The sequence below is a fragment of the Macaca mulatta genome, chromosome 20 (genome assembly GCF_049350105.2).
Source record: "Macaca mulatta isolate MMU2019108-1 chromosome 20, T2T-MMU8v2.0, whole genome shotgun sequence".
Lineage (NCBI taxonomy): Eukaryota > Metazoa > Chordata > Mammalia > Primates > Cercopithecidae > Macaca > Macaca mulatta.
In genome coordinates, this window is record NC_133425.1 from 5885020 (window position 1) to 6379478 (window position 494459).

At 51.8% G+C, this 494459-nt stretch overlaps 17 protein-coding genes and 11 long non-coding RNA genes across 170 annotated transcripts; 9 read left to right on the plus strand and 19 right to left on the minus strand.

Annotated features, from left to right (window-relative positions):
• Positions 1-1876: 1876 nt before the first annotated feature.
• MGRN1 (mahogunin ring finger 1) lies at positions 1877-67641 on the plus strand. Of its 19 annotated transcripts, none has more exons than XM_077985495.1 (19): positions 1877-2109; positions 22749-22867; positions 24668-24756; positions 25373-25519; positions 30640-30757; positions 39006-39072; positions 39397-39449; positions 42999-43046; positions 48232-48300; positions 50610-50769; positions 54120-54229; positions 56661-56726; positions 58165-58391; positions 59415-59538; positions 59818-59863; positions 60438-60527; positions 62802-62846; positions 65342-66492; positions 66642-67641. In XM_077985495.1, exons 1-17 carry the CDS (start codon positions 2022-2024, stop codon positions 62840-62842), a joined length of 1662 nt encoding a protein of 553 aa, XP_077841621.1. In that variant the 5' UTR covers positions 1877-2021; the 3' UTR covers positions 62843-62846; positions 65342-66492; positions 66642-67641. The 19 variants fall into 19 exon arrangements, with proteins under 19 accessions (XP_077841621.1, XP_014981029.1, XP_077841623.1 ...); XM_015125543.3 differs by having other exon boundaries at positions 65342-66475; XM_077985497.1 differs by having other exon boundaries at positions 39400-39449.
• On the minus strand, positions 1911-6458 carry LOC144337888 (uncharacterized). The gene is made up of 2 exons (XR_013411523.1): positions 6396-6458; positions 1911-4395 (listed from the first exon to the last, which is right to left on the minus strand). It is a non-coding gene; the product is annotated as an uncharacterized LOC144337888 (long non-coding RNA).
• Positions 13337-23821, minus strand: LOC144337883 (uncharacterized). The gene is made up of 3 exons (XR_013411518.1): positions 23442-23821; positions 19494-22444; positions 13337-13539 (listed from the first exon to the last, which is right to left on the minus strand). It is a non-coding gene; the product is annotated as an uncharacterized LOC144337883 (long non-coding RNA).
• On the minus strand, positions 58523-63709 carry LOC144337863 (uncharacterized). The gene is made up of 3 exons (XR_013411495.1): positions 61687-63709; positions 59743-60142; positions 58523-59161 (listed from the first exon to the last, which is right to left on the minus strand). It is a non-coding gene; the product is annotated as an uncharacterized LOC144337863 (long non-coding RNA).
• On the plus strand, positions 66920-72437 carry NUDT16L1 (nudix hydrolase 16 like 1). Of its 6 annotated transcripts, none has more exons than XM_001097827.5 (3): positions 66920-70535; positions 70622-70952; positions 71593-72437. In XM_001097827.5, exons 1-3 carry the CDS (start codon positions 70341-70343, stop codon positions 71685-71687), a joined length of 621 nt encoding a protein of 206 aa, XP_001097827.3. In that variant the 5' UTR covers positions 66920-70340; the 3' UTR covers positions 71688-72437. The 6 variants fall into 6 exon arrangements, with proteins under 6 accessions (XP_001097827.3, XP_014981038.1, XP_077841663.1 ...); XM_015125552.3 differs by having other exon boundaries at positions 70622-70882; XM_077985537.1 differs by having other exon boundaries at positions 70622-70882; positions 71713-72437.
• A 685-nt stretch (positions 72438-73122) lies between these two features.
• On the minus strand, positions 73123-112456 carry ANKS3 (ankyrin repeat and sterile alpha motif domain containing 3). Of its 32 annotated transcripts, XM_077985407.1 has the most exons (18): positions 111995-112325; positions 109308-109375; positions 107775-107946; positions 104453-104651; positions 104133-104254; positions 102535-102616; positions 90174-90309; positions 81400-81558; positions 78906-79046; positions 78234-78343; positions 77816-77980; positions 75619-75743; positions 75366-75507; positions 75014-75186; positions 74566-74651; positions 73949-74032; positions 73626-73713; positions 73123-73505 (listed from the first exon to the last, which is right to left on the minus strand). In XM_077985407.1, exons 3-17 carry the CDS (start codon positions 107942-107944, stop codon positions 73637-73639), a joined length of 1971 nt encoding a protein of 656 aa, XP_077841533.1. In that variant the 5' UTR covers positions 107945-107946; positions 109308-109375; positions 111995-112325; the 3' UTR covers positions 73123-73505; positions 73626-73636. The 32 variants fall into 32 exon arrangements, with proteins under 32 accessions (XP_077841533.1, XP_014981033.3, XP_028696511.2 ...); XM_015125547.3 differs by lacking the exon at positions 109308-109375 and having other exon boundaries at positions 112212-112456; XM_028840678.2 differs by lacking the exon at positions 109308-109375 and having other exon boundaries at positions 73626-73786; positions 112212-112456.
• On the plus strand, positions 105709-107206 carry LOC144337884 (uncharacterized). The gene is made up of 2 exons (XR_013411519.1): positions 105709-105902; positions 106041-107206. It is a non-coding gene; the product is annotated as an uncharacterized LOC144337884 (long non-coding RNA).
• On the plus strand, positions 112320-128645 carry DNAAF8 (dynein axonemal assembly factor 8). Of its 2 annotated transcripts, none has more exons than XM_015125551.3 (10): positions 112320-112744; positions 114852-115031; positions 116174-116362; positions 118512-119009; positions 121768-121885; positions 123877-124018; positions 125645-125782; positions 126199-126300; positions 126613-126904; positions 127989-128645. In XM_015125551.3, the coding sequence occupies exons 2-9, from the start codon at positions 114903-114905 to the stop codon at positions 126893-126895; spliced, it is 1599 nt and encodes a 532-aa protein (XP_014981037.1). In that variant the 5' UTR covers positions 112320-112744; positions 114852-114902; the 3' UTR covers positions 126896-126904; positions 127989-128645. The 2 variants fall into 2 exon arrangements, with proteins under 2 accessions (XP_014981037.1, XP_077841639.1); XM_077985513.1 differs by having other exon boundaries at positions 112323-112744; positions 116174-116320.
• Positions 112591-114000, minus strand: LOC144337875 (uncharacterized). Its single transcript, XR_013411508.1, has 3 exons — positions 113878-114000; positions 113001-113318; positions 112591-112769 (listed from the first exon to the last, which is right to left on the minus strand). It is a non-coding gene; the product is annotated as an uncharacterized LOC144337875 (long non-coding RNA).
• On the minus strand, positions 114457-118856 carry LOC144337862 (uncharacterized). Its single transcript, XR_013411494.1, has 3 exons — positions 118497-118856; positions 118294-118415; positions 114457-116322 (listed from the first exon to the last, which is right to left on the minus strand). It is a non-coding gene; the product is annotated as an uncharacterized LOC144337862 (long non-coding RNA).
• A 1107-nt stretch (positions 128646-129752) lies between the features above and the next one.
• ZNF500 (zinc finger protein 500) lies at positions 129753-142769 on the minus strand. Of its 10 annotated transcripts, none has more exons than XM_077985508.1 (7): positions 142622-142769; positions 141953-142045; positions 141157-141668; positions 138175-138358; positions 137875-137939; positions 135224-135320; positions 129753-131144 (listed from the first exon to the last, which is right to left on the minus strand). In XM_077985508.1, the coding sequence occupies exons 3-7, from the start codon at positions 141568-141570 to the stop codon at positions 130462-130464; spliced, it is 1443 nt and encodes a 480-aa protein (XP_077841634.1). In that variant the 5' UTR covers positions 141571-141668; positions 141953-142045; positions 142622-142769; the 3' UTR covers positions 129753-130461. The 10 variants fall into 10 exon arrangements, with proteins under 10 accessions (XP_077841634.1, XP_077841633.1, XP_077841638.1 ...); XM_077985507.1 differs by having other exon boundaries at positions 135224-135533; XM_077985512.1 differs by having other exon boundaries at positions 135224-135533; positions 141129-141668.
• Positions 142770-151904: 9135 nt separating this feature from the next.
• SEPTIN12 (septin 12) lies at positions 151905-173222 on the minus strand. 3 transcript variants are annotated; one of them, XM_028840627.2, is made up of 11 exons: positions 171929-173222; positions 168515-168653; positions 162301-162488; positions 161512-161637; positions 161318-161399; positions 158594-158731; positions 158313-158430; positions 158126-158221; positions 153682-153778; positions 152377-152428; positions 151905-152289 (listed from the first exon to the last, which is right to left on the minus strand). In XM_028840627.2, exons 3-11 carry the CDS (start codon positions 162464-162466, stop codon positions 152088-152090), a joined length of 1077 nt encoding a protein of 358 aa, XP_028696460.1. In that variant the 5' UTR covers positions 162467-162488; positions 168515-168653; positions 171929-173222; the 3' UTR covers positions 151905-152087. The 3 variants fall into 3 exon arrangements, with proteins under 3 accessions (XP_028696460.1, XP_002808333.2, XP_077841657.1); XM_002808287.4 differs by lacking the exons at positions 168515-168653; positions 171929-173222 and adding an exon at positions 163113-163179; XM_077985531.1 differs by lacking the exons at positions 158594-158731; positions 168515-168653; positions 171929-173222 and adding an exon at positions 163113-163178.
• On the minus strand, positions 164157-168020 carry LOC144337872 (uncharacterized). The gene is made up of 4 exons (XR_013411504.1): positions 167743-168020; positions 167297-167432; positions 165685-166608; positions 164157-164215 (listed from the first exon to the last, which is right to left on the minus strand). It is a non-coding gene; the product is annotated as an uncharacterized LOC144337872 (long non-coding RNA).
• Positions 171283-178113, plus strand: SMIM22 (small integral membrane protein 22). 7 transcript variants are annotated; one of them, XM_077985549.1, is made up of 4 exons: positions 171308-171442; positions 171714-171862; positions 171952-172046; positions 177968-178113. In XM_077985549.1, exons 2-4 carry the CDS (start codon positions 171739-171741, stop codon positions 177977-177979), a joined length of 231 nt encoding a protein of 76 aa, XP_077841675.1. In that variant the 5' UTR covers positions 171308-171442; positions 171714-171738; the 3' UTR covers positions 177980-178113. The 7 variants fall into 7 exon arrangements, with proteins under 7 accessions (XP_077841676.1, XP_077841675.1, XP_077841674.1 ...); XM_077985548.1 differs by having other exon boundaries at positions 171952-172061; positions 177968-178108; XM_015125557.3 differs by lacking the exon at positions 177968-178113 and adding an exon at positions 172203-172292 and having other exon boundaries at positions 171952-172061.
• ROGDI (rogdi atypical leucine zipper) lies at positions 172693-178435 on the minus strand. 4 transcript variants are annotated; one of them, XM_015125487.3, is made up of 11 exons: positions 178282-178388; positions 178137-178208; positions 177292-177374; positions 177055-177109; positions 176288-176368; positions 175480-175575; positions 174369-174467; positions 173869-173982; positions 173736-173785; positions 173512-173659; positions 172693-173222 (listed from the first exon to the last, which is right to left on the minus strand). In XM_015125487.3, the coding sequence occupies exons 1-11, from the start codon at positions 178324-178326 to the stop codon at positions 173181-173183; spliced, it is 885 nt and encodes a 294-aa protein (XP_014980973.1). In that variant the 5' UTR covers positions 178327-178388; the 3' UTR covers positions 172693-173180.
• A 526-nt stretch (positions 178436-178961) lies between these two features.
• On the minus strand, positions 178962-226647 carry GLYR1 (glyoxylate reductase 1 homolog). Of its 35 annotated transcripts, XR_013411481.1 has the most exons (18): positions 226587-226647; positions 225541-225577; positions 224449-224528; positions 222797-222996; positions 214026-214164; positions 213247-213489; positions 204482-204568; positions 203557-203613; positions 202188-202238; positions 202023-202096; positions 197188-197287; positions 191935-192045; positions 191155-191256; positions 189972-190134; positions 189508-189687; positions 189055-189179; positions 180272-181046; positions 178962-179903 (listed from the first exon to the last, which is right to left on the minus strand). XR_013411481.1 is itself a non-coding variant. In XM_077985457.1 (16 exons), the coding sequence occupies exons 1-16, from the start codon at positions 226622-226624 to the stop codon at positions 180972-180974; spliced, it is 1641 nt and encodes a 546-aa protein (XP_077841583.1). In that variant the 5' UTR covers positions 226625-226647; the 3' UTR covers positions 178962-180971. The 35 variants fall into 35 exon arrangements, 14 of the variants coding, with proteins under 14 accessions (XP_077841583.1, XP_077841582.1, XP_014981040.3 ...); XR_013411470.1 differs by lacking the exon at positions 222797-222996 and having other exon boundaries at positions 191935-192027; positions 226590-226647; XR_013411468.1 differs by lacking the exon at positions 222797-222996 and having other exon boundaries at positions 226590-226647.
• Positions 183624-188894, minus strand: LOC144337879 (uncharacterized). 2 transcript variants are annotated; one of them, XR_013411513.1, is made up of 4 exons: positions 188250-188624; positions 187597-187744; positions 186186-186684; positions 183626-183740 (listed from the first exon to the last, which is right to left on the minus strand). It is a non-coding gene; the product is annotated as an uncharacterized LOC144337879 (long non-coding RNA). The 2 variants fall into 2 exon arrangements; XR_013411514.1 differs by lacking the exon at positions 187597-187744 and having other exon boundaries at positions 183624-183740; positions 186186-186635; positions 188586-188894.
• Positions 193296-194042, minus strand: LOC144337864 (uncharacterized). Its single transcript, XR_013411496.1, has 2 exons — positions 193524-194042; positions 193296-193355 (listed from the first exon to the last, which is right to left on the minus strand). It is a non-coding gene; the product is annotated as an uncharacterized LOC144337864 (long non-coding RNA).
• On the plus strand, positions 225571-232405 carry LOC144337857 (uncharacterized). Of its 2 annotated transcripts, none has more exons than XM_077985532.1 (2): positions 225571-229109; positions 231939-232405. In XM_077985532.1, exon 1 carries the CDS (start codon positions 226191-226193, stop codon positions 227094-227096), a length of 906 nt encoding a protein of 301 aa, XP_077841658.1. In that variant the 5' UTR covers positions 225571-226190; the 3' UTR covers positions 227097-229109; positions 231939-232405. The 2 variants fall into 2 exon arrangements, with proteins under 2 accessions (XP_077841658.1, XP_077841659.1); XM_077985533.1 differs by lacking the exon at positions 231939-232405 and adding an exon at positions 230442-231833 and having other exon boundaries at positions 225571-228104.
• Positions 226853-263608, plus strand: UBN1 (ubinuclein 1). 7 transcript variants are annotated; one of them, XM_015125488.3, is made up of 18 exons: positions 226853-228030; positions 233366-233653; positions 238935-239021; positions 239515-239610; positions 239927-240061; positions 240767-240870; positions 241566-242004; positions 249758-249828; positions 251137-251266; positions 251441-251559; positions 251774-251902; positions 252085-252231; positions 253791-253841; positions 253939-253984; positions 255120-256337; positions 257751-257985; positions 258259-258348; positions 261332-263608. In XM_015125488.3, the coding sequence occupies exons 2-18, from the start codon at positions 233405-233407 to the stop codon at positions 261379-261381; spliced, it is 3396 nt and encodes a 1131-aa protein (XP_014980974.1). In that variant the 5' UTR covers positions 226853-228030; positions 233366-233404; the 3' UTR covers positions 261382-263608.
• Positions 263609-263759: 151 nt separating this feature from the next.
• On the minus strand, positions 263760-321733 carry PPL (periplakin). Its single transcript, XM_028840625.2, has 22 exons — positions 321288-321733; positions 293211-293310; positions 286333-286487; positions 284857-284977; positions 283097-283222; positions 282963-283004; positions 281363-281524; positions 281153-281260; positions 279822-279917; positions 277397-277519; positions 277065-277211; positions 276268-276419; positions 275374-275471; positions 275030-275187; positions 273504-273682; positions 273280-273418; positions 272207-272400; positions 271664-271814; positions 270473-270556; positions 269598-269714; positions 268661-268753; positions 263760-267583 (listed from the first exon to the last, which is right to left on the minus strand). The coding sequence occupies exons 1-22, from the start codon at positions 321347-321349 to the stop codon at positions 264920-264922; spliced, it is 5271 nt and encodes a 1756-aa protein (XP_028696458.2). The 5' UTR covers positions 321350-321733; the 3' UTR covers positions 263760-264919.
• Positions 321734-326798: 5065 nt separating this feature from the next.
• SEC14L5 (SEC14 like lipid binding 5) lies at positions 326799-408717 on the plus strand. 8 transcript variants are annotated; one of them, XR_013410913.1, is made up of 18 exons: positions 341961-342226; positions 342938-343045; positions 373270-373419; positions 373876-374007; positions 376513-376641; positions 377553-377745; positions 382211-382323; positions 382738-382927; positions 386239-386327; positions 386437-386507; positions 388900-389071; positions 391516-391650; positions 393221-393355; positions 394188-394415; positions 396865-397043; positions 400739-401976; positions 406916-407011; positions 407121-408717. XR_013410913.1 is itself a non-coding variant. In XM_077983894.1 (16 exons), the coding sequence occupies exons 2-16, from the start codon at positions 342983-342985 to the stop codon at positions 400848-400850; spliced, it is 2091 nt and encodes a 696-aa protein (XP_077840020.1). In that variant the 5' UTR covers positions 326799-326929; positions 342938-342982; the 3' UTR covers positions 400851-405034.
• LOC144337895 (uncharacterized) lies at positions 342938-346672 on the minus strand. Its single transcript, XR_013411533.1, has 3 exons — positions 345634-346672; positions 345250-345336; positions 342938-344634 (listed from the first exon to the last, which is right to left on the minus strand). It is a non-coding gene; the product is annotated as an uncharacterized LOC144337895 (long non-coding RNA).
• On the minus strand, positions 350973-355590 carry LOC144337896 (uncharacterized). The gene is made up of 2 exons (XR_013411535.1): positions 355463-355590; positions 350973-352728 (listed from the first exon to the last, which is right to left on the minus strand). It is a non-coding gene; the product is annotated as an uncharacterized LOC144337896 (long non-coding RNA).
• Positions 408718-410871: 2154 nt separating the features above from the next.
• On the minus strand, positions 410872-420214 carry NAGPA (N-acetylglucosamine-1-phosphodiester alpha-N-acetylglucosaminidase). The gene is made up of 10 exons (XM_001100122.5): positions 420106-420214; positions 419553-420008; positions 418030-418169; positions 416352-416460; positions 414873-415001; positions 413963-414168; positions 413829-413876; positions 413265-413366; positions 413121-413184; positions 410872-411679 (listed from the first exon to the last, which is right to left on the minus strand). Exons 1-10 carry the CDS (start codon positions 420189-420191, stop codon positions 411472-411474), a joined length of 1548 nt encoding a protein of 515 aa, XP_001100122.2. The 5' UTR covers positions 420192-420214; the 3' UTR covers positions 410872-411471.
• Positions 419323-470535, plus strand: ALG1 (ALG1 chitobiosyldiphosphodolichol beta-mannosyltransferase). 9 transcript variants are annotated; one of them, XM_077985555.1, is made up of 13 exons: positions 419323-419786; positions 457996-458073; positions 458198-458301; positions 460538-460686; positions 462254-462343; positions 462743-462853; positions 463579-463700; positions 463886-463924; positions 464575-464634; positions 466107-466217; positions 467747-467861; positions 468861-468936; positions 469897-470535. In XM_077985555.1, the coding sequence occupies exons 3-13, from the start codon at positions 458245-458247 to the stop codon at positions 470026-470028; spliced, it is 1062 nt and encodes a 353-aa protein (XP_077841681.1). In that variant the 5' UTR covers positions 419323-419786; positions 457996-458073; positions 458198-458244; the 3' UTR covers positions 470029-470535. The 9 variants fall into 9 exon arrangements, 6 of the variants coding, with proteins under 6 accessions (XP_077841681.1, XP_028696842.1, XP_014981050.1 ...); XR_013411530.1 differs by lacking the exon at positions 419323-419786 and adding an exon at positions 456877-457109 and having other exon boundaries at positions 467747-468629; XR_001441633.3 differs by lacking the exon at positions 419323-419786 and adding an exon at positions 456877-457109 and having other exon boundaries at positions 467747-467963.
• C20H16orf89 (chromosome 20 C16orf89 homolog) lies at positions 429715-452131 on the minus strand. 8 transcript variants are annotated; one of them, XR_013411531.1, is made up of 9 exons: positions 451913-452131; positions 447329-447478; positions 445052-445202; positions 443269-443386; positions 440862-440997; positions 440095-440199; positions 438075-438198; positions 432424-432510; positions 429715-430066 (listed from the first exon to the last, which is right to left on the minus strand). XR_013411531.1 is itself a non-coding variant. In XM_015125568.3 (8 exons), exons 1-8 carry the CDS (start codon positions 452118-452120, stop codon positions 429936-429938), a joined length of 1086 nt encoding a protein of 361 aa, XP_014981054.3. In that variant the 5' UTR covers positions 452121-452131; the 3' UTR covers positions 429715-429935. The 8 variants fall into 8 exon arrangements, 7 of the variants coding, with proteins under 7 accessions (XP_014981054.3, XP_077841685.1, XP_077841683.1 ...); XM_015125568.3 differs by lacking the exon at positions 438075-438198; XM_077985559.1 differs by lacking the exon at positions 438075-438198 and having other exon boundaries at positions 429715-430114; positions 432403-432510.
• On the minus strand, positions 470482-483926 carry EEF2KMT (eukaryotic elongation factor 2 lysine methyltransferase). Of its 4 annotated transcripts, XM_001100213.5 has the most exons (8): positions 483539-483926; positions 481347-481409; positions 478812-478892; positions 476763-476864; positions 475561-475694; positions 475213-475478; positions 474241-474390; positions 470482-470874 (listed from the first exon to the last, which is right to left on the minus strand). In XM_001100213.5, the coding sequence occupies exons 1-8, from the start codon at positions 483632-483634 to the stop codon at positions 470774-470776; spliced, it is 993 nt and encodes a 330-aa protein (XP_001100213.3). In that variant the 5' UTR covers positions 483635-483926; the 3' UTR covers positions 470482-470773.
• Between the last annotated feature and the right edge of the window lie 10533 nt (positions 483927-494459).

Consider the following 494459-nt stretch of genomic DNA (forward strand, 5'->3'; position numbering starts at 1 on the left):
TTTTTAGAGATAGGGTCTCACTCTGTCACCCAGGCTGGAGTGCAGTGGCATGATCGTGGCTCACTGCAGCCTCGACCTCCCAGGCTCAAACTATGCTCCTGCCTCCACCTCCAGAGTAGCTGTGACTACTGGGGCATGCCATCACATCTGGTTAATTTTTACATTTTTGGTAGAGACAGGGTCATGACATGTTGCCCAGTCTGTTCTGGATCTCCTGGGTGCAGGCTATCTGCCTGCCTCGGCCTCCCAAAGTGTTAGGATTGCAGGCGTGAGCCACTGCGCCTGGCCAACATCAAAGAATTCGATGAGAGAATATGCGCAGAGTCCTCAGCATGATGCCTGGCACATAATAAATGCTCAGTAAGTGTGGCCTTTGGTTGTGGGCCAGGGAGATTTTATCAGGCTCCTCCAAGACCTGGACCCACCTCATAATCACACAAGCCTCTTGGCTGCCATAGTCGTTTGGCTTCCCAAGTTCCCCTGACAAGAGGAAGGCTGAGGACAGGCGCAGTGGCTCACCTGTAATCCCAACACTTTGAGAAGCTAAGGCAGGTGGATCACTTGAGTTCAAGACCAGCCTGGCTAACATGGTGAAACCCCATCTCTACTAAAAATACAAAATTGGCTGGGTGTGATGGTGCATGCATGTAATCCCAGCTAGTGGGGAGGCTGAGGCACGAGAATCGCTTGAACACAGGAGGCAGAGGCTGTAATGAGCTGAGATAGTGCCACTTTTCTCTAGACTGCGCAACAGAATAAAAAAAAAAAAAAAAAAAGGAAGACTGGATCCTGGACTCTGGCCCCTGGAAGGGTATAAGAAGCATTTCCATGTGGACTGTGGTGAATTGACCATATGAGACTCAGTCTGCCCTGCCCTCCCTAGCTGCTTTCTTGGTACAACAGGCTTGACTTGGGAAATCACTCTTCTCAGAATCCCAGTTCCTCAACTAAGAAGTGGTAAAAAGCGATCTGTTTCCAGAGCTGTGTGTGAGTCAAAAGCCAAGGAACACCGTGCACACTGGGAGGTTTTCATTCTAACGCGATTCTTGCAATCTTGCCCCCAGCGCATTTCATGCGGCTCTCTCTCCTCTGTGCCTCAGTTTCCCTGTGTGTAAAGTGTGGGAGAGTCTACTGCCTACCGTGGAGACTGTAAAATTATGTCTTTAAACTAATTGTTCTGGACGTGGGGCCAAAGTGTTGCGATTACAGGTGAGCCACTGCACCTGGCCTCGGCCTTCCTCTTGTCAGGGGGCCGGAAGTTGCTTAACCCCCTGGATTCCAGTTTCCTCAGCTGTAAAACGGGCTGATGCCTATACAGCCCTCAGAACCACACCTGGCTCAGAAGTCCCCAAATGGTAGTCCTCAAATTTTGGCCAAGGCCAAAGCGGGTGCTTCACTTCTTCGGTGCACACCCTGCAGGTGGGCTCCGGGTGGCAGGTGCAGCTGCGCCCTCTGCCGGTCGGGGCGGGAGACAAACCCGGGGGAGTGGGGAGAACCACAGCGACTCAGGGAGCAATTTCAGAGGAGGCAAGTGGAAGGCGCTGGGGCCGCAGGGGAGTCTGTAAGCGAACAGATGATGAAATGACCAAAGAGTTAATATGTTAGTGCAGCTCTTGGAACGCAGAAGGAAGGACCATTTGCGGTGTGCTTGGTGGTTCCTTCCCTTTGATTTTAGGTCCATTTGGTTTGTCCCCGAGTGCTTGTCAACACGTCAGAGAGCCTGGGAACGGAGCATCCTGGGAAAGATAGTTTCCAGACGGGCTTCCCGCGCCGCTTCCCGGCGCCTTCGGGGCGAGAGGACTCCATTTCCCGACGTGCCCCGGGCCCGGGAGGCGGAGGGCCGCCGTGGCGTCGGGCCACGGGCCAAGCCGGGGGTGGGGGCTCGAGGCGCCTCCGCGGCCGTGGACTAGCGTCCGTGCGGCCTGGTCCGGGCCATGTCCGTGTGAGGACCCTGCAGCCGCCGCCGCCGCCGCCGCCGCTTCCGTTTCGGCCCTGGCCCCTGCCCGGCAGCGCCGCTCACCATGGGCTCCATTCTCAGCCGCCGCATCGCGGGGGTGGAGGACATCGACATCCAGGCGAACTCGGCCTATCGCTACCCTCCGAAGTCCGGTGAGCGCCCGGCCCCCGGCGCGTACGGCAAGGCGCGGGCTGGAACGCTGGCCCGGCGGGCGCGGGGGCGGGGACTGGGGGCAGGGCGCCCTGCTCCGCGCCCTCTGGGCCTCGTTCCTACCCGGAGCCTTTGCGCGGCCCCGCGGCCCCGACCCCTAGGCGTGTCTGGGGGCCCCGGAGGAACCTGCCCGAGCCGTACCCGGCGCTGCCACTGCCCGGCTTGGGTGACCTTGGGGCAGTCGCTTTGCCCCGGGCGCCTCAGCTCCGTCCTCGTAACACGGGGGAGTTCCTGGGGGAAAGCCTGAGGGCGGGGCGGGGTGCTGAGCGCGGGTCCCGGCGCATCTCTCCTGCCTAGAAAGCGCTCATTGTCATCAGATTGACCTCACCGCGGCGGCCGGCTTTCTCTTTCTTTGGTGGCTTGGTGTGAAGGCCAAGCCTGTGGTTGGGCACTTTCCCTCCCATCAAGACGGAGGCTCTTGGTGTGTGGGTTGGAGGAGTGGGGCTGGGCCCAAGGAGATGATTGTAATTGATCGGGAGGGGCTAGGGTCCTTGCTGACAGGACAGGAGAGTGATTGGAGAGGACCCACCGATACTCAGGTCTCTGTGTTATGGCTGAGGGACCAAAACCGTCAAGGAGGAAGTGGCTGCCAAGGACTCAGCTGGAACCAGTTGGGACCAGGACCAGGTGTGGGGCTCCCTGGGAGCTTGTTCCCGCTCTCTTCCTGCCTCTATTGATGAGCATGGGTTTACTGGGAGCATCTAGCTCCGATTCTCACCTTCCATCTCCTCGTGGGGTCATTTGTGGTGGAAAGGAGAGAAGGAAGAGGAGAGAGAACTTGGGCATCATTGGGACACCCAGATTGGGTCCTCAGATCCTGGCGTCTCATGTGATCTGATGTCTCAGTCTCCTGGGTGTCTCTGGACACCCACAGGCCAGATTTCTCTGAGTGTGGGCCAGGTCCACAAGTGGGGAGGACTGTTAGACATGCCAGGCCCTGCCTTGGACCACCTGGGGCCTGGGAACCTACATTTTCAACCCATTCCTCACGTGAGTTTGACGTCCACTCAGATTTGAAAAACTGCTCTGCCCAGGTTTTGTAAGGTGTGACTAGGTGAGGGCCTGGGGCCACCGCGATGAAGTGAGGGGAACCAGCACAGTTTGGGGGCACTCTGAAGGGGATGGACTCAGAGCTAGGCAGAACGCACTGTTGCCTGGCTGCTGGGGAGTACACACATGTTTCCCAGGCCTAGCAGCAGGGCAGCCTGGCCTTTGGGTGCTTCAGCCCTGGAGTTTCCGAGGGCTGATGGCCCCACATCAGATGGAGCAGTTTGCTGTTGTCCTCTTTCATCTCTGATGTTCTTCCAGCCTGTCTCTGGCTGAGTGAGCTTGGTCGAGGTTGCTTAACTCCCTGGATCCCAGTTTCCTCATCTGTAAAACGGGCTGATGCTTTTACAGGTCTCAGAACCACACTTGGCTCAGAAGTCCCCAAATGGTAGCTGCTACAATTGCTCATAAAGGAAGCTAAGTGACTGGCCAATGACCCTAATAGTAAACAGTGTCATGACACAGATATCAAAAAGTTGAGTGGCACTTCCTGTCACCTGGGACCTGAGCTCACTTGATGTCCCTTCACTTGGACTGGACAAAATAACATACATGGCATTTACAGCCCACTTCGGGATCCCACTGTGGCTGAAATGTCATTGCTAATCACTCATGGCCCTCCCTCCCCCTGAGCATCCATCACGGAACACCTGAGTCAGCCACTATTAATTGGTTGGCACTGGCACACAGGTGAAACCCAATAGCTGCCTGGGTCATGTTGCCAGTGCCAGCAGTGTTCTGGGCCCGTCCAGTCCACAGGTCCTCTCCAACTACGTTTTTCCCTTTCTCTTCTCCGTCCTTCCCTGGGACCTTGCAGATGCTTGTGCTTCTCTTTGTTCATCTCTTCCGGTCCTTGCCTTCGTGCCCCACTGGTTTCCTAGACTCCCCTCGTCTCCTCTCTCCATAAGGAGAACTCCGTAAGGTCATGGATGGGAGGCAGACCGGGCTTCAGCAGAATTTTGGTGTGTTTCCCCAAGGGCAGACTGGGGACGGTGGAGACGTTTGAGATGATTTCAGGGGTTGCCCCCATGGACCATTCGATCACCCCATGAGAAAGTTTTCTTTTCACATCTGTCAATTTTGTTGATTATGTCAAGGAAAAAGAGTCACTGGGTGGTAATATATGTGTTTTTAACACTTAACACTGTCCAGTTTTTTTTTTTTTTTGAGACGGAGTCTCGCTCTGTCGCCTAGCCCAGGCTGGAGTGCAGTGGCGCGATCTCGGCTCACTGCAAGCTCCGCCTCCCGGGTTCACGCCATTCTCCTGCCTCAGCCTCCCGAGTAGCTGGGACTACAGGCGCCCACAACCGCGCCCGGCTAATTTTTTGTATTTTTAGTAGAGACGGGGTTTCACCGTGGTCTCGATCTCCTGACCTTGTGATCCGCCCGCCTCGGCCTCCCAAAGTGCTGGGATTACAGGCATGAGCCACCGCGCCCGGCCCACTGTCCAGTTTTCTTAATGGAACTTTCAATATGTTCCGCAGCAGTGCTCAGCTTGAATTTAATATTTGCTTTGTTTTCACTGTATCTGTTTTACTCTTTCATAGCTTTATTGAGGCGTAGTTGATGTACCACACAACTCATCCATTGTAAACATGATTTGATGACTTTTAGTTAAATTATAGAATTGTGCAGTCATCTGGCTGGGCGCGGTGGCTCATGCCTGTAATCCCAACACTTTGGGAGGCCAAGGCAGGAGGATCACAAGGTCAGGAGATCGAGACCATCCTGGTTAACATGGTGAAACCCTGTCTCTACTAAAAATACAGAAAGTTAGCCGGGCATGATGGCATGCGCCTGTAGTCCCAGCTACTCGGGAGGCTGAGGCAGGACAAATTGCTTGAAGCTGGGAGGCAGAGGTTGCAGTGAGCCAAGATTGCTCCACTGCACTCCAGCCTGAGCAACAGAGTGAGACTCCGTCTCAAAAAAACAAACAAACAAAAGAATTGTGCAGTCATCACCACAGTTACAGACATTTTCCTTGTAAAAGTTTCCTTCCATCTGTTTGCAAAGTCCCTACCCCAACCCCCACCCTCAGCTCATCAGTGATCTGCTTTCTGTTTTCTTTGAGATGGAGTCTTGCTCTGTCATCCAGGATGGAATGCAATGGCATGATCTTGGCTCAGTGCAACCTCCGCCTCCTGGGTTCAAGTGATTCTCCTGTTTCAGCCTCCCGAGTAACTGGGATTACAGGTGCATGCCACCACACCTGGCTAATTTTTAAATTTTTAGTACAGATGGGGTTTTACCATATTGGCCAGTCTGGTCTCGAACTCCTGACCTCAGGTGATCTGCCTGCCTCAGCCTCCCAAAGTGCTGGGATTACAGGCGTGAGCCACCTTGCCCAGCCTTTTCTGTTTTTTTTGAGACAGAGTCTTGCTCTGTTGCCCTGGAGTTCTGTGGTGTGATCTCGGCTCACTACAACCTCTGCCTCCTGGTTTCAGGTGATTCTCCTGCCTCAGCCTCCCGAGTAGCTGGGATTACAGGCACTTGCCACTACACCAGGCTAATTTTTGTATTTTTAGTAGACACGGGGTTTCACCATGTTGGCAAGGATGGTCTTGAACTCCTGACCTCAGGTGATCCGCCCAGCTTGGCCTCCAAAGTCCTGGGATTACAGGGGTGAGCCACTGCGCCCGGCTTGCTTTCTGTTCGTATCTGTGTGTGTGTGTGAAAAGTGTCTATTTGAGTTTTTGTCCAATTTTTAAAAACTGGATTGTTTATCGTATGGAGTTGTGACAAAGAGTTCTTTATGTGTTCTGGATAAGATTCCTGTATCAGCCATGTGATTTGCAAATATATTCTCCCAGTCTGGCTTGTCTTTTAATTTTCTTAATGGTGTTTCTTTTGAAGAGCAAAAGTTTTGAATTTTGACAAAGTCTCATTTGTTGCTTTTTAAGTGGATACTGCTTTTGGAGTTATGTTTAAGAAATCTTGGGGCCATGCGCGGTGGCTCATGCCTATAATCCCAGCACTTTGGGAGGCCAAGGTGGGCGGATCACGAGGTGAAGAGATCGAGACCAGCCTGGCCAATAAGGTGAAACCTCATCTCTACTAAAAATACAAAAATTAGCTGGACGTGATGGCACATGTCTGTAATCCCAGCTACTCAGGAGGCTGAGGCAGGAGAATTGCTTGAACCTGGGAGGTGGAGTTGAGTTGCAGTGAGCCAAGATCGCACCACTACACTCCAGCCTGGGCAAACAGAGTGAGACACCATCTCAAAAAAAAAAAAAAAAAAAAGTCCGGGTGCAGTGGCTCACGCCTATAATCCTAGCACTTTGGGAGACTGAGGTGGGTGGATTGCCAGAGCTTAGGAGTTCGAGATCATCCTGGGCAACATGGTGAAACCCCGTTGCTCCTAAAGTACAAAAAATTAGTCAGGTGTGGCAGCATGTGCCTGTAGTCCCAGCTACTTGGGAGGCCGAGGCAGGAGAATCGCTGGAACCTGGGAGGCAGAGGTTGCAGTGAGCTGAGATTGCACCACTGCACTCCAGCCTGGGTGACAGAGTGAGACTCCATCTCAAAAAAAAAAAAAAAAAAAAAAGAAAAAAAATATTTGCCTGGGTCAAGGTCACAGAGGTTTTCTCCTATTTTTTTCTAGCATTTTGTTGTTGTTGTTGTTGTTGTTTTGAGACAGAGTCTCGCTGTGTCACGCAGGTTGGAGTGTAGTGGTGCGATCTCAGCTCACTGCAGCCTCTGCCCGAGTTCCAGCGATTCTTCTACCTCAGCCTCCTGAGTAGCTGGGATTACAGGTGTGAGCCACCATGCCCGGCTAATTTTTTGATTTTTTAGTAGAGACATGGTTTCACCATGTTGGCCAGGCTGGTCTCAAACTCCTGACCTCATGATCCACCCACCTCAGCCTCCCAAAGTGCTGGGATTACAGATGAGAGCCACTGCACCCGGCCCCAGCTAACTTTTGTATATAATATTTTTTTTTAGTAGAGATGGTTTCACCACGTTGGTCAGGCTGGTCTTGAATGCTTCTCTTTTTTTTTGAGACAGAATCTCGCTCTGTCCCCCAGGCTGGAGTGCAGTGGCGCGATCTTGGCTCACTGCAAGCTCTGCCTCCTGGGTTCACACCATTCTTCTGCCTCAAACTCCCGAGTAGCTGGGACTACAGGCGCCCGCCACCAAACCTGGCTAATTTTTTTTTGTATTTTTGGTAGAGACATGGTTTCACTGTGTTAGCCAGGATGGTCTCGATCTCCTGACCTCGTGATCTGCCCGCCTTGGCCTCCCTGGGCCCTGGTCTTGAACTCTTGACCTCAGGTGATCCACATGCCTCAGCCTCCGAAAGTGCTGGGATTACAGGCAGGAGCCACTCGGCCTGGCCGAGGCTACCATACATTTAGGAAACGTGCAGCTCATTAACATGCAGTTTGATAAATGATCACAAAGTGAACACGTTGAGAAAAATAGAGCAGTGCCAGCCCCCAGAGACCCCCTGCTGTCCCCTTCTGAGCAATCAGCCTCTCCCTTCTTCCCTGGGAACCACCCCCCCCCCCGACTTCCTCCCTGGGCGAGTTCTGCTTGGGTTTGAACTTGAAATCACTGGAAGGAGTCGCTCTTCTTGCTCCACCTCAGGATGAAGTGGGATACAATGGCCTGGCGGGGTCTGTGAGCTGTGAGTGATCTGGCGTCTGCCGTGGGACCCTCCAGCGTCCCGGTGCTGCCCGTGGACGGGCTCCGAGGGAGCTGGGGACATCATCGTGTCTGGCGGTGGTCAGCCCTTGAGTCTCATCTCTTTGGGTGCATTTTTATGCCCGGAGGTGGACTTGTGGGGACACTGGGGTGCATTCAGCCTTCGTAGATTTTAAACTTTTCTGAGTTAACGAATTTGCATTCCTGCAGGCAAGAACAAGGGTGTTGGTCGCTCTGCATTCATACTGGCACTAGGTAGGGTGAGGGGTGTGTGCTATTTAAAATTTTTTTTTCAGTTTCACCTTGGATTTCTTTGTACTTTTCCCTGAAGACCAGTGAGGTTGAGCGCCTTTCTGTATGAGAATTGGCCATCTGTTTCTCATCCTGCTGTTGACGTGCCTGGCGAAGCCTTCTACACATTAAAACAATTGAGTGGGCCAGGCTCAGTGGCTCACACCTGTAATTCCAGCACTTTGGGAGGCTGAGGCGGGCGGATCACTTAGAGACCAGCCCGGCCAACACGGTGAAACCCCGTCTCTACTGAAAATACAAACATTAGCTGGGTGTGGTGTTGGGCACGTGTAATCCTAGCTCCTGGGGTGGCTGAGACAGGAGAATCCCTTGAACCTGAGAGATGGAGGTTGCAGTGAGCCAAGATTGCGTCATTGCACTCCAGCCTGAGCGACAGAGGGAGACTCTGTCTCAAAAAATAAAAAATTTTAAAAATTGAGTTATCGTTTTTTCTTACTGGTTTATAGGAGCTCTTTCCTAAGTGCTTTTTATTATGGTTTTAATTCTTTGGAAATTGGCCGTCTCAGTGCCATTTATGGAAGCTAGCCTAGGCAAGAAATGGAGTGTATTGAAGGCTCCGAGGGAAGTCCCAGTAACCTCCGGGGAAACGGAGAAGTGGAAGCTGTGGGAACCCAGAGCCCCTGTTCGGCCCCGGCCTCAGCGCCATCCTGCTGTCCTGCAGAGCGACCCAGCTGCTCTGACCCTCGCCGCCCACCAGGCTGGTCAAGGGCCAAGTGCTGCCACCATCCCTCGTCCCGTTCCACAGCAGGGAGAATTTGGATGGCCCAGCGTCTCGGTGTCCACCTTAGGGCCAACCAGTCCTGTCTAGGGGGTGGGGGCCGCCCTGAGGGTGGTGGAGGCTGTTTCCAGAAAAGGGATGTGTTGGCTAGGGAGGACACACCCCCAACAAAAAGGGTGGCTACAGCTTGTGCCTCCTCGGTGCCCCAGCGTCTTTGCGTAGTCATAGTTGTTCTCAGCTTTGTGTTCTGCACTGGGAGCCGAGCCCTCACGTTTACCTATGGGAGGTCCGAAAGGGACACCTAGTCAGTGTGGTCACACCTGCCGGAGGCTCCTTTGTGTAAATTGACCTTTTTTAATCCTCAGGACGTCCTGAGTTTAGGGTGGCCCTCTCATCTCAAGTTTGCAGATAAAGAAATCAAGGTCAGGCGCGATGGCTCATGCCTGTAATCCCAGCACTTTGGGAGGCCGAGGCTGGTGGATCATGAGGTCAGGAGTTTGAGACCAGCCTGGCCAACATGGTAAAACCCTGGCTGTACTAAAAATACAGAAAATTGCTGGGTGTGGTGGTGGGTGCCTGTAATCACAGCTACTTGGAAGGCTGAGGCAGGAGAATCACTTGAACCTGGGAGGCAGATGTTGCAGTGAGCCGTGATCACTCCACTGCACTCCAGCCTGGGTGACAGAGTGAGACTCTATCTCAAAAAAAATAAATCAAGGAGACTCCATCTCAAAAAAAAAAATCAAGATCCCAGCCCGTGTTAACTTCCCCAGCTGGGGTGGGGGATTGGTAGTAGGCAGGGAAGCATGGGAGGCCCAGGGGATCAATATGCATGGGTGATACAGTGGGGTGTGACCCCCAGAGCACTCGAAGGCTGTGGGGCTGCCACCCCCTCTTGCCTCCCACCTGGTGGGGGCATCCTGGGACATGATCTTATGCAGGTCTGACCCACCTGGGGTTTATTGGCAATGCAGCAGCTGATTTTGTGAGACTGGTAACCAGGAACACCTGTCCTGTTAGAACGTGAGAACAATTTTCAGCAGGTGGGAGCAGTGAGCTGTTCGGGGCCCCTGCAGACACCTCGTTGCCTTCCCACTGCCCGTTCCTCGGGTGGGAACGATGGCTGAGGCAGCCCAGTGAAGTCCAACCCTGGTGTCCCGGGCCCCTGGGCCGCTGTGTTTCTTAGGAGGCAGGCATGCTGGGTGTCTTCATTCACGTCCTAGCTTACTTCGTATGACTGAGAATGCAGGCTCTGGAGTCGGCCCGGGGGTCCCAGTGAGGACATGTCTCACTGGTTGTGTGGCCTGAGCAGGTCACTTAGCCTCACTGGGCCTCAGTTTCCCTGTCAAACACCAGTAACAACAGCATCTGCTTTCATTCATTAGGTGAGTATTCATCCAGCTCTTACGGCATGGAGGGTGGAGGTCGCGAGGATGCGGGGTGGTGGACAGTTGTAGATGATGCCTGCTTTTGGGCAGGGGAGGACAGAGGGAACCAACGGGTACACGAGATAATGGGGCAGTGGTGACATTATGAGGAGAATGGTGGCAGGAGCATTGACCGCGAGCTGGCAGTTGGCCTGCAGGGTGGTCCAGGCTGGCCTCACCGCGGCTTCCCAAGGAGGGAATAGCCCAGGCAGGGAAAGTGGAATTGCTGGTCTGCAGAGCCGGGAGCTTGGCGTGGCCTTTAGGTCAGGGTGCGGCAATCTTCATTGGCTGTCATTGGGCTGGGGGCATCTGGAAGGTGAGGAGGAAGCCTGGGCTGCCTAGGGTGGAACAGGCAGGAGAGTTGTCTCCCAGGCCTCCTTAGGACTTGGGCATCTTGTCCCCAGATGCACAGCCTCTGCCCCCCTAGAACGGGGAGGACGAGGAACGTCTGCCTGTGGATCCACACGTGGTCCCCGTGTTGGGGGAGTTGAGGAAAGGCCTTTCTGCCAAGATCTGAGCCCAGCGTGTTTCTCTCAGGGGTCCCAGGGAGGCAAATGCTTTTCAAGGGTCCAGGCCAGGAACCTCTGACCCCGTGGGCCCTGAACTCTGGTCTGATAAACATGGGTCAGACTTCTCCCTGAAAACTGTGAGCGCTGAGTTCAGCCACAGGCAGGCGGGGCAGGTGCTTTCAGGCATAACAGCAAGGCTGCACTTCACTCATCCGCCCTCCACACTGCGGTTCCGGCCGTGGTTTGCTGCGGCTCGGGCGGTGGTTTGCTGCGGCTCGGGCGGTGGTTTGCTGCGGCTGCTCGGGCTGTGGTTTGCTGCGGCTCGGGCTGTGGTTTGCTGCGGCTCGGGCGGTGATTTGCTGCGGCTCCTCTGCTGAATCCGTTGAATCCGTCTGTGCTCTCAGATGGCCTGTGCTTCGCCTTTCACCCGCGTTCTTGAGAGGACTTGCCGCGTCCCGGGCCTCCCGCCCTTCCAAGGTTGGCTCGTGTCAGTGATTTGTAACGTTTCTGTTTTCCTCTCGCGGATGTCTGGTGGCGTTCATTGCACACTGTGTACCACCAGATATTGACAAGGTGCAAGAGACAAAAGGGGGCCCCAGAAGGCTTCCTGGCTGACTCTGTGGCCTGTATGGAAGGGACAGGGCTGTCCCCCTACCCCGGCCATCCCCGAGACAGCCTCTGACCTATGGCCTTGTGGTTTTGGTTTTTCTCAGCCGTAAAGGATGACAAACATACGTATTATCCTGCCTTGAGGCATGTGTGGAGGGGATCGAAGCTGTGCGGGAAACGCCTAGAGGCCTCCCAAGGAAGGGATTGTGCAGTTTTCATTTCTGTAGCTGTTCCCTCCCTGTCCAGGTCGCCTGGACACCTGCAAGCCACCCAGAGTCCGAATCCCTTGGGCAGGGAGACAGTGAACTGCTGGGTTCCAGTCCCCCTGGGGGTGACAGTAAACCAGGGGAGAAGGATGCCTTTGTTTTAGCCGTGTTTGAGGACTGCTCTGAGGCCCTGGGTCCTTGAGTGTGTTGGTTCCACGTAGCTGGGATTTCCAGGACAACCTTGGGACCCTGTGGCGTCTGTCGGGCCCTGTGAGCCCATGGGAGGATTTTCAGCCATTCTACTGGGGAAGCCCCTTGCGTGTGGCTTTTTGTGTGTGAACAGGGCCCATTGTCACTGGCGGTGACACCACTGACTCCTGTCCCCGTGTTCCCCCGGCTGCAGGAGGGGAGGTGCCCAGCACGGAGGCTGAGACACAAGTGGCCTCTGAAGTCGGGATGTGCGCCCCACCTCCACCGCTGATGAGCTTGGGGGCCTTTGCTGAGCTTCGTTTCCCGCATGGAAAGTGGGGGCTTTGTCTGCCCCTCTCTCCTTGCGGCCAGCAGGAAAGGGAGTGAAGGTGCTGACCTCAGCCAGTGTGGAGGGAGAGCCCGGTGGGTGCTGTCCCACCTGCGTTCTTTCACCTCCACAGCTGCCTTCCCACTTCTCACTCACAGTCTCCTTTTCTTTCTCCTCCACCCCCTCGGCAGCTCTGCCTGCTCCTCTTGGTCCTGAGCTTGTGCACAAATGTACACAGCACATGCATGCACACACCACGTGTACGCGGGTGCACCACTCTAACACTTCCCCAGGCCTGTCCCTTCTTCCTGCCCCGTCAGGGACCTAGAGTTTCCTTCCTGTGTTTGTTCTCCACGTGTGGATACCCATGTGTGAGCCACAGCATTCTTTTTCTTTCTTTCCTTTTTTTTTTTTCTTTGAGACAGAGTCACTCTGTTGCTTGGGCTGGAGTGCAGTGGCCCAATCATAGCTCACTGCGACCTCAAATTCCTGGGCTCACATGGTCCTCCTGCCTCAGCCTCTTGAGTGGCTGGAACTACAGGCACACACCACTGTGCCTGGCTACTTTTTTTTTTTTTTTTTTTGGAGACGGTTTTTTCCTCTTGTTGCCCCAGGCTGGAGTACAGTGGCACAATCTCAGCTCACCACAACCTCCACCTCCCAGGTTCAAGCGATTCCTCTCCCTCAGCCTGCCAAGTAGCTGGGATTACAAGCATGCGCCACCACGCCTGGCTAATTTTGTATTGTTATTAGAGACGGGGTTTCTCCATGTTGGTCAGGCTGGTCTCAAACTTCCAACCTCAGGTGATCCACCTGCCTCGGCCTCCCAAAGTGCTGGGATTACAGGTGTGAGCCATCACACCTGGCCGTTTTTTGTAGAGACGTGGGTCTTACCACGTCGCCCAGGCTGGTCTGGAACTCCTGGCTTCGAGCCATCTTGCCTGCCTTGGCCTCCCAAAGTGCTGGGATTATAGGCGTGAGCCGCCGCGGGCGGCCGGGATTCTCTGTGAGGTGTTTCCCGTTCTTCCCAGTTGGTCTCGTGTCCTGCGGGTGTGGGTTGTTGTCTGCCCCGTGTTGATCAGGTGGATCCTGCTTCTAACTGCTGGGGGGGTGGGTCCATCCTGTAACCCTGCACTGTCAAGCGTTTCCTTATCTGTGAGCATGTGACTGGGTTCCAATTTTTTTTTTTTTTTTTTTTTTAAAGACTGTCTTGCTCTGTCGCCCAGGCTGGAGTGCAGTGGCGCAATCTCAGCTCACTGCAACCTCTGCCTCCCGGGTTCAAGTGATTCTTCTGTCTCAGCCTCCTGAGTAGTGGGGATTACAGGCTTGAGCTGATTTTTGTATTTTTATTTATTTATTTATTTCTGAGACAGTTGTCTTCTGTCGCCGAGGCTGGAGTGCAGTGGTGTGATCTCTGCTCACCACAACCTTTGTCTCCTGAGTTCAAGCGATTCTCCTGCCTCAGCCTTCTGAGTAGTTGGGATTACAGGTGTGCACCAGCTAGTTTTTTTTTTTTTTTTTTTTTTTTGCATTTTTAGTAGAAATAGGGGTTTCACCTTGTTGCCAGACTGGTCTTAAACTCCTGACCTTGTGATCCACCCGCCCTGGCCTCCCAAAGTGTTAGGATTACAGGCGTGAGCCACCATGCCCGGCCCTAATTTTTGTATTTTTAGTAGAGACAGAGCTTTCCACGTTGGCTAGGCTGGTCGTGAACTCCTGACCTCTGACCTCAAGTGATTTGCGCGCCCTGGCCTCTCAAAGTGCTGGGATTACAGGTGTGAGTATTGCGCCTGGTGGATTCTAATTTTTAATGCTTGATTTTTTTTTGTTTTTTTTAAATATAGGGTCTGGCTCTGTTGCCTAGGCTGTAGTGCAGTGGCTTGATCAGGGTTCACTGAAGCCTTGATCTCCGAGGCTCAAGTGATCCTTCCTCCTCAGCCTTCCGAGTAGCTCGGACTGCAAATACGCATCACCATGCCAACTAATTTGTTTTGTTTTGTTTTGAGACAGAGTCCCACTCTGTCACCCAGGCTAGAGTGTAGTGGCACAATCTCGGCTCACTGCAGCCTCTGCCTCCCAAATTCCAGCGATTCTCGTGCCTCAGCCACCTAAGTAGCTGGGACTACAGGCGCACACCACCATGCCCGACTAATTTTTGTATTTTTAGTAGAGATGGGATTTCACCATGTTGGCCAGGCTGATCTTGAACTCCTGATCACAAGTGATCTGCCCGCCTTGGCATCCCAGAGTGCTGGGATTACAGGCATGAGCCACTGCACCTGGCCTAATTTTGTATTTTTGGTAGAGATGGGGTTTTACCATGTTGCCCAGGCTGGTCTCGAACCCCTGGGCTCAACTGAACCTCCCACCTTGGTCTCCCAAAGTGGTAGGATTATAGGCGTGAGCTCCTGTGCCCGGCCTTGCTTAATTTTTTTTTTTTTTTTTTTTTTTTTGAGACAGAGTCTCCCTCACTGCAACCTCCACTTCCCAGGTTCAAGCAATTCTGCCTCAGCCCCTCCCAAGTGCCTGGGACCACAGGTGCGTGCCATCATGCCTGGCTAATTTTTTGTATTTTTAGTAGAGACGGGTTTCACTGTGTTAGCCAAGATGGTCTCGATCTCCTGACCTTGTGATCCACCCGCCTCGGCCTACCAAAGTGCTGGGATTACAGGCGTGAGCCACTGTGCCCAGCCTGCTTGAATTTTTATTGCTTGAAAATCTTTTTTTTTTTTTTTTTTTTGAGATAGAGTCTCACTCTTTTGCGTAGGCTGGAGTGTAGTGGCATGATCTCGGCTCACTGCCAGCTCTGCCTCCCAGGTTCATGCCATTCTCATGCCTCAGCCTCCCGAGTAGCTGGGACTACAGGCACCTGCCACCATGCCCGGCTAATTTTTTGTATTTTTAGTAGAGACGGGGGTTTCACCGTGTTAGCCAGGATGGTCTCAATCTCCTGACCTGAAGTGATCCATCCGCCTCGGCCTCCCACAGTGCTGGGATTACAGGTGTGAGCCACCGCGCCTGGCAAAGATCTTGTATTGATAATATTGTGTGTCTGCAACCAAAATATGCACATCAATTGAAACTAGAATTTTGAAAAATTGTGGATCATCATAAGCTGTGAGGAATTTTTTATGGTTTGAATGGCCATTACTAATACCCAACTGATCAAACAAATATTACAGTTTTTATCAGTAACAAGTAGAAATACTAAAAAACATTGGAAACATGTTTCTTGAGTAGGTGGGTTCCTTTTTCTCTGATTAATTCATGCATTCACCGTTGGATATAAGCTATTGCTGAAATGATACAGATTTCAGCTTCAATTCTAGTTCTTTATTTGTTTTTTCTTTTTCTTTTTTTTGAGATGGAGTCTTGCTCTGTTGCCCAGGCTGGAGTGGAGTGAGGTGGTACAATCTCAGCTTGCTGCAACCTCCGCCTCCCAGGTTCAAGCAATTCTCCTGTCTCAGCCTCCTGAGTAGTTGGGATTAGAGGCATGTACCACCACTCCAAGCTTTTTTTTTTTTTTTTTTTTTTTTGTATTTTTAGTAGAGATGGGGCTTTACCATGTTGGCCAGGCTGGTCTAGAACTCTTGACCTCAAGTGGTCCACCCGCCTCAGCCTCCCAAAGTGCTGGGATTACAGGTGTGAGCCACCATGCTCAGACCCTCAATTCTAGTTCTTTCTTTCTTTTTTTTTTTTTTTTTGAGACAGAATCTTGCTCTGTTGCCAGGCTGGAATGCAGTGGTGTGATTTCGGCTCACTGCAACCTCTGCCTCCTGGGTTCAAGCGATTCCATTGCCTCAGCCTTCTGACTACAACATGCATCACCATGCCCGTCTAATTTTTTGTATTTTAGTAGAGACGGGGTTTCACCATGTTGGCCAGATGGTCTCGATCTCCTGACCTCGTGATCCACCCACCTTAACCTCCCAGAGTGCTGGGATTACAGGCTGAGCCACCGTGCCCGGCCTTTTTCTTTATCTTTTTTCTTTTTTTTTCCTTTTTGAGATGGAGCATCACTCTTGTTGCCCAAGCTGGAGTGCAATGGCGCAATCTCAGCTCACCGCAACATTTGCCTCCCAGGTTCAAGTGATCCTCCTGACTCAGCCTCCCAATTAGCTGGGATTACAGGCATACACCACCACGCCTGGGTAATTTTGTTTTTTTTTTGTTTTTTTTTTTTGTTGTTGTTTTTTTTTTTGAGACGGAGTCTCGCTCTGTCACCCAGGCTGGAGTGCAGTGGCCGGATCTCAGCTCACTGCAAGCTCCGCCTCCCGGGTTCACGCCATTCTCCTGCCTCAGCCTCCCGAGTAGCTGGGACTACAGGCGCCTGCCACCTCGCCTGGCTAAGTTTTTGTATTTTTAGTAGAGACGGGGTTTCACTGTGTTAGCCAGGATGGTCTCGATCTCCTGACCTCGTGATCCGCCCGTCTCGGCCTCCCAAAGTGCTGGGATTACAGGCTTGAGCCACCGTGCCCGGCCAGTTTTGTATTTTTAATAGAGATGGGATTTCTCCATGATGGTCAGGCTGGTCTCGAACTCCCGACCTCAGGTGATCCACCCACCTTGGCCTCCCAAAGTGCTTGGATTACAGGTGTGAGCCACCGCACCTGGGCTAGTTCTGTTTTTTAAGTTGAGAAACCTTGATAACATCAATTAGATAGGAATTAGCAAGATTTTTGTGTAACAATAGTGTCTAATTCCAAGTTGCTTGCCAAAAATTGACATAAAAAGCTAGTATAAAAAATTAATTATTCATCACCTCACAAGGGAAGTCCTTCTAGTTGCTAATAAGTTTTATTGAAGTGAAATTCACTTACCATCAGGGTCACGTTTTCAAAGTGTACAAGTCAGTGATTTTTGGTATATTCAGTCAAGCAACCATTACCTTGATCTCATTCTAGAACATGATTCCAGTTTTGTGATATTACAACTATTGCTTTAACAACACCCTTCTTCCTTGTCTCTGATCTTTTAAAAATAATTTTTCTTATTTTAGAAATGATACATGTTGGCCGGGCGCGGTGGCTCTCGCCTGTAATCCCAGCACTTTGGGAGGCCGAGGCGGGCGGATCACAAGGTCAGGAGATCGAGACCATCCTGGCTAACACTGTGAAACCCCGTCTCTACTAAAAATGCAAAAAATTAGCCGGGCGAGGCGGCGGGCGCCTGTAGTCCCAGCTACTCGGGAGGCTGAGGCAGGAGAATGGCGTGAACCCAGGAGGCGGAGCTTGCAGTGAGCCGAGATCGCGCCACTGCACTCCAGCCTGGGCGACTAAGCGAGACTCTGTCTCAAAAAAAAAAAAAAAAAAGAAATGATACATGTTAATTGTAGAAAACTTAATTTTATTTATTTATTTAATTTAATTTTATTTTTTTGAGATGGAGTCTCGCTCTGTCGCCCAGGCTGGAGTGCACTGGCGCGATCTTGGCTCACTGCAAGCTCCGCCTCCCGGGTTCACGCCATTCTCCCGCCTCAGCCTCCCGAGTAGCTGGGACTACAGGTGCCCGCCACCACGCCCGGCTAATTTTTTGTATTTTTAGTAGAGACGAGGTTTCACCGTGGTCTCGATCTCCTGACCTCTTGATCCGCCCTCCTCGGCTTCCCAAAGTGCTGGGATTACAGGCGTGAGCCACCACGCCCGGCCGAAAACTTAATTTTAAAAAGATAAAGGAGAAAATTAATAATTACTTATTACCTATGCAGGTGTTTGAGTTTGTAGCGTTTGTTTCTCTGAAGTTATTTATACATATATATGTGTGTGTGTGCATGTATATATATATAGAGAGAGAGAGAGAGTTGGTGGGGGGAGGGGAGAGACAGGGTCTTGCTTTGTTGCCCAGGCTGGAGTGCGGTGTGGTGTGATCATGGCTCACTGCAGCCCTGAACTCTTGGGCTCAAGCGATCTTCCTGTCTCAGTGAGTATCCTGAGTAGCTAGGACTACAGGCATGCGCCGCCATGCCCAGCTAATTTTTTTTTTTTTTTTGAGACGCAGTCTTGCTCTGTCACCCGGGCTGGAGTGCAGTGCCGCAATCTCGGCTCACTGCAAGCTTCGCCTCCTGGGTTCACGCCATTTTCCTGCCTCAGCCTCTGGAGTAGCTGGGACTACAGGCGCCCGCCGCCACGCCCGGCTAAGTTTTTTGTAGTTTTAGTAGAGACAGGGTTTCACCGTGTTAGCCACGATGGTCTCGATCTCTTGACCTCGTGATCCTCCCGCCTCAGCCTCCCAAAGTGCTGGGATTTCAGGTGTGAGCCACCACGCCCGGCCCCATGCCCAGCTAATTTTTAAGAATTTTTTGTAGAGACAGGGTCTCCGTATGTTGCCCAGGCTGGTCTTGACCTCCGGGGCTCAAGTGATCCTCCTGCCTTGATCTTCCAAAGCTCCCAGGCATGAACCACCGGCCCAGCTTAATTACTTTCTCTGAAGTTAATGAAGCTTAAATCTGTATACCGTCAGATCTTAGAGCCTCCCATCTAGAACACCAGGCTGAAAAGTGCTGTGGAGAAGAATAAGGCCGGAAAGGGGAGTGGGAAGGTTGGTCAGCAAGCGGGGGTATTGGGGGCTTGGCAAGTTGTAAAAGGGGTGTCAGAAGAGGCCTTGTGGAGAGGGCAGCTTGAGGTGGAGCCGGAGCTCCAGGGAAGAGCTGGATGAGCTGAGGACTCCAGGGCCCCGAGGTGTGAGTGGGCCGGGGCTGGCAGAATGGCCTTGTCTGAGGCCTCAGAGGCTGCAGGGAGACTGCGACCTGCCTCAATGTGGCTGGGACACCAGCAGGGTTTTGAGGGCAGTGGGTCCAGAAACAGACCTGGAGACCTAGGAGATGTGGGGAGACTGGCAAATGGGCACAGTCACAGGGCAGATGGTGCCAGAGGCTCTAACCAGGACTGTGACTGTAGAAATGAAGTCGAACTGGGAGCCAGGAGAAGAGAATGACAGTCACTGAGACCACATCTCAGAAAGATTCGACGTCTTTTTCTGGGTGACTCCTTAAGAATTTAGTGGCTTAGCACAGCGCTTACTACCTCACGGTGTGGGTCATGACTGGGAGTGGCTCAGCTGGGGGGCTCTGGCTCACCATCACTCATGAGTCCTCGCTCAGGCTGTGGCACGGTGGCTCACGCCTGTAAGCCCAGCCCTTTGGGAGGCCAAGGTGGGAGGATTGCTTGTGCCCAGAAGTTTGAGATTAGCCTAGGTAACGTAGTGAGACCCCGTGTCTACAAAAATAAACAGAAATGAGCCAGGCATTGTGCACACCATGGTCCCAGCTACTTGGGAGGCTGAGGCAGGAGGATTGTTTGAGCTCAGGAGGTCCAAGGCTGCGGTGATCGTGCCACTGCACTCCAACCTCGGTGACAGAGCAAGACCCTGTCTTAAAAAAAAAAAAAGCTGTGGGTGGGCTGTGGTCATCTGAGGGCTTGCCTGGTCACGGAGGGGCTGCTCCCTGGCTCACAGGCACGGCATGCTGGTGCTGGGTTTAGCAGGAGGCCTCGGGTCCTCCCCACGTGGACCTCTCCATGGGGCTGCTTGGGTGTCCTCACAGCACCGTGGCAGCTTGCCCCAGAGCCTTAGAAGCCATTTTCACGAGGTCTCACTGGTCACCTGGTCAGCCCTGTTCAGTGTGGGTGCAGTCTGCCCAGAGACATGTCAGCTGGGAGGTGAGATGCGTTGGGGGCCCTCGTGGAGGCTGGCCAGCTCGCTCGTCTTCTGCCTACAGAGAGGAAACTCAGAGGGCTTCTTGGACACAAAGTGGCTGTGCCTTGAGGGTGCCCTGGGAGGAGGCTGGAGCAGAAGGCTTCTGGACCAGGGACCTGTCTCCTGCCTGGGGTCATGGAGTTCCCAGTGCCTCAGCCTGGAAGGCCTCGCAGGGACAAGCCCACTCCTGAGTCTCCCTCCAGACCAAGGCTGCCTGGCCTTCTGGACCCCACCTTACTACGTCAGCCCTGGGGAGCTCCTGGAAGGGCGGGGACTGGTCACTGCTGAGGGTGCCGCCAGTGATGGGTCCTGGGCTGGTCAGCAGGGTCAGTGGGCTTCCCACACCCTCTTGCCATGCTGCTGTGGCCCTTGTCTGCCAGCGGCTGGTGCGGGGGGTTCCTGTGGTTTGCATGGCCATGTTGTGTATCTTGGAGGTCAGGCAGGTGGCTCCGGGCCGGGCCGCCCTCAGCCCTGCTCCGTGACTTGGGCTTGAGGTTGGGTGAGTTAAAGGCCAACCAAGCCTGAGGCCAGTGTCTGGAGACCACCAGGTCCTGAGGCACGGTGTGCCTTGTGGCCCCCAGACTCCCCAGAGGCCGTGTGGAAAATTCACCTTTAAAGACTTAGGGTATTAAGATGCAATGAAGCTTTCAATGTGGTGGGGCTACGTGCAGGGCCCAGGTAATTGGGGAAGGCATCCTGGGCTCACCTGTACTGCAGGTATTCTTTCTTTTGATTTAAAACCACCACATGGGCTTTGCTTCATCCCTCATCTGCTCTGCACCAATTTCCCTGGCAGCCTCGTGGGTGTGACCTTCCAGAACATTCTCAGTGTATTCACAATTTGTGCTGTGCACATCTCAGTGCGTGCAGTGACCCCTCAGAAAATGATCTTGCAATGTGTTAACTTGTTTTCTTTAACTTGCACATTTCTGTGACTCAATCCACGTCGGTGTGTCTAGATCAGCTTGGTTCCAGCAGCTGCGTGATGGTCCATAAAATCAGGCCGTTCCACTTGCTGAAGTAGTCGCCGCTTTATTCTTGTTTTCTGGTCGTCATCACCTCTCAGTGGTCCCTGTTCTGCATGGGGGGTTGGGTGGGTCTGTGGCTCCTGCCCACCGTTCCTGGCAGTCAGGAGCAGCTGTGCTGGGCACCTGGCTCTGGGCCACCTCCCTCGGGAGGAGCATCCTGGACTCATGGTTGGGGCCCAGGTACTCTTGCTGGCCGTGGCTGGGCTAACTGTAACTGGAGCCGTGGTTCTCAGGAAGGACACAGGCCATGCAGGGCCTGTAGGTCTCAGAATTCCCGTTGAGGGCCCCGGGAGGAGCCCACCTGGCCTCAGGTGGGAATTCTGAGAAGGAATAGGGATTCTGGGGCCCCCAGTGGGGATTCTGAGAATTCCCGGAAGTCCCTGCAACACGTGAGGTTGAGGACCATGTAGTCTGAGCATCCCTGAAATCTATAGGCCCCTGTGGTCACCTGGGCCCTCCTCTCAGGGACTGTGTGCCGGGAGAAACGGTGCTGAATCTGGGTGTGAGGTCAAGAATCCAGGGGAGAGGCCATACTCTCAGTGTTCCTCGGCAGGGCTCTGAGCGCAGGTCTCTGAGGCTGCCCAGCTGTTCATCCCCTCCTCGTAGGAGAAGCGCAGATCTCGTGCCTAAGTGTGCTAGGGTGCTGATGGGTGCCGCCTACAGGCCACTGCCCTCACGTGGGAGTCAGACTGAACGAACTAGTCCAGATCCACAGAGACTTCTAAACCGGGCTTGATGCTGACATGGAAAGTATGCAGGGCTCAGATTTGGGGGTGGGGTGACTTAGTCTGGGGTCAGGAAATGTGTAAGGATTTCTCGGGGTGGCTGTGACAAATGACCTCTAACCGTGGCTTAAGACGCAGAAATGTATTCTCTCACCGTCATGGAGGCACATGTCAGAAACTGAGGTGTCAGCAGACCCACGCCCCCTGAAGGCACTTGGGGAGGACTCTTCCTTACCTCTCCCCACTCCTGGGGCCCCAGGCACTCCTTGTCATCCCTGGGCTTGTGGCCGCATCACTGCAGTCTCTGCCTCTTTCTTCCCTTGGTCTTCCCTTCGTACGAGTCTGCGTCCAAACCTCCCTCTTCTTCCTTCTGTTAAGAACCAGTTACTGGATTTAGGCCCTTCAATCCAGTATGACCTCATCTTAACTTCATTACATCTGCAAAGACCCTAATTCCAAATAAGGTCACATGCACAAGTAGGGGGTGGATGTGGGGTAGGACCCGAACTTGTCTTCATCGGGAACACAGCTCAGGCCACCACAGAAAAAAGTGGTGTTGGAGCTGGGAGCTGGCTGACGGGCTGTGAACAGTGAGGAGCCATCCAGGGAAGGGTGTTGAGGCTGGCGGTGTGAGGAGGTCAGGAGGCCACCTTGGAAGGCCTGAGGCCAGGTTGCCGAGGCAGAAGGTGTGGGGGACGCGCGTTGGCCTGTCTGCACCAGCTCCCCTGAGGTGGAGCCTTTCTCAGGACTGGGCTTCTTGGCCATCAGATGTTCCCACCGGGCTGTGTTCAGCCTCAGAGTCTATAACTGTGTTTGCAGGCTGGGCACTGTGGCTCACACCTATAATCCCAGCAGTTTGGGAGGCTGAGGCAGGCGGATCACTTGAGGCCAGGTGTTGGAGACCATCCTGGCCATCATGGTGAAACCCCGTCTCTACTAAGAATACAAAAATTAGCCAGGCATGGTGGCACGTGCCTGTAATCCCAGCTACTCGGGAGGCTGAGGCAGAGAATCGCTTGAACCCAAGGAGTGGAGGTTGCAGTGAGCCAAGATTGCGCCATTGCACTCCAGCCTGGGTGACAGAGCGAGACTCCATCTCAGAAGCAAAAAACCAATCTATAATCGTGTTTCCTTTTTTAAACAGGAAACTACTTTGCTTCGCACTTTTTCATGGGAGGAGAGAAATTTGACACCCCCCACCCTGAAGGTTACCTCTTTGGAGAGAACATGGACCTGAATTTCCTGGGCAGCCGCCCAGTCCAGGTGGGTCTGGACAGGGCTCTCACTGGGCTGCGGGGGTGGGAGACCCCGTCCCCAGTGGTCTGCATCCCAGCCATGAGGGCAGACGGGCACCAAATCACCCCTAAACGGGGCAGAGCTCCTGACAGGGTTCCAGTTGAGCTTGGGTGTGGACACGTGCCCTGGAATGGGGTGTCCTGGTGCTGCCCCTTAGAGGCCAGATGGCCAGGGGCAGGTCACTGCGAAACAGAGCAGCCATACTGAACGGGTGCATCTGGGTTGCAACGGCTGCAGAACGTTGTAGATTTGATTCCAGCCTTCTTGGATGACTTTCTTTTATTTTTATTTATTTATTTTTTTTTGAGACGGAGTCTCGCTCTGTCACCCAGGCTGGAGTGCAGTGGCCGGATCTCAGCTCACTGCAAGCTCCGCCTCCCGGGTTCACGCCATTCTCCTGCCTCAGCCTCCCGAGTAGCTGGGACTACAGGCGCCGCCACCTCGCCCGGCTAAGTTTTTGTATTTTTTAGTAGAGACGGGGTTTCACTGTGTTAGCCAGGATGGTCTCGATCTCCTGACCTCGTGATCCGCCCGTCTCGGCCTCCCAAAGTGCTGGGATTACAGGCTTGAGCCACCGCGCCCAGCCGATGACTTTCTTTAAAAGGAAAAATAGTATTTATAGACCCCGGGCATTGTGGCTCATGCCTGTAATCCCAGCACTTGGGGAGGCTGAGGCGGGCAGATCACCTGAGGCCAGGAGTTTGAGGCGAGCCTGGTCAAAATGGTGAAATCCTGTCTCTACTTAAAAAAAAAAAAAAATTAGCCGGGTGTGGTGGTTTGTGCCTGTAATCCCAGCTACTCGGGAGGCTGAGGCAGAAGAATCACTTGAATCTGAGAGTTGGAGGTTTTAGTGAGCTGAGATTGCGCCGCTGCACTCCAGCGTGGGCAACAAAGGGAGGCTGTCTCAAAAAAAAAAAAAAACCAAATTGACTTTCCCTAGAACAGTGGGCAAGAGACATGGTCCAAAGGAGAGACCCAGACAGCTGGCTAATATCTTCCCTCATTGCCAGAGGAGGGTACATTCGAATACTGTCATAGTACGCGAGTACTGTGAGCTGTCCGTTTGTTCAGCACACGTTTGGCACCTGTTGTGTGCCTAGCACTCTTCCAGGGCCTAGGGTGAAGGCAGACCCCGCCTCTGCTACCTAGTGGGAGTATAGACAATTAACACAGGACAAATGGGTAGAAGAGAGAAAGGGCAGAAAGGGAGACGCCACTGGAGAGGCCGTGGCTGAACCAAGCCGTGATAGGTGGGAAGGAGGCCCCTCCAGGAGGAGCAGAAAGGCAGGGGGCCCTGGGAACAGAGGAGGAGGTGAGAGGGTGCAGGCCTTGGGGGACAGGAGGCCGGAGGAGCCAGTAAACGTTGGGGGATCTGGGGGCTCAGCCTGGGGCGGGGGTGCTCGTTGGAAGCTTTGAGGATGGAAAGGGTGGGGCCCAAGGAAGGGGCTGAGGTTGCTCCAGGCAGTGATGGATGTGGGAAGCCTGGGAGAGCAGGTTGGGGATGGGCGGCCCCAGCGTGCGGGAATCAGGCGTTGAGGCTGCCTGGCCGGATTTGCTCAGGGTGGTTTGGTCCTGGCTGTTGCATGTGCGGGCTGTGTGGCCTGCAGCTTCTACCTGTAAATGAGGACAGCCTACCCACGCAGCCTCTAACACGGGGACGAGAACCCAGGGATACTCACTGGGGCTGTGGCCGCTGCACCCTGGCCCGTTTTCTGTCCTTCGCCGCTCCTGAGGGAGTCACCTGCGGCCCTGTGGTTTTCCTCCTAGTTTCCCTACGTCACTCCTGCCCCTCACGAGCCCGTGAAGACGCTGCGGAGCCTGGTGAACATCCGCAAAGACTCCCTCCGGCTGGTGAGGTAACCTTCGCCCTGCCCCTGGGGACCCTGTGGCTCTGTGGGGCGCAGCCCGGGGCAGAGGTTCTGGCTTGCTTGAGGAAAAGGGCAGGTGGGAGGGGCCCCAGTTTCTGCACCCTGCCATGTGGAATCAGAGGCTGCCCTGGGCTGAGTGAGGGAAAGGGCATGTGGAAAGAGCCATTTAGCCAGGGCTTCTCAGCTGTGCCTCACAGGGACCCTGGGCAGTGTCTGGAGGCAGCCAGGTGGGGTGCCCTGGCATCTCAGGTGGGTGCCAGGGGTGCTGACTTCCCGCCATGCACGGGACGGCCCCCCACTGCCAGGAATGACCCAGCACCAGATTTCAGTAGGTTCAGAAACTGCCTAAACCAACTAGACTTGAGGCATCTGGGGCTGTCTCTGAACCAAAAGCATGTACCCCGTCTTCTGTGGGCAGGAAGAAGGAGAGGCAAGCCCTGGACCATTGGGCTTTCATGTCCAAATAGGAAACGGCCCCCATGTCTGCTGGAGAAGTGGGCTGTGTCCACAAAGCCGCCTTCACGGCCCTCAGCCTGGCAGGGCAGGAGGCAGCCTCCGCGGATGTGGCCTCTGATCCGCTGCCTCTCTCCACCGCCTGCGGTAGGTACAAAGACGACGCTGATAGCCCCACCGAGGACGGCGACAAGCCCCGGGTGCTTTACAGCCTGGAGTTCACTTTCGACGCTGATGCCCGTGTGGCCATCACCATCTACTGCCAGGCGTCGGAGGAGTTCCTGAACGGCAGGGCAGTGTGAGTCCCACATGCGGCTGGCAGCAGCTGGGCTGGGGGTCCCCGGACTCCTTGGGGAGGCTTCTCTCTGCCTTAGTAACCAGAGGGAGAAAACGAAACCCTGCTCTCTTACCATACTCCCAGGACTTTACCACAATGTGAGGGGCTTCTCCCACCCCAGGGACTCGCCTCTTCTCTGCGGGAGCCAGCTGGGGTCCTGTGACTCATTTCAGTTCCGATGCTGCCTGGAGTTTGTGCAGCACATGGAGGGCCCAGTCCCACAAGACTGCCCCATTTCAGATGCCAGTCATAAGCCCCCACTGCCACCTGAACTTCTCACCAACCAGCCGTAAATCATGCTCCCACAGCCCACTCCTCAGGCTTGGTCAGTTGCTGATGTGGCTCACAGAAGCCAGGGAAACACTTGGCTGATGTTTGTTGGTTGATTGTAAAGGATCCAGATGAAGAGGTTCACAGGGCGAGGTGTGGGGAAAGGGGTGGTGCGTGCCACCTTCGTATTCACCAACCCGGAAGCTTTCCCGAAAACTGCTTATTTCAGGGCCTTTTCTGGAGGCTTCATCACGTAGGCAGGATTGATGATTAACTCTGTCTTCAGCCGCTGTCCCCTCCCTGGAGGATGGGGCTTGGCTGAAATTCAGTTCCAGGTTTTTTTTTTTTTTTTTTTTTTGAGACAGAGCCTCGCTCTGTTGGTCAGGCTGCAGTGCAGTGGCGCGATCTCGGCTCACTGCAATCTCCGCCTCCCAGGTTTAAGCGATTCTCCTGCCTCAGCCTCCTGAGCAGCTGGGACTACAGGCATGCACCAGCACGCTTGGCTAATTTTTGTATTTTTAGTAGGGAATGAGGGGTTTGCCATGTTGGCCAGGATGGTCTCGATGTCTTGACCTCATGATCCCGTCCATCTCGGCCTCCCAAAGTGGTTTTGTTTGTTTTTGAGACGGAGTTTCACTCTTGTTGCCCAGGCTGGAGTGAAATGGCGCGATCTCGGCTCACTACAACCTCCGCCTCCCAGGTTCAAGTGCTTCTCCTGCCTCAGCCTCCCTAGTAGCTGGGTTTACAGGCGTGTGCCACCATGCCCTGCTAGTTTTGTATTTTTAGTAGAGACAGGGTTTCTCCATCGTGGCCAGGCTGGTCTCGAACTCCCGACCTTAGATGATCCACCTGCCTTGGCCTCCCAAAGTGCTGGGATTACAGCCGTGAGCCAGCAGCCCGGCCCGCCTGGCCCAGGTTTTTGTTTGTTTTTCCTCAGGAGCTCTTCGACGACATTTCCAAGATTCTAATCATGGCTTGGTCTTTCTGGCGGCCAACCCCATACAGGAGCCGAGAGTCACCTCACTGACACATAAGACGCTCCTGCCACCCAGGACATTCCGCGGGTTTGGAGTTCTGTGTCGGGAGCAAAGATCACGGACCAAATAATAGAAAAAACACGCTCGTAGCACGCCTGTCGCTCAGGAAATGACAAGGGTTTTAGAGGACTCCGTGTCAGGACCTGGGGCCGGGACCAAATATTTATTTTTTATTGTGTCACAATTACATATTTGCACTTTCAGAGGTTTTATTTGAAATAAGGGTCCTTCTGGCCCTGAAGGTTTGAAACGTGCGACTTCAGCAGGAGCTGGCAGGACCGCCTCCAGCCTACAAAGGCACATCTGCCCCAAGTGGCTTTAGGGACAGGCAGGAGTGTACCCCCCACCTTCCTGCATTGGAGCACAGTGCTCAGTGGTCAGCTTTGCATCTGCCGATAGGGTGTGGTTGAGAGCCTAGCCTTTGAATGCTGTCCCCACTGAGTGGCTTGGGGCACGTGACTGCTTGTGCTTCTGTGTCCTCAGCTGGAAATGCGGGTGGGTGGTGTGAGGAGGGGACCGTGTGTCCTGTGCACAGCCCCTCATGTGACAAGTGCTCCTGAAAGGAGCCTGAGTGCTCGAGCTGAGGGGCTGGTGGAAACGACTCGTGGGGCTTCTGAGGGAACCTGCCACGAGGTGAGGCCGCCCTTGGGCTCTGGCCCTGGGCTCCCCGGCAGCCAGGGTTCTTCCTGTGGACCAGCCCTTGGGGGAGGAACAGGTCCCTTTTTCTGGACTTTGTTCTTTGAGGCTCTACCTTGCCCTGGCACGTGATTTTATATATATATGTGTGTGTGTGTGTGTGTGTGTATATATATATATATATATATATATATTTTTTTTTTTTTTTAAGATGGAGTCTCACTTTGTCACCCAGGCTGGAGTGCAGTGGCGCGATCTCAACTCACTGCAACCTCTGCCTCCCGGGTTCACACCATTCTCCTGCCTCAGCCTTCCAAGTAGCTGGGACTACAGGCACCCACCACCACGCCCAGCTAATTTTTTGTATTTTTAGTCGAGACGGGGTTTCATCGTGTTAGCCAGGATGGTCTCGATCTCCTGACCCCATGATCCTCCCACCTTGGCCTCTCAAAGTGCTGGGATTACAGGCGTGAGCCACTGTGCCCGGCCCAGATCATATTTCTTTTTTTTTTTTTTTTTTTTTTTTTTTTTTGAGACGGAGTCTCGCTCTGTCGCCCAAGCTGGAGTGCAGTGGCCGGATCTCAGCTCACTGCAAGCTCCGCCTCCCAAGTTTACGCCATTCTCCTGCCTCAGCCTCCCGAGTAGCTGGGACTACAGGCGCCTACCACCTCGCCCGGCTAGTTTTTTGTATTTTTTTAGTAGAGACGGGGTTTCACCGTGTTAGCCAGGATGGTCTCCAGATCATATTTCTTTAATGACACCAGAAATGCATGCCTGTGTGCTATGACAGGCGTGGAATTATTGGGTATAGGAGCATTTGGAGTGACCAGGGCAGGCCCCTCTGTCCCTTTCTTGCATCCCACTGCTTGGGGTTGAGTGTTTGACACCCACGGGGCCTGGTACCCTCCTCAGGCCTGGCCAACGTGATGGAGGAGCTGGGCTTCTGGGGCCTGGTGCCCTCCTTGGGCCTGGCCAACATGGTGGAGGAGCTGGGTTCTGGGGAGATGTCCGGGGGCTGCCACAAAGGGGGTGTGCGCCGAGGTCACAGGCCAGTGTGAGTGAGTGGTCTGCCCCCTGCCCCCCAGCGCTCAGGGGTTGGGTAACCATCTCGGGTGCGCTTGAAGAGAGGGTCCCGCTGCCACCAGAAAGGCTAGAGAGAACAGAGAAATGCCCTGCCAAGCCTGGCTGGTGTCACCCTGTCCTAGACCCCCGGGGGCTAGTGACGAGAGAAGTGCCACAGTCCCCCTGTCTCAGGACCTGGCGCAAGGCCAGCTTCCCGTCCCAGCGGGGATCACAGAGAAAACAGTCCCCTCCTCTCAGGACCTGGTACGAGGCCTGATTCCCCTCCCAGCAGGGATCACAGAGCAGGAGCAGCTCCAGGACCTGGAGGCCGTGCCCAGGCACCCAGACCCCATCCAGCCTGCCAGTGCTCCATCCATTTGAGCTGCAGGGCAAGCCGCCCTCTCTGCCTCATGACAGGGAAACTGAGGCTCAGACAGAAGGGTGTGTGCAGGGCTCCACAGCTCACAGGAGAAAGCTGGGGTCCACCTGAGGGCGGTGTCTTTTTTTTTTTTTTTTTTTTTTTTTTTTGAGACGAAGTCTCATGCTGTTGCCCAGGCTGGAGTGCAGTGGCGCGATCTCGGCTCACTGCAAGCTCCGCCTCCCGGGTTCCCGCCATTCTCCTGCCTCAGCCTCCTGAGTAGCTGGGACTACAGGCGCCCGCCACCGCGCCCGGCTAATTTTTTGTATTTTTAGTAGAGACGGGGTTTCACTGTGGTCTCGATCTCCTGACCTTGTGATCCGCCCGCCTCGGCCTCCCAAAGTGCTGGGATTACAGGCTTGAGCCACCGCGCCCGGCCGAGGGCGGTGTCTTAACTGTGCGTTTTACTGAGGCTGAGCCTGGGCCTCCCCTGTAGTGCCGCCTCCCACACTGGGCTCTGGTGGCCAGGGCAGGCCTCTTCTGCCTTTGTGTGTACAGTGGTGGCCCTCCCACACCCTACCCCACCTCTGGGCTCAGTGTGCCTTTGTCCAGGAGAGCCAGCCCTGGCCACAGGCAAGCAGGGTGGTGTGGTGGAGGGAGGGGCTGTGGGGTGTGAATTGGGTTCCTGCATGGAGTTTTATCAGACATGAAACTGCTTGAGACACCTGTCTTAGGGATGCACTCGCGCCTGGCCTGTGGCGAAGACATGCGGAAAGGTGTTAAGAAGAGTGAGATATTGGTGACCATCTCAGGGGCCCTGACGGAATGATAAAACCACAGCGGGACCGGTGTGGTGGTTCACAGGACACAGCCCCAATGTGTGCGGACACATGAAAGAGCAGTGTTGACGCCTACCGCGTCTGAATGCTGAGGAAGAGAGACCCGCGGTGCACGTGGCCACCATTGTGCCTCGCTCCCCGGGAGTGATATATGGGTCTCTGCTGGGGCGGAGAACAGGCCGCTGGGAGCAGGTGTGAGGGTTGGGGAAGGAGCATTTTGCACTGTGTGTACTTAAGTACTGTGTTCATTCTAAAAGCAAGCACTCAAGCTGGGCGCAGTGATTCACGCCGGTAATCCCAGCACTTTGGGAGGCTGAGGCAGGTGGATCACTTGAGGTCAGGAGTTCGGACCAGCCTGGCCAACATGTCGAAACCCTGTCTGTACTAAAAATAAAAAATTAGCCTGGCCTGATGGTTCACACCTGTAATCCCAGCTACTCTGGAGGCTGAGGCAGGAGGAGCACTTGAACTCGGGGGGCAGAGGTTGCAGTGAGCTGAGATCATGCTGCTGCGCTCCAGTCTGGGCGACAGAGCAAGACTCTTATCTAAAAAAAAAAAAAAGTAAACCAGCTTAGCACCCCATCGAAAGGAAAAGCACAGCCACACTGGGCGATGTAGCAAAGGGATTGGGCAGGTGTGGGCTCTGGAAGAATCGTAGCCGGGCCTGACGTGGGCAGAGCTGCATGGTGAGCCGAGAGGCTGTGGAAGGCCCTGGAAGGTGAGGGCCACGTGGTCATGTAGGCAGTTTGCTGTCCCCCACAAGAGAGGGTCCCCAAAAGACAGATGTCTGCAGCCCTGCCAGCTTTCAGAGTGGGAGGGGCGGGCACGGAGGGCCCTCGCCCTGCTGCAGTCTCACTGCCTGCTCTCGGCTCCCTGCAGATACAGCCCCAAAAGCCCCTCACTACAGTCCGAGACCGTCCACTACAAGAGAGGGGTGAGCCAGCAGTTCTCCCTGCCCTCCTTCAAGATCGACTTCTTGGAATGGAAGGATGACGAGGTAATCCTGGCTGAGCTCCTTCTTGCCTTTTGCTCTTTCTCTCGAATTCTCTCCTCTTGGGGGTGGGGCCAGCGCAGTGAGACCTGTGTGTTTGGGTTCCTCCGGGCTTCATAAGGCCTGGGAACGGCTACCCCAGTCTATGTGCTCAGGCAGACGTGCGGATGGACTGGAGCAAGGCCTGGGCCACATGTTGGCGGAGCCAGGAGACCAGACGCCAACCAGGCAGCCACACGGAGGTTCAGACACTGGGATCTCGGGAGCTGTGAAGAATGGGGCCCCCTTTGCCGGCTGCAGCAGTGCAGGGTCTGTTCACACCAGGTGGTGGTGTTTTTTTTTTTTTTTTTTTTTTTTTTTGAGACGGAGTCTCGCTCTGTCATGGCCCAGGCTGGAGTGCAGTGGCCGGATCACAGCTCACTGCAAGCTCTGCCTCCCAGGTTCACGCCATTCTCCTGCCTCAGCCTCCCGAGTAGCTGGGACTACAGGCACCCACCACCTCGCCCGGCTAGTTTTATTTTTTTTTTAGTAGAGACAGGATTTCACCGTGTTAGCCAGGATGGTCTCGATCTCTTGACCTCGTGATCCGCCCGTCTCGGCCTCCGAAAGTGCTGGGATTACAGGCTTGAGCCACCACGCCCAGCCTGGTGGTGGTCTTACAAACTTTTTTTTTTTTTTTTTTTTGAGACGGAGTCTCGCTCTGTCACCCAGGCTGGAGTGCAGTGGCTGGATCTCAGCTCACTGCAAGCTCTGCATCCCGGGTTCACGCCATTCTCCTGCCTCAGCCTCTCGAGTAGCTGGGACTACAGGCGCCCACCACCTCGCCCGACTAATTTTTTGTATTTTCAGTAGAGACGGGATTTCACTGTGTTAGCCAGGATGGTCTTGATCTCCTGACCTCGTGATCCGCCCGTCTCGGCCTCCCAAAGTGCTGGGATTACAGGCTTGAGCCACCGCGCCCGGCCGAAACTTTTTAACCTTACTTTTGTTTAAAATCTTGATGCAGACGTCTCTTTTTTTTTTTTTTTTTTTTTTTTTGAGACGGAGTCTCACTATGTTGCCCAGGCTGGAGTGCAGTGGTGCGGTCTTGGCTCACTGCAACCTCTGCCTCCTGGGTTCAAGGGATTCTCCTGACTCAGGTTCCTGAGTAGCTGGGATTACAGGCACATGCCACCATGGCCAGCTGATTTTTTGTATTTTTAGTAGAGATGTGGTTTCACTGTGTTAGCTCAGATGGTCTTGATCTCCTGACCTCGTGATCCGCCTGCCTTGGCCTTCAAAGTGCTAGGATTACAGGCGTCAGCCACTGTGACCAGCCAAAGCTGCAGACTTCTTTTAACGAGGCCTTTTGTAGGTTGCGGCTTAAGTGGCTGCTTTGCTAGTTTTCCCTCCTAGGCCCCTCTCCAGCTTTCAGTCAAAGCTGTATCCTCCTTCCTTCTCCCTTTGCCTTGTTTTCCAGCGTCCATGTGGTCTGCAGCTTGCAAAGACCCTGGTCCAGGGGGTTCCTGTGTAACAGTACAGACCTCGTGTGGCCAGGCACGGTGGCTCACGCCTGTCATCCCAGCACTTTGGGAGGCTGAGGCAGGCGGATCACGAGGTCAGGAGATTGAGACCATCCTGGCTAACACAGTGAAATCCCGTCTCTACTGAAAATACAAAAAATTAGTCGGGCGAGGTGGTGGGTGCCTGTAGTCCCAGCTACTCGAGAGGCTGAGGCAGGAGAATGGCGTGAACCCGGGAGGCGGAGCTTGCAGCGAGCCGAGATCGAGCCAGTGCACTCCAGCCTGGGCGACAGAGCGAGACTCTGTCTCAAAAAAAAAACCAAAACAAAAACAAGAAACAGGACAGACCTTGTGGGTCCGAGGCCAGGCGGAGACATTGACCACATGCCCTCCCAGGAGGCCTGATGAGCTTACTTATGCTGGGGCCAGTCCTGTGGCTCCTCTCTTCCTGACCTGCAGCCGCTCTCTGTGAAAAGCCTCCTTGTCCTTGCATTAAAAATAAAACAAGCCAGCTGGGCGCGGTGGCTCAAGCCTGTAATCCCAGCACTTTGGGAGGCCGAGGCGGGTGGATCACGAGGTCAGGAGATCGAGACCATCCTGGCGAACACGGTGAAACCCCGTCTCTACTAAAAAATACAAAAAACTAGCCGGGCGAGGCGGCGGGCGCCTGTAGTCCCAGCTACTCGGGAGGCTGAGGCAGGAGAATGGCCCGAACCCGGGGGGCGGAGCTTGCAGTGAGCTGAGATCCGGCCACTGCACTCCAGCCCCGGTGACAGAGCCAGACTCCGTCTCAAAAAAAAATAAAAAAATAAAATAAAACAAGCCAGGTGTGGTGGCTTTTGCCTGTAGTTCCAGGACTTTGGGGGGCTGAAGTGGAAGGATCATTTAAGGTTGAGACCAGCCTGAGTAAAACCTTGTCTCTGTGAAAAATACAAAAATCAGCTTGGTGTGATGGTATTCACCTGTAGTCTCAGCTCCTGAGGAGGCTGAGGTGGGAAGATCGCTTGAACTTGGGAGATCGAGCTTGCAGTGAGCCATGATCATGCCACTGCACTTCAATCTGGGTGACAGAGCGAGACCCTGTCTCAAAAGTAAAAGCACCTGGGAGTGGGGGACCACCAGGTTGTCTAAGGAGGGGGGAATCGGCCCAGGCTGGAAACCGAACAGATGAAAACTCTCATGCTGAGGAGTAGTGGGATTGTCCCTTTGAATAGCCATTGTACTCCAGCCTGAGCAACATAGCGAGACTCCATTTCTTGGGAAGGTAAAAATAATAATAATAAAATAAAGGTAAAAGTAAAATAAATGTCTCCCCAGACTCCCTTGGGTGGGCGGAGTCTCTGTCCTCTCCCAGCATCACCGGTGTGGACCCTGCACGCAGCTCTCACGTGTGGCTGTGGGTGCTGTGTGGCGTGTGTGCTGAACTCTGGGGAGTGGGAGTTTGGGGGTGTCTCTGTTCCCTGTTTTTTCATGTTCCCTGGGGTCCCTCCCCCAGCCCCTCTGGGGAGCCCCAGTCTCCATGCCCTGTGAGCCATGGGTTTGCAGGTGAGGTGGGAGGGGGAGGGGAGGGGTCACTGTGGCCAGCTTCCTGAGGGTTCAGGGCCCAGAGAGGGTTGGAACCACGATGCCCCCAGTTGTCCTTACCTCTGTCCCGGACTTGGCACTGGACCCACCAGGGGCCCTTTGGTGAGGGTTTGCTGAGGAAGCTGAATGAGCGCCCGTGTGCTTGTAGCCCTGGCTTGTCCGTGGATGGCCATGCTGAGAGTCGGCGCACGTCAGGGACAGCTGCTGCTGTGCGGCCTTCGAGCTGCTATCTTTGTCAGGACTTTTGTGGATGGAAGTGACAGAAAAACTCTTGGGTTTGTTTAAGAAAAGAAAACTAGAGACTTACTGGTGTAGTTTCAGAGAAGACTAGGTGGCCTGAGGTTTCTTCCAGGGAATGTGTCATCAGGGCGGGGATCTCTGTGGCTTAGCCTCCCACCTCCCTCAGCTGGCCCTGTTCTCAGCGAGTGCCCTGCAGGCCAGCGCGTGGCCATCCGGCTGGGTCCAGAGGTGCTGGGAGGCCGTGCGCCTTCTCTTTGTGGCCCCACTTGGGGCGGGGGCCTCCCGTCCTGCAGCCAGGCCACAGAGACCTGGAGTAGGAGGGAGACGCTTTCCCAGAGAGAACCTGAGGGGCTCAGATGCTGGGCCAGACGTGGCTTAGCGTCGTTAAGAGCACAGCTGCAAGGACAGGCCACAGGGGTGCCCAGGGTGGCTGCACTGGCCTTGCCCAGGAGCAGAGAGGACATGTGTGGAGGGGCTGGGGGCCCACTTTGGTTCTGCTGCTTTCTCTCTCTAGAGCGTTAGGCCAGTTCTGCAGCTCTGTGAGCCTGGGTTTGCCCTTCTGCAGACTGGGGCTGGAAGCAGTTCCTCACAGGGTGGCCATGAGGGCTCTGTGATCAGCATGCAAAGGGCTTTACCCGGGGTGCCCACTGTAAACCCCAGTCTGCCAGCCGGCTAGTGGGAGAGAAGGCTACAGCTACCATCATGCACGCCTCCCCCAGACCATTGGTTTTTATTGCACACCAGTAAAGCACTGTCAGCACTGAGTTTCTGCAGTGTGATGAGAAAAAATCACAGCTCACTCAGGCTCCTCCGTCAGTGCTGAGGTGCTGGCTGCGCGGATGCATTCCAGGCCTGGGTGGAAGCGCGGGGTGGGCAGGGGCGTGGGGGTGGGTGCGCTCCACAAAGCTCTGCCTCCCCCGTCCAGCTCCATCACCTAAAGGAGCGGCTGCCGGTGCGTGAACTCCTCCTTTCTGGGCTTCATGACAGCCCTTGTGGCAGCAGCGTGGGAGCGTTGCTAGGCAACCCTGGGACGATGGCTCCTGTGCAGACTCAGCGGAGTGGGCAGGAAATAGGCTCACAAGGGGCCTACAGTCCCAGCATCAGCCCCTGACAGGCTCCCCACGCCAGGGAAGGGAGTGTCCCTCCCTCTGGCAAGCCCAGGTGTCTGTGGTATCCCTCGGTTGGCTGGGAGCTGGAGGCCTGGCTGGGTCCCGGTGGGTGTGAACATGTGCCCCACCTCCCTGCAGCCTCCCCCCGCCTTTTTGAGACAGGGGCTCACTCTGTCTCCCAGGCTGGAGTGCAGTGGCACAATCACAGCTCGCTGCAGCCTCGAACTCCTTGGTTAAGAGATCCTCTCACCTCAACTCAACTTTCCCAGTAGCTGGGATTACAGGTGCCACCACTGCTGGCTGTTTGTTTGTTTGTTTGTTTGGTAGAGACAGAGTTTGACTATGTTGCCTAGGCTGATCTCAAACTCCGGGGCTCCAGCAATCCTCTTACCTCGGTCTCCCAGAGTGTTGGGATTACAGGCCTGAGCCACCATGTCAGGCCCAACAGCCTGCAGCTTTCTGATGTGTGTGGACATTTGCACAAAGCTCTGGCCCAGGATTGGCCTCCTTGGCCACTTTTCGCACCCTTTTCTCCTTTTGCACCCTCCAGCCCCTCCCAGAGGAGACTGGGTCGGCTCCCGTTGCCTGGACACACGGACTTCTGGGTGCTGGTATTGACTGTGTGCTCTGCCAGCCACAGCACTTGGAGCCTTGCGTTAGGCGTGACTTCCGTTCCATTTTGCCAAATGGGGAAACTGAGGCTCGGGTGGGGGCCTGTTTGTAGTGAATGGGTAAGGAGCTAGACTCACCGCCAGCAGCCCTGACTCTGGCCCCGGGCCAGTGCCCTGCCGACTTCTGGCTTCACCCTTCCTCGCTAACAGAGACCACGGCACTTCTCAGCCTTCACAGCACAGCCCCCAGCGTCAGTGTCTCTGTCCACCTCTGTCCACATGTGCATTGGTATCCATACCACGGGACTTGTGGCTGGAGCCTGTGACCCTCCCTCGTGAGATGCAGGGCCTAGGCCCGTGTGGACTTGGTCTCCAGGCTTGTGGTTTGTTCAGCTGATGGCTGCCTGCCCAGGGCTTCTTGTATCGATGGGTTACATGTGCCATTCATTCTGATCGGAATGGAACTCTTAGCTCCAGATGGCAGGAAGCTGCGGTAGCTGTGTGCCAGGTGCCTGTGGGTATGGAGTCCCTGCTGGGTGGGGACATCCTTGGGAGCGCCTGGGTACTGCCAGCCTTTGCCTTGTGTCCATGTCCATGTAGCCTTCCTGGTTGGCAGTTGGGCACACTAATGTTTCTCCCCGTCCCCTTCTCCTGACTACTCTCTGTGGTCCGCGTAACTCTTCTCCTCGTCTTTATTTTTGGTAGGAAATTCACTGTGTTGACAAATCTTAGGAAGAAACATTTTTCTCTGTTCCTTAAATAATAGTAATATTTGGCCAGGGGCAGTGGCTCATGCCTGTAATCCCAGCATTTTGGGAGGCTGAGTCAGGCAGATCTCTTGCGGTCAGGAGTTTGAGACCAGCTTGGCCAACAGGGTGAAACCCTGTCTCTACAAAAAATATAAAAATTTAGCTGGGCATGGTGGCAGGCGTCTATAATCCCAGCTACTCGGGAGGCTGAGGCAGGAGAATTGCTTGAACCCAAGAGTTGGAGGTTGCAGTGAGCCAACATCCAGCAGCTGCACTCTAGCCTGGGTAACAGAGCAAGACTCTGTCTCAAAAAAAGAAAAAAAAACAAAACAAAACATGATAGTAATATTCACAACAGCCGTAGCAACCACCACAGGCAGTGTCTGTGCTGGGTCTGTTGAGAGGACTACATTTGTGCTTTATCCTTGAAACCCATGCGGTAGCACAGTAATGACCCCATTTTACAAGGAAGGAAGCTGAGGCTCAGGAGGACCTGAGATGAAAGCCACCGTGGGCCGCTGGGGTGGGGATGTGTGCCCCTGCCCTGCTTCTGCTGCCCACTTCACGGAGGGACAGTGGGAGAGGAGACATCCTGTGTGTCTGTTGGTTCTGAGCGTTGCCGTTTGGGGTGAGTGCTTGGCTGCGGGCTAAGGGTTCCCGTGTGCTGGGCCAGGAGTGTTCCCACCTGGACGTCTGTGGGGGTGGTTGCTGCAGACATGGAGGGGCTCGTCCCTTCCTCGTGGGTCTTGGTCACTGAGGCCTGTGGTCGGGCTCGGGAGGCAGGATGCTCTCCCCCGACCCAGCTGCCCTTGCCTGAACTGGGCCTGCCAGGCCCTTCCTTTTGATGTCTCATCAATTTTTTGTTTTTGTTTTTGAGGTGGAGTCTCACTCTGTCCCCCAGGCTGGAGTGCAATGGGGCGATCTCGGCTCACCACAACCTCTGCCTCCCGGGTTCAAGCGATTCTCCTGCCTCAGCCTCCCGAGTAGCTGGGATTACAGGCGTGCATCACCACGCCTGGCTAATTTTTGTATTTTTAGTAGAGATGGGGTTTCACCATATTGGCCAGGCTGGTCTCAAACCCCTGACCTGAGGTGATCCGCTGTCTGGGCTTCCCAAAGTGCTGTGATTACAGGCATGAGCCATGGCACCCGGCCTTGTTCTGTTTTGTTTTTTTTTTTTAAACACCTTTATTGTGTTATAATTACCATCTCCTGCAGTTCACTCGTGTTAAGCAAATGATTTGCTGGCTTTTAGAATGCTCACAGTGGCGCAGCCAGTATCCGTTCTTTCAGTAAATCTTTATTGAGAAATAAATGATTCTTTTTCCTCCCAGAATAAACAGGTGCATGTGTCCATTGCTGTTCTGTGCCAGACACCGAGGATGTCATGGTGACTGGAGAGACAGGGTCCCTGCCCTCCATGGAGGGAGTCAGGGAGCCCGATGGTGGCCAGTGGCTTTCCTGGTTACCAGGGTCTGAATGATAGAAGCCCAGGGGCCAAGTGCTTCCTGAGGCCCAGAGAAAGACTTGGCCTGCAGAGGGCAGGGCGAGACCCGCAGAGCAGTACCCGGGAGTAGGGCTCCAAGAGGATGGTACTGTGCTGGGCCGACTGCTGGGGCCCTGGGGGCTGTGGGGAAGAGGGTGGCCTTCAGCCTGTGCACGGCAGGGTTGGGATGAAAGCAGGAGGAAGCTTCTCCTTGGACTCAAGCCAGCCTCGTGGTCTCCCTCGCTTGCCTTTTGTGTTTTCTGGGGCCAAGGCAGGTGCCTTCAAAAGTCACAGGGAGTTGCCCAGTGACCAGCACTTCCCCTCCAAGGCACGCACCCAGGAGAACCGAAAACGCGGTTCAGGCAGACACTTGAGCAGCACTGCTCACCGTAGCCAGGACGCAGGCCCAGTCCGGTGTCCATCACGGAGGAATGCGTGCACAGCGTGTGGATGTCCACACAGTGCCTGTTATTTGGCCAGAAAAAGGAAAGCAGCACCGATGCGTGCTGCTCCGTGGGTGAACTTTGGAAACATACCTAGACAGAAGGTCACCTGTTGTGCAATTCCATGTAAATGACAGGTCCGAAAATGGCAAATCCCTTGAGACAGGAAGCACGTGGTGGCTTCTGAGGGCTGGGGGAGGGGACGGAGAGTGTATGGGTGCTGATGGCTATGCGTGGGGTTTCTGTTTGGGGTGATGAAAAGTTCTGGAAATGGATGGTGGCAGTTGCATGACATTTTAAATGTACTTAACGCTGTTGAAACGTGGTTAAAATGGCAGAGTTTATGTTTTATCTGTTTTAACACACACATTAAAAAGGTGCCAAGCCTGGCATCCACCTTTCCTGCTATCTCGAGGCATGTCCTCTGAGCTCTGCTGCTGCCTGCTTTCTCCAGCTCATCTGTTGACCGACTCCAGGCTTCCAGGCTTGGCTGTGTGGGTCCTGACCGTTCTTGCCAACTCTCTCCTCAGCTGAACTTTGACCTGGACCGAGGCGTGTTTCCAGTGGTCATCCAGGCTGTGGTAGACGAAGGAGATGGTGAGTGCATCCTCTTCCATCCTCCTGGGCGTGCAGGCCATGCAAGGAGGAAGCGCGTCCTGAGGGAGGAGTGCTTGCAGCAGTGATGAAGCAGGCCAGGCACAGGGCCTTGGGCTCGCCACAAGGCGGGGTGTGTGGGCAGCTTGGAGTCTGGGGCAGGTGAGGAAGTGGAAAGTGCAGGAGGGCGGGTCCCAGAACAGACTCTGGACTCTGGACTCTGCGCAGGCTGAGCCCTTGGTGCCGCAGGCCTGCCAGGCTCGGGGAGGTGAGATGCCTGGGTGGGGCAGGCCCAGATTCTTGACTGCTCTGCCCCTTTCTCCCTAGCAGTGGTGGAAGTGACCGGCCATGCCCACGTGCTCTTGGCCGCCTTTGAAAAGGTAAGTGCCATCTGGCCATCACCTTCCCGAGGACCTGGGAGCTGGGCAGGGGGTGGTCTTTTGAGATAAGGCTGAGCAGGGGTTGGGGCTTCGTGGGGTGGCTGAGTGTCAAGGGCCCGGGGCAGGTGGGGGTGTGCCTGTGGCTTCCTGCTTTCCAGAATTCTGGTCCCGAGGCTGAGCGCCGCTGTCAGGAGGCTTTGCATTTGCTTTTTTTTTTTTTTTTTTTTTTTCCTGAGACAGGGTCTCACTCTGTCACCCAGGCTGGAGTTCAATGACCTCGGCTTACTGCAACCTCTGCCTCCCCGGTTCAAGCAATGCGCCCACCTCAACCTCCCGAGTACCTGGGAGTACTATGTACCACCACGCCTGGCTAATTTTTGTGTGTTTAGTAGAAACAGGGTTTCACCATGTTGGCCAGATTGGTCTCCAACTCCTGACCTCAAGTGATCCACCTGCCATGGCCTCCCAAAGTGTTGGGATTACAGGCGTGAGCCACTGGGCCTGGCCTTTTTTTTTTTTTTTTTTGGAGACGGAGTCTCGCCGTGTCATCCAGGCTGGAGTGGTGCGGTGGTGCAATATGTGCTCACTGCAACCTCTGCTTCTCAGGTTCAAGCGATTCTCCTGCCTCAGCCTCTAAGTACCTGCGATTACAGGCCCATGCTACTATGCCTGGCTAATTTTTTTTTTTTTTTGAGACAGAGTCTCGCTCTGTTGCCCAGGCTGGAGTGCAGTGGCGCAACCTCGGCTCACTGCAACCTCTGCCTCCGGGGTTCACACCATTCTCCTGCCTCAGCCTCCCAAGCAGCTGGGACTACAGGCGCCCGCCACCACACCCAGCTAATTTTTTGTATTTTTAGTAGAGACAGGGTTTCATTGTGCTAACTGTGCTAGTCAGGATGGTCTTGATCTCCTGACCTCGTGATCCACCTGCCTCGGCCTCCCAAAGTGCTGGGATTACATACATGAGCCACTGCACCTGGCCACACCTGGCTAATTTTTGTATCTTTAGTAGAGACGGGGCTTTGCCATGTTGACCAGGCTGGTCTTGAACTCCTGACCTCAGGTCATCTGCCTGCCTCAGCTTCCTGAAGTGCTGGGATTACAGGTGTGAGCCACTGCGCCTGGCCTTTTTTAAATTTTATTTTATTTTTATTTTATTTTTTTTGAGATGACGGAGTTTCGCTCTTGTTACCCAGGCTTGGAGTGCAATGGCATGATCTCGGCTCACTGCAACCTCCACCTCTTGGTTCAAGAGATTCTCCTGCCTCAGCCTCACAAGTAGCTGAAATTACAGGTGTCCACCACCATGCCTGGCTAATTTTTTGTGTTTTTAGTAGAGATGGGGTTTCACCATGTTGACCAGGCCGTTCTCGAACTCCTGACCTCAGGTGATCCACCCACCTCGCCCCCCAACAGAGTGCTTGGATTATAGGCATGAGCCACCGCATCTGGCCATCTTTTTTTTAAACAGTTTCTCGCTCTGTTGCCTGGGCTGGAGGGCTGTGGTATGATCTCAGCTCACTGCAGCCTTGACCTCCTGAGCTTAAGAGATCGTGCCGCTTCAGCCTCCTGAGTCGTTGGGACTACAGGAGTACACCACCGTGTCTGGCTAATTTAAAAAAAAAATTGTTTTTATAGAGAGGAGGTCTTGCTGTGTTGCCCAGGCTGGTCTCAAACTCCTGGCCTCACGTGATCCTCCCACCTCGGCCTCCCAAAGTGCTGGAATTATAAGTGTGAGCCACCATACCTGGCCAAGACGCTTTTCAAAGGGTACTTGGAGTATGTCAAGGGAGAATGTTCTAGACTGAGGCCAGCCCTCTAGAATTCTGTGGAGCCTGCTGACACGGGCTGGGGCTCCCACAAGGTGGGCTCCCTGCGGTAGACTTACTTCACCCTGGGGTGTGCAGAGATCAGCAGTGTTGTTACCTCCTTGGGCTGTAGCCTTTTCCCACCAGGCTCAGTGTCCTTGGGTGTCACCTGGCACATGTCACAGAGCCCCAGTCCTGCTGCTCCTTCCCCCACCTGGGTGCCACATCCTGACCGTGCAGACTGGTCAGGCCCCACTCCTTGCAGGAGGCTTTTCCTGACACCACTCAGAACAAACATCTGTTGTCCCCGCTTGATGTTCACGAGGGCAGCCCTCTCCTCTTGGATGTCGTGGCATCCTCAGAGCTGAGTTTGACACCTGGCACAGAGCAGACACTCAGGGAACGCTGGCAGGATGGACGAGGGGCTGCTGCCCAGCTGGCATTGGTTTCTCCTGAGAACTTGGCGGAGGTGATGGGACGCATCCTTGTTTGTTAGTGCCTCGATGGCCCCCCCCAGTGTACACTGACGTTCATCAGCACCCTGCCATTGCAGGTCTGCGTGGCACCATCCTGCGGCCCCGGAGTCAGGAGGGGAAAAGGATCCCGTGAGACAAGGCCCAGCCTGCCTGCTTCGGGCTTCACGCTGCCTCTGGGTCCTGCCTAGCCCAGGCTCTCCACCCACCTCCAGCCCCATGTGTGGCCACAGCCCCTGAGAACTCTAAGTGCAGAGTCCAGCTCCTCCCTGTGATCTGGGTCTTTCTAGAGCACCCCAAGGTCGGGGGTTCTGTAAGCTGGGTAGAGGACCCTTGTCTGTGTGTCCTGTGACGAGGCTGGGTCTGTTCTCTCCTGAGTCCAGGACCACAGACTGTGGTGACGCAAGTGCCCCGGGCAGAGGGCAACCTTCTGCCTTTTTAGCACTGGGCTCCCCAGCTTCTCTCCCCAGCCCGGCCTTGTCAGAAGCCATGGTGACTGTTGACACATCTGCCCCCTCTGGCAGAGGCAGATGGGCCATATCTGGCAAACCGGTCCATTTTGTGCTTCGAGTACAGAACCCAGTGGGAAACTGCTTTATTTTTGGAGTCCAGCATTCTGGAAATTTCTGTCAGAACCCGCCAGCCTCACCGGAAAATTCTGAGTGCTGGTCATGGTTGACTGAGAAGGGATAGGGAGTGCTGTTGCGAGGTCGCCGTAATTAACCTTGTCAAACTGTGAGCGGTGGTGTGTTTCCCTGGATACCATCGGGCACGCTTGTTCTATTTCGTTCCCGCGTTTTTAGAGCTCTGCGGTTCCCTGCGTGTGCACCCCTGTGGGTGCTCCCGCTCTGTCTTTCTAACTCAGCCGGGCCCTGGGAGAGCAGGAACCTGTTTTGTTTGTCTTGATTTTCGTTGCCAGGCGCTGCTTCTCGGTGTGCAGGAGGCCCTTGTCCATCACCTTGGCTGACGGGCCTTCAGCTTGAGTGTGCTTGAGACCAACCGAGGAAAGTTGGGTTCTGTGGGTCGGCGCAGGGTCCCAGGGCTGTATGTTCAGGAGGCTTCAGATAGTTTCACAGCCAGGCCTGAGGACCGTGTTTTGAGAAATCTTGGCTCTTTAGTTTTCAGGTGGCCCCATCCTTTTTTTTTTTTTCTTTTTCCAGCTACGGGCATGGATTGGCTGGGGCAGGGTGGCCGACCCTGGAGGCCACACGGGGTGCTCAGAGGCGCCAGCTTGACCACCTTAACCTCTGTGTCTTTCTCCCCTGCAGCACATGGACGGCAGCTTCTCTGTGAAGCCTTTAAAGCAGAAGCAAATCGTAAGTCATCAGAGGAAATACAAACACACAATCCCATACATACTCATACATAGACACACACAATCCCATACATACTCATACATAGACACACACACACAATCCCGTACATACTCATACATAGGCACACACACACAATCCCATACATACTCATACATAGACACACACGAACACGCACATATACTCACATACTCATAGACACACACACACAATCCCATACATACTCACACATAGACACACACACACAATCCCATACATACTCATACATAGACACACACACACAATCCCATACATACTCATACATAGACACACACACACAATCCCATACATACTCATACATAGACACACACACAATCCCATACATACTCATACATAGACACACACACACAATCCCGTACATACTCATACATAGACACACACACACAATCCCGTACATACTCATACATAGACACACACACACAATCCCATACATACTCATACATAGACACACACGAACACACGCACATATACTCACATACTCATACATAGACACACACACACAATCCCATACATACTCACATAGACACACACACACAATCCCATACATACTCATACATAGACACACACACACAATCCCATACATACTCATACATAGACACACACACACAATCCCATACATACTCACACATAGACACACACACACAATCCCATACATACTCACACATAGACACACACACACAATCCCATACATACTCATACATAGACACACACGCACAATCCCATACATACTCATACATAGACACACACGCACAATCCCATACATACTCATACATAGACACACACGCACAATCCCATACATACTCATACATAGACACACACGAACACACGCACATATACTCACATACTCATACATAGACACACACACACAATCCCATACATACTCACACATAGACACACACACACAATCCCATACATACTCACACATAGACACACACGCACAATCCCATACATACTCATACATAGACACACACGCACAATCCCATACATACTCATACATAGACACACACGCACAATCCCATACATACTCATACATAGACACACACGCACAATCCCATACATACTCATACATAGACACACACGCACAATCCCATACATACTCATACATAGACACACACGCACAATCCCATACATACTCATACATAGACACACACGCACAATCCCATACATACTCATACATAGACACACACGCACAATCCCATACATACTCATACATAGACACACACGCACAATCCCATACATACTCATACATAGACACACACGCACAATCCCATACATACTCATACATAGACACACACGCACAATCCCATACATACTCATACATAGACACACACGCACAATCCCATACATACTCATACATAGACACACACGCACAATCCCATACATACTCATACATAGACACACACGCACAATCCCATACATACTCATACATAGACACACACGCACAATCCCATACATACTCATACATAGACACACACGAACACACGTACATATACTCACATACTCATACATAGGTACACGGACTCACAGACACGAACACACGCACATATACTCATACATAGACACACACGAACACATGCACATATACTCACATACTCATACATAGATACACGGACTCACAGACACACGAACACACGCACATATACTCAGACACACGGACTCACAGACACATGAACACACGCACATATACTCATACATAGACACACATATACATACACAATCACATACATACTCGTAGACACATATACCCATACATAGACACAGTCATACATAGACACACATACATAGACACACACGTACACACGCACATATATTCACGCACTCATAGACACACATACTCAGACACACATGTACACATGCACATATACTCAGACACATTTGTTTGCACACATATACATAGACACATGCACATACACTCACATGTAGACACATATACACACACATACATAGACACACATACACATACATTCACACTCATACTCGCACAGATACACACACACATACATACACTCACACTTACATATAATCACACACACATACTCATACACACAGTCACACACACGTACATAGACACACTCATACACTCAATCACGCACTCATACATAGACACACATGTACATATACACAGTCACATACTCATACATAGACACATACTCATACATATTCACACACATACATAGACATACACACACAAATACATAGACACATTCACTTCGCACACATACATAGGCACACACTGATACACATACACTCACGCACTCACATGCATACTCATACACATGCTCATACATAGGCACACATTCCCTCGCACACATATACACATACATACACACACATACACTCACGATCATTCGCACACATGTACATAGACACACAATCACAGACGTATACAAAGACACACATACACTCACATAGACACTCATACACACATATACAGACACCTACACACATACACTCACATAGACACTCATACACACATATACAGACACCTACACACATACACTCAGACACACACACACATACACACACAGACACATAAACACACACGTATAGACACACATACACTCACTCCTACTCACATATAGACACACACTCTTCAGTACTCTTCATGCACTGCTCTTCCTAGGCCACCCTTGCTGCCTTTGAAATAACTGTGCATGGCCGGGCGCGGTGGCTCAAGCCTGTAATCCCAGCACTTTGGGAGGCCGAGGCGGGCGGATCACAAGGTCAGGAGATCGAGACCACAGTGAAACCCCGTCTCTACTAAAAATACAAAAAATTAGCCGGGCGCGGTGGCGGGCACCTGTAGTCCTAGCTACTCAGGAGGCTGAGGCAGGAGAATGGCGTGAACCCAGGAGGCGGAGCTTGCAGTGAGCCGAGATCGCGCCACTGCACTCCAGCCTGGGCAACAGCGTGAGACTCCGTCTCAAAAAAAAAAAAAAAAAAAAAAAAAAAAACTGTGCAGGGGCTGGGCACAGTGACTAACGTCTGTAATCCCAGCACTTAGGGAGGCCGAGGTGGGCAGATCACTTGAGCCCAGGAGTTTGATACCAGCTTGGCCAACATGGTGAGACCCTGTCTCTACTAAAAATAAAATTAACCGGGTGTAGTAACACATCTCAGTAGTAACACATCTCAGTAGTACAATCTCAGTAGAGGTTGCAGTGAGCCGAGATCATACCACTGCACTCCAGCCTGGGTGACAGAGTAAGAGTCTGTCAAAAAAGAAAAAAGATAGCTGTGCAAGAGCCTGTTGACTTCCCTGTAGAGCTCTAAGCTGTGGGACATTGGGCCCCTGTCTTGGGTGAGCGTATGTGTATTGCATGCCCACCATGTGCAGGGACTCTTGCAGGCCCTGAGTTCTGTCCAGTTTGGGCCATGGTGTCTGGAATATAGTGTTGAGTAAATATTTGCCGAATGAATGGATGGATGGAAAAGGAAGGAAAGAGACCAGAAACAAAGTCTGCAGCTCCTTCTCTTCCTTACAAGGAAGTATTGGACAGAGACTTGGCTTGACTTCATCAATACTTGAAGGATAAAATAGCCTAGAATAAATGGAGCTGTAGAGTAGTCCATCTGTTCTCTGGGGTCAGTAATCCTGGGATGCTGTATTGGGAAGTGTTGTTCCTGGTGGCCTCACGTGTAGGCGCTGAGGATTTAGAGGATGGGGTTCCCTAAACAGCAGTGTTAGATCTTGCAATGAGATGTCCTAGGCTGTGCTTAGTAGTTACCCTGTGTGTACTGTTGGGGCACGTAAGACCTATTTCAAGCCACCACTTGGGCATGATTTTTGTCAGCTTTTTATTTTTTTTATATTTAATTTAATTTTAATTTTTATTTTATTTTATTGAGACAAGACAGAGTCTCGCTCTGTCGCCCAGGCTGGAATGCAGTGGTGTGATCTCAGCTCACTTCAATCTCTGCCTCCTAGGTTCAAATGATTCTCGTGCCTCAGCCTCCCAAGTAGCTGGGACTACAGGTGTGTGCCACCACACTCAGTTAATTTGTTTTGTCTTGTTCTTTATTTTTGAGATGGAGTCTCACTCTGTTGCCCAGGCTGGAGTGCAGTGGCATGATCCCAGTGTACTGCAACCTCCACCTGCTGGGTTCAAGCAATTCTTCTGCCTCAGCATCCCGAGTAGCTGGGACTATAGGCACACGCCACCATTCCAGGCTAATTTGTGTATTTTTTGTAGAGATGAGGTTTTGGCGTGTTGGCCAAGCTGGTCTTGAACTCCTGGCCTCAAGTGATCCACCAGCCTTGGCCTCCTAAAGTGCTGGGATTACAGGTGTGAGCCACCGTACCCGGCCATCTGTTGGCTTTTTGGATGATAGGTTGTCCAGGTGCGGTGGCTCATGCCTATGATCCCAGCACTATGGGAGGTGGAAGTGGGAGGATTGCTTGAGCCTGGGGATTTGAGACCAGCCTGGGCAATGTAGTGAGACCCTGTCTCTATTTAAAATGTAGATCACAAATAAACAAAAGAGAGGTGGAGCAAACTCTAGCAGGTCCAGGTCCCTGCAGGTGCCAGGGGACTAGGAGACCCTGGTGGTGGGCAGGGCCTCGTGTTGAGGGAGCTGGCCAGCAGGCCCTGGGCTCCCTGGAGTGGTGGTCCTGGCCCGTGGTTCGCGGGAAACCCATCAGCACAGACTGCTTTGCAATGTGGTCAGTATGAGGCTTTTGGGTTGCGAGTGGGCGGCAGGACAGAATCAGCTTGGAGACATTGCTTTGGTGTCTTTGAAACCAGAGAGGCTTTCGTGTCTTGTGGAAGGAGGGTCTGGAAAGCAGTGAGCACCTAGGCTGCTGTCTGGTGCCTTTAGGCGTCGGCTCCTGCTGTCCTTGTGAGGCTGGTGGCGGTGGAACTGAGTGGTGTTGGGGGTGGTGAGGCGGTGGTGGTTGGGCCTGTGGGTTGGCTCCAGGTCCCCAGTGGTGGGGAGAGCCACCAGCTCCAGCCCTGTTCCAGGTGCTGCTGGTTGGGTGGGGGCAGGCAGCAGGTTTTCCCTGCGCCTTTCCTGGCCCCCAGGGGTTGAGCTGGGCGGGCCCCTGGGACAGAGGCCTGGAACCTTGGAGGCAGGGCTAGGCCAGGTGGGTGTGGAGGAGCCCTTACATGGCGGTTGGCAAGGGCCCAGCGAGCCCCTCTCTGCTCTCCAGGTGGACCGGGTCAGCTACCTCCTGCAGGAGATCTATGGCATCGAGAACAAGAACAACCAGGAGACCAAGGTGTGTACCTGGGTGAGGTTTCCCTCGCCCACACTGGGAGCAGCCGGGGGACAGCAATGCTTGCCAGTTCCCTTCCAAGCCTTCCTCTGGAGTCCTAGACCACTAGACGCCATCATTTTTCCTTACTTTTTTTTTTTAAAGCTAACACTTTGTGGAACATTTTGTCCTTTCTCCAGCAAATTCACTGGCTTGTTAGGTAAATTGCCATCCAGGTTCCCCAAGGCAGCCCAGGAATGGGGCCAGTGTCTCACCCTCCAGGCTCAGCTGTGTGGCACCCTGCCGCCCGGCTCCCCGTAGACAGCGTGTCCCTGCAGCTCCTGGGATGCCCTTTCTAGATGTCCATAGAACCGGCCGTGGTGCCTGACAAATATGTCGTGGTGGACCGCAGCCAGGGAACGTAGCAGGGGATGAAATTAGTCTTTTTGTTTCTGTTTTTGTTTTTTGAGTCAGAGTCTCTATCTGCTGCCCATGCTGGAATGTAGCAGGGAGATCCCAGCTCATTATGGCCTCTGCCTCCCGGGTTCAAGCGATTCCCCTGCCTCAGCCTCCCGAGTCGAGTCGCTGGGACCACAGGTGTGGGCCACCTCACCCGGCTCATTTTTTTGTATTTTAGTAGAGACAGGGTTTCACCATGTTGGCCAGGATGGTCTCGATCTCCTGACCTTGTGATCCACCCTCCTTGGCCTCCCAAAGTGCTGGGATTACAGGTGTGAGCCACCGTGCCTGGCCTAATTTTTAATTTGTGTATTTTTAGTAGAGATGGGGTTTCACTATGTTGGCCAGGCTGGTCTTGAACTTCTGATCTCAAGTGATCTGCCTGCCTCAGCCTCCCAAAGCTCTGGGATCTCAGGCCTGAGCCACTGCACCTGGCCGATGAACTTTTTTAAAGGCTCACTGCCATGAGTGAAACTCCTGCCTCTTAACATCTCTTGGAAAGTCTCACAGGCCCGCTTCATTGTGGCATCTGGGCCCAGCAAACTGGAGCAGCTCCACGTGGCGGGAGCAGAGCGCCTGGCCGGGCCTCGCCTCAGCCGAGGGCAGTCAGTGCATTCATGTTTCACACAAGGGGCGGCCGACTTTGCGAAAAGGGCCAGAGAGGGAATGTTTTCAGCTGCGCGGGCATATGGTCTCTGTTGCATCGACTCCACACGGCCATTACAACAGGAGCAGCGGGGACAGTATGAAAATGAGTGGGTGTGGCAATGTTCCAATAAGATTTTATTTACAGAAGCAGGCCACAGGCCTAGTTTGTGGGTAACTGGTTTAGATTTTTGGCTTTCTCTTGGTCCAGTTGCTAATGTGGTTTCTGGTAGCTGCCATTAATGAAAATATTTCTTTTTTTTTTTTTTTTTTTGAGACGGAGTCTTGCTCTGTCCCCCAGGCTGGAGTGCAGTGGCCAGATCTTGGCTCACTGCAAGCTCCGCCTCCCGGGTTCCCGCCATTCTCCTGCCTCAGCCTCCCGAGTAGCTGGGACTACAGGCGCCCGCCACCTTGCCCGGCTAGTTTTTTTTTTGTATTTTTTAGTAGAGACGGGGTTTCACCGTGTTAGCCAGGATGGTCTCGATCTCCTGACCTCGTGATCCGCCCGTCTCGGCCTCCCAAAGTGCTGGCATTACAGGCTTTTGAGCCACCGCGTCCAGCCTAATGAAAATATTTCTAACATACTTTTTTTTTTTTTTTTTTTTTGAGGCGGAGTCTCACTCTGTCACCCAGGCTGGAGTGCAGTGGCACGATCTCAGCTCACTGCAAGCTCTGCCTTCTGGGTTCCCGCCATTCTCCTGCCTCAGTCTCCTGAGTAGCTGGGACCACAGGCGCCGCCACCACGCCCGGCTAGTTTTTTGTACTTTTAGTAGAGACGGGGTTTCACCATGGTCTCCATCTCCTGACGTTGTGATCCACCCGCCTTGGCCTCCCAAAGTGCTGGGATTACAGGCCTGAGCCACTGCGCCTGGCCCTAACTTGGTTTTTTTAAACCAAATGATACGGGTGCGCTGACTCTCAGGAAGATGTTTCTTAGGTGCATCTCTTCCACATTTTTTTTTTGGGTCTGAAGAGCAGGAAGAGACCATGTTCTCATGATTTGGGTGGGTGAGGGGCATAGACCCCGCCCCCCCGCCAGGTGCTGACTTTACACTGGATTTGAGCCTGGTGGTTCTGCTATGGGGCAACCTCCCCCCCACTCTGGACTTCTCTTTGTCATGACTGCCCCCGGGGCAGGGTGGAGTGGGGTGGGACAGCTGGGGACAGGAAGCAGGAGCCCTACTCTGGCCCTTGGGAGGCTGCTGACCCACAAGCCCTTGTCTCCGCAGCCCTCGGACGACGAGAACAGTGACAACAGCAATGAGTGTGTGGTGTGCCTGTCCGACCTACGGGACACGCTGATCCTGCCCTGCCGCCACCTGTGCCTCTGTACCTCCTGCGCTGACACGCTGCGCTACCAGGCCAACAACTGTCCCATCTGCCGGCTGCGTGAGTGCCCTGGCGGGCTGTTCTGTGGATGGTTCTGGAAGTTAGGGACTGGCCACACCACAGTAGTTGTGGCCTAGGGGGCCACAGGTCCCTTGTTGGCTAAGAAAGAAAAGAGTCGTCATTTATCCGGTCTGTGCTGAACTCGGGCGTGTTGGCTGTCAGAGTCAGTCACCATGAAAGCTGGCAGGGACGCTAGCACGGGGCATTCAGATCTTCACGTCTGCCTCCAGCCAGGCAAGGCTTGCAGAACAAAGGGCTACAGAGGCGCTCCAGGGCAGATGAACGAAAATTAATCAGTGAATGAAATCTTTATTCTTATTTTATTTTTATTAATTTTTGTTTGAGATAGTTTCATGCTGTCACCCAGGCTAGAGTTCAGTGGCGAGTTCTCGGCTCACTGTAACCTCTGCCTCCTGAGTTCAAGCAATTCTCCTGTCTCAGCCTCCCTAGTAGGTGGGATTGCAGGCACCCGCCCCGCCCCCCCGCCAGCTAATATTTTACTTTTAGTAGAGATGGGATTTTGCCATGTGGGCCAGGCTGGTCTTGAACTCCTGGCCTCAAGTAATCTGCCTGCCTCAGCCTCCAAAGTTCTGGGGTTACAGGCGTGAGCCCCAATGCCTGGCTTTTTTTTTTTTTTTTTTTTTTGAGATAGAGTCTCGCTCTGTCACCCAGGCTGGAGTGCAGTGGCACAATCTTGGCTCACTATAACCGCCACCTCCCGGGTTCAAGCAATTCTCCTGCCTCAGCCTCCTGAGTAGCTGGAATTACAGCTCTGCACCACCACGCCCAGCTAATTTTTGTATTTTTAGTAGAGATGGGGTTTCACCATGTTGGTCAGGCTGGTCTTGAACTCCTGACCTCGTGATCTGCCTGCCTTGGCCTCCCACAGTGCTGGGATTACAGGCAGAGCCACAGGTCCCGGCCTTGTTTCTAAATTTTTTTTTCTAGAGACAGGGTCTTGTTATGTCGCCCAGGCTGGTCTCAAACTCTAGGGCTTAAGTGGTCCTCCTGCCTCCTAAAGTGTTGGAATTATGGGCATGAGCTACCATGCCAAGCTCAGATCTTTATTTTAAAGGTAAAATAGAAAATATTTTGATAAATTTCTAGCATAAAGTTGGTTGCGGATCACACCTATAATCCCAGCACTTTGGGAGGCCTAGGCAGGAGGATTGCTTGAGCCCAAGAGTTCGAGACCAGCCTGGGCAACATGGTGAAACCACATCTCTACAGAAAGTTTAAAATTAGCCAGATGTGTTGGCTATAGTCCCAGTGACTTGGAAGGCTGAGGCAGGAGGATCAATTGAGCCTGGGAGGTTGAGGCTGCAGTGAGCTGTGATTGTGCCACCACTGCACCCCAGCCTGAGAGACAAGGGAAGACCCTGTTTCCAAAATATAAGTATAAATATATATATATATATATATATATATATTTATATAGTCTATTTATATATATATATATTTATATAGTCTATTTTTATATATATATAAATATATAAATATATATATATTTATAAATATATTTATATAAATAAATATGAGTATATATTTATTTATATATAAATATATATATATTTATATATATTTATATATATAGTGTATATATATATATATATATATATATATATATATATATATATAGTCTGAGGTGAAAACAGAAAGTATACTGGGTAGAAAATTGTCCAGTGAATTAAATTGCGTTTTCTAGAGCACTCCAGACATTTCCTCAGTGAAAAGCCGTTGCATAGGGCCCCGTTCTGAGTGTCTTCCAGTAGAGGGAACCTGAATGTTCTCAGGGTGAAAAAACCACCAGGTTAAAATGCGCATCCCGCTGGCAGGCCCTTGCCCTGGTTCCTGGGATCCCTGGCGTGGGTCCTGGCAGCTGGACCGGGGCGTGGGGGGGATTTGCCTACGCAGCTGCAGGACATGCGCACTTAGTAGACCAGCAGACCTCCGAGCCAGGCGTGGGGCTGTGCGAGGACGCTGTTCTGTGCAGTCAGGCCATGGGGTCACGAGAGGTGTCCAGATCCCAGGAGGAAGTGAGGAGGCTGCTGGGGCCTGGAGGGAGAGGCTGGCCGCCCAGCCTGTGGCAGATCCTGTAGCAGGGAGGGCTGGCCCAGGCCTCTGTGGTCTGTCAGCCTGTGCTGTCTGAAAGCCACAGAGTTGTGGGGGCGGGGACCAGGAAGTGGGGCCAGGGGTGGGCTGTCTGGGAAGGTTCTCTGTGCTTAGGAGGCAGGCATTGTTGAGGACTGAGCCTCAGGGATGCTGTGTGGCTGGAGATACAGCAGGGCAGCTTTCCAGGGAGGGTGCCCTGAGCCGAGTGCAACTCTGGAATCTTCAGGTGTGTGGGGTCTGTGGGTCGGGGCCGTCAGACTCGAGTTCAGAGCCCCCGTGTGGCTTTGAGCCTCAAGGAGGTGGCAGTAGAGGTGCCCCTCACAGGCGGCCGAGGACAGGGCCTGCTGTTCTCAGTAGAAATGAACACAGAGGCGGCCTGAGGTCCTGTCCCTGGGCTGACTGCAGATGCTCTCCCGTTTTGGTTTGCTGGAAGTGGCTAGTTTGGTTTGGTGGTTTGGTGATTCGGTTTCCTGGCCTGCATACATCACTAAAGGTGTCTCAGGAACATTCTGCAGCAGCCTGTGGGGCCCTTGTGTGAGCAGGACTGGCACTGTGGGATGACGGGGCATCCTAGGTCCTGGTTTATCTTCCCTGCTCCCAGTGGCTGCTGTGTGTGCTCCTCGGCTTCCCCAGTGTGATGTTCTTGCCTCAGTTTCCCCAGCGTGACTCCCCACCTCAGCTTCCTCAGCATGATGTCCTTGCCTTAGTTTCCCTAGCATGACATCTCCACCTTGGCTTCCCCAGTGTGATGTCCCCGCCTGCCATCCTGTCCAGCAGCCAAGAGCTCCTCTGGGCTCAGCCAGGACTGCTGATTTGCAGTCACATCCTGTCTCGAGTGCAGCCTGGAGCTTCAGGGGTGTGACGCCTTGGGGGTCTTGGCACCAGCCTCTTGGAAACACCCTCTGGAGCCCCGCCTTGGGCAGCACTGCGTGGCCTCGCCGTGTCTCCTGTCCGGGGCCATTTCATTAATACTGTGTTTGCGGAGATTCTGTCTCTCGTCTTTGGAGCCCCCCTCCCTGTACAGGCGAGCTTCTTTCTTTCTTCCCCCTTTTTTCTTGCCTATTAAACCGCCTTTTAAAACTGAAAAAAAAAGAAAAACTGTGTTTGTTCTGATGTGGAAGCGGGGTTGCCCTGGGACCCCTGTGGTGTGTGGGGGGTGTTGATCCCTGGGGCTTCGAGGGTCCCCTCGGGGCTGGGTGTGTCGCCCGGGCCTGATCCGAGCCCTCCTTCTGCCGCAGCTTTCCGGGCCCTCCTGCAGATCCGGGCGGTGCGGAAGAAGCCAGGAGCCCTGTCCCCCGTGTCCTTCAGCCCTGTCCTGGCCCAGAGCCTGGAGCACGATGAGCACTCTGTAAGTGCCGCCTCCTGCCTGCGGGATGGGCGGGCGCGAGAGGGGTGTGAGTGCCTGGGCCAGGCCCGAGGCCCAGACGGTCCAGCCGGCAGCCCCGTGTTCTCATCTGTCCAGTGAGCAGGCTTGGCCCCCATGGGTGACCATGAGGCATGAAGGGGGTGGCCAGGCTGGGCCCTGGGATGCCGCTGCTGGGAAGAGTGCTGCTGCCGTCAGTACCCAGAGCCTGCGACAGGGCTGAGCGCAGTCGAGGTCTCCAGGTGCTTTTTTTTTTTCTTTTTAAGGCAGGGTCTCGCTCTGTCACCGAGGCTGTTGTGCGCCCAAGGTGGTGCAATCTCAGCTCACTGCAGCCTCGACCTCCCAGCCTCAAGCGATTCTCCCACTTCAGCCTCCCAAGATGCTGTGGCCACAGGCGTGCACCACCATGCCCAGCTCATGTTTTGTATTTTTAGTAAGATGGGGTTTCCCCATGTTGCCCAGGCTGGTCTCAAACTCTTGGGCTCAAGTGCTGGTCCTGCTTCAGCCTCCCAAAGTGCTGGGATTATAGGCCTGAGCCACTGCCGCTAGCCCGTGGTTCTTAGTGAATGAGCCGTGCTCTTTCCCTCATGAGTTGCTGTGCAAGGGGCGCTGGTGACCCTCCTCCCACGCTCCAGGCCCTCTAGGCTCCCTCACCGGGGACCTTAAGGGCAGACCCTGCTTCAGCCACACAAGGAGGTGGAACCCTGGCTCTCTCCAAGGAGAGAGACAGAGACACGGAGAGAGATGCACAGAGAAACACAGGGACGGGGCGAGAGAGAGGTAGAGAGACACACGGAGAGACAGAGACAAATGTGGAGAGACACAGACAGGGCAAGAGAGATGTGGAGAGAGAAAGGGAGAGAGACAGATGTGGAGAGACACGGGGAGAGAGACGGAGAGATAGGAAGAGACAGATGTGGAGAGACGGGGAGAGAGATGGAGAGATAGGAAGAGACAGATGTGGAGAGACACGGGGAGAGACAGAGACGGGGATGGGTGGCAGGGGCTCTGGTGGGCGGGGAGCAGAATGGGGGAGTTGGACAGTGACTGGCTGGGCCTGGGTCTCAGGCCCACTGCTCCCCACTGGCACGTGCATTGTCAGATTGAGTCATTTTCTTGGCTCTTAGCTGCAGCTGTTTGGAGCCGTTGGTTCTTCCAGGCCTGCTGCCTCTCTAAACAGAAAAGAGGAGCAGAGCCCCGAGGACTGGCGTTCACAGACACCGCCTTTGCTCTTGAAGGCTCCTCGCAAGCTCCCTTGATCAGGGCCTTGACCTGGGCCCCGTGGGCCTCCCTGGCAGTAGGTGCAGTGTTTCTGAAATGGGACCAATTTCAAAAGTCTGGAATTTCCCTTAAAACCCAGAGTTTGGGATTGTCTTTTAAAATCTGACATGGTCTTGAAGCTAGAGGAGAAACATGGCTTGGGGGTCCCTGTCAACCCGGGTGCGCTAGGTCCCTGCCATTGTGGGGCTCCTGGGACTATGCCCTCCGCACTTGTGATGTTGACTTTGATTTGGAAACGCTGTGTGCGCTCAGGTTTTTGGTGGCGAGCGAAGCAGCCCCTGAGGGATTTGCCTCTGAGAGAGTTTCCTCTCTCAGGCAGGGAGAGATGTATGCTCAGGCATGGCTAGCTTTATTGTCACTTGTTTTTGCCCCGCCCCGTTTGTGTCCTGGTGGCTGAGGGCCCAGTAGGCCCCTCTATGTTTGTCCCTCTTAGGCTGAGCTGAGATTCCCCTACAGTGCAGGGCGGCCGGGGTCCGAGGTGTGACCAGGCAGCTCTGACCTTCAGCCACCCAGGGAGCCGTCCTCCCCTCTGCACGGAGTGAAAGCAAATGCTCCTCGTCACCTGCCAGGTTCCTGTCGGAGCCGATTCCACATAGTGCCAGAAACAGCCACCACGGGCGTTCTGTCCAGCGAGTCCCTAAAGATGATGGTGGGTGGGTGGGTCTGGGGCTGACTCTTCTCCCCAGTCCTCTTGAGGGGTTTGTCATTGTGATGAGTTAGCACCAGTGCCTGGGCACTGGCTGGGGGACTTTGACCGCAGTGGCTTCAGGATCCCTGCCCTGCACCCACCCCACATTAGGGAGCGTCCAGCTGCCCTCACGTCCACCTTGGCCCAATCTGCTGCCCAGGTGACCCAGACTGTGAGGGGCCAGGCACTGCGGGTGAGATTGGGTTCCACAGCCTCCCCACTCCAGCAGCACAGCTCCTGGGAGCTCCCTAGATGCACACGTGGCCCGCCCAAGGCCCGAGTCAGAACCCGCACTTAGGACGTTCCCAAGATTCACGTCCACTGGAAGCTTTTGAAGTTCTGGGCCGCGGTGTGGCGAAAGGACAGCCAGCCAGAGAGACCTGTCCAGCCCACTCCAGGGCCACGTGGGGGTGGTGGTTGTAAAACATTTGATTTTTATCTTGACAGTGTCCCTTTAAAAAATCAAAGCCGCACCCCGCCTCCCTGACCAGCAAGAAACCTAAAAGGGAAACAGTAAGTGTCTGGTCCTCCGGCTGCGTTTTTTTGCCCCGCCCTCATTTTTAAGTCCATGACAAGTAGGGGAGATGGTTTCCGCCCCAGGCTAGTGTCTGATTCGTGTAACCCATCCGCTCTGCTCTCCCGGTCACGGCCTCCCTGCTCAGGGAGTTTGTGGAACCAGAAAAGCCTCGGTCTGTGGGCGAAATGCCAGGCTCGCTGGCCCCGCCGCCCTCCCCTCAGCTTTGCCTCCGCCCCGCGTGGCCCCCGTGCCGTTTCCCTTTTTTTTCTTGCTGGCAGTGGAATGGACATTGCAGGCGGAACTAACGTCGCTGCTGCGTGTTGCAATCGCGCCCCACGCATGCTTCTCGGCCCCGCGTCCCACTCCTTCACCCTGCGGGTTCGAGCTCTTTGGGCTGAGGACTTTGGTTTTCTTGGGCTGTCCCTGTGCCCCAGGGAGCAGGCAGGGGGACCAGCACATGACTAGCTGGAGCCTCCGTGGCCCAGGCAGACCCAGCCGAAACCTTGCGGGCCTTGGTGTAGAGAGGTGGAGGCCTCTCCGGAACCACCCAGAGCGCATTTTCCTTTCTAGAGGGTGAGGGGCTTCTGTGTAGTTATTTATCTTTAACTTGGAGGCAGGTACGGGAGCAAATGTGGGGGACATAAAGGTCCAGAAAAGCATCCCAGGCTCAGGGCCTGGGCCATGCCCACTCCCCGATTTCTCCCCCAACTCCCCGTGGTCCCCAGGCACCCCCCCCATTTCACCTTCCCTTCCAGGAGCTCGGTCAGGCAGGCCCGGCTGTCCTGAAGGGAGCAGTGACTAGCGGTTTGCCCCTCAACCTGGTTTTGTGGGGACAGAGCAGGGGCCCCTGTAGTCTGACTTCCGTTCCCCAGAACCTGAGCATTTTCCTTCTTCCTCAGCCTTGTCGATTCTGCTCCCAATGAGGGGAGAACAGTGGCTCTTAGCCACGGCACCCATTAGAATTGCCTGGAGGAGGCCAGCCCCCAGAGGCCCGGGCGGGGCACAGCTCCCGACAGCTCAGCTTTCCCCGGTCCAGGACACCCCGACCGTGTCTCTCGCCTCTGGCATGGCTTTGCTCTGCCCCTGCTCCCAGCTCCTGTCTGTCACTAACCCTTCACTCTCCACCTGTGGCCAGGCGGGACTGAAAGCCAAGGAGGGGCTGGTTGAGGCCAGGGCTGGGGCGGCTCTTGGCAGATGCCCTCGTGCCCATCATCCCGGGCACCAGCATGGGCGTTTGGGCATCTGGCCCCGTGCTGGAGCTGATGGCTGAGGCAGGGAGTGTGTCAGTGCTGCCAGGGAGCTCTTGGCCACCCTCTGAGGATGGGGGAGTCTCAATCCCCCAAAGGACAGAGTGGACAGGAGGTCATCAGGAGGAGGGTCTGGGGAGCAGGTGGTCCCTGGGCATGAGCCCCCTCACGCACCCTGTCCCTACAGAGCTCTGACAGCGTCCCACCTGGCTACGAGCCCATCTCGCTGCTTGAGGCGCTCAACGGCCTCCGGGCTGTCTCCCCGGCCATCCCCTCGGCCCCTCTTTATGAAGAAATCACCTATTCAGGCATCTCGGACGGCCTGTCCCAAGCCAGCTGTCCGCTCGCCGCTATTGACCACATCCTGGACAGCAGCCGGCAGAAGGGCAGGCCGCAGAGCAAGGCCCCCGACAGGTGAGCGGCAGCCGGGCTGGGTGCATGGCGGGGGGTGGTGCCACGTGTGTGCAGCGGGCGTATTTGTGGTTTCAAATCACTTTATGATGTGTTCCTTGTGATCCCCCAGAAGGACTCAGAGACCCCACATCAGGTTAGACTCGTGGATAAAGTTTCTTACAGCAAAGAACGCAACAGATGAGGCAGGAAGGGCGTCCGGGCAGCCGGAGGCTTTGACCCCCCACCAGGGCTACACCGGCGTGCAGGCGCATACACACTGTCGAGCGGGAAACTGCAGGGGTCAGTGCTGTGTCTCTACTGAGGGGAGCCCCTTTGAGCCTCTGGGTTCCCAGACTTCACTGGGGGACTGGCCACATAGGCCCACTCTGCGGGTGACCAGCCAGGGCATCTGAAACTCGGGACCTGACAGTGACCCAGGCACATTCACTGCTCTTGCCGTTCGCCCGTGACAAGCCACGGGGCGTCGCTCTCCAGGCGATGATTGCATCATCCATCACTCATACGACAGACTTCCGAGGGCCCGGCTCCTGGGGTTGGCCACGGCTCATTTGTGGTTCCCCTGGAGCCTCGAGGTGTCTAGAGCGGCGGCTGCCAGGGGAACTCCGTGCCTTAGGCCTGTCGGTTCTCGTAGAAGAGTTTCAGGAAGGCGGGGTTCTGTAGGGCCGTCCTGGGCACCCTCCATGCCCACGAGGAGGCAGTGCCAAAGCTCAGAGGAAAGGGGGCCTCTGTCCCTGCTGCTTCTACCCGGGAACCACCAGCGGTTTCTCCTCCTTCAGAAAGAAAAGGAAACCCAGACCTGTGCCAGTGTGTGGGAGCCCTCTGTCAGGCGGGTCTGTGGGGGCCGCTGCTGCCTGTTGGCCGTTGGGGTTGGCCCCCGTGGCTGGTGATGCCCTTCTCCAGGCAGTGCCCTTGTGTGGGTTCTGGCAGGTGTGTGCAGGCCCCCAGGTGCCCTGCGTGGCTTTGGTAGGGTTAGCCTTCCTTGTTGCTGTCCTCTCACCCCTGCCCACCCTCCTCTGTCCCCAGCACCTTGCGGTCCCCGTCTTCCCCCATCCATGAAGAGGATGAGGAGAAGCTCTCCGAGGACGTGGACGCCCCTCCCCCACTGGGTGGTGCAGAGCTGGCCCTGCGGGAAAGCAGCTCCCCTGAGGTGAGGCCCCCCCAGGGAAGCTTTGTGTGCCCGCCCTGGCCAGCCCTCCTCCAGCTTCTGTCGCCAGAATCAGAGCCCATCCCACTGCCCGCCTGGGCACTCCCGCACTTCTAGGCCCTTGCTGAACTGCGTGGCTCCTTAGCCTCGGTCTGTGGATGCAGCAGCCCCGGTGGAGCGGCTCTGTGGGTCCCGGGAGGGCCATACCTGATGGCGGCTTGTCCTGGAGGGGTGGCCGAGGCTCTCTCTGAGCTCCAGGCCACTTTACGCTTTGTTTTCTAGAGTTTCATAACAGAAGAGGTTGATGAGTCGTCGTCACCAAAACAAGGTGAGCCCCTGCTTCCGTGGGTACAAACCGCATGCAGAGACCAGGCAGCCCTGGCTCACTGGGGTCTTAGGGCTCCAGGTGGCGTTGGGCCAGCACCTCTTCTGCCCCAGGAACCCTTGGCCAAGAGGCCTCTCTTGGCGGCACTGGGATCCCGGCTGGGAGGGACTGAACGGGTGACAGGGTCAGGCCGCGCTGTTCGCCCTGCAGGGCCGTCTGCCTGGGATGGGGAGCACCTGCCAGCGTTCAGTCCTTGTTTCGAAACATGAATGTGTGATGTTTCTATGATCAAAACAAAAAAGCCTCATGCTCTGAACATCCGGGACACAGTGTGAAAAAGGGGGAAAAAAAGCCCCGTGCGGGGGATGGGAAGGAGGGAAATAGACGAGAAACACCTGGCTTTGGGGTCCCTGGAGAGCAGGTGGGGTCACGGTGGAGTCCTGCTGGAGCCCAAGCCTGGGGCCCCCACAGTGGCTACAAAGCTCTTGGGTAAGACGGCCCTGAGCCTCCTGCCCGGAGGGACCTGCCGGGACCTGGCCCCTGCCGGCAGATCCCTGACCTCGCCCTCCACCTTCAGGGACCCGAGCGCCTTCCATTGAGAACGTCCTGCAGGACGGCAGCCCCGAGCACTGTGGCCGCGGCCCACCTGCTGACATCTACCTGCCAGGTAAAGGGACTGGGGTCTGGGGGTGAGGGGCTGGGTGCCTGTCTCAGTGTCCAGGGAGGGGGCCCTGCTCTGATGGTCGGTGCATAGCAGCAAGGGCTGGTCCATGGGAGCCCGGTTCTCTCCCTGGCTCTAAGCCATGCCCCTGCTATTGACCCTGAAGCAGGATGCGGGCCAGGGCCATGGCCGCAAGGCAGCCTCGTGCAGGGCCTGGCTCTTCCCTCCCCGGGGCCACCTTGGCCACAGGAGGCGAGAGAGGCTGCCTGTGAGGCTGGGGTCCTTTTCCCTCTGCCTCCTGCTCCCTGCCAGGAGGGCAGATCCAGCCCCTCTGGGATCACCACATCTTCCCCCACCCCTGGTCGTATCAGGCGTCCACAGGCCCCCTGCTGGGTGCCAGGTGAGCTCCTGGCAGTGCCTGAGAGCTGCAGACAGAGCAGGAGCAGGTGCCACATGCTGTGCTGGGTAGCGGGGGCCCTGGGCCACAGAGAGCAGGGGCAGTGTCTTCTGGGTCACCCTGCCCCAGGCCTGACATAGGCCACCTGATGCAGCAGCACATCCCAGGCCAGGGCACAGAGGACAGGCGGGGGCACCAGGCGCCAGCGGGGGGCAGCAAGACCGGGAGAAAGGGTTCCTCTTTTCACCTTGTCCAGAGGCTTGGGCCCAGGCCCGGTCAGCTAAGCACCTTCGTGCTCTGCTCTGCTAGGATAAGATCCTCAGTTTCGCATCCTAAGCTCCAAAGACCGGGAGGGAAGGGGGGGCTCTCAGACTTGTGTCTCAGCGCCTGCCGCGAAGCTGTCTGTGGCTCTGAAACTGGGATGAACAGCTACAGCGGTGCGTTCAGACATGACCCCAGAGCCACTGCGTAGGGGCAGGGCTCCTCCCTTGGGGCTGCCAGGCCTCCTCACCCCCTTCCTGGCCCCAGGGCCCACCATTGCTCAGTCCTCCTGAGTCACCCGGTGACCTGGGCCTGGCTTTGGGTGGCTGTGACGTGCGTTAGTTGGAAAGGGGCTCTTGTGTCTCTGGACTCTGGCTGAGCAGTGGCCTGTGCTCACGGGCTGGGAATGACAGGCTACAGGAGCAGGCACTGCCTCTGGTGCCCTGACGGCCACAGCAGCCTGCCCCCAACAACTCACAGCACAAGGCGTGTTTAGGACCAGGTTACCTTAAAGTGACACAGAATTCAAGTAAGGTCTTTCAAAGGACCTCAGATATTTCATTCTGATGAAAAACTTGGGGGGTGATCGGGGAGGGGCCAGGAGGACCTCAGCTTCTGGGAGCCACGAGCATGACATCTGATCCTGCAGGGTGGCCCCGTGGGGCAGCATCTCAGAAGCTGCGCCTCCCCTATGTGGCCAGGCCTGGGAAGGATCAGGACAGCCACTGCCGGCCCACACAGATGAGGCCAGGACTCCGAGTCTCATGCCCCACTCCCAGGGGAGGGTCTCCGGCCTTCTTCAGGTCCACAGACGGGGGCAGGCAGCAGTCATCTGTGGAGGTGGCAGAGGAGAGGCCGAGTCTACATCGGGGCAGCCTGAGGTGAACTCCTGGGCCCCGGGCCCCCTGTTGGAGTCGGCTGCTGCTGAATGCCAGCAGGTCAGCCTGACGGCCTCAGTTCTGAGCCACAGAGAGCGCATCTGCCTTTGGGGGCCATGTGGCGCCATCTCCATGGCTGTCAGCCTTGTCAGCACAGGTTTCTGTGTGTTTTTAAATCCATGTGGTGGCCCCTCTGTTCCAATGGCTTTTTCACTTGTCAGAGCCCTGGACTGTCTCCGTGTCTGTGTGTAAGGCATGATCACACACAGGAGCCTGTGGTTTCTCATAGGGGTGCAGCCGCTGCCTGGCGGGGTGGGCAGCATCAGTGAACCCTGGTGTCCCTGTAGATGGGAGGGCCCCTGAGATGGTGAACCCCGGGGCCCTGGTGTCTTGGAGTTTCCCTGGGCTCAGTCCTGTCCGGCCCCAGCCCCCCACCCAGGGCCTTCACTCCTGAAACCAGAGGTGGACTTCGCCCGCCAGGTCCTTCACGCGCCCTTCCGTAGGCTGCGGCGGTGGGAGCTGCAGGAGGGAGGGGCAGGGCCAGTGCGCTCCTCTGCATTCAATTCTGGCCGCGCTCTGCCTCCCAGCTGTGGTTCTCCTTCTGGGTTCTCTGTGGTTGCAGCAGAGCATTTGTTTCTACATGGCCTTGACCCCGTCCCCAAGCTGGTGCCCTTGCTGTGGCTGTGCCGGCTGCTGCGCGCTTGCTAACCGAGCTTCCGTCTGTCTCTCCTCCTCTCCGCGCAGCCCTGGGGCCCGACTCCTGCTCTGTTGGTATAGACGAGTAAGCCGGTACGTGACCTTCCAGACGCGCTTCGGGGGCTCTGACGCGCGTCCTTGGAGAGAGGAGCCTCCCCTGCTCTTTGGCGGGGTTCCTTCTGGTTTTCGGGTCTTCGTCCGCATCCGTCTTCCCAGGGGCCCTGGATTCCGAATCCAGAGCTCTCCAGTGGCTGCTGCACCTTTGCCCAAGAAAGTGGCCTCCTGGGGGGTCCCGACTTTTGGGGCCAGAGGGCTCTCCATCTGGACTAGGCGGCCAGTCAGGCTCTTCTTCCAGCCTTGAGGGGCTCTGGAACAGTCCCAGCCCAGGCAGGGAGACAGTCCCAGCCCAGGCGCGCCAGAGCCACTGTCCCCTGCAGGAGGCAGGAGCTTGAAGGATCAGGGCAGCACCGTGGAGGGAACCCCAGGGAGATTTGGGATGACGTGTCCCGAGGGGAGAGCCCCAGGCCTGGGTCTGGCCTTGTTCCCGGTGGTTCCACCATGAGTTCCCATCGGTCCTGCAGCAGATGCGTTAGGGCGCTCGGCAGGTCCTCTCCCGTGTTGTGGTCATGGCTTTAAGTAACAACTCATGGGGAAAAGAATGCGCCCCAGATTGGGAGAGCCCCTGTATCACCTGTTTCCAAGCTCAGTTCCCGTCTCTTGGAGGGAGTCTGTCCTTGAGGGGCCCTCTGGTGCCCAGGGCATAGTATCTTGTATCCTGTCCTGAGGGCGTCCGCTCACACAGCCACCTGCTCCCTCCTTCCCTTGTCAGCATGGCCTCCGTGGGCCTGGCGTCACCGTGGGCCTGGCAGAGAGTTCCTTGTGAGCTGCCTTTGTGCCATGAGCTGCCGACTCACTTGTCCCTCCCAGTACTGGAACCTTCTGGAACACCAGCACTTAGTGATAGAAGGCCCTGTGAGACTGGCACTCCCCTTTCCCACCCCAAGAGGCCCTCCCCATCCCGCACAAGAGGTGCCCTCTACCAGGGTGGCCAGGTGAATGTTTTACAGAAGGCCGCTCTGGCCAGGCAGTGGTTCACACCTGGAATTCCAGTACTTTGGGAGACCAAGGGGATAGATCACTTGAGCCCAGGAATTCAAGATCAGTGTGGGAAACAGACCCCCTCTCTATAAAAAATAAAAAATTGGCTTGGGCGTGGTAGCTTGTGCCTGTGGTCCCAGCTACTCTGGGGGCTGAGGTGGGAGGATCGCCTGAGCTGGGGAGGTCAAGGCCCACTCCAGCCTGAGACCTGTCTCAAGAAAAAAAACACACACACACCCATTCCAGCTTGAGACTATGTCTCAAAAAATACACACACACACACACACACACACGCGCGCGCGCGCACATGGGGGAGAGAGAGAAGGCAGCTCCAAGAGTGCTAGCAAAATGTAGGCGGATGGATTGGTGACCCTCTGCCTTCCCGAAGGGTCTTGGCACACATGCTGCGTGCAGCTCTGGTCTGCCGAGGCCCGTGCAGCCTGCTAGGAAGTGCCTGGCGGGGGGGGTCCAGGCTCTAAGAGGCCCTTTCCCCTTGGTGGACTTGAGTCAGAACTTTGCTTCTTTTGACTGCGCTCTGCATTCCCACGAACCTCTTTCTTCTTGAGCCCAGCGAGTCCCTCTGTTGACCCCTCTCCTGAGCCATCATACCCCTAGATTGAAACGACACTCAGCACCTTTCAGAGGGGCCCGGCCAGCGCGTCGGTGGAAGGTGCTATGCGAATGTTACGATTCAGGTCAAGCTTCCAGAGGCGGGAGTGCCGGTGTGTTCTAGAACAGGGCTCACAGCCTCGGAACCCTGGTCTCGTCGCAGTCCCCGAAAAAAATAGCCGCCCTTCACCTGAGAGTGGGGCCTGGGCCATGTCTACTGGGAGCCATGCGTCAGGGCTGGTGGCTGGGTATCGGGCAGCCCTGAGGCCATGCTGGCCCCGTCCCAGGCTCCGCACCAGCACTGTTGCCCAAGCCCCAGGGACGCCAGACCTATTCGGGGACAGCGCCTGGCAGTATCGTGTGCAGGCCAGTCTGGGTATTGGGGCTCTGTGGGAGGCTCCTCTCTCTGCCTTGCAGCAGCCACCTGGAGCCCACTGTGAGCACAGGCTGTTCTCATCCAGGGCTGCTCCCCACCCCTGCACCCTAGGCTGACTGAGTTCCACTAACCCAGCCAAAGGACCTTGGCAGGACAGCGGCTGTTACATCCCAGGAAACTAACCAGGGCAAGGGCAGGAGACCCAGAGGGCAGCAGCCACGGTGCTGTCGCATTCTGACACGGGGCTGCAGCTCTGCTGCTGGTGTCGGGGGAGGTGGGGTCGTCTGTCCTGAGAGGGACACAGCGTATTTGGCACAGCCGGAGAGTCCTCCGGCCCTTGGTGTGCTCTCATCTGAGTGAATCTGCTGTTCTGGCCACGGGCGGCGGGAGTGGGGGTGCCGGATGGCCCAGCCCCTTGGGGGGTCTCCAGATGGGTAGGAGCGGGTGGCGCGGGACCAAGCATCCGAGTGTGACCCTCCTCCCCTCCCTCTGCTCCCACCTGCAGGATGGCCCACCTCCATGGAGATGGCCCACGGCCTCGGCACCACCAGCCCCACCTGGCCTCCACTTGGTGGCCCCAGCCCCGATCCCAGCACCGCCGAGCTGACCCCACTCTGAGAGCCTGGCCGAGCTGGCAGCATGGAGCCCTCAGCTCCCCAGACTTTGCCGAGGGGCTGCCCCGGACCCCGGTGTTAGCCGGCCTCTCCTGTCTGCATGCCCCCGCGGCCACCAGGCTCCATGGGGCCATGGTGACCCTTGATCAAAGAGCACAGTGGACTGTTCCCTCCAAGTCTCCCTTTTCTACAGTTGATATATTTGTAACTGGTACAAGATGAAGGACAGCAGCTTTCCATCCCTCGTTCAGAGCCCTGGTTCCCCAGGGTCCCGCGGGCTGAGCGGCTGGGGCTGGGGCTGCCCACGTGCGGCCTGTGCTGGCTCTGCCTGCCCCCGCAACACTGCGGTCACTGCCCCAAGAACTCAGCAGACCTGCAGAAGAGATTTACCAGTGGTTGAAGCACTGTCTTCACAGATGTTCAGGGGCAGTGGGGGGCTCCAGGCACGGTCAATGAAGGAAACAGTGCCTGTCCGCCCACCCTGCGTCTCATTGTGGCGACCTGGCTGTCGCTGCTTTTTGTCCTCTGCCGTGTTTGCGTGGCCTCAGTGCCCTCTCTGGTGCGTCTCCGCTGGGGCCCTCAGTGCTCGGGGCCTGGGGTGCATGGGTGCCGCCCTGGGCAGTTAGTATCTCAGCCCGGTGCTGGGCCTGATCGAGGGGCGGAGACATAGCAGCTGCCAGCATCCAGTGACCTTGTCACCCAGCTCCATACCTTCTCATGGTGCTGGCTTTGGTGACATCACCAGGTCTCTCCAGGTGCGGGGGCTTCTGTTCGACAGGTTACTGCCAGGGAGGACCTGGCGGCCTCCTTGTTCCCCTTTGCCATTGGAATGTCCCCTTGCAGGTTTTTTTTTTTTTTTTTTTTTTTTTGGGGAGAGTTTCACTCTTGCTGTCCAGGCTGGAGTGCAGTGGCGCTATCTTAGGTCACCGCAACCTCTGCCTCCCGGGTTCTAGTTATTGTCCTGCGTCAGGCTCCTGAGTAGCTGGGATTACAGGTATGTACCACCATGCCCGGCTACTTTTTTTGTATTTTTTTTTTTTTTGTATTTTTTTTTAGTAGAGACGGGGTTTCACCGTGTTAGCCAGGATGGTCTCGATCTCCTGACCTCGTGATCCGCCCGTCTCGGCCTCCCAAAGTGCTGGGATTACAGGCTTGAGCCACTGCGCCCGGCCCTTTTTTTGTATTTTTTAGTAGAGAAGGGATTTCTCCATGTTGGTCAGGCTGGTCTCAAACTCCTGACCTCAGGTCATCCACCCGCCTTGGCCTCCCAAAGTGCTGGGATTACAGGCATGAGCCACTGTGCCCGGCGCCCTTGCAGATCTCTTTGATTTGGTTCTATAGCAGGCTTCTGTGGCAGGACTGGCTTGGGGAGGAGGGAGCCAGCAGCAACACTGGGGAGTGGGGTCCCAGCTGGGAGGCTTGGCCTCTGGGCGACTTCATCCTGTTTGTTTTTTTTTTTTTTTTTTTTGTAAGGTAAAACTCCTGGGCAGCAGATGTGCAAAGGGAGAGTACCTGGGCCTGGTGACCCAGGGCTGGAGCTGTCCCAGTAGAGCCCTGGGCTGGGAAGGTGTGTGCTGCTCCCTGGCCCCAGAGGGCTGCCCTGCAGCCGGGCCTGCGGATAGGACAGCCGTGGGGCAGCTCAGTGCCCTCCCCTGAGGCTCACGGTGGCTCTGAGCACAAGCTCTGCCTAGTGGGCACTTGGGGGAGACCCAGCAGTGAATAGCACGGTCCCCACACCCAGGCCAGCCACCCCTCCTGCTCGTGCACACGCACGCACATGCTCTCACCTGTACACGCTCACACATGCACGCCCACTCGCACATGCTCACATGCACACGTTCACACATGCACACACGCTCACACATGCTCTCACCATACACGCACATAATGCACATGTTCCCATGCATGTGTGTGTACTGGGACCGAACATCTCCCACACACCTCTCCCGCCCCACGCACCTCTCCCCGCCCCACGCACCTCTCCCCGCCCCACGCACACACACACACTGCACCACCCCCCCGACCAAAGCCCCAGCCTCTGGCCATCGGTCCTGGTGCCAGAGCTCTGCGTGAAGTTTGGGCCGCAGAGTGGCCTGCTGGGACTTCCATGTGCTGCCGTCTGATGTGTTCAGATGGGCTCACCGTTGGTTCGTTTTTACTGTATATTTATAGTAATAAAATCATGCAGCAATATCCTGTCTGCTCCTTCCTCTGGGTGCAGCCCTCGGGATTGTGGCTATTTCCTGACCCGGAGTTTTGCCGCTGGGTGGTTGGTGGTGGCTCCCACACCCTGGCAGCTCCATGGCCTCTGCCCGGCTTCCCTCCGGGGCAGTGAGCAAGGTGAGGGCTAATGAGAACGGGCAGCTCCCAGCCATCCCTGTCAGGGCTGGTTGTCTGGTTGGAGGGAAGCCACAGCCTTGAGGTTGGGCTGTCTCCTGAACAGGTGGTGCGGGAGCCCAGGGCCTCCAGCTGTGAGTTGTCGTTCTGTCCCCATCTCTAGCCCCAGCTATTTCAAGGCGTTTGCTGTGTGTCAGTGGAGGCGGAACAGTCGAACAGCCGAGGGCGAGGGCCTGGCCGCAGGCCCCTGCCTTGCAGGCAGTGAGATGCCCAGCAGCTCATCAGAATCCTGCCAGGTGTGGTTACTATTAGGAAGAAAGCGAGCGTGGTGGTGAGACGAAACCGTACAAGGACTCACTTAACCGGGCGGCAGGGAGGGCCTCTCCGAGGAGACTTAAACAGCCCTGAGGGCTGAGGAGGAGCTGGCCCTGGAAGAATGTTCCAGGTGGCAGGAGTGAGCCTGGTGTGTCCCCTGGGGACAGCTCCTGGCTGGAGTGAAGGCTGTTGGATAGATACTGAAGAGCTTGTAGGGGCTGCTGGAGTGTTTTTATAAGGGGGAGTCGGAGTTTTAAGAATAGGTTTCCAAGCAGAGGGGCAGTGCTAGAGCCCTGTGGCTGGTGGGTGGAGCCTGGACGGCGGGAGCAGGTCTAGCCACCCATGGTTGTGGGCTTGCAGGCTGGAGCCCAGCCCCAGGCCTCTGCACGGCCCCTGCTCCCCGGCCCAGGGAGTGGCCAGTGCCCCAGGGCACCCACCACACCACCGCCTACCACTCAGGGCCCCAACTCCTTTGGCGCAGGTCAAGCTGCCACCATAGCCCTTCTTCGACTGAAGACTGTGAGGCTGGAGGGGAAGCCCATGTTCTGGCCCATCAGTGCCTGCCCTGAGAAGGCTGCCACCCATGGACCCTGCAGCTGCTCTGACACGCCTGGGTCTGGCCCCATCCCAGTGTGGGTAGAGGGGTGCCCAGGGTGTCAGACGGGTGCTTGCATGGGCCAGATTGGCTCCCCATCTACCTCCCAACAGACACAGCACTTTTTTTCATGTCTGGTCTTCGGAAGGGGCTGGAGCAAGGGGAGCCTCCCCTGCCGTGCGCCAGCGTCCCACAGGCCCTGGGCACTGGCAGGGCTTGGCTGCCTAGGGGTGGGGGCCCTCTTTGGGTGGAAGGACCCTTCCCCTTGCTGCCCTCTCGCCTTCTGACATGGTCGCTCACCCTGGAATCTGGACTTCCCCTGCTGCCTGCAGCTGTCCCATGTGGCCGCTGTCCCATGTGGCCCCTGACCCACTGGTGGCCATAGGAGGAGACAGAGGTGCCCTCTCTGGGTTCTTATTCTCCACATCTGACACCACCATGGACCTAACAGGTGAGTTTCCAGTGCCCACCCTCTGCCTACCTCTCCTCCTGCTTGGCTCCACTCAAGGCAGCCTTCTCTGTGCCAGTGAGCTTGGCCTCACTGCACAGCTCTCCTGAGACTCTGCCCCAGCCCTGGGCACCCATGCTGTGAGTGCAGGCGGGTGGTTCATGTACTTAGCAAATCCATTCCCCCCGTGGGGAGGAAAGTGGCCTTGGGCCCTGTTGCTGGTGAGGTGAGCCTTGCCATCATGGAGTTCAGCGGACCTCGCGCTCTCGGCCTGTTTCTGATGTTTCTGAGCCTGAGACATCTCCAGGACAAACACAAGGTAAGTACCTCAGGCTCTTGTGGAATCGGGATCCTGTCTCTGTCACTAGCTGCTGGGTGTACTTAGGCAAGTTCTGTCCCTCTCTGAGCTCCAAGTTCCTCATCGTAAATTGGGGAAGCCCCTCTTCCCCCAACAGCACGGGGTGCCTGGCATGGAGGATGCTGGAAAGCTCCAGCCCCGGAATTTAAGTCACTTTCTGCTCAGCAAGCTGGGTCCACAGAGCCCCAGAGCTCCCAGTCGTCTGCCCTGACCCAGCGTGGACTCGGGGACTGGGGCGCTCAAGCCCTGCCTGGCCCTGCTTCCTGTGCTGTCCTGGATCGAGCCGGCCAGCAGGGTGGCTAGGTCGGGACTGCTGTCGTGCGTGGCAGGAAAAGGCCGTCGCCCTCCGGGCTCGGGTCCGGTGGCGCTGGCAGAGCAAGGCTCCGGGGCATTTCTGGCTTGTGTGGTCGTGCCAAGGGCGCCATTGCGGATGCACAGGGCCATGCGGGCCGGGTCCGCCTCCTGGGGAGAAACGGGTGAGCGCAAGGGGGATCGGCGCCATTGAGGGTGGAGAAACCGCAGGGATTTTCGGCTGTCTGCTTTGGGGCGCCAAGGAAGATGTTCGTCGACCACAGTGTGAACCTTGAGCCACCACGGCACCGACCAGTCGACTGGGCGATCCCGTCGGAGGCGGGGCCGCCGCCCGGGGTGTGCGACTATTGGGTGACGGCTGACGCTCACCGCCTTCCTTTGCACACCGCTCGCTGCACCTCTCGACGACGCGCCGCGGCGCTGCGAGGGGCTCGGTCCGGGGTGCGCCGGCGATTGGCGGGGGAAAGGGACCCGGGGGTGCGGCCGCCGGCGGATTGGTGAGGCGCGGCGGGGGCGGGCTCGCGCATGCTCTTAAGTGGCAGCGACGGGGACGGGGTCAGTGCCAAGATGTCGACGGCGGCGGTTCCAGAGCTGAAGCAGATCAGCCGGGTGGAGGCGATGCGCCTGGGGCCGGGCTGGAGCCACTCGTGCCACGCCATGCTGTACGCCGCCAACCCTGGGCAGCTCTTCGGCCGCATCCCCATGCGCTTCTCGGTGCTGGTGAGGACGGGAGCGGGAGCGGGCGCGGGCGGGCCGGGGCGGGGGCGTCCGACGATCCCCCGGCTTTGACCCGCGCTCCCTTGCAGATGCAGATGCGTTTCGATGGGCTGCTGGGCTTCCCCGGGGGCTTCGTGGACCGGCGCTTCTGGTCGCTGGAGGACGGCCTGAACCGGGTGCTGGGCCTGGGCCTGGGCTGCCTGCGCCTCACCGAGGCCGACTACCTGAGCTCGCACCTGACCGAGGGGCCCCACCGCGTCGTGGCGCACCTGTACGCACGGCAGCTGACGCTGGAGCAGCTGCACGCCGTGGAGATCAGCGCGGTGCACTCGCGCGACCACGGCCTGGAGGTGGGGCCGCCGCCCGGGCCCCGCCCCCCGCCCCGGGGTTTGGCTCTGGCCCCGTGGAAGGCACCGATGGGTAACACGTCTCCTGAGGGTCCCCTGGCCGGGCTGGGTCGGGTGTCGCTGTCTCCAGCAATGGGGTGGGGAGAGGGGTCTGGGGCTGGGGGGCCGGGAGAGGAGGGGCGGTGGTGGGGGCCGGGGCTGGGGCTCCCTCAGGGCTGTGTTACATCTGCCTTGCTGCTGCCATTGCCAATCCTGGGAGTGGGGAGTGGGATCGGTGGGGAGGAAGGGATGGGGGAGGAGCGGGGCTTGCTTGGGGAGTTGGGAAACTTGAGCACAGCGGGGGTCGTAAAACTTGGAAACCTCATGGGGGGCGTGAAGGCTCTTGGTATTTGTGTTTTGTGGTCTGGAAGGGTTGGACTCCAGGTGTTCAGGCTTCGTTGGGTGGACGGGAAGCATGGGGTGTGGACCCCGGGTGGTGGTCTAGGTACGAGGGGGAAGTGCATGGGGTCAGCCTCCACACTTGCTTGGGGAGGAGGGGGCTGCACTGCTCCAAGGGAGCTGGTTGGCTTCTGCCAGGTCCTGCCTGGGTCTCCCATTAAGTCCTTGGCAAAGCTGGCTGCTCATACCCTGGCCTCCTAGCTTCCAGGCCCCTCCTGCCGGGGGGGCCATTGCGTGGCAGGCCTGGCCCCAACCCCTACCTCCTGTCTGCACAGGTGCTGGGCCTCGTGCGGGTCCCGCTGTACACCCAGAAGGACCGAGTCGGAGGCTTCCCCAACTTCCTGAGCAACGCCTTTGTGAGCACGGCTAAGTGCCAGCTCCTCTTTGCCCTCAAGGTGCTCAACATGATGCCTGAGGAGAAGCTGGCTGAGGCCCTGGCTGCGGCCACCGAGAAGCAGAAGAAGGCCCTGGAGAAGTTGCTCCCAGCCTCGTCCTGAGGGCTGCCTGGGCTGCTGGCACCCTCCCCTGGGCCGGAAGACTGGGAATTCCTGCCAAGTGTGGCTTCTAGAGTGTGTGTGTGTACCCCACTTCTGACTGCCTAGGGCAAAGGGGCATCCTGTCATCTCCACTGTCCCAAGCAGTCACTAGGTGGTGGCCAGGCCAGCTGGGACCCAGCCCATCCTCTCAGGCAGAGCAGGGTGGTCTGGGCACGCTGGGCCTGCCTCTCCAGCCTCCCAGGCTCAGACCCTCCTGTGTGTGTGTGTCTCATCCCGGCTGGTGGAGGCCCACAGGGACTGCGCACAGCTCCAGGGCCACTCGGAAGACGGGATGTGTGGGTGGAGGATGCCTCGTCTAGGTCAGCATTCCTGCCTCCTTCCTGAGCCAGCTCAGAGCCTGGGGGAGAGCCAACTTGGGGTAGGAAGTTAATACTGTTAATTTGGGTGGTTGTTGGATTTACTTTGCTAGATTTTCTCTTTCACCACGTGTGAACTGTGGGTGAGGTTTCAAAGTAGCTTCACCCCACGTGGCTTGGTTCCCAGGGACAGTCAGGGCCTCGGGGGCTCAGCTATGTACGACGAAGCTGTCGAAGGAGAAGACAATAAAGTCACTCCTCAGCTGCTCTGTGTTTCTCAGCTACTCTGTGTGTTTCGGTTCTGGATGGAGCCAGCTCAGGCCTCCTGCCCTAGGGGGAGGGAGGAGCCGCCCCAGCCAGAGGCATGTTTGTCCCCAGTGCTGACTGGGGGCACTCCCAGCATAAGCGCTGTGCCCATCAGCCAGGTTGGGGTATCTGGGCTGAGACCTTCAGGGAAGGCTCCCCTTCCTGATCCTGATGGCCCTGGCTGCACCTGAGCTGACCTGCTTTGCAAACCCGCCCTACACCACCATCATCTGCAAGCAGCTCCAGGGGCTGGTGTAGCAGTGCAGGCTTACTATGCAGAAGGACAGCAGCAGAGCCATCCCTCGTGGTCTCCTACAGCCTCACATCTGGAAAGACTCCAGTGGCATCGTCAGAAAATGTTCACAGCCCATGCCTGGCCTGGTGAGGGAGGTGGTGGTCTCAGCGCTCGGTGTGAGGGCAACATGTCGGGGGAGGCCCTGTCCTATGGCGGGGTGGGGATATTCTTGGCTCTCGAAGCCTTGTCTTGAGTCACGTGGGCTCCAGGAGCAAAGGCGCTCCCGAGCAGCAGGGGACACCCGCCGAGCAAAGGCGCTCCCGAGCAGCAGGGGACAGGGCAGTCACGGTTGCTGCACTGGCCAGGGGCTCATGAATTCATCAATTCATGAAATTGAACTGAGCCCTTCAATAGCTGTTCAATTTTATTTTCCAACAAATGGCATTTTCCAGGCGCCCCAGTCCTCACCCCTAAGGTCACACCTCAGTTGGCACCTGTGTGTGTGTATGGATATACTTGTCCCCCAGGGCCCTGCCTGGTCTGGGCCAGGGCAGCCCATGAACTCTGGGCCTCACCACCAGGTTCTGGGTGAGACCCTTGTCCCGCCTCAGTGCTGGCCCGAGGTGCTCGGCCAGGGCCGCAGCCCCTGTCTTGCCTCTGTCTGCCGGCTGCTCCCGGGGCCTGATCCTCTGGCCCCCACTGGGCCTGGGCTGCACGTGGCAGCTGCCTGCTTACTGTCCTCTTCACTCCCTGGCACACAGCTTCAGGGTGGACCAATCACCCAACGTCAGATTCTGAAAGAAAAAGCCCTGGTAAGAAGAGAGGGGGACAGGTGGGTGCGCACGCACACCTGCAGCTGCCCAGACAGGCCCTGCTGCTCCCGCCACGTGGGATGCAGGCTGGCAGACACTCACCGGCCCGCGGGCTAGGGCTCCCGCCACTTCTTCCCGTTCAGCACCTGCAGCTTCTCCAGGCTCTGGGTCACTGAGCACAGTGCTTGCCCTGAGGAACGATGACCTTGAGCCTCTCCCTCCCAGGCTTGGTAAAACTGGGTAGTGCTGCCCAGGGCTCTGAGCTGCAGGATGTGACCTGCCCCTCAGCCGTCATGGCCCCAGCCCCGAGGTCAGCCTTGGGGTAGAGGGACTCAAACTTGCTTTCCCGGGAAAGGGGTCCCTCTGCCTCCCTTGGAAACAAGGAGCTCTTAGTCTTCAGCAAAGTCTGGTCCCCGGAGACTCACCCATCTCGTGGACACGGTCCTCCAGGGCTCCCGAGAGCTCGGGGAGGCTCATGGCCTGCAGGGACACTTGCCAGCCCTTGGTGTCTGTGGTGCAGGATGGAGTTAGCTGTGGGTCTGTGTCCCCACAGGCCCTGCTTTATTCTGAGCCCATGCAACCAGGAGAAGCTGCTTGGATCAGAGCCTCCCCACCCGCCTGGCAGTGTCGAAGCGACCTCCTAGGGCCAAGGCTGGGGAGCCCTGTTGTGCCCTTCCTCCCACGGGCTAAGCAAACACTACGAGGCCCGGGTCAGCCCAAGAGAAGACAAAGCTGTGCCGGTGGGGACCCGGGTCTGGGCCCTGGCTGGAGGCTGCAGAAGTCACTGGCGGTCTGAGCACAGCACAGGCAGCCATGGCACAATGCCTCCCACCCCTGGGGTAGGCGGTTTTCCCGTCACAGGTGAGGAAGTGGGCTTGGGTGCCCAGGGCCCCCTCTCCTTGGACTCTGGGATCATGTGCACACAGGGACCTGGAGAGTGGCTGCCGGCCAGAGAACCAGGCCAAACCCGCTGGGTCAAACCCCGCTTCAGGGCTCCCCGCTTTCTCCTCTGCCCAGTGCGGAGTCAGGCCGCTGCTCTTACCAGCTGCGGGGAGGCCTGGGCCCAGGGTGGCTGCACCAGGGGGATGGTCCCGCCTCACTCGGGATGACAGCTCAGCTTGACAGGCTCTACCAGACACAGGAACAAGTGCTGGTGAGGGCAGAGGCCTGGCCGTCACAGAGCCCCCACCTCAGACCTTCAAGGGGAGGGAGGGACTCTGCCCTGTCCCTGCAGCTGGCCTTGGTGAGCTGGCCCAGTGCCCCATGAAGCTGTGCTAAAGAGCAGGAGGGAGAGCGGTGCAGATTCCCGACCCCGACTGCTGCCTGGCTCTGCCCGCAGGAAGGAAGGGCCTGGATGAAATGGGGGGGTGGCTCCAGGCGCTGAAATCCACCTCTCAGTTACAAAATCAGGAGGAAAAGATGTCTGGGGGCCCAGGGGCCAGGCGGTTGACCACTGGAGACCCAGCCCAGGCCAGCTCAGAGCCACTCACCGCAACTGGTCCAGGACAAGGGCAGCGTCCCGGGCCAGGGCCCACGTCTCCTGCAGATGGGCCTGGAGGTCCTCGCGGGCACGGTCCTGCTCCAGCAGGCAGCTCTCCACCACGGCACGCAGCTCCTGCTCCTGGCACACCTGGCCCCGCATGGCCTCTACCTCCTCACAGCGCTGCAGGGGGGCGGGAGGCTGGGAGGTAGCCGGGCAAGCCAAACCCCTGGCCATAGCCCTGTCCTCTGTGGCCTCTCCCCTTGCATCCAGCTGACCCCTCCACACAGCGCCCACCTTTATCTGTCAGAGATGGGGCCAACTCAGGGGTGTTGCCCTGCCCCCCACCCACAGCCACTCACCTTGTGCAGCTGGATGGCGAGCTCCTGCATCTCAGCCTCCAGCCGGTCGGCGTAGGCCAGCTCCAGGGCGTCCCCGGGCAGACGGGCACTGCTGTGCCAGCGGGCAATGGCGGATGTCATTTTCCTCTTGGGCCCAAACAGCCTGCAGGGGGAACATGACCAGGACGTGCCTCAGCCTCCCAGGAGCGCTTTACATGAGCAGGAGTTTGCCCCAACCCCAGGCTGAGGGCCAGAGCAGCCCTTCTGGACGCACGTGATGCCGATTTCCTTCAGGTCACTCTCAGTGAGGGTCAGAAAGATGCGGAGGTCCACGTCCTGCTCCTCAAACACCTGCAGGTACTTCAGACACCCGATCTGCTCCAGCAGTGTGGCCAGGTCCTGGCAGGCACAGGGGACGGGTTGGGGGAGGTAGTGGCCGACGATAAAGCAGAGCCATTTTCCTCCGCTTGGAGCCCCACCGCTTCCCCAGGCTTAGCACCAAGACCGGGCCTGTGTGTAGCCCCCAGGCTGTCCCTTCCTACTCTGGTGCCTCAGGCAGGGCAGGACGTAGCAGGCAGGTAAGTCCTCACACTATGGTTGGCCACCTGGGGACACTGTATGTTCATCACGAGAAACTGGCCGCCTCCTGCCTCACGTGCTGAGTTCTGTGAAGGGGCGATGGAGCTGCTGATCCGGACAATGCTTTGTACACAGAGAGCGCTGTTCTCTAATTCTAGTCTCCGTGTCCGACGTTCTGATTTCCACTTGTCTAAGCGCAGCTCTTCTCCAAGTTTACCTGCCTGGAGTTCACCGAGCGCCCTGGATGTAAGATCCGTGTTTTTGATCCACCTGAGATGGTCAGGCTGTTGTTTCTGCTTTTCTCTTTTTCTGCAATGCCACTGTGTGGACGCTGTCAGCGTGCTTCAGGGGGTCACGGGTTTCTGTTCATTTTTTTCACTCTTTCTTTCTGTTCCTCAAGCGAGATGATCTCAGGTGACCTGTGTTCACAAGTTTTCTGTTTCTTCTGCCTGCTCAATTCTGCTGTGAGCCCGTCTAGTGATATTTTCATTTTAGTTTACTTTTCAACTCCAGAAATCCTACTTTTGAGAGTTTATTGCTTTTAATGGAGAAACGAATGTTACTCTGCCATTTGCCTCAAGCTGTTTTCTGAAAGAAACATACTTAGGACACTACCCAGACCAGACTCCACTCAGTGTGTGTTGAAGGGACCGAGGTGTGCGCCTGTTCACTGAGTCGGGGGCTGCAGGGAGAAGCCGGCATAGCAAGGCTCTACTGAACAGCACAGCCGGTGCTTTAACAAATAACCAGCCAGGCCGGGCGTGGCGGCTCATGCATGTAATCCCAGCACTTTGAGAGGCCAAGGCAGGCAGATCACAAGGTCAGGAGCCTGAGACCAGCCTGGCCAACACAGTGAAACCCCATCTCTACTAAAAATACAAAAAATTGGCCGGGCGCGGTGGCTCAAGCCTGTAATCCCAGCACTTTGGGAGGCCGAGACGGGCGGATCACGAGGTCAGGAGATCGAGACCATCCTGGCTAACACAATGAAACCCCGTCTCCACTAAAAATACAAAAAAATTAGCCGGGCGTGGTGGCGGCGCCTGTAGTCCCAGCTACTCGGGAGGCTGAGGCAGGAGAATGGCGGGAACCCGGGAGGCGGAGCTTGCAGTGAGCCGAGATCGCGCCACTGCACTCCAGCCTGGGCGACAGAACGAGACTCCGCCTCAAAAAAAAAAAAAAAAAAAAAAAAAAAAAAAAAAATTAGCCGGACATGGTGACACGTGCCTGTAATCCCAGCTACTTGGGAGGCTGAGGCAGGAGAATCACTTGAACCCGGGAGGCGGAGGTTGTAGTGAGCCGAGATCGCGCCACTGCACTCCAGCCCAATGACAGTGCGAGACTCCATCTCAAAGAAAAAAAAAACAAATAACCCACCAGAGCTTCCCTCTGCCTCTCTTCTCCGTGTCTCTTCTGACTGCACAGGGTAGCAGAACTCAGCAGACACAGGTGACACAGCTGAGCTGTGAGTCACACCTGTCATCCCTAAGGTAATGCATGGTCAGAGGGACCACAGCAAGGATGAGGATGGTGGCAGCTGTAACCATCACCAAGCACACACCGTGTGTGGTCCCTGTCTCTGCTTCAGCGGCATCCCGTCAGACTCCCGCAGGCAGCTCTGAGGTCAGGTGTGTTTCTTCTCCCCAGGCTCAGGGGAGCCAGCTCCAGTATGGGAAGCAGGGAGACAGGTCCTTGGAACACAGCAGAAGCCGTGCAGCTGGGCCGTCAGCCACGGAGCCGGCCGTGAGCCTGCAGAGCCTACCAGGCCATGGGGACGCCACGGCCATTCCGTTCTCCAAGCAGCCTGGCACGTTACATACACAACACATGCCTCATAAGTCACAAAAAGTGCCGTCTCTGAGTGTAACCTCCAGTTTCACAAGCGGTCTTACCTGCGGTCCTGAGTAGGGGGCCCTCTGAGTCTGGGGGCTGGACTCAAGGGGAAAGTCTTCCCCGTCAGTCCCAGTGCGGGGAGGCCACTGGCTGTCAGGATTCTTGGTCTTCACGTAACTTTTAGCTTGTTTGCGAGCTGAGCTTTTACAGGCGTGGTCCGAGTCCTGCGGTGAGAGCCATGTATCTGAAGGAGCGCACGGACTGACTGGAGAGCCTTGGTGAACCCCCACCCGCCACACAGGGGCTTCCAGTGCATTCGCTGTCGTCTGAGAAGCCAGGCCCTGGACACAGCACGTCCCAGCGCGGCACACACGTGTAGCACGTGCTTGTTACGGACGTTCTCATCTTAAAGTAACTGGGGGATGTTAGGCATCCCAGCCAGGGACCGGCTATGGGAGAACGAGAAAGAATCCGCACCTCATTGCTCTCCACAGAAGCTTCGCTGCTGAGCCCCTGGGCTCTGGCCAGGCCCTCGCTGCTGCTGCTGCTCTGGACAGGCTCCAGGTTGGCACAGAAAGCATGTTCCTCTGAGGGCGGAAAGACAGGGCGTCCGCCTGCAGGCCTCACCGCGGTGCTGTGCATGGGCGTGCCCCGGGCTGAGCCACCTCCACCAGGGCGCTCCTTGGGGCCTGCCGCGGTTGCTTCCTTATGTTTCAAGCTTCCTGCCTGTTCTAAACCCTCCCCTCTATACAGACGGGCAGGGCTTGTTTTTTGTTCACTGATAAATCCCAAGCACCCAGGGCAGGGCTTGGCGTACGGTGGGCACTATGTGAGCAGCTGCTGCACGGAGGTGCAGTTATAACAGGACATTCCTATTGGAGCCTGTCCGGAAAGCCTCAGGGGGCTCCCAAGCAAGGAGCTAAACCTGTTGGTGTGGAGTGGCTCCCCCAGGCTGCACGGGGACGCTGGAACAGAAGCTTCTCCCATTCCTCACAAGAACCAGGGCTGCCCACGCCTCCCCTGTGCCTGTCCTCTGCTGGATGGCTGGGCTGTGTCCCAGCACCAAGCCCAGTGGATAAGTGGGGACGGGCACACAGGAGCTCCAGGACCTGCCCGAGCCGCGGGCTGGACGGGTGGGGGTGCACATACCCCGGCTGCTGCTGCTGCTGCTGCTCTCCACGTCCCGTTCGTTGATGGGGGAGGTGACGTCCCGGCAGCAGAGGCCCTCTTCTTCCAGGGCGTTCTCACCACTGCTGCTGAAGGTGACATAGCCCCGGGGAGGAGCCTGCTCTGTGTACAGAATAGAGCCCATAAGCCCAGGGAACTCCAAAGTGAAGCCGATCCTGGTTCCAGATGCCCCCACCGCCTCAGAGGCCAAGGCCCCGGATGGAGGCAGGCGACTTCCCGCTCATGACCTCACCTACTTGCCCCTGCGACCTGGCATGGCTCTATCTGTGGTGTGTGGGTGGAGAAGTCACTCTGAGGGTCAGTGAGTGGCCCAGACAAGTGCATGGTGGGGCCAGGGCTGACAGCCAGGTCAAGCCTGGGCCCTCTCCTTTGTACCGAGCAACCTCTTTTTCAAAGGGAAAACGTCGGAGATGGTAAAAGCTGTATTTACAGATGCCTGACCAGAGGAAACTCCACCACTAGTGTTCCTTTTAGCAGGAGGCATCTGATGACCTCACACAGACACCCGCCAACCACGTGGCTTTATGTCCCTATGACCTTTAACCATAGGCTCTTAGCGGGCTCCTCGGGCCAGTCAACCCCAGCGAAAAAGAGATCTGGCTGAGCAGGAAGGAAAAAGGCCTTGGGCTAAAAATTAACGGCAATAATATGATATTACCTAACTCTACCTTCCTCTAAAACCAAGCAGAAAAAGGGGCATGCGGCCGGGGGCGGTGGCTCAAGCCTGTAATCCCAGCACTTTGGGAGGCCGAGACGGGCGGATCATGAGGTCAGGAGATCGAGACCATCCTGGCTAACCCGGTGAAACCCCGTCTCTACTAAAAACTACAAAAAACTAGCTGGGTGAGGTGGCGGGCGCCTGTAGTCCCAGCTACTCAGGAGGCTGAGGGAGGAGAATGGCGTAAACCCGGGAGACAGAGCTTGCAGTGAGCTGAGATCCGGCCACTGCGCTCCAGCCTGGGCGACAGAGTGAGACTCCGTCTCAAAAATAAAAAAAAAAAAGGGGGGGCATGCATACCAGGCAATTTCACTCCAGTTTTGCCCCTTTATTTATATAAAAAGACTGACTTGACCAGGCACGGTGGCACACGTCTGTAATCTCAGCTACTCAGGAGGCTGAGACAGGAGGATCGCTTGAGCTCAGGAATTGGAGCCTGCAGTGAGCTATGATCGTGCCACTGCACCACAGCCTGGGCTACAGTGAAACCCTGTCTCAAAAAAGAACCCAAAGGACTGGTTGGTGGGACCATGGGGAACTAACTTACTTCTTTACATATTTTCCTAGTTATGGAGAAGTTTTTACAATCAGCACGTGCTATTTATCATTGCCCCCTAAACTTTTTTTGAGTCAGGGTCTTGCTCTGTTATATAGACTGGAATGCAATGGCACCATCATGGCTCACTACAGCTTTGACCTCCTGGGTTCAAACAATCCTTCCACCTCAGCTTCTCATGTAGCTGGGGCTAGGGCTATAGGCATGGAGATGATATCTAGCTAATTTTCAAAAATTTTTGTAGACATAGGGTCTTGCTACATTGCCCAGGCTGCTCTCACAACTCCTGGGCCCAAGCAATCTTCCTGCCTCGGCCTCCCAGAGTGCTGGGATTACAGGTATGAGCCACTGCACCTGGCCCCCCAGTACTTTTTTTTTGTTTTTTTTTTGTTTTTTTTTTTGAGACGGAGTCTCGCTCTGTCGCCCAGGCTGGAGTGCAGTGGCGCGATCTCAGCTCACTGCAAGCTCCGCCTCCCGGGTTCCCGCCATTCTCCTGCCTCAGCATCCCGAGTAGCTGGGACCACAGGCGCCGCCACCTCGCCCGGCTAATTTTTTGTGTTTTTTTTTAGTAGAGACGGGATTTCGCCGTGTTACCCAGGATGGTCTCGATCTCCTGACCTTGTGATCCGCCCGTCTCGGCCTCCCAAAGTGCTGGGATTACAGGCGTGAGCCACCGCGCCCGGCCGGTTTTTTTTTTTTTTAGACAGTCTTGCACTGTTGCCAGGTTGGAGTGCAGTGGTGTGATCTTGACTCACTGCAACCTCCACCTCCTGGGTTCAAGCGATTCCCTTGCCTCAGCCTCCTGAGTAGCTGGGATTATAGACGCCTGCCACCATGCCCAGCTACATGTTTGTAGAGACAGGGTTTCACCTATGTGATGAATGAAATCTGAGCGGGCTACATTTCTGCTGCAGGAGAGAAAGTTCTATTCCTAAATTTAGCCAATGAAAAGGAAACTCAAGGAGATTAAGCAAAAAAGAAGAGCTAGTCCGTGACCAGTGCATTTCCATCAGTGGACTCAATCCTGAGTCTCCCTGAGCATGAAAGCTGGGCCACCTGTCCCGCTGCCACCTAAGGTCCAGCGACCCATGTTTCAGGAGCCTAAGAGCTAGTCCATCCTGGCCAACACAGAATCTTGGTATGCAGAGAGAAAGAGCCCTCGGGAAACGCGGGCCACTCACCATAGCGAGGCCGTGGGGCTCTGCCGCCCAGGCCAATGCCTGTGATCCTGGCCAGGGCTCGCGGTCCCTCGTGGATGCTGACACCCTTCTTCCGGCACGGCCTCTGTCTCTGAGGAGCAGGGCAGGACTCGTCAGAGGAGCTCAGATCTTCGTACTTTTCTGTGGTCAAACACCAGGATTAAGATAGTCTGTTCAGTGATGGACTCATTTACTAATCCTTATGGCAAACTGAAAGAAAGTAACTGTCGCCAGTTTTGTTAAATTAAGGAGAAGGGTATCTGCCGGGGCATCACTTTTGAGAAATGCCCTAACAGGCCGGGGCGCTGCTCCAATGGGCCACAGGGAGCTGCAAAGTTAGTGAGGATCGGAAGTTTCATTTTTCTTGAGACACAGTCTCTGTCCCCCGAGCTGAAGTGTAATGGCATGATCCTGGCTCACTCACTGCAACCTCCGCCTCCTGGGTTCAAGCGATTCTCATGTCTCACCCTCCCAAGTAGCTGGGATTACAGGTGCGTGACACCATGCCCAGCTTTTTCTTTTTCTTTAAGCAGAGACAGGCTTTTGCCATGTTGGCCAGGCTGGTCTCCAACTCCTGACCTCAGGTGATCTGCCTGCCTCGGCCTCCCAAAGTGCTGGGATTACAGGCGTGAGCCACCGCGCCTGGCCAGGAGTTTCATTCTTATCTCTGTCGAGGTTTGTAAAATTGTTCATAAGCCTGTATTGTTCATAATCAGAAATTTTGTTCTAATTTGAATAAATAAAATTCATCTCTTCATTAAAATATATGGTAATATCAGTCACAACTTCTTTTTCCTGATCCCTTCCTTTGGAAGCAACTTTTTTTTTTTTTTTGAGATGGAGTTTTGCTCTTGTTGCCCAGGCTAGAACTTCTGCCTCCTGGGTTCAAGTGATTCTCCTGTCTCAGCCTCCCGCGTAGCTGGGATTACAGCCATGCACCACCATACCCAGCTAATTTTTGTACTTTAGTAGAGATGGGGTTTTATCATATTAGTCAGGCTGGTCTCGAACTCCTGACCTCAGGTGATCCACCCACCTCAGCCTCCCAAAGTGATTACAGGCGTAAACCACTGTGCCTGGCTGCAAACAACTTATTAAGGAATTCTGTTTTTTCTTTTTTTCTTTATTTTTTTGAGATGAAGTCTCGCTCCATCGCCCAGGCTGGAGTGCAATGGCACGATCAAGGCTCACTACAAGCTCCACCTCCCGGGTTCACACCATTCTCCTGCCTCAGGCTCCTGAGTAGCTGCGACTACAGGCGCCCGACACCATGCCCGGCTAGTTTTGTTTTTGTATTTTTAGTAAAGATGGAGTTTCACCATGTTAGCCAGGCTGGTCTTGATCTCCTGACCTTGTGATCCACCCGCGTTGGCTTCCCCAAGTGCTGGGATCACAGGCATGAGCTACTGTGCCCGGCCGCAATTCTGTATTTTCTAAAGCATGGCATGTGTTTGCTATGATTATAAAGTGTTTCAAATCACTGCCCAGTCTGAGCTTTCTGAGCTTTCAGAGCTCAACCCAGGGCTTTTACTATTTTGTAGCTTTTCAGTTTTTCATATTTGACTTATATAAGGCTCTGATCCGATTCTACTTTTACGAGATACGTGAGTTGGATGCAGGAGGAAATCATGAGATCTCCTTGTGGAGCTGGTAAGCTGAGACGGAAATGAAGGCAGAGGTCCCCTGCGTTACCATTTTACCACCTGAGCTGTGTTTACTATGAAACAATCCCAACACCAGGGAAGGAGCTGGGCTGAGCCTGACCCTGAGAAAGGAGCTGCTCACTCAGGTGCAAACTGACAGGATAATTCAGGGCAGGCCAGCAAAGAAGGAGAGCTCAGGCCCTGAACATGGGCCACTCTGTCCTTCCCCATGAAGAGGCTCACGCCCTGGCGACTGAGCTAGCTATGTGGACACACACCCCCTCACACTCAAAGATCTACAGCACCCCAGGGAGACTGTGCTTCCATCCAAGCTAAAGGGGAGGGAGCTGTAAGACAAATGCACAAAGGTGGCAATAAGCAAGGGAACGGCAGCTGCGTGAATCTCAGCACCCAACACACCCTCAGAGCGGCTTAAGAATTACAGGCAGATGGAAACCACAAAAAAGCCAGAGCTGCAATCCTCCTATCAAAGTGGAAATCAGGGCAAAATACATTAAATATGACACAGAAGGACTTTTTTTTTTTTTTTTTTTTGAGACAGAGTTTCCCTCTATACCCAGGCTGGAGTGCAGTGGCACAATCTCGGCTCATTGTAACCGCCTCCCGGGTTCAAATGATTCTCCTGCCTCAGTCTCCCAAGTAGCTGGCATTACAGGTGTGTGCCACCATGCCTGGCTAATTTTTGCATTTCGAGTAGACACACGGTTTCACCATGTGGGCTGGGCTGGTCTCGAACTCCTGACCTCAGGTGATCTGCCCGTCTTGGCCTCCCAAAGTGCTGGGATTACAGGCATGAGCCATGCCCGGCTAGAAGGACATTTCTAATACTGAAAGCCGTAATTCACAGTGAATCTATAACAAGTTAAGAAAATCTGTCACCAAAAATGCACCAACTTCCTTCATAAATCACTAATAGGTAATTTTGTAGAAAATGAACTAAAAGTACATAATCCTAAATAAGATACTCACAGATACGCTAAATTGTATACACAGAAAATAGAGAATACAACTTCTTCTCAAGCAAAACACAGAACATTAAAAAATATTGATCAGGGCTGGGCGCGGTGGCTCACGCCTGTAATCCCAGCACTTTGGGAGGCTGAGGTGGGCGGATCACTTGAGGTCAGGACTTCGAGACCAACCTGGCCAACATGGTGAAACGCTGTCCTACTAAAAATACAAAAAAAAAAAAAATCAGCCAGGCGTGGTGGCAGACGCCTGTAATCCCAACTACTCGGGAGACTGAGGCAGGAGAGTCGCTTGAACCTGGGAGGTAGAGGTGGTGGTGAGCCGAAATTGCGCCTGGGCACTCAAGCCTGGGTGACAGAGTGAGACTACATCTGAAAAAATATATATCTATTGATCAGCAGGTGATAAATAAGATGACAAAGAAGTTCTGTCAAGGTAAGAATTATAAACACTACCTGATCAGACACACTAGAATAAAGGTGATCAGAATAACATGAGAAATTAATCACAAGATCAAAAAGGCCCTTCTACCAAGAAATTAACAAACAAAAACAACCACAAGACTTCTATTAGACAACTCATGGGTGAAGGAGAAAATATAAATAAAAATTATAGAATTTCTGAAAAATAATAAGGAAAGTATTAAATACAGAACCCCCAGAATACACTTAAAGCAGCAATCAGCAAAAATTCACAGCCTCTAACATTTAGCAACAAAAGGGAAACAATGAACATGAAAGAAATTTCCAACTCAAAAAACTAGAACAACAAAGTAAGCCAAAGAAAAATAAAAGCAGAAATTAAACCATCAGTAGGTCTCAATAATCAATCAAAATCCGATGGGGTTTTCTTGTTTTTCCACTAAACAAAGTACTAGTATTTAACTTTAAAAGGAAAAAAGGAGCAAACACAAATATTCAAAATAAGAAGTGAGGCCGGGCGCAGTGGCTCACGCCTATAATCTCAGCACTGTGGGAGGCTGAGGCGGGAGGATCACTTGGGCCCAGGAGTTTGAGACCAGCCTGGGCAACATAGTGAGACACTGTCTCTATTTTTTTTAATATAAGAAATTTTTTAAAATATAAGAAATGAGATCCAGCAATTCCACTACTGGTTATTTATCCTAAAGAAAGAAAATCAGCCGGGCGCAGTGGCTCAAGCCTGTAATCCCAGCACTTTGGGAGGCCAAGACGGGCGGATCATGAGGTCGGGAGATCGAGACCATCCTGGCTAACATGGTGAAACCCCGTCTCTACTAAAAAATACAAAAAACTAGCCGGGTGAGGTGGCGGGCGTCTGTAGTCCCAGCTACTCGGGAGGCTGAGGCAGGAGAATGGCGTAAACCCGGGAGGCGGAGCTTGCAGTGAGCTGAGATCCGGCCACTGCACTCCAGCCTGGGCGGCAGAGCGAGACTCCGTCTCAAAAAAAAAAAAAAAAAAAGAAAGAAAATCAGTATACCAAAGAGATGTCTACACCCTCTTGTTATTGCAGCACTATTCACAGTAGCCTAGATAGAGAATCAACCGAGTCCATGAGTGGATGAATGAAGAAAGAAGGCTTTATATACACAATGGAATATTATTCAGACATAAAGAATGAAATCTGATCATTTGTGGCAACATGAATAAGCATGGGAGAGACTATGTTCAGTAAAATAAACCAGACAGAAAAGAAAGACAAATGCCAGCCAGTGTGGTGACTCACACTTGTAATCCCAACACTCTGGGAGGCCAAGGTGAGAGGATCACTTGAGCCCAGGAGTTCCAAACCAGCCTGGTCAGTATAGCAAGACCCCGTCTCTACAAAAAAAAAATTAGTCAGGTGTGGTGGTAGGTGCCTGCAGTCCCGGCTATTCAGGAGGCTGAGATGGGAGGATCACTTGAGCCTAGGAATTGGAGGCTACAGGAGCCAAGATTATGCCACCACACTCCAGCCTGGGTGACAGAACGAGACCCTGTCTCAAAAACCAACCAAACAAACAAGACTACATGACTACATGATCTCACCCATTTACAGGATTTTTAAAAGCTCACATCAAGCATGTTGAGTAAAAGAGTGGATATCAGAGGTTGGGGGTGGGGAGGCAGTGGGAGAGACTGGTCAATAGGTATAAAATGACAGATCGAAGAAAGAAGTTCTGGTGTTCACAGCAGAGTAACTATACAGAACAACAGTGTATACCTCAGAACAGCTACTAGAAGACAGAAATGTTCTCACCTCAAAGAAATGATAAATATTTGAGGTGATAAACTAATTACCTTAATTTGATCATTACACAGTGTATACATGTATCAAAACATCACACACTGTACCCCATAAATATGGAGTTATTTTGTGTCAATTAAAAATGAGATAAATATTTTCCAGGTCAGGTGCAGTAGCTCATGCCTGTAGTCCCAGCACTTTGGGAGGCTGAGGCGGGTGGATTGCCTGAGTTCAGGACTCTTGAGACCAGCCTGGTCAACATGGCAAAACTACCTCTCTACAAAAAATACAAACGTAAGCTGGGCATGGTAGAGTGCACCTACAGTCCTAGCTACTCGTGGAGCTGAGGTGGAAGGATCGCTTTGCACCTGGGAGGCAGAGGTTGCAGTGGGTCGAGACTGGGTCACTGAACTCCAGCCTGGGTGACAAAGGAGACCCTGTCACAAAAAATAAATCAGTATTTTCCATGCTAAAAAAATAATAATAACAGGAGAAAATAACTACTGAAACGGAATATTTTATCTTGTTTTATTTTATCTATTTACTTTTTTTGAGATGGAGTCTCGCTTTGTCGCCAAGCTGGAGTGCAGTGGCGTGATTTTGGCTCACTGCAATCTCCGTCTCCTGGGTTCAAGTGATTCTCCTACCTCAGCCTCCAGAGTAGCTGGCGCACACCACCACACCGGCTTATTTTTGTATTTTTAGTGGAGATGGGGTTTCACCATGTTGGCCAGGCTGGTCTTGAACTCCTGACCTCAAGTGATCTGCCTGCCTCGGCCTCCCAAAGTGCTGAGATTACAGGCATGAGCCACTGCACCCAGCCTGAAACAGAATTTTTTTTTTTTTGAGGCGGAGTTTTGCTCTTGTTGCCCAGGCTGGAGTGCAATGGCGCAATCTCAGCTCACCACAACCTCCGCCTCCCGGGTTCAAGCGATTCTCCTGCCTCAGCCTCCCGAGTAGCTGGCATTACAGGCGCGCACCACCACACCCAGCTAATTTTGTATTTTTAGTAGACAAGGGGTTTCTCCATGTTGAGCAGGCTGGTCTCGAACTCCCGACCTCAGGTGATCCACCCGCCTCAGCCTCCCAAAGTGCTGGGATTACAGGCGTGAGCCCCCACACCTGGCCCTGAAACAGAGTATTTTAAAAGGAGAAAAAAATTGGCCGGGGGCAGTAGCTCACGCCTATAATTCCAGCACTTTGGGAGGCCCAGGTGGGCAGACCACCTGAGGTCGGGAGTTTGAGACCAGCCTGGCCAACATGGAGACACCCCGTCTCTGCTAAAAATACAAAATTATCTGGGCGTGATGGCACATGCCTGTAATCCCATCTACTCGGGGAGGCTGAGGCAGGAGAATCACTTGAACCCGGGAGGCGGAGGTTGTGGTGAGCCAAGATCAAGCCATTGCACTCCAGCCTGGGCAACAAGAGCGAAACTCCGCCTCAAAAAAAAAAAAAAAGCCGGACGCAGTGGCTCACACCTGTAATCCCAGCACTATGGGAGGCCGAGGCAGGTGGATCACAAGATCAGGAGATCGAGACATCCTGGGTAACATGGCGAAACCCCGTCTCTACTAAAAATACAAAAAAATTAGGTGGGCGAGGTGGCGGGCGCCTGTAAGCCCAGCTACTCGGGAGGCTGAGGTAGGAGAATGGCGTGAACCCCGGAGGCGGAGCTTGCGCCACTGCACTCCAGCCTGGGTGACGGAATGAGACTCCATCTCAAAAAAAAAAAAAAAGAAAAAAATTATCTTGTAGACCTCTGCAAATAAAAAACTATTATCAAGGAACCACCTCACAGCAAGAGACCAGATGGTTTCATGGGAGGATTCTATCAAAACTTCTAAGACCACGTAGCACTAATGCTACATGTATTGTCCTACAACACAGAAAAGGAAGGAAAACTTCCAATTATTTTTATGAAGTATAACATTGATACCCGTACCTGATAAAGACAGAACAAAAATAGAAAATTATAGGCCACACCGGGGGCGGTGGCTCACGCATGTAATCCCAGCACTGCTGAGGCAGGTGGATCACTAGAGGTCAGGAGTTTGAGACCAGCCTGGCCAACATGGTGAAGCCCCATCTCTACTAAAAATACAAAAATTAGCTGGGTGTAGTGGTGCATGACTGTGATCCCAGCTACTTGGGAGGCTGAGGCAGGAGAATCGCTTGAACCCAGGAGGCAGAGGTTGCAGTGAGCTGAGATCTTGCCACTGCACTCCAGCCTGGGCAACACAGCAAGACTCCATTTCAAAAACAAAAAAAAAGAAGAAAGAAAACTATAGACCAATATCACTTATGACTAAGTATCCATTGAGAAATACTAAATATTAATAAACAGAATTCAAAAACACATTAAAATAATACAACATGTGTGATTTATGCCAAGAATGTAAAGTTGATTCGTTATTAGGAGGTTCATGAAGACAAGCTACCATATGAAAATTCACAGTCGTCTCCAAAGATAAGGAAACAAAATTCAATAGTTACTCCAGTAAAACACCACTCAAGAATACAAGAACTGATGAATACTTTGTTAATATGGTAAAATAACATATGCCTTCGCTCTCACATAATGAGGCGTTTCCACTAAGATCAGGACCAAGGTGAGGAGGCGCACAGTCTCCACTATACTGAACAACGGGCTAGAGGTGTCAGCAACTAAACAAAGAACAATGCAATTCAACAAAGTCAGAGTCATAAGAATCAGCAGGTAGCAGTGTATTCATCGATACTTAAAGATTATATGTTAGTACACCTGTAAAGCCCTAAAGAATCAGTAACAAAACTAACCTGAACAATACAAGAATTCTGTAAGGTAGCAGAATATAAAATTAGTTTGCAGGGCCGGGCGCAGTGGCTCACACCTGTAATCCCAGCACTGTGGAAGGCCGAGGCTGGTGGATCACCTGAGGTCACGAGTTTGAGACCAGCCTGACCAACATGGAGAAATCCCATCTCTACTAAAAATACAAAAAATTAGCCACGCATGGCGATGCACGCCTGTAATCCCAGCTACTTTGGAGGCTGAGGCAGGAGAATTGCTTGAACCTGGAAGGCGGAGGCTGCGGTGAGGCGAGATTGCACCACTGCACTCCAGCCTGAGCAACAAGAGCGAAACTCCCATCTCAAAAAAAAAAAAAGTTTGCAGAAATCCACTGCCTTCAAATGCACTGACAATATGCAGTTAAACGATATAATGACACCACTAAAGAACTTATTCACATATCCAACCACCACCTGTTCCCCAAAAACCTACTGAAATAAAAAATAAATAGCACTGAATAATTAATACCCTGAGATTTGGGGGAAAAAAAGGGGTATAATGGTAGGGAAAATCCCATTACAATAGGAAAAAAGATGATCAAACACTTAGGAACAAACTAGTCATATGCAAAATATAGATGAAGAAAAATTTAAAACCCTCCTGCAAGACCCAAAAGTACACTGGAACAAGAAGACATCCCTTGTTCTTAGACAGGACAACTCAACACCACAAAGATAGAGTTAATTCATACACTGTCACAATCTCCATAAAAGTATCAAGCTGTTTTTAAGGAGCTAGACAAGTTGATATTCAAGTTCATACAGAAAAATGAATAAGCCATAGCCCAGGAAACGGTGAAAACAGAAAACTAAGGGGGCCTGCCGCGACTCGGTAGTCAAGCATACTACAGAAAGCCTCTACAGTCACGACAGCCTGGTTTTGTGCCACTCTCCATCATAACCATCCTTCTCTCCTGTTAGAGCAGCGGCCTCAACCTTGACATGGAAGCAGCTGGGGGAGGCAAAGCCAAATCTCAGAGGAGAAGGTGGGAGCCGGGGAAGAGGGGGACATCTTTCTCTGCCAGGTCACCTGAAGCTGAAGACAACCAGAGACCCCAGCAGGGCACGGCTGGCAGGTGTGGGTACCTGGGCTCCGATAGAGGCTCTTGGGCAGAGAGGGCGAGTGAGTGTCCATCAAGGCCACGATCTTCATGTGTCCGTACTGCTTGGCCAGCATCCGGGCTGTGGCTCCACTGTGGTCTCTCGCATCCACCTTGACTCCCTGCGAATGTCCGTGAAAGGGGGTTAGGAGCCTCTCCTTCAAAGTGCCTGCCGTTCCTGGGCTGCTGGCTGGGAAGAGAAGGGCATATGCTGGTTTCTGGCTGCCTCCCTGCACGGGAAACGCCACATCTGCATGAGAAAAAGGCGGGCTTGTCTGCATCGTAGCCACAAGTTTTGCTCTCACTCTCTTTTTAGTGACAAGCATGAGGGGGGCTTGGGTTGGGGAGTCATCTCCCAGCTGTGGCAGCTCTCGGCTTCCCACTGCTGCCCGCCACACTCATGACCTCCCTTGCAGTGGGCTGGCAGCCACCATGGGGAGAGCCCAGCCTTCACCTTCTGCGCCTAGGCTGTGTCCCACTCGCTTTGCTTGTCTTCACTCAAAGAAAGCTGGAGACAGCAGTTCACAATGAAAGCAGCCTTTTTAACCAGTCAGAATGAAAGCACCATCCTCTGAAGCAGAATTCATCACTTTGATCAAAAGCTCTATCATGTATTTACAGGTCTTGTGGTGCAGCAATTCCACTTCCATGACTCTAAGGAAATAACCCTAAATACAGAGAAAGCTTTAGTGTGCAAAGGCGTTTGGCACAGGCCGGGTACGGTGGTTCACACCTGTAATCCCAGCACTTTGGGAGGCCGAGGTGGGCAGATCACAAGGTCAGGAGATCGAAACCATCCTGGCCAACATGGTGAAACCCCTTCTACTAAAAATACAAAAAATTAACTGGTGTGGTGGCGAATGCCTAAAGTCCCAGCTACTCGGGAGGCTGAGGCAGGAGAATCACTTGAACCCGGGAAGCAGACGGAGGTTGCAGTGAGCCGAGATCGTGCCACTGCACTGCTCCAGCCTGATGACAGAGTGAGACTCTGTCTCAAAAAAAAAAAAAAGTTTGGCATAACATATTCACAATAATGAAAACCTACCTAGAGACAACTTGAATGCTCAGGGGGACAAGGAGCCAGTTACGTTATTGCCATAGATGATGAGATTTACAAACGGCTGTATGATCAAGTTAAAAAAGGATCATGGCCAAGTGAGGTGGCTCATGCCTGTAATCCTAATATTTGGGAGGCCAAGGCAGGTGGATCGCTCGAGCTCAGGAGTTGGAGAACAACCTGGGCAACACAGTGTGACCCCACCTCTACAAGAAAAAACAACAAACTATAATCAATACAGCATGTTTCTGGTGTTGCTCTATACCGTAACTGTCCTGCTCTCCTGTTAGTCCAGGCAGCGGGGGTAGGCAGGGAAGCCAGAGCCAAATCCCAGAGGAGGAGGTGGGACCCCAGAAAGGGGGAGCATCTTTAATAAAAACGAGCAGGGTATGGCGGCACACGCCTGTGGTCCCAGCTACTCAGGAGGCTGAGGCGGGAGGATCCCTTAAGTCCCAGAGGTGGATGCTGCAGCGAGCTGAGATCGCGCCACTGCACTCCAGCCTGAGCAATAGGGCAAGACCTTGTCTCAAAAAAAATAAAAAAGGATCATGGTACAAAACTACATATACATTACAACTCCTGCAAAACGAGACAAAAAATAAAAGTACACAGAAAACAGTATTGGACGGTAACATACCCAAAAGGTTGCTATTTTTAAGTTATTTATTATTTTTGATGGAGATTTTTCCAATTGTCCAATCTTCTATGTTTTTAAAATGTACTATCATAAGCATGTTTGCTTTTTTTTTTTTTTTTTGAGATAGGATCTTGCTCTGTTACCCAGGCTGAAGTACAATGGCGCCTAAGGAAATAATGCAGGACATACACTACAATTTAGAATTTTCACTGTGGCATTCAGCATAGTAAGAATCAGAAAGAATCTAGAATAAGAGATTAGTGAGCTACGTGAGAGCATATCCAGAAAACAGAGTGCGCCCCGCCCATTTACGTGGTAGGTGGGAGTACCTGCAGTGACACAGACTAGGGTGCACAAAACATCATTAAGAGAAAAACGCAGGGCCGGGCAAGGTGGCTCACGCCTGTAATCCCAGCACTTTGGGAGGCCAAAGTGGGCGAAGCACAAGGTCAAGAGTTCAAGACCAGCCTGGCCAACATGGTGAAACCTCGTCTCTACTAAAAATACAAAAAAAAAATTAGCTGGGCATGGTGGCAAGTGCCTGTAGTCCCAGCTACTCGAAGAGGCTGAGGCAGGAGAATCACTTGAACCCAGGAGGTGGAGGTTGCAGTGAGCCAAGATCACGTCACTGCAGTCCAGCCTGGGTGACAGAGGGAGACTCCATCTCAAAAAAAAAAGAATCACAACCCTTAAGTAGTTTTGCTTCCACCCATACTGCAACTGTCTCTCCCATTAGACCAGGGGTGCCTCAACCTTGACCTCCACATGGAGTCAGTGGGGGAGGCAGAGGTGGTCTCTGAGCAGAGATACAGGAAAAAACTGTTTTCACAAAGCATAAGGAGTTTTACTTTCTAGACTGCCCTCCATCCTACTTTTGACTCTGGTTAAAAATTACCTATGAAACTTTCAGCCTTAAAAAATAATTTATAGGCCGGGCACGGTGGCTCACGCCTGTAATCCCAACACTTTGGGGGAACAAGGAGGGCAGATCACAGCTCATGAGTTCGAGACCAGCCTGGCCAATGTGGTGAAACCCTGTCTCTACTAAAAAATACAAAAATTAGCCGAGCGTGGTGGTGCATGCCTGTAATCCCAGCTACTCAGGAGGCTGAGGGAGGAGAATTGCTTGAATCCAGGAGGCAGAGGTTGCAGTGAGCTGAGATCGTGCCACTGCACTACAGCCTGGGCGACAGAGTGAGATTCTGTCCAAAAAAATAATAAATAAATAATAATACTTTATAAGCTGGGCACAGTGGCTCAAGCCTGTAATCCCAGTACTTTGGGAGGCTGAGATGGGTGGATCACTTGAGGTAAGGAGTTCAAGACCAGCCTGGCCAACGTGGTAGAACCCCATCTCTACTAAAAATACAAAAAGTAGCCAGGTGTGGTGGTACACGTCTGTAGTCCTAGCTACTCAGGAAGCTGAGGAAAGAGAATCGCTTGAGCCCAGGAGGTGGAGGTTGCAGTGAGCCAACATCACGCCACTGCACTCCAGCCTGGGCAACAGACGAAGCAAGACTGTCTCAAAAATAAAAAATAAAAATAAAAAATAATTTCTTGGCTGGGCAGAGGCTCACACCGGTAATCCCAGCACTTTGGGAGGCTGAGGTGGGCGGATCACTTGAGGTCAGGAGTTTGAGACCAGCCTGGCCAACAACCAACCTGGTCAGCAGTTTGAGGCCAGCCTGTATCTACTAAAAACACAAAAATTAGCCGGGCGTGGTGCACCTGTAATCCCAGCTACTCGGGAGGCTGAGGCAGGAGAATCACTTGAACACGGGAGGCAGAGATTGCAATGAGCCGCTGCACTCCAGCCTGGGCGACAGAGGGAGACTCCATCTCAAAAAAAAAAAAAAAAAAAATTCTTGTTTAAGTTTGATAGAACGAACCCTAAGGTTTTAACCAGAATAAAACAGTAGCCTCTTTACTGTAGGATTTTAACTCATTATGTATTTTCGGTTTTGTTTTAGAGGCAGAATCTCACTCTGTGGCCCGGGCTGGATTACATTAGCTCACTGCAACCCTGACCTCCGCAGCTCAAGTGATCCTCCCATCTCAGCCTCCGTGGGATTACAAACACACACCACGACTGGCTAATTTTTTTTTTTTTTTTGAGACGGAGTTTTGCTGTGTCACCCAGGCTGGGGTGCAATGGCATGATCTCGGCTCACTGTAACCTCTGCCTCCCGGGTTCAAGTGATTCTCCTGCCTCAGCCTCCCAAGAAGCTGGGATTATAAGCACCTGCCATCATGCCCAGCTAATTTTTGTACTTTTAGTAGAGATGGGGATTCACCGTGCTGACCAGGTTCATCCTGAAATCCTGACCTCAGGTGATCCACCTGCCTCGGCGTCCCAAAGTGCTGGGATTATAGGCATGACCCAACGTGCCCAGCCAATTTTTGTTTTGTTTTGTTTTTTAATGTGGAGACAAGGTCTCACTGTATTGCCTAGACTGGTCTCCAACTCCCAGCCTCAAGCAATCCTCCCATTTTGGCCTCCAAAAGTGCTGGGATTACTGGCATGAGCCACTGCGCCTGACGTGAAAATAAATTTTTATCTACTTATGCTTTAAAAGATTTTTTTCCTATTTTATAATGTCCATATTACTAAAGAGACACATGATCAAAATTCATTTTAACATGAAGGTGGGATCAGAGAGTTTAGAAACCCTGGAACAAGACTATCCAGAAGGCACGAATCAACTTTCTCTTAAAGAGAGGCCCACAAAGATCCATATCCTCTTCTCCTGACTGAGCTGCTGGGGCTAGGCCCCACCGGCAGAAGGGAAACGGGGGACAAGGAAAGCAGCCACAGCCCTTTCTTCCCCTAGCAAAGAGCACAGGATGCCCAGCCTTGCCCAGTTCTCCACCTCCAGAAATGGAGCCCAGCTCTGGAGGGGCAGGTTGGGAAACCAGGTGGGCTCCCTGCTCTGGCTCCAGGTGTTCTAACAACTGGGTGGCAGGAAGAATGTGGGAGAGAAGAGCTTCCAGGCAAGGCTTGCCCACCAGCCTCCCCGACAGGCAAACCACCCAGGCCATCAGGCCACCTGCCGCCAGTCCTGCCCCATCCCACCAAGCAATCACTAACCAACACTTTGATTCTTGAATAAAGTGCTGGAGGAAGAACTCAGTGCTGAGTTCCTGAGTTTGATAAGTTTGTGTGACTGGGAAAGAGAACATTTTTGCTTTTAGGAAATACATATTTAGGGGGAAAGGGGCATGATGTCACAATTTACATTTAAATGATTCAAAAAACATATGCACGTTATATATAAAGAGACTGATAAGAAAATGAGGTGAAATGTTAACGTTTGGGGAATCTGGTAAAAACATGCAAATTGTTGGCCAAGCACCGCGGCTCCTGCCTGTAATCCCAGCACTTTGGGAGGCCAAGGTGGGAGGACCACTTGCAGCCAGGAGTTTGAGACCAGCCTAAGCAACTTAGTGAGACCTCAACTCTACAAAAAAATTAAATCAGCTAGGTGTGGTAGCACGGGCTTGTGGTCTCAGCTACTCAGAAGGCTGAGTTGCAAGGATCCCTTGAACCTGGGAGGTCAAGGCTGCAGCAAACTATGATCGTGCCACTGCACTCCAGCATGGGCAAAGAGAGTGAGACCCTGTCTCTAAAAGAAACAAACATACAAAAAAAAATTATAAGAGTACATATGTCTTAGGATCTCCAGTTCTACCTTACTTAAAATGACTCTAAACTTACAAGTAGAGGGTCTTCATGGTTCTGGGCTATCGATTCTATGATGTGTCTTAAGGAAGCCTAGTTCATGTCAGCAGGATTATCTGTCAAAAGATTATCTGGCCGGGCATGGTGGCTCACATCTGTAACTCCAGCACTTTGGGAGGCCAAGGTGGGAAGATTGCTTGAGGCCAGGAGTTCAAGACCAGCCTGGGCAACATAGTCAGATTTTGTCTCTACAAAAAAAAGTATCCAGGCGTGGTGGTGCGTGCCTGTAGTCCAGCTACTGAGGAGGCTGAGGCAGAAGGATTACTCCAGCCCAGGAGGTCAAAGCTGCAATGACCCATGATAAGGCTACTGCACTCTAGTCTGGTGATCGAGCAAGACCCTATATAAAAAAATAAAAATAAAAAAAAATTATTTGCAGAAAAAGAAACCCAAATGGCCACTAAAAAGTATAAAGTATTACAGAAACATAAAAAATAAAACATAAATTAAAATTAAGAAATGAAAAGATGCTCAATCTCATCAGAAATCAGAGAAAGGCAAAAATCAAAAGGAGACACTCATTTGACTATGGGAGCCAAAGAAGTCTAACATCCTGGCCAGGCGTGGTGGCTCACGCCTGTAATCCCAGCATTTTGGGAGGCCGAGGCAGGCGGGTCACGAGGTCAAGAGATTGAGACCATCCTGGCTAACATGGTGAAACCCCGTCTCTACTAAAAATAAAAAAATTAGCCAGGCATGGTGGCGAGCGCCTGTAGTCCCAGCTACTCGGGAGGCTGAGGCAGGAAAATCACTTGAACCTGGGAGGCAGAGGTTGCAGTGAGCCGAGATCGCACCATTGCACTCCAGCCTGGGTGACAGAGACTCCATCTTAAAAAAAAAAAAAAAGAAGTCTAACACCCTAAGGGGAGGGGTGTGAACCAGGACCACTATGGAAGAAAGCAAGTTCACACTATCCACTACCAACTGAGATTCACCCACCTTACACAACAAAGACCCTACTTTGAAGAACACATCCTAAGCTCCCAAAGAAATTCCCACATGTGCTTAAAAAGACATGTAAGAAATGTCAATGGCAGGCCGGGTGCAATGGCTCATGCCTGTATCCCAGCACTTTGAGAGGCCGAAGTGGGCAGATCACTTGAGGTCAGGAGTTCAAGACCATCCTGACCAACATGGTGTTAACTCCGTCTCTACTAAAAATACAAAATTAGCCAGGCATGGTGGCACGCCCCTGTAATCCCAGCTACTGAGGAGGCTGAGGCGGGAGAATCACTTGAACCCAGGAGCAGAGGTTGCAGTGAGCCAAGATTGCACTACCGCACTCCAGCCTGGGTGACAGAGTGACACTCCGTCTCAAAAAAAAAAGAAATGTCGGCCGGGCGCGGTGGCTCAAGCCTGTAATCCCAGCACTTTGGGAGGCCGAGACGGGCGGATCACAAGGTCAGGAGATCGAGACCATCCTGGCTAATACGGTGAAACCCCGTCTCTACTAAAAAAATACAAAAACCTAGCCGGGCGAGGTGGCGGGCGTCTGTAGTCCCAGCTACTCGGGAGGCTGAGGCAGGAGAATGGCGTGAACCCGGGAGGTGGAGCTTGCAGTGAGCTGAGATCCGGCCACTGCACTCCAGTCTGGGCGACAAAGCGAGACTCTGTCTCAACAAAAAAAAAAAAAAAAAAAAAAAAAAAATGTCAACGGCAGCACTGTCAGAAGAGCAAAGCGGAACCCAACTTAAGAGCTCACTAATAAGGGAGAGGATGAAGGTGACTGAGGCATCCCTCCACACACAGAGCTGTTAGAGTGCATTTTGCCTGCATGAACCAACATGCTGCTGAATGACACACACAATCTGACATGCTGTTTACACCCAGAATGACACACACAATCTGATATGTGGTTTACACCCATCTTTCAAGATTCAAAACAAGTCTACACATGGTGTAAGGATGCACAGTATGTGATAAAAATATAAAATCAGGGACTGGAGAGGTACACACTGGCAGCTGGAGAGTGGTTGCCTCTGGAAAAGGAGGAAGGCAGATGAAATAGAAAGGCATATAAAGGGGATTTTGGTTGTGTCCTTTACAAACACAATGGGAGAAGAGCTGAGGCAGATGAGGCGAGAGGTTAACGTGTGTCACACACAGGTACTGGGTTCGTGTGGTCGGCTATCTTACCTCTCTACTCTATTGAGTGCTTCATAATTTAAGACGCATGATTCTTACTGTGGTGGGTGTGGAAGATGGCAGTTTGGCAACATCCACATTAAGACGGTACTTACACTTCACCCAAAACTTGTACCTTTAGTACTGGACCATACAGATGTGGTCACACATATTTACAGACACATGTGGAAAGATATTCTGCACAGCGCTGTGCATAATAGCAAATGGTTGGCAATGACCTAATTCTATCTGTAAATTATTGTTAAAGAAACTCTGATTCGGCCAGGCGCAGTGGCTCACACCTGTAATCCCAGCACTTTGGGAGGCCAAGGCGGGCCGATCACAAGGTCAGGAGATCGACACTATCCTGGCTAACATGGTGAAACCTCGTCTCTACTAAAAAGAAAACACAAAAAATTAGCCAGGCGCGGTGGCACATACCTGCAGTACCAGCTACTCGGGAGACTGAGGCAGGAAAATAGCTTGAACCCAGGAGGTGGACGTTGCAGAGAGCCGAGATCGTGCCACCGCACTCCAGCCTGGGTGACAGAGCGAGACTCCGTCTCAAAAAAAAAAAAAAAAGGAAAGAAAAGAAAAACAAACAAAACTAACAAACAAAAACTCTGATTCATCCCTACAGGGAATACCATGCCACTATAAAAAAAAAAAGAGAGAGAGAAGGGGCTGGGCACGCTGGCTCATGCCTGTAATCCCAGTGCTTTGGGAGACTGAGGCAGGCGAACTGCCTGAGCTCAGGAGTTCAAGACCAGCCTGGGCAACATGCCAAAACCCGTCTCTACAAAAAATAAATACAAAAATTGGCTGGGCGTGGTGGCACGCACCTGTAGTCCCAGCTACTTGGGAGGCTGAGGCAGGAGGATCACTTGAGCCTCAAGGCTGCAGTGAGCTGAGACTGCACCACTGCACTCCAGCCTGAGTGACATAGCAAGACCCCGCCTATCTATGTATCTATGTATCTATGTATCTATGTATCTATCTATCTATCTACTTACTTACTTAGAAATAGTTTCACTCTGTCGCCCAGACTGGAGTGCAGTGGCAACATCTTGGCTCATCGCAACCTCCGCCTCCCAGGTGCAAGTGATTCTCCTGTCTCAGCCTCCCAAGCAGCTAGGATTACAGCGCCTGCCACCTGTATTTTGTATTTTTGTATTTTTAGTAGAGGCGGGTTTCACCGTGTTGGCCAGGCTGGTCCAAAACTCCTGACCGCAAGTGATCTGTCTGCCTTGGCCTCCCAAAGTGCTGGGATTACAGGAGTGAGCCACTGCACCTGGCCCCATCTCTTTATACACCAATATAGAACAATCTTCATGATTAAGTTTTAAAAAAAAAATGCGGCCGGGCGCGGTGGCTCACGCCTGTAATCCCAGCACTTTGGGAGGCCGAGGCGGGCGGATCACAAGGTCAGGAGATCGAGACCACGGTGAAACCCCGTCTCTACTAAAAAATACAAAAAATTAGCCGGGCGCGGTTGTGGGCGCCTGTAGTCCCAGCTACTCGGGAGGCTGAGGCAGGAGAATGGCGTGAACCCGGGAGGCGGAGCTTGCAGTGAGCCGAGATCGCGCCACTGCACTCCAGCCTGGGCGACAGAGCGAGACTCCGTCTCAAAAAAAAAAAATAAAAAAAATAAATAAATAAATAAAAAATAAAAAAAAAATGCAAGATGGGAGCAGCTGCACACGGGGCAGGACTATGGGTGTGTGGGTGTATTCCAGTGTATTCCCAGAGTCGCCCTTGGGGAGGGTGCCAAGGAGATGCAGGCAGGGTGGGGGAGAGGCCTGCGGTGCACCTGCCTTCTGGTCTGCATGTGTTCCACGTGCATGTTCTGTCCCAAAATTCTTTGTTAAAAAGAGATACCACGTGAAATTTTCATTATTTAAGAAATTCCCACCAATAAGTGAGAAAAAAACAAACTATCCAATAGAAAATTGGGCTATAAACAGACAACTCATAAGAGAAATACGAATGGCCAGCCGGGCGCAGTGGCTCACGCCTGTAATCCCAACACTTTGGGAGGCCAGAGCGGGCAGATCATGAGGTCAGGAGATTGAGACAATCCTAACTAACATGGTGAAACCCTGTCTCTACCAAGAACACAAAAAATTAGCTGGGTGTGGTGGCAGGCGCCTGTAGTCTCAGCTACGCGGGAGGCTGAGGCAGGAGAACTGCTTGAACCTGGAAGGCGGAGGTTGCAGTGAGCCGAGATCGCGCCACTGCACTCCAGTCTGGGCGACAGAGTGAGATGCCATCTCGAAAGAAAAAAAAAAAAAGAAAGAAATGGGGCCGGGCGCGGTGGCTCAAGCCTGTAATCCCAGCACTTTGGGAGGCCGAGACGGGCGGATCACGAGGTCAGGAGATCGAGACCATCTTGGCTAATACGGTGAAACCCCGTCTCTACTAAAAATACAAAAAAACTAGCCGGGCGAGGTGGCGGGCGCCTGTGGTCCCAGCTACTCGGGAGGCTGAGGCAGGAGAATGACCGGAACCCGGGAGGCGGAGCTTGCAGTGAGCTGAGGTCCGGCCACTGCACTCCAGCCTGGGTGACAGAGCGAAACTCCGTCTCAAAAAAAAAAAAAAAAAAAAAAAAAAAAAGAAAGAAATACAAATGGCCAAAAAATTTTTTTTTTTTTTTTTTTTGTGTGAGACAGAATCTTCCAGTCTGGGCGAGAGAGCACAAGACTTCCGTCTCCAAAAAAAAATTTCAACTACACTAACAAGGACAAACCAAAATGAAATGCCACAATTCACCTGCCAGATTGACAAAAGGCTGGCTGACATCAGGGCTGGTGAGGACATGAGAAAATGGGCACCTTTGTATACGACTGGTGGGCAGGACGAGAGACAACCTTAGTAGTGGGAATTCATTAGGACCGCCTGAACTTCCCCCCATTGGGTTTAACAGCCTTATAAAGATATAATCCACATACCAACAAGTCACCCACTTACAATGTACACTTCAGTGGCTTCTAGTACATGCACAGTTGTTCAACCATCACCACAAACAATTTTAGCACATTTTTATCACGCCAATCTTCCCATCCCCCAAGACCCAGGAAACCACTCATCTATTTTCTGTCTATGTATTTGCTTATTCTGGACATTTCATATGAATGAAATCAGATAGTGTGTGGCCTGTTGTGTCCAGCTTCTTTCACTGAGCCTAATGTTTCCCTTTTCTTTTTGAGACAGGATCCACTCTGTGACCCAGGCTGGAGTGCAGTGGCGCAATCATAGGTCAGTGCAACCTCCAACTCCAGGGCTGAAGTGATCCTCCGGCCTCAGCCTCCCAAAGTGTTGAGATTACTGGCGTGAGCCACTGCACGCAGCCCAGCCTAATGCTTGAGGATTCACCCATGCCGCAGCATGCATCAGAACTTTACTACCTTGTAGGGCCGAATAATATCCTGCTATTTAGATAGATATTTTGTTCATCAATTCCTCAGTAGATGGACTTGTGGGTTGTTTCTACTTTTTGGCAATTATGAATAATACTGCTATGAATATTTATGTACAAGGTTCTGTGTGGACAGGCTTGCACCTGTAATCCCAGCACTTCGGGAGGCTGAGGTGATCGCTTGAGCTCAGGAATTCAAGACTACCCTGCACAACACACTGAGACCCCCAACTCTACCAAAAAAAAAAATTAAATATGTAGCCAGGGCGTGCTGGCATGCACCTGTGGTCCCAGCTACTTGGGGGCTGAGCCCAGGACGTTGAAGCTGCAGTAAGCCATCATCTCGCCACTGAACTCCAGCCTGGGACACAGGGCAAGATCCTGTCTCAAAAAAAGAATAAAATAAAATAGAAATACAATATACAGCAACACCTGTAAGTGTATGAAAGCTTTGTGTAAAAGGATATTCCTGGAGCACTGTTTATAATAGCAAAATGTTGAAAACTAAGTTTCTACTAATAAGAAACTCATTGAATTAACTGGGGCAGACTGCACACGGAATACTGTACAAACATGAGATGTCTCTAAGTTACACAGTAAAAGCAGAATCCCACTTTGTTCAAACACAAAGCAATGTGCACACACTTGCCTACAGACACACCTTTCCACAGCAGAAGAAAAGCCCCAGGGCAGCTCTTTCCCAAACCAAGTGGGTATCTTAGGGAGGCTGAAAAAGAGAGGAAGATCTTTGCCTTTTTTTTTTTTTTTTTGAAACAGAGTCTCTCTCGCTCTGTCGTCCAGGCTGGAGTGCAGTGGCGCGACATCAGCTCACGGCAACCTCCGCCTCCTGGATTCACACCATTCTCCTGCCTCAGCCTCCCGAGTAGCTGGGAATATAGGCGCCCGCCACCACACCCAGCTGATTTTTGGTATTTTTAGTAGAGACGGGGTTTCACCATGTTAGCCAGGATGGTCTTGATCTCCTGACCTCGTGATCCACCTGCCTCAGCCTCCCAAAGTGCTGGGATTACAGGCGTGAGCCACCACACCTGGCCTCTACCTTCTTATTCTATACAATTTTTCTAAGTGACAGGATTATGAGTGCTATGTACTTTTAAAATATTTTTCCATATTTTTCAAATAGTATTTTCAAAATTATTACAGGAATAGGTGTCTATTTCTACTCACCATTGTACCCTTAACGCCAAAGCACCACTCAACACCGGGCGTCAAGAGATAAAGAAAATGTGTTGAATAAATGAACGAAAAGCAGTTATTTCTGTGCAAAGGAAAATTCTGTAATAGCTTATACTTCAGTAATATGGTTCCTCATTTGCTGTGACTACATTACATGCTAATAAACAGGGTCACTTACGTGATTCAGAAAATACTGCACGATTATCTCATGGCCAGCCGCAGCTGCTTCCATCAAAGGAGTAAATCCATATATCGGCTCCCTGCAAGATGTGGGCCACAGTCAGATGATTGGCAGAGACCAGTTCTGTCAGGCAAAAACTCCCTGCTGAAGATAAACCCAGGGCAGTGCACGAATCACCGAACCCTCAGTGTAGAACACTCTCTCTCCCTTTCAAGAATTAACAGGTGAGATGAGAATAACACATCAGCTCCATTTACTCTTCTGGTTTCTGTCCCCAGGGCTGGTCTTTGTCCTAAAGACAGATGTCTGCCTATCATCCCTCCTGTTGGCTATTCTCTGCTACCTCTAAAATCTCCACCTCAATCATATTCAAAAAGCAGTTCTGACTCCTTACTCCTCACAGAAAGCCAACGTCTCCCATCCATTCATCCAAATCCTAGCTTCAAGTTCAACACCCTCCACGAACCCACTCTGAAAAGCTCAGGTACTAATGATCTAAGCTGTCCTTGCTACGCTTAGCTCCTGAAGCTTGCTTTTCATACTTGGTTATGCTAACTCGGCACTGTCTTCAGAGGGCTTCCGAATCCCTCCTTGTCTCATGCTGGTCTAGAAGTCAGGAACCATGCATGGGAAATGCTGGTTTTCATCCATTCTAAGACACACAGTGTTCATATTTTAACATCTCTGAAGTCAGAAAACATCTTTAAACCAACAGGTGAGTTGAATGTTAATTAGTAGCATATTTTTTCTTTCTCAGTGGCATACAAAATTATGGGGTGTCTTAGGATGGATGACAGCCAGGGTGGGTCTGCATTGGTACCCACTGCGTTTGTTCAAAGGTGATTATTATCACAACAAGCTTTAGACAACAATCCCACTTCCAACTTATAAAATTCATGACTGGTTGTTTGTTTGTTTGTTTTTGAGGAGTTTTGCTCTTGCTGCCCAGGCTGGAGTGCAAAGGCATGATCTCAGCTCACTGCAACCTCTGCCTTCCGGTTTCAATTGATTCTCCTGCCTCGGCCTCCTGAGTAGCTGGGACTGCAGGCGCCCGCCACCAAGCCCAGCTAATTTTTGTTTTTTCAGTAGAGACGGGGTTTCACCATGTTGGCCAGGCTGGTCTTGACCTCCTGACCTCACGATCTGCCCTCCTTGGCCTCCCAAAGTGCTAGGATTACAGGTGTGAGCCACCACTCCCAGCCAAAACTCATGACTGTTTTTAAAGCATCACCTCATCTCATCCATACAAAAGACAAGAAAATGGAAGGAATTTGCATGTAATGTATGACATTTAAATGCCATTCAGTATGTTAGGCCCCTGGCATACAATAAAACATGTAATTCTTACAACTCTATGACCCAGGTGGGTTTCAGATAAAGAAAAGGAAGCTGAGAGGGCTTGAGAGGCCCAGATGCACTCACAGATGTGGGAAAAGGCCCACGCCTGGAAGGACTCTCGTCCTACCCCTCATCTTGAGCCTTTCCTGCCGAAGCAGGGTGGCCCTAAACTCTGGTTAGCTACCTCCAGAGCCAACCTCCTTAGAGTCAGATGACACCTAGGCCACTCCTGTGGCCACTAAAGACGTGGCAATCACCTCACGTTGGCATTGGCTCCACTGTCCAAGAGGAACCTGACCATGTGCTGGTGCCCGGCGCTGGTACAGTGGAAAAGGGCCGTCCAGCCCTGGATGTCTTTCATTTCTAGCTCTGCACCTTGCTTCAAGAGAACACAGAACGTGCGTTACGGCCTCATCTCCTCTGCGTGGGGCGGGCGCCCTCCAGGCGGCCATGCTGCAAGAATCAGAAATGATTACACGAGCACACAAGAACACCATGGCCTGCAGTGGTTTGCGTCTCTGTCAGGGCGGTCAGGGAGCCCCTCAGGTTTCTGGGCCTGAGTTCCCTCGTAGCTCACCTGGAGGAGAAAGTAGGCGATGCTCTCGTTGCCACAGCTGGAGGCCAGCATCAGTGGAGTCTGCCCTTCTGGGGTCGGCACATTCACACTCACCCCCGCCTCAAGCAGCAGGTGCACGATGGTGTCGTGGCCAATGTAGGAGGCATACATCAGCGGGGTCCAGCCACCACCGTTCTTCTTATTCAAATCTAACTCTCTCCTAAACAAACGCAAGATACGCTAGACATGGCCAGCCGCCTCACATGTGGGGTTCGCCAAAGCCGGTGGCGAGCCTAGGCCAGGCGGGATGAGTTGACAGGAAGTAGAAGTTATCTGCCACCCTGGACGTTGTAGGGATTGGGGGCAGGCAGGCAGAAAAATGCTGACAGTTGCTTGTACACTGCCTCGTGAGGCCCTGAGCCTTTGTCTCCTTGCGCTGATTTCGCATCCTCCTAGCCCGAGGCCGGCTATGTTCTTTCACACCACCAGACAGACAGATGGCGCTCAACCAAGGAGTATCTGGCAACGTCTGGAGGCACTTTTGGTTCTCACAGCTGGGCAGGGAAGGGCTGCTGGCATTTAGCAGGTGGAAGCCAAGGCTGCTGCTAAACATCCCACAGTGCCCAGGACAGCCCCACAGCAAAGAATGATCCAGCATGGACTGTCAACACAGCCACAGTTGAAAAACCCTGACCACCGCAGGACTGGCATCTACTAGCCCAGTGCTAGGTGGAGAGGAGCAGTGAAGAAAGAAAGGACTCCACCGTGGACAAGTCCCACCGCCACTGATTCATCCTTTGTCACCTCACCCTAAATAAACATTCTGGAAAAATCTGTGACCAAAGAATCCCATCTTTCTCACTGACTTCCGTTAAAATTCTGGAAATGCATTTTCCCATGGGAAAAAACTGTGGGCTTCCTAGTCATGACTTTGGGCTTGGGACAAGGGAGTCACGTTTAAAACAATACCCACTTGCATGGCTACCTGGGATCCTACAGGGTTAACCCCCACAGGTCTTTTTTCCCTTCCCCAATTCTTGCCTGCAGTGGGGGTAACAACTGGAGACTGAACCCCAGGATCTGTCCCTTTTGTGGGATTCACACTTTTTTTTTTTTTTTTTTTTTTTGAGACAGTCTCGCTCTGTTGCCCAGGCTGGAGTGCAGCAGTGCGATCTTGGCTCACTGCAACCCCCACCTCCCAGGTTCACGCCATTCTCCTGCCTCAGCCTCCCAAGTAGCTGGGACTACAGGTGCCCGCCACCATGTGGGCCTGGCTAATTTTTTTGTATTTTTTTTTTTTTTTGAGACGGAGTCTCGCTCCGTCGCCCAGGCTGGAGTGCACTGGCCGGATCTCAGCTCACTGCAAGCTCCGCCTCCCGGGTTTACGCCATTCTCCTGCCTCAGCCTCCCGAGTAGCTGGGACTACAGGCGCCTGCCACCTCGCCCGGCTAAGTTTTTGTATTTTTTTTTAGTAGAGACGGGGTTTCACCGTGTCAACCAGGATGGTCTCGATCTCCTGACCTCATGATCCGCCCGTCTCGGCCTCCCAAAGTGCTGGGATTACAGGCTTGAGCCACCGCGCCCGGCCAATTTTTTTGTATTTTTTTAGTAGAGACGGGATTTCACTGTGTCAGCCAGGATGTCTCGATTTTCTAACTTCATGATCCGCCCACCTCGGCCTCCCAAAGTGCTGGGATTACAGGCGTGAGCCATCGCGCCCGGCCGGGATTCACCTATTAGACCACACCAGGCAACTACCTTCCATTGCCTGGCAGCCCTCAGTGACTCTGGGATGCACACCCAGGCAGCCATTCCAGAAGGTCCTGATACCAGGCCAGGGGGCTGCATGGAGATGCTTCTGCAACAGGGCTCGAATGCACCCAGCTCGTCCTAACACTATCTTCCTTTACACAACAGCAGACCGCCTTTCTGGGGCTCTCTCACCACTCCTCGTTCAGTCCCACCCCTCCCTTCTGATGCCCCCGTCTCCCCTCAGGCCCCATCCCGTGCTTACTGTCAGCAAGCCTCCACCTCAGCTGGTGAAATCCCACCACAACACAAACACCTCCCGCTGCTCCTCTGCGGAGCCATTCTGGACTGTGCATCTTAACAGGACACCCAAAGACTTAGGAGCCTGAGAATTCCAAACGTGACCCTGTGAGGGGTCGCACTGACTGCATACCCAACTGCCTATGCCTACAGCCTCCTGCAGGGGGAGCACAACAGACTACCCTGTACCAAGCTGCACCGGCGCTCCATGGGCTGGGTATGTCTAAGTGAGGGCCACAAGTTGGGAACCGGAGACCTGGGGCTTCAGCAAGGCTTTGCTTTGGCTCACTGGGAACTGGAAGAGGCACGCGGAGATAGGGAGAGATGTCACTGCACCACAATATCAAATGAGAACCAGGAGACAGAGTTAGGCAGTGTGTAGAACATAAGGGGGTAGAAGTGAGGAGACTACCCTTTTCCAAAAACAAGATGATCACATTCTGCTATGGGCAAGACTCAGCCATGGGCCCGGCCAGGGGCTTTTTATTGTCTCTAACTATTGCATACAGATTAGCAAAGGGCAGGTGGGCAGTGAGGGCTGGAGGCCACTCCCCAGAGGCATGAAAAACCCAGCCTCTCTCAGTAGCAGAAGCTAGAGGGGAACAGGGATCACAGGGATCGAATGAACCCTCCAGGAAAAGAAGGCCAGGGATCACTTTCCTTTTGCTTTTTTTCTTTCTTTTTCTTTTTTTTGAGAAGGAATCTCACTCTGTCGCCAGGCTGGAGTGCAGTGGTGCAATCTCAGTCCACTGCAACCTCCACCTCCCAGGTTCAAGCGATTCTCCTGCCTCAGCCTCTTGAATAGCTGCGATTACAGGTACATGCCACCACGCCCAACTAACTTTTATATTTTTAGTAGAGATGGAGTTTCATCATGTTATCCAGACTGGTCTCAAACTCCTGACCTCAAGTGACCCGTCCACCCCGGCCTCCCTAAGTGCTGGGATTACAAGCATGAGCCACTGTGCCCAGCCTTCTCTTTCTGTCTTTATTTTTATTTTGCTTGCTTGTTTGGGCATTTCTGCAATTAGTGAATAAAATTAGTCTGGTTAAAGAACGACTGTTTATAAGCTTCTGATCAAAGTTTACACCCTCTTTTTCTTCCCAGGAATAACAACTGCCTCTTTGTCAGTGGCCAGCATCAATAATTACTGACAGCTGCCTGAGATAAGCAGGTTAACCTATTCTACACGCATTACACATCCACATCTGTGTGCAAAGCCCCACCACGTGGGATCCGAAGCCATTACTGCGCTACTCAAAATGTGACAGGGAAGCTCCCGCGATCTCTTACCGCTGCACACATTCCTTCACCACTTCATACTGGCCAATGGAAGCAGCTGTGTGAAGATCCAGGGGGACGTCCAGCTCCTCCCGGCTGACCTGTGCCCCCAGCCCATGCCACATGGACAAGCTGCGGTTCAGGAGTTCCGGCTCGCTGGCTTCATCACTGAGCTCGGACATCACTGAGGAGGAAGGGCCAAGGGTTAGATCTTTCCTGGCTGGTTGTTCCAGGGCATGAAACAGGCTGCTTCTGCCCCTGCTACACCACTACACTAGCAGACTGATAACCCAATGCAGTCAACCCTGGCAGTAACTTAGACAAATTTCTTTGCTTAAATAATGTATGGTTTGGGCAGTCCCATCAATGCTAAATCTGGTGAGCTTGCTACCACACCAGTAAAGAGAAGCACATATGGTGAGGCATCAACTGTGGAGTACGTTCTCCTCCTTCCATCCTCAGGCACCAGGTAAAAGAGAATTTTCCATCAACTCTAGGAACCTGGCAACCTCTTGGATGGGCAGTAAAGAAATGCTAATTGGGTTATTTAACCAAATCAGCTCCTTGATGTGGTGGGGAAGAACCCTGGATTTGGGGTTAGATCAAAATTCAGCTCGGACCAGGTGTGGTGGCTCACACCTGTAATCCCAGCACTTTGGGAGGCTGAGGTGGGCGGATCACTTGAGGTCAAGAGTTCAAGACCAGCCTGGCCAACATGGTGAAATCCCGTCTCTACTAAAAATACAAAAATTAGCTGGGCATGAAGGCCAGCTACTCGGGAGGCTGAGATAGGAGAATCAATTGAACTGGGGAGGCGGAGGTTGCGGTGAGCGGAAATCACGCCATTGCACTCCAGCCCAGGCGACAGAGCAAGACTTCGTCTCAAAAAAAAAAAAGAAAAGAAAAAAAAAAAGGCACTTCTGCTACTTAGCACCTCCAATCCCTAGTGCCTCACCGTCTAACAGGGACATATCTGAAAAGGCTGCTATTATGATACACGAAAGAATGGATAAACAAACGGTGGCACATCCGTATAATGGATGCTACTCAGCATTAAACACAAGGATCCAACAGTTGACATGCAACACATGAACAAATTTCAAATGCTTCACGCTAAATGGAAGAAGCCTGACTACTGTATCATTTCACTTACACGACATTCTGGAAAAGGCAAAATTAAAGGGTTGGAGGTTAGGGGCGAGAGGGAATTGGGGGACAATAGACCTGTTCTGTGTGACTGTGACGGTGAATCTGTGACTCCATGCCTTTATGAAACCACAGACCTGAACGCCAAAATTAATTTTACTATATGTAAATTGTATTTATTTTTTTTTAGACAGTCTTGCTCTGTTGCCCAGGCTGGAGTGCAGTGGCGTGATTTCAGCTCACTGCAACCTCTGCCTCCTGGGTTTAAGGGCTTCTTGAGCCTCAGCCACCTGAACAGCTGAGATTACAGGTGTACGCCATTATGCTAGGCTAATTTTTGTATTTTTAGTAGAGACGGGATTTTCACGATGTTGGCCAGGCTGGTCTTGAACTCCTGACCTCAGATGATCCACCCGCCTCAGCCTCTCAAAGTGCTACAATTACAGGCATGAGCCACCGCACCTGGCCTACAAATTTTAAATATAAATTAATTTTTCTGAAATGGTTATGAAATTGAAAATTTCAAAAAAGTAAAGAAAAATAAATTTTTCTGAGAAAAATAGAAAGCAATTCCCCAACACAGAAACCAGGATGTGATTGGTGGCACTCAGCAACGACCAACTGAACAGGAATCCACTTTGGCATCCTTTGAAGAGAGAGATATGGGGGGAAATATAATAGGCCAGTGAACTGGTGGGGTGACACTTTCCCCAAGATGGGCCTACATGGGTAACGGCACACCAGGAATCCCCAAATCAAGGCCAAGTCATTAGCTTCCTGGTAGAATCCTTAGGTACAAGAGTGCCAGGAAACAAGGGTAGGAAAGGGAGCAAAGGTGAAAACAAAGGCCTTGTCATGTTGCCATCACCTACAGGTGCTATGGCAGTTAATAGATGCAATGAGGACCTCAGTTTCTACTAAAGAATGCTTCCAAGCCCAGGTGATAGCCAAGATGGCTGAAGAAACAAGCCACCAATGTTGGGGACAAACACTTCACAGGCCCTTGGCGAGAGTGTTTGTAGGTGTGGTGGGGCAGGCAAAGCCCTCCCTTCTGGAACCACCACCTCTTCAGCTGGCAGAGCCCAAGATCATGCAGTCCCTTCCCTCACTCTGCAGGTGAGAATCCCACCCTGAACCGTCCTGGCCAACGGAGCCTGGATAAGAAACCAAAGGCTCTGAGCTGAGTGTCACTTCAGAGTCCCTTCCATACCTCCCTCAAGCCTTCACTGGGCATGTCTCTTCCACTCCAAAGGCCTCCTGCAGGGTGAGGCCGTGTTCTCTATTTATTGGAGATTTGCATGTCTGACACCCCCCAAGGACTGAAGGACAATCAGAACCAGACCAAGCCTGATACACCACTGGAGGCCAAGAGTTCGAGACCAGCCTGGCCAAAATGGTGAAATCCCATTTTTACTAAAATTACAAAAATTAGCCGGGCGTGGTGGTGGGCGCCTGTAGTCTTCAGTATTCGGGAGGCTGAGGCAGGAGAATCACTTGAGTCTGGGAGGCGGCTGCAGTGAGCCGATATCAAGCCACTGCACTCCAGCCTGGGCAACAGAGTGTTTCAAAAAAAAAAAAAAAAAAAAAAAACTAAAGTGAAAACTAAAAGTCCCATCCCATCCCGAGTGATGTGGTGTAAAGTAGCACTGGTGTCGCTACTTTACAGGTGTGGTGTAAAGTAGCACTCGACATAGGATGTTTCATTCAACTTTTTGGTTCTGTCCACTCTGAAAATGTGAAGTATCTGTTACCTTTACAATAAATCCTAAAGAAAATGTGGTACTTAGACACAATGGAGTACTATTCAGCCATAAAAAAAGAAAGAGATCCTGTCATTTGCAAAAACATGGATGGAACTGGAGGTCATTACGTTAAGTGAACTAAGCCAGGCACAGAAAGACAAATATTGCATGTTCTCACTTATTTGTGGTTATCTAAAAATCAAAACAATTGAACTCACGGAGACAGAAAGCAGAAGAATGGTTACTTCTATTGTAACCAAGGCTGGGAAGGGTAGTGGAAGGTGGGGATGGTTAATGAATACAAATAAAAAATAGAGCGAATAAGATGTACTATTTGACAGCACAACAGGGTGACTATAATCAATATAATCTAATTGCACAATTTATTTATTTTTATTTTTTATTTTTTTGAGACGGAGTCTCACTCTTGCCCAGGCTAGAGTGCAGCAGCGTGATCTCAGCTCACTGCAACCTCCGCCTCCTGGGTTCAAGTGATTCTCCTGCCTCAGCCTCCCGAGTAGCTGGGATTACAGGTATGAGCCACCATGCCAGGCTAGCTGTTGTATGTTTAGTAGAGATGGAGTTTCCTCATGTGGGCCAGGCTGGTCGCGAATCCTTGACTTCAGGCGATCCGCCCGCCTCGGCCTCCCAAAAGGCTAGGATTACAGGCGTGAGTGAGCCACCGCGCCTGGCTGCACATTTAAAAACAACTAAAAGAGGCCGGGCGCGGCAGCTCAAGCCTGTAATCCCAGCACTTTGGGAACCTGAGACGGGCGAATCACGAGGTCAGGAGATCGAGACCATCTTGGCTACAACAGTGAAACCCCGTCTCTACCAAAAATACAAAAAACTTAGCCGGGCATGGTGGTGGGCACCTGTAGTCCCAGCTACTCATGAGGCTGAGGCAGGAGAATGGCGTAAACCCGGGAGGCTGCACTCCAGCCTGGGCGACAGAGCGAGACTCCATCTCAAAAAAAAAAAAAAAAAAAAAAAAAAAAAAACTAAAAGAGTATAATCAGATTGATTGTAACACAAATGATAAACGCTTGAAAGAATGGCGACCCCATTTTACATGATGTGATTATTACGAACTGCACGCCTGTATCAAAATCTCTCATGTACGCCATAAATTTATACACCTACTACGTACCCACAAAAATGAAAAAATTTTTAAAAATCTTAACAAACGTAATGCTGGTGGAAACTGTCACGCCCACAGAGGAGGTCTGTGAAAGCCCCCGGGCACCGCCTCTCGCCCCGTGGAACCGCAGCGGGAACCGGCGCATCGCAAAGCTAGCTCACTGGCCCCGAGGCGGGTCCCTGGCCGACAACCCCAGAACTCACAGCAGTGACGCTTCCCGACGCCCCCTGGCCACATCCCCACAGGAACCCTACCGTGCACAGAGCATTACTGTCCCCACGCCACAGCCACATAAAGAAAATGTGGGGCTCGGTCCTCCAGTCACGCGGCGAGCAAGTGCAGCGCGGGACGCCCGAGCGCTGGGTCTAGGCGGGCAGCAGGTGCTGGCAAATAGTGGGGCCGGGCCGCTGCGGAACCCACCTGTGCTGGGCCTCAGGCCTTGCGCCGCCCTCGGGCTGCCGCCGCCAACCCCTCGAGCAACTAGCCGCCACGCTCCCTCGCCGGGCCACCGCCCCCGGCACCCGCCCCGGAAGTAGTTGCGGGAGGGCGCGGAGCACGCCGGGAAGCTCGCGGGTCCACACCGGGACAGCTCCCGGGCGCCGTGGAATGCACACGTCCCGCACCCGGACCTTCCGGTCAGCTTCCCGGCTCGTTGTATGATACCCGCGACAGCCAATGAGCAAGTGGTGTTTGTCCTACCCAGTCCCCGCCCTGGCCAGGGGAACCAATCCCATTGCAGGAGAGGCAGAACGCGCAAAGGCCCGAAAGAGGAGCGGGGGGAACGCGGCGACAGTCTACTAATGTAAAGCTCCGCTAAGAGGGAGAGTGCCGAAGAAGGGGACAGTCTCTGTACCTGTGGCGCGGCCCGAGGGACGGACGCGACTGGAGTGGCGCCTTGGAGGCTGTTTACAGCCCTGTTAGGACCGCGCAGGGAGTGAAGGCGGAAGCCTCAGGTGAGGGGCCTCGGGCCTGCTGCGCCTGCAGGGAGTTGAACAAAACGCGGGGAAACACGGGCTGGGGGTGTGTGAGAGGAGGAGCGATGGGCTTTCCACTTCCACAGCTTTAAAATTTAAAGGCTCGACCCGGGAGGCTGTTGGCGTCTGGTTTCCATGACAACCGGCAGCCTCCTGGCAGGCGGGCTGGGGGCGGGGTTCTGGGGACCTGGGCGGGGCTGTGGCGTGCCTAACGGGCTGCAGCTGAGAAACTGACCCCCGAGACGGAGCCGGAAGGCCGTTATTCAGTGGTGGCTCCGAGCCTCCCCTTCGCCTTCTGCATGCGCCGAGCTTCTCAACGTCGCGTTCAGGGCCCTGCATTGTCTGGTCCGTTTTCACCGCAGATTCCAGCAACTGATACTTTCTTCCCTTAAACCTGTTGGGCGGTTCATTCCTTTGAGCTACTGTACATGCTCTTCCTTCTGCCGCTAATGCCGTTCCCTTGCCTATTGTCTTGTTCGCCTGAAGAGTTTATCAGAGTCTCTGCAGGCCCTCTTCACCTCGACGATTCTGTTGCCCTAAGAAATATTGTGCCCTGAATTGCAGAACAGAGCTCTAGTTACAAAAAACACCCGCTGAGTGTGTGCACCAGATGCGTCCCCAACCTGCTGCTCCCAGTTGAGAGTGCACCAAGCACCTGCCCTGGTCTCAAAAGCACAGAGGAAGCAAGCAGCCCCCAATTCACATCTCCTGCCGCTGCCCTGATTGGGGATGAAGGGGCACTGACTGCAGGGCCAAAGCCACAGCGGCCTCTCCGGCTGCAGGGTTCTCCTGACACTGGCTCTAGAGGACCCTCACCCCCCAGCTCTCAAGCTCAAGCTCCCCAGTCCCCTGAAGAACAGGACCATCTCCTTTAAAACTCTAAGATACAAATGCAGGGGCTGGTCAGAGTGGTGACTCCAAAAAAAAAAAAAAATCACTGGGTGACTGCAAACTGTCAGCCAGGCACGGTGACACATGTCTGTAATCGCAGCACTTTGGGAGGCTGAGGCAAGAGGATCACTTGAGGCCAGGAGTTTGAGACCAGACTGGGCAACAGGGAGACTCCATCTCTGCAAAAAATAAAAATATTAGCCAGACGTGGTAGTATATACCTGTAGTCCCAGTTATTCAGGAGGCTGAGGTGGGAGAACCACTTGAGCTCAGGAGGCCGAGGCCTCAGTGAGCTATCATTGTACCACTGTACGCCAGCCTGGGCAACAAAGCCAGACCCTGTCTCCAAAACAAAAAAGCAAGATGTTGGCCGGGCACGGTGGCTCACGCCTGTAATCCCAGCACTTTGGGAGGCTGAGGTGGGTGGATCACGAGGTCAGGAGATAGAGACCATCCTGGCTAACATGGTGAAACCCCGTCTCTACTAAAAATACAAAAAATTAGTCGGGCATGGTGGCAGGTGCCTGTAGTCCCAGCTACACGGGAGGCTGAGGCAGGAGAATGGCGTGAACCTGGGAGGCGGAGCTTGCAGTGAGCCAAGATTGCACCACTGTACTCCAGCCTGGGTGACAGACTGAGACTCTGCCTCAAAAAAAAAAAAAAAAAAGAAGCCAGGTGTCTCTCTTCTGTTCCTTGGTAAAGGGCAGTAAAGGGTAGTAGTAGGACTTGAAATTCCCCCGATTCAGAGTCCATTGTTGCTATTTACTAAACACCCTGAGGCTACAAAATGAAGCGAATAGTGATGCTATATGGCGTATATATAAAATATACCTATATATCATTACATATCATATGACATTCTATATAACATATACACATATGTACATATGCATATTTATATCACTACATATATTTGTATATTATGTATATATCACTATATATGTGATATACCTGCAGGCTCCACATGTGTCCATGAGCAAACACACACACACACACACACACACACACACACACACACACACACACACACACAGAGTGCCTGGCACTCAGTAACAGGAGCTTGCATAACCTGAAGGAAACAGGCAGGTGGTAAGGCCTGCCAGCCTGTTTGGTCTCCTACAGCTGGTAGGGCAGCCCCTGCTCTCCTGACCTTTGATGGCCTGGACCCTCTTCCATCACCCCTTGTGCCCCACAGAGCTCCTCGGATGATGGTGCACTGAGAAGGCATCCGGAAGCCTGGGCCCTCATGGCATCCAACGACGAAGGTATGGCACCCTCGCTGGGCTCTCCCTGGGCCTCCCAGACAGGGCCCTGGGACGCCATCCTCAAGGCTGTCAAAGACCAGCTCCCGTCTCTGGACTCAGACTCCTCCTTGGTAAGCAGGAACTCTCCCTGAACGCCTTGTCCTTCCTACCAGAGCAGGCATGACGCTGACCAGGACAGCTTTGCAGCACTTCTCTGAAGACTTCTCCCGCTGACCTGTGCAGTTTGTTGTCATTTTACTTTAAATCACATGGCCAGACTCAAAGCTGTGTTTTCTGGGTGCCTATTTCCTTCTTTACTCTTTCTTCTGCCTTGAGTGTCATCTCTGAGCATGGGTATTGGTGCTCAGCATCTTGGGAGACCCTTTCAGTTGGGTTTTTGGTGCTGACTTGGAACCCAGGTCAACTCGATGCAGAAGCTCTGTCCTTTCCATTCTGCTATTCTCCACTCTCTCAGGCCAGGACAGGACCAGAACACCCACTGAGAATGCACAATTCCAGTGCATTGTGATGAGCCTTCGAGGGATTCTGCATTTGTGGTTTGGGGTCCCTGAAATGGCCCTCAAAGACACTCAGACCAATAGCCATAGGTGCAGGTGTAAGACGCTGCTGAAGATGCTCCTGGCAGGGGCTCCTCAGTGCACAGGTTGGCACTGGGTGTTGAGAGACAGTGTGAGGGTTTTAAAAGGAACGAGCTGGGTTTAGGTCCTACCTGGGCACCAGCAACAGAGCTTCAGGGACCTCACACGTCATCCAGTGCATGGCGAGGCTAAGGAGTACCTATGGGGACCCCGCACTTCAGTGCTCAGTGCGTTTTCACACCATCAGTCTCGTTTGAGAGTATGAGCCCCAGCCCCTTTAAGAAGACACACTAAGCTGTGTAAGTAATAGGGTCACAGGGGACGGGGAGGGCTAGACCCTGCTTTCAACTACCACCTCGCTGCCCTGTTCATGTCACACGAGGCATTAATGAAGCACCTGCTGTCTGCAAGGTACTTGCAGAACCAGGAGCCTGAATCTTACCTCCACGAGGTGGTACTGCCGAGCTGATTTCTAAACAGTGGCAAGAAGCCACGCACAGCAAGGCTAACTGGGAGAGAACCAGATCTACCCCAGGCTCCTGAGCAGCAGGGCTAGGCGGGCAGGGCGGGCAGGGCGTGCTGGGCTGGAAGTAAGGGTGGAGAGCGGGGACGGCTGGGCCCTCAGGGCTCTGCCTGCTGCTGTGTCTTCCAAAAGCCCTCTCATTTGTCCACAGTCAGACTATGGGGAAGAGGAGCTGTTCATCTTCCAGCGAAACCAAACCGCCCTGATTCCAGACCTGTCAGAGGAGCTGGCTGAAGATCCTGCCGATGGCGACAAGTCCAGGACCTGGGCCGCTGCAGCTGAAGAATCCCTTCCCGAGGTCTGTGGGACACAGAAGAGTGTGCGCCTGTGTGTGTGCAACGTAAGTCTAAACTGACTGATCTAAACCACTGCTCTAGCATTTCCATGAAACCCAGTCCTTTTTTTTGTCCTGTGTACAACCCAAGGTATTCAGATGCCCAACATCTAACCTCCACACACCTCCCTCTCCCGGGGAGCCCAGCACCTTAGGGCTGGTGTGCGGACTTGATTTTCCATCTGATTTTGACCCTCCTCTTCCTCTTGATCGCTCCTATCCTGTTTTCTACCATGGCATCCTGAATAGCTTCTGGCCATTGTCATGACTGATTGTCCTAAATGTCTCTCCCTTAATCCAGCTGGCTTCATGGCTACCTGGCTCATCCCAGCACCTGGCAAGTACACAGGAACTCTGGTTTACTAACCTGCTAAACTAAACTGCTACAGGCTACCGTGGGGAGTGGGAGAGAGGAAGATGGCCCATCAGTGCCTGAGCAAGCACAAAAGCTGGACCTCGCGGGAGGGACACCCCAGAAGACAGTGAGCAAGTGTGGACTAAGCATGCCAACACAGGCCTGCGGTGCCAGTGCTGCACACTGAGACAGACGTTCCCATGAGGCCAGAGTTTGAGACCCCTGGGCAATACAGCAAGACTCCATTTCTGGCTGAACACAGTGGCTCATGCCTGTAATCCCAGCATTTTTGGGAGGCCAATGTGGGTGGATCACTTGAAGTCAGGAGTTTGAGACCAGCCTGGTCAACATGGTGAAACACTACCTCTACTAAAAATACAAAAATTAGCTGGGCATGGTGGCAGGTGCCCGTGATCCCAGCTACTCCAGAGGCTGGGACAGGAGAATCGCTTGAACCCCGGGGAGCAGAGGTTGCAGTGAGCCAAGATCACGCCACTGCACACTCCAGCCTGGGCAACAGAGTGAGACTCCATCTTAAAAAAAAGAAAACAGTGTAGAGGCACTAACCCACTTCCAAAATGGGGGCGGGGCCTAGCTCCAGCGTCACTTCTCTCAGGTATTCTGCTGAGAACCATTAACCTACTGAATGAAGGGGGCACAGGCACTGAACCAGATGATCTCACAAAACCAGGACATGCCCCCAGCCACCCATCACCTTGAAGGAAATCCCCCATCAGCCTTGCCATGCCTAGACCTAGGTCTGAAATAACCCCACACAGGAGAGATCCCCAGGGTGGCTAAGAACTCCGGTGGGTTCAGGTGGAACGATTTCCATGTGGATTTTATTTTGCTTCTTCATTTCTACAATCAATTACTTCAGAAACTCTTCTGGATTGTTTTTCTTTTCTTTTTTTTTTTTTTTTTTTTTTTGTAATGTGAGATCTCTACTAAAAAATAACTGGGTGTGGTGGTATGCCTGTGGTCCCAGCTACTCAAGAGGCTGAGGTGGAAGGATGGCTTGTACTCCAGCCTGGGGTATCAATTTCTGAGCCCCAACATTATCATTATTGAGAATTTAAATATTGTTCCATTGCTGTAACAATACATTCCTCTCTAGCCTTATATTTAAATAGTGGGAGTCCTCAGTGATGTTGCCTTTAGCCAACCCATATTCAACAGTAGCTTTCCAACTGTCTTTTTTTTTTTTTTTTTTTTTGAGACAGGATCTTGCTCTGTCACCCAGACTGGAGGACAATAGTGCCCTCACCACTCACTGCAGCCTCCACCCCCTGGGCTGAAGCGATCCTCCCACTTCAGCCTCCCAAATAGCTGGGATTACACGCATGCCACCATGCTGGCTAATTTTTGTATTTTTAGTAGAGTGAAGTGTCCAGTTAAAAATGGTTGATATAGGTCAGGCACAGTGGCTTATGCCTGTAATCCCACCACTTTGGGAGGCTGAGGCAGGAAGATAGCTTGAGGCCAGGAACTTGAGACCAGCCTGGAAGACGAACTATGTTGCAGAGACTCCATCACTACAAAATAATATTTTAAAAAATTAACTGGGCCTGGTAGTATGTGCCTGTCATTCTAGCTACTTGGGAGGCTGAAGTGGGAGGATCGCGTGGGCCAGGGAAGTCGAGACTACAGTGAGCTATGATCACACCACTGCACTGCAGCCTGGGCAACAGGGCGAGACTTCACCTCAAAAAAAAAATTATGCACATATTTTACTATGAAAAAAATTCCCTGAAGCATGTTTTGGAGGATGCTAACTGAACATACCTGTTTTCTCGACAGCCAGTTCTGGTGCCTGCAGAATTGGCCACAGAGCCTGGGAACAGACGGAACACAAGGACAAAGGATGCATCCTCTCAGGAAGGAAGAGACCCTGGCAGGCCTGTTGAAACCTCTGGTGAGGTCAGCGCTCTTCTTGGGATGGCCGAGGAGACCCCCAGGTGGCTGGACAGCGACCTTGGAAGCCTGTCTTTCAACACCAAAGGATCCCAGGGTCCTCCCTGGGACCCCCAGGCCGAAGCCAGTCTCTCCCGCCATGAAGGAGACCCAAAGGCAGAGCCCGCCTCACAAGAATCTGTGAACCGCCGGGCCCTCCGACAGGAGAGAAGGAAAATGATAGAGAAGGACATCCTCCAGAAAGTCACCCGGGATGCCTGCGGCCCGGCCAGCAGTGACCAAGGCGGGGTGAAGGAGGCGCCCTGCCACGCTGTGGAGTCAGCTGCCAGATCCAAAATGCCCCTTGCAGAGCCTCCGGAGGGACCACCAGTGCTCTCGCTCCAGGTAGGCGCCTCCACGTGCCTGGCTCTTTCTCAGGCCTGTTACCTGCGGCATGGCCGCTGTTCCCATGCACTGGGGCTAGAAGCAGCTTGAGGGCTGGCCCACTAGGACCCTAGGCGCATTATCCACTATTCTGTGTACCTGTCTCAGCAGAGCGGTTGGGGGGTCCCAGCAGAGCACATCCTTGGGTGGGGGTTAACAAGAAACAGAACAAGCAGGGCCTGCCTTCTTTAAAGAGACAAAAGGAGGCCAGGCACAGCGGCTTGCACCTGTAATCCCAGCACTTTGGGAGGCCGAGGAGGGAGCCCAGGAGTTTGAGACCAGCCTGGTCAACACAGTGAGACCCTCATCTCTAAAAAAGTAGTAGTAGGCCGGGCGCGGTGGCTCAAGCCTGTAATCCCAGCACTTTGGGGGGCCGAGACGGGTGGATCACGAGGTCAGGAGATCGAGACCATCCTGGCTAACACAGTGAAACCCCATCTCTACTAAAAAATACAAAAATCAGCCGGGCGTGGTGGCTCACGCCTGTAATCCCAGCACTTTGGGAGGCTGAGGCGGGCGGATCACAAGGTCAGGAGATCGAGACCTTCCTGGCTAACACCGTGAAACCTCGTCTCTACTAAAAATACAAAAAATTAGCCGGGTGTGGTGGCGGGCACCTGTGGTCCCAGCTACTCGGGAGGCTGAGGCAGGAGAATGGCGTGGGCCCGGGAGGCAGAGCTTGCAGTGAGCCAAGATCGCGCCACTGCACTCCAGCCTGGGCGACAGAGCGAGACTCCGTCTCAAAAAAAAAAAAAAAAAAAAAAAAATACAAAAATCTAGCCGGGCGAGGTAGCGGGCGCCTGTAGTCCCAGCTACTCGGGAGGCTGAGGCAGGAGAATAGCGTGAACCCGGGAGGTGGAGCTTGCAGTGAGCTGAGATCCGGCCACTGCACTCCAGCCTGGGCCACAGAGCGAGACTCCGCCAAAAAAAAAAAAAAAAATTAAAAAAAAATTAAAAAATAAAAAAGAAGAAGTGATGTATAAATTTAAAAAGAGAGAAAAAAAGGAATTCCACTCGCAAGGGTGTTTATAAATACATATAGCCATGTCTAAAATATAGAACCTGGTTCTGTCAAAGCCTGATCTCAAAATATGAAAGCCCTCATTCTCATAAACTAGCGAACACCTGTTACAGAGTTGTATTCAGTGCATTAATGAGGGAACCAGCAGGATGACAGAGCCAGTTTAATGAGATCATAAGAAATTGGGATTTTAGCCGGTGTGGTGGCTCATGCCTGTAATCCCTACACTTTGGGAAGCTGAGGAAGGAGGATCATCTGAGGTCAGGAGTTTGAGACCAGCCTGGCCAACATGGTGAAACCCTGACTCTATTAAAAATACAAAAATTAGCCAAGTGTGCTAGTGCACACCTATAACCCAATACTTGGGAGGCTGAGGCAGGAGAATCGCTTGAACCCGGGAGATGGAGATCACGCCCCTGTACTCCAGTTTGGGGGACAGAGCGAGACTCCATCTCAAAAAAAAAGAAATTGGGATTTTGTAAAACACTGGGGAAAGAGAGAGGAATGCAGAGATACGCTTGCTACATTCATGTCCTAGAGGAGTTGTCTACTGGACAGAAAAGTAACCATCACACCTTCTCAGTTTTACAAATTGTGGAGAATTTTTCTTAACAGCTTAGAGAAAACTGGCATCAGGTATACACAGAAGTCATGTTGACTACTGTTTAAATCAACAGTTCTTTCCGTTCACCTGAAAACTTACTTTTCTCCACTTACAGGGCTGCAGAGAGTTGAAAGGTCATATGATAAACATGAATTCTTGATTAATTTCCTCACACTCACTCTGCCCCTAAGCACTCACTGCCAAGCCTTTCAGTTTTAGCTCCTGCTTGGAACAGCTTAATTCTTCAAAGAACAAAACTTTTTAACCTCCAAACATTCTGAACCTGTATGAACCTAAATAGTATTTCTTGAAACAACACAGGGTTTGGCTGGGCTCGGTGGCTCACGCCTGTAATCCCAACACTTTGGGAGACCCAGGCGGATGGATCACTTGAGGTCAGGCATTCAAGACCAGCCTGGCCAACATGGTGAAACCCCGTCTCTACTAAAAATACAAAAATTAGGCTGGGTGTGGTGGCTCATGCCTGTAATCTCAGCACTTTGGGAGGTGGAGGTGGAGGCGGGTGGATCACCTGCGGTCAGCAGTTTGTTCGAGACCAGCCTGGCCAACATGGTGAAACCCCGTCTTTACTAAAAATACAAAAAAAAAAAAAAAAAATTAACCAGGCGTGGTAGCACATGCCTGTAATTCCAGCCACTTGGGAGGCTGAGGCAGGAGAATCACTTGAACCTGGGAGGCGGAGGTTGCAGTGAGCTGAGCTCGCAGCACTACACTCCAGCCTGGGCAACAGAGTGAGACTCGGTCTCAAAAACAAAACAAAAACAAAATGAAACAACACAGGGTTTCCTTCAGGTCAAACAACGTCTTTGTGCCAAAAACAAAAGTAAAGTACTGATCTCCAAGAAAGCATAGGAAGGAGGTGGCCAAAGTGCAGGCCCACCTTAACAGAGGCATTCAATCTGTAATGGAAAGGTGGGGTCAGCCCATTTGCAAACTCTGTCATGCATTTAATTCCTGATTTCTACACCCCAACATCCTATGACCATCTCCATGGGTCACAGCAGCTGTGAAGCAGGTACCGTGCCTCTGGGGCCCCTCAGCATCCTCATAATCACTGGTTTTAATGATTTCAGCAACTTGAAGCGTGGGATTTGGATTACATCCTTCAGAGTCTGGCGGGGCAAGAAGACAACCAGGGAAATCGTGGACCTGGAACTGTGTGGTGGGCAGCCGACCGCCGCCAAGTTCAAGGTCTGACCTTGAACACTGGAGCCCACGTGAATCCCCAGAAGCAGCACCTTCCTGGGCCCCTCAGGCTGGTCACAGACCGTCCTGCAGTCCACACGTGTCTTCCCTGCCGGCCCCGCCCTGAACATTCATGCTGCCAGTCCCTGAAAGACTTCATTCATTCATGTGACCACTTACTACGTGCCAGGCGTGGGCCAGGTCCTAGGGACAAAGGAGAGGCCTCCAGACACTACCCCATGACCCATACCTCCTCCTCCCCACCTCCCTGGGCCGGCCTTCCTTTCCTTCCTTCCTTCCTTCCTTCCTCCCTCCCTCCCTCCCTCCCTCCTTCTTCCTGGGAGGAGGAAGCCCCATCTTCTGTGCACAGTCAGCTCCTAAGCACATTCCTGCTTCCCCGGCCTCCCCATTTTAAAAGGCAGGCAAAACTCAGAGCTTTGCTCCGGGAAGTCCTGCAAATAAAATGAAAGCTCTCTAACCCCTCCCTACCCACTCGGTCCGCAAAGGCGAGGGGAGGCAGGTCTGAGGCAGAGGAGCCAGGGCAGGTGCAGAGCTTCTGCCTCTGGTCCCAAAGCAAAGACTCCCCAGTGACTCACAGCCCGTGCTATGTTAAATATCGTTTTGTTCATTTGTAATTCACACCCCATAAGGCAGGAGGTAGACAGCCAACCATTCTGGAGGGCGCGTGTGTGCGTGTGTATGTGTGTGTAACTGGCACTCCCTTTGTGGAGGGGAGTGCGGCAGAATGTATTCTTTCTTTTTTTTGAGACAGAGTTTTGCTCTTGTTACCCAAGCTGGAGTGCAATGGTGCGATCTCAGCTCACTGCAACCTCCACCTCTCGGGTTCAAGCTATTCTCCTGCCTCAGCCTCCTGAGTAGCTGGGATTACAGGCACACACCACCAGGCCTGGCTCATTTTTTTGTGTTTTTAGTAGAAACAGGATTTCACTGTGTTAGCCAGGCTGGTCTCAAACTCCTGATCTCAGGTGATCTGCCTGCCTCGGCCTTCCAAAGTGATGAGATTACAAGTGAGAGCGACTGCGCCCGGCTGAACGTATTCTCTATTTTAAAGGCACATAACCCTTTGATCAAGCTATTTCTTTTCTTTTTTTTTTTTTTTTGAGACAGAGTCTCGCTCTGTCTCCCGGGCTGCAGTGCAGTGGCCGGATCTCAGCTCACTGCAAGCTCCGCCTCCCGGGTTCACGCCATTCTCCGGCTTCAGCCTCCCGAGTAGCTGGGACTACAGGCGCCCACCACCTCGCCCGGCTAGTTTTTTGTATTTCTTAATAGAGACGGGGTTTCACCCTGTTAGCCAGGATGATCTTGATCTCCTGACCTCGTGATCCACCCGTCTCGGCCTCCCAAAGTGCTGGGATTACAGGATTGAGCCACCGCGCCCGGCCTGATCAAGCTATTTCACTTAGAAAATCTGTCTTACACTGTTATTCTAGTAGGTAGTGTGTGTTCAAAGATGTTTGCTGCAGTGTTGTTTAAAAATATGAAAAGCTGGAAACAGCCCATATTCAGTAGGAGTCCAGCTAGATCGTTTTAGCACAGAATACTGCGGCTAGTGAGGGGATCTCCGTAGGTTAACGTGGAAGCATGTAATATACAAAGTGAAAAAAATGAAGTTGAAAAAAAACCTATAGAAGATGATCCTATTATTTTTTTTAAATCAGCACACAGAACTGTTCATTATGATCACCTGTGACAAGTGGGACCGGGGTGTGAGGAAGTGGGATAAACTTTTAAAGCCACGTCACTCCTACTTCACAGAGCCCTTGCACCACAGGCCCTGCTCATAAAGACTCTGCCCGCCTCAGCCCTGCCGAGCTGGAGGTGGAGTCCTCAGAGGGCTGAGTAGGGAGAGGGCTGGGTGGGGGCAGTGGAGGAACCTGAGGTCCGTTCACATGCAGAGACCCCAGGGGTCCTGAGGCTCAAGCTGCTGTAAGTGGGCCAAGTCCCCACTAATCAGCCTCTCCTTTGGCCATCCTCAGACCGCACGGTGCCGAGCGCCGACGACAGGCTCATGGAACAGCTGGCCCTCCTGTGCACCATGCAGTCCAGGGCCTCTGCTTGTGCCTGGAAGGTGCCTGCCGACACCCCCCAGGACACCGAGGAGGCAGGGGCAGGAAGCAGGTGGGACTTGTAGCCAGGTATGGCTCCTGTGGTCCTTTACAACGGCCCCATGGTTTTGTAGCACTGACTGGGCCTACTAAGGGCAGGGCACTCCATGTGCATTTTCTCAGTCACTCTTATCATCCCCATTTTAGAGATGGGGAAACCGAGGCTCACAGAGGTTGACTCCCTGGCCATAAATGGCAGGGCTGGGACTCAAGCCCTAAAATACCTGCTTTTTCCCCAAACCCAGTGGGAACCCTCCCTTCAATGAGAAGCCATGAGGCCTCCCTGGAAGTAGGAAGGTTATCACATGACCCTGCCCCTCTGGCCACAGCTGATTGGTCCAGCCTGGGGCATGTGACCCCGGCCATGGGATTTGTCAATCTCTGTGTCTCTGTGTAGGGGTGGAAGGGCAACAGCCACCTGTCCTGCCACAGGGAGAAAGGCAAGCTACAGTGAAGCTGGGAGAGGCAGAGGTGGAGGCAGGGCCCCAGGGTCCTGTAAGGCCCCGCTATATGCCTGCACTCCCAACACTTTGGTTGTTCCAAACTTGAGGAATCTGAGAACCAGGGAATCCCTTTTCACCTGAGCAGCAGTGGGTTTCTGTGCCTAGGAACCAAATTACCAAACAGAAATGGCTAGACCTGGCCAGGCGCGGTGGCTCACGCCTGTAATCCCAGCACTTTGGGAGGCCGAGGCAGGCAGATCACCTGAGGTCAGGAGTTCGAGACAAGCCTGGCCAACATGGCGAAACCCGTCTCTACTAAAAATACAAAAAAATTATCCAGGCATGCTGGTGCATGCCTGTAATCCCAGCTACTTGGGAGGCTGAAATCACTTGAACACAGGAGGTGGAGGTTGCAGTGACCAAGATCACACCACTGGCCACTGCAGTCCAGCCTGAGTGACAGAGCGAGACTCTGTCTCAAAAAAAAATGGAGAGACCTGCACTGTTCACCATGGCAGCCATTAGCCATGTGTGGCTATTAAACACCTAACGTGATGGGCCGGGCGAGGTGGCTCAAGCCTGTAATCCCAGCACTTTGGGAGGCCGAGATGGGCGGATCACGAGGTCAGGAGATCGAGACCATCCTGGCTAACACAGTGAAACCCCGTCTCTACTAAGAAATACAAAAAATAGCCGGGCGAGGTGGCAGCGCCTGTAGTCCCAGCTACTCGGGAGGCTGAGGCCGGAGAATGGCGTGAACCCGGGAGGCGGAGCTTGCAGTGAGCTGAGATCCGGCCACTGCACTCCAGCCTGGGCTACAGAGCGAGACTCCGTCTCAAAAAAAAAAAAAAAAAAAAAAAAACACCTAACGTGATGAATGTGACTGAGGAACTGAAGTTTTTATTCATTTGATTTTAAATGGCTTAAATGTAAACTTAGTCACTTGTGGCAAGTGGCTACACTTACCACAGATAGACAGCATGTCCATCAGTAGGGAAGTTCTGTTGGCCAGCGGTGGCCTAAATCTCACAGGCTGTTCTGAAGCGTAAAAGAGCAAATGTGTTTAATGAGCCTTTTGGTAGAGAGTGGGCACTCACTGGGGGGCAGCCACGAGCACTGTGACTGGACACACCCAGCGCAGGTCACAGAGTTATCACAGACAGGTGACTCCACAACACCTGCTTTTCTCATCTCAGATGTTCCTCGAGGAAGCCGGGCTCCGAGGCCGGGCCAGGCCCACAGCTGGCCCAGGGCATGAGGCTTAACACAGAGCCCCCCACCATCTTCATTGACCTGCGGCAGACGGTGCCACCAGACCACCTGTCCCCAGCAAGGTCCAGAGGGCAGTGACTACCCCATACCAGCCTCTACTTTGCGGAGTTGCCTGTTGACCTCACAAAGCCTCTGGTGGATCCCAGTGGGGAGGAACAGGGACTTCAAAAGGCTTGGATCAATTCTCAACTGAAAAGTGCTTTTAGCCTGGAACAGAGTCTGGCCTACAGTCCCCCTGGGTCCCTGCAGGGAGGGAAGAAGAGGGGCACGGGGCACACCTCCTCGGGCTGGGCTCTATACAATAGAGTGCATCACCCACACCTGCCCTCACCTCCTGGCAGGGCGTCCACCAGCCTCCAGTGTGGCTACAGCCCTCTTGCATTAGGTCACCAGCAAAGCCCAAGTGCTTCAGGCCCCAACAGGAGTTGGACCACCAGGTGGAGTGGGCACATCCAGAAACCCATTTCTCTCCCCGCAGCTCCAGCCACAGCTCCTCTGACAGCGAGGAGGAGGAGGAGGAAGTGGAGATGGCAGCTCTGGGAGACGCAGAGGGGGCATCTCCTTCCTCCCTGGGGCTACGGTAACCACCAAGGGGCCTCCGGCCACCTGCAGATGTCACACCTCTGCTTTCCGCAGCAAGCCCTCCACCTGGCACATTTACCGCCTGTGGTGAGGTCTTGCTGCACCCACCGCACAGGGTGGGGGGGCGGCACAGCTTCCATCATCCCGCCCATGTCCACTGGGTCCCAGCAGTGGCAGCGGCGATGGGCCGCCTGAATTGCATTCTTACTCTGAAATGGGAGCTGGGCTTACCTGCTTTTCTCCCGTTTCAGTAAGGAGTGCTGGGAGGTGCGGCCCCCACGGGGTTGAGTTTGGTCTCATTGTGTCACAGGAGCTGTACCGGGAAAAGCCAGCTTCTCCAGCAGCTCAGGGCCTTTCGGAAGGGGATAGCCCAGCCCAAGCTGCCCGCCAACAAGGGGCCTGGTGGCGAGAGGGCTCAGGCCCCTGAAGACACGGCTGCATCAGGAACTGTGAGGAAGCAACATATGAAGCTCTGCGCCAAGGGGCAGAGCGCCCAGGCCCGACTCCCAAGAGGCAGGCCCAGGGCCCTGGGGGATGCTCCTGAGCCAGGGGCAGCCAGGGAGGCCCTGATGCCTCCCTTGGACCAACTGTAGCTGCCTCAGGTAGTGGGATCCCAGGAGTGGGCAGGGGTGGGCTGACTTGCCATGGACCATGGGCCCTGGCATCCCCTTGTTGTCCCTGCATTTCCACTAGCAGGGGCATTCCACAGGCAGGGACCTTCAGGCTGTGGACTGTTGCCCACCCTGTTAGAGCTCGGTCACAGATGCGTGAACTTAGAGCAAGGATGCAGATGCAAATCTGTATGTAACGTGTGACAACGGCTTTGGGAAAAAGGGGCCTGGTCCTCTGAGGGAGAGGGGCAGGGACAGCAGGAGGACGGGGTGCTGCTCTCTGCGGGACTCTGGGACTCTGTCTGTCTCCAGGTCTGCATTTTTTTAAGCAGGCATCTAGTATTCCCATCAATAAGGTCTTTTTAAAAACCAAGCAAAACATATTTAGAGGATTTCAGGGTTGAAAAAGACCTAAGCCTTATTTTCTGGCTTCCTGCCTACTTGCTATTTTGGGCACCTAAATTAACACACAACACACATGCATGCCTACCCACATAGACCTAATACACGTATTTTTTTTGGTCTCTTTTCGAGACACAGTAGCTGGGACTACAGGTGCATGCCACCACGCCTGGCTAATTTTTTTGTTTGTAGAGATGGGGTCTCACGATGTTGCCCAGGTTGGTCTCAAACTCCTGGGCTCAACCCTCCTGCCTAGGCCTCCCACAGTGCTAGGATTACAGGTATGAGCTGCTAGCCTGGCTCTTAATGAACTTTTTGAAAGAGGAGTAACGAGAATTTGCTTTCTCTTTCTCTTCTTTACCTAAGATAGAAAGGCATAGATAGATTCTCAAGGCCTTTGCCCTTTATGAATCTAGAGAATACTGGAAACCCCTGGAAATGCTGTCCCATGGAGAATGGAGCAGCAGCCTCACTTGTTGATCACCAGCAAGAGCTGGGGACAGCTGCTTGCCCCGTGCCAAGACCTGGTCCCTCCACAGGACATGCCTGGTCTTCCTGGGTCCTGTTCCTTTGTCAGCACTGTCCTGCAGCCCCGTCTTCACAGGATGCTTTTGTAACTGCTATGATCAGTCCTGACCTGGCCACCTGTGTGTCTCCCCAACCTTGTCTCCAGGATGTGTCCCGCTGCCTGCCCCAAGGGAAGAACAGAGAAATCATCATCACCTCAGGCCCCACAGCACCATGGGCTCAGGCAGCACAGCAGGGTGCCAGGCCTTTGGGCCAGTGTCCCAGCTTCTCCTGGGGTTCACCCCTCGCTGCCATGTCGCCAAGGATGGGCAGGGGTCTCTTTGCATCAAGCCTTGTGCCAGGCAAAAGACAGGCCCTGCCTGGCTGTGGTCACTGGCCGCCAAGATCAGGGCCACAGACATCTACTCTCCAGACCCCATGTGATCGGGCCACTGGGGATCCCCACCCAACCCCACTCCCAATGATGAGGGGTGTTTTCGTTACAAGTCAAAGGCAAGACAGACTTCCATAAAGTCCCAGGAGGTTCCTCCTGCAGGGCACAAGGCCAGGCTGCCTCCCAGCCCTCAGGCCCTCTCCCACCTACAGAGACCCTCCTCTGCCCCTCTGCTCCAGGACATGTGCACCCACAACAGGCCTCTGCCCCATCCTCTCCCCTCGCCTCTGCTTGGCTGCCTAGCTGTCAAGAGCAAAGGCTTTTTTTTTCTTCAACCCCATTTTCTTCCATTTCCCCCACCTTTTTAATGCCAGTAACCTCATCGAGAATGTTTTACAGTGATGGAAAATAAATTCTGTTCCAAGTTCAGCTCTGTGAATTACTGTGTCTGTCAAGGCAAGGGGAGTGAGGCAGGAAGTCAGACTTGGGTCCCAAGCTGGCTCTGCCACCTGGGCAAGGTTTTCATGCTCCCAGTGATCCAGTTCCTCCACCCACTGAAGGAGAATCATGGCCGGGCACAGTGGCTCACGCCTGTAATCCCAACACTTTGGGAAGCCGAGGTGGGTGGATCATGAGGTCAGATGAGGTCAAGACCAGCCTGACCAACAAGAAGAAACCCCCGTCCCTACTAAAATACAAAAATTAGCAGGGCGTAGTGGTGCACGCCTGTAATCCCAGCTACTCAGGAGCTGAGGCAGGAGAATCACTTGAACCTGGGAGGTGGAGGTTGTGGTAAGCCGAGATCGTGCTATTGCACTCCAGCCTGGGTAATGAAGCTAGACTCCATCTCAAAACAAAACAAAACAAAAGAGAGAATCATGGGGGTCCCCCCACTGGACTGCATGAGATAACATTACAGCACACGCAGGCACCTGGGACTCATAGCTCCTGCAAAACTCCTCCATCACGTGAGTGCTAGGATGACACCCATGAGATGGGGAGTTTTGCTGTGGTTTCCACAGCTGCCCTACCACTTCTGAGATGACTAAACCCACCCATTAATGACTCTATCACACTGCTCGTCTCGGCCACTCACCCACCGTGGATGTGTACAGACCAGCAGTTCCCACACAGCACAGGGAAAGACAAAAGCTGGAAGGTGAAGGCTTCTTACCTTAGAAAGACAAAGTGGGACAACCACGGAAGGCCACATCCCAGACACTAAGGGGCGAGCAGCAAAGGTAGCCCTGGGCCCCTGCCCTGGGGAGGTGTCAGGCCCGTTACATCCCTGGCGACAGGTCAGGAAGATGGAATTCAGGGGTGCCTTCCCACCCCAGGTGTCTTCCACCCTGCAGAGCAGCCATGGATCTGCAAAGGGGACTGGAATGCTGGAAAGCCCCAGGCTCCATTTGGAAACTCTGGCAGGATGAAGAAGCTAGAGACCATGTCCTGTGAAGGCTGGGGTGCAGCACGGCTCCCTGCAGCAGACTAGGGAGGGGCCCCTCAAATTCATGTCCACCCAGACAGGTGACCTTGTTTGGAAACACGGGTTTTGACGATTTAATTAGTTAAAATGAGGTCACAGTGGACTGGGGGACCTTAAACCCAGTGAGTAGTGGCCCTACCAAAAAGAGACTGGGTATGGCAGCGCACACCTGCAACCCCAGATACCCAGGAGGCTGAGGCAGGAAGATCGCTTGAGACCAGGGGTTCGAGGCTGCAGTGAGCTATGATCATGGCACTGTACTCCTGCCTGGGGGACAGAGCAAGGCCCTGTCTCAAAAAAAAAAAAAGAGGGGGGCGGCGGGTGGGTGAGGAGGGACACACAGAGATGGCACACAGGGTCACAGACACACAGGGGAGGGGTAGGGACGTGGTGATGAGGCTGTACACCAGCAGCCACTGGATGCTGGAGGCAGCTGATGGACCCTCCCGGACACTTCAGGAACACCTTGGGTGTGGGCTTCTGGCCTCCTGAGCGCGTCTCTGGGGCTGAAGCCCCTGCTCTGTGTCACCTGTTCTGGCTGCCACTGGACACTCACAGAGCCTGTCCTTGCCCTTGCTCTGCAACCAGTGCCCAGCTTCCTCCGCGGCCCGGGCATCCCAAATGTCCCTTGCTGGCCTCATACTGGGCCTTGGGAGGAAACAGGCAGCTGGCAATGCTTTTGGACCAGGCTCTCTGGCAGCTTCCTGAATTCTGTGCCCAGGGACGAGAGTCCGGCAAAGGGAGTTTCAGGCATGGTGATCAGGCCTTGGCCCCGGGGCCTCCAGGAGCCACCGGCTGGAGCGTCAGCAAGGAGCCTGCCCCCGTGTGGGTCCGCTGGTGCTTGTGCAGGTCGGTGCCCCGGCGGAAGCCCCTGCCACAGGCCGGGCAGGTGTAGGGCTTCTCACCTGTGTGCGTCCGGCGGTGCGCACTGAAGTGGGAGCTGTTGTTGAAGCGCTTCCCGCACTGGGTGCAGGCATAGGGCCGCTCCCCGCTGTGCGTCCTGCGGTGGATGACCAGGCTGGAGCTCTGGCTGAAGCGCTTCCCACACTCGGGGCATGGGTAGGGCTTCTCGCCCGTGTGCACCCTCTGGTGCGTGCTGAAGTTGGAGCGGTCGCTAAAGCCCTTCCCACAGACCAGGCACTTGTAAGGCCGCTCGCCCGTGTGTGTGCGCTGGTGCTTGGTCAAGTGAGACGTCTTGCTGAAGCCTTTGCCACATTCAGGACAGGTGTACGGCTTGTCAGTCCCATGGGAAGCCCCTCTTCCTGGTTGGGGGCCGCCTCTTGGCAGCTCAGGCCTGACCAAGCCCCTGACTGGGGCTGGCCTCTGACCTGGGAGCGGGTGGCCAGGCCCCTGGCATCGCGCTGACAGCACTCGGTACCACTCCATTCTCACTGGGGCATCCTCCCTGCCATCACCGCCGTCCTCTAACTGGATCCCAAGTCCTGAGACAGAGAAAACACAATCTCTAAGAATTAATGGCAAGAGGGCAAGGGAAATGCTTCTAATAGGAAGATGAAGGCCTCACAGGGCTCCTAAAGTTCCCCTACAAAACATTTAGCAGGGGCTGGGCATCATGGCTCACGCCTGTAATCCCAGCACTTTGGGAAGCTGAGGTGGCAGGATTGCTTGAGCCCAGGAGTTCAAGACCAGCTTGGGCAACACAGTGAGATCTCGTCTTTACAGAAAATAAACAAAACTAGCTGGGCATGGTGGCGTGTGCCTGTAGTCCTAGCTACTCAGCAGGCTGAGGTAAGAGGATCACTTGAGTCCAGGAGGTCGAGGCTGCAGTGAGCCGTGATCGCGCCACTGCATTCCAGCCCGGGTGACAGAGTGAGACCCTGTTTCAAAAACTAAACAATCAATAAAACATACAAACAAACAGGAACTCATTTGACCATTACAATAACCCAGTGGGTCAGTGCTGTTACCTGGGGAAACCAGGGCACAAAAGTGTTAAGGAACTTACCCAGAATCACCGGGCTGGTAAGTTACAGAGCAAGGGCCATCAAACTCTGGACTCTGCTGTACCCTCTAAGCCAGGGGCTCCCACCCAGTGGCAAGGTCTGGAGACGTTTTTGTTGTGTCTGGGGAGGGGGTTGTAAATGGCCTCTAGTGGGCAGGGGCCAGGGCTGCTGGAAAACCTCCTGCCCAGCACAGACAGCCCCACGTGGAGAGCCATCTGGCCCGAATGCCAGCAGCAGAGAGTGGAGAAGCCTGCTCTGGGCTGTTCTGGCTGAGCAGAGCAGTCATGGGGCCCAGCCACTGGACCTCCCTTGTACTTGGTGCAGCCCCTGAGGCCCCTCTGCACATCCAGGTTCTACAGCCACCACCGTCAGGACAGGAGAACAGGGGGAGGGGCCTGGAATGATCCAGGCTTTGCCCCTTCCAGGAAAAGGCCCTTGACTTCTCTCCTTCTCCTCTGCAGCATGAGGGTGACTGCAGCTGGGGACCTGGTAGTGCAAAGTGCACTGGGGTGCCTGGGGGGCTGGGGGAGCAGCCGTCTTCATAGCAGTCCCAAAAGGCTCTTCACATGGTAGGCACACGCTGACCTCACAGGGGAGGGACAGCGCCACCCACTGCCCTTGAAAACGTCCACTTTAAGAAGCTTCCAGCCCCAGACCTCCTGGGCGAACCCTTCTTGCCCTCCCCTCCCATCTCCAGGCCTAACTTCCAGACAGCCAAAGATGGGTTTGGCACTTACTGAGCCTCAAATTCCACATCTATAAAACTGAGAGGAGGCCGGGCATGGTGGCTCATGCCTGTAATCCTAGCACTTTGGGAGGCCGAGGCAGGCGGATCACTTGAGGTCAGGAGTTCGAGACCAGCCTGGCCAACATGGTGAAACCCCATCTCTACTAAAAATATGAAAATTAGCTGGGCGTGGTGGTGGGTGCCTGTGCCTGTAATCCCAGCTACTTGGGAGGCTGAGGCAGGAGAATCGCTTGAACTCAGGAGGCAGAAGTTGCAAAGAGCCAAGATCATGCCACTGCACTCCAGCCTGGATGACAGAGTGAGACTCTGTCTCAAAAAAAAAAAAAAAAGAAAAGAAAAGAAATAAAACTGAGAGGAAGATTGGAATCACCTCATTGGCCTGTTATAATAATATTTTATTTATTTATTTTAGAGATAGGATGATATGGTTTCAATCTATGTCCTTACCCAAATCTCATGTCAGACTGTAATCCCCAGTGTGAAGGTGGGACCTGGTGGGAGGTGAGTGGATCATGGAGGCAGATTTCTCATGAATGGTTTGGCACCATCCTCTTAGTACTGTCCTGGCAATAGTGAGTGAGTTCTCATGAGATCTGGCACCTCCCCTCCCTCCCCTGCTCCTGCTCCAGCCATGTGAGACATGCCTGCTCCCCCTCTGCCTTCCACCATGACTGGAAGCTTCCTGAGGCCTCCCCAAAGGCTGAGCAGAAACCATCATGCTTCTTGTACAGCCAATTAAACCTTTTTTCTTTATAAATTACCAGGTCTCTGGTATTTCTTTACAGCAATGCGAGAATGACCTAATACACAGGGCCTCACTATATAGCCAGGTTGGTCTCTAACTCCTGACCTCAAGGTATCCTCCTACCTCAGCCTCCCAAAGTGCTGAGATTATACGTGGGAGCCACAGTGCCCGGCCTTCTTGTAAAAATAATTTTGTTTATTTATTTCTGTTTTTTTTTTTGAGATGGAGTCTCGCTCTGTCTTCCAGGCTGGAGTGCAGTGGTGCGATCTCGGCTCACTGTAACCTCTGCCTCCCAGGTTCAAGCGATTCTCCCACCTCAGGCTCCCAAGTAGCTAGGATTACAGGCGTGAGCCACCATGCCCAGCTAATTTTTGTATTTTTAGTAGAGATGGGGTTTCGCCATGTTGGCCAGGCTGGTCTCGACCTCCTGACCTCAGGTGATCCACCTGCCTTGGCCTCCCAAAGTGCTGGGATTACAGGGGTGAGCAACCCTGCCTGGCTGTAAAAATATTTTTAAAAGAGACTCGCCGGGCGTGGTGGCTCACACCTGTAATCCCAGCACTTTGGGAGGCTGAGATGGGCGGATCACAAGGTCAGGAGATCGAGACCATCCCAGCTAACACGGTGAAACCCCGTCTCTACAAAAATAAAAAAAATAAAAAAAAAAAAATTAGCTGGGCGTGGTGGCGGGCGCCTGTAGTCCCGGCTACTCGAGAGGCTGAGGCAGGAGAATGGCGTGAACCCAGGAGGCGGAGCTTGCAGTGAGCCGAGATCGCACCTGCACTCCAGCCTGGGCGACAGAGCGAGACTCCATCTCAAAAAAAAAAAAAAAAAAGAAAGAAAAGAAAAAAGCCCCTGAAATAACAACTGTTGGTGTGCACGTGGAAAAACCGGAACCCCTGGGCACTCTTGGTGGGTACGTGAGATGGTAGAGATGCTGTGGAAAACAGCATGGCAGTTCCTCAAAAAATTCAACACAGAATGACCATATATGCTCCAGCCATCCCACTGCTGGATACATCCACCCCAGGAACTGAAAACAGAGCTGATCAGAGATACACCTGTATACCCACATTCACTGCAGCATTATTCACAATGGAATATTCTTCAGCCTTAAAAAGGAAGAAAATTCTGGAGGTTTCCCAAAGAAGGAAGTCTGCCTCAAGACCGTGGCACAGAAATCCTAAGCTTCCAGCCTGCTGGCCTCGCCTGCAAATTTCAAACTTGTCAACTTCTGTAAGCAACCAAGGGAGCGGTTTGAGTACCCATTCCTTAAAATAAATCTGTGTGTGTGCGTATCTTCTATTGGTTCTGTTTCTCTGGAGAAGAACCCTAATACAAAGCGACATCTCACTGTCATTACAAAAGGCTTCAGCATGGCTGGGCACAGTGGCTCACGCCTGTCATCCCAGCACTTTGGGAGGGCGAGGTGGGCAGATCACCTGAAGTCAGCCTGGCCAACATGGTGAAACCCCATCTCTACTAATAACACAAAAAGTTGCCAGGCATGATGGCAGGTACCTGTAATCCTAGCTACTTGGGAGGCTGAGGTGGGAGAATCACTTAAACCCGGACGGTAGAGGTTGCAGTGAGCCAAGGTTGTGCTACTGCACTCCAGCCTGGGCAACAGAGCAAAACTCCACCTCAAAACAAAATAACCAGAAAAGGCTTCAGCAGCATCAGGAAAGGCAGGAAGAGACAAACGAGCAGAGAAAGAGCTGAGGAGCCGGTGCTGGGTCTGGGGCAGGGTGGTGCCGAGTGCGATGGGGAGAGGCAGCTCTGCCCTGGAGAGGAGGGCACAGGGAAGCTGAAGTGAAGTAGGACCAGCGTGTAGGTGGCAGGAGCAGAAGAAAAGGAAGGCAAGGCAGTGCTGGCCATCTGCCTGGGTCATGGCCAAGTGCCTGTGCAGGCCCTGCAGCTGGGACTCTGCAGGGACACAGGCAGCCCTGGTCACACGGGATCGCCCCAAGCCAATTGGACCAACAGAACCAAGCCCAGGAACTGGTGCCTGAGAGTTCCTATTTTTGGCAAGCCCCCTAGAGGACACAGTCCCTTGCAAGTTACCTTCATTCTCCAGCGGCACGTCCCGCTGAGCTGGGTCCAGGCATCCTGGCTCCTCCCCAGAAAGGTATACAGCCACGTCCTCCAAGTTCACGGGTGCCTGCCAGAATGCACCCCACTCAGTCCTGGCCCCAAGCAAGCTGCCTCCTCCCCAACTGAGGCCACTGGCCCAGGGAACTGCACCCGCACTGCCGCTCGAGGCTGGGGCCAAGCCTGGTGGTGCAGCTGGTCTTCTCCACTCTTGTTGCAGTGGCGAGTCCTGGTGCCTCTGCCCACTGCTCCCACGCGCCACTGCTGCAGAGCTGGAACACCACTGCAGAAGGGACAGACTTGCCACGAGGAGCGGTGGACCCACTGCGCACTCAGTCACTGGGGCCCAAGCTCCACAGGGAGACGAGAGCATCCCCTGGCTCCACGGCCAGCCAGCCCTGGGACCCCGATGCGGCAGACAGGGGTCTTCAGGATGCCTCTGGGCCAGTGGTTCCCAGATGTAGCACCAGACTGATCCCGAAGCACGATTAAAAACAAGCAAACCCTTTCCAGAACAGGCAAATCCACAGAGACAAGAAGGAGCTTTGTGGTTGCCAGAGGCTGAGGGAAAAACAGGGAGAGACTCTGGTAATGAGTCTAGGGATCTTTGCAGGGAGGTCTAAAGAACAAGTTCTTAGGCCAGGCGCGGTGGCTCACGCCTGTAATCCCAGCACTTTAGGAGGCCACGGCGGGAGGATCACCTGAGGTCAGGAGTTGGAGACCAGCCTGACCAACATAGAGAAACCCCATCTCTACTAAAAATACAAAATTAGGCCGGGCACAGTGGTTCACACATGCAATCTCAGCACTCTGGGAGGCCGAGGCGGGTGGATCATGAGGTCAGGAGATCGAGACCATCCTGGCTAACACAGTGAAACCCTGTCTCTACTAAAAAATACAAAAAATTAGTTGGGTGTGGTGGCGGGCGCCTGTTGTCCCAGCTACTTGGGAGGCTGAGGCAGGAGAATAACGTCAACCCGGGAGGCGGAGCTTGCAGTGAGCCAAGATCACGCCACTGCACTCCAGCCTGGGCGATAGAGCGAGACTCCATTTCAAAAAAAAAAAAAAAAAAATAGCCAGGCGTGGTGGTGCATGCCTATAATCCCAGCTACTCAGAAGGCTGAGACAGGAAAATAGCTTGAACCCGGGAGGCAGAGGTTGCAGTGAGCCGAGATCATGCCACTGCACTCCAGCCTGGGCAACAGAGCGAGACTCCATCTCAAAAAAAAAAAAAAATTAGCCAGGCGTGGTGGTGTATGCCTATAATCCTAGCTACTCAGAAGGCTGAGACAGGAGAATAGCTTGAATCCAGGAGGCAGAGCTTGTAGTGAGCCGACATCGCGTCACTGCACTCCAGCCTGGGCGACACAGCGAGATGCTGTCTCAAAAAATATATATAAGGCCGGGTGCGGTGGCTCAGGCCTATAATCCCAGCACGTTGGGAGGCCAAAGCAGGTGGATCATCTGAGGTCAGGAGTTCGAGACCAGCCCGGCCGACAAGGTAAAACCCCATCTCTAGTAAAAAATACAAAAAAAATTAGCCAGACATGGTGGTAGGTGCCTCTAATCTCAGCTACTCGGGAGGCTGAGGCAGGAGAATCACTTGAACTTGGGAGCCAGAGGTTGCAGTAAGCCGAGATCGCACCATTGCATTCCAGCCTGGGCGACAAGAGCAAAACTCCATCTCAAAAAAACAAAAACAAAACAAAACAATATATATATATACACACACACGTATATATATAAATTATAAACAAATACAAATAAAAATCAAACAGGCCAGGCACAGTGGCTTACGCCTGTAATCCCACTGCTTTGGGAGTCTGAGGCAAGAGGATCACTTGAGACCAGGAGTTCAAGACCAGCATGGGCAACATAGCGAGACTGTGTCCCTATAAAAAATAAAAAACCCAACTAGCCGGGTTTGGTGGTGCATGCCTGTAGTACCAGCTAACTAAGGAGGCTGAGGCAGGAGGATCCCTTGAGCCCTGCAGTGAGCCATGATCATACTACTGCACTCCAGTGTGAACAAAGAGTCAGACTTTGGCTCAAAAAAAGAAAAAACAAAACCAGAAACGAGCAAGCAAACAGAGGAGACTCCCATTCCAGTCCAGGGGTGTCGAGGAACCTGTGTCTCCCCGAGGAGTCCCAAGAGATTCCTGTGCCCAGCGGGGTACAAGTCACCACTGTCTCACTGTTGGACCACAGAATCTTCCGGGCACAGCCGAGTACTTAAATGGCCTCTGGAGAGAAGAAAAGACTTCCCAGGAGGCCAGGGGAAGTGACTCCAGCATTGGAGCAAAGGGAGGAAACTCCAGGGAAGAGCTCCTCTGACATCCAAAACCTCGGCCCCCAGGAGAGGCGTCCCCTTAACAAGGAAGTGTGACACACAGGAGATCGGGTCAGACCCTAGGGTGCTGCAGACCAGGAGTATCCCCTGGCTCCACGGCCAGCCAGCCCTGGGACCCCAATGCGGCAGACAGGGGTCTTCAGGATGCCTCTGAGCCAGTGGCTCCCAGATGTAGCACCAGACTGATCCCGAAGCATGACTAAAAACAAGCAAACCCTTTCCAGAACAGGCAAATCCACAGAGACAAGAAGGAGCTTTGTGGTGGATCACTCACCTGGGACCAGGCCGAAAGGAAGGGTGAGGCCGATGCTATCTCCTGATGCCGGGGGGCCGGAGGGCCTGGGAACGAGCGGAGTCATCACCAGTCACACAGTTCACCCAGCACCACCCCTGCCGCCCCTGCACACCAAGGCCCCCACAGCCCAGTGGCCACCCACCCAAGATCCACTCCTTGTTGGAGAGTCTATGCACCCCACATCCAGGCAGGCCTCTGCCCTGGCCACACACTACACTCCATTCGCCTTCACCCCCTCCCCTGCACCACTTCTCCTTCCTCCAAAGGGGTGCTACTCACCCCTCTCTGGCCACAACAGCGGGTCCCTCTGTGGCCTGTGGCTCAGCTGGGCTGGGGGCTGCTGGCTGGAGCATCGAGCCTCTTCCTCCAGGGACAGATCCTCTGGCTGAGCCTCTGCCTGGCGTTTTAAGGACTGTCCCCCCATTCTGAGGGGCACCTCGTCATCAGACAGCAGCTCTGAGCCCTGCACACAGACAGAGATCTTGCCCACCAGCTCCCAGAAGGCCAGAAGGAAAATCCCCGCAGGGCCCCACACCCCTCACCTCAGGCACCCCAGCCGGCTGCCCACCCCCAGGCTGTCTGCAGCCTCCCTCCCTCTGCCCAGCCATGTGGCAGTGCTCCCTGCAGCCAGCTCCCAGCCTGCTCTACTCCATGGTCTCTCCCTGTTACCACAATCATGTCCCCATCACATTCTTACCCCCCATTCCTTGGTCCTCCTGATAGACCCTGGGCCAGAAGAGCCCTGAGTCAGCCCTGGCCTCAATTCAGAAGTTCACATAACTGCATTTGCTAGATTTTTTGAAATTATCTGGCCAGCCGCAATGGCTCACACCTGTAATTCCAGCACTTTGGGAGGCCGAGGCGGGTGGATCGCTTGAGGCCAGGAGTTCGAGACCAGCCTGACCAATATGGTAAAACTCCATCTCTACTAAAAATACAAGGCCGGGCGCGGTGGCTCAAGCCTGTAATCCCAGCACTTTGGGAGGCCGAGACGGGTGGATCACAAGGTCAGGAGATCGAGACCATCCTGGCTAACCCGGTGAAACCCCGTCTCTACTAAAAAATACAAAAAACTAGCTGGGCGAGGTGGCGGGCGCCTGTAGTCCCAGCTACTCGGGAGGCTGAGGCAGGAGAATGGCGTGAACCCGGGAGGCGGAGCTTGCAGTGAGCTGAGATCTGGCCACTGCACTCCAGCCTGAGTGACAGAGCGAGACCCCGTCTCAAAAAAAAAAAAAAAAAATACAAAAATTAGCCGGGCATGGGGGCAGTGCGCCTGTAATCTCAGGTACTTGGGAGGCTGAGGCAGGAGAATCGCTCGAACCCGGGAGGTAGAGGTTGCAGTGAGCCAAGATCATGCCACTGCACTCCAGCCTGGGTAACAGAGCAAGACTCTGTCTCAGGGGGAAAAAAAAAAAAAAAAAGAAGAAATTATCAACAGGTGCTCTGAGATTATCTATTTCCTAATTCCAGGAAAGGTGATTTGAATGAAATTGAGTCTTAGAATTGAGCTCTAAAATAGCACTTGGATAAGAAACATCCCTAGGCAACTGCAAACCCAGCATCAGGGACCCATCTCTGGGTTCCTCTTGTCCACCATTCCACACCTCTAAGGGAGGGTAGTCCTCTTGGGGAGCAGAGCTTGCCCCTCTCAGCTCAGTCATGGCCATGAGGCATGTGTGCAGAGGTGCTGGTGCAGTGACAGAAGGAAGCCATGCTGGGAACCCCAAACACTGAAGCTGTAGTGGCCGGGAAAGAGGCCAGCCAACTGGGAAGAAATCCCAATTTCTTGGCCACCACGATGGCAGGATTTTCTGACTTCGGTCAGCTCACGCTGTGGTCAATCATTAGGGGATGTGTCTCCTCTGTTGGCTGCAAAAGGCCAGCAGTGTGCAGCCAGCAGCACTGCCACAGGAAGAGAGGCAGCTGGTCAGCACTGTCCATGTGCGCCATCCACACAAGGCCCTGAGAAATGAACTGAAACAGGAGATGGCAGGACTTCTCCTTTTTAATCTCCAGGAGTTCAATGACTGAAACTGAAGCAGGAGGAATGAGTAAGAGGATTCCCCTGCTCCTTCAAATGCGGCTGGAAGGAGGTGGAGAGACACTGTCTACAGAGATTTCGGGGAGTCAGAAGGGTCCTGTCTGTGCTGTCCAGTACAGTAGCCACTGGCCATGTGTGACGACTGAGCCCTTGAGAGGTGGCCAGTGTGACTGAGGAACTAATTTCACATTCTACAAAGTGGCTGGGCGCAGTGGCTCATGCCTGTAATCCCAGTACTTTGGGAGGCCAAGACAGGCAGATCACTTGAGGCCAGGAGTTCGAGACCAGCCTGGCCAACATAACGAAACCCTGTCTCTACTAAAAATATAAAAATCAGCCTGGTGTGGTGGCACACGCCTGTAATGCCAGCTACTTGGGAGGCTGAGGCATGAAAATCACTCCAGCCTGGGCGACAGAGAGAGACTCTGTCTCACAAAGATAAAAATAAATGTGCATAGCTATAATTTAAAAAGCTACATATGGCTGGCAGCTACTGTTTTGCATGGCACAGTTCTAGAACCTCTAGGGGCTCTAACCAAAGTGCCCCCCATGCCCCTGATCTTTCTTCCCAGTGTTCTCCCACTTTGGGGGTCTTTTCAACTCCCTGCCTTGGAAGGTGCTGGATCTCTCTCCCACCAAAACCTGTGTTTGGGGCTGGCGTAGTGGCTCATGCCTGTAATCCCAGCACTTTGGGAGGCTGAGGTGGGAGGATCACTTGAGGCTAGGAGTTGAAGACCAGTCTGGGCAACATGGCAAAATCCTGTCTCTACAAAAAATACACAAAATTAGCCAGGTGTAGTGGTGCATGCCAACTACTCAATAGGCTGAGGTGGGAGGATCCCTTGAAGCTTGGAGGTAGAGGCTGCAATGAGCCGTGATCACGCCACTACAGCCTGGGAAACAGAGCGAGACCCTGTCTCAAAAAAAAAAAAAAAAAAGAAAAGAAAAGAAAAAGAAACACCTGTTTGGCCTATCCTAGGACAGTGTTCACAAACCATCTGCACTAGCTAATAAAGGGCTATCGGGGTAGGATGAGGTTAATCAAAGGGTGGACGTCCATTGGGCAAGGCTGAGAAACCTTTTGCAGTTGCCTTCTTCAAAAGGGTTCAGGGGCCAGGCAGCTACACTTAGTCACCCAATGAGCAAGGAATCTCCAGCTGCAGACCCCAGCAGCAGGGCCCCATTTCCTCACCTGAGGGTCAAAATGCCCCCCACCTCACCCGCTGCCTGTGTTTCCTGGGCTCCCGCTGCAGCCCTTCCACGAGGACCACGGCCTCCTCACCGCTCTCCGGCTGCTGCTCACGCACTCGAGCCTGGATCTCCCCTGGCAGCACAGTCAGGAACTGCTCCAGCACCAGCAGCTCCAGGATCTGCTCCTTAGTGCGCAGCTCCGGCCGCAGCCAGCGGCAGCACAGCTCCCAGAGGCGGCTCAGGGCCTCCCGGGGCCCAGCCACCTCCTGGTAGCAGAAGAGCCGGAAGAGCTGGCGGAAAGTCTCAGGGCTGGGGTCCTCCGACTCCACGGAGGGCTCCTCTTCCAAGCAAAAGTCCTCCTCCACCTTCACAATCAGGATCTCATTCTGTTCCAGGTCCTGCTCCAAGGCTGGCAGGGGCTGGAGGTCAGGGACGGCAGCCATTGCTTCCGGTGGGCCTTGTTCCTTTTCAGGCCTTAGAGTCGAACCCGTCTCTCTCTATACCTCTGGCCGGACACAGGAGGAGCGTTTTTTTCAGGGCCCTGTGGAGAGATGATAAAACCATCTAAAGGGCAGCCCTGGGGCTGAATAAGCCCTTTGTACTGGGAAGCCAATGCCCTGGTTCCAAGGCCAACTCACCCCACGATGGAAAAGGAAAAGGAAAAAGGAAAAGGAAGTACATGAATGCCATCTTTGCTATGAATTCCCGGATAATTCACTGAAGGGCTCTGGGCTTTGCTTCCTCACTGTGCAAAGAGATAATAGGACCTACACACACAGGTTGCTGATAGAACTAAAAGGGATGGCTGGGCGCAGTGGCTCCCACCTGTAATCCCAGCACTTTGGGAGGCCGAGGCGGACAGATCATGTGAGTTCAGGAGTTTGAGACCAGCCTGGTAAACATGGTGGAAACCCAGCTCTACAAAAAATACAAAAATTAGCCCGACGTGGTGGTAGCACATCTTAATCCCAGCAACTCGGCAGGCTGAGACAGGAGAATCGCTTGAACCCGGGGGGCGGGAGGCTGCAGTGAGCTGAGATCGCGCCACTACACTCCAGCCTGGGAAACAGAGAGAGACTCAAAACAAAAACAACCTAAAAGGGATGTTTGCGGTCAGAGCTCCAGAATGGTTATTTTCCATGATTACAGTGGGTCCTATATGGAAAGGGTTCCTTTGGAAATCTGATGAAAAGTAGGGCCCTTCTGCCGAGGAAGGTACAGACTCTGCCTCAACTTGATCCCCGGTGTCCAGGTCTGGCGAACCCTGAAGCCCCTACGCGGCCCTGTCAGGCACCCCCGAGTGGGTGGTCGCAACGGCCCCCCAATTCCAGGGTCCTGGAAGAGCTAGGACCCCCAGGCCGCACTGTTTCCCGTCTCACCCCTCAGGTGGAGGGTGAGCAGTGCCCGAGTCCGCGGCACAGACCCCGGCGCTGGCGCTGGCCGCGAAATCGAAGCTTCGGCCCGGACCCGCGTCTTCGCGCCCCCGGCACTCACTGGAAGCCCTGCGGGCCGTGGGCAGTTCGGGGCAGGACCGGAGCGACGGGTCTCGGCGGGAGTGGGACTGCCGGCCTCAGGCTTTGCAGCCCGGGACGCCAGAGCCGGGGCCGGAGACCCCAAACCAGGCGTGGAAACCAGGCCGTGTGGGCGGGCCCACGGGCGGCATTGTGGGTAACGTAGCCTGGGCACCATTGCCTGAGCCGGCTGTCGGGGCGTGGCAACAAAGCCGACTGGGCGGGTCCGCGACGTGCACTGTGGTTAATGTGGTCCTCAAAGGAACGCATTGTGGGAAACGTAGTCCAGCACCTCGGTGACCGCGAGAGCGTGCGGCAACTCTGCAGCCTCTGGGCCACTCTCTCAGTCACTTTTCCACACGCGCTCTCCTCTGGCCTGAAAAAGTTCACAGTAAAGGCCGCCTCCTCCATCTTTAAAGTCAGCGAAGTCGTCCGGGCACGGTGGCTCACGCATGTAATCCCAGCACTCTGGGAGGCCAAGGCAGGAGGTTCGCTTGAGGCAATCTGCCTTGTAGAGGCGAGCCTGTGTCTCAGCCCAGGCTGCTAAGCACTGAGGCTGAAATTCAGAAGAAACGATCTTTCTTTCTTTGCTTCTCTCCTTTCATTTTCCTTCCTTCCTTTTTTTTTTTTTTTTTTTTTTTTTTGAGACGGAGTCTCGCTCTTGCTCTGTTGCCCAGGCTGGAATGCAATGGGGTGACCTCAGCTCACTGCAACCTCCGTCTCCCGGCTCCAAGCAATTCTCCTGCCTCAGCCTCCTGAGTAGCTAGGATTACAGGCGCACACCACCACACTCGGCTAATTTTTGTATTTTTAGTAGACATGGGGTTTCATCATATTGGTTAGGCTGGTCTCGAACTCCTGACCTCATGATCCACGCGCCTCAGCCTCCCAAAGTGCTGGGATTACAGGCGTGAGCCACCGCGCCCGGCCGGCCTTCCTTCCTTCCTTTCCCTTCCTTCCTTCCTTCCTTCTTTCCTTCCTTCCTTTCTTTCCTTCTTTCTCCTCCCTCCCTCCCTTCCTTCCTTCCCTCTGTCTCTTTCTTCCTTTCCTTTTTTCTTGAGACAGAGTTTTGCTCTTGTTGCCCAGGCTGGAGTACAATGGCGCTGTCCTGGCTCACTGCAACCTCCACTTCCCAGGTTCAAGCGATTCTCCTGCCTCAGTCTCCCAAGTAGCTGGGATTACGGACACCTGCTACCATGCCCAGCTAATTTTTGTATTTTTAGTAGAGACAGGGTTTCACGATATTGGCCAGGCTGGTCTCGAACTCCTGACCTCAGGTGATCCACCTGCCTTGGCCTCCCAAAGTGCTGGGATTACAGGCATGAGCCTCTGTGTCCGGCCCACCTGGCTAATTTTTGCATTTTTTGTAGAGAAGGGGTTTTGCCATGTTGGTCAGGCTGGTCTCGAACTCCTGAGCTCAATTGATCTGCCTGCCTTGGCCTCCCAAACTGCTGGGATCACATGTATGAGCCACTGCACCTGACCAACATGGTGAAACCCCGATTCTACAAAAAATTAGCCTGCGTGGTGCTAGGCCCCTGTCATAGCACCACAGTGGTGCCCAGCTACTCATAAGGCTGAGGCAGGAGAATCGCTTGAAGGGAAGCGGAGGTTGCAATGAGCCGAGATCGTGCCACTGCATCTATCCTGGGCAACAGAGGGAGACTCTGTCTCAAAAAATACAATAAATAAATAGGCCGGGCGTGGTGACTCACGCCTGTAATCCCAGCACTTTAGGAGGCTGAGGCGGGTGGATCGCCGGAGGTCGGGAGTTCGAGTCCAGCCTGACCAAAGTGGAGAAACCCCCGTCTCTACTAAAAATACAAAATTAGCTGGGCATGGTGGTACATGCCTGTAATCCTAGCTACTCAGGAGGCTGAGGCAGAATTGCCTGAACCTGGGAGGTGGAGGTTGCAGTGAGCCGAGATCGGGCCATTGCACTCCAGCCTGGCCAACAAGAGTGAAACTCCGCCTCAAAAAATAAATAAATAAATAAAGGCAGAAGTTGTTCAAGATAAAACTGGAAGAGATGCCAAGTGTTTGCGCCCACACTCCCCCAGGAGGGCCCCCAACAATGCCTAACCCCAAACATCCCTTGTCCTGCCTGCTTCTGACAACATAATAATGGGCATCAATTTATTTTTTATTTTTTTGTTGGAGATGAAGTCCCACCATGGTGCCTAGGCTGGTCTAAAACTCCTGGGCCCAAGCAATCTTCCCGCCTTAGCTTCCCAAAGTGTCAGGATTACAGGTGTGCCCAGCCAGGTATCAGTTCTTGTATTTATTTATTTATTTATTTATTTTTAATTTTTTTTTTTTTTTTTGAGACGGAGTCTCACTCTGCCACCCAGGCTGGAGTGCAGTGGCCCGATCTCAGCTCACTGCAAGCTCTGCCTCCCGGGTTTACGCCATTCTCCTGCCTCAGCCTCCCGAGTAGCTGGAACTACAGGCGCCCGCCACGTCCTCCGGCTAGTTTTTTGTATTTTTTAGTAGAGACGGGGTTTCACCGTGTTAGCCAGGATGGTCTTGATCTCCTGACCTCGTCTTTGGGAGGCCCGTCTCGGCCTCCCAAAGTGCTGGGATTACGGGCTTGAGCCACCGCGCCCGGCCTATTTTTTTTTTTTTTTTTTTTTTTTTTTTTGAGGACAGGTTCTCACTGTGTCCTCCAGGCTGGAGTGCAGTGGCTCGATCTTGGCTCACTGCAACCTCCGCATCCTAGTTTTAAGCAGTTCTCCTACCTAACCTCCCGAATAGTTGGGATTACAGGCACACACCACCAGGTTCGGTTAATTTTTGTATTTTCAGTAGAGATGGGGTTTTGCCGTGTTGCCTAGGCTGGTCTCGAACTCCTGGCCTCAAGCAATCCACCCACGTCGGCCTCCCAAAGTGCTCAGTTTACAGGAGTGAGCCACCGATCCCGGCCGCATCAGTTCTTGAGCACCAAGCAATACACATTTGTATTCCGTTTCTTCCCCATTTAGTAATAGAGGTACTATAACTAGCCCTACCGGTTCAACAGAACAAAACAAAACCCTGAAGCTCTGAGAATTTTAAGTATTGAACCCCTCAGCGAAGGTCAAACAGGAAGTACAGAAATGGGATTGGAAGTCAAATCTTTTTTTTTTTTTTTTTTTTTTTGAGACGGAGTCTCGCTCTGTCGTCCAGACTGGGCTGCAGTGGCGCGATTTCGGCTCACTGCAGGCTCCGCCTCCCAGGTTCACGCCATTCTCCTGCCTCAGCCTCCCAATCAGCTGGGACTACAGGTGCCCGCTAGCACGCCCGCTTAATTTTTTTTTATTTTTAGTGGAGACGGGGTTTCACCTGTTAGCCAGGATGGTCTCAATCTCCTGACCTCGTGATCCGCCCGCCTCGGCCTCCCAAAGTGCTGGGATTACAAGCATCAGCCACCGCGCCCGGCCTGACCCCAAATCTTTGATTCCAGAACTTCAGCTCCTAACTACCAGGTTAATGTACTCTGGCCCCTAATCCTAACTCGGGCATCCTAAGGCCGGTCTCCTATACTGGATTCTCGCTGTTTTTCCTCTTTGGTTGAACACAATGCGGAGTTTCCCTCTGCCTGGGGTGCCCAGGAAAGCGTCCCAGTGCCCAGTTCGGGTGAGCAGCAACGCAGCGTGCACAGTAGGCGTACACTCATCGTACGCCCCGCCCCGTATAAGCCCCGCCCCCCATGCGCGCCCCGCCTCGCATCCCGGATCTACTCCCGGAATCTCGCGCGTCTTTCCCAAAGCATCTGCTAGGACTGAGCCTGCCGGAAACGAAAGTTGAGGACGCCGGATTCAGGGAGCTGGCGTGACTACATTTCCCAGAGCGCCCTGCGCCCTCCCTGTTGGCAGATTCCTGGGAGCTCTAGAGGAGGTGGGTTGGTGGCCTGGAGGTTCTCGTCAAGTCGCAGCACTGCCAGGGGCTCGGAGGATGGGGCTGCAGTCTCCCGGTGGAAGCGTCCTTGTCGTCGAGACCGCGGGCGACTCCGTTGCGCGCCCTGAGCCTCAGTTTCCATATCTGTTAATGGGGGACATTAACCCTCAAAGTTGTAACTCATTTAAGACCATTCATCCAGGCATAATAAATGCATAAAGGCTGCACGTTGAGTCCTCCCATCTACCTTCTTAACTAGGCGCTCGCGTGACAGAGTGGTGGCAGGTGCCTGCTTTCATGGAGCTTGCATTCTATCATGAGGGGCATACAGTGGACAAAATTGCACGAAGAATTGTTTAATTACATCTTTGCCAAATGTTACCAAGGGTTACTAAAACAGGGAACCTGATACCTTCAGGGTGGAAATGACAGTTGAGCAGCCTAGAGTTAACCTGGGGAACTGGGGGGGAGGATTCTAGACAGAAGGAATGGCAGGTGCAAAAGTCCTGAGGCCGGAGAGAACAGGGTGCATTTGAGGGACAGAAAGGAGACCAGAGATTGGGAGATGTAACTGGAGGGATGGGCGAGGCCTGATCATACTTGGAGACTCTGGTGAGGATTAAGGATTTTATCCTAGGAGTCATTAGAGTTTGGGGTTTTAAGTAGGATAGCATCGTAATCAGATAAGAAGCTTTGTGGAGTACAGATCTCAGAAAGACTGGAGAGGAGCAGTGAGACTAGCTGGAAGCTCCTGGAGTGGTCCGGAGTTGGGGTAACTAGTGATGATGGTAGTCACTGACGAGGATCTGATCAAGATTCCTGGGGCACATTCAACAGTGCTTGGTGGTTGATTAGCTTCGGGGGGAAGAGGGAGACAAGGATAACTCCTTTGTAAAATGGGGATGGTAGCATCTCCTGCAATAGGCACCATTATGATTAAGAGTCAGAACAGAATGTCTGGCACATATAGGCTTAATATATCCTAATTTTGCTAGTAATGAAGACAGCCTCTGTGTTCAGGGCAGTGTTGTTTGTAATGGCAAAACCGAAAACAGTCTAAATGTTAGGCAACAGGAGAATGACGGATAAATCTCAGAGGCTATGCCAAGCAAAAAAAAAGCAAGTGGCAATATGATACCATTTTCATAAATTTTGAAAATGCAGAACAATTCTACATATGATTTAGAGATATGTATGCAGTTGAAAAAAAATGCTTGGGACTTGGATAAACACCAAATTCAGGATGGTGATGGGGCAAGAGTTGAAGAGGGATGTGATGGGGGCAAGGTTCAGGGGGCAAAAACTGCAAGTTTTAATGTGCTTTTTATTTATTTTTAATTTTTATTGTATATTTATTTATTTATTTATTTTTATTTTTTTTGAGACAGTCTCACTCTGTTGCCCAGGCTGGAGTGCAGTGGCGCAATCTTGGCTCACTGCAACCTCCGCCTCCTGGGTTCAAGCGATTCTCCTGCCTCAGCCTCCTGAGTAGGTGGGACTACAGGCACACACAACCACACCAAGCTAATTTTGCTATTTTCAGTAGAGATGGAGCTTCACCATGTTGGCCAGACTGGTCTTGAACTCCTGATCTCAGGTGATCCACCCTCCTTGGCCTCCCAAAGTGCTGGAATTACAGGTGTGAGCCACCGCGCCCAGCCATCAATGTGCTTTTTAAAAACAACAACAAGAACCATTATTGTGAATTTGTATTCATGAAGTATTAAACCCTAGCAAATTTTTTTTTTTTTTTTTTTTTTTTTGAGGCGGAGTTTCACTCTTGTTGCCCAGGCTGGAGTGCAATGGCACGATCTCGGCTCACCACAACCTCTGCCTCCCAGGCTCAAGCAATTCTCCTGCCTCAGCCTCCCCAGTAGCTGGGATTATAGGCATGCGCCACCACGCCCAGCTAATTTTTTGTATTTTTAGTAGAGACGAGGTTTCTCCATGTTGGTCAGGCTGGTCTCGAACTCCTGACCTCAGGTGATCCACCCGCCTCGGCCTCCCAAAGTGCTGGGATTACAGGCGTGAGCCACTGCGCCCGGCCTCAGCAAATGTTTTAATAAATAATCTTAAATAGGCCAGGCGTGGTGGCTCACGCCTGTAATCCCAGCACTTTGGGAGGCTGAGGTGGGTGGATCCCCTGAGGTCAGGAGTTCGAGACCAGCCTAGTCAACATGGTGAAACCCCGTCTCTACTAAAAATACAAAAATTAGCCCAGTGTGGTGGCGCAAGCCTATAATCCCAGCTACTTGGGAGGCTGAGACAGGAGAATCACCTGAACCCGGGAGGCAGAGGTTGCAGTGAGCCGAGATTGTGCCACTGCGTTCTAGCCAGCCTGGGTGACAAGATTGAAACTGTCTCAAAAAAAAAAAAAAATTTGCTGGGTGTGGTGGCATGTGCCTGTAGTCCCAGCTACTCAAAAGGCTGAGGTAGGAGGATCACTTGGGCCTGAGACGTTGAGGGTGCAGTGAACTATGATTGCACCACCGCATTCCAACCTGGGCAGTCGGCAAGACCCTGTCTCAAAAAAAAAAAAAAAAAAAAAAGAAAGAAAAAAGAAGGAGAAGAAGGAGGAAGAGGAAGAGGAGGAGGAGGAAGAAGAAGAAGAAGAATCATCATGTAGCACAAGTGCGGGTGGTGCAGAGGTTGAGAAACCTGGTCTATCTGTGAGATGCATTCCTAGAAATGCAACTGCTGAGCCAAAGGGTGTGTGCTTTTGAAACGCCTGTAGATGTTTCCATATTGCCCAGGGCTAATCTTAAACCTGGGGATGTGCTGTGATGCCGGCCAGTGTCTCCGCCAACTCAGATGTTGATAGCGGGTGGTTTCCATGCCCACGGGCTCTGGAAGCTCCCCAGTCCTGGAGTCAGCCTGGGGTGTGGATGGAGAAGCCAGTTTGTGAATTCAACCAGCAGATGGCTATAGGGCAGGCAATACAGGGTCCATTCTGTTCAGTCAGCAGCCGTGTTCTTACCACCTGCTGTGCACTGGATGCAGGGATGAAACTGACATATCTCTGCCCTCACCAAGTTTCCGACCTAATGGGGGACCAGGAAACAAATCAGGTGACACACACTCAGAGGGGGCAGTGAATGGGTTGCCTGGGGAAGGCAAGGAGGGCTTCAGGGAGGAGGTGATTTTTAGTTGGAACAAAACTGCTACTCGCTGTTGTCATTTGTTGAAGGCTCACCTTGCACCCAGCTTCCTAGATTATAGGGGTAGCTCTTTCTTTTATTACCAAACTAACTTAGCTTTGGCCCCCATGGTGTGGGATTCTGTGAAATCCATTTATTTTCTAGCTTTTTTTTTTTTTTTTTTGAGATGGAGTCTCGCTTTGTCACCCAGGCCGAAGTGCAATGGTGTGATCTTGGCTCACTGCAACCTCTACCTCCCAGGTTCAAGCGATTCTTCTGCCTCGGCCTCCTGAGTAGCTGGGATTACAGGCGTGCGCCACCATGCCCGGCTAATTTTTGTATTTGTAGGAGAGACGGGGTTTCACCATGTTGGCCAGGCTGGTCTCGAACTCCTAACTTCAGGTGATCCGCCTGCCTCTGCCTCCCAAAGTGCTGGGATTTCAGGCATGAGCACCGCGCCCCGCCTATTTTCTAGCTTTCTGGAGAGTCCCTGGGCCGTGGAGCTCACACATTCTGTAGTACGTCCTCCACCCTGGACCGCTGCTCGATCTTCATCATGTAGCCTCCGTCTTCATTGCCATTTCTCCAGGTTGTGGTCGGCACATCCTAGGGAGTATTTCATTTTGTCTGAACAGCTGTGTTATGTGCTTGGTACCACGATCCCCATTTTATAGATGAGGAAAGTGAAGCAAGGGAAGCATAAGTAACTGACTTGCCTGCTGGGATTTTCACACTGGCACTGCCAGGCTCCACAGTGGGAGTTGTTTGCTGGCCATGCTGGCCCCTGGGGCAGGGTAATGAGGAAGGTGGGGGACGGTGGAACACAGAGATCAGGTAAGACAGCCACAGATCAGGCCACAACGATGGGGATTTGGAAAGTGTTCTTTGCCTGTAGGCCTAGCCCTGGGCCAGGAGTAAGGGGCTGGGACAGATGGGAGAGCTAAATTTGTAACTTGGGTCTGGCTCTGGGGCAGAGGGGGGCTGGTTGTCCAAGACATGCCTTCCCAGGCCTTCAAGATTCCTAGGGCCTTGGGTCTCACATTATTACTTCGAAAAGAAGGCTGGGTGCTGTGGCTCTTGCCTGTAATCCCAGCACTTTGGGAAGCTGAGGCAGATGGATCACTTGAGGTCAGGAATTCAAGACTAGCCTGGCCAACAGGGTGAAATCCTGTCTCCACTAAAAACACAAAATTAGCTGGGCCTGGTGGTGGGCACCTGTAATCTCAGCTACTTGGGAGGCCCAGGCAGGAGAATTTCTTAAACCTGGGAAGCAGAGGTTGCAGTGAGCCCAGATCATGTCACTGCATTTCAGCCGGTGCGACAGAGTGAAACTCCATCTCAGAGGCTGGGTGCCGTGGCTCATGCCTGTAATCCCAGCACTTTGGGAGGCCAAGGCAGGTGGATCACTTGAGGTCAGTTCGAGACCAGCCTGGTCAGCATGGTGAAACCCCATCTCTACTAAAAATACAAAAATTAGGCTGGGCGCGGTGGCTCAAGCCTGTAATCCCAGCGCTTTGGGAGGCCGAGACGGGCGGATCACGAGGTCAGGAGATCGAGACCATCCTGGCTAACATGGTGAAACCCCGTCTCTACTAAAAAATACAAAAAACTAGCCGGGTGAGGTGGCGGGCGTCTGTAGTCCCAGCTACTCGGGAGGCTGAGGCAGGAGAATGGCATGAACCCGGGAGGCGGAGCTTGCAGTGAGCTGAGATCTGGCCACTACACTCCAGCCTGGGCGACAGAGCGAGACTGCGTCTCCAAAAAAAAAAAAAAAAAAAAATACAAAAATTAGCCAGGTATGGTGGCGCATGCCTGTAGTCCCCAGCTACCTGGGAGGCTGAGGCAGGAGAATGACTTGAATCCAGGAGGCAGAGGTTGCAGGGAGCCGAGATCGTGCCATTGCCCTCCAGCTTGGGCAACAAGAGCAAAACTCCATCTCAAAAAAAAAAAAAAAAACACCACAACTCCGTCTCAGAAACAACAACGACCACAAAAACTTGGTTGGTAGCAGTGGTAATCCCAGTGTTTTGGGAGGCTGAGGTGCGAGGGTTGCCTGAGGTCAAAGACCAACCTGAGCAACCTAGCAAGGCCTTATCTCTACAAAAAAATTGTAAAAATCAGCCCACCAAGGTGGTGTCATGCCTGTAGTCTTGGCTACTCGAGAGGCTGAGGCAGGAGGATCGCTTGAGCCCAGGAATTTGAGGCTGCAGTAAGTCATGATCGTGCTACTGTACTCCAACCTGGACAACAGAGTGAGACCCAGTCTTTTTATTTGTGGATAACTCAAAGAAGTCATTTACAAAATGCCTTTTGTTTTCAAAGCACAGCTTTTCATAAAAAGCAAGGCCCACATGTAATAGATGCTCTGGTACACAGATGGGTGTTGAGAGCTGCTGGGGACTCGGGAAGCCCAGCAGCTGCGGGATCAGCCGGTGGTCAGAACTCATCATCCGAATCGTCATGGGCCCCCCTGCAGACCTTGAAGGTCCGAGGGGTGGTCAGCTGTCCCGGGGAGGCCGGGGCCAGGTTCACCCAGCCAGGCCCACGAGGCAGCAGGTGGCTTTCATTGAGTCTGATGACGCGGTAGTTCTCGTAGTGGACATTGTGGGTTATGTCCTTCAGGTCTTGGAGGTGGGAGCTGGGGGACCGGTGATGGTCAGCCCCGATGGTGGTGTCCCCAGGGCCCCTCGCCAGCCCCCTAGCCCTGGGCTCCCCACACCCTCACCGGATGAGCAGGTCTCTCAGGAGAGGAAATTCACAGTGCGCCATGTTCTCCACTGCAAGATATGGGACTCAGTATGGGCTCTGCTTAGTGAGCAATCAGTAAGCGCCTACTATATGCACCACCTGACACCATTTCCCTTAGCCCTTTTCCCACATTTCTCTTAATCCTATCCTGCCTTCCCTTTGTTGGTTCATTCATTCATTCATTCATCCACTGTTGTGTCCCCAGTGCCTGGTACAGGCGGCTCCTACAAGTAGCTGTAGAATGAATGAATCCACAGATCATTATTGTATTATATGAACAGTCGGCCTCTGTATCCATGGGTGCCCACTGTGGGACTTGAGCATCTGCCGACTATGGTGTCCCTGGGGGTCCTGGAACCACCCCCTGCAGATAGCATGGAATGCCTGTACGCTACATCATAGGTAATAGTATAGTATATTTCTAGCCGGGTGTGGTGGCTCATGCCTATAATCCCAGCACTTTGGGAGGCCGAGGTGGGTGGATCACCTGAGGTTAGGAGTTTGAGACCAGCCTGAACAACATAGTGAAACCCCGTCTCTACTAAATACAAAAATTAGCCAGGTGTGATGGCATAATCTGTAGTCCCAGCTACTTGGGAGGCTGAGGCAGGAGAATCGCTTGAACCTGAGAGGCGGAAGTTGCAGTGAGCCAAGATCGCTCCACTGCACTCCAGCCTGGGTGACAGAGCAAGACTCTGTCTCAAAAATAAATACAGAGAGAGTGTAGAATATTTCTAATAATTATAATAATACATCACGGGCTGCGTCCTGGCGGGCCCTCGTGTCTTACTTTCCCTCCCTCCCTAAGGCGGTCTCCCCTCCCTCCCCCCACAATCGCCTTCACTGTGCCTCTCCCACCTGTCCTTGTCCCGTCAGCTCTATGGAAACAGGGACCCTGTCAGTCCTGCCTTTACCATGCACCATGGTAACTGCACGTAGCGGTGCCCGATACACAGTAGGCCCATCGTAATTTCCGGCCAGCCACTGGGGCAGCCTTGGGTATTGGGCATTGTGCCAAATGGTGGTTCTGCCGGCTCCAGCACCCTAGGAAGTTGATGCCACTGTGATGCCCACTTTACTGTGAGGAAACTGAGGCCCAGAGCATCCGGAAACTTGCCCACGGCCTCCCAGCTGGAAAGAGGGACCATTCCCCAGGCCTCTTTGTCCAATGGGCTTCACTTTTCTGTGCCCTGTGATGGGTGCTAAGGATGTCTAAGGCACAGGGTTGCTCTGGCTTCCAACCTGTCCCCACCAGCATCCTACCCGGGGGCCCTGCACCGACCTTCAATGATGCCCCACTTGGTCTTCCGGCCCAGGACACACCTCCCGTTCACCAGGTGCTCTTGGTCAGCCCCCACCACAGCAAAAGGGATTCGGTCCTGGGAGAGGAGGAGAGATGGAGACGGGAGCATTGACTTCACTGGGGAGAAGAGAAGTCAAGGCACCCAGGCAGGAGAGAGGAGCCCTGTCCTTTTCGGGGAGGGAACATGGTAGAAAGTGCACAGAATTCCCAAGTTCAAAGACATAAAGTCTAATCGGTGCCTCTGGCCGGGTGAGGTAGCTCTTGCCTGTAATTTCAGCACTTTAGGTGGGAGGTGGGAGGATCGCTTGAGCCCCAGGAGTTTGAGACCAGTCTGGGCAACATGGTGAAACCCCATCTCTGCGAAAACTAAAAAATCAGCTGAGCGTAATCATAGCTCACTGCAGCCTTGACCTCCTGGGCTCAAGTGATACCCCCCGCCTCAGTCCCCTGAGGAGTGAGGATCACAGGTGTGCACCACCATGCCTGGCTACTTTTTAAACATTTTTAGTAGAGATGAATTCTCTGTGTTGCCCAGGCTTATCTCTAACTCCTGGACTCAAGTGATCCTCCCTCTGCCTTCCAAAGTGCTGGGATTACAGGAGGGAGCCACCACACCCAGTCCGCCTGATTTCTTATATATAAAGTTTTATTGGCACACAGTCAAGCCTGTGAGTCACTCTTGTCTATGGCTGCTTTTCAACCAGGACATCAGAGTTGAATCATCGCAATAGAGAGCCTACGGACCACAAAGTCTAAAACATGTACTACCTGGCCCTTTGCAGAAAAGGTTGTTGAATCCTACTGTAAACTCCAGTTGTTTACTTGCTCATGGCCAGAAGCAGAAATTCAAACTTGCAAACTCCTAAGTGACATATATGGGTTTGTTTTAACTTCTGAGTTCATCTGTGATGGGGAATAATGTTGATATTGACAACATTGGGCATGGTGGCTCACACCTGTAATCCCAGCATTTTGGGAGGCCGAGGCAGGCAGATCACCTGAGGTCAGGAGTTCGAGACCAGCCTGGTCAACATGGTGAAACCCGTCTCTACTAAAAATAAAAAATTAGCCGGGTGTGATGGCACATGCCTGTAATCCCAGCTATTCAGGAGGCTGAGGTGGGAGAATCACTTGAACTCAGGAGGCAGAGGTCACTGTGAGCTGAGATTGTGCCACTGCACTCCAGCCTGGGTCACAGAACAAGACCCTGTCTCGGTCGGGCATGGTGGCTCACGCCTATAATCCCAGCACTTCGGGAGGCCGAGATGGGTGAATCACAAGGTCAGGAGATGGAGATCATCCTGGCCAACATGGTAAAACCCCTGTCTCTACTAAAAATACAAAACAAAATAAAATAAAAAATAGCCAGGCATGGTGGTGTGCGCCTGTAGTCCCAGCTACTCAGGAGGCCGAGGCAGGAGAATCCCTTGAACCCAGGAGGTGGAGGTTGCAGTGAACTGAGATCGTGCCACTGTACTCCAGCCTGGGTGACAGAGCAAGACTACATCTCAAAATAATAATTAAAAAAACATTGTACAGTACAGTGGTTCTTAGTATTTGACCAGGGTTATGCAACCATCATCACAATCTAATTTCACAACCTTTTCATCACACTCCCCCAAAAAAATCCCATACCTTTTAGCAATCACTCCCCATTTCTCCCTTCCCCACATCCACTGACTACCACTAATCTACTTTCTGTCTCTATAGATTTGCCTACGCCTATTCTGGACATTTCGTATAAATGGAATCCCATAATACGTGATCTTTTGTATCTGAATTATTTTTGTCTGAGAAACATGTTTACAAAGTTCCCCCACCCTGTAGCAGGCAGGTGACAGTGCTTCATTTCTTTTTCTTTCTTTTTTTTTTGAGACAGGGTCTCACTCCCTTGCCCAGGCTGGAGTGCAGTGTCGCAATCTCTGCTCAGTGCAACCTTCACCTCCCAGGTTCAAGCAATTCTCCTGCCTCAGCCTCCCAAGTAGCTGGGATTACAGGTGTGTGCCACCACACACCTGGCTAGTTTTGCATTTTTAGTACAGATGGAGTTTCACCCTATTGGCCAGGCTGATCTCAAACCCCTGGCCGCAAGTGATCTGCCCGCCTCAGCCTCCCAAAGTGCTAGGATTATTACAGGCATGAGCCACCGTGCCGAGCCTTGAACTATACACTTTTAAAGGGTGAACTTCATTCCTTTTCATAGATAAGGGCTAGTCCACGGTAGGGGATAGGCCACATCGCGTTTCCCCACTCATCTGTTGATGCATATTTGGGTTGCTTCCACTTTTAGGCTAAGTAACGCTACTGTGAACATTCATGTACACATTTTTCTGTGAGTGTACATTTTTGTTTGTTCTGGGTATACATGTAGGAGTTCAGTTGCTGGGTCATATAGTAACTGGATGTATAAGCATGTGAGGAACCACCAGACTGTTTTCCAAAGTGGCTGAGCCATTTTCCTTTCCCTCCAGCAGTAGGTGAGACTTTCAGTTCCTCCACATCTTCCACAGCACCATTTTTTGTTGTTGTTGTTGTTTTAAGCCGGAGTTTTGCTCTCGTTGCCCAGGCTGGGGTGTGCAGTGGTACGATCTCGGCTCACCGTAACCTCCACCTCCAGCTTTGTGTTTTTTTGTTGAGATGGGGTTTTGCCATGTTGCCCAAGTTGGTCTCGAACTCCTAGGCTCAAGGAATCCTCCTGCCTCAGGAGGAATTCTCCTGCCCTCAGCCTTCTGAGTAGCTAGGCTTACAGGAACCCACCACCACGCCGGCTAATTTTTTTTTTTTTTTTTTTTTTTTTGAGACGGACTCTCTCTCTGTCGCCCAGGCTGGAGTGCAGTGGCGCCATCTCAGCTCACTGCAAGCTCCATCTCCCAGGCCATTCTCCTGCCTCAGCCTCCTGAGTAGCTGGGACTACAGGCGCACACCACCACGCCCGGCTAATTTTTTGTATTTTTAGTAGAGACGGGGTTTCACCGTGTTGGCCAGGATGGTCTTGATCTCCTGACCTTGTGCTTGTGATCCACCTACCTCGGCCTCCCAAAGTGCTGGGATTACAGGCATGAGCCACCGCGCCGGGCCTAATTTTTTGTACTTTTAGTAGAGATGTGGTTTCGTTATGTTGGCCAGGCTGGTCTCAAACTCCTGACCTCAGGTGATCTACCCGCCTCAGCCTCCCAAAGTGCAGGGATTACAGGTGTGAGCCACCACGCCAGGCCAATGCTTTTTTTTTGAGACAGAGTTTCACTCTTCTTGCCCAGGTTGGAGTGCAATGGTGCCATGTCAGCTCACTGCAGCCTCCACCTCCTGGATTGAAGCCTTTCTCCTGCCTCAGCCTCTTGAGTAGCTGGGATTGCAGGCACCTGCCACTATGCCCAGCTAATGTTTTTGTATTTATAGTAGAGACAGGGTTTCTTCATGTTGGTCAGGCTGGTCTCAAACTCCCAACCTCAGGTGATCCAACAGCCTCGGCCTTCCAAAGTGCTGGGATTACAGGTGTGCGCCACCACACCCACCTTGAGTTATATTTTATTGCCTTTTTTTTTTTTTTTTTAAAAAAACCTGGTTCTCACTGTGTCACCCAGGCTGGAGCACAGTGGTGTGATCACATCTCACTGCAGCCTCCACTTCCTGGGCTCAAGTGATCCTCCCACCTCAGGCTCCTGAGTAGCTGGGACTACAGGCACATGCCACCATGCCAAGGTAATCTTTGTGTTTTTTTGTTGAGTTGGGGTTTTGCCATGTTGCTCAAGCTGGTCTCGAACTCCTAGGCTCAAGGAATCCTCCTGCCTTGGCCTCCCAAAGTGCTGGGATTGCCACCACACCGGGGCCTCTTTTATTGTTGAGCTGTAAGAGTTTTGTTGTTGTTGTTGTTGTCTGTTTGTTTGTTTGTTTGAGTCACTCTGTCACCTAGGCTGGACTGCAGTGGCGCAATCTTGGCTCACTCACTGCAACCTCTGCCTCCCAGGTTCAAGCAATTCTCCTGCTTCAGCCTCCTGAGTAGCTGGGACTAAAGGTGTGCACCACCACATTCACAGAATTTTTTGTATTTTTGGCAGAGATGGGGTTTCACCATGTTGGCCAGGCTGGTCTCCAACTCCTGACCTCCAGCGATCTGCCTGCCTTGGCCTCCCAAAGTTCTGAGATGACAGGCATGAGCCACTGTGCCCGGCCCAGTGTTCTTTATATATTCAGGATACAAGCCCCTTGTTGGGTATGTGATTCATAGACATTTTCTCTGATTCTGTGGGTTGTTAGTGTGAGCTGTTATTTCTTGCTCACTTTGAGCTTGTGGATGTGTGGACAGTCATATCTGCTAGGAATATGTGCACGTTTCCCTGAGATACAGAGAAAGATGAATCTTTGGGTGGAAAGGATGTGTGGGAAGGAAATCACCTCGCCTGCCTCCCGCCCCACAGCCTCTTACCCGTAACTTGCTGTTAAGGATTCTGTCATTGATGTCCTCATCAAAGCACATCTGGGGGTAGACGTCGATGCAGTGGGTCCTCAGGTTCTGCTGGATCTGGAGATCCCGCACAGGTGACCTCAGCCCACCCTGCCCACTCTGCCCTCTGCCCCACTGACCCCAGCCCTGCCCCAGGCACCCAGATCACCCTGTGCCTAAAGGCCTCTCGCTCTTCCATGGTCAGGCTGTCGGCCCGGGCAATCACGGGCACCACGTTCACAGTCCGGCACAGTCGCTGCAGGAACTCAATGTCCAGGGGCCGCAGGCTGCCGGGGCAGGGCAGTGATGGAAGTGGTGGTGGTGGTGAGTGTATGAATGATAGCAGCAGGGCAGGGGAGTGGGGGCAGCCAGCAGCCCACGTCGGGGACCCCTTCTCCTCCTCCCTGCCCCATGCAGGTGGTCCTCGCCTTGCAGGTGCAGCCCCCTCACCAGTGCCCAGTGGGTGGTACAAAGTACACGCAGCAGTGCACCCGGGTGTCTGGGATATGGCGCTGGCGGGTGATGAGGATCTCCTCCTGGAGGTACTGCTCGTATTGCTCGTTGATGTAGCCCAGGATGGGGTCCCAGCTGAGGCGGGAGGTGGACCCTCCCCTCAGAACTGTGCTGTGCCCGGAGAGCCCCACCCCTCTCCGCTGTGTCCTCTGGGTGGTCCTCCCGTGGGATGATGAATCGTCCCGGTTTGCCCAGGACCTCTGGGTCACCCTGTTACTTTCCCCCACTTCCCTGCATCATCAGAGAGACATAGAGAGACCTCCTGCCATTCTCGGCTTCACTGTCTGTAAAATGGAGACAACAGCAGCACCTATGGTGCAAGTAAGGGAGGGGTGAGCATTAACTGGGCTAAAGGGCCACAGCTGGGCCCAAACCACGAAGGACTCGCGCCTGATGGTTGCAGGGGTCTCCCTCCTCCTCGAGTCCCTTCCCCTCTTGGGTATTGTCAACACTGTAAGTTGCCAAACAGATCCTTTTTTTTTTTTGAGACGGAGTCTCGCTCTGTCGCCCAGGCTGGAGTGCAGTGGCCAGATCTCGGCTCACTGCAAGCTCCACCTCCCAGATTCATGCTATTCTCCTGCCTCGGCCTCCCGAGTAGCTGGGACTACAGGCACGTGCCACCACTCCTGGCTAATTTTTTATATTTTTAGTAGAGATGGGGTTTCACCGTGTTAGTCAGGATGGTCTCAATCTCCTGACCTTGTGATCCACCCGCCTCGGCCTCCCAAATTGCTGGGATTACAGGCATAAGCCACCGCGCCCGGTCTCAGATCCTTTTAAAAACAGGTGTCAGGACAGGCCCAATGGCTCATGCCTGTAATCTCAGCACTTTGGGAGGCAGAGGCAGGAGGATCGCTTGAGCCCAGGAATTCGAGGCTAGCCTGGGCAATATAGGGAAATGCCAACTCTACAAAAACTACAAAAATTAGCTGGGTGGGGTGGCACGTGCCTGTGGTCCCAGCTACTCAGGAGGCTGAAGCAGGAGGGTCCTTGAGCTCGGGGAGGTCGAGGCTGCAGTGAGCCATGATCTCACCACTGCACTCCAGCCTGGGAAACAGAGTGAGACACTGTCTCTAAATAAATAAAAATGAAACCAGGGCCGGGTGCGGTGGCTCATGCGTGTAATCCCAGCGCTTTGGGAGGCTGAGGCAAGTGAATCACCTGAGGTCAGGAGCTCAAGACGAGCCTGGTCAACATGGGGAAATCCCCGTCTCTACTAAAATTACAAAAATTGGGCCGGGCATGGTGGCTTACACCTGTAATTCCAGCACTTTGGGAGGCCGAGGTGGGCGGATCACCTGGGGTCAGAAGTTTGAGACCAGCCTGGCCAACACGGTGAAACCCCGTCTCTACTAAATAAATACAAAAAAGTAGCCAAGCATGTTGGAGGATGCCTGTAATCCCAGTTACTTGGGAGGCTGAGGCAGGAGAATCACTAGAACTCCAGGAAGTGGAGGTTGCAGTGAGCAGAAATTGTGCCACTGCACTCTGGCCTGGGCAACAAGAACCAGACTCTGTCTTTAAAAAAAAAAAAAAAAAAAGGCCGGGCGCGGTGGCTCAAGCCTGTAATCCCAGCACTTTGGGAGGCCGAGACGGGCGGATCACGAGTTCAGGAGATCGAGACCATCCTGGCTAACACGGTGTAACCCCATCTCTACTAAAATACAAAAAAAATTAGCCGGGCGAGGTGGCGGGCGCCTGTACTCCCAGCTACTCGGGAGGCTGAGGCAGGAGAATGGCGTGAACCCGGGAGGCGGGGCTTGCAGTGAGCTGAGATCCGGCCATTGCACTCCAGCCTGGGCAACAGAGCTAGACTCCGTCTCAAAAAAAAAAAAAAAAAAAAAAGGCTGGGTGCGGTGGCTCAAGCCTGTAATCCCAGCACTTTGGGAGGCCGAGGCGGGCGGATCACAAGATCAGGAGATAGAGACCAACCTGGCTAATACGGTGAAACCCCGTCTCTACCAAAAAATACAAGAAAACTAGCCGGGCGAGGTGGCGGGCGCCTGTAGTCCCAGCTACTCGGGAGGCTGAGGCAGGAGAATGGCGTAAATCCGGGAGGTGGCGCTTGCAGTGAGCTGAGATCTGGCCACTGCATCCCAGCCTGCGTGACAGAGCAAGACTCCATCTCAAAAAAAAAAAAAAAAAAAAAAAAAATTTAGCTGGAAATCGCTTGAACCCAGGAGGCGGAGGTTGCAGTGAGCCGAGATTGTGCCAATGCACTCTGGCCTGGGTGGCAAGAGCGAGATTCTGTCTCAAAAAAAAGAAAAAAGAAAAAAAAAAGATCACACAGCCTGGCCGTTCTAGGTCTGGGGTGTTTCCAAAAGGTCGAAGGGGGAGGGGCAGGGACAGGAGGGGACAGTCGTGTGGCTCACGCCTGTAATCCCAGCACTTTGGGGGGCTGAGACGAGTGGATCATCTGAAGTCAGGAGTTCCAGACCAGCCTGGCCAACATGGTGAAACCGCGTCTCAACTAAAAATACAAAAAAAATTAGCTGGGCGTGGTGGCGGGCACCTGTAATCCCAGCTAGTTCGGGAGGCTGAGGCCGGAGGATCACCTGAACCTAGGAGGCGGAGGTTGCAGTGAGCCAAGATCATGCCCTTGCACTCCAGCCTGGGCGACAAGAGTGAAACTCTCTTAAAAAAAAAAAAAAAAGAACCCACCAGTTGTCATTGTTGATCTGGTCCCCGAAGCCAGGCGTGTCCGTCACTGTCAGCTTCAGCTTCACACCCTTCTCCTCGATGACTGCGGAGGGAGAGGGGAGTCAGGAGACATTGGACCCTGATGGGATGGGGTGGGGCAGGGTGGGGTGAGGTGTCGGCAGGGTGGGGTGAGGTGTGGGCAGGGGCTCACTCACCATGGGTCACTGAATGCAGCTGCAGCGTCTGGGGTGGGGGCACCCCCAAGCCCGGTGGGTTTGACTTCCACACTTTGGACTTGAACAGCGTGTTCACCATCGTGGACTTGCCCAGTCCACTCTGCCCTGGAAGTGGCAACCGGATGACAGCAGTTAGGGTGGGCATTTTAAGCAGTTTTTCTCTAACTCTTTACTTTTTTATTTTTGGAGACAGGGTCTCACTCTGTCACCCAGGCTGCAGTGCAGTGGAGCAATCTCGGCTCACTACAACCTCCGCCTCCCAGGTTCAAGTGATTCTCCTGCCTCAGCCTCCTAAGTAGCTCCTAAGTACAGGCGCCTGCCACCACGCTAATTTTTGTATTTTTAGTAGAGACGAGGTTTCACCATGTTGGCCAGGCTGGTCTCAAACTCCTGACCTCAGGTGATCCTCCCGCCTTGGCCTTTCAAAGTGCTGGGATTACAGGCTTGAGCCACCACGCCCGACCTCATTTTTGTACTTTTTGTAGACGTGGGGTTTTGCTAGTCTCGAACTCCTGAGCTCAGGTGATCCACCCGCCTCAGCCTCCCAAAACCCTGGATTATAGGTGGGAGCCACCGCTCCAGGCAGATTTTTGTCTTTTGATGACTGAGCATTTCTCAGATTTTCAATGACAACATCCCTGTGAGGTGCTATTACCAGGTCCACTTAGCAGACGGGGAGGGGCGACAGGCTGCCAAAAGTGAGATCACATGCCCAGGCACGTGTAGCACCGTGGGTCTGTCCTGCCGTGGGCCCCACCTCTCACTCACCCACCACCATGATGTTGAACTCAAACCCCATCTTCATAGCCTTAATCTTCAGCTGGTCCAGCACAGCCTCGATGCCCACAGGACCAAGCATCTCGCAGGGTGGGGTGCTGGGGCTGGAGGGCCGCGAGGACAGGCAGGGAGAGGGGGAGCGCCTCAGGGGGTCCATGGGGGCCGAGGGTTCGAGATGCCTGTCACCAGGTGGGTGGGGAGAAGGGCGTCACTGGGGCTCAGAGGAGCCCACACTGACCTCTCATATGTGAACCCCAATTTGAGCTTGGCTGTTGGCCAACCCCCTCCACACTTCATGCCTCCGGTGTACCCTAAGTGCCCGTAGTCCCAGGGGTGTGGCGAGGGTGCCTGTGGGGAGCCGTTTCTCCGGGGTGCTTCAACCCCCATCCAGAGAGGCTCCCCCGCCCAGGAGTCTGCCCTGTCCCCACCTAGAGCCCAGGCAGGGGCCTCTCAGGTCACTTCCCCCAGCAGAACCTGGAGGGCCAGGCAAAGTCCAGGATGGGTGTCTGCAGCCAGGCTGGAGTCCTGGAGGGGCTTCAGGGAGTGTGTGTGGGGTGAAGTGGCTGCCATCCCAGCAGGGAACTTGGGCAGGGGGCTCAGGAGGAGGCACCCCCACTTTCCCCAGGGGGACACACAGCAGAGTTGATAGAGATAGGGAGCGAGAGAGATGGCACAGGTACACAGGTATGAAGGTGACGGAGACACAGAGAGAGAGACCAAGGCGAGGCAGGGAAGATGGCTGGGAGGGAGCGGTGCAGAGAGTCCACAGTGGGCAGAGAGAGAGAAGCAGCCTGCTGTGGCACCTGGTGGACGTGGGTCCTGGTGGAGCTTCCAGGAGCTGCCTTGTCCTGGCAGGGCCTGGTGTGTGTGATGGGGGAGGGGAGAGGGTGACAGTTAACTGAAGAATCTGAGCTCCATCCGCACTTGCTGTGACCCCCACCTGGGGGCTTCTCTGCAGCAGGAGCAGGAGCTGTTATCCCTCTCATCCTCAAAATGACCCCAGCCTAATGATACAACGATCCCCATGTAGAACCAGGGGCCTGAGTCCCCCACGTCAGCTAGGCTTCCACCTCCAAGCTCCCACCCTCAACCGCTCTGTTGGGGTGAGCAAACCCGGGTCCCACAGCTGGCTAGCGGGACATCCGTGTCCATCCTTGGCGCCGTGTGTTTTAAGTTGCCAGCATCAAAAACATTAAGAGATTGCTTTAGCAAATATTTACTCAGTCCTGACTCTGCACATGGCATTGTTCTTGGAGCCCAAATACGTTAGCTTGCTTAACAATAAAGCCCCGTGAAGTAAGCGCTGTTACTACCCCCAGTTGACAGATAAGAGAGGGTCAAGTGAGGAGGTGGCAGAGCTGGGACTTACAGCTCTGAGTCTGTGTGCCCACCCTCTACTGCCTTTTTCTTGTTTACAGAAACATCTAGATTTCCAGTGTATCTTAGAGATTATCACCCTGACTTGAGATGCCCTCTTTAAATGGGCCATGTGCTTTCCAGACCATGTTCCTCACCCCTCCCTTATTGTCTCTCTGATAGCTGTTTCTTTTTTTGTTATTTGTTTTTGAGACAGAGCCTCGCTCTGTTGCCCTTGGTGGAGTGCAGTGGTGCGATCTCGGCTCGCTGTAACCTCCACCTCCTGGGTTCAAGTGATTTTCCTGCCTCAGCCACCTAAGCAGCTGGATTACGGGCGTGGACCACCACGCCCCGCTAATTTTGTATTTTTAGTGGAGACGGGGTTCCACCATGTTGGTCAGGCTGGTCACAAGCTTCTGACCTCAAGTGATCCACCAACCTTGGCCCCCCAAAGTGCTGGGATTATAGGCGGGGGCCACCGTGCCTGATCTTTATTTTTCTTTTTTCCTTTTTTTTTTTTTTGAGATGGTGTCTTGCTCTGTCGCCCAGGCTGGAGTGCAGTGGTGCGATATTGGCTCCCTGCAAGCTCCGTCTCCCAGGTTCATGCCATTCTCCTGCCTCAGCCTCCCGAGTAGCAGGGTCTACAGGTGCCCGCCACCACGCCTGGGTAATTATTTTGTATTTTTAGTAGAGACGGGGTTTCACCGTGTTAGCCAGGATGGTCTCAATCTCCTGACCTCGTGATCTGCCTTCCTCGGCCTCCCAAAGTGCTGGGATTACAGGCGTGAGCCACTGTGCCCAGCCCTTTTTTTTATTTTTTGAGACAGGGTCTCACTATGTTGCCCAGGCTGGTCTCAAACTCCTGGGTTCAAGTGATCCTCTCACCTCGGCTTCCCTAAATGCTGGGATTACAGATGTGAACCACCGTGCCCAGCCTGATAAGCTGTTTCTTATACCAAGTCCATCTCACACAGTTAATTCTTTCTTACCTGTTCCCTGATACCTGACTTCACAAGGCTTAGGCACTCCTGTGTCCTTGGTATTGACAAAGATTTTCTTTTTTCTTTTCTTTCATTTTCTTTTTCCTTCCTTCCTTCCTTCCTCTCTCTCTCTTTCTTTTTCTTTTTTGGGACAGGGTCTCACTTTGTCACCCAGGTTGGAGTGCAGAAGCTCAATGATGGCTCACTGCAGCCTCGACTTCCTGGGTTCAAGTGATCCTCCTGCCCCAGCCTCCCTAGTAGCTGGGACTTCAGACACGTAGACCAAGCCAGGCTAAATTTTTTACTTTTTGTAGAGATGAGGTCTCCCTATGTTGCCCAGGGTGGTCTGGAACTCCTGGGCTGAAGGGATCCACCTGCTTCAGCTTCCCAAAGTGCCACCACACTCAGCCTGGCAAGTGTTTTCTGTAAAGGGCCAGGTGGTCCCTATTTTAGGCTTTGCTGGTCCTAAGTTCTCTGTTGCAACTACTATTCAACTTTCCCATTGTAGTGAGAAAGTAGCCACAGACAATAGGTAAACAGATGGGTGTGGCTGTGTCCAAGTAAAACTGTATTCACAAAAGCAAGGTGGCTGTGGTTTCAGTTTTCCTGAACCCCAGGCAGACTTCTGTCCTTTGCTGTCCACTGCCTTCAGCCAGTTCTTCCTCCTGGTAACTCCCCCTCCTTCCCGGAGGCTTAACATTAAAGGCTTAGAGAATAGGGTGCCAGGTGCGGTGACTCACGCTTGTAATCCCAGCACTTCAGGAGGCCGAGGTGGGCAGATCACTTGAGGTCAGAAGTTTGAGACCAGCCTGGCCAACATGGCAAAACCCCGTCTCTACTAAAAATACAAAAATTAGCTGGGCACGCTGGCAGGCACCTGTAGTCCCCGCTACTTGGGAGGCTGAGGCAGGAAAATAGCTTGAACCAAGGAAGTGAAAGTTGCACTGAGCCGAGATGGTGCCACTGCACTCCAGCCTGGGTGACAGAGTAAGACCCTATCTCAATAAATAAATAAATGAGTAAATAAATAAATAAAGGCTTAGAAGTTAAGGGTGGGCCAGGCAGGACCCAGGGTGGCAGAGATGATGGAGCAGAGCCTGTCCTGGAGCACAGTTTATTGTCAAAGGTGAACTCTCGCAAGCCACAACTCCACAGTCCTTGAAGGATTCAGCACGGGGGCCTCGTCCCATAAGCAGATGAGGATGTGGTTAGTGGATGAACAAAAGGCTGTGGTGATGGTGATGTGTGGACTGCGTTTGAGCAGTAGACGTACTCGTGGGGACGTCCCCTAAGGAAATAAGCTTCTGTGCAGAGAAAACACTTTCTCCAGGAAAATCCTCCCATGGGAGTGATGGTCTCATTCTGAAAATCGTGGTGGTGCGGGCAAGAGCCTCACTGGGTGCCAGCAGGGATTGCACCATGTTAGTGCCATCAAAGGAGTAGTTTGCAGAAAGCATGCTGTCATCTGAAAGGTGCTCCCGGCGGCGTTCACTGGCAAAAGCCAGGGGTAAAACGGTCTGTGCAGTGTGACTATGGTGGAAGAGGACAAAAGACTGGAGGGAATCCCACGTGGACACGGCGATAATAGCACAGGGCCATTCAGCGCATGTTTCTGTGAGCCCGACGGCTCCGATATCGATGATCAGTTCATTTCATCCTCACAATACCGAAAGGAGGTGGATACTATTAACACACCCATTTTACAGAAGAGAAAACTGAGGCAGAAGGGCTCAGGGAATGTTACTCAAGCTCACACACTGGTGGGTCTTACGGCATGCAATCGAACCTGGGTCCAGGAGTCTGACTCACCGGAACCACTCCCTGCCACAGCCTCCTCCTCCTGTTACTGTCCTGCCTGGGACTGGGTGGGGCTCTGTGACTTCTGTCTTTTTTTTCTGAGACGCAGTCTCACTCTGTCACCCATGCTAGAGTGCAGTGGCAAGATCTCAGCTCACTGCAACCTCTGCCTCCAGGGTTCAAGTGATTCTCCTGCCTCAGCTTCCTGAGTAGCTGGGATAACAGGCATGCACCACCACGCCTGGCTAATTTTTGTATTTTTAGTAGAGACGGGTTTCGCCACGTTGGCTAGGATGGTCTCGAACTTTTAACCTCTGGTGATCTGCCCACCTCGGCCTCCCAAAGTGCTTGGATTACAGGTGTGAGCCACTGCGCCTGGCCTGACTTTTGTCTTTTAACAACTTGGTGGTTCCCAGATCTTCTTTAAGAGATAGATATGACTTTCATAATAGTAACGACAAACATTAGAAACAAGGTACCCAGAGAGACAGGAAGACTGAGAGCCAGAGGGGAGAGGAGGGGACAGTGGGCCTCCTGACTACCCAGCCAGGCCAAGAGCTGGAGCAGGGGCCACAGTTGTTCCCTTGCACTTTAAAAATAGAAGTATGTCAGGTGCGGTGGCTCACACCTGTAATCCCAGCACTTTGGGAGGCAGAGGTGGGCGCATCACTTGAGGTCAGGAGTTTGAGGCCAGACTGGGAAATATGGTGAGACCCGTCTCTACTAAAAATACAAAAATTAGCTGGGCATGGTGGTGGGCGCCTGTAATCCCAGCTGTTCGGGAGGCTGAGGCAGGAGAATCACTTGAAACAGGAAGGCGGAGGTTGCAGTGAGCCGAGATTGCATCATTGCACTCCAGCCTGGGCAGTAAGAGTGAAACTCTGCCTCAAAACAAACAAACAAAACAAAACGACGACGACAAAAAAACAAATTCAGTGGCATTTAGTACATTCACAATACGAACAACCGGCCAGGTGTGGTGGCTCACGTCTGTAATCCCAGCACTTTGGGAGGCTGAGGGGGGTGGACTGCCAGAGCTCAGGAGGTCGAGACCAGCCTGACCAACATGGTGAAACCCCATCTCTACCAAAAACACAAAAATTAGCCAGGTGTGATGGTGCATGCTTGTAATCCCAGTGATTCAGGAGGCTGAGGCAGGAGAATCTCTTGAACCCAGGAAGCAGAAGTTGCAGTGAGCCGAGATCATGCCATTGCACTCCAGCCTGCCAGCCTGGGTGACAGCGAGACTCTGTCTCAAAAAAAAAAAAAAAAAAAAAAAAGGCCAGGCATGGTGGCTCACGCCTGTAATCCTAGCACTTTGGGAGACCGACGCGGGTGAATCACCTGAGGTCAGGAGTTTGAGATCAGCCTGGCCAACATGGTGAAACCCAGTCTCTACTAAAATACAAAAGTTAGCTGGGCATGGTGGTGGGCGCCTGTAATCCCAGCTACTCGGGAGGCTGAGGCAGGAGAATCGCTCGAACCTGGGAGGTGGAGGTTGCAGTGCCGAGATCATGCCACTGCACTCCTGCCTGGGGAAAAAGAGCAAAACTCCATCTCAAAAAAAAAAAAAAAAAAGGCCGGGCGCGGTGGCTCAAGCCTGTAATCCCAGCACTTTGGGAGGCCGAGACGGGCGGATCACGAGGTCAGGAGATCGAGACCATCCTGGCTAACCTGGTGAAACCCCGTCTCTACTAAAAAATACAAAAAAAACTAGCTGGGCGAGGTGGTGGGCGCCTGTAGTCCCAGCTACTCGGGAGGCTGAGGCAGGAGAATGGTGTAAACCCGGGAGGCGGAGCTTGCAGTGAGCTGAGATCCGGCCACAGAACTCCAGCCTGGGCAACAAAGCGAGATTCCGTCTCAAAAAAAAAAAAAAAAAAAAAAAGAGGGAGGGAGGAGGAGGATTAGAGTCAGAGGAGGAGACGTGAGCCTGGAAGCAGAGGGTGGAGGGATGGGAGACCGCCGGCCCAGGAATGCCGCCAGCTTCTAGAAGTTGGACAAGGCAAAAGATGGACTCTGCCCTAGAACCTTCAGGATGAACACAACCTGGCCAACCCATTTTAGACTCTGACCTTCAGAACCGTAGGATGATAAATTTGTGTTGCTTGAAGCCACTGAATTTGTGGTAATGTTACGGCAGCATCGGGAAATTAATCCACTAGGTGTGTGAAGGGCTAATGACTTAACTTCTCTAGGCTTTCGTTTCCTCATCTGTAAAATGGAAAAAGCAGTAATACCCACGTTAGGATTGCTATGAGAAATAAACCAGGTGACACAGCACAGTGCTAGGTGCAGAGCCTCACATTACCGGATATTTTCAAGTATGAAGATAGAGAATATGGCCGGGCGCGGTGGCTCAAGCCTGTAATCCCAGCACTTTGGGAGGCCGAGACGGGCGGATCACGAGGTCAGGAGATCGAGACCATCCTGGCTAACACAATGAAACCCCGTCTCCACTAAAAATACAAAAAAATTAGCCGGGCGTGGTGGCGGCGCCTGTAGTCCCAGCTACTCGGGAGGCTGAGGCAGGAGAATGGCGGGAACCCGGGAGGCGGAGCTTGCAGTGAGCCGAGATCGCGCCACTGCACTCCAGCCTGGGCGACAGAGCGAGACTCCGCCTCAAAAAAAAAAAAAGAGAATATAAGGACGGTGAAGACTCCTGGTACAGCTGGCCTTCCATATCCACAGGTTCCACATCTGTGGATTCAGCCAACCACAGACAGAAAATATTTGGAAAATAAATCACAGCTGTACTGGACATGCACAGACTTTTTTGCTTGTTATTTCCTATACAATGTAACAATTATTTACCTAGTACGCATTATATTAAATATAGATATATATATATATATTTTGAGACAGAGTCTTGCTCTGTCGTCCAGGCTAGAGTACGGTGGTGCCATCTTGGCTCACTGCAGCCTCTGCCTCCTGGGTATAAGCGATTCTCCTGCCTCAGCCTCCCGAATAGCTGGGATTACAGGAGTGTGCTACCACACCCAGCTGATTTATTTTTTTTGAGACAGTCTTGCTCTGTCACCCAGGCTGGAGTGCAGTGGCATGATCTTGGCTTACTATAGCCTCCGCCTCCCAGGTTCAAGGGAGTCTCCTGCCTCAGCCTCCCAAGTAGCAGGAATTACAGGTGCCTGCCAGCACGCCAGGCTAATATTGTATTTTTTTTTTTTTTTTTTGAGATGGAGTCTTGCTCTGTTACCCAGGCTGGAGTGCAGTGGCGCGATCTCAGCTCACTGCAACCTCCACCTCCAGGGTTCAAGCAATTCTGCCTCAGCCCACCGAGTAGCTGGAACTATAGGTACACGTGCCACCATGCCCGGCTAATTTTTTGTATTTTTTGTAGAGATGATGTTTCACCTTGTTAGCCAGGATGGTCTTGGTCTCCTGACCTCGTGATCCGCCTGCCTCAGCCTCCCAAAGTGCTGGGATTACAGGCGTGAGCCACCGTACCTGGCCAATTTTTGTATTTTTATCTTCTTTTTGAGACAGAGGTTCGCTCTTATTGCCCAGGCTGAGTGCAATGGCGTGATCTCAGCTCACCGTAGCCTCTGCCTCCCGGGTACAAGCAATTCTCCTGCCTCAGCCTCCCTAGTAGATGGGATTACAGGAATGTGCCACCACACCCAGCTAAATTTGTATTTTTAGTAAAGACGTGGTTTCTCCATGTTGGTCAGGCTGGTCTCCAACTCCTGGCCTAGGGTGATCCGCCTGCCTCGGCCTCCCAAAGTGCTGGGATTACAGACGTGAGCCACCGCGCATGGCCCAATTTTTTTTTTTTTTTTTTGAGACGGAGTCTCGCTCTGTCGCCCAGGCTGGAGTACAGTGGCCGGATCTCAGCTCACTGCAAGCTCCGCCTCCCGGGTTCACGCCATTCTCCTGCCTCAGCCTCCGGAATAGCTGGGACTACAGGCGCCCGCCACCTCGCCCGGCTAGTTTTTTGTATTTTTTAGTAGAGACGGGGTTTCACCGGGTTAGCCAGGATGGTCTCGATCTCCTGACCTCGTGATCCGCCCGTCTCGGCCTCCCAAAGTGCTGGGATTACAGGCTTGAGCCACCGCGCCCGGCTTTTTTTTTTTTTTTGAGATGGAGTCTCGCTCTGTCGCCCAGGCTGGAGTGCAGTGGCTCGGTCTTGGCTCATTGCATGCTCTGCCTTCCGGGTTCACGCCATTCTCCTGCCTCAGCCTCCCGAGTAGCTGGGACTATAGGTGCCCGCCACCGCGCCTGGCTAATTTTTTTTGTATTTTTTAGTAGAGACGGGGTTTCACCATGTTAGCCAGGATGGTCTCTATCTCCTGACCTCATGATCCGCCCACCTCGGCCTCCCAAAGTGGTGGGATTACAGGTGTGAGCCACCATGCCTGGCCATGATATTACATATTATAAGTAATCCAGAGATGATTTAAAGTATAGAATATATGCACAGGTTATATGCAAATACTGCCTCATTTTATATCGGACACTTTAGCATCTGTGGATTTTGGCACCCACGGAGGTCCTGGAACCAACCCTTCAGGATTCCAAGGACAACTGTATGATGCAGGCACACCTCTCCTAGCTGCTCAAGGGTCGTGGGATGCAGGCAGGTCTTCTCCCCCTTCCCCCTCCCTCCCACACACCTTCCCTCCCGTCTCTCTCCCTCTTTCATTCACGAAGTCAGCAGTGGCCGAGCACACAGCTGGAAATCTGGGATATTGAGGAAAGGTAAAAAGTCCCAGGACTGAAGCCACAGGCCCGCATCTTCCTCCCTGGGTCTCCAGCAGTGGGCCCTCTCCGCTGGGCTGGGCAGCCTCTGCTGGGGCTGGGCCCTCTCCGCTGGGCTCGGCAGCCTCTGCTGGGGCTGGGCCCTCTCCGCTGGGCTCGGCAGCCTCTGCTGGCCCTGGGGAGGGCGGGGCTGGTTGCCAAGACCTCAGGTGGTATGGAGCCGGAAGCAGGAAGCAGCCTGTGCTCCCCAGACCTGCCTGGTTGAGGGAGTTGGAGGCTTCTAGGAGGTAGGTGGGGGCCTGGGGGCTGGGCCGCCAGGGGAAAGAGAGGGGAGAAGACAGTGGCTGGGGAGAAAGTTGTCCAGGTTGGGGTCAGGGTAGGGACCACAGGGCTAGGCAAGGAGAGAGGCTGGGCCTGGGGCCAAAGGAGAAGTGGAGTGGGAGGGGGCAGGGAAGCTGGTGCTGGGCCAGGCTCTGGCAGAGGCTGGGCTGTGGGAAGCCTGGATGTGGTCCCCGCTGAGCAGAGCCCAGGGTTCTGATGCAGCCTCTGGGGGGCCAGGGCAGGCGGCACTGTGCACGCCGAGATGGCTGTGTCCACAGAGGAGCTGGAGACCACAGTTCAGGAAGTCCTGGGGAGACTGAAGAGCCACCAGTTTTTCCAGTCCACATGGGACACTGCTGCCTTCATCATCTTCCTCATCTTCGTGGGTAAGTGTGGCTGCGGCCTCGGGGTCCCCCCAGCCCCCTGCCCTGGGCCCTGGGTTGGGGTCACACCTGGATGGCTGTCCTGTCCCCAGGTACGGTGCTGCTCCTGCTGCTGCTGGTCATCGCCCACTGCTGGTGCTGCAGCTGCTGTGGCTCCCCTGGGCGCCGCAGGGCAAGCCCCAGGAAGGTGAGCCCCTGGAAGGTGAGCCCTGCTGGCCACCGGGACCTGCATGGAACTGTACTGGGGGTGGAGGAGGGAGCGGGGGGGAGTGGTGGGAAGGGTGCTCATCCCCCTAGGGAACAAGGAGCGAACCTGCTCGGTCCCTCTGTGCTTCTCGTGCAGGAAAGACCCAAGGGAGTGGATAACTTGGCCCTGGAACCCTGACCCTGTGTGTCCTGCCCCGTGGCAGTAACAAAGCCTTGTCTGCCCAGAGCCTGAGTCTGCAGTGTCTTCCAGTCCCCATCTGGGTGGGTGACATGGGACTCGCTGCCCTACTCAGGTGCCCACCTGGCCTCTCTTAAGCTTTCAGTCAATACCACTGTGCCAGATCATCCTGGGTCACCTAGCTGGGAGGGGAGCTGGTCTCAGACCGGGCGGCCCGAACTCCCAGGTGGAGGTCTTGTCACCACCCCCCGGGCCTCTTGGCAGAGAGGACGAGAGAGAACCCGTCCTCTCTCGAAGGTGGGTTCTGTGTCCAGCCCTTGCATGGCATAAGGAGTGGGGAAGCCAGGCTCTGGGAATAGGGGAGATGGCTGGCTCCTTAAGTTGATGGCCACTGACTACCAGGGACCCCCCGCCTGCCTGGGTCCCCACTCAGACGGACAGACACGGCTCCAGGCGGAATCTGATGATCTTTATTTCTTAGAGGGCCCTGGATCGGGGCTATGGAACACAGTAACCAGCACTGCACTCACTCCTGGGGTGGCTTTGTCTGCGCCGTTCCTGACTGTCCCCTGGGACTCATAGCTTAGTGCCACCCCCCACCCTCCAGGGGGAGGGGACAGCGAAGGGGAGAGGAAGGAGAGCCCTGGGCCTGGCCCTGTCCTGAGTCCAAAGATTCCCATGGTGACCAGAAGGGCGGGGTTGGGAATGTGGGACGCCCTCGGCCCCGCCTTCCGGACCTCCCCACTACCCTACCAGACTAGCCTCCCTTCCTCCTGGTGCTTCCAGTGTCCATTCCCAGCAGTGCAAATGTGTTAGGCAGGGGCGGGGGTAGGACAGAGAGATAAATAGCAGCCTGGCATTGGTGCTGGCTGGTGCTCTGGGGCGGGTATGAGGGGACGGGCTGCCTTCCTGGAGACAAGCTCCTGGGTGCTGTGATCAGAAGGGTCTGTAGCTCCAGTAGCTGGAGAACACGGAGATCTGCAAGGAGAGGGGGTCTGGTGAGTGGCTGGATGGAGGGGATGGGATGGACCAGGGGAGATGTCAAGGTCACCCAAGGACGGTATGTCAGGACAGGGCATTGCTGCTTAGCAGTACTGTGGGGGTACAACAGACCCCAAGACTGGGGCACTCTGAGGGTGGGGCAGGGCCCTCACAACCCCTGCCCACTGTGAGGGTACACCAGACCCCAAGGTTAGCGCACTCTGAGGGTGTGGCAAGGACCCTTAGAAGCCCTTCCCCTAATGAAGGTGCTCGGCCCAGGCCCCACCTTGTCCTTAAGCTGCTGGCAGAGCTGCAAGGAGACGGTGAAGTAGACCAGGGCGTCGTTGAGCCAGGGGATCACGCACTCCACCTTGTGCACGTGGCTCACCTCCAGGCGCTGAGAGCCCCACTCGCTGTGGGCGGTGAGAGGGTCCCTGAGGGGGGGCCCGGCCCTCCAGGTGCAGAGGGATGGGGTAGGCATGCCCGAACCCCTCTCCCCTGCCTACTTACAACATGGCCCCAGGGCTGTGCAGCACCGCGCCTCCGGCTGGGCGGAAGTTCTAGGGAGAACAGCACCAGACCCATCAGGCCCTGCAGGGTGTGTGCATGGGGGGCAGCGGGCCGGGCAGGGGTCCCTCCTCACCTTGGTGGAGTTGGGCTGCAGGGCATGCAGCTGGTACACCGTGAGGCAGAGCTTATTGAGGTTGATGTAGACATTGACCAGCAGGTCGGAGGGCAGGGCGGGGGCGAACATCCGCTGCGGGAGGCAGGTAGGATGAGACCCTCCCAAGCTCCCAACCCAGGCTGGATGGAGCAGGGCTGTGCAGTCATTCATGGAGTCTGCAGGCGACTCCAGTCCCCATCCCAGAGATGCTCTTCCCATGAACGGGGGGCTTCCAGACTTTTCCCAGGTGCCCCAAGTACCTTCCTGTGCTGTCAGGTTTGGGAACCACTAACCCAAAACAGGGTTAACGTATTTTGGGGGCACAGGACAGAAGCCAAGGACCCCATCCCAGAAAATTGCCTAGACAGAATTCTAACTATAATTTGGGGGGTGGCACCCCTTGGTGTCCATCCTGAGGGCAAGCTGGGCCCCGCTGTGGGGACCCCTCTCCTGGGGCAGGGGCTGGCAGGGACACTGACCGTGAGGCCACTGGCGGCGATCTCAGGGAGGGTGAGGGTGGCGGGGGTGGTGAGGCGGTTTCGGGCTCTGGTCAGCTGCAGCATCACTGCATCCATCAGCTGCAGGGAGGGGCGGGGTTGGCTCTGCTTCCACCCGGGCCCCCATGCGTCAGGGAATAACAGATATGGTAGCTCCCACTCCCGCCCAGTGGCTACGGTTCCCAGGACCCAGCAGCAGGGGCCTGTTAAAGACAGGTAGTTGGGCTCCAGCTGGGTGTGGGGGAAGGCAGGACGTCTGCACTGATGTCAGTCAGGACAGGGCTGATTCACTGCACAAGGGTCCTGGGAGCTGGATCAATGGGGAATGGAAGCTCCTGGGAGGTCAGTCCCAGGGGCACAGGCTTTGCCGACAGGAGTACAGGCAACAAAGGTTGGCTGCAAAAAGTCAGAGAGGGCTTCCTGGAGGAGGCGATGGATGGCTAGGTTGAGGTTTTCAGGAGGGTAAGCCAAGGTCACAGCTTGTGGGTGGTGGGACCACCTGGAGCCCATCCCTTCCCTTTGCCGTGGAGCAGAGCCCTGGCAGACTCCTCAGAGCCCCCAGCTTTCATGCCATCCAGCCGTGGCCATGAGTACCAGGGTGATGTGGCTCCCAGGAAACACGAAAAAGCTGACTGGGGGCATGGGGGCTGCAGCTCCCTAGGGTGGTTACAGTTCTCGAGGGGATCTTAGTCTATCTGGTTCTACCTGTGAGGAAACAGAGGTCCAGAGAGGGCAGGTGAGCCACCAGAGGACACACAGTGAGTCAGGGGCAGAACTTAAGCATGAGGTCAGGCACCTGAGTCAGCTCTTCACATGTGCCATGCGGTTAATGTGAAGGCTTTCACTGCTGCTGCCAGCAGCGGTATGTGCCGAGTGCTTACTGGGGGCTCCATGACCTGAATTATCATGGCGAACGGTTACTGCAGCTTGCCCCTGACCCCACAGGTAGAAAATGGAGACACAGAGTAGGCAGGTAAGTGCTTAGAGGTTGCACAGCTCCAAGTGGAGGCCCTGGGATTGGAACCCAGGTGTGATTCTGGATCCAGGACGTGGGACTCTATAGGCCCGAGAGTCAGGCCTGGGGGGAGCTCACCTTGAGGACCTCAGCACCCGTCTTGAACTGGTAACTCTCGTCCCGGCTGGTCAGCAGGTAAATGGCTTGGCTCACATGGTTTCTGGCATCCTGGATCTAGAAGCAGAGTTCATCCAGAGGGGTCACGCCAGCTTCCGTGCAGCCAGGAGGGGAGGGTGGGTGCTGCCTGCCTGCCTGCCCCAGGTCATTCCACTCTCCACACTGTCATCTCTGTGCCCCGGAGGGCCAGGACCCTGCCAGGTGATGGGCGCCTGGCATCACCTGGGGCAGGCCCGGTCTCTGCCTGAGTGGGCTGCCCCCTCCTTTTAAGGGATGGACAAACAGTATTGTCCAAGACATCTGTGCAAGTTGTGGAGGAAAGCAAACAGGGTGATATGGCAGGGGCAAGGGCCCTGAGATGGAGACAGTCAGGGTAGGGGAGCAGGAGAGGAGGCCAGGGCAAGTGGTACAGGAGCTGCCAGGGAGCATGGGCCTCATCCCCAGAGCCATGGTAAGTCCCTGGAGGTTCTGGGCAAGGGAGTGACTTTTTAAAGGGCTTCTGAACCATCTCATCAAGCCAGCTGCTGTGGGGACACCACAGTCCCGATGTGGCCCTTGGGCTCTCAGGCCAGGTTCTCCACCTCCCCACGTGGCGCAGGCGCCAGGGCTTCAGGAAACACCTGCCCCCAGCTTTGCTGCTAGGAAACACCCTCCCAGGCTTGCTGTGGCCACAGATCCCCAGGGCTAGGCCCTTGCCAGGGAGGCCCCGTGGTGCGCCTGCTGCCGCCTGTCCTTGTGGCTGAGCACTAGCCAGGAGGGGCGGGGTCACCTGCTGCAGCTTCCACTGCTTGTCCTCCCGGAAGGCGAAGTGCAGCAGCTGGTTGTTCCGGGGCATCTTCAAGTTCACGTCCTGACAGGCAAGAGTGGGGTGAAACAGGCACGGGGGGCGCCTCCTGCCACAGCCACTCTGAGCCCTTAAGCGTGGGGCAGAAATGGGGTGTGTGGTGGCTCAGGCCTTGGCTGCTGTGTAGGGCAGAGAGACTCCCAATGCCTTGGCCGTTTGGGGGGTGAACAGGGAGGTCAGGAAACAGGAAAACAAGCCCAAGAGGAGCCACGAAGAAGTGAAATTGAAAGAGGTGAAGAAAGGGGAAGGGGAAAACAGCAGGCAGCCTCTGTGAGGCTCTGTGCGAACCGGGTGCATCTAGCGTCTACAGGGGCCAACAGATGGAGCCCAGGAGGGGGGCCGCCCCCCACGCCTTGGTGCCTGGCACAGGGTTGGGTGCAGACTGGAGCTCAGGCGTTGGCTGATTCAACTGTGATGTGTGGCCAGCCTAATCCGCCAATGCCCATGTTTCACTGGTCCAGACATCAGGCCAGGCCGTGTGCAAAGAACCCCCCCTCCTGCATGTCCTCCTGAATCCACACACCCATCCCGGGGGAGGTGTGAGGGCTGCTGTCATTTTCCAAAGGAGAAAACTGAGGCCAGAGACATCAAGGGTCCCGCTCAGAGTCGCAGGGCTTGTATAGAGAGAACGTGGGAGCCCCCATGCTCTTCCCCACTGGCAGGATGGGAGGGGACAGGGCTGGGGGACTCACCGCCTGGCTGAGGGCATCCCCCTGCAGAGTCAGCACACCCTTCACCTGGTCTGTGCTGTAACACGTGGCGTCAGAGCGGTGCCTGTGGTCACCACCCCCACCACCCAGCCCTCCCTCCCGGCGGGCTGCCCCTCCTGTCCCATCGCACACCCAGCTGGTCTGCAGGACAGGGCTGTGGTCATGCCTCCTACCCGCCAAGGTACCCATTTCCCCGGTTTCCGCCCAGCCCAGGCTCACCCACAGCTGCCTAGGATGAAGTTCTCTTGCTTGGCGGGCCCCTCAGTGCCCGAGCCCGGCAGAGTGAAGCGCAGAGAGGCCTCCTGTGGCACAGAGGGAAGGAGGGGAGCTGGTAGTGCCCACTCAGGCCCAGTGCTCCTTCCAGAAGGCCCCCTCCCTCCACGTCAGCGGGGGGAAGGAACAAGGTGGCCTGGCCTCAGTTTCAGCTGGGGTGGGAAGACCCTGCCCAAGCACCCCGGGCACCTAACCGTGAGCCCGATCTGTTTACCCCACGTTCCCTGAACACCTCCTGTGTGCCCGCCTCGGCGAATACAGGACAGAGACAGCCTCCCAGCTTGGTTGAGGGGGAAAGGGGCAAGGGGCAGAGTCAGGGAACAAGGCAGTAGTCAGGGTAACCCGCGGTCCTGGGCCACAGCAAGCACTGCGCCGGTCACTTCTGGTGAGCTGCTTGGCTCATTTATCTATACTACAGCCTCGCGAAGCGGGTGCTGTTATCTCCCTTTTGCAAAATGAGAAAAGGGAGGCCCAGGGAGGTTCAGTGACTTGGCTGAGGGTCACACTGCCGGGCAGAGGCAGAATTATTTGGCTCCCAAGGCGGCCTTCCCCGATCCGAGGCCGGGCGGGACTCAGGCCCTTGCTAGCACCCGCGTCAGGACTCGCCCCTGCCCGCACACAGGTGCTTGTGTAACGAGGTCGGCTCGAGTTCGCGGAGGCGGGGCCTTGCTTGAAAGCCGCGGCGGCCGCAAGCAATAGGCGCTCAGGACGCAGCCGCGGGGCCCCAGGTGGAGCCAGGGAGATGAGGAGGAGGGTCGCCACGCCCGGCGGGGCAGGGCACGGATCGTTACCTTGAGAATGTCCTGCAGCTGCTTCAGCACAGCGTGCACCTCGTCGTGCAGCAGCCAGCGGAACTCCTCCTCCTGCGGGACAGACCTGGCGGTCACGCTTGGCCCCGCCGCCCCGCCAGCCCGCCCGCTGGCCCGCGCGCCTCACCAGCACGGCCCGCTCCGCCGCCGTCGCTGCCATCACGGTGGCCATGGCCGCAGGCCGCTGCCAAACGCCCTCCCCGCCGGCCGCTGCTCCGGTCCACCAATCCTTCTGTCCTCGGTCCTCCAGTCCTTGCGTCCGCCCGCGGGGTCTGGCTCCGCCCCCACCCCTGACTGGCTGAGTGGGCACCGCCCCGCCCCCAGGCCGGCTCCGTGCTCGCGATTGGCCGGCTCCTGTCGGCCCGCCTCGGCTCGCGAAACCCTGCGGGCGTCTTGGAACGAGGCCGGCGGCTGCGCAAGTTGAGGCCCGCTCCGGCCGGCCAGGGACGCGGCCGGCGGCTGCGCGAGTCAGGCTCGCTCCCGCTGGCCAGGGACGCGGCCGGCACCAGCCTGGGGCGGCCGCTCGGGGGCGGAGCTCCCGTGTCACCCCCAGGCTATGATAGGGCGCGTTGCTCCACTCGCGCTCACTGATTGGGCGGCAGGACAGTCTGTTCCCGCTCCGCCTCCCTATTGACCCGCTTGGCCTCCGTTGGTCGCGCTTCCAACCCCGCAGCGGACCTCGCCGCCGCTCGCAGGTCCGTCTCTCCCAGACGCTGAGGTCCCGAAAACCCGTCCCGGCCCCGCAGCTGCCCTCTCCTCCCACCCATCTCGCCGAGGGCGAGGGAAGCAGGACTCCCGCGGCACAGCTGTGTTACCAAGAAGTGTTTTATTTTTCTTGCAGTAGCTTTGTTAATTGCACAAAATCATGTTTTGTTTTTGCCATTTAAACATTATCACACAATCCTATTCTGAAAGACAAATGTTCATTAAAAACAAAGCAAAAATAAAAATTCACAACCTTAATTACCTAGATTTGTCATTTAAAGGTTTAAAGAAAAAAAGGGAGGGGCTTTCTTACAAGCTTTTTCACAAGTGTCACATTTTCTCCTTAAAAGGGAAGGATTTCAAAACAAAGGTGAAATAGCTTAAACAGAAATATTCATAAAAAGGAATTTTACAGAATTGTCAACAATATTAAGACAACATTGACTAACCGGTTTCATTACCGCATCTTCCCCCGCCCCCACCCCCAGTGTGTCCTGCCAGGACTAGAACAGGCTTTGTGTTCAGACAGAAATGCTTCAAAATCCCAGTGAAATGAACTGTGCTAAAAACCCGACAGGCATCTTCCCTGCCCCCCCCCCACCTCATCTTCTGCAATCCTCTAACCCAGGTTCTATCTGTGAAAGGGGCCAAAGCTGTGAGGGGGAAGGACCCCACCCCAGTGTGGCCACCTTATATATATATATTCCATCATAAATGCTGGCCTTCCTCCTGCAAATTATGATTTTGGAAAATCCAACCCATGCAGAGAGAGAAAAAACTGACATCCCTTGGGTGACTTGTTTTTTTGCATCATCCCAAGCCCCCCATGGTCCCCTATCCAAGGAGATATGTAGGGCCTCGAGGATGTCCCAGACCCACCTCGGAGGGCCAGTCAGTTCAGGTAGGTCAGGCCCAGTTCTCTTCCCTCCCGACAGACCCCGGGCCCGGGCAGCACCGAAGACCATGATGCTGGCTGGAGTGAAGACACTCGTTTCCGTATCAAGAGCTGAGCCTAAGAAATGCTCATCGCTGGTCAGGCTGGGTCTGGGCCAAAGAAGGGGCAGACAGAAAGAAATACTGTCTCCACAGGAGGAAGAGGGCAAGGAGGGAGGATGGAGAGTGGTGGGCATGCAGGGGACTTGGCAGGGCAGACTGGAGAAGCGGGGACCACTGGGAGGGGACCGAGGTCAGAGTGGCTCTTCAGAGCCAGGTGAAGAGTCTGTGGCCTAACGGAAACAGGAAGGAGCGCCCCCAACCCCCACTCCTCATGGCTCATCACTAGTGGCCCTGAGGACCCCCTCCCAAGAGCTGGAATGCAAATCCAAATACTAGAACAGCCCAGGGAGGAGCGCCGTGGCAGTGGCGTCTGGGGCGTGGCTTCGAGGCGGTGAGGGCCGGACCTCCAAGCTCACCTGCAGGCCAGATGCTTGCTGCACTCCCTGGAAAGCCAGGGCCCCATCTTCTCGGGACTCTGCCAGTCTCTTTTCAGTTCACAAACGCGTCTATGGAGCGCTGGGTGCACACTGGACGCTCAGACGTGAAAATCTTTCTCAGCTCATCACCTGAGGTTGGAGGGCCCCAAGGGACCCTCTGTCTGGAGTCTGTACTGGCTCATCTGGGCCCGAGGCCTCTCCTTGCAGGGAATCCAGTGGGGATGTGGACGTGACTACAGCCTCTTCGCTCTGGGGAAAGCTGTGGGAAGGCTTCCAACTCTCGTTGCTGATTCTAGTTCCTTGACTGGAAGGGGTTTGAGATAAGACAAGCTCGGAAGAAAAAAAGCCAGGCAGCAGTTTCTGGGCAGCTTCTATCCAGGGGCGAGTCTGTGTGTGTGTGTGTTTGTGTGTGTGTGAACACACAGCCACCTTGTCCGGGGGCCAGTGCCCAGCTCAAGAGCTTTCCCATAAGCCAATCCTGCTGACACTCGTCCCCTCCCCACCGGCCTCAGGGGAAGGCTGCTGCTGTGTGCTGTGCTGATGGCAAGTCTCAAAGTCTGTATAAAAGGAAATGGAGACAGGTGGGCTGGTCCAGAATGAAGTCCCAGGCCCCCGACCCAATGTGAGGAAGAAGGGGTCAGAGGGGGGATTGGAGGGGTGGGGGCGGGGTGTCGACAGCTTAGTGTATATAGGCTCGGTACACAGCGGACATATCGTTATCGGACTGGTCCAGCGCCTTGGCTCTTTTGTACACCTGGAAAAAAAAGAGATGGCTCAGTCTCTGGCCCCAGAGCTGCCTTCAAGACCTAGATCTGATTCCTGGAGGCAGTGCCGGATGAGGCTAGCAGGCAATGCTGGAGCCCAGGCTATCTAGGTAGGAATCCTGTTTTGACCTTGCACGAAGCATCTGTTTCTCTGGGCCCCAGCCACTGTGCTTCTTGCTCTGGGAGAGGGAATAGTACCCAGCGGTTCTTGTGGGAATGACGTGTACTATGGGATATAAAGCACTCAGCATTGGCCGGGCACTGCGCCTCATGTCTGTAAGGCCGAGGTGGGTGGATCACCTGAGGTCAGGAGTTCGAGACCAGCCAGGCCAAAAAGATGAAACCCCATCTCTAATAAAAATACAAAAATTAGGGCCAGGTACAGTGGCTCATGCCTGTAACCCCAGCACTTTGGGAGGCCGAGGTGGGCAGATCACAAGGTCAGGAGATCGAGAGCAGCCTGGCTACCATGGTGAAACCCCATCTCTACTAAAAAAAAAAAATACAAAAAATTAGCTGGGCATGGTGGCCTGTAATCCCAGCTACTCAGAAGGCTGAGGCAGGAGAATAGCTTGAACCTGGGAGGCGGAAGTTGCAGTGATCTGAGCTTGCACCACTGCACTTCAGCCTGGGTGACAGAGCGAGACTCCGTCTCAAAAAAAAAAAAAAAAAAAAAAATAGAGGCTGCGGTGGCACGTGCCTGTAATCCCAGATACTCAGGAGGCTGAGACAGGAGAATTGCATGAACCCAGGAGGCAGAGGTTGCAGTGAGCAGTGAACCGAAATCACATCATCACACTCCAGCCTAGGCGACAAAAGCGAAACTCCGTCTCAAAAAAAAAAGCATTCAGTATTATTAGTAATTTAATAATGTCCCTAATGTCCCTTCCTGCAGATCACTCTCCAAAGCCTTTCCATGTTATCCTCTGGGCTGTTGTTCTTACTATTCCCTCTGCATGGAATGCTTTTCCCTCACTCACTTACCATTGGTTCTTTCTTAACTCAAAGGCCTTTGCCAACTGTTCCAAATGAAGCAGCAGCTGCACCCACCACTTTACCCAGTCATCTCTGTCTTTTACTTGTATTTCTTACACTGTGAAATTCTGACCTTTTTAACTGCTTATGTGCTAATTCTGTACCCGCTTCCAGTTAAATGTAAGTGTTCCTGGGAGGCATGGAGGGAGCTGCACACCAACATGTACTCGGAGTGCAGAACAGTGCCTGGCAATCAGCACCTGCCCCAGAGACACTAGTGGAATATGAAAAAGCTTGAAAAGAACTAAAAAGCCATTGCTTGACAGGCAATAGGGCCATGCTGAGGCAATGTGGCTGGACACATGGGTCCCTCCTACGTAATTAGCTGTGGGCTGTGGGGTTTTTTGTTTTGTTTTGTTTTTTACATTAAGTAGTCCTGCAAGAGACACCATAACTGAGGTTCACTGCAGCTCAGCTGTAACTTTCAGCTCACAGTTGACAGTTACAATTGAATAAAGACATTTTCAGGTAAAAGAAACTGTCACTGGGCAGATCCACATTATAGGAAATTCCAAAGAAAGTTTTTTCAGTGGAAAGGAAGTAACACCAGAGAGAAACTCTTCTTTAGGGAGGGATAGAGTCTACTAGAAACGGTAAATCTAGAGAAACTTAAAATTATTTTTTCTATTATTTTCTTTTCGAGACGGAGTCTAGCTCTGTCCACCAGGCTGGAGTGCAGTGGTACAATCGCAGCTCATTGCAACCTCTGCCTCCCAAGTTCAAGAGATTCTTGTGCCTCAGTCTCTCAGGTAGCTGGGATTACAGGCGCCTGCCACCATGTCTGGCTAATTTTTGTATTTTTAGTAGAGACAGGGTTTCACCATGTTGGCCAGGCTGGTCTCCAACTCCTGACCTCAAGCGATCCACCCACTTGGGCCTCCCAAAGTGTTGGGATTATAGGCGTGAGCCACCATGCCAGCCTTTTCTCTTAATTTCTTTTTTTTTTTTTTTTTTGAGACGGAGTCTCACTCTGTCGCCCAGGCTGGAGTGCAGTGGCCGGATCTCAGCTCACTGCAAGCTCCGCCCCCCAGGTTCACGCCATTCTCCTGCCTCAGCCTCCCGAGTAGCTGGGACTATAGGCGCCCGCCACCTTGCCCGGCTAGTTTTTTGTATTTTTTAGTAGAGACGGGGTTTCACCGTGTTAGCCAGGATGGTCTTGATCTCCTGACCTCGTGATCCGCCCGTCTCGGCCTCCCAAAGTGCTGGGATTACAGGCGTGAGCCACCGCGCCCGGCTCTCTTAATTTCTTTAAAATACATATGACTGGCCAGGCGCAGTAGCTCATGCCTGTAATCCCAGCACGTTGGAAGGCAGAGGTGGGCAGATCACAAGGTCAGGAGTTCAAGACCAGCCATGGCCAACATGGAGAAACCCCATTTCTACTAAAAATACAAAAGTTAGCCGATGTGGTGGCGTGCGCCTGTAGTCCCAGCTACTCAGGAGGCTGAGACAGGAGAAAGGCTTGAACCCAGGAGGCGGAGGTTGCAGTGAGCTGAGATCACTCCATTGCCCTCCAGCCTGGGCAACAGAGTAAAACTCCGTCTTGGAAAAAAATAAAAATAAAAATACACATGACTGCTTTAAAAATCACAGTGTTGCCTGGTGGGTTTAAAACAAGGGCAGATGAGGCCTGGCGTGGTGGCTCACGCCTGTTATCCCAGTACTTTGGGAGGCCGAGGCAGGTGGATCACCTGAGGTCAGGAGTTCGAGACCAGCCTGACCAACATGGAGAAATCCCATCTCTACTAAAAATACAAAATTAGCCAGGTGCATGCCTGTAATCCCAGCTACTTGGGAGGCTGAGGCAGGAGAATTGCTTGAAGCTGGGAGGTGGAGGTTGTGGTGAGCCAAGATTGTGCCATTGCACTCCAGCCTGGGCAACAAGAGCAAAACTCTGTCTCAAAAAATAAATAAATAAATAAAACAAAGGCAGATGGAACACCCAGGACCCACCTATACCTCAGAGTGAGAGTTCTCACACCTGTGGTGCTTCTGCCCCCAGGAGATATCTGGTAATATCTGGAGACATTTTCTGTCACCCGAGGAGAACTATGTCACTGGCGTCTGGCAGGTGGGTTGCCCAACATCCTGCAGTGCTTGGATAGCCCCCACACACAGAATGACAGTAGTGCCGAGGTTGAGAAACCCTGCCTTAAAAGACGAGGGAGGGGGAAATAAATGCTTCTATGTGGTTGCAAAGTTTCTACATTTAACGGGAAATGGTACAAGATTATCTTTTTTTTTTTTTCTTGAGACAGGGTCTTGCTCTGTTTCCCAGGCTGGAGTGCAGTGGTACGATCACAGCTCATTGCATCCTCGAACTCCCAGGCTCAAGCAATCCTCCTGCCTCACCTGCCTCAGCCTCCCAAGTAACTAGGAATAGGGTGCTTGCCACCACGCCCAGCTAGTTTTTGTATTTTTTTTTTTGTACAGATGGGGGTCTCAAACTCCTGGGCTCAAACAATCCTGCCTCGACCTCCCAAAGTGCTAGGATTACAAGGATTACAAGTATGAGCCACCGTGCCTGGCAAGATTAACTCTATTTTAAGGATTTATATTGCAATCTGTAGAATAACCCTAAAAAATGAATGTAAAGAGGCAAAGTAAAAAAGAAAATAGATAAATGAAACTGGAATTCTTTTTTTTTTGAGATGGAGTCTCGCTCTGTTGCCCAGGCTAAAGTACAGTAGCGCAATCTTGGCTCACTGCAAGCTCCACCTCCTGGGTCCACGCCATTCTCCTGCCTCAGCCTCCCAAGTAACTGGGACTATAGGCGCCCGCCACCACACCCGGCTAATTTTTTGTATTTTTAGTGGAGATGGGGTTTCACCATGTTAGCCAGAATGGTCTCGATCTCCTGACCTCGTGATCTGCCCGCCTAGGCCTCCCAAAGTGCTGGGATTACAGGTGTGAGCCACCGCACCTGACCTCTTTTTGTTTTTTTGAGACGGAGTCTCGCACTGTCACCCAGGCTGGAGTGCAATGGCACAATCTCGGCTCACTGCAACCTCCACCTTCCAGGTTCAAGCGATTCTCCTATCCCAGCCTCCCGAGTAGCTGGGATTACTGGTGCCCGCCACTATGCCCGGCTAATTTTTGATATTTTTAGTAGAGACTGGGTTTCACCATATTGGCCAGGCTGATCTCGAACTCCTGACCTCAGGTGATCTGCCTGCCTCAGCCTCCCAAAGTGTTGAGATTATAGGCATGAGCCACCGTGCCCAGCCGAAACTGGAATTCTAAAAAGCAAGCAAGAAAGGAGGAACAAACAAAAGACAAAGGCAACAAACAGAAATCAAATGATAAAAACGCTAGCTCCAAATCAAACCACATATCAATACAACTACTAAAGGTCAATGCACCAGTTAACCTTAAGAACCTGACCTCTGAACTCCTAACAGTACAGAGCCTAAGATCTGAACTGAAATGGCTGGAAAGCACCGAGCTGCATTGAGAAAGTAACCTAAAAACTCTGCTTCCAAGCCAATGAATCCTGCAGTCAGGGTGGAGGCAACCTGGAAGTCACTTCAAAGAGCAGCTTTCCCAGTGCAAGCCACATGAAACCCTTGGGAAATAACTATAGTCAGAAATGAGCTTTCAGCCAGGCGTGGTGGCTCAAGCCTGTAATCCCAGCACTTTGGGAGGCAGAGACGGGCGGATCACAAGGTCAGGAGATCGAGACCATCCTGGCTAACATGGTGAAACCCCGTCTCTACTAAAAATACAAAAAATTTAGCCGGGCATGGTAGCGGGTGCCTGTAGTCCCAGCTGCTCGGGAGGCTGAGGCAGGAGAATGGCTTGAACCCGGGAGGCGGAGCTTGCAGTGAGCTGAGATCCGGGCAGACAGAGCGAGACTCCGTGTCAAAAAAAAAACAAAAACAAAGAAATGAGCTTTCATCAAAAAAGACTTATAAAATACATAAATACATGGGGAATTCTACTATCCAGAGAGAATCCACAGGTCGAATGAACAGGGGGGACTTGAAATAGTAATGTAATCTGAAAGAGTCATGAAATAAGTACTTTGAAATGTTGAAACAGACAAGAGACAGAAGTCAGAATTTAGGAACAAGGCTGCACGCGGTGGCTCATGCCTGTAATCCCAGCACTTTGGGAGGCCAAGGTGGGCGGATCACTTAAGGCCAGGAGTTTAAGTCCAGCCTGGCAAAATGGTAAAACCCTGTCTCTACTAAAAATACAAAAATTAGCCAGGTGTGGTGGTGCATGCCTGTGGTCCCAGCTACTCAGGAGGCTAAGGCAGGAGAATCACTTTAACCCAGAATGTGGGGGCTGCAGTGAACTGAGATCACGCCAGTGCACTCCAGTCTGGAAAACAGAGTGAGATTCTGTCTCAAAAAAAAAAGAAGAAAAAAAAAAAAGAATTCAGGAATAGAGAATTACACTATGAAAAGCCAGGTGTCAACAGAACAGTACTGGCTGGGCGTGGTGGCTCACGCCTGTAATCCCAGCATTTAGGGAGGCTGAAGTGGGTGGATCATCTGAGGTCAGGAGTTTGAGACCAACCTGGCCAACATGGTGAAACCCTATCTCTACTAAAAACACAAAAAGTTAGCCAGGAGTAGTGGCAGGCACCTGTAATCCCAGCTACTGGGGAGGCTGAGGCAGGAGAATCGCTTGAACCCAAGAGGTAGAGGTTGCAATGAGCCGAGATTGCACCATTGCACTCCAACTTGGGCAACAAGGATGAAACTCTGTCTCAAAATAAAATAAATAGAATAAAATAGTGTATCAGCTGATAGTACTTGAAAAATACAGCTGCTGTTTCGCAAAGTGTCATTTTTATTGTAATCATATGGTAAAGACAAATGTTTTTCAGTTGTTTTTTTTTTTTAGATTCAAATTCTATGAACATGAACTAAGAAAGTAGAACTTCTACCCTAAAAAACTTTTCTTTTTTTTTTTTTTTTTTTGAGACGGAGTCTCGCTGTGTCGCCCAGGGTGGAGTGCAGTGGCCGGATCTCAGCTCACTGCAAGCTCTGCCTCCCGGGTTTTTACGCCATTCTCCTGCCTCAGCCTCCCGAGTAACCGGGACTACAGGCGCCCACCACCTCGCCCGGCTAGTTTTTTGTATTTTTTTAGTAGAGACGGGGTTTCACCGTGTTAGCCAGGATGGTCTCGAACTCCTGAGCTCGTGATCCGCCCGTCTCGGCCTCCCAACGTGCTGGGATTACAGGCTTGAGCCACCGCGCCCGGCCTAAAAAACTTTTCAAAAGTGTATGTGGGCCGGGCGCGGTGGCTCAAGCCTGTAATCCCAGCACTTTGGGAGGCCGAGACGGGTGGATCACGAGCTCAGGAGATCGAGACCATCCTGGCTAACATGGTGAAACCCCGTCTCTACTAAAAAAAAAAAAATACAAAAAAACTAGCCGGGCGATGTGGCGGACACCTGTAGTCCCAGCTACTCGGGAGGCTGAGGCAGGAGAATGGCGTGAACCCGGGAGGCGAAGCTTGCAGTGAGCTGAGATCCGGCCGCTGCACTCCAGCCTGGGCGACAGAGTGAGACTCCGTCTCAAAAAAAAAAAAAAAAAAAAAAAAAAACTGTATGTGAAGCTGGATACAGATATGCACGCCTGTAGTCCCAGCAACTCGGGAGGCTGAGGTGGGAGGATTGCTCGAGCCTAGGAGGTCAAGGCTGCAGTGAGCTATAATTGCGCCACTGCTGAGACTGTCTCAAATATAAAAAAAGTGCATATATAAGTGCTTAAAATGTCATTTGAAAAATGCTAATAGACATGCTAATTAAAAGGCAGATACCATCAAAATGGATAAAAATCCAAGCCCCAATTACATACTGTCTACGAAAGACACAATTTAGACATAAATGAGAGAGGAAATGCATGGAAAAATATACATACCATGAAAACAGTAAGCCGGAGAAGGCTGTAGCCGCTTTCTTTTGCTTTTTTTTTTGAGATGGAGTCTCATTCTGTCACCCAGGCTGGAGTGCAGTGGTGCGATCTACGCTCACTGTAACCTCCTGCCTCCCAGTTTCACGCAATTCTCTGCCTCTGCCTCCCTGAGGCAGAGATTACAGGTGCCTGCTACCACACCCAGCTAATTTTTTGTATTTTTAGTAGAGACGGGGTTTCAACATCTTGCTCAGGAGATGGAGACCATCCTGCCTAACGCAGTGGAACCCCAGCCTGGCCAACATAGTGAAACCTCATCTCTACTAAAAATACAAAAATCAGCTGTGTATGGTGGTGCATGCCTGTAATCCCAGCTACTTGAGAGGCTGAGGCATGAGGCTGAGATCACACCCCTGCACTCCAGCCCGGGCGACAGAGTGAGACTCTGTCTCGAAAAAAAGAAAAAGAACGAAGAAAAGCTAAACTAAGTAGAGGGAAGGGAATAAAAAAAGAAACTGGGCCAGGCACAGTGGCTCACGCCTGTAATCCCAGCACTTTGGGAGGCCGAGGCGGGCAGATCACGAGGTCAGGAGATTGAGACCATCCTGGCTAACACGGTGAAACCCTGTCTCTACTAAAAATACAAAAAAAAAAAAAAAAAAAGCCGGACGTGGTGGCGGGCATCTGAGGTGACACAGCAAGACTGTCTCAAAAAAAAAAAAAAAAGAAAAAGAAAAAGAAACCGAATGGTTGGGTGTGGTGGCTCATGCCTGTAATCTCAGCACTTTCGGAGGCCAAGGCAGGGCAGATCACCTGAGGTCAGGAGTTCGAGACCGGCCTGAACAACATAGAGAAACCCTGTCTCTGCTAAAAATACAAAAATTAGCCTGTGGTGGTGGGCACCTGTAATTCCAACTACTCAGGAGGCTGAGGTAGGAGAATTGCTTGAACTCAGGAGGCAGAGGTTGCAGTGAGCCGAGATCGCGCCAGTGCACCCCAGCCTGGACTCCATCACAATAAAAAAAAAAAAAGAAAGAAAAAGAAACTGAAGGGCCTTGGGACTTGGGCCACACCCTCTGTCAAGCTACGCTACCTCGTTTGCTGCAGCTGCCATGGGAGTCGGATGGTTGACCGCATCACCCAGTGCGATGGCTAAGCGGAGATCCTTCTGAATGTATTTCAGGTAGAAATCAGGTTTAAAGTTGCCTTGCAGGATATCTGAGGAGAAAAAGCCAGTATCAGATAAAAGCCAAGGACCTGAAATTAAAAGCCACCTACAGTCCATCAGGTGTCAATACCTAAAACGTATTCAAGGCTCTGTTCCACACAGCCTAGGCCTCACGGCCTCTCCCACACCCTTAGATACCTGAGGGCTGGCACTCCCAGCCTATATTCCCAAATCCCGCCCACTGTGTTTCTGAACCTCCTCTGGCCAGGGTCAGGGACTGACTAGAGAGGGGCATCTTTCATGCTCACTGAACCCCTGACGTAGTCCCCTGTTCTAATCAAACACCAAATGCAAGAAGAGGGACCAAAGGCAACTTACTTTGGCACTTCTGGTCCAGGAAGATGCTGGCCAACTGTCCCTGATTGAGGATGTCCAAGAGTGTCTGCTGGGACTGGCCCGTCACCTGGGCCAGGGTCAGCCCCTCGGCGATAGTGGCCATGAAGCTCCCTTGGACCATGTTCACGATCAGCATCATCTTGGCTGCGTTGCCCACTTCACCTGCCCAGGGCAAAGACTCACGGTCACAGCCCAAGAATGCCACAGACAGGGCTTCTCTGCCCACGCTCACCTCTGCTCAGACCCACCTCTCTCCAGGGGAGGCCCCCTTCACCTGCCCCCGACAGACTGGGCTCTTCCTCCTTCCACGCACTGACTATGCAGGTGAAAGGAAACCTTCCCTGGGGCCCCCGGCAGAAAGGCCGTGTGGGACTGACGCTGTCATCAGTGTGACACAGAGGAGATGTGGCCCCAGGCTCCAGGCCTGACGGGTGCAGGCGTGTTACCTAGGAAGAAGGAGGTCTTCCCCATCGCCTGGAAGCAGCTGCTGCAGTCCTCGTATAAGCCCCTGTCTCCAGCCGCTAAGATCACCAACATCCCGTCATTAGACAGCTGCTGATTCCCTGAGACGGGGGCTTCCAGAAAGCGCCCCCCCCTGGACACAATCACCTGGAAAGAAAAGTCACAGCTTCTGGAGGCCTCCTCTCTCCCAGCGCTCTCTGGGCAGGACACAAGGAGTGTTGCTGAGTGGCCACGGCTGCTCATCACACCTTCCAGAGCTGGAGAAGACGGCCACCCATACCAAGGTTCTACAGCTGACTCCTGAACTCAGGAGCTAACCATGTGCAGGTCAGACAGGCCGAATCACAGCAATGATGAGACGCTGGGGTCTCCACACAGGCATCCAACTGACTTGGAATTTCTTTCTTTCTTTTTTTTTTTGAGACACAGTGTTGCTCTGTCGCCCAGGCTGGAGTGCAGTGCCGCGATCTCAGCTCACTGCAAGCTCCGCCTCCTGGGTTTACGCCATTCTCCTGCATCAGCCTCCTGAGCAGCTGGGACTACAGGCACCCGCCATCACACCTGGCTAAATTTTTTGTATTTTTAGTAGAGACGGGGTTTCACTGCGTTAGCCAGAATGGTCTCAATCTCCTGACCTCATGATCCACCTGCCTCAGCCTCCCAAAGTGCTGAGATTACAGGTGTGAGCCACCATGCCCGGCCCGGAATTTCTTAGAGACCAACAACTAGAACCTGATGCGACCATGTCAATGGCTTGGCTGAACACACAACTCCCCTGTGGATGCTGCCCTCCCCTCAGAACATGTGGGTCCCAACTCCCACTCCCTTATTTGGGCCAGATGCTCGGGGACGAGGGATGCTTTGCCAGTGCCAAATGCAGACAGCTGCTCAAACCCCAATGCCAGGCGGGCGGCCTGGGTTACTTCTCAACATAAGGCTGGCAGCTCCAGGACTTGATGCCCATCCCAGCCATGCAGCAACTGCCCATGGCTGTTCAGACTAGCTGCGGTTTAAAGGTGGAGCACGGGATAGGCTAGTCCCAAGGCTACTCGCCTCTCCTCTTCCCTCTCTGGCATTGGCTCTAGAGTAACTGCCCATTCTTGTAAGCCTGGGTCTTGGTCTCTGATAGAAAAGATGCTGGAGAGCCAGCCCGAGGAAGGCTGCTACCTGGGCCAGCTCAGTGACTGTGTCAGCGTCCACTGTTGACATGTCCACGTAGCACTTCCCAGGGCGGATCCCTTGCAGCACACCACTGGGGCCCAGCACCAGCTGTGGGGACATAAGGGAGAAGCAATAGCCCAGGCTCCCAGGCAGATGCTCAGGAGCCCTACAGACCTCAGATCAGAATCCTGCTGCTGTTTTGGCTCATTTCCTGATTTCTATCAAGCTGAAAAGGGAAGAACAATGAAATAAGCAAGGGATAGAAAAGTACTTCCTGCATGTTCCCATTTATCTTTAAAAAGAATATATGTGAGTGTGTGCATTTCTTTTTATTAAAAAGAAACCCATTTAAAAGAATGGTTTATTTTGGGGGCTTCTTTGGATTTACTTGGATTAGGCTAGTCACCAGTTTAACAAGATGACTACCGCACTTGAACTTGTAAAATATACAAATACAGCGACAGCTAAATATAGAAACCTGGCACCTGGACCAAAGGCACACTCAGTCCCAAAGCTTCCAGTTCAACAAGAACACATGAAGCCTGTTCAAGACGAATTTCAGCACAGACTCCAAGGGCTCTAGTAGTATTCATTCTTTGATTGGAATTAAAGGAAGTCTGTATTCAATTAATGCAAACACCCTTCACAATGGGAAATGGCCCTTCATGGGAAATTCAGCCCCCCACATGTGGACACTCACTTGGTGTGCAGGGGAGGAGGGGAGGAGGCCAGCCAGCAATCCTGGCTGTGACCCGGAGTCGCTGAGGGGAGGGAGGGGGTCCTTACGTCCTTGGCCGCCTTGGGATCCGACACGCAGGCGAAAGTGATGTCGCAGGTTGAAACGACTTCAGCGGGGGTTCTTCCCAGACGGGCCCCCTCCTGGATGAACAAATCACACTGCAAAAGTCACAGATCCTAACGTGAGCTGCAGGCAGTGCACAACAAACATGCCAGCCAGGCCAGAGAAGCGCTGACCAGGCCTCCTGGCAGGCCTTCCAAGGCAGGAGGCTGAGGCCGGGAGCCTGGGTCATGGAGACAGGAGCCCAACTTTTGATGAAGTGCACGGGGCCTTTTACCAGCCATCTTCAGTTTTTGCGTGACAGGTGCCTAGGATGATGCACTACTTCACAAGTGTCTGCTGAAGGTGTACTGTTTCAAGAATGGGATGTGAGTAGTACCTGTCCCCAGCCCCTGCTGTGCTGTCCTGGCTGTGGCCTTGAGCTATCAACACTTGGCTGGGAACGTGGGGCTGTGGCTGGGACCCTTCCGCCTGGTGGCCATTACTTTTTGGGATGTTTCTCAACACTGTTGTCAGGTTAATAAGACTTCTGGAAGTGTCTAAAAGCACTAACATTTTGGCTTTTTTTTTTTTTGAGACAAGGTTTTGCTCTGTCACCCACACTGGAGCACAGTGGTGCAATCATGGCTCGTTGCAGCCTCAACCTCCTGGACTCAAGTGATCCTCCTGCCTAAGCCTCCTGAATAGCTGGGACTACAGGTGCATGCCCCATGCTTGATTTTCTTCTTCTTCTTTTTTTTTTTTTTTTTTTGTAGAGACAGGGTTTCACCATGTTGCCCAGGCTGGATGGGCCTACTATTTTATATCAAACTTTTAATAATTTTACGATTCACATTTATCTATATTATCTTTCATAATTCTGGCATAATTATGGTTTATAGTGGTTGACTGCAGAACACTTCACTGAGAGACATACTGTGATTTACCTAATGGCTCACCTGCAGTTTGACACTTAGCCCGCTTTCAATTGTAAAGTGATATCAACAAACACCTTTATGTACAAAACTTTTCTGTTTTAAATTTAGGTCTCCACAAGTAAAATAAAACAGGTTCCAAAACAGTTTTAAGGCTCTTAACAAATGTAGACAGATGACTTCCCAATTAGACTACGTCACTTCATAAAGAGCACCAGCAATATCTCCTGTTATGCCAGTGCCGAGTGTGTAATTTAAAAACTACAAATAAGGGCCCATAAATATATGTAAAATTCTTCCTACCTGATCATTTAACCAGTCAAAAAAGGCAATTTTTTGTTTGATGTATTTTAATTACTCCTGATTACTGAACCTTTTTTATGCCTTTGTTTCCTCTTTTGTGAGCAATTTTTTTGTCTTTTTTTTTTTTCTGAGACAGAGTCTTGCTGCTGCCTACGTGGGATTGCAGTGGTATGATCACAGCTCACTGCAGCCTCTACCTCCCGGGCCCAAGAGATCTTCTGGCCTCAACCTCCCAAGCAGCTGGGACCATAGGCAGGTGCCAGCTCACTCGGCTAATATTTTATTTTTTGTAGAGATGGAGTCTATGTTGTCCAGGCTGGTCTCAAATTCCTGGACTCAAGCAATCCTCTTCCCTCAGCCTCCCATGGTGTTAGGATTATAGGTGTGAGCCTATTCTCACATCTAAAATTAGGAGCACCCTGCTAATTTTTTTGTCTTAATTATCAAACTATGTATTTAATAAAATCAACGTATTACCCTTCTATCGTATTTGCTGCAAGTACTTCTAGTTGGTATTCCTTTCAATTTTATTTTTTGTTGTTGGGGAGTATTATCAAAAAAAAATCAACTGATCTTCTTGTGTGATCTTTATTGTTTCTAGATTACAAAGATCTATGTTAATATTTATTTTCTTCTGGTTTTCTTTTAAAAAATTAATTCTAGGCCAGGCACAGTGGCTCATGCTTGTAATCCCAGCACTTTGCGAGGCCGAGGCGGGTGGATCACCTGAGGTCAGAAGTTCGAGGCCGGGCGCGGTGGCTCACGCCTGTAATCCCAGCACTTTGGGAGGCCGAGGCGGGCGGATCACAAAGTCAGGAGATCAAGACCATCCTGGCTAACACAGTGAAACCCCGTCTCTACTAAAAATACAAAAAAATTAGCCGGGCGTACTGGCGGGCGCCTGTAGTCCCAGCTACTCGGGAGGCTGAGGCAGGAGAATGGCGTGAACCCGGGAGGCAGAGCTTGCAGTGAGCTGAGATCACGCCACTGCACTCCAGCCTGGGCGGCGGATCGAGACTCCATCTCAAAAAAAAAAAAAAAAAAAAAAAAAAGTTCAAGACCAGCCTGGCTAACATGGTGAAACCCCGTCTCCACTAAAAAAAACCAAAAAATTAGCTGGGTGTGGTGGCGCACGCCTGTAATCCCAGCTACTGGGGAGGCTGAGGCAGGAGAACCACTTGAACCAGGGAGGTGGAGGTTGCAGTGAGCCGAGATTGTGCTATTTTTTTTTTTTGGAGACGGAGTCTTGCTCTGTCAACTGGCTGGAGTGCAGTGGCACGATCTCAGCTCACTGCAACCTCCGCCTCCCGCGTTCAAGCAATTCTCCTGCCTCAGCCTCCTGAGTAGCTGGGACTACAGCTGTGTGCCACCACGCCCAGCTAATTTTTGTATTTTTAGTAGAGACAGGATTTCACTATGTTGGCTAGGATGGTCTCGATCTCCTGACCTTGTGATCCGTCCGCCTTGGCCTCCCAAAGTGCTGGGATTACAGGTTTAAGACACCGTGCCCGGCCGAGATTGCACCATTGCACTTCAGCTTGGGCAACAAGAGTGAAACTCTTATCTCAAAAAAAAAAATTAATTCTGTAGTTAACTTGGGATATATTAGTATGTGGTAGGAAGTAGGATCAGCATTTTCCCAAACTTCTAATTAGTTGTTCAGAACCAAACTCACTGACCAGCCCTTTATTATATCTCACTGATCAGAGGCTGTCCCAGGCTGCCCAGTCCTCACAGAGCCTGGTGTTCCCTGCGGCCTTTTAGTAACATAGCTTTACATCATGTCATCACCTTTGCTTGGGAGGGTTCTCCTCATTACTCTCTTTTCTGAAAATCCAAACTATGTTTCCTGCTATTCTAACAGAACCAGTGAATCATTTTTACCAAAAGTCTTTTAGAAATTCCATGGGAATATCATAGGATTAAATGGCTTTTTAAAGATAATCTTTACTAAATATGTACTCTAGATTTCCTGGTTACCCTACCCTCTGGCAGTAGCAGGGTCTCAGAAGGATATCGTAATCTCAAAATACCCTGCCAATGGGGCCTTTGAGATCCCACTCCTGATAGGCCCTCATAGTGCCAACCAAACGCCCAGCACCTGAAGCCCAAGTATCTGAGTGTATCCTTAGTGCCTGTCTCCTCCAGACCCCTTCACCTCTCTAACCACTTCCCTGTTATTCTTGAAAAGAACATCATTCCAGTGAGGTGAATTTTTACTTTGTTTAGAATATTTTAAGTTTAAATCATCAGTTCCAATACTCCCTTCAGCAATCACACCTCCTTCTAGCTCTTATCGCTGCTGTACTGTTTGTTCACAGGGCTCCCAGCAGCACCTTCCTGTGCACACATGGGCATGCCCACCCCTTTCACAAACACATGCTCAACCATATCATGTGCATTGATTATTATTATTTTTTTTAGGCCAGGCGTGGTGGCTCATGCCTGTAATCCTGGCACTTCAGGAGGCTGAGGCAGGCGGATCACTTGGGGTCAAGAGTGAGACCAAAAAAAAAAAAAAAAAGAGTTTGAGACCAGTCTGGCCAACATGGCGAAACCCCATCTCTACTAAAAATACAAAAATTAGCTGGTTGTGGTGGTGGGTGCCTGTAATCCCAGCTACTTAGGAGGCTGAGGCAGGAGGATTGCTTGAACCCGGGAGGCAGAGGCTACAGTGAGCTGATACTGTGCTACTACACTCCAGCCTGGGCAACAGAGCAAGACTGTTTCAAAAAAAAAAAAAAACACCATATATATATATATATTTTAATAGAAATTGAGATGGGGTCTTGCCATGTTGCCCAGGCTGGTCTCTAACTCATAAGCGCAAGTGATCCCCCTGCCTTGGCCCCCCAAAGTGCTGGGATTACATGTGTGAGCCACCACACCTGGTCATCTCAAGAGGCTGGAAGTTCTTAGTCTCTCTTCCTTTGTTCCATGCAGGAGTACAGTGCTTTAGTTTTCTGTTTTCAGGCCATGGCTTTTCATCTTTTCTCAGAGGAAAACTTGGTGGGAGCTGTTGCCTCTCTCCATTATAAAAAGTGATCATTCATGGATTTGGAATTCCATCTCTGGGCATGCAGACCTTTTGAAGCCATGGACCACCACCTCAGGTTGAGAACTTCTAAACTCATGCTGTCTAATATGGTAGCCACTAGCCACATGAGACTATTTAAATTTTAATTTAAATGAAATAAAAATTCAATTCTTCAGTTGTACTAGACAACTTCATGTTGTCAATGTTTAATACCCTCGTGTGGATAGACAGTGGTTACTGCACTGGACGGCAGAGATATGAAACACTGCTATCACTGCACAACGCTCCAGTGCACAGAACACCATACAGCCGGTAAAAAGAACCAAGTGGATCTATCCACAGGCTCTGTGTGAATGACACTCACTGTATGTGTGTATGTTCACATAGGCATGGAAACAAGAATGTAAAACCTAACACAAGCTATGTTAGGTAACAGCAGAGGGGGGGATTTTTCCTTCATTTTTTACCCCCTGGGTATTTTTAAATGTTTAGTTTTTATTTATTATTAATTTATTATTTTGAGATGGAGTCTCGCTCTGTCACCCAGGCTGGAGTACAGTGGCACGATCTCGGCTCACTGTAAGCTCCACCTCCTGGGCTCATGGCATTCTCCTGCCTCAGCCTCCGGAGCAGCTGGAACTACAGGCGCCCGCCACCACGCCTGGCTAATTTTTTTTTTTTGTATTTTTAGTAGAGACGGGGTTTCACCGTCTTAGCCAGGATGGTCTCGATCTCCTGACCTTGTGATCCGCCCGCCTCAGCATCCCAAAGTGCTGGGATTATAGGCGTGAGCCACTGCGCCCAACAAATGTTTAGTTTTTATAATAACATTCTAAGTTTAGGCATCTATATCTCTACCTGCCTGGAGTAAAAGCTTGGCTTCTATTCTACTGCATGCAGAACGCTGAGACAACAGGGGGAGATGTCCACCCTTAGGGTTACCCCAGACTCCCCCAACCCAACAGGCACCACCCTTGAATGCTTACTTTCTCTGCAGTGCGGTTCCAGACAGTCACTGTGTGACCCATTTTTAGCAAGTTGGAGACGATTCCACTTCCCATGAGACCAAGGCCCAAAAATCCTATCCTGAAACAGACAGAGACTGTTGAGTTCAGGGTGGAGCGGGAGGGTCAAGGTGATGATGAGTCCATGCAGCACAAGGCTTAGGGTGGGGAACTCAGACCACCAGAAACCGCAGTGTGCCAATCTACCTGCAGAGCCAGGGGCTTCATGCACATGGGTCTTTTCCTATGCCATGGTCTAAAGGTGTCCCAGGACGTAAACAGGCATTTTGAAACCCCTGACTGTCACAGAAAAAAGTATGATGTGTATGGTTCAGGGCCAGTCTCCCAGGGCAAAGTCCCCTTGTTGCCTTTTTTTTTTTTGAGACAGCCTCACTCTGTTCCAGGCTGGAGTGCAGTGGCACAAACTTGGCTCACTGCAACCTCTGCCTCCTGGGTTCAAGCGATTCTCCTGCCTCAGCTTTCCGAGTAGCTGGGATTACAGGCGTGCGCCACCATGCCCGGTTTATTTTTGTATTTTTAGTAGAGACAGGGTTTCACTATGTTGAACTCCTGACCTTGTGAACTGCCCGCCTCGGCCTCTCAAAGTGCTGGGATTACAGGCGTGAGCCACCGCGCCCGGCCTCTTGTTGCTTTGATAGAGGGTTTCAGCTCACAGTGCCATAATAGTAAGAAAGCAGACATCTGTCTTTGGCCCTTGAAGTGGCTTCCCAATCGGCCATCTTGAGCACTAGGCTTGATACCACTTTACTTTTTTATTTTTATTTTTTGAGATGCAGTCTCACTCTGTCGCCCAGGCTGGCGTGCAGTGGTGTGATCTTGGCTCACTGCAACCTCCACCCTCTCTGAGTTCAAGCGATTCTCCTGCCTCACCCTCCTGAGTAGTTAGGATTATAGGCATCTGCCACTGCGCCCAACTAATTTTGTCTGTGTGTGTGTGTGTGTGTGTGTGTGTTTTAGTAGAGATGGGGTGTCACCATCTTGGCCAGGCTGGTCTTGAACTCCCGACCTCGTGATCCACCCGCCTCTGCCTCTCAAAGTGCTGGGATGACAGGTATCAGTCACCGGGCCCGGCCTCATACTTTACTTATTTTTTGAGATAGTGTCTTGTTCTGTTGCCCAGGCTGCAGTGCAGTGGTGCAATCATGGCTCACTGCAGCCTCGACCTCCTGGGCTCAAGCAATCCTTCCCCCTCAGCCTCCTGGGTAGCTGAGACTACAGGCATGCGTCACCACACCTAGTTTTTGTGAAGACGGGCTTTTGCCATGTTACCCAGGCTGGTCTTGGACTCCTGGGCTTAAGGGATCCGCCTACTTCAGCCTCACAAAGTGCTGGGGTTGCAGGTGTGAGCCACTGTACCCGGCCCTGGATACTTCTAACAGGATCCACCACAAGTCACTGAAGCACTGTGTTTAGAGCCAGGCAACTTCCTTGACTGCATGAACCAGGACAGCAATTTTCACCTCTCTTTCCCAACTTCAATTCTCTACCCACACCCTACCTTTCCAGTCTTCCTGTTATCAACAGAGTGGGCCTTGCCTCTCCTCTCCAAAGCTAAGTCCTTCACCTGAGCTCGGAACCCAATCTGTCCCAGTCCACAAATCCCTCTCCCTATGCCTGCCTTCCCCCAAACCTCTCACCACTCCCCCAGCCCCTCCTTCCACAGGTCCTTCCCGATCCTTGTGACAGAAGCACTCCTTGGCCAGTCTCCTCCACACACATTCACATACTCTGCCTTCTCCTTCCTGCAACCCTGAGAGCTGGGGGCTGGCCGCCACTACTGCTATTTCGACATGCTTTTACAGGTGACTTTTAGCTTGCCCAAGTGTCTTTTCTTGGTTCTTATACTTCTTTACCTCTCTTTGCATGTGACAATGGTGCTAAAGAATGCCTCTTTCCTCGTTTCTGATCATATCATGTTCTTGTTTTGTAGTTTTTAATTTTATTTATTTATTTATTTATTTATTTATTTTTATTTTTTTTTTTTTTTGAGACGGAGTCTCGCTCTGCCGCCCAGGCTGGAGTGCAGTGGCCGGATCTCAGCTCACTGCACGCTCCGCCTCCCGGGTTCACGCCATTCTCCTGCCTCAGCCTCCCGAGTAGTTGGGACTACAGGCGCCCGCCACCGCGCCCGGCTAGTTTTTTGTATTTTTTAGTAGAGACGGGGTTTCACCGTGTTAGCCAGGATGGTCTCGATCTCCTGACCTCGTGATCCGCCCGTCTCGGCCTCCCAAAGTGCTGGGATTACAGGCTTGAGCCACCGCGCCCGGCTATTTATTTATTTTTTGAGAAGGAGTCTCACTTTGTCGCCCAGGCTGGAATGCGGTGGCGCGATCTCTGCTCACTGCAAGCTCCGCCTCCCGGGTTCACGCCATTCTCCTGCCTCAGCCTCCCGAGTAGCTGGGACTACGGGCGCCCGCCACCACGCCTGGCTAATTTTTTGTATTTCTAGTAGAGATGGGGTTTCACCGTGTTAGCCAGGATGGTCTCGATCTCCTGACCTCGTGATCTGCCCGCCTCAGCCTCCCAAAGTGCTGGGATTACAGGCGTGAGCCACCGCGCCTGGCCAATTTTATTTATTTAAAAAGAGAGATGGAGGGCTCTTGCTGTGTTGGCCAGGTTGGTCTCGAACTTTTGGTATCAAGCAATCCTCTCACCTCAGCCTCCCAAAGTGCTAGGATTATGGGCGTGAACCACTGCACCCAGCCTTTTTTCTTTTTTTAGACAGCATTTTGCTGTCTCCCAGGCTGGAGTGCAGGGGTGTGATCACAGCTCACCGCGGCCTCAAACTCCTGGGCTCAAGTGATCCTTCCACCTCAGTCCACCTGAGCAGCTAGGACTATAGGTGTGTGCCGCCATGCCTGGCTAAGTTTTAAAACTTTTTGTAGAGATGGGGTCTTGCTGTATTTCCTATGCTGCTCATGAACTCCTGGCCTCAAGGGATCCTTCTGCTTTGGTCTCTTAAAGTGTGGGGATTACAAGGATGAGCTACTGTGCTTGGCCATGTTTTCAATTCAGGCTTTCTCTGAGTGCTGGATGTCCCCTGCAGCTCCTCCGCTTTGACCCCCTCATTCTTTCCATAATTTTGGTCTTCTGGAACCATCTCTACAAATGGGCCCCTAATCTCTGCTAGAATATTAGCTTCTCACATTCTCCCTGTCCCAGCCTGCATTAAGTAATTTGAGTCACATGTTGAAAAAGGAACTCACCACCTTTCTCACCAAAACAGACCTCCTTGCTAACTGCTTCAAGTTGCGACTTAAAAATGAGGAGGTATCTTTTTGTCACTCATTATTTGGTTAGTGCAATAATCCCCCATGATTCTAAATTATGACAGGTGAATTCCCTTTCCTTTCATGGTGTTCTAGGAAGTCCAGTAGACCCGGGATGAAGTTTCCGGATTTTTCTTTTTTTTTTTTAAGACAGAGTCTCGTTCTGTTGCCCAGGCTGGAGTGCAGTGGTGTGATCTCGGCTCACTGCAACCTCCACCTCCCAGGTTCAAGCGATTCTCCCGCCTCACCCTCCCAAATAGCTGGGATTAAAGGCACCCGTTATCATGCCCGGCTAATTTTTGTAGAGACGGGGTTTCACCATGTTGGCCAGGCTGGTCTTGAATTGCTGACCTCAGGTGATCGGCCCACCTTGGCCTCCCAAAGTGCTGGGAGTCAAACAGCCGTGAGCTACCACGCCTGGTCAAGGTTCTGGATTTTTAAGATGGCAACTGACAGTCCTTCACACTGTGTCTCAGATAAGTTGGAAATGTGGATTAAGGTAGGTTGGGTAACAAACTGGCTGGTTCTGATGCTGGCTTCATACTCTTTACTACAAGTTTGACTAATGGGCCAATAAATGTGTTGGGTAAAGACATCAGCATTCTGTGGTCAGCCCCATCCTGGTCACATTTTTACTATTATTTAACACAATCCTCCTCCCCCTTTGTTTGCACCTAATATGCCCTTATCTCCTCCACTCTACAGAGGCAAGTTCACCAAAAATAACTGGTAGAATTAGTGATTTCGACAGTACAAAAACGTCAAGTAAAAGATGCACTGTTTTTAGTCTGGGGAAGACCATGTGAAAGGTACAAACTGGAAACTGACTTCAGCTAACTTGCTCCAGAGAACATGTTTTCTTAGAAAACATATCTTTTTGCCAACAAGACTCTGTGGAGGAGACAGGCCTACAGAGCAGGCACAGAGGCAAGGCTGGGTGCAAGTTGGGTCTGGGAGCAAGTCCAGGATCACTCCACCCACACTGGGCAGGGTGCAGGACAGCCAGCAAGTGCCCAGTGAGGACCCCTAAGCACCTTCATTTCTCTTCCCCCATCTGCCCCAACATGGCCAATTTTGGGGCTTCATAATGATTCTACTCAGCCAGTGGTTCTCACAGTGTAGCTCTGACCAGCAGCAGCAGTACACCTGGGAACCGGTTAAAAATACAAATTCTTGGGCCCCACCCGGACATACTGACTGAGAAGCCACCTTCCAGGTGACTGTGAGGCACAGGAAAGTCTGAGAACCACTAAGCCAAGTGCTCCTTGGCTCCTGAGTTCTGGAGCCAAAAAAAAAATCCCTCAGCTTATGCCCAAGGGAAACCTGACCATAGATTTATACAGCTTCTGACTCCTATGAGTCAAACTGCTCCTACCATTGTCAATAAAAGTTACAACGTCCCCCGCCCTTTCCATTCAATGCCAGCAATGGCTAGGACACAACCCTTAAAGAACCCCCCTGGGATCAACTTCCCCCCACCCTCAGCAGAACCAGAGCCACTGGAAGCCTTTTCATCAAAGGTCCTACTTTTTGTCTGTGGGTGTGATGCTGCCATTCACGGCTGTGCTGTCAGCTGCCTGGATGGAGGTGGAGCCAGTTTCCTACGGACAGGAAGCACATCAACAAGTCAGTCAGCCTGCAGTTTAAGGACCCAGGTGAAAATTAAAATAGGGAGGCATGGAGCCTACGTACCTCTTCACATATTTTCAACTTCTTAGTGATTGCCTGGTAACAGACAGCTGGCTAATGGAGGAGGAGGAAAGAGACTACTTATTCAACTGCAAGCTTAACCAGTCTTCATAATAATCCCCTCAAAGGTTAGCCCCAAAGTGGGAAGTTAACATCAAATATTTGTTTTATACTTAAGTGAACTCCAAATTTTACACCAGAAAGTTCATACACATTACCTCATTCAAGTCCCCATGCAATTCTACAAGTTCTTTTTGCTAACCATGGTGTTGAGAATAAGAGTCATAAGCTTGGAACCCACATCTATCCAACTCCAAAGCCACAAACTCTCATGAGAACCTAGCATGGCTCAGTCTACCCCATAACCTTGCAGACCTTGGGAGAGCTTCCCTCTGCATCCGCAGGACTTGGAGACCGTCTCTTGGAGTGAGCTTCAAGATATGTCTGCCATGCAATTTCATGGGGAGCTGACAGCTTACGATGTTTGCTTTCTGCCCTAAACTCTAAAGATCACTGTGAAAGTCTCAACTGCACAGCTGGCTGAATTTTAAATGCTCTTTTTGGGATATCTATCTATCTATCTATCTATCTACCTATCTATCTGAGATGGAGTCTCACTCTGTTGTCCAGGATGGAGTGTAGTGGCACGATCTTGGCTCGCTGCAACCTCTGCCTCCTGGGTTCAAGTGATTCTACTGCCTGTCTCCCAAGTAGCTGGGATTACAGGTGCGCACCACCCCGCCCAGCTAATTTTTGTATTTTCAGTAGAGATGGGGTTTCACCATGTTGGCCAGGCTGGTCTTGAACTCCTGACCTCAGGTGATCCACCTGCCTTGGCCTCCCAAAGTGCTGGGATTACAGGCATGAGCCACTATGACTGGCCTTTGGGTTTATTTATTTATTTTGAGATGGAGTCTTGCTCTGTCACCTAGGCTGGATTGCAGTGATGCGATCTTGGCTTACTGCAACCTCCACCTCCCAGGTTCAAGCAATTCTCCTGCCTCAGCCTCCTGAGTAGCTAGGATTACAGGCGTGCACCACCACGCACAGCTAATTTTTGTATTTTTAGTAGAGACGGGGTTTCACCATGTTGGTCAGGCTGGTCTTGAATTCCTAACTTCGTGATCCACGTGCCTCGGCCTCCCAAAGTGCTGGGATTACAGGTGTGAGCCACCATGCCCGGCCTGGGTTTATTTTTAATCTTAATAATGCTTGGGTCATTAGTGGGCCCATACTAGGGCTTCTCGGCTAGTTGTTCTGGGCAATATACCAGCAGAGCCTAACTTTTCAGGTGGCTGGGCCAGGACCCTGTGGAGAAGCACTCCTTGGCCAGCCCCTGACCAAGGGCCAATAGCCTCAAAGGGCAACTCACCTTCTCTGTTTGGCTTAGCAGGAAATGATGGAAATGAGGATCTGCATCTTTAACAGGCTGAAACCAGAAAACAATGAAATAAAACCAGTACCTGCCACCAAAGGTCACTTCCTTCTCCCTGGTAACCGGACTCCCCTCTGGCTGGAACACCTCTGGATTCTGGTCTCTTTTTCACAATTGTCTGGAAATTCTTTTCCCATTTTGGCCTAAGCCTTTTTATAAACAAGCCCCATTCCAGCTAGACGAAACTGGCTTTAAAGTGGAAAAGAATAAATGATTCTGCCAGGTTGGTACGCACATTGTTCCAATGAGACTGTGGGAAAATATTAACAAGCATACTTGGGCTTTATAAATTCGGTGCTTATTAGGCACAGCAGACTGAGTCACATCTATTCTGGAATTTCAGGGTTTCGGCCTACTTGTGTCTGGTACCAAGCCCTTGGGGATCTCATCTTACTGAGCATATTAAACAGAGTAGCCACAACAGTGGACCTTCATGGGCTTTCCATAATCATGCCCAGCAATAGGTGCAGCTGCACCAAGGATAACAGAACTAAACATTAAAATTGTATTTACGGATAATAGGAGGGTATTGATAAAATATTAGGGGGGAAAACTTATGGAATGATCCCTCTTTTGTGAAAAAGAGCCCTGCCCAAAATAACAAAAACCAGACATAAGTCTATAATCATCTAAATGAATGCTGAGTGGGCATCCCAGAGGACTGAAATCTGCCACCTCAAGCCTCACAGGGCTCACCCTAGAGGGAGATTTTTAATTTTTTATTTCATGGACTTCTGTACTGTTTTGTAATAATAAATTAAGCCTCACACACAAGAAAAGGACAAAAAAAAAAAAAAAAGAGGATCACACAGGAACCTCGCCCTAAGCTGCAGCTTGTCCTGCCTGCAGAAGAGCTCCTTACCTCGCTTGCGGTTGGCTGCCATTTAAACGCGGCCATCGGTCCGGCCATCATCCCCTTCACGGTACTAGACTCCGGGATGGTGAGATCCTACAGAGGGAGGGGCAGGGCATTTTAAAATCACATTCAAACCCCAATGAAATCCCTTGCAAGCTCCACAGTCTAAGTGAAAGTTCAAGCCAACCCCCAACCACTGTTCTGATGACTGACTGTCCCTCAGGAGAAACAAGCCAGTTCTTCCCATTAACACAAAGTGAGTCTTTCTTCTCAATTCTGGAAATAATGTGGGCTTATGTCTAAATTTCACAAAGATGGAGGTAATTAGAAAGCCCAAGTATGATCTGCAGTACTGTCTGCAAAGTTGCGGAGTAAATGCCATATAGTGAATACCAAACATTAAGAAATAGCAGTGGCGGCTGGGCGTGCTGGCTCACGCCTGTAATCCTAGCACTTTGGGAGGCCGAGGTGGGCAGATCACGAGGTCAAGAAATTGAGACCAGCCTGGCCAACATGGTGAAACCCTGTCTCTACCAAAAAAACCCAAAAAATTAGCCAGACATGGTGGCGGGCGCCTGTAATCCCAGCTACTTGGGAGGCTGAGGCAGGAGAATTGCTTGAACCCGGACGGTGGAGGATGCAGTGAGCCGAGATCGTGCCACCGCACTCCAGCCTGGAGACACAGCAAGACTGCATCTCAAAAAACAAACAAACAAACAAACAAAAACAACAAAAAAACAAGAACCAGGAGTGGCTTCAGCAGAAGGAATCCACCATATTTCAAAAAAACAAATAAAACCACATGGGGCTGATGAGGTCTGCTCACATTTTACAGCTATTGTGACAAAAGCTGAATTAAACTCCAGGGTAGCCGGAACCCAAGAGCCTGAACTCTCCTGAGACGGACACAGGAGAGGACATAGAGGATGTGGTGAAACGAGCAGCTCCTCTTCACGTTCTTCCTGGGCAAAGGGTCCTCTTTCCAATTCTTTTTTTTTTTTTTTTTTTTGAGACGGGAGTCTCGCTCTGTCTCCCAGGCTGGAGTGCAGTGGCGCAATCTCGGCTCACTGCAAGCTCCACCTCCCAGGTTCACGCCATTCTCCTGCCTCAGCCTTCCGTGTAGCTGGGACTACAGGCGCCCGCCCCCGTACCCGGCTAATTTTTTGTATTTTTAGTAGAGACAAGGTTTCACCATGTTAGCCAGGATGGTCTCAATCTCCTGACCTCGTGATCTGCCCGTCTCAGCCTCCCAAAGTGCTGGGATTACAGGTTTGAGCCACCACGCCCGGCCCCCTCTTTCCAATTCTAACACTGGTCTGGTCCCTCTCGACTGCTCTGATGTTACCTTGCACTCCCTTTCCCCAGTCGCTTCCTTCCAGCCACAGTGGCCCTCCTGACACCTCCTGCCTAGACTACTCCTGAGGTTTTCTTAGTCTTAGAAAATGCCTGCTCCATTCTACTAGGCTGACATCTTTAGAGCCCTCCTTGACCCCTCTTCTCTAATCACTGGCAATGAATGGGGCTTTATAGTTGGGGATCTGCCCAACCCCTTCTTCTCACCATCCAGGCTACCAGTATCTAAGCTCAGGCCATTGCTGGCCACCTGGACAATTGCAAAAATAAATCTCCCGGCTTCCACTCACAGTCTAGTCTCTACACAGCAGCCAGTCATCTACCAAAAGAGCCAATCAGATCCATGACACTTCTCTGCCTAAAACTGGCTTCCAGTCTCACATAGTAAAGCCACGGGCTTCATGAGCATGGTCTACAGGGAGGGTCTTGCAAGTTCTGCCATCTCCCACCCATCCCACGCCCATCTCCAACCTCAAGTCCTATTTCTTCCTCCTGTCACTGCTCTCCAACTCATTAGCATCCTGCTAGCCTTCCACCCAGGCCCCAAACACACCAAGCATGTGCCTGCCCTGGCTCCCTTGTGCTACTGGGAACGTTATTCTGACAGTTATCTCCTTGGCTCAGGCTTGCTTTAGGACTCTGTTGAAATGTCACCTTATCAGAGTGGCTTCACCTGACCTCTCTGTATTTTTGCCCACAGAACATGATGCTGATGTGGATCATAATGAGAAAAAATGCTTTCATAGGGCTTACTACATGCTAGATGTCACTATAAGTGCTATTTTATATGTACGTTCTCATGTAATTCTCACCCCTTCATGAAACAGAACTACTATGATCTTTTTTTTTTTTTTTTTTTTTGAGATAGAGTCTTGCTCTATAGCCCGGACTGGGGTGCAATGGCGTGATCTTGGCTCACTGCAAGCTCTGCCTCCTGCGTTCAAGCGATTCTCCTGCCTCAGCCTCCTGAGTAGCTGGGACCACAGGCACATGCCACCACGCCCGGCTAATTTTTTGTGTGTTTAGTAGAGACGGGGTTTCACCATGTTAGCCAGGATGGTCTCCTGACCTTGTGATCCGCCCCGTTGGCCTCCCAAAGTGCTGGGATTATAGGCGTGAGCCATTGCGCCCAGCCCTATTATTATCTTCTTCTACAGAATACAAAACTAAGGCACACAGAGCTTAAGTAACCTTGCTTAAGGTCACCGAGTCAGTCACTGGTGTGGTAGATACAATTTATTTATTTGGAAGCATAGTCTAGCTCTGTCACCTAGGCTGGAGTGCAGGGACGCAATTAGGGCTCACCGCAGCCTCAACCACCTGGGGTGGGAAGAAGTGATCTTCCCACCTCAGCCTCCTGGGTAGCTGGGACTACAGGTGTGCGCCACCATGCCCGGCTAACTTTTTCTTTTTCTTTTTTGTAGATTTATTATTTATTTGCAATTATTCTTTTTTTGTAATTTTTAATTTTTTGTTTTTATAGGGTCTTGCTATGTTGGCCAGACTGGTCTCGTTATAACTTCTGGCCTCAAGTGATCCTCCTACCTCGGCCTTCCAAAGTACTAGATTATGCGAGTGAGCCACTGTGCCTAGCAGACTGACAGAATTTGGCTCCAGGGTCTGTCATATTAGGAGCACATCCTAGGAAAGCAAGAACTCTGCCAGTTTCGCCTACTCTACAACCCATGCTGGCATACAGTCCAGGTTCAATTGTTACTGAAGGAGCCTTGTCTGACTTTTATACTGCTTTCTCTCCAGGCATCTGGCCTATGGTAGAATTGCTCAGTAAACATTTGTTGAATTCAGAGGTTTTTGGGGGAAGAGAAAGGCCCAGCCCAGAGCTGCTCAAAAGAATATTCTGCAATGATACAGGGCGTGTCCTATATCTGCACTGTGTGATAGAGCACGCGCCAGTCAAGTGTCACTGTGGAGCATCTCACACGATAGGATGATGGAGATGGAGAAGCTGCATTTTAACGTGTATTTAATTTAAATTTAAATGGCCAATTGTGGCTGGGGCAGCACAGCTGTCTGGGGAGGTGCAGCCCTAGGAATTGCCTAAGGACACAATGACCCAATGGGAACAAGGAGGAGGCAGCTTGTAGCTCTCAGTTTGGCACTAAGGAAGGGCCCCAACTCCTAAACTTCTGCTCCTCGTTTGAGTGTGGGATTCTGGGAGAGTCACAGACCTGACAGTGCTACTTTGATCCAGGTGGGCTGTGCCCAGAGTTCATCCCCAGAAAGAGGGTGGGTAGGCACTGCTGGGGTACAGCACTTACACGCAGGTCCAGACACAAACCCAGCCTTTCCCTGCCTGCCTCCGCCATCAAGGTCAGCCTTTTCCATTAATCCTCACGGGGCAGGAGATTATGTCCCGGAATGGCACTCAGCTGGGCTTTGCCCAGTTATCAGCCTATTTGGCTGCTCGGTGTTTCTGAGAGGAGCTCGACAGCCAGATGACAATTACTACAGCAACACACACACAAACACCTTCCTCTGAGACTACAGGATATATCACATTTAAAACGCACCAAAATTCCAAAGCCCAGGCACCGATTCCCTACCCGTCTGAAGGTGCTGAACTGAAACGGCTCTCCGTCCTGTACCACTTGCCAGCTCTGTCCCCTCCTGCTCATATGTCCTTTCACTATGGGCCAGGCCAAGCACAAAGAACAGGTAGGAAGGACACCTCGAAGGGTCAACAGCAGCTAGAGCTCCTGGACCACAGACACACCTGGTTTTATTATGCTTTGTTTTATTGTGCTTCATAGGTATTGCACTTTTTTTTTTTTAAAACGAATTGAAGGTTTGTGGCAGCCCAGTATCAACCAAGTCTGTGGGGCCATTCTCCCAGCAGCAGGTGCTCACTTTGTGTCTCCGTCAGCATTTTTTTAAGCAATGAAGTATTTTTAACTTAAGGTATATACTTTTTTTTTTTGAGATGGAGTTTCGCTCTTGTTGCCCAGGCTGGAGTGCGGTGGCGCGATCTTGGCTCACCGCAACCTCCACCTCCCGGTTCAAGCAATTAATTCTCCTACCTCATCCTCCCAAGTAGCTGGGATTACAGGCATGCACCATCATACCCGGCTAATTTTTTTTATTTTTAGTAGAGATGGGGTTTCTACATGTTGGCCAGGCTGGTCTTGAACTCCGGACCTCAGGTGATCCACCCACCTTGGCCTCCCAAAGTGCTGGGATTATAGGTGTGAGCCACTGCGCCTGGCTTTTTTTTTTTTTTTTTTGAGATGGAGTCTCGCTCTGTCGCCCAAGCTGGAGTGCAGTGGCGCGATCTCCGCTCACTGCAAGCTCCGCCTCCTGGGTTCAACGCCATTCTCCTGCCTCAGCCTCCCAGGTAGCTGGGACTACAGGCGACTGCCACCACACCTGGCTAATTTTTTGTATTTTTAGTAGAGACAGGGTTTTACCATGTTAGCCAGGATGGTCTCAATCTCCTGACCTAGTGATCCGCCCGCCTTGGCCTCCCAAAGTGCTGGGATTATAGGCGTGAGCCACTGCGCCCAGCCAAGGTATGTACATTTTTAAAAGACATATTGCTATTGTGCCACTTAATAGACTTCAGTATAAATCTAACTTTTACATGCACTAGGAAACCAAGATGTTTGTGTGACCTGCAATGATCTGGAATCGAACCTGCAGTATCTCCAAGGTATGCTACACTACTCCCCAAATTAATAATTCAGACTCAAGGGCAGTCTGCTGTTTACTGGGAGCTTGTGAGACGAGTCCTTGGAAGCCTGGGCAGTGGCCTCTGGGGTTCTCACTGCACAACTGGCTATTGTCGGTGAAACAAACCTAAAGAACTGATCAAATGCCTTGTACACGGGTACTGTTCTAAGTGCTGTGTCCACGTCAGTCATTTAACTCACACGGTGAACCTATGAGGCACATACTGTTATAATTCCTAATGATCAGATGAGGAAATTGAGGCAAAGATGTTTTGCTAAGTTCCTATACATGTGATTCAAACTCCGGGCCCTTGTCATAACCTCTCCTTTGTACTTCCCTTTATCCAATGAGAAGGTGTTTCTGTCCAGGGTGGCACAGGCGCTGGTGAGATGCGAGGCTTCACATTCCAGACAATATCAATTTGGGAAATAGTGTAAAATCTGACAGCCCAGATTCCTTTTGGATTCCAGGAAATAAATTCAAAAGTCACATTACATTTTTTGTGGATCAATTTAGATCATGCTCCCTATAAAGTTCTCTCTGCACTGCAGCTGGCAGTTTTTCCAAACCTTGGGGTCACGGTATCCAGGGACAGCACCACCGCTCTTGCTCTCACCACTCACTTAGCCTTAGGCCATCTAACAGTGAGAAGGGCTGTCTCTCACCAGAGGCCTCACACTGGCAGCCCACAGATATGTTTCTGTGGACCCAAGACATATTTTTTAACTAAGCACATTTAAAATTGGGATATTTCACATAAAAACCTGTATTTCCAGCTTTTCTTTTTTTTTGAGATAGGGTCTCACACTGTTGCTCAGGCTGGAGCGCAGTGGTGCAAGTGTAGGTTACTACAGCCTTGACCTCCTGGGCTCAAGTGATCCTCCCACCCCAGCTTCCCAAGTATCTGGGACTACAGGTGTGTACCACTATGCCCAGTTAGTACTTTTTGTTTCTTTCTTTTTTTGTTGTTTTTTTGAGACAGGTGTGTCTTTTTTTGAGACTCGCTGTGTCACCAAGACTAAAGTGCAGTGGCATAATCTTGGCTCACTGTAACCTCCACCTCCTGGGTTCAAGTGATCTTCCCACCTCAGCTTTCTGAATAGGGGGCACTACAGGCACACACCACCAACTCCAGCTAATTTTTAATTCATTTATACTAATTTTTTTTTTTCCCGAGACGGAGTCTCGCTCTGTCGCCCAGGCTAGAGTGCAATGGCGCGATCTCGGCTCCCTGCAACCTCTGCCTCCCAGGGTCAAGCGATTCTCCTGCCTCAGCTTCCCGAGTAGCTGGGATTACAGGCATGTGCCACCATGCCCGGCTAATTTTTGTATTTTTAGTAGAGACGGGGTTTCTCCATGTTGGTCAGGCTGGTCTCGAAATCCCGACCTGAGGTGATTTGTCCACCTCGGCCTCCCGAAGTGTTGGGATTACAGGCATGAGCCACCACGCCTAGCAAAAAAATATTTTAAAATAGAGATGGCGTCTCCCTATGTTGCCCAGGCTGGTCTAGAACTCCTGGGCTTAGGGGATCCTCCTGCCTTGGCCTCCCAAAGTGCTAGGATTACAGGTGTGAGCTGCCATGCCTGGCCAACTTTTTAGTTTTTGTAGAGCTCGTCTTGAACTCCTAAACTCAAGCAATCCGCTCACCTCAGCCTCCCAAAATGCTGGGATTGGCCGGGCGCGGTGGCTCAAGCCTGTAATCCCAGCACTTTGGGAGGCCGAGACGGGCAGATCGCGAGGTCAGGAGATCGAGACCATCCTGGCTAACACGGTGAAACCCCGTCTCTACTAAAAAATACAAAAAACTAGCCGGGCGAGGTGGTGGGCGCCTGTAGTCCCATCTGCTCGGGAGGCTGAGGCAGGAGAATGGCGTGAACCCGGGAGGCGGAGCTTGCAGTGAGCTGAGATCCGGCCACTGCACTCCAGCCCGGGCCACAGAGCGAGACTCTGTCTCAAAAAAAAAAAAAAAAAAATGCTGGGATTACAGGCATAAGCCACCACACCTGGCCAATTTTATCTATTTATTTATTTATTTGTTGTAGGGAAAGGGTCTTACTATGTTGCTCAGCCTGGTCTCGAACTCCTGGGCTCATGTGATCTTCCTGCCTCAGCCTCCCAAAGTGCTATGATTGCAGGTGTGAGATACCACACCTGGCCTTTCCAGTTTCTCTTGAAAAAACAGACAACCTGGCAGAAGCTGGCTGGAACCCTGTGGAAGGAGCATGACCTCTCCAGACTCCCTGACCATGGCCAGCCCTGCTGCTCTGAGCACCAAGGCAGGTCAGCTGGGGTGCCTGGCACCCGTGCCACTGCTTCTTAGGTCCAGTCAGCTACAGTTGCTTCCATTACCTGCCTGGGCTCACTGGTGTCTGAATTTTTGAGCCTTGATCCAAAGTCTAGTGTTTCATCATGGCCTTATCACCCAACTGTTTCTGCCAGCCATCTGGCTTCTTTTTCCTGCTGTTGGCAATCCTGCCGCATTCCTGACACAGGCCCGTTCACTTTGAAATTCTTCTCTGTGGCCTTCTAACACTGGCCCCAAATCTCGTCAGCAAGAAGGCAAGAGATGCACCCTGGCTGCTTTATCTCATCTTGCTAGCTCCTCCCACTCCTTCCTGCCCCGAGCACGGCATTCTTGTTGCAATGCAGGCTTCCGCCCTTCCCTCTTCTCCCTCTCTTCCTGAGCCAACCCCATCCCACTGCCTGGACTCAAATACCCTTTTACAAATTCACCTCCCGAATCTACATTTCTAGTCCTGAGGTCACACCAAGCTCCCAGGCTGTCTAGGCCTTGCCTCAAATTCTTGCCATTCCAAACTGGTACTCTTTCTCCACAAGCCACCTCTATATCCCAACTCCTCTAAGAAAGTGATCATCAGTTTCCCAGGAATGAAGCTGGAAATCCTCTTTTCCTTTTTCTCATTCATCCTCTATATACCCAGTTACAGAATCTTAAGAACTCTTCCTCTAAAGTGCCTCTCACCTATTTGCTTGCAACATTTGCAATTACCCCCTTATGAATGCACACCTAGCCTTAGCCTTCTAATTGGCTCTGAGACTCTCCCCTCTGGACTCTGTGACTACTGGAGCACACACGGGAAGCACACACTGCCACCGGCTCAATCACCTTCACAGGCCCCCACTGACTCCAAGACGCTTTAGTACCATGCTGCTTCAGTAGATCTTCAGGCCCTCCAAGATCTAGGGACAAACTTCCTTTTTCTCTGCTCTCCTTACTATCCTCTCCCTGTTCGAGAGTATCTCCGTCAGCACTGAGCCTCACACGGGCTGCGCCCTCCACCTCTGGAATGCCTTCCCTTCTTTCTTGCTAAGCCCTTCCCAGGACCAGCCCTTGTGCACCGGCTCAAGTGGACTGCTCTCCTACGTCACGCTCCTATTTCACACCTGCATCCAGGCCGTGTCTCTCACTGGAATATGGGATTCTTTTTTATTTTTTAAAATAAGAGTCAGGGTCTTAATCTATCACCCAAGCTAGAGTGCAGTGGTGCAATCGGCTCAATGCAGCCTTGAGCTCCAAGTCTCAAGCCATCTTCCTGCCTCAGCCTCCTGAGTTGCTGGGATAAGGCATGAGCCACCGCACCTGCCCTGCAGGATTCTTGAGCACAGAATTCTGCTCCCACTCCGTGAGCGGAGGCACACTGTAGAGCTTAACTCGCCCTTCTACTAAAAGGACATCACTAATCCCGGAAGCTGCAGAGAGGAAACAAACCTTCTCATCCTTTGGGGGCCGACCCCGCTTCCGGGGACTTTGCTCTTGGGCTCTTTTCAGAGGGGATTTGGAGCCTCTCTCTGAAGAGCCTGAAGACACCCTCTTCTTTCCTTCTCCCATGTTCTTCTTCACCTTCCCTTCAGACAGGCTAAGTTTGCGCTTCTCATCACCTGAGTTTGGCCTACTTCTCTCCTCACTGGAATTACGTCGATTCTTGTCATCAGCAGAATTGTGGGATGACGTCTGAAAGTTTAATAATAATAATGATAACTACCACCACAGCTGCTGTCGCCATCGCCACCACCATTTACAGGTGCCACGTGCTGCTACAGGCACTCTGTGTGGTCTCCTCACAGTGACCCTAGAATAGATTCTGCTGTCATCCCCAGACATTGGGAGAAGCAGATTAAAAGTCATTTTCCCTAGGTCCCAAAACTAGGAGATGGGACTTAAATGCAGGCAGTATATATATTTCAAAGGCTACGCTCCTAATCTGTGTGCTATGAAAGGAAGAAATGGCCTGTGCTAGACTCAAATGCTAGATATTTCTCCTGGGTCCAAGCAATTTTCCTAAAAGCAACAACCTACTCCAGAAAGGTTAGCCGCATGGAGTTTCAAGCTGATAAGCAAAATGCTGACACCTTAGAACTGAAGTAGCTTTCTCCAGTGGCATTTCAGAAGAACAAAGGTTTGGGCTTGGGTGACATTTAATCTGTTAGTTGCTATGCAAAAAATCACCAGTCTGGCGTTGGTAGAAAGTGAACATTGTTGTCTCTCACCTGGTCTTTCCCTTTGGCTCTCCTGAGGAACTCTTCCACGGCATCTACCGCTTGCTGGAATCGTTTACCCTTGTTAATTTTTATCATTTCCTCTTTATGAGCATGATATGGCTTTAGCTGTTCCACTTTGATCCAGGCACTAGCAGAAAACAAAAACAGAAAGGGTATGATCCATATTGCATATGCCATGAAGTATCAACAACCTCACTATGGCACAGTTTAAATATCCATTTGGTTTAACTGGACTTTGCAACAGGCCTCACCATTTTTTTCAAAACATGCTATCAACCATCTCAGAGTCTCATGCCTAAAGTATATTTTCTTGAAACAAGTCAAGCAGAACCACCACCACCACCACTGCAGCAACCACAAATTAAATTCCTCCAGAGAAAGCACTGTGTTGCACATTACTTATTTCCACAGTTGTCTATCAGCTTCCAATGCCCAACCACATATACCCTGCCACTTGCTCAGGGCAGAAAGAAATCTGGAGACCGTTTCCCATTCTCACCAGGCAGCACAAATGGCCACACACGGATCCCTGGGAATCAGGGTACCTGGAAATGTGATAGACGACAGCAGCATTACTATGCAGGAAAATGCTTGCTGCTTGTCAACAATCGGAACCAGATTTATGATCTGTTGATCGACAGAGAATCAGGGATGTTACAGAGCTGAAGAAATGCAACATCTTCTAAAATTTGTGGCTCTTATGGATATTCACAGCCACTGAGCCTATATTTGTTCATAAATGATGGTAACCATGGCTACTAAACCACACAAAACACAGAACACATGGTTTGGAATAAGGGCAGCAGTTACAAAAGGAGGCATTTAAAAACGAGATGGCATGCTGTTTTATGATGTCTCAAAAAAAAGAAACAGAACAAGATTATTGAGATTAAAAGTAGAAGAACACACATCTTTGATACTTAATTTTTAATTTCAACCATCAATGTTGGTGGTTGAAATTAACAGGATTTGATAGGAAAGTAGTCAGCTGTCAATTCTGGGGTACCTGGCCTGTCACACTAACCTGAACAAATTTGCTGCAGTTGGCTTTCTACGTTTCCCTCAATGACATGCAGCTTATAGAATCCAAGCACAAAATAATTTTATAGGCTTGACAAAGTATCAGTTAATTTACATGTTTTAGCCTGTGATACTCACAGCTTTCACAGCATAACCTTCAGAAAAAGTGGGTCAGGTTAAGGATACAGAAACCGACCTATCTCATGAGCTTCAGGTTGTTTTCTTTATAGAAAGCTAGAGAATATTCACTAACAGCGTCAGTGTTAACCTTTGCACATAAAAATAATGTTACTAACCCTCCACCAGCTACCTGGACTTTGAGTGTGGTGCTGGTAGTTGTGATGATGGGGTCTGTGCAAAAACACAGCCCTGGGATCATCGGCCTGCACATGACAGGCAGTGAACCACTATCAGGCATGCCAACATGGCTAACTGAGATGATGAATGGAGATACAGAAGCTGGTCTCCCTGGCACAGCTCCAACTAGAGGAGTTAGGCAAATTCCTTCCTTTTTTTTTTTTTTTTTTTTTTGAGACGGAGTTTCACTCTTGTTGCCCAGGCTAGAGTGCAATGGCGCAATCTCGGCTCACTGCAACCTTGCCTCCCGAGTTCAAGCGATTCTCCTGCCTCAGCCTCCCAAGTGCTGGGATTACAAGGCACGCACCACCACGGCTGGCTAATTTTATATTTTTAGTAGAGACAGGGCTTCTCCATGTTGGTCAGGCTGGTCGCGAACTCCTGACCTCAGGTGATCTGCCCGCCTCAGCTTCCCAAAGTGCTGGGATTCCAGGAGTGAGCCACCGCGCCTGGCCTTTTTTTTTTTTTGGAGGGGAGACAGAGTCTTGCTTTGTCACCCAGGATGGAGTGCAGTGGCACGATCTTAGCTCACTGTAATCTCTGCCTCCCAGGTTCAAGCAACTCTCCTGCCTCAATTTTCCGAGTTGCTGAGACTACAGGTATGTACCACCACACCCAGCTAATCTTTATATTTCTAGTAGAGACGGGGTTTCCCTGTGTTGGCCAGGCTGGTCTTGAACTTCTGGCCTCCAGTGATCCGCCCGCCTTGGCCTCCCAAAGTGCTGGGATTACAGGCGTGAGCCAGCAAATTACTTTCTAGTGACCAACTCATCTTTTTTTTTTTTTTTTTTTTTTTTTTTGAGACGGAGTCTCGCTCTGTCGCCCAGGCTGGAGTTCAGTGGCCGGATCTCAGCTCACTGCAAGCTCTGCCTCCTGGGTTCACGCCATTCTCCTGCCTCAGCCTCCCGAGTAGCTGGGAGTACAGGCGCCTGCCACCTCGCCCGGCTAGTTTTTTGTATGTTTTTAGTAGAGACGGGGTTTCACCGTGTTAGCCAGGATGGTCTCGATCTCCTGACCTCGTGATCCGCCCGTCTCGGCCTCCCAAAGTGCTGGGATTACAGGCTTGAGCCACCGCGCCCGGCCCAACTCATCTTAAAGTTTGAAATTCAACATGAGAGTGCCAATGAGTCCAATCTGCCAGGAGGATAAGTGGAAGGAGATTTTGACCTCAGATTTTCTGGCAAGTATATCCCTGAACTCACTCCCTTCCCTCTCCTTATGGGGATGCTAATGACAGGCCAGAGCAATCAGACACAAAGTCAGACCCAGCCCCAAAAGCCAGTGAAGCTACCATACTAACCCGTGGGTCTGAGATGACACAACCAGTATCAGGGATAAAGCTTAAGGAGTTGTGACTAGCCTCTTCCTCCTAGGAGCTTCTGTTCAGAAGCTGAGAACCATACAAGTTCCCAATATAGGACCAACAAAGTGATTTTTATGGAGCCCCTTGAGATGGGACAACAGACTCCAAGACTCGCTAATCCCATTCATGCCATCCTGCTACCTCCATCCCCGACTTCCACTCCCCAGCCTCACAAGAACCTGATTCTGAGAGAATGGAAAGGTGAAGATGTCTGTGAAGTGCCAAGAAATCAACCCCATTTTTTGTTGAAGCATCTTACAAGGTTTACTGATTTCTGCTAGAAGGAACTGTACGGTCAAAATTCCACTCACTTTAAAGCGTTTGAGATACTGAAATTTTCCTCTTTACAACCATCTTCAAAACATTAAAATGGCTAAATGAACTGACAGTATGAATAGGATGGTAAATCCAAGAAATGTTAATCTATTTAAGGAATCAACTTATTGCTGGAGAAGCATCCTGTTACATCAGAAAACAGCCATAAGAAACCAGCTTGGCTGGGCACAGTGGCTAACACCTGTAATCCCAGCACTTTGGGAGGCAGAGGCAGGTAGATCGTGGTAGTAATTGCCTGAAAACAGCCAAGGTCATTACAGAGAAGGAAAGGGAATGTCTCATAAGATATCTGGCTACGTGGAGATGATCAAGATAAAAAGCAATGCATGTTATATGCCACCATTCGTGCAAAGATAAGGAAAACGGACTGACCATGCACTGATATCTCTGGAGGGACACAACATCAGAAACTGGTCTAACTGGGTGTCTGTGGGATGGGGATGAATGCAACTGTTTCAGTGTTGACAGGTTTTTGTTTTTTTTTTTTTTGAATGGTGAACACATATTATCTTGAAAAAACCGAATCAATACAAAAGGCCTCTGCCATAGAACACAGGCTATTCCGACTGCCCGGAGGGTTTCCTCCATGACTTCCTGGTTTGTAGGTTTGCTCTGGTGGGTTGCACCTGCCTGGCTGCTGGCATAACTGCACCTGTAACACAGCCAATTTACCCTGGTGACCTGACACACTTCCTATAAAAAGTCTCTTCATCTATGAATACAGAACTGCCACTAAGCCACTCTCAGATTATTCCAATCAAAATGAATTAAAATCTGGTATTTTCAAAAACTTCCACATTTCCGATTTGCTTTCCTCTTAAATGAAAATCATACATGTAGGGCCAGGTGCGGCGGCCCACACCTGTAATCCCAACACTTTGGGAGACCAAGGCAGGTGGATCACTTGAGGCCAGGAGTTCAAGACCAGCCTAGCCAACATGGCGAAATCCCATCTCTACTAGAAAACACAAAAGTTCGCTAGGTGTGGTAGCACGTCTGTAATCCCAGCTACTCAGGAGGCTGAAGCAGGAATTGCTTGAACCCAGGAGGTGTAGGTTGTAGCGAGTGGAGATCTTGCCACTGCACTCCAGCACGGGTGACAAAGCAATACTTGATTAAAAAAAAAAAAAAAAAAAGAAAACCATACATGTAGATACCGTATATTAAAGATGTCAGCTTATGACTAATCTTGAACCCCCTTACATTTGTTTCAGCCTTTGCACAGACAGGTGACATGGGCTGAAGCCTTGAAGCTAAAAGAAAGAGAAAAGGAGAAAGGGCGGGGAGAAGACGGGGGACGGAGGGAGACAGACAGAGAAAAAGAACACACACACACACACACACATACACACAAGCATGGAGTTTTCTAAAGGTGAGAACAAGCCGGGCATGGTAGCTCACACCTGTAATTCCAGCACTTTGGGAGGCCGAGGTCAAGAGATCAAGACCATCCTGGCCAACACGGTGAAACCCTGTGTCTACTAAAAATACAAAAATTAACTAGGTGTGGTGGCGTGCGCCTGTAATCCCAGCTACTCGGGATGCTGAGGCAGAAGAATCGCTTGAACCCAGGAGGCGGAGGTTGCAGTGAGCAGAGATCGTGCCACTGCATTCCAGCCTGGCGACAGAGCGAGACTCTGTCTCAAAAAAATAAAAATAAAAATAAGAATAAAAATACAAGTGACAACAAAGATGGGGCCAGAAGGTGTGGGTTCTCCATTTGCATTTGGTGAATACTTAGTAAACAATTTCTATGCATGATTTTTTTAAAAAAAATCCTAGGAGCTTCTGGTCAGAAGCTGAGGACCACACAAGTTCCCAATGTAGGACCAACCAGGTGACTTTTTTGGAGCCTCTTGAGATGGGACAACAGACTCCCAAGACAAAAGGGGCTGAAGATTACTGAGGTGTTCCAGGTTAAGTTCTTCAGAAGTAAAAGCACCAGAAAAAAACACACACAAATCAGGTGCAGGTGAAAGGAAAAAGGGATGCTTCCAAGCTGCTATGTTAATTATTAACCACAAATTCTTCCAAAACAGCTACTTTCAGTACTGACTCAGACACCTCACATCCAGTGAGACCTGTCCACTTTAGATGTGGCTTGATGGAAAAAGTACCACAGGTCTTTCAGTTTCCTCATCTGTGAAAAAATAAAACCAGAAAGATGACCCTGTGCACTTCCTGAAAGGGCTGCTGTGAGGACTGGAGGTGAAGACTGCCATGGAAACTCGCGGGTAGGTACTTGCAGCCTCTCCATGGTTTGTCCACAATCTGTTGAAATGGTTGGTTTCTGGTGGCTTCTGAGCACTTGTAATTTAAATGAACACTCCCTCCATTCCACTATCATTTATAGCCACTGATGAAACTTTTCCTTCTTTCTTTTTTTTGAGACGGAGTCTCGCTCTGTCGCCCAGGCTGGAGTGCAGTGGCACAATCTCAGCTCACTGCAAGCTCCGCCTCCCGGGTTCACGCCATTCTCCTGCCTCAGCCTCCCAAGTAGCTGGGACTACAGGCGCCCGCCACCACACCCGGCTAATTTTTTTTTGTATTTTTAGTAGAGACGGGGTTTCACAGCGTTAGCCAGGATGGTCTCGATCTCCTGACCTCCTGATCTGCCCACTTCAGCCTCCCAAAGTGCTGGGATTACAGGCGTGAGCCGCTGCGCCCGGCCTCTTTTTTTTTTCAGACGGAGTCTCACTCTGTTGCCCAGGCTGCAGTGCAGTAGCGTGATCTTGGCTTACTGCAAGCTCTGCCTCTGGGGTTCACCTCTGGGGTGAGGCGCAGTCCAGCTTCTACAGGAGCCACTTATGACTTTGTCTTCACAAGTTCTCATCCCTAAAAAATCCCCTTGCAATACCTGTCTACACCACCTCTTAAACGCCCATTTCATCCAGTGCTCCTCACACTGGTCCTAACGCAGTCACGCCACAATCTACTTGCAGTGCCCATCGCCAAAATCCTCCAGGCCATTGGCTGTTTCCTACATCCTGATCCTGTGCTTCCTTCAGTCTTTGCTTCTCCACATTTAAGGGTCCTGGTCTTTTGTCTGACTCAGTTCCCTTTTCGGGATCTTGGCCAGTTCTAATAGATCCCTTTGGAAGCATGATCTGAAGTACACATAGTATTCCTGATGAGGCACAGTACAGTTTCACATCAAGGTGGAATCATGCATGATTTTGTACTCAAAGCCTTTTTGGTAAAAAGAGCATACCTGGCTGACATCCTTTAGGAACTTCCAACTCTCATATTCCTTTCTTTTCAAACACACACACACGCTCTCTCTCTCTCTCTCTGTCTCATAGTGAGAGTCTCCATCTCTCTGTTTTCCATACTTTTTTTTTTTTTTTTTTTTGAGACGGAGTCTCGCTGTGTCTCCCAGGCTGGAGTGCAGTGGCGTGATCTCGGCTCACTGCAAGCTCCGCCTCCCGGGTTCACGCCATTCTCCCGCCTCAGCCTCCCAAGTAGCTGAGACTACAGGCGCCCGCCACCACGCCCGGCTAGTTTTTTGTATTTTTAGTAGAGACGGGGTTTCACCATGTTAGCCAGGATAGTCTCGATCTCCTGACCTCGTGATCCACCCGCCTCGGCCTCCCAAAGTGCTGGGATTACAGGCTTGAGCCACCGCGCCCGGCCTGTTTTCCATACTTAAAGGCATCCTGGCCCAATGTCTGCTAATACCTGCTGTATGGCAAGCCACATTCTACACCAGTGATACTACTTTTCCTTCCTAACCATGAGGTAGGGGGTATCATCCCCTTACGTGGAGGACACAGAAGCTCAGAAAGGTGAAATAGCTTGCCCAGATCAGGGAGCAAGGTGGAACTGGTACCTGAATGCACATTAGGCCGGTAACCAATCCAGAGCTCTTTCCCCCAAAGTAATCTGCTGTCAGCAGCCAATCTGGAGATCTTACCTTAATAGAAAAACACATTAACCCACCCCAGCACTGATCACTAAGGAAGTGTTCCTCCTTTAGAGAAGTACTGTACATCTTTCCCCTTCATTTCCTTTCTCTAAGTTCACTGTCTACCCAAAAAAGATAACACTAGTACCACCACAGTGACTTCATTTTTATAGTTTTTTAAAATGTCTAACTCTATCCAAGGAGTTTAAAAGGTTAAAAATATTGCATTTAGCAGTTGCTTTGTATCCCACTTGTTTACAACCATTCAAAGAACCTTAGTCAGTTAGAAATTATATCATCACCACCACCACTATAAGGCTATTTTTGTCTTCAGCAAGCACATCACCACTGGCTTCACCTGTTTGCCTGGTTAAGCTCTGAAATTAACTCCAATTTTCTGTGTCCTATTTCTAGCACTTGTTATAAACAAGGATCACAGCTTATTAATCTAGACTTTTAGCATTAAAAAAAATTATATATATATATACACACACACACACACACACATCGGGGCTCGGCGCTGTAGCTCACGCCCGTAATCCCAGTACTTTGGGAGGCCACAGTGGGAGGATCACTTGAGCCCAGGAGTTTGAGACCAGCCTGGGAAAGACGGTGAGAACCTGTCTCTCCAAAAAAAAAAAAAAAAAAAAAAAAAAAAAAAAAAGTAAAAAATGTAGCAGGGCATAGTGGTGCACACCGGTGGTCCCAGCTACTCGGACTGCTGAGGCGGGAGGATTGCCTTAGCCTGGGAAGTCAAGGATGCAGTGAGCCATGTCTGTGCTACTGCACTCCAGCCTGTCTCAAAAAAAACAAAAACCAAAAACAACAAACAAACAAAAAAATAAGGAAATAATAGCTTTCAGGCTAGGCTCCCTGTAATGAGACTGAGTTCCCATTTTTGTTTCAGACTTGTGTAATTATTTGTTTAGCTAATGAAGTTTGAGCCAACCATACTGCCTCTGTTATTCCTAAGCACAACTTACCTCAGGCAGGGAGCCTCTCCCTTTCCATAACACCCAGCTGAATGCCAATTGTTCACAGCATCTCCACTGCCTGAAATGCCCCTACAGTCCTCGTCCATCCGGATTCTACGTATCTTCCAGAGCTGGATTCAAATCCCATCTCTTCAGTCAGTCTTCTTGGATCTCATGGCTCTCCACTGATCTCTCCCTCTTCTAGAATTCTTTTGCTTTTTGAGACAGGGTCTAGCTCTGTCACCCAGACTGGAGTGCAATGTTGTGATCATGGCTCACTGCAGTTTTGACCTCCTGGGCTCAAGCAATCCTCCTGCCTTAGCCTTCTGCATACCTGGGACTACACTAGTGTGCCACCATGCCTGGCTATTAAAAAAGAAAAAAAAACATTTTTTTTTTTTTAAAGCAGAGACAAGGTCTTGCTATGTTGCCCAGGCTGGTCTCCAGCTCCTGGGCTCTAGCAATCCTCCTGTCTTGGCCTCCCAAAGTGCTGGGATTACAGGCATGAGCCACTGTGCCCAGCCTAGAATAAATAATTATCTGCCATCATTCATTCTGCACATAATCTTTTTTTTTTTTTTTTTTTGAGACGGAGTCTCGCTCTGTCACCCATGCTGGAGTGCAGTGTCCCGATCCATCTCTGCTTCCTGGGTTCAAGTGATTCTCGAGCCTCAGCCTCCCAAGTAGCTGGGATTACAGGCACACACCACCACTCCTAGCTAATTTTTGTCTTCTCTGTAGAAAAGGGGTTTTGCTATGTTGGCCAGGATGGTCTCGAACTCATGATCTCCAGTGATCCACCCACCTTAGCCTCCCAAAGTACTGGGATTACAGGCCTGAGGCACCATGCCCGGCCAAATCTTCTTTTTTAAATCCATGGAATTATAAGAACATTCCCTCTTCCAGAAGCTCTGGCTCCACAGCTTCAGGCCAGCGATCTCCTTGAAATACTGCCACCACAGGCTGCTAAGCTGGCTTGTGATAGAGAACTGGGGCTGGCTACATCTGTAAATATGAAACCAGGAAGAGCACTCTGATATATAAACTCCTGGATGAGTGAAGAATACTGTTTATAATATGTTGCTTTCTAAGAAGAAATACTTTAACCATCAGAATTAAATTTACCAGAGAAGCCAGAGACTTTTCTTTAAGTCTAATACTGTATTTTCCTGTAAGAATAACAGAAATACAACTACTTAAAGAAATCAAATCGGCTGGGCATGGTGGCTCTCGCCTGTAATCCCAGAACTTTGGGAGGCCGGGGGTCGGGGGGGCAGATGACTTGAGGTCAGGCAGGAGTTTGAGACCAGCCTGGCCAATGTGGTGAAACACTGTCTCTACTAAAAATACAAAAAAATTAGCCAGGCGTGGTGGTGTGCGCCTGTAGTCCCAGCTACTCGGGAGGCTTAGGCACGAGAATTGCTTGAACCCGAGAGGTGGAGGTTGCAGTGAGCTGAGATCACGCCATTCCACTCCAGCCTGGGTGACAGAGTTAAACTCCATCTCAAAAAAAAAGGTCAAACCATCTAGCTTGACCCAGGTAAGCAACTTGACATAGTGATGAGAAAGCTAAACAAATCACTAGTAACTCAAGTTAATACACGTTCTTCCTCTCACTGCAACATGCTATATGGTCAAAGAGTCTCAGATTAATGGTCCTGGTTTCCCCAACTTAGGACAGATCCGGCAAAAAGACCTACTATAATAATGTCAGAACAAATCACTTAGTTTTACAAATGAGAACAGGATTGAACAATTACTTTCATTAAGGTAAATACAATTTTAGTTTTCATTGTATACCTCATGCATGAACCACAATGATATATAGCATTAAAAGAGAACTGAACATGGCTTTTATAAAAATAACTGCCAGCTGGGGGTGGTGGTTCATGCCTATAATCCAGCACTTTGGGAGGCCAAGGCAGGTGGATTGCTTGAGTCCAGGAGTTCCACATCATCCTGGGCAACACGGTAAAACCCCCTCTACAAAAAATCAGCTGGGCATGGTGGTGCACACTTGTGGTCCCAGCTATTCGGGAGGCTGAGGTGAGAGGACTGCTTGAGTTGGGGAGGCAGAGGTTGTGCTGAGCTGAGACTGTGCCTCTGCACTCCAGGTTGGGTGACAGAGTAAGTCCCTGTCTCAAAAACAAACAAAAAGGAACTGCCTTTGGAGTTGGGTAAAGAAACATGTGAGAAACTACTTCGATGTGATTATTACATTTAGAAGGTAAATGAACCTAGCTCTTGCCTGACTTAGTTATAGGCCTAGGACAGTTGTCTAGGGCAATTTCTGCAAGAAATTGCACCTTTATTTAGGTATGAAGCCAGAATGAGATGCCAGTATTATACATTATAAGAAGACTGAACTAAGGATCCTTAGAATATTTTCAAAGCAGCTCAGACTCCAGGTAACACAGAAAGAAAGGTAAAGGGAGACTCCTGGTGAATACTACTCACTGATCTTCTGTTCCAAAAAATTTCACAAAGAAGCATTTCTTTCCACGAGGTTTCTTCAAGTCCTTTGGTGGATTAACAATCTGGAGGATAAAAGGGGGAAAAAGGTTGGCTGGCAACGCGCAGCCCACTGTCTAGTGGCTCCACATTGCTCTACACAGCTCTATGTTGGGAAGAAAAAAGTAAATTAAAATGACTTACAAATAAATATATTTATATACAAAACAGAACCCAAGGCCTAGTACTTGTCTAAATCTCCCATTTTTCTAGAGATTTGTGGAAATGTGTAGATATTCTACAAGTTCCCAATATTTAACATGTAGCACAGTGCTCAGCAGACACAATATCCCTTTCACTGTAGAGGCCCTGTTTTACAAGCAGTTAAAACTAAGATCAACAACATCTCCTGCCCCCCACCAACCTGCCCCGCCCCAATGTGACCCCATCATTACTGAAAAAAAGCAGAGGACCCTCTTTGAAATACTTCCTGTGCAGGAAGAGTTGAGACAGGACATAGTGAAAACAAAGGACAACTGAGGCACAGAAAACACCATATTGCAAAGAGACCATCTAAAGACACTTCCTGGGCTCCAAGCAAGAATATAAAAACACATTTGGAAAGCAATGATGGATCACCTCATGCAAAATCTGGAATGCCAACTTCTGCAAAGAGGCACTGGAGTAGCACATATGGTAACATGGAAAGAAGATTTAAACTTAGTTGGGACAAAAATACTTTGGCTTTTCACTAACCTACATTTAGATTTCTCTTCCTGGATAATTTATATTTTCTTCTCCTTTTGTTACATTTAAGCATAAAGCTAAATTCAGATTAGAATTATTTCCGGGGTTAAAAAAGAAACTTCATAAACCTTCTCTAAATCAAGAAATAAGCGTTTAGAGCAGATTTAATGATCTGGAATATACTGCATTGCCTTTAAAAAAAATAACTGATACTAGGAGAAAAAAAATTCTAAGTGCCATCTGAATGGGCCCAGTTTAACTCAATACTAGAAACTGAGAGGAATGCATCTTACATTCTCCACCTCCTCAAACCCAACTTCAGATATCTTCCTTTAGTAGCAACACACTCACCTTTCCTGGCCAAGGAGGATACCGGCCGAGTTTCCCCCTAGAGAAAAAACACAGAGTTAACACTCGACCTGGAAAAGTCAGCCTATCTCCTTCAACCCACTCAGTACGCAATTTATTTTCCTAAATCTCTGCTGGCATCCTCAAGTGGCGGAACAAAAGCTTCCACAGCTGGGCCCAAGACCCTCAGAAGCAAAATGCAAAATTGTATACTTATGTGCACAACGTGTAACCATTCTTCTGTTGACAAGGAATACAAAACAACACAACTGTCAAAAGTCACTTGTCTGGAGCTTCTTAATGACGGGGGTGGGAGGACAACTTCCTCTGTAAACACAGACTTTCCCTCCCTAAGTCTGGTTTAATTCAACAGGAGACCTGCCTGGCTTTGACAAATGCTAATGGAAGCCTTCCTCTGGGTGGAGAAACAAGCTATGCAGCTCGAGGGAGGCGGCGACAATCAGCCTTGGTTCGGGCGGTTGTCTGGGACAGAGAAGCAGTGCACCCAAGCCTGCACTGGTCACTGCCAAGCCATTGGTTGTAAAGAACTACCCCGCCGTTTCTTCGCGGGGCAACGCCAGAAGTCCGGTTTAGACAATCCCGGCTGAGCCGCCCGCACAGGTCGGCTGCATCGCAACCTGGGCTTTAACCGAATGGCACCGGCGAGATGGACTCGCAGGTTCGGTCCCCGGCGCTTCTGCTTTCTGGGAAGCCCCAGCAAGACCCCGGGAACAAGTCGTCCAAGGAAGCCTCGCGGCACTGGCGGGTCCTTTCTCAGGGGCCGCCAGTATCTGGGCCCCGAGTGCAGAACCCTCCCGGGCGGCCTCGGGGATCAAAGCCGCTGCCCGCCGTGGCCACCCTCGGCCTCGGTCCCCCGGGACTGGACTGCCCCTTCCGCCCGGCGCCGCTCGGAAGCGCCGGCACCTTCTCTTCCCCTCTCTCCGCGACCTGGAGCGCACAGAAAGACAGCTCCGGGGCCGGCAGCGAACCCCGCACCCTGGCGGGCAGCTCCCCGGCGCGTCTCGGTTGGCCCGGCCGCCCGGACTCACCACACCAAGTCGCCGAGCCGCAGACTCACAGCCGCCATCTTACCACCCAACCACCGCCGACGCACGGGCCGCCGGGAACAAGCAGGTCGCCTCGGCGCCGCCCATTGGAGTGGGTTCGACCACGTGATGGGGGCCGGCTGTCATCGGCCACGCCGCTGCTCCGACGTCACCGCGCCTGTCGGGGATCATTGGCTGGCCGAGCGGCACGTGACGCGAGCGCCGCGGTCTCCGCGCGCCGGAGCGCAGAGACTCCCGGCTCTTTCCCCCTCCCTCCGGCTCGTGACAACGAAGCGTCCGCGGTCTGAGGCGGCGGCGGCGGCGGCGACGGTGCGACCGGCTGAGCGCGAGAGGGAGCCGGCCTCGCGGCCTGCCCCGCCCCCGGGCCTTGGACTCCGCGCTCCTCCCCTCTCGGCGCTTCCGTTGCGGCCGTTGGTCCTGCGCGGGCCCCGGGGCCATTCCCGAGCCCGAGGCGCTGGTCGGCCCCGTCGCTGCGCCCGTGAGCTCCCGTGACGGAGCTCAGCGCGGCCTGGAACTCAGCTTCCGCCGGGTCTGGGCTCCGGCGCCCGGCTACTCCTCTTGGCCGCAGACCGGGAGGCCCTGGTGTCCGCGCCCGTCTGCTCCTGCCGCCCGTGTTCTTTGGAGCGCTCCTCCCGACGGCCGCTTTCGGAGGCGCCGTCTGAGCGCGTGGTCCCGCGCCGCAAGTTCTCCCGGGGCGCCCGGAGGCTGCTCCCCCGACCCCTTGGTGTCCTCAGAGTGGCTGTACGGACGTCGAGTTGGCATTTCTTCGCTTCCTCCTGGGCCGGCGCGCGGCGCGGCACACCAGGCTCCCCTGGGCGCGGGGACCCGGTCATGGGCCGAGGCGCGGGCCGCCCGCCCGCAGGGAGCCACGGCTCGGGAGCCGACCGCTAGCTGCGCCGCCGCCCGGGGACCGGCATGAGGACCGCCGCGGGGGGACGTCTGCGGCCCGCGTCGGCTCTGGGGACAAAGGTGCGTGTCTTTGTCGGGTCCGGGCTCTCCCGTTAGCCTTGCCGTAGTTTGGCACTTCTGAAAAAGTTGTGACAACAGGAAGACAGATGCCGGGCGTAGTTTGGACACTTGAAAACTGAACCATGAAGTGGGAAGTGTTAGCTGCGGTTGAGCGCAGCGCCGGCCCAAACTTCAGCAGACCAGGTAGAAACACAGTTTTGCAAAAGATCCCAGACCTGATCACAGACTCCACAGTGTCAAGGAATGACTTAGACTTGGTGTCGGGCTCTTGTTGAGTTCCAGCCTGCTGGAAAAGGTGGCGGGTCCCCACGCGTTTCCCCAAGGCATTTTGGTGGTTAGAGGTTTCGGTTGCAAGTCGGTGTTTAGCGTACTGGGTCGTCCCGCAGCCTGATTTTTTTTGGGAGATCAGTTTCCCTGAAGTACCAAGAATTAACTTCATGAACTGTCATTTTACTGTGTATGTATTTTTAAGACAAAATGATTTTGAAAGCGTATTTGAGATACTAGGGAATAATTTGATAAAAATAACATGTTCCTGTTTAAAAATTCTTACTTTGTGAGGAATTGAAGGATGTTTTAATAACTTAATTAAAAATATGAATCTTGGCTGGGCATGGTGGCATAAGCCTGTAATACCAGCGTTTTGGGAGGACGAGGCGGGCGGACCACCTGAGATCAGCAGTTCAGAGACCAGCCTGGCCAACACGGTCAATCCCGTCTCTACTAAAAATACAAAATTAGCCGGGCGTGGTGGTACATGTCTGTAGTCCCAGCTACTCGGAAGGCTGAGACAGGAGAATCGCTTAAGCCGGGAAGCGGAGGTCGCAGTGAGCTCAGATTATGTCACTGCACTCCAGCCTGGCGACAGAGCGAGACTTTTCCCCCACGAAAAAAAAAAATCTTTAATCAACATTGCACCAAAACCTAGAGGCATTCCCGTTAACGTCAGAAACGTGGTACATTTCTGCCACTATTAGATAATATGAATGTATTGCCTAATATCCTGAAAGTTCTAGCCAGTGCAATAAGACAGGAAACAAAAATAAGAAATGCAATTTTTGGAAAAGGGAAGACAGAATTCTTATTTCCATGGATGATAGGTCTGCCTCTTTTGGGGGAAAAAAAAAAGCCATTAAAATAAGAATTCAGGAAGGGTACTCATTATAAGTTGGAATACACAATTTAGTTTTTCTGTTTCATCAATAACCAGTTTGAAAATATAATGTTTAAAAGGATATATATGCACGGTAAGAAAAAACATAAAATTCCTGAGAATAATCAACGGACAAGGAAGGCTAGTATTTTCTCAGTAACACCGAGGTTTTTAAAGGGGGATCTTTGTTTTTTGTTTTTTTTTGAGACGGAGTTTCACTCTTGTCGCTCAGGCTGGAGTGCAGTGGCAGGATCACAGCTTACTGCAGCCTCGACCTTCCCAGGCTCAAGCCATCCTGCCACCTCAGCCTTCTTAGTAGCTGAGACTACAGGGGTGTGCCACTATACCTGGCAAAGTTTTTTTTTTTTTTTTTTTGAGACGGAGTCTTGCTCTTTCGCCCAGGCTGGAGTGCAGTGGTGCAATCTCGGCTCACTGCAACCTCTGCCTTCCGGGTTCACGCCATTCTCCTGCCTCAGCCTCCCGAGTAGCTGGGACTACAGGCGCCCGCCACCATGCCTAGCTAAGTTTTTTGTATTTTTAGTAGAGACGGGGTTTCACTGTGTTAGCCAGGATAGTCTCAATTTCCTGACCTTGTGATCCGCCCGCCTCGGCCTCCCAAAGTGCTGGGATTACAGGTATGAGCCACTGCACCTGGCCTACCTGGCTAATCTTTAAAAAAATTTTTGTAGAGAAGAAGTCTCACCATGTTGCCCTGGCTGGTCTTAAACTCCTAGGCTCCAGCGATCATCCTGCCTTAGCCTCCCAAAGTGCTGGAATTTCGGGAAGTGAGCCACTGCACCTAGCCTTGAGAGGGGTGGTTCTATGTGTATAATTCTGCACTTAAAATAGTGTTCAACTCATTAAAGTTGAATATTTATTAATAATTACTACTATTTGAGACAGTCTTACTGTTACCCAGGGTTGAGTACAGTGGCACAATCAGCGCACGCTTCAGCCTTGATCTCCCTGGCTGGAGGGATCTTCCCACCTTAGCCTCCTGAGGAGCTGGGATCATGTGTGCACGCCACCACACCCAGCTGGTTTTTGTATTTCTTGTAGAGATGGTCTCACTGTGTTGCCTAGGCTGGTCTTGAACTCCTGGGCTCAAGCAGTCCTCCCACCTTGACTTCCCAAAGTGTTGAGATTACAGGCGTGAGCCACTGTGTTGGGCTAAAGTTGAGTATTTAAAAACTTGGCTATTTTTAAGCCTTTTAAGTATTACTCACAAATCTTGTTTTATTTACAAATATAAGAACATTTATTTAAAAAAAAACTTGATCTTTGACAAAGGTTCAATTCAGGCACCAGTTTAACAGATTAAATTCCCAACTCTTTTTACAAAGTTAATTAAATCACGAAGTTAATTAAATTATCTTAAATGTTTTAAACTGCACTTAAAGCTTTGTATTTCTGATTCAAATACTTCAAACTTCTAAAGAGATGAACTTAGTAGTAAAATCTTTGGGAGGCCAAGGTTGACAAATTGCTTGTGTCCAGGCAATTGAGACCAACCTGGGCAACATGACAAAACCCTGTCTCTACTTAAGATAGAAAAAAAAAAAAAAAAAAAAAAAGCCTGGCGCGGTGGTGAGTGCCTGTAGTCCCAGCTACTTGGGAGACTGGGATAGGAGAATCACCTGGGGCCGGGAAGTTGAGGCTGCAGTGAGCTCTCATGGTGCCACTGCACTCCAGCCTGGGCAACAGGAGTGAGGCAGCTGTCTCAAAAAAAAAAAAAAAAAAAACTAAACTGAAATCTTTCCAAGGACTTAGGCAACTCTTGTAAGTCTAATAAACACGTCAATGTAAGTCAGTTTTTTTAAACATTCACACATGTTTGAACTTAATTATGTTTTCTTAAGCATTTTGAATTATGGTTGTAAATCGAACATACCATTGTTTAAGGTATCGGATTCTCTTACATGTTTCAAGTGGCTTAGTAACAGCAGAACATTATAGTGATTATAAAACAACGCAAAATGTAAGTGTTAATAGATTACAGGTTTGACTCACTTTATCCTGTAGTCCTATTTTTTACCTTCTTGGAGTTGGAGAGTGACTTAAGCAACTGAAAGGAGCAGTTTTGCCATCTAGGATTGAAGCTGCAGTCTCTCAGACTTGGACTGAGATAAGGTTATGTGTTTACTAGCCTGGACAAGGAGAGTAGGACCTGGTTGCCACTTCCAGGATGACCTTCCTACATCCCATTGGTTAACCTGCTGATTCCCTTCTTATAGTGAGACAGTTCCGGTTCTGTCGGTGGGGGAATCTGTAAACCTTCAGCTGGGATTTATTTCCACACCCCAGTGCATCACAGATATCCTGAGGGCCTTGGAGGTTTCTTTTAGGGAAATCTCCTTTAACATCTTAGTACACGTTGGGAGATGGTCTTTTGCACCACCAACCTGTTTTACTGCTAATCGTTTTGCTGCCTGATTAGAATTATTTTAACTCTTCATTTGCAGATATTTTGTTCCCTTATCTCATGTTATGTTGCAATTTTATGATCATAATTTGACAAATGAGTATTGGATATATACAAATACGTTTACATGTATATGGATATATGCTAATTTTCCTGAATTAACTCAGGTTTGTGATTCATTTACAACCAAAATACAGTGAGTTTTTTGGAAACCTGCCAAAATAATACATAGGCTGGAATGGCAAAGTATTATTTATAAAGGAGGATAATAAACATGAGCTTATGCAATATTAAAATCTATCATAAAACTTTTCAAAACAGTGCAATACTGGTTAAAGAATCTCTAATACCATATTAAGATACAGATGGACTTCAGAAACAGGCCTTAGATACCTGCGATGTTGCTTTGCAATATATGCCAAATCAGCACGGGAAGGAAGGATTGTTTAGTGATTGATACTGGAAGAAACCAAGTTACAGCCTATCCTCATACTTTATAGCATAGCAAATTCATCTGGGGTTAATGAAGTAAATGTGAAAAAATATCTATAAATGACCATGAAGGCTGGGCTCAGTGGCTCACACCCGTGATCCCATCACTTTGGGAGGCCAAGGCAGGAGGATCGCCTGAGCCCAGGAGTTCAAAACCAGTCTGGACAACATGACAAAACAAAAAATACAAAAATTAGCATGCCTATAGTTCCAGCTCCTAGGGAGGCTGAGGTAGGAGGATCGCTTTAGCCTGGGGGGTAGAGTTGCAGTGAGCTGAGATTGAGTCACTTTATTCCAGTCTGGGCAACAGAGTGAGACTTTGTCTCGAAAAACAAACCTATATACACAAGTTCTTCTGTAAGATCTGGTTGGAGATGAGCATTCTAGGCATACAGGAAATGGGAGGAGTCTCAAAGGAAAAGAGCCTAGTTTTGACTGCATACGAAGTTATCATTTCCTTGGAAGGAGAGTTGCTTGAGGTTGTGAACTTAAGACCAGCCTGGGCAACATAGTGGGTCAGCATCTCTACAAAAAACAGAAAAAATTAGCCAGCCGTGGTGGTGTATACCTGTAGTCCCAGCTACTCCAGAGGTTGAAGTGATGAGAGGTTTGCTTGAGCCTGGGAGGTTGTGGCTATGATGGGGCCACTGCTCTCCAGCTTGGATATAACAGTGGGACCCTATCTCAGAAAAAAAAAAGTTAACATTTATTTCATCATACCTCACTCTAATCAACATTAAACAACAAATAACAAAACAAGAAAAAGCAGTTATAAGAGATATGACAGGTGTTGTGTATCTATAATATGTAATTATGTATAGTATCAAGAGCTCTTACAAGTCAGTAAGAAAGTCGCAGTTTATTCAACCATTCCCTGATTGATTGTCATTTGATTGTCATTTTGGTTGCTTCCATCATTTTTCTTGTATAAACAAGGCGGCAATAAATATCTCTATTGGTATGGTAGAAAGTTCACACTAGAATATGAACTCTTTTAAAAAGCAGGACACAAAATTATATATGAAGTAAGCAGAAAACATGTATGGCATGTATTAGTGTATTCATATTCTGTGAACATTTGGAATTCTGTATTCAAAATCTATTTTGACCATTCCCTAGTGATTTTGAAGGTCTTTGGCATGTGATAATTTATTTTGCCAAGGCCAGTATTTGGGTGTGAGAGTGGTGCACAGGGCAGGAGTGTGTAACTTTGTTAGGAAGTGAGCCTAGCCACACCCTCCTGAGTCACTGGTTCTTTACTATCCTGGGGTAGGCAGTATCTTTTGTTTAGCTGGTAAAAGCTTTGTCCCTGTGAAGATTGGCTCCCAATGATAGGAAACTGCTGGTGATGAAAATAAAGAGTCCTTAAAGGTTATTCTCAGCCAGAAAAAATAAGTGTTAGACAAATTAAGTGGAAAACAATTAATATTTTAGTAGTCTTTACAATGTGGAGGTCTAAGGCTCTGTTAGCATGCGTTCTTTTAGGTCGAGGATCTAGGATATAGATACATAGAAAAAAGAAGTGTGCTAAGCAGTGACTGTCTCTGAATGATTATGAAAAAATTTTAGGATGAGTATTTAAGCAGGAAAAAGCAATAAATGACAAAGTATAACAGTGGAGTTTTCTTGACAACGAAATTCTCTTAAACTTAAATCTCTTTAATTAGACAGGTAAACTATTTTATCATCTTCGTTTGACCTGGCCCTTCTTTTCAATGTTAACAGAAGCCATGCAGTGACACCCGCTAAGACTTGTTGGTAGCCATGTCGGAGCCCCACAGGGTCCAGTTCACCTCTCTCCCAGGTTCCCTGAATCCTGCATTTTTGAAGAAGTCCCGGAAGGAGGAGGCTGGGGGAGCAGAACAGCATCAGGACTGTGAGCCGGCCGCAGCAGCTGTTCGGATTACACTCACCCTCTTTGAACCAGATCACAAACGCTGCCCAGAGTTCTTCTACCCAGAGCTGGTGAAGAATATCCGAGGGAAGGTAAAAGGCCTTCAGCCTGGAGACAAGGTACACCCCTTTGTTCCCAGAGGCGCTGCAGGTTTAATGCACAGGGGTCAGTGCGTGCATGTGGGGCGTCCATAGTGGGGAAGCAAGATTTACTGAGGTTTTGGCTGCTCAAAGATCCTGTCACTTACTCAAGGCAAGCACAAGGTTTGCTTCTCTTACCTCTGTGCGCAAAGGGAGAGGCCAATTTGAATTATAACTAATTAACATAAGTTTTAAAAACAGTGCATTTTTCTCTGTCAAGGTTGTAAACGTTATGTGTAAATGAAACCAGTCCCTGACAGTTCCAGTGTTAGAATTTCATGCTGGACATTTTTCTCTTCCAAGAGAGTCTTGCTGTCTACCTAGTATAGGGGCAGACAAGAAAACACGTAGACTGCTTTTTTTTGTTGTTTTTTTCTTGTTTTTTTGACTGAGTCTTGCCCTGTCGCCCAGGCTGGAGTGCAGTGGCGCGATCTCGGCTCACTGTAACCTCCACCTCCTGGGTTCAAGTGATTCTTCTGCCTCAACCTCCTGAGTAGCTGGGATTACAGGTGCACGCCACCATACCCAGCTAATTTCTGTATTTTTGGTGGAGATGGCATTTCACTGTGTTGGCCAGGCTGGTCTCAAACTGCTGTTCTGAAGTGATCTGCCTGCCTTGGCCTCCCAAAGTGCTGAGATTACGAACATGAGCCACTGCACCTAGCCACAACTTGATGGATTTTCATGAACTCACTGCACCCATGTAATCTGCATGTAGGTCACAACATATATTTATCATGACCCCAGAAACCCTCCTTCTGCCCTGCCAGAAGACTATCCCAATACTAATGGGCAACCACTGCCCTGATTTCTAACAGCTTAGATCAGCTTAGATTTGTGGAGGTTTTTTTGTTTGTTTGTTTGTTTTTTGAGGCGGAGTCTCGCTCTGTCGCCCAGGCTGGAGTGCAGTGGCGTGATCTTGGCTCACTGCAACCTCTGCCGCCTGTGTTCACACCATTCTCCTGCCTCAGCCTCCCGAGTAGCTGGGACAGCAGGCATCCACCACCATGCCCGGCTAATTTTTTTGTGTGTTTAGTAGAGACGGCGTTTCAACGTGTTAGCCAGGATGGTCTCGATCTCCTGACCTTGTGAAAATCCACCCACCTTGGCCTCCCAAAGTGCCGGGATTACAGGCATGAGCCAAGGGTCTGGCCTCTCTCTTTTTTTTTTTTTTTTCTCTTTTTTGAGACCAAGTCTTACCCTGTCACCCAGGCTGCAGTGCGGTGGTGCAATCTTGGCTCACTGCAACTTTTGCCTCCCAAGTTCAAGTGGTTCTCCTGTCTTAGCCTCCCAAGTAGCTGGGATTACAGGTGCCAGCCATCACATCTGGCTAATTTTTTTTTTTTTTTGTATTTTTAGCAGAGACGGGGTTTCACCATGTTGGTGGCCAGGCTGGTCTTGAGAACTCCTGACCTCAAGTGATCTACCCACCTTTGCCTCTCAAAGTGTTGGGATTACAGGCGTGAGCCACGGCACCCGGCTGTGTTTTTGTATTGTATGTAGATAGAATCATATGCTATTTGAGTACTGCCTAGGTGAAAAGCATTTTTAAGCACCTGTGTCTACCTTTGCACTATGCTAGGCTCTGAGGAAAAGGTAAGTAGGCCCCACACTGGCAGCATTCTAGTCTCTAGAGTGGCTCTTGGTGAAATGGGGATGAGGCTGATAATTGGCTCACAGCTGTCTGAGCGTGGAATGAGATCGTGTTGTGAAGTGTCTTTTTTTTTTTTTTTGAGACGGAGTCTCGCTCTGCCGCCCAGGCTGGAGTGCAGTGGCCAGATCTCAGCTCACCACAAGCTCCACCTCCCGGGTTTACGCCATTCTCCTGCCTCAGCCTCCCGAGTAGCTGGGACTACAGGCGCCCGCCACCTTGCCCGGCTAGTTTTTTGTATTTTTTAGTAGAGACGGGGTTTCACCATGTTAGCCAGGATGGTCTCAATCTCCTGACCTTGTGATCCGCCCGTCTTGGCCTCCCAAAGTGCTGGGTTTACAGGCTTGAGCCACTGCGCCCGGCCCTATGTTGTGAAGTTTCTAGCATTATGCCTCAGTGCCAAGTGATCAGTCGGTCTTATTCACAGGTGTGCTGTTTGGAGGGTATTTTTGGTTAGAAGGATTAACCTTTTTTTCCTGAGATTAAAAAATGTATTTTCTTGGCCTGGCATAGTGGCTCACACCTGTAATCCCAGCACTTTGGGAGTCAGAGACATGAGGATCACTTGACCACAGGAGTTCAAGACTAGCCTGGGCAACACAGTGAAACTCCATCTCTGCAAAATAATGTAGAAATTAGCTGGGCATGATGGCGCATGCCTGAAGTTCCAGCTACTCAGAAAGCTGAGGTGGCTGAGGTGGGAGGATTGCTTGAGCCTGAGAGGTCAAGGTTGCAGTGAGCCGTGATCACACTACTGCACTGGGTGAAAGCAAGACCCTGTCTTAAAAAAAAAAAAAAAAAAAAACATGGCTAGAAGGCCTGGCGCAGCATCCCAACACTTTGGGAGGCTAAGGCGGTCTGATCACTTGAGGTCAGGAGTTCGAGACTAGCCTGGCCAACATGGTGAAGCCCCATCTCTACTAAAAATACAAAAATTAGCCGGATGTGGTAGTGCACGCATGTAATGCCAGCTACTTGGGAGGCTGAGGCAGGAGAATTGTTTGAACCCAGGGGCTGGAGGTTTTAGTGAGCCGAGATCATGCCACTGCACTCCAGTCTGGGTGACAGAGCGAGACTCTGTCTCCAAAAAAAAAAAAAAAAAAGCCGGGAGTGGTGGGACGCACCTGTAATCCCAGCTCTGGGGAGGCTGAGGCGTGAGAATCACTTGAACCCAGGAGGCGGGTTTTGCAACGAGCTGAAATCGCGCCACTGTACTCCAGCCTGGGTGATGGTGAGACTCCATCTTCCCCCACCAAAAAAAACCAAACCAAAAAAAAAATGTTTCCTTGATTGAGGTCTGATTGCCTGATTGCCAGAATCGGGGCCAATGAGTCTGTACCAAGGGTCAGCCTGTTGGATGAGGGCCACTGGGCAGGATGAGAAAAAGTAATTTCACATCCCTTTATAATTCCTGTTTCAGTAAAATGGTATCTTTTTCGTTTAGAGGAAGAGACAGTAGCAGGGGTTGGTTAATGTGTTTATTTGTGGGTTGAAACCAAATCAGTAGGTCAACTGAAATGAGAACTCCAGTGCTCTGATTGCACGTTTTTGGGGGCTCCAAATGCCCTTCTCCATTGCAGACAAATGCATGGAGGATACACAGAGAACTTTGGATCCAATTCAGAGGATTCAGTCCTGGACTTCGGGTTCAGGGAACTCCTAAGTCGCCGTGGGTCTACTCTGCAGTGTTAAAAGTACAATGAAATCGGACACATTCGTGCAGCATTCTTTTAGTGTATATTTCTTAATAGTATGAAGGCACTGTGCTAGATTCAGAGGACTGTAGAAAGGTGGAGAAAACACTGTACCACACTCAAAACAAACGTGTAGATGGTTTAGGAGAATGGTACCACCACAGGTAACAGAAATTACAATACGGTCATTGTTTAAGTCTGGTACAACACAGGCCCTGGAGGTCTTGGAAAGAAGAGAGCTTATATCCTGATTAGTATTTGGACAGAGCTGGACCTTCCATCATACAGTCAGGAAATAGTAGTTATTGGAAGACTGCTGTTGGCAAGGCATTGAGTAGTATACATGGAATCCAGTGCTCCTCAAGGTTGGTGGGATTTCTTACTGTTACATAACCACTCAAGTTATATGTGATCATCCTAGAAAAATTAGAAGATCCAGATAAGTGTGTTTGAAAGACTCCCCATTTGTGGTATGTTCATTAGATGTATGCTCTATAATATCCCATTGTATGTGTACACCACAAATCATTTAACTGATCCTTTGCAGGTAGTATTTCAGTAGGCAGAGATGGAAGGGTGAGATAAGAAAGTTTGTTTGAAACAGGCATACAATCTTTAATGTTTTCTGTCTACCTTGAAGTCTTTTTTTTTTTTTTGAGACGGAGTCTCGCTGTGTCGCCCGGGCTGGAGTGCAGTGGCCGGATCTCAGCTCATTGCAAGCTCCGCCTCCCAGGTTTACGCCGTTCTCCTGCCTCAGCCTCCCGAGTAGCTGGGACTACAGGCGCCCGCCAACTCACTCGGCTAGTTTTTTGTATTTTTTAGTAGCGACGGGGTTTCACCGTGTTAGCCAGGATGGTCTCGATCTCCTGACCTCGTGATCTGCGCATCTCGGCCTCCCAAAGTGCTGGGATTACAGGCTTGAGCCACCGCGCCCGGCCTACCTTGAAGTCTTAAACATTTTTGGTACAGGAGTCTTGTTAAGGTTCCTGGCTTCTGGCTGGGTGTGGTGGCTGTCACCTGTAATCTCAGCACTTTGAGAGGCTGAGATGGGCAGATCATTTGAGCCCAAGAGCTTGAGACCAGCCTCGGCAACATGATGAAACCCTCTCTCTATAAAAGACTTAAAGAAAAAATGAGCTAGGCCTAGTGTTGCATGCCTGTGGTCCCAGCTATGCAAGAGGCTGAGGCAGGAGGATTACCCGAGCCTGGGGAGGTTGAGGCTACAGTGAGTCATGATTGTGCCACTGCACTGCAGCTTGAGTGACAGAGTGAGACTATATCTCAAAACAAAAAAAAAAATTTTTTTTAGATTCCTTGCTCAAGAACCTTAAGGCTTATCTCTGGAAAATTTGCTTGATGAGAAAAGAATAAGCTTATAAAATGGAAATAAGCCTTGGAAGCCTGAGTTTAACTTTGGTAGCACCGAGAGAAGTGCAATTTCAGACCTTTCTAAACAGTGTGGCAGAACGGCTCTCAAGAACTTGTACCACGTTCAGTGGGATTTTCACATTTTTGAGCCATTGACTCTTTTGGAAGTCAATGGACTCTTTCTTAGAATGTTTTTAAATGCATGAAGAAAATTTTAGAGTTACGAGGGAAGTCCGCTGTATTGAACGTGGTTGTGTAGCGATTGAGCATCTCCTTCTAAAGGCCCTTTGCTGTCTTTGAGCCCTGTAGCCCCTCCTGCTGTGGTGGATAATTGTAGGCATTCAGTCAAGTTTTATTAACCTGCGTGAATGGAAATTTTACTTTCTTAATTAAGATAAACATTGATGAGATAGTAGCATGTTTTATACCTTGCCTTTTTCTGAAAAACATTGTTTTTATATAGGTATTGAGTAGTCAGTGGAGTTTCTACGAATAAGAACATGGGACTATTTTGTGACTTATTTTTTATGGAACAATCTCTTTACAGAAGAAAGATCTGTCAGATCCTTTCAATGACGAAGAAAAGGAAAGGCATAAAGTGGAGGCCCTTGCCCGGAAATTTGAAGAAAAATACGTAAGATTTCTCTCTTGAGCAACAAAACAACCTCATTGGGTGGGAGAGGTTTCCATACATTTCTGTATTCCTTTAGTGGATTATCATGTAATAAACACTGATGTGGACATAAGCATTAAGCTTGGAGAGAACAGAAGCAGTTATTAAACCTAATGCATTAAGGTACAGAAAACGGGCATGGCAGAGCTAGAGTGAGGAGCTAACTGGACAAATAACCGAGAAGGGCCTGTGATCGTCTTAGAAGAAATGTTTTGGTACGAAGCATAAGAAACCATTTAGTTCATTTTTCTGTCCTAGGACATTTTATACAGATACAAATCTGCCCTGTGTTAAAAGGTTTTCAGGAAAGGAGATTTTGGGGTTTGTGTATGTGAGAGAGTGACCTTTCTAGTTAGTGCTTTTCCTCTTTGAGTCATAGCTGATGAAGTTCAAGGCCACAGTTAATTCTGTGTATTTATCAAAAAGCATGTAATCTGTTGCTTTTACATTTTAGGGTGGAAAGAAACGTAGAAAAGACCGAATACAGGACTTGATCGATATGGGGTATGGTTATGATGAATCCGATTCCTTCATCGATAACTCTGAGGCGGTAAGTAGTTACTGAAAATGCCGTGTCAGACCCACTGTGCCATAGCTCCTCCTCATACTGGCCAGGAAGCTGGGGGTGGGGTCACAGCGGCCATGCCCTCTTCCCAGCATGAGGCAGTAGCAGCGCTGATGAGAGACAAAGTGACATTCTTGATCCGGGCCTTAGTTCCCTCTTCAGAAAATGTTGACCAGAAGGATGTTTTAGCATGCTCTTGGAAGTGTCAGAGGAACATACTCACATCTCTCTCTAGACCTGCTTTGCACCTTTGGACTACAGAAGCAGAACTTGGAGCTGACAGTTTGTTTCACCCTTTCAGTATGATGAGCTTGTTCCTGCTTCTTTGACTACGAAGTATGGAGGATTTTACATTAACTCGGGAACCCTGCAGTTTAGACAAGCATCAGAGTCTGAGGATGACTTCATTAAAGAAAAGAAGAAAAAGTCTCCAAAGGTTAGAATGTGCTTGCTTTTGGATTTTAGAAATGCTTTTTGATGTGACCCTATCAGATGAGTAGGTGACTCGTCAGAATACGTGGTGCTTGGCCGGCTCAGGAGGACGGTGGAAAGGCAGAGCCGTGCCAGGTCGATGGTTCACCTCATACACATGTGCCCTGATGAGGACACGTGCCTGTGGGGGCTCTGTGCGGCACTTGGTCATCGTGTCCACCTCACATAACATCCCAGCAGGCTCAGCAGGGATCGTTTCTGGAGGTGGCCTAAGGGTGGGAAGGGTGTGGAGTGAGGGATGTGTACCACTCTTGCTGACCCTCTTCTGTGGACGTGTAGAGGACTTCAGTTCCCAGGGCTGCCACCCCACTGAAAACCAGTCAGCCTTAGGATCAGTGTGTTTAAAAACCTGTCTACCACTGCCTATGTGTTTAAAACAAGAGGTAGGGCCCACTTGTAACTTTCAAACTAGAAAGGTTTCAGGCTCCAGAATGGTCACTTTTGTCTCAGCCCTGGGTGTTTCCAGGAGACACCGTCGGTGGGAATGCTGTGGGTTTGTGGTCCAGGGACCAATCTGAGAGCTTTTGTTCATGAAGGAAATGAGACAGGTCTCAGGATGTGCCCTGGGCGGAGCAAGGCCAGTGCCGTGTAGTGCACTTGCTCCCTGAGTTAGGGAGCCGTGTAACTGTGCCTTGTCTTTAATTCTCAGAAGCGGAAGTTGAAGGAAGGTGGTGAGAAGATAAAGAAGAAGAAAAAAGATGACACTTATGACAAGGAGAAGAAATCGAAAAAGTCCAAGTTTTCCAAAGCCGGGTGAGAGGCAGCAGCTTCTTTGCTAGGATAAAGCCTGAACTGTTAGGGCAGGACGACTGGGAGCTGACTCACCTCCTCCCCACAGCTTCGGAAGAGGCAGCAGGGCCTAGCCTTCCTGTCCTCCTGCACGCCTCCCGCGGTGCCATTCTGGGCATACACGCTCACCTCTCTGTGTGTCAGATAGTTCCACTGTCAGTGTTGGCAGCTATTCTTGTCACTGTGTGACTGCTGATGTTTCTCGTTCTCCGGGACGCTCCTCTCTGCCCCAGTTCTCCTTCTGTCTCTGCTGTTTTCCCTTGTCGTCTGTGGTCCTGCTTCCTTCTCCTCACTTGGTCTCACCCCAGCTGCTCTTCAAGTTGCTGCTGTTCTCTGCTGCTCCTGCTTTCTCCCTGTAAATACTTTTCTTGCTCTCCCTGCCCCTTTTTGCAACCTTTTATTTCAGCCTGGCAGTGGTTTCTAAAAACCCGTCGGAAATTTAGCATATGTGACACTGTGTTGCTAACCTGTATTAACTCTCAAGCTTTGGTCTCAGCAAGAACGAGCTCCATATGCCAAGAGGAGGGAGGAGGAATGACAGGGTGGACTGTGACAGGTTCTCCTGGAGACCATGGCCCTGGGAGCAGGGGTGAAGGCCTCTGGAGTTCCCTTTGGCAGTGTCCTGTAGTCTGAGTGACCAGTTTCCCTCTTGCTTGCAGCTTCACAGCCCTCAATGCCAGTAAGGAGAAGAAGAAGAAGAAATATTCTGGGGCGTTAAGCGTTAAAGAGATGCTAAAGAAATTTCAGAAGGAGAAAGAGGCTCAGAAAAAAAGGGAGGAGGAGCATAAGCCTGTTGCGGTCCCATCAGCGGAAGCTCAGGGCCTGCGAGAACTGGAGGGTGCCTCTGACCCCTTGCTCTCACTCTTTGGCTCCACTTCTGACAACGACTTCCTCCAGGCGGCCACTGCCATGGACTCGCTGACGGATTTGGACTTGGAGCATCTGCTCAGTGAGTCTCCAGAAGGAAGCCCCTTCCGTGATATGGATGATGGAAGTGATTCCCTTGGGGTGGGATTGGACCAGGAATTCAGGCAGCCCTCTTCTCTCCCCGAAGGCCTGCCAGCACCCCTGGAGAAGCGCGTTAAGGAGCTGGCTCAGGTATGGTGACACAGTGCGGCTGGGCTTTCCTGGAAGCAGTTTGGGCAGATTGCCGTTGGTTCTGCACTGCGTGAAGCTCGCCCAGAGAAACCTTAGTGAGTTGGCAGTTAAGGTGTCAGCTTTTTCCAAACTCTCTTCTCATTCTGAGGGAGAAAACAGTGCAAGCCTTGCCCGTCAGGCATCATTTTAGGCCATTCTTCATTTCTTCATTTCTGGAAAGTTTGCTTTCTTCTGGGGAGATGGTTGTCTTTCTGTTTTCTGTCAGATTATTCTGTTTTCTGTCAGTTTTCCACTCGGCATCTTTTCTTTCATGTGATAGATGGATGATGTTGGCAACAGGCAGCTGAGGCAGAGATTCATCTTAGAATTCTTCCGAAGGTTTTGCAAATTCACAAAAGTTTGCAAACATATGAATTGCACATAGAGTATATGCTTCGTTGCCACTAGGTTTCAGTTGCTCCTTTGCATTGTGTATCTAGAGTTAGGTAGTGATTACGGGAATGCTTCCAATGTGATGAATGAAAAGTAACTTAATTTTAATTGCCGTCCATGCCCCGTTAAAACCCACCATTGGCGGGGCACGGTGGCTCACACCTGTAATCCCAGCACTTTGGGAGGCCGAGGCAGGTGGATCACCTGAGGTCAGGAGTTCGAGACCAGCCTGGCCAACATGGTGAAACCCTCTTTCTACTAAAAATACAAAAATTTAGCTGGGCAGGGTGGTGCATACCATAATCCTAGCTACTTGAAAGGCTGAGGCAGGAGAATCACTTGAATCCAGGAGGCGGAGGTTGTGGTGAGTGGAGATGGCGCCAGTGCACTCCAGCCTGGGCCACAGAGCGAGACTCTGTTAAAAAACAAACCAACCACCATCACCACCTTTAGGATATAGCAGCTCTTGCTGTTTTCCTCCAGTGACTGGGAATTGATCCCTAAGCTCTGAGAATTGTCTGTTCAAGTAACATATTTCTTAACTGTAAACCTGGCATGGATCATTAGTTGTAATATCATTTACCTTTAAGTTAAAATAACATTTTATCTTAAGCATCAGGACTTGTGATGCAGCTCTGGTGGCACTCATAATCTACAGCTGTAGGTTTTAAACCAGCAGTTCTTACAGTATTTTAGAAGCATTGTTACGTATAGTATCCTTTGTGTTTTAGGGCAGGGTAAATTGTCAGCCACTGCTAAAATGATTTTCTCACTTCCAAAAACTATTTGAACGCCGTATATAAAGCAAATAAAGTATCTGTTCCAATCTCTATCTCATCTTTGTCAGCTTGTGTTCAGCATTGGAAATTCAAGTATTGTATTTGAATGTAATGATTTAAATGAATTGTGCCATGTTGGGGTTTGGAGTATCCCTTAAGTATGACCTTGAGGTGGAAGTAGCTGAATCTGAACTTGGTGTGTTTGAGCCTACTGTCCTATATTTGCTTTCAGAATTCATGTTAAACAAACATTATATCTTGCTCTTTTTAATCCTCTGGTTTGTAATCAAATTGTTTCATAGTCTCTGAAAGTCTTGTTAAATCATTTAAGGTCTATGTGATGATAGCTGCTCATTAGAGAAAAGTCAAAACCAAATTCTTGGCTGTGTCTCCACTCATGCCATAGGTTGTGTTCTAGTGTGAAGACTTGCTGTTTCACTTTCTTGGGAAAGATAGGGACAGATTTAGTGTCAACAAAATGATACAACCGGAAAAAGCATGGGGCTCTGGTGCAAGAAAGCGGAACTGAGTAAACACCTTGTTAGGCAACCTGCCCTGCCTCAGTGATTGCCAAGTGTCGGTTAGCTCTTGGGCATAACAAACACATGGTTCAGGATCCCATAGTCAAGGTGGGCCTGGGGCCCGGTGGGGAGCTGGTGACCAGGAGAGGCTGATGTTCTGGTTTGAAAATATGATATTCAAATGTGAAGTTGATATTCGAGTCTTCGCATTGCCCTTCTCCTGTAACAGCTTTAAGAAACTTTGAAAATGGGGTGGCAAGTGTGTAGAAATGATCCATCCGGCCAATATAAAAACAATTTCTAGTTGGATATTCTTTTCTAGCCTCTGTGTATGTGTTTTTATGCAACTGTAATTATAGTTGTGAATAACTGTTTCCTGCCTTTTTACATAATATTGTAAAACCCTCATCACTTTTCATGGTTGCATTAAAAAGGTGGCTTATTTTAGAAAATTGCTGAATGCTACTCCGAAGGGTCCTCAGGTGCGCTGTTCTGACCAGGGCCCTGTTCTCGGGGCATTTGGAGGCCCCACATGTGTGTGCAAATGCTCTGGACCCCTGATCCCGCTGAGAATCTGCTGGGAAACATAGTCTTCCCAGGGAAATAATGCACTGGTATACATACACAAATTGCTTATGATTCCAAAAGCCACACGTGATTATTTGGATCCTTAATAATGAGTCTATCCTAGATCTTGAAATGGATATCACATTTTTAAAATTTAAAGTAAACCTGCTGTATGTAACTGGAACATTAGCAGTGTTACGTGTTTCTCACTTTATTTTTCATACCCCTAATTTTTCCCCCCTTTTCCCTTTATTGTAAGATTGGTTAGACTTTACGTCTTGGCCCTAGATGGCACACAAATCAGTTTCTATCACTGTCTACAAAACACCCCCCCAAAATTGGCCTTATCGTAGCAGTTGGTTTCTCCTGAGTCTGGGCCCATGCTCATGGCTGCATTCAGCTGGCAGGTTGGCCAGGTGCTGGCAGGGCTTTTCTTTCCTGGCCTTTCATCCTGCCTTCTTCAGGGCATGGTGGTCTCAGGGCGACATCTCAAGAGGGGAAAGGTGGAAGCCGCAGGACTCTTGAGAGCTAGCCTTAGAGGCTATGTGTATCACACGACTTCCACCACACTTTTGGTCATAAGAAATCACAAGAGCCGCCCAGATCCAAGGATTAGGGAGCTAGGGTGCACCTCTTAAGGAGGAGGATTTCTTTGATCCTGGTTTGTTGCTGCTGTTGTTCCATTTTGTTTTTTTTGAGACAGAGTCTCACTCCGTCACCCAGGCTGGAGTGCAGTGGTGTGATCTCGACTCACTGCAACCTCCACCTCTGCCTTCTGGGTTGAAGTGCTTGTTGTACCTCAGCCTCCTGAGTAGCTGGGATAACAGGCGTGAGCCACCGCGCCTGGCCTGTGTTCCTGTTTTGTATCTGCCACAATACATAGCAGATTCTCATCCATGTGTAGTGATCCCTTAGGGGAAGAAACTCTTTCTGGGAAGTGAAAATTAGATATATCTTTTAAGTAGATATGGTACTTAAAACTTTGAAAAATATCTTTGAAAACTTGTGTATGTTAAAGAGGCCCTCTGAGAAGGAACCTTGGTACTGCCTCTGCCATCTTCACTACATTCTCTCATTAGCCCGTTTTTTGTTACTGATTTGTATTGTACATTTGTATAGGCCCCAGGGAATCCAGTGATTTGATGGCCTTACCCTGCCTCTCTTAATATGCATTGATGGTGTCTTTTGTCTTGGTTGTTGGCCAGTATAGGTGCTGACAAAGCTCAGGTTTGGTGTTCCTTTGGGTTATTGTCTTGAGGTAGTTTGACAGCTCTTCAGCCTCAGGCTGTACAAATAACCCAGATCTGTTTTGATTCTCTTTAGTCAAGCATAACATAGAGACAATACTAAGAGCAGGAATGAAAGAGACCCTATATCACCCATTTTACTCTGCCCTCCTGTAGAATTAGAGCCCCTCATCACAAGAAGTCCAGGGAGAGATGGATCCAAAGAGAATAAGGTAGGGGGGGAAAAGAAAACCAAAACAACTTGTTTGATCTTTTTTTAAAAAATCATGCCAGATTTTCTCCTGCTCAGCAAAAACAGATAACAGTATATAAGATTTAGAGCTGGGTGCTGAAAGGCTACAAATGGCTTTTCTTAGAATAAATAAAACAGCTCATTAAAAGGCTGTTGGAACTCTTATAAATCAGCATGATTGGGATGTTTAACTTCGTTTCCTAGTTAACTTAGGATTGATTAATTTACCTAACTTCTGGGGTAAGAGTGTCTCTTTTTAGGGGTGAGGGACCTCATTTATTTTTGGAAGACTATCATATATATCCAGTTGCTCTTTTAATTAGATTTACTTTAAAATGCCGCAGTCAACTCTCTTCGGTATAAAGCCAGACCCTCAGAGATACTGTCTATGCAATTCAAAAGGTTTCAGAAAAATATTTTTTAAATTATGTAATATTATTTAAAATATTTTTAAAGATTGCATAAAGATTACATAGAAAGCTTCTGAAATATTGCACAAATGGCTATCTAAACAGAAAATTTGGCCGGGCATGGTGGTTCATGCCTATAATCGCAGTACTTTGGGAGGCCAAGGTGGGAGGATCACCTGAGCCCAGGAGTTCCAGACCAGCCTGGGTAACACAGTGAGAAAAAAAAATCTAAAAATTAGCCAGGCATGGTTGCATGCAGCTGTAGTCCCAGCTGCTTGGGAAGCTGAGGCGGGAGGATTGAGCCTGGGAGGTCAAGGCTGTATGAGCTATGATCACGTCACTGCACTCCAGAATGGGTGACAGAGTGAGACCATCTCAATAAAATAAGATGCCGGGCATGGTAACTCACACCTGTAATCCCAGCACTTTGGGAGGCTGAGGCGGGCAGATCACTTGGAGTCAGATGTTTGAGACCAGCCTGGCCAACATGGTGAAACCCCATCTCTACTAAAAATACAAAAAAAATTAGCCGAACATGGTGGCAGGTGCCTGTAATCCCAGCTACTCAGGAGGCTGAGGCAGGAGAATCACTTGAACCTGGGAGGTGGAGGTTGCAGTGAGCCGATATCACGCCATTGCACTCCAGCCTGAGCGACAGAACAAGACTCCGTCTCAAAAACTAAAATAAAATAAATAAAAAATAATAAGATAAAATTTGATTGGAAATTTAAGCTGTCGATGGGTCTGACAGTGTGGCATATGAAATACATGTTAATTAGTTTGAATTCATGTGAGGGTGCTTCTGGATCTTATAACTAGCAGCGTAAGCTTAAGCAAAAAAAGTTGTTTTATTTTTTCTCAGACTAATATAATTCTAGTACCTTCCAAGTGCCAAGGTAGAATTCTGAATGTTTCTAAGAGGGTAAGAAATTGGCATATGACTGGGTGAAAAGTCATGCCCTTTTTTTTTGTTATTCATCTGTGGATTTCACCCCTTTGGCTTTTCCCCTAGCCAACGGATCTGGAGAAGCTTGAGGTTTGCATGTTTTCTTCCAACTTAGTTTTGGTAGTTTGTTGTTAAGCTTCTCTCCCTGTGGTGTGCCATCTTACAGGAGTATCCTCACTTGTTCATTCACTCAGTCAACATTTAGTAAATATTATGTGACAGACAGCCATGGGAAATATATTGATAAATAAGACTCAGTTCTTTTTTTTTTTTTTTTTTTTTTTTTTAAAGACAGGGTCTTGGTCTGTCACCCAGGCTGGAGTGCAGTGGCACGATCTTGCCTCACTGCAACCTCCACACCCAGGCTCAAGTGATCCTCCCACCTCAGCCTCCAGAGTAGTTGGGACCACAGGCATGCACCACCATGCCCAGCCTTTTTTTTTTTTTTGTATTTTTAGTAGAGACAGGGTCTCATCATGTTGCCCAAACTGGTCCGAAACTCCTAAGCTCAAGTGATCTGCCCACCTTGGCCTCCCAATGTGTTAGGATTACAGGTGTGAGCCACCGCGCCGGGCCAAGGTTCCATTCTTGTCTTCCATGAGCTCGTTACATAAATGGACCCAATAGATATGCAGATGGTGGACTGTAGTACAGAGCAGAATGAAGTAAGCTTTGTGATATCTGGACGGCCAAATAACCCGACTTAAGGGGTAAAAGAGAGGCTCTTGGGGGGCATATAGAAAGCAGACTGGAGGCAACAGGCTTGCCCGGCCTCCTAGGGAGGATTCCCTAGGAGAAGGCAGGGAGCAGAGCTGAAGATGGGCAAATTGGTGAATTGCTGGGCCAGATCGTTGAGGACCCCAAATGCCATGTGAAGGAGTTTGGGTTTGATACTAGGCTTGGAAAGAGCTGCTGAAGTGTTCTGAAGAAGTGAGTGGCGGTCTTAAGGTTGGAGTGCAGTTATTAGAAGTGGGGAGCACAGGCGGAAGAGCAGAAGCCAGTGGGTCTGGTGTAAGTTGAGTTTGCAAACCAGTGGGTCATCCATCCACAGAAGTGCAGTTGACCCTTGAACAGCACAGGGTTGAACTGCGTGGGTCCACTGAAACGCAGACGTTTTCTAACCAAATGTAGGTTGATTTGAGGGATGCTAAATCTGTATATACGGGGCTAACTTTTTGTATAGGCAGGTTCCTCAGGGCTGACTGTGCACTCAGATTTTGGTATATGCGAGGGTCCTGTAACCAGTCCCCTGCCTATACCAGGCGTTGACTGTAATTGGAAATTACTCGGAGATAACTGGAAATTCTGGTCCAGAGCTTAGATGAGAGGGTTTAGGGTTTAGTTTAGATTTGAGTGTACAATTATCTGTGTTACTTTGCAGCCCTGAGGGGGAAAGAAGTTATTGGGAGAAGTGGGTTCTAGTGAGAATCCTGGGGTCCGCCTATGGAAAGGAGCTGGTGGAGGAGGCAGATGGAGTAGTTAGAGTGGTTGGAAGGGGTCCCACAGGATGCAGTGAGAGGAAGGTGAGTAGGGGAAATGGTAGGGGAGTTAGCAGTGTCTGCAGTTTCAGAGGGGTTGATCCCTTCATTCTAGGTAGTCACTTTATCACCCTTGTTTGCTGTCGTTATTGTATATCATGTCTGATTTCAGAAATTTCATTTCACACAAAGCCTTCAGACCAGCAGCTCTTGGGGTTAGATGAGTGGTTCCCAGCTCTCTCTGCACATCAGCATCCGCAGGGCTGCTTTGAAAGAGTCCTTGGGCCTCTTTTAGAGAGTGCACATTCTTGAGTCTCCTTTCCAGAGATTGTGATTTAAGTGGCCTGAGTTGCTCCAAGCTGCCCAGAGAATTCCAGTATGCAACCAAGTGTGAGAACCCCTGATGCAGACTTCGCAGGACCCCTGATGCGGATTTCCGCAGGGCCTGCTTTCTTGTGTTCCCGCAGTGTCGTGACTGCCTGATATGGTTGCTTCAGGGGTCTCTGAGCTTGCCATCCAGGGTGTGTGTTAACTGTGTTCTTTTGGAAAGCAAACTAAAGACTGTACTGAAACTCCTATAATCTGGTGTTAATAGGTAATATGCTGGGTTAGTTATTCACATGGTCTGGCTAATAGCTCGTGGTATACCATAAGTAGATTAGGAATTGTCAAAGAGTTTAGATGTCCTTAAGTGCCAGAGCTGCACATTATTATTGTTTTTGTAGATAAAAAGGCCTTTAAATCCTATAGGCTGGTTGAAGTTCTTGAATATTTTTGTACTGTAGATACATGGAAATCCCAACTAATGGTGTAGTTGATAGTGTATGGGCACAGGGGTTATTTGGCCTTTTTGGCTTCTGGCCAAGTGCATTGTGATGGCTTTGACTTTGTGATTTTCTTTTCTGTGACTCTTTTAAGTCCTGGGAAGAACTGGCAGCCCACAGATGCTGCAGCAGCATTTGAAAAGAGAATATTGATTGCAGGCGAACTTAACCTGGGACTAGGGTGGAGTTGGAAAGGTGGCGGTGTGATTGTATTGACAGGTGCTCTTCATGGAGCAGTGACTCCTGTGCCTGTGGGTGAGCGTGAGGGACGTGTGGGGAAAGTACACTAATGGTTGTTACTGTCTGCTGTGCACCAGGCTGCCAGAGCTGCTGAGGGGGAGAGCAGACAGAAGTTCTTCACCCAGGATATTAATGGAATCCTATTAGAGTGAGTATCGTCTGTCTGTCTGTCTGTCTGTCTGTCTGTCTGTCTGTTTCTGCTATTATTGAGCTTGGGGCAAGCCAGCCAGGGGAGAATGGGAGTATAATTGAACTGCATAAAGGTGACCGCCAATGAGATAAAAGAAGAATTGGATTAACATGGTTTCATTGTTGTTTTTCTATTAAAAAGCAAAACACAACAGAGATACCAAATACTTGTCTCCAGAAGTGGTAGACCTCCCTGATCTTAGGCAGCAGGCATTAATAGCATATGATAATCATGGCCTGTTGGAAGAGGATTTCTTGGCAGGTATGAGAGGAAGAGAGAGAGAAGGTGTTGCTTGCCTGTCTCTGAGAATCCTGAAGAATGAGAGACAGCCTGGTGGCCTCAGGGGTCTGTTCTGCCTTGGGTGTTGCTTGGCGTCCCTGGCCATTCCCCTCGCTTGCACTCCTGCTCCTCGTGCCACGTGCGTCATCCCTAATGCTGTTCCCACACACCTGAGCCTCTGAGACACCATGCTGTGTGAATTGGGTTAAAAAGCAGAAGAGCAAATGTCTGTAAACCCAGACTGGGAAAAGTGAATCCTTGTGGCCTGGCCTGCAGTGTTGCCGCTTTTCTCCTGGTTGCAGTTTGTGGCAGGGGAAGCTTGTTGCTCAACAGCTGAGGAGTTTGTGTATGTAAGAATAGTTGTCAAAATGTGGGTGTTCTACCAAATGGCCTCGCCTGGCCAGAGCCTGGATCGGCCCCTTGGGTCAGGAAGTGTGGGCTGCAGAGAGCACCTGAGCATTGGTGCGGATGATAGGGTTGTGTCAACAAGGAACCTGCTTGAGCGTGCCAGATATGGACAGCTCAAGGCATTGAAGAGAAATATTTTTTTGCTTATCTAGTTGGAGAAACTGGAGGGGTGAGGCTTTTTCTGACCTCTTAATGGTTGATAAAACTGGGGACTAGGGGGAAAAAGAAGAAATGCTGCCGGGAAGTATTTCCTGTCAACCCCAAGTAACTCATGATTTTCCACTTTGAAAGCTTAAAGTGCTTCAGAGCTTGTTCTTCTGGGCTCTGTTTTCCTGGTCTTGTTTTTGACCTGAGAGCCTTGACCCACGTTACCTAACTCTGTTCATCAGGCTTGGGAGTTGGTCTTGTTTGTCGATTGCTGAAGATGTGTTTCCTTGGGCACTCAGTTACGTTGTGTGACCAACAAGACAGGGTCTGACCTGCCTCTGGCCCCTAGCTTTCCTCTCCGCATATGGTGAGCTGATGAAGACAAGAGTTGCAGTGAGCTGCAGCGGGTGGTGACTGTGTTCTGTTCTTCAGCATAGAGGCGCAGACTCGGGAGCTGAGCAGTCAGGTCCGCTCGGGGGTGTATGCCTATCTCGCGTCATTCCTGCCCTGCAGCAAGGATGCCCTGCTCAAGCGTGCTCGGAAGCTTCACCTCTATGAACAGGTGGGTGACTCTAGAGTGAAGCCCTTTGGCTTTGGGGCCTGGTGGAGGGGTGACTGAGTCTTAATCAATGCTGCATCTGCTGCCCCACTGCCTCCTTGTGATTACCCTGTCGTGCGTCCTGAACATAAAGAGCGATGTGTAAACCTGGCTTGAATTTTGTCCCGCTCTTCACAGGGGGGGCGTCTGAAGGAGCCTCTCCAGAAGCTCAAGGAAGCTATTGGCAGGGCAATGCCGGAGCAGATGGCCAAGTACCAGGATGAATGCCAGGCACACACGCAGGCAAAGGTTGCCAAGTAAGTTTGTCCTGGCGCTTGCATGGCGCGACCCTCCCGTCTCTTGCCTCTTCCCCTCCCGTTTCTCGGTGTGTACTGCCATTTCTCCAGGAGCCTCTTGGCTCTTCTCTGGCCTTTTCTCCTTCTCTGTGAAGTCCCAGTTGTACAGAGGGTGAGGGGAGAGGTGGTGGGCAGGAGCACCTTGGGGCCCCGTGTAATTCTATTCACCCTGTAGGATGCTGGAAGAGGAGAAAGACAAGGAGCAGAGGGACCGGATTTGTTCGGATGAGGAAGAAGATGAAGAAAAAGGGGGCAGGAGGATAATGGGACCTCGGAAGAAGTTCCAGTGGAATGATGAGATCAGGTGTGCCCCCACTGGGACTTGGCCTCTTTGGAGGGTTGGTTGGGCAGTGTCTGAGCACATCCCCTATTGCTGACAAAGGTTAGGCTCATTTACTTTCATCAGGGCTGCTGAAAGCACATGATTGGAACCTTGAAGAAGCATCTGGAGTAGTTTGGAGTTTCTGATTTCTGCCTCCTTCTCAGGGAGCTACTGTGCCAGGTGGTGAAGATCAAACTGGAGAGCCACGACCTGGAGAGGAACAACAAAGCCCAGGCTTGGGAGGACTGCGTGAAGGGCTTTCTGGATGCGGAGGTCAAGCCCCTCTGGCCCAAAGGCTGGATGCAGGCCAGGTGAGGGCCATGTGCTGAGATGGGCATCTGTGCAGTCAAGACATATTTGAACGCTGCTTTTGTGCCAGGCCAACAGGATCCCTGCCTACAGGGAGTCACTGTCTAGCTGCCTCAACTCTGATCTCACCTGAGTAATTGGGGGACATGCAGGTAGCTGGGAAAGGGTGTTCTGGATCTTCCCTGGAGGAAGGGAAGTTGCCTGCAGGGTTTTGTTTTTGTCATATTTTTTGTCCCACTTCAGGTTGAGGTTTGGCCTCCTATCTCAATATGCACTTTCCTTTTTTTTTTCTTTTTTTTTTTTTTTTTTGAGACGGAGTCTCGCTCTGTTGCCCAGGCTGGAGTGCAGTGGTGCGATCTCAGCTCACTGCAAGCTCCACCTCCCGGGTTCATGCCATTCTCCTGCCTCAGCCTCCAGAGTAGCTGGGACTACAGGTGCCCGCCACCACGCCCGGCTAATTTTTTGTATTTTTAGTAGAGATGGGGTTTCACTGTGTTAGCCAGGATGGTCTTGATCTCCTGACCTTGTGATCTGCCCGCCTCGGCCTCCCAAAGTGCTGGGATTCCAGGCGTGAGCCCGCGCGCCCGGCCGCACTTTCCTGCTTGAACATACAGGCTGCTGCGAGCATTTGAGAGATGGGTTCATCTTGGGTCTTTCCTGATGCTCCTGAAGAAGCCTCATTTGCAGGGAGCAGGGCTGACTCCTTATTGGAACTAAGTGCCAGGCTTCCGTCTCAGAGGCTACCTTGTATGAAGTCGCTTCCTGCGAATGAAGTTATTTCTGTCATACACAGGACAGAGAAAGTTAGCTGGAGTGATTTTATTGATTGGACCCGAATCATCTGTTGTGCGGACAGATCTTGGAACCTTTGAAATTGCAGTCCTCTCTACATAGGCTGGACTCATATGAAGAACATTTTTTGTTGAGTTTCTCTGGACAGAGACGCGCTGGGTCACTCCACGTTTTATTCCTGGAATGGAGGGAATAGGCAATAAGGAAAGTGCTGTGCCCTTTAGGGAAGCATCACCATGAGAGGTTTGAGGCAGAGCCATACATTTTATTGGTAAAAGCCAGACTCAGCCTTTGGGCAGCCAGTGTGGCCCATTCCGATCCTCTCACCAGGAATTTGGCTCCCCAATCCATTGACCTTTTTTGTGTGTGAGGGGAACAGAGTCTCGCTCTGTTGCCCAGACTGGAGTGCAATGGCACAATCTCGGTTCACTGCAACCCCTGCCTCCCTAGTTTGAGCGAATCTCCTGCCTCAGCCTCCCGAGTAGCTGGGATTACAGGCGTGCGCCACCATGCCTGGCTAATTTTTGTGTTTTTAGTAGAGACAGGGTTTCACCATTTTGGTCAGGCTGGTCTTGAACTCCTAACCTCAGGTGATCCGCCTGCCTTGGCCTCCCAAAGTGCTGGGATTATAGGTGTGAGCCACTATACCTGGCCAATTGACATTTAATGAGGGATAGCCACTGAGTACCGGCAACAGTAGCAAAGCTCTGGGAGTAGAGTCCCAGCTTTCTCGGGCGTGTACAGATGCCTGGTGTTCTGTGTCTTTCAGGACTCTGTTTAAGGAGAGCAGACGAGGCCATGGACACCTGACTTCAATCCTGTGAGTGTCTTGGTATTTTCACATCTCGGGACAAGTGTTGTTTTTGGTCTCCTCTGGATATTCTCTAAAGCTTTTCTGTGCTCATTCCTTTGAACAGGGCCAAGAAGAAAGTTATGGCTAACCCTTCTAAAATCAAGGTGAAGGTGAGTCAGTTTGCTCAGGTCACATGTCAGCTATGCTCATCTCCCTGCAGCTATGCTCTGGAAACCTGTCAAGTGACTGTGGAAGCTCATTGATCTTTACTGGTCTGGGGACAGCTACTCAGGATGGCATTCTTGAAGTTACACCGGGACAGAGACCCAAGCCACTTAACCCCCCTCTAGCCTTGGTTCTACAAACAGTACCCAGCTGGCCCAATTCCTGGGGTTCTTGTGGGATTAAGTGGGATCTTCTTGGCAGCCCTCTGAGGAGTCAAGAGCCCCTGCAGGTGTGAAGGTATTAAACTGTGATCTTTGTATGGAAGAAATACACTCGAACCAAGTGCAGTTTAGCTTGGAGCCACAGCAGAAAGAAAAGGCAACTTTGTTGAGCCACCAGGCGGAAATGGAGGGCAGTACAGTGGCTGGAGAATAGATACTGTGAAGATTACCTTGGATGTTGCAGAAACCTCTCAATGTAGTAAAAATTGCTGTTTATCAACATTTTTTCCAGTTCTTAGTGTGGTGCCCTTAGCCATGCCTAAGCAGACCATGAGAATGAGATGTGCAAGTCGTTTACTCCTAAGTATCTGTTGAGCTCCCACAATATCCCAGACACACTGTATTGAGCACCAGGGATGGAGGAGTGAAGTATTAGACCCCATTCTTGTTCCCATGAAAAACTTAATCTTCTTTGAACCCAGTCTGAGGAGTTAGGTGATGGGAAAAATCAAGGAGGAAAAAATAGCTGCTTTAAGCAATTTTCATGCCATGCCTTGGTCTGATTGCAGTTAGGAGTGCGCTAAGACAGTGGGAATGCCAGTAGGCAAAGTATCTCTTCATGAGAGTCTTACACTTTTCAAAACAGAAGAAAATTTCTCCTGGTGGCATGTTTGTGCTTAGCAACGAAGCATGCCGGGGTAAACCCAGCCCTGGCCAACCAGATACTCGCCAGGGGTGATGAAGCCATGGCATCTAAAGTCAAGGTGGGCGCGGCTCCTGCTCTCTCCTACCGCTTGTTTTGTAATTATACAGGAAGACCTAGTTTTTTGCGCCTCAAGTTCACGTTTATATCCTCACCACAGGCCAATGTTGACATCTTTGGACCTTTCTAAACATCAGCATTTCTGTTTTCCTTTAGGAATCGTCTACGAAGCCTGATAAAAAGGTTTCTGTCCCATCAGGACAGGTTGGTGGCCCCATTGCTTTGCCCTCAGATCACCAGACAGGAGGCCTGAGTATTGGGGCCTCGAGCAGGGAGCTCCCATCCCAGGCATCGGGCGGCCTTGCTAACCCTCCTCCTGTCAACGTGGAGGACTCGTTGGATGAAGAGTTGATCCGCAATCCAGCCTCCTCTGTGGAAGCTGTGTCCAAGGAATTGGCTGCATTGAATAGCAGAGCAGCTGGGAACTCTGAATTCACACTGCCTGCACCCTCAAAAGCACCTGCAGAAAAAGTTGGAGGTGTTTTATGTGCAGAAGAAAAAAGGAACTTTGTGAAGCCCAGTCCTTCTGCTCCACCACCAGCTAGCTCTCTGCAGTCACCCCTCAATTTTCTGGCAGAACAGGCTCTGGCACTGGGGCAGTCCTCTCAGGAGAAAAAACCAGAGAGTTCTGGCTACAAAGAGCTGTCCTGCCAGGCTCCCCTCAATAAGGGCCTGCCAGAAGTACATCAGTCCAAAGCAAAGCACCACAGCTTGCCACGGACGTCTCACGTGCCCCAAGTGGCAGTTCCCGTGCCTGGCCCCCAGGTCAAAGTCTTTCATGCCGGCACTCAGCAACAGAAAAACTTCACGCCCCCATCTCCGTTTGCCAATAAGCTCCAAGGCCCAAAGGCTTCTCCCCCACAGTGTCATCGTTCCTTCCTGCAGTTAGTGAAGACAGCGGCCAAAGGCCAGGGCTTCCATCCCTCTGCCCCAGCCACCTCAGGAGGCCTGCCAGCCTCCAGCAGCAGCTCTCACAAGACCCCAGCCTCGTCCTCTTCTGCCCTGAGCCATCCAGCAAAGCCACACTCAGTCAGTTCTGCAGGCTCATCTTACAAGAATAATCCCTTTGCCAGCTCTGTCTCCAAACATGGGGTTTCTTCTGGCAGCTCTTCCTCGGGAGGAACACCAGTCCAGAGTTCTGCTTCTGGGAGCCTGGTCCCTGGCATACAGCCTCCCTCCGTGGGACAGGCCACCAGCCGACCCGTCCCAAGCTCAACAGGGAAAAAAATGCCTGTTTCCCAGAAGTTGACCCTGGTAGCGCCTCCAGGCGGTCCAAACGGAGATTCCAGTGGAGGGACCCAGGGAGTGGCAAAGTTGCTGACCGCGCCCGTACCTTCTTCAGTCAGTGGTGTGACATCGTCTACCTCCTTGTCAGTGAGTATCCGGCATAGCAGCCTGCCCTGCCCCACTCACAGGGGCCTTGGGGATGAGGTTGCTTGCCTTGCCCCGGGTGGAGAGAGAGATCTAAAACCACAGGTCAGGTAGGAACAGTGGGCTCAGACGTAGGAAGGGAGACGGGAGACTGGGCTCCCTGTTCTCAGGTATTCACTTTTCTGGTGACAGGAAGCCCAGGATGGCCTAAAGCTTCTTCTGAAGAGGGCAAAGGGAGCTAAAAGACAGCCAGCACCATGCCTCTTCAGAGGCTGGGTCTGTGTGGCACAGAATGAGCCACAGCACTCGCCTTCTGTGACCCCTTGCCTCTCCGTCTCTCTAAACAAGGCCGATGGAGGTGCAGTCTTCTCTCAGTGGAGTCATGTGGGGGTGTTCATGGACCAGGAATAGCAGGACCTTCTAAGAGTGATTCTGTTGATTTTTGAAGGACAGAGTCCAGTAATTTAGCAGGTTCGGGAAGAGGGAATGAGCATTTTTTTTTTTCTTTTTCTTTTTCTTTTCTTTTCTTTTTTTTTTTTTTTGAGATGGAGTCTTGCTCTGTCACCCAGGCTGGACTGCAGTGGCGCTGTCTCAGCTCAACTGCAAGCGCCGCCTCCTGGGGTTCACGTCATTCACCTACCTCAGCCTCCCGAGTAGCTGGGACTACAGGAGCCTATCACTGCGCCCCGCTAATCTTTTGTATTTTTAGCAGAGACGGGATTTCACTGTGTTAGCCAGGATGGTCTCAATCTCCTGACCTCATGATCTGCCTGCCTCGGCCTCCCAAGTGCTGGGATTACAGGCGTGAGCCACCACGCCCGGCCTGTTTTTTTAATATATAAATGAAGTGGTTGCAAAGACAAAATCATAGAAAGGTCTGTTGGAGGTCTCACCTCCTTTCCTGCACCCACCACCCCTGTAAGGTAACTAAGCTTTTTAGTTTTTGGTTTATTTTCTTTTTAAACAAAAGATTAATAAATATATACAAAGGTATATATATATATATATATGTATGTATGTGTATGTGCATAAATATATATACACATACACATGAACATTTATGGATATGTATATTACATTTTTCCCTTCACAAAGGAGGCTTTTGTTTTTTTTTTGAGACACAGTCTGGCTGTGTCACCTAGGCTGGACTGCAGTAGCGTGATCACAGCTCACTGCAACCTCTGTAGGAGACATATTGAATATCCTGCTTTTTAAAAAATTATGTTGCCTGGAATCCATTCCATGTTGGTTCATAAAGACTGTCCTGGGTCCTGTCTTTGGGGCTGCAGGGTCGGAGGGTGCCTCCGAGGGCCAGCTGACATGGATGTGTGTGTCCTCCTTTGTGTTGCCAGGTTTGGTGTGAGTCAGCCATGAACAGGACTGGAGTTCTTACCTCTTGCTGTGTTTCTTCCCTAGAAAGGAGCGAGTGGGACTGTGATGCTGACTGGCTCCTCTTTGATGGCTTCACCCTACAAATCCAGCAGCCCAAAACTGTCTGGGGCCATGAGCTCGAACACCGTGGGAATTATAACCCCTATTCCTGTCCATGTGCTCTCCTTCAGCGCTGACTCCTCTGCCAAAGCAGGGGTCTCCAAGGATGCCATCGTCACAGGCCCTGCCCCTGGGCCCTTCCACCATGGCCTTGGCCACAGTAAGTGCTTCTTTGCTGCCTCTGGTCACTTGGGAACCTCTAGATTGTGGCCAGGGGTCCTGCTGTCATGTACTCTGGTTCCTTTGTTTGAGTCTGGTGTGTGACTGTGGGGAACATCTCCGGGAACTGTGCTGAGCCCCCACTGCCCCTTTGGGTGTGGTGCCCAGACTGGCCTGGCAGGTTGTCAGGGGCTCTTGCCTGCTGGAGCTGCTTTTCCGTGCCTGTCTTCAATGTGTGTGTTTTGTTCTTTTCTCCCCTCCTGTTTTCTCTCAGGTCTTCTGGCTGGCTTGCACTCCAGCCCGCCCCATGCAGCGCCTCTCCCACACGCTGCCGTGCCCACCCATATCCCGCAGAGTCTGCCAGGTAATCACCCGACGGTCAGTGTGCCATGTGCACCATGTGCCTTCGCCCTCTCCACCCCTGGGTGCTTTGCCACTGCCAAGAGTCTTGGTGTCTTTGCCTTGTCGCTGTTGTTTTGGTTTGTCCTTTGAGGCTGTACTTTGTCTGTACTCAGGGTGACACGCACTTCTACTCTTGGGGTTTCCTCTGGTCCCCACTTGGAGCTGCCGCTGGGTCAGCCTCAGCCTGTGTGATCACAGGGAAAGTTGCGGGGGGCAGGGTGGGGCGGTTTTGTGTATGATGGAGGAGTTCCTAACCCTTGGCTCGTTTTTTTCTCTTCAGTTAAAAAAAAAAAAGGAAGGTAATGGTGCATCTTCTCCAAGGGCTAATTGGGTACAACAAGGTCTTGAAATGCAAGCTGCTCCACTTTCAGATGTGATTGCTTAACAGAAGACTCTCTAAACTTTGTTTCCATTAAAGGGAAAATCCAAGTAGCAGCCAGAGGCCGCAGTGCAAGACTTTGAGAGGAGCAGCTTTAAATCTGTCCAGGTGTAAAAACTCCATCAAAACAGATTTGGAGGCACAGCAGGCATGTGGCCGGCGCTCCCCTTAGAATAGCGCCTTCTGAAATAGCCTCTAAAAGCCTCAGGCTTGAGGCTGGTCTGGTAGCACCTGAGAAGAGGGCTCAGGTGCCCCGGGTTGGCACCTTTGCATTGAGTACATCTGCCTCACCCTGTCCCAAGTCTGCGATTCTTGGGTACGCCTCCTGGAATTCTGGCATGGGAAGTCTCATGGTGTCTCGGCTTTGACCTAGCATTCTTCCTACTGTAGACCTGCTTCAGACATGACCAGGGTGCTACTTGGATAAGGGGAGAGCCACTCTCATGGGAGACAGCTGAGGTAACCCTGGTGAACTGGTGCCAGGTGGAAGTAAGGACCCTCTATGCTGCATGTCTCCCAAATTACATCTGCCTCATGATGTGCTGTGGCTCCCTGGCACCATGGCATTATAGTAAATGCCAGAGACCATATGGGGCAAGACTCAATCTGGATATCTCCACAGTGGAAATTGTGCTGCTTTGAGGGGCTAAGCCTACAACACTAGTGACTCCTCCTTTCCTTGGGAGGAGAAGTAAAGTGCAGTGACTTCTCTACAAACTAGAGGCTGCAGAGCCAGCTTGGTAAGAGCAGGGGTCTTTCCAAAGTCAGGCTGCCCTGCCTCTGCTTACTCTCAGGAACGTTACTCTCAGAAAAGCAAAGTAATTGAGGCCGGACCCGGTGACTCACACCTGTAATCCCAGCACTTCGGGAGGCCAAGGCAGGAGGATTGCCTGAGTCCAGGAGTTCAAGACCAGCCTGGGCAACATGGCAAGACCCTGTCTCTACATTAAAAGAAAAAAATTAGCCAGGTGTGATGGCATGTGCCTGTAGTCTCAGCTACCCCCAGTAGTATATAGCTTCAATGAGGAGGAGGATATTGAATGTCCCCAACAAGAGGAGATGAAAAACATTTGAGGTGATGGATAGGCTAATAACTCTAACCCGACACTACACGTGTTAGGTGTCAAAACATCACTGTGTACCCCATAAAATATGTATCATTATTATGTGTCAGTTTTTAAAACTGTTTAAGGCTGTCAGAGTCTGGATGTGGTGGCATTGAGAGGCAGGAGGATTGCATGAACCCAGGAATCAGAGGGTATAGTGTGCTATGATCATGCTTGTGAATAGCTGCTGTCTGGGCAACATAGTGAAACCTCATCTCTCTTTTTTTTTTTTTTTTTTTTTTTTTGAGACGGAGTCTCGCTGTGTCTCCCAGGCTGATCTCAGTGATCTCGGCTCACTGCAAGCTCCGCCTCCCGGGTTCACGCCATTCTCCCGCCTCAGCCTCCCAAGTAGCTGAGACTACAGGCGCCCGCCACCACGCCCGGCTAGTTTTTTGTATTTTTAGTAGAGACGGGGTTTCACCATGTTAGCCAGGATAGTCTCGATCTCCTGACCTCGTGATCCGCCCGCCTCGGCCTCCCAAAGTGCTGGGATTACAGGCTTGAGCCACCGCGCCCGGCCTTTTTTTTTTTTTTTTTTGAGACGGAGTCTCGCTCTGTCACCCAGGCTGGAGTGCAGTGGCCGGATCTCAGCTCACTGCAAGCTCTGCCTCCCGGGTTCCCGCCATTCTCCTGCCTCAGCCTCCCGAGTAGCTGGGACTACAGGCGCCTGCCACCGCGCCCGGCTAAGTTTTTGTATTTTTAGTAGAGACGGGGTTTCACTGTGTTAGCCAGGATGGTCTCGATATCCTGACCTCGTGATCCGCCCGTCTCGGCCTCCCAAAGTGCTGGGATTACAGGCTTGAGCCACCGCGCCCGGCCGAAACCTCATCTCTTAAAAAAAAGTTTCTTTAATCAGTTTAAAAGTTCGGGGAAAAAGAAAGTCAATGAGAAAAGCAACTATACCACAACAGGGTTATCCACGTGAGCCTCTCACTTCCTTAGATGGACTTCAGCTTATAGGATGACACGAGATGCAAGTAAGAAGCTATTTGCGCATTTCAGCCGTGTGACTTGTGTCTGCATTGCTTTCCTTTCTTCTGTGGACTGAGAATGCTAGTCCTTTGAATTTGTCTTTACAGGACCTGAGGGTCTTTTGATGGTAAGAGAATGAATGATCATTGCTGCCTTGAGTTCTATGTGATCGTCAGGCCTCGCCTCAGGATGGCAATTGTAGCCTGAGATGACATAACCCAAGTTGCATAGCAGAGTTGCTCTTCTGGGAACACCGTGCTGAGTGACCACGAACCTTCGCAGTGCTATTATGCTTGCAGGCTGCGGCCGGGAGCAGTGTACACGAATAACCACTTGCTGGTGTCTCATGGCTTGTTTGAGCTCTGGAACACTCAGCATTTGGTGACTTTTGCTATTTAGATGTTTCCCTTGAAGTTTTGTTACTACTGCCTTAAGGAAATCAGAGAGCCTGAAAAACTTGTGTTCTAATTTTTCTTACTCTTTTCCAGGTGCTTCTCAGCTTCACGGGAAAGGGCCTGCTGTACCACGGAAATTGTGACCGCTTCAGAGGCAAGGCTTGCCACTTGGATCTGGGTGGAATCAGAACGTGCAGGTCTCCCAGGATGGACACTCACTGCGCCCTTTCTGCTGCTTGGTGTTCTTCTGGAGGAGCGTGAGTTCTCAGTGGAGCGCTTCTTGGCACTTCTGACGTGCCTCCCACGGAGGGAGCCGGGCCCTTGCTGCTCAGGAGGTGCAGACTGTCCTGTGCTCTGGGCCTTGCGGCTCTGTTGCTAGACGGTTGTTAGAGGGGCAGCTCTAGGCTGGGGCGTGTGCTGGGCCATGGTGGGAGGCATGGTGTTTACAGGCTCTGGTGGCAGAGCAGTTGGCACACCTGCAGGTGAATCTGCCTGACCCCCTGGCATTTGGTCAGAGTACCTCAGAGCACCCCACTGCTCAGGGGCTCCTTCTGGCTGCAGTAAGCTCCCTGGATGGTCACAGTGCCGCCTCATCCCAAGGCTGTGTGCTCAAGAGAACAAAACCCAGGCCAGAGCCACAGCTAGGAGACCTGCACTGTCCCTGCAGAATACTAAGAACACCTAGGGTGTGCTCACTGTGGGGGCCAGTTTCTCCTCGGAACATGACAATGAAGCTCTTTTAGAGAAAAGACCTTTGTAGATTCAACAATTGTGATAGGATTTTTACAGACACCTATTTTGGGCTCAGTTTTCATCATTACCATTAAATGCATTGGATAGAAGGGGACTGTTCTTCACACATCATATTATAGGAAGACATAATTCCAGTGCCTTTATGGTGGAGCAGAATTCGACAACACATGTCCATTCAGCCCTCTGAGTGGATCTGAGATGAAGACCTTTTTAAAGATATGTCTGTATTCAAGACAAAGCCAGTTTTGAGTTTTTTACACTTGCACATCATTATCTGTGCCGTCCTGACTAGAAGGGTGTCTGGGCCCCCAAATTCCAAGTCCCAGTGTAGCCAGGGCTCCCATTTTGCTTTTCCAGAGTTTGTGGAGTTGGACTGCAGAGCCCAAAGCCCTTCATCTTTCTGAGGGTCAAGGATACCAGGGATCCCGAGTCACAGATAGACATTCCAGTTTGTCTTCTTAGAAATCATTCATAGGCAGTGCGGCAGAAGCAGGCCTCTGTGAAGTGTCTGCCAGGTAGAAATAGGCCTTGAAGTCCTGGGGCCCTCCAGGCAGTGGGGTTATGTGTTGACTTAAGGATGATGTGTGGGAAGAGCTTGAGGAGTGGATCAGAGAGACTAGGACAGTTACTGCAGAGCTCTTAAGTCACCACTCAACCAGTGGCTCTTTCACAAGGATTTGAGGGCACTTGCCTGTCCTGTGAGGTCTTTGCCACAAGGTGAGTGTGAACTGACTGCTCCAGCTAAGTGATCTCAGGCACGTTGAGAGTATAGCGCCCTTAGCACGTACACCCGGGGGAAAACGGATCGCTCTTGGCTCTTGACTCCCAGGGTACAGCGCCCAGTAACTCATCCGTCATTCAGAGGTTTCCTGGCCTTCCTGGTTTCCCAAGGAGCAAGACCTCTGTCCGCCCTTTGGCCTGGCCTCTGCTCTGACTCCTTTTTTACATAAGAACCAATCTGTGTTTTACATTGGGCTAAGTGGATTCCTTATCCCTTTGTTATATATATTTTTTGCAACTTGGATTTCCAGTTTGTTTACAGAGTAGTCTTAGGTAGTAGCAAAAGAGCCAAAGAAGAGATTTGTATTGCTGAGCTCAAAGCCAAGCAGAGGCCGGCAGTGGAGGCTGAGCAGGGACTCTCCAGGCTTCTCTGCCCATAAACACCCGGGTCCCAGCCCCTCCTTCCTTTCCCTTTGGTGCTCCCTCCTCCCCATGTACCATTGCGCGCGCAGCTGGAGCAGAATACCCTCATTTTTAGGAATCTAGTGATGCCTCTTGCCTCAGGGAAACGTTTCTTTGATGGGGAGTTTGAGATTTCTTTTTCTTGTTTATGCTTTATTTGTGGTAATGAAAGAGCGAATGACTGAACAGCCATGGCAAGGCAGATCTACAGGCGAGGCCGCAGCAGAGGGTAGGGCAGAGCGGCCTCGGGGTCTGGGGGCTGCAGGGGTTTCCTTGGTGCAGCGAAAGTCTCTGAGCACTTACCGGGCGTGGCCGTTTCTTATGTGTGAGAGGGGCTGTGGCTTTTGTGCAGCGACTATGTTGGTGTTAGGGGTGGTGTGGAGATTGTTAATCTTGTATAAAGTGATTCAATAAATTGTTTCAAGGTTTCCAAAACATTTTTTCTCACTCTTTTTTTTCTACCCTGTGGAAGTAGTTCATCTTGTAGGAGCTGTTATATATGGAATATCCATTTTGGCTGAAAGCCAAGAGGGAGTTGGGGAAATAAGCCTTGCATGTAAAAGAAGAAACACGTGGACCGTAAAAGTAGACTCCAGCCACCAGGTTTATTTTCATGCTATAAATAAAGTTCCCTATTACTTCCCATTTTCTTATGTTCTACATGAGATACAGAGAACCAGAAATTTGTGTGGTGAATAATCAACTGTTTGTATACCTAAATACCAATGAGATGATAAGCGAGACTTGTAAAGCACTGAAACTGAGGCTAACAGCAACACAATCCACTATCAAAGGATTTAAATGCCAGAACTGTGAAACATTCTCTGTAGGTGCCGGGACAGTCTGGCTGATAATTAACGTCCACTCTAGCACCGAGGCCTGGACACTTGTGGTTTCTGTTCACCTTTGCTGGCTTGGAGCCCAGATCTGTCTCATGAGCAGAGTAACTACCGAGGAGGCTTCTGTGACGGAAAGTTGGTTTTAAGCCAGAAATCTGGAGAGATGTCATGCCAGGCAGCAGCCCCCACGGGCCCAGGCCTTTGTGGGGCAGTGTCACTGGTGTGCCACCAGTACCCATGCTGCATGGAGTGGGCTTGGCTGCTGTGGTTGGCTTGTGCTTTAGTGGTTTTCAGATGGTGTGCAGGTGTCACGAGGAGTTTGTTGCTGGGAGTGTATAGGAAAAGGCAATGCAGTTGTCCAATGATTGGAGGATGAAGTGGGTCACTAGGGTGAAGGATGGTTGGAACGAGAGTTGCCTGTCTTCAGCCAGTGCCTGTTCTATATGTGGGCTGGACTCTGAGCAGCCTGGCAGCAAGGGTGTGTATAAAATGCTTGGCCTAGGCCGGGCGCGGTGGCTCAGGCCTGTAATGCCAGCACTTTGGGAGGCCGAGACGGGCGGATCACGAGGTCAGGAGATCGAGACCATCCTGGCTAACACGGTGAAACCCCGTCTCTACTAAAAATACAAGAAAATTAGCTGGGCGAGGTGGCGGGCGCCTGTAGTCCCAGCTACTCGGGAGGCTGAGGCAGGAGAATGGCGTGAACCCGGGGGGGCGGAGCTTGCAGTGAGCCGAGATCGCGCCACTGCACTCCACCCTGGGGCACAGAGCAAGACTCCGTCTCAAAAAAAAAAAAAAAAAAAAATGCTTGGCCTGCACCAGGGCTAGGGAGAAGACGACACCAGGGAGGTCACAGCGTCGGAGGAGAACCAGCATCTGCTGCTATGAAGAGTTACAAGAGCTGTGCCTACTTCTGCCCAGATACCAAGACCGCCAGCTCCTGGATGGACATGTCCTTGTTGACGTAGCGGTCATACTGAGCAGGGGTCAGCCTGCCGCTCTGCAGGGCCTCTTCAATGGAGAACTTCTTGCCAGACTTCCTGTCGTGTATTACTGAGGACTCACCATTAGGACCCTTCACTGAGATCTCCTCCCAGTCGCACTCCTGGCTTCTGAGTTTCACGAACATGTTCCAGTCGATGAGCCCCACGCGGTGGGCTTCCTCCGGGGACAGCTCGCGGCCTGTGTCGGGGTGGATGACTACGATGGAGCGCCGCAGGTGGTTCTCCCGCTGCTCCCGCTTGACAGCCACGGAGCCCAGACGTTTCTGCAGCTCGTCGATCTCGAGGTCTTTGTCCTTGGAGAGCCTCTTGAGGTCATCTAGTTCCCTCTCGAGGGACCACAGTCTGGAGTCATGGTTGGTCCCGGAGTCCGCCACGGTCATGTTCCGCAGGTCTCGTGTTTCCGTCGCTGCCATGTCAATTTCCGATTGGAGCCTTCGGGTCTCCAGCTGCAGGTTTTGCCTCTCCAGCTGTAATTTGTGGTTCTCTTCCCTTAGAAAATCTAGTTCCTTGGATGACTTGGAGTTATGAAATTCCAGCTCCGCAAGTCTGGCTTCCAGCCGGCTCACCTCGACATCCAGCTCGCGCTTGCTGCGGCTCTCCTCCTCCAGGTTGCTCTTGAGCCTCTGGATCTCTTGCTCGGTGTCACCCTTCTCCACCTGGATGCTCTCGGAGAGCACCACCTTCTCCTTGACCTCCGCCTTCTCCAGTGCAGCCAGTTTCCTCCGGAGGGGCTCAAGCTCACCCTCCAGGAGCTGCCGCCGGTGCTGCTCTTCTTCCAGCTGGAGTCGGAGCAGGGCATGCTCTCGGGCCTGCTGCGGGTCCTGCTGCAGCACCACCTTCTGCTTGCGGGTTACCTTCTCACGGGCCTCCGCTTCTTCCTGCTCCAGCGCTGCCAGCCGCTGCTGCAACCGCTGCACCTCGCGCTCGGCCTCCCTGCGGGCCTGCCGCTCACGCTCCAGCTCCTCCAGCTGCCGCTCAAGCTCGGTGCGCCGGCGCTGCAGCCTCCGCAGCTCTGCCCGCAGCTTGTCAATCTGTCGCAGCTCCACGTCGATGCTCTCGGCAAAGGCGCTCACCTCGGCCCGCAGGCCTGGCTCCTCCTCGTACCTGACTACCTCCTGCTGCACCACCCTTTCCTTCACTCGCGAGAGCTCCTCCTCCTTCTGGGCGATCTGCTTTTCCTGGGAGGCCTTCTCCCTCTCCAGATCCACTTGCTTCTTCTGCTCCTCTGAGAGCTTTGCCCTCAGAGACTCCACCTCCTCCTTGGTTTGAGGGTCTTCTTGGAATTGGAGGATCTCCTGGACCACTTCTTTGGTCTGGACCTGGGGTTTGGTGTCTTTCAGGGCCTGGATTTCCTGCTTGAGCTGGTAGATCTCTAAATCACACCTTTCAATCAGTCTGGTCTTGTCCACGATCTCCTCCCTAAGCCGCTGAAGCTCCTTCTCCATCTCGGGGTCAGTTTTGTACTTAATGACTTCCTTAGTCACCTCTTTGACTTCCACCTGGGGGCCTCGCCTCCTGAGGGCCTCCAGCTCGCTCTGGTAGCTCCGGAGCTGCTCCTCGGCACCCCGGTACTTTCGCTCCTGCTCCACAAGCTCCAGGCGGAGGTTGGCCACCTCACTCTCCGCCTTGGGGTCTGGCCGCACGATCTCCCTCACCTTCTCCTGCACCACCACTTTGGCGTTCTCCTCCTCTAAGGCCCATATCTTCCGGAGCAGCTCCGTCTTCTCCCTCTGGCTAGCGCGAGCCTTGGCAGCCTCGTCCTCGTATTGGCGGGTGAGATCGCTGACCTCCCTCTCGGTGGCTGCGTCCTTCTCCACCTTGAGCACCTCCTTGACGGTGATCTTGCCCTCAGCCATGGCCCGCTCCTTCTCCAGCCTCTTGAGCTTGTCCTGGAGGAAGCTCAGCTCCTCCTCCTGCTTCTCCCTGAGCTGGCCCTGGCACTGGTGGTCCTCCTGCAGCTGCTGGTACTCTGCCTCCAGCTGGGGGTCATTCTGCAGTTTCACCACCTCTTTCTCGGTGACCTTCTCCTGTGCCCGGCTCTTCTCCTCGGCCAGGACGGCCACACGCTGCTGCAGGAGGAGCACCTCTGCCTCCCGGGCGCCCTTCTGCCGCCTCAGTACCTCCAGCTCCTCCCGCAGCTGCAAGACCTCATCCGCCTGGGCCCTGTCGGGCTCAATGCGCAGGACCTCTTTGACCACGTACTCCTGCCCCCCATCCCTGGTCTCCTGCTCCAGGGCACGCAGCTGCAGTTGCAGTGCCTCCAGCTCCTCCTGCAGCAACTGGTTCTTGTGCTGCTCCTCTGCCAGCGTCTGCTGCAGCTGCTGGAAGCTCTCCTCCAGTGCGGGATCCGGCACCTTCTTGAGCACCTCCTTCCTCACCACCGATTCCTGAGGCCCCTGATTCCTCAAGGTCCGGATTTCTTCCTGGGTGCTCTTGACCTCGTTCTCCAGCTGCTGCCTCCGCTCAGTCTCCTCATCCAGTTGCTTCCTGATCTTCCACGCCTGCTCCACTCCAGAGTCCGGCCTGTTCCTTTGCAGGGTCTCATGGGTCACTTCGACTTCCGGCTGCTGTGATGGAGAAGACAAGACAAGGTTAAAGCCAGGCTCTGGCAGCACATGTGGGGCCTGTCCCCAGCTGGTCAGAGCGGCTGTCCTGTGATCCCCAAGGGACTCCCTCAGCGCCAGTTCATGTTCGTTGTAGAGTTCTAGGGTTACTTTCAAAAATGATCAAACAACTAGTTTGGGGTTTTTTTTAATTAGGTAAAACATTTTTGAGCTGTGGAAGAGTTTAAAATGAAACCATGGTCTCCCACCTCTGGTCCCCTTCCTAGGGCGTGTCTGTCTATGCTCACACAAGCATGTCTGTCTGTAGTATGCACCATGTGTTTATCTTTCCTGCACAAATGGTATTCTTGCTGTGTGCCCTGCCGCTGACTGCACTGACAGAGCTCATTCCAGCTCCGCACAGAGAGTACTGCTTCAGGATTTACCAGCAGCATAGTTTCTACTCTGGACAGACCGCAGTTTAGCCCATTGCTGATGAAGAGTGAACCGCTTCCAGTGTCTTGCTATTACAAACAATGCTGTCGTAAACATCATGGACTTCAGAAAATAACATTCATTTTCTTTGCTTTCTTTTTTTTTTTTTGAGACAGAGTCTCGCTCTGTTGCCCAGCTGGAGTGCAATGGCACAATCTCGTCTCCCTGCAACCTCCACCTCCTGGGTTCAAGCAATTCTCCTGCCTCAGTCTCCTGAGTAGCTGGGATTACAGGCATGCGCCACGCCGCCCAGCTAATTTTTGCATTTTTAGTAGACACAGCGTTTCACCATGTTGGCCAGGCTGGTCTCAAACTCCTGACCTCAGGTGATCCGCCCGCCTCGGCCTCCCAGAGTGCTGGGATTACAAGCGTGAGCCACCATGTTTAGCTGAAAATAGCATTCACTTTCAGCAGACGTTTACTAAGTTGAATAAGTTCTCATGTCAGTAGAAGCATTGGCTCGGGCCAGTCTTTGCACTGGTCCTGCCCAGAAACGTTAGCAAGGGGACACTCCCATCAATTCACAGACTATTTCTCTGAGACAGAGTCTGTCTTTGTCACCTGTTAGCACAGCTTGAAGTAGGATTTCTTACGAAGATCAGTTACCTGTCTCAGGAGATTCAGAGCAAACTCCAGATTCTGCAGCCTCTGTCTGTTGATGGCGTAAACTTCAGTGAACTTGGCGGCAAGTGCTGCTTCCTGCAGACAAGACGTTTAGGAGAGCGATCAACAAACAGGTGTCAACAGGGTAAGCAACAGAGAGCTAGAGAGCGTGGGCGTGGTTCTTGAGAAGTATGGAATTTGGGGGTAGAGGCATAACTCTTGCTTTAGTCTCACTGGTGGAGAGAAAACTGGATCTCGAGGCAGAAGATCCAGACCAGGGTCTTGACTACACTGACTTTGAGCACCAGTGTTCTTTCTTGTGTGTGCAAGGGACTAATATCAGCCCTCCACTCTACTTACTGAGCAAAAGAGGAACTTTCCAGATCCATGGCTTTGACCCTGACACTGCTGTTCAGCTGTGTTTTCAAAAGTTTTTACTTTTTAAAGACAGAATCTCTCTCACTCAGACTGAAGTGCAATGCTGTGATTGCAGCTCACTACAGCCTTGAACTCCTGGGCTCAAGTGATCCTCCCTCCTCAGCCTCCCAAGCAGCTGCAGGGTGCACCACCACGCCTGGCTAATTTTTTTGTAGATTTGGGGTCCTGCTTTGTTGCCTGGGCTGGTCTCAAACTCCTGGGCTCAAGCAGTTCTCCCACCTTGGCCTCCCCAAGTGCTAGGATTACAGGTGCTAGGAGCCACCCAAAGTGCTAGGAGCCACCACGCCCAGCCTTGCTGTCTTTCTAGGCATATCGCTGTCACTGCCCTAGAGCAAGTTCCTCATCTTCTCTTACCATACCTGTTTGCACACAGGAGGGCTCTCAGTGGCTTCCCTGTTGTATGTGCATCTCTGAGGCCAGCGCGTGACACCAATGCTCCCTGGGGAGCAGGGCAGCTTGGCCTCCACCTCAGTCCCGAGGCCGCCCGGCCCACAAAACTCACCTCTTCCTTCACTTTGGCGGCAGGAGATTGGAGCCTGGCTCTCTTGCTCACGTGGCTGCTCCTTCCATTCTCCAAGTCGAGAAGAGACCTTAGTTTTTCTGCTTCTAACTCATAGTCCTGCATGAGTGAGAGACATGGCAGAGGGTAGATTAAAACAGGTTAGAAGAGACAGACATGTTCCTGTACCCCTTCCGGCTGACCCAGACCAGCCCTGTGCCATGTGCTGGTTTTATAATCTGCACGGGTCTTCCTCACAGCTGCACCCTGTAGTGATTGCCAGGAGGTTTTGAGAATTACCGATACCTCAGCAGTACAGAGCTCCATCACTCAGTAACATACAAGACAAGAAAAAGCACCCCCCGAATTCCCCTCCCGACCTTCCTACATGCCTAGAGATTTTCACCTGCTGCTGCTGCTTTTAACATTGTACCATCACCTTGTCTCACCTTGCCACCACCTCTTCTCATGTTTACCAGCTTGCAGACTTCATAATCCAGCAAGTGGATGTGTGCTGCTTCACGCAGCTTTCCCCTTCCACTGGACACCCGTCCTTTCCAGCTTACTAGTTTTGCTATTGTAAATAGGGCTGTTGCAACAATTTTATCCTGCTTTTTTTTTTGGTATTTTTTCTTTAAGGATAAATTCCCCCAAAGAGTTTACTGCTTCAGAGTATAAAACCCTTTTACGGCATTGCATGTCTAGTACCATGCTATTTTCCCAAAAGCCCATGCCAGTTTGCACAGCAGCCAGCAGTGCCGCCAGATGGCCAGCTCCACCCACATGTGCCAAGGCTGGTGCTTGCTGCTTCTCTGACCAGGGGACGGAGGAACGAGGCCCCTGCTGTTTGTGCTTCGGGCAGAAGTTTCCCGGCTCACCTTTACAGCCTGCTGGTACTGCTGGGAATTGGCACAGATCTTCTGTACTTCCTGCTCCCTACTTGCTATCTCATCTAGCAGGTTCTGTAAGACACAGTTTAAAAATCAAAACGAACCGGAAAAAAAATTTAAAAAAGCAAACGTGGATGAAGTAGCTGGAAATCTCAGAATCTGAATTTACTCTTCTCTAGCACAAAGTATGATGAATGGCTCCCTGGTATACATTATTGTTCATTGCAAAAGGCAGTTTTTTTTTTTTTGGTTTTGTTTTTTTTGTTTTTTGAGACAGAGTCTCACTGCATTGCCCAGGCTGGAGTGCAGTGGTGCAATCTTGGCTCACTGCAACCTTAGCCTCCTGGGTTCAAGCAGTTCTGCCTCAGCCTCCCAAGTAGCTGGGACTACAGGCTCCTGCCACCATACCCAGCTAGGTTTTTTTTTGTATTTTTAGTAGACATGGGGTTTCACTGTTGCCAGGCTGGTCTTGAATTCCTCACTTCGTGATCCACCTGCCTCGGCCTCCCAAAATGCTGGCATTACAGGCGTGAGCTACTGCACCCGGCCATAAAAGGCAATTCTAAGGCTCTGTGAAGGGCCAAGATCATTATCTCTGCTAGGAAACAAATGTTTACTGATGATTTGGACCACCAGACACTGTTCTGCTCTCTGACTTAGATTATCTCATTTGATCTTCAAGTGATGCCAGAAGGTAAGCATCGTGACCTCCAGCTTATGAGTGAGGAAAGTAAAGTTTCCAAAGTGGGGATGTGGCTGATGGGGTGGACCTGGGAGTTGCATCTCAGCCTTTATCTTCCCATGTTCTTCCCTCACCCCAAGGCACTGTGTTGGGCCTGGGGAGGCCGGAGTCCCAACTTTGGAAATGGGATTTTCCCCACAAAGGCGGCTCCTCATTCTGTAGCTGCTCACTCAGATAGCCAACCCACGCCAGGCGTCCACTCTGCACCAGGCCCTGTGCGGGGCACTGAGCTGGGAGAGGTGAGCGACACACTCGGATCTTGTTCTCAGAGGGTTGGGTGTTGGGAGCCTGAGAGCTGAGGCCCAGGGAGGACATAGCTGTGGCAGGCCTCTGCCCTGCTCCACCTCCCAAAAGCTTGGCTCCCCAGAAAGGGGCTTGCTGACCTCTGACCCTCCCTCGCCAGTGTGTGCCTGGGGCTGCAGAAGCGGCCGTCTCACCTTCTGGTTCTTCAGCTTGGTCTCCATCTGGCTGAGGCTGTCTGTCTCCTGGGGCTCGTAACTGGGGATGCTGGTGAGGAGCTGCAGCACGTGGTCACGGCCGTGGTGGAAGTCCTCGTAGGCCGCCTTGGCACTCTGTAGGCTCTGCGCCCTGCCAAGGCAAAGCATTCAGGCCTTGGCCACAGCAAGCAGATGCCTTACGGGGCCCTCATTTTTTAAAAAAAAGTGGGAAACAATCAAATGTAACTTAACTAGAAATACCGTAAGTATCTCCCACACGGGTGGGTGGTAATTAGGGAATGTCAGGTGGGAGTGGAGAACCGGGTGAGTCCACATACACTGACTTGCAGAGATGCCCATTGTGGATTACAAGACCCAGGTAATCATGACTCAAAGGAGAGACCACAGGGCTGTCAGGGAATCTGACGAACTCACCAAAAAGAAAAACGGCACCATCTGTGGGACATGGCTACAGCATTGTTTAGAGGGAATTAGATTGCATTCTCAGAAAACAAGAATGACCACCACCCCCCGCACCCTCACCTGCGCTCCACCTGCTGGCACAGGTTGTCGAAACGCTGGCCCAGCTTGTGCACCTCGGCCTCCTGGCGCTCCAGGTCCGGGCAGTGCTCCTGGAAGTGGCTGGCCAGTGTGCTCGAGCACTGCTTGGCTGCCTGCAAGTTCTGCTCCACCTCACCCAGGAGGGACTTCTGGGCCTGTAACTCAGAGGCCATGGCCTGGCCGGGCAGAGGAGGAGACAGCGGTGCTATGGCCAGAGCTCCAGAGCTCCCAGAGCCGGGTGATGACAGACCCCGGGCCACTGGCTGTAGGAGGGTGGTCAAGGCCACAAGGAGGAGGGACTGGAGCCTTGCTCTGTCCATCTCAAACCTGGGTCACTTCTGCCATCTTCTGTTTTATTACAATGAACAAAGCCCTGAAAAACTAACTTCTAAAAACACTGCAGCAGGCAGCTCGTGCCCCGCACTAGAACAGCCTGCCACGGGCCGTGAGGCCTTGGCAAAAGCGGGTCGTGAGATGGGAGTGTGAATAAGGGGCCTCGGGTCGCAGACTTGAATGTTTCCTGCGCTCAAGCAGGCCACGCGGGAAGGGGGCCCGTGGCAACTGCGAGGGGAAAGCAGGCCGAGGACGCAGCTGCTCCTCTGCCCCGTGACTTGCCCTGTGGACTGCAGCCCAGGATGCCAGCTGTGCTCAGCAAGAGATACTGGGAACATGGATTGTTAGGTGTTTTTTTTTTTTTTTTAAGAGATGGGGCTTGCAACATTGTCCACGTTGGACCTAAACTCCGGGGCTCAAGCAAGCCCACCCCAGCCTCCTGAATGGCTGGTGTTACAAGCATGTGCCACTGCACTGTCTATTGCAGATATTTGATCTTAAAATGCTGGCATTTGAAATCCCATAGGTCACACAGATCCCGTGAATAGCTCGGATTTGTCCTGCGGGCCTCCATTTGCAGTTCCCAGTTTGTCACACTGGGCATTCCAAACCCAGGGAGACGGGATGCTGGTGTCCTCGTCTGTCCGGATGGGGTGGGTGGATGGGCCTGATGCCCTCACCTGCTCAGAGAAGGACTTCTGGGATTTGGGCCCCAGACTCACCGCCAGCTCTTGCCCCTTGCTGTCCAGGATGCAGCTACTCTCGGGCACTGTGTCATCCTGATTCAGATGGTTCTCGTGTGTGGCCAGCAACTCCCAGCCCTGCTGCAGGCTCTTCTCCAGGCGGTTGGCCACGTCAACTCTGAGGACACCAGTCAGGCGTCAGGGGATACCCACCTGGTCCCCTGACGCCACCCCAACCTCCATGTTGCCTGTCTGCCACCCACTTGTCCTGGGCCAAGTCCAGCAGCTGCGCCAGGCGCTCGTATTTCTGGTTGGTGTCCTCCACCCGGGTCCTCAGCAGGGGTGCGGTGCCACTGCCCGGGAGGGCCTGGATGAAGGCTTCGCCCTCAGCCGCGCTCCGAGTCTTCTCAGGCTCAATCCGCAGTAGCTCATTGGTGATGTTCTGTGGGGACCAGGGCCCCTCAGTTTTGGACACAGCCAGGCAGCCCCTTCCCCCGAGGATGTGGCCAGGGTGGGCACACATTCCCACATCAGGGACAGTGGAAGCAGCTGGAAAGGCCTGGCACACTCTGGGGCTCTGATGCGGCGTCTGGACGCCAGCCTGAGGGCTGCATCTTTCACAAGCATCCCAGGGAACCGCTGAGGTGGACTGTGGACTAGTGCCACCAAAAGCACCCAGGCAGCTGCCGGGCCTGTGCTGTCCTAAGCACTGCACGTGAACGCTTCTGTTCAATAACCTTTCCAGCAACCCTGGGAGGTGAGTACTACGACTCCACCCAATCACGGGTGGGGGCGTGATGACTCCCAGCAACTTAGGAAGGGACTTGTGGGGTCAGGTTACACCCGAGACCCGCATCCTCTCACCCTGACTCGGCCCTCACTGTGAGGCCCCATCAGGGACTAGGGCACTTCTCCAATCCCAGATCCCCCTCTGTAAAATTGGAGTGCTACTCCCTGCCTCAAAGGGCTGCCTTGAGGATGTGGGAGACTGTGTAGGAAAGGAGGTGGGTGGTGGTGGCCTTGCCACGTTGCCCCCGGCATCAGCTCACCCTGTCCTTGCCACCGCCCTGCAAGCAGGGTCAACCCATCCTACTGAAGAGGCCTGGGGTTTAGCTAACGTGTCTGCGGTCAAATCAGCCAGTGACCCAGTCCTGCGGAATTCCACAGCCCATGTGCTGCGCCAGGCGTCAGATCGACAAGCCATGCAGGGACAGTGCAAGCCTTGGCTCTTTCTCCTGGGGATATGTCTGGAAAGAGCCTGGCGGCCTGGTCCTTGGTCTGGAAGCTGGGGAGGTGATGAGGGCAGCCCTGCCAGCTCCACGACTCGGGACCCGGTTACATGCAGCAGGCTGTCCCTGTCAGACACCTGCAGTGAATGTCCTAAGACCCCACGGGGGGCCGGGCGCGGTGGCTCAAGTCTGTAATCCCAGCACTTTGGGAGGCCGAGACGGGCGGATCACGAGGTCAGGAGATCAAGACCATCCTGGCTAATATGGTGAAACCCCGTCTCTACTAAAAATACAAAAAACTAGCCGGGCGTGGTGGCGGGCGCCTGTAGTCCCAGCTACTCGGGAGGCTGAGGCAGGAGAATGGCGTAAACCCGGGAGGCGGAGCTTGCAGTGAGCTGAGATCCGGCCACTGCACTCCAGCCTGGGCGACAAAGCGAGACTCCGTCTCAAAAAAAAAAAAAAAAAAAAAGACCCTACGGGGAAAAGACCTCGAATAGGGGCCGCCAGGGGGCCAGTGCAGGGCTCCCCAGGCCCCGCCTGTGCTCCTGACCCACAGGTACCTTAAGGTCTTTGGCCCGCTCAGCACTGTCCTGCACAGCCCGGCCTTGCTCCAGCGGTGGCCGCAGGATCCCTGTGATGGCCTTCTCCTGCCGGTCCAGGTCTCTGGCCACCTTGTCCAAGCCAGCCAGCAGCTGCCGCCCTTGTAGGTCAGAGGCATCTGTGGAGGGAGGGAGGACACAGGCAGGTGTGACAATGGGCCAGGGGTGTGAGGCTCAGGGAGGGACCTAGGCACCCAGCCCCCCACCTCCTGCCAGGCCCCTGCCATCTCATCCACAGCATATACCCTGGGTCCAGCCCCTCCCTGGCACCCTCAGAGCCTCAGGCGAGTGGCCCTGGCACCCACCTCCAGGGTTCTCGGTCTTCAGCACCTCATACCGCTGCTGCAGCGTGCGTTTGCTCCCGGCTGCCTTCTGCTGCACGCTCCGGTACTGGCTGCCCAGGCTGTGAGGACGGAAATGAGCTGGGAACCTGGGCAGCCCACCACCCCTTGCACCCACAGAGACACGACAGCAGACTGGCTGGGCAGACACCCCAGAGGAGCCTGACAGCTCCTTAGATGCAGACAGCGAGTGCTCACTGTCGTGCTGGCCTTTGTGTGCTCCTGGGCTCAGAACTCCTCCTCCTTCCCCTTCTTCATAGGAAGTCTTAAACTACCTAAAATTGTCCAATAATCTCCACCAAGATGTTACCTCTGAGGGAGCATACACAGCAGGTGCTCAATAAATACATGAATGAATAAATGAAGGCATTCCTTGAATCATCCACTCATTCAGCAAGGAGTTCCTGGGCACCAACTTTCCACCAGGTACTTAACTAGGCCCTGGAGAGAGGAAATTCAAGGAGCCCAACGAGACTGACACATAGGATAGTCAATAAAAAGTGGTGTGTGCAGTGGAAGAAGGTGCCTGGGAGCAAAGAGGAGGCAGCCCTTATTCCAGCTGAGTCCACAGTCGAGGGGCTGGGAGCTGCAGGTACAGGGAGCAGTGCGTGTGGGAGCCAGGGGCCCTTAGAAACTGCTTGCTGGACGAAGCCAAGAGCTGGATATTCATGTTCAGCAAGTCAGGCGGCCCACGATCTGCCCCTCTCCTGCATGAACCTCCAAGGGGGTACAGATGGAGAGTGTCAGCAACCCCCCGCTCCCCACAGGCTGAGTCCAAATGCCCAGGGCTATGAATGGGGCCTGAGAAGCCGTGGGGGTGGGGCTGGTCCATGCAGACTCCCGCCTTTGCCCTTGTACCTGTCAGCCAGAGCCAGGGCCTCAGGGTCTGTGGGGGGGATCACGAAACAGACAGCCGGAGCAATCAGCTTGTTCCCAGCACTGTCCATGAGTTCCCAGCTCTCCCCGTTGTTCTTCTGCAGGGTGTAGCTGTAGCCCCGTGAAATCAGGCCCTGGCAAGGGCAGGCCAGACAGTCAGGGTCCCGGGAGGGGCTGAGGGCCTGCGAGCGCGGTAGCCATCTCACCCTGGACTCTTGGACCTGGGGACCCTCGGCTCATCACTTGGACCCTCCCCATAGAGTTGGGAGGATTATGCAGGAGGAGCACATATGTTGAGGCTGCTGGCCCAGCAACCCACCTCCATTTCCCTTTGAGGAACCGTCCCTCCCAATTCCCAGTCCCTGTGGTCTCATTCCTTCTCCATTCCCAAGCTCCAGATGGACATGTGACTTGGACCTGGCCAATGTGAGACTGGCATTCCCCGGCCACAGTCATTGGTATAGGGTAGACACTGGCGTTCCCCGGCCACAGTGATTGGTGTAGGGTGGACACGTGACTCAGTGGGCCAATGAGAACCTGGCCGGGGACTTCTGAGGTGGGACTGGGGTTGCTAAGCTGGTGGAACACAAGGCCAGGGCAGGCGAGGTGGGGGCGGCATGGGGGTGCCAGTCGGCCTGCATGAGGTAAAGGGTTGGCAGAGTGACACCAACCATGGAGACAGGCACAGGCTCCCGAGAACGTCGCCTGAGGCCCCAGATCCAGCCATGTTACCCCAAAGACTTTGTAGTGATGTGAACAGAGGAGCTGGCCCCGCGCACCTGCTCCCCCTCAAAGTCACAGAGTGCCTCCACGGGGATGGGCTTGAGCGGAGTCTCCCGGCGGTACTTGAGGGGCACCACCTGCTGGCCTCGCTTCTGCAACCCCCGCACCACGTCCTCATACTTGTCCAGCACCTTCTCCTGGTCCTGAAGAGAACAGGGTCAGGGGCCCGGTGAGACCAACAGCCTTCCCCCTGGTGGGAGGGCACCGAGTAGGGGCTGGGGTCAGCAGGTGGGGTGCTGTGGGGGGCTCTGTCCAGGGCTGAGGGTAGGCATGGTGTAGAGGGGTCCCCCGCCCCCCGGGCCAGCAGGGGTCCTGGGCCCTCGCTCACATCCAGCTCCCGCAGCAGCTGCTCAATCTGGTACCGGTCCTTGAAGTCAGGGCCGTATTTCTGGTTCAGGTCCGAGTCCACCTTGTGCAGTAGCTCCTGAGCGTCCTTCACGTCTTTGTGGAACTTGGGGAGAAGGTGGCTCTGTCACAGCCAGGAAACCACTAGAAGCACCTGGGCTTCTGTCCGAGGCTTCAAGCTCATCCCCCAGGCGGGGCTGGGCCTCCGGTTCACTGGGAGTCCAGCATGGGACCCTGCACTGAGCCTGAGGCTCCTCTGCGTGGAAACAGCCTCACCCTCCCTGAGCTGGCTCCTTAGGGGCCTCACTGGGAGAAGGCAGGTCCCTTCCCACCCATCCATGAGATGCCACCTCTGTGACATGTTTTCTTTGATATACCAGTAAGTCTTGAGGTGTCCTTGATTCAATTCCTCTCTCTGTACTAGGAACACCCAGACTTACTACTATAGTTTCTTTCTAGGTTTTGATAATAGCCTCCCCTTTTTCTCGAAAATTCTCTTGCCCGTTCTTCAGTCTATCAGCTCTTGGGTCACTGTCAGCTATCCCCTGGGCTGAGCACCTGGGCTGCAGCCATGAACAGGACCTGAAGCCCTCACCGTGCAGCTCAGTGAATAAGGAGTGACACGGCGTCGCCCACATCCAGCTTTCCCCAGACATCTCAATCCTAAGAATTACCCGCAGCTTCTTAAGAACTCTCATTCCTCTGGAAACAGACAAGTGTCCAGCCACAGATGAGTGGATAAACACAGTGGTCTAGCCATACAATGGGATATGATTCAGCCATAAAAAGGAGTGAAGCACTGAAAATGCTACAACACGGACGAACCCGGAAAACACGCTCAGTGAGAGAAGCCAGACACAAAAGGGCAGAGACTGCATGATCCCACTGATTCTTCATATTCGTTCTAGATGTGAAACATCTGGAACAGGCAAGTCCACAGAGACAGCAAGAAGACCAAAGGTGACCTGGGGCTGCGGAAGCGGGAATGGAAGACTTACTGCCTAATGAGTACAGGGTTTTTTTGTTTTGTTTTGTTTTTTGCTTTTTTTTTTTTGAGGCGGAGTCTCGCTCTGTCGCCCAGGCTGGAGTACAATGGCACAATCTCGGCTCACTGCAACCTCTGCCTCCTGGGTTCAAGCAATTCTCCTGCCTCAGCCTCCCATCTGGGATTACAGGTATGGGCCACCACGCCTGGCTAACTTTTGTATTTTTAGTAGAGATGGGGTTTCATCATGTTGGCCAGGGTGGTCTCGAACTCCTGACTTCAGGTGATCCACTCGCCTCAGCTTCCCAAAGTGCTGGAATTACAGGCGTGAGCCACCGTGCCCGACCAGGGTATAGGGTTTCTGTTTGGGGTGATAGAAAGTTTTGCAAGTAGATGGTGGTGATGGTTGCATAATATTGCGAATGCAATGAATGCCACTGAATTGTACACTTAAAAATGGCAAACTGGCCAGGTGCAATGGCTCACACCTGTAATCCAGCCAGAGCCAGGGCCTCAGGGTGCACTTTGGGAAGCTGAGGCAGGCGAATCACCTGAGCTCAGGAGTTCGAGACCAGCCTGACCAACATGGCAAAACCCCGCCTTTACTGAAAATAAAAAAATTAGCTGGGTGTGTTGATGTACACTTGTAATCCCAGCTGTTCAGGAGGCTGAGGCAGGAGAATCGCTGGAACCCAGGAGGCAGAGGTTGCAGTGAGCCGAGATCACACCACTGCACTCCAGCCTGAGTGACAAGGTGAGACTCTCTCAAAAATAAAAACAAAAACAAAACAAAAAACAAATTTTATTTTATGTATCTGCATGCATATTACTATTTTTTTTTTTTTTTTGAGACGGAGTCTTGCTCTGTCACCCAGGCTGGGGTGCAGTGGCCGGATCTCAGCTCACTGCAAGCTCCACCTCCCGGGTTTACGCCATTCTCCTGCCTCAGCCTCCTGAGTAGCTGGGACTACAGGCGCCCGCCACCTCGCCCGGCTAGTTTTTTGTATTTTTTAGTAGAGATGGGGTTTCACCGTGTTAACCAGGATGGTCTCGATCTCCTGACCTCGTGATCCACCCGTCTCGGCCTCCCAAAGTGCTGGGATTACAGGCTTGAGCCACCGCGCCCGGCCTGCATGCATATTATTTTACCAAGATTATAAACCCCACACACTCACCCTAGACCCCATGTGACCTGGGGAATCAGACTCTGGCCCTGGTCCCCAAGGAGGATGGACAGGGGCTGGCAGGCTTGGGACATGTCTGCACACGCCATCAGAAGCATGGGTGCTGGGGGCCTGGGATGGCAGCCCCGCAAGGCTCCTGGACCAAGCAGCACGAGGCCACATATGAGCCAAGTAGGCACTGAGCGCTCTCAGAGAGTAGCACCACTGGTGCTGGGGGGACTCCCAGGAGAGGCAGGTACCTGGTGGTAGTCCTCCATGTACTTGAGGTGACTCTCCTCGCAGATGAGCAGGTTCAGGTACTCCTTCCAGTCTGCGTGCACAGCCTCCATGTGTGCCTGCCAGAAGAAGGGGCTGGTCACCACTGGGCAGGTACTGCAGACACCAAGGGAGGGACCACTGGGATATTGGGCTAGGGCATGGTGGGGGAGGGAGGCATCTAGGCATCTGGCATCTCTCTGGGAGTGGCTACCACAGACGTAGCCAACTTCTGCTCAGGGGTGGGAGGAGGAGAGAGGGGTTATGTCAGGGACCAAACAGGGATGCCACATATGGATGCCCAGGCTGTGCGGTGCACAAGGGGCAAGTGGGGGCTGTGTCTGCCCAAAGTGGTGCCTTCAGCAAATCTGCACAAAGGCACTGTCATGGACCAAACAGTGTCCCACCAAATCCATGACCCTGGCCAGGCATGGTGGTTCACGTCTGTAATCGCAGCAGTTTGGGAGGCCGAGGCGGGTGGATCACCTGAGGTCAGGAGTTCAAGACTAGCCTGGCCCACATGATGAGGCCCCGTCTCTACTAAAAATACAAAAATTAGCTGGGTGTGGTGGCGTGCGCCTGTAGTCCCGGCTACTCGGGAGGCTGAGGCAGGAGAATCGCTTCAACCTGGGAGGCGGAGGTTGCAGTGAGCCAAGATCGCACCACTGCACTCCAGCCTGGGCGACAACAGCAAAACTCCATCTCAGGTGGCAGGGGCATTGTGGGGGTTGGGAAGAATGCGACCTTATTTGGGAATAGGATCTTTGCAAATGTCATTAGTTAAGGATCCTGAAATTAGGGTAAGCCCTAAATCCGTTGACTGGCATCCTTATAAGAAGAGAGGACACAGAGAGACATGGGGAGAGAAGGCCGTGTGAAGATGGAGGAAGGGGCTGAAATGATACAGCCACAAGCCAAGGGCTGCTGGCAACCCCCAGAAGCTGGAAGAGCAAGGAAGGTACATGTCCTGGAGCTTCCAGAGGGAATGAAGCCCTAAGACACCTTGATTTCAGACTTACAGCCCACAGACCTCTGAGAGAATGAATTTCTGTTGTTTAAAGCCACTAAGTTTGTTTTAACTTGTTGCAGCAACTCTAGGGGGCTTCAGAAGTCCAGGGACTTAGGGCAGAGGTGTCAACGGATCAGGATAAATGAAGGAGGCAGAGTCAGACACAGCAAGATAGAGACAGACAGACACAAGATGCAGCTTGCAGGACCCCCAGCTCCGGGGTCTGCCCGAGCTCCAGGCGACCCACAGGCAGAGGCCAACCAGAAGCCACCCTGGAGGAAGTGTCTGGTCTTGGGGTGCACACACCTCAATGGAGTTCCTCCCGGGGTGCTCGGCTGCCAGCAGCTGGTCACCCTCGCTGTGCAGTTTGTTGATTCTCTCCTCTTTGGCCTCCAGGTTCCGGTTGATGAAATTCTGCAGTGCGGGGCAGTGGAGGGGCCTCAGTGCCCAGCCTGACGGGCCTGTGCTCTCTCCAGGGCTGCCTCCTCCCTGATGCCCCAGGCCCCCAGCGCCCACCTCGTACTGGCGCCGGCGGCTGGGATAGTCGAGGTTGCGGTCACTCCAGTCGTACTGCATGCGGTCCTTGGCCTGCTGGTCTAGCCAGTACAGCTCGTTGGTGCAGCGCTGCATGTAGTCCTGCAGTGAACTCAGGTGCTGCTGCCGGGCCTGTGATGCTGCCTGAAGGGGCCGGGACAAGGACAGGGCTGCGTCCTCAGCCCACTGCCACTGCTCGCTTCCTTCCCCACCTCCTGCAGGGCCCAGCTATGGCCGGCCTGAGGACAAGCCCAGCTTAGCCACTTCCAGGCCAGACCCCCTTAGACAAGTCACCTGACCCCCTGAAACGCATTCATTCATTCAGCAAATGTTTATTGAGCATCTCCTACGCGCTGGACATGGCTCCAGGTACTGGGGATACAGCAGTGAACGAAACACACAAAACCCTTGCGGAACTGACACTTTTGTGAAGACTTAGTTTGCCCATCTGTAAATGGGGACGATGAAAGTCCTGACGTCACAGCGCACACAGACTGGCATATAGTTAGTTGGTGCTCAACAAATATCAGTCACTATAGCTGCTACTTTGATCTTTATCACGATCATCTTACAGAGGGCTGGAAGGAAAGCACCACTTTACGTCTGAGAAGCGGGGGTGCAAGGGAAAGGAGGGATGTTTGCATTTTGGTACATGGGGCCCTCCGCGAGCCAGCACTGCACTACGAACTTCTGCAACACTGACTCATTTCATCCTCAGAGCGACCCTATGAGACAGGAACAGGTAGGAACTCCATTTCACAGATGAGGAAACTGAGGCTCCCAGAGGCTAAGTAACTCGCTCAAGGTGGCACCACTAACACTAAGGAGCAGAGGCAGCATGGCTCCTTACAACGACAGTGCTGCCTCTGCGTTCTCTGAGATGTCTGAAACATCGGCAACGAGAAAGTATTTGCATAACACTCATGCAATTTTTAAAACAATGCATTCTTTAAAGGTTTGGGAAGGAAAATGGAAAGCTTTTGTACAGACAGCAAGTGGCATCCTACTTGGCACACAGCAGATACTTAATAAAGAAATAAGCAGGACAGGCTGTACCCTTGGGGTCTATTAGGGTTTTCCCTGAGCAACCAGGGTAAACCTGGCAGTCGCTCAGGAAGAGGCTGGGGCACGTCTCTTCCCACCTCAACCCCTCTCCTGATTGAAACGTTTACTGCACGCCTTTTTTTTTTTTTTTTTTTTTTTTTTTTTTTAAGACAGGATTTTGCTCTGTTTCCCAGGCTGGAGTGGAGTAGCATGATCTCAGCTTATTGCAGCCTCCGCCTCCTGGACTCAAACAATCCTCCCACTTCAGCCTCTCAAGTAGCTGGGACCACAGCATGCCACCAAGCCCCGCTAATTTTTACATTGTTTGGAGAGCTGGAGTCTCACTATGTTGCCCAGGTGGGTCTCAAACTCCTGGGCTCAAGTGATCCTCCTGCCTCTGCCTCCCAAAGTGCTAGGATTATAGGCCTGATGTCAGCTGCCTGTGTCATTTTTAAAAGAATACATCCTTGTCCCCCCGACTCCAAGCTTCCCATCCTCTCCTCTCCCCATGATGCCTTTCCCCCAGGGAGCTCCTCACCAGCAGTTTCTGGTACTTGGCCCGAAGTTCACTGTTCTGCTCCTGAGGACAGAGCCGAGGGCACGGGTCAGGGCCAGGACGCAGGCGCGGCCCCCTCCATCCCTGGGTCCCCACCACACCAGCACATGCCCCACCTTGACCCCGTCCTTGGCCAGGTGGGGCCCGATGGCCTTGACCTCGTTGTGGAAGATGTTATGCTCCTCCACTTGGTGGTCCACCAGCGGCAGGTCAGTCCCAAAGCTCTGGCTGCTCAGCTTGTCCTGGCCGGGAGGGCAGAGAAGCAATAGGGAGAGGGTGGGCTAAGGGCTGGGCATGTGCGGCCACCCCAGGAGCCTCGGGGGTGGGCATGATGGTGCTCTCTTTTTCACAGGGCCCCGCAGAGCCATAGGGAGATGCCGGCCACACCTTCAACCCTGAAGTTCCATTTGCTGAGCACTGACCCGTTATCATCTCTCATCTCACAGAGCCTCAGAGGTCCACATGGTTACTGTTCCATCTCTCAGATGAGGACACAGAGGCTGAGTGAGGGCAAGTCACCTGCCCAGGGTCATGCCACTAACAGTGGACAAGCTGGCCAGGCATGGTGGCTGATACCTGTCATCCCGGCACTTTGGGAGGCCAAGGGGGGTGGATCACTTGAGCCCAGGAGTTTGAGACCAGCCTGGCCAATGTGGCAAAGCCCCGTCTCTACAAAAATAGAAAAAATTAGGCCGGGCGCGGTGGCTCAAGCCTGTAATCCCAGCACTTTGGGAGGCCGAGACGGGCGGATCACGAGGTTAGGAGATCGAGACCATCCTGGCTAATACAGTGAAACCCCGTCTCTACTAAAAAAAAAATACAAAAAACTAGCCGGGCGAGGTGGCGGGCGCCTGTAGTCCCAGCTACTTGGGAGGCTGAGGCAGGAGAATGGCGCAAACCCGGGAGGCGGAGCTTGCAGTGAGCTGAGATCCGGCCACTGCACTCCAGCCTGGGTGACAAAGCGAGACTCTGTCTCAACAAAAAAAAAAAAAAAAAAAAAAGAAAAGAAAAAATTAGCCAGGTGTGGTGGCATGCACCTGTACTCCCAGCTACTTGAGAGGCTGAGGTGGGAGGATCACCTGAGCTTGGGAAGTTGAGGCTGCAGTGAGCCGTGATCATGCCACTGCACTCCAGCCTGGGAGGCAGAGTAAGACCTTGTCTCAAAAATAAATAAATAAATAAAAAATAAAATTGGGGAAGCTCAGGAATTTGAGACAAGCCTGGCCAATGTGGCAAAGCCCCGTCTCTATAAAAATACAAAAAATTAGCCAGGTGTGGTGGCGTGCACCTGTAATTCCAGTTACTTGGGAGGCTGTGGTGGGAGGATCACCTAAGCCTGGGAAATTGAGGTTGCAGTGAGCCGTGATCATGCCACTGCACTCTAGCCTGGGCGATGGAGTGAGACCTTGTCTCATGAATGAATGAATAAATAAATAAATAAATACATAAATAAAATTGGGGAAGCTGAGGCTCGAACCTGGGACACCTAGCTGCAGTGGCTGTGTGCTTCTCTGTGGCGAGGGCCAGGAAAGGGAGCGACAGGCCAGAAGTCTGGCCACTCCTGCCCCAGCCTGCCCACAAAACATCACCAGGACCCCAACATGCCAGGGCTGGAAAGTGGGACTCAGGAGCAGCAGCGAGGTGTGGATGATGGGACAGAGTTCGAATCTCCACCACTCGAGCTGTGTGACCCTGACTTGGCGCTGCACTTCTCTGAGCCTCACTCCTCTCACGGGCACATTGGAAAATCATCAGGACCATGGCTCTCTCCCTGGTAAGACCCGGGATGCCCATTACATGGCAAGGCTCTCCCTGCACACGCACGGCCCCCTCCCCAGCTGAAGCCCTGAAGCCGGCGGCCCCGTCCAGGCCATACCAGCTTCTCCTCCACCAGCGCCGCCCAGTTGACCTGTGGGTCCACTTCCTTCGCCGCCAGGCTGTAGATCTGCTTGTGTTTCCCGCGCAGGTTGGTCACGCGCTCCTTCAGCTGGCGGATACTGATGGGAGAGAGGCCGCCCGCTTAGTGGGGCTGGTTGGCACTGCCTGTACCCCACAAGGGGCCTCCCACCCAAACCCTGGCCTCAGTGTCCTGGAAGGACACAGTGACCATGGCCTTTGGTTCCAGACCATCTGGGCATCCTGTCACCCCTCTTCCCACGTACTTTCTTTCTTTCTTTTTTTTTTTTTGAGACAGAGTCTTGCTCTGTCACTCAGGCTGGAGTGCGGTGGCGCAATCTCAGCTCATGGCAACCTCCGCCTCCCGGTTTCAAGCGATTATCCTGCCTCAGCCTCTGGAGTAGCTGGGATGACAGACATGCGCCACCTCACCTGGTTAATTTTGTATTTTTAGTAGAGACGGGATTTCACCATGTTGGTCAGGCTGGTCTCAAACTCCCGACCTCAGGTGATCCGCCCGCTTCGGCCTCCCAAAGTGCTGGGATTACAGACGTGAACCACCGTGCCTGGCCCCACCCACTTTCCATCAACCTTCCTTCCCCCATCAGAGTTTCCTGAGAGCCTACTATGTGCCCAGAACCATAGAAGGTTCTGGAATAAGCAGGAAGGATCTTGTTTTCTGGAGTCTGCCACCCAGCAGGGCCCACGGGGTGGTGCATGCCATGCCAAGGACGAGTGTCGAGGGTCGTGGGGCACCGAGAGAGCCCTGCCCTTGCTGGGGTGGAGGTGGGGACAAGGCAGGAGTCAGGGAGGCTGATCCATCCAAGATAAACTGAACCAGGAGTTGTGAGCCAAGGAAGCCAGGGACAGGGCACCAGGCAGCGGGAGAGCTCGCTCAAAAGCTCACAGGTCAGCCTGGTGGCTCCAGAACAAGGGATATCAACTCCCTGAGCCTCGGTTTCCCCAGCTGCAAAATAGGGTCATCAAGAGGATCATGTGAGGCCGGGCAAGGTGGCTCACGCCTATAATCCCAGCACTTTGGGAGGCCGAGGCGGGCGGATCACCTGAGGTCTGGAGTTTGAGACCAGCCTGACCAACATAGAGAAACCCTGTCTCTACTAAAAATACAAAATTAGCTGGGCGTGGTGGCACACGCCTGTAATTCCAGCTACTTGGGAGGCTGAGGCAGGAAAATCGCTTGAACCGTGGAGGAAGAGGTTGCAGTGAGCCGAGATTACACCATTGCACTCCAGCCTGGGCAACAAGAGCAAAACCCTGTCTCAAAAAAAAAAAAAAAAAAAAAAAAAGAGGATTGTGTGAAGCCTTTGGCACGTGCCTGGCACCTAGTTAGCCCTTGATGACCCCTGACTCGGGCTCCCAAATGCTGAACAGTACCCCCTGCCTTGGCCCACAGCCCCCAATGGATCCCCTGGGATAAGAAGCCGAAGGGACATACTCCTCAGCAATCATGTCTCCCTGTGGGTGCTTCATGTGCTTGGCAATGGCCGCGTCCGCCTCCAGCACATAGAGCAGCTTCTCGGAGTCCAACACCTTCTGCAGGGTCACGTCCCGGTGCTCAGGCTGCCGACCGCCCTGCAGCCGAGCCACATCCTGTGAGGGCCATAAGAGAGGGGACAATGAACTGAAGCCAAGAGCGGGCACGGTGGCAATGGGAGGGGTGGGAGGAAAGGGGTCAGCAAGGTGCTCCCCTTCTTTCCCTTTGAATAACATCTTCTGGGCTTGTCCAGCTGGAGCGCGGTTGGTAGTTCCATCTCTTTGCTGCTACGTGGTATTTCTCAGTTCACTTTGCAAAGTGGGCATTTTCCTTATGCCCGTCCAGCCTGTCCTCCAGCCACCCAGCAAACAGAGCTCAAGTGCCTACTGTATGCCAGGTGTTGGGACACAGCTGTGAACAGAAGAGACACGGCCTCCCTGCCCGGCACTCACAGCCCAGTCTGCGAGGCCACCAGGAAGGCCAAAGGATGAGCTTCACGGAGGTGACTGCAAGTCCCTCCAAGTCAGTGTTTATGAAAGAAACGCCCCAGAGGCGGAACGAGCGGACCTACTTCAGCTCTGGTGGTCAGGGAAGCCTCTCTGCAGCGGAGACACAAGCTAAGAACAAAGGATGAAAGGAACAGGTGTTCCAGGCACAGGGACAGCCTGTGCAAAGGTCCTGAGGCAGCAGAGAGCGAGCTACGACTGAGCCGTAGTGAAAAGGCCTCTGTGGATAGGGAGGAAACAGGGCAGGCGGGGAGGGCCAGAGCACAGAACGGCTGCCAGGAGGGATCCCGCACAGCTCCATTTGTGCTTAAAGGCAATGCCTCCATGGGCTCTGCAGAGAGAGGACATCAGCAGCAAGGGTGTGGGCTGGGAAGGCAGGCAGTGGTCTATGGCAGCAGCCAGGTGACAGAGAGGTGGCACTAGCAAGAAGGAGCAGAGCGGGGGGGATATCTGAGAGGGCCCATCGATGGTTGCTGATGAGTACAGGGCTTCTGTTCGTTTAGGGAAGAGCAATGAATGGCAGCCGGGACAGTAGGTTTCTAAACACAGCGGGTTAATTCACTGTGTCAGTATCCGAGAAGCCTGGCTGTGAGTCTGCACCATGCCAGGTCCTGGGGATGAATCCCTGAGGCATCCCCAGTCCCACAGGGGAGGCAGTGACATGTCACTGTGGGGACTAAGTGCACGTTGGCTGAGCCTGGAGCACTCAGAGGCGGCCCCCAGTCCCTGCCCCTAGCTGGGTCTCAGCATTCCCATCTCTACAATGGGCATAAGGAAAATACCCACTTTGCGAAGTGAACTGAGAAATACCACTTCGTAACAAAGAGCAGGAACTACGGACTGTGCTCCATCTGAACGAGCCTGGAAGACGTTATCCGAAGGGAAAGAAGCCTGACAGAGTCCACGTGGTGTGGGATCCATTGATGTGAAGTGTCCTGAACAGGCAAGTTCAGAGAGACAGAAAGTCTCTGTCTCTTAGCGGTTGCCTGCGGCAGGGCTGGGAAGAGGTATTAACCGTAAATAGGCACAAGAGATCTTGCGCGGGATGAAAATATTCTGAAACTGATTCTTGGGCGTGGTTCCATCCCTTGCTAAAGTTCCTCAAAATCATTAATTTGTACATTGGCAGTAGGAGCATGTTTAAAGTGAAATATGTCTCCATAAAGTTGTTTTTAAAAAAGAAAACGCCAAAGGAAGAAAAATAAGAAATACACAGGGGCGACGTGGTGCCTGGTATGAAGTAAACACTTGGCTTCCTCTTGGAGGAAGAAAATGTGTCAAGAGTGTCTTTGCCTGGCTAAGTCTGGAAGGGCTGAAGGGTGAACAGGCCTGGCTCCCCAGGGGACTGGAGGTGAGACTGATGTCTCGAAAAGCCAATGGAGGCCAGGCACAGTGGCTCATACCTGTAATCTTAACACTTTGGGAGGCTGAGGTGGGAGGATTGCTTGAGCCCAAGAGTGCAAGACCAGCCTGGGCAATATAGTGAGATCCCATTTCTTAAAAAATATTTTTAAAAGGTAGCTGGGTGTGATGGCAGGCACCTATAGTCCTAGCTACTCAGGCAGCTGGAGCAGGAGAATCATTTGAGTCCAGGAGTTCAAGGCTGCAGTGAGCTAAGATTGCACCACTGCACTCCAGCCTTGGTGACAAAGTGAGACCCTACCTCAAACAAACCAACCAATCCAAAAAGCCAATGGAACCAGGCATCCCCCAACCCTGGGTAGGCTGGTGTGTGTTCATTACAACAAAACATCAGCTTCTTGACTTGGAGTGGAATTTTATTCACTCCATTATCACTGGCTTCCCTGAGCTGCCGATCAAAGATTAATTCCACAAAAGGAAGAAGTCCATTAATCATTGCCTAATTCGTGAAGGTGCCCAGTGGGAATGCAAGTTCTCTCAAAACACTGGCTGAGAGAGAAAGAGAGCATCTAGCTGAGGGAGGCTAGTGTTCAAAAGTTCAAAGGCAGGCAGAAGTGATCGATGGTGAGAGAGATTAGCATAGGGTTGATCAACTGGGGAGATGGCCAGGGAGCTTTCTAGACAGTGTTATCCATCTTGCCCCAGACAGTGGTTATCTGGGTATCTACTGATGCAAAAATTCAACCAGGTGAAGTCTTCAAATGTAGACACTTCTCTACAGTTTATGTAAGTTATATCTTGATTTAAAAAAAAAAGTTTTTTTAACTCATAAAGGTCAGGTGCAGTGGCTCACGCCTATAATCCCAGCACTCTGGGAAGCCCAGGCCAGAGGACTGCTTGAGCTCAGGAGTTGGAGACCAGCCTGGTCAACATAGTGAGACCCTATCTCTAAAAAAAAAAAAAAAAAAAAAAAAAAGCCGGGCGCGGTGGCTCAAGCCTGTAATCCCAGCACTTCGGGAGGCTGAGACGGGCGGATCACAAGGTCAGGAGATCGAGACCATCCTGGCTAACACGGTGAAACCCCGTCTCTACTAAAAAATACAAAAAACTAGCCGGGCGAGGTGGCGTGTGCCTGTAGTCCTAGCTACTCAGGAGGCTGAGGCAGGAGAATGGCATAAACCCGGAAGGCAGAGCTTGCAGTGAGCTGAGATCCGGCCACTGCACTCCAGCCTGGGCAACAGAGTGAGACTCTGTCTCAAAAAAAAAAGAAAAAAAAAAAGAAAAAAAAAAAGAAAAATACAAAAATTAGCCAGGCATAGTAGCATGCACCTGTAGTCCCAGCTACTTAGGAGGTTGAGGTGGGAGGGATTGCTTGAGCCCAGGAGGTTGAGGCTTCAGTGAGTCGTGAATGCACCACTGCACTCCAGCCTGGGTGACAGAGCAAGACCTTCTCTCAATAAAAAAATAAAATAAAAAATGATAGGCACTAATATATCTAATAAATCACACACACACAGAGATACATGATAAAACCAATTCAGCAGACATTATTAGTAGGATCGGGCGGTGGGATATGGCTGTTCACTGTACAGTTTTCTGCATGTTTAGCATTTGAATAAATGTGTGATGCAGTGTATGATTCTGTTTATGTCAAATATCCAGAATAAATAAATCCATAGAGACAGAAATCAGATGAGTGGCTGCCGGGGAAAAGGGGAGGAGGGGAGTCACTGTTAAGGGTGTGGGGTTTCCCTCTGGGGTAAGGGAAATGTTTTGGAACTAGATCAAGGTGATGGTTGTGTAACGTTGTGAATGTACTCAATGCCACTGAACTGCACACATTACACGGTTAATTTTATGTTACATGAATCTCCCCTCAATTAAAAAAAATGGGAAATTCAAGAGCACTTCTGGGAAATGAAATAAATAGCATCTGTAGCAAAAAGTAAACAAGAAAAAGACTGTGTGATCCATGTAGTCTTCAAAGCCTAGCTTCTTTTTTCAAGTGAGTTCAATTGAAGTTAAAAAAAATAGGCCGGGCACGGTGGCTCACACCTGTAATCCCAGCACTTTGGGAGGCCAAGGTGGGTGGATCACGAGGTCAGGAGTTTGAGACCAGCCTGGCCAATATGGTGAAACCCTATCTCTACTGAAAATAAATAAATAAATTAATTAATTAATTAACTGGGCGTGGTGGTGCATGCCTGTAGTCCCAACTACTTGGGAGGCTGAGGCAGAATAATGACTTGAACCCAGGAGACGGAGGTTGCAGTGAGCCGAGATAGCAAACTGCACTCCAACCTGGGCGACAGAGTGAGACTGTCTCAAAAAAAAAAAAAAAAAAAGAAAGAAAGAAAGAAAGAAAAATAGTTCAGGCCAAGCACTCACGCCTATAATCCCAGCACTTTGGGAAGCTGAGGCAGGAGGATGGATTGAGGCCAGGAGTTCAAGACCAGCCTGGACAACATAGCAGCAAGGACCTCTGTCTCTGCAAAAAATAAAATAAAAATGGTTCAAATGGTTCAAAATTACCTATTTCAAGTCATTACTCCAGGAAAATAAAATTAGAAGGTTAAACCCTCTTCCTTCTTTCTCCCTCTGTTTCTCTCACACACACACAAAGGTCAAACAGATATACACCAATATGTTAATAGCCAATAGATACCTCTGGTGGTGGAATTCTACATGATTGAGTTTATTGACTGACTGATTGATTGATTGAGGCAAGGTCTACCTCTGCTGCCCAGACTGGAGTGCAGTGCTGTGATCTCAGCTCACTGTAGCCTCAACCTCCTGGGCTTAAGTGAGCCTCCCACCTCAGCCTCCCAAGGAGGGACTACAGGCACACACACCACCACACCTGGCAAATTTTTCATATTTTTTGTAGAGACGAGGTTTCACCACATTGCTCAGGCTTGTCTCAAACTCCTGGGCTCAGGTGATCTGCCTGCCGAGGCCTCCCAAAGTGCTGAGATTACAGGCGCGAGCCACCGTGCCTGGCTCATGATTTTAATTTACTTTGTTATGCTTGTTTATCCGTCCTGAAATGTGTGTGACGAACACATATTATTTTTATTATGAGGAAAAAAGAGTGACACCCCCAAAAGATGTTTTTCATTTAATAAAGAAAAAATCCACCACCACAGGGAGCCTCAGATGGCAGGGGATGAAACTGCAAATGACAAGGGGAACTGACAGGAGGGAACAGGTAGAGGCCAGAGAGGCAGGAGGTGGAGGCCCAGGAGGGCATGGAGGGCGGGAACCCAGGAAGGAGGCCAGGGCAAGGCCCACTCCTGGGGCCCCTGCAGGGGACAGCTGGTGGCGGAGAACATAGTCTCCACTTACCTGCCCCCTGCACCCCCATGGACTGTGCCCACCCACCAACTTGGGTCTCTTGGCTGCTGTGGACAGGCCTTCAGAGGGTAGGCAACTGGGCCATCAGGGGCAGCCAGGGGGTTAGACATCTATGGCTGGGCCTGAGCAGACCTTGACCTCCCTCCTGACCTCCCCACCCTCAGCCTCCCACTCCTCTGGTCCCACCTTTCTTTGTTGTTGTTGTTGTTGTGGTGGTTGTTATTTTCAAGACAGAGTCTTATTCTGTTGCCCAGGCTAGAGTGCAGTGGCATAATCTCGGCTCACTGCAACCTCCGCCTCCCAGGTTCAAGCGATTCTCCTGCCTAAGCCTCCTGAGTAGCTGGGATTATGGGTGTGCACCACCACGCCCAGCTAATTTTTGTACTTTTAGTAGAGATGAGGTTTTACCGTATTGGCCAATCTGGTCTCAAACTCCTGACCTCAAGTGATCTGCCCACCTCGGCCTCCCAAAGTACTGGGATTACAGTGGCGTGAGTCATTACGCACCTGGCCTGGTCCCACCTCTTAGTCATCTGCCGCATAGGGACGCCAGATGACGTACAGATCACCAGTTACACTTGAATTTCAGATAAACAACAAATAGTGTTTTAGCATAAGCCTTTCCCTAATAATACATGGGCTTTCCCATTACTAAAACATGATTTGTGTTCTGAAATTCAAATGTTACTGGGCATCTTGTATTTTATTTGCTAAATCTGGTAACTCCACCTCCGGGCCAATGCCAGCACCATCTCTGTCACTGACTCATCACCCCAGTCCCTTCTGAACCTCAATTGCTCCAGGCTACAAAACGGGCATCAACCCAGTCGCACCAGGCTGACGCTGGTGGAAGGCTCGAAGAGGTCATCATTCCAGAGGCTTATGAGTCCCGCAGGGTACAGAGGCTTCGTGCCATTGAGTCCACCGGGCAGTTATCCCCATGTAACAGAAGGGGAAACTGAGGCACAGAGCGGGGAAAGTGATTTGCGTAGCTATTTTCTCTCTCTTCTCCAAAAAAGGCTGAGGATGACCTGCACCCTGAGTGCTGGCAGCAGCAGGATGAGCACTGAGAATGATATTAATGATAGTAGCTCTGCACTTTACCTGAATAATCTATTTAATCTTTACAACCACCCCGCCAGGTGGGAACCATCACTCCTGCCCAGTTAGAGAGAATCCCATTCATGGGGAGGTGCCAAGACTTACTTGCCCAAGGTCACCCAGCAAGGACAAGGCTGGGCTGCTTCCCTAGAGCCTGACCCCATGGCAGTCCTCCAGGCAGGAGATGCTTTGCACAGGGCCCAGGAAGTGGGAGGAACTTAGTATCCAGCAGGTACTGGTATTAACAACAATGGCTGGGTTCCTCTCGCAGAGCAGGGCCTCCTGACCTCGGCGCCCCGCCCTACACTGCATGGTAGGGTGTTCAGCGGCAACCGTCTCCCCTCCCCAGCTTACGCCAGGAGCACCTTCCTTCCAAACAGTGAAAACCAAACTGTCTCTGCATGTTCCCTCGGGGCCAGAATCACCCCTAGGCGGGAATCACTGATTCCGAACAGACCTCGGTCCTGAACGGGGCTGGTAGCACAGGGGCACCCGGGCAGGAACGGGGGCACTCACACTCTGCATCTTGGCCTCCGTGTCCACGATGTTCTTCTCCACCTGGTCGGCATTCTTCTGCAGCTGCTCGATCAGCTCCGAAAGCTCCTTGTTAGAGATGCTGCGGGCAGAAGCCGAGGGGAGATGGGTGGGGTGCCTGGTGGGTGGGGGCTGTGCCCCTACCAGCACCCCATCCCCTGGCTGTCCCCGGCCCCACGCTCTGAGCAGGAGCTGCCCACAGAGCCTTTGAGGTAGCTGGGCTGTTCCCGTAGGGCAACGTCACTAAAGCCCCAGAGACAAGGCAGCGCCTGGCAGGGGGTCAGCCTCCATTTTTTTTTTTTTAAATTTTTTTTTGAGATGGAGTCTTGTTCTGTCACCTACGCTAAAGTGCAGTGGCATGATTTCGGCTTATTGCAACCTCCACTTCTTGGGTTCAAATGATTCTCATGCCTCAGCCTCCCCAGTAGCCGGGATTACAGGTGCACACCACCAAGCCTGGCTAATTTTTATATTTTTAGTGGAGACGGGGTTTCACCATGTTGGCCAGGCTGGTCTTGAACTCCTGACCTTAAGTGATCTGCCCACCTCGGCCTCCCAAAGTGCTGGGATTACAGGCGTGAGCCACTGGGCCCGGCCAGCTTCCACTTTGATCATTCTAATACTTCTATTTTTATTTATTTATTTATTTGTTTATTTAATTGCCATAGATAGAGTCTCACACTCTTGCCCAGGCTGGAGTATAGCGGCACAGTCATGGCTCACTCTAGCCTCTATCTCCTACGCTCAAGCAATCCTCCCAGCCCGGCCTCCCAAGTAGCTGGGACTACAGGCACATGCCACCACTCCTGGATAACTTTTACATTCCTTTTGGTAGAGAGGGGGTTTCAACATGTCACCCAGGCTGGTCTCAAACTCCTGAGCTCAAGCAATCCATCCACCTCGGACTCCCAAAGTGCCGATCACAGATGTGAGCCACCAGGCCTTGCCTACATATTTTTTGTGAGAGATACGGTCTCACTCTGTCACCTGGCTTAGAGTGCAGTGGCATGATCGTAGTTCGCTGCAGCCTCGAACTCCCGAGCTCAAGCAATCCTCCTACCTCCGCCTCCCGAGTAGCTGGGACCACTGGCACCACCAGCGCACCCAGCTTCTAATGCTTCTATTTTGCCATGTTGGCAAAACGCACCATATTTTAAAAATTGGGAGATAACTCACATACCGTAAAATTCACCTGTTTAAAGTACACAGTCAGTGGTTTTTAGCACTACATATTCAGAATTGTGCAACCATCACCACTATCTCATTCCAGACATTTTTATCACCCCAAAGCTCCACACCCACGAGCTGTCACTCCCTATTCCCCACCTGCTCCAGCCCCTGGCAATCAGGAACTCACTTTCTCTCTCTATGGATTTGCCTATTCTGGACATTTCATAAAAACAGAATCACACAACACGTGGCCTTTTGCGTCTGCCTTCTCTCAGCATGATGTTTTCAAACTTCATGCATATTGTGGCATCTATTAGAACTTCATTCTTTTTATGGCTGAATAATATTCTGTCACATGGCTACATCACATTTTCCTTATTCATTCAACAACTGACAACCATCTGGGCCGTTTCCACCTTTGGGCCATCATGAGAATCACGCTGCTGTGAACATTCGGGAACAAGCTATTGTGTGAGCAGTCTTATTTTTAATTACCTGATGTTTTTCTTTCAACCTACTCATTTTATTTTAGAGTTAAATGAATGTGTTTACAAAGGTAACTTGCTCTCCCCCTTTTAAACGGAAATCCAGAAGCCCTCATCACAAGTGAATTAGCTGCCAAAATAAATTTCATGGGAACGCAGTGACATTGGGTTCCATGGTGACACCGGGCTGCCCGCTGTTATGAGTCAGGAGGTGTGACAGCCGTGGTGGCATCAGGCCCAGCCTCTCTCCTGATCTTCTCAGAGAGCCTGAAAGAGACTTGAGGCCTGGTGCGGTGGCTCACACCTGTAATCCCAGTACTTTGGGAGGCCACAGCGGGTGGATCACCTGAGATCAGGAGTTTGAAACCAGCCTGGCCAACATGGTGAAACCCCGTCTCCACTAAAAATACAAATATTAGCTGGGCGTGGGGGTGCGCACCTGTAATGCCAGCTACTCAGGGAGGCTGAGGCAGGAATCGCTTGAACCCGGGAGGTGGAGGTTGCAGTGAGCCGAGATCGTGCCACTGCACTCCAGCCTGGGCGACAGAGCGAGACTCAGTCTCAAAGAAAAAAAAAAAAAAGTCTTGAAAGCAGCCTGGCCCTCTCCCTCACTGTCTCTGTGTCCCCTCCTGTCACATCTGTCTACTGCCCCCCGTCCCCCAGAACCACATACAAACTACTCTGGAAAATGCTATCATGGGAGTTAGTTAAGACTTTGGCCCTGGGGTTAGCTGTGGGTGCAGATCTTGGGGCCCATCAGCCGCTGAGTGGCTGTGTGACTTGGCCAAGCTCCCTTGCCTCTCTGTGCCTCTGCTTCCCAATCCGATGGACTACAGTAACAGAACCTTTCCCGGGACCGGGGTGGCGGGGGTTACAAATGGAAGTGAGGTCACACCGCTAAAGCGCTGTGCACAGAGCTGGGCGCCGAGTAAGTCTCAACAAAGGTTTGTGATTTTAGTTGTCAAGGAGCCTTAGAGATCACCCAGCCCTGCCTCTGTTGTTTTGAGACAGAGTCTCGCTCTGTCACCCAGGCTGGAAGTGCAGTGGTACGATCTTGGCTCACTGCAACCTCTACCTCCTGGGTTCAAACGATTCTGCTGCCTCAGCCTCCCGAGTAGCTGGGATTACAGGCGTGCGCCACCATGCCCGGCCTCCGTCTGTTGCTTTCTTTTTTTTTTTTTTTTTTTTTTTTTGAGACGGAGTCTTGCTCTGTCGCCCAGGCTGGAGTGCAGTGGCCGGATCTCAGCTCACTGCAAGCTCCGCCTCCCAGGTTTACACCATTCTCCTGCCTCAGCCTCCCGAGTAGCTGGGACTACAGGCGCCCGCCACCTCGCCCGGCTAGTTTTTTGTATTTTTTAGTAGAGACGAGGTTTCACCGTGTTCGCCAGGATGGTCTTGATCTCCTGACCTCGTGATCCACCCGTCTTGGCCTCCCAAAGTGCTGGGATTACAGGCTTGAGCCACCGCGCCCGGCCTGTTGCTTTCTTTAAACAAAGAAAGAAACAGACACCAGACAGGGAAAGCAGCTTAGCCACTGTCACCCAGCCAGCCAGCCATGATAGTTCCCCTGTCTCCATTGAAGACCCACAGTGGGGCCTGTGTGGCTAGGCACGCAGAAGATTCCTCCTACTCACACTCATTAAGCACCTGCTGTGTGCAGGCCTGGCATCTCACAAAGACAAGCCTCTCCCTCCCTGATCCACCCTACAGACCAGGAGGCAATCAGTATTTATAGAAACAGTCACGAGACTGAGACAGGCCTGGGGGCTGGGGATGCCCAAGGGAGCCTCTGGACTGGCTGGGCGGGGACACCAGTAGTCACGGAAGGCTTCCTGGAGGAGGTGGTGTCGGCTGGGTGCTAAAGCAGGAGGAAGAATTTGGCGTTCCTGTGCAGAAGGCTCCAGTGAGGACAGGCCATAGAAAGGCAGGTCCTGGCATGTCCCGTGGGGTGGGCCAGGGTGGGGTTCTTCACCATCAAGGTAGAGGTGACCACCAGCCCTTTAGACTGACACTCCCCGGGTCAAGGTTCTGGGGCCCAGTGTGAAAAATTCAGATTCCGGGCCACTAACCCAGACCTGCTGAACCCAGGTCTCCAGAGCTGGGCCCAGGAAGCTGTATTATTATTGCGATTTTTGCAGGTTCCCCAGGGGACCTGGACACCTACTGGAGGCATGGAGCAGCACTGCAGGTGCTGTTGATGTTGGCGGCGCTGAGGGCAGAAATGGCAGCAGCAAACGTGCTGGAGAATCTATCCCCCGATGTCCCAAACCTTGCCTAAGGGCTGGCTTTGTGGCAGACCTGGATACACTGGAGCTGGGCGATCTTGAGGGAACAGGACCCAGGCCACACCTTCTGCAAGGTCAACTGGGGGCAGCCTGCCCCAAAGTGGGGTTCCAGGAACCCAGCTCTTACAAGCCTTATTCTTCCTTGGTCAAGGCAGTTAGGAAAACCCCACCTTGATATGTTCATGAGCCAGCAAAGGCACTGACAAGTCCTGCAGTGAAGAAAGCTGGTGTTTGGCGGGGTGGCCAGGAAGGCTCAGCAGCGGGGAGCTTTGGATGGAGGATCTGGGTAAGAAGGGATAAGCTGGGCTTCTAGAACATCCAGGTCAGGGGTCCACCCCTGACTCCTCCCTCATTCCCTAACCCCCACTTCCTGGTTTTGGCAGGCCACATGGAGAATGTGAGTTTCTGGACCCCCACGTTCCCACCCCAGTCACTGACCATCTGCCGGGCCAGCTGCACCTTGAGGCAGTGAGTCTCACCCCAAATAGTCAAGCCCTGACTCTGCAGTGCATTGTTAGGGTCTGCACTGTGGCTCAAGCAGGGGCCTTGGTCTCTCTTGAGCCCAGTCCCACCTCAGGCACAGGGCCAGCGCCCAACCCAGCCGTTTCATGGACCGGGGCAGATGCAAGAAAAGCCACCTCTGGACTCCATCCTGGCCGGGCCTACTGTTCCAGCCGAAGCCCCCCAGAGGACATGGGAGTTGTACGGCTATGACCACTGCCTCAGGGACCTTGGACTCCTGGTGGGACAAAGTCGTGAGCGGCAGCAGGAAGCTATGAGGAGACAGGCCCACGGCCCACTCCGCCGCTTGCTGCTTAGACAGCCTCAGGCAAGTGCCCTACCCTCGTGCAGCCTCCGCTTCTCCATCTGTCCACTGGTGATGACCACAGAGGCATCCTGGGCATGTGCCACTTGCTGTGGGCTTTGCCAGACCTCACATTCACAGGCACCAGCTCAATAGCATTGTTGCCCTAAGTCCCCGGGGAGGTTCGTGTGCCCCTTTACAGATGAAGAAACCAAGACTCTGAGACATCAAAGCACTTGCCCAGGGTCACACAGCTTGTGAACCACGATTCTCTCCTCCAGCAATCTCACTCCAGAGGCACGTGATCGACTGGGCTAACAGTCACTCATAGGGATACTAGGAAACTCACACCAATAACAACCTCCACCATTAAATATGAGCTAATGGCTAATACTTACTTTCTACATGCTGGGCTCCTCACTGTTTCTGACTCAATCTTCATGACAACCCTGCAAGCTGGGTGTTAGCACGGTGGGTAATTGTATTATTATCCCCATTTATGGGTGTGGAAACTGAGGATCAGAGAGGTTAAGTAACTCTCCCCAAGTCACCCAGCAATTAGATGGCAGAGCCAGACTCCAGGCCCTTAACAACTCAATGTGATGATCTTACAGGGCTCCCAACACACAGTAGGTACTTCACAGATTAATTTAAAATGCCAAGAGCCCAAAACCACACCAGGATGTCACTTTTCATCCACCATGATGGCTATAATAAAAAAGACAGACAGTAACAAGTGTTGACAAAGATGTGTAGAAATCGGAACCCTCGTGCCTTGCTGGTGGGGATGCAAAATGGTGCACAGTTGTGGAAAACAGTCTAGAAATTCTGCAAAAAGTTAAACAGTCACCATAAGATCCAGCAAGTCCACCCCTATGTGTTCTTTTATTTTTATTACTTATTTATTTACTTATTTTTTCGAGACAGGGTCTCACCCTGTTGCCCAGGCTGGAGTACAGTAGCATGATCTCGGCTCACTGCAGCCTCCGCTTCCCAGACTCAAATGATTCTCCTACCTCAGCCTCCTGAGTAGCTGGGATTACAGGTGCCCACCACTACACCCGGCTAACTTTTGTACTTTTAGTAGAGACGGGGTTTCGCCATGTTGGCCAGGCTGATCTCGAACTCCTGACCTCAGGTGATCCACTTGCCTCAGCCTCCCAAAGTGCTGGGATTATAGGCATGAGCCATTGTACCCAGCCTTATTTTTATTTTTTGAGACAGGGTCTCACTCTGTTGCCCGGGCTGGAGTGCAGTGGCGCAATCTCAGCTCACTGCAGTGTTGACCTCCCAGTCTCAAGCAATCTTCGTACCTCAGCCTCTGAGTAACTGTGACTATAGGCACCTGGCACCATGCCCAGCTAATTTTTGTATTTTTTTTTTTTTTTAGAGAGGGAGGTTTTGCCATGTTGCCCCAGCTGGTCTTGAACCCCTGGGCTGAAGCAATCCATCTGCCTTGGCCGCCCAAAATATTAGGATTACAGGCGTGAGCCACTGCACCCAGCCTACCCCTACGTATCTATCCAAGAGAAATGAAAACCTATGTCTGGGCCAGGCGCGGTGACTCATGCCTGTAATCCCAGCACTCTGGGAGGCCGAGGCAGATGGATCACCCGAGGTCAGGAGTTCGAGACCAGCCTGGCCAACATGGCGAAACCCCACCTCTATGAAAAGTACAAAAAAATTAGCTGGACATGGTGGTATGTGCCTGTAATCCCATCTACTCGGGAAGCTGAGGCAGGAGAATCGCTTGAACCTGGTAGGTGGAGGTTGCAGTGAGCCGAGGTCATGCCACTACACTCCAGCCAGAGCAAGACTCTGTCTCAGAAAATAAAAACCAAGAACCAAAAAACAAAAAAATCTGTGCCTGCACAGAAACTTGTACATACATGAGTCACAGCAGCATGATTCATAGTAGCCTTTTGGCTTCCACTTTTTAGTGGAAACAACTCAAATATTCATCAACTGATGAAAATATAAACAAAATGTGGTCTATCTGTATTATTTGGCCAAACAATGAAGGCAGAACTGACAACTGCTACAGCCTCATGAACCTCGAGAATGTTATGCTCAGTGAGAGAAGCCAGACACAAAAGCTCACATATTATTCCATTGGTAAGAAATGTCCAGAATGGAGGAATCTACGGGAGCAGAAGGTGGATGGGTTGTTGCCAGGGCCCAGGAGGATGTGAAATGGAGAGTGATTCCTAAAGGGTATGAGATTTCTTTTTGGGGTGATGAAAATGTTTTATGGGGATGGTTGGACAACTCTGTGACAATATTAATAACCACTGAGCCAGGCGCAGTGGCTCGCACCTATAATCCCAGTACTTTGGGAAGCCGAGGTGGGCAGATCACTTGAGCCCAGGAGTTTGAGAGCAGCCTGGGCGACATGGTGAAACCCCATGTCTACTGAAAATACAAAAAATTAGCTGGGCATGGTGATGCGCACCTGTGGTCCCAGATACTGGGGAGGCTGAGGGGGGAGGATTGCTTGAGCCCAGGAGATTGAGGCTGCAGTGAGCCGAGACCTCACCACTGCACTCCAGCCTGGGCAATGAGAGTGAGACCCTGTCTCAAAACAAAAAAACAAAAACAGTGAATTGAACACTTTAAATGAGTGAACTGCATGGTATGTGAATTATATCACCGTAAAACTGCTACAAAAAAAAAAAAAAAAAAAAAAAAGGCAGCTGGGCGTGGTGGCTCACGCCTGTAATCCCAGCACTTTGGGAGGCTGAGTCAGGCAGGTCACCTGAGGTCAGGAGTTCAAGACCAGCCTGGCCAACATGGTGAAACCTCGTCTCTACTAAAAATACAAAAATTAGCTGCGCACAGTGGCAGGTACCTATAATCCCAGCTACTCAGGAGGCTGAGGCGGAAGAACTGCTCGAACCCGGGAGTGGAGGTTGCAGGGAGCCAAGATTGTACCACACACTCCAGCCTGGGTGACAGAGCGAGACTCAGTCTCAAAAAAAAAAAAAGACAAGTGTCATTTAGAAACGACAGGGGTTTGTTTTTTCTCTCCCGAGTCAGGTCCTGCCTCTTGTCTCATTCTCCAGGGAGGCTGGCCGGCCGCAGGTAATCCCCCAGCAGCCTGGAAGGGGCTAGTTAACTCCTAGAGGGCTATTTGTCCTGCCCAGGGCTAAGCAAGTCACATATATATTAGCTCATCAATCCTACCACCCTCTAAGTAAGTAGCATTGTTCTCAAAAGTTGGAGGATTACAACTCTAAATGAGTGAATTGCATGGAATTCACATACCATGCAATTCACTCAGTTACAGATGGGGAAATAGAGGTACAAAGAAATTCCATCATTTGGCCACAGTTCCACTGCCAGCAAGCAAGGCAGAGCTGGGATTCGAATCCAGGCCTCCAGAGGCACAGTCTCAGCGTTTCGCCCTGTAGCTTTGGGGTCCCGAATGAGAGGCCCCAAAAGGTCCTGCGTTCCCCCCATCATCTAGCTGGCCTCAGGAATCAACCATGTGTCCCTTGGAGAGCCATGGAGCCCCATGCTAGGAGGCCAGCAGGAATGTGGGTGGGGCAGGAACCTGCAGGAACGGGGACGGGTCCCAGGAGTGCTGGGAAACCGGCTAGGCTGGTCCAGCTTTTCATCTTGGTAATGAGCCGCATTGGGGCAGCCAGACGTGGCACCCCTGGGCCACCAGCCCCACTGATGGAAGCCGAGACACAGCCCTGTCCCACCCACAAAGACACAGACAGCAGCCACCTGGCCGAGCCAGGAAGACCAAGACACTCCCGTCCCCACACACACACCAGAAAAGGGAAGGGGCCTGAGTGACAGCCGGAGTACATGCCCAGCCCTCCCCTTTCTTACTCAGAGGGTAACACGGACACGTGTGCTGAGAGCAGTGGCCGCTGGCCCTCGAAGGGGCCTCAGAAGCCATCCGGCCCCACCTGCTCATTATCCAGATGAGCAAGCCAAGGTCCCGGACGTGAAGTCACTACCCAGGGTCACTTCGGAGGGCAGCCCATGTAGGAGAAAGACTTCGGATCTGGAGTCACACAGGGTTCAGATCCTGACTGCACCAACCAGCAGTGTGACCTGTGACGATGTGACAGAGGAGCTACACTGTATTTCCTTTTTAATCTTTTTGTATTTTCTTCAAATTTTTAAATAGAGATGGTTTCTCACTATGTTGACCAGGCTGGTCCTGAACTCCTGGCCTCAAGCGATCCTCCCATCTCAGCCTCCCAGAGTGCTAGGATTACAGGTATGACCACCATATGCCTGGCCAGCCACTCTGTATTTCTGAGTCTCAGTTTCATCATCTGTGGAACGTGAACAAGAAATCCTCTCTAGTTATGTTTATGTGTGGGCCCAGGCACAGGGGTGCACACCTGTAATCCCAGCACTTTGGGAGGCCGAGGCAGGAGCATCTCTTGAGCCTAGGAGATCGAGACCAACTTGGGCAAATAGGAAGGCCTTGTCTCTACAAAAAATACAAAAATTAGCCAGATGTGGTGGTGTGCACCTATAGTCCCAGCTACTTGAGAAGCTTAGGTGGGAGAATCGCTTGAGCCCAGGCGGTCAAGGATGCAGTGAGCTGAGATCACACCACTGCATTACAGCCTGGGAGACGGAGAAAGACCCTGTCTCAAATTAAAACCAAACAAAAGTGTATGTGTGGTATGTTTGGGGGGCGGGTAATCAGGATCACTTTTAGAAACACCTCAGTCAGGCCGGGCGCGGTGGCTCACACCTGTAATCCTAGCACTTTGGGAGGCCGAGGTGGGTGGATCACGACGTCAGGAGATGGAGACCATCCTGGCCAACCTGGTGAAACCCCGTCTCTACTAACATACAAAAAAATTAGCTGGGCATGGTGGCACACACCTGTAGTTCCAGCCACTCGGGAGGCTGAGGCCGGGGAATTGCTTGAACCCGGGAGGCGGAGGTTGTAGTGAGCTGAGATTGCATCACTGCACTCCAGCCTGGCAGCAGAACGAGACTCTGTCTCAAAAAAGAAAAAAAAAGAAACACCTCCGCCAAATTTCAAAGACACCTTTGTGTTCAAGGACTGAACTGGAGGTTCAGAGCAGCGTCCAGGGCCCCGAAACAGACTCGAGATCATTTATACTGTTTTAAAATTTTGAAAGTCTTGTTCTGTTGTCCATGCTGCAGTGCATTGGTACAATCTTGGCTCACCGCAACCTCCATCTCTGGGTTCAAGCAATTCTCCTGCCTCAGCCTCCTGAGTAGCTGGGATTATAGGCGCATGCTACCATGCCTGGCTAATTTTTGTATTTTTAGTAAAGACAGGGTTTTGCCATGTTGGCCAGGGTGGTCTTGAACTCCTGATCAGGTGATCGGCCTGCTTCAGCCTCCCAAAGTGCTGGGATTACAGGTGTCAGCCACCATACTAGCCCTGGCTAATTTTTTAATTTTTTTGTAGACATGGAGTCTCTCTCTGTTGCCCAGGCGGGTCTTAAACTCCTGAGCTCGGCCGGGCGCGGTGGCTCAAGCCTGTAATCCCAGCACTTTGGGAGGCCGAGACGGGCGGATCACGAGGTCAGGAGATCGAGACCATCCTGGCTAACCCGGTGAAACCCCGTCTCTACTAAAAAATACAAAACACTAGCCGGGCGAGGTGGCGGGCGCCTGTAGTCCCGGCTACTCGGGAGGCTGAGGCAGGAGAATGGCGTGAACCCGGGAGGCGGAGCTTGCAGTGAGCTGAGATCCGGCCACTGCACTCCAGCCTGGGCGACAGAGTGAGACTCTGTCTCAAAAAAAAAAAAACAAAAAAAAAAAACTCCTGAGCTCAAGGGATCCTCCTGCCTTGGCCTCCTAAAGTACAGGGACTACAGGCATGAGCCACTGAGCCCAGTTCATTTACATGTTGATACAATTGAGGCCTTGCTGGCTGTTTCACCAGTGGGCCTGAATGGGGACCCAGGACCTGGCTAGCAGCCGAAACAGCCCCCTCAGCCTCGGCCAGGCTGTGGGTCAGGGGCTAGGTGGGTTTCGCAAGCCACTGGGAGTTACCTCGAGTCGACCTAGGTTGTTCTTCCCTAGCTTTTTCCTTCTGGGCTGGGGACGCGAGTCTGGGACACTCCTGAGCAGTCTCACGGAGCCCCATTTTCTTGGCCTGGTCTGCATATGAGGCTCTTGATGCAAGCAAGGAAAAATGGAACCAGCAGGTCAGGAGGCTGCCTGGCTCCTCCTCGGAGCTCCAGGGCTGGGTTTGAGGGCACTGCCAGGGACCAGACAAGGGTTTGCTGGCCCTGAGCCCGCAGGCTTGAGCCTGAACAGCCGTCTTGTTGTGTCCCAGTATGTACTCAGAGCAGAGGAACCACTAGGGAGGGGGCTTGGGAGCCTCAAATGGCATCAGGTCCCCCGGCTCTGTCGCTAGGAGTCAGAGCCTCAGTAGACACAGCCTGACCTGCTTTACTGATTGAGACTGAGTCTCACTCTGTCACCCAGACTGGAATGCAGTGGCATGATCTTGGCTCACTGCAACCTCTGCCTCCTGGGTTCAAGTAATTCTCGTGCCTCAGTCTCCCGAGCAGAGCAGCGGGGATTACAGACATGCACCACCACACCAGGCTCCTTTTTGTATTTTTAATAGAGACGGGGTTTCGCCACATTGGCCAGGCTGGTCTCGAACTCCTGGCCTCAAGTGATCTGCCCACCTTGGCCTCCCAAAGTGCTGGGATTACAGGCGTGAGCCACTGCACCTGGCCCCGGCCTGCATTAGAGGTGGCAACTCGAGGCTGAGGATCCAGTGACTCAGTGAGCCCAGTTGCAAAGTGGGGAGCTGGGACTCGAACTTAGGGCTGTGTGCTGCCCTGGCATGGCCAAGGACAGCACATAGTCCTCAGAGGGCCAGCCGGGATGCCCATTAGAGGAGCTGGGACAGAGGTAGCACCCTGGCCCTGACACACGACCAGTGCTCCACGTGGGCAGAGAAAGAGAACACAGGTGTCTCAGGGGACCCTCGCTCTCCACCTTGTGGGTCTGTCCTCCTGCTTTAATTTTGTGCAGGTATCACTGGCACTTTCTTTCAGCTGGAAGGGCAGTGTGGCCCAGTGGTTAAGCACCCAGACCAAAGCCAGACAGCCTGGGGTCATAATCCTGCCTCTGCTCTTAGTAAGCTGTAAATGACTTAGCCTCTCTGAGCCTCAGTTTCCCCAGCTGTAAAATGAGAGTCATCACAGTATGCATGCCGCAGGGCTGTGGTGGGGGTGACTGAAAGAACAGATATGGGGGGTGTTGCTTCTGAGGAGCTCGGCTCTGCCTTGACCTGGATCCACCATCCAGGGGTTTAGGCTCCTTTTAAGGAGCTGATAAAAGCCAGAAGCTGGCTGGGCGCGGTGGCTCATGCCTGTAATCCCAGCACTTTGGAAGGCTGAGGTGGGTAGACCACCTGAGGTCAGGAGTTTGAGACCAGCCTGGCCAACATAGTGAAACCCTGTCTCTACTAAAAATACACAAATTAGCTGGGCATGGTGGCGGGCACCTATAATCCTAGCTACTCAAGAGACTGAGACAGGAGAATTGCTTGAACCTGGGAGGCGGAGGTTGTAGTGAGCCGAGATTGTGCCACTGCACTACAGCCTAGGCAACGGAGTGAGACTCCATCTCAAAACAAAACAAAACAAAAAAACCCTAAAAACAAACAAAAAGCCAGAAGCTGGCCAGGCCCGGTGGCTCACGCCTGTAATCCCAGCACTTTGGGAGGCCGAGGTGGGTGGATCACGAGGTCAGGAGATTGAGACCATCCTGGCCAACACAGTGAAACCCCGTCTCGGCCGGGTGCGGTGGCTCAAGCCTGTAATCCCAGCACTTTGGGAGGCCGAGGCGGGCGGATCACAAGGTCAGGAGATCGAGACCACAGTGAAACCCCGTCTCTACTAAAAATACAAAAAAAATTAGCCGGGCGCGGTGGCGGGCGCCTGTAGTCCTAGCTACTCAGGAGGCTGAGGCAGGAGAATGGCGTGAACCCAGGAGGCGGAGCTTGCAGTGAGCCGAGATCGCGCCACTGCACTCCAGCCTGGGTGACAGAGAGAGACTCCGTCTCAAAAAAAGAAGAAAAAAAAAAAAAAAAGCCACAAGCCAAGGCCTGAAGTCAGAATCCTCCAGCACCCGGGAGATGAAAGAAGGACCCCGGCCATCCACAACATTCACGCTGATCCTGCTGCAAGCCCAGACGTGCTCTGCTTCCGCCCTGTGAATGTCGCCTTGCCCGGGCACGAGGAATTCGCAAATAACCTCAGAATCTGGAACTATCTCCTCCAACATCTGCGTGGAGAGGCTAGTGCCCATATATGGGTAATGAGGTGTCGGGAGGATAGGAGATCCTGGGTCCCAGATGCCCACTCCCCAGGCCTGGCTGGGGACAAACGCACAGCCCACTTCAGCTGTCTTAGATTTGGGCTAAGGATCTGAGTCAGTAGGTTTGGGGATTTGAAGGGTACAGGGTGTTCCCACTGCTCTGAGAACACTCTTCCATCCGCATAAGGGAAACCGCAGAAGGGGAGGGTGGGGAGGACCTGTCTACCCGGTTATGCCAACAGATCCCTGAGACCTGTCCCTGCCTCTCCCTCCACTGGTTCTACATGGGAACACGTCCCCTGCACATCCTCCTCCATCTGCCCTTCTGGCCTCCACCTTGGCCAAAGTCACCACTTCTCACCTGGCCCAATGCAACAGCCACCCACTGTCTTTTCTGAGAGCATATGGGAACACAAGTTTTGGATGATGGTATGATCTGGCTGCATCATACATAGATCTAAGAGTTGGGGAGATATGCTTCCCAGGCTCCTGCCCCCAGGAGAGACCTGGACCCTCCAAGGACACCATGAATGGCCAACCTTCCAGCCGTCAGTGACCTGGGAGTGGGCTCCCTGTGTGTGGGTGGCTTCAAGAGCCACCCTTGATGCCTTCAGCTCTACCTGTTCAAGTCATATGGCACCAACTGGCCCATTCTTTGTACCTGACCTGCAGGGGAGGAAACTGAGAGCAGCCTGGCCAAGGCAAGGAACGTAGCCTGTGTTGTTGCTGTGACCTAGGTGTGGGCTCGGGCAGGTTCCTTAGTCTCTCTGTGCCTCAGTTTCCTCATCTCTGAGACAGGGATAGGAATTGATCCCACTGCAGAGGGTTGAGATAATTCAAGGAGATAATCCTTATAAATGAAAGCACTTTAGGTGTGGCCACACCATGATTAGGATAACTGGGTTTCATCCTCTTCCTCCCTGTCACTGGAGCGTGGGGACCCTGCCAGGGCAGGGCACCTTGTCTGTTGTTCACTGCCATGTCTGCAGCGCCCATCAAACTGAATGAACTATGCTGGCTATTTGGAATAAAAGCATATAGTACTCCACCTGTCTCAGCCTTAAGTTCCTTGAACATAAATGGGGTTATCGTGCCTGCTTGCCATGGAACAAGCAGAAAGACACTCAACAGCTGGAAAACATTCCCACAGGAAGCACTGTTCAACAGAAACTGAACCTGAGCCACAGAGACAATTTACATTTTTCTAGTAGCCACATGAAAAGAGTAAGAAGAAATGAGTGAACTTTTTTTCTATTTTATTTAACCTAATATATCCAAAATATGATCAATTTGACAAGTGGCCAACAGACCATTATTAATGGATAGTTTACATTCTCTTTTTCATACTAAGTCTTCAAACCCTGGCACACAGACATACTTGCACAGCCCATGTCACGGGGCCGGTAATTACTGAATAGGACAGCAAGATTCTAGGTGATTCTGGGGCACCCGGACCTGCTTTGCTCTAAGCCCGCAGTGACCACAGCCTGTCAGTTCTGCTGTAGGAAAGCTGATGTGCGCTCAGAGCATCTTCCAGTCTTACTCGGTGCCTGGTACCCAGGGACACCTAATAAATGCTTATTCTCTTTGAACCCTGCGACTCCGCCTCCTGTCCACACTCATTAGCTAGATGTCTGCCCCAGGACAGGGTATCCTCTGAGGGTCCTTCCCTGGCTGCCTAACTCCAAAACAACCCAGGGCTCCCAACTGTGCCCAGTGGAGCCTGGCGCCTGGGTGTGGAGAACCCTGGCACAAAGACCACAGCCCGACACCCTTCCCCAGGTCCCCAGAGCCGCTGCAACCCTGTCCATAGGCCACGGGGCAGAGCTGGAGGCACCTGGCCTGCTCACAGCTGTCCCCTTCTCCAGGCTGGGACGGCAGCCACCCCAGGAACAGATCATACTTCAGCAACATCGAAGGGGCCACGTTCCTGCCATGGCGTAAGCCCCAGCTGTCCCTGTCACCCAGAACTGCTGTGTCCCCTGTTGGGTCACAGCCCAGCCTGCACTCTCCTCCCATGTGTGGACACAGGTCCCTGCAGGCTCAGCACTCCCTGCCTGGCCAGGGCCACTGGCCTTTGATCACATCTGCCGTCCCTTCCTCTGGGGGTTAATTCTGTCTCAGTGGGTGTGTATGGGGGTTGCATTGGTGCTGGAATGTCTGGAATGCACAGGAGTGTACACCCTTCCCTGGAACCAGCCTCACCTCTCCCAGAGTCCAGAGAAGGGGCTGGGCCTCCTGTCACCACGGTCATCCTCTTCTGGCGTCCTGCCTGCCTGCGGGGCCAGCTCGGGGGAGGTGCACCTCCGGTGCCGAGCAGCCCTCTGCCCCTACCTTCTTTATACACTGCCTGGCTCCTGAAACATCTGTCCTGGCTCTGACACAAAGGCACCCACCGTGGACACTCAGGAAACGACTGATGAATAGTAACAACATTGAAGGCACCTACTGGGTACCCAGCAACCACTCAGTCCTTTTGTGCATCACCCACTGAAATCTCAAAGCCCTAGGAAGTAGCCACCCTTAGTGTTACTGGGGCTCTTAATCCTACCTGTTAGGCTATTAAACTTTTGGACAAAAAGAACTTACTCATTTTTTTAGTGGGCCCTTCTTTAACCCTTCATTCCACACCTTGAGCAGGCTTGGGCTCAATAAATAGGTGTTGAATTGAGCAGATGTTTTAATGCAATTCGGTAACTCCTGTCTCTGTGTTCCAGATGAAGATAATAATTGAGGCTCACAGAAGTTAAGAAACTGGTCCAAGTTTACACAGCTGGGAAGTGGTGGTGCCAAGATTCGAACCCATGAAGACAGGCTTCAAAGCCACCTTCTCAGTACAGAGGGGACATCAACATCGATCCACACCCACCCCTTACAGACAAAGGGACAAGAGACATTGGCGAGACAGAATGATGGGGCCAGGCATTCGCCACCCAGGGGAGGCAGAGTGATTTACAGTTTGTTGTCATTTTCATCAGTACAATTAATCCCAGTGGTTGGTTCAGTAATGATTAGTTATGGTAAACTGAGGCTGAGTCATTCTCCTAAGATGCCACCACAAGGGACTCCCAGCCTGTCCCTCTGAACAGACCTTTCAGGCGGAAGCACTGAGTGAACACCTTCCTGGCCCACACCCTACGCCAGAACCGGAAGCAGGTTTCATCTCTGATCCTTATAACAACTGGTTGAGGCAAGTGCTATCATAGCTCCATTGCAGATGAGGAAACTGAGCCTCAGGAAGGAGCGGCCACTTGCTCAGGGTCAAAAGGTTAGTAAAGGTTTATGCTTGTAACTGCTGCAGCCACAGCTGGGCACTTTCTAGATATTCAGTAATTGCCAAATAAATTTTCAACCACACCCCACCAACTCCTTGTCATCTTTCTGCCCCTCACAGGCCCTGGCAACAGGCCCTTCTCCATTAACAAGCCCCCAGAGATATGAATTGTTGACACGCTATAAAATACCTGATCAATTTTACACCTATTCATTGAGTCCCAAGCTTATGTAAGGCCTGGAATTAAGGACAACAGAAGGCCCTCTCCCAAAAGATGAGCAAATCCCAATTGTTCAAAAGTCTGTAAGCCAGAAGGTAGGTTAAGGACAAACACCCCAATGGGTATAATTACAAAGATTTGGCCAGGTGTGGTGGCTCACGCCTGTAATCCCAGCACTTTGGGAGGCTGAGGCAGGCAGATCACGAGGTCAGGAGATAGAGACCATCCTGGCTAACATGATGAAACCCCATCTCTACGAAAAATACAAAAACAAAATTAGCCGGGCGTGGTGGCAGGCGCCTGTAGTCCCAGCTACTCGGGAGGGTTGAGGCAGGAGAATGGTGTGAACCCGGGAGGCAGAGCTTGCAGTGAGCTGAGATCACGCCACTGCACTCCAGCCTGGGCGACAAAGTGAGACTCTGTCTCCAAAAAAAAAACACAAAGATTTTAGATCAGTTAGATCAGGGTATTTTCATCCACTGTGTTCCATTTAGGCCTTATAATCTAACTTTAATGATGAAAATATACTCAACTCAATAAAACCCACGAAAAGAGCAAAATGGAAACAAAGAGAAAGCATGATAAATAGGGCAACATGGTGGAGTAGGTTCAAACACATTAGTCACTACAATAAATGTAAATGAATTAATTTTGCCTATTAAAAGATAAAAGACTCTTAAGTGAGAATACAAAATATACCCCACCCCCAAGCTATGTGCCATTTTATAAGACACACACACTTGAAACTAAATGATACAGGAAGGTTGAGAATAAAGAAATGGAGAGTGACATACCAGGCAACTGGTACTGAAGAGAGAAAGCACTGTCCATATACCTCAAAGACAAGAGGGAGTGGGGCAATCCATGTAACTATGTGGTTCCCACCAGCTGCACATCAAAAGAATGATGTCTGGATCCATGTCCATGGAGATTTTGACTTAACTGCTCTTGGAAAGGGCTCTGACATCCTGTTCAAAGCTCCTAATGTAATTCTAATGTGCAGCGAGGTCTGAGAACAAGGAACTGAACCACAGCAAGGTTAAAAAGAAGCAAGATGAGGAAGAATCCTGTATCTCTATAGGAAGGAGGTCTTATGAGAAAGCAGTACACAGGAGGTGTCCAATAAATACCAGATTGATTGGTCAATTGACTGATTCTCTCCCTACTAGAAACTCCCGTGCTAATTAGACAGTAAATGTCTCACACCCAGCTATTAATCCTGGGGAAATATATCCTAAGATGAGAGGGTTGTTGGTGTAGTAATTCTGGGTCTGTTTTTAAGGCCTAATCTGTTTCTGCCCAGGGAAGGCCGCCCTGCCTCCAGGACTGTGTTGGGGCCTAGAGTCCTGTGTCAGGTGAGCGCTTTTGGGCTCCTCTTACAATCATGCAGAAGTTCAAGCTGCTTCAGGTAACACCAAGGCAAGTCTTGAAGACAGGGCAACATAGCGAGACCCTATTTCTAGCACAAATAAATAAATAAAATTAGCTGGGCATGGTGGTGAATGCCTCTAGTCCTAGCTGCTCAGGAGGCTAAGGTGGGAGGATTCATAGCTCACTGCAGCTTTGAATTCCTGGACTCAGGGGATAAATAGGGCTCCAGCCAACTTTGGTGCCCTGAGGCATTAGGATGTCACTCTGGGTTCAGGAGGACTGGACAAAGAGCACCAACCTCCTTTTTTATTTCTTGAGACAGAGTCTTGCTCTGTTATTCAGGCTGAAGGGCAATGGTACAATCATAACTCACTGCAGCCTTCAACTCTTGGGCTCTAACACAAAATATATTTGGTATTTTTAGTAGAGATGGGGTTTCACCATGTTGGCCAGGCTGGTCTCAAACTCCTGACCTCAGGTGATCCACCTGCCTCCCAAAGTGCAGGGATTACAGGCGTGAGCCACTGCACCCGGCCGAATCGAGCTTCTCATCTGGGGTTGAAGCAGGGTTGAAGCCCTGTCTCTTTTTTGTGGTACAAACTCGCAATCCTTTCTCAGCCTTCAATGGGAAACAAACTGTCCCCATGGCCACAGAGAAGTTGAAACCCTAAAAGGTATCAGCCTGAAATCCTAGCCCAGGCAGTGGGGGCAGCAAAAAATTCTGCAAGTTCTATTTCTCCCACAGCCCTGCGGCCTTGCAAGCTGAGCCAGCAGCCCCGGTGTGTTTTATCTTCTAAGGCGTGACAAAAATCCTCTGCCTAGGAAAGGATGGGCAGGGCGGCCAGGACACCCTGCCAGCCCTCTCAAAGTGTCTGGGTAAGAACTGCTGAGATGGCTGGGCACAGTGGCCCACGCCTGTAATCCCAACACTCTGGGAGGCCGAGGCAGGTGGATCACCTGAGGTCAGGTGTTTGAGACCAGCCTGGCCAACATGGTGAAACCCCATCTCTACTAAAAATACAAAATATAGCTGGGCGTGGTGGTGGGCGCGTGTAATCCCAGCTACTTGGGAGGCTGAGGCAAGAGAATCGCTGGAACCCGGGAGGCAGAGGTTGCACTGAGCTGAGATTGTGTCACTTCACTCCAGCCTGGGCAACAAAAGTGAAACTCTACTAGAAAAAAAAAAAAAAAAATGAATGACTGAGAGTCCCGGAGCAAGCCACTCAAATTCTCTGAGCCTCACTTGGAAAGAGAGCTGAGGGTAGAATTTATCTCAGACAATGTAATAATCATAAGTTAGGGTGATCGTTTTAAGCTAGGCCCCAACCTCAAGGCCTTTCTGTGTTCATACCTTTCCCAGTTTTGGTCCCCTCCCCTCCCCTCCCCTCCCACTTCCTCACAGAGACTCTCCCATTTTGTCTCCCCATCCAGAACCTGCCTGCTTGCCTTCCAGGACTGGGCCCCATTTGCTTCCTGAGGCCCCTCTCCTTCCTCTCCCAGACCCTTTCTTTTGTTATGGTCTGGACTCTGAGTCCCAGGACTCAGGGCTTGCCTGCAGGCTTTTCCTATGCTGTGCCCCCTGCCAGCTGTGCCCCCTGCCAGCTGTGCCCCACACCAGCTTGCATTCTCTACTCCACCCTTCACCTAAACTGAAAGACTCATGGTCTACTCAGATATGCAGAAAAGCACTGAGAAGAATCAGCCGTGCATGTCCCCACCACCAGGGTTTGGCAGAATTTTAGATTTACTGATTCTTCCTAAGTCTGTTTTATTTTATTAATTTATTTAGAGACAGGGTCTTGCTCTGTTGCCCAGGCTGGAGTACAGTGGCACAATCACAGCTCACTGCAGCCTTGAATCCCTGGACTCAGGGCCTCCCCCATCAGCCTCCTGAGCAGCTAAGACTAGAGGCATGCTCCACCATGCCCAGCTCATTTTTTTTTTTAGAAATAGGGCCTCACTATGTTGCCCAGGCTGGTCTTGAACTCCTAGCCTCAAGCCGTCCTCCCGCCTTGGCCTCCCAAAGCTCTTGGACAAGTGTGAGCCACTGCACCTGGTCCCCTAAGCCTTCCAATACATAGACACATTTGCATTCAGGAAGAGTGTATGGAATTGCTCTGTGTATGTTTCTAAAAATGTATATATACAAGCGTCGTCTTTGCATCCTTCATCAACTTTCTTTGCTTGCTCACTGTCATGCCTTTTCAGGTTGTGGGTACACACATCCCTCTCTCTTTCTGTCAGCTGCACTCTCTTTATCCTCTCTTCTCCAACTGACCCCTCCTGCAGAAGCCCGTGTGGCTGAGTCAGGGTCCCCCTTTATCTCACTATCACTCTGCATTGCTGCCAGCTGCAGACTCAACCAACTCTCTGCTCACCGTCCTGCATGCAGGAGGTGACTGGATGGGGACAAGGCAGGGGGCAACCTGCTCAGGCCTCTCATTCCTTTCCACTAGCTGGAACCCCTGCCTCATCTATCCCCACCTCCGGGCTCTGCTGGTCCTGGGGTGTGAAGCACAGGGCAGTGTATGCTCTCTTGAGATGCTGAGGGAAGGGAAGAATCTTAGCAGTCCCCTGTGGCTTACTCTCATTCATTCATTCATTCATTCATTCAGCACATGTCTCTGGGGGAAGGCAGCCATGCAGCCACATCTGGCTACCCCAGAGTCACGTAGCTGCCGAGATAAGAGCTACCAAGGAGAAGGGGAGTCCACAGAATAGGTGGATCTGCCCCAGCAGAGAGGTTGGGGAGGGCTTCCCTGCGGAACAGGAGGTAAACCTGGAAGCGGAAGAGAAGCAGTGAAAAGGGGTGGGAGGGGCATTCTGGGCAAGAGGAATGGCACAGGGAAAGGCCATGTGGCCTGGCACAGCGTGGAAACAAGACGGTGACAGGCATATGTTGATGTTGCGCAGGGTGCCAGCTCCCAGGGCCTAAGAGCAAAGGGAGTTCTGGGACAGAGGTTAAGCAGATGGAGGTATGGTCAGATTTATTTGTAAGGGGCTCCCTGGCTGCCATGGGGAGAAGGGACTGGAGCACTTGAGTGAAAGAAGGAACAGTGAAGAGGGGCTAGAGGCCTGCTGGGCTGCTGACTCTGCAGGCAGGGAGAATCGGGGATCCATTTAAAGGGAAAAGGGCCCGGGTGCAGTGGCTCATGGCTGTAATCCCAGTGCTTTGGGAGGCTAAGTCAAGAGGCTCGCTTGAGCCCAGGAGTTCAGGACCAGAGTGGGCAGTATAGTGAGACCCCATCTCTACAAAAAATTAAATTAACAGGGCATGGTGGTGTGCACACATGCAGTCCCAACTACTTGGGAGGCTGAGGCACGAGGATTGCTTAAGCCCAGTAGTTCGAGGCTACAGTGAGCTATGATCGCACCACTGCAGTCCAATCTGGGTGATACGGTGACAGCCTGTCTCTAAAGAATAAATAAAGAGGCCGGGCGCGGTGGCTCAAGCCTGTAATCCCAGCACTTTGGGAGGCCGAGGCGGGCGGATCACAAGGTCAGGAGATCGAGACCACAGTGAAACCCCATCTCTACTAAAAATACAAAAAATTAGCCGGCGCGGTGGCGGGCACCTGTAGTCCCAGCTACTCAGGAGGCTGAGGCAGGAGAATGGCGGGAACCCGGGAGGCGGAGCTTGCAGTGAGCCGAGATCGCGCCACTGCACTCCAGCCTGGGCAACAGCGTGAGACTCCGTCTCAAAAAAAAAAAAAAAAAAAAAAAAAAAAGAATAAAGAACACTAAAAAAAAAAAAAAAAAAGGTAGGTTGGGGTAGGGAAGGGCAGCGCTGGGATGAAGAGAGCTCTGTTCCACCCGGAGGCAGAAAGGGGCACCGGGCGGCCTCCCGGGTTCCAGAGGCTGTGGCACAGCAACCCATCAGAAGCCGGGGGAGCAAAGACCAGAAGCCATTTCCCCATTTGCTCCCAAGACAGGCCGGGGCAGGCAGGCCGGGAGGGTGGAAGGTGGTGCCAGCAACACTGGCACAGCCCTGCCAGGAGCAGAGAACAGCTGCACGCTGGGAAGCCGGGGTTCTCTTCCCTGGACGAGGAGCCTTGGAAGCTCTCTAAAGCAGCTTCTCCCCCAGGTCCTCCACTCCCAGGGCCTCCCCCCACCACAGCCTTAGGGTGTTGCCTAAAGGGTGTGGAGGGAGCTGTGTCTCTCCCCCAAAATACCCTTTCCCCAAATGATCTCCCCTGACAATGCCTGAAATGCTACCATTAGCAGCTGTTCCTCCAGGTAAGCTCAGCGCTGTCCTGAATCGAATTTATCCGGTCTCATTCCTTCTTCCAAGAGAACTGGGCAACTCATGAGGGGGCAAAGCCAGAAGGAAAAGAGGTAGAGTGGGTTGCTGGGGGTGGAGGCAGTGAGCACAAACACCAATGACTCTACCATCTGGCCTGGAGCAGTCCCCAGGCACAGTTGCTGCCAGTTCCAGGTACGGGTGGGGAGGCCTCATTTGCTTCCCGCCCCCCACCAGCCCATGTAACATCCATGGCCTTGCTGGGCTCACAGTATGTGCCTGAGAAATGGCGGGGCGGCTTTTTCTAAGCCGTCACCCACATGGGCCCTCTCCCAAATCGATGAGGCATTCCTACCGTCACTGACCAATGGGTGCATGCTTGAGTCAGCTCCCTGGTCAGCTCCAGGCTTGGCTCAGTCATGAATCTTTTTTTTTTTTTTTTTTTTGAGATGGAGTCTTGCTCTGTCTCCCAGGCTGGAGTACAGTGGTATGACTCACTGCAATCTCTGCCTCCCAGGTTCAAGTGATTCTCCTGCCTAGCCTCCCCAGTAGCTGGGATTACAGGTGCCCGCCACCACACCCAACTAATTTTTAATATTTATTTTTGTAGAGATGGGGTTTCTTTTTTTTTTCTTTTTTTTTGAGACGGAGTCTCGCTCTGTCACCCAGGCTGGAGTGCAGTGGCGGGATCTCAGCTCACTGCAAGCTCCGCCTCCCGGGTTCCCGCCATTCTCCTGCCTCAGCCTCCCGAGTAGCTGGGACTACAGGCGCCGCCACCTCGCCCGGCTAGTTTTTTGTATTTTTAGTAGAGACGGGGTTTCACCGTGTTAACCAGGATGGTCTCGATCTCCTGACCTTGTGATCCGCCCGTCTCGGCCTCCCAAAGTGCTGGGATTACAGGCTTGAGCCACCGCGCCCGGCAGAGATGGGGTTTCACCATGTTGGCCAGGCTGGTCCTAAACTCCTGTCCTCAAGTGATCCGTCCACCTTAGCCTCTCAGAGAGCTGGAATTACAGGTGTGAGCTACCGTGCCTGGCCTGTTGTGACTCTTTTTCTTGAGACAGAGTCTCACTCTGTCACCCAGGCTGGAGTGCAGTGGCGCGCTTTCGGCTCACTGCAAGCTCCGCCTCCCGGGTTTATGCCATTCTCCTGCCTCAGCCTCCCGAGCAGCTGGGACTACAGGCGCCAGCCACCACGCCTGGCTAATTTTTTGTATTTTTAGTAGAGACGGGGTTTCACCGTGTTAGCCAGGATGGTCTCGATCTCCTGACCTCGTGATCCGCCTGCCTTGGCCTCCCAAAGTGCTGGGATTACAGGCGTGAGCCACCGTGCCCGGCCCATTGTGACTCTTAATAGCAGTGTGGCCGGGCGCAGTGGCTCACGCCTGTAATCCCAGCACTTTGGGAGGCCGAGACGGGCGGATCACGAGGTCAGGAGATCGAGACCATCTTGACTAACCCGGTGAAACCCCGTCTCTACTAAAAAATACAAAAAACTAGCCGGGCGAGGTGGCGGGTGCCTGTAGTTCCAGCTACTCGGGAGGCTGAGGCAGGAGAATGGCATAAACCCGGGAGGCGGAGCTTGTAGTGAGCTGAGATCCGGCCACTGCACTCCAGCCTGGGTGACAGAGCAAGACTCCGTCTCAAAAAAAAAAAAAAAAAAAAAATAGCAGTGTGTGCTTCCGAGTATTGGCTGCTATGATTTGCCAGGCACTTGCTCTGAACCAGGTCATGGGCTAGACCCATCACGCGCATCCTCTCATTTGATTAACCCAGCAGCCTCACCAACTGGGGGTTGCTCTTATCTCCATCTCACAGATGAAGAAACTGAGGCTCGGAGACATTAAGTGACTTGCCCAAGATCAAACAGCTTAAGAGACACAGAGCTGGGGCCTGAACTCATGCCCAGCTAGCATTGAACGCTGTGTTCTTGCTTTTTTTTTTCTTTTTGAGACAGAGTCTCGCTCTTTTGCCCAGGCTGGAGTGCAGTGGCACAATCTTGGCTCACTGCAACCTCTGCCTCCCAGGTTCAAGTGATTCTCCTGCTTCAGCCTCCTGAGTAGCTGGGATTACAGGCACCCACCACCATGCCCAGCTAATAAAACACTGTGTGCTTAACCACCAAGAGGCTCAGGGTACCCCCGGTGCCTCCCAGTAGAGCATGCTTCCCTTTTGCCAGCTCTCCCCTCAAAGCCTGGGGTCCTGCCTCCTATGCAGGAGCACTCCATCAGGGCTGGGCCAGTGTTGCAAGACCTGTGTAGGTGAGGCCAGGCTGCTGGGTGTTTACTGGGACCCAGATCAGGGTGGAGGGGCAAGATTAATCCCATTCAACAGATTCAGAAGCACTGAGACTCAGGGAGGCTGTTTCTTTTAAAACAGAGGCAGAATTCAGCCTGACTGCAGAGGTGGGTCTTGGCTACTCCATCCTGCCCCGTGACAGGTCAGATGCCTCCTCTGGGAAGTCCTCTCTCACCTCCCAGCATCTGTGCTCTGACTGTGACAATTCTCACTTCAGGCAAGTCACAAAGCAAGCGAGTGGCCAGGCTGGAGACCTCATCTGTCCGGCTCTACGCTCCATTGCTCCTGCCTGGCCCTATCAGCCCGATGCTCACATAACCATACATGTACTGAAGCTTGACTCCATCTTACTCTCTGATGTGACTGCCAGCGACTCAAGTGCAGGGAGGTGGTTAACGTCTCCTCCACCTGCTAACCCCCAGCAACAGTGCCTATGGAATTGTGCAGTACATAGCCTGTCCACCATGATATCAAGTTTAACCCTGGGTATACCACAGCCACCTTGCCCGCATCTGCTTAATAACTGTAATTGTCATAGCTGCCATTACCTGAGGCCTCTTATCATTCTCAACCTTTCCCCTGCATTATTTCATTTAATCCTCAGCCAACATCTCCAAGCAGGTACCGTGCTTATTCCTATCCCACAGGTGAGAAAACAGGCTCAGAGAAGTCAAGCAGCTCCTCTGAGGTTGCACAGCCAGGGGGGTGGGAGCGGGTTTACTCCAGGGCCTCTCTGCTACGCTGGATGCTGTCCTTGGTGACCCGCACCATCCAGCCTGACTCTGTCATTAGCTCAGGTGTGAAGATCAGCTCTCACACCTGTCATTAGGAACCCGGGCAACGGGAGCAACGGGGTTCACACCCTGTCCCGGCCCAGGCGGACAAACTGGAAGGGGTGGCTTTCTTGGCGGGGTGTTTCATTCACTCATCCACACTTTGTAGTCCAAAGGCCTGACTACCTTGGGTGTGAAAGTCACAACTTGGGGCTCCTGGGTCCCCTGGGCCCGGAAAGGGGTGCTAACCCTCATCCGGGCACCTCCTGTGTGCTGTGCCCTGCTCCTCCCAGCAGCCCTATGCATGAGACACTCAGTATCACCACCCGTTCTGTGCCCACTTCCAGAGGCTCCAGGGTGGAGATGCCAGGATCAACAGTGAGACATTCTGCTCGCAGTGCTGGAGCTCCTACCTGCCCCACCACGCTGAATCTCACCAGCAACCTTGTCCTCCCCCAAACAATGGAGCGGGCCCTGGAAAACTCGGGGTGAAGGAATAACTTGGAGATCCACTTCCTGTGACCAGCGACCACAGCCTAGAGCCACAAGTCTGTCCCTTCCACCCCCAACCAAGACACGTGCTATGGGGTTAGCTGGGCATCAGGCAATGCTCGAGAGATGCATTTGAGAGAACTGGGTACAGGACTACCCCCACCCCACAATCTAGTCTAAGAACTAGTCCCCACTAAGGGGAGGGGGCAGAGGGATGCACTGGGCTTGGAGACCACCCGGGGAGGCATCTGACACCTGCTCAGAGCTGTGGCTGTGCTCATTCTGTGCTGGGGTGGCAAGGCTCAAAGGAATGGTCTTTCACCCCATGCTGAGGGACAGAATCAGGAGGGCTTCCTGGAGAAAGACACATCTAAGTGGAGACCTGGGACCAATGGCTGTCAGTCTAGGACAGACGGTGGCTGCTTTGGGTCAGGGATACAGAGAGTGGCGGGACCCCAAATCTTTGCCACCCCAGACCCTCTGAGTCCCTGCAGCTATAAAGGATGGGATGCCTTTCATCCTCACACTTTCAGGAAAGCCCGCACCCCTCCCAGCTTGTCTGGGTTCATTACAACCTTTTGTTAGGTCCAAGCTGAGGCCTTCAGGGATGGAAAGCTGCAGAAAGGAGGGAGGCTGGGGGGAGGCAGAGGGCAGGGGGAGGCAGAGGGCGGGGCGAGGCCTGGCCCCACTCCTGGTGTGTGGGTGTCTGCATGTGTGAAGGACTGGATGGGCCTAGTCTCTGGGGTGGAGAGGACAGAACGGTTCTCCACGGCTGGCACAGAGCATCCAATTGTGCAATGCCCTAGGGAACAGTGCAGGGACTGGACGGGCCCCCGGCTGGGTCCGAGTGCCAGCTGGACGCGGCCACGGAGGAGCGGCAGGCAGGCCCTGCCCAGTCTCTGGGGTTGTGAAAGATAGGGGAGGGGTGGGGAAATCTCTGAAGGGGGGAAATGCCTCTGAGCTTGAAAGGGCCCAAATGGAGATATGGGTGGGTGGGATCACAGGGCAGGGGGGCTTCTGAAAGGGCTGGAAGGCCAGGGAATGGAGTGTTGCACTCCAGCATGCCAGGGCCCCACCGCCTGCACCTGTCGGACTGGTCGGCCTAGGCCGGACTGCAGAGGTTGGGTGGGAGCCCTGGGCCCAGAAGCCTCTCCTTGCCTTCCTCTGGGGCCTAGGGAGGGAGTGAGGAGCTGCTGGAGGGCACATTGCAGGCTCCCAGTGAGAGCAGCTTGGGGGCAGAACTCCCAGCCAGGAGAGCCATGCAATTTGCGGGCCCCTCACCTGCCTGAAGCCTCTTGTCCAAGAAGCTGGCAAAATGGTCCTTGCTAACCCAGAGCCTCCATTCTATTTTCAGAAGTGGGGGCATAAAGCAGGGGCTGGATTCCCACCCCCTCCATCAATCTCAGCATCTCCACCAGGCTCCCCCAAACAGGTTATTAAGTGAACACATTAGGCTTATCAAAACGGACGTGGGCTGCTTCTCACTGCAAACACATCAAGACATGCCATTCCCCTCCCAGGCCGCCCTGGGAACCCGCGGCTCAGAGACACCGCCAGTTTCGGGGCTGGGGTGGGGGCAGGGAGCCACACCCCTGAGAAACCGAGCTTCGAAGAGGAGGCCCGGACGCCACCCAACCTCCGCTGAGAACCCAGAGGGTGGGGAGGTAAAGGGGGTGCCTGCCCGTGTGCCCCTCGACCCGACCCCGCACCCCCCAGGGCCTCTGAGCGCGGCTCTGGAGCGCAGGGTGGCAGATGCCGGGAAGTGCAGCGAGGGGTGGGCCACCCCCTTCGGACCCCCACCCCCTCGCCTCTCGGACGCCAGGAACACTTGCGAGGTCTCAGAGGCACTGGAGAGCACCCCTCCGACGCCGGCTCAATTTCCCTGCCTCAGGGCGCCCCCTGGACGGAGCTTCCTGGGTCGCCCACGGCGACCCCGCCTTAAGTGCCCGGTCCTCCAAAAACTCCGCCCCCGCATCCAGGTGTCTATTCCCGGTCCTGGGCGACCCTCTGCTCAAGAGCGACCCTGGGACACGGGGGTGCCCTGTACCCCCAGCTCAGCTGCCCATGCCCTAGGCCCTCAAGACAATGCTCCCTGGGCTCCCGGAGTCCCCGAAGTCCGCAATTATGCTCCCCCTCGGGTGCCCCAGCCAGTCCCCTCCCACCCGGCGGTGCTTCCCAGCTTCAGGGTGGCCTCGGTCCCACGTTCCCGTGAGTCTCGCACTCCCGGTTCAGTCCCCTGTTCCTGGGCCCCCGTGACCCCCATTCCTACACTGCCCGGGCGGTCTTCCCGGTCCTGTGCGCCCACAGGCGCAAGAGCGTCCCGGAACGGAGCTGCGGGCGCCTCCTCACCTCCGGGTCTGCACAGTGGGGCTGTATTTGCCTTTGTTTCTCTTCCTGAAGAGCGAGTTCATGGTGGCGCTCGGGGTGCGGGCGGTGGCGGCTGGCGGGCCGGGCGCGCACCGAGGGGCGGGAGGGAGCGCAGGTGAGCGAGCGGCGGCGCGCGGAGCTCCTAGTGCTGCGGGGCAGCGGCGCCGGGTCCCTACTCGCGGGGGGCGGGGCGCCCGACGGCCACTGGCTCTGCGGGCCGCTCCCCGAGAAGGTGGTGCTTACCTTCCCGAGGAGGGGCCACCGCGCGGGCGGGGCTTGGGCGCGGGGGTGGGGACACCGGGTCTTGGCCGGACACCGCCCACCCCCAGCCGGGGGACTCCGGAGGCCGGGCCGGCGCTGGGGCGCAAAGGCCGCCGGGGCGAGCGCTCGCAGCCCCACCCTCCCCGGGCCCGGCGCGCCTCTGGCCGAGGCCTTCACCTGGTTCTGCGCTGCCGCGGAACTCGGCGCTCCTGGTGCTTTGGCGGACACCCAGCTGGGCCCCGCAAGACAGGTGCGGCAGCGACCCGCACGGGTTCCTGTGCCCCAGTAGCTAGCGAATTGCACTCAGATGGTGGCAAGTGAGGGAAGGGGGCTGGACTGCGGAGGGCGCCGGCCTGAGTTCAAACCCTGCCACCCTCAGGTCGGCTGACACTCCTGGGCAAGGCGTTTTGCTGCTCCCAGCCACAGTTAACTTCTTTGTCAAACAGTGATCACCACCACCCGGTCCGAAAGGCCTGTGGGGATGTCCCTGCAGGTAATGCACGCAGGCGCTGAGCGCAGTGCCCTGGCCCGAATCTGCTCTCTGCCTGCCATCTCGGGTGGACAAAAACTACTTTGAAACTTCAATTACTCCAGGCCCTGGCACGAGAAGAGTGCTTCATAACTGGTCATAAAAGCTGCTCGATTCCGGCTCAGAACAACGTTGCACAATTCTGCCAGCATGTCCTGGCTTAGACTGTGTGCCAGTGGAGAAGGCTGCTCTTAGACAGAAACCCAATCTGACCTGAAGCCCGGATAGGGCCTCACAAGCAGGGAGGGTTCAGCGCCTCTGTGGAGGGTGGTGAGGGGCTGAGCCCAGCTGGGAAGGAGGAGCCCAGGGGAGACCCCAGAAGGCAGCGATCAAGATACTATGTTATGGCCAAAAGGCTATTAGAGCTCAGATGAGGAGTGTTCAGGTCTGCGGGGAGGGGCCTCCAACAGGGGGTCTGGAGTCCTGGGTTCAAATTCAGCTTTCTGAGTCTTCAGACCAGTCTCTTCCCCAGTTGTTTTGTATTTAAAAACAAGGAGGCTGGGCCAGGCACAGTGGCTCACAGCTATAATCCCAGCACTTTGGGAGGCCGAAGTGGGTGGATCATTTGAGGTCAGGAGTTCGAAACCAGCCTGGTCAACATAGTGAAACCCCGTCTCTACTAAAAATACAAAAATTACAGGGGCATGGTACTGTAATCCCAGCTGCTTGGGAGGCTGAGGCAAGAGAATCACTTGAACCTGGGAGGTGAAAATTGCAGTGAGCCGAGATCGCGCTACTGCACTCTGGCCTGGGCAACAAAGTAAGACCCTGTCTCAAAGTAAATAAAATAAAATAAAACAAAATAAAAAGTAGGAGGCTGATGGGGAATTCATTTCCAAGGGCTTTTCCTGCCCACAGCCCCAGAGTGTCTAAGGGCATCCAATGTCTTCCAGGCCATCTCTGTCCCTGCCACGGAAGGACTGTGGTTTCCAAATATTACAGGAAACTAGGAAAATATTATTATTATTTATTTTTGAGACAGGGTCTCTGTCACCCAGGCAGAAATGCAGTGCTGCCATCTTGGCTCACTGCAGCTCAACCTCCTGGGCTCAAGCGATCCTCCTGCCGCAGCCTCCTGAGGAGCTGGGACTACAGGCACATGCCACCACACCTGGCTAATTTTTAAAAATTTTTGTAGAGCTGGAGTTTCACCATGTTGCCCAGGCTGGTCTTGAACTCCTGAGCTCAAGTGATCTGCCCGCCTACAGCCTCCAGAAGTCCTGGGACTACAGATATGAGCCACTGCGCCCAGCCAACCTTATTGTTAATGGGACTTCTATGGGTGGGCTTAACCCATTTATGCCTGAGGTTGCAATTTTTTGAATTGATAAATCAGACCTTGGCGATGACCTTGAGCAATAGGAGATAAATAACTCCCATAGGCGTAGCATTCCAATAATGGAACACTAGGCATAAATGGTCAGGGGTGTGATTCCTCCTAAAGCTGTGCCTGCCTGCCTGCCTGCCTGCCTTCCTTCCTTCCTTCCTTCCTTCCTCTTTCCCTTCTTGCTTTCTTTCTTCTTTCTTCTTTGAGACTCAGTTGCCCAGGCTGGAGTGCATTGGCACAATCATAGCTCCCTGCAACCTTGACTTTTGGGGCTCAAGCAATCCTCCCACCTCAGCTTCCTGAGTAGCTGGATCCACAGGTGTCCACCACCACGCCTGGCTAATTTTTAAAACTTTTATATTTATACATGTTTTTGTAGAGATAGGGTCTTGCTGTGTTCCCCAAGCTGGTCTTGAATTCCTGGGCTCAAACAATCCTCCCACCTTGGCCTCCCAAAGTGCTGGGATTTCAGGTGTGAGCCACTGCACCCGGCCCTAAAGTTGCTTTCAAACTCTGTGTGTCCAAATGTGCGTTTTTCTGGGGGAGGGTGTATTGCTCAGTGGAGCCATTTACTCATTCAACAGATGTTTCCCATCACTCTCACAGCCTCAGTGTGCCTGGCTCTGCTTGTTGTACACGGCTGAGAAAAGGGAAAAGAACAAGAAACACAAAAGGGCCTTTCTCTTTGGGAGCTTTCAGGTCCTGGGGCAGGGGACACATATCAAAAATGTTAACTTGGCCAAGCACCATGGCTCACTCCTGTAATCCCAGCACTTTGGGAGGCCGAGGTGGGCGGATCATCTAAGATCAGGAGTTCAAGACCAGCCTCACCAACATGGTGAAACCCCATCACTACTAAAAATAAAAAATTAGCTGGGTGTGGTGGCATGTGCCTGTAGTCCCAGCTACTTGGGAAACTGAGGTAGGAGAATCTCTTGAAACCAGGAAGCAGAGGTTGCAGTAAGCCGAGATCATGCCACTGCACTCCAGCCTGGGCGACAGAGTTAGACTTTATCTCAAAAAAAAAAAAAAAAAGTTAACTTTTCTTTTTCTTTCTTTTTTTTTTTTTTTTTTTGAGATAGGTTCTTGCTGTGTTGCTCCTGCTGGAGTACAGTGGCATGATCATGGCTCACTGCAGCCTTCCTTGACCTCCCAGACTGAAGCCATCGTCTCTTCTCAGCCTCCCTCTCAAGTACCTGGGACTACAGGTGTGCACCACCATGCCTGGCTAATTTTTAAAAAATTAATTAATTTATTTATTATTATTATTATTATTATTATTATTATTGACAGAGTCTTGCCCTTGTCACCCAGGCTGGAGTGCAATGGCACGCTCTCAGCTCACTGCAACCTCCACCTCCTGGGTTCAAGCAGTTCTCCTGCCTCAACCTTCCAAGTAGCTGGGACTACAGGCGCCCGCCACCACATGAGGCTAATTTTTGTATTTTTAGTAAAGACGGAGTTTTGCCATGTTGGTCAAGCTGGTCTCGAACTCCTGACCTTGTGATCCTCCTGCCCCAGCCTCCCAAAGTGCTGGGATTACAGGTGTGAGCCACTGTGCCTGGCCTTTTTCTTCTTCTTCTTCTTTTTTTTTTTTTTTAGGAGTCTAGCTCTGTCACCAGGATGGAGTGCAGTGGCTCGATCTCCACTCACTGCAACCTCCGACTCCCTGGTTCAAGGGATTCTCCTGCCTCAGCCTCCCGAGTAGCTGTGACCACAGGCATGCGCCACCACACCCAGCTAATTTTTGTATTTTTAGTAGAGATGGCTTAAACTCCTGACCTCAGGTGATCCGCCCGCCTTGGCCTCCCAAAGTGCTGGGATTACAGGCGTGAGTCACTGCGCCTGGCCGCCTGGCTAATTTTTAGAATTTTTTGTAGAGATGGGCTCTTACTATGTTGCCCAGGCTGGTCTCAAACTCCTACAGGCTCAAGCAATCCACCTGCATCGGCCTCCCAAAGTGCTGGGATTGCAGGCCTCAGTCACCGCGCCCGGCCACATTGTGAACTTTTTGAAGGGGTCTGGGGACATACAGGGGAGAAGGACCCTGGGAGAGGCGGTGGTTCTAACATTGTTGCATCTTAGAATCTCTGGGGGAGTTTGTAAAAGGCATATCCTGGGGCCTTGGGACCCTTGACGTCCTGATTGGGGGGGTCTGAAGGGGGAGGTGCCCAGGAATCTGAATTCTGGACTAGCTTCCCTGGTGGTCTGAGACCTCAGTGTGTGCAGCCCCCCAGCTGCTCAGGCAGACAGCCCTGAACAGAGCTACCCACCAAACCCAATCCTTCCCTAACTCGGCAATGCCTGGCTCAGTTTCAGGTGCCACCCCCAGGTGGGCATTCCTCATTGGCAGGTAAAGGAGCGACAGTGCCCTCCCTCGTCCAAAAGTGACTTCCATGCCTAGATCTCAGGGCCCTGGAGGGACGCGCCCTCCAACCAGCTGATATTGGGAGCAGGTGTTAGAGAGGAGCGGGAGTTTCAGAACACAGGTGTGCGGGGAGTCACCTGGGACCCACAGAAGCCTGAACTCAACACGGAGCTGGCTCGCCACATAGACCCCTTCCCCACACCCCAAGAGGGGTTCCTGGGGAACTTGTCGGTCCTTGCTGTTGTCCCCTGCTCTGCCTCTGCTTGGACACCCTCTCCTTTCTCCTTCCCCATACCTTTCCCCACAGGTGGGCTCTTACTCCAGGCCGAGCATGACTTGAGGATGATCACTGCAACAGTGTTGCTCACATTGTGCTAAGTGTGCATCCTGGGATGCTCTTGGCAACACTGTTGCTAATGGAGAAGCTCTGTAAGGAAACTGCTGCCCATTTGGAGGGGGTTGGTCAGGTAACCAGGGCTGCCTACACGGGGAAGACCCTGCAGCTGGAAAAGGGGCAGATGTGCAGAACATATGCAGACTACACACAGAGTCGAGTGCCAGATGCAAAGTGCAAAATAAAGAGGGAAAGAGAGAGTATGTGGTGTGTAATATGCTTGTCTATGCACAGAAAACTTCTGGAAGGATGCATGAGAAACTGTTAGCTGAACCTCCCCAAAGAGGACAAGAAAGAAGTCTGAATTTTCTTTTCTTTTTGAGATGGAGTTTCGCTCTTGTTGCTCAGGCTGGAGTGCAGTGGCGCAATCTCGGCTCACTGCAACCTCCACCTCCCAATTCTCCTACCTCAGCCTCCCAAATAGCTGGAATTACAGGTGTGTGCCACCAGGCCCAGCTAGTTTTGTATTTTTAGTAGATACAGGGTTTCACCATGTTGGTCAGGCTGGTTATGAACTCCTGACCTCAAGTGATCCACCGCCTTGGCCTCCAGGCGTGAGCCACTGCACCTGGCCAATTTTTTTTTTTTTTTTTTTTTTTTTTTTTTTTGAGATGGACAGAGTCTGGCTCTGTCACCCAGGCTAGAGTGCAGTGGCGCGAACTTGGCTCACTGCAACCTCCACCTCCTGGATTCAAGTGATTCTCTTGCCTCTGCCTCTCTGCCTCCCGAGTAGCTGGGACCACAGGTGCGTGAAATGTTTGTATGTTTTGTAGAGATGTAGACATCCAGCTAATTTTTGTATGTTTTGTAGAGATGTCGTTTTGCCATGTTGACCAGGCTGGTCTCTAACTCCTGACCTCAAGCAATCTGCCTGCCTTGACTTCCCGAAGTGCTGGGATTACAGGCGTGAGCCACCGCGCCCGGCCCATATCTGAGTTTGAATCCCCCTGACTCAGTCCCTTTCAGTTGTGTGAACATGGGCAAATCATTTTGCCTCTCTGAGCCTCGGTTTTCCTCATCTGGAAAGGGGGTGCAAGCCTAGCATCAACTTCACAGCGTGAAAGTCTGTGTGCTAAACACTCAGTATGTGTCCTGGCAGTTCGGGAGGCCCTAATGAAGGGGAGGGGATTCTATCTGTAGCTGGAGACTGTATATTTGTGGGACTGAGGGGCACAAGTGATTACAGGAGCTCCAAACAGTGTCAAAACTCTGGGCTTCTCCAATCTGCCAAATCTCCTTTCCCTACAGCCCCTAGGAAGGTAAGAGTAGATTTGTGGGAGGGAACCAGATCAGGGTTGTAGGCCGACAGGCTTGTAGCTCAGCTGCTGAATAACAGTGACGACATTGATAATAGTAATGTCACCTCTTGTTTATTGAGGGCTGACTCCGTGCCAGGCACCATGGCACGTGCCCAACCACCCCCACTGCGTGAAGCAGGGCAGTTCTCCGTACCTGGGAGGTAGCCACTTCTTTGTCTTATTTTCTTTTCTTTTTTTTTTGAGACGGAGTCTCGCTCTGTTGCCCAGGCTGGAGTGCAGTGGCCGGATCTCAGCTCACTGCAAGCTCCGCCTCCTGGGTTCACGCCATTCTCCTGCCTCAGCCTCCCGAGTAGCTGGGACTACAGGCGCCCGCCACCTCGCCCGGCTAGTTTTTTGTATTTTTTTTAGTAGAGACGGGGTTTCACCATGTTAGCCAGGATGGTCTCAATCTCCTGACCTCGTGATCCGCCCGTCTCGGCCTCCCAAAGTGCTGGGATTACAGGCTTGAGCCACCGCGCCCGGCTGTCTTATTTTCTTTAATTAATTTTAAGACATAGGGTCTTGTTCTGTCACCTAGGCTGCTGTGCAGTGGTGCGATCAGAGTTCACTGCAGCCTTGACCTCCTGGACTCAAGCGATCCTCCCACCTCGACCTCTTGAGTAGCTGGGACTATAGAAGCACACCACAAAGCCTGGCTAATTTTTAAATTTTTTTGTAAAGATGAGGTCTTGTGGTTGCCCAGGCTGGTTGAGAACTCCTGGGCTCAAGTGATCCTCCCACCTTGGCCTTCCGAAGTGCTGGGATTACAGGCGCCAGCCACGGTGCCCGGCCTCTCTTGTCTTACTTTTCAGGCAAGGAAATGGGCCCTGAGAAGCACAGGGCCCATTTGGGCTGGTACCTGGGTCAGCCTGCTCCCGGCCTGAGCTCTTGGACCCCTGCCTGCCTCCACTCTTCAGAGTTCTAATTCCTGGGCTTGGGCTCGGGGCAGCTGGGCTGGTCTCCCGCTGACTCAGCTGAGCCTGGCCCAGGAGTGGCGGATAGGATAGAATTAGCAGATTTAGGGAGGAATTTGAGTGGCACTTCACCATCCCTCCCCTCTCCATTCTCTAGGAGCTGGGCTAGGAGCTGGTGTGGCTGTGTATGTGTGCACGTGTGTACACACGTGTGCACGCCCCACGTTTGTGGGCAGGCCGGATGGGGTGGGAGATCCGTTCTCACCCCGTGCATCCTCCTCTGGGCAGATGGGATTTGTTTGGATCGGCGAAGCCCTCTCCTGCCAAGTGACTCATCCCCTCTGCTGCCGTGGGTGGAGGGCCGGCCTGCCGGGGTGGGGGAGGCTGTTTGCTTTCCTCGAGTTTGCTCTGCTCGCACCTTCAGGGCCATTGGTTCCCCGGCAACCAGGCCACCCTCAGCGACCCTGAAACCTGTGTTCCTGCAGCCAGACCAGGCAGCCAGCTCATGGGAGGCCACCAACTTTGGAAGGGTTCCTCACACCCGCCCTCCTTGTTTGTCATCACTGTTGCCCCAGCAGCTGGAGAGGTGTTTGGGGTATTCGCCTGTGAACCAGTTTGAAACAAGAAGGGCAGCATTCCCCCAGCCCGGGACAGACAGAGGCACATGCAGAGGGACATGCGGGATGCATCCCGGGCCTTCTCCCAGGGTGGAGGCTGGGGTCCTCCTCTCCGGGACAGCCATTCTCCCATCTGCGGCTGTATGCACCCCCACTTGGGGTGCATTTACAAATGCAGATTCCAGGGTCCCTCCCTGGAAGAGAATACGGTTGGGTGAGTCTTGGCAGGGCCCAGAAATCTGCATTTATTTATTTATTAATTATAGACATGAGGTCTCACTATGACCCAGGTTGGTCTTGAATGTCTGAGCTCAAGCCATCCTCTTGCCTCAGCCTCCCAAACTGCTGGGATTACAGGCATGAGCCACCAAGGAATCTGCATTTTTTTTTTTTGAAACAGAGTCTTACTCTGTTGCCTAAGCTGGAGTGCGGTGGTGCAATATCAGCTCACTGCAACCTCCGCCTCCCAGGCTCAAACAGTTCTCCTGCCTTAGCCTCCCGAGTAACTGGGATTACAGGCACCCACCACCACACCTGGCTAATTTTTATATTTTAAGTAGAGAGGGGGTTTCACCCTGTTGGCCAGGCTGGTCTCAAACTCCTGACCTCCAATGATCCACCAGCCTCAGCCTCCCAAAGTGCTGGGATTACAGGCATGAGCCACCGTGCCCAACCAGGAATCTGCATTTTAACAAACACCTACTCTGTGGGATTCTGAGACAGGTGGGTTTGGGGCCACCCTGAGAAACACAGGTGTGAACAGAGACAGATGTTGCAGCAGCTCCGGCCCTGGTCTGCCCACAGCCAGGAGACACTTAAAGGCAGATGCAGCGGCAGCTCTAGCCCTGGTCTGCCCACAGCCAGGAGACACTTACAAGCTTCCCCCTGAAGCCAACCTGGGTTTGAAACGTGGCTGCACCTCACACCTCAGCCGTGTGACCTTGGGCAGGTGGCTCTCTTAACCTCTCTAGACCTCAGTTTCCCCATCTGTAAAATCAGGAAGAGCAGCGGGCAGGGATGTGTGCACAGCCCCTGGAATGAAGGCCCTGCTCCTGTCCCCACTCTGAGGGGACAGGAGGGGGCTGGCCCAGCTTCACCCCTGTTTTGTAACATGTGTTTACTTTTCTTACGGGACAATTCAAGGGGTGGAAAATTGTGCTGGCCTTCCAGCCCACTTGGGCTGACTCACACTCAGCTCTGGGCTGGGGGCCCTGTGAGCTCCCCACAGTCTCCCTGGGGCCAAAGGGGAGGCCAGGCCCTGGCAGCTGGAGCAGGAGAGGGTCCACGGTGAGTCACGCTCTGCCTGCCCCTGAGTCATCCCCTGAGAATGTGCCTCAGTCCCCTACCCGCCCGGGCCCCCTGGCAGAATGCCACTTCCCCCTGCCGCCAGGCAGCCCCGCCCTCCTGCCAGCCCAGGGAGCCGCTGCTCTGACAACTGCCCTCCTGGCTGTCTCCTGGATGCACCTGTACAGCCCTGTGTGTTATCAAAATATTGAAATAGCTCCAGAGCAGTAGTTAAACAGTGGTTGCTCTGAGCCCCCGGCCACGCTGCTTTTTCCCCTCCCCAGCCACTGAGGGGTTAGCTGTGGGCTCAGCAAAGGGTTCTTGGACTCTGCCCCACCCAAGGCTGGGGTCCACTGTGACGATGACCAGCCCATCAGCCCATCTTGCAGATCCAGGTTTTTGGGGTTTCAGACACCTCATCTTGAACCCTGGGCCACATTCCTTTCTCTTTTTCTGTTTGAGACAGTGTCTTGCTCTGTCACCCAGGCTGAAGTGCAGTGGCATGATCACATCTCACTGTAGCCTCAAACTCCTGGGCTCAAGCAATCCTCCCATCTCAGCCTCCTGAGTTGCTAGGACCACAAGGGCACCACCACGCCTGGCTAATTTTAAAAACGTTTTTGTAGAGTTGGGGTCTCGCTATGTTGTCCAGGTTGGTCTCAAACTCCTGGGCTCAAGTGATCCTCCTGCCTCTGCCACCCAAAGTGCTGGGATTATAGGCATGAGTCACCGCGCCCAGCCCCTGGGGCACTTTCTGACAACCTGCTACACATCTTGGACACCACTTGTCAAGCCTGGCCCTAGGCCTCTCAGGGGTGTCGACATTAAGTGAGGAAGTCACACTGTCAGGGCAGAGAGAGGGGCTGGGTGGGGCTGGACAGGCTCTGCCGGCTCAGGATCCCAGCAGGACAGGCTGCCCAACCCAGCCCCAAAACTCCCATCCTCTGTCCAACGCCCAAGCCTGCTTCCTCCCTGCCCCACCTCACCTCACGCTGCCCAGACTGGTGGGGCTGCATTTTTGTCAAGTGTGATGGGGGACAGCCCAGGTCAGGAGGTCAGGGCCCCTTTTCCTCCCAAGCCAGGATGACTCAGTGATGGACAGATCGGGCCACAAGGGGCAGAACACAAAACCAAATTAGGATTTAGCTTGAAGCCAACCTGTGAACCTTGGCTCTGCCATGCGCCCAGCTGCATGACCGTGGGTTGGTGGCTTAACTTCTCTGTAGCATGGGGAAGAGCCAGTGAGTTGAGGTGTCAAATCTCAACTGATCTATTTCCTAGCTGTGTGACCCTGGGCAAATGTCTTCACCTCTCTCAGCCTCCGTTTACCCATCTGCAAAATGGGGACACTGACACCTGCTCTGTAGGGTCTTGAAAAGTCTCAGTAAAGGAAGACATGGAATCATGGCAAATAATAACTTTTGTTGGGCATTTACTATAATCAGGCCACGTGCTAAATACCAGGCTTGGAGGCTGGCACTTTTTCTTCCAGCTTGATTGAGATGTGATGAATATGCAAGAAAGGGCACATTTTTAAAAATTTTAGACTGGGCACGGGGGCTCACGCCTGTAATCCCAGCACTTTGGGAGGCTGAAGCGAGTGGATCACCTGAGGTCAGGAGTTTGAGACCAGCTTGGTCAACATGGCAAAACCCTGTGTCTACTAAAAATACAAAAATCAGCCAGGCGTGGTGACATGTGCCTGTAATCCCAGCTACTCGGGAGACTAAGGCAGGAGAATCACTTGAACCCAGGAGGTGGAGGTTGCAGTGAGCTGAGATTGTACCGCTGCGCTCCAGCCTGGGCTACAGAGTGGGTGTTCAGTGTCATTGTTGAATGAATAAATGAATGAGTGGGAGGACCAGTGCACTATTGTGATCCCGGGGAAGGTCCCCTTAGGGGAGGACCAGGAAAGATTTAGTAGATCCTAAGTTAAAACTATGATGGAAGAGAAGGGGTTCATTGGTTTGTTCAACCATCCATCCATCCATCCATCCCTCCCTCCCTCCCTCCATCTCTCCATCCCTCCATTCCTCCCTCCCTCCCTCCCTTCCTCCATCCATCCCTCCATTCATCCATCCATCCATCCATCCATCTCTCTTTTTTTTTTTTTTGAGATGGAGTCTTGCTCTGTTGCCCAGGATGGAGTACAGTGGCACGATCTCGGCTCACTGCAAGCTCTGCCTCCCGGGTTCACGCCATTCTCCTGCCTCAGCCTCCCGAGTAGCTGGGACTACAGGTGCCCACCACCACGCCCAGCTAATTTTTTTTGTATTTTTAGTAGAGATAGGGTTTTACCGTGTTAGCTAGGATGGTCTCGATCTCCTGACCTCGTGATCCACCAACCTCGGCCTCCCAAAGTGCTGGGATTACAGGCTTGAGCCACCGCGCCCAGCCCCATCCATCCATCTCTTCGTCCTTCCATTCCTCCCTCCCTTCCTCCATCCATCCATCCATCCATCTGTCCATCCATCCATCCATCCATCCATCCCTTCATTTGTCAAATATTTATTGAGCACTTACTACGTGACAAGTCCTGTTCTAGGCACTTAGGATTCAAGATCAATTACAATAGACTCGGGTTCCTGCCCCCAGGGAGCTTGCTGTGGGAGGCAGGAGTGGGAATGGACAAACAATGTAAGTTTGAGGCCCATTTGGGTGGATCATGGTGCCTCTTCTGTGTGCCCCAGGAGACAAAGTCTGCAGTTGGCATAGAGCCACCATCAGGTAGGGGCCCAGGGACACTATGAGGAAAGCAGCCAGACTCCAGTCTGAGGGTGGTTGAGGACCCAGTGAGGAATGGGAGGTCCTGGCTTGCAGGGCGCCAGGTTCCCTCATCATGTTATCTGCATCGCTGACATTTCCCAGGAGCCAGGCTCCTCCCCGACCCCAGTGGAGGATCTCGACCTATTGCCCCCACAATACCTCCCACAAGTCACTCATCCATTTATTGAGCACCTACTGTGTACTGGCTCTGGGGATATAGTAGCAAACATGATACGCCCCCACATCCTGGGGGCCCCCTATCTTGGAAGGGAGGAGGGACAGAGGAGCAAACAGATAACCATATTTTTTTACAAATGAAATAACCTAAGTGCCCATCAGTGGGGGAAGTGGTGGTAAATTACAAAACTGCCCTAGTCTGGGAGGAATTCGGGGAGGCCTGTGGGCCTCACAGGGAAGCCGAGGGTGTAGCGAGTGAAAAAATGAAGCTGCCTGCTATTAGGTGTCGTGTTTTGTCATTTCTGCTTTAGAGCGGAGCTGCCCTGTGTCTCGGTGAGCTCATCCTCCACCTGCCTGCCTGGCTCTGCCTCCACCCTTTGTTCACGCTCTCTGCTGAGCTCAAACATTCCTGCTGGGCCCGGACAGCCAAGCCCCCATCAGTTGCCTCCCAGGCCATTCTCTAATCACAAGCTCAGGCTTAATCCCCACACAGGCCCAGGACTCCGCTGTGGGCAAATTACCCCTCCTTTCAACCCTGAAGTCCCTGATCTCCCCCTACACAGACCATCCTGTCCCCACCCCCCAGCCAAACGGCCACCTTCCACTGGTTGGGGGTGGGGAGACCTCAGTGTGGCCTTGTCTAATAAAACTGCCTGTGACGATGGAAATATTCTTTTTTTTTTTTTTTTTTTTTTAGACGGAGTCTCACTCTGTCGCCCAGGCTGGAGTGCAGTGGCCGGATCTTAGCTCACTGTAAGCTCCGCCTCCCGGGTTCACGCCATTCTCCTGCCTCAGCCTCGGGAGTAGCTGGGACTACAGGCGCCTGCCACCTCGCCCGGCTAGTTTTTTGTAATTTTTTAGTAGAGACGGGGTTTCACCGTGTTAGCCAGGATGGTCTCGATCTCCTGACCTCGTGATCCACCCGTCTCGGCCTCCCAAAGTGCTGGGATTACGGGCTTGAGCCACCGCGCCTGGCTGAATTTTTTGTAGAGACTGGAGCCTTACTATTTTACCCAGGCCGGTTTTGAACTCCTGGGCTAAACTGATCCTCTCTCCTTGGCCTCTCAAAGAGCTGCGATTACAGGTGTGATCCCCTGTGCCCGGCCAAGGGTCTTGCTGTACTGCTCAGGCTGGAGTGCAGTGATGTGATCATGGCTCACTGCAGCCTGGAACTTCGGGCCTCAAGCAATCATCCTGGCTCGGCCTCTCCCAAAGTTGGGAGATGGTAGAGGTGAGCCACCAGACCCAGCTGAATTGCACACTTCAAATAAACGAATTGTGTGCCTCCAAAAAGCAGAGTTATCACCTTCCTATGCTGTGTTGGCCACCACCTCAAGTGTCCAACGTCAAGTCCCCACCCCCTGCCCACCCTAAAGTCCCGTGGGAGATGCCCCTCCTTCCGAGCCAGCACAGTTACAAACATTTACCCGGGTCCCCTGGGGGTCCCTGTGCAATTACTTTTCCTCACGCAATTTCCATCAACCTTCAGAATAACACTATGCTTTACCCCATTAAAAAAAAGTTTCCGGCCGGGCGCGGTGGCTCACGCCTGTAATCCCAGCACTTTGGGAGGCCGAGACGGGCGGATCACGAGGTCGGGAGATCGAGACCATCCTGGCTAACACGGTGAAACCCCGTCTCTACTAAAAGAATACAAAAAACTAGCCGGGCGAGGTGGCGGGCGCCTGTAGTCCCAGCTACTCGGGAGGCTGAGGCAGGAGAATGGCGTGAACCCGGGAGGCGGAGCTTGCAGTGAGCTGAGATCCGGCCACCGCACTCCAGCCTGGGTGACAGAGCGAGACTCCGTCTCAAAAAAAAAAAAAAAAAAGAAAAAAGTTTCCAATGTGATTTTTTTTTTTGAGACAGTATTTCACACTGTCACCCAAGCTGAAATGCAGTGGTACAATCTCAGCTCATTGCGACCTCTGCCTCCAGGTTCAAGCGATTCTCATACCTCAGCCTTCCAACTAGCTGGGATTATAGGGACCTGCCACCACGCCTGGTTAATTTTTGTATTTTTTTGTAGAGACAGGGTCTCGCCATGTTGTCCAGGCTGGTCTCAAACTCCTGACCTCAGATGATCTGCCCACCGTGGCCTCCTAAAGTGCTGATATTATAGGAGTGAGCCACTGTGCCTGGCCTCAATGTGATTTTTTTAAAAAAGGCTAATCAGGTGAAGCAGTGGGAGTGGAGAAACCACAACAAAACAAAACAAAGAAATCTGCAACCGGTTGTGATAATTAGTTGTAAACACCACTGCACTCAGACCAGCTCATGTGATTTTTTTTATTGCAGTAAGATATATATAAAATGGGCCGGGCACGGTGGCTCAAGCCTGTAATCCCAGCACTTTGGGAGGCCGAGACGGGCGGATCACAAGGTCAGGAGATCGAGACCATCCTGGCTAACACGGTGAAACCCCGTCTCTACTAAAAATACAAAAAAAAAAAACTAGCCGGGCGAGGTGGCGGGCGTCTGTAGTCCCAGCTACTTGGGAGGCTGAGGCAGGAGAATGGCGTGAACCCGGGAGGCGGAGCTTGCAGTGAGCTGAGATCCGGCCACTGCACTCTAGCCTGGGTGACAGAGCAAGACTCCGTCTCAAAAAAAAAAAAAAAAAGATATATATAAAATGTTGCCCATCTTAATCATTTTTCAATGTGTGGTTCAGTGGCATTCGAATTGTTGTGTAGCCATCACACCACCCATCTACAGAACTCTTTTTTTTTTTGAAACAGAGTCTCGCTCTGTCGCCCAGGCTGGAGTGCAGTGGTGCGATCTTGGCTCACTGCAAGCTCCACCTCCTGGGTTCAAGTGATTCTCCAGCCTCAGCCTCCTGAGTATCTGGGATTATAGGCATGTGCCACCATGTCTGGCTAGTTTTTGTATTTTTAGTAGAGACGGGGTTTCACTATGTTGACCAGTCTAGTCTCAAACCCCTGACCTCGTGATCTGCCCGCCTCGGCCTCCCAAAATGCTGGGATTACAGGTGTGAGCCACCATGCCCAGCCTCCAGAACTCTTGTCATCTTCTGTTTTTTTTTTTTTTTTTTTTTTTTTTTTTTTTTTTTTTTTTACAGAGTCTCGCTCTGTCACCAGGCTGGAGTGCAGTGGCGTGATCTCAGCTCACTGCAACCTCTGCCTCCTGGGTTCAAGAGATCCTCCTGCCTCAGCCTCCCGAGTAGCTGGGACTACAGGTGCCCGCCACCAAGCCCAGCCAATTTTTGTATTTTTAGTAGAGACAGGGTTTCACCATGTTGGCCAGGATGGTCTCGATCTCCTGACCTTGTGATCCGCCCACCTTAGCCTCCCAAAGTGCTGGAGTTACAGGTGTGAGCCATTGTGCCTAGCCCAGAACTCTTTTCATCTTCTAAACCCCAAACTCTGTGTCCGTTAATTAACTCCCCAGGCCCCTCCCCCAACCCCTCCCCCTACCGTTCTACTTTCTGTCCCTGTGGATTGGGCTCCTCTGGTGACTCAAACCTGGAATCACTCAGTTCTTGTCTGTTCAGCACAATGCCCTCCAGGTTCATCCAAGTTGTAGCGCTTGTGAGTGATTTATTCCTCTCTAATGCTGAATAGTTTTCCATGTTACCCCTACTTTTCTATTTTTTTAAGATGGAGTTTCACTCTGTTGCCCAGGCTGGAGTGCAGTGGTGCCATCTCAGCTCACTGCAACCTCCGCCTCCCTGGTTCAAGCAATTCTCCTGTCTTAGCCTCCTGAGTAGCTGGGATTACAGGCGTGCGCCACCACGCCAGCTAATTTTTGTATTTTGGTAGAGACGGGTTTCACCATGTTGGCCAGGCTGGTCTCGAACTCCCAACCTCAGGTGATCCACCCACCTCAGCCTCCCAAAGTGCTGGGATTACAAGCATGAGCCATCACACCCGACTGCTTTTTTTTTTTCTTTTTTTCTTTTTTTGGGATGGAGTCTCTCTCTGTTGCCCAGGCTGGAGTGCAGTGGCGTGATCTCAGCTCACTGCAACCTCGGCCTCCAGGGTTCAAGAGATTCTTCTGCCTCAGTCTCCCTAGTAGCTGGGGTTACAGGCATGTGCTACCATGCCTGGCTAACTTTTTAATTTTTATTAGAGACAGGTTTTTGCCATGTTGGCCAGGCTGGTCTTGAACTCCTGACCTCAGGTGATCCGCTGGCCTCAGCCTCCCAAAGTGTTGGGATTACAGGTATGAGCCACTGTGCCCGGACCATTTTGCCACAATAAAATTAAGCTGGGGACCGTACCCCGCTTGCTGCATCCTCTCCACCTTCAGAGCCATCCCAGGGCCCCTTATGTATTCCAGGGCCCGGATCAGGGTCTGGACCCTGGGTCCAGCCAGTCATAACACCCTCTTTGTTTTTTTTTTCTGAGACGGAGTCTTGCTCAGTCGCCCAGGCTGGAGTGCAGTGGCGCGATCTCGTCTCACTGCAAGCTCCGCCTCCCGGGTTCACACACACCATTCTCCTGCCTCAGCCTCCCAAGTAGCTGGGACTACAGGCGCCCACCACCACGCCTGGCTAATTTTTTTTTTTTTTGATTTTTAGTAGAGACGGGGTTTCACCATGTTAGCCAGGATGGTCTCGATCTCCTGACCTTGTGATCCACCTACCTCGGCCTCCCAAAGTGCTGGGATTACAGGCGTGAGCCACCGCACCCGACCATAACACCCTCTTTAACTCTCCTTAGTGTCACACTGAGCCATTCAACTCAGGACATTCCCAGCAGGATGCCTTCCAGGAACATCTGCCTTTGGATTGGGTCCAGAGTTTTACTCAAGCAAATGCATCACTAATGGTTGAGTATTCTCTGGCAGTGGCCCATCTGCTGGGAAGACATTCAGAGACATGCGGTGGTTTCTGGGGTTCCCGAAACCCACCTCCTCATAAGGCAGCTTTGGCTGGGTCATTCTTGCAGGGCAGGTGGGAAGCAGCAGATAGAGGCTAAAGATCCTGCCCCGGGACTGAGTTCATGCCCAGCACCCCCCCGGGAATCAGCCTATCCTTGTGGCGCCTTCTTGTCCTGGAGCCAGGGTGCCTGGAGATCTTTTAATTCAGGGCTTGGAAATCACATGATCCTGGAGTGTCAGCTGCAGCTCTGGGAGAAGAAGTCACTGGAGAACCAGAGTCCTGGGTTTGAGTTCCTAACTGGCTGTGTGGACTTGGGCGAGTTATTCAGTCTCCCTGTGCCTTAGTTTCCTTACCTGTAAAATAAGGATTAAAATAGTTTTGACTGTATATGATTTTTGAGATGAAAGCCACGTAACAGAAAATCAGTCATTTTAATATGTACAATTCATTGGCATGTGCATTTGCAACGTTGTGCAATCACCACCTCTGTCAAGTTCCAAGACATTTTCATTGCTCTGGGATTGCTTTAAGGATTAGATGCGTTTGTGTTTGTAAAACTTTAGAATGGTGCCAGGTATAGTAAGTGCCAATGGACAGTCAATAAGTGATAGGAATAATTAGTAGAACAGTATTAATAATAGGTAACTGGGCCAGGCATGGTGTCTCATGCCTGTAATCCCAGCATATTGAGTGGCTGAGGCAGGTGGATCACCTGAGGTTAGGAGTTCCAGATCAGCCTGACCAACATGGTGAAACCCCGTCTCTACTAAAAATACAAAAATTAGCCTGGCGCTGTGGCAGACGCCTGTAATCCCAGCTACTCGGGAGGCTGAGGCAGGAGAGTCGCTTGAATCTGGGAGGCAGATGTTGTAGTGAGCCGAGATTGTGCCACCACACTTCAGCCTGGGCAACAGAGCCAGACCCCATCTCAAAAACAAACCAACCCCACAAACAGCTGGAGTGGGTGTTGGTGGCGTTATTAATTCCCTTTCCTGGGATTGGAGGAGGAGAGAATGGGGTTCTCACTCGCCTCCAGGCCCCAGTTTCCACTTTGAGCTGTCTGTACCCGCAGGACTGTCACACGTCTGTCTCCCACGCAGAGTCATTGTCCTCCCTCAATGTTGGGCGGCAGAGAGGCGGACTTAACGCCTTTCGTGGTGGTAACAGCAGCTAACAGTGTTAATGTTCACTTTGCTCTGTGGCAATGCCTGGGCAGAGCTGGGCATTTCCTGGATGAGCCCAGGTTGGGAAAGTCATCCCTGGATCCCATGTCCCCCAACTGCTCACTCTTGTGGTTAATCCAGGAGCCATGGACTATCATTTGCTGCCACCTTGCGACAGGGATGGGAACTTTGTGTCCCATTTCCACCCTTGATAGCCTTAGCCAAGAGTGTGCTGGGCACCTGCTGCCTGCCAGATCCCCAGCAAGATTGTTGCCAACATGCGGGCAGGTGAGTAAGGCAGCCACAGCCACAGCCCCTGCCCTCAGGGAGCTCCCAGTCTCCTGAGAGAAACCGCCAGGAACCCACAGATAGATAAAATGAATAAATGCAATGATTAGAATGTGATGCAGGCTAGGAAGGAAAGAGGTGGTTTTCACAGGGTCCAATGACATATTTGAAATAAATCAGGGGTTGTCCATCTCCCTGGCCACCTCTGACTTCCCCTGCATGAGGGGATGAATTCACCCCACGCTGGCACATAGTAGGTGCTCAGTCATTGTTTTTTTTTTTTTTTTTTTTTGAGACGGAGTCTCGCTCTGTGGCGCAGGCTGGAGTGCAGTGGCCGGATCTCAGCTCACTGCAAGCTCTGCCTCCCGGTTTACGCCATTCTCCTGCCTCAGCCTCCCGAGTAGCTGGGACTACAGGCGCCTGCCACCTCGCCCGGCTAGTTTTTTGTACTTTTTAGTAGAGACGGGGTTTCACCGTGTTAGCCAGGATGGTCTCGATCTCCTGACCTCGTGATCCGCCCGTCTCGGCCTCCCAAAGTGCTGGGATTACAGGCTGCTCAGTCATTGTTGAATGAGTGAATACATGGATAAAAGTGCTGTCCAGAGCCAGCTTCTTGACTCTTGTAGGCTAAACAGACGAGGAGTGGCAAGGCAGGACTTCCGGGAGCAAGGTTGGTCCCCCGGGAGTCCTGGGAGGGCTGGAAGGGGTTAAGGGTGAGTTAAAATGAGGGTGATGGGCAAATGTCACTCTCCCAAGGGAGGCCCCCTTACTCCCTGTTTGTTTATTTATTTAGAGAGAGAATCTTGCTTTGTTGCCCAGGCTGGAGTGCAGTTGCCAGGTAACAGCTCACTGCCGCTTCGAACTTCTGGGCTCAAGGGATCCAGAGGCCTGAGCCTCTTGAGCAGCTTGGGACCACAGGCACGTGCCAACAGTGCCTGGCTAATTTTTCTTTTCTTTTCTTTTTTTCTTTTTTTTTCTTTTTTTTTTTTTTTTTTGCGACGTAGTTTTGTTCTTCTTGCCCAGGCTGGAGTGCAGTGACATAATCTCGGCTCAGTGCAACCTCTGCTTCCTGGGTTAAGCAATTCTCTTGCCTCAGCCTCTCAAGTAGCTGGGATCACAGGCATACGCCACCATGCCCGGCTAATTTTGTATTTTTAGTGGAGACCGGGTTTCCCCATGTTGGCCCATGCTGGTATCAAACTCCTGACCTCAGGTGATCCGCCCGCCTTGGCCTCTCAACGTGTTGGGATTACAGGCGTGAGCCACCGCGCCCGGCCTAATTAAAAAAAAAATGTAGGCCGGGCGCGGTGGCTCAAGCCTGTAATCCCAGCACTTTGGGAGGCCGAGGCAGGCGGATCACGAGGTCAGGAGATCGAGACCATCCTGGCTAACACGGTGAAACCCCGTCTCTACTAAAAATACAAAAAGAAATTAGCTGGGCGTGGTGGCGGGCGCCTGTAGTCCCAGCTACTTCGGAGGCTGAGGCAGGAGAATGGCGTGAACCCGGGAGGCGGAGCTTGCAGTGAGCCGAGATCGCGCCACTGCACTCCAGTCTGGGCGACAGAGCGAGACTCCGTCTCAAAAAAAAAAAAAAAAAATGTAGAAATAGGGTCTTGCTATGTTACCTAGGTTGGTCTCCAACTCCTGGGCTCAAGCGATCCTCCCGCTTCGGCCTCCTAAGGTGTTCGGATTACAGGCATGAGACATCGTGCCCGGCCTCTTACCTGTTTTTAATTGTCCTTTCTCTCCGCTGGCTCCTTGAGCCCCTTTCCTGCTTATTTTTCTTTCGTTAGAATTTTTCACTACCTCACACATATATTTGTCTTATTTATTGAGTGTCTGTCTCCCCACCGTAGTGTAAACTCCACGAGGGCAGGGATTCGTGCATGTGGCTCACCGGCGGCTGTCCGGCCCCTGGACAGACCTGCTGACCCCCAGCAGGCGCTTTGTGAAGGTGTGCAGAGTGGGCGAACGTGCATGCGCGGGGCGTGGGGTGGGGACAGGTAGAGGAGCCGGTCAAACCCAAGTGCAGCGGTACAAGAGCGAGGTCAATTTGAGCAAGAAAAGACGTAAACTGTGCTCATTTACAAATGTAAACAGTACTAAGAGGGGCGGGTCGGCCCGGATGCAGGGTCCGCTTGGGGGCAGAGCTAGATTAGAGTGGGGTCTTCCTACGGCCGGATCATTCCCGAGGCTGAGGCCCTTGGGGGCGGGGACTTCCTGAGGTGTGACCAATCTGGAGAAATGATTGAGCTGCGGGCGTGGTCAAGCAAGATACATGTAAAATAAGGGGCGGGGCTAGAACCGGGCGGGGGGGGGGAGTTAGTCTGGGGCGGGGCCAGAGTGGGGAGGGACCAGTTAGGGGGCAGGGCCAACCTGGGCGGGGCCATGGCCAGGGACGTGGGCGGGGCCAGGCCAGGGGCGGGGCCAGGCCAGGATCTCCGCTGTCCCGGGTCCTGGAGAGCTCTCCGCTCCGCAGGTCTTTCTCCCGCCCCTCCGGCCTTCCACAGCTGTCCTGGCCGCAGGGTGTTCAAGGCGGGACGCCCCAGGCTAGGGAGCCGCGATCGTGCCCCGCCTCAGGCGCTGCGCTCCGGGCCAGGCGGCCGCGGGAGCCCGTAAGCGCTCAGCTCCGAGCCGGGAGGGCTTCCAGGGCACTTGCCCTAGGCTGCGTTCCCGAAGGCTCCCGAGGGCAAGGGTGAGCAAAGCTGCGGGGACCTGTGTGTGCATGCGTGTGTGAGTGTCTCTACGTGTGTGTACGTGTGTGTGCATGTGCGCTCAGGTGTGTGTGCGTGTGTGCACGTCTGTGCACACCAGGGGAATTGTGTGTGTGGAGTTGGGCAGGTGCGTGTTTCAGGGAGCTGGATGTGTGTGCAAAGTTGGAGGCGTGTGCAAAAGCAGTCCCGTGTGGGAGGGAAACCTGCGTGTGTGCATGTGTGTGGCAGAGACAGTCCCTGTGAAATGTGGTGAAGGCTGTGTGTGTATGTCAGGGTGTCTGGGAGGAAAATGGGAGGGCAGGTGCAAGGAGACTTGGGGGTGGGCGACTGTGGCAAGCTGCGGGGTGCATGCGTGAAGGGAACCGTGGGAGTGTAAGAATTGCAAACGTGTGTGTGTCTGTGTGGGTGGCAGTGAGGCTTCTGGGGGCCCTCAGTGTGAAGAGGTGGGGGTAGCGGAATGTTTGGGGGTGCTGACTGCTCTTGGAAGGCTGAGCGTGGTCTGGGACCATGGCTAATGATAGGGAAGCTGTTGGGGCTTGGCCTGGAGTAATTGGGGGTCATATCAGCCTTCTCACTTTGAAGGCTGGGGAGCTGTGTGGGTGGGGCCAAGGGGTTGCCCCTTACACTTGGTGGGTGGTGTCCCTGCTTCCCGAGGTGGGAATTGCGACCTCACCAATTACCCCTTGCCCCAGGCTCCGTGCACACCTGGTGACTTCTGTTGGTGCTCCAGCGTGAACATGGTGCAAAGATACCAGTCTCCTGTCCGAGTCTACAAGTACCCGTTTGAGCTGGTCATGGCGGTGAGTGACTCCTGATTCTTGGGCCCCCCGTGTGACAGTTGGAGGGACTTGAGATCAGCTATGTCGGGAGGAAGATGGAGCTCCTTAGACTCCCAGATCAGAAGGAATTAGTGAGCTACTCAGCTGACCCGGTGGGTTTAACTTCTAACCAGTGACCTCTCTGTCCGACCATCCTATCCTCGGCCCAGTGACCGAAACACAGTCTTTCTTCCTTCTCCTTGTTGAAGCTGACCTGCTCCCTTACTTTAGACTCTCCTGAGAGAAAACAAAGGTATCAGGGGCCAAACCACTGCCATCGTTTCATATAATGGCATATCACAGTGATAAATGGAATCGTGGTGATAATGACAGCAGCTGTTCGTTGAATGTTTACAGCACTGTCTTAACAGATGATGTTTCTTCCAATTCTCAATAGCTGTTATTATTCCCATTTAACCTCCATGAAACTGAGACTTTGACAGGTGAAGAGATGACACCAAATTCTGTATCTAGGAAGAGGTGGAGTCGGGGCTCAGATCCCCACAGAGGAGACTCTAGAACCTCACATTTAACCACAGAGACCTCTTGCTCACAGACCCCCTTCCCTACCCTTCGAGGAAGCTGATACAGGGAGGAGAGAGAGAATGAGTGGGTAGGTTTGCTTTGTGATGTACTCTGTATTGTGCAGCAAGTCAGTTGGAGGCCTAGAATTGGCTGCCAGATCCTTGGCCCCCTGGATCACTGGTCTTTGCACCCTGGGGACAGAAGCTGGAGGTAGGTGGACGTGGAATTCCTTCTTGGCTCCATCCCTCTGCCTCTCAGCACTTCACTTCCCTGCTCGGTAACACAGGGACAATGCTATGAGGTTGCCAGGAGGAGTAAATTAGATAATTCTTGGTGCTCCTGGCTGTGTGACGGGCACACAGAAGGAGCTCATGAAATATGCTATCCCTGTTATTACACTGATGTCTTATAAATTAATGTATTGAAAGTGTAAGAAACATTAGCATCTACCCCTGTCTGTCCCACCCCAGCACTGACTGCTTAACCCCAGCCTTCTATCCAGGGACTTTCATATCTCTTGGTGGCTGTATGTGTCTGTGTGTCCAGTCTTGTCTTATTCTATGGATCTACATGCATATAAGTTTATTATCACACAGAGGATTTAAAAGCATCACTGAAATCATCCACATACGTTGTGCTGTTACACGCAGATGGTTTTAGGACAGTGAAGAGGCAGGAACTGGCTTAGGTTCATATTCTAGCTCCCCGATTGACTAGCTGAGTGACTGTGGGGCAAGTTGCTTCACCTCCATGAGCCTCCACTCCCCATCACCAAAATGGGAATCTCCTGGGTTCCAAATCCTGGCGTCATGCTGTGGGTTGAATCAATGTGTAGAAAGCTCCCAGTACAGGGCTGATGCAGATCAAATGCTCACTGAGATCCAGCTATGATCGTTACTGTTTTTGCCTGTGGCTGTGTGACTTTGCTTCTGTGTAATGGAAGTGGAACACCAGGGGATGGTGAAGAGATCCAGGGATGTGAATTCAGATGCTTTAGGGTTCCGCTGTGCTCTGCCATGCTCTGGTAATATGTCTTTAGAAAGTTGCTGAATTTAGGCCGGGCGCGGTGGCTCACGCCTGTAATCCCAGCACTTTGGGAGGCCGAGGCAGGTGGATTACAAGGTCAGGAGATCGATATCATCCTGTCCAACACGGTGAAAACCCAACTCTACTAAAAATCCAAAAAAAAAAAAAAAATTAGCCGAGCGTGGTGGCGGGCACCTGTAGTCCCAGCTACTCGGGAGGCTGAGGCAGAAGAATGGTGTGAACCCAGGAGGCGGAGGTTGCAGAGAGCTGAGATTGCTCCATGGCACTCCAGCATGGGTGACAGAACGAGACTCTGTCTCAACAACAACAACAACAACAACAAAAGTTGCTGAACTTTTCTGAGCCCCATTTTCTTGTATTTTTTCGAGACTGAGTCTCACTCTCTTGCCCAGACTGGAGTGCAGTGGCGCCATCTTGGCTCACTGCAACCTCCGCCTCCCAGGTTCAAGCCATTCTCGTGCCTCAGCCTCCTGAATAGCTGATATTACAGATGCACACCACCACGCCCGGCTAATTTTTGTATTTTTAGTTGAGACAGGGTTTCATCATGTTGGCCAGGCTGGTCTCGAACTCCTGACCTCAAGTGATCCACCTGCCTCGGCCTCCCAAAGTGCTGGGATTAAACGTGTGACCCACTGCACCTGGCCCCCATTCATATAGCCTTAAGTGCTACATTCATGGGCATGGCTTCTTTTCTTTTTCTTTTTTTTTTTTTTTGAGACGGAGTCTCGCTCTGTCGCCCAGGCTGGAGTGCAGTGGCCGGATCTCAGCTCACTGCAAGCTCCGCCTCCCGGGTTTACGCCATTCTCCTGCCTCAGCCTCCCGAGTAGCTGGGACTACAGGCGCCCGCCACCTCGCCCGGCTAGTTTTTTTGTATTTTTAGTAGAGACAGGGTTTCACCATGTTAGCCAGGATGGTCTCGATCTCCTGACCTTGTGATCCGCCCGTCTCGGCCTCCCAAAGTGCTGGGATTACAGGCTTGAGCCACCGCGCCCGGCCTCTTTTTTTTTTTTAATTATACTTTAAGTTCTAGGGTACATGTACACAAAGTGCAGGTTTGTTACGGATGTATACATGTGCCATGTTGGTGTGCTGCACCTGTTACCTCATCATTTACATTAGATATATCTCCTAATGCTGTCCCTCCCCCCTCCCTCCACCCCACGACAGGCCCCAGGGTGTGATGTTCGCCACCCTGTGTCCAAGTGATCTCATTGTTCAATTCCCACCTATGAGTGAGAACATGTGGTGTTTGGTTTTCTGACCTTGCGATAGTTTGCTCAGAATGAGGGTTTCTAGCTTCATCCGTGTCCGTACAAAGGATATGAACTCATCCTTTTTATGGCTGCATAGTACTCCACGGTGTATATGCGCCACATTTTTTTAATCCAGTCTGTCATTGATGGACATTTGGGTTGGTTCCAAGTCTTTACTACTGTGAATAGTGCCACAATAAACATATGTGTGCATGTGTCTTTATAGCAGCATGATTGGGTATACGGCATGGCTTATTTTCAAGTGCAATGATTGTAAATACTTTTGAGAACCCTAAACATGACAAATTAAGTTGGCATTTATTAAGCAAATGCAGTCGATGGTTTTCCATCCTATGGTTAATGTGTCTCAGCTTCGTGGTAGAGAACCATATGTCCCTGGACTGTCAGAGAAGGGTGGGGACAGTTTCTCTCTTTTTATGAATGAATGAACAAATGCTTGGGTCTTAGAACATGTGAGCTGCCAGAGCCTTAAACTAAGAGTGATTATTTATGTTTATCGACCACATATTGTCACTTAGTAGGACTGGACCCTGTGCGAGGCAAACACACACACACAGTCACTTTCCATCTGCATGGCAACCTTATGAGGCACATATATTCATCCCCATTTCACAAATAAAGAAAATGGGGGCTGGGCACTTATTCGTAGAGTAAGACAGGACTGGACACACCATCCTGCACTCGAGCCTGGGCAACAGAGCAAGACTCTGTCTCAAAAAAAAAAAAAAAAAAAAATGAAAAAGAAAAAGAAGACAAAAAAACAACAGAAAAACTACATGAATAGCACTAGTAATGTACTTGCATTGCCTTTGTTGGGTATGTTAAACACATTTTGTAAGCTTCATGTTCCACAAATGAAGGCAGAGCTCCATTTACTCCCTTCACTGTTGAGTTTCTAGGTACTGACACCTGTGGGTAGAGTGAAAAAAAGGCTTTCAAATCTTTATTATCTGGGGCAGGGTAAGGTGGCTCATGCCTGTAATCCCAACACTTTGGGAGGTCAAAAAGGGCAGACCACCTGAGGTCAGGAGTTCGAGACCAGCTTGGCCAACATGGTGAAACCTCATCTCTACTAAAAATACAAAAATTAGCTGGGCATGGTGGCAAGCACCTGTAATCTCAGCTATTCGGGAGGCTGAGACAGGAGAATCGCTTAAACCCAGGAGGTGGAGGTCGCAGGGAGCCGAGATCGTGCCATTGCACTCCAGCCTGGAGGAAGAGTGAAACTCCGTCTCAAAAAAAGCAAAAAACAAACAAACAAAAAAACAACTTATCTGTACCTGCCTTAATTTAAGTCATTTGTATTTTTCAAAGGGACTGACACAACCGTGTCATTCTATCTTCCATACAGTCCTTTTCTGTGAAATGTTCCCAAGCCACAGCAACACTGCCAACAAAGCCACTTTGCCGACTGTTTACAAAACATTATTGTCCCCAAAATAGCTGCATAACTCAACATAATTTGCACACTGTGGAGGCACAAAAGGGGTTTTCTATACTTAATGTTTGTCTTTGTTTCTCAGTTAAACACTTGCCCTCAGTTTGGGTCAGATGCCGGGGAAGTTTCAGATGAACTCAGCTATTTTCACTGCATCCGAGTGACCAGAAAAGCTGGCCTTTCAGTTTTTCTGTTTAACAAAATTGACTTCAGAATCAAAATGCCCCTGGTTTCTTCAAAAGTCCACTGACAATGACACAAATGACTGAAACTGGGCTTGACTAATTGATTACAAAATTGTGCTTTGAGGTAACCTTTCGAGACCTGGCTATAAAATTTTTTTTTAAAGTAATACTCTCACTTCAAAAATTTGTCTAGTCAAATAAATGGAGATTTCTCTCCAAATCCCTTCCCACAAATTTTGCTTCTAAAGGGAAGTATTCTAGGGGATCTTTCCTTCCCCCAACTTTTTTTTTTTTTAATACGGATGCTCACTCTGTCACCCAGGTTGGAGTTCATTGGCGTGATCTTGGCTGACTGCAACCTCCACCTTCTGGGTTTAAGCGATTGTCTTGCCTCATCCTCCTGAGTAGCTGGGATTACAGGCGTGCGCTACCCCACTCGACTAATTTTTGTATTTTTAGTAGAGACAGGGTTTCACCATGTTGGCCAGGCTGGTCTTGAACTCCTGACCTCAAGGGATCCATCCACCTTGGCCTCCCAAAGTGCTGGGATTACAGGCATGAGCCACCGTGCCCAGCCTTTTACTCTCTTTTTTCTTTCTTTTTGAGACAGGGTCTTGCCCTATTGCCCAGGTTGGAGTGCAGTGATGCAATCACGGCTCACTGCAGCCTTGAACTCCTGGGCTCAAGCCATCCTCCTGCCTTAGCCTCCAGAGTACAGCCTTAGCTGGGAGTACAAGCATGCGCCACCATGCCCGGCTAGTTTTTAGATTCTAATATATAAAAATTTATATATACATTTATAGAAATGAGGTCTCACTATATTGCCCAGCCTGGTCTTGAACTCCTGGGCTCAAGTGATCCTCCCACCTTGGCCTCCCAAGGTACTGGGATTACAGCCATGAGCCACTGCGCCCAGCCTTCCTTTCTCTCTTGATAGCATTCTGTATCACTGGGTTCAAAACAATGAACTTTCATTATCTTGGTAAACAGAGAAAAACAATTAAGACAATGGAGGCAGCTGGAGTATCCAGTGTTGGAGAGGGTCCGTCAGTCCTTTGAATGCCCAGGTCCCAGAAGGTGTGTGGGGTGGTGGTGTCTTTGTGGAGGTCCTTGCACAGAGGACACAAAGGCTTAGGGTGTGGGGTCAGGTAGCCTGAGTCCTGAAGACCATGCTCTGCCCAGCCCATTGTGAGTTGAGTCTAGGTTATTTGTCTCTTTTCCCAAGTGGGTGGTGAAGAACCAGGGCCGGGCGTGGTGGCTGATGCCTCTAATCCCAGCACTTTCAGAGGCCGAGGCAGGCATATCATGAGGTCTGGAAATCAAGACTATTCTGGCCAACATGGAGAAACCCCGTCTCTACCAAAACTACAAAATTACCCAGGTGTGGTGGCACATGCCAGTAATCCCAGCTAGTCTGGAGGCTGAGGCAGGAGAACCGCTTGAACCTGGGAGACAGGTTGCAGTGAGCTGAGATCATGCCATTGTACTCCAGCCTGGGTGACAGAGTGAGACTCCATCTCAAAAGTAAATAAATAAATAAATAAATAAATAAATAAATAAATAAGTAAAGAACGAGACCCACAGGCTCTATCTCTGCTCTAGGCCTCAGCACATTCCCCAATTCTTCTTCACTCCTGACCTCAGGTGATCCGCCCACTTCAGCCTCCTGAAGTGCTGGGATTACAGGCGTAAGCCATTGCGCCCAGCATCATCTTCTTTTTTCTATCTTTTTTTTTTTTTTTTTTTTGAGACGGAGTCTCGCTCTGTTGCCCAGGCTGGAGTGCAGTGGTACAATCTCGGCTCACTGCAAGCTCCGCCTCCCGGGTTCCCACCATTCTCCTGCCTCAGCCTCCCTAGTAGCTGGGGATATAGGCGCCCGCCACCACGCCCGGCTAATTTTTTTTATTTTTAGTAGAGACGGGGTTTCACTGTGTTAGCCAGGATGGTCTCAATCCCCTGACCTCGTGATCTGCCCACCTCAGCCTCCCAAAGTGCTGGGATTACAGGTGTGAGCCACGGCGCCCAGCCTACTTCTTTTCACGATACAGGGTCTCACTGTCACCCAGGCTGGGGTGCAGTGGCATGATGTTGACTCACTGCAACCTTTGTCTCCTAGGCTGAAGAGATTCTCCTGTCTCAGCCTTCATGGTAGCTGGGGTTATAGGTGCCCACCACCCCGCCCAGCTAATGTTTGTATTTTTAGTAGAGATGGGGTTTCACCATGTTGGTCAGGCTGGTCTCCAACTCCTGGCCCCAACTGATCTGCCCACCTTGGCCTCCCAAAGTGCTAGGATTACAGGTGTGAGCCACTGTGCCCGACCACCATAATATATTTTTTAAAACTACCTCATTGAGGTGTGATTGACACATAAAAAGCTATATGTCTTTAATGTACACATCTTGAATGTGTCTGGCGATAAGAAGACACCTGAGTGTACAATGTTTTTAAGGTTCATCCACATCTTAGCATGTATAGATTCTGCCTTTGTTTTTATGGCTAAATAAATATTTCACTGTGTATGAATAGACCACATTTTCTTTATCATTCATTAGTTGATGGATATTTAAGTTGTTTTCAATTTGGGGGGACTATTATGAATAGTGCTGTTATAAATATTTATGCACAAGTTTTTGTAGGAACATATTCTTTCAAAAGAAATCTCTGTTGTGAATGGTGCTGGTTATTCAATGGGTTTTTGAAGATTCTGTTTTACATTTTATTTAAGGCCAGTTGTGGTGGCTAACGCCTGTAATGCCAGCACTTTAGGAGGCTGAAGCAGGAGGATTGCTTGAGCTGAGGAGTTCTAGACCAGCCTGAGCAACATAGGGAGACCCCATCTCTACAAAAAATAAAATAGTAGCTGGGTGTGGTGGTGCATACCTGCAGTCCTAGCTACTTGGGAAACTGAGGCAGGAGGATCACTTGAGCCCAGGAGATTGAGGCTGCAGTGAGCTGTGATGTTGCTACTGTACTCCAGCCTGGGCAACAGAGTGAGACCCTGCCTCAAAAAATAAAATTAAAAAAAAACTTTAAAAATGTTAAAAAAGGCCGGGCGCGGTGGCTCAAGCCTGTAATCCCAGCACTTTGGGAGGCCGAGACGGGCGGATCACGAGGTCAGGAGATCGAGACCATCCTGGCGAACACGGTGAAACCCCGTCTCTACTAAAAAATACAAAAAACTAGCCGGGTGAGGCGGCGGGCGCCTGTAGTCCTAGCTACTCGGGAGGCTGAGGCAGGAGAATGGCGTAAACCCGGGGGGCGGAGCTTGCAGTGAGCTGAGATCCGGCCACTGCACTCTAGCCCGGGCGACAGAGCCAGACTCCGTCTCAAAAAAAAAAAAAAAAAAAAAGTTAAAAAAATTATTTAAACTCATACATAGCACTGAAGTTCCAGTCTCTGTTTTATTCTTTTTTTGAGACGGAGTCTTGCTCTGTCACCCAGGCTGGAGTGCATGGCATGGTCTCAGCTCACTGCAGCCTCCACCTCCCGGGTTCAAATGATTCTCCTGCCTCAGCCTCCTGAGTAGCTGGGACTACAGGTGCCCGCCACCATGCCCAGCTGAATTTTTGTATTTTTAGTAGAGACGGGGTTTCATCATATTGGCCAGGCTGGTCTTGAACTCCTGACCTCAGTTAATCCACCTGATTCAGTGTCCCAAAGTGCTGGTATTACAGGCATGAGCCACCGCGCCCGGCCCCAGACACTGCTCTGAGTCTATTCACTTATTAAGTCCGCATAGCCACCCCATGAGATGAGTTCTGTGGGTAGCCCATTCAACAGAGGAAGAGACTAAGGAGAGGTTTATCCAAAGCTCCAAAGCAAACATGTAGCAGGCGGGGACTCAACTTCAGGCAGTTCGGTCCCAGAATTTACACCCCAACTACGAGCTCTACCATTTTTCAGAGCTGGATGGAAGATCTGAAGTTACTGGGGTGGCGTCTCGGCCAAGTGCATGGTCCCAGCAGAAGCAGTTACCATCAGGATGCCTTTACCCCTTCAGGACCCTGCAAAGGAGAACACAGCCCAAGCCCACAAACCCTGGCCCCTGGCACACCGGCCCAGCCCGGGACTGTTTACTCAACGCTACCTGTGGCCAGCACTTTAGGCCAGCTCAGAGGCAGGTCAGTTATAGCAGCCTGATCTGTAGCAGAAGAGGAAACTGAGGCTCAGCAAGGTCCAGGAGACTGTCCCTCAGTGACCAGTGTTTATAGTCCCACAGAGCCACAAACCGGGTGACTTAGAACAACATAAGTTCGTTGCCTCTCTGTACTGGAGGCCGGAAGCCTGAATTAAAGGTGTGGGCAGGCCCACACTCTCTCTCTCTCGAAGGGGATCTGCTCCTGGCCTCTCTCCCAGCCTCGGGCAGTTCCTTGACTTGGGGCAGCAGAACTCCAGTCTTCACATGGTGACCAGCTGTGTCTAGATTTCCCTTGTTTATAAGGACACCAGTCATATTGAATTTATATGGACAAGCCAATGGCCTCGCTGTAACTTGATGTCTTGTAAAGACCCTATCTCCAAATAAGGTCACGCTCACAGGTACCAGGGCTTAGGACTTCAACATATCTATTTTAGGGGATACATTTGACAGCTGGGATTTGAACTCAGGGAATCTGACCCCACAGCCAGCGCTCACAGCCAGACTTTCCAGATTCTGGCTCTGACTTTCATGGTTTTTTTTGGACAGAGTGTTGCTCTCTTGCCCGGGCTGGAGTACAGTGGCTCTATCTTGGCTCATTGAAGCCTCTGCCTCCCAGGGTCAAGCGATTCTCCCACCTCAGCCTCCTGAGTAGCTGGGATTACAGGTGCCCGCCACCATGCCCGACTAATTTTTGTATTTTTAGTAGAGACGGGGTTTCGCCGTGTTGACCAGGCTGGTCTCCAACTCCTGACCTCAAGTGACCCCTTCCCTTCCCTTTCTCTGTCTCTATTTTATTTTATTTTATCTTACTATTTCTTTTTTGAGACAGGGCTTGCTCTGTTACTCAAGCTGGAGTGCAGTGGTGCAATCATGGCTCACTACAGCCTTGACCTCCTGGGGGTCAAGTGATTCTCCCATCTTGGCCTTCTAAATAGCTGGGACCACAGATGTTCACCACCACACCTGGCTAATTTTTTTTTTTTTTTTTTTTTTGAGACGAAGTTTCACTCTTGTTGCCCAGGCTGGAGTGCAATGGCACTATCTCAGCTCACTGAAACCTCTGCCTCCTGGGTTCAAGCGATTCTCCTGCCTCAGCCTCCCGAGTAGCTGGGATTACAGGTGTGCGCCACCACACCCGGCTAATTTTGTATTTTTAGTAGAGACGGGGTTTCTCCATGTTGGTCGGCTGGTCTTGAACTCCCGACCTCAGATGATCCACCCGCCTTGGCCTCCCAAAGTGTTAGGATTACAGGCGTGAGCCATGGTGCCCAGTCACACCTGGCTAATTTTAAATAATATTTTTGTAGAGATGACCTCTCCCTATGTTGCCCATGCTAGTCTGAAATTCCTGGGCTCAAGCCATCCTCCTGCCTTGGTCTCCCAAAGTGCTGGGATTACAGACATGAGCCACTGTGCCTGGCCTTGACTTTCCATAAACATCTGTGCACCAGCAGCAGTACTGTGGCTTTAAGAATGACCTCGTACCCTTTTGTCCAGCCACTGCCCAGGTGCTCCTGTGGGGCCCCAAAGCCCAGGAGCTCTGGGTCATCTGTTTTGCAAACCTAAATAAGGAAGATGGCTTGGAGTAGAATTTCCTAAGCAAAAGGCTTTTCCTGTGGAGGAAGGGTTGTGGAGGTGAGGTTCTGTCCCTCAGCAATTAAGTGTTAAAATATTTAAAGACCTGGCCTTGTTGTATTGATAAACAGCTTGTAATTTAGCCAATGCATTGTTAACAAGAAGCAGCCTGTGAAGGTAAATTATTGTGGCTTCAGCCAAAAGCAGTTACAGTTGGATTCGCTGTTATGGACGTACTTTTAACAAAGCGGCAGGGGCCTTCTTTAAATGAGTTTAAATTAGCTCCCTGGAGCCCGTCATCTGATCCTGTTGCTAACAGATTAAGGCAAGCAATGTTTTCTACCTTGAGTGCTGCTCTGATTTGGGCTGGGAGAACAGAGGTGATCCACTGCCCTGCGGAGTGGTTTTCTGATTTCAGAGGATCCAAAATAAGTGTAAGGCCCTCATTCATTCGTTTCTGTGTGCATTTATGTATGCATTCATGCATGTGTACATTCCACAAATAATTTTTGAGTTTCTGCTGTGTGCTAAAGGCTGTGCTAGGTGGCTTCCTAGTACTTTTTTTTTTTTTTCTCCAATGTTAGACGCTTAAATGTGCACCAATCTAGTACTTTTTTTTTTTTTTTAAACAGAGTCTTGCTTTGTTGCCCAGGCTGGGATGTATTGGTGCGATCTTGACTCACGGCAACCTCCACCTCCCAGGTTCAAGCAATTCTCCTGCCTCAGCTTCCCAGGTAGATGGGATTACAGGCACAAGCCACCATGCTCGGCTAATTTTTGTATTTTAGCAGAAACAGGGTTTCACCATGTTGGTCAGGCTGGTCTTGAACTCCTGACCTCAGGTGATCGACCCACCTTGGCCTCCCAAAGTGCTGGGATTACAGGTGTGAGCCACTGTGCCCGGCCTGATCTAGCACTTTTTGAAATGCATCCTTATTCTGTTCATTTCCTTGTTTACATGGAATTTGCTTGTTTACTTGTTTATATGGGTATTTTTCATTAAGGGAAGCTCCAGGAAGACAAGGCTGTGTCTGCCTTGTCTGGTTCTTTTTCTTTTCTTTTTTTTTGAGAGAGGTCTCAGGTTGTCACCCAGGCTGGGTTGCAGTGGCACGATTACAGCTCACTGCAGCCTCGACCTTGGAGGCTCAAGCGATTCTCCCACCTCAGCCTCCCAAGTAGCTGGTACTACAGGCACCACAACCACGCCAGGCTAATGTTTATATCTTTTGTAGAGATGGGTTTTTACCATGTTACCCAGGCTGGTCTTGAACTGCCTGCCTCTCAAAGTGTTGGGGTTACAGGCATGAGCTACTGCACCTGGCCCATCTGGTTCTTTGGATGTGGTTCCTGCCCTTATGCAGCCCCCAGTATAGTCTATTGGGGGAGGGGGTGACAGGCGAATGCCATGTAGAACCATTCGTGATGGGGAATAACAGGGCATTGTAGGAACACAAAGAAGGACCCTTTGGAGGCCATAGGAGGGTCGTTTGAGCCAGCCAGGCTGAGAGTTGTGGGGAAGCAGGGAGTTGGGAGGTGGGGGGTGTTGGGCAGGGTTTAGCCTATGCAAAGGCCAGTGGAGCGGAACTTGTCTCTCAAAGAAGTGAACTAGCTCAACTGGACCCCAGTGCAAGTTAGAAAGTGGCTGGCAGCGTCGTCAGGGGCCAGGAAGCAGAGGGGTTGGAGGTCCAGAGGCATTCCTGAGACGCTTGGAAAATGTAAAATAGCATTTCCCCTCTGTGCAAGATCCTGACATACCATGTAAATGTCAAGCTGCTCTGGGCTGGCCTCGCTAAGTCATCCGCCCTCCTGGAGCTGTCAGGGTCACCAGCTGATCCTAGGAGTCCCCGGGCCCCACTCTTGACGTGTGGGTGAGACTCTGCAGTGGGTTTGTGCACACATGGGTGGCACAGGCTGACGTTCTCCCAGTGCCGGAGAGGCCAGGCGTTCTGAGGATGAGTCCTCACGTGGAGAGGACACGGTTTCCCAGCCCAAAGGTACATCCAAGTGTGCAGAAGCAGGAACCAGTAAGAACTAGACCTGGCTGGGTGTGGTGACTCACGTCTGTAATCCCAGCACTTTGGGAGGCCGAGGCAGATGGATCACGAGGTCAGGAGTTCGAGACCAGCATGGCCAACATGGTGAAACCCCGTCTCTAGCAAAAATACAAAAATTAGCTGGATGTGATGGCATGCGCCTGTAGTCCCAGCTACTCGGGAGACTGAGGCAGGAGAATCTCTTGAACCGGGAGGCGGAAGTTGCAGAGACCAAGATTGTTCCACTACACTCCTGCCTGGTGACAGAGCGAAAAAAAAAAAAAAGAAAAGAAAAAAAACAAACTAGCTGACTTTGGTCCTATTGCAGCCATGGGATAGGGAACTTGTTAAAAAACAGGCAAAATTGGCTGGGGACAGTGGCTTATGCCTATAATCTTAGCACTTTGGGAGGCTAAGGTAGGAAGATTGTTTGAGCCTAGGAGTTTGAGATCAGCCTGGGCAACATAGGGAGACCTTGTCTCTACAACAATTTAAAACATTAACTGGGCATGGTGGTGTGTGCCTGTAATTCCAGCTACTTGGGAGGTTGAGGCAGGAGGATCAGTGGAGCCCAGGAGGTCGAGGCTGCAGTAAGCCATGATCTTGCCACTGCACTCCAGCCTGGGTAACAAAGCAAGACCTTGTCTCAAAAACAACAACAACAACAACAACAGCAACAAGAGAAAAAAAAAAACAAAAAACAGGCGAAACTCTCCCTCTCCAGCTTTGTTCATGGCTGATTCATTGTTCAATCCCTGTGGATAAACCCTGTTCTGACAACTGAGGGGAGTTACTCATTTATTCACCTGCCCAATAAGCATCTTCCAGAACCTAGCTCTCTCAAGGCAGAGCTTTGGGCTGTGCACCTGCTGATGTCCCCTGGGAGTGTAGACGTAGGTCCACTCACTCTGAGACTAGGGAGACCAGTACTTATGTGACTTAATTTCCCAGGGATATATAGAAAGATGGTTCCATTTTCCTATTTTATTTCCCTGGCACTTGGCCATTCACTCATTCCTTCCTTCTTTCATTCATTTGACAAATATTGGCTGAATGTCTACAATGTCCCAGGTGTTGTATAAGGCACTAGGGAATTCAGTGGTAAATGAAACCTACATAGTGGCATTGCAAAAGTAAATAAACAAACACAGACATAACGTCCTATTCCAAACCATAATGAATGCTTCTGATACAGTTGTAGACCATCTAGGAGGTGGCTTATTCTTTTTTTTTTTTTTTTTTTTAAGTGCCCAGGCTGAAGTGCAGTGGTGCAGTTATAGCTCACTACAGCCTCAACCTCCTGGGTTCAAGCAATTCTCCCTTCTCAGCCACCTGGGTAGCTGGGACTATAGGTGCCACCAAATATGGCTAATTTTAAAATATTTTGTAGAGTTAGGGGTTTTACTGTGTTGCCCAGGCTGCTCTGAAACGCCCGGCTTCAAGTGACCCTCTTGCCTTGGCCTCCCAATGTGCTGGAATTATAGGTGTGAGCCACTGCACCTGGTCTCACTCTATATTTTTTTTACTGTGATGAAATACATGTAACATAAATCTTACCATTTTAAGCGTCTTGAGTGTACAGTTCAGTGGCATAAGTACATTTGCATTACTGTGCAACTGTCTGCACCGTGCATCTCCAGAACCCCTTCATCATCCCAAACTGGACTCTACCCATGAAACGCTAACTCTCCACTCCCTGCTCCGCACTGCTCCTATTAGCCACTATTCTATTTTCTGTCTCTGCAAATTTGACCATTCTAGGTACCTCACAGAAGAGGAATCATACAATAGTTGTCCTTTTGTGTCTGGCTTATTTCACTGGAAACAATGTCTTTCAGGTTCAGCCGTGTCTTGGCAGGTGCCAGTGCCTCACTCCTCTTTAAAGCGGAATATATACGTCATTGTATGACTCCCTCACCTTTCATTTATCCATTCATCTGTTGATGGACACGTGGGTGGTTTCCACCTTTTGATTATTATGTAAATGATGCTGCTGTGAACATTTGTGTGCAAATATCTGTTTCAAGTCCCCATTGGTTTGCTCTTGTCCATTAAGAAAAAATCAACTATGTGGTACCTGGCATTGTCCCTTTAATTGTTGCAGCAACTCCAGAGCCCACACTCTTAATGGCAGTGCCATGCTATTGTTCATTCATTCATCCCGTAAATGTCTATTGAGTGGTGACTATGTGCTAGGCATTTTTGCAAAGCACTGCAGATTCAGGGATGTCAGGGGCTGATGATGCTACTTCGGCAGTTGTGATGCATGAAGGAATAAAACAGGCCCAACTGAGTCAGCATCCTTTTCCTCTTTTTTTTCTGAGAAAAACTGAGCCTCAGAAAGGTTGCTTTGAGGACATCCAGCTGCCAGTGGCAGAGCTGGGGTCCCTTGTTGACCCTGTGCTGTGTCTCTGCTACTCCCCCAGGCCCCGCCCTTGTCCTCTCACTGAGTCCAGGTGCCCTGGCTGCAGAGGTTGTTCTGACCCTGTGTCTCCATCTCATGTGTGTCCCAGGCTGGCTTTGCTGGGATGAGCAGTGGCTTTTCAGCTCCAGGGCCATCTGGGTACAGCTGCAATGATGGATTGTCTGCAACAGTCATCTCAGGGCTTCCGGAACAGTGTCAGCCTGGTTCTGCCAGGCCCACTTCCCTTCATCAGCTGGGTGACACTGCTGCCATTGGGTGGCTGATGACTCATTCCAGCTCTAGTTGAGCACCCCTACTAAGAGTTGGGGGGTCTATTTCATGGCACAGTATTCAGAAGTAAAAAGGAAGGAAGCACTGATGCATGATGCAGCAACACGGATGGCCTGAAAACATTGTGCTGAGTGAGAGAGGTCAGAGGCAGAAGGCTGTGTCTTATGTGATTTCTTTTCTTTTCTTTTCTTTCTTTCTTTCTTTCTTTCTTTCTTTCTTTCTTTCTTTCTTTCTTTCTTTCTTTCTTTCTTTCTTTCTTTCTTTCCCTCTCTCTTTCTTTCTTTCTTTCTTTCTCTCCTTCCTTCCTTCCTTCTTTCTTTTCTTTCTTCTTTTTTTTTTTTTTTGAGACGGAGTCTCACTCTGTCGCCCAGGCTGGAGTGCAGTGGCCGGATCTCAGCTCGGGTTTATGCCATTCTCCTGCCTCAGCCTCCTGAGTAGCTGGGACTACAGGCGCCGCCACCGGGCCCGGCTAGTTTTTTGTATTTTTTAGTAGAGACGGGGTTTCACTGTGTTAGCCAGGATGGTCTCCATCTCCTGACCTCGTGATCCGCCCATCTCGGCCTCCCAAAGTGCAGGTATTACAGGCGTGAGCCACCGCGCCCGGCCTCTTTTTTTTTTTTTTTTTGTCAGAGTCTTGCTCTGTCGTCTAGGCTGGAGTGCAGTGATACAATCTCGGCTCCCTGCAACCTCTACCTCCCGGGTTCAAACGATTGTTGTGCCTCAGCCTCCTGAATAGCTGGGACTACAGGTGCATGCCACCATGCCCAACTAATTTTTTGTGTTTTTGTTAGAGATGGGGTTTCGCCATGTTGACCAAGCTGGTCTTGAACTCCTGACCTCAGGTGATCTGCCCAACGAGGCCTCCCAAAGTGTTGGGATTACAGGCGTGAGCCACCTCACCAGGCCTTATATGACTTCATTTCTAGGAACTATCCAGAGAAGGGAATACATGGACACAGAAAGTGGATGAGTTGGATGAGTAGTCATCTAGGACTGGGGTGGCACGGGAGCGGGTGAAGATGGGGGTGACTTCTAAAGGATACAGGGTTTCTTTTGAAGGTGATAAAAATATTCTGGATTAGGTAGTGGTGATCGTTGTAAGTTCATGAATGTACTGAATAAAACACACTGGACTGCATACTTTATATTTTATTTTTTGAGACAGGGTCTCTCTCTGTTACCCAGGTTGGAGTGCGGTGGTAGGATCACAGCTCACTGCAGCCTCAAGCCATCCTCCCATCCCAGCCTCCTGAGTAGCTGGGACCACAGGCATGCACCATCATGCCTGGCTAGTTTCTTATTTTTTTGTAGAGATGAGGTCTTGCTATGTTGCTCAGGCTGGTCTTGAATGCCTGGGCTCAAGCGATTCTCCCACCTCGACTTCCCAAAGTGCTGGGATTACAGGGTGAGCCACCATGCCTGGCCTGACTTGCATACTTTAAAAGGGCGAATTATATGATATGATAATTATATATTTTTTAAAATTTATTTTTAAATAGTTTTTGGGGTACAGCTGTTTTTTTGTTTGTGTGTGTGTGTGTGTTTTTTTTTTTTTTTTTTTTTTTTTTACATGGAGAAGGTCTTTAGTGGTGATTTCTGAGATTTTAGTGCACCTGTCACACAAGCAGTGTACACTGTGCCCAATGTGTAGTGTTTTATCCCTCACCCCCCCAATCTTCCCCTCCCATGTCCCCAAAGTCCATTATATCATTCTTATGCCTTTGCATCCTCATATATATATATTATATATATATGTATATATTTGAGATGGAGTCTCACTCTGTCACCCAGGCTGGAGTGCAGTGCTGTGATCTCGGCTTAATGCAACCTCTGCCTCCTAGATTCAAGCGATTCTCCTGCCTCAGCCTCCTGAGTAGCTGGGATTACAGGTGTGTGCCACCATGCCTAGCTAATTTTTGTATTTTTAGTAAATATGGAGTTTCACCATGTTGGCCAGGCTGGTCTCGAACTCCTGACCTCAAGTAATCCGCCCGCCTCAGCCTCCCAAAGTCCTGGGATTAGAGGTGTGAGCCACCGCACCCACCTTGCATCCTCATATCTTACCTCTCACTTATAAGTGAGAACATATGCTATTTGGTTTTCCATTCCTGAGTTACTTCACTTAGAATAATGACCTCCAGCTCCATCCAAGTTGCTGCAAAAGACATTATTTTGTTCCTTTTTGTGGCTGAGTAGTATTCCACGGTGTACATATACCACATGTTTTAAATCCACTCGTTGGTTGATGGGCGTTTAGGTTGGCTCCATATTTTTGCAATTGTGAATTGTGCTGCTATAAACATACATGTGTATGTGTCTTTTTCACATGATGATTTATTTTCCTTTGGGTAGATACCCATATTTCAATTTTTTAAAAAAAGGGTTGGGGGAGGTGAGTAGGTTGATATTACATCTGTACTGTGGTCCCCTAGACTTGCATGGGGAAGGAAGGGGGTTGACAGGGAGACTCCTGAAGAGAATGACAGGGGATGGGGGCACCTTACTCAGTGGCTGCATAGTGGCCAGGGCCCCAAATCGGGTCTGCAGAATAGAAAAGGGAAGGGAAAGCATCGGGCTGGAAGATATTGGTGCAGTTGGGATATTCTTTCTGCATTCTTACTGGACGTTTTGGGGTAAGTGGCATTCCAGCTTCCTTTGAATTTGGATGAGGAAGAGCAGGAAGGAAGGAAGGAAGGAGGGGAGGAGGGATCATCTCTCAAGTGATTAGCAGAAATAGCTTTTTGTACTTTATAGAATCTCACTCATTTTTAAAATTTAAATTTATTTAACAAATGGCGATGTAGAACGAACCATGTGCCAGGCACTGCTCTAAGGACATTACATGAGCTGACTCCTTTATTCCTCTAACAAGTAGCAAAGTAGCTACTTTCCCCCCCCCGCTCCTTTTTTTTTTTTGAGACGCAGTCTTGCTCTGTGGCCCAGGCCGGAGTGCAGTGGCCTGATCTCAGCTCACTGCAAGCTCTGCCTCCCGGGTTCACGCCATTCTCCTGCCTCAGCCTCCCGAGTAGCTGGGACTACAGGCGCCGCCACCACGCCCGGCTAGTTTTTTTTTTTGTATTTTTTAGTAGAGATGGGATTTCACCGTGTTAGCCAGGATGGTCTCGATCTCCTGACCTCGTGATCCGCCCGTCTTGGCCTCCCAAAGTGCTGGGATTACAGGCTTGAGCCACCGTGCCCGGCTTTTACTCCCCCTTTTATACAGAAACGAATTAAGGCACTGAGAGCTTGATGACTTTTTCACACAACTGATGAGAGGCAGAGCAGAGATCCCACTCCAGACCCCACAGCCCACTCTCTCAAGCGCGGTGCTATGCTGTTGTTCATTCATTCACCCTGTAAATGTCTACTGAGTGTTGACTATGTGCGAGGCATTTTGCAAATCACTGCAAATTCAGGGATGTCAGGAGCTGATGACCCTACTTCAGCAGTTGTGATGCCTGAAGGAATGAAACAGGCCACCTGAGTGCTAGTTGGGAGGTTCTATGATTATTCCACTTTACAGATGAGAGAGGGGTTACCCAGCCTGGAATTGGGCAAGTCTGGGTGGGAATTCAGGGCTATTTAGCTCGAGCCTCCCATCTCCACACGCTAATTGTGTCAATATGGATTTTGCAGGATGGGGACCCATAAGAGGCAGCCCTGACTGGTCCCTGCCTGCCCCGCTGTGGCCCTGCAGCTGTGGGCCCTGGGCTTTGAACCATCTCCTTTTCTGAGCAGGCAGGCTTGGATGTCCTCTCCAGCCGCCTGGCAGAAGGGCTGTAACTGAATGCTTCTGTGGCCTTGTGTCCCTGAGAGCGCCAAGCCATGTGTTTGTTTAGCAGGGAGAGGCTCAGGTCTCATTTGTGGGTGGTCAAGCCAACTTTAGGGACAGGAGTCAGCAGCTGAGGCTCTTAGGCAGGGACAAAACTAGTGGTGTGAGCCGGTTTCCAACACAGAAAGGTCCTGTGAGCTGTTTGATCCTCTAGGACCCTGGGAGGTACCAAAGGCACAGGGGCCAGGGCCTGTTTGGTCTCTGCCAGGGCCTTTCACAGGGTAGGGTACCCAAGGCCCACAGTTTCTCAAGGGTCACAGCAATGTCTAACAAGGAAAGAAAATAAACGTAATAATTCCAGAATACAAAAAGAAACAAAAAGCCACCAGGCGTGGTGGTTCATGCCTGCAATCCCAGCACTTTGGGAGGCTGAGGCAGGCAGATCACTTGAGATCAGGAGGTCGAGACCAGCCTGGCCAACATGGTGAAACCCCATCTCTACTAAAAATACAAAAATCAATCGGGCATGTTGGTGGGTGCCTGTAATCCCAGGTATTTGGGAGGCTGAGGCAGGGGAATCTCTTGAACCCAGGAGGCAGAGGTTGCAGTGAGCCGACATTGTGCCATTGCCCTCAAGCCTAGGTGAAAGAGTGAGACTCCATCTCAAAAAAAAAAAAAAAAAAAGAAAGAAACCTGCAGAGTTAAAATGAACAAATGTTGAATTAAATGCCTACCAAGGGCAACTTCATGCCAGGCTGTCGTCTGGACCTCAACTGTGATGAGCTCATGTATATGTAAATCACGGAAAGTGGATGCATTTTAATATGTGTGATGTGATTGCCACGGGTAGGGCCCAGGACCTGCGAAGGCCTCACAACCATCCTGCGAAGAGAGGTGCTCTATAACCTTCCGGGGCTCCCTGGTCCCTTCTAGGTAAGGTCCCTACCCACTTGGCAGGCAGGCATTTGAATTTTATTCAGCCAGTGTTTTTATTTTATTTTATTTTGTTTATGAATTATTATTATTATTATTTTGAGATGGACTCTCTGTTGCCCAGGCTGGAGTACAGTGGCATGATCTCGGGTCACTGCCACCTCCTCCTCTCAGGTTCATGCCATTCTCCTGCCTCAGCCTCCTGAGTAGCTGGGATTACAGGTGCACATCACCATGCCCGGCTAATTTTTTGTATTTTTAGTAGAGATAGGGTTTCACCATGTTATCCAGGCTTGTCTTGAACTCCTGGCCTCAAGTGATCCACGTGCCTCGGCTTCCCAAAGTGCTGGGATGATAGGTGTGAGCCACCGTGCACGGCCTTTATTTTATTTTTTAAAGAAACAAGATCTTGCTCTGTCACCCGGGCTAGAGTGCAGTGGCATAATCATAGCTCACTGCAGCCTTGACCTTCTGTGCTCAAGCGATTCTCCCGCCTCAGCCACCAGAGTAGCTGGGACTACAGGTGCATGCCACCACACTTGGGCAATTTTCTTATTTTTAAAATTTATTTATTTATTTTTGAGACGGAGTCTCACTCTGTTGCCCAGGCTGGAGAGCAGTGGCACAGTCTTGGCTCACTGCAAGCGCCGCCTCTGGGGTTCAGTCCATTCTCCTGCCTCAGCCTCCCAAGTAGCTGGGACTACAGGCGCCCGCCACCATGCCCAGCTAATTTTTTGTATTTTTAGTAGAGACGGGGTTTCACTGTGTTAGCCAGGATGGTCTCGATCTCCTGACCTCGTGATCCGCCCGCCTAAGCCTCCCAAAGTGCTGGGATTACAGGCGTGAGCCACTGCGTCTGGCTAATTTTCTTATTTTATGTAGAGATGAGGTCTCACTATTTTGCCCAGGCTGGCCTCGAACTCCTGGGCTCAAATAATCCTCCTGCCTTGGCATCCCAAAGTGCTGGGATTATAGGTGTGAGCCACTGCACCTGACCTCAGCCAGTGTATTTTAATATCGTCTCCAAGTCAGATGCAGGAAGGGAATCTCCGGGCAAAGAGGCTGGACCCTCAGAGGTGCCCACGGTCAAGCTGGGGAGACAGACACATTTTCAAACACATGGGGGACTGCCCGAGGAACAGGGGCAGAGGAGGGTCAGAACTGGGTTGAGCGTGAACTGAGGGTATGAACCAGGCTTCCGTCCTGTGTGGGAGTGTCTTGGGTGCAGGGCTGTCCCTCAGAGATCAAGGCACTATTTGGTTCTAGAAGTAATGCAATGCACCAACCCCATGGTCTGACTGCAAGGGCGTCCAATCGCAGCTTGATCCCTCACAAGCTGTGTGACTATGGGCAAGTGACTTAAACTCTCTGAGTTTTGGCTTCTCCATCTGTCCGATGGGGAGGATGAGCACTACCTACTTCTTCGGGAGCAGCACATGGTACGCAGTGAGCCCAGTGTATGCCTCGGCTATTGCTGTCACTGCAATGATGATTAGGCTTGGGCAGCTGAAAATTGTCCAAATGTGTCCTTTTGGTACTCATCGGCACCTTGTGGTCATCCAAAATGAACGGAAAGTGTTCTGCCTGACCAGCCACCCGCTATAGACATTCACCCCAGGAGAAGGCAAGGCAGTTCTCCCGGGGCCTGGAGGCGCCTGGAGACCAGGCATTGATTGTCCCTGGACAGCCCTTGGGCTGGGAGGAGCTGCTTTTCTTGCTCCTGTGGTCATTTTCCCTGCAACAGGAGGATGAGGTTTGGAAGCAGCAGGCAGAATGTGAGGCTGGTTTCTGCCGAGGTCCCTCCATCCCCTTCCCTGCATCCCCTTCTCTCCATCCCCTTCCCTGCATCCCCTTCTCTCCATCCCCTTCCCTGCATCCCCTTCTCTCCATCCCCTTCCCTTCATCCCCTTCTCTCCATCCCCTTCCCTGCATCCCCTTCTCTCCATCCCCTTCCCTGCATCCCCTTCTCTCCATCCCCTTCCCTGCATCCCCTTCTCTCCATCCCCTTCCCTGCATCCCTTTCTCTCCATCCCCTTCCCTTCATCCCCTTCTCTCCATCCCCTTCCCTGCATCCCCTTCTCTCCATCCCCTTCCCTGCATCCCCTTCTCTCCATCCCCTTCCCTGCATCCCTTTCTCTCCATCCCCTTCCCTTCATCCCCTTCTCTCCATCCCCTTCCCTGCATCCCCTTCTCTCCATCCCCTTCCCTGCATCCCCTTCTTTTCATCCCCTTCCCTGCATCCCCTTCTCTGACATCCAGGGTGGTGAACCTCCTTCTCACGCCCCACCAGCCCCATTCTCAGCCCACCCCGATCCTCACTTCTCCAGTTCCCCTGCTTTGCGAGTTGCAGGCTAGCGGGACTCAGCATTTCCAAACCACCGATGGTTGTGACGTAGCCAGAGATTCTGAGGCAGGAAAGGGTGGTTCAGGGTTGGCGTCTGGGTCAGACAGGCTCACGCACCAATCCCACCACTCTCCAGCCATGTGCTGTGCTGGGCGAGTCACTCTGTCTTCCTGAGCCTCAACTTGCTCATCTGTAAAATGGGCAAATACTAGTTCCCATCTCACCAGGGCCTTGTGAGGATAAAGTGAGGCAGTTAACACTTTATAAAGTCCTTAACAACAGTGTCCAACAATCGTAAAAGTCCTCTCATGCTGGACAACTGGCTCTGGGATGGATGCCTTCCAGATGGAGCCTCAGCTCGGGTGTCCCCCCATAACATGTGGTTCTGTCACTGGATACTGGGAGAAGTACCTTCCTTCCCTTTCAAAGTCAGAGAAAGTCGTGCCCAAGCAGACCAGCCTCCCCCTCTGTGCCTGTTATCTGGGGGCTCCAGACCAGGCCTTTCTAACAAGACGTTTGTTAGGACGGGAAGTGAGTCAGGAACTCTGGCCCTTGATTGGCTGCGTGTACTGAGTCTATGGCTTTATCCCCTCCCTGACACCCTCCTTGGGGCTGTTTGGGCCAAGTGCATGTTATTTTCTTCTTTGCTGGTTAGCACTGTTAGCCCCGAGGGTATGCTGAGGACCAAGCCCGGCACAGGTATGAGGTTGTGCTTTGGAAAAGGAGGTCATCCTCCTTCACAAATTTCCTGTTACAAGGCACGATAAACGCTCTCAAAGAAATAAAGGGTAAAAGGAAAGAGAACCAAGGAAGAGGCAGTCGTGCATTGGAGGGGCAGGGAGGGTGTCCTAGGAAGAAGGACCAGCATGGATGAAGGCCTGAAGCCTGAACGTCTCCTTGGCCCAAATCCAGGCCTCCTACCCCTCCAGAAAGCCCCATGACTCATGCCTCCCATCCCCTTCACTGTCAAGGAAATTGGTCAGCGTTCCAAGCATCTGGAATAGCAAGTGCAAAGTCCTCATGGCAGGGACACGCTTGATGTATTATTGTTCTAAACGCAGCAAGACTGCCGTGGCTGGAGCCAGATAAGGGGGCAGGGATGGGAGATGGGTTGGTAGGGCAGATCACACAGGGCCTGAGGACCATTATAAAGAGTGCAGGGTTTATTCTGGGCATCAAGGCCTATTCTTTTCTTTCTTTTTTTTTTTTGTTTTTCGTTTTTTTTTTTTGAGATGGAGTCTCGCTCTGTCGCCCACGTTGGAGTGTAGTGGTGGTGCGATCTCCGCTTACTGCAATCTCCGCCTCCAGGGTTCAAGCAATCCTCCCGCTTCAGCCTCCTTAGTAGCTGGGATTACAGGCATGCACCAGCACGCCTTGCTAACTTTTTTTTTTTTTTTTTTTGTATTTTTAGAAGAGATGGGGTTTCACCATGTTGGCCAGGTTGGTCTTGAACTCCTGATCTCAAATGATCCATGCACCTCGGCCTCCCAAAGTGCTGGGATTACAGACGTGACTACCTCGCCTGGCCTCCTCAAGGCCTGTTCTGAGTATATCCTCCCCCGAAACCATTTCGTTTGGGGAACAGGAGGGAGACAGCAGTAGAAGGAAGGGGAGAGGCTCACGGGCGGTGTGGCCGCTGCCTGGCGTGATTCTGAAGGACAGAGGGTGGAAAAGGGAGAGTGACTGTTTGGCCCTGGGGGGACGGTGCCTGGCTCTGTTTCTGAGCTGCCCATGAGAACAAGCCCCGCTGCTGAGCAAACGGTTCCTGGAGGGAGTGGGGGCTGGGCCCAAATGGGATTCAAATCCAGGTTCATCATCCCATGCTGTGTGACTTTGGGTAAATTAGTGAGCCTCTCTGGGCAAGTACATGAGACATATATGCATTTTCCAAACGATGAAACAGGCCCAGAGAAAGGAAGGGGCTTGCCTTGTTGGAAGGAAGTGGAGCTGGGCTTCCAACCAGGTGACCTGAACCCCTCCAGCCTCCACTGGCTTTACTCTGCGCTCTGTCCTCCGTGGGGAGATGATTTCCTTTGAAAGTGGGGCCAGCGTGGCTGAGATCTATAGGGCAGATACAGTTCTCAGGGTGCCTCCCTTGCCAGCTGGCTGAGCCCAGACCCCAGGATCCCCATGGTGCATTCTCTGGGCGAATGAGGCCTCCCGATTCCAACGCTGATGTGTTTGTCCCAGCAACTGACTTGGAGATACGGCAGGAGGCAGCTCTGTCCTCCTGGCCCCTGGTGGAGGACAGGCTGGCTGGCCTAGCCCGGCCTGGGGTGACACCAAGGGCTCCTGGGCATGTATCCGTTTCTTCCTCGGCCCCCTCCCCCTGCTTCTCTTCCTGGGAGCCAGGAGGGAAGGGGGAGGAGATGTCTGTCCTCAGATGCCGGCACTATTTTTGGAGCCTGCGTTGATCCCAATTCCGGGGCACGTGGGCTGTGACAGGCGCTGGGAGCAGACCCCGCTGGAATAAGGAATAAGGTCAGCCACAGATGTCGGGATATGCCCCCACCACCCTGACCCTGGCCCTTCTAGAAGTGGGCACAGACTCTTGCCCTCCCTGAGCACAGGTTCATGGGCTTGGGGGCCCCTCCCAGGTACTTTCACCCAGCTCTGCACCCCCACCTGGCAGGACCTCCGCCCGCACAGAAGCAAGCAGCCCCAGCACAGAGGCTGGGGCTGACCTGAAGTGGCTCCCAGGACAGTGAGGGGCCCTTCCCTTTGAAGGGCACGGGGCATGGAATCCAGCTTAACCTCCTGTGCTGGTGACCAAATCCTGTCTGAGACACTCGGAGAGGCCGTGGAGGAAATAATCCCGGCCATCCCTTCTCCAGCACCCACAGCAGTTTGCTCAGGTCTCAGGACGTCTCTGTGCAACCGGGCACTGAGAGTTTAAGTAACCCACCCAGAGTCACACAGCTTGTGAGTGGTAGAGCTGGGATTTGCACCCAGGCAGGGCTTCAGTCTGTGCCATCAGTCAGGGTGAGACTGTCTAACGGCTCACAGGAAGGACAGTGCTGAATATTTACATTAACATATACATAAAAAAATCACAGAGTAGATATATTCATATATAAAATAAGCTCCTTATTTAAACCATCCATATATTTATTTATTTATGACGGAGCCTGGCTCTGTTGCCCAGGCTGGAGTTCAGTGGCTCGATCTCGGCTTACTGTAACCTCTACCTCCTGGGTTCAAAAGATTCTCCTGCCTCAGCCTTCTGAGTAGCTGTGATTAGAAGCATGTGCCATCATGCCCAGTTAATTTTTTTTTTTTTGCTATTTTTTAGTAGAGACAGGATTTCATCATGTTAGCCAAGCTGGTCTCAAACTCCTGACCTCAAATGATCTGCCTGCCTTGGCCTCCCAAAGTGTTGGGATTACAGGAGTGAGCCACCGTGCCTGGCATACCCATATATTTATATATGGCATATATTATGTATCCATATATAAAATAATATATTTACATGTGTACATTTATATATACATTATATATTTATAGATATGTGTAGATATGATCTATATTATATACTATCTATATTTATTAAATTATAATATATTGTATAGAACACCCTGTATTTACATTGTGTATAGAAAGATATATGCACACTAAATAATTGTGTATATTTATATTAACACATATTCACATATCTTTATATATGCATTTAAATAATATACGTATTCATGTGGCCAGGCGCGGTGGCTCATGCCTGTAATCCCAGCACTTGGGGAGGCCGAGGTGGGCAGATCACCTGAAGTTAGGAGTTCGAGACCAGCCTGACCAACATGGTGAAACCCCATCTCTACTAGAAATACAAAAATTAGCTGGGTTTGATGGCATGTGACTGTAATCCCAGCTACTTGGGAGGCTGAGGCAGGATAATCACTTGAACCTGGGAGGCCGAGGTTGCAGTGAGCCAAGATCACGCCATTGCACTCCAGTCTGGGCGACAAAAGCAAAACTCCATCTCAATAAATAAATAAATAAATAGTATATGTATACATGTGGATTCATATGTGTGTATGTGTATATATAAACACATACACGTGGAGAGAGAAAGACACCTTTTAAAAATAGTTTTATTAAGATACAATTCACGTCATACAACTCATCCATTTGCAGCACCCAATTCAGTGGCTTTCAGTAGATTCACAGTATTGTGTAAACTTCACCACAATCAGCTTTAGAATAGTCTCATTACCTCAAAAAGAAGCTCTGTCTGCCTTAACCCTCAACCCTCAACACCCCCACCATCTCTTTCCTCACCACTCCTGGCCCCTGACAGCCACTAATCTGTTTTCTGTCTCTCTCTATTTGCCCATTCTGGACATTTCATATAAATGGATTCATGCAATATATGGTCTTTTGTGATTGGCTACTTGCACTCAGCATAATGTTTTCAAAGTTCACCCATGTTGTAGCATGAATCAGTACCTTATTCCTTTTTAAGGCTGTATAATATTCCATTTTATGGCTAGACCACCATTGATTTATTCACTCATTCATTGATGGACATTTGGGTTATTTCCACTTTGCCTATTATGAATAATGTTGCTACAAATACTTGTATTTTTTGTGTGTGTGGATTTATTTTTTCATTTCTCTTGGGTACATACTTACGAGTGGAATTGCTGCATCATATGGTAACTCTTTGTTTAATTGTTTGAAGAACTGCCAAACTATTTTCCAAAGGGGTTGTACCATATTACACACACATGGGAGGGTTTGGAGGCTTCAGTTTCTTCACATCCTCACCAGCACAGGCTATTATTATGTCTTTTAAAAGTTATTATAGTCATCCTAGTGGATGTGAAGTGGTATTTCATTGTGGTTTTGATTTGCATTTCCTTAGTGACTAATGATGTTGAACACAGTTTCATTTGCTTTTTTGTGTTGGTATATTTTCCTTGAGAAAAAGTCTGTTCAGATCTTCTGCCATTTTAAAATGGGGTCATCTCTTTATTGTTGAATTCTAACACTTGTTTATATATTCTAGATGCAAGTCCCCCATCTTCTACACACACACAAGCACACATATGTATGTGTGTATAATTTGCAAAAATTTTCTCCCGTTCTCAGGGCTACCATTTCACTTTCTTGCTTGTATCCTTTGAAACACAAAAATTTTAAAATTTGATGATATCCAGTTTATTTTTTCTTTTATTGTTCGTGCTTTTGGTGTCATAAAGAAAAAACCATTGCTTAATCCGAGTTCATAAGCATTTATTCCTATGTTTTCTTCTAAGAGTTTCGTAGTTTTTAAAAAATCCTTTTACAAAATTATTATTATTATTTTATTTGTTTATTTTTTTGAGATGGAGTTTTGCTCTTGTCTCCCATGCTGGAGTGCAATGGCACAATCTTGGCTCACTGCAATCTCCACCTCCCAGGTTCAAGTGATTCTCTTGCCTCAGCCTCCCAAGTAGCTTGGATTACAGGTGAATGCTACTACACCCAGCTAATTTTTTTGTATTTTTAGTAGAGACGGGGTTTCACCATATTGACCAGGCTGGTCTCTAACTCTTGACCTCCGGTGATCCACCTGCCTTGACCCTGCAAGATTCTGGGATGACAGGCGTGAGCCACCACGCCCGACTCCAACTTCATTCTGTTGCATGTGTATATCCAATTGTCCTGGCATCATTTACTGAAGAGATTATTCTTTCCTCATCAGATTGTCTTGACACCTTTGTAAAAAATCAGTTGATAATAAACGTAAGGGCTTATTTCTGGATGCTAAATTCTTTTCCATTGAGCTGTATGTCTACCCTTATGCCAGTATCACACTGTTTTGATTACCATAGCCTGGTATGATATCTATGTATAGATATGATATATATTTATATACATACTATCTATATTTATAAAATTATATAGAAACACTCTATATTTACATTGTGTGTAGATAGATATGTGCACAGTCTATAAAATTGTATTATTTTTCTTTTATTGTTGAATAGCTTGATGTTGCTATAAATATTTGTGTATAATTTTTGTGTGTGGACTTATGTTTTTATTTATCTTGGGTATATACCTAGGAGTGGAATTGCTGGATCATAAGGTAATTCTATGTTTAACTGTTTGAAGAACTGCCAAGTCATTTTCCAAAGGGGTTGTACCATATCACATTCACATGATGGGGCTTGGGGGTTTCAATTTCTCCACATCCTCACCAACATGTGCTGTTATGTCTTTTTTTTTTTTTTTTTTTTTTGAGGCAGAGTCTCGCTCTGTCGCCCAGGCTGGAGTGCAGTGGCGCGATCTCGGCTCACTGCAAGCTCCGCCTCCCGGGTTCCCGCCATTCTCCTGCCTCAGCCTCCCGAGTAGCTGGGACTACAGGCGCCGCCACCACGCCCGGCTAATTTTTTTTGTATTTTTAGTGGAGACGGGGTTTCATTGTGTTAGCCAGGATGGTCTCGATCTCCTGACCTCGTGATCCGCCCGTCTCGGCCTCCCAAAGTGCTGGGATTACAGGCTTGAGCCACCGCGCCCGGCTTTTTTTTTTTTTTTTTTTTGAGACAGAGTTTCGCTCTTGTCGTCCAGACTGGAGTGCAATGGTGTGATCTCGGCTCACTGAAACCTCTGCTTCCTGGGTTCAAGCAATTCTCCTGCCTCAGCTTCCCAAGAGCTGGGATTACAGGCACCTGCCACCATGTCCAGCTATTTTTTGTATTTTTAGTAGAGACGGGGTTTCACTATGTTGGCCAGGCTGGTCTCGAACTCCTGACCTTAGGTGATCCACCTGCCTTGGCTTCCCAAAGTGCTGAGATTACACACGTGAGCCACCACACTTGGCCTGCTACCCTGTCTTTTAAAGTAAATCAGGAAATATGAGTTCTCCAATTTTGCTCTTTTTCTTTTTTTTTTTAAATAATATCTTTTATTTTTTTGAGACGGAGTCTCACTTTGTGGCCCAGGCTGGAGTGCAGTGGCCGGATCTCAGCTCACTGCAAGCTCCACCTCCTGGGTTTACGCCATTCTCATGCCTCAGCCTCCGGAGTAGCTGGGACTACAGGCACCCACCACCACGCCCGGCTAGTTTTTTGTATTTTTAAAATAGAGATGGGGTTTCACCGTGTTAGCCAGGATGGTCTCGATCTCCTGACCTCGTGATCCACCCATCTCGGCCTCCCAAAGTGCTGGGATTACAGGTGTGAGCCACCGTGCCTGGCCTTTGCTCTTTTCCAAGATTGCTTTTGGTTATCTTTGGTCTGTTGCATATCCATATGAATTTTAGGATAAGCTTGTCAATTTCTGTCAAGAAGTCAGCAGGGATGTGGATATTGTGTTGAATCTGTAGACCAGTTGGGGAATATTGCCATCTTAACAATATTAAGTCTTCTGTTTCATGAATATGGGATGCCTTTCCATTTATTTAGGTCTTTAATTTTTTTCAGCAATGTTTTGTAGTGTTCAGAGTATACATTTTACATTTCTTTTTGTTAAATATATTCCTAAGTATTTTATTCTTTTTGATGTGGTTGTAAATAGAATTTTTTCATTTTATTCTCAGTTAGTACATAGAAATACAACTGAGTTTTCTACATTGGTTTTATATCCTGCAGCCTTGCTGAACTCATTGATTAGTTCTAATCTTTTTTTGTGTACTGTATGGATGCTTTAGGATTTTCTATATAAATAATCATGTCATCTGCAAATACAGATGGTTTTACTTCTTCCTTTCCAACTGGATGGCTTTTATTTCTTTTACTTATCTAGAACCTCCAGCACAACGTCGAATAGACACGAAGAATGCACATTCCTACCTTGTTCCTAATTTTGGGGGAAAGCACTCAGTCTTTCACTAGGGATGTTAACTGTGGCTTTTAGCAGATGGCTTTACCAAGCGGAGGAAGTGCCCTTCTATTCCTAGTTTATTGATTTTTTTTTTTTTTTTAATCATGAAGGGGTGCTGGATTTTTCTCAAATGGTTTTCCTGAGAAATACCTTATTTTAAAATGTCCCCGGAGTCCCTGTGCTTTCTTCTGAGGGCAAAAACTCAAATGCAGAGGCAAAAACTTATTTGCCAAATCATTGTCCATGCTCTGCTGTGTCGGGCCCTAACAGGTGCTAGCTGGTGGAATGAGTGTTGGTAACGACTGCAAAATCCCTGCCCCTTCCAGCGGCCAGGGCTGCGTTTCACGTCTGATAAGTGACACAGCAGATAAGGAGGTCGCGCTGGGTGGGGGAGTCCCTCTGCCCCCCACCGCGGGCGCTCACTGCCGCTCTGCCTCCAGGCCTACGAGAAGCGCTTCCCCACCTGCCCGCAGATCCCCGTCTTCCTGGGCAGCGAGGTCCTGCGCGAGTCCCGCAGCCCGGACGGGGCTGTGCACGTGGTGGAGCGGAGCTGCCGGCTGCGCGTGGACGCCCCGCGGCTGCTGCGGAAGGTGGGCGGTCCTGGGGCTGTGGGGCGGAGGAGGGGACCTGTCGCCGGGGTATGGGAGGGCTGGGCGCGGGAGCTGGGGACCAGGGCGGCGGGGGTCAGGAGGTGGAGTGAGGGTGTGTGAGTTGATGTTCGGATGGAGGTTCCAGGATGAGGGTGGCGGAACCCTGGTGGGGGGACCAGGGCCCAGGAGGGGCGAGGGCTGGAAGGCTGGGCTGGGGAGTAGGGGGAACTGGGCGGGGTTCGCGGGCCCAGGGCCGGAGCTGGGTGGTGGAGATGGGTGGGCGGCAGGGTGGAAGTCGGGGGTTGGGGTCCTGGGTCCGAGCTGGGTGGGCGGTGGCGCAAGGGACTTGGGCCTCAGGGCAGGGGGTGACTGGGGCCGACCCGCCGGACTCTCTCTCCATTCCTGTGCGTTTCATGCCCTCCACCCACCTCCGCCTCCCCGCCCCTTCCCTTGCAGATCGCAGGTGTTGAGCACGTGGTCTTCGTGCAGACAAACGTCTTGAACTGGAAGGAGAGGACGCTCCTCATCGAAGCGCACAACGAGACCTTCGCCAACCGCGTGGTGGTGAACGAGCACTGCAGCTACACGGTGAGCCCAGGCCGCCCTCAGTGCCCACGCCCAGAACCCACCTGCGTCCAACACCCATTTGCCCCCGGGACCCACCTGCCCCCTGCACCCACCTGTGCCCAGAGCTCTGTCCTCACATTCCTTGAGCCTCTGCCCAGCCATCCCTCCTGCCGCATTGTCAGGTAAGATGCAGGATGCTTGGTTGCCTTTGCAGTTCGGATGAACAACCCATAAATTTTTTTAGTATGTCTCGAATATTGCTTGGGATATACTTATACTCAAATGTTATTTGTGGTTAATCTGAAATTCAAACGTGACTGGACATCCTGCGTTTTATCTGCTAAATCTGACAACTCTATCCCCTCCCTCCTTTCCTTCCTTCTTTCATGAAACTATGCATAAGTTTCCTCGCGTGTGAAATTGGCTTAATAATCATGCCTACTACATAGGTTGATGTAGGATTAAATGAACGAAAATACACAAACCCTTTAGACCAGTGCCTGGCACATATTAAGTTCTATGTAAATGTTACCTTTGAATATAATTAATAATAATAATTATTATTCTTCTCTAATATATACTGGTTGAGCACCTACTGTGTGCCAGGCACCCTGCCAAGTGCTGAGCATGCAGCAATGGACCAGGCTGCCTGACCACTGCCCTCATGGAGGGTCCACTCCAGTGGAACAAAACGGAATCAGTGTGTATGCATTTGTCACAGCTGAGGCTGGATCCAGCAGGGGGATGTGTGGGACTCAGAGGAGGTGGTGGGGGCACTGAAGCTGAGTGCTAAAGGATGAGAGAAGCTGCCCATGGAGGGCTGGGAACAGCATTTTGGGGATGGGAACAGCATGAGTGAGGTCTGCCAAGGTGAGGCACATGGGGGCTAGATCTTGATGACTTTAGAGGCTGGAATGAGGCACCTGCAGGCATTCACTGATGGCACCCAGTTCTGCCACTTTCTTGCTGAGTAACAATGGGCCACACCGTCTGTATCTGTAAAATGGGGACATTGGCAGATCCTGCCTTGTTGGGTCGTTTTCACAACGATAACTCCAGGATAGCAATGATAGATCACTGTACGTGGTTTTTTTCTTTTTCTTTTTCTTTTCTTTTCTTTTTTTTTTTTTTTTTTGAGAAAGAGTCTCACTGTGTGGCCCAGGCTGGAGTGCACTGGCACAATCTTGGCTCACTGCAACCTCCGCCTCCTTGCTAAAAGGATTCTCGTGCCTCAGATTCCCGTGTAGGTGAGATTACAGGCACGCGCCATCGCATCCGGCAAATTTTTATGTTTTTAGTAGAGATAGGGTTTCTCCGTGTTGGCCAGGCTATTCTCAAACTGCTGGCTTCAAGAGATCCACCCACCTTGGCCTCCCAAAGTGCTGCGATTACAGACATGAGCCACCGTGCCCGGACCCATTGCCTTTTCTTTCTATGCCTCCAGCTCCACTTGGCCCTCCAGGAGCTTGGGCTCAGGGTGTTTAGATCCACTGGGGAGGGGCGAGCAACAGTTGTTGAAACCCCTCTCAGCGTATGTGGTTTCTCAGAATGAGTTCTGTCAGTAGCTGAGTCAGCAGCACTTGGGCTGCTTGTGAAATGCAGATTCCTGGGCCCCAACCTGGAAGTGTCTAGGGGCAGGCCCAGGAATCTGCATATTTTAACAGACTCCCTGGTAATGTTTCTGCCCACAGATGTTTGAGGGGGACTAGGTCTGGGTCCATAAAGGAGCTCTGCCAGTGAAGTTTTCTTTTTGCAAACATACAGATCTATAAATATTTACTGATATATAAGGATGTGTAATATATCTTTATATCGATAACATATAACTATTTTTAAAATCTAAATTTTATGTATATTGATATATAATTTATATATTTATGGATTATATAAATGATACACTGAACAATTGTATTTATTTATTTTTTTATTATTATTTTTTGGAGAGGGAGTCTTGCTCTATTACCCAGGTTGGAGTGCAGTGACATGATCTCGGCTCACTGCAACCTCCACCTCCCAGGTTCAAGTGATTCTCCTGCTTCGGCCTCCCGAGTAGCTGGGATTACAGGCACCCACCACCATCTCCACCTTAGTTTTGGATTTTTAGTAGAGACGGAGTTTCACCATCTTGGCCAGGCTGGTCTCAAACTCCTGACCTCAACTGATTCACCCACCTTGGGCTCCCAAAGTGCTGGGATTACAGGTGTGAGCCACCACGCCCTACCTAAACATATGTATTTCTAACTAATTTTCTATGTATGTGTATAATATTGAAAGGGCAGGGCTGCAGATTTGAGACCCACATTCTCCCGGCTTCTCATGAGAAGGCTTTTTGTTCCCTGACAGTTTGAACTTTGCATCCTTCTCTGGGTGGGGGCCCCTTGGTCCTGCTACCCCCTCCAGGGTTGCCAGGCTTGATCTGCTGTCCACTGCAGGCTCTGCCTGGGCCCAGGTCAGCAGGAGAGCCCTAGGGGAGGGCAGGGTGCCCCCAACACTGAGTCCCTGGCATGGCCCCCGCCTGGCTTTCAGGTCCACCCTGAGAATGAAGACTGGACTTGCTTCGAGCAGTCGGCCTCACTGGACATCCGGTCCTTCTTTGGCTTTGAAAATGCCTTGGAGAAGATCGCCATGAAGCAGTACACCGCCAACGTCAAGAGGGTAAGGGGTGGGTTGTGTTAGTTACTGGAGGAAGGTGCACACACCTGCTGTGCCGTCACCAGCCACGTGACACCTGGCAAGACCCTTACCCTTCCTGGGCCTCAGTCTTATCTGTTAAATGGGTACTCTAGTAATGACCAAATCACCACGAGATGATGGATGGAAAGTAACTGGTCTGTAACAGGGGCACCCTAATCCTTGCTCTGGCACCACGAGACGTCCAGGATTATGTGGTGAATTTTCTGGACACCAGATAACTCTGTGGTGCTTTTTTTTTTAAGATAAAATGATCATTGCTTGCTTTAAAGACCTCAATCCATCCCTGAGTAAAGACCTGTTCTTGTGATAAAACAGATGAAATTAACTTTAATAAAAAAATTTTATCCAATGTGTTACTGATATAAAACGTATTACTCCGAGGTGGGAGGATCAATTGAGCCCAGGAATTTCAGAACAGTCTAGGAAACATAGTTGACCCCAGCTCTAAAAAAATAAAATAAAATAAATTAGCTGGGTGTGGTGGTGAGTGCCTATAGTCCCAGCTGCTCAGGAGGAGGATCTCTTGATCCTGGGAGGTTGAGGCTGCAGTGTGCTGAGATGGTACCACTGCACTCCAGCTTGGGCAACACAGCAAGACACTGTCTCAAAAAAAATAAACAAAAACAACCCCCAACCCGAAAAACTTATTACTGAGCTATTTTGCATTCTTTGTTTGGTACCAAGCCTTGGAAATCAGGTGGGCGTTGGACACTCGCAGCGTTTTTCCATCCCGACTGGACACATCCAGCTGCTCAATAGCCACGTGTCAGGGCTGGGACCTGAGCCAGCTGGGGGTGACTCCCTGCGGTGACCCGGTGACCCCCCTCCATCCTGCCCCATGCTCATGTGTCTTGGGTCTCTCTGGCTTCCAGGGGAAAGAGGTGATTGAACATTACCTGAATGAGCTCATCTCCCAGGGTACCTCGCACATTCCCCGCTGGACGCCTGCCCCGGTCCGTGAGGAGGATGCCCGCAACCAGGCTGGACCGAGGGACCCTGGCTCCCTGGAGGCCCACCGGCCCGGTAGTGCCCTGGGCCCCTCTCTGGAGGCGGTCAGTATGGACGGTAGGTGGTGCAGCCCAGGCCAGTCAGCCCTAGGAGGCTGCTGCAGGTCCTCTTGCTCCATGGGGGGCCTGGGGCATGTTGGGGAGAATTGCTTCCCATCCCCCTGGGAGTGGTTCTGGATCTTGGAACAACGCAGCCTCCTGCCTCCACTGACTGCTTCTCCCTCTCTCCATCCTGGTCCAAGAGCAGAATCCATTTGTGTCTCTTCTTTGTTTGTTTGTTTGTTTGTTTTTTGAAACAGAATCCCCCTCTGTCGCCCAGGCTGGAGTACAGTGGCGCGATCTCGGTTCGCTGCAACCTCTGCCTCCTGGGTTCAAGCGATTCTTCTGCCTCAGCCTCCCAAGTAGCTGGGGTTACAGGCATCTGCCACCACGCTCAGCCAATTTTTTGTATTTTTAGTAGAGATGGGGTTTCACCACGTTGGCCAGGCTGGTCTCAAACTTCTGAGTTCAAGTGATCCGCCTGCCTTGACCGCCCAAAGTGCTGGGATTACAGGCATAAGCCTTGCGCCTGGCAAAAACTCATTTATTTCTAGATCAGGAATTAACCTCTGGTGCCTTGACATTGCCTCTTTCTCTAGTTTTACTATTTGCTAACTTACCAGTTATTATGAATTTACTAATTATTACGATTGCTATTGCTATTTTAAATTATATGAGTAATGCATGATCATGGTAGAAAAAAATTCAAACTGCTTGGAAGGTGTAAGAAGTAAGATTCTTTTCCTCTCCCTAGAGGCTAACAATGGTTTTGTGTTTCTATGTCCTGGAACTGTTTAGGTGTATATATGGACACAATATGTGTATATACCCACACACATATGTGTATACTTGCATACATACATGTGTGTCTTATGTTGAATACATGAGAACATATACATTCCATATGATATTTTGCTTTTTTTCCACTTAGTAATGTTGCCTGAAAAACTTTCTGTACCAGTGCTTATGTCTTCTTTTCATACTTCATAGTATGGTGTGGTTGCACCATAACTTATTTATTAATAAATATTAATTATTTATTTAGACACAGGGTCTTGCTCTGTTGCCCAGGCTGGTGTGCAGTGGTGCAATCATGTCTCTCTGTAACCTTGAAATCCTGGGCTCAAATGATCCTCCTGCCCCAGCTTCCTGAGTAACTGGGACTATATAGGCACAGGTCACCATGTCTAGATAATTTATTTTTACTTTTATTTTATTTTTAATTAATTATTTTTGAAGCAGAGTCTCACTCTGTCACCCAGGCTGGAGTGCAATAGCAGGATCTCTGCTCAATGCAACCTCCGCCTCCTGGATTCAAGCGATTCTCCTGCCTCAGCCCCCTGAGTAGCTGGGACTACAGGCGTGTGCCACCACGCCTGGCTAATTTTTATATCTTTAGTAGAGACGGGGGTTTCACCATGTTGACCAGGCTGGTCTTGAACTCCTGACCTCAGGTGATCCACCTGCCTTGGCCTCCCACAGTGCTGGAATTATATGTGAGCCACTGCACCTGGCCTTGATTATTTTGAATTAGTCTATTTAGCTAGTTCCCTATTAAAGGAAACAACCCTATTTAGGTTGTTTTAGTTTTTTAAAATACAAATAGCATGGTACATGTGAGTACTTAAGAATTTATGAGAAGTACGTAAGTATATACAAAGGGTAACATTTTAAAAGTGGAATTGCTGGTTCAAAGTTTACATACAAGTAAAATTTTGGTAGATTTAACCATTAGGCTTCCAATGAGGTTGTACTAATCATTGTTCCCAGCGAAAGTGTGTAATTGCATCTATTCCTGACTTCACCCCAGCTCCCCAGAAAACTCTTAGAAAACATTTCAAACTTCTGAAAGGCAATAAAAGTGGTCACTGGTTGATTAGTGACCAGTTTTTTCATTATGAGCGAAATCAGGCATGATTTTTCATGTTTAGCAACCGTTTTCCTTTTTTTTTTTTTTTTTAAATAATGAATACTTGTTCTTGTCCTTTGTCCATTTTCTTATTTGCCCATTGCTTTCTTATTGGTTTGTAAGAGCTCTTTGTATATGAAAGCAACTAGCCTTTTGTCACAGTTCAGGCTTTTATGGACATGGAAAATGTTCACAATATAATGTTAAAAGGAAAAATCCTAGGATACAAACTGTATGTACACCACGAATCCAGTTCTAGCCATGTGTAAGATGTGTACTCATGTTGATAATGTTTTTCCTTTAGGGCCACTGCCGTGCAGGGACTTCCCTGACTCTGACATACTTGGGTGGCAGTGCCATGGAACTAATAATACATCTAGGGGTCTGTTTAGGGAGAACGAAGTTCATTCATGCAACAAGTATTTATTCTTTTTTTTTTTTTTCTGTCACCCAGGCTGGAGTGCAGTGGCACGATCTTGGCTCACTGCAATCTCTGCCTCCTGGGTTCAAATGATTCTCCTGCCTTAGCCTCCCGAGGAGCTGAGAGACTACAAGCGTGTGCCATCATGCCCGGCTAATTTTTGTATTTTTAGTAGAGATGGGGTTTCACCATGTTGGCCCTGCTGGTCTCAAACTCCGACCTCAAGTGATCCTTCTGCCTTGGTCTCCTAAAGTGCTGGAATTACATGCAACAAGTATTTACCCTGCACCGGCTGTGTGTGCTGGCTGGATGCTGTTGTACGTGCACATTTTTTTTTTCTTTTTTAAACAACAGTGCCTTCTCCTGCCCCATCCTGTGCACGCTGTCTGTGGCCTTGTCCCCTGTACCTTCCCCATTTTGCACAGGTCCATCCTTCCTTCTCCATCTGTGCTGTCTGCCAGTAGCGCAGGCACTCAGGGTGGCTGGCAGAGGACATCCTCTGCCCCTTCTGCCCTCTCCTGAATCACTGAGTCTTTGTGCTCAGAAGTAGAAAAAACCTTCACATCTGCCCAGGGCCGGAAGGATGCTGGGAGCTCCGGGCTCCCTCGCGTTTCTCTCTCATCCCATCCCCACTCTGTCCCTGATTCCAGCATCTCTGCCTCTGACCACACAAGGTCTGAACAATTCACCTCTCTGCCAGCATTCTCCTGCCTCTGTTTACCCAGGTGCCTCCTGGCACAGCAGTTGGCGTGACCCCCCACTGTGGGCTTTTCTGTTTTGGGGGTGCTGCTGGCCATTCATTCAGCCTGTTTCCTTGTTTAGCCGTCTGTCCACGAAGAACTGGCCCTGCCCGTGGAGGCTGCTGCTTTGTGTGACGTCTCCGCCCACTGCTGAGATGCCGAGAGGCCACTGCATGGCAGCATCTGCCACCCTCATGGCTAAGAGTCGGGCAACAGGACTCAGGCTTGGGGCCTGGCCTCTGCACGCTGGCAACATTCCGACTGCAACCGCCCAATTGTGGGGGACAAGTGGGAATGTTCCCTGTGGTTCCCGGGCTGCTGAAGAGACAGCGTGGCTGTGTCGCAAGGTCCAGGCTCTGTCAAAAGCTGCTGTCTGTCAAAACCCCACAATGGGACCTGGGCAGGCGGAAAGCAAAGAGAACTGGCGTTTATCCACCACCTCCTTTATGCTGGGCACACAGCATGCATTTACTCATTCGAGTTCCTCCACCTCTCTAGGCCTCAGTTTGTTTGTTTTTTTTAGGTATATTGCCATTTTTATTTTTTAAGTGTTTTATGTTACATTTTCTTCTTTTTTTTTTTTATTATACTTTAAGTTCTAGGGCACATGTGCGCAACATGCAGGTTTGTTACGTATGTATACATGTGCCATGTAGGCCTCAGTTTTATCTTCTCTCTCTTTCTCTATCTCTGTCTCCCCCTTTTTTTTTTTCTTTTTTAAGACAGAGTCTCACTCTGTTGCCCAGGCTGGGGTGCAGTGGTGCAATCTTGGCTCACTGCAACCTCCATCTCCCATCTTCAAGCGATTCTCCTGACTCAGCCTCCTGAGTAGCTGGGATTACAGGTGTGCGCCACCACACCTGGCTAATTTTTGTATTTTAATAGAGACCAGGTTTCACCATGTTGGCCAGGCTGGTCCCAAAATCCTGACCTCGGGTGATCCGCCTGCCTTGGACTCCCTAAGTGTTGGGATTGCAGGTGTGAGCCGCCGCGCCAGGCAGTTTTATCTTCTCTAAAGCGGATAATAGTGACGCCTGCCTCACAGGGGTGTGGGGAGAGCTCACTGAGACCAGGTGGCTTCTGAGCAGGCAGTGAGTGTGAGCCCATATTGTGAATAATCCTTAGAACGTCCCCAGAGGGTGGGAATTATTCCCGGGGTCAAAGAGGAGAAATCCCGTCTCATAGTGAGATCGAGGTTTGCCCGATGATGTGTTTTCAGAACACCCTTGGACGTGGGCTGGAGAAATGAATGCATTGAGAGTCCCTGCAGCTGCTATCTGGGGTGGGGACTCAGCCTGGCTTGGAACCACATTTTAGGGTCAGTGAGGCAGCCAATCAGGAATGGCAGACAGACCACTTGGTAAAGAGACGCGGCGTCTCCCTCTTGTCCTGAAGCTCCCCCTTCTCCTCCAAGGGGACAAGTTGGACGCGGACTACATTGAGAGGTGCCTGGGCCACCTCACGCCCATGCAGGAGAGCTGCCTGATCCAGCTTCGGCACTGGTTACAGGAGACCCACAAAGGCAAGGTGGGTGCAGGGGGTACCCTGGAGCAGTGGATGAACAGACAAGGACTTGTACTCAGCCTCCATGTGCGGGAAGGAAAGGCGAAATGAAGTGTGATGAGAAGGCGAGATGATAATACTGACACATTATCTCTTGCTTATTTATTTATGTATTTATTTGAGACAAAGTCTCACTCCCACCCAGGCTGGAGTGCAGTGTGTGATTCTCACTGCAGCCTTCGCCTCCTGGGTTCAAGCGATTCTCCTGCCTTAGCCTCCTGAGTAGCTGGGATTACAGGCGTGCACCACCACACCCGGCTAATTTCTGTACTTTTTGTAGAGATGGGGTCTCACCATGTTGCCCCGGCTGGTTCTGTAATTTTATCTGCTGGGTCAGGGGATACCGTTCTGTGGGCTTTTTACTTCTTTGTCTCTCAGATTCCCAAAGATGAGCATATCCTTCGGTTCCTGCGGGCTCGTGACTTCCACCTGGACAAGGCCCGGGAAATGCTGTGCCAGTCCTTGAGTTGGCGGAAGCAGCACCAGGTGGATCTCCTCCTTCAGACCTGGCAACCCCCTGCCCTGCTGGAGGAGTTCTATGCAGGGGGCTGGCATTACCAGGACATAGGTGCGTGCCTCCACCCACACCATGTATAGGGCATACTTTGGGCACTGCCAAGTGCACTTACTTTATTTATTTATTTATTATTTTGAGATGGAGTCTCACTCTGTCACCCAGGCTGGAGTGCAGTGGTGCCATCTCAGCTCACTGCAACCTCCGCTTCTTGGGTTCAAGCGATTCTCCTGCCTCAGCCTCCCCAGCAGCTGGGATTACAGACACCTGCCACCACACCTGGCTAATTTTTTTGTATTTTTAGCAGAGGCGGGTTTCACCATGTTGGCCAGGCTGGTCCCAAACTTCTGATCTCAAGTGATCTGCCTGCCTGAGCCTCCCAAAGTGTTGGGATTACAGGCATGAGCCACTGCACCCGGCCCCAACGCACTTTAAATGCCATGCGTCATGCTAACATCTTATTATTTTTCCTTTTGACTCTTCCAGGCATCTAGAAATGCTTTGAAGTGACAATCTAGGTAGGAAGAATCAGAGCTGGAAAGCTCCGGGGCTTGAGGAAGAGCCATTTCTCCACTGGGCTGAGTGAGCCCACCATTACTCACAATAATTGCGATTGTATACGTAACAGGTGCATACATTTTGTATGATTTCCAAGGGCAGCTGTAGCAAATTAACACAAACTTGGTGGCTTAAAACAGTAGAAATGTGTTCTTTTACAGTTCTCGAGGCCAGAAGTCTGGAGTCAAGGTATCAGCAGGGCCGTGCTCCCTCTGAAATTTCTAGGGGAGAATCCTTCCCTGCTTTTTCCAACTTCTGGTGGCCGCAGGTGTTCCTTGGCTGGTGGCAGCTTCACTCCAGTCTCTGCCTCTCTCTTCACATGGCCTTCCCCTCTGTGTGTCTGTGTCCACACCTCTTCTCATAAGGACCCTAGGACATTGGATTTAGGGCTAAGCCCAAATCCGTGTGATTTTATCTTGAGATCCTTAACTGATTACCCCTGCACAGACTATTTCCAAGCAGGGTCCCTTTGTTTTCTTTTTTTGAGACAGTCTGTCTATGTCACCCAGGCTGGAGTGCAATGGCATGATCTCAGCTCACTGCAACTCCGCCCCCCGCGGTTCAAGCGATTCTCCTGCCTCAGCCTCCTGAGTAGGTGGGACTACAGGCGTGCGCCACCATGCTTGGCTGATTTTTGTACTTTTAGTAGAGATGGGGTTTCACCATGTTGGCCAGGCTGGTCTTGGAACTCCTGACCTCAAGTGATCCGCCCGCCTTGGCCTCCTAAAGTGCTGGGATTACAGGAGTGAGGCACTGCAACCAGGCATGGGTTACATTTTAATGTCCCCATGGATATGAGTTCTGGGGACGTGATTCAACCCATTACAAATATAGTTTCTGGATTTTTAAGTTAAATTGCCACTGAAACCTGTATCTAGCACACTTTCCAATGTCCTTTATCTAAACATTCCTCTATATCAAGTAGGGTAAACGCTTGACTCTGCTGAAGAGCCGGCTGGCATGGTTTCTGTTAATGCACGATCAATCTTCCTTATTTATGGAATCCATATTTATGAACTCCCCTTATTGCTGAAATTTACTTGTAACCCCCAAATCAGTATTCACAGAAATTTTTCAGTCATGCTGAGACATATTCAGAGTGGCAAAGTATTGGAGTCGCTCATCACACACGCTGTCTGCTGAACGACGTGGCTCCTGCCTTCTTGTTTCAGTTCTCATACCCTAAACAGTGTCCTTTTTGTGGCCTATTTAATGCCACATTCTTATATTTTTGGGCTTTTCTTTGGTGACTTTGCTGTTTAAAATGCCCCCTCGTGTAGTGCAGAAGTGTGCCTAGCTTTCCTAAGGATGAGCAAGTGGCCACGTGCTCCATGCAGAAATCACCCAGAGTGCTCTGCTCGCTTCAGATAGGCACCAGCTGCAGGGCTGCTGGCCATGAGTTCAACGCTGATAGATCAGCAATATACATTCAAGTGTCCTTAAATAGAAACAGAAGCTGGGCGCAGTGGTTCACACCTGTAATCACAGCTCTTTGGGAGGCCAAAGCTGGAGGATCTCTTAAGCCCAGGAGTTCAAGACCAGCCTGGGCAACATAGTGAGACCCCCACCCCCACCCCGAACCTACATCTCCACAAAAAATACAAAAAAATTATCTGGGCATGGTGCTGCATGCCTGAGGTCCCAGCTACTTGGGAGGCTGAGGCAGGAGGATTGTTTAAGTCAGGGAGGTTGAGGCTGCAGTGAGTTGAGATCATGCCACTGCACTCCAGCCTGGGTGACAGAGTGAGACCCTGTCTCAAAGAACAAAGAGGCCAGGCCCGGTGGGCTCACGTCCGTAATCTCAGCACTTTGGAAGTCCGAGGTGGCAGATCACTTGAAGCCAGGGGGTCGAGACCAGCCTGGCCAACATGGTGAAACCCTGTCTCTACTAAAAATACAAAAAATTAGCCAAGCGTGGCGGTGCATGCCTGTAGTCCCAGCTACTTGGGAGGCTGAGGTGTGAGAATTGCTTGAACCTGGGAGGCAGAGGTTGCAGAGAGCTGAGATTGTTCCACTGAACTCCAGCCTGGGTGGTACAGTGAGACTGTCTCAAAACCCAACAAATCAACCAGCCAACAAACAAAACCCCCACATAAAACAAGGTTATGTATTGATTGGTTGACAAAAAGTATTATGGGGTCGGGTGCGGTGGCTCATGCCTGTGATCCCAACACTTTGGGAGGCTGAGGTGGGTGTATCACCTGATGTCAGGAGTTTGAGACCAGCCTGGCCAAGATGGTGAAACCTCATCTCTACTAAAAATACAAAAATTAGCCAGGCATGGTGGTGGGCGCATGTAATCCCAGCTACTCAGAAGGCTGAGGTAGGAGAATCACTTGAACCTTGCATTTTTGGGCTTTTCTTTGGAGGCGGAGGTTGCAGTGAGCCGAGATCGCACCACTGCACTCCACTCTGGGCGACAGAGCAAGACTCTATCTTAAATAAATAAATAAATAAATGAAAATGTTTTGTAGAGAAGGGATCTCACTATGTTGCCCAGGCTGGTCTCAAACTCCTGAGTTGAAGCAATCCTCCTGCCTCAGCCCCCCACAATGCTGGCGTTATAGGTGGGAGTCACTGCGCTGGCCCTTATCCTCCTCGTAACACTTCTGTTTTTCTGCCTTTCATAATAAGTGGCGTCAGCCCCTCTTGGAAGCAGGCAGGGTGCTAGTAAGTGAAGGCTGGATCGGGCCTTGGTGGGTTGCAGCCTGAGGGGGTGAAGCCCTCACCTGCAGCTGTGACCTGCCCCCTTGTAAGCAGTCCTCTAAATAATGGGCTCTTCTTTTTGCTCGGCCCCATCCACAAAGACGGCCGCCCCCTCTACATCCTCCGCCTGGGCCAGATGGACACCAAAGGCTTGATGAAGGCTGTGGGGGAGGAGGTGCTGCTGCGGCACGTGAGTCAGGGGTCTCGTTCCTGGACCCTGTGGCCGGGGCCGGGCCTGGGAAGGGCTGCACGGGGTGGAGGAGCGAGGTGGGTGTTCAGGAGCACTGTCTCCCTTCCAGGTTCTCTCCGTCAATGAGGAAGGACAGAAGCGGTGTGAGGGGAGCACAAGGCAGCTGGGCCGTCCCATCAGGCAAGAACCTGGGCTGGGGACAAATCCCCCCTAAACAGCAAAGACGGAGGATGAAGAGGGGTCCACCGTGCGTGTGTACTATGCCAGGCAGCGTGCCAGGAGCTTCATTCTCCCCCAGTTTCTACAGTGGTCTTCTGGGTCTTCAGGCAGGGCCCATAAGCATCCCCATTTCTTATGCATGAGGAAACTGAGACTCAGAATGGTGGCCCCCATAGAAGCTTGTGAACTGGTCAGGACAGAGCGGGATTTGAACCTGGGGTCTTGTCCAGCTTCCGGCTCAAAGACTTTATCCTCCCACTCTGCTCAACAGTCTCCTTGACTTTGCTTTTTGAGATCAGCTCTCCACCACGAGTTCTGCCTTGGCTCTGTCATGGCACATCCAGGAACCCACTGTCCTCTGACTCCCCCACATTTCTGTTCCTGAGCTGTTTCCTGGAGCCAGTACTTTTGGTGGCATCGCCCCAAAAGGCAGCAAACCTTTCTGAGCAGCAGCTTCCTCTTCTGTAAAAGTGACTTTTTTATTTTTTTATTTTTTGAGACAGGCTCTCACTATGTCACCCAAGCTAGAGTGCATTGGTGCAATCATAGCTCACTGCAGCCTTGACCTGCTGGGCTCAAGCAATCCTCACACCTCAGCCTCCCAAGTATCTGGGACTACAGGTGTGCACCACCGTGCCCAGCTAATTTTTGTTTTTTTGTTTCCAACATGTTGGGATTATAGGCGTCAGCCTCTGCTCCCGGCCTGTAAAGAGGCTTTTAAAAATTGATTCTCAAAAATAATAATGGTTTAAAAATAATGCGAACATGGATCTTGCACTTGCTATGTAGCAGGTGCCCTTCTAAGCACCTTGATTTAGTTCCTCCTCCTAAACAGCCCTGTGAGACACGGGCGGGCAAGACCTGCTGTTCCAGCTTTTCAGCCCCCAGTATCCAGATCTTTGTGAAAATTAAAGTTCCTTTGCTGTTTGGAGATTTTTTTTTTTTTTTTTTTTTTTTTTTTTTTTACAGAGTCTCATTCTGTTACCCAGGCTGGAGTGCAGTGGTGCAATCTTGGCTCAATCCAACCTCCACCTCCCGGGTTCAAGTGATTCTCATGCCTCAGCCTCCCAAGTGGCTGGGATTGTAGGCGCCCACTGCCACACCTGGCTAATTTCTGTATTTTTAGAAGAGATGGGGTTTCACCACGTTGGCCAGGCTTGTCTCCAGAGATTTTCTTTCTTTTTTTCTTTTTTTTGAGACAGAGCCTCTGTCGCCCAGACTGGAGTGCAGTGGCACAATCTCGGCTCACTGCAAGCTCCACCTCCCGGGTTCACGCCATTCTCCTGCCTCAGCCTCCCAAGTAGCTGGGACTACAGGCACACACCACCACGCCCGGCTAATTTTTGTATTTTTAGTAGAGACAGGGTTTCACCATGTTAGCCAGGATGGTCTTGATCTCCTGACCTTGTGATCCACCCGCCTCAGCCTCCCAAAGTGCTGGGATTACAGGTGTGAGCCACCGCGCCTGGTCTATCTCTAGAGATTTTCTAAGGACACGTATGTTGGGGTGGGACTGGGAATCAATCCATTAGTGTCCTGGCTGGAAGCATAATTCATCCCAGATGGTTCAAATGAGGGGGTGTCATGAAGGGATGCTTTGGAGAGGTATGTACAGGTTTAAGGAAACAATCTGGGAGGGAAAGGTTCCCAGGCACCAGCCACTGCAGTCAAACAGTTATTTTCCTAATGAATGAGTACTAATGAAACGGAGGCACAGAGAGGTTCAGGACTCCACCAAGCTCACACAGCAAGTGGCAGAACTGGGATTTGAACCCTGGCCATCTGACTGTGGAGTGCATGCTCTCGGCACCTCTGCTCTATTCAGTAGTTAGCATCTTTTCAACAATTAACTCATTTATGCCTGAGGTTGCAATGTTTTGAATTTTTGCCATCAGACCTTGGTGAGCAGTAGGATAGAAATAACTCCCACACGCTTAGCGTTCCAATAGTGGAACACTAGGCCTAAATGGCCACTTGTGATAACCAGTTTTAACTGAGGGTATGCGGTGTGCCCGTCCTTGCAGACAGCTTTGTATATACCATCTCACTCGATCCTAACAGCAGTTGTTTCAGATGGGGACTGTTACTACGTTTGCCACTGTCCTGTGAGGAAGTGGGTCTGTGGCCCTGACCCAGAGCTCTCAAGGGTGGAGGTGAGACTTGAATGTGGGCGCTCAGCCCTGAAGTCCACACTCTGACTCTCTTCACCGCATGGGCTCCCTACTGTGGCAGAAGCACCTCCTCTGCTCACAGCCCTGACTCTCAGAGCCTCCCTGTTCATCCCCCGTGGGGAGGGTGTTGGTGGCCTTGGGAGCCAGCAGAGCCAGGTGGAGCTGGGGCCGTTTCTGCACAGCTCCTGGACCTGCCTGCTGGACCTGGAGGGACTCAACATGCGGCACCTGTGGCGGCCGGGGGTGAAGGCCCTGCTGCGGATGATTGAGGTGGTTGAGGACAATTACCCAGAGACCCTGGGTCGGCTGCTCATCGTGCGAGCGCCCCGCGTCTTCCCCGTGCTCTGGACGCTGGTAAGAGCTGGAACCTGGGCCAGGCCCTTCCCGGGGGTGGGATGGGATGGGATGGGATGGGATGGGATGGGATGGGATGGGAAGGGAAGGGAAGGGGCCCCTCTGCGAGCAGCTCTGTTCTTTTCCTGTTTCATTTCATTTAATAACTTTTTGGAGATGAAACTCACAAAGCAAAAAGGTCACACTTTTGAAGTATAGACCCTAGTGGTTTTTAGTGTATTCACTGAGTTAAGCAACCGTCACCACTAGCCAATCTCAGAACATTTCTGTGGCCCCAAAAAGAACTCCCATGCCTATTAGCGTGGGTCTCAAATTCCTGGGCTCAAGCGATCCTCTTGCTTTGGCTTCTCAAAAAGTGTTCGTATTATGGGTGTGAGCCACTGAGCCTGACCTGAAATATACTTTATGTTGTAACCCGGTGGGTACACGTGTGCATGCACGTGTGCATGTGCACACATACACAAGAGAAGGGTGCAGCCGGCCACCGCACAGCGTGGGCAAAGGCCAGGAGGCTGGACGCAGCTTGATGTTTTGGAGGAATTGAAGAAACAGTCCAGGGTGACTGAGCAAAGAGGAGTGAAAGGGACGATGGCACCTGAGGAGGCTGGAAGATGTACAGGGGCCCGTGGTGAAGATGGGACCTTGTCCTGGGGCAGTAGGGACCCATGGAGGGTTCAGTAGCAGGGGAGGGTGGGGGACAGATTTAGGGGCCAGGAAGTTGTCTAGCTTTTGTGGGTGCTTCAAGGCTCTGTTCAGGTGAGGCCAGGCGGCAGGAGCTGCTTCTGAAGCTTTTTTTCCCTAATTGTCCTAATCTCCGGGAAAATTAAGTTCACCTGCTGTTTGGGGTGGTTTTGGGAATGCGAGTGCATTGGCCGGGGTCCTGGCTGGATGTGGACCTCACCCAGATGGTTCAAATGAGGGGTGTCCTGAAGGGGTTCCTTGTAGAGGTGTGGGCAGGGGAAGGAGAGACCCCAAGCACCAGTGACTGTAGTAAGCCTGGCCACCCCCAAGAGGAGGGAATGTCCTTGCAGAATCCTGGGGAAAGCTGGGCCGGGGGTGGGGGCAGGGAGTTACTAGGGGGTCAGCCTCAGCCTCCTGGGGCCCAGCACAGCACAGGGGGCAGTGGGGCTGGGGACAGGAGAGGGCCCAGCACAGCATAGAGGGTAATGGGGCTGGGGACAGGAGAGGACCCTGCATGGGGGGATTATAGGTTCCTCATCCATCTCTTGCTTGCGACATTCCTTGTAGAACTGGCCTGTTTCCTGACATGCCAAGGGCTCCTTCCTTCCTTCTCTCTCTCCCACTTCCTTCTTTATCAACGTGTGGCTTAGAGCTCAGTGTTAAAATGGATTCCAGCTGGAATAAACAAACTGTGGAATACTGTTCCATCCATGTAATGGAATAGCATTCATCCATAAGAAGGAAGCGGCCGGGTGCGGTGGCTCATGCCTGTAATCACAGCACTTTGGGAGGCCGAGGCGGGCGGATCACGAGGTCAGGAGATCGAGACTATCCTGACTGACACGGTGAAACCCCGTCTCTACTAAAAATACAAAAAAACAAAACAAAACAAAACAAAAAAAACGGGTGTGGTGGGGGGTGCCTGTTGTCCCAGCTACTCGGGAGCCTGAGGCAGGAGAATGGCATGAACTCGGGAGGCGGAGCTTGCAGTGAGCCGGGATCATGCCACTGCACTCCAACCTGGGCAATAGAGCGAGACTCCATCTCAAAAAGAAAAAAAAAAAAGAAAAGAAGGAAGCACTGATCCATGCTCTAACACAGAGGGACCTTGAAAACATGATGCTCAGTGAAAGGGGCCAGACGGGGAAGTCCATGTACTGTGTGATCTCCTTTATATGAAATGTACAGAATAGGCACGGGCACGGTGGCTCACACCTGTAATCCTAGTACTTTGGGAGGCTGAGGTGGGCAGATCACCTGAGTTCAGGAGTTTGAGACCAGCCTGGCCAACATGGTGAAAATACAAAAGTACAAAATCAAAATACAAAAATTAGCCAGGCGTGGTGGTGGGAGCCTGTAATCCCAGGTACTCAGGAGACTGAGGCAGGAGAATCGCTTGAACCTGGGAGGCGGAGGTTGCAGTGAGCCAAGATCGCGCCATTGCACTCCCGCCTGGGCGACGGAGCGAGACTCTGTCTCCAAAACAAAAACAAAAACAAAAAACGCGCAGAATAGGCAAATCCACAGAAACAGAGCGTAGATGGGTGGTTGCTCCGGGCTGGGGGAGGGGAGATGGGAAGTGACTGTGGGGTGGGAGTGGAGTTTCCCTCTGGGGTGATAAACAGGTAGAGGTGCTGGCTGTACAATGTAGTGAGTGCACTGAAAGCTGCTGAACTGGGCGCTTTACAATGATTAATTCTATGTTGTATGAATTATATCTCAGTAAAAAAATATATCCATCTTGCCGTATATCCTGGTTTCAGATCAGCCCCTTCATCAACGAGAACACCCGGCGGAAGTTCCTCATCTACAGTGGCAGCAACTACCAGGGACCCGGAGGCCTTGTGGACTATCTGGATAGAGAAGTCATCCCTGACTTCCTTGGGGGAGAGAGCGTGGTGAGGCTTCCGCGTCCGCAGCCAGAGCTGGGCTCGAGGAGGTGGCGCGGCTGGCTGGGAGGCTGGGAGTCCTGGAGCGGGGCTGGGAGGTGGAGCGGGGCTGGGAGGTGGAGCGAGGCTGGGAGGTGGAGCCGGGCTGGGAGGTGGAGCGGGGCTGGGAGGTGGAGCGGGGCTGGGAGGTGGAGCGGGGCTGGGAGGTGGAGCGGGGCTGGGAGGTGGAGCGGGGCTGGGAGGCTGGGATTCCTGGAGTGGGGCTGGGAGGTGGAGTGGGGCTGGGAGGTGGAGCGGGGCTGGGAGGCTGGGATTCCTGGAGTGGGGCTGGGAGGTGGAGCGGGGCTGGGAGGTGGAGCGGGGCTGGGAGGTGGAGCGGGGCTGGGAGGTGGAGCGGGCTGGGTGCGGCACGTGCACTCTGCCTGGGGAGGGTCTTGCTGGCTCTCAGCAGCCACAGGGCTTGCTTTAGAAGCTGCTTCAAAGAGAGGTGGTGCTGTTTTGAGGTTGGGCCTTCCTTTGGGTCCTCCAAACATAGTGAGTGAGATAGAAGTTTCTGGAAGCCTAAAGACTGGGCCAGTCAAAGGCTGACCCATTCTGTATTCCCATCAAAGACATTGCCAAGCAGCAACAACTTTACCTGCTCACTCACTGCAGGGGAGGTGACTCCAATGTCTCTGCAGCTCTGGACCGTGGCGCTGTGGCTAGTCTGCAACGCACAGTCACACAGCCTGAGACCATCAGGATCCCCCTTCAAGGGAGGCAGTGTCCAGGCCCCTTTATTGCCTCCCCTGGGGATGAAATGACAGGCTGAGGTGACCCTAGGTCACAACCCTGTCATCTCACATGGCCCCCAGTGGCCTGGGCCCTCTTTGTTTCTAACAGAAATACCAGACAGTGAACTTGCATCATTGCTGGATTTTAAAAAAGTCTTTTCCTAGGAATTTTTCCAGGCTTGCCTGTTCTCTCCATTTGTGGTACGTGGCACACACGACTTATTTTTAGCAAACGGTTCTCCAGAGCTGAGAGTGGCTTGTGGAAGGACACTGAACGGTGGCCTTGCTTTGCTAATCCCAGTGTTTCTACAAGTGAAACGGGGTGGGGGGAATCATTGTTTGGTGGTGGCAGGTGGGTCTGCCAAGGCCTGCCCATCCAGGGGGCCTTTGGTTTGGGGAAATCTGTCGATTTCAGTGCAGTGACTGCTCCACCCCCGCTTCTGAGGGGGAGAGGCAGCTGCTATGGGCTGCGGTGTGGAGAGGCCCCCAACCTGGCTGTCAGTCCAGCACAGGGTAAAGGGACATGAGCATGGGGCTGTGACGAACGTGGGTTTGTGCCCTGGCACACTCACTTTCTGCTGTGACTTGCCCACGCCTCCATTCCTTCCTCTGTGAAACGGGAAGAATAATAGTCTCCACTGCACGGGTGGACCTGGGGATTAAATGGGGTCATGGAAGCCCACAGCCTACTCAGTAAGAGGTTGCTGTTATGAACGGCTTCGGGGGTCACGCAGCACCCTCCTGTGGGTCAGGCCAGCCAGACCTCGACTGGCCCTGACCCGCTGCCCTTTATCTCTGGCCTACAGTGTAATGTCCCTGAGGGAGGGCTGGTCCCCAAGTCCCTCTATATGACGGAAGAGGAGCAGGAGCACGCGGACCAGCTGTGGCAGTGGAGCGAGACCTACCATTCAGCCAGTGTGCTCCGCGGAGCCCCCCATGAGGTGCCTGGGCCTGGCCGTGGAGGGCCCACTGGGCTGGGGGTCTGTCATCTTAGGTCAGGTGACCCCAAAACAGCTTGAGATGAGGATTCTTTATTTTTTTTTTGAGATAGAGTCTCAGTCTGTTGTCCAGGCTGGAGTGCAGTGGCACGATCTCAGCTCACTGCAACCTCCGCCTCCCGGGTTCAAGCGATTCTCCTGCCTCAGCTTCCCAAGTAGCTGGAATTACAGGCACATGCCACTGTGTCCAGCTAATTTTTGTATTTTTAGTAGAGACAGGGTTTCACCATGTTGACCAGGCTGGTCTTGAACTCTTGACCTCAGGTGATCCGATGGCCTTGGCCTCCCAAAGTGCTGGGATTATAGGTGGGAGCCATGGCACCTGGCCTCTCTCTCTCTCCTCCCAGGTTCAAGTGATTCTCCTGCCTCAGTCTCCCGAGTAGCTGGGATTATAGGAGCCAGCCAGCACGCCTGGCTGTTTTTTGTTTTGTGTGGTTTTTTTTGTATTTTTAGTAGAGATGGGGTTTCACCATGTTGGCCAGGCTGGTCTCGAACCCCTGACTTCAAGTGATCCACCTGCCTTGGCCTCCCAGAGTGTTGGGATTACAGGTGTGAGCCACCAAACCTGGCAGAGATGAGGATTCTTATGCCAGTGATCTGTTGCAGGTGAGGTCTCAGGAGAAAACTAAGGAGAGGAGGGCATTCCTGTAAGGAACGAGCATGTGGCCTGGGAAAGGAGACCCCAGGGGGCACCCACAGTCCCTCCTGCCACCGTCTTCCCAACCCCAGCTCTCCTGTCTCGGCTGTGACTCAGACCTCGCCTGTCTCCACGCAGGTGGCCATGGAGATTCTGGAAGGGGAGTCGGTCATCACCTGGGACTTCGACATTCTGCGAGGGGACGTGGTGTTCAGCCTGTACCATGCCAAGAAGGTGCCCAGGCCGGGCGCCCGGGAGCCAGGGACCAGGGCCAGTGGGCAGCTGATCGACAAAGGCTGGGTCCTGGGCAGGGATTACAGTCGTGTGGAGGCGCCCCTCGTCTGCCGGGAAGGGGAGAGCATCCAGGTTTGCATTCTCTGGACCGCTCATTCGCTCGCCAAGCAGCACTGAGCGTCCACCACGTGCCAGGCTTCTGGGGATACAGCGGAGGACAAACTGGGCTGCTGGTCCCCAGCCTCAGGAACCCTGCAGGACAGGGCAGAGGAAAGACACACAGGGTCTCACGTAATGAAGTGCTCACCTGCCCAACGGCAGCTGGTGCAAAATCGAGAAAGCACAGGGTGCTCTGCTGAGAGGTGGCTGGTGTCTTGGGGAGGAGCACAGGGTCTGGAACCTCAGTTTTCCCCATCTGAGAAACGGGACTTCTAACAGGATCTAACTGTATTTGTTTCTTGGGGTTGCAGTAATGAGTTACCACAAACTACATGGCCGAAAACAACAACAATTTATTGTCTCGCAGTTCGGGAGGTCACAAGTCCAAAACCAAGGTGTTGGCAGGGCCACGTTCCCTCTGAAGGCTCTAGGAAGGGGTTCATTCTACGCCTCTGTCCTAGCCTTAGGTGGCCCCTGGCAATCCTGGGTGTCATTGGCGGGTAGATGCATCACCCCAATCTCTGCCTCTGTCCTTAAAGGGGTTTCTTCTCTGTCTGTCTCTCTTCTGAGTCTCAAAACTCCCTTCTCTGCTGCAAGGACACTAGCCATCGCATTTAGGCCCCACCCTAAATCCGGTTCTTGTTTTTTGTTTTGTTTTGTTTTTTTTTTGGTTGAGACAGGGTCTCACTCTATCCATGATCAGGACACTGTTGTGGGGCTGGGAGTGCAGTGATGTGATCACAGCTCACCACAGCCTCCATCTCCTGGGCTCAAGTGATCCTCCCATCTCAGCCTCCTGAGTTGCTGGAACTATAAGTGCCCGCCACCATGCCCAGCTAAGTTTTGTATTTTTAGTAGAGACGGGGTCTTGCTATGTTGCCCAGGCTGGTCTTGAATGCCTGAGCTCAAGCAGCCTCCCAAAGTGCTGGGATTAGAGGTGTGAACCACCATGGCTGGCCACACCCTAAATCCTTAACCATAAAGACCCTATTTCCAAATAAGATAATATTCTGAGGTTCTGGTTGGACATGAATTTTGGGGGTACACTGTTCAACCCACTGCATTAACTCGTGCAGGGGGAAGGATGAGCATGTTGAAATTTGAAGTCTAGGTTGCCTGCATGCATTCAAGTGGCTTCAGTGTGGACGAAGACCTTGAGTTGTGGCTGGATCTGGGAGGGGTTGAGAGGGGATGATGTTCCAGGTGGAAGGAATAGAAAGAACAAAATTGAAGCCGCAGGGAGAAGGCAGGTGGACACGCGGGCAGCATGAGTGCTGAGGAGGGGCTAGAAGTTAGTTTGGATGGAAGGGGAGGTGCTAAGGTTCTGAGGTCAGTAGTCAAGATTTTTGATGCACACTGTGGTTTCAGAACTGATACAAAATAAACTGTAGGTCTTGGGCAGGGCGCAGTGGCTCACGCCTGTAATCCCAGCACTCTGGGAGGCCGAGGCAGGTGGATCAACTGAAGTAAGGAGTTCGAGACCAGCCTGGCCAACATGGTGAAACCCTGTCTCTACTAAAAATACAAACAAACAAAAAAAATAGCCAGGCATGGTGGCATGTGCCTGTAATCCCAGTTACTCGGGAGGCTAAGGCAGGAGAATCGCTTGAACCCGGAAGGTGGATGTTGCAGTGAGCTGAGATTGTGCCATCACACTCCAGCCTGGGTGACAGAGTGAAACTCCATCTCAGGAAAAAAAAAAAAAAAAAAAGAAACTATAGTCTTGGAACAGAACTTGGATGTGTAACCGGAATATGGGCTGTCCCTGTTGACCCCACATTCTCCAGGAGGCCAGTATTGCAGGTGGAACGTCACTCTGACTCCCCAAATGACACATGCACATGCAGCACCAGCTCCATGAACACTGGCAGACGCTGCAGATGTCACTAAAGTTCCCAGTGGGGAGAGGGTGGAGGGCCGTCCTGCATGTCCTTCACGGCCACCCCTGGGTCCCACTGAACTTCTCAACCCAGAGCAACCCACAATGGCTCTTCTTGTAAAAACAGACACTTCCCTTTCTCACTCTCCCTGACCCCTCCACAGATTCTCTCTAAGTGCCTGTGAGCTCCTGGCCCAAATCCCTCTCCTAATCCCCTTGGTTTGCAAATCCCGCTCAGCAGAGCAAAAACCCATAAAATCCAGGTGTTTAAGCACCTCTGTTGTCCTGAAGTTGCACCACCCGCCCAGGCATCAGCTCCTTCCCAGATTAAGAGGGAGGCTCTGGTCCCAGGGATACGGGGGTAATAGCAAGGACGGCTTCCAGAGGCCCTGACAGGAGGATTTGCTGGTGGACGGGAGAAAGGGACAGAGGGAGAAGAGCCCCAATTTCCAAGCCTGGTGATGAGAAGCCCACGACGGCTCAGCCCCCTCGACCTGTCCTCAGGAGGACCCAGGGCCTCAGGGCGGGGCTGCTGTGTTTCAGGGCTCCCATGTGACCCGGTGGCCCGGCGTCTACCTGCTCCAGTGGCAAATGCACAGCCCCCCCGGCAGTGTGGCCTGCAGCCTCCCGGGCGTGGACGACGTCCTGACGGCTCTGCACAGCCCTGGCCCCAAGTGCAAACTTCTCTACTACTATGAGGTGCTCGCCTCTGAGGACTTCAGGTAGGAGGGCTCGGGAGCGGAGGCCTGGGCAGGAAGGGCCCTGGGGCTGAGGAACAGCGCAGATGCCTGGGCTCTTGTCTCTCCGCTGGGTCAGCTTCTCCGGGGGTGGGGCCCCAGCATGGGCATGGCTGGAGTTCCCTCACTAGGGTATGAGGAGGGCCCAGCTCTGTGTCTCTGACTCCACTTCTGAAGCAGGGCTTTTCCTTCCGATGAAACCCTGGGCAGAAGCTCAACTTTTTGGAGCACCTGGAGGGGAGGAGAAGGGGAGCCTGAAACCCTCTCATGTGGGCCTCCCCTCACTCCTAGAATTCCATGGGAATATTTTAGAATATTCTAAAAGAGTGCCTTTAGACAACCCTCCCCAAGTTGTTGCTTTCAGAGAGACAGGGAAGTGTAATGGTTAAGACCTCCAGCACTTCCTGGTTGCTGTGTGACCTCGGGCAAATCACTTTACCTTCCTGAGCCTCAGGTGCTTCATCCCTTAAATGGGAACCACTTGAGCCCCAGTCTTGTGGGTGTATCATGAGAATGAGATGGCTGGGGGAAGCTGCCTGTCACCTGGGCGTGCGGTATGGATGCCACAGCAGAAATGAAGTAAAAGGTCTGGAGGCGGAGCAGGCAGTTTCTTCAAGGTTTTGCATTTTATAAAAGCACGTATGATTTTGCACCCTGCTTCTTGATGGATCTGCATTAGTTTTCATCCAAGAATAATGCTTTAAATTCTTTACTGTAGGGGTAAAATTGAGGTACCAGGAGGGTGCTGAGTCTAGACCCCAAATTCCAGGTGGAGCTCCAAGGATCCCAGGGGCATGGGCAGCCCAGAGTGAGGAACACTGGGCCAGAGTCTTTATCCAAGGAGGGGTCCCATAGCTTGTCGGGGGGCTGGTGATTCACTCTTTGTGATCATGTTTCGGCCATCGATCCTCAGTGTGAGGCGAGAGGCTGAGGCCCTGGGGGACACAGAAGAATAGACGCAGGCATTGGAGGTCTGTCTCTGGGAGGGCTGATTCTGAAGCCGGGCATGTGGAGGCCAGAGGGGTGGGCTGGACCAGACACTGCACACCAACCTGTCTAGGGTGGTCACCATGAGAGGACCTTACTGCCCTGTCCTCCTGTAGCCTCATAAGAAAATCAGTTCAAAGGCCGTTTCCTGGTCACCCTCAGGGGGCAGGTGGCGGCTTCGATCGTGGGCAGACCAGACAGATAGGGTCTGCCATCATGAAGCAGAAACCAAATGCTCACACCCAAGTGTAACTATGGTCAGCGATGGATGCCATGGCCAAGGTCACTGTATTAGTCTGTTTCCACACTGCTATAAAGAACTACCTGAGGCCGGGTGTGCTGGCTCATGTCTGTAATCCTAGCACTTTGGGAGGCCGAGGTGGGCAGATCACCTGAGGTCAGGAGTTCTAGACTAGCCTGGCCAACATGGTGAAACCCCGTCTCTACTAAAAATACAAAAATTAGCCAGGTGTGGTGGTGCATACCTGTAATCCCAGCTACTCGGGAGGCTGAGGCAGGAGAATGCCTTGAACCTGGGAGGTGGAGATTGCAGTGAGCTGAGATCGTGCCACTGCACTCCAGCCTTGGCCACAGAGCGAGACTCTGTCTCGAAAAAGTGAGAGAGAGAGAAAAAAAGAGAGAACTACTGAGACTGGGTAATTTATAAAGAAAGGAGGTTTAATTGACTCACAGTTCCATATGACTGGGGAAGCCTCAGGAAACTTATAATCATGGCGGAAGGCAAAGGGGCAGGAGAGAAGAGAGCAAAGGAAGCCGCACACTTTTACACCATCAGACCTCATGAGAACTCATTCACTATCGCGAGAACAGCATGGGGGAAACTGCTGTTTCCCCCCGTGCAAAATCATATGCGCTTTTATAAGATGCAAAACCTTGAAGAAACTGCCTGCTCCTCCTCCAGACCTTCTTCTTCATTTCTGCTGTGGCATGCAGTTTCCTCCCACCAAGCAATCACCTCCCACCAGGTCCCTCCCTCAACACGTGGGGATTACAATTTGAGATGAGATTTGGGTGGGCCATAGAGCCAAACCATATCAGCCGTCCAGCCAGGAGGTGCTCAGGGATATAACCTAGAGCCTTAGCACAGGATAGGGGCCTGGCCTAGGGTTGGGAGAGGGAGTGGGGGAAGGAGTATGGAACATGACACTGGAGTGAGATCTAAGTGGTGTGGTGGTCACACAAGTCACCAGGGGGTCTTTTTATTTATTTATTTTTAGACACAGAGTCTCACTCTGTTACCCAGGCTGGAGTGCAGCGGTGCAATCCTAGCTTACTGTAGCCTTGAACTCCTGGGCTCAAGCAATCCTCCAACCTCAGCTTCCCAAGTAGCTGGGACTATAGGCGTGTACTACCATGCCTGGCTATTTTGTTGTTGTTGTTGTTTGTTTGAGACAGAGTTTCACTCTGTCACCCAGGCTGGAGTACAGTGGCACGATCTCTACTCACTGCAGCCTCTACCTCCTAGGTTCAAGCAATTCTCATGCCTCAGCCTCCTGAGTAGCTGGGATTACAGGTGCGTACCACTACGCCCAGCTAATATGTATATTTTTAGTGGAGACCAGTTTCACCATGTTAGCCAGGCTCGTCTCGAACTCCTGGCCTCAAGCAATCCGCCCGCTTCGGCCTCCTAAAGTGCTGGGATTACAGGCATGAGTCACTGCACCCAGCCAATTTTAAAATTTTTTGTAGAGACGGGGTCTCGCTATGTTGCCCAGGCTGGTCTCAAACTCCTGGCCTCAAGCAATCCCCCCTCCTCAGCCTCTCAACGTGCTGGGATGACAGGCATGAGCCATGGTACCTGGCAAAGTTCTGCATCTCTAACAAGCACCGGGCACTGCTGGTGCTGCCAGTTCCCAGACCATGCTTTGAGAAGCAAGGCCCTAAAGCTGCACTGTCCCATCCGGTCGCTGCTAGCCACCTGCAGCAATTTAACTTAGCAAGCAGAATGAAATAAAAGGAACAATTTAGTGCCTCAGTCGCATGGGCCACATTTCAGGTGACCAGCAGCCCATGTGGCCAGTGGTTGGTGTGTTGGACTGTGCAGATGTAGAGCACATTCATTGCAGAAAGTTCTTGGAGGCTGGACATGGTGCTTCATGCCTGTAATCCAAGTGCTTTGGGAGGCCGAGGCCCAAGGATCGCTTGAGCCCAGGAGTTCGAAACCAGGCCTGGGCAGCATAGTGACAGCCCCGACTCTATACAAGAAACGAAAGTTCTCAAGGATGGCACTGCCCTGAGGTTTGGAGTAGGAGTTAACCAGACAGCTCGGGGAGGAGAGAAGGGGCTTCTGCCTCAGGCTCAGCGCACACGAAGGCCACTGCAAGAGCTAGGAGGAGGACTGTGGAGTTTGAGTGCAAAGAGCAAGGAGGGAGTGAGATGGGAGACAGGGCCAGGGACTCCCCAGGCCGTGGCGGCCTTAGGGCCATGCAAGGGCCTCAGGCCAGGGGAGCCCGTGATGGGTCTGTGGCAGGCTGGGCTCCGTCTGGGGAGATGGGGGTGTGGGGAATTGGGTAGCACTTTTCTCTTCATGGTGTCACTTGCTTTTCCTTCTGCATTGGCCTAGGGCCCTGGGGCCTGATTTTGCAGCATCAACAGCTCTTCCACTGCTGTATGTCAGCCCAAGGGCCTTGTTACTGCAAGAGGGTAACGTGTGCCACACTCTTCCTCCCCAGAGGCTCCATGTCCAGCCTGGAATCCTGCACCAGCGGCTTCTCCCAGCTCAGCGCAGCCACCTCGTCCTCCTCCTCCGGCCAGTCTCATAGCAGCTCCCTGGTCTCCAGATAGCCAGGCCCAGTGTTTCAGGGCCGCCCGCTCACCTCCAGTGTCCAGAATGAAAAGCCAGCTAACTGCAGGGCCTGGAACCACGTGGGCTAGAGCCCCAGGCCTAGATGCTGCCCAAATTGGGGTGTCTGGAGTAGATGGCAAGGATCCAGGCCTGGCCCGTGTGTGGTGTCAGGGCTCTTGAAGTTGCAAGGACAGAACCATCTCCTTCTGGCTTCGCAGAAGGAAGACCAAGCCAACGCCAGGGTGTCTATGTCTACCATACCACACCTTTGGGACATCCAGGCTTAGCGATGTCAGCCAGGCCCATCTCCCCTCTGTCCACCTCTTGCTCTGCTTTTGCCATGCAGGGGACCATTGCTATTAGGTGCCCTTCTCCTCCCCGCAGCTCGCCTGCATAAGGGATCCTCTTCCTACCAAAGGCTCCAGCCCACTTCCCAGAGTTAAGTCTTAGCCTGGAAGGGGGGGCGGTTCCCAGATCACTTCCTGAACCAATCACAGTTGCCAGGGACACTGGGGAATGCTGATTGGCCAGCAGGGTCATGCCCAATCTGGACCAATCACTGTGATCCAGGGTTGCAGTGAGGTGCAGTGATTGGCCAGCCTGGATCACATGCACATCTCTGGAACCAACCTCCTGCTCTGAAAAGGGCTAATGGGTGCCTCAAGGAGTATTGGGGTTCCCCCTAAGAAGACGGGGGAAGGATGCTGGGGAGGCAGAAATGTAGGGTGTTCACCTTTGGCATCTGGTTGCATAACGTTCTGTTATGCACTATTAAGATGTGCTTGGTGAGCAGTTCAGTGAGTTACAGGCACTGCTCTTTGTGGGGAACAGCACATCCTGAACTGAAAATCCATGTCCCCTGCACGTGGCCAGCATGGCCTAACCCTGACCATCCCTGATTGGAGAGGGTGGGAGAACCCTGGGTTTCTGCTAAGTTCCAGACAGCGATGGGGTGACTGAGGCTGTCTGGATACCCCACTGACATGCCTTTCTCTCCTAGGGAACTGTTTAATTATGACTGTTTTTGGTTGTAAGCCACAGAGACCCATGCCCAGGTGCTTAAACACAAAAGGGTGACCATTCATGGGTGCATAGAACTGGCCAGTCTAGGAGGGCTTGCTTCAGGTAAGGCTAGATCCAGGGTCTCAACACAGAGTCCTGACTCTCCCTGGGAGTGGAGGCTGTTGCATCTGCTCTGGGGCAGATGTGACTCTGGAACTAGGTTCAATATTGACATGACTTTCCCTAGTTTTACTACACAGAGCATCTTGGGTCTCCTTGGGGCCTGAGGACATTTCTCCTTTCCTTTCCTGGGCTCCCCAAAAGGCAGCCAGTCAGGGGTCACCAACTTGAAGCCTGATCTGGCCTGCTTTTAGTGTTCTTTTTTGCCTTTAGAATGGCTTAAAAATTGGGGCATTTCACATCAAAATCAGGATTTCTGGCTTCCCTTAGGCATTTGGGAGCACTGGCAGAATAGGGTCACTATTGTTGGATGAAGGCAACACCTCTGCGCCCCTGGAGCGGGCCGCTCTAGTCCCTACCCCATTAACTTGCACCCAGCGCACATTACACATCCTCATGACCTGCGTGACAGGAGCCTCACTGACATGGCTCTGTCAGCAGTGGCTGGTACCCTTGTCTCCTGGCCTTGCTTAGAGTTGGGGCTCATCTGTGACGGAGTAACTGAGCCAAGGGGTGGTTCTGTGGCCACAGGAATCATCTTTATGCAGGCTCAGCATGCAGGGCCAGGAGACTTATCTCCATGCCAGCCTCAACCCCAAACCCAGGGCAGAGAGAAACGGTCATCTTTTCAGACACATCCTTCTTCCTGCTGGGAGACAGCCTCGCCCACCTTCCTGTTGGCTCTCTGTCTGCTTCTCAGGTATCTGAACAAAATAGATTGCTTTGCACCCTGCGTCAAGGTGTGTGTGCACATGTGTGCATAAGAGACAGACTGATTGGAAGGAGACGTTCTCAAAACTAATGGCTCCCATGTCACTGGGCATTTATTGCTGAGAGCAACTTGCAATATTTTCAACTGTCTTTAAGTGAATTTCCAGCTTTTCTCTTAAAAACTAGATGTTATCCTACAAGTATGCTGGGATAAGCTGCCCTGGCAGTCTTCATACATTTATTGTGTAGCCCCAGAGAAGGACGCAGAAGACTTTTACTGGAGGAAGCTGGAGCTGCCTGTTCCAGAGGCAGGGGGTGTGTGCCATCAGCTGTCCACCCTTAACAGTGGGGGTGAGGAACCTCAGGCCCTTTCAGTTCTGCCTTGAGAGAGCTCTCTCCCCAGGGAAAAACCAACCCAAACTGGCTTAAGCAACAAAGCAAATTCCCTGGGTCCTGTATTGGGGACGGCTGAAGGTGGCTGCTGCTTCAGGTATGGCTGGATCCAGGAGCTTAATGTCTTCAGGCCTCTCAACTGCACCCAGGCCTCTTGACTCTGCATCTCTTTGCATGCTGACCTCATTCTTTCTTCCATCTGGCGGGAAAGATGGCTGCCAGCAGCCCGGAGCCTATAACTTCAGGATTCACACTCTTTAAGGGATGCTTTTCCATCTCAAATCTCATGGAAGGCTCTGATTGGCCCAGCTTGAGTCACATGCTCATTCCTGTGGGCCACACTGGCGAGGAACTAGGGTCCTGTGATTGACATTCCCTCCAGAAGCAGCAGCAGGATTTCGGAGGGCCAGTCTCCCAATGGACAAGAGAAGCTGGACTACAGAACCAGCAGGTATCTATGGTGGCATCTGCTACGGCCGGCGCTCCTCCCATGTGGAGGTCTCGGGGACCCACCTTCAAGCATCATCAAGGTCATTCTTCTTGCCTTTGGGAGGCCTGGAATTAAACATAATCCAAGGAAGGGATTGCCAAGCTTTTGGCTTTTGAATTTCCCCTGAGCCAAAGGCTGGAAGTGCCTTGGCTTGGGCTTCTTACATCGTTAGTTTATTAATCCATTGTGACCAGGACAGAAGCAACCCGCAGACAGCATGACTGTTGGTGTTTGGGCACCTGGGTCTTGAATTTAGGCCAGGACTCAAACCCCAGCCTTCCTTTCACTAGCTGTGTAACCTTGACCAGGTGACTTAACCTCTCTGTGCCTCAGTTTCCTCATCTGTAAAGTGAGGATAGCAGTGCCTACCTCAATAGGTTGTAGTGGGAAGAAATGAGGGAGTAGCTGTAAAGCTTTTAGCACAGCTCCCAGAACACTGAAAGCGCTCCATTGATGTCAGTGGTCATTCTGATTACTTAATGCTTCTCGTCCAAAGACTCCAGTTTTCTTCCTGAGGTTACCTATCACTGTTTTTCATGATTGCACCCAGAGAAAAGTAGATGTCAAGAACTATTGCCCTCTGAGTTGGGTGTGCAGTCTTTTTCTTTTAGAAACCACTTGTGTGGGCTGGGCGCGGTGGCTCGTGTCTATAATCCCAGCACTTTGGGGGGCGGAGGCCGGCAGATCGCTTGAGTGCAGGAGTTCAAGACCAGCCTGGGCAACATAGTGAGACCCTGTCTCTACGAAAAATTAAAAAATGAGCCAGGTGTGGTGGTGCGCACCTATCGTCTCAGCTGCTTAGGAGGCTGAGGCAGAAGGATTGCTTGGAGGTCAAGGCTGGAGTGAGCCATGATCCCACCACTGTACTCCATCCTGGGTGACAAAGCAAGACCCTGTCTCAAAAAAAAGAAAAAAAGAAAAGAAAGAATCTGCTTGTGTTTTCTGGGTAAATCCACTCATCTGAAGGAGTGTATTCTGAGTGGTATTTCCCTTGGCAGTGAGAAAATGTTTTTTCCAGAGGTTGCAAATGGAGAGTTTGAGATTCCTTTTTTCTGCTCTGCACTCTCTGGAATTCCCCCTCCCCACTGTAAAATTAATCGTTCACTGAGAATAGTGTAATTCTTTTCAACAAAGTCTCTTTGAGCCAGTGCAACACGATGGCTTTTTTTGTTTGCCTGATCATTTGCTCCAACCCGCAGCGTTAAACGTTTTCCATTTGGATAAGCTTGCATCGTCAGCTTCCTGAAACCCTGGAGATTTCCCCTGGGCTCGTTCAAGAATTTTCCAGCTGTTGTTTAAAAGACTTCAGAGCGAGCTTGTTCAGCCTGTGGCCTGCGGGCTGCATGCGGCCCCAGACTGCTTTGAATGTACCCCAACACAAGTTCGTAAACTTTCTTGAAATGTTCAGTGTTTGTGTGTGTGTGTTTCTTTGTCTTTTCAGCTCATCAGCTATCATTAGTGTATTTTATGTGTGGCCCAAGACAATTCTTCTTGTTCCAATGTGGCCCAGGGAAGCCAAAAGATTGGACACCCTTGCTTTACGGCATTTGAAACAGGAGTGACATCACCCCCAAGGGGCTGCATATCTGTTTAATACAGGTATAACTGCGTATTATACATATTGTATGCATATGTAATGGATTGGATAGCATGTCCCCAAATTCACGTCCACCCAGAACCTTAGAATGTGACCTCATTTGGAAATAAGGTTTTTGCAGATGTAATTAGTTAAGGATCTCAAGATTGGTTACTGGGCGATGTGAAGGAGGATTACAATTTTTATCAATTTTTATATATAAAGCAGAAATACACTGTATCAGTTTCCTAGGGTCGCTGTGACAAATTATCACACGCTTCTTAGCTTAAAACAACAGGAATGTTCTGGAGGCTGCAAGTCCAGAATCAACGTGGAGGCAGGGCCCTGCTCCCTCTGAAGCCTGTAGGGGAGGACCCTTCCTGGCCTCTTCCAGTGTCTAGTGGCACCTCGTGGCTTGTGGCCGCATCACTCCAGTCTCTGCCTCCATCATCATATGGCCTTCCTCTCTCTCTGTGTTTCCTCTTCTTGTAGGGACACCAGTCATTGGATTTAGGACCCATCCTAAGTCCAGTGTAACATCTTGAGATCCTTAACTAATTACACCTGCAAAGGCTCTGATTTCCTATTTCCAAGCGAGGTCACATTTTAAGGTTCTAGATGGACGTGAATTTTGGGGCATGCGACTCAACTTACTATGTATGCATACAATAGATAACCAGATACACAGTTATATCTGCATTAAACAGATGTGAAAATCTCTGGGGCCCACCCAGCACTGCTGGAATTTTACCGGCCAGGTACCCAGGTGAAAGTGAGGGCCCTGGCATCCATCTCTCCTGGGCTGCTCTGCCCTCCCCCTGGGGTTTTACCAAAGTGCCAGACCTGGTGTCCTGGAGAGCTGCATCCCAAGACAGCCACAGTCCTGACGTCAGAAGGGTGTGATGGGCCCTGTCCAGGGTGCCACCTGTCCTTCCCGTGAGCTCTCTCGGGGCACGGAGAGTGGAGCTGGCTGCCACACAGATCCTGGGACTCTGAAAAGCCTTCCTCGTTTTGGAGCTGGTGGGTGGGGTTGTCACTTGTGAGAGCAGAGCAGGTGTGGTGTTTTGTGTGATGGCACGAGGGTCATCTGTCCACCCAGCTTCTGCTCCCCAGCCCTGCCCAGCACAGCTCATCAGGGGAGAGGAGGCAGCTCGCACTTGCGTGTGTTCATTGGCGGTGACTCTTCCGTGGATTTCTCTGGAACTGTGGGTGGCGGGTTTCAAAGGAACAGCCAGCTGACTCGTGGGTGCGGCGGGTGAGAAAGAACAGCCCTGTGGGGGAAGACGGAACTCCGGAGGGTAGGCGGGAGCTGGGATCAGGCCTGAGCTGCGGGGCCCTGCTGACGCCTGTCTCAGCCACAGCGCTTCCCTGGAGACCTCCTGGGGCCTGGACCCAGAGCAGGCCAAACATGCCCCTGGCTCCCTGTGGCCCAGAGGCTGCCTCTGGGAGCAGTTCTTCAGGGATCAGGTCACAGATCCCTGGGACCTCTGCGGAGCCAGGCTGGATGCAAGCAGCTGCCGTGGGAGCTGGGGCAGGGCCTGGGAGGAGGGGAGTCAGGGCCTTCAGGGATGTCAGAGGCTGTGGCTGCCAACTTCTCCCGTTCACTTCCCTGCCTCCCTTGGTGCTCAGCCCCCCACAAGGCATTTTGGAGGCATACGGGTTCCCAAAAATCACATTTTTTTTTTGAGACAGGGTCTCACTCTGTCACCCAGGTTGGAGTGCGGTGGCGCGATCATGGTTCACTGTAGCCTCAACCTCCTGGGCTCAAGCAACCCTCCCACCTCAGCCTCAAGTAGCTGGAACCACAGGTGCGCGCCGCCGTGCCTAATTTTTATATTTTTGTAGCGGCGGGGCCATGTTGCCCAAGCTGGCAAAAAGCACAATTTGAAACCTCTGAGCCAGAATTTGATTTTTCAGACACAGACTCCTCGGACAATCCCGTGAAAACTCAGGACACACACACGAATGGCGTTCGCTGTGGGACCCCAAAGAGTCTTTGAAAGCCCACCCACTGACAGCAGGACGAGGACCTTTCTGGGGTCTTTCTGAACACTAAAGTTCTGTGCAGAGCACCCCAGCAGCTGAGACGTGTCACCATGGCGACGGCCCAGCGCGTGGAACTCTCAGGGTTCCCAGTTGGGCTGCAGAGTCTTCAGTCTGCAGTCCAAGACTCCCGGGCCTGTGCCTGGGGGTCTTGAGTCACTACTGTCTGTGGGGGAGGGGACCCTCGCGTTGCTGGGATCGGAGCAGGGGAGACCCTTGCACTGCCAGGATTGGAGCTTATGCATCCCCAGCCAGCTCGCCTGCAGCTTGATGACTTTAGCTCTTGTATATTTGTGTCCCCACCACCACCATAGGTAGGTACTGGAATCTCAGACACTTCTGCCTCCTGCTCCATGTCCTATCCGAGGTCTGCAGTCCAAAATCTAAATGCCTGAGCCCCCAAATGTGCCTCTCCTGTAACAATACAAGTGTCACACGTTTGGGGTTGCAGGAGACCCCAAAACCCAATACAAATTGCCTCAAGCAAAAAATGGGAATTTATGGGTTCATGTAATTGGGAAGTCCAAGAATGATCTCACTTCAGGTACAGCTGGATCCAGGCATTAAAATCATGTCTCCTCCCCCACCCTGAGTTTAGTCCTTTTCCACACCGGCTCACCCGCTCCATCTCTTGGTTCCAATTAGGTCTTCTCCACGTTGGAGAAGAGTTGGTTTCCATTCCTCCTCCTCGTGGCCCACCTTGGGCCCACCTTGTGCCTTCCTTGTGTCTAACCTGAGAAGTTAGTCCCAGCAGAGAGAGTTTCTTCTTTCATCTGCAGCAGAAGTTCCAGGGTGGACTCTGACTGGCTCACCCGGGGCCAGTGCCTAACTCTGGACCCATCTCTGAGGCCCACCTGCAACTTGGGGTGAGAAGACAGTGCCACCCAAACTACCTGGATGGAGAATGGGGGACAGTTACTACCCTGAAAGCAACACGCTAGAGGCTCACAGCCAGGACTCCTGGGTTTTGGGGTCTCCGGCAACCCCAAACGTGTGACACTTGTACTATTATAGGAGAGGCACATTTTGGGGCTCAGGCATTTAGATTTTGGACTGCAGACCTTAGAGAGGACACGGAGCGGAAGGCAGAAGTGGCCACCTCCCTGGGCACTCTCATTACCATGGAAGACTTCATGTTGCAAGATGCTGCAACTTTCCCATAGCTCCCTGTGGTTGCCAGGGCACGCTCGGTCTCTGGGTAGGGCAGGCTGGCACTGCCAGGGAGTCAACCCCCAGGAGCAGCCCTCAACCAATAATGAATGGGTGTTGGCTAATATGCCAGCTTCCTCGCCCTTGAAAGGTACAACCGAGACCTGTTCTACCAACTCTCCCAGAGGCCCCCAGCAGGATTGAGCCCCTGTTGCCCACAGTATAGACCTACTCACTCCTGCACCCTGCACAGGCTGCCTTCCCTCCCTGTCCTCTACCAGTGCTTCCTGGGGCCACCTCCCCAATAAACTACTTGCTTTCACCTCCTTGTCTTAGTTTCTGGGTCTGGGGAATCCCAGCCTAAGACAGGACTGTTGCTAGAAGACAGATTGGATGTTGGCCAGGCAAAGAAAATCAATATCACGATGACAAATGAAAAAGAAATTAGAGGCCCGACGCGGTGGCTCAAGCCTGTAATCCCAGCACTTTGGGAGGCCGAGACGGGTGGATCACAAGGTCAGGAGATCGAGACCATCCTGGCTAACACGGTGAAACCCCGTCTCTGCTAAAAAAATACAAAAAAAACTAGCGGGGCGTGGTGGCGGCTACTTGGGAGGCTGAGGCAGGAGAATGGCGTAAACCCGGGAGGCGGAGCTTGCAGTGAGCTGAGATCCGGCCACTGCACTCCAGCCTGGGCGACAGAGCGAGACTCCATCTCAAAAAAAAAAAAAAAAAAAGAAATTAGAGGCTCACGCCTGTAATCCCAGCACTTTGGGAGGCCCAGGCGGGTGGATCACTTGAGGCCAAGAGTTCGAGACCAGCCTGGCCAAAGTGGCGAAACCCCACCTCAACTAAAAATACAAAAATTAGCCGGGCATGGTGGTGCATGCCTGAAATTCCAGCACTCGGGAGGCTGAGACATGAGAAACGCTTGAACCCAGGAGGCGGACCTTGCAGTGAGCCGAGGTTGCACCATTGCACTCCAGCCTGGGGGACAGAGTGAGACTCTAAAAAAAAAAAAAATTCCAGGGGCCACAGGACTCACACCACTCAGCATGTTTGTCACCTGACCTGGGACCCCTCTAGCCTGCTGTGACAGGCCCTTTTCAGGTACTGCTGCCTCTGGGCCTGGATTCCACTGGATTCCAGTGCACAGTAATGTCTTTTTTCCAACCCAGCTGCCGGCACAACAGAGGACAGAGATGTTCCCTCAGAGGTCATGGTTCTCAGGCTAAGGGTCATTTCAGGATGGCCATCACGGCCATCATGGTGGCCATGGCCTCAGTCTGAGAGTGATCCCTGTAGATTCCAGGATCTGCAGCCAGGCTTGGGGGCTGCTCTTCAGAATACGCCTCAGTGACTAAGGTACCTGACTTTGCAGCTCCTCCTAAAGAGGCAGAGCCCGTTTCCCTTCCCCCTGAATCTGGGCTGGCCTGGTGACTTGTGCAAGTGCCCACTGGAGCTGCCAGATCTTTAAAGAGAAACCAGCAATCTGGAATTTTTGTTAATCTCTGGATGTTTTTTTTTTTTGAGATGGAGTCTCGCTCTGTCGCCCAGGCTGGAGTGCAGTGGTGTGATCTTGGCTCACTGCAACCTCCACCTCCTGGGTTCAAGCAACTCTCCTGCCTCAGCCTCCTGAGTAACTGGGATTACAGGCTCCCACCACCAAGCCTCATTTTTGTATTTATAGTAGAGACGGGGTTTTGCCATGTTGGCCGGGCTGGTCTCGAACTCCCGACCTCAGCTGATCCACCCGCCTCCGCCTCCCAACGTGCTGAGATTACACGCGTGAGCCACTGCACCCGGCCCTTATTTATTTTTAAATCTCTTGACTTTTAAACATGGGTAACTAATTTGAATTCTATAAAAATACTGTGAGGAAAAACTAAGCCCTGGTCATTCAAAGTATGGTCGGGGGCTGGGCGCAGTGGCTGGAACCTGTCATCTCAGCACTTTGGGAGGAAAAGGAAGGAGGTTCACTTGAGGCCAGGAGCCTGGGCAACACAGTGAGACCCCTTCTCCGCAAAAGATTTTTAAAAATTAGCTGGGCGTGGTGGCATGTGCCTACAGTCCTAGCTACTTGAGGCTGAGGTGGGAGACTCACTTGAGCCCAGGAGGTCAAGGTTGCAGTGAGCCGAGATAGTGCCATTACACTCCAGCCAGGGCAACAGAGTGAGACCCCGTTTCTAAGAAAGACAAGAAGTGTGGTCTGGGGACCTGAAGCATCAGCATCGCCTGCAAGCTTGTTGGAAATGCAGAGTTGCTTGCCTCACCCCAGGCCCAAATCTGCATTTTAACAAGATCTCCTCGTGACCTGTGCATATTAAAGTTTGAAAAGCACTGGATTAAACAAGCAGGGAACGGGACTTGGCTCCGGGACACCGCTGTGACCTGTTTCGGGATAAGCTACACCTGCTAAGCCCTAGCAGCGCCCTGAAGTCCATGATTCAGAATCCAGACACCACCTGGTGGCTCCTTTTATTATATCAATTTATTCAAGTGATTAAAAAAACTTTCGGCAGCAGGATGACAAAATAGGTCTGTAAACATGATTTCATCCCCCGCCCTTCTTCCAAGCAGTTTCCTATGACAGGAAATCGAATTCTAGTTGGCAAATCCTGTGATGAGGTCTGTACAAAAGGGGTGCTGTGTCACAGCGGGGAAGGCAGACTCGTCCGTTTAACCCGCCCCAGCCAGGGGTGCTGGCCGGGATGTGCTGTTTTGTCACGATATGGTCACCGGGTTTGGTTCATTGGCAGCCCCTTCCCCAGGAGGTGGGAGACTCTTTGGCAGTGCAGCGGCCCTCCCGGGGACACAGGCTTCTCGGCAGCAGACAGGCAGGCAGGAAGCAGGCGGCTGAGTCTTTCCAGGGAGCGTGGTATTGCTAGGATCACAGGTGCCCTGGCGGGTGGCCAGGTGAGGGGCTGAGGCACAAGTGCTATCAGGAACTTGGCTGCCCCACAGGGGCTGAGGACACCCAGATGGTCCACGCCAGTGGCCTTGAAATTTCCCCTGCAGAAGCCAGACGATGGGGAAACAAGCTTTCGGGACGTGCCACCCGGGGCAGCTGGAGGCTTCAGTCCTTGAAGGGGTTGTGGGCGCCCCTTGGCTGCTCCTTCTCTACGGCCAGAAGCTCCCCGTTCATCTCCTGCAGCGGGTGGTATGCATAGTCCCCACGCAGGCGCCGGTTCCTCTCTGCTCTGGACAGGAGCAAGGACAGGTTCGCGGCGAGGCTGAGCAGCAGGAGGAAGGCCAGCGCCAGGGTGAGGGCTAGCCAGGTGGTCCTGCAGATAGGAGAGAAGCCCCAGGTGGGGGACTGCTGGGTGGACTCGGGGCTACGGGAGCACTGGAGGGGCTTCCTTTACCCAGTAGAGACAGCACTCAATCAGGTGCCTCCAGGGACCACGCAGGGAATGTTTTGAGCAAAATGGACTAGGTGGGGATGGGGCAACATTTGAAGACATGTGTAGGGAACAGCAAAGGCAGTCATGACATGCAGTGCAGGTCCGTGCTACCCCATCTCCTGATTTTTTTTTGAGGTGGGGTCTCATTCTGTCGCCCAGGCTGGAGCGCAGTGGTGCGATCTCGGCTCACTGCAAGCTCCGCCTCCTGGGTTCAAACGATTCCCCGGCCTCAGCCTCCCGAGCAGCTAGGACTACAGGCTCGAATGACCATGCCTGGCTAATTTTCATATTTTCAGTAGAGACCAGGTTTCACCATGTTGGCCAGGCTGGTCTTGAACTCCTGACCTCAAGTGATCTACCCGCCTCGGCCTCCCAAAGTGCTAGGATTACAGGTGTGAGCCACTACGCCTGGCCTCATATTTTAAGAGAAGCCACTAAAAAAGTTTTTAAGGCTGGGCATGGTGCTCACGCCTGCAATCCCAGCACTTTGGGAGGCTGAGATGGGTGGATCACTTGAGGTCAGGAGTTCAAGACCAGCCTGGCCAACATGGTGAAATCCCGTCTCTACTAAAAATATGAAAATTAGCTGGGCACCTGTAATTCCAGCTACTCAGGAGACTGAGGCAGAAGAATCGCCTGAACCCAGGAGGCGGAGGTTGTGGTGAGCTGAGATCACACCACTGCACTCCAGCCTGGGTAACAGAGTGAGACTTTATCTCCAAAAAAAAAAAAGTTTAAAAACATGAATGTTACTGCTTTTCGGATGCTCCTAATATATTTTAAATTTTTAAAAATTGTGTAAGCCAAATAAAACACAACTGGAGGCTGGGCATGGGGGCTGCGAGGCCAAGGTGAGAGGATCACTTGAGCCCAGGACTGTAGACCTCGTCTGTGCAACACAGTGAGATCCTATCTCTAAAAAAACAGTAAAAAATAAAATTAGCTGGGTGTGGGGGTATGTGCCTGTTGTCCTAGCTACTTGGGAAGCTGAGGCGGGAGGATCGCAGTGAGCTGACTGCACCACGGCACTTCCGCCTGGGTGACAGAATGAGGAAATCCCCTGCCCCCACCCTGGGATCTCATCTAGCCCAGTTTGCATTCTGAGCTCCGAGGCGGATGCTGACAATAGAGGCTGGGCACTCAGAGGCCCTGGGCTCTGCTCCAGGGTCCCCAGAGCAGACAGTGGGGAGAGCTGGTTCCCCTTCCTCTAAGGCAGGGAGCTGGCAGGGGACAAGGGTGGAGATGGACCACACAGGGGAAGGGTGCGGGAGAGAAGGGGGATTCCTCCCACCTTGGCCCCACCTCCCACAGAAGCACCTACCTGGTGAAAAAGGAGAGTTCTCCCGCCCTCAGGGTGGCTTCAGATGGCTGGAGACACTGCTTTACTGTAACATACCAGAGACAGGCTGAAGGGGCCGGAGCAGGAGCGTCTGCCCATACCCCCTCCCCTTGGAGGGGCAGGTACCTCCGGAGACGCTGCAGTTGGCAGTCTTGGGGTCACAGGGACAATGGTGCTCACACTCACAAGGCCTCTGGCAGCCCGGCCCGTGCCAGCCAAGTGGACACTCTATGGAAAGGAGATGGGAGAAGGGAGGAGAGAGGACAGAGGTTGGGGCCTCCAATGTCAGAGCCTTTCTTCACAGGACAGGATACCTGCCCTGCCCCATGTGTACAGAGCTGGGCTAAAGGCGAAGCACCCCTGCCCGCCCTGGGCTAGTCCCTGAATGTGACCTTATTTGGAAGCAGAATCTCTGCAGAGGTACTTCAGTTAGGATCTCAAGAGGAGATCATCCCGGCTTTAAGCTGGGCACTGGAGCCAGAGCCCAGGATCCTTGTTTTAGCCGAGCCCTTTGTGGAATGGGCTGCAGCAGCCACAGGGAATTATGCAGTGATTTGCAGGTGAGGCAGGGGCAGAAGACAAGAGGCAAGCTGTTCTCAGACCAGAAGGTGGGGACAGAGGCAGCAGAGGAGCAGTGGGGGCTGTTGGGGCCACTGTCTCCCCACCCGCCAGTGGCATGGCAGCTCCTACCTTCACTGCAGTTGGACCCGGTCCAGCCGGCATCACAGCGGCAGCCAGCTGCCGAGATAAGACCGGGGAGGCCAGGTGAGGGCCCAGGGCAAGGCAGGGGCGGGCAGAGACCCCTCCCCAGAACCCCCACTCACTCTCTGTGCACTGCCCGTGCTGGCTGCAGTTAGAAGGGCCACAATCCAGCTCGCCGCAGCTGGGACCCCGCCAGAAGTGCCCGGTGCACTGGCAGTGCCCGTCCACGCAGGTCCCATGGCCGTGGCAGTCAGGTGGCTGGCAGCGGGGTTCGTGCACACACACCACGGTGGACACTTGGCGGGGACAGCGCCACATGTTGTCCTGGCTGTAGAGGGATGTGATGTGTGAGGAGAGGCCACGCCCAGACGGCCCTTCAACTCCCTCCAGGGCAGCCCCCACCGCCCCTCTCTCCATTCTCGTCTGTCTGCCTCCCTACCTATGAGATGGGGTCTATCTATTTATTTCTGAGATGAGGTATTGCGATCCTTCCACCTGAACCTCCTGAGCAGCTGTAACCATAAGATGTGCACCATCACGCCCAGCTAATCTTTTTTATTCTTTGTAGAGATGGGGTCTCGCTATGTTGCCCAGGCTGGTCTTGAACTCTTGGGCTCAAGTGATCCTCCCACCTCGGCCTCCCAAAGCACTGGGATTCCAGGCGAGAGCCCCTGTGCCCGGCCCCTCTCCAGCCTTTTATAGGTTCCTCTGCTTCCTACAATCCCTCCCAGCCCTGGGCCTTTCACACGTGGTGCCCTCTGCCCTGAAGGGTCTCCCACCCCCACCCCTCTACCACCTCCTTCAAATCTCAGTTCTTACTCTGTTATCCTCAGGGAGGTCTTTGTTGGCCGACTGACCCCTGTTCCTAGGCCGGGGTAGTACTGGCATCCTGGGGGAGGGACTGTAGCAATTTCTGCTCAGTCTTGAATCCCCAGAGCCTGGCACACAGCAGGCACTCAATATCGGCTGAATGAGACAGGCTGGGGCAGACCTGGACCTCAGCCCTCATGATGGCGGCTTTCACGTGCTTACCAGTGATCTGACGGGTAACTGGCCAAGGTCCCATTGAGCACGAAGGTGGCAGAGCCACCCCCATCCAGGTTGATGGCGTTGACCACGTCCTGTTTCAGCAGGAACTCCGCCATTTCCCACAGGTTGATGCTGTGGCACAAAGTGGCACTGCTCAGGCTCAGCGCCGTTTCCGATTTAACTCCTTTTCCTTCCGCGGTGCACAGCGGCACGCCCACGGTGCAGGCACAGTTCTAAGCAGCCCCCATCCTCAAGCATGTCTCGTCCTAGCCCCCAGAAGCTGTGAACATGTGAGATCACACCCATGCCTGCGCGGTTACATGGCATAGGCATCCTTAAGGGAGGGGAAACGGCCTGGAGGATCTGGGTGGGGCCAGTGGAATCACAGGAGCCATTCAACACAGAGAACCTTCTCTGGCTGGTGGCAGAAAAGGAAGTGAGATTTGAAATATGAGGGGGATGAGAGGGTGGGCTGGACAACTGTGGGAGGGGACACATGTGGGAAGGAACCTGGGCAGCTTGACGGAGCTGAAGCCCCAGACTGCGGCCAGCAGGGAAACTAAGACCTGAGTCCCACAACTGAGGGGACGTGGATTCTGCCAATAACCTAAACAAGAGGATTCTTTCCAGATCAGAGAGCCCTGCCTGACCAGCATCTTGGTTTTGTCCATGGGATACCCTGAACATAGAACATTCCAAGTCGACCAGCCTGGCCAACATGATAAAATCCTGTGTCTACTAAAAATATAAAAATTAGCCAGGTGCGGTGACTCACGTCTGCAATTCCAGCACTTTGGAAGGCTGAAGTAGATGGATCACCTTAGGTCAGGAGTTCGAGACCAGCCTGGCCAACATGATGAAACCCCCATCTCTACTGAAAATATAAAAATTAGCCGGGCATGGTGGTGGGTGCCTGTAATCCCAGCTACTCGGGAGGCTGAGGTGGGAGGATCACCTGAACCCGAGAGGTAGAGGTTGCAGTGAGCTGAGACTGCACCACTGCACTCCAGCCTGGGCGACGGAGTAAGACCCTGCCTCAAAGAAACAAACAAAAGAACATTCCCTGTTGAGTGTTGCTAAATTTGTGCTAGTTACGCAGCCAGAGCAAACCAATACTTTCTCTTTATAGGGGATAGAAATGCGGCTCAGGGAGGCTGAGTGACTTGTCTACGGCATAGGATGGCTGAGCTGGGATTGGAACCAAGGTCTTCTCCCTGCTAACTTTGTGACCATTTCCTTGTAACCTAACTAGGGTTCAGGAAAGGTGAGGCCTAAAGCTGGAGATGATGACTTCTTGGAATCAGGAAAAATCTCAGGACCCTCATCCTGTGGGAGGGTAGGCAGGGGGGCCCTGGAAGGGGGAGTCAGATAGGTGTGAACATCCCAGAAAGCAGGTAGAGTCAGAGGGTGGCTGTCATTGGGTCAACGTTCCTCCCAGCAGGACTGAGCCCCAGCCAGGGGGCCTCAGCGCCCAGGACTCACCCACGCTGCTCCGTTTGGCCGTCCGCATGAAAGAGCACCAGCTGCCCTTTCCGGTCGTGGCCAATGGCCGTCCTGGCTGATATCACATTCACAAATTTGCTAAAGGAACCTGAAGGAGAAGCAGCCTGGCTGATCACCGGCCCCTTGGGAGGCCTCCTGCTTCTTGCCTAACTCCACTTCTCACTGGTCTGAGCTACCCGCCACTTTCCTGGGAAGCACAGCAGCCTCCTGGCTCATCTCCCTGCCTCCCCTCTGCATATCCCAGTCTCCCCAGGACAGCCGGGGGGCTCTTCTTGCAGGTAAACCAAGCTATGCCAGCCTCCAGTTGAAGACCCTCTAATGCTTTCCCCTGTTCTTTTATTTATTTTTATTTATTTATTTTTTTTTTGAGACCAAGTCTCGCTCTGTCGCCCAGGCTGGAGTGCAGTGGCCGGATCTCAGCTCACTGCAAGCTCCGCCTTCCGGGTTCACACCATTCTCCTGCCTCAGCCTCCCGAGTAGCTGGGACTACAGGCGCCCGCCACCTCGCCCGGCTAGTGTTTTGTATTTTTAGTAGAGACGGGGTTTCACCGTGTTAGCCAGGATGGTCTCGATCTCCTGACCTCGTGATCCGCCCATCTTGGCCTCCCAAAGTGCTGGGATTACAGGCTTGAGCCACTGCACCCGGCCATGGTTTCCCCTGTTCTTAGAACAAGATCCAAAAGGCCAGCATGCCCTCCCCAGCCTCTTCCTCCTCCTGCCTCAGCTCCTGGGTGTCCCCTCACCACCCTGCAGCCACTGTGCACTTCCTGTTCCCTCTGGCTGAGAACTGTGCTTTTCTCTAGCTTGCTCCTTCGTCAGATCACCTCGTTAGTGAGGCCTTCCTTGACAGCCCACTCTTTTTTTTTTTTTTGAGACAAAGAGTCTCACTGCCTTGCCCAGGCTGGAGTGCAGTGGCGGGATCTCGGCTCTCTGCAACCTCCGCCTCCCAGGTTCAAGCAATTCTCTTGCTTCAGCCTCCCAAGTAGCTGGCACACACCACCATGCCTGGCTAATTTTTGTGTTTTTTTTTGTAGAGATAGGTCTCACTATGTTGCCCAGGCAGGTCTTGAACTCCTGGGCTCAAGCAATCCTCCTGCCTTGACCTCCCAAAGTGCTGGGATTACAGGTGTTAGCCACCACACCTATAAAAACAGCCCATGCCCACATCAGGGCCATGGTATCCTGTCCCCACCCCAGTACTCCGCATCCCAGTGGTTCTCAACCTTGAGTGTTGGTCAGAACCAATACGGAGGCTGTTAAAACACAGACGCTTGGGCCGCCTCTGACTCTGCAGGTCTGAGGTGGGTGGGGCTTTGGAACGAGCTCCTGGGCCACGCCGATGTTGCAGGTCCATGAAGATTTTTTTCTCTTCACTGTTCTCTTCCTGTACCCATGGCTCCTGTCCCCATCTCTCCCCTTTCCCCCAACTTTATTTTTGTCTCTGAGCACTTACCAATTCTTTTCAGCACATTCTCTAACTATTTTCTGTCTCATATATTGAATATAAGCCTATCTTCATCCCCATGAATCCCCAGTACCCAGAGTAGTGCTGGGCACAAAGTAGCTGCTCAATACTTGAAAGACTTAAGAACAGCTCCGCCCAGCCCACTGGTCCTGGTTTTCAAGACGGCTGTTGTCAACAGCCTCCCCATCCAACCTGTCTCCTGTGTCTCGTCGCACTCTGTGGCTTGGCTCTCGTTGATGTAGATGCTTCCATTACGAATCAGCCACACGACCCCACTCAGCAGCTGCACAAATGGGTTCTCAGTGTCCAGCACCTCCTCCTCAGACAGGTACCTGGATCCGGGGAAGGTGGGAAGCTCACTCACCAGCAGGAGCAACTGCAGAGAGTCAGGCTGTTTCTCCCTGGCCGCCCCAACCTGGCTGCTAGATTCCCCCTCCTGCCCCAGGAACCTGCTGGGACCTGAGTGTAGCTAAGACAACTTAACGGCCCTAGGAAATCTCCCTGTTGTCAGAGCTGAAGCCAGACAGGGTTCTAACAATAGGATCCCCATGCGCCTTTGCAAACAGTCTAAGTTTCATTTAATAGAAATGACCATCCGCCAACAGATCTCAAATCCATCCATGGCCCTCAATCTCCAGGCCATACCCAGCCCAACTATCACCTGATCCCTGTTATGGCCTCTTCATTGGGTTCCTCGTTTCTCCACTGATTTCTCTCACCTGGTCCTACTCAGGATCAGAACAAGCTTTAACATCACCAAATAATTTCTTTGTTTTTTGTTTTTTTTTGAGACTCAATTTTAAATAATTCAAACCATCAGTCTTCGCAGGGCGTGGTGGCTCACACCTGTCATCCCAGCACTTTGGGAGGCCGAGGCAGGTGGATCACTTGAGGTCAGGAGTTCGAGACCAGCCCCGCCAATAAGGTGAAACCCCCGTCTCTACTAAAAATACAAAAATTAGCTGGGCGTGGTGGTACACACCTATAGTCCCAGCTATTCCAGAGGCGGAGGCAGAAGAATCGCTTGAACCCAGGAGGCGGAGGTTGCAGTCAGCCAAGATGGTGCCACTGCACTCCAGCCTGGGCGACAGAGCAAGACTGTCTCAAAAGAAAAAAAAAACCCACAAAATAATCAGTCTTGATGAGTTGATGTTTCTGACACCCCACTCCTTTTTCAGTCCCTCTCACACACAAGCCCCCCTGAGCCTCCGACCTTTGTGCTCGGGGTTCCTTTGGACTGAAATGCTCTTCCTCCCTTCCTCCAGTTCTGTCTTTGGCTTAGTGAGTAATCTTCAAGTTTCAACTCAAAGGTCACCTTGGAGAGGCCTGTTCCAGATCACCCTCCCTAAAATCAACACTGTATTTACAACCGGTTCACCCCGTTGGTTGCTTTGCTGCACACACAGCAATCAGAATGTATGTTAGCTATTTACCCGGCTTTTGTTGATTTTTCTAGTAATGGGGGAGGTCTGTCAAGGCAAAGACTGTGTCGTTCACGGTTATCTCACCAGGGCGCAGCACATTGCCTGATACAAGCAAGTGCTCAATGATACTAAATGATGAATAAACTCTGCAAGGAAGCGATTCCTATGCCCATTCTGCAGATGAGGAAACAGAGGCTCAGCTTGGTTAAATGACTTGAACACGGAGGCACGGCTACAACCCAAATCTCAGCCCCTCTGCCCTCGACAGCACGGAGCTCCCTGCCTCCTCACCCGATGACCAGGGTCCCGTCGCGGCGGATCCCGAACTGCGCGTTCTGCAGCCCCCCGGAGCTGCTCACCCGCCGCTCGTCGCTCACCACGTTCCCCAGGCACTCGCCCGTGTTCATGCGGAAGAAGCCGCCGTTCTGGGCTACGCGGCAGCCGGCCGCCCGCGCCGTCTCCTCCACGGTGGCGCGTCGTCTCGCCGCGCAGCCGCCGGGCCCACCGGGCTCCAGCACCGAGAAGGTGAGCAGGGGCGCAACGGCCCGCGTCAGGTGGCCGGTCACCGCGCGGTCCCTGAAGTGCGACACGAAGGTGCGCACGGCCAGACCGCCTGCGCCGGGGGTCGCGGGGGGCGGAGGCCAACTCTCGTGCTCGCGGCGGCCGGCGCGCACCCGTGTGCAGTCCCGGGGGAGGCGCGCGCGCGCGCGTGGATAGGGCAGTAGCAGGTCGTCGTCGCGGGAGGCCCTGCGGGGACGGGCGGCCGTGAGTTGGGGGGGCTGTCCTCGTGAGCTCGGAGGACAGGGGGCCCCCGAACCAGGCTCGCCCCGGGAGCTGCACTCACCCCGAGTCGAGGCCGCCGGACGCTTCCCAGAGGAAGCCGAGTAGCGCAAGCCGGAGGAGAAGCCAACGACCCGTGGAGGCCGCCATGTTGGACCGGGGCCTCCGGTCACGTGGGCTGGCCTCACGTGACTCAAGTCCCGGGCTGGCTGCTTTTAGCTTGAACTAAATTACCTGTGCTTTTCCGGGGGGTCGGCCGGTGCTAGTGATGGTAACTTTTTATCTCTATGTTATCTCGAATCTACAGGAAGTTACTAGGGGAGCATAAAGAACTCTTGTAGAACTTTTATTCTTGTTTAGCAGTTGTTTAGGCTTGCCTGATTTACGCAATCGTTTGTACTTCGTTTTTTTTTTCCTGAACCAATTGCAACCAAGTTGGAGACATCATAATCCTTTACCCCATACTTCACTATGCATCTCCTAAGAACAAGGGCTTTTTTTTAACCCCAGGGCAAATCTCATTAGGACAACCCCCAGTGACACAGTTCTGTGATCTTATCCACAGCTAACCTTCAATTGTGCCTCTAATGTCTTTTTTGTTTTCTTCTTTATTTGTTTCCTTTTTGACTGCCCCTGACCCTGTAATCCAGGAGTTGCTTTTAGTTGTCATGTCACTTTGATCTCTTAATCTAGAAGGCTCCTCAGCCTTTTGTCTTTTGCGACCTTGGCATTTTTGAAGACAGCCCAGCTACATAATTTGTGTGACTCAGTGCAAAATGAAAACGTGGGGACACTTGCTAAAAAAATCCAGAAAACTATTAAGAATTTCAAGATGGTCAGAGCAAATGGTTACAGCAAGCCAGGGACCTTGTGAGTGAGGCCATGAAGCTGACCCTGAGTATAGAAGCCAGTTTAGGCCGGGCTCGGTGGCTCAAGCCTGTAATCCCAGCACTTTGGGAGGCCGAGACGGGCGGATCACTAGGTCAGGAGATCGAGACCACCCTGGCTAACACGGTGAAACCCCGTCTCTACTAAAAAATACAAAAACTAGCCAGGCGAGGTGGCGGGCGCCTGTAGTCCCAGCTACTCAGGAGCCTGAGGCAGGAGAATGGCGTAAACGCAGGAGGCAGAGCTTGCAGTGAGTGGAGATCACACCACTGCACTCCAGCCTGGGCGACAGAGCGAGACTTCGTCTCAAAAAAAAAAGAAAAAAGCCAGTTTATTTTGTAACATGTGCTTCAAGCTCCCTTTGAGAGGATTCGTCTCTTCAGGCCTCTTGTCCCAGTACAGTGTCCAGGGTTGGGTGGTGTCTTGGTGCCAGTGCAGTGCATGGGCCACTCCAGGAGCGACAGCAAGTCTAGTTGGCTTGATACTGTTGCAGTCTTGCCAATGCACCTTAATGTAGCAGTTTCTACTTGTCTGAACTAGTACCAGGGGTTCTTTGTCCTACCTCCAAGAAAACTAAGGAGTGTGGACACAAGGGTGGGGTTGGAGTGAACGTTTAATAAGGGAAAGAAGAAAGCTCTCCGCAGTGGAGAGGGGAGTCCGAGGGGATTGCTGGGTTACAGCTGAATGCGAAAAGCTTTTTTTTTTTTTTTTTTTTTTTTTTTTTTAAAAGACAGGGTTTTGCTCTTGTCGCCCAGGCTGGAGTGCAGTGGTGCGATCTTGGCTCACTGCAGCCTCCACGACCTCCACCTCTTTGGTTCAAACGATTCTCCTGCCTCAGCCTCTCGAGTAGCTGGGATTACAGACATGCGCCACCACGCCCAGCTGATTTTTGCATTTTGGGTAGAGACGAAGTTTTACCATGTTGGCCAGGCTGGTCTCAAACTCCTGACCTCAGGTGATCCGCCTCCCTTGGCCTCCCAAAGTGCCGGGATTACAAGCATGAGCCACTGTGCCTGGCCGCAAAAAACTTCTGTAAGACACTGCTCTCCTCCCGGTAAAACTTAGTAACTTTTTTTTTGTTTTTTGTTTTTTGTTTTTTGTTTTTTTTTGAGACAGAGTCTTGCTCTGTGCCCCAGGCTGGAGTGCAGTGGCGTGATCTCGGCTCACTGTAAGCTCAGCCCCCCAGGTTCACGCCATTCTCCTGCCTCAGGCTCCCGAGTTGCTGGGACTACAGGCGCCCGCCACCACGCCCGGCTAATTTCCTTGTATTTTCAGTAGAGATGGAGTTTCACCGTGTTAACCAGGATGGTCTCGATCTCCTGACCTCGTGATCCGCCTGCCTCAGCCTCCCAAAGTGCTGGGATTACAGGCTTGAGCTACCGCGGCTGGCCAAACTCAGTAACTTCTTATCAGTAAAGCTGCCTGTGCAACTCCCCTTATCTTATGCAGCTGTGGGTATGTCTCGAGGCAAGTGCAAATTGCTGCTTCTCTTGTGTAACTGTGGGTTTGTTTTAGATAAGGCCCCTTCCTCCCCGTGCCAGTTTCTGTGGAGCCCACCGTGTATATGCCTGAAACGGGGAGGCAACTTTTTCCCGGGAGCCTGCTGACGATACAAAGAACAGAGCCTTTCGCGCTGGAGCCTGTTTGCTTCTCTGTGTGCAGGTCCAGCTTGAGTTTTTTCCCAGATTGTTTTATTTTTGCCAGTTGCTGTGACTTTTCAGGCAGGCCACTTCGGAGGTGGGAATTTTCCCCAACAGATTTTTCTTTTCCTTCTCCCTCACTACCACAGGTATGGGGGGACACAGGTATAGGGGCCAGGCCAGCCCCTTTTCATCCACAGTCAGCACTTCTGTGCTTGATCTCAGGCCCCTCTTCGAGCCACTGCTCCTTTGAGCCAGTGGACGGTGAGGGTTACTGAATTCAGAGTGTCCCCCACAAACTCATGTCCTTACCAGAACCTCAGAATGTGAACGTATTTGGAAATTGGGTCTTTGCAGATGTAATTAGTTAAGATGAGGTCATACTGGAGTAGGGTGGGCCCTGAATCCAATCTGACTGGTGTTCTTGTAAAAGACACAAATAGACATGGAGGAAGGTCATATGAACACAGGCAGAGATTGGAGTGGTGCAGTCATAAGTCAAAGAATGCAAAGATTGCTAACAGCCACCAGGAGCTAGGAGAGAGGCGTGGGACAGACTCTTGAACTTTGACAGAGAACGTGGTCATACTGATGCTGTGAAGGGAGTATATCTTTCTGATCTTTACATTGGGCCGCTAAAAATAACCAGGAGAGGAACCCAGGCCTGACGCCTACTCCCTGCCTCTGGAAGCGCTCTTTTTTCTGCCTCAGTTAGGAGTTGCAGGAACAGGCAGTCTTTGGCAAGTTCTGACTTTCGTTTTCTCCCTCCTTTGAGGCTGGCGACTCCTTTGCCAAGTTTTTCTAAGCACATAATGGGTGCCACAGAAATTCTGCATTTGAACAGAGCAGCCCATATCCACAGTTCTCGCCACAGCTGCTAACAAAGCCGAGGGTTTTCTTTTTTTGTTTTTCAGCCTGGAATACTTTTGTCCCCTCTTAGCATCCTCATCTGAGTTCCACCATCATTTGTGTGTTCAACAGGCTGAGCACCTCGTATATGCTCCATTGCTGATGATCCCTGCCTTCATGGAGCTTAGATTTTCAGGGGGAAACAGACATGAAACAGTTATGTGATGAATGCGAGAAGCAAAGGGTGGGACTCCGAGCGAAGGATGTTGCAGGTGTGGCAGAAAAGCCTCTCCAAGCCCATTTAGACTGATTTGAAGGGAAGAAAAGAAGGTGCAGCTGTGGGCACATCAGGGCCAGAGCCTGAGGTGGGAAACAGCTTGGCAGGTGCAGCAGGAAGATCCACGTGGTGGGAGAGGAGGGCCATGGGGGAGGGGGTGGAGGTGGTGAGCAGGGTTGAGGTGGGAGGGCCAGGCCAAGGCCAGATCCTACATGCAGGGATCCAGGGAAATGGGTGTGGATTTCAGCCAAAGTGAAATAGTAAGCCATTGGAAGGTTTTTAAAAAACTTTATTAATATATAATTTACATACTGTAAAATTCTCCTGCTTTAAGTGTACAATGCAATGATTTTTAGTGAATATACATCGATATTCCAGCATCACCATTATCCAGTTTTAGGATTTTTTTTTAATCACCCAAAAAAGTTCTGTCATGTAGTTCTATTATTTAGAGACAGGATCTCGTTCTCTTGCCCAGGCTGGAGTACAGTGGTGCAATCATGGCTCACTGCAGCCTCGACTTCTTCGGCTCAAGCAATCCTCCTGCCTCAGCCTCCTGAGTAGCTGGGACTACAGGTGTGCGCCACTACGCTCAGCTAATGTTTGTATTTTAGTAGAGACGGGGTCTCACCATATTGGTTGGCCAGGATGGTCTCGATCTCTTGACCTCGTGATCCGCCTGCCTTGGCCTCCCAAAGTGCTGGGATTACAGGCGTGAGCCACTGCACCCGGCCAGCCTCAGGGAATCTTAAGGGACAAATCAAATTTAACCAGATTTGGGGTGGGGGCAGATTCGCAATTGCAAAAATGTGGAGCCAGCCCAAATACGCATCAATCAACGAGTGGATAAACATCATATATATATGATGGAATACTACTCAGCCATAAAAAGAAATGAATTAATGGCATTCGCAACCACCTGGATGGGATTGGAGACTATTATTCTAAGTGAAGTAACTCAGGAATGGAAGACCAAACATCTTATGTTCTCACTTATAAATGGGAGTCAAACTATGAGGATGCAAAGGCATAAGAATGATACAATGGGGCCAGGTGCTGTGGCTCACACTTCTGTAACCCAGCATTTTGGGAAGCCGAGGTTGGTGGATAACCTGAAGTCAGGAGTTCGAGACTGGTTTGGCGAACGCCGTGTCTATTAAAAATACAAAAATTAGGCTGGGCGTGGTGGCAGGCGCCTGTAATCCTAGCACTTTGGGAGGCTCAGTCGGGTGGATTGCCTGAGTTCAGGAGTTCGAGGCTAGTCTGGGCAATACGGTGAAACCCCGTCTCTACTAAAGCACAAAAAATTAGCTAGGTGTGGCGGTGTGCACCTGTAGTTACAGCTACTCGGGAGGCTGAGGCAGGAGAATTGCCTGAACCCAGGAGGTGGAGGTTTCAGTGAGCCCAGATCACACCACTGCACTCCAGCCTGGGGACAGAGCAAGACTCTGTCTCAAACAAACAACAAACAAACCCCAAAATTAGCCAGGCGTGGTGGTGCGTGCCTGTAATCCCCAGGTACTCAGGAGGCCTCAGCACAAGAATCACTTGAACCCAGGAGGCAGAGGTTGCAGTGAGCCGAGATCGCCTGCTACTGCACTCTGGCCTGAAAAAAAAAAAAAAAGAAAAAAAGTTACAATGAAATTTGGGGACTTGGGTGGGAAAGAGTGGGAAGGAGGTGAGGGATAAAAGACTACAAATTGGTTTCAGCCTATACTGCTCAGGTGATGGGTGTACCAAAATCTCTCAAATCACCACTCATGTAACCAAATACCACCTGTTCCCCAAAAATCTATGGAAATAAAAAATGAGAAAGGAAGAGAATAGGTGTAAACCTGGAAAAACCAGGGATACTGGGGGGACGTTGCCCAAGTCAGTCTTCCTGGCTCTGGTGGGCGATGGGGGCAGAGGCTTAGCCATTGAGAGACGGGAGTGGGGAAGGAGGCATGAAAGGATGGTTTGAACTTGCCCCAGCTCTCACCAATCCCTTCTCCGTCCTCTCTGGCTCTCTCAGACCTCATTCCAAGCAACGGTTCTGCAGACACTGTTCTCACAACTGCTTCACACTAAAGTGACATGACAGTGAAAGTCTTAACTCATTCCTTTTCCTGTGTGTATTTACGCCTTAAGAGGAAACACTTTCAACCAGGCATGCTGGCTCATGCCTATTTGCTGACTCAGCAATTTGGGAGACCAAGGCGGGCGGATCACCTGAGGTCAGGAGTTCGAGACCAGCCTGGCCAACATGGGGAAACCCCTTCTCTACTAAAAATACAAAAATTAGCTGGGTGTGGTGGCGTGTGCCTGTAATCCCAGCTACTCAAGAGGCTGAGGCAGGAGAACCGCTTGGACCCAGGAGGTGAAGGTTGTAGTGATCTGAGATCATGCCACTGTACCCCAGCTTGGGTGACAGAGTGAGACCCTCTCTCAAAAAAAAAAAAAAAAAAAAAAAAAGAAAAACTTTAAGAACATGATGACTTAATAGAATTACTCGTTTATGGTGGGATTGTATACCTTGAGCCGGGAGCTGGAAGGAATGCAAGGATTGACCAAGGATTGTGGCAGGGGCACATAGAGCCACCGTGGGCTGGGTGCTCCCACCAATGAGGGCCTCTCTCTCGGGCTGTGTATTTGGAGGGCAAGGAAAGAAGGCCTTGATGAAGCCCTGAGGTGGGGTTTGTGCTGGGGGACCTGCTTTTCCATCCCTCTCTCATTTAACTTCCAACTCCCAAGCCTCCTTCTCTCCCTGTCTTCCTCCCACCCACTCCAAACAATCTGCCTGTGACTGGTTTTTCCGCTCTCTTTGCTACTTGAACAGGAGGCTGTCAGAAGCTGTTCTGCTCCAACGAGGAGAACCAATGACTCTCATTTGTGGGGTGCTCTTTGTCTTGACCTCAAGTTTTGTTTCAAGCCCTTTGGAGGGTTCCCTCTTTTTTCTTTTGAGACAAGTTCTCGCACTGTCAGCCAGGCTAGGATGCAATGGCATGATCATAGCTCACTGCAGCCTCAACCTCCCAAGACTCAAGTGATCCTCCCGCCTCAGCCTCCCAAGTAGCTGGGACCACAGGCACAGGTCACCATGCCCAGCTGATTTTTGTGATTTTTTGTGGAGATGGAATTTTGTCATGTTGCCCAGGCTGGTCTCCAAATCCTGAGCTCAAGCAATCCACCCACCTTGGTCTCCCGAAATACTGGGATTCCAGGTGTGAGCCACCGTGCCCGGTCATATGAGAGGGCATTTGAGCAGAGACTGCGGCAAGGTGGAGCGTGAGTTACGTGGATGTCAGGGGAAAAGTATTTGGAAAAACAGGAGAGCCTTGCAAGGGAAGTGAGCTCCGTGTGGGCTGGGTGTATCTGTTGAGTGGATACATTCCTGGGAGCTTTTGGACTACAGTTTGGCTGTGGCTTGCTCCTGAGAAAGTCTTTTTTTTGTTTATTTGTGTTTGTTTTTTTGAGATGGAGTCTTCCTCTGTCACCCAGGCTGGAGTGCAGTGGCGTGATCTTGGCTCAGTGCAATCTCTGCCTCCAAGGTGCAAGCTATTCTCCTGCCTTAGTCTCCTGAGTAGCTGGGATTACAGACAAGAGCCACCACACCTGGCTAATTTTTGTATTTTCAGTAGAAATGGGGTTTCACCATGTTAGCTAGGCTGGTCTTGAACTCCTGGCCTCAAGTGATCCGCCTGCCTTGAGAAAGTTCTTTTTAATTTTTGATTTCACATCAGTCCTTTAAATAGAGGACCAGGCTGTGACCGGGTCATCAGGACAGGTTATCTGCTTTCCCACGGGTGTGCCTGGGCTGCAGGAACCTTGTTGCTGAGACTGGAAACGGCTTGTTGAGGCAGGTGCTGCATTCGTTTCTGGGGCTGCTGTAGCGAGGTACCATCGACTGGGAGGCTTAAACCACAGAAATTTATGGTCTCACAGTTCAGGAGTGCCGGGATTATAGGCGTGAGCCAAGGATTCCCTTTCCTTGAAAGTGACTGATAACGCTCCGCTTTCCGCTACAGCCATTTCACCCTCTGCCTGATTTGGTAACTGAAGCCTTCTGAAATGAACCAGTGTCAGGCCCCCGTGAGGACTCCATCCCCAATTCAGGAAGCACAGAGGTGGAGCATAATTCCCCCGATTTGTTTACGTGCAGCCGACTTCTCTCAAGGTTGTGTGCCTGTTTCGGAAAACTTTTGTTTGCGAGACAATGTGAAAGAAATCCTTAAAGTTCACGGAGTGCCAGGTGGATATGACATTCTGGTCCTTGGTTCCCCCAAGAAAAACAGCAATCTCCAGAAAGCAAGTCAGCAGAATCCAGGGATGTTCCTCGAGGCCTGACAACTTAAGAGCGATCATGGGAAGGCATTCAGAGGACCGCAGCAGAGGATCAGGTCAAGGGAGCCTATCTCCTAAAGGAAAGATCGAGAGGAACCATGCCCCCCCACTACCACCTGGGCTGCTCAGCTGGGCACAGAAGCAGCCAGGGATATTTTAATTCAGATGCTCACATATGATTCAGTTGCCACATGAGGATGATTCGCGGCAATTTTCCACCTTGAGGTAAAGCAGGACAATGCGAGTAAAGAGGTTTGCAGCCCCAGGACCGGGTTTTCAGCTGGTTTTTCTACCCCAGAGTGTAAGGCATGCAGGCTGTGCCATCAGCACCACAGACGGCCCCAGAACCCGTAATAACGTTCCAGAAGGTTTTATTGCTAAATTAGTGTCAGAGCTCCAGGGAACACATTCAGATATAGTCACACTGAGTCAGAGCTCGAGGGAAGAGCTGTAAGCTGGGAACGAGAGAACCGATGACAAGGCAGCGGCCTCTTCTGGCAGCTTCCGGAGGAGCCCCCGGTTAATGTGACATCATCCCTTGAGGCAGCAGGTAACTTACTATGTTATGAGCACTGTTCCCAGTATTCTACAAACACAATACTCACAGCAGTGGAGGTGACATTGAGGTAGGGGCTGGGTTCTGTTTTTTGTTTTTTTTTTTGACTCCCACTCTGTCGCCCAGGCTGGAGTGCAGTGGCGCAATCATAGCTCACTGCAGCCTTGAACTCCTGGGCTCAAGTGATCCTCCCTCCTCAGCCTCCCGAGTACCTGGGACTACGGGTGTTCGCTGTTGTACCCGGTGAGGGTTTGTGGGGAGCTGTCTCGTTATGTTGCCCAGGCTGGTCTCGAGCTTCTGGATCCAGGTGATCCTCCCACCTCAGCCTCCCAAAGTGCTGGGATTATAGGGGCGAGCCACTGTGCCCCACCAAGGTGGAGGTTATTATTATCCCAGTTTTACTGATGAGAAAACTGAGTCCCAGAGAAGTTGGTGACTTTGCTCAAGGACACACACAGCTGGGACTTGAATTCAGGCAGCGTGGCCACAGAACCCCACCATCAACCGCTACGCTATACTGTGTTTTGTAAAATGACATGATGGTCACGTGAGGCAGTGTGTAATGATATGGCAGAGTTTTGTGCTCAGGATGTGAAAATGAGTATGTGCTGCCTTTCATGGTCATCTCTTGAGTTCTGGCTCATGACCTGAACTCTTCTTTTCCAAGACCCTTCCTTCTCCCACTAGGAAGGATACCATATTTGATACCTGAACAAATAGCCTTTAAGATACCAGTTTATGGGTCTTTTTAGAATTTGTGGCTGGGTGCAGTGGCTCATGCCTGTAATCCCTCACTTTGGGAGGACAAGGCAAGAGGATCGCTTGAGGCTGGGAGTTCGAGACCAGCCAGGTCTATATAGTGAGACCCCATCTCTAGGAAAAATTTAAAAATTAGCTTGGCATGGTGGCACACATCTGTTGTCCCAGCTACTCAGGAGGCGAGATGGGAAGATGGCTTGAGCCCAGGAGTTCAAGGCTGCAGTGAGCCTGGGTGACAGAGCGAGATCTCGTCTATTAATTAAAAACAAAATAAAGAAAGAAAAAAAAAGAATTTGTGTTGACTGGGACTGGAAAGTTGAAACAGACCAAGAGGTTGTCCAAGGTTGTCCTCAAGGCTGAGAAACAAGACTCAACCCTGGGTCAGTTGCAGTCAAACTTTATTCATCCATTCACACCTGAGTCCCTCCCGGCCCCCACCTACCCTGGTCTTGCGTACTCAGGGCTTCCCAGATGGGGCGTCAGGGTGGCTTTGCTTCCAGATGCCTGCTCCCCGGGATGTGAGCCATGCCCTCCAGGATCTAAGGGAGGAGGACTGAAGGAGTCTGTTCGTCCTCCAGGCAGCAGGCGTGGAAACATCCGTCTCAGTGGCTGCTTGGTGGGGGCGGTGTGGATGGGTGTGGCTCTCTGTTTGCTGGGGGGTATTCTGCCAGGATGTATAGGAAGCCACCCAGGGCTGCCACCGCTGTGGCTGTGTTGTGGGAGGAGCAGCCATCTGCGGGAAGAGAGCCCCTGTGAGCGCTGGGTGGCAAGAACATTGGCCCTTTAATCAACACAGTCCCATTGAAAGTGCGTTTCAGCCAGGCGCGGTGGCTCACGCCTGTAATCCCGCACTTTGGGAGCCTGAGGTGGGCGGATCACTTGAGATCAGGAGTTCGAGACCAGCATGAGCAACATGATGAAACCCTGTCTGTACTAAAAAAATACAAAAATTAGCCAGGTATGGTGGCAGGCACCTATAGTCTCAGCTACTTCAGAGAATGAGGCAAGAGAATGACTTGAACCCAGGAGGCAGAGGTTGCAGTGAGCCGAGATCGTGCCACTGCACTCCAGCCTGGGCCACAGAGCAAGACTCTGTCTCAAAAAAAAAAAAAAAAGTGCTTTGCAGATACCGTTTCAGGCAACTTGCAAGACACTGAGTGGGTGCTTCAGTGCTCCCTTAGGCCCCTTTTGCTGGGCCGGGTGCCCTTCTCTGGGAGGTATGTCCCTCCTAAATAACTTACCAATACAGGGATACAAAAGCCTGGCCACCTTGTCCCAGGGGGATGACTCTGTGGTGCAATTTATGCTCCAAGGCATTCCCCTCCCATTCCTGAGGGGGGATCTGACCTGAGACCGCATCCTGTCCAGCTCCTGCCTGGCTTAGCCTGCTTCCCTGACTTACATACCTCAATAAACCACATGCACCAGAATCCTGTCCCAGGTCCTGTGTAAGACCTTCTGAGATAGGGAAACTGAGGCTCGGGTAGCCAAGCTGAGCCCCCGGCCCTGGTGACTCCACAGCTCATTTTCTGACCCCAACCGCCTTCCTGTTAGTTGCCTCTGGTCTGCCTGGTCCCATGTGACCTCATGGTTCATGGAGTCAGAGTCTCAGGCCTGCGCACTTGCCTGAGATAATAACCCTTAGATGTAGTTAGTTCTTTGAGCTCAAAGTGGGCTGCACGCCTCTAGTCTCACAATCTATCCGCTTGTGGGAGGGAGTCAGGAATTCTTTCTTCTCTACCAGAAACTTTGGGAAGGGGACGGGACCCCAGCCAGGTCCCTTGAAGGGAGAGAGAATGCAGATTTCAAGGTGCTGAATGATTAACCCTGGCAGTTCATGCCTCCTGGTGGTCTACTGTATGCCACATACAATAGGGAGGGCTTTGCACGATGATCAGTCATTAGCCCCCAACAGTTGGGTGCCCATTTTACGGATGAGGAAAATGAGGCTCAGAGAGGTTGTGTGACTTTCACAGCAAGTAAGAGGCAGAAGCGGGACTCGAACCCACACAACCTGACCTCAAACCCTGTGCTCCTAGTCTCTACACCAGCTGCCTCCTGCTCCGTGGGCTTGTGTCATAAGTGCAAGAATGAGCACACCCCTGCCGGGCAGTTTTGTAGGCTGCTGGTCAACCTGGAGGTGCCTCAGGGAGGGCCTTGGGCTCTGGAATTTCTGCGTCTTCCACTCCAGTCCCTAGGACAGTTCTTGTGTTGGGCTGTCTGACTCTGGGAACAGGCAGTTGACCAGGTAGTATACAGCAGGCCCCTACCACCCCAGCCATAGGCAGCCCCAGCCCCTCTGTGTCAGGAAGGCCTAGCTAGGGTAGAGGCCTCTGGAAGTCTCCTGAGAACTTTTCTCCCTTCTGCCTGAGCTTTGGTGGCAGCTGCGAAACTGACTCACTGGATTTCTGCTTTCACTCCTCTGTCCTGTCCACCTGTAGGCGGATGATGAGGCCACAGTGGGGTTGATGGAGAGACGTTTAGTTACTGGAATCATATACCCACGTATGTTGGACATCTACTCTGTGAGGTGGTTATTCCATATCCCTTCCTGCTTTTGCCCGCAGTTATTTAAGTTTTACTTTATTTTATTTTATTATTATTATTTTTGAGACAGAGTCTCACTCAATCACCCAGGCTGGCGTGCAGTGGCACAATCTCAGCTCACTGCAACCTCCGTCTCCTGGGTTCAAGCGATTCTCCTGTCTCAGCCTCCCAAGTAGCTGGGACTACAGGCATGCGCCACCACGCCTGGCTAATTTTTGCATTTTTGGTAGAGATGGGATTTCACCATGTTGGCCCAGCTGGTCTTGAACTTCTGACCTCAGGTGATCCACCCGCCTTGGCCTCCCACAGTGCTGAGATTACAGGTGTGAGCCATCGCACTCGGCCTGTCTCCCCACTTTCTAAGAGGAGACCATCAGTGACCCCCAGCCTCCCTTCCACCTCCCAAACATGAAGGGCCTCTGATTAGTGCCCCTTTGGTGATGCCAAGTGCTTTTCTTCCATAGCAGAGAATAAACACAGGCCTCTGTTTTGCTAGGATATCTCAGTTTCATGTCAAGAAACTCCCTTGGGTATTTTCATTACCTGAAAATTGTTTTTCTCGCCTCTTCACTCTCCTCAAAAAATGCTGTTGATATTGGATAGCTTTAGATAATTCTTCATCTTCAGCATCTGGGAGAAGAGCAAAAGTTGAACTTCTCAAGGGAGATTTTTATTTTTTATGTTTTTATTTCTTTTTACTTCTTTTCTTTTATTTTAGAGATAGGGTCTCATTCTATTGGCCAGGCTGGGTGCAGTGGCACAGTCATAGCTCACCGCAGCCTCAAACTCCTGAGCTCACACAATCCTTCCTGCCTCAGCCTACCAAGTAGCTGGGACTACAGGCATGAACTACCATGTCCAGCTATTAAAATTTTTTTTGTTGTTTTGGTAGAGATGGGATCTCGCTATGTTGCCCAGGCTGGCCTTGAACTCCTGGGCTCAAGTGAGCTTCCGGCCTTGGCCTCCCAAAGTACTGGATTATATGTGTGAGCCACTGCAACTGGTCTCAAGGTGAATTTTTAAATGTTACTCACTAAACCTCCTGCCCCAATAACATTTCAAGGAAATTAGGTCTTCTCTTGAAACTTGAGGCTATTCCAGAAGTTTCCATCTGCACCTGTCTGCAGATCCTTTTGCATGGCCTAAACTTGTCATCTACTGATGGTTTCCCAAACTGTGGTTCCCCAAACACCCACCATCGGAACCACTGGACGTGCTTGTTAAAAATGTAAGTCCCTCCAAGACAAGCAAAAACTGAGGGAATTCATCACCACTAGACTGGCCTTACAAGAAGTGCTCAAGGGAATCCTACATCTGAAAAGAAAAAGACAGTAATCACTATCATGAAAACATGAAAAGGTATAAAAGTTACTGGTAGAGGAGAAACAGGAGAAAGAGAAAAGAAGGAAAACGATCACTAGAGAAAAGCACCAAGTAGCAGTGATAACAATAAGAAAGGAAGAAAAAAATCAAAGGATATAGAAGATAACCAGAAAACAATGAATGAAATGATAGGAGTAATTCCTCACAAGCCAATAATAACCTTGAATGCAAATTGATTCAATCCCCCACTTAAAAGATATATAGACTGGCTGAATAAATGAAAAAAACATGATCCAACTATATGCTGCCTACAAGAAACTCACTTCACTGGCAAAGACACATATGGAATGAAAGTAAAAGGGTGAGAAAAGATCTTGCGCATAAATGGAAACCAGAAGGGAGAAGGAGTAGTTATACTTAGATAAAACAGACTTTAAGTCAAAAACTGTAAAAAGAGACAAAGAAGGTCATTATATAATGTTAAAAGAATTAATTTAGCAAGAGGACATAACAATTCTAAAAATATATGTATTAAACACACTGGAGAATCCTAAAGCAAATGTTATTAGATATAAAGGGAGAGATAGACTCCAATACAATAACAGCTGCGGACATCAACACCTTGCCGTCAGCATTGGACAGATCATCTAGGCAGAAACTCAACAAAAAAACACTGAACTTAAACTGCACTTGAGACCAAATGAATCTAACAGACATTTACAGAACATTTTATCTAACTGCTGCAGAATATATATTCTCATCAGCACATGGAACAGTCTCCAAAATAGACCATATGTTAGGCCAAAAAACAAGTCTCAGCAAATTTAAAAGAATTTGAATCATAGCAAGTATCTTCCTGACCACAATGGAATAAAAGTAGAAAGCAATAACAAGAGGAATTTTCAAAATTGTACAAATACAGGGAAATTAAACAACATGTTCCTGAATGACCAATGAACAAATGAAGAAATTAAGGAGAACATTTAAAAATTTCTTAACACAAGTGAAAATAGAAACACAATATGCCAAAACCTATGGGATATATAGCAAAAGCAGTATTAAGAGGGAAATTTACTTCAATAAATGCCTACATCAAAAAAGCAGAAAGATTTCGAGTAATGAACTAATGATACATCTCAAGGAACTAGAAAATCAAGACCAAATCAAGCCCCAAGCTAGTAGAAGGAAATAAATTGTAAAGATCAGAGCAGAAATAAATAAGAGACTAAAGAAACAATACAAAAGATCAATGAAACAAAAAGTTGGTTTTTAAAAAAGATCAACAAATAGATAAATTATTAACTAGACTAAGAAAAAAAGACTCAACTAAATAAAATCAGAAAGAAAAAGGAAATATTACAACTGATAACACTGAAATACAAAGGATCATTAGAGACTATTACAAACAACAAATTAGAAAACCTAGTGGAGTGTGCCAGGCATAGTGACTCATGCTTGTAATCCCAGCACTTTGGGAGGCTGAGGTGGGCATATCACTTGAGGTCAGGAGTTCGAGACCAGCCTGGTCAATATGGTGAAACCCTGTCTCTACTAAAAATACAAAAATTAGCCAGGTGTGGTAGTGGGAGCCTGTAATCCCAGCTACTCGGAGGCTGAGGCAGGAGAATCACTTGAACCTGGGAGGCGGAAGTTGCAGTGAGCTGACATTGCGCCACTGCACTTCAGCCTGGGCAACAGAACGAGACTCTGTCTCCAAACAAAAGAAAACCTAGTGGAAATTGATAAATTCCTGGACACATACAACATACCAAGATTGAACCAAGAAGAAATAGAAAACCTGAACAGACCAATTATGAGTAATGAGATTGAATGTGTAATAAAAAGTCTCCCCAAAACAAAAAGCCCAGGACCCGACAGTTTCACTGATGAATTTTACCAAATATTTGAAGAACAAATACCAATTCTTTTCAGTCTCTTCCAGAAAATTGAAGGGGAGGAAATTTTTCCAAACTCATTCTACAAGTTCAGCATTACCCAATACGAAAACCAGACAAGGACACAACAACAACAAAACTATAGGCCAATTTCCCTGATGAACCTAGATGCAAAAATCCTTAACAAAATACTAGCAAACCAAACCCAGCAATACATTAAAAATCATTCATGGCTTTCCTACTTTGACCACTTCCAGTAAGTAATTGAATGTTTTGCATTACAAAAAAAAAGTCATTCATCATGAACAAGGAGACTTTATTGCAGGGATGCAAGGATTGTTCAACGTATGTAAATCAATAAATATGACACATTACACCAATAGAATGAAAAACAAAAATCATATCATCATCTTAATAGATGCAGGAAAATGCATGTGATGAAATTTAACATCCCTTCATGATAAATCTCTCAATATGTTAGGTATAGAAGGAATGTACCTCAATATAATAAAGGTCATATATGATAAACCCACAGCCAACATTACACTGAATGAGGAAAAGATGAAAGCTTTTCCTCTAAGAAGTGGAACAACACAAGAGTGCCTACTTTCACCATTTTTATTCAACATAGTACTAGAAATCCTAGCCAGAGCAATTAAGCAAGAGAAACAAAAAAGGGCATCCAAATGAAAAAGGAGGAAGTCAGATTATCCCTGTTTGCAGATGACATGATCTGATAGACAGGAAACCCTAAAAGCTCCACCAAAAAAACTCTTAGAACTGAATGAATTCAATGAATTCAACAAAGTTGCAGAATACAGAACAATCATACAAAAAAACAGTAGCATTTCTATACCCCTGCAATGAACTAGCAGAGAAAGAAATCAAGAATGTAATCGTATTTATAAGAGCTAAAAACAAAATACCCGGCTGGGCGCGGTGGCTCAAGCCTGTAATCCCAGCACTTTGGGAGGCCGAGGCGGGCGGATCACAAGGTCAGGAGATCGAGACCACAGTGAAACCCCGTCTCTACTAAAAATACAAAAAATTAGCCGGGCGCGGTGGCGGGCGCCTGTAGTCCTAGCTACTCAGGAGGCTGAGGCAGGAGAATGGCGTGAACCCAGGAGGCGGAGCTTGCAGTGAGCCGAGATCGCGCCACTGCACTCCAGCCTGGGCAACAGCGTGAGACTCCGTCTCAAAAAAATAAATAAATAAATAAATAAATAAATAAATAAATAAATAAAAACAAAATACCCAGGAATAAATTTAACCAAGGAGGTGAAAGATCTCTACAAGGAAAACTGTAAAAGACACTAATAAATCAAAGAGAACACACAAAAAATGAAAAGACATCCCATGTTTATGGATTGGAAGACAATATTGTGAAAATATCCATACTACCAAAGTGCTACAGATTGAATCAAAATACCAATGACATTCTTCACAGAAATAGAAAAAAAAATCCTAAAATTTATATAGAGCCACAAAAGACCGCAAATAGCCAAAGCAATCCTAAGGAAAAAGAACAAAGCTGGAGGAATCATATTACTGGACTTCAAAATATGCTTCAAGGCTACAGTAAACAAAACAAGGTCAGGTGCAGTGGCTCACTCCTATAATCCCAGGACTTTGGGGGGTCGAGGTGAGCAGATCACTTGAGACCAAGAGCTCAAGACCAGCTTGGCCAACATGGAGAAACCCTGTCTCTACTGAAAATACAAATATTAGCTGGGCATGGCGGTGGTGGGTACCTGTAATCCCAGCTACTTGGGAGGCTGAGGCAGGAGAAGCACTTGAACCCGGGAGGTGGAGGTTGCAGTGAGCCAAGATTGTCCTACTGCACACCATCCTGGGTGACAGAATGAGACTGTCTGAAAAAAAAAAAAAAAAGAAAAAGGAAAAGAAAAAGGCAAATAAGCTGCATAGACGTCTCAAAAAAAGGCATACAAATGGCCAACAGGTCTATGAAAAATGCTCAGCATCCCTAATCATCAGGGAAATGCAAATCAAACCACAATGAGATAGCATCTCACACTACTATCAAAAAGACAAAAAAATGGCCAAGTGCAGTGCCTCACGCCTCTAATCCCAGCACTTTAGGAGGCCGTGGCTGGTGGATCACTTTGAGCTCAGAAGTTCGGGATCAGCCTGGGCAACATGGTGAAACTCCGTCTCTACAAAAAATAAAAAAATTAGCCGGGTGTTGGTGGCTCCCACTGTAGTCTCAGCTATTCAGGAGGCTGAGGCAGGAGAATCTCTTGAACCCGGGAGGCAGAGGTTGCAGTGAGCCGAGATTGCACCACTGCACTCCAGCCTGGGTGACAGAGTGAGACCGTGTCTAAAAAGAAAAAAAAAAAAAGACAACAAATAAATGCTGGCAAAGATGTAGAGAAAGGAGAACTCTTACACACTCTTGATGGGAATGTAAATTAGTACAGACATTATGGAAAGCAGTATGGAGATTTCTCAAAAAGCTAAAACTAGGACTTGGATAAATACCACTACTGGGTGTTTATCCAAAGGAAAGGAAATTGGTATGTTGAAGCGACATCTGCACTTCCATGTTTATTGCAGCACTATTCACAGTAGCCAAGATGCAGCAACCTGAGTGTCTCTCAGCTGATGAATGGACAGAGAAAATGTGGTATACAGACCTAATGAAATACTATTTAGCCATAAAAATAACCAAATTATTTCATTCATAGCAACATCAATGAACATGGAGGACATTATATTAATTGAAGTAAGCCAGGCATGGAAAGATAAATGTTACATGTCCTTCCTCATTTGTGGAAGCTACAAAAATTGATCTCATAGAAATGGAGTGTTGAGTCAGGTCACCTATAATCCCAGTATTTTGGGAGGCTGAGGCAGGTGGATCACTTGAGGTCAGGAGATCCTGACCAGCCTGGCCAACATGGTGAAACCCTGTGTCTACTAAAAATATGAAAATTAGCTGGGCATGGTGGCACACACCTGTAGTACCAGCTACTCGGGAGGCTGAGGCAGGAGAATGGCTTGAACCTGGGAGGTGGAGGTTGCAGTGAGCCGAGATAGTGCCACTGCACTCCAGCCTGGGTGACAGAGCGAGACTCCATCTCTAAAAAAAAAAAGAAGGGGAGTGTTGAATAGTGGTTACTAGAGGTGGGGAGGGGGATGGGGAGAAGAGATAACCAGAGGTTGGTTAGACGATGCACTAGTATGGCCAGGAGGAGGAATAAGTGGTACTGTTCCATAGCGCTATAGGGTGATTGCAAATAACAACAATTTGTGGCATGGTTTTTTTTTTTTTTTTTTTTTTAAAGACAGTATCTCGCTGTGTCACCCAGGCTGAAGTGCAGTGGTGCAGTCATGGCTCACAGCACCCCTTGACCTCCTGGGGCTCAAGTGATTCACCCACCTCAGTCTCCCAAGTAGCCAGGAGCATAGGCGTGCGCCACCACGCCTGGCTAATTTTTTTGATATTTTTAGTACACATGGGGTTTTGCCATGTTGGCCAGGCTGGTTTCTAATTCCTGAGCTCAAGCCATCCACCTGCCTTGGCGTCCCAAAGTGCTGGGATTATAAGGCATGAGCCTATTGCGTTATTTTCAAATAGCTAGAAGAGCGAATTTGGAATGTTCCCAACACAAAGAAATGACAGATGTTTGAGGTGATGCATCTGCTCATTACATATTGTATACATGCATGGAAATATCACACTGTACCCTATAAATATGTACATTATTACGTGTCTATGGAGAATAATAGTAAAGCCAAAAATGCAAGTTCCATAGCCCCATCCTCAACCTGCTGAAGCTTTAGGTCTGGGGGCCTAAGAATCTTCATTGTATAAACTCTGTTTTAAAAACACACCATCTTATTTCAAAAGCGTTTGCTTCTTGGAGCATCCCGAGCTTCTAATGAGGACACTAGCATTTCCTGGGAGCTGCCCTGTGCCTGGCACAGGCTATGCGGCTTCAAATGTGTCACAGCGACTCTCCTTGCAGCTCAGGAAGGTCGGGATTACTATGTTCATTTATTTACAGACAGGGAAATTGAGGCTCAGAGGGGTGAAGCAGCTTATTCCAAAGGGACCAGCTGTTCAGTGTCACCCAGCTAGGAAGTGGCTGAGTCCTCTGCGTCTCCACCCTCTGCTCTGTCACCTCCTCCCATGTAGTTGTTTCTGACCACCCACCTGGAGAGCCTTCCCTGGAGTTTTCTTCCTCACCCTGTCGTCTCCTTTATAGCTCTTACCAGAACGTGCAATTCTTTCACTTCTTGGTTTGTTCAGGTGATTTATGTTTCTTTTCCTCGGGGCTCTGGTTTTTCCTAGAGCCTAGATGGTGTCTGGCACATTAGTAGGTGCTCAGTATGTACTTGCTGAATGAATGGTGATGTGGTGTGGCTGTGTCCCCACCCAAATCTCATCTTGAATTGTAGCTCCCATAATTCCCAGGTGCTGTGGGAGGGACCTGGTGGGAGGTAACTGAATCATGGGAGCCGTTTCCCCCATACTGTTCTCATGGTGGTGAGTAAGTCTCACAAGAGCTGATGGTTTTATAAGGGATTTCCCTTTGTGCTTGCTTCTCATTCTCTCTTGTCTGCTGCTATGTGAGACGTGCCTTTTGCCTTCCACTATGATTGTGAGGCCTCCCCAACCATGTGCAACTATGAGTCCATTAAACCTCTTTTTCTTTATAAATCACCCAGTCTTGGGTTTGTCTTTATCTTCAGCCTAAAAACAGTACAATACAAATGGGCTTGTTAATGCAGCTGCAGGGGCTAACACCTTCCAATAAGGCGGGCTCCTGTCTTGCCACATTTTGGCTTCCAAAGCTCTGAGCCTGTTTCTACTTGTGTGCACACATGTCTGTGTGTGTGTGCACCTGCAGGTTACAAATCCCTCACCAACCTTAACACCAATGCATTGTTTCCACACCTGGCCTAGAAACCCAGCGCCGCCCCCCACCCCCCCACTGTCCCCGCTCTTAGCCAGGGCAGCAGCGCAGCTCACCGGGCTCCCCGAAGCATCCTTCCCGCTGTTTCTGCCAGCTGAGGATGGCCTCCAGCCACCGGAGCTTGTAGAAGTCGGAGAAGCCGCCCATTCCACAGAACATGACTGGAAGTAAAGACGGGGGCCCTCTGCAGGCCTGCCCCCCAGGCCCACCTCCTCCCACTCCCCAGGGCTGCCACGGTACCACCTGTGTTCATCTGCCTGGGTTAGGCAGCACTAGGGGGTGGGCGTTCAATGCAGGGGCTGGAAGGAGGCAGCTCCAGCCTTTGCCTGAGCAACTAGGGGCTCCCACACTTGTGTCCCACCTCCCACTGAGGGCCTTGGTCAGGGCTGCTCCAAAGTCAGGGTCAGTGGAGGGGTTTGGACACCCCAGCCAGCGAGAAGCCGCCCAAGCGCTCCCTGTCTCACCCATCCATATGACTTTGCAGGTCTATCTGCCAGTGACCTGGTCCATCTGTGTAGAGCTTAGTCACTGGGGCAGCCTTTGGGGCCAGGAAGCTGTCACACAGTGGCAGGTGAAATACAGGATGCCCAGTTACATTTGGGTTTTCGATAAACAATGAATATAATTTTTGAGTATAAGTATAACCCATGGAATATTTGGGATAAACTTATACTAAAAATGGATTCATTGCTTATCTGAAGTTCAAATTTAACTGAGCACTCTGTTTACTTGCTTAATCTGGCAACTCTGTGTGTGTGTGTGTGTTTGTGTTGGTCGGGGGACACCCTGCTCCTTTGTCCCTGGGGCAGAATGCTGGCCATACTGTTTTCCATGAAGATGTCCCGGGTAGGGTAGGCATATCCAATGGCCTCAGCTCTGCGGTTCAGGTCCATCATGTTGGCGCAGAAGAGGTTGATATAGTCCTGGCTCTGTTGGAACGGTCCCTGTGTGCATCCCCTCTGGGGAGACAAACACCCAAAGACGAAGGAGTCAGTGGTACGGATGACAGACACATGCCCTGCTATGGGAAAGTCTTGCAGTTCTGAGACAGTCTTGCAAGGGGCTGTGTTTAGGGCAGGTCTTTTTCTCCTTTTTGCAGGATTTCTTCCCCATGCACACCCCCAGCCTGCTGGGGCTCCTTCATCAGAGAGAGCTGGGTTCGAGATCCAGCTCTGCCAATTAGGAGCTGTGTGATCTTGGTTTGCTAAAGTAACCTTTCTGAGCCTCAAGAGTTTTTATCGGGAAAGGGTGAGGCCGCTAGAAACTGCACCAGAGGGGCTCTCATGTGGGTGGATGACACAGCTGGGAAGTGCCCAGTGTGAGGCCTGAGCCACTAGGAGGTGCTGTATGATTGCGGGGAGGCAATGCAATCTACAACCAGCCTGACCCCGCAGGCAGCTTCAGTGCTACTCAAAGTGTGGGCCGAGAACCGGGCTGGTCACTGCCTACGCTGGGAGAAAAGGACAGGAGTTGACAGCAGACTTTAGACACTTCCGCAGCAGTGTTCAGAGTGACTTTCCACCTGTTGAATCTGATGATCAAAATCATTCCCTTGTAATACGGTTTTTATTGTATTTATTAAAATATTGGTCTGTCACAGCTTGCAGAGAAATAATCAGTTTTAAACTCTGTTGGAAAAAAAAAAACAGCGTCCCCTCAGCTAAGAATTTCTGGACAAAGATGATGAACCCCACTTTTCTGTATGAAGAAATTTATATGGCCAGGCGCGGTAGCTCACGCCTATAATCCCAGCATGTTGGGAGGCTGAGGCGGGTGGATCACGAGGTCAGGATTTCAAGACCAGCCTGGCCAAGATGGTGAAATTTCTTCTCTACTAAAAATACAAAAATTAGCTGGGCATGGTGGCATGTGCCTGTAATCCCAGCTACTTGGAAGGCTGAGGCAGATAATTGCTTAAATTCAGGAGGCAGAGGTTGCAGTGAGCCAAGATCACACCACTGCACTCCAGCCTGGACAACAGAGTGAGACTCTGTCTCAAAAAAAAAAGAAAAAAGAAAAAAATATATAGTGGCATATATATATATATATATATATATATATATATATATAGTGGTGTGTGTATATATAAAGAAAAAAAATATATATTGTGGCATATATATTTTTATATATGTATGCCACATATATATATGCTACTATATATATGTGCCACTATATATATAGTTCTTTATTTTATATTTTTAATATGTGTATATAAAGTGCCATATGTATATATAGTGGCATATATACACGTGTGTGTGTGTGTGTGTGTGTGTGTATATATATATATATATATATGAGAATAATGTAGTGGCATGATCTCAGCTCACTACAGCCTCTGCCTCCCTGGTTCGAGTGATACTCCTGCCTTAGCCTCCTGAGTAGCTGGGATTACAGGTGCACGCCACCATGCCCAACTAATTTTTATATTTTTAGTAGAGACGGGATTTCACCTTGTTGGTCAGGCTGGTCTCGAACTCCTGATCTCAAGTGATCCACCCACCTTGGCCTCCCCAAGTACGGGGATTACAGGCGTGAGCCACGGTGCCTAGCCTCATTCATTTGTTTTTGTTTACAGAGTTCTTTCTGATGATTCTCTTTTATTCTCTCTGTCTTTCTCTTATTGTGTTTTTCTGATGCCCTGCAGTCCAGTTCAGCAGGCAAAGCTGTCTGTTTCACCGGCTCAGCAGAATCCCAAATGCCAGATCCCAAATTGGCTCAGTTACACAGCAGAAGTATGGTAGGGGCCCTACTTCTCCCTCCTGAAGTCCCAAGTACAAATCCAAAACTCTGCTTATTTTCCTGGTATGTAGCAGACAAAATTACATTGCCACAAACCCCTTTTCATTTCTTTCTTTCTTTTTTCTTTTTCTTTTTCTTTTTTTTTTTTGAGACAGTCTCACTCCGTTGTCCAGGCTGGAGTGCAATGGCGTGATCTCGCTCACTGCAGCCTCTACCTCCCGGGTTCCAGCGATTCTCCTGCCTCAGCCTCCCCTTGTAGCTGAGATTACAGGTGTGCACCACCACGCCCAGCTAACTAATTTTTGTGTTTTTAATATAGAAGGGGTTTCACCATGTTGGCCCAGTTGGTCTTGAACTCCTGGCCTCAAGTGATCTGCCCGCCTTGGCCTCCTAAAGTGCTGGGATTACAGGTGTGAGCCACCACGTTCGGCCGCCCCTTTTCCTTTTTCCTTCCCCTTCCGCTGGCACGGCGGGGCTCCCTGGGTACTCACCATTCTGGCCCAGAGGAAGAAGAGCATTTGGTGGGACAGGCAGTAGCCCGAGCAGCCAGGCTTGGTCATGAGGCTCCTGCAGAGGTCCGAGAGGCCGCAGGGCTCGCTGCTGTCTGTCCTGGGGGAAAGTGGTTCCAAGCTGTTAAGGATGGAGCACTGACCCTGCCCTGCGTCTTCCCAGGTTGCGATCCAGCCTCCCAGTTGTAGTTCTTGGAACTCCCAGTAGATTCCAGACACCCAGCTGGGCGTGGGGGTTGCCAGAGAAAATATAGCAGTTCTGCATCTCGATTTGCTAAATCTGGCTGCCCTAGCACAGGAAAGATGATGCTAGAGCTATCCCGGGGTTGAGGAAGCCACCAAGGCTGAAACTTCCTCTTGCTCCCTGGGACAAATCACATCTTTTCCAGCCCTAAATGGTGGGTCCTTGAATCCAGACCACTTGGAATCTGGGCCCAACATGCTTATTCCTCCTGCACCAGCCGGGTGCGGCGGCTTACACCTGTAATCCCAGCACTTTGGGAGGCTGAGGCAGGCAGGTCACCTGAGGTCAGGAGTTCGAGACCAGCCTGGCCAACATGGTGAAACCCTGTCTCTACTAAAAACACAAAAATTAGCTGGACATGGTGACACACACCTGTAATCCCAGCTACTTGGGAGGCTGAGGTAGAATCACTTGAGAATCACTTGAATCTGGGAGGCAGAGGTTGCGGTGAGCTGAGATTGCATCACTGCACTCCAGGCTGGGAGACAGAGTGAGACTCCATCTCAAAATAAATAAATAAATGAAAAGAAAAAATACACATACAACTACAAAAATTAGCCGGGCGTGGTGGCATACGTCTGTAATCCCACCTGCTCAGGAGGCTGAGGCACGAGAATCGCTTGAACCTGAGAGGCAGAGGTTGCAGTGAGCCGAGAAAGAACACACCATTGCACTCCAGCCTGGATGACAGAGTGAGACTCTGTCTCAAAAAAAAATTAAATAAAATTTTTTAAGAAAGCAAGGGTCCTTGACTGGGGCCCAACCCCTCGGTGAGCTCAGCTATGTCCTGGCCCAAGCACTGCTCTGAAGGATGCTGAGAGGATGCGGCCTGGGCACCTGCTGCCCACTTTGCCCATGGGCTCCTGCGCCCAGGGCTGCCCTAGGGTCTTGCTCCAAGCCCACCAAGTACCAGGATAAAATGAGGAGCCCCACTAGGCTCAGTCCTGCCTTCCCGGACCTGCATCCTCACTGGGGATGGGGACAGGCCCATAATACAAATGTAAATTGCATCTGTGGCTATAAGACCTCTCACGGGAGGTCTGCTATGTGCTGGGGTCGGAGGTAGGATGGGGTTTGGAGGTAGGATGCTGGCACCAACCCTGGGGGATGGACAGACTTCCTGAGGCCCAAGGGGTGGGGTGGGTGGGGTGGGTGGGGTGGGGGAGCAAAGTCTTTGAAGTGGGAGGGAGCCTGGGAGAGTCTGAAAAGAGGCCTCTAGGGGCCTGGGGACTTGGAAGGGTGGAGAGGAATTGGGAATTTGTCCTGGGACCTGGAGGTGGTGTGTTTAGCTGTGGCTGCTGGAAGACCCGCTGTGGCATGGGAGGCCAGCGGGCAGCTGGAGCAAGGGGCACCCTGCGAGAGTGGGAGAGGGCAGAGCCCGGCAGCTTTGGGGAGCTGCACCTGGGTCTGCACAAACCCCTGGCTTCAGCCCTGGGGGCTTGGAGAAGGAGGAGCGGGACAGGGCCAGCTGAGAACAAGTGCGTTTGGGTTTCCAGCAAATAGGGCAAGTGCAGGGCCCACCCGGTTCCCAGCAGCTGCACCAGGCATGCGTCGCTGCTCTCCTCTGAGAATGAGTCCTGGGGCTTGAACGTGGGGTAGACCAAGGAGGCGTTGGTGTGGATCCAGGCATGTGGGAGCTTCCAAAACCCGGGCTGGAGGGTCAGCTGGAACTCTGCCAGAGAGGACAGATAGGTGGGGCAGGCTGTGGGGGTGATCCACGAGCAGTGGGCCACCCTGGTGTCCCCACCCCCTCCGGCAGCTCTGCCCACTGGCAGGTGCAGCTCAGGGCTCTAAGCCCTGTCTCCTGGCTCCAGATTGGGTTTGAAACACTCAAGAAAGCTCCTTTCGCTTATAAAACCATTTTTTCCCCCAATCAATAGGAAGTGTTGGGACGGGATTTGACTAAACCCACTGCATCCCATGGAAGACCCAGATAAATAAAAGGGTTCGTTTCCCAGGTGCGGGGCTCACACCTGTCATCCCAGCACTTGGGGAGGCTAAGGAAGGAAGATCGCCCGAGGCCCAAAGTTCCAGACCTGCCTAGGTGACATAGCAAGACTCTGTCTCCACAAAAATGAAAAAAGTAGCCAGGTGTGGTGGTGTGCACCTGTAGTCCCAGCTGAGGCAAGAAGATGCTGGAGAATGCAGTGAGCTATGATTGGCTTTTTTTTTTTTTTTTTTTTTTTTTTAGTGATAGGGCTCACGCCTATAATTCCAGCACTTTGGGAGGCCGAGGCGGGCAAATCACTTGAGGTCAGGAGTTCAAGACCAACCTGGCTAACACAGTGAAATCCTGTCTCTACGAAAAATATAAAAAATTAGCCGGGCGTGGTGGCGGGTGCCACCAGCTAATTTTTGGGGAGCTGCACCTGGGTCTGCACAAACTCCTGGCTTCAGCCCTGGGGGCTTGGAGAAGGAGCTACTCGGGAGGCTGAGGCAGGAGAATGGTGTGAACCCGGGAGGCGGAGCTTGCAGTGAGCTGAGATTGCGCCACTGCACTCCAGCCTGGGCAACAGACCAAGACTCCGTCTCAAAAAAAAAAAAAGAAAAAGAATTAGCTGGGCGTGGTGGCGGGTGCCTGTAGTCCCAGCTACTTGGGAGGCTAAGGCAGGAGAATCACTTGAACCCAGGAGGCAGAGGTTGCAGTGAGCCGAGACTGCACCACTGCACTCCAGCCTGGGCAACAGGGTGAGACTGTCTCAAAACAACAACAACAACAACAACAACAAGTGGGGAGGTGGGATTAGCAGGGAGGTGATATTAGTAGACCCCTTTGGTTTGGTGAGAAAGTGGAGCTCTTAACTAAACAGGTGCCCGGTCATAGGCATCTTTAAGGCGACATAGGCGGGGACAGTGTTAGGGACCAGGCCTGGGAGAGGGTGGGGCCCTCAACACTGGAAAGGTCAGCCCGTGTTAGGGACCAGGCCTGGGAGAGGGTGGGGCCCTCAACACTGGAAAGGTCGGCCCGTGTTAGGGACCAGGCCTGGGAGAGGGTGGGGACCTCAACACTGGAAAGGTCGGCCCGTGTTAGGGACCAGGACTGGGAGAGGGTGGAGACCTCAACACTATAAAGGTCGGCCTGGGCTATGGTCCCTGCAGCTGGACTGCCGTGTGAGCGTGAAGATGGCCTGGCTACCTCCCCGCTGACCCCCACACATCTGATGGGAGCGGGGAGCAGGGGAGACAGGCTTGGAGCAGCATGACGGGCTGGTTATTTGTGCCCCACCCTTGCCATCCAGGAACAACTCAGCCAGACTTATTAGATGGGAGCTTTTGCAGGGTCACTCTGAGCTAGTGAGGAAAGAGAGACTCTCAGTGGTCATAAGGCGTGAGAGAGATAAACCCCACCATTTTGAAAAATAGAGTGTGGACAACTTCAGGAATTTTTACTGACATTTAATGAAGTGGATTAATATAATTTGGTGATATGGGACACTACTGTTTGCTGTGCAAAGGGTCACATCGCCTTTTGGACACTCTCCCCTCTGGGACAGCCCAGCCCCTCCGCTCTGGTCCAGGACCAGGACCTCCAGCTTGCGCATGCACTGAATGCATGAGAGTAGACACCCTGCCTACTCCGCACCCCTCTGTGTCGGGGGGAGAGCCCATCAGAGTCTGAAGTCAAGGATGACCGCATGTCCCCAGGGCTTGTCTGTGGCTTGTTCAGCAGACAGGTCGAAGTTGGTTACAGACTGTCCCAGCCCAGCCTAGCCCCAGGACAGCCCACACTGGGTTATTTCAGTCAATATCCCCAGAGGCGCTATTCCTGAGGGAATGGGACACCCCACGTGTGCTCACCTCTTAGGTACTTGGGGTCACTCAGCTTGAGGTAGAGGAGGGATCTCTGGATGGCAGCCTCCAACTTCTCCCCCAGCGTCCCCACGCGCAGGCTCAGCGGCTGCAGCAGGGGCTCCTGAGCCCACTTCTCCTGGACGCTTTTTAGCTGCTCTGGAAGAGATCGGAGTTAATTCACTCTACTATTTGGAATTGGGACTTTTTTGTTTTGTTTTGTTTTTTTGCCTTGAAACAGGGAAAAAAAAAATTTCCCCAAAGTCTAATGCTTCCTGGGAGCCTCTCTGGCTTCTCCAGCACTCAGAGGGGAAGGATTTACTGAGCTGACTGGAAATGAGGCCAGGATGAGGGTGATTTGGGCAATGGGAATGGGTGTCACAGTGGTAGAAGGTGGTGGCTGAGAGCTTGGTTTCTGGAGGCGGACCTGGGTTCAAATCCTTGATACTTGAGGTTCAAATCCTCAAATCCTTGACTCAGACACTTTCTTGTTGGATGGCCAGAGAAAGGTTGCAGGGTAGAGAACCACTGTGTACAGTTGAGCAGGTTGTACACTGCACAAGGGCAACACACATTCGGATCATGGGTTTGTATACGTAGTAAGACAATTTCCCAGCAGATGGCTGTCAAGTGACTTCAGGAAGGAAGGGCCTTTTTCTACTTCCCACAGAGGTACCCTGTGGGCTAGCAGTAGCTTCGTTGGGGTGGGAGAGAATGGTGAAGATCCAGAGATGGCCAGAAACTAGGGAGACATGAGGGAGAGCATCTGAGTGAGAGTACCCACACAGGGCTGAGAGGGCGAGGGATGAAGTAGGGCAGCTGCCGTCAGGTAGGAACCTTGTTAGGGAGGATGGGCTAGGTTAAGAAGGATGCTGAGGACGTCCTTCAGGGCAACTGGCTCTGTCACGCCCCTCTGCTCAGTCCCCTTCATGGGCACACCCGCAGGGAAGAAGTACAGACTTGGGAGTGCTAACAGGGAGAGGCTCCCGTGTGTCAGAGTGTCTCCTCCTGTGATTGCACCGGGTCTACAAAGTCCAACAGGACAGGGGTCCTGAACCCCCAGTTCAGTACTGGTCTATGGCCTGTTAGGAACGGGGCCGCACAGCAGGAGGTGAGTGGTGGGTGAGCGAGCGAAGCTTCATCTGTAATTGACAGCCGCTCCCCATCATTCGCTCTCGTTACCGCCTGAACTCTGCCTCCTGTCAGATCAGTGGCTGCGTTAGATTCTCACAGGAGTGCGAACCCTGTTGTACGAACTGCACATACGAGGGATCTAGGTTGCACACATTAGATGATGAGGATCTAATGCCCGATGATCTGTCACTGTCTCCCATCACCCCCAGATGGGATTATCTAGTTGCAGGAAAACAGTCTCAGGGTTTCCACTGATTCTACATTATGGTGAGTTGTATAATTATGTATTATAACATAATAACAATAAACAGAAAGTGGGCCGGGCACGGTGGCTCATGCCTGTAATCCCAGCACTTTGGGAGGCCGAGGCAGGTGGATCACTTGAGGCCAGGAGTTCAAGACCAGCCTGGCCAACATGGTAAAACCTCATCTCTACCAAAAATACAAAAATTAGCCGGGCATGGTGGCGGGCGCCTGTAGTCCCAACTAGTTGGGAGGCTGAGGCAGGAGAATCACTTGAACCCGGACGTGGAGGTTGCAGTGAGTCGAGGTGGTGCCACTGCACTACAGCCTGGGCAACAGAGCGAGACTCTGTCTCAAAATAATAATAATATTAAATACAAAATAAAGTGCACAATAAATGTAATGCACATGAGTCATCCTGAAACCTTCCCCTCCACCTCAGTTCATGGAAAAATTGCCTTCCGCAAAACCAGTCCCTGGTGTCAAAAAGGTTGAGGACCGCTGCAATGGGACGTAGACCCTGCCCACTGGGAGCTCATTGTTTAGAGAGATACAGATGAAGAAGCCGTTGCTGCTAGTCAAGGATGCTCAGCGCTTTGATAAATGGAAACAGTAATGGCTGACAAGTACTGCCCCACTGGTAAGATGACATAGACACACAATCTCACGAGATACATGTGCATGATTGTGTGCTACTGCCATCCACCAGCTCAGCTGAAGGATGAGGAAACCAAAACTCCACGAGAGCAGGTAACTCAGTGCCATGCAGCCAGTTGGGGGAGATCCAGGATTTGAACTCGGGCAGTCCGGTTCTGAAGTTCTGTTCTAGGCACTGGCACTGCCTTTGCTCCCTTCTGGGCACAGTTCACGGTTGTGGTTGTATTAAGCACTGAATTCCTGGGGAATCTCTTATGGAGCAAGATTATTGCGAGGGGAAGGGGCAGTGGATGTGTGATGTGGCGTGGGTGGAGAAGCCGGGCCCGCTGCGGCTGCCAAGGAGCGGGGAATCTGGTCTGAGGCTGTTAGGTGGGGCCGCTTTCCCAGTGAATGCTACCCAGTCATGAGTAAGAGAACCCCCTCCCTTCACTGGTAAAAGAGGATAATAATAATGGGTGTAACCTCAGGGAAGACGGGGAGAGGGCATTGAAGTACTCCATGCAGTGCACCTGGGTTGTGCCCACGTTGAGCAGATACTTAGGGAACTGCAGCTTTTGCTATCACACGCGCCCCAGGAAGCACCCACCCCCGTGGGAGCCACCTGCGTGCTTGTGTGTGATGTGCGTGTGTGTGTGCGTGCATGAGTGCTTGTGTGTGATGTGTGCTTGTGTGTGTGTGATGTGCGTGTGTGTGCCTGCGTGCTAGTGTGTGATGTGCGTGTGTGTGCGTGCATGCGTGTTTGTGTGTGATGTGTGCTTGTGTGTGTTGCGTGTGTGCGCGTGCATGTGTGCTTGTGTGTGATGTGCGTGTGCGTGCATGCGTGCTTGTGTGTGTGATGTGCGTGTGCGTGTGCATGTGTGCTTGTGTGCGTGATGTGTGCTTTGTGTGTGATGTGCGTGTGTGTGTGCGTGCATGCGTGCTTGTGTGTGATGTGCGTGTGTGTGCGTGCATGCGTGCTTGTGTGTGTGTGTGCTTGCGTGTGTGTGATGTGCTTGTGTGTGCATGCATGCGTGCTTGTGTGTGTGTGTCATGTGCGTGTATGTGCGTGCATGCATGGTTGTGTGTGTGATGTGTGCTTGTGTGATGTGCATGTGTGTGCGCGTGCATGTGTGCTTGTGTGTGTGATGTGTGCTTGTGTGTGATGTGCGTGTGTTTGCGTGCATGCGTGCTTGTGTGTGATGTGCGTGTGTGTGTGCATGCGTGCTTGTGTGTGATGTGTGTGTGCATGCATGCGTGCTTGTGTGTGTGTGGTGTGCGTGTGTGCATGCATGCATGCTTGTGTGTGTGATGTGTGCTTGTGTGTGTGCTTGTGTGTGTGCGCATGCGTGCTTGCATGTGATATGCATGTGTGTGTGTGATGTGCATGTTTGTGTGCGTGCATGCATGCTTCTGTGTGATGTGCGTGTGTGTGCGTGCATGCGTGCTTGTGTGTGATGTGTGCTTGTGTGTGTGATGTGTGCGTGCGTCCATGCATGCTTGTGTGTGTGTGATGTGTGTGTGATGTGAGTGTGTGTGCGTGCATGCGTGCTTGTGTGTGGTGTGCGTGTGTGTGCGTGCATGCGTGCTTGTGTGTGATGTGTGCTTGTGTGTGTGCATGCGTGTTTGCGTGTGTGATGTGCATGTGTGTGTGCGTGCATGCGTGCTTGTGTGTGTGATGTGCGTGTGTGTGTGCGTGCATGCATGTTTGTGTGCATGCATGCATGCATGCTTGTGTGTGTGATGTGCATGTTCGTGTGCATGCATGCATGCTTGTGTCTGTGATGTGTGTGTGCGTGCATGCATGCTTGTGTGATGTGCATGTGTGTGTGTGCATGCATGCTTGCGTGTGTGTGCGTGCGTGCATGCCTGTGTGTGTGCACGCATGCATGCGTGCTTGTGTGTGTGATGTGCATGTTTGTGTGTGTGCATGCATGCTTGTGTGTGTATAATGTGCGTGTGTGTGCGTGCATGCGTGCTTGTGTGTGTGTGATGTGCGTGTGTGTGTGCGTGCATGCATGCATGTTTGTGTGTCTGTGCATGATGGGTGTGTGTGTGTTTGCCTTGGCCTGTCTCCAGCCCCCTTCTTGGGGATCTTATAGCTCTTAAAGCTAAACAAACACTTGACTGTTCTTGCAGAAACTTCAGGAGACTCTGGCTGGAAGTGGAGGAAGCAGGGTTGGAACCGGATCTTGAGGGTCCTGAGTTTTGTCCACAGCCAGCTCCCTCAAGGGGAGGGGCCCTCCCACAAATATCTGTTCGCGGAGCTCTCTCCCTGCTCCCCTTGTTCGTGGTGAGTCAGGAGGGGCTGTCAAATGGATCATTTCATTCTGAGAAAAAGATAATTCCCAAATCCCTTCCCATGTTGCCTTTAAATCTTTCCTACTTCTAAAAAATTGGTAACACTTAGCTGGGCCACAGCCCCCAGGAAGAGCCATCCCCTGGTCTCCTCTCTCCTTATAGCCGAGGCAGGCTATTCTGGGGCCAGGAGGCTGCCAGGTCCCAGGCGTACAGAGCAGGGCAGAGGACAAAGCTGAGAACTAGCTTCCCAGTGTCCAGCCAGGGGAACTGGGGCTCACTTACCTTCCAGCACGCGGACCCCCACCATGCCATCCAGGTTGATTTCGGGCAGCCTCTGTTCTAGGAAGACGGTGGCTCTCTCCAGCGCAGACAGGATTGGGTCCGCAATGGTGGCTTTACTTTCGGCAGTGTCCAGTCCAGGCAGCGAGTAGGACCCCAGCGGTGGCAGTGCCGTCAGTAAGAGCAGGAGCAGCAGCCCCGGGCTGGCCATGGCTGGCCTCTGCTCACAGCTGGTCACACGCTCAGCACCCCGAGCTCTGGCCCAGCCCAGGCCGCCTCTGCACGCCCTCCTCCCACCTCCTCCCCACCTCCCCCTGGCAGACCTGAAGACCAGTGGCCCGGCAAGGCTGCCAAAAAGCCTGGGGTGGCCTGGGCAAAGGACTCTGGGAAGGGTGGCTGTGGGGGGATGACTGCGAGGCAGCGGAGGTTAGACCAGTCCTGGGCGTAGAGCCTGCTGCCCGCGGGGTGCTGGGGAGAGGGGTGCCCGCCCTGTCCTTCTTGGCCCTGATTCTCTAGACCCACAGGCTACATCTTTGATCTAGCAATTGCAATTCAACCCAGAAATCCAAAAGCTCTGAAAGCAAAAAACAAATTTTTTTTTCTTTCTTTGTTTTTTGAAATAGGGTCTCATTCTCTTGCCCAGGCTGGAGTGCAGTGGTTTGATCACAGCTCACTGCAGCCTTGACCTCCTGGGCTCAATAGATCCTCTTGCCTTAGCCTCCTGAATAGCTGGGACTAGAGGCATGTGCCACCTTGGTTGGCTAATTTTTTCTTTTTTATAGAGACAGGGTCTCACTATGTTGCTCAGGATGGTCTTGAACTCGTGCGCTCAAGTGATCCACCCTCCTCGGGCTCCCAAAGTTCTGGGATTACAGGCATGAGCCACCACACCCAGCCTTTGTTTTAAATCAATTTGAAACAAACTCTTTTTTTCTTTTTTTTTTTTGAGACGGAGTCTCGCTCTGTTGCCCAGGCTGGAGTGCAGTGGCCGCATCTCAGTTCACTGCAAGCTCCATTCTCCTGCCTCAGCCTCCTGAGTAGCTGGGACTACAGGCACCCGCCACCTCGCCCGGCTAGCTTTTTGTATTTTTTAGTAGAGACGGGGTTTTACTGTGTTAGCCAGGATGGTCTCGATCTCCTGACCTCGTGATGCACCCATCTCGGCCTCCCAAAGTGCTGGGATTACAGGCTTGAGCCACTGCGCCCGGCAACAAACTCATTTGAGGGCACATCTGCCTTGAGCTGAGGCAAACTTCCTTAGAGGGGCACCGTCCAGTTGAAATAGAATTGGAGCTACAAAGGTGAGCCATGTGTGCATTTCAACATTTCCTAGCAGCCACATCCAAGAGAGCGGCAATAAGCGGGTGAAGTTAATTTTAACGATCTAGTTTATTTGACCCAAGATTTAAAATATTATAATTACATCTGTAATCAATATAGAAATGATTTATTTTTATTTTTCTCATACTAAGTCTTTGAAATTGATGAGTAGTTTACGTTCACAACACTATTATTTTATTTTATTTTTTATTTTATTTATTTATTTATTTTTGAGATGGAGTCTCGCTCTGTAGCCCAGGCTGGAGGGCAGTGGCGCGATCTCGGCTCACTGCAAGCTCCGTCTCCCAGGTTCACGCCATTTTCCTGCCTCAGTCACCCGAGTAGCTGGGACTACAGGCGCCCGCTACCACCCCCGGCTAATTTTTTGTATTTTTAGTAGAGATGGGGTTTCACTATGTTAGCCAGGATGGTCTCGATCTCCTGACCTCGTGATCCGCCTGCCTCGGCCTCCCAAAGTGCTGGGATTATAGGGGCCGGCCTTTATTATTTTATTTTTAAGAGACAGGGTCTCACTCTGTTGCCCAAGCTGGAGTGCAGTGGCATGGTCATAGTTCACTGCGGTGTTGAGCTCCTGGGCTCAAGGGACCCTCCTGCTTTAGCCTCCCAAGTAGCTGGCACTACAGGTGTAAGCCACCATGCCAGGCTGGGCACATTTCATTTCAGACTATCCACATTTCAAGGGCTTGAAGGTCACATGTAGCTGGTATACTGGGCAGTGTCTTAGTTTTGTGCTACTACAACAGAATACCTGAGACTGAGGAATTTATTTTTATTTATTTATTTTTTTTGAGACGGAGTCTCGCTCTGTCGCCCAGGCTGGAGTGCAGTGGCGCGATCTCGGCTCACTGCAAGCTCCGCCTCCCGGGTTCACGCCATTCTCCTGCCTCAGCCTCCTGAGTAGCTGGGACTACAGGCGCCCGCCACTGCGCCCGGCTAATTTTTTGTATTTTTAGTAGAGACGGGGTTTCACCGTGGTCTCGATCTCCTGACCTTGTGATCCGCCCGCCTCGGCCTCCCAAAGTGCTGGGATTACAGGCGTGAGCCACCGCGCCCGGCCGACTGAGGAATTTATAAAGAAAAGAAATTCATTTGGCTCATAGTTCTGGAGGCTGGGAAGTCCAGTTCAAGGGGCTGCATCTGGCGGGGGTCTTCTTGCTGTATCATCCCACGGTGGAGGGCAGAAGGGCAAGAGAGCTAGAGAGAGAGAAGAGAAAGAAGCTAAACTCACTCCTTTATCAGGAACACGCTTTTGCAATAACAGCATGAATCCATTCATGAGGGCAGAGGCCTCAGGAAAGATTCCATCTCTCAACACTGTTGCATGGAGAATGAAGGTTCCAACATACGAACTTTAGGGCACACACTTAAACCACAGCAGAGAGTGAGGACCTAGCGTCCTTATTTATTTCACTCAGTGTGAACGTGCATCTATTTCCTTGCAGAAGTTTTCATGTTGGTTTCCTGGGCGCTGTCCCAAACCTTGCTGGGGATGTTATATGTATGCACACCACGTTATCTTTCTAAAAGCCAAACAATTTTGAATTCAGAAACATACTTGGTTCCAAGGGCTTCAGTTAAGAGATTACAGATCTGTAACAATAATGAAAAGAACACCACTAAAGTGTGTATTTGATGCTCCCTATGTGCAGGTGCTAGGTTACGGTTTCTCCACCTTTTCATGTCATCATGGCTCTTTTTTCTACCCCTGGAGTGTTTTTAGACATGTTAATCCTGAAAAATCTTTAATAAGAGGCTTATTGAGATACTATTCACGTACCATAAAATTCACCTTTTAAATGTGTACAGTTTCACAGTGGTTTTCAGTATATTCACAAAGTTGTGCAGCCATCGCTGTCTACCTCCAGAATGTTTTTGCCACCCCAAAAAGAAATCCCACGCACATTCGCAGAAACTCCCTATTCCCCCCTCCCCAGCCTCTGGCAACCATGAATCAACTTTCTGTATCTATGGTTTGACCTACTGTGGATATTTCATATAAATGGAATCATACAATGCGTGGCCTTTTGTGTCTGGCTTCTCTCACTCAGCGTGATGTTTTCAAGGCTCATCTGTGTTGCAGCACATATCAGTACTTTATTCTTTTTTATGGATGAATAACATCGCCTCCTAGGGAAGCCCCTCCTGCTCTGATGAGCTAAGAGGATGAGGATTATGGAGATGACAAACCAAAAGTAGACAGCTAGGCCAGGTGTGGTGGCTTACGCCTGTCATCCCAGCACTTGGAGAGGCCGAGGCCGGCAGATCACTTGAGGTCAGGAGTTCAAGACCAGCCTGGCCAACATGGTGAAACCTGGTCTCTACTAAAAATACAAAAATTAGCTGGGCGTGTTGGCACGCAACTGTGATCCCAGCTACTTGGGATGCTGAGGCAAGAGAATCACTTGAACCTGGGAGGCAGAGGTTGCAGTGAGCCGAGACTGCACCCCTGCACTCCAGCCTGGGCGACAGACTGAGACTCCATCTCAAAACAAACAAACAAACAAACTAACAAACAAAAAAGGAGACACCTGGGAAACCTTGGGTGGGAGGCTGCGGGAGCTGTGGACAGACTGCACTCCATTCATCACTCATCCGCTGATGAGCCTTTGGGTGGTTTCCACGATTTGATTCTTGTGGACAGTGCTGATATTTATTTACAAGTTTTTGTTTGGAAACCTGTTTTTCATTCTCCTAGGTGTATACCTGGGAATGCTATTGCTGGGTCATGTGGTAATTCTATGTTGAATCTAATGAGGGACCACCAACTGTTTTCCACAGTGGCTGGGCCAGTTACATGCCCAATGGCCGAAGATGAGGGTTCCTCATGTACTGCCCCATGAAATTTTATTTTACTTATTTATTTTTTTGAGACAGGGTCTTGCTTTGTCACTTAGGCTGGAGTGCAGTGGTGTGATCATAGTTCACTGCAGCCTCGACCTCCCTGGGCTCAGGTGATCCTCCCAGCTCAGTCTCCCGAGTAGCTGGGACTACAGGCACACGCTACCATCATTTTTTTTGGTATTCTTTGTAGAGATGGGATTTCACTATGGTGCCTAGGCTGGTCTTGAACTCCTGAGCTCAAGTGATCCTTCTGCCTCAGCTTCCCAAAGTGCTGGGATTACAGGCGTGAGCCACTGCTTTCAGCGTTCATGAAATTTTAATACTGCAGATATACTGCAGGCTTGTGTATTGCATCGATATCGGTGCTTTATACACAAAAAGGGTAAGGATGTTTTGCTCCCCAAGAACCATTTATCTCCCCTTGGGAGCACCACTGGGAACCCAGGTTCCAAGGGAAGCTTGTCATTGTCATTACTTCTGCTAATCCTTGACAACCCCTCAAGCGGGTGCCAACCATCCTGAACAAAATCTGAGGCTCCAAGGGAGATTGAGTGACTTATCCATATGTCCCAATACAGCAACAGCATTACTTTAGTCGGGGAAATACACTGCTGTGTAGGGAATCTGGTGTATGTGCATGTGTACTACAACTAATAAATCTTGGCCCCAGGGGCTCCTGGGGGTTCCCTGGACCCCTCTTAGGGAACCGCATCCCCATCTCGTCCTCTCTCGGTCCACTTCGGAGGCTCGGTCTGCGGCTGCGCACAGCGCGCGGAAGCGCGGTCACGTGACTGTTGCGGGGCCGCCAAGATGGCGGCGTCCTGGTTGGTCTTCCTGGCGCTGTGTCTGCTGTTGCCGCTGCTGCTGCTGGGAGGATGGAAGCGCTGGCGGCGGAGGCGGGCGGCCCGGCATGTAGTAGCCGTGGTGCTGGGCGACGTGGGCCGCAGCCCCCGTATGCAGTACCACGCGCTGTCTTTGGCCATGCACGGCTTCTCGGTGACCCTCCTGGGGTTCTGCAGTGAGTGGCCAAGGGTCTGGGAGGGAGGATGCTCTCTCATCCTTTGATCCTCGGTTCTAACCGCCCTGGGGAGTCGAGGCGGAAGTGCTCCTTTTGTCGCTGCCTTTGGGCAGCTCTCCGAGATTGGACGAGCGGGTTCTGCCCAGCCTTTCCTGGGTGGATCACTAGGTATAGCCGGCGTTAATCTTGCCACGTGTCAGAAATGTGTTAAGTGAATCCATTGCGTGGTCTCACGTAATTCTCCTAGTAAGTGGAACCCAGGTGCGTGGGACTCCAGGGCTAGTGCTGCTAGCTACGTCTGTGTGCAGCTACTCTTGTCAAGCTATGTCTGAGTTGACAGGATATCTCATTCCTCATCCCTCAACGCAGAGCTCTGCAGACAAATGTTTCATTTGTTCTTCATGTCCATCTTTTACCCACAGTGTGCAGGGCAGCGGTGTCTGCTCCTTCATTATTCTCCACGTTGGTATCTTGAGAGGGTAGCTCAACCCCATCTCAGGGAGAAGTGGGAACAGCACTAGTTGCCTTTAATCCCTGTTTAGAGTCTGCTAGGGTGATGGGGTAGAGTGGGACTTCCTAAGGATGGCTCTGTGGTGAGAAAATTCCACTATCCAGAGAATCTAGATTAGTTTAATTGAGCACGTACTGTTTGCCAGGCGTTGTGTTAAGTGAAGGTAGGTAAGATTCAGGCCCTCTCTCTGTGGGCTATCTAGAGGAATCTGAACAAGAATTGGCCGCATTCTCTGTTCTGGCTAGTGAGGAACAGAGAGAGATTTTGAAATATTTTACTTTCCAAAACACTCTTCGTGATTCAGCCTGAGTTGGGAGATTATCTGACTTTAGATTGCTGCTTCTGGTACATTAAAGGGATCATTCTCATTTTCAGACTCCAAACCCCATGATGAGCTCCTGCAGAACAACAGAATTCAGATCGTGGGGCTGACAGAACTTCAGAGTCTTGCAGGTAGGATGCAGTCAACTCCAGAATCCTCTGCATCCGTGAGCTGGGGGCAGGGGGTGTGTGTTTGAAAAGCCTGGCAGATTGCCAGATGCTCCTTTGGTAGTCACAGGTGTTTTCTGACTTGCAGTTGGGCCCCGAGTTTTCCAGTACGGAGTCAAAGTTGTATTTCAGGCTATGTACTTGCTGTGGAAGTTGATGTGGAGGGAGCCAGGTGACTATATCTTTCTCCAGGTGTGTATCAGCCTCTGCCTCCCTCTGTGAGAACCATGTTAACGGTTTATTTTCCAGCACAAATTAGTAATATATTGCATATTCATATGTGTGTGTTGTGTGTATAAAAGTTTAAAGATGTGAGTCTTTAAACATGCACAAATTGGTAATAAATTGCATATTCGTGTGTGTGTGTTGTGTGTATAGGTATTTAAAGACATGAGTAGGAGCCTATGGTATGTGTCTATGGCACCTATCCATGCTGTCTGTGTCATTACAGATAGTCTTACATTGTACTGACTGTGTATCTAAGTGTTTTCCATGTATTAACTCATTTAGTCCTCACAGTAACCCTAAGAAGTATTACATTTAGGTAATATAAGAACCTGTTTCTTAAGGTTGTTCTCATTTAGATGAGAAAACCTAGACCCAGAAAGGCTCTGTAAGTAGACCATCGCCATACAGCTAGGAAGTGGTGGAATCAGGGGATTTGAACGTAGGTAGTCAGTCTGGTTCTGTAGTATATATATATATACACGCACATATATGTATACACACACACACACACACACACATATATTTTTTTGAGACAGAGTTTCGCTCTTGTCGCCCAGGCTGGAGTGCAGTGGTGTGATCTCGGCTTACTGCAACCTCCGCCTCCTGGGTTCAAGTTATTCTCATGCCTCAGCCTCCTGAGTAGCTGGGATTACAGGCGTTCACCACCACGCCCAGCTAATTTTTGTATTTTTAGTAGAGTTGGAGTGTAGCCATGTTGGCCAGGCTGGTCTTGAACTCCTGACCTCAGGTGATCTGCCCGCCTCGGCCTCCCAAAGTGCTGGGATTACAGGTGTGAGCCACCGTGCCTGGCCTATCGTTATACTTTTAACCTCTTCCCTTGATCACTTTTTTTCTTTAAAAAATTTTTCTTTCTTTTCTAGCTGAAGAATACCTTTTTTTTTTCTTTTTTCAAATCAATTTTTAACATATAGAAGCACCTTCCTCTTTTATTTATTTATTTTTATTTTTCCTGAGATGGAGTCTCTCTCTTACACAGGCTGGAGTGCAGTGGCGCGATTTTGGCTCACTGCACCCTCTGCCTCCCGTGTTCAAGTGATTTTCCTGCCTCAGCCTCCTGAGTAGCTGGGATCACAGGCACGTACCACCATGCCTGGCTAATTTTTGTAATTTTTTTTTTTTTAGTAGAGATGAGTTTTCGCTATATTGGCCAGGATGGTCTTGAACTCCTGACCTCAGGTGGTCCACCTGCCTCGGCCTCCCAGAGTGCTGGAATTACAGGCATGAGCCACTGCGCCCCACACCTTCCTCTTTTAATAGGCAGCCTTGAATTCCAATATGTGAGGTACCATACTACATGTATTTAGTCTCATGTTAATGCATACTCAGATTCTTCCTGATTTTGTTTTTACTTTTACACATAGTGCAGCTCCAAGCACAGTGAGCCTATGCCTTTTGCATAAGTCCAGTTTCTTTCTTAGGATAAATTCCTAATAATGGAATTGTGTAATCAAAGTTGATGCATTTTAAAGATGTGTATGTTATTGGATAGCTTTAGAGTAAGGCTGGGCCGGTTTGGCCGCTGCTGAGTGGAGGGTGTGCCTTCTCCCCCATGCTCGCCACCACCAGCTGTTGTTAGACTTTTTTAGAATTTGCATTCTGACAGGTGAAAAATGCCATCTCTTTCTTCTGTTTTTTGCCTCCTTGATTATTGACGATCTTGAACTTTTCAGGTTGGTTTTGTTTGTTTGGTTTTATTTGTTTGTTTGTTTGTTTTAGAGACAGAGTCTAGCTCTGTCGCCCAGGCTGGAGTGCCGTGGCACAATCATAGCTTAACTGTAGCCTCATCCTCCTGGGCTCAAGTGATCCTACCTCCTCAGCCTCCTGAGTAGTTGGGGCTACAGGCGTGTCCTATCACACCTGGCTAATTTTAAAATTTTTGTAGAGATGAGGGCTCACTGTGTTTCCTAGGCCGGTCTTGAACTCCTGGGCTCAAATGATCCTCATGCCCGGGCCTCCCAAAGTGTTGGGATTACAGGCATCAGCCACCGCACCTGGCCCATTGTGTTTCTTTTATGACTTTTTACACCTATTTTGGTGGTGGGGAAGGTCTTTCTTCTGCTTATTATCAAGAGCTCTGTAAAGGTAATAGACTCATCACCATGTGTGTTGTGACTATTTTTACTTGGTTTATTGCCGAGCATGGTTTGGGTTTCGTCCTCTTCAAGTCTCTCTTTCCTAGAACCCCCCAGGTCTGCCGAGCATTGCTGTCTGCTGGTTCGTGGGCTGCCTTTGTGGAAGCAAGCTCGTCATTGACTGGCACAACTATGGCTACTCCATCATGGGTCTGGTGCATGGCCCCAGCCACCCCCTCGTTCTGCTGGCCAAGTGGTGAGAGTCTGGGAAGAGGGTAAAATACCGTCCCCCAAACCACTCAAGGATGAGTGAGAAGAAGGGCCATTGTGGGCCTCCGGAATCTGGTTCCTTGTGTGCTCTGCAGGAGGTGGGGTGAGGCTGGTGAATCAGGCCAAATGCTGGTTCCAGGTGATAGAAACAGGCCTCAGCAAAGGACCACATTTTTTGGCCCATGAAATGGAAGTGTCTGGGGAAATGGCTGGTTTCAAGCTCAGCAGTGTCCCTGGGACCCAGCTCATGTCTGTCTCCACACTCCCTTCTGGTGGTGGTTCCCGGAGCTCTCCTAGCTCTCGTCCCCACCTAGGCTCAGTGGGGAGGGCAGCCCTCTCTGATTGGCTCATGTCAGTTACCTGCCTTCCTCTGATCTGCCTATTGAGGCCAGGGGGCAAGTGCTCCAGTAGAAGAGCTGGGTCTCAGGAGCATCCATATCCCATGGACAGAGGGTGTGTGAGAGCAGATTCCCAAATTGAAACCCAGGGCTGCTGTTGGGAGCTGGAGAAGTGGGCCACAGTTGCTGTAGCTGATGAGACAGGGAGGGAAGAAGGGCCAGTGGTAGCGGTGGGACGTGGAGCTGGGAAGGTCGTCTGCTGTACCCTGAGCCTGACTATAACATGTCTGTTATACTCTGCACAGCCAGCCTTCATGTGCACATCCAGCCTCTGTGCATGTCCAGCCTCTGTGTGTACTTCCAGCCTTGGGCCACTGGCTGGCTGTGACCTTTACCCTGATGAGTTTGTTCACTGGCAGTGGTGACAGCAGCAGCAGACAGCTCAATTGAGCAAACTGAGCAAAATGCTTAATGGTGAGCACCTGCTGCATGCCAATCCTCCAGCCAAGACCTTTTTGTATTTTACCTCGTTCAATCTCCATGCACCTCAGGAGGGTGTACCTTTTACAAGTTAGGAAACTGAGGCTGAGAACGATTACGCCTCTTGCCACATAGCTAAGTGTGAGGACCAAAATGTCATCCCAGGCAACCCCATTTCCGAGCTTTCTCCGCATCTTGAGAGAGGAACAGGCCATGATACCCTGGCGGTGATATCGCTCATGCCCTGTTCCGGCTCTCCCCTGCGATCAGGGCTCAGTCTCCATTAGGAGAGAACGTGTACAGCGTTCACTGAATCCCTTTGCTCCACATTGAGAGCAAGCCGTGGCTTTACAGCCTTTGCAGTGGCAGCACAGGGTGGCTGAGACCCACTAGTGAGGCCTTTTACAGCAAGAGAGAGGATGTCCACTTTGGCAGTGATACACAGTGTCCTTTTATTGATTTTTTCAATTTGTATGTATTTATTTGAGGCAGAGTCTTGCTCTGCTGCCCAGGCTGGAGTGCAGTTTCCTTTCAAAGTGATCGTATTTAAGCCAATAAATGACACAACATAAAGAAAGGTGTATACAGCATAAAGAAAGAGCACTGGCACAGGTGGGACTCAGGGAGTACAGACTCTCCCAGCTCTGCGGCCTTTTCTCTGTTGAGGGATGTCGAGTCACGTGGTGGTGGTAGCAGAGGCCTATGGCTCTGCTGACTGCTAATCCCTCTTTTCAGGTACGAGAGGTTCTTTGGGCGCCTGTCCCACCTGAACCTGTGCGTTACCAATGCCATGCGGGAAGACCTGGCGGAGAACTGGCGCATCAGGTACCAAGGCCTGGGACTACGGCGGCCTGGGACTACGGCGGCCTGGGACTACGGTGGCCTGGGAGAGGCACAGGGCCCCTGATTGGCTGCAGTGAGAGCTGCCTTGCCTGCTGCGGCCGTGCTGGCGAGGCAGTTTGAAATACTGAGGGCCTGGGAGGTGGTCCCTGGTTTGGGAAGCCGGGGGAGGAAGGGGCAGAGTTTCTTTCCCAGCCAGCCAGGGGGTCCAGGCAGTTTTGGTCCTAGGACGTCTCTGTGCATTCCCAAGTAATTGCAAGGCTTCTTGTCATCGTCTGAGAGTTGGATTCCCCAAGCATCCTTCTTTTCCTGGAGCCTCTGAGTCCTCTATTCCTGAGGCCTTTCTTCAGCCCTCCCAATAGCCCCGCCATGATTTCATTGCAGTGCTGTGACTGTCTACGACAAGCCGGCATCTTTCTTTAAAGAGACACCTCTGGATCTGCAGCACTGGCTCTTCATGAAGCTGGGTGGCACGTACTCTCCGTTCAGGGCCCGGTAGGTCTCCCATCCTCAGCTGCCTTCTCTCCTGCTTGCCACTGCCCTGGGCTCTCCCCTTCTCCCTGAAGACCTGGGAACCCACTCATCCAGGGGTTGGCAAACTAAGGCCACAGGCCAGTCTCCTGCTTTTGTAAATCAAGTTTCACTGGGACACAGCACACTCATTCCCTTCTGAGTTGTCTGCAGCCGCCTTTGAACTACAACAGCAGAACAGAGAACCTGTGGCCCACAAAGCCTGAAGTATTTACTCTCTGGCCCTTTAAGAAATGTTTGTGGACCCCTGCGCTGTCTTACTCTCCTGCCAGTGGGTTCCCAGGCCTGTGGCAGGATCTGTGGACCTGTGTGTCCCCTGGGGTGTCTCATGGGGCTGAGGAGGGAATCTTTGTGCAGGTCCACACACCCTGAGGTGTGCCCTGGGTAAGCTGGGGTGGTGTGGGAGGGCACCCCAGCACCCTCATCTTGAGTCCAGGGGATGATAAGACAGTAAGTCCCATGGAGGAAAGGAATGAGTCAGTCTTGTTTGCTGTTGTAACCTTAGCACCCAGCAACAATATTAGAGAAAGCAAGCCCGGGCCTCAGATGGCAGGGGTGGCCTGGTACTGCTGATGCGGCCGGGCACCCCAACCTTTCGGAGCCTGCAGGCCTCACCACAGCAGAGATGCCCGTCCTGGGTCCTGGGCCTGCTCTGTGGCCTCTCACAGGCTTTTTTCCTGCTCCTTCAGCTCAGAACCTGAGGACCCAGCCACAGAGCGGTCGGCCTTCACGGAGCGGGATGCTGGGAGTGGGCTGGTGACGCGTCTCCGCGAGCGGCCGGCCCTGCTGATCAGCAGCACGAGCTGGACAGGTCTGCACGACCCCTGGGGCACTTGGGGTTGGTGTGACGGGCACCCGGCCAACCTGTGTTCTCCTCACCCCTGCCAGTCCTGCATGCCCCCACCCCACCACGGTCTCAGTGAGAAGGGGAGGGCATGTGAGCTGGAAGAGGGGTGTCTGGAAACGGGCCCCTGACATTCAGTTCTCTTCTTGTAGAGGACGAAGACTTCTCCATCCTGCTGGCAGCTTTAGAAAGTAGGTGTGTGGCTGCGGTGAGGAGCTCTGGGTTTGTTGGGGGCCCCTGAGCTGTGAGCTGCTTGCCTGGCCTGCAGCATGTTCCTGTCCCGGTCCACTGGGTGGGGCAGCCTGGGGACAGCAGGGGTGGTGGAGGTGGGCCGCTATGAATCCCCATTGGGTCACAGAGTGACCAGGCTCTCAGGCCGATATGCCCTCTCCAGGAGAGTGTCTCACAGAGCCTGGTGGCCTCCCCGCCAGAGCAGTGCCCTTTCTCCGCCTGACCAGGTGACTCTGGCTATTGTTTATTTAAACATTTTTTTCTGAATGGGCGCGGTGGCTCACACCTGTAATCCTAGAACTCTGGGAGGCTGAGGCAGGCAGATCACCTGAGGTCAGGAGTTTGAGACCAACCTGGCCAACATGGCGAAACCCTGTCTCTACTAAAAATACAAAAATTAGCCAGGTATGGTGGCGGGCGCCTGTCATCCCAGCTACTCGGGAGGCTGAGGCAGGAGAATTGCTTGAATGCGGGAGGCAGAGGTTGCAGTGAGCTGAGATCGTGCCACCGCATTCCAGCCTGGGTGACAGAGCGAGACTCTGTCAGGGAAAAAAAAAAAAAAAATTCTATCAGAAATTCCATGTAGACTTGTTTCTTTTTTTAAACACAGAGTTTGAACAACTGATTCTTGATGGACACAAGCTTCCTTCTCTCGTCTGTGTGATAACAGGTACCGCCTGGGACCCTGGGTGTCTGTTTGGCTGGGGGAGGGCGGACAGGGAGGGGCACGCAGCCTTTGTCCTGCGCTTCCCATGATCTTGTCTCCTTAATCCTCACTGCAGCTCTCTGCCATAGGGTCTTATACTGCTTGGCATGGGGGAAACTGAGGCTCAGAGGGTTTCATAGCTGGGCAGGGAGCCCAGATTTGAATCTGCAGATAACAGGCTTTTACTTTCTCAGTAGTTTTCAAGCATCTCTTTGTTGTTGTTGTTACATCACTGGTGTCTTTTTTTTTTTTTTTTGGAGACAGAGTCTCTGTCGCCCAGGCTGGAGTGCAATGGCGCAATCTTGGCTCACTGCAACCTCCGCCTCCCATGTTCCAGCAATTCTCCTGCCTCAGCCTCCTGAGTAGCTGGGATTACAGGCACCCTGTACCACACCCGGCTAATTTTTGTATTTTTAGTAGAGATGGGGTTTCACCATGTTGGCCAGGCTGGCCTCGAACTCCTGATGTTAGGTGATCCACCCACCTTGGCCTCCCAAAGTGCTGGAATTACAGGCACGGACCACTGTGCCCGGCCACGTCATTGGTGCCTTAACCAAGCCTCTTTTAATTTTTCAAACGGAGGCCGGGCTCGGTGGCTCAAGCCTGTAATCCCAGCACTTCGGGAGGCCGAGACGGGCGGATCACGAGGTCAGGAGATCGAGACCATCCTGGCTAACACGGTGAAACCCCGTCTCTACTAAAAAATACAAAAAACTAGCCGGGCGAGGTGGCGGGCGCCTGTAGTCCCAGCTACTCGGGAGGCTGAGGCAGGAGAATGGCGTAAACCTGGGAGGCGGAGCTTGCAGTGAGCTGAGATTCGGCCACTGCGCTCCAGCCCGGTCAACAGAGCAAGACTCCGTCTCAAAAAAAAAAAAAAAAAAAAAAAAAAAAATTGTTCAAACGGAAGAGCCCCTGTCCCACAGTTACTGCTTCTGAGCACTTTTGAGGTGATTCAGTGAAGAAGGAGAAAAGCAGAAGCAGTGTGGGAAGAGGCAGGGTCTGGGCCAGCTACTGGTCCTGCTCTCCTCCCTCCTCTGGCCTCCAGGCTGCCAGGAGTAGCTTGGAACCCACGCCATGTGCTCTGGGGGCTGTGGCAGGGCAGGGGGAGCCTTCGTGTCCCCTGTGCACACCACAGACAAAAGGCTGGGTCCATCTAGTGGGCGGTCAGGTGCCAGGCCAGTGCTTACCCCGCTGTGTTTGCAGCCCGAGGCAGCTGGCTGCAGGTGCAGGGCTGTGCCTCAGGGGTCAGGGTGCACACCCCTGCAGGGCTTGGGGCTCCTGGGTTGCTTCTGGAAGGACCCGGATGGGGCCTGGCTGGAGCTGCCGAGGGGTGGGGCTTCTGGGAAAGGGATCCCTCCTGGGGGGAGTCTTGGGCCTGGGGCCATGTGACAGGGACAGAGACGGGTCCATGGCAGTGTCTGCTCTTCTCTGTGAAGGCAAAGGGCCTCTGAGGGAGTATTACAGCCGCCTCATCCAGCAGAAGTGTTTCCAGCGTGTCCAGGTCTGCACACCCTGGCTGGAGGCCGAGGACTACCCCCTGCTTCTAGGTGAGAGGCTGGCAGGAGGCTCAGGAGGAGGCGGGGCCTTCAGTGGGGGAAACAGGTGGGTGGAATGGAATTTTCCTGAAAAGGTGGCTCTGGAGGCCACTTGGGGACAGGGCCTGGCCTGCTGCCGAGACCTCTGGCTGAACTCCCAGGAGGAGGCTACTTCCTGGTGTGCCAGCCCCTCCCTGCCAGGTGACCCCAGAGGCTGTTTACTAAGGGGTTTGAGGAGGCCACGTCCTTTCAGCCTGCCACGCCCTCCATTCAGTCCTCTTCCTTCCCACAGGAGGGCTGGGCCTCGGGTTGGGGCCACTGTTGCCCAGGTGTGGGAGGGCAGTGGCTTTGGGAGGTACAGGGACGATGTGTCAAACAGCGTCGCCTCTCCCAGTGAGATGGTTCTCCCTCGCCTCCGTCTCTTTCCCGTTGATTTCTCCAAGTGGGGAGTCGGCTTGGTCCTGATGTGTCTCTAGAGCCGCATCTTCCAGCCTTGAGTGAGCAGAGCAGTTGGAGGCTGAGGGCCTTTTCCTGGCAGGACTCTCTAGCTAGTCTCTTTTTTAGACAGTTTCGCTCCGTCGCCTATGCTGGAGTGCACGATCTCATTTCATGCAACCTCCGCCTCCTGGGTTCAAGCGATTCTCCCACCTCAGCCTCCTGAGTAGATTACAGGATTACAGGAGCCCGCCACAACACCTGGCTTATTTTTGTATTTTTAGTCGAGACGGGGTTTCACCATGTTGGCCACACTGGTCTCGAACTCCTGACCTCAAGTGATTCTCCTGCCTTGGCCTCTCTTAAGTGCTGGGATTCCAGGCATGACCCATCACGCCTGGCCCCGGCTAGTCTTTAGAAATGTTAAGCTATTTGGCTTTATTTTCACGGTGACAGCTGGTTTGTGGTGGGTGTGCTGTGGTTTATTATTATTATTATTATTTTGAGACGGAGTTTCGCTGTTGTAGCCCAGGCTGGAGTGCAATGGTGCGATCTTGGCTCATCTCTACCTCCGCCTTCCCGGGTTCAAGCGATTCTCCTGCCTCAGCCTCCTGAGTAGCTGGGATTACAGGCACCTGCCACGACGCTCGGCTAATTTTGTATTTTTTTTAGTAGAGATGGGGTTTCACCATGTTGGCCAGGCTGGTCTTGAACTCCTGACCTCAGGTGATCTGCCCACCTTGGCCTCCCAAAATGCTGGGATTACAGGTGGGAGGTGAACCTGGGAGGTGGAGGTTGCAGTGAGCCAAGATTGTGCCACTGCACTCCAGCCTGGGTGACAGAGTGAGACTGTCTCAAAACAAAACAAAACAACAACAACAACAAAACCAAATTGTGGTTACGTAGAAAAAGTGTCAACTTACATTTTCAGATGTCCCAGCCAGGCCGTGTGGCTGCTTGGCCAGCTTAAGTCACTTGTGTTTGGGGCTGTCGGGGGCCTTTTCTGATTTTCACTCCCCTTCGGCGGTGTTGCCTCACTGTGCTGGGAGGATCTGTGTTCCCAGGGCAGAGGCCAGCGCTCTGACCGCACCCCTCTTGCCTAGCAGGGTCGGCAGACCTGGGTGTCTGTCTGCACACGTCCTCCAGTGGCCTGGACCTGCCCATGAAGGTGGTGGACATGTTCGGGTGCTGTTTGCCTGTGTGTGCCGTGAACTTCAAGTGGTAGGAGCAGAACCCGAATCTTTCTGGGGATAGCTTCGCAGATCCACCGCTGAGGGGGACGCAGTGCAGAGCGAGCTGCCCACAGTGAGGCCCTGCCCCTCGGTCAGTGCAGCACACACTGGAGCCCACTAGGAGGAGCCCTGCGGTTACTGTGGCTGGGCTTGAGCCTCACGGAAGTCGTTGCTTCCATTTAGAGCTCGTGTTACATTTAGGTTGATGCAAAAGTAATCACGGTTTTTGCCACTAAAAATGGCAATTACTTTTGCACCAACTTAATATGAAAAAAAAGCATCTTAAATACTAGAACTCCACTTGGGGCTTTTGCTCCTAGAGTAGAATTGGCGGGAATTGCCTGCAGGCTTACATGGTTTTCTTTGTTTCTCTCCCACCATGTCCCTTTTGGCCAAGCTCACATGGTGGGTTTGAATCAGCTAAATGAGCGTCATGCTCTGGCCTCACTCCACCCGGCACAGACGGGCATTTGGAAGGGCGGTGTTAGAAGAGATTCTAGAAGTAGTAGCCCCGGCGCAAGCTGAGTCCTTGGCCCCTGCTGAGGAGCCGGCCCCTGGATGGGATTCAGGGATATGCGCCCCTCGTGTGAGCTGAGCTCAGGGAAATGTGGGGATCATACCTGGTGCCCTAGAAAGGTCATCTTTTATGTGCTGAGCCAGTCCCCAGGGGGTTGCCTTTCCTTGTTCCATGGCCATGGAGTTAAGAAAAGCATGCAAAAATAATTCTTCAGTCCGTGAAGAGCATCCAACACAGAAGGTACAAACCCTCCTTAAGGCTCCCTCCTCAAATCGGTTTGGCCATTTTGATGTGTAACCCTCCCAGGCCTTTATACCCTTCAGATGCCAAATCTCAGAACTAGCTCCCTGAAACCACACCCCCAGCCTGGCCTGAGCGTGGTGGGGGGTGGGGGGTGGGAGCCCAGGTGGGCACCCCAGGGTCTGGTGTCTTCTGCAGGCAGCTCTGAGGCTCCCTTGGTTCTCCCTGCAGTTTACATGAGCTGGTGAAGCATGAAGAAAACGGCCTAGTCTTTGAGGACTCCGAGGAACTGGCAGCTCAGCTGCAGGTAGCCACGTCTGCCACACGCCAGGGTGGGGAGGGTTGTGGAGACTGGCACCGAGCCACGCTCCCTGATTCCTGCTTCCCACAGCCAGGGTGGGACCATGTGGGGTCTGGCGGAAAAGCTAGGGAGGGAGCAGAGGTCACAGAGGCCGGCCTACTCTGCTGTCCCGTTTCAGTACAGTAGGCTGGGGAAAGTTAGGACACACCCCCACCTGCCCTCTGGATTTATGGAGCTGACACTCCACAAATGATGCTGGAGCCGGTGGGCTGGGCTGCAGTTCAGGAAGTGATGAGGATCAGGTAGGCGGCCAAAGGGAGCTTCTGGGACCCGCCTTGAAAGATGAGTGGAATTCTGCAGAGGTTACTTGTTTCTTGTTGCAAAAAGTAACACATCATTCTTGCCAACAGAATGATTGGCAGGATTTTCAGTAAAGGTCCAGGTCGGAAGTCATTTAGACTGGGTCCCCCAGTCTCTGTCAGAACCATGGGACTCTGCTGTGGTGTGAAAGTAGCCACAGATCATCTGTAGATGAAGGGGTGTGGCTTTGTTCCAATAAAACTTTATATACAGACAGGCTGTGGGCTGGATTTGGCCTGCAGGCTGTAGTTTGTGCTCCTTGATTCAGACAGTTTAGCAAGGCTGAAAAGAACACTGACACCCCCTTGTTACGCACAGATGCGTGGGATTGTGTTGGCCAGAGGCCGAGAGGAGGGTGCTCCAGGGGAAGGCACAGCATGTAGAGGCTGGGAGGTGCTCCAGGGCACCAAGTGTGGGAAAGTGGGATATGTGGGGAAGTTTCCAGAAAGTGTGATGTCAAGTTGGAGGCGGAGCGCTGCTGGGGCGTGAAGGGTCTGAGTCCAAGTGAGGGAGTTAGGGACTTGGGAGGGGGTGTTGCTGGGTCAGGGACCTGGGATGGGGTGGGGACAGGCAATGAGGTAAGCTCTGCTCTTTATTTTTTCGCAGATGCTTTTCTCAAACTTCCCTGATCCTGCGGGCAAGCTAAACCAGTTCCGGAAGAACCTGCGGGAGTCGGAGCAGCTCCGATGGGATGAGAGCTGGGTGCAGACTGTGCTCCCTTTGGTTATGGACACATGACTCCTGGGCCAGAGGCTAAAACCCCAGGACCCCGGCTGCCCTCCCTACAGCTTCTTGGGAGTCTCAGGGCAAACCCTTTCAAGCAGCGCCTCCCAGTGGCCAGTAGCTGAAATGACGGCAGTGGTGCCGCCTGGTGAATGAATTGGTTGGGACCCCGGAAGCTGTGGTTGGCCCTAATTTCTTCTTTGGAGGCTCAGAAACATTTCCTCTCTTCTGTTCTTCACGCCCCATGCCCCTGCTAGCGTATTACTGTTCTGTGACTTCCCCATGACCTCTGCAGGACTCCTCCTCCTGTGTTTGGTCTCCAGGTGTCGCCTTTCTGCCGTGTTCCTAACGTTTTGATTCCTGTCTTGAAAAAAAGCACCGGCTGCACCGTAAGCCCAGGGATGTGGCATCTGCAGCGGGCTTGGCTTTGTGAGGAACTGAGTGTGTCCACGTTGGGGGAACATCATACTTGATACACACGTTTTTATTTGTGCAAAGAAAATGCTGTTTTTGGAGCCAGAATTTTCACGTCTGATATATGGTGATTTTCTTAAGAACCAGAACTGCTGGCAGAAAGGGGGCACCCCCACGCTTAGACAGCCGATGTCTTATTAGAGGGCAGTTTGTGGTTCCTGGTTTGGAATTTAACATTCTTCAAACATTCCAGTCCACTGAAAGTTTTATCCGCTTTCCCATATAAAAATTTTTCCCACGATAGTGACTTGATTCTCACAGTCACGTTGGAAGGCGTGTGTGAGGCCTACAGTGTGAGGTTCAGAATTGCCATTTCCAAGTGCTCCTCGTAGGGAAACAGCTTCTGGTCATGACGAGGTTCGGCCTCCCATTTGATCCCGGCCCGGCCTGGAAACAGATCACATGTGTTTCAGGATGGCGGTGTTTGGGGACAGGACATTAGCTTACTGTGTGGGGCTGCTAGAATAGGCCTGGCAGGGTGGGGGGGTGTCCAAGTCAGGTTACTTGGTTCACAGGTTCCCAGGCCCACCCAGGTACCTAGAATTGGTCTCCAGGATGGGACCAGAAATCTCGTTTTGCATAGAAGTGGCTAGCAGCAGGCACCGTGCCGTTCTCCACACTGCCCGTGTCTGCCCCAGCGCTTGGCACAGCGGGACAGAAGCAGAGATCTGAATCCACATCTACCTGGCTGCTCAGTCAATCCACTCTTCACAAAGCTTAGAAAGCGGCCAGGCACAGTGGCTCACGCCTGTAATCCCCACACTTTGGGAGGCCGAGGCAGGCGGATCACCTGAGGTCAGGAGTTCGAGACCAGCCTGGCCAACATGGTGAAACCCCATCTCTACAAAAATACAAAAATCAGCCAGGTATGATGGCGGGTGCCTGTAATCCCAGCTACTCAGGAGGCTGAGGCGGGAGAATCACTTGTACCCGGGAGGCGGAGGTTGCAGTGAGCCGAGATTGTGCCACTGCACTCCAGCCTGAGTGACAGAGCGAGCCTCCATCTCAAGAAAACAAAAAAACAAAAAAACCCACAAAAAACAAAACCACACACACACAAAGCTTAGAAGGGGCTAGTGTTCTGATAAGCACAGATGCCTGAAGAGCCAGTAGCCAGAGTGATTTTCGTTTTTTTTTTAGATACGATCTTGTTCTGTCACCCAGGCTGGAGTGCAGTGGCACGGTCATTGCTCACCACAGCCTCGACTCCTGGGCTCTAGCAATCCTCCCACCTCCCAAGCAGCTGGGATGACAGGTGCGTGCCGCCATGCCAGTAGTGTTTTTATTTTGTAGAGATGGGGTCCTGAACACATGGCCACAAGTGATGCTCCTGCCTCAGCCTCTCTTATTTTTTTGAGACGGAGTTTTACTCTGTTCCTCAGGCTGGAGTGCAGGGGCGCAGTCTCAGCTCACTGCAACCTCTGCCTCCCAGGTTCAAGTGATTTTCCTGCCTCAGCCTCCCGAGTAGCTGGGATTATAGGCGTGCACTGCCACGCCTGGCTAATTTTTGTGATTTTAGTACAGATGGGGTTTCACTGTGTTGGGCAGGCTGGTCTTGAACTCTTGACCTCAGGTGATCCGCCCACCTCAGACTCCCAAAGCCTCAGCCTCTTATAGTGTTGGGATTACAGGCGTGAGATGCTGTGACCCGGGATGATTTTCATTTACAGTTTTTTGTTACGAGTGGAAAATGCGTATTTATAAAAATGAAGTAGTACAGACATGAACGTGTAGAAGTCTCTATCATCCTTCTGTTAACGTGTATATCAGGGATGTCCAATCTTTTGGCCTCCCTGGGCCACACTGGAAGATGAAGAATTGCCTTGGGCCACACATAAAATACACTAACGCTAGCAATAGCTGATGAACTAAAAGAAAAATCACAAAAAAACCTCATACTGTTTTAAGAAAGTTTACAGATTTGTGTTGGGCTGCAGATTGGACAAGCCTGCCATATATATATTCTAGGTTTTCCTCTATAGGTCTACTAATGTGAAAATGATTATTGTGACAAATTTTTTTTGACATGAAGTCTTGCTATATTGCTCAAGGTGGCCACAAACTCCTGGGCTTAAGCCATCCTCCTGCCTCAGCCTCCTGAGTAGTTGGGAATATAGGTACTCACAACCATGTGTGGGTGATTATTATTATTTTTTAAACAAAAATGGGGCTGTGCGCAGTGGCTCATGCCTGTAATCCTAACACTTTGGGAGGCTGAGGTGGCAGATCACTTGAGGTCAAGAGTTCGAGACCAGCCTGGCCAACATGGCAAAACCTCGATTCTACAAAAAAATACAAAAATTAGCTGGGCGTGGTGGCATGCGCCTGTAGTCCCAGCTACTCAGGAGGCTGAGATGGGAGGATAGCTTGTACCTGGGAGGTGGGAGGTTCCAGTGGGCTGAGATCGCACCACTGCACTCCAGCCTGGGCAATACAAAGCCAGACTCTGTCTCCAAAAAAAAAAAAAAAAAAAAAAGGTGGGTGGGGGCTTATACTATATGTGCTGTTTGGCACTGCTCTTTTCACTTAAACCATACTGCAGGTATTTTTTCACGTAAGTATCTGAAGAAAGACTTCCTTTTTTTTTTTTTTTTTTTTTTTTTTTTGCTTTTTTGAGACAGGGTGTTGCTCTGTTGCCCAGGCTGGAGTGCAGTGGTGAGATCACGGCTCACTGCAGCCTCCACCCCCTGGGCTCAAGCCACCCTCCCACCTCAGCCTCCCGAGTAGCTGGGACCATAGGCATGTGCAACCATGCCCGGCTAGTTTTGGTATGTTTTGTGGGGATGGGGTCCCATTACGTTGCCCAGGTTGGTCTTGAATGCCTGGGGTCAGGAAGTCCTCCTGCCTTAGCCTCCTGAAGTGCTGGGAGGACAGGCCTGAGCCCCGTGCCTGGCCAGCCTGCTGTGCGAGGTCGTGCGGGACTCTCATGGAACCCAGTGTGCCTTCGTGTGCTGGCTTGTTTGTTGACTGTGTAGTTAACAGGCTCCCCATGTGGACAGGCATTGGGTCGTCTGTCTGTGTGTGCAGGCAGAGGCTGCTGCGGGTGCATCTGTGCGCACGGTTGCCAGGAGGAGCTCTGCTCGGGGAGCTGGGGCAAAGGCTGGTGGCATTGGGGGGCATGGGTGTAGTGTGGAGGCGCGGGAGCCAGGCGGCCGGGCTGCAGTCTGTGGGAGCTCGGGAGTCGCCTGGCCTCCGTGTGCCCTAGTGTCTTTGTTAGAGAGATGGGACAATGACAGCACACCCTCACAGGTGCTGGGGGCTGACAAATGTCAGTTCTGAGGACAGTGGCTGGCCCACTGCGGGGCCAGTTCCCCTTCTCTATAGTCACCCTGTTCGTCCTCCACTGACTGGGTGCTCAGGACAGTGGCGTGGTGGGTCTGCCTGTACAGCCTGTCCTCCAGCATCCTGCAGGCCACAGCTGTGTCCAGCCCTGACCCCGACTGCCTCTCCCACCACCTCCATTTTATAGATGAGGAAACCGAGGCCCAAGGGCTTAGGGAACTCTGCTCCGAAGCACATAGTAGGGCTGCTGGGCTCAGACCCTCCCTCCCTGTGCTGAGCTGCCCTCCTCCTGCCCCAAGCCCCTCCATGCCCTGAGCCCACCCTGCTTGCCAGCTCTGCCTAAGTTCCCCGCATGGTGTGGGGGTGTGGGGCATCCTAGCTTTTCTCCGGTGCCAAGTTCTTTCACTTCCACTGGAGTCTTGCAGGGACAGCTTGGGGACCCTGCAGGCCCAGGAGGGCGTAGGGGCTCACCTAGTTCGGTGGTGAACAGCTGGCATGTCTCCGGGTTGCGGACGGTGAAGGCCACGTAGACCTCAGGAGCCCGCTGGTGCTCCCGGCAGGCAGCCAGCCTCCGCAGGACCCCGACCAGCGACACGATGGCTTCTGGACAATACAGCACATCTACAGTGAAAGCTTCAGGTTACTGAAAGGGACCAGTGGAACGTTCCAGGTCATGCTGACCTCAGCCGCAGGGCGAGGCCAGAGAGGCAGCGGTCACATGAGACTATTAGATGCCATCTGACCATTTGTGCCATTAGATGGAAACGCAGTTACCCGGGTGAAAAAGGAGAACCCTTAGTAGAGAAAGCTGCAAAAGACCAAAGCAAAAGAAAAAGTCTCCAGACTCACTGGTGTTCCTTAAAAAACAGCTCTGGTTCTTAGCCTATCTAGAGGGCTCTGAATGACGCAAAGCCTGACCCTGGTGTGAACGTCGTGTTTCAGGCGTCTGCCGATTTGTGTGCTGGCTTGCAGGGGAGGGCCTGTGTCCCTGGCCACCGCTGGGCCTGTGGTTTCAGGGCTGGGACCCAGGGTCACAGGCCGAGCTCTGTTCAACCAGAGGGGACTGAGTGTGCCGGCAGAGGCAAGGGGTTTTCGGTGGCCCAGCCAAACACCACCTTCTCTCACGGGCCCTGTCCTTGTCCCAGAAGTGGTTGTTTTCCTCCTGTGGTCTCTGAAGGACACGGGGCATGGCTCTGGGACACAGCCATGTGGTGACGACTGTAACGGGAGTATGCCTGTCCCCAACAAGAGGGCTGCGGCTTCAAGGTCACCTTAAGAGGCACCCTTGTCCTTGGATGTCACCCTGGAGGCCCAGAGTAACTCTTCTGGAAGCCCCATCATGTCCATGCCCGACAGCGTCCCTTGTTCCCTTTTCCCAGAGCCAAGAGCTGGGTGGAGCTGCAAGGACACTGCCTGTGCAGGGTGCCCGGGGCTGGGCATTACCTGCCGCGATGACAACATCTGGCTGGAAGGCAGAGAGCTGACGGACTGTCGTGACGTCCCAGTCCAGCTGGGCCACTGTCACCCTGGGGCTGTCTAAGTTGGCAGTGATGTCTGCCTCCAACGAGAGGCCATTGAGAAGGACATTCCCTCGGAGCTGCTCGAGGACCCGGCTGTGACAATCGCTGAAGATGTATGCCCGGGGGCGGCACATCTTGCAGATGGCCAGGCCTGTGAGGCCGGCGCCACTGCCAAGCTCTAGGACAGTCCTGGCAGAAGGAAAGCGGACCGTGTCTGCAACTGCACCAGGGTAAGCCTGCCTCGGTGCCCCGCCCTGTGCCCCGAGGTCACCTGTCAGTGAAGGCTGCCGGGTTCTCGATGGCCCATTCTGCAAGGTAGAGGGCAGCGTCCCATGTGACCAGGCCCGTGGTGCCGTGGGAGATGATGGCTGTGCTCTCGGAGAGCGTGACCGAGCCTCCCGAGGGCTGCGCGGAGAGAGGGCGCGAGAATCAGTCTAGCGATCAGAAGACAAGTGGCTTAGAAGACAAGTGGCCATCCACCCCATGACTGAATAAACCATGACAGGACCAATCACCACTCAGCAATGAGAAGCAGCTAACTGTTGACATGCCAACAGCTTGCACAGGCCTCAAGGGTATCACGCGGCGTGAAAGACGTTCATCTCAGGCCACACAGGATTCCATTCATCGAACATTCCTGAGACGATGGAATTCTGGTGATGGAGCACAGGTCAGTGGTGGCCAGGGAGGGGCCGGGTGTGGCTATGAAGGGGTGGCTGCCTTGTGATGATTCAGTGTGCTATGTTTTTCCTTTGTGGTTTTCTGTATCTATGTTTTATCTTTTTTTTTTTTTTGACATGGATTCTCAATCTGTCACCCAGGCTGGAGTCAGTGGCACGATCTTGGCTCACTGCAAACTCCGCCTCCCGGGTTCAAGCGATTCTCCTGCCTCAGCCTCCCAAGTAGCTGGGATTACAGGCGCCTGCTACCATGCCCTGCTAATCTTTGTATTTTTAGTAGAGACGGAGTTTCACCATGTTGACCAGGGTGGTCTCAAACTCCTGACCTCAGGTGATCCGCCCGCCTCAGCCTCCCAAAGTGCTGGGATTACAGGCATGAGCCACCGCGCCGGCCTAATTTTTGTATTTTTAGTAGAGACAGGGTTTCACCATATTGGGCAGGCTGGTCTCGAACTCCTGACCTCAGGTGATCCACCCGCCTTGGCCTCCCAAAGTGCTGGGATTACAGACATGAGCCACCGTGCCCGGCCCTGTCAAGTATTCTTTGAGGACTGGGCATTAGGTCTTTGTGAAGCAGGTAGTGTGTGTTACCTACTGGACAAATGCCCATGAGACATGCTGTTGTTGAAGTGCCTGATTTACAGACAGGGAAACTGAGGCTAAAGGAGGTTAACAGACCTCATGTCTAAGACTGCAGAATGGGTGAGTCAGGATTTGAACCCACACCCGTGTTTTCACTTTGTGCAGGAAGGGTATCTGGGCTGTGAGGGGGAGGAGGGTGCCCTTCTCATACCAGCAAATAGCTCCGGTGGCCATGGGGGGACTCCTCGGCCATCAGGGTCTCCGCCAGCGCCTCGTACAGCTCGTCCAAAGGCTCCGTGTGGACAGCCTCGTGCTGGGGGCAGACAGAGAGCTTGTTTGCTTTCGTTCTAATATGTAAAAATGGCCAGATGATTTTCACCAAGTTTGGAGGGGAGATTTGCGACAGAATGGTGTAATACTGGCCAGGTGGCATATAAAATATTCACTTTGCTGGCTGTGGTGGTGTGTGCCGATAGCCCCAGCTACTCTAGACACTGACATGGGAGGACTGCTTGAGCCCCAGAGTTTGAGTACAGCTTGAGCAACAGAGACCTTGTCTGTAAAAAAATAATTCACTTGGTAGGGAAGCCTGGATGGGAGGGCCTTCAACAAGAGGTGCTGAGAGGGTAGGGTTAGGGTAGTCTAGGGCAGGAGACAAGGATTCCGTGAGAGCTGTTGCGTGACCATGACAGAGCTCTGTGTTTGGATGAAACACAGAGAGGAGGAAAACCAAAGGTGCTGTTAAGTGCGCCCAGGCAGAGCTGGGAGGGCGGCCCGTGCTGCAGGCCGTGGCTGTCAGCAGGTGGCTTCTCCACAGCTGGCCCCGGCCTACGAGTCACAGGGCAGCAGCAGGGTACACTGGGTGACTGCTGCCCTCTGCTGGTGGCACAGGGCAGACCTGCTGGTGACCACAGATGTACCCTTTGGGAAGGACTAGGGAGAAAGCGGGTACTGGAGAAGCAGGGGATTGTTTTTTTGCTAAAAGTGTGGCCCTTTTACTCAGCAGGTCTGCTACTGCCTACTGAGGAACGGCCTCTCTGACATCCTCCCTCATGTCAAACCCTGCATGTTCGGGCCCATCTTTAAAATCCATCCTAGGCCAGGCGCAGTGGCTCATGCCTGTAATCCCAGTACTTTGGGAGGCTGAGGCGGGCAGATCACCTGAGGTCAGGAGTTCGAGACCAGCCTGGCCAACATGGTGAAGCTCTGTCTCTACTAAAAATACAAAAATTAGCCAGGCCTGGTGGCGTGTGCCCGTAGTCCCAGCTTCTTGGGAGGCTAGGCACGAGAATTGCTTGAACCCAGGAGGCAGAGGTTTCAGTGAGCCGAGATTGCGCCTCGGTACTCCAGCCTTGGCAACACTGTGAGGCTCTGTCTCAAATAAGTAAATAAATAAATAAGTAAAAAATAAAATCCATCCTGTATCAGTCAGGAAAGAGCTGATTCCAGCAGGATCACTGCGGAGAATTCACCAGGGGAACTAGTTCCAAAGGTATGTTAAGAGCTAAACCCGGCCGGGCGCGGTGGCTCAAGCCTGTAATCCCAGCACTTTGGGAGGCCGAGACGGGCGGATCACGAGGTCACGAGATCGAGACCATCCTGGTTAACCCGGTGAAACCCCGTCTCTACTAAAAAATACAAAAAACTAGCCGGGCGAGGTGGCGGACACCTGCATTCCCAGCTACTCGGGAGGCTGAGGCAGGAGAATGGCGTGAACCCGGGAGGCGGAGCTTGCAGTAAGCTGAGATCCGGCCACTGCACTCCAGCCTGGGCGACAGAGCGAGACTCCGTCTCAAAAAAAAAAAAAAAAAAAAAAAAAAAAAAAAAAAAAAAAGAGCTAAACCCTCCAACAGGGGCCCGTGGCGCAACCCAGAGACGGATAAGAACAGCAAACTCCAAACCCTTCGGCGGGCAGGACAGAGGGTGTGGGCGGGCAGGACAGAGGGTGTGGGCGAGGGTTCCAGTGCCGCGGGCTGGGCCAGCCTGGTAGGAATGAGAATCCATATGCTAGGAGCTGGGGCCCCGGAGAAGCAGCTGCTGCGGAGACCCCAGGAGGCAGCGTGAGGGAGAGACGCTGGCCTCCCCTTATTCCCACCCTGCACTGTCTCCCATGGGTCACACCCAGCTGCAGCCAGTTGCCTGGGAGGCGCCTGCCATGCTGGGGTCTGCAAAGCAGGCCCAGGGCCTGGGAAGGACAGGGGCTCGAGCACGCAGGTGGCTATGCTGTCCGGCTACTGGGCGGACACTGCCGATAACTGACCTTTTTGATGAGTTCTGAGAGAAAGCACCGGGCATACTTGACTGACGGCGGGTGCTTCACACACACAGGGTGCTTCACAGTCTACGGCAAAGGACAGAACGTTGGTTGCTGGGGAGACCCCGTCTGAAGTCTCCTATGAGCTTCAAGCCAACACAGCAGAGGGCAAACTCCGGGCTACCCAATCCCTCAGCAAAGATGTAGATGGACACAGCGTTCTGGCCCCACGCATCTGAAGTTTGTCTTAAGATATAAGCCGTTTCCTAAAAATGCTTCCGCTGCAGCGGCACAGGCTATGGCCTCTTTCTTTTTTTTTTTTTGAGACGGAGTCTCCCGCTGTCGCCCAGGCTGGAGTGCAGTGGCCGGATCTCAACTCACTGCAAGCTCCACCTCCCGGGTTCATGCCATTCTCCTGGCTCAGCCTCCCGAGTAGCTGGGACTACAGGTGCCCACCACCACACCCGGCTAGTTTTTTGTATTTTTAGTAGAGACGGGGTTTCACCGTGTTAGCCAGGATGGTCTCAATCTCCTGACCTCGTGATCCGCCCGTCTCGGCCTCCCAAAGTGCTGGGATTACAGGTGTGAGCCACCGTGCCCCGCCGCTATGGCCTGTTTCTAACGCCCATTCTGAGCAGGAACACAGGGCATGTGGGCCTAACCACCTCCCTCCCAGGGGAGCCAGTGTGAACCAGGGTTTGCAGGAAGGACAGTCGCCAACTGTCTGGCTGTATGAAAGAGGTGGGAAGGCCCACTGGGCACCTGCTCTCTTGGAGCGTGTGTCCCTGGGGACAGGATGGACGGGGAGGGGACTCTCAGGGTGACATTCCAGCTAAAGCCGAGAGAAGCCAAGTGCAGGACGAGTAAGTTCCAGGCAGCAGGAACAGCCGGTGCAAGCTCCGAGGTGGCCATGGCCTGGCGCTTGGAAAGGAGGGCAGAGGGACTGGTGCAGCAGGAGTGGGGACGGTAGGAAAACAGGAGCCTGGAGGGAGGGAGGAGATGGTCCACAGTGCCTGCTGGCTGGGAGGGATGCAGATTCTGCCCAAGGGCAGCAAAGTAACCCACGCAACACTCAGGCCCTTCAGGCTGGTGCTCGTTTTTCATTTTTTTTTTTTTTTTTGACACAGAGTGTTGCTTTGTTGCCGAGGCTGGAGTGCAGTGGCACGATCTTGGCTCACTGCAGCCTCTGCCTCCCAGGTTCAAGCTATCCTCCTGCCTCAGCCTCCCGAGTAGCTGGGACTATAGGTGTGCACCACCACGCCCAGCTAATTTTTGTATTTTTAGTAGAGATAGGGTTTTGCCATGTTGGCCAGGCTGGTCTCGAACTCCTGACCTTAGGTGATCTGTCCACCTCAGCCTCCCAAAGTGCTGGGATTACAGGTGTGAGCCACTGTGCGCAGCCTTTTGCTGGGTTTTAAAGCAGCTCTCCCTACATTTCATGCTTCACCACCTACGAGGGTGAGGCTCAGGGTGAAACTCAGAGCAGGGTGTGAGATCACTTCAGGTATCTCCATGCTCGAAGCCCTGACCTACTGTATTGCTCCGAAAGTCTTCCCTGCTGTGGCTGTATCTTTTCCATGTGGATGATCTTGGTTCACTTCTAGCACAGGAATTCTTAACCAGGGCTCCCAGGATGGGCTGGGTGGGTGGGGGTGGAGGATGTCTGCCTCCCCTGAGTTTGTATGGAAAATGTATTCTTCTGATGCGCGTCTTTCTGGGAGGGAGTCTATTGCTCTGTCTTTTCAGAAGGGCTCATGGCCCTTCGAAGGTGAAGACCCAGGATGCAAGGTGATCTGCACTTGGCCCACAGGCCAGGGTCAGGCTGTGGCTGGGCCGGGTGGTGATCCTGCCTCTCACCTGCATGCGGATGCACTTGAGTCCAGACCCCACCCTGGGTAAAGCACGGGCCCACTTATGTCTAGAAGAGACAGGAGTGGGCAGGACAGGTCTCATGTATGCAAAAAAGAAAGTCTCTGAGCATCTCCCAAATGCTAGAAGCTGTTTTGCACCTGTCATCTCTCTTTTTGCTGTGGATGTGGATGGTTTAAAAAACATTCCCTAGATTCCCCCCTTCTCATGCAGATTTTTGTATATTCTGATGTCTCTGTCTAAGTCTTAGAAAATGAAAGAGCTGGAGCTGTCGGAGGTGCTGACACCCACCTGCAGTGCTGACTCAATGGGTTTGTTCTTTGAACAGATGTGTTTTTTTTTTTTTGAGACGGAGTCTCGCTCTGTCACCCAGGCTGGAGTGCAGTGGCCGGATCTCAGCTCACTGCAAGCTCCGCCTCCCAGGTTCACGCCATTCTCCTGCCTCAGCCTCCCGAGTAGCTGGGACTACAGGCGCCCGCCACCTCGCCCGGCTAGTTTTTTGTATTTTTTAGTAGAGACGGGGTTTCACCGTGTTAACCAGGATGGTCTCGATCTCCCGACCGAACAGAGGTGTTTTTAAAGGGTACAAGCACACCTGTGGTTCTTCTAGCAGGTCTTCCAGAGAGATTCAGGAGGCAGGGTCATGAGTCCGAGGGACTCTGGGATTCTTACCTTCTGCAAAATATCCCGCAGCAGCTCAGAATCTGATGAGTCTCTTAACTTTGCTTCTAAGCTCTGTGTGGAGGGGAGAGAGAAATCTCAAGGGCGCATTCACGGGAACATTAAACACGCAATAGAATGTGCTGGCAAAGCGTTGTGTGATCTCTCCCTGGGGACGTGGAGCCAGTTGGAAGTGGAAGCCACAGCGGCTGAAAGCCTGACCTTCAGATGTTGCAGGGTGCACCTGGATGAGTCACAGGAAGAAGGCTAGAAGACTGTCTCTTGGCGGCATTAGTCCTGGCTACTTAGCTGCCACCTGGGTCATGGGCCACCTCCCTGGTTGCACGGGTCAGCCAGGAATTACCAGGGCAGCCATGGCACCAGGGTTTGATGGGCTTGCCATCTGCGTTAAAGTGGAAATGCAGAATGTGCCTGGATCAGCCTGGATTACATTGTCCTCTTACAGCGGCCTCAAGCCCAGCAATGAGCTTTGGCTCCCGAGTTAGGCAGTTCATATGTGTCTTGGCTCATATGTGACACAGGGCAAGGCACTTCATTGCTTCAGAGCTCCTTCCATGCCGTAAAAGGCCCTACAACACCTGGTCCTAATCCCTCTCTCTGGCCTGTTCTCCCTCACCCTTTGCCCACCCTGCTCACTCCACTCCAGCTACACTGGCTGCTTTGCTGTTGTTCCTCAACCACCGCTGGCTTGTTCCACCACAAGGCCTTTGCATATCCCGTTCCCCAAGCCGTTCCCATGCCTGACTGCTTCACCACTCAGGCCCCAGTTCAAATGTCACCTCTTTGAGGAAGGCTTCCCTGATTCCCTGACTTTGGTGACTCTTCTCCCCAGTTGCTCCATTCACCATTTCCCTGTTTTATTGGCTTTAAAGCCACTTCTGGTCTTTTCTTGTTTATTCATTTATTTGTTTATTCTCTGGCTCTCCCATGCAAGCAGAGCCTCATCTGTCATGGGTACTGCTGATCCATGGTGCCTGGCTCACGGAAGGCATTTATTAAACATTTGGAGACTGAATAAAAACACTACTTAACACCAACATGCATTTCCCATGAGCTAGGCACTGATCCACAGGCTTTTGTACTCAACCCTGAGAGGTAGGTGTCATTATATCCCCCATTTTATTAATAAGAAAACAATAGCACACAGAGATGCAGTCACTTGCCCAAGGTCACACAGGGCCAGGGACTGGGCCGGGATTCGAAGCAGGCAGGCTGCCTCCTGGGTCTGAACTCTCAACTACTGCACCCGAATCAAACAATCCCTCTGGTCAAATGTGAGTGATAACAATAGTACCCACCTCGTGGGTGTTCAGGGTGAGCCCATCAGCATTCAGCGTGGGCATGTGAACAAATTATAGTCAACACTGAATGGAGACCTATGATGCTTTTATGAAAGTTTCTATTTTGGGTTAAAAATGCACAAATTTCTCCAGACCAGAAATGATCTCTGAGTGCTAAATATTTTATGTCAATGGAATAACACAAATGATTAAGCACCACCCCATAAAATGGGGCAGACCCAGGGAGGAATAGATATCCAAACTGCCTCATCCCAGTGAGCTCACCGCACATGAATTACAAATGGGGCCGGGTGCATTAAGCCCCTCTGCTGGCAGAAGGGAGGCTGCTGCCTGCCATGAGCCTGTGCTGTGGATGGCAGGTCCCCAGGGCGACGAGAGGCCACCCCCTCCCTTCTCTGTCTCTTCCATCACAGGCGTGAGAGCCTCAGCGCATGAGCCGATTCTGTGCAGTGCTCGATGTACAGATGAGAACACTGAGCCACGAGGGACAGCCTGTGATCTGGTCACCGCGCTCGGGAGAACGTGGTTACCCGCGGTCCTGAGGGCGCTGACTTTTTAGAATGGGCGAGGGCAGCTGTGTCCCAGTGACCAGAACGATTACTGCCTTTAAAAAGTCGTGAAAACGATCGTGAACTGTAGCCCACACCGAGCGCGCGTCGGCCCCCAGCCGACCGTGGAGCCGTCCCCAGCCTCCGCCGCAGGAGCGGTGCGAGCGACTCTGGCCAGGCCCCGGGGACGGGGACCGGAACGCGCGGCCCTGAGTGTCGGGAGCCCAGGCACTCACGTGGCGGGAGCGCCGGGGGCTTCAGCACGGAGACCCGTCCCGTCTGTCCCTGGACTCCCCCGCGCCCCGCGGGCCTCTCCGCGCTCCCCGCCGCCCACCTGCCAGGGGAAGGAGCGCAGCGCGCGCGCCGCCAGGAAGCGGCGCTCGAAACTCTGCAGCAAGAGTTCGGTCCCCGCATCCTCCTCCGGCGCCATGACGTGGGCGGGGCCGCGGCGTTGCTGGGAGACCGGGCGGAAGCCGGCCCTGGACTGAAGAAGGGGCAGGCCCGAGGCAGTGAGTCGCGGCAGAGAGGGGGAGGGGCCCGGGGTAGGGCCAGGTGGAGCGACGTGGGGGCGGACCCGGGGGCGGACCCTGAGGCGGGGCCCGGGGTGCGGCCAGGATGAGTGCCAAGAGGGCGAGGCCTGGGGTAGGGCCAGGATAAGCGTTGTTGGGGCAGGTCCTGGGGCGGGACCAGGATAGGGCGATCCTGGAAGCGGGGCTTCGGAAACGTCCAGGTTGGTGGCGTCCTGGAGGCGGGGCCTTGCGTGGGGGCAGGATAAGAGTCCTGGAGGCGGGCATTAGGGCGGGGCTAAACGATGATTGGGTTCAGCAGGTGGGACTCGGAGCAGAGCCCAGTAGACAGGTCTTAGGGCGGGGCTAAGGCCAGACCAAGAGAAGGGCTCCGGAGGCGGGGACGGGGCGGGGCGTTGACTCTGTCGTAGTACACGGCCAGGGCCCGGGTTCCGGGAGGCGGGGCCGAGTCCGGATTGTGGGCTGCGCTCAGGAGGCGGGCCCTGGGGCGTGGCCAGGCGCAGCTCCGTCCCTGGGAGGCGGAGCTTAGGGAGGGGCCGGTACGGGGAGGGACACAGGGCCTGGGAGGCCGGTCCGGGCTGGGCTCAGGGGCCAAGACGGAGCTGGGCTTGGGGCGAGGCCGAGATGGAGCGAGGGGTCCAGGGTGTGGGCAGCGGGGAGGAGTTTGAAGAGAGGGTTGGAGTGTGGCTCAAGTTCGGGAGGCGATACCTGGGGAGGGTTTGAGGCAGGCCCAGGAGCGGGGCCATGGTCGGCCGAGGGGGGGCCAGGGGCGGGACCCAGGATTCGAAGCTTCGGGCGGGGCCGAGTCTGGGGTTGGGGTCCAGGAGGCGGGGCAGGTTAGGGCGAGGGTCCCTGGGATCGTCGGGTCAGGCCTTGGGCCAACATTGGCGCTCTCGCAGTTCCGGCGCCTTCAGGAAGCTCTTTTTGGCAGGGGCCTTAGGGGTGCGCGCTTCGTTGCGGGAGGCCTTATCCTACCCTCTTTTCTATCAGCGCCACCCCTCTGGGGCCCGGCAGGAGGGAGCTTTTCCCCTGTCCCCCAGCCTTTGGACTGTCACCGAACAAGCCATTCATTCACCAAATACTTATTAAGCGCCTACGATGTGCCTGGCAAGGGAGATGTAACAGTGAGAAAAACTAGGTGTGGTCCAGGCCCTGCAGGAGCTCAGGGGCTCGTGGAAGAAGTGGATATTGAAGTAATTATGACACAAATAAGCATAAAAGTATAATAGCGATATCTGCCACGAAGGCGAGCACACAGAGCTAGCGGGGCTTCCAGGAGGAGTTTTGATCTTGCAGGGACAGGAAGGGACAGGACGGGGTGGGATGGGGGTAGTGGTGATATAGACGTGGGGACAGAGTGGAAAACAACAACAAAAACATAATTATTTTAGTTCAAAGTTATTGTGTCTTGAGTTGAAAGGCAGGGCAGTTAGCAACACAGTTCAGATTTCAGTACCGCCCCTGAAATCTGAACTGTGTTCAAAGTCTGAAACGTTTACCTTAGCAAATCCCTCATAAAACTCCATTTGGAAGAGTCCCGAGAGCTAATTTGTTAAGTATACTTGCAGAAGGTAGATGAGGAGACAGATTAAATCTTATTACCTCTTTCAGATGAGAGGCACTTGAGCCCTGCTCAGCTATGAGAATAAGAGAGGGGAATTAATTCTAATTGAATACACTTGTTCTCTCATGGCTGTTGTTCCCCACCAGAACCAAATGAGCGCAAGATCTGACAAAAAAAAAAAAAAAAAAAAAAAAAAAAGTTCATCTTTTATTCCTCCAAACACTTTCATTTAAATCAAGAGGGTGGGATGTAGTTATTGCTGTGTTTTTAGACAAAATTAACGGTTTCTGGGTCTGAGATGTTGCATACACCCTCTCAATCCCTGTATCCTGAGATGGAGTCCCCTGAGAATCCACAGCAAGTCCTAACCAGGGATGGGTCTGGGTGATTCAGGAAAGTTGGCTTCAGAACTGGGCGAGGGACACTGCTTTGCTTTTGCTGTTTTGATCAGCTCTCTGCCTGCAGGAGACAAGGAAAACCAATGGGAACAGGTTAGTTACACTCATAAATCCTGGGCTTATTTTATTAACTCACATAATAGCTATTAATTGCCTTTCCTCCAAGGAGCAAAAGGGGATATACGGTCAATGCCATAGTAAGTAACACTGTATTATGTTATACTAAACTATTAATAAATCTAGGTTGGTTCAGTCTTTCCTGATTCGATAGATTGGAAGCAGATTGAGGAAGGACTCTAGCGAACCACAGAGCTGAGCCATGCACACAGAAGAAATCTCTTTTTTTTTTTTTTGAGACGGAGTTTTGCTCTTGTTGCCCAGGCTGGAGTGCAATGGCGCGATCTCAGCTCACTGCAACCTCCACCTCCCAGGTTCAAGCAATTCTCCTGCCTCAGCTTCCTGAGTGGCTGGGATTGCAGGCGTGAGCCACCATGCTGGGCTATTTTTGTATTTTTGGTAAAGACGGGATTTTAACACATTGGCCAGGCTGGTCTCAAATTCCTTGGCCTCCCAAAGTGCTGGGATTACAGGTGTGAGCCACCGCGCCTGGCCAGAAGGAATCTTTATCTCGGTGTGTGGGCTCTGGTGAGGTACAAATGTCATCTCTCTTGGATCTGAATCTGGAGGGATCAAGGCACTGAAGGGATTTTTTTGTTTGTTTGTTTGTTTGCGACAGAGTCTCCCTCTGTTGCCAGGCTGGAGCGCAGTGGCACGATCTCCGCTCACTGCAGCCTCTGCCTCCCGCGCTCAAGCCATTCTCCTGCCTCAGCCTCCCGAGTAACTGGGACTATAGGCGCGCATCACCACGGCCAGCTAATTTTTGGATTTTTAGTAGAGATGGGCGTTTTACCATGTTGGCCAGGACGGTCTGGATCTCTTGGTCTCCCAAAGTACTGGGAATACAGGCATGAGCCACCGCGCCCAGCCTCACTGAAGGGATTTTTAATGTCACGTGGCTCTCACAGGTGCGGTGTGTTCAGGTGCAAGTGAAGATTAGGACTGATGTTTAAAACCAAAAGTAAAATTCCAGGTGGTGTTGCTATGGAGAGCAGCATTAGGACAATCTGAGTGGTTTCAGTTGCAAGAGTATGTGTGTACGTGCAAGAACTACAGTCAAGATCCAACTTCTGGCTTTGAGGCCCTCTTTAATAACAGTGAGAACAACCTAAGGCATTGTAACAGTGTGGAATGGTTGCCTTTTAGAAATTAAGCTGTGGGCATGGAAGTTCAATCAGTACATTGAAGTTTTTCCTTTCTCTCTCCTATGGTTAATGGTTTCTGCAGAAAAGGACCAATTGATTTCTTTCTAAAACATTGCTTCAGGGTGTAGAGACCTTTATAGGTCATGTTTCAACTTATAGAAAATTTTTATAGTTCAAATATAAATTACATTCAATGTGGACTTTGTAATAGAATTTAAGGTTAAGTAAAGTTTCCACTTTCCTTAGGCTGTTTGCAGTGGCCAGCAGGCCCCATGATATCGAGATGGAAGCTATGTTAAAGGAGGAGACTGGTCAGGAGTGGGCGGAATAAGAAATACGGGCAGCTCAGGCTAATCACACAATGATTGAGGTGTAGAGAGAGGGCCAGGCATGGGATAACGCCTGTAATCCCAGTGCTTTGGGAGGCCAAGGCAAGAGGAACGCTTGAGGTCAGAACAGCCTGGTCAACAGAGTGAGACCTCATCTGTACAAAAAAAAAAAAAATTAAAAAAATTAGTTGGGCATAGTGGTGTGCGCCTGTAGTCTCAGCCACGTGGGAGGCTGAGGTCGGGGATCCCTTGAGCCCAGGAGTTTGAGGCTGCAGTGAGCGATAATCACTTCCTGTACTCCAGCCTGGGTGACAGGGTGAGGCCCTGGCTCAAAAAAAAATTGTATCCCTTAAAAACATAAATTGGAAATCTTAATCCTCGATACCTAGGAATATGACCTCATTTGGAAATAGGGTCTTTGTAGATGTCATCAAGTAATGATGGGTCATACTGGATTGGGGGCTGGTGAGGGGACAGATGCAATGACTGGTGTCCTTATAAAAGAAGAGAATGAGGGCTGGGCATGGTGGCTCATGCCTGTAATCCCAGCACTTTGGGAGGGTGAGGTGGGCAGACCACTTGAGGTCAGGAGTTTGAGACCAGCCTGGCCAACGTGGTGAAACTCCATCTCTACTAAAAATACAAAATTAGCCAGGCATGGTGGTGGGCGCCTGTAATCCCAGCTACTGGGAGGCTGAGGTAGGAGAATCACTTGAACCTGGGAAGCGGCGGTTGCAGTGAGCCAAGATTGTGCCTCTGCACTCCAGCCTGGGTGACAGAGGGAAACTCCATCTCAAAAAAAGTAAAATAAAAGAGGAGAATGTCAGGTGAAGACAGAGACGCAGGGAGAAGGCAGCCATGTGATGAGGTAAGAGATTGGAGTGATGCATTTACAAGGAACACCAAGCATTGCCGGGCGCCACCGGAAGCCAGAAGAAGCAAGGAAGGATTCTCTCTGACACGTTTCAGCGGGAGCGAAGTCCGGCCGACACCTTGATTTTGGACTTTGCAGCATCCAGGCCTGCAAGACAACACATTTCTGCTATCTCGGCTCACTGCAACCTCTGCCTCCTAGGTTCAAGCGATTGTCCTGCTTCAGCCTCTGGAGTAGCTGGGATTACAGGCATGCACCACCTCACCCAGCTAAGTTTTGTATTTTTAGTAGAGGTGGAGTTTCACCACGTTGGCTGGGCTGGTCTCAAACTCCTGACCTCAAGTGATCCACCCGCCCACCCGCCGGCCTCCCAAAGTGCTAGGATTACAGGTGTGAGCCACCGCACCCAGCCTTGTGGTTATTTTTTTAGACAAGATCCCACTCCGTCATCCAGGCTGGAGTGTAGTGGTACAGTCTCAGCTCCTGCAGCCTCGACCTCCTTGGGCTCAGGTGATTTTCCCGTTTCAGCCTCCCGAGTAACTGGGACTACATGCTTGGCTAATTTTTATATTTTCTGTAGAGTTGGGGTCTTGCTATGTTGCCCAGGCTGGTCTCAAACTCCTTGGGCTCAAGTCATCTGCCTGCCTTGGCCTCCCAAAGTGCTAGGATTACAGGCATGAGCCACTATCCCTGGCAACCCTTGTTAAAAAATAAAGAATTTCAAGATGGCAATGGCAGATTATTAAACCACAATGAGGACTCTTCCGTGTCCTTGTGGGACTGTCCAGGTTGTAAGCCCATGAAGCCGGCCCTGGCTGCTGGGTTCTTGGAGCGCTGGCCCTCCCGTGGCATGTGGCAAGGAGTTGTCATGGGTTATCATGACGTATGACGATGAACTACAGGAGACCCAAAGAGACCATTCACTCCTTTTTCCGACGAATGGCTGTGTATGCCACACTAGCGACAAACAGAACCGCAGGAGCCCCTGTGACAATGCTGAGCCCGATCACTGCGCCTTGCGGAGCAGATGCCCTCTGTACCTCCGCTCCTGTTAAGAAACCAGAGGGTTTTTAATTGCCTGATTATTAAGAAGCTGTTCCGGCTGCTCCTGGTTCCCTGGGAAGTTTCCCATCTAGCCGCTAGTGAGTATTAATTATGGAAATGAAATGTACATTTAAACCCAGAAAATGCACACTGTAGAGAAATCTCATAGGGCAAGTCGTTGAAAGCCGATTTACTAAATGACCTCTTCGCCAAATGACCCATTTGCCTAATGACCACTTTGCCAAATGATCAATTTGCTAAAAGCCAATTCGCTGAAAATCGGTTTGTGGGATGTCCTGCTTATCAGTAACTGACAGTCAGACGCAGCTTGTCCCAGGCTCCCAATGGGATGTGGGACAGGGGAGGGGCTACAAAACAGTTGTGGCAAAACTCCAAAACTTAAAAAGAAGAAAAATCCTCCATAATTGGGTGAATTGGTCATTCATTTAATTAGTTTTCTACAAAAGGGACTGCTTCCTGTATGTTCAAGAGGAGATCATGGGCAGTGGCTTACAAGAAGAGAAAGGATGAATATCACCCCTGCCCTCCTCTCTTTTCCTTTGTTTTTAGAGGCAGGAATTGGAGTGCAGTAGTGCAATCATAGCTCACTGCAGCCTCAGACTCCTGGGTTCAAGCGATCCTCCCACCTCAGCCTCTCCAGTACCTGGGACTACAGGCGTGTGACACTACGCCCAGCTAATTTTTTTGTAGAGACAGGGTCTCACTATGTTGTCCAGGCTGGTCTCAAGCCCCTGACCCCAAGTGATCCTCCTACCCCGTCCTCCCAAAGTCCTGGGATTACAAGTATGAGCCACTGTGCCCAGCCCATTACTCCTTTTTGCATGTAATTGCTTTAAGCACTGGTTAGATCACCGGACAGTATCCAAGCCTCTCCTGGCAAAAGGAAAGATAGCCAGTGTTTGTAAACAACCCACAAAAGAAGGCAACAGCAAATTCTCAGAGATGATTTTATTCTCCTTTATATCACCCAGATTGAAAGGGTTTGAAGTCTTAAGAATTTGCAGTCTCAGACTCTCCCCTCTTGTTTTTTCAGCATCAAGTGGAACAGCAGGGTTTTGCTCCTCCCCTGTGAACGGCTTTCTGTGCTACTAAAGGAGGCTGGTTTCTGTATCTGAAGGGGGCGTCTTGGGGGCAGACTGTACACAGTGATTTCCTGAGGACCGGAAGGATTACAGCCCGACTTTCTCTATAGAGCACCTTCCCTTTGCCTAAAAGGCGCTATGTAAAATGTTCCCAGCAGGTCGAGGGATTCCCTACCTCCGCTGCTGTCTGGAGCTGTTGGCTTCTTGTTCCTGGGGCTCCAAAGCTGCTGGTAAACAGGATTATTCTGCTTGAATTCCCTCCTGCCCACCTTTTTTTGATTCTTTTCTACCTCAGGACAGAGCAGACTATGCTGGCAGTTTTCTGGTGGCTGCTTCTGTATCTCACCTGGCTGCTGGTTGTAAGAGTTCACAAGCGTTTCCTGGGTGACCACCAGGAAGCCATTGTGGGTTTGGGGGTGACTCCCAGGAGCTTACACATGAATGGGTAGATGTGGATGCTGTTAAAAGGCTTGGCCAGGCATTTCTTCTTGAAATCTGGCCCGAAAATTCTGAATATGGTCTTCATATCCATGAGGATATTATCAAAGCCATGGCTGCCTTTGTTGAAATACATTCTCTGAAAAATAATAACAATAAAAAAGCCATTTTAGATTCCAGTCCCCTGAAAGAAAACCGTCCCTTAGTTAATGTCGTACTTGTTGGATCCATGAAGTCTTTGAAAATTTAAACTCCAAGGACACTGCTCTCTGTGGTGGTGGAGAGAATACCAAGGATTTACAGGTCTTTAAGAGAGAGAATGTAGAAAGCGTACCCATTGGAAACAGCAAGATGATGATAATCATACTGACAGTAATAATAAGCTCAAACATATAGAGCTTACTATGTATCATGAATTGTTCTGAATGCTTTATAAATATATGTGAACTCCTTTACCCTCATGGCAGCCCAGTAAGGGCACCATTCCTCACTTTACAGCTGGGGAAACTGAGTCACAGAGCTTGTCTGCACTGAGTCATCAGGAACAAATGCTAGATCAGGTAACTGAACGCAGGCAATCTTGTTCCAGAGCCAAATAGATGTATTTTTATGGCATAAAAAGATATACATACGTTTTTAGGGGGAGAATGGGGGTAGGATGGGATGAGGATTCTGAGTAATTGCTTGGTAAATGCCAAATACCTTTCTTGTCTGTCCCTCTTTTCAAATGATAAAGTAATGTCAGTTGCAACATTTTTTTTTTTTTAAAGAGCCAATGTCTGGCTGGAGTACAGTGATATAGTCATAGCTCACTGCAGCCTCAAATTCCTGGGCTCAAGCAATCCACCTATAACAGCCTCTCAAGTAGTTGGGGCTACAGGCCTGCACTACTCTGCCCAGCAAATTATTTTATTTTTTTGTAGAGATGGCAGGTGGTGCTGGGGAGTCTCGCTATGTTGCCCGGGCTGATCTCGAACTCTTGACCTCAAGTGAACCTCCTGCCTCAGCCCCACAGAGCTCTGAGATCATAGGCATGAGCCACTGTGGCCGGCTACAATACTGTTTATTTATATTTTAGACCAACAGATATTCTAACATATAAGAAATGTGATGCTCTCTGTACATTGAAAGTTGGTCTAATATTTGCCCTGGTGGATACAGAAATTGCCTGTCTGCTCAGCTCTGGTTGAGGAAACTGGTCCGACTGTCTCTGAGGCTGTGGGGCAGTCCATCAAGAATGAATGCCCTCGGCCAGGCACGGTGGCTCACACCTGTAATCCCAGCACTTTAGGAGACCGAGGCAGGCAGATCGCTTGAGCTCAGGAGTTTGAGACCAGCATGGCCAACATGGTGAAATCCTGTCTCTGCAAGAAATAGAAAAATTAGCTGGGCACGTGCCTGTAATCCCAGCTACTCAGGAGGCTGAGGCGGGAGACTCGCTTGAACCGGGTAGGCGGAGGTTGCAGTCTCCGGAGACTGCACCACTGCACTCCAGCCTGGGCGAAAGAGTGAGACTGTCTCAGGAAAAAAAAAAAAAGAAGGCATGTCCTCATGATGGCCTCAAGCACCTCGGTCCCTGAAGAGAGACAAGGAAAACCCACTGTACTCTGCACTGCGAAGCAGGTAGGTAGACAGAAATCTGACGGGTGGATTCAGTGAGAGGCACTGACCCAAAGGATTTTCTGCCTAATGGTCGGTTCAGCAGAAATTTAAACTGAGCACAGCATCCTGTTCGCTGAAACGATCTGGTTGGTCAGTGGGGAATGTTCTTGTCTCGTTAAATGTCGTCATGCTACTGTTAAGCTGTCCTGTTACAAAAGGTCATAAACCAGGTTTACAAATAGGCCAGGTGACTGTGGAATTTCTCCTTGGCAAGGCCTTCGCTGTGGGCGTGCGATTGGTGTCCGTTAATTACAGTGTTCTGGGCCACTTGAGGGATAAAATATACCTTAGGTGATAAATTGTTGTATTTTATTGTGACTATTTCCACCAACATTAAACAGTAACCCCATGAGTTTTCTCATACTTGTTACGCTCTGGAGTTGCAACAAGCTAACGTGAAGCAAGCAAGTTGCAAACATAATGATCACATGTGGCTCCTGTTCACAGCAAGGGTTCTTCAGGCTGTACCTGGGGCAGTTTTCCCTCACATGAGGTTCATAACGTCATTTATTTAATTAATTAATTATTTATTTTTTGAGACGAAGTTTGGCCCTGTCGCCCACGCTGGAGTGCAATGGCACGATCTTGACTCACTGCAACCTCCACCTGCCAGGTTCAAGCGATTCTCCTGCCTCAGCCTCCCGAGTAGCTGGGGTTTCAGGCACCCGCCACCATGTTCGGCTAATTTTTGTATTTTTAGGAGAGACGGGGTTTCACCACGTTGACCAGGCTGGTCTCAAACTCCTGACCTCAGGTAATTCACCCTCCTCGGCCTCCCAAAGTGTTGGGATTACTGGCGTGAGCCACCGCGCCGGGCTGTAGCATCATTTAAACTTTGTTTCTGCCATGAATTGTTAAGTTGGTAGTTAACAAAAAATAGACCACCTCGTTTATGTGCCACAGTTAGCATTGGTTTTTGTGTTTTCTTATGCTTGTTTTTAAATTGATTTTAAAATTGTGAAATAGGGTGTTGTTCTGTTGCTCAGGCCAGAGTGCAGGGATACAGTCTTGGCTCACTGCAGCCTCAACCTCCTGGGCTCAAGCAGTCCTCCCACTTTAGCCTCCTCAGTAGCTGGGACTACAAACACGAGCCACCACAGCTGGCTAAGTTTTAATTTTGTAATTAATTAATTTTCTTTTTTTGAGATGGAGTTTCGCTCTGTCGCCCAGCAGGTTGGAGTGCAGTGGCGTAATCTCAACTCACTGCAACCTCCACCTCTCAGGTTCAAGCGATTCTCCTGCCTCAGCCTCGGCACCCACCCCCATGCCTGCCTAATATTTTAAAAAAATATTTTTAGTAGCAACAGGGTTTCACCATGTTGGCCAGGCTGGTCTTGAACTCTTGACCTCAAGTGATCCACCCACCTTGACCTCCCAAACTGCTGGGATTACAGGCGTGAGCCACCACACTAAGCCTAATTTTTAAATTTTTTGTAGAGACTGGGTTTTGCCACGTTGTCTAGGCGGGTCTTGAACTCCTGGGCTCAAGTGATCCTCCTGCCTTGGCCTCTCAAAGTACTGGCCCTTATGCCTGGCCCTTAAAGTTGCTTTTTAATAACAGCTTTTATTGAAAGCTGATTCACCTACCATAAATTTACCCATTTAAAGTGTACAATTTGGCCCGGCATGGTGGCTCACGCTTGTAATCCCAGCACTTTGGGAGGCTTAGGTGGGAGAATCGCTTGAACCCAAGTGTTTGAGACCAGCAACATGGCAAAACCCTGTCTCGACCAAAAATACAAAAAAAAATTAGCTGGGCGTGGTGGTGTGTGTCTGTAGTCCCAGCTCCTCAGGAGGCTGAAGTGGGAGGATGGTTCAAGCCCAGGAGGTGGAGGGTGCAGTGAGTTGACACTCCAGCCTGGGCAACAGAGCCAGACCCTGTCTCTAAATAAATAAATAAATAAATAAAGTGTATAATTCAGTGGTTTTTAATATATTCACAGAGTTGTGCAGCTATCACCACCACCAAATTTAGAAATTTTCGTTACCCTGAAAGAAATCCTGTATCCATTAGCAGTTACCCCTCATTTCCCCCTGACTACCCCCACCCTGGC

Coding starts and splice junctions, on each gene's coding strand:
- MGRN1 (XM_077985492.1), top strand. CDS start 2,022: ATGGGCTCCATTCTCAGCCGCCGCATCGCGGGGGTGGAGGACATCGAC. Junction 2,110..22,748: donor TCGCTACCCTCCGAAGTCCG/GTGAGCGCCCGG, acceptor TTTTTTAAACAG/GAAACTACTTTGCTTCGCAC. Junction 60,528..65,341: donor TGCTGACATCTACCTGCCAG/GTAAAGGGACTG, acceptor TCCCACCTGCAG/GATGGCCCACCTCCATGGAG.
- NUDT16L1 (XM_015125552.3), top strand. CDS start 70,341: ATGCTCTTAAGTGGCAGCGACGGGGACGGGGTCAGTGCCAAGATGTCG. Junction 70,536..70,621: donor CCATGCGCTTCTCGGTGCTG/GTGAGGACGGGA, acceptor GCTCCCTTGCAG/ATGCAGATGCGTTTCGATGG. Junction 70,883..71,592: donor CGCGCGACCACGGCCTGGAG/GTGGGGCCGCCG, acceptor CTGTCTGCACAG/GTGCTGGGCCTCGTGCGGGT.
- ANKS3 (XM_028840678.2), bottom strand. CDS start 107,944: ATGTCCGAGCTCAGTGATGAAGCCAGCGAGCCGGAACTCCTGAACCGC. Junction 74,652..75,013: donor CTTGTCCTGGACCAGTTGCG/GTGAGTGGCTCT, acceptor TGTGTCTGGTAG/AGCCTGTCAAGCTGAGCTGT. Junction 74,033..74,565: donor CCCAGGCCTCCCCGCAGCTG/GTAAGAGCAGCG, acceptor CCTGCACCACAG/ACACCAAGGGCTGGCAAGTG.
- DNAAF8 (XM_015125551.3), top strand. CDS start 114,903: ATGGCATCCAACGACGAAGGTATGGCACCCTCGCTGGGCTCTCCCTGG. Junction 116,363..118,511: donor TGCGCCTGTGTGTGTGCAAC/GTAAGTCTAAAC, acceptor TTTTCTCGACAG/CCAGTTCTGGTGCCTGCAGA. Junction 126,301..126,612: donor CCTTCCTCCCTGGGGCTACG/GTAACCACCAAG, acceptor ATTGTGTCACAG/GAGCTGTACCGGGAAAAGCC.
- ZNF500 (XM_077985505.1), bottom strand. CDS start 141,570: ATGGCTGCCGTCCCTGACCTCCAGCCCCTGCCAGCCTTGGAGCAGGAC. Junction 138,359..141,156: donor CCAGGAAACACAGGCAGCGG/GTGAGGTGGGGG, acceptor GTCTGTGTGCAG/GGCTCAGAGCTGCTGTCTGA. Junction 131,145..135,223: donor CGTGCCGCTGGAGAATGAAG/GTAACTTGCAAG, acceptor TCTCTGTCTCAG/GACTTGGGATCCAGTTAGAG.
- SEPTIN12 (XM_028840627.2), bottom strand. CDS start 162,466: ATGGACCCCCTGAGGCGCTCCCCCTCTCCCTGCCTGTCCTCGCGGCCC. Junction 158,732..161,317: donor CAGATCAACAATGACAACTG/GTGGGTTCTTTT, acceptor CTCCCGCCTCAG/CTGGGACCCCATCCTGGGCT. Junction 153,779..158,125: donor TCCTTAACAGCAAGTTACGG/GTAAGAGGCTGT, acceptor CTCCTCTCCCAG/GACCGAATCCCTTTTGCTGT.
- SMIM22 (XM_077985550.1), top strand. CDS start 171,739: ATGGCTGTGTCCACAGAGGAGCTGGAGACCACAGTTCAGGAAGTCCTG. Junction 171,863..171,951: donor CATCTTCCTCATCTTCGTGG/GTAAGTGTGGCT, acceptor TCCTGTCCCCAG/GTACGGTGCTGCTCCTGCTG.
- ROGDI (XM_077983756.1), bottom strand. CDS start 178,326: ATGGCCACCGTGATGGCAGCGACGGCGGCGGAGCGGGCCGTGCTG. Junction 173,639..173,735: donor CACAGCCCTGGGGCCATGTT/GTAAGTAGGCAG, acceptor CACCGCCCACAG/CGAGTGGGGCTCTCAGCGCC. Junction 173,223..173,511: donor GCCAGCAGCTTAAGGACAAG/GTGGGGCCTGGG, acceptor CTCTCCTTGCAG/ATCTCCGTGTTCTCCAGCTA.
- LOC144337857 (XM_077985532.1), top strand. CDS start 226,191: ATGGCACCGGCGAGATGGACTCGCAGGTTCGGTCCCCGGCGCTTCTGC.
- GLYR1 (XM_077985455.1), bottom strand. CDS start 226,624: ATGGCGGCTGTGAGTCTGCGGCTCGGCGACTTGGTGTG. Junction 204,569..213,246: donor GGCCCCCAAAGGATGAGAAG/GTTTGTTTCCTC, acceptor CTCCCTCTGTAG/GATCTCACCATCCCGGAGTC. Junction 189,180..189,507: donor CCTGGACCAGAAGTGCCAAA/GTAAGTTGCCTT, acceptor TTTTCTCCTCAG/ATATCCTGCAAGGCAACTTT.
- UBN1 (XM_015125488.3), top strand. CDS start 233,405: ATGTCGGAGCCCCACAGGGTCCAGTTCACCTCTCTCCCAGGTTCCCTG. Junction 239,022..239,514: donor GGAAATTTGAAGAAAAATAC/GTAAGATTTCTC, acceptor TTTACATTTTAG/GGTGGAAAGAAACGTAGAAA. Junction 240,062..240,766: donor AGAAGAAAAAGTCTCCAAAG/GTTAGAATGTGC, acceptor TTTAATTCTCAG/AAGCGGAAGTTGAAGGAAGG.
- PPL (XM_028840625.2), bottom strand. CDS start 321,349: ATGAACTCGCTCTTCAGGAAGAGAAACAAAGGCAAATACAGCCCCACT. Junction 272,401..273,279: donor GCAAGGGGCAAGAGCTGGCG/GTGAGTCTGGGG, acceptor CTGCCCGGCCAG/GCCATGGCCTCTGAGTTACA. Junction 269,715..270,472: donor AGTACCAGCAGGCTGTAAAG/GTGAGCCGGGAA, acceptor TCACTCATGCAG/GACTATGAGTTAGAAGCAGA.
- SEC14L5 (XM_077983894.1), top strand. CDS start 342,983: ATGGTGCAAAGATACCAGTCTCCTGTCCGAGTCTACAAGTACCCGTTT. Junction 382,928..386,238: donor CTGGCATTACCAGGACATAG/GTGCGTGCCTCC, acceptor CCATCCACAAAG/ACGGCCGCCCCCTCTACATC. Junction 389,072..391,515: donor TCCCCGTGCTCTGGACGCTG/GTAAGAGCTGGA, acceptor TCCTGGTTTCAG/ATCAGCCCCTTCATCAACGA.
- NAGPA (XM_001100122.5), bottom strand. CDS start 420,191: ATGGCGGCCTCCACGGGTCGTTGGCTTCTCCTCCGGCTTGCGCTACTC. Junction 416,461..418,029: donor CGACGAGACACAGGAGACAG/GTTGGATGGGGA, acceptor CTTCTCCTTCAG/GTTCCTTTAGCAAATTTGTG. Junction 414,169..414,872: donor AGTTACCCGTCAGATCACTG/GTAAGCACGTGA, acceptor ATCCCTCTACAG/CCAGGACAACATGTGGCGCT.
- C20H16orf89 (XM_077985556.1), bottom strand. CDS start 452,120: ATGGCCAGCCCGGGGCTGCTGCTCCTGCTCTTACTGACGGCACTGCCA. Junction 447,479..451,912: donor GGGGGTCCGCGTGCTGGAAG/GTAAGTGAGCCC, acceptor GATCTCTTCCAG/AGCAGCTAAAAAGCGTCCAG. Junction 438,199..440,094: donor AGGATGCTTCGGGGAGCCCG/GTGAGCTGCGCT, acceptor TTTTTTTTTTAG/AGATGGAGTCTCGCTCTGTC.
- ALG1 (XM_015125564.3), top strand. CDS start 456,902: ATGGCGGCGTCCTGGTTGGTCTTCCTGGCGCTGTGTCTGCTGTTGCCG. Junction 460,687..462,253: donor CTCGTTCTGCTGGCCAAGTG/GTGAGAGTCTGG, acceptor CCCTCTTTTCAG/GTACGAGAGGTTCTTTGGGC. Junction 466,218..467,746: donor GGACTACCCCCTGCTTCTAG/GTGAGAGGCTGG, acceptor CTTGCCTAGCAG/GGTCGGCAGACCTGGGTGTC.
- EEF2KMT (XM_001100213.5), bottom strand. CDS start 483,634: ATGGCGCCGGAGGAGGATGCGGGGACCGAACTCTTGCTGCAGAGTTTC. Junction 476,865..478,811: donor TCTCAGAACTCATCAAAAAG/GTCAGTTATCGG, acceptor GTCTGCCCCCAG/CACGAGGCTGTCCACACGGA. Junction 475,479..475,560: donor CCGGCAGCCTTCACTGACAG/GTGACCTCGGGG, acceptor TCCTTCTGCCAG/GACTGTCCTAGAGCTTGGCA.